The sequence below is a fragment of the Musa acuminata genome, chromosome BXJ2-3 (genome assembly GCF_036884655.1).
Source record: "Musa acuminata AAA Group cultivar baxijiao chromosome BXJ2-3, Cavendish_Baxijiao_AAA, whole genome shotgun sequence".
Lineage (NCBI taxonomy): Eukaryota > Viridiplantae > Streptophyta > Magnoliopsida > Zingiberales > Musaceae > Musa > Musa acuminata.
The window spans coordinates 4,857,775-5,387,300 of NC_088340.1; the positions used below are offsets into that span (position 1 = coordinate 4,857,775).

General features: G+C 39.8%; 58 protein-coding genes, 1 long non-coding RNA gene and 3 pseudogenes across 95 annotated transcripts; 27 read left to right on the plus strand and 35 right to left on the minus strand.

The window, feature by feature from the left end:
• Window positions 1-2,113: 2,113 nt before the first annotated feature.
• Window positions 2,114-4,782, minus strand: LOC103977517 (cyclin-D3-1-like). Of its 2 annotated transcripts, XM_009393062.3 has the most exons (6): window positions 4,190-4,782; window positions 3,618-3,704; window positions 3,396-3,494; window positions 3,106-3,307; window positions 2,875-2,996; window positions 2,114-2,750 (listed from the first exon to the last, which is right to left on the minus strand). In XM_009393062.3, the coding sequence occupies exons 1-6, from the start codon at window positions 4,487-4,489 to the stop codon at window positions 2,517-2,519; spliced, it is 1,044 nt and encodes a 347-aa protein (XP_009391337.2). In that variant the 5' UTR covers window positions 4,490-4,782; the 3' UTR covers window positions 2,114-2,516. The 2 variants fall into 2 exon arrangements, with proteins under 2 accessions (XP_009391337.2, XP_009391338.2); XM_009393063.3 differs by lacking the exon at window positions 3,618-3,704 and having other exon boundaries at window positions 4,190-4,747.
• A 3,439-nt stretch (window positions 4,783-8,221) lies between these two features.
• On the minus strand, window positions 8,222-11,431 carry LOC103977518 (14-3-3-like protein G-BOX factor 14 kappa). Its single transcript, XM_009393064.3, has 4 exons — window positions 10,839-11,431; window positions 10,218-10,340; window positions 8,580-8,696; window positions 8,222-8,504 (listed from the first exon to the last, which is right to left on the minus strand). The coding sequence occupies exons 1-4, from the start codon at window positions 11,334-11,336 to the stop codon at window positions 8,484-8,486; spliced, it is 759 nt and encodes a 252-aa protein (XP_009391339.2). The 5' UTR covers window positions 11,337-11,431; the 3' UTR covers window positions 8,222-8,483.
• Window positions 11,432-16,571: 5,140 nt separating this feature from the next.
• On the plus strand, window positions 16,572-29,181 carry LOC135607037 (uncharacterized). The gene is made up of 23 exons (XM_065098509.1): window positions 16,572-16,801; window positions 16,941-17,027; window positions 17,107-17,877; window positions 18,786-18,979; window positions 19,069-19,152; window positions 19,322-19,456; window positions 21,160-21,278; window positions 21,454-21,759; window positions 21,832-21,919; window positions 22,083-22,188; window positions 22,273-22,386; window positions 23,167-23,330; window positions 24,124-24,244; window positions 24,843-25,067; window positions 25,151-25,341; window positions 25,734-25,901; window positions 25,980-26,085; window positions 26,931-27,068; window positions 27,148-27,312; window positions 27,392-27,592; window positions 27,973-28,164; window positions 28,249-28,320; window positions 28,444-29,181. Exons 2-23 carry the CDS (start codon window positions 16,980-16,982, stop codon window positions 28,594-28,596), a joined length of 3,861 nt encoding a protein of 1,286 aa, XP_064954581.1. The 5' UTR covers window positions 16,572-16,801; window positions 16,941-16,979; the 3' UTR covers window positions 28,597-29,181.
• Window positions 29,182-30,462: 1,281 nt separating this feature from the next.
• LOC103977520 (mitochondrial uncoupling protein 5-like) lies at window positions 30,463-32,069 on the minus strand. The gene has a single exon (XM_018823374.2). It carries the CDS (start codon window positions 31,577-31,579, stop codon window positions 30,626-30,628), a length of 954 nt encoding a protein of 317 aa, XP_018678919.2. The 5' UTR covers window positions 31,580-32,069; the 3' UTR covers window positions 30,463-30,625.
• Window positions 32,070-33,586: 1,517 nt separating this feature from the next.
• LOC135606416 (AT-hook motif nuclear-localized protein 23-like) lies at window positions 33,587-35,391 on the plus strand. The gene has a single exon (XM_065097439.1). The coding sequence runs from the start codon at window positions 33,861-33,863 to the stop codon at window positions 35,223-35,225; it is 1,365 nt and encodes a 454-aa protein (XP_064953511.1). The 5' UTR covers window positions 33,587-33,860; the 3' UTR covers window positions 35,226-35,391.
• A 717-nt stretch (window positions 35,392-36,108) lies between these two features.
• LOC103978048 (transcription factor AIG1-like) lies at window positions 36,109-37,145 on the minus strand. The gene is made up of 3 exons (XM_018823443.2): window positions 37,087-37,145; window positions 36,759-36,998; window positions 36,109-36,675 (listed from the first exon to the last, which is right to left on the minus strand). Exons 2-3 carry the CDS (start codon window positions 36,954-36,956, stop codon window positions 36,256-36,258), a joined length of 618 nt encoding a protein of 205 aa, XP_018678988.2. The 5' UTR covers window positions 36,957-36,998; window positions 37,087-37,145; the 3' UTR covers window positions 36,109-36,255.
• A 4,273-nt stretch (window positions 37,146-41,418) lies between these two features.
• Window positions 41,419-42,874, minus strand: LOC135606417 (uncharacterized). The gene has a single exon (XM_065097441.1). The coding sequence runs from the start codon at window positions 42,823-42,825 to the stop codon at window positions 41,848-41,850; it is 978 nt and encodes a 325-aa protein (XP_064953513.1). The 5' UTR covers window positions 42,826-42,874; the 3' UTR covers window positions 41,419-41,847.
• Window positions 42,875-45,451: 2,577 nt separating this feature from the next.
• LOC103977522 (MADS-box transcription factor 22) lies at window positions 45,452-49,567 on the plus strand. Its single transcript, XM_009393069.3, has 9 exons — window positions 45,452-45,608; window positions 45,852-46,089; window positions 47,320-47,398; window positions 48,233-48,294; window positions 48,371-48,470; window positions 48,564-48,605; window positions 48,893-48,934; window positions 49,014-49,168; window positions 49,300-49,567. Exons 2-9 carry the CDS (start codon window positions 45,908-45,910, stop codon window positions 49,313-49,315), a joined length of 678 nt encoding a protein of 225 aa, XP_009391344.2. The 5' UTR covers window positions 45,452-45,608; window positions 45,852-45,907; the 3' UTR covers window positions 49,316-49,567.
• Window positions 49,568-50,112: 545 nt separating this feature from the next.
• On the minus strand, window positions 50,113-57,538 carry LOC135607038 (uncharacterized). Its single transcript, XM_065098510.1, has 8 exons — window positions 57,283-57,538; window positions 56,138-56,443; window positions 54,205-54,488; window positions 52,801-52,929; window positions 51,482-51,604; window positions 51,286-51,393; window positions 50,991-51,169; window positions 50,113-50,526 (listed from the first exon to the last, which is right to left on the minus strand). The coding sequence occupies exons 1-8, from the start codon at window positions 57,428-57,430 to the stop codon at window positions 50,403-50,405; spliced, it is 1,401 nt and encodes a 466-aa protein (XP_064954582.1). The 5' UTR covers window positions 57,431-57,538; the 3' UTR covers window positions 50,113-50,402.
• Window positions 57,539-58,226: 688 nt separating this feature from the next.
• On the minus strand, window positions 58,227-64,036 carry LOC135582301 (uncharacterized). Of its 9 annotated transcripts, none has more exons than XM_065098514.1 (12): window positions 63,804-64,026; window positions 63,549-63,695; window positions 62,482-62,595; window positions 62,237-62,353; window positions 61,644-62,081; window positions 61,163-61,554; window positions 60,973-61,072; window positions 60,577-60,636; window positions 60,382-60,465; window positions 60,194-60,310; window positions 59,656-59,939; window positions 58,227-58,758 (listed from the first exon to the last, which is right to left on the minus strand). In XM_065098514.1, exons 2-12 carry the CDS (start codon window positions 63,627-63,629, stop codon window positions 58,713-58,715), a joined length of 1,833 nt encoding a protein of 610 aa, XP_064954586.1. In that variant the 5' UTR covers window positions 63,630-63,695; window positions 63,804-64,026; the 3' UTR covers window positions 58,227-58,712. The 9 variants fall into 9 exon arrangements, with proteins under 9 accessions (XP_064954586.1, XP_064954587.1, XP_064954584.1 ...); XM_065098515.1 differs by lacking the exon at window positions 58,227-58,758 and adding an exon at window positions 58,872-58,896; XM_065098512.1 differs by lacking the exon at window positions 58,227-58,758 and adding an exon at window positions 58,903-59,187 and having other exon boundaries at window positions 63,570-63,695; window positions 63,804-64,029.
• Window positions 64,037-68,043: 4,007 nt separating this feature from the next.
• LOC103978049 (serine carboxypeptidase 1-like) lies at window positions 68,044-70,462 on the plus strand. 2 transcript variants are annotated; one of them, XM_009393754.3, is made up of 8 exons: window positions 68,044-68,700; window positions 68,767-68,874; window positions 68,967-69,241; window positions 69,307-69,537; window positions 69,617-69,723; window positions 69,811-69,897; window positions 69,984-70,089; window positions 70,158-70,462. In XM_009393754.3, the coding sequence occupies exons 1-8, from the start codon at window positions 68,235-68,237 to the stop codon at window positions 70,317-70,319; spliced, it is 1,542 nt and encodes a 513-aa protein (XP_009392029.3). In that variant the 5' UTR covers window positions 68,044-68,234; the 3' UTR covers window positions 70,320-70,462. The 2 variants fall into 2 exon arrangements, with proteins under 2 accessions (XP_009392029.3, XP_064954592.1); XM_065098520.1 differs by having other exon boundaries at window positions 68,044-68,874.
• Window positions 70,463-70,527: 65 nt separating this feature from the next.
• Window positions 70,528-76,282, minus strand: LOC103977525 (polyadenylate-binding protein RBP47). Its single transcript, XM_009393072.3, has 7 exons — window positions 75,862-76,282; window positions 73,070-73,523; window positions 72,291-72,349; window positions 72,081-72,211; window positions 71,889-71,985; window positions 71,272-71,415; window positions 70,528-70,838 (listed from the first exon to the last, which is right to left on the minus strand). The coding sequence occupies exons 1-7, from the start codon at window positions 76,180-76,182 to the stop codon at window positions 70,818-70,820; spliced, it is 1,227 nt and encodes a 408-aa protein (XP_009391347.2). The 5' UTR covers window positions 76,183-76,282; the 3' UTR covers window positions 70,528-70,817.
• A 4,010-nt stretch (window positions 76,283-80,292) lies between these two features.
• LOC103978051 (patatin-like protein 2) lies at window positions 80,293-83,742 on the plus strand. Its single transcript, XM_009393755.3, has 7 exons — window positions 80,293-80,674; window positions 81,021-81,202; window positions 81,545-81,731; window positions 82,311-82,472; window positions 82,569-82,871; window positions 83,145-83,317; window positions 83,452-83,742. Exons 1-7 carry the CDS (start codon window positions 80,546-80,548, stop codon window positions 83,516-83,518), a joined length of 1,203 nt encoding a protein of 400 aa, XP_009392030.2. The 5' UTR covers window positions 80,293-80,545; the 3' UTR covers window positions 83,519-83,742.
• A 229-nt stretch (window positions 83,743-83,971) lies between these two features.
• LOC135607039 (tuliposide A-converting enzyme 2, chloroplastic-like) lies at window positions 83,972-85,243 on the minus strand. The gene has a single exon (XM_065098521.1). The coding sequence runs from the start codon at window positions 85,146-85,148 to the stop codon at window positions 84,186-84,188; it is 963 nt and encodes a 320-aa protein (XP_064954593.1). The 5' UTR covers window positions 85,149-85,243; the 3' UTR covers window positions 83,972-84,185.
• A 9,941-nt stretch (window positions 85,244-95,184) lies between these two features.
• On the minus strand, window positions 95,185-96,087 carry LOC135606418 (uncharacterized). The gene is made up of 2 exons (XM_065097442.1): window positions 95,881-96,087; window positions 95,185-95,802 (listed from the first exon to the last, which is right to left on the minus strand). Exons 1-2 carry the CDS (start codon window positions 96,049-96,051, stop codon window positions 95,365-95,367), a joined length of 609 nt encoding a protein of 202 aa, XP_064953514.1. The 5' UTR covers window positions 96,052-96,087; the 3' UTR covers window positions 95,185-95,364.
• Window positions 96,088-97,380: 1,293 nt separating this feature from the next.
• On the plus strand, window positions 97,381-113,260 carry LOC103977528 (phenylalanine--tRNA ligase alpha subunit, cytoplasmic). The gene is made up of 18 exons (XM_009393074.3): window positions 97,381-97,611; window positions 97,694-97,816; window positions 97,968-98,060; window positions 101,549-101,605; window positions 103,369-103,424; window positions 105,462-105,554; window positions 106,741-106,831; window positions 108,496-108,533; window positions 108,612-108,650; window positions 109,248-109,324; window positions 109,404-109,488; window positions 109,558-109,657; window positions 110,572-110,668; window positions 110,792-110,863; window positions 111,585-111,651; window positions 111,723-111,848; window positions 112,426-112,480; window positions 113,024-113,260. The coding sequence occupies exons 1-18, from the start codon at window positions 97,465-97,467 to the stop codon at window positions 113,075-113,077; spliced, it is 1,470 nt and encodes a 489-aa protein (XP_009391349.2). The 5' UTR covers window positions 97,381-97,464; the 3' UTR covers window positions 113,078-113,260.
• Window positions 113,261-116,633: 3,373 nt separating this feature from the next.
• LOC103977529 (uncharacterized) lies at window positions 116,634-118,299 on the minus strand. The gene is made up of 2 exons (XM_009393075.3): window positions 117,288-118,299; window positions 116,634-117,079 (listed from the first exon to the last, which is right to left on the minus strand). The coding sequence occupies exons 1-2, from the start codon at window positions 117,684-117,686 to the stop codon at window positions 117,068-117,070; spliced, it is 411 nt and encodes a 136-aa protein (XP_009391350.2). The 5' UTR covers window positions 117,687-118,299; the 3' UTR covers window positions 116,634-117,067.
• Window positions 118,300-119,867: 1,568 nt separating this feature from the next.
• Window positions 119,868-124,138, minus strand: LOC135607041 (protein disulfide-isomerase SCO2-like). The gene is made up of 4 exons (XM_065098522.1): window positions 123,606-124,138; window positions 123,387-123,513; window positions 120,440-120,499; window positions 119,868-120,171 (listed from the first exon to the last, which is right to left on the minus strand). The coding sequence occupies exons 1-4, from the start codon at window positions 124,002-124,004 to the stop codon at window positions 120,089-120,091; spliced, it is 669 nt and encodes a 222-aa protein (XP_064954594.1). The 5' UTR covers window positions 124,005-124,138; the 3' UTR covers window positions 119,868-120,088.
• Window positions 124,139-124,814: 676 nt separating this feature from the next.
• LOC135606419 (putative leucine-rich repeat receptor-like serine/threonine-protein kinase At2g14440) lies at window positions 124,815-127,415 on the minus strand. The gene is made up of 9 exons (XM_065097443.1): window positions 127,251-127,415; window positions 126,637-127,177; window positions 126,057-126,520; window positions 125,837-125,972; window positions 125,679-125,750; window positions 125,490-125,558; window positions 125,327-125,398; window positions 125,174-125,245; window positions 124,815-125,089 (listed from the first exon to the last, which is right to left on the minus strand). The coding sequence occupies exons 1-9, from the start codon at window positions 127,330-127,332 to the stop codon at window positions 125,062-125,064; spliced, it is 1,536 nt and encodes a 511-aa protein (XP_064953515.1). The 5' UTR covers window positions 127,333-127,415; the 3' UTR covers window positions 124,815-125,061.
• A 791-nt stretch (window positions 127,416-128,206) lies between these two features.
• Window positions 128,207-138,762, plus strand: LOC103978053 (uncharacterized). 3 transcript variants are annotated; one of them, XM_065098524.1, is made up of 16 exons: window positions 128,207-128,441; window positions 128,587-128,730; window positions 129,501-129,602; window positions 129,690-129,725; window positions 130,588-130,698; window positions 131,016-131,102; window positions 131,170-131,288; window positions 131,539-131,640; window positions 132,394-132,510; window positions 132,582-132,647; window positions 132,825-132,891; window positions 135,147-135,200; window positions 136,251-136,340; window positions 137,782-137,841; window positions 137,915-137,950; window positions 138,459-138,762. In XM_065098524.1, exons 3-16 carry the CDS (start codon window positions 129,516-129,518, stop codon window positions 138,597-138,599), a joined length of 1,173 nt encoding a protein of 390 aa, XP_064954596.1. In that variant the 5' UTR covers window positions 128,207-128,441; window positions 128,587-128,730; window positions 129,501-129,515; the 3' UTR covers window positions 138,600-138,762. The 3 variants fall into 3 exon arrangements, with proteins under 3 accessions (XP_064954596.1, XP_064954597.1, XP_009392032.3); XM_065098525.1 differs by having other exon boundaries at window positions 131,019-131,102; XM_009393757.3 differs by lacking the exon at window positions 128,587-128,730.
• A 1,519-nt stretch (window positions 138,763-140,281) lies between these two features.
• On the plus strand, window positions 140,282-143,968 carry LOC103977533 (galactoside 2-alpha-L-fucosyltransferase-like). The gene is made up of 2 exons (XM_009393079.3): window positions 140,282-140,706; window positions 142,171-143,968. Exons 1-2 carry the CDS (start codon window positions 140,469-140,471, stop codon window positions 143,628-143,630), a joined length of 1,698 nt encoding a protein of 565 aa, XP_009391354.2. The 5' UTR covers window positions 140,282-140,468; the 3' UTR covers window positions 143,631-143,968.
• Window positions 143,969-145,490: 1,522 nt separating this feature from the next.
• LOC103978055 (ethylene-responsive transcription factor ERF109-like) lies at window positions 145,491-146,255 on the minus strand. The gene has a single exon (XM_009393760.3). It carries the CDS (start codon window positions 146,247-146,249, stop codon window positions 145,554-145,556), a length of 696 nt encoding a protein of 231 aa, XP_009392035.2. The 5' UTR covers window positions 146,250-146,255; the 3' UTR covers window positions 145,491-145,553.
• Window positions 146,256-161,719: 15,464 nt separating this feature from the next.
• On the plus strand, window positions 161,720-164,272 carry LOC135607042 (abscisic acid 8'-hydroxylase 3-like). Of its 2 annotated transcripts, XM_065098526.1 has the most exons (9): window positions 161,720-162,000; window positions 162,080-162,398; window positions 162,493-162,645; window positions 162,736-162,984; window positions 163,078-163,167; window positions 163,281-163,359; window positions 163,431-163,537; window positions 163,779-163,897; window positions 164,009-164,272. In XM_065098526.1, exons 1-9 carry the CDS (start codon window positions 161,804-161,806, stop codon window positions 164,121-164,123), a joined length of 1,428 nt encoding a protein of 475 aa, XP_064954598.1. In that variant the 5' UTR covers window positions 161,720-161,803; the 3' UTR covers window positions 164,124-164,272. The 2 variants fall into 2 exon arrangements, 1 of the variants encoding a protein (XP_064954598.1); XR_010485063.1 differs by lacking the exon at window positions 164,009-164,272 and having other exon boundaries at window positions 163,431-163,642.
• Window positions 164,273-165,812: 1,540 nt separating this feature from the next.
• LOC103977535 (putative fucosyltransferase-like protein) lies at window positions 165,813-173,778 on the minus strand. Of its 2 annotated transcripts, none has more exons than XM_009393081.3 (7): window positions 173,298-173,778; window positions 170,850-171,014; window positions 168,512-168,791; window positions 168,020-168,124; window positions 167,399-167,555; window positions 166,645-166,872; window positions 165,813-166,427 (listed from the first exon to the last, which is right to left on the minus strand). In XM_009393081.3, the coding sequence occupies exons 1-7, from the start codon at window positions 173,649-173,651 to the stop codon at window positions 166,172-166,174; spliced, it is 1,545 nt and encodes a 514-aa protein (XP_009391356.2). In that variant the 5' UTR covers window positions 173,652-173,778; the 3' UTR covers window positions 165,813-166,171. The 2 variants fall into 2 exon arrangements, with proteins under 2 accessions (XP_009391356.2, XP_009391357.2); XM_009393082.3 differs by having other exon boundaries at window positions 168,512-168,753; window positions 170,854-171,014; window positions 173,298-173,776.
• A 367-nt stretch (window positions 173,779-174,145) lies between these two features.
• On the minus strand, window positions 174,146-176,442 carry LOC103977536 (heat stress transcription factor B-1-like; annotated as a pseudogene).
• Window positions 176,443-178,583: 2,141 nt separating this feature from the next.
• Window positions 178,584-183,621, minus strand: LOC103977538 (bZIP transcription factor 46). Of its 2 annotated transcripts, none has more exons than XM_009393083.3 (4): window positions 182,127-183,621; window positions 180,228-180,303; window positions 180,036-180,061; window positions 178,584-179,386 (listed from the first exon to the last, which is right to left on the minus strand). In XM_009393083.3, the coding sequence occupies exons 1-4, from the start codon at window positions 183,159-183,161 to the stop codon at window positions 179,312-179,314; spliced, it is 1,212 nt and encodes a 403-aa protein (XP_009391358.2). In that variant the 5' UTR covers window positions 183,162-183,621; the 3' UTR covers window positions 178,584-179,311. The 2 variants fall into 2 exon arrangements, with proteins under 2 accessions (XP_009391358.2, XP_009391359.2); XM_009393084.3 differs by having other exon boundaries at window positions 180,013-180,061; window positions 182,127-183,542.
• A 3,166-nt stretch (window positions 183,622-186,787) lies between these two features.
• LOC103977539 (uncharacterized) lies at window positions 186,788-193,715 on the plus strand. Its single transcript, XM_018823813.2, has 8 exons — window positions 186,788-187,137; window positions 187,753-187,894; window positions 187,978-188,103; window positions 188,171-188,953; window positions 190,175-190,532; window positions 191,078-191,159; window positions 191,287-191,527; window positions 192,827-193,715. Exons 1-7 carry the CDS (start codon window positions 186,868-186,870, stop codon window positions 191,491-191,493), a joined length of 1,968 nt encoding a protein of 655 aa, XP_018679358.2. The 5' UTR covers window positions 186,788-186,867; the 3' UTR covers window positions 191,494-191,527; window positions 192,827-193,715.
• A 1,444-nt stretch (window positions 193,716-195,159) lies between these two features.
• LOC103978056 (transcription factor HEC2-like) lies at window positions 195,160-196,152 on the minus strand. Its single transcript, XM_009393761.3, has one exon. It carries the CDS (start codon window positions 196,072-196,074, stop codon window positions 195,379-195,381), a length of 696 nt encoding a protein of 231 aa, XP_009392036.2. The 5' UTR covers window positions 196,075-196,152; the 3' UTR covers window positions 195,160-195,378.
• A 12,864-nt stretch (window positions 196,153-209,016) lies between these two features.
• On the plus strand, window positions 209,017-210,521 carry LOC103977540 (heat stress transcription factor B-4c). Its single transcript, XM_009393088.3, has 2 exons — window positions 209,017-209,529; window positions 209,617-210,521. The coding sequence occupies exons 1-2, from the start codon at window positions 209,206-209,208 to the stop codon at window positions 210,436-210,438; spliced, it is 1,146 nt and encodes a 381-aa protein (XP_009391363.2). The 5' UTR covers window positions 209,017-209,205; the 3' UTR covers window positions 210,439-210,521.
• Window positions 210,522-212,543: 2,022 nt separating this feature from the next.
• On the minus strand, window positions 212,544-214,658 carry LOC135607046 (flavonol synthase 1-like). The gene is made up of 3 exons (XM_065098529.1): window positions 214,139-214,658; window positions 213,027-213,354; window positions 212,544-212,964 (listed from the first exon to the last, which is right to left on the minus strand). Exons 1-3 carry the CDS (start codon window positions 214,597-214,599, stop codon window positions 212,752-212,754), a joined length of 1,002 nt encoding a protein of 333 aa, XP_064954601.1. The 5' UTR covers window positions 214,600-214,658; the 3' UTR covers window positions 212,544-212,751.
• A 1,264-nt stretch (window positions 214,659-215,922) lies between these two features.
• Window positions 215,923-218,788, minus strand: LOC135607044 (mitochondrial phosphate carrier protein 3, mitochondrial-like). 2 transcript variants are annotated; one of them, XM_065098527.1, is made up of 6 exons: window positions 218,437-218,787; window positions 217,967-218,328; window positions 217,841-217,884; window positions 216,546-216,760; window positions 216,309-216,433; window positions 215,923-216,221 (listed from the first exon to the last, which is right to left on the minus strand). In XM_065098527.1, exons 1-6 carry the CDS (start codon window positions 218,716-218,718, stop codon window positions 216,176-216,178), a joined length of 1,074 nt encoding a protein of 357 aa, XP_064954599.1. In that variant the 5' UTR covers window positions 218,719-218,787; the 3' UTR covers window positions 215,923-216,175. The 2 variants fall into 2 exon arrangements, with proteins under 2 accessions (XP_064954599.1, XP_064954600.1); XM_065098528.1 differs by lacking the exon at window positions 216,309-216,433 and having other exon boundaries at window positions 218,437-218,788.
• Window positions 218,789-220,497: 1,709 nt separating this feature from the next.
• LOC135607047 (alpha carbonic anhydrase 7-like) lies at window positions 220,498-222,727 on the plus strand. Its single transcript, XM_065098530.1, has 8 exons — window positions 220,498-220,634; window positions 220,777-220,981; window positions 221,073-221,290; window positions 221,366-221,472; window positions 221,629-221,731; window positions 221,906-222,073; window positions 222,169-222,222; window positions 222,437-222,727. The coding sequence occupies exons 2-8, from the start codon at window positions 220,897-220,899 to the stop codon at window positions 222,518-222,520; spliced, it is 819 nt and encodes a 272-aa protein (XP_064954602.1). The 5' UTR covers window positions 220,498-220,634; window positions 220,777-220,896; the 3' UTR covers window positions 222,521-222,727.
• A 912-nt stretch (window positions 222,728-223,639) lies between these two features.
• LOC103977544 (phosphatidylinositol 4-phosphate 5-kinase 4-like) lies at window positions 223,640-226,306 on the minus strand. Its single transcript, XM_009393092.3, has 3 exons — window positions 225,473-226,306; window positions 224,177-224,405; window positions 223,640-224,085 (listed from the first exon to the last, which is right to left on the minus strand). Exons 1-3 carry the CDS (start codon window positions 226,240-226,242, stop codon window positions 223,921-223,923), a joined length of 1,164 nt encoding a protein of 387 aa, XP_009391367.2. The 5' UTR covers window positions 226,243-226,306; the 3' UTR covers window positions 223,640-223,920.
• Window positions 226,307-228,101: 1,795 nt separating this feature from the next.
• LOC103978057 (L-type lectin-domain containing receptor kinase SIT2-like) lies at window positions 228,102-230,854 on the plus strand. The gene has a single exon (XM_018823477.2). It carries the CDS (start codon window positions 228,408-228,410, stop codon window positions 230,451-230,453), a length of 2,046 nt encoding a protein of 681 aa, XP_018679022.2. The 5' UTR covers window positions 228,102-228,407; the 3' UTR covers window positions 230,454-230,854.
• Window positions 230,855-231,741: 887 nt separating this feature from the next.
• Window positions 231,742-234,218, plus strand: LOC135606646 (L-type lectin-domain containing receptor kinase SIT2-like; annotated as a pseudogene). The gene is made up of 2 exons (XR_010484870.1): window positions 231,742-232,920; window positions 233,406-234,218. The product of XR_010484870.1 is annotated as an L-type lectin-domain containing receptor kinase SIT2-like (transcript).
• A 7,670-nt stretch (window positions 234,219-241,888) lies between these two features.
• Window positions 241,889-244,191, plus strand: LOC103977545 (F-box protein At1g10780). The gene is made up of 4 exons (XM_009393093.3): window positions 241,889-242,267; window positions 242,554-243,324; window positions 243,416-243,696; window positions 243,779-244,191. Exons 2-4 carry the CDS (start codon window positions 242,568-242,570, stop codon window positions 244,013-244,015), a joined length of 1,275 nt encoding a protein of 424 aa, XP_009391368.2. The 5' UTR covers window positions 241,889-242,267; window positions 242,554-242,567; the 3' UTR covers window positions 244,016-244,191.
• Window positions 244,192-249,854: 5,663 nt separating this feature from the next.
• LOC103977547 (probable transcription factor At4g00390) lies at window positions 249,855-252,771 on the minus strand. Of its 2 annotated transcripts, none has more exons than XM_018822910.2 (2): window positions 251,748-252,771; window positions 249,855-250,080 (listed from the first exon to the last, which is right to left on the minus strand). In XM_018822910.2, the coding sequence occupies exon 1, from the start codon at window positions 252,708-252,710 to the stop codon at window positions 251,760-251,762; it is 951 nt and encodes a 316-aa protein (XP_018678455.2). In that variant the 5' UTR covers window positions 252,711-252,771; the 3' UTR covers window positions 249,855-250,080; window positions 251,748-251,759. The 2 variants fall into 2 exon arrangements, with proteins under 2 accessions (XP_018678455.2, XP_009391369.2); XM_009393094.3 differs by having other exon boundaries at window positions 251,743-252,771.
• Window positions 252,772-266,978: 14,207 nt separating this feature from the next.
• Window positions 266,979-268,747, minus strand: LOC135607048 (alpha-amylase isozyme 3C-like). The gene is made up of 4 exons (XM_065098532.1): window positions 268,626-268,747; window positions 268,419-268,551; window positions 267,520-268,325; window positions 266,979-267,447 (listed from the first exon to the last, which is right to left on the minus strand). The coding sequence occupies exons 1-4, from the start codon at window positions 268,707-268,709 to the stop codon at window positions 267,196-267,198; spliced, it is 1,275 nt and encodes a 424-aa protein (XP_064954604.1). The 5' UTR covers window positions 268,710-268,747; the 3' UTR covers window positions 266,979-267,195.
• A 2,955-nt stretch (window positions 268,748-271,702) lies between these two features.
• On the plus strand, window positions 271,703-273,466 carry LOC135606420 (alpha-amylase isozyme 3C-like; annotated as a pseudogene).
• Window positions 273,467-276,236: 2,770 nt separating this feature from the next.
• On the minus strand, window positions 276,237-281,820 carry LOC103977548 (gamma-glutamylcyclotransferase 2-3). Its single transcript, XM_009393095.3, has 8 exons — window positions 281,606-281,820; window positions 281,416-281,492; window positions 278,743-278,796; window positions 277,109-277,165; window positions 276,989-277,029; window positions 276,841-276,912; window positions 276,684-276,763; window positions 276,237-276,619 (listed from the first exon to the last, which is right to left on the minus strand). The coding sequence occupies exons 1-8, from the start codon at window positions 281,712-281,714 to the stop codon at window positions 276,546-276,548; spliced, it is 564 nt and encodes a 187-aa protein (XP_009391370.1). The 5' UTR covers window positions 281,715-281,820; the 3' UTR covers window positions 276,237-276,545.
• A 712-nt stretch (window positions 281,821-282,532) lies between these two features.
• On the plus strand, window positions 282,533-283,740 carry LOC135606421 (uncharacterized). Its single transcript, XM_065097445.1, has 2 exons — window positions 282,533-283,223; window positions 283,298-283,740. The coding sequence occupies exons 1-2, from the start codon at window positions 282,594-282,596 to the stop codon at window positions 283,661-283,663; spliced, it is 996 nt and encodes a 331-aa protein (XP_064953517.1). The 5' UTR covers window positions 282,533-282,593; the 3' UTR covers window positions 283,664-283,740.
• A 5,548-nt stretch (window positions 283,741-289,288) lies between these two features.
• LOC135607051 (alpha-amylase isozyme 3C-like) lies at window positions 289,289-291,034 on the minus strand. The gene is made up of 4 exons (XM_065098537.1): window positions 290,915-291,034; window positions 290,708-290,840; window positions 289,809-290,614; window positions 289,289-289,732 (listed from the first exon to the last, which is right to left on the minus strand). Exons 1-4 carry the CDS (start codon window positions 290,996-290,998, stop codon window positions 289,481-289,483), a joined length of 1,275 nt encoding a protein of 424 aa, XP_064954609.1. The 5' UTR covers window positions 290,999-291,034; the 3' UTR covers window positions 289,289-289,480.
• Window positions 291,035-293,630: 2,596 nt separating this feature from the next.
• On the plus strand, window positions 293,631-295,376 carry LOC135607052 (alpha-amylase isozyme 3C-like). The gene is made up of 4 exons (XM_065098538.1): window positions 293,631-293,750; window positions 293,825-293,957; window positions 294,051-294,856; window positions 294,933-295,376. The coding sequence occupies exons 1-4, from the start codon at window positions 293,667-293,669 to the stop codon at window positions 295,182-295,184; spliced, it is 1,275 nt and encodes a 424-aa protein (XP_064954610.1). The 5' UTR covers window positions 293,631-293,666; the 3' UTR covers window positions 295,185-295,376.
• A 3,371-nt stretch (window positions 295,377-298,747) lies between these two features.
• Window positions 298,748-304,325, minus strand: LOC135607049 (kinetochore protein NDC80 homolog). Its single transcript, XM_065098533.1, has 4 exons — window positions 303,002-304,325; window positions 301,537-301,783; window positions 299,330-299,476; window positions 298,748-299,225 (listed from the first exon to the last, which is right to left on the minus strand). Exons 1-4 carry the CDS (start codon window positions 304,186-304,188, stop codon window positions 298,974-298,976), a joined length of 1,833 nt encoding a protein of 610 aa, XP_064954605.1. The 5' UTR covers window positions 304,189-304,325; the 3' UTR covers window positions 298,748-298,973.
• A 38-nt stretch (window positions 304,326-304,363) lies between these two features.
• On the minus strand, window positions 304,364-306,662 carry LOC135607050 (pentatricopeptide repeat-containing protein At1g05750, chloroplastic-like). The gene has a single exon (XM_065098536.1). The coding sequence runs from the start codon at window positions 306,527-306,529 to the stop codon at window positions 304,967-304,969; it is 1,563 nt and encodes a 520-aa protein (XP_064954608.1). The 5' UTR covers window positions 306,530-306,662; the 3' UTR covers window positions 304,364-304,966.
• Window positions 306,663-315,005: 8,343 nt separating this feature from the next.
• Window positions 315,006-322,376, minus strand: LOC103977552 (protein CPR-5). Of its 7 annotated transcripts, none has more exons than XR_010485065.1 (7): window positions 321,925-322,375; window positions 317,495-317,551; window positions 317,377-317,412; window positions 316,592-317,263; window positions 315,832-316,501; window positions 315,619-315,746; window positions 315,006-315,515 (listed from the first exon to the last, which is right to left on the minus strand). XR_010485065.1 is itself a non-coding variant. In XM_065098535.1 (5 exons), the coding sequence occupies exons 1-5, from the start codon at window positions 322,267-322,269 to the stop codon at window positions 315,941-315,943; spliced, it is 1,323 nt and encodes a 440-aa protein (XP_064954607.1). In that variant the 5' UTR covers window positions 322,270-322,376; the 3' UTR covers window positions 315,006-315,940. The 7 variants fall into 7 exon arrangements, 2 of the variants coding, with proteins under 2 accessions (XP_064954607.1, XP_009391374.2); XR_001977410.2 differs by having other exon boundaries at window positions 315,006-315,165; window positions 315,455-315,515; window positions 315,619-316,501; XR_001977409.2 differs by having other exon boundaries at window positions 315,006-315,746.
• Window positions 322,377-324,551: 2,175 nt separating this feature from the next.
• Window positions 324,552-326,318, minus strand: LOC135606422 (alpha-amylase isozyme 3C-like). The gene is made up of 4 exons (XM_065097446.1): window positions 326,203-326,318; window positions 325,996-326,128; window positions 325,097-325,902; window positions 324,552-325,020 (listed from the first exon to the last, which is right to left on the minus strand). Exons 1-4 carry the CDS (start codon window positions 326,284-326,286, stop codon window positions 324,769-324,771), a joined length of 1,275 nt encoding a protein of 424 aa, XP_064953518.1. The 5' UTR covers window positions 326,287-326,318; the 3' UTR covers window positions 324,552-324,768.
• A 7,920-nt stretch (window positions 326,319-334,238) lies between these two features.
• Window positions 334,239-336,009, plus strand: LOC135607053 (alpha-amylase isozyme 3C-like). The gene is made up of 4 exons (XM_065098539.1): window positions 334,239-334,358; window positions 334,433-334,565; window positions 334,659-335,464; window positions 335,541-336,009. Exons 1-4 carry the CDS (start codon window positions 334,275-334,277, stop codon window positions 335,790-335,792), a joined length of 1,275 nt encoding a protein of 424 aa, XP_064954611.1. The 5' UTR covers window positions 334,239-334,274; the 3' UTR covers window positions 335,793-336,009.
• Window positions 336,010-341,241: 5,232 nt separating this feature from the next.
• LOC135607055 (alpha-amylase isozyme 3C-like) lies at window positions 341,242-343,050 on the plus strand. The gene is made up of 4 exons (XM_065098540.1): window positions 341,242-341,398; window positions 341,473-341,605; window positions 341,699-342,504; window positions 342,581-343,050. The coding sequence occupies exons 1-4, from the start codon at window positions 341,315-341,317 to the stop codon at window positions 342,830-342,832; spliced, it is 1,275 nt and encodes a 424-aa protein (XP_064954612.1). The 5' UTR covers window positions 341,242-341,314; the 3' UTR covers window positions 342,833-343,050.
• Window positions 343,051-345,451: 2,401 nt separating this feature from the next.
• On the minus strand, window positions 345,452-347,003 carry LOC135607056 (uncharacterized). The gene is made up of 2 exons (XR_010485066.1): window positions 346,567-347,003; window positions 345,452-345,790 (listed from the first exon to the last, which is right to left on the minus strand). It is a non-coding gene; the product is annotated as an uncharacterized LOC135607056 (long non-coding RNA).
• A 683-nt stretch (window positions 347,004-347,686) lies between these two features.
• On the plus strand, window positions 347,687-353,457 carry LOC103977555 (uncharacterized). 3 transcript variants are annotated; one of them, XM_009393103.3, is made up of 3 exons: window positions 347,687-347,881; window positions 351,922-352,069; window positions 352,202-353,457. In XM_009393103.3, exon 3 carries the CDS (start codon window positions 352,215-352,217, stop codon window positions 353,217-353,219), a length of 1,005 nt encoding a protein of 334 aa, XP_009391378.2. In that variant the 5' UTR covers window positions 347,687-347,881; window positions 351,922-352,069; window positions 352,202-352,214; the 3' UTR covers window positions 353,220-353,457. The 3 variants fall into 3 exon arrangements, with proteins under 3 accessions (XP_009391378.2, XP_064954614.1, XP_009391377.2); XM_065098542.1 differs by having other exon boundaries at window positions 351,979-352,069; XM_009393102.3 differs by lacking the exon at window positions 351,922-352,069.
• A 5,788-nt stretch (window positions 353,458-359,245) lies between these two features.
• Window positions 359,246-362,605, plus strand: LOC135607057 (nitrate reductase [NADH] 1-like). Its single transcript, XM_065098543.1, has 4 exons — window positions 359,246-360,379; window positions 360,460-360,600; window positions 360,709-360,941; window positions 361,045-362,605. Exons 1-4 carry the CDS (start codon window positions 359,356-359,358, stop codon window positions 362,353-362,355), a joined length of 2,709 nt encoding a protein of 902 aa, XP_064954615.1. The 5' UTR covers window positions 359,246-359,355; the 3' UTR covers window positions 362,356-362,605.
• A 2,822-nt stretch (window positions 362,606-365,427) lies between these two features.
• LOC135606647 (probable calcium-binding protein CML29) lies at window positions 365,428-365,919 on the plus strand. Its single transcript, XM_065097702.1, has one exon. The coding sequence runs from the start codon at window positions 365,428-365,430 to the stop codon at window positions 365,917-365,919; it is 492 nt and encodes a 163-aa protein (XP_064953774.1).
• Window positions 365,920-366,581: 662 nt separating this feature from the next.
• LOC103977559 (translation factor GUF1 homolog, chloroplastic) lies at window positions 366,582-407,518 on the plus strand. Of its 4 annotated transcripts, XM_065098544.1 has the most exons (23): window positions 366,585-366,966; window positions 367,704-367,880; window positions 370,169-370,255; window positions 370,880-370,936; window positions 371,070-371,135; window positions 374,270-374,332; window positions 374,504-374,548; window positions 374,688-374,788; window positions 383,368-383,464; window positions 385,623-385,694; window positions 385,852-385,896; window positions 387,653-387,807; window positions 387,903-387,960; window positions 397,456-397,536; window positions 397,630-397,716; window positions 399,982-400,053; window positions 400,167-400,301; window positions 400,682-400,755; window positions 403,498-403,585; window positions 404,167-404,244; window positions 405,937-406,012; window positions 406,203-406,243; window positions 406,897-407,518. In XM_065098544.1, exons 1-23 carry the CDS (start codon window positions 366,691-366,693, stop codon window positions 406,990-406,992), a joined length of 2,127 nt encoding a protein of 708 aa, XP_064954616.1. In that variant the 5' UTR covers window positions 366,585-366,690; the 3' UTR covers window positions 406,993-407,518. The 4 variants fall into 4 exon arrangements, 3 of the variants coding, with proteins under 3 accessions (XP_064954616.1, XP_064954617.1, XP_009391381.2); XM_009393106.3 differs by lacking the exon at window positions 385,852-385,896 and having other exon boundaries at window positions 366,586-366,966; XM_065098545.1 differs by lacking the exons at window positions 385,852-385,896; window positions 387,653-387,807; window positions 387,903-387,960.
• Window positions 407,519-409,268: 1,750 nt separating this feature from the next.
• Window positions 409,269-418,282, minus strand: LOC103977560 (putative transferase At1g60990, chloroplastic). Of its 2 annotated transcripts, XM_009393107.3 has the most exons (12): window positions 417,998-418,282; window positions 417,185-417,283; window positions 416,386-416,419; window positions 414,048-414,121; window positions 413,892-413,957; window positions 413,725-413,789; window positions 412,581-412,668; window positions 412,423-412,488; window positions 410,524-410,689; window positions 409,895-409,978; window positions 409,674-409,801; window positions 409,269-409,612 (listed from the first exon to the last, which is right to left on the minus strand). In XM_009393107.3, exons 1-12 carry the CDS (start codon window positions 418,208-418,210, stop codon window positions 409,454-409,456), a joined length of 1,242 nt encoding a protein of 413 aa, XP_009391382.2. In that variant the 5' UTR covers window positions 418,211-418,282; the 3' UTR covers window positions 409,269-409,453. The 2 variants fall into 2 exon arrangements, with proteins under 2 accessions (XP_009391382.2, XP_064954618.1); XM_065098546.1 differs by lacking the exons at window positions 413,725-413,789; window positions 413,892-413,957; window positions 414,048-414,121 and having other exon boundaries at window positions 412,589-412,668.
• Window positions 418,283-422,361: 4,079 nt separating this feature from the next.
• Window positions 422,362-428,131, plus strand: LOC135607058 (IAA-amino acid hydrolase ILR1-like 6). Its single transcript, XM_065098547.1, has 5 exons — window positions 422,362-423,174; window positions 424,031-424,156; window positions 426,409-426,723; window positions 427,338-427,466; window positions 427,569-428,131. The coding sequence occupies exons 1-5, from the start codon at window positions 422,695-422,697 to the stop codon at window positions 427,929-427,931; spliced, it is 1,413 nt and encodes a 470-aa protein (XP_064954619.1). The 5' UTR covers window positions 422,362-422,694; the 3' UTR covers window positions 427,932-428,131.
• A 1,661-nt stretch (window positions 428,132-429,792) lies between these two features.
• Window positions 429,793-431,203, minus strand: LOC135607060 (thaumatin-like protein). Its single transcript, XM_065098548.1, has one exon. It carries the CDS (start codon window positions 430,761-430,763, stop codon window positions 430,020-430,022), a length of 744 nt encoding a protein of 247 aa, XP_064954620.1. The 5' UTR covers window positions 430,764-431,203; the 3' UTR covers window positions 429,793-430,019.
• Window positions 431,204-432,848: 1,645 nt separating this feature from the next.
• LOC103977563 (uncharacterized) lies at window positions 432,849-449,761 on the plus strand. Of its 5 annotated transcripts, none has more exons than XM_018824134.2 (27): window positions 432,850-433,051; window positions 433,139-433,254; window positions 433,353-433,479; window positions 433,580-433,678; window positions 433,766-433,834; window positions 433,910-434,044; window positions 434,147-434,215; window positions 434,651-434,706; window positions 434,861-435,020; window positions 435,349-435,513; window positions 437,350-437,434; window positions 437,518-437,718; window positions 437,873-437,967; window positions 438,089-438,131; window positions 439,863-440,020; window positions 441,697-441,807; window positions 443,162-443,230; window positions 443,316-443,459; window positions 443,578-443,652; window positions 443,728-443,904; window positions 443,980-444,065; window positions 445,160-445,214; window positions 447,494-447,619; window positions 447,707-447,820; window positions 448,748-448,861; window positions 448,983-449,147; window positions 449,233-449,761. In XM_018824134.2, exons 1-26 carry the CDS (start codon window positions 432,920-432,922, stop codon window positions 449,046-449,048), a joined length of 2,847 nt encoding a protein of 948 aa, XP_018679679.2. In that variant the 5' UTR covers window positions 432,850-432,919; the 3' UTR covers window positions 449,049-449,147; window positions 449,233-449,761. The 5 variants fall into 5 exon arrangements, with proteins under 5 accessions (XP_009391390.1, XP_018679679.2, XP_009391388.2 ...); XM_009393113.3 differs by having other exon boundaries at window positions 449,320-449,761; XM_009393112.3 differs by having other exon boundaries at window positions 448,983-449,131.
• A 1,655-nt stretch (window positions 449,762-451,416) lies between these two features.
• LOC135607061 (probable auxin efflux carrier component 1c) lies at window positions 451,417-454,581 on the minus strand. The gene is made up of 6 exons (XM_065098550.1): window positions 452,833-454,581; window positions 452,485-452,758; window positions 452,296-452,381; window positions 452,025-452,182; window positions 451,794-451,870; window positions 451,417-451,698 (listed from the first exon to the last, which is right to left on the minus strand). The coding sequence occupies exons 1-6, from the start codon at window positions 454,097-454,099 to the stop codon at window positions 451,632-451,634; spliced, it is 1,929 nt and encodes a 642-aa protein (XP_064954622.1). The 5' UTR covers window positions 454,100-454,581; the 3' UTR covers window positions 451,417-451,631.
• A 4,427-nt stretch (window positions 454,582-459,008) lies between these two features.
• Window positions 459,009-500,387, minus strand: LOC135607062 (transcription initiation factor TFIID subunit 2-like). Of its 2 annotated transcripts, none has more exons than XM_065098552.1 (25): window positions 500,170-500,387; window positions 492,710-493,070; window positions 492,444-492,589; window positions 492,269-492,335; window positions 491,252-491,451; window positions 490,973-491,126; window positions 483,039-483,123; window positions 482,868-482,959; window positions 479,773-479,898; window positions 479,641-479,694; window positions 476,632-476,700; window positions 474,149-474,246; window positions 473,726-474,058; window positions 473,545-473,632; window positions 472,444-472,569; window positions 472,310-472,366; window positions 470,883-470,962; window positions 470,721-470,763; window positions 466,847-466,933; window positions 463,424-463,513; window positions 461,781-461,839; window positions 461,580-461,670; window positions 461,333-461,501; window positions 461,080-461,263; window positions 459,009-460,550 (listed from the first exon to the last, which is right to left on the minus strand). In XM_065098552.1, exons 1-25 carry the CDS (start codon window positions 500,283-500,285, stop codon window positions 459,536-459,538), a joined length of 3,990 nt encoding a protein of 1,329 aa, XP_064954624.1. In that variant the 5' UTR covers window positions 500,286-500,387; the 3' UTR covers window positions 459,009-459,535. The 2 variants fall into 2 exon arrangements, with proteins under 2 accessions (XP_064954624.1, XP_064954623.1); XM_065098551.1 differs by having other exon boundaries at window positions 473,524-473,632.
• Window positions 500,388-504,284: 3,897 nt separating this feature from the next.
• LOC135607063 (MADS-box transcription factor 23-like) lies at window positions 504,285-517,119 on the plus strand. Of its 2 annotated transcripts, none has more exons than XM_065098554.1 (9): window positions 504,285-504,533; window positions 504,679-504,875; window positions 506,328-506,406; window positions 514,549-514,610; window positions 516,120-516,219; window positions 516,309-516,350; window positions 516,433-516,516; window positions 516,631-516,785; window positions 516,871-517,119. In XM_065098554.1, the coding sequence occupies exons 2-9, from the start codon at window positions 504,694-504,696 to the stop codon at window positions 516,899-516,901; spliced, it is 735 nt and encodes a 244-aa protein (XP_064954626.1). In that variant the 5' UTR covers window positions 504,285-504,533; window positions 504,679-504,693; the 3' UTR covers window positions 516,902-517,119. The 2 variants fall into 2 exon arrangements, with proteins under 2 accessions (XP_064954626.1, XP_064954625.1); XM_065098553.1 differs by having other exon boundaries at window positions 504,286-504,579.
• On the minus strand, window positions 510,721-527,234 carry LOC135607064 (uncharacterized). Its single transcript, XM_065098555.1, has 6 exons — window positions 527,111-527,234; window positions 526,881-526,989; window positions 521,785-521,801; window positions 514,546-514,584; window positions 514,388-514,459; window positions 510,721-514,217 (listed from the first exon to the last, which is right to left on the minus strand). Exon 6 carries the CDS (start codon window positions 514,213-514,215, stop codon window positions 513,844-513,846), a length of 372 nt encoding a protein of 123 aa, XP_064954627.1. The 5' UTR covers window positions 514,216-514,217; window positions 514,388-514,459; window positions 514,546-514,584; window positions 521,785-521,801; window positions 526,881-526,989; window positions 527,111-527,234; the 3' UTR covers window positions 510,721-513,843.
• Between the last annotated feature and the right edge of the window lie 2,292 nt (window positions 527,235-529,526).

The window sequence follows — 529,526 nt, forward strand, 5'->3', positions numbered from 1 at the left end:
TAGTGATTTCTATCTTTGATTTCTTTTTTATCATGAGATTGTCTTAGTGTAAATTTTATATTTGTAGAGTAAGGCACTAGTTGGCTTTAATAAGGGATAATTTGTTCGTAGGTTTGTCAGGAATTATCTGCTTTGGGCGATGAGATGTACCCGCATGATTTTATTATTTCGAAATATATAAGTTTCAAAAAACACATTTGAGGATAAGAGAGACCTTGCAAACTTATGAAACCTTGGTTCATATACTCCTCAATCAATGTGGGACTAAATGATCTTATCAGACATAATGGAGAGCATAACGTATTGCAAACTATGTCAAATCTATGACAGAGTCTTGGAATATAAGCATTTCATGATAATGATGATACTATGAGTATTTAGATTGGTAACGATAATAGCAATGTTAGATGTGGATCCGGATCCGGATCCAGAAACATCGGCCTCGGGCTTGCGGTTCGGCCTGCACCGGACAATAATTCTGGTTCGGATCCTACTCGTCTTTTTCGCAAATACAAATCCGGATCGAGTACAAGTCAGAATCGGGTCCATTTGACCAAAGATCCAATCCTTCGCCTGCGCGCTCGTGCACGCAACAGCGCAAAGCGTTTGCACGCGGGAGAGGATCAAACCCTCGTACGAGTTACAGAGCTCGCCGTCCTTCCGAGAAACTGCATGGCGATTTTACTGGACAGCAAAACAATCATCCATGGCGGACGTTTGTCGGTGACCTCCGTTCCTATACGTAGTCAAAGACTCGTCATTTCATTCTGACCTTTTAAGACTTGTATTTACCGGATTTGTTGTATCCCAGTTCACCTTCTTCTCGGAAGGTTCATGGACAGTCCCCAACTCCCAGTACTACAGCCTCGGCCTGAGTAACCTAGTGTCTTCTCTGCCTCTCCATGCACCTGAGCACCCCTGCTGCAGGTTATTTCCAGCTATTCCCCTCGTCCTTTCCAGGAAAACACATTAAACGGGACTGCTCGAACAAAGTGTCGATTCCAACATCAACCTGCTTTTAACAATTCAATGGATTTGTCCCGGCGAGGTGGTCCTCAGCCTGCGGTGACTGCTATCCACTTCAAATGGCCTGCAGGAGGTGAGAGATCGCAGGTCTGCATGATTTGAATGATTCATTCCCACTCCTGGATCCAATTCGAACTGGAGAACATGATGAGGTGTAATCTGACAGGGGATGCTGTTGCTCCATCATAATTGAGTCACAGGACAGAATGACCATGGCTAGTGGTCTCTCTGATGGAGGAGAATAAACCATGGTGATGTGCACAGTAGAATTCCTCTGTCCGAGTTTGCCACTGGGGATTACAACTGAACCACTTTTGTCTCACATGCATTGTCCATCTTTCCTCCATTACATCTGCAACTTTTAGCACACTGGTGCAGGCATGTTACTGATCTTACACTTTCTATCAGAGAATCTTTTAATTTTGATTTCACTCAACTGTCCCAGTTGTATGGGCTTCATGTTAAACTACAAAAATTGAAAGGAAACAAACATCTTCAATGCAGAATTCAATTGGAGTTTAGGGCAGCTTAATGGCATTGTTATCATGAAAGCATTTCATATCTTGGAATATAAACCACATTGGTCAGAATCAGATTTGCTAGCATGATAATCTTGCAATGTTGAACATTTTATTTTGATTCTATGCATCAATTGGTCAAGTGGTACACCCAAGTGTAATCAACATGTCCTCGGCCAACAGAGGCTGTGGTATGCTTTAGCTGTCCTGTAGATTCATTAGGTGTGCAAGTGATGGATAACCTATATGTGAAATGGATCTGCAGTAAACCAGTGCTATCTATCATCCTATACACTAAGCTTAGCTGGTGGACATTAATTACAACAGATCTGCAGTGCAATGGATGCAATTTTGACATGGCTGTAAAGAACTAGATCTTGGGATGAAAATTCCAAGAAGATCACCAAATTCCAGTGAGGAACACAGAATCACCACCTACATGAAGGTTTTATATGTTCTCTTCCCAAGGTTCATCACACTTGACTCCCTCTTTTATATCATGGGGGGAAACAAAGACCAGAGTGTGAGCAGACAAGCAGTCAAAACAATAAGATGGCAGACACAAAATGTACAATAAGAAAGTGTGATCATTTAGACTCTGTCAATAGAAAAGAAACTTCCAAGGAAAACCACTTCCTCTTTGTCTTTCAACTCTAATCTTCCTTGTTATTTTTGTTTGGGTGACCATTTTTGATCCCCAAAGGACTTCTCTACTAGTTTGTGACAAAGAAGAAGAGACCAACAACAACAACAACAAAGGCACTTTTATATCTATCTTGATCATGACACAAGTGTTCTTAGCCCCATGTTCATCTGCCTGATCCACTTTTAAGGCATGAGATTTTATTTAATCCTTTTCCTGAATCTCACTCCTTTTTTTTTTATGGCTTTTGTCAAAATTCTGACCACAGCATATACCCCACTAACCAAACCAAACTACAAGTTGGAAAGCAAGTACATACAAGGCCTTCTTCATGGGATTGGCAAGCTGCTTGTTTTCCTCCTCTTATTAGCTGGAGAATCTTGATGACATGTTGCTTGTGACCCAGCAGACGTATCATCACTCTTATAGCTCAGGCATGCAGCATCCAACACCCCATTGGGGCTTTGTGGTACATAGGAAGCCAATGGACTAGCAATTTCAAGTGACCTACCCCTCACTGCCATTAACTCTTGGATCATCTCATAACACCTGAAGACTCCTTCCTGCAGCAACCAACATAGTCCAATACCAAGTAAGAATTTTAAGCATGCATAACAATTACCAATGGAACATGAAACAACAGTTTGTGACTAAGAAAGAGAGAAAAAAAGATGGAGACATTTGCACCTTCACAACATGGACACAGCATGATAAAGCCTTCTCAGCTTCCACATTTTGCGTCTCCCTCAAAACAGACAGCGAAACAGCAGCAGCAAGTTCAGATGGTCTGAATGCTAAGAATTCAATCCCTGAAATGGCATTTGTCTCAATCTTGATCAGACAAATCAATCCACCAAACTAAGAGTAACACAGAAGAGGGAAGATGAGGTTTACAACTTAGACAGTGAGATAATCTACCTCTAATTGTGCCTAAGATGAGTTCCACAGAACGAGACACCAATAACTTGCTTGGGGCATTGCCTCCATTGAACTTATGAAGGAAGAAATCTATGAAAGAGAATGGAGTCACCGCTTGCATCCTCCATTTCAGGGTGCTAAGCACCAATTGCTCCATTCTTTGGATAGTTCTGGCTTCAAATATATATTTCACGTCGCCTACCTATCGGAAGCAATTCACGAAAGTCTCAGAAAAAATACATTGTCTCAAAGAACTAATTATGGAATTATATCTACGAAACCTAGCTTACTTGTAAGTCGAGAGATAGAGGGACTTCAGTTTCCTCCATCTTCGCAGCCAAAGATAAACATGCCACAGATAATAGTTGTGACATCCAAGCCTTTCCTTGCTACAAAATAGAATTAAGACATGGAAGCAAGAACTAAGATTCTTCCATCCAAAAAATATATATAAATGAGTACAGTTTGTGTTCGATCAAGGATCAGATTCCAGAGTGTGTGAGACTTCTTACAGGAAGATCATAGGCAGAGAGGAAGCGATCCATATAATTTACAGCTAAATATGCACTCAGTGGCCCAAAGCTGTACTGAGCATGAACCTGTGCGATAAATCATATAAGCCATTGATCACAAGAGAGGAGTTGTTGACCAAATTCTGCAGCACAACGTTGAAATCTTTGCAACATAAAGTAGCATGACATCCCCTCAACATCATCAAACGACAGGAATTCGGGCAAAAAAGGAAACCGCTTTCAAATCAAGTCACGTAAGAGTTCTACAAGATAGATAAAAGCAAAATAAAGATCAAGAACCAAGAAAGACCAAACTGATTTATCGAAACACATTCCGGTTATTTACATATGTAACACATCAACATCAACGATTATCCACAAAAAATCTAATCCATTATAACAGATGCGATAAAGTGGAAATAAATCACAGACACTCATTTGAAGAATCAACATTGCAGAGGAAAAGAGAGAACGCCATGACCGCAATGCCAATGGCAAAAGGCATAGGTCGATTAGTGCCCACAGAAATCGCAAATACCTTTTACAACAAGAAATAAGGAACAAAAACCCACCTTCCAAATCCAATCAGTAGCATCTCTCCTAATGGCTAAGTCTAACGCCCCGGACCGCAGCCTCACGGCATAGTCCTCCCGCGGCATATGCTCGGTCTCCCTCCCGACCAACAAACCCACGCACTCATCCGACTGAACGGGGAAGTCCACGAGGAAATCCCCATAAAAATCGGAACTTTCTACTTCAGAAACCCAACCAAGCCCATGCCCACCCTCCCCCTCCTCATCTAAACCCAGGACGCTGATGTTGTCCTCGGCGCAGAAGAGAGTAGACGCAGCGGAGTCGAAGGTTGGAGCCATCGCTTGAAATATGGGAAAGATGATATTTTTCTCGCAAAAATAGAGCCCTCGTTCCCCTTCCTCTCCGCTTCTCCCCAAAGGTGGCTCCTTTTCACCGAGGAAAGGAGTTGAGTGTTGGCAGCACTCAAGGGGCAGCAGAGGAGAGGAAGGTGGACTACTGTTGCATAGACAGGACAGGAGGGGTTCTGTGGGGCACTTGCAGTGGAGGGGACATGGTTGCTTTGGCCAAGACGAGAGCAAATGGCGAGAAGAAATATAAACAATATGGAGAAGAATGCATGACAGGCTTATCAAAGGAATATATATCTGATCTCACTTTGCCTCCTATGAATCTGAAGGTGCACCCGACTGTTTGGCTGTAGAAGGGGTTGATGAATGGTGATGATTACTGAAGAATGATGAAGTTATGATTAATGGGTGAGGTGGGGAGGTGCTTAAAAAGCATATGACGTGGTTGTACAATAACATGATTTGGAAAATAATCTTGTTTATAATATGTCAGATACATAAATATATTTACTAAAGAATCAAGAGTTTTCATTTGCCCAGAAGTTAGATTTGCAGTGAAATTACAAGTGCAGTACCAAAAGATTAGTGAAATAAAATGCAAGGACTTTTTGCATCCTTTAACTCTTTAACTTCTATTCATATTCATATTTCAAGCAAACATAATTTGATAATGAGAAGATATCAAATCCAATAGAAAATTCTTGAAAAAACATATGGCTTTAGATCTACACCAATGTGATTGAGGAGGATAGTTAGGGCAAGAAAACATAAAGGAAAAGGATCTCTGAGGTACAAGATTACATCCTTACTTTGGTCTTGCAACATTCTTAATGTCTTTATAGTTAAAATATTTTGAAGTTTTTTAGCATGCCAAATACCATCATGTTTTTGTATTTTAAAAAGATAATTGCATTATTTTTAAATTAACATAGACATAAATGAAAATATCCCCATATATATAACAGAGGAACATAAGTAGGAGGAAAAAAGGATTTCATGATGTATGGACATTTTTAACAAAATTCACATGAAGACATGTATGATCTAAATGACCAAAATTATATGAGGTATTCCTCTGGTTCAGGATATGTTCATTGGTGGCATCTAAAGTTACACTTTGAATGGGGATTGTGGGAAAGACTATCACCAGTATTGATAATTAATTGTACTTTGCTTTTCAAAAGGTTGAAAACCAATGGCAAATACAAGTTGCAAATGTGGTCCTTCCTCCAAATGCTCCAATCTCAGAATTGTTTGATGGAAGATAGAATAATCAAGAGGCTAAAGCATGGACCTTTGCTATAATGGTGGAAGTATCTCTGGGCAAAAAATAAAGATATTAAAGTATCTGAAATAGAAAAGATAATTGGCACAGTATATATATGTGTGTGTGTGTGTGGAAGAAGAAGAAGATCATGCATAAAAAAACACTTTGTATTAAAATTTTCTTCAATTAGTAAACAGATACCAAGTTTAAAATGTCCATGTAACTTGGTATTATACCTACCAAATCTGTGGATCTTGCTCCTTTAGAACCAATCATACATTTATAAGAAAGACTCAGACAATGACAATGATAATTAAGATGACCACTATTACTCCTTGATTGACATTTATTGTATATGCTTCTTGTCTACCATGGTTGTGCTCTTCTATCTTCAAACCTTGTTGAGTTCAGGTACAATAATTTGCCTTCCTTTCTGAACTCTGTTTTGTCATCTCTCATGTACTCTCTGCTTTGCATTGATGCTCATATGTTGTGCTCATTTGTTCACATATGATGTCTCTTTGTTATCTTCACTTCATTTACTTTTTACTCTTCTGTCTAACATTGGTATCTATCTATCTATCTATCTATCTATATCTACATGCATTATATATATAGACTGTTGTTATAATCTAAGTTCATCTCCCAGCACGCATCTTATGATAACCTTAAAAGGTTCTGATTCCAGTCAACTAAACGCCAGGTGTACTCACAGATCTATCATCTTTGTCCCCTGATCCATTACTCAACCTCAGACATATAATATAGTCAGCGAGCATGGACCAGCCACTGCTGCTATCTTAATGACCTTACTGTGTTCTTCCCCAAGTCGAACGAGGGGGTATAACATGGACAACGCACGCCTGCCGAAGGACCACCTCCTTCACCCCACCCAGCAATATTGTACTGCTACTGGACTACAGTTCATGAACTAAAGCTCCCTCTAATCTCAGCTTGCTTTCATCAAGTATGACAGTCGAATCTTTTTGCTTTTCTTACTCCTCTTCCGATGGCTCTCTCTATGACCTAAAAAGTTAGTGGGGAAGGCTTCACCCATGGCTGTCACACATGCACACAGAATTCCATAAGCTTCTGATCTTGAGTTGGTGAACACAAGCGTGGAGTGTGAGTGTGACCGGTCTTTTTTTTTAGAAGCCTTCCTCGAGACTTTTCCTCTTTATCTGAAGGAACTGCTGCTTGCCTCGGATTGAGATCCGAGCTCTCGGTACTGTTGCAGAAACATATATCATTCCTCTCTATCATGGCTACCAATTTTATGGTAACATGCTTGCTTATTCCGATACGAGGAGAGAGGGATCGGCAAGGAAGGCTTAGAAGAACACAGCATCATCTGCACTGTTCTAAACCCTAAGCCCTACCCTACGTGATGCAGTAGGCTCCGAGGGCGAAGACCGGAGACATGTTCACCACCCATCGATGCGGCGGAGCACCATGAATGAGGCTCCCAGGAACATCCGCCACAAAAATTTCTGCATCTCGCCGCCATCCTCGCCCAGCCACCGTGTTCTGCGGCCTTCTTGATCCAACTACGTATACGTGCATGCTGCCTTCCCCGGTCACTGTGTATTCTTCTGAACCCCCTTCACTTGGATCAACATCGATCGGAGCACGAATGGTGTTGTAATCTTTCCCAAGGCAAATCGAATCGATCTAAATCGAGCTTACATCAAGATGGCGACTACTCGCGCTACGTGGTTTCAGATTTCTTTGCTACCGCTCGTATAAAGCCTCTTCTGTGGCCTTCGGTCTTCTACATAATAATACTATATAATCCATACGTATAAATATACATGTATATCCAAAAACAAATGTACCATGTGATACGCAATTACGGCAATCTCGTGAGCTGCCAAAAATAATTCGCCACTTGGTATTGACCTCGTAGCCTACGACAAGTTTCAATTGTACGAGTTAGGTACATCACATGAACATGAGTCCTTATTGGTCATCGGGTTCATAAAAATATTAAGCTAATAGATTGTACCAACATGACTTGCATCAACCCGTTCATAGTGAGTTACCAACGGACTCTCCGAACCGTTGGTCCCATTCTTTCTTTCAATCCCAACCGTCGGTAATTCTAACTACAAGATATGATCAGATAGGACGAACCGTCGAGATTAAGGGAAGGATTGGGATCGATGGTTTTGGAGGCACCTTCGGAACCCCATGTAGAGAAGGGGTCAAGTGGAGGTCAAAATGGACGCAGTGGCTGAGGCAGCCCCGGCGCTCCTGTGCGTCTTTATGTGCACATCGCCAGGCTACAATGGAGGAGGATTGTTTTAGCGGCATTACCACGAACACATCAAAGGCATCCACGCGGCAGTGTGGGAGGCCACCTTTCCCCGCATGCCCAAACTCCGAGGGAGAGCAGAAATCTTATCGCCTTTTCATGTGACGTGCACTTTTTGATGGTGTAACAATGACACAGTATCTCGTATAATCCCTTTCACCATGTTCATGGATCAGACTTCTTGATTCCATTTAGACAGAGAAAACAAAAGAGCCCAGTAACATTCATAGAAGAAAGAGATGGAACAAGATCACATGAACAACCTACAAGGATTGCAAATAAGATACCAAAGGTCTTGAGACTATCTATTATTATATAGTCTTCAGTGTAAAAGTGGTGCTTGCTTGACCAGATTCAGCCATGGATACATGACATTCAAGGCCTCCTCTAATGCTCTGTTCCTCCTAGGCTTCATCAATTTGTTCCTGCACAATACAGGAACTATCATTACCAACAGGCTTCACAGGTTATATCTATGACTAGAGAGCCTAACTACTAACCTGTGCATCAGAAGTCCAAAGAGTAAGATTGTCGCGTAGCAGCTGCATGATGAGGGCACTATCCTTGTAAGATTCTTCACCCAAACTGTCTAATTCTGCGATAGCCTCCTCGAATGCCTGCACGAATGAGCCATAAGCATCAACATCACCAAATTATGAATGTTTGCCAGCAGGCTGCAGACATCTTATTTGTAGTGATGATAATGTGACCATCATTAGATCACTCTAGCTATAATCATGGTGAAAAAAGTACACCGAATCTTGGCACCGACATTCTTTATCATAGAGATATTTCAACTTCCTTAAATTGGGTGTGTCAACAACCAAGGTTACAGATGAAACGAGCCTCTCTTGATCAGTAGCCACTTGGTGCATCCCTCTTGAATTTTCTGCATCGACAACTTGAAGGATCTTTCATTTGAGAAAAAGGGAAATACATTCAGGCACTTAGAACGGATAAGCATCAGTGATGCCCCCAGAATTAGCGAACTGATACATACTTAGTCCTAGATATATACATTCATGAAGGTGCAGTGCATGTTGAACTTCCTTAAAATTCTCCGTTATACTGTCAGGTACCAAATGCCCCTAAACAATCTTTAACTTCATAATAGCCGGATTTCAAATACGTGCATCATCCTTAAGTGTAGCAAAAAACCATTGTGGCTTTTAAAACTGCAATGCAAAAAAACCTTACCAATTTCTCCAGATAGTGAGTGCCTCACTTATCATATTTCCCCTATAAGGGCCTAGAGAGTCATTTGTGCTCAAGTATTGACGGGGAACAAACCTCTTTTCTTCTTGGTTTCCTTGTCAAGTAGTTCATTACCAAATTCATTTTCTTTGTTTGTTTTTGCTCAAAACAAATTGATCGACCATTTGCTTAGTAGCAGAAGCCACCTTGACAATTCTATCAAACAATCAGGCACAGAATAGCAATTGATCTGGACCTCCCATGAAATGTCAGAAAAAATGGTAAGGCAACAACATGCTTTTCGACCTTCCTTCTATTTGCACCCGTCTTGAAGCACAATTTGTACCTCACCAAGGTTCATTAAGATACAGCTTTAACCAAAGAAAAAAGGCAGAAAAGAAATCAAAATAGAAGACTGTTTGTGTTCCCTAATTCCTTATCCTTTTCAAGCAATAAGGATAGGGCCACTACCAATCAGAAAAAGGAAAAAAAAAAAAAGGTTAACCTCATCTACATGCCTGCCAAAATGATTGAAATGCTAGAGGCAGTAATTGGTCTATTTGGCTACTTTTTTCAGGGAAGTTATCATCACTATGCTAAACAACTTCCAATTCCTAGTCTATTTCTTATTTCCGCAACTTATAAACAACCTTATCTATTGACTCTAAACTTATGAATTTGGTTATCTCAAGTCAGTCGTTGCATTAAATTGTTTCGCCAAAGCATAAATTTGACATGCCAAGGCACTGTTTTCCATCACCTGATGGGTAACTATGCGGAAACTAAGTTTAATTCTGAACAAGTATCACCTCGAGAAAGTGGCACTTTGAATTCAACAACTTACAAACCACCAAAAGTTTAATTCTTTGCAGTTAAATGAACAAATGTGTAAATAAAAGGATCTTTTTTTCAGCTAATAATAACAACACAAAGAAGAAGAAAACCTGTTTTGCCATGCTACAAGCCCTCTCTGAAGAATTCAGGATCTCGTAGTAGAACACCGAAAAGTTAAGAGCCAAGCCCAACCTTATAGGATGTGTTGGTGGAAGATCTGCAAGTGCAATATCCTGTACAGAAAATATATAAATAAATTCAAGAACAAACAAACTCATCAAAATCGTTGATAACAAGATAATAAACACAAAAGACAAGTAATATGATAACATGAACGCCAAGTAATGACCACAACCTAGAATAATAGCAGAAGAAGAGATATGACAGTAACACAATCACAAAAAGAACCTGGCTAATCAATCCAACAAAGTTGCTAGATCCATGCTAAATCCTGCATTTATTGTATTGAGGCTACACATAAGGGATTAAATATTATGATCATGTAATGGAACGCCAAAATAATGGATTTACTAAATCCTGCATTTACTTTAACGTGTTTTAAGATCGAGAAAGTAATTCTCACCCTAAGAGAGTATGATACGAACCTTTTTCAACAAGCTTATCTCTGTTTTCTTCCCTTTTTTGTAATGACAGATGCTAAAAATGGAGGGAGGAAAAGAATATTACAAGAAAACGATTTGATCGAACAACAGTGTGGAAGGCCAAACAACCTGAGCGGCTTTGTACGCGCTCATGGTGTCGTCGGCCGCGGCCTTCCGCTCCTCCCCGGCCTTGAACTCGGCGATATAGCGGTGGTAATCACCCTTCATCTTGAGGTAGAAGACATTGGACTCGCTGGTGGCAGCGGAAGGGACGAGGTGGGAGTCGAGCAGCGCGAGGATCCGGCCGCAGATGTTCGAGAGTTCGGCCTCGACGCGGGAGCGGTAGGCCCGAGCGTGGGCGGTATGATCCTCGTTTCTGCGGCCCTCCTCCTTCTGCTCGATGGAGGAGATGATCCGCCAGGAGGCGCGGCGGCCACCGACGAGGTTCTTGTACGCGACGGAACATAGGTTGCGTTCCTCGACGGTGAGCTCGCCGGAGGACGGCGTGTGCTCCCGCGCCAGCCTCTCCATGAAGCCAGCCATCTCGTCGTAGCGCTCCGCCTGCTCCGCAAGCTTGGCCAGGTACACGAACTGCTCCCGGGTGAGCGTCTCGCTGGAGGAATCCATCGCACACCACCCCCACCACGGAAGAAGCAGCAGTAGCAGCGGCGAAGACGAGAGGAAAGGCGAGATTTTTATTTCGGGGCTTTCTTCTCTCCTTTCTCTGCCCTCCATTTATTTCCTTTTAATTATTATCCTCTGGCAAAAACTACTACCCTAGTAAACCGCACGCGCCGAAGTCTACGTGCTCCAGTGTCAGAAGATCAACACTTCCATGAGCAAGTATTAAGGGTGATGCGCTTTCTCGTATCTATTACTCGTCACATTAGCACGTGGACGAGAGCTGCGCCCTTAGCCAGCCGGACGATGTGACTGATGCGGCGAAGGATTTCGTAGGATTGGGGGCCGCTAAATTTTAGGGGTTTTTTTTTGTTTTACATCCTGTACCTCGGCCCAGCCACAAGAGAGGGATAATTTTGACCGCATATAATGGTATTAGTGATGGACCCGCAGTTCTGAACCAATAGAAAGTGGCATTTACATGGTTTACGATTAACATGCCTCGGGGGATCTAGAGAAAGTGTTCGAAGTGGTGCCCGGAAGCGGTGGTGAGCATAAGGATGTTTTACCGCTATAAGAAGTCAGTAAAGAGTGAAACGATGGGGAATAATAAGGATTAATGGGAAGAAAAAAATGATAAATATAGTGTACGATTTCTATTTAAAATATAGCTTAAGAATTAGATTTGTCTACCAATTTCTTCTTTGGCCCGACAAATTATCCATGTGATGTTTTTTCGATTATTCGTTAATAAAAACCTCCGATTTCGAGCTTTATAGCAGAATGTTCCTATTTTTATAATATAATATATTTTTTATTCAAAAATGTTTAATGCTATATCTTCTCATGATTAGATGGTGATGTTTGGCCTTCTCAAAGCAGTATCTTCCCCTATGGCCTACAAACACTTACAAAGAGATAAGGTCATTCCTTTCTCATTTTTCATGTGTTGAATCAATGGATAAGGTTTGACCCTATTTTGTAATCGTATCAAAAAAAGTATATCTTTGTAATTAATCTATTATTTATTATAATATGCTCTATCACTTTACATAATTAAAAAAACCATTAAATATATTATTATTATATTAATAAGTTGATAAAATTATAAAAATAATATATTTTTATCACGAACGATAAATTAAAAAAAGAGACATCATTATCTAATCATGCCGTTCTTTATCGTTGGTGTGGATGATCTCGATACAACTCGCTTATCTCTACCTAGGCAGGTGATAGGTTTCGCATCAAATGGTGACGTCGGTAGAGTCATCATATCACTCTCTACGTCTTCTATTAAGAGAACAAACCTGATTCCTATCGAGATCAAACAGGAGATCATGGCCTATTACCATTAGAGATATACTTATATCGTTCTCCTTCTATTTCGACGTCATAATAGGTAGTTTCCCTTTAGCTTCGTGTTAAAGGGTAACGTCGATAGAGCCACCGTATCATTCTCCGTGTCTTCTATAAAAGAATAAACATGCTCGCCAAATAGGGGATTATCACCTTACACGTTTTATGCATTGTTCCGTCATCTCTCCTATCGAGACAGGCAACAGGTAGCTTCGCGTCAAAGGTTGGTGTCACTAAAGCCACCGTATCATTCTCCACATCTTCTGTAAAAGAACAAACTTGCTCCCTGGTCCAAACATGGGATCGTCACGGTGCACTTTCTATACGTTGTTTCCTCCCTCGTTTAGTCATCTCCTCTCCCCTCCCATGACGACATCTCTCAGCTTATCAGAACATAGAGTGAATTCTACAGTTCCCTTTGCATTCCAGTCTTGGGTATTTCTTTACACTAAGACATGGACCCCTGCAAGCTTCTAAGTTCATTCTTTTTGCCTTACACCTGAAAGGATTGTAGTGATTACAAGATCATCACAGATACGTCCACAGATGCTCGAAAGCATTTGCAGCTCGCTTCGAAGTATCAAACGTTATCTGAACAGTGCATTCGCAGGGCTATTTTTCAGACGATATACGACAAATGGGAAGAACAGAAGAGCACGGTGGAGTGAAGCTATGACAATAATATTTAGGAGCATTACTGATCAAAATCGAATCACTGCGAACTATTGCAATCTGCCACCCATTCTAAAGCTTGGGCCGAGCTTAACATCCAGCCTTCTCTTGAAACCTACTTTAGTTGTCTTCCATGAGAACATGAGAAGGAAGAAGAGAAAAAGAATTCAAAGGAGCGGTGCCAAGTTTCATACACTAATAATGCACACGTCGATTGCATACTTGAACGCAAAAGAGAAGGTAAGAAATAATAATAATAATAATAATAATAATAAAATCATAAGTCTTGATTATACTGATATTTTATTATCGATAAAATATATAATTTTTTTATAAAAAATAATAATTCTATTTTGTGGGTAGTATAAATTGTTTCTTGAACATAAACAACTAAGGAAAATAAAACTTAAATTTTTATGTAAGAAGAAGAATATACTAAAAAAAAAAAACCCAAATGGCCAAGAAAAATAATGTGATGGGTTTCTCCAAACCTTTTTAATTTTTTTTTTATATTATCCTTTTATTATTTTGATTAATCTTGGGTTTAACTATGAAAGGATCCCATTGGATATATTAACGCTATTTCGTTTGACATATCGATCATTGTATTGTATGCTATCTATCTTAAAAAATATTCACTTAAAACGTACTACCTATGTTAGAATTTAAACCCACATTGCATCGGATTTAATCAATAAATCTAACATAATTATATTTTTAATAAATAAATTTTTTTATACTATCACATATAAGATAAATATTCTCTTGTGCAAGATGCTAAGAAGATGCGTCAATATATGATTAAAAAATAAGAGAATAATGAAAACAAGAAGAATAAATATTTATGATGAAAATTAATCTATCATTCGGTGAGCAAATCAGTAAATGTTTTGGATCTTAATGACATTTATCAAATATAAATTTGCATGAAAATATAAAAAGCATTAACATAAAGGAGAGAAAAAAATAAACAAATAACATAAACTTTTTTCTTTTAGGCAATACAAATAGCCCGATGAGATAAATCGGAAAGTTACGATATTTAATTGATATATCAAATTCATTTGATTCAATCTATTGATCAAAATATTTAAATTAAATTTAATAATAATATACTTCTCAGATTAATATAAATCAATCTTAATTTTATTCATTTCTGATATGAGATAAATTTAGACGTTACAATTATTATCTCTCATTCTGCACGAATGATCTCAATGTATTTAGCTGCCAATATAAATGACATAAATAATGTGTGAGCTTGACTTGTTGGTAGGAAACAAACAGACAATACTATTAAAATGGGCTCCCCAAATCATCAACTTCGAATTCAAAATGTCCCAAGTCTCGCTGTCTCGTTCACCTCGACAAAGACAGGGACCAATCACACTCAGTCAAACCAAACATTTCACCATCATAACTCGGCAAAAACTGATGGGAACACATGCTGTTGTTCATACTCAGCCTGTATCAGCTCCCCAAAGTTCAAATGTTTGAGTTGGCGAAGCCTTCTTTTTCTCGAATGAATCGGCTGCACCATCTTGTCGTTTGTCTGCATGGATACAAAACCCATGCAATAATTAATCGGAACATTGTCCAAATTGTCCTGTGCTCAGGGAAACGAAGAAGATGATGAGTGCTTGGTTGGGTGTTTGCTGATGGAGAAGAAGAAGAAGAAGAAGAAGAAGAAGCGCGTGCAGGCTATGGCTGCCTTTTCAAATATTCTACAGGAGAGTGACCCTTTTCCGGGATGCTTTGGGTGTGGCCTTAAGCACAAATCCCGCACAGTGCTGTCCTTCATCCTTCTTTTGTGCTGCATGCAGTCTACTAAGCATCGACTCATCGGCTCCAATTTTTTTGTAGGCGGAACATGTGGGGCTCGCGTAGGAACTTTGTAGCTTTAAATTGATTGACCAAAGCTGACAGGCATTGGGTCTTGGATTTGATTTATATATGTTAGATTTATATTTTAAATCTACAGGAACGCTGACTTTTAAATCATGATAATTGGTGTGTGTGTAGGGGCTAAATTTGGTTCATGTACACTGAATCACTTGCTGCTGCAAGCATTAAGATCACTGCACCAGAATTGAATTGCCTCATCCAGTACTGATTGCATGACAAGTGTGCATGCATCAAATGTGAAGGAAATCAAGCTAAACATATCAAATAATGGTCAGAATCTATAATAGGAATTAAATCCTCTCCATATGCTAATTAACACTCTCAGTGTGCAGAAAACACTCAGATTCTATGGCTGTGACTGCTGAAAGCCATCAATGACAGCCTTTTTCCTCTTCCTTTTTTGATGGCGTTCTTCACTCATAACGTGCAAAACCGGCAGCTTGATGCCCGCCCGCATATGCCGCCGCTCGTTGCTTAACACATAAGCAACACTCCGTGTGAGTCTCTACACCGTTCTGTGACTTGGAAACCTCTCGGATCATATATATCTCTTCCTGTGAAGAAGACTCACACGGAGGGCCCATCACGTGGAGAGCGACGGCGTCAGTGGCGTCCTCCACTCCTCTCGGGTAATTGGGCTGAATGTATGAGGGTAATGTCGTCATTGTATTGAAATATTCGAAGCTCCGGTTTGGTGAAAGAAGTGGGCGAAGTGGGCGGTGGGCCACGTCGTACTCGGGGAGCACATGGGACCTGCCTCGCTCCACTGCCCCTCTAGAGATGATCCTTCAAATACCCATCATCACTTTCCACGTGTCCACTAGAACCAATCATTTTGCCGTCGGATAAACCGTCAGCTGCGTCGAGTCCGGATGTTGCGCAGACGCCGGGCTTTCCTAAATTTGGGCCCCAATTGGTTGACTAATTAAAATTCAGGTGGATGCATGGGTTCGTAAGAATCGGAAGGAAAATTACTTTTGCTCTCTCCAACGTTCGACCATAACGGAGCCGACGGCACCGCCCGTCATGTCAGCTTCCCGTTGGCATCCCCCAGGTAACGGCGTTAGCGATTTGGAGCCGTACCTTTCCCAACGCTCATCGACGACCGATGTACACCTACCTACCACGTGGTCTCATGTGATTGGAGAAACCGTTGGACTTCCCATTGGAACCCAGGCGGATTCGAGTAAGGTAGGTAACTGCGGGTAAGTCTGAGTGGGTAAGAATAATTTTAACAAGGGGCAAAAGAATAATGAAAAGGTCACTAAATCGCAGTCGATATGCGTACTTCCCCCTTCCCTTCCTCCCCTCTCGCGTCGCTCAATATTCCTATACCTCGATTTTGTCACAAATCTTTCTATTTCTTCAGCAAAATCCGTAGATTTTATGTAGTGTAGCGATCCCAAACTCTCTCGCTTCAGTTCAAGTCCGCGTTTTCCCTTCTATTTCTTTCCCATTTTATGTGATTTCTTGAGTCCCTCTTGGTGCTCTTCTTGGTAAAGCAAGTTATTATTCGTCCTTCTTTTGGAATTTCTGTAAGACATTTGATTGTTATGTTCTTGGGAGTTCATCTGAATAATTGATTTTGTTTCTATTTTTCTGCTTTCTTCTCTCTGAATCTTTTCTTTGATGAAACCGGAAATAAGTGTATAGTTGTTGTTGGAAACCTCTCAGGCACAAGGAGGAGAGTTTTGTCATCGCAATCTTGCGGCCATGTTCACCGAAGGGCTTGCTCCCGGCGACGTCCGTTGGGTTCGTGAGGTGACCATCGCCAATTTCATCTCTTTCTGCGATCTCCTGAACGTTGATGATTTTGTGCTGATTTTGGTACAATGTTTAGGGCCTCTCGTCTGCCACGAGCGCGCAGCACCGAATTGACCCCCTCCGCGGCCTCCGGAATGGCGGGCGGGGGCTCGGGATCCCACCTCCGGAGAAATTTCGCAGCGGGCACTTGCCGCTGGGCGCGATCCCGATGTCTCGCACCCTCCCGACTCGCGATGGTAGCGAGTCCGGCTCCGACATGGATGAGTCATCCGATACCGAGGTGGAGACCTACGGTCGGCACTCTGCCGATTCGTCCCCCCAGGATGAGATCTCGGGTCAGAGATTCCCCGGTGGAGCGTTCCCAGCAGCTGGAATTGGCAATCGGTATGCTGGTCTGGGATCAGTTCAGCATTATTACTCTAGTGATGGGTACTCAGACATTAGCTCGTCAGTGGATACCATTCGGAAACAGGCACCGCAGATGAGGAAGCCAGTTCATTCTAACGGCTATATGAAAGAGGAGGATGAGGAAGATGGGCTGTCGGATTCTGGAGGGAGCTCAGATTTCTCAAGTCAGATAGAGAGGCAGAATGACAGTGTCACTGCATCTTTGAGAGGCGAGAGCTCTTCACGTAATGTCCCCTTGAGAGGAGCTGCAAATGACAATGCAGAAACCATTGGTGTGCCTTCAAAAGTAGGCTACAGTGCCCATAGTTACACTCACGAAGCTTCTTCCAGGGAAGGTCTGAATGTGGTGCCAAATAAGTTTGATGTAGCTTCACGGGGTGTTTTTCATGCAAAGAGCTATTCCAGCCATGCTCCCTTTGGTGATGACACGACAGATGCGGTTTGCCTCCTTTCTTTCTTTTATTTCAGTTCTCAGTGATTGTCAATTATATCAATTATAATGTTGAAAATTAATTAGCTATAAGCTGAACAAGAATGTGCAGCTGTATCTGCTGGGAAAATTTGTTAGTTTGTTGATAGCATGTTCTTTCTGAAGACCTTATATTAATTACTGAAGACCAGACTGCATACGAAAGTAGACACAAAATGAGATACCTGATGTTTTATAGAAGTGAGTTGGTCTAGTTATCAAATTGCACACGAAATGTGCAAAAAGAGTGAAATCTTCCTTGATATGATTTCCTTCAACAACAGAAACATAAGAAGAAAATGACATAACTTTGCTCTCAGATACTTACGAATAGATTCAAGACTCACTTCCCTGACTGGCCTTGGATTAATGTTAATCTAGTATGACCTATGCAACATGGGTTTAGTGGGAACAGGAGCCTTATCTATCTTTTCATCACTAGAACTTACAATGTAAAGTGCCTTGTGCACTTTTTTTGTCCTTTGACATGGGTATTACTGCCATTCATTTATCTAACCTTGTTTTTTGTCTTTTTTTCATTATCTATTTTACCAAATATTTGTTTGCAAGCTCACTTTATTTTGCTAGGTGTTTAAGTTATTCTTCAGTTGTACCATCATACAAACTTTTATGATTTCAGTCAGTTGTATCTTCAGATGTCGATGGATGTCTTTTTTGGCTAATATATGACATGAAGCGGTAACTTCTTCCAAATTCTCTACAATTGCTCAACTTGGAAGTAATGTAGTGTCTGTGATAATCTTGATTCTATTTTTCTGTTGTGTCCATGTTCTCATTCAATTTTTATGTGTTTGTCTCCATCTGCTGTGAACAAGAAAATATTTATTTGATTGCTTTCATTCTATTAATTGTTGCAGGGTGGTCTGTCTGATGTTCCAAGTGCTCCTCCAATTCATTGTTATGATCAGGACACAGCTGATGCTCCAGATCAAATGGCAGCTGCAAGACCTTGTTCTGCTCCTCATCCTTCTGCTGGAAATGGTTCAACTGTAATGAAGGAGTCAACTCGGAGTGGTAATGCCAGATTCAATATGCCTGAACAGAACACCAGGTCTTTAAATACTCTTAACCGTTAATATTTGTTCTATAGAAATACACATCTGATCTAATATATGTTTATCATGAATTCGAAAAAATCAGTCTGCCACAAAGGAGCACTTCAAATCCAGAAGCTGCTAAATCCTCTAGCTTATTACCTGCTCGTATTCCAACTTTTCATGCAAGGTATACCAATTTGCCATGCTATTAATATTATTTCTATTGTGGATTTATGAATTTGTAATGACCAAGAATGTCCGAAATATGGTTAATGAGTTTTTGCTAAATTGTTATTCTTCTATCATAATGTTCTATGTAGTATGAACTTTTAAACTCACTTGAAAATTGATTTTAGTGTTCAAGGGCCTTGGTATTCTGTCATTGCTTATGATGCATGTGTTCGGCTATGCCTTCATTCATGGGCCAGAGGTTGCATAGAAGCTCCCATTTTCTTGGACAATGAATGCACGCTTCTGCGAGATGCATTTAGGTGAGCCTGTTGCAATTTTTAGTGCTTTGAAGATGTTCTGTGTTATGATTATGTAGAAATCCTGCATTCTAGTTCCATCAGGTGTTTCCATTAACAGGAAAGACATGCAATATGAAATAGGCATTCAGAACTGCTTATTATAATAAAAATTTTATTTATTATATTTGGATTACTGTCTTTACGTATAGCTTCACTGATCACGAAGGATAATTGTTGGAATTGGATTTGCATTGACATCTCAAAAATATGAAAAGCAAGACAAGCTGGCAGGTTACAGGAGCGAGATAGGATATTATATAAGATATTTGTTTTGGATTGGATAAGAGAGGAAAAAACTGATCAAAAGTTAAAATTAAAGTTGTAGTAATAGATTAGTTAAATTGGAAAATCAGCATGCATAAAAGAAGAAATTGAGGGAAGAGAAAGAGAAGAATGACTGGACTCTCCACCTAACTTAAATAAATATTTCTTTTGATTCGTCATTTAGAAAACCTGTTGTGATAATTTAATAATCAATTACAAAACCTCATGCAATCAGTTTTTTAAGCTGTTATTTATAGATGTCATCTGGACTTAACCTTTAAGTAAACTTAGAATACTTGTGGGTGAATTTCTTTTCTTTTTTTAGAACATATGTGACTCCACAAAGTCTATATAAGGGATCTCCAGAACTTTCTAAAATGATTCTTGATCACTTAAAAAATAAATAAGATTTTTTATGAAAAGTATGACTTTTGTAACAAGTATGTGTCAGTATACAAACCTAGAAGCACCATCGAACAGTGACAAAATTTTAATGGAAGTGCATCTAGAAAACTGAAAATATATTTTAAAATACAACTCATGATCACTTCCATTGCCTGGATTTTGTCCTTGAGTTCGGAAGGATCATCAAGTCATAATTTGATGAGGTCCAATATCAACAGTAAAATGAGTTTGACAGATTAGTGAACTTTTTTTTGCAATATGATATCTGCCATTTGTTGCACACCATACCACAGGACAGAATTGCCAAATTCTTTCTTTAGTTTCTACAAAATTTAATTTAAAGCCAATCATTATCCGATGTGCATTGACCTTTGCTGGGCAAGATTGATATGCTATGATCCTTTTGTTGATGTTGTAGCTTTGTCTGGTGGCCTTTTTGCTGCATTTTTTCAGTTGAAAAAATTGTATATTATGATTCTGTGTCCTTTGTAGGCCTGTATGTGATTTTTGAATGTGTGGAAATAACCCCAAAAGCTTTTTCTTGTCCATGATTGAACATATCTGATTCAAATAAAAAAGGTCAATCAATCATTTGTACTCCCCAAGTAATGTAAAAAAAAATATGCACAATTTTGCATGAGATTTTGGTAATTTCACCTTCTAATTATTTTTCCTACATATTGCCACACCATATTTTCTTTGAACCATTTTACCATTTAAAAGGAAACTTCTAGATAATGTACTCTTTTGTCACAGCAACTTATGATTAAGATTCAAATTATGCTAAACTCGTTTCTGTGTCATGAACTTTTCTTTGATGTGGGATATATGCATCTATAACAAAAAATTGGACCTTTGAGAATGTGAGAAGTTAATTTAGATTGTTGTGTCAAATCTCTCTCGTTTCTATTGTGCTGTCAGTTTCCTTTGTGTGCTTAATGTATTGATTTTGCACAAGAATACCTAATACATTCCTTTTTTATATCTTTGTGTAGCTTGCGCCAAATTTTGCTACAATCAGAGGAAGAGCTTTTGGCAAAACGGTCTCCAGAGCTTGTTAGCGAAGGAGCTGGGCCAAAGCCTAAAAAGATTATAGGCAAGATGAAGGTTCAAGGTGTGAATTTTTGTCTACTTATTTGATGCTTTAAGCTTTTATTTTCTTTGTTGTCTTCTTCAAGGTTTCCTGTGGTTATTGTATGTGGCAAAAACCTTTGAAGTATGTTCTCTGTGTTGCTTGACATGTAAAGGTAGACATTGCAATTTGATCCAATTTTTTTCTAATGATGTAGTTCGCAAGGTCAGAATGGCACTAGATATGCCTTCTGGATGCAGTTTTTCACCCTTGAGGTTGCCAATGGTCAAACTAGAGTCACTTCAGTACCGTATGTCCAATCTGCAGTCAACTCTCTCATCGGGATGGGAAGCACTTCGTAAAGTTCGTGTTATGCCTCGTTTACCAGCCAATAGTTCTTTCTCGAGGCATAGTTTGGCATATATGCATGCTAGTGCTCAGTATATTAAACAAGTTTCTGGCCTACTTAAAACTGGAGTTACTTCTTTGCGCAGTAGCAGTTCATCATATGAAGTAATGCAAGGTTCGTACTTTAACTTCATGTTAATAGGTGAAGTGCTAGCAATACTTACTAATGAATTGTTGGTTATTGCAGAAACATACTCTTGTCAGTTAAAGCTCAAAAGTTCCCCTGAAGGGGAATGTATTCGAATGCAACCTGGATCGGGTGAAACACATGTCTTGTATGTATCTCTTTTATTGTAATTCATTCATTCTTCAGAAGAAAACATATGTATTTATTAAATTCCTTGCTGAATCACTTAGTTTGCTTCTCTTTGGAACAAGGTCTCCTACCAGTTTTCTATGATATCAATGCAGATACTGAAGTATTTGTGTTCTCTACAGCTTTCCTGATAGCATAGGTGATGATTTAATTGTTGATGTCTATGATTCCAAAGGCAAGTCATGTGGGCGGGTATTGGTCCAAGTTGCTTGCATTGCTGATGATCCTGTATGTGTACCATTTCAAACTAATATACATTTTCCAGCTTTCATAATAATTATCCTCCTGAACCTGTAATTTTCTTTCGCGCAGACTGACAAACTTCGATGGTGGTCCCTTTATCGTGAACCAGAGCATGAACTTGTAGGCCGAATACAACTACACATAAACTACATGACTAGTCCTGATGAGAACAGTGCTTTAAAGGTATTAAGGCTAGTTATTTCATTAGTAGGTTCTTAGTCGCTCGCAATATCGACAAGATGCGTGCTTTTAATGATCAAGAGGATTACTGGTTTTAATGGGTATATAAAATGCTGTTTACAGCTTCCTATAAGTTTTATTTTTAGCAATAAGGGTTAAACAACAAACTTTTTGGTGCATCCTCTTATGCTTGTTGCAAAAGCTAGATTTGTAAGTATATTTCTTTTTCTTCTAAATGCTGCATTGAGTAAAAAGACAACTTCCACACATTAAATCGATAGAGACCCAGCAGTCGATGTTTAAGGGAACTCTAAGACAGACTAAAGCAATTATCCTCAAGGAAAGAAAATGCAAAAGCAACACGTTATCTGTCTGTTATTTGGACCTGCTTTTCCTCATCAGCAACTTTGAAAAATGGTGAGATGACTGGACTAACTTTTCAGAAAATGTGGTTTCTTGGGGTTGAAGAATAAAAAAAAGTAATGTTCATTGCGTTAGTGGTTGAAACTAATTCAAAAGTCGATCCATGTTATTGGGCGTGGTGTCTTGCTAAGATGCACGTCATCTTTTCCTGCATCCATGTGGTGGAAATGATTAGTTTAGATGTGATGCTAGGACTTTGGTGCCCGCTTGTCTGGGGTATAACGATCTAGAACTTGCTTTGTTCATTGACTTGACTTACATTGTTCTTTTGGTTGCTGAATGCCTTGGTCCTTGATGTTCTTGCATTTTATTATTTCTTTTAGCTACTAAAGATTATGGCTTTTTACATGTATCTTGCAGTGTGGTTCTGTTGCAGAAACAGTTGCATATGATATTGTTCTGGAAGTTGCAATGAAAGCTCAACAATTCCAGCAAAGGAACTTAATGCTGCATGGACCATGGAAATGGTTACTAACAGAATTTGCTTCATATTATGGGGTTTCAGATGCTTACACGAAATTAAGGTACTGAGAGAAATTATTTTCCTGTAAGTTCCAGCTTTGTGGGTTGCAGAAACAGAATACATTTTTTACTTAGGGAACAAATTTTATTCATGATCTGCTGGAGGTCTTAGTGTCAAAGTATTCTCCAAATCAGAATTGGTGTTAAATTCCTGATTTTAGATTTGAACATTTTCAGCAAAGGAACTTGTTATGCATGAATTACGGAAATGATTACCAACACAAGTTGTTTCCTTTCATGGAGTTTTAGATGTGTAGTTGAAACTAAAACAACTGCTGACAGAACAATTTTACTGTTATTACACAATTTTTGTTACATAAGCAAACAAACTTTGCCCAAGGATAAATAAACCTTAAGCCTTGGCTATCATGATATTACCTGAACAAATTTGGAAAATTAAAAATGGCTTACTTTTAGACTTGACATTTTCCACTAATGAATTACTAAATTCCTGCCTTAAACTACTTCAGCAGAGAAGAACTGGCAGGAGGGTAAACCACCAAACATTCTTATGGACTAGTATGCAGCAAATTTAGAAAGACCGCCTGGAAGGGCAAGGTGAAGGGAGAATAAAGTCTATTCATAGTAATAGCAGCATCTGGACCAGATACAAATTGAAATGTTGTGCATGTTTGAATAGAATATCATTATTTTTCTCTCCCTTCGAGGTGTTGAGGAATTTTCCCTGTTTCTCATGAATTTGCTAATTAGGTAGAAGGAACAATATTCAGTTTGGAAATCTCTAAGTGGATCTTTTACTAGAATCTGTGCTAACTCAGGTTTGTATATTGCCAGGTATCTTTCTTATGTTATGGATGTAGCAACCCCTACAGCTGACTGTCTCACATTGGTTCATGATCTGCTGTTACCTGTGATTCTAAGGAGCCGTAGTAAAAACTCACTAAGTCATCAAGAGGTAATTTGTTTACACAATGCATTTGTCCTTCAGATTTTATCTTTCTCTTGTAACGATATCTCTCGAATGCATTATCTTTTGAAACGAAATTTGAGCTTTTGGAGTTTCATGCATATCACATGTATTATATTGTTTTAAATAATTTTTGTTCTATCTATTTTTTGGCTTCGAGTTCTTAATTCTCGGACGGAAACAGTATAAATCTTTTACACATTTTTAAATGTTCTAGAAAACTACTAGATATACTATGCTTGTTTTGGCATTTTGACATCAGTTTTACACTACGTTGTGGAATATTTTTGCTGTTCTTATGAAAAAAGATGAAATATTCTGCTTTTTTTATCACCAATGCTTATTGCTCTTTATGATGTGCAGAGATAATTGCAACTAGGTTGCAGTTTCCAGATATAAATGCATTCTTGTGGCAAGACTATTAATATAATATTATTTTTATTTATCAATCATGTCTTATGACTATGTTACATATATATGGCCATTTTTCCTTCTTGTTTAGCTTCATTGTGCTTCTGATTCATTAGTTTGAGTTATGATTTTGTGGCCTGTGTATTGACACGAACTATCGTCTGCATTGTATTAGAACCGCATTCTAGGAGAAACACAGGAGCAAGTTGAGCAAGTTCTTGCTATGGTATTTGAGAATTACAAGTCCTTGGATGAATCCTTACCCTCGGGAATGTCCGAAGTTTTTAGGCCTGCCACTGGGTCTCCTGCACCAGCATTGATACCTGCTATGAAGTTATTCACACTTCTTCATGATATACTGTCTCCAGAGGCACAGCTGAAGCTATGCAGTTATTTTCAGGTCTGGAAACATAGTTCAAAATGGTGCTTTCTGCACTACAGTTTGGAAACTTTTATCATTCATTAAAATATATATTTTTTCAGACTGCTGCCAAGAAGAGATCAAGAAGACACTTGCTTGAAACTGATGAGTATATAGCAAGCAATAATGAAGCAAATAGGATGGATGTTGTTGGCTTTTCTACCGCATATCAGAAGATGAGGACGCTGTGCTTCAATATCCGAAATGAAATTTTTACTGACATTGAAATCCATAATCAACATGTGCTTCCAAGGTTGGTTAATTTTTCCTTTCTCAGTTTTTTTTCTATTACATCAACCTGTGTTTCTGGTAATTATACCCTCTCTAATTTTTAAGTTGCTATAATCCCATGACAGTTGTTGTAGTTTACCACAAAAGCACCAAGGAACTTCAAGAACATATAAAGACTACATCTAATTTAAGTTGAAGTTATAGAAATAATGTGTTATTGTTGGTCTTGTATTGAGATGTTGATCAGTTTGTTTTTCTGCATCTTTCTGCATTCAAACTGTCGATAGTTTTATTTTCTTACAATTTTGTAGCTTAAGTTTTCATTCATATTCAAAGTATTTATCACTAATATAATGCCTTGGCTCTTCAGATTAACATTTATAACTATTCAATGTGTTTGTCTTGCTCTTACAGCTTTCTAGACTTGCCAAATCTATCTGCATCCATTTATGATGTTGAGCTCCATAGTAGATTGCGGGCCTTTCTTGTTGCATGCCCTCCTAGTGGCCCTTCACCACCTGTGGCAGATCTTGTTATTGCAACTGCAGATTTCCAAAAAGATCTCTGTAGCTGGAATATCTGGTAAATTTTGCTATTGTTATATATTTTTTACTTTCTTTCCTCATATGCCTTTGACTTATACGTCTTTATCTTCCACAGTCCTGTCAAAGGTGGTGTTGATGCAAAAGAGTTGTTCCACTTGTATATCATGTTATGGATAAAGGATAAACGCCTTGCATTACTTGAATCTTGCAAATTAGATAAGGTACCTTGAATATCTTAAGTTGCTTTGACATTTTTTTAAAATTGTACTGAATTTATGTGCACTTTCCTACCATTGTTTTCTAAGGAATATAACATTAGCTAAACTATAGGCCATTAAATCTCTATTTATTGTTTTGTTTAGTTTTTCTCCATCTCTCTTTGCGCAACTGTTCCTGATGAACTTGCCTATATAATTGAGGAATCTATAGGGGCCTTGTTTCAACGAAAAAACTGAGTTCACATGTTTGATAATGATGATGGCCTTAACTGCCAGAACAGAAGTCTAATATTACATTATACAATAAGCACTTACTGCACTGATACAGTTTTTCGCACTAAGAACTTCTATTGAGCCTTGGTTAAACAGAACCATTCAAATTGTTGGCCTTGGTCTCTGCCTCACCCACTCATCCATCTGTTTGATGTCATTGATTGAATCAAATGCCCATTCTTAATTCCTTTCAATTTAAGTGTGTTCCATTTATTGTGGTTATCTTTTATATTTTGTTTTGAACTAATTTATGCCTGTAGCATCTGCTTTTGTTTAGAACTGATAAAGTAGTGTGACATTAGCTGATGGCTTTGAGAATCTTGATGTTTCAGCTGATGACCACATTTCTAATTAGTAATCTAAATATGTATTGATTATTTTATTTTTTCTGTAAGAAATTTCTTGTTTTTTCCATGTCAGGCCAATATATTGTTGTGCTTCAAAAATATCTTCTGTCTCTTCTTTAAGATCTCCTTTTGATTATTACTACATGCTTCTATACTGTATGATGTTTCTAGAACTTGTATTAAGCATTTCCCTTGACGTTTCTTGTTCATCTGATATTTGATTACCAGGTAAAATGGTCAGGAGTTCGTACACAACATATGACCACTCCTTTTGTGGATGACATGTATGACCGACTGAAAGAGACATTGAATGAGTTTGAGGTCATCATCTGCCGTTGGCCAGAGTACACTTCTTATCTTGAAGTTGTAAGTCTAAACATTACTTTTGGACATCTGATTCCATCGTAATTATAGACTGACCTTTTTTGCCTTTTCAATTAAAAAGGCTATTGCAGATATTGAGAAAGCAGTGATTGAAGCTTTGGAGAAGCAGTATGCAGATGTATTGGCTCCACTGAAGGACAGTATGATGCCAAAGAAATTTGGCCTCAAATATGTTCAGAAACTTGCTAAGCGAAATTCAGTTTATCCTTATACTGTGCCTGATGATGTGAGTTCTCTCATCACACTTTGTTGTGTAAAAGATCTCATTATTTTATGGACTGAGTATTTATGTATATCATTTTCAGCTAGGGATTCTTTTGAACACCATGAAAAGGTTGCTCGATGTCTTACGACCCAAGATAGAAATGCAGTTTAAATCATGGGGTTCTTGTATACCTCATGGTGGGAATGCGGTTGCTGGTGAATGCCTCAGCGAAGTGACTGTGACATTGAGAGCGAAGTTCAGGAATTATTTGCAGGCAGTAGTAGAAAAGCTCATGGAGAATGTGAGTATTGTTTCTGCTTTTTTTATTTTCTAGTAGAGAAACTTGGTGAATTTGAAATGACATTATGGGTGAAGTTCAACTAGTTAAGTTGATGCTAAAAACAATTAGATATTTATTGTGCAGGAGAATGTCTTGAAAAGAAACAATGAAAATCTAATATATGCCACTGCTGCAACAGAGTCGTGACTCACATTTATCAAATTCATTCTTGCACTCATTCTCATTGAAAAAACAATAAATGGTCCCATAAATTTATTGCTATTTGTATTAATATCTTTATGATGACCATCTTTTTGTGATTTTATCCTTTCATTTTGAAGCAAAGAATTTACTGATGCGGTTACTTTCATCACACTTATTGAATTGTTTGGTATGTGCAGACTCGAGCACAAAACACGACAAAGCTCAAGAAGATCATCCAAGACTCGAAAGATCTGGTGGAGTCTGTTATTCGTAGTAGAATGCAGCCCTTAAAGGATCAGCTAATTCAGACCATCAACAGCCTCCATAAAGTATTTGAGGTTCATGTATTTGTCGCAACATGTCGAGGCTTATGGGATAGGATGGGACAGGTAATGCTTCATGGAATCTTCCTGACTTGTTCATGGTTTGCATATTGTATGCTTACATAATTGATATGCTGTCTCTTGTTACAGGATGTTCTTAAATTTCTGGAGAATAGGAAAGAGAACAGGGCATGGTATAAAGGTTCACGAGTTGCAATTGCTGTAAGTACCATCATGGTTTTTAACTGCCAACTTTCTAATGTACAAGTCTGTCAAATGTTATGACCTACATCTGTGGACCTATAAGTATTGTTTTACTATTAGTTCTTTCAAACTATGGTGCAGGTTTTGGATGACACGTTTGCATCTCAGATGCAACAGCTACTCGGTAACATGCTGCAAGACCAAGATTTGGAACCTCCCAGATCAATCTTGGAGGTGCGTTCAGTGCTCTGCAAGGATGCACCTGTTCAGAATAATTCCAACTTCTACTATTAAGTTGTATATATATATCTGAAGACAAGTATTTGCTACACATGAGCTTTTGGTAGTATCCTCCCAAAAATGGTTAGCGACAGACCTGCAATTTGTAGATGGAACCATGTGATGATCTCTAAATAACAAGAGAGTGAAAAGGATGCTTCCTTGGCAGCTAGCTTATGGTTATTTGTACAGACACAAGATCGATATGAGCTGCTTACTAATGTGTAGCAGAACAGAGAAGTTATCAACGTAGCTCTTTATGCTATTCTAAAGATTCTTTTAGATGGAGAGTTTTTCCGGTGTTATATGTACCATGGGAATTAAGGTGCATCAGATGCCAATGCTATTAGATAGGAGTTGCTATTATAAGTATTCCTAAGGGTATTAAGCAGTGATTATAAATGTGTATTTAGTTGTCTGACTAATGTCGAGCATTCTTGCTCACCATGCAACAACTGTTTTCATTTTAATCTTTGGAAGTTGGTTTTTTATTTTTGAGGAACTTTCATGCTACAGAGTTGCATCTGCACTTGTAACCCTAAAGTGACTGCCCATGAAAAGGATGCTACAGAGTTGCATCAGACTCAGTAGTTGTATCGAGGCAATGCTTTTTCTGCTCCATGGATTCTGGTTATGTCTGTAACATCTTCAAACTACACTTGTCTTGTTGCACATTATCTATCGCATAATGCAGGAACCAGTGACCACCAAATCAAATGTGAACGTTGAGCAAGTTGAGCCATTCGTTTGTACCATCAAGTTCAGGTGATCACCCACAACAATCAAAGTGTAATTGATCTCTAATCTTGTGGATTTGGAAGCTATGTAAATGACAAATTTGTGTACTAAAGCTGAATTGTTTGCTAGGGAAGCTTTAGACACACAAAGTGAGCACTCATCATGTCAATATAAACAGAGCTGCACATGTAGATGACACCAACCTTGTCAAGATCATGGGCAAGTGTGCATACTCCACTAGAGCTTAGTGGAGAATTGAGTCTCTAATGTGTACATCAATTAATGGAATAAAAAACTAGACATAAAAACCTAAAGAGCACGCATCCATGCTTTCCTCTTGTGTGTGTTCTTGAACACTAGCACTACCACAACAAAAAGATGGAACCCTACACGATTGAGGATGATTAGTCATGCATATTACTAATGTCCTTGTTAAGAAGATAACATCAACTTGCAGAATCGCAATAAAGAAAGTTCATCTGATGGTAGAATCACACTAAAAAGCTGCAAAAAAAGGCAGGTTCATAAACTAGAGGTAACAAAGAGAAAACAATACCCCACGACAAGTCATGGCTTCCACAAGCATCAAATGTTATTTAGTGATCTCCTCCTTCCACTTTGCAGATCTGAAGACATTTGGCAAACCAATATATATTTATTTATGCCAGTATAGTTAATCTTAGTTAGTTGACAATGACAGAAAGATTAGAACTTTAACTGAGTTCTTTCTTGCAATGGTAAAATTCCAAGATTATTAAATATTTGATATTCTAATATAATAATTTTCCATAGTCATGATTAATTATAATCAATTTGATTAAATTTAATAGGTGAGATATAGTAGGACTATATATAAATGACTATATATAAATATGTATATATATATGTATATATGTATATATATATATATATATCTATATATATGTATACATATATATATATATATACATATATATATATATACATATATATATATATATACATATATATATATATACAAATATATATATATATACATATATATAGTTCCAATCAAATTTAGACTGCAGTGGTCATATATGAAGAGAATCTCTGACATCTCCTTTGATAATTAAAATCACACAATCCTCACAAAGGAAAGCATATTAATCACTTATTAATGGTAATTAATGATACATTACGGATTCAAAGGCACCAAAATAGAATTAATTCTACCAAACTATAGACCAGTAACGAAAACATCATTTTAATCATCATCATCGTCATGTGTTATGGTTCGTATGCTATGTTGTCCATTCGATCGAGATCGGAGGGCAGTGAGGAGAGCTTAGAAGTCCTCGAGGAGTTTGCGGATCTGCTCGAGGGTGATGAAAAGAACGACGGTGTACGGGCCTTGGCGAGACACGGTGGGGACGAAGCCCTTGAAGAGCGCCATCGGTCCCTCCGCCCTCACCGTCTTCAGGGCACAGTCCGCCGCCCCGGCGTATGGCGGCTGGGTCCCCGGCTCCACCTTCATGTTCATCACCCGCGTCTTCACCACATCTACCGGGTTCGACGCCGCCGACGCCACCAACCCCGCGACCAGGCTCGCCGCCACGTGCGTCCCTAGCCCGTCCGCCCCCGCCCCGCGCCGCCGCAGGATCGCCTCCTTTGCCTGGTCGTACGTCGCCAGCTGCGACGCAGTCACGATCATCGCCCGGTTCACCGTCAGCGACGACCCCCGCCACAGGCTGCCCACCCCCTCCTGCCGCGCCATCCGCTGGATAGCGTCCAGAACGCTCCGGTAGTTTCGGCGCTCCGCTGGGGGAAGCCGCCCGTCGGCTTGCATCCGGACCATGGCCACGTCCGCCGGGTTCCCGACGGCGGCGCCCACCCCGCCCGCCAAGAGGCCCGCGGCCACCTTTAAATGGATCGGAAGGGAGGCGCCGTCGCCGGCAGGGGACCACTTCTTCTTCAGCACGTCGTAGAGGCCAAGCCGGGTGGTGGAGTAGAGCGACTGGCGGAGCATAGTGGCGGAGACACCGGTGAACAGGGCAGCGACGCCCTCGGACCGCAGGATCTGCGCGCCCACCGCTATCGGCCCGAGGCGCTTGGGCGGAGGCGTCGTCACGGCCGGGCGATGCGGTAGGGAGGCGGCTCCGGCGCCGCTCTGGAACGCGACGGCGGGGCCGAGTGTCTCTCCCTGCAGCTGCATTCGGACCTTGATGAGGTCCAGCGGGTGGGTGCTGCACCCGGCGACGACGGCCGCGATGCCTCCCTCCACGAATCCTTTCAGACTCATCTCTCTCTTCAATCAATCAACAAAAAGATGGTCCTTTTGGCGGGCAGAGACCGACGAGACCTCGCCTTTGGAAGCAGAAGGCGGAGAAGGGAGGCACCTTTGCGAGTGCTTTCGATGCTTGATCTCAGTGTAGACGAGGCGACGAGGGACGAAGCAACTCAGAGACGACATACGCCGAACTCCAAGGCCGAGTCGGAGAAGGGGAGCCCGCTACTTATAAGAGGCCAAAAAGGCGAGCGAAGGGAAGGAGCGGTGGGAGACGAAGCCAGTAAAGGAAAGGGAAGTAGAAATAGAAAGAGAGAGGTTGAGACGGGTGGCGGACTCCCCGGCGGAGGAAGAGCCCGTCGCTATTGGATGCGTTTAAAACCATTCGTCGTAGTAGTAGCATCAACTCATGCTCATGCGATTCTTCGCCCGTTGGATCAGGTGATAGATCGAGATCGAACGGTCGAGAAGGACAGTTCCCAACTTCCGCGTACGAGGACTCCTTCAAAACTCACCGTTCATCTTACTCATACTACTCATCTCGACTGTTCATTATCTTTTCATTTAAGAGATGAAAATTAATTATATGTAAATAAAATTAGGTTCTTAAGATTTATGTACATTAAAAGTTGAGGTTATCTATCTTGTGACATATTCCGGTAGAGACTATCTATCTATCCCTCGAGACTCTTAGGCCATCGACTAAAGCCAAAGCATACCATGAAACATTATTGCATGAGTGATTAACCCTCCTTGTATAATCTCTCACGTAAATCCTAAATAATCGACAACTAAAAGTATATCAAGAAAATAAATATAAGATTCGTACTATTCAGCACTTTCTATTTATACATATGAAGAAAATTAATTCTTTTTCTTGAATCGATTATAAGATCGTAAGTTATCCATACTCAATTATTAACTTTCCTTATATATTCTCTTACATAAATTTTAAATAATTCACTTTTTTTAACTTAAATATTTTTTTATTATTTATTTAAAAGAATATTTATGTCAATCATAAAATTAGGGTTAGTCTCACATAAATATGATATACAATATTGATGGCTTGGATTTTAATAATCATGAAGAAAGAAAGAGAGAGATAGATATAGAGAGAGAGAGAGAGAGATCTCGTTAATAAAAGAAATGGATTTGAGGACCAAAATGAAGATGAGCAGAGAACGACTGATGCATTCCAACAAACAAAAACGAGTTTGAAGATTTTGGTGACTACAAAAGGATCCATCGTAATCAATAATTTATATGCATGTGCTATTTAAGTCTTGTCTATTATATTAGATAAAATATTTGTTTTATATCATTCAACAATTGATTTTGGATTGGATTAGTGTCATTACTATTAATATTCTGTCACTTTCCGAATAATCAATTATGTTTAGAATGCTAATTGATATTTATTATTTTTGATATTTTTTTTATATATTTTTAAAGTAATTTTAATATTATATATTTTTACTATATAAAATGTTAAATCATTTAATATCTTTTAAAATTAAACATGTAGTTCGATCAATTGAACCCGTAAGCTCGGGCGCGAGGATTTACGAGCCTTAGTTTTCATACTCATAATTAAGGACTCATAATCGAGGTGCATGATTCAGGAACGAGTTTGTTTGATGTGTGACCTGTAGGTTATTTTATCTTTACGGAGCATGTAAACTCTGAAAAGCACCGTTAGAGAGATATGAATTCTAATGCCGAACAATTCTATCTCTTCGACTTTGCTTTGTCACGTAGCTTAGATTTGAGATTGATGATAGATCTGCTGTCATCTCACCGGTGGACCCAATCTTCAATCCAGTGTCTCCGAAATCATTGCATGAACTCACTCCACATATTACGATACGATGCCTCAGTTGACCCCAGAAAAAGCACGCCGCAACGCAATACAGAAGACGGCCTGAGGCTGAATCGTGTTCATGCAGCCGTGTGTTAGTGCTTCGCAATCATACTGATCAAAGCCTCCGTTGCTCAACCCTACGACTAGTAGAAGGAAGCATTAGAGCTTAACTTCGCACGGCAGGATAAGAAAGAAGGCGATGATACCTCAGGCCACGAAATCATGGAGTTTGTGGAGCAGTCCATGATCTCATTTTGTTTCAATTTTTGCTTTTGATACTTCAAATCAGATGCAATACCTGAAAACCTAATAGTAGTAAGTTTTTCTGTCGATATGAATTAGATAGAAAGAAATGGATCACGTTCTTTCTTCTTCCTCCGCGTCAAAAGATGTGGGCGGGCGGAGCAGCTTTTGTGCATGCAGTAGCAGCTGATGCACAAGGTCACCAGCCCCACCACGGTCATCACTTTGCCAGCCCGGAGTCTGACAGGCTTGAGCGGTCATGTTCAGCACAAACACGTCCATGTCCCTCTCCAAGTTTCCATAACTCCAGTTGGAAGTCTCCTGTATCATCACCCTCCCATCTCACCCCTCTCAAGAAACAAGGCAGTGAGGAGCTCCAGACACCAACAGGCGAGGAGACCGTCAAGCATCAGCACCTTTTCTTCTCCTCTTCTCTTCTTCCTCCATTCTACCTCCTCAATCTCTTCTTCCACTAACTCAAATTCATCTATCTGTATGTTCTTTGATAGCTTCTTGGACAACAACATGAAGAACAAGGACAGCAGGAAAGATGTCATCCTTCGCTTTCAGCAGCACAACCTCCAACAACATCAAGGACGCCAGCAGCAGCAACTCTGGAAAGAATGCCTTCCGGACGAAGTCGTCCGCGCGAGGAGCAGTGGAGAGATCAACGAGCCAAAAGCCGACGTCGAACATGACTCGCAGAAAGCTGTGGTGGTGGTTAATGGCAGCAGCGGTACTAGTTGTGATGGAGGAGGAGATGGTGCAATTTTTGAGGCGGTGAAGCGGCGTCGAGGGCGGCCTCTAGGCTCCAAGAACAAGCCCAAGCCGCCCGTGGTGATTACGCAAAAGGCGGAGACGCCGGCGGCCATGCGCCCGCACTTGCTAGAGATACCCGCCGGGAAGGATGTGGCTGACGCGATTGCGCGCTTCGCCCGCCGCCGCAACCTCGGTCTCTGTGTCCTCGCAGGAACCGGTTCCGTCGCCAACGTCACCCTCCGCCAGTCGAACATTGGCGGGGTGCCTACGGCGGCTGCTGCGACCATCGGATTTCACGGGCGATTCGAGATCCTATCCATTTCCGCGACGTTCCTCTCTCCGGCCGTTGCGGCTCTTTCCCCGGGGATCAGCGGTCAAGTGTCGATCTCGCTGGCCGGGCCGCAGGGGCAGGTCATGGGTGGGCTGGTGGTTGGGCCGCTGTTGGCTGCGGAGACAGTGGTCATCGTAGCGGCGGCGTTCTTAAATCCGACCTTCCACCGGTTGCCAGCAGAGGACGATGCGTCGTTGTCGATCTCGGTTTTCGGCGGCGACGTCGGAGCTGCTGGTGAAGTAGAAGAGCAGGAACAGCACCTCCATCACCCAAACCAGCAGCATCAGCAACAGGAGCATCAACAGCGGTGCAACCACGGGTCAGTGGCGGCTAGTTCGTCTGAGCCCTGCGGCGTGTCCATCTCCAGTCGCCACCTATCGTCGTCAGTCATTCTGGCACCCATCTCCAGACCACCGCGGCCGTCTTCGCCGCCGCCGCTGCCGCCTTATCAATATTACTCTTAAACGCTCTAGCTGTTGTGTAGTAATCTTATTCTGTCGTTACTGCACCGGGGAAGTCCTCGAGACTCCGCTTATTTGGATTCATAGTGTCAAGTAATTGAAGTTACTGACTCAATTATTAGTCCTTTTTAGGCCAATATAAAATTGGGATGCTGCCATTTTAGTCTGAGATGGTGTAAGGGAAATTGTTGATTGAACGACCACAATCTGTGGATTTGTATTCAATGCTAAGCAATCGATATTAATATGATGGAAACGATGAATCGATAATCTCCTCAACCTTTATTCATCTCAAATAGGAAAATATTTTGATGTCTATATACTTCAGTGTTGGTTCAATAAGGCTAAGAAATATGCATGCTGTTCACTATGTTCGACAATGTCATGCAAGTGTTTGGTTGTTGTATATATATTTTTGACTGTCATGCCTTATCATTGGGAAATTAGGTCAAAGATCCATGCCTTATCATTCAAGGTGACTGTCGATCATCCCTTTTAACTGGACATTCATGCAACTTGGAGACCAGTATCAGTGCAGTGACAATGGAGAACCATACGGAATGAACGGCTGGGAAAACCAATACATTCTGCATGGTTGTCTCGGGGAACGATGAGGAACACAAGTAAGAATGCACATTAGTGTTTCATCTGATTATATAAAATGGTTTAGACTCACTGTTGTAAGGAGCTCTAGAAATGTCCAACCTTTAAAATCAGAATCAATCTGTCGAACTTGCATATGGATTGGATGGTTTTGTTGTTGTTGTTATGCAATATAAGGATAGCCAATATTATCTTTTTGAGATTAGTCTATACGTACTTAATGATTATGTCAAAGATTAACCCATAAAACTGAGACACCATTGAATCATTTGGCAAACCCATCTGAACAACTAGCTGAGATGTGATTCTTGATATGCACATTGCACGTAATTTAAGCTAAAACAGCAAACTTCTCTTATATGTTATCTACCAAGCACTTCTGACATTTCCATTGCTATCGCTACTAAAAGAGCATGCGTGGAATTGGAAACTATGTCCTATTAAACCGGGTGGACATGCGAGCCCGCTTGCAGTAGTTCTCGCCCGGACCGGCTCGGTTCGTAAGCAGGACGGCCCAGAGAGCGGCCTGCAGCGCGGACCGCCCGTCTCCTTTCTCCGCCTCGCCGACCTCCAACTCCAGCAGGCTCCGAGTTCGTCCCCCGACCGTGACCATCTCCACCCGAACCGCCCTGGCACGGACCGACCGGACCGCGCGGCTCAGCTCCCCCATCAGACCGGGCCTGTCCGCACAGCACACCCACGCTCGGACCACCCTCCCTCCGCTCTCCTCTCCGTCCTCTACCCCGACCTCGTCCCCCTCCCCGGGCACCACCACCGCCACCTCCTCCACCCTCCCCCTCAGCTCCCGCACCTGCCTCACCACCTCCCCCAGCAGCGCCGCCTTGTCCAACTGCACCCACGCGGTCGGTTAACAGAGGCCAAACTTCGATTCCGTAAAGCAAGTAGAAGCGTGGATGGATCCGTGGAACTTACTCTGGTGGCCGCGGGGAGCAGGCTCCTGAGGGTGGCGAGGTGGCCGTTGATCCGCTGCCTCCGTCTCCTCTCCGCCTCGCTATGGCTTCTGATAGCTCGCACCTCTGCCGCCGTTCTCGTGCTCAGCGTCGTCGAGTCTCCGCCGCCGTTCTCCATCCTCGTCTCCCGCACCGCCTTGCCGGTCTCCACGGGCAACATTCTACCAACCCACGTACCGAATCTCCACTGTCACTGCCGCTGCTGCGTGGCAGCCAAATTATGAGAGGGTCACATACATGGAAGGGAAGCATTCAAGAAGGCATTAAAGAGGAAAAGATGCAGCACTAACCAAAAGATTCAGGTGAATCTTCTGCTTGATCCTCTGACCACAGGTGGGAGGGTGGCGATGCGGCTGGTGTTCATTTGGACGAGGGGCGGGGGGTTTAAAAAGAGGAGGGAAAGCTGCCTACACCAAATTCCCACTTAAGTGGGAGCCTAAGTAACATTATTTGTTCGGTGGAAAGAGAGGTGCAGGCTATGGTTTAGGGTGGCGGTGATCGTGATGACCCGGGGGCGGGGAGGGGACAGATGGCATCACGAGGACGGGGTTGGGACACTACTTTGGCGGTGTCGGATTGCCGGAGGCGGAGGGGGCCATCTTTTGGACGTGCCGGTCCGGCAAAAGTTGGTACTGCAGAGGGGTCTCTCCATTTTTGTTTCTTGTAGCTTTTTTGACCAATCCCAACGTCGGAGGCACCGCGGTGGGGTCCACGAGACGATCTTAACCATCGATCTCATCTTTCTAACATTGGGCAGAATCTAACCACGCTCGAATAGGAATCCATCGAGCTAGATCTTTACCCAGTAGATCACTGTTATGGTCTACCGACACCTCTAAGTCGACACAACAAGCTCCAAAACTGACAGCCGACTGCAACAAATGGCAGTCGAGTTCTTCACAAGGTTCTCGCGGCCTTTCTTCCATGGACGGAGTCTCGTGTTGCAGCAGCTCCCTTCTCTGCCTCCGTGCCAAGAGTAGGCGAGCCACTCGGAGAGGCAACATGGGGGGTACTCGAGGGGACCCTCCGTTGATGAGCGAGGGCATACTCGTACGATCGACCACATGATGCATCTTGACCGAGAGTGGATTGTTTACGCAGACAGGAGGTGCAATGGATCAGCAGAGAGCACAACACTTGCACAGCACCTTTGCTTCACTTCCCATGCAACTAATATGTTCACTAGGGGTTTACAAGGCCCACAGGTGCGTCGCAGGTGGAAGGAGGTTGACGTGCAAGAGTCCGGAGGAACTCAAACTTCAAAGCTTGACACATAGTCTTCTCTCCGGCCAACGTAGAGCCCAAGGTGACCACCTGTCTCTGACTCACCGAGAGGGCGTTTTGAACGTAACCTTTCTGTCTCTTCCTGGGGATGCATGGAGCAACAACTTCTGATGCCTGGGACCGATGCCAAACCCATACTCACTGCTGCTTCTCATGAACCTATTAGGAGGAATCATGACGCACAGCCTGTGGACGGGGAGAGGTGTCGCGCTACAGTCCCATCCATGTCCATTTCCTGAGGCGCTCCGGCCTTGTGACTTCTCTCCGCCTGCTCGATGCAGCTGCAAATGACCCGACCCAGCAGAGACTAAGACAAAAAGCTTCATGTCCTTGAAAAGAAGGAAGCTCTCTCTACCTATACGAATGCATACGAAATGATTCCATGTGCTGCTGTAAAAAGTCATCTTTGAGCTCATGCTTAGGTTAACTACTACACTTGAACTCTCCTACAGCAAGCACACAGCACAAAGGAATCAGAATTCCACCATCCACAGGACACGGCACAAACCTCGAAGAAGCAAAGCAAACGTCTGGAACCGTCAAAGCTTGGCCTTGGTTGTTAAACCCAAACCAGCTGAGTGCAGAAGCAAGACAAGATGGGCTCGGTTTGGTGTTGTGGTGGCAAAGCTCCTTTGGAAGAAAAAGAGAAGAGAAGAAAGGAGATCGATAAGGCCTGTGGAGTCCCAGAAGAAAATGATATTATAATGAAGGGAAAAGCCTTTCTATGGATGAAAAGAGATAATCCAATGGAGTTATATCAATCAGAACTTTACTTTTATTTTTGTCCCCAGCTTGTCCTTGACGATCGCTCCCACTTTATCTTCTCAAAGACTGGACCTTGACTCTTGGAAATCTTGAATCATTATTGGTATGTGATCGATTGCAACACTGCGTTATGGGCAGAAGTAACGTTGACTCCACGTTTGACCACATTAGCATCGGTCTCCGTCGAAGGGGCACCATAATGATCCTCTTTTGAGCTGCTTTGGCAAAAAGTGATACTGAGGAGTGCCTATTTCTGCCGTATATTTTCACAATAGAAACCAATTTCTAGCGTGAGGCCATATTTAAATTGCATGATAACGTGATGAATCCTTATGGTTAGTGTAGTCATCATCATAAGTATGTTTCTTCGGAATATTAAATCAAAATTTATGATTAAATATAATTTTGATTTCATAATTTTAATACATCTGTTAAGAGCTTAGTTGGTTTTGTTTAAATTTTACGACGCGTGTCTATTCGTAAAAGATTAATCTTCTTTAAACATTTTATGATCCCTTGAAAACGGATTAAATGAAGTATTTAACTCAAGATTTTACAAATATACATTTCACTAAATATTTGATAGAAAATATAAAGTACTAAGCTTTGAACGATGGTCTTATATCGCTTCAGTCTCAGAAATCAAATGATTTCCATGTTGCAACATGTCACCAAGACTTCAATCTTTCTCATATTTTTCAAGCAGACAGGTAAGAGTGTGGTCTCACACATCAGGCAACATGATATGAAGACCTGCACAAGATAATTGTTTAATCACCTGTTGGTTTTTAATGGGATTACCAAAGAGGGGTTTCATGAACAAAATGTCTCTTAAAGTTGATCCAGCAGCAAAAGAAGAAGCTTATGACATACCAAGAAACTGGAAGATTTCCACAAATCTAGCAGTGAGCAAAGAAGCAGGTGCTCAAAGAATCAACTTCATGGGTAACACCAGATGAATAGGCAACTCCAATGTAGATTGTCTGCATCAGCAGTGTAAAAAATGGCCTCAGGTCAATTTTTATTCTTTCCAACTTGTTGACAAATCTTAGTTTGAACTACACAGTGCCAAGACAAACATCCCTAGTAAAAATTTACTCTCATCATTTCTGCACCAACATCACATTTAACTCATCAAAGTAATTTCTCATTGTAGTTAGGTACAAGGAGACAAGTTAATGTGAAGAAAATCCATGAGAACAAGAAATACAAAGGTTAAGGATGCATTCCTCATATCAAACTCTGCTTACATGCATCCTTTTAGCACTTCACTAAGACCATAAGATCCATCAACTATATCTACTGCCCTTGGTTTCCTCACTCATAAATGCATCTGGTGCACTAGGGCCTTCACAAGGCACCATTTCTGATCTTTTATCAATCTCACACAAAGAAGACTGCAGCCTTCTGTCTGTGATTTCCAAGTTGAAATGCACAATCATGTGAGCTGTTTTTTTCTTTTTACAGAAGAAAAATATAATTTTCAGACATTCTCTAGTTGGCTTGCAAAGTATATGATGACATTGGCACTTGACTATGCTCCTACATGCATTTTGACATGAGAATTAGTTACAACTACAATTAACTTTACACTGTTTCCTTGTCAAACAGAGGTTTCTGTTATTACAATTAACTTTACTGTCATTCAATTGGAAACAAAAATAATTCACAAGACTTTCACCAGAGTTATTCCATCTTCAAAACCTTGTCACAACTTCTCTTGGAACAATATTGTGAGAGGTGGACTGTTCCCTTTGCCGTGACTCAGAATTTCACAACCCAATTTGCCAACTTGGATTATACCGGCAAACCTGTTTCTCAAATGGACTGATAGTAGCTCAGTTTCAGGCTATTCAAATAATCCACCTGCATGTACATGTGAAAGCCTTTTGAAAGGTATTAAAGCATCACAGTATGGCCAAAGAAAAAACTAGGAGCATGTACAATGGCAGATAATTAACTGAAAGTAACAATTGATAAGAATTAACTGGGTTTTCTTGCTCCACCGAACATAATCAATCACTCAATCATCAAAATACGAGTAATGACACAGCAGTATACTAGTACTGTTTGGGCATTTGTCCAGACTATCTGATTAAGTACACAAATAAACAAAGATGATCATTTCAATTGAGTTGATTATATTGAACAAAGAGAAGATGAGCTCAAAATACGTACATGCAATTCAATACTGTAAGTGGTCAAACACCAATATATGAAATGAGTAATCAAATAAATGTATAATGTAGCAGTACACTGAAATTTTGATAAATCTTGTGTCAAGCAGGATTCTAAACCATTTCCTATAAACTACAATAAGATTGGATAAAGATCAATGATCAATGATCATGAGCAGTAGAAAAGGTGGACTCACACCATCTTTAGTGAAATCCAATTTTCATACTGGAAAAGAGAAGACAGCACAAAGTAATGTGCTTTGCTTATACCAACAAAGACAGTATAGAATGAGCAGAGCCACAATGGCACACCCCGATCACACAGCAGTAACAGAGTAAAACATCAAATGAATATTTAGATATGGAATACAACAATTTAAGATTGGTTTTATTCTACAACACAAGTCACCAGATTCCAAACTTCGGATCTGAATGCCAACTCTTGTACTCAAACCAGAAGGAGAAACAACGACATAAACTTTCAATCAGAAAAGTTTTACCTGTTACAAGAATTTTCCCAACCTATCCATTCCATCTGCAAACTAAGATCAAACTTCCCAACATTGTCAAACAAACAATATAGAACATTCTGTGAGTACAATCCTGCAAGATCTTTGAAAGTGTCAGCTGGACTAGCTGGTAAAGATCTTGATAGTTTACGTAAGTTCTTGGGCTCAAATTCCGGCTTTGCAGTTTACCCTTTGCAAAAAAAAGAAATCCTGCAAAATCTATTTTGGCCTCCCAAAAACTGTTTCAGATTTCGAACCTTTCATTAACACTTTGCGAAGAGGAAGCTCGATCAACAGTCCATCCCCTACTCTAATATCAGAAACTACTTCCTAGACTAATCGAACTCCCGGCCTCAGCATTCATATCCATCACTGAGCTCACCTTAGTCCCCTCAGAAGTCCTCGTCTGGGACTCTGATACCAAAACCCTCTTCCTCAAGCCGCCCCCAACCTTCTTCTTCGCCACAGCTCTCTTCATGGAACGTAAAGGTGTCACCTTTAGAGCTGTTGTCCCTCCCACCGGCGGCGTTATGGCATCCACCACTGCCGCTGTTTGCTTGGAGGGATGAGGTTGGTGGCATGGACTCATCGGATAGAAGGGCTTCGATTGGGCGTCGAGTCCTGGCGCGCCAGCTGCAGCCCCATCGGAGAACCCCAGTGGAAAGAAGCCCCATGAGCAATAGTACATGTCAGTATCCGGGACCACAGGTGGCTCCGCTTGCAAAGGAGCGGCGTGGAAGGCCCGCCGGCAGCTGGGACATCGGAGGTTCTTGCCCTCGTAATCGCAGCTATACTTGTGAAGGTAGCAGCAGGAGGGGCACGCGGTCCAGAACGTAGGGACGGGGCGCTGGCGCGGCAGGGCAGCAGTAGCCATGTCGAGCTCGGCGTCGAAAAGGGCCTTCTTGGAGGGGTCCGAAAGGACGGCCCAGGCATCGTCAACGAGCTTGGCGGCGGATAAGGCGATGTCGAGATGGTGGCGGACGAGGCTGAGAAGGAGCGCGAGGCGCCGGTACTGGCTGCGGACAGCGGAGGGGTGACGGCCGGCGGGGGAGGACGGGTCGAGCTGGAGGACGGCGTACCAGTCGACGTGGTTGTTGACGCGGCGCTGGGAGGCGAGGAGGACGTCGGCAACAGCGATGATCTCGTCAGCGCCGCCAATGAGGGGGTCCACCTCCACCGCACGCTCCGCGAACCGTTTGCTCCCCACGAGGTCCCGCTCCCGGAGGCGCCTGTGGGCGATATCCATCCACCACGCCGCCGCCTCTCGTCCTCTGCCGCCGCCATCGATGTCCATCGCTCGACGTGTACCGAGAGGAAAGCTTTGCACTCAGGTCGGTCTTCTAAGGGTAAAGATTCAGTTGGGTGATAAAAAACCAAACATAGTTAATAAGAAATAAAATATATTTAAAAGGTTTAACATCACATGTTATTTAAATTTGATATATGTCTTAAGTACTAAATTTTAATTAAATATTTTAAAAAAGAGAAAAAAAATTATAATATTCAAATTTATGATCTAAAAGTTTAACAATTAGGAAAGAATTTAATTACAAAAAAAAAAATCTTATTGGAGCTGAATTATTGGGGCCATTATATTCTTTTCACCACAAGTCTTCCATTCCTTCATCACCCATGTAATGGGTTCTACTCCTACTTGTAAAAGAGATGAAGAGGGAATTTTAGGTGTCAATCAATCTAATTTTCTTTTGGTGACTTTCATGTTTAGAAACATCAATTAGATATTATTTGTTTTTATATTTTTAATAATATTGCATATTTGAATCAATCTAATCTTATTAAGTTGTGGGTCAAACAATATATGTTTCTGAATGTTTTAATTCTTAGCAACTATGTATGCTCTTCTTAATCATTCTTCCGATTTATATTCTTGTACTCTTATTGATAATCTTTGAAGGTCATCCATCATCTTTTATATTACTCCGTTTCCAATTTTTATTCATTGCGTTACATATAAAAATTATTTTCATGCTTAAAGAAGTCCTAAGATTGCATTCAAGTTAAGTTAGGGAAGTTTGTAGCTAAGAAATGAGCACAACAATTACATGACTCCATATATATATATACATATATATTTATTATATATATATATATATATATATATATATATATATATATATATATATATATATATTTGTTGACACACGCGAAAAGGTCGTTGACATGTTGAGATAAACATGACATAACATGGTGCAAGCATGATGGAACCATGTCAAATGATGGGTCCCACACGTAACCTACTTGTGAATCTACGTCAACACCCGCATCGATTTCATGTCATCACGATAAGGACGTCGACTGTGTACATTAATAACACAGTTTATTCGGTTAAGAAGATAGTTTATAGTCTTGACATATTTAATTTTTTGTAAGTATATATGATAATATCAAAACAAGTTTTTCCCACTCTTCTTTATGTTCTTCGATCATTTATAGTACGCGATGTTGGTGAACAAATGTGTTGTTGCTGGTGAGTCAGCATGGCCTGATTCACGGGTCGATGTTGGGAGTCTTTTATCGGTCGAGCTGGATGTCGAGGTTGATCGGACCCTCGCGACGAGGTCTTGATCAGTGTCTCTCGGTCCGAGCACTGGTTGATGGCTTGCCTTGGGGACATCGGTCGACGTCTTCCAAGGTTTGAATATTTGCGGGTCATAGGTGGTTGCTTTCCTGCAAAAATGATCTTTATCGGGTGATTCCCGACTTTGGCCCCTCCGACAAGCAAGTCAATTGTGGGTTGAATTATTTTTTTTGCCTTCCCTTGGCCGGATACCGACCAGGGGCTTTTATACTATTGTACGAGGGTCAATTACACGTGGGTTCGGCATGGTCCATGATTTTCAAGAGTTGAGACAACACTTCTGACCGACCACCGTCTCGGGACGCATAGAGCGATGTCAGACTACGCCACCTCGGGTTCCCGGGACGAGACACGTCGAACAACATCTCAGTACGGATTCTGACTTGGCGTGTTTGGGTGTTCCCCTTGCTAATTCTCGGGCTGACGTGGTGGTATGCGGGTCATACAACGCTTTGGTACGGACTTTGACTTGGCATATGACATCGGCTGTGATGTATCTTGGATCCAAAATATGCCTTATCACGCGACATTATTAATGATCAATTTTCTACATATTACCGCTCATTTCCGATCCACGTTAACGCTAATAACCTCTGTAAGGTTTCCTCCCACACATCTCTTCAAATTTGCATTATGATCGACGAGGTTGACTTGAGCGTTGACGATGTCAGCTTCCTAATATGTTGATTATACTCGACGGTCGATCGATGTGTCAACTCTCTTTCATTCATTTCGGTCTATTTGTCATAACATCAAATAAATATATAATGATCGTTCTTTCTTCGTCACCTCCCAATATTTCTGTCTCATAAAAAAATATTTATTTCGAAATAATTCTATACAAAAACGTCTATCGACTCTCTCATAAAATATTGATTGTCTTATTTCTTATACTTATGTTTACTAATATCAAACCGTAGTTTGACCTAACTTTGACTCGTAAAACGAATATTAGATCAACATAATACCCACGTCAGCACGTAAGAGTCGGCCGTGGATGGTTCGAGTTCGTAGGTCGGGCCGTACGCGCCATAGCCGCCATGGGCCCCGCACGTGGGACGATCGGGAAGGCAAACTCCCCCGTCTTTGATGTCTGGCCATCTCGCATTACGCGGTGGATAACCCCACAGACAAGCAATCCTCCCACCCCAACACTTCTTTGCGGGACCTGTGTGAGTATCCCCAAGACCATCTCCCCTCTCACAATGCCCCAGCTCGGAACGTGTTTCTTCACTAGTGATCTCTGACACCTTCCTGTAGCTAACACCGGTGGGCGAATGAGATTGCTGGGGACAGCAGTACCCATAGAGAGAGAGAGAGAGAGAGAGAGAGAGAGAGAGAGAGAGAGAGAGAGAGAGTACTGTTTTACCATAAAAAGGGGTCGCGTTCTGCAACATCCAACAACTATGAACCATCAATCTCTCGTCTCTCCTTCAGGACAGGTCGGTGAAGAGCGTCGGCTGGCCTGGATCACATAGGTGAGTTTGCTGCTCTTCACCATTTGCTTGATTCCATGCGTTCGTCTTAACCCTACTGCACTTGACATCGCTATTCACTCTCTTTCTTCCGCCCTATGAACATCCAGGCTTCTGATAGGTAATGCTTAATTTGGAAACTTGGCGCTCTTTCTCCTTCTTTGCTTCTGTTGTTACTGTTACCCGTGGTTCTGGTTTCATTTTTGTGCTGAGATCTGGAACATTGGATCTTGGTTGTGCCTATAGGCGGCGGGGTGGGTGGGAGGAAGAGGAAGAGGAAGAGGAAGAGGAAGGAAGGAGAGATGGTGAGGGAGAAGATTCAGATAAAGAAGATAGACAACACGGCGGCGAGGCAGGTGACCTTTTCCAAGAGGCGGAGGGGTTTGTTCAAGAAGGCTGCGGAGCTGTCGGTTCTCTGTGATGCCGACGTCGCCCTCATCGTCTTCTCCTCCACCGGGAAACTCTTCGAGTTCTGCAACTCCAGGTAATCAATCCCGATCCTTCCCAGACAACATACATTTCTTTGGAAACAAGATTCTTGCCGTATCAACACACATTATTGCTTGTCTTCAACCATTTAATCTATGCTCTTGCTGCATTCTTAGCTGCCTATCTCCTCGTATAGAGTTTCTTCGTCTGAACGAAGATGTATAGGTTCTTAATACCCCCTAATTCGCAGTGTGCGTCGAAATCTCCTGTGGGTTTTTGCTGGATCTTTTTAGGAGGAGCACTTTTGTGGTCGGAGTGGGAACTCTTGATGGATTTTCTTTGTCTCATGTTGGAGTCTTTCAAGTAGGGTATTTGGTTTCAGAGAGTTTCCATGGATGGGGAACAGAGTTTTACTGTTGCACCAGCAAGATCATATTTGTTTTAGCCATAAGAAAGCTAAGATGACCCAAAGAAAGAAAGAAAGAAAGAATTCTGAGCTAAACGAGAACTGTTGGTGATTTGGATTAATGAACTTTGATCTGGATATCTCATCCTAGTTTCAATCTCCTTCTATCTTATCCTCTAATCCAACTCGGGTTTTGGCACACTATTAAAGGATAGGCTCATATAAGATCATATCATTATTATATCAAGTTATTAAGATAAAAATCCCTGTTTTATCACTTATACTCTCCGACTATTTGGCCACAAGGTTTCCGAGGAGGATCGACAAAGGTAAAATGCATCACTCCCATTATCGGCTTAAATGACTTTGACTACATTGCAACCTTCTGTATGCCTGATAAAGAAGATACAATGAATTGGAGGATTTTTAGAACTATGTTGTAGCCAGCAAATTCTACATAGAATTGATGATGTTAACAAAAGTGACTCACCTTTTTATCATCCTTGAATTATAGTTGTCATGACTAATTACTGGTATCTCATTCATAAACAAATTTACATGTAGCTCTAATTGTATGATTTTATGATCACATCACATTTGTGCATTGATAACACAGTAAGTTGTGAGCTCTAATACAACTTCACATATTTTTAAGAGAATATTCTCTGATTTTACTTATGATGGTCGCACTATCATATTTTCATTACATCTAATAAAATGTTTCAATACCATTAACAAGAAAAATCGAAGTTTTCATGAACTGCCAGTAGCCACAGACTAAGATGACATGAACAAGTAGAGCAAGATTTGTAGTCAGTACTGTTATGAAATTTTTGTACTTTTTGATGCAACATGTGATGTTTCTTCTTTGTTCTGAAGCATGAAGAAGATCATTGAAAAGCATAGTACTCATTCCAAGAACCTAGAGAAACATGATCAGCCCTTCCTCGACTTGAATGTAAGCATTAGCAAGATTCATTTTCATTACAGCTTGACTTCATCTTAATACAACCGACTGTCATTTGCCGATTTTAGATGCTTGTTAGCTTACTTCTCATTTCTTTACTTTCTGTGGGATGGATCATTAAAATATGACTGTGTGTGGATTATTATATGAGACTCTACAGAAAGAATACCATGTTCTCGAATGTCCTTTTTGATTATACATCATGAAACAGAAAGCAACCATCCACTAAGTATTCAAGGCCTTCAAAGTTGGGAAGTAGTGTTAGTTGGAAGCAAAATTCCAAGTGGTATGAGTTACAAAAGATATTCTTTTGCTAAAGGAAGCATAAGATGTGCAAAAGTGATGTGATCTTTTGCAAATAGTTTTTTGAAGCTTGCTTATTCTATAATTGTCAGACCCAATGGACTTCTCCATCCTTGATTTTGGAAGAAGAATAGTATGCACTATCAAACTATCAATGCTTATTCATTTGGCAAAATTTTTGAATAAACTGTTTCTAGATCATGAAAAGTTGAGCTTTCATCTTAATAAAGACACTGCAGCAAATAGCAGGAAAGATGGTCTAGTATTATTAATCTTAAAAGATCTGTTCTGCTGCATTGTCCTCAATTTCCTTATCCTAAGCTGACTAAAATGGCAATTCTATTTCTATGTTGTAGTAGATTAATTAGCATCTTGATTTTAGTCCAATGGTGTAAGTGACTCACTGGAATTGGATAGTTGCTGCCTTAAGACTTCACAAGTGACTAGTATTATTTCTTACATAATTTACTTCCGATACGTTCAATTAACATCGGTATGTCTCTTCTTTCCCTTCTTCTTCAGTTAGACAACAGCAATTATGCAAGTCTAAAGAAACAAGTTGCAGAAGCAAGCCTGCAACTGAGGTCTGCCATATATTTGATCTGTGACATACAGAATGCTCAATCATGTACAACCCTAAGGTTGGTAAAATCCATACAGGCAGATGAGAGGGGAGGCACTCGAAAAGCTCACAGTAGAGGAGCTACAGCAGCTGGAGAAAACCCTTGAAGCAGGATTAGGTCGCGTGATGGACAGAAAGGTAGACCTTGTGGGAACGATCGATTCAATTTGTTTTCCACGAAAGAGTTTCTGCAGTTAAGAACCAACCATGCTTATTGTTGATGATTCTCAGGGTGCACAGTTCACGCAACAGATTAATTCTCTTCAACAAAAGGTAAAAGAGATGCTTCACTGCATGCTACTATGTAAGAGGTGTGGAAATGAGTAACAATAGACTCTAGCAGTGTTATAAAACTTGATTGCTGCAAATGAATGTTAGATCACCCTTTTGTAAGTCATACTTGATGACAGATTTCATTGGGATGACAAGCTGGCAAATGATTTGGATGAAATCCCAGTGCAGTCATGACCATCTCATAAAATGATTGATAGGAATTGGCCTTCAAAAGCAAGAAGTAAAACATTTCCTTTGGTCATTTATTTCTTTACCTTGGTGTGCAGGCAGCAAAACTGGCTGAAGAAAATGTGCGGCTAAGACGACGTGTAAGGCCTGTTTACCAGTCATCAAGTTCTCTTTCCTCTCTGCAGCACATTGATTCAGTGAAGGTTAATGGAAATGCAGGTGTTGGAGATGCCCAACATGGGGAAACAGGTGATGGCTGATAAAGACAACGTTGTCAATGAAGATGGACAATCCTCTGAATCTGTCACTAATGCCTCGCACTCAGGAGGGCCGCAGGAATGTGATGATAGCTCTGTCACCTCTCTCAAACTAGGGTATGTTGATGAAGTTAACAAAGAATAATCCAGTTCATCTGTGTGTCTGACATTAGTGTCATATATATAATTGTGGATGCATGAGCTAAATTAGTGAATTGAAGTTTACAGTGTTACTTGTTCTGGCACAGGCTACCTTACTGCTAACTGAAACCATGAACAGCTAGTGCTGGAAGAGGTCTTGTTTGCTGTGTAACTGAGGAGCATCTCTGCAGCCATCAGATCTGGAATATCTGAGTTGTAGAATAATGTTAGGGGGACTACTGCTCCATCAGTAGGAGCATTGCAGTAATGTCATTTGATTCAGATGCTTTGTGGATTGTTTACTGTTCAACATTGTCCTCTCTGCTTGTTAATGGATTTATGATATATATATATATATATATATATGTTGTTGCATGGCCAATCTTTTAAAGTATGAAGGATTGATTACAATTGAGTCTATGGATGAAGACTGAGGGAATAATGCACACTGTGCCATTGAAATGGGTGTATAAATAAACTACCGACTATTGGCAGCACTTCTATTTTGCATTATAGGATAATGATTAAATAATATTAAACACTATAACTATCAAAATGTATGACATAAACTAATATTAAGTAGTTAATAATTTCAATAACCAAACAAATTTAACCTAAATTCTTTTTTGTCATTTTTGAAAGTCTCATTTCCAAACAACTGACTAAATCTTAGCTTACCACTTTTTATTTGATTGAGCTCATTTGCGTCCAAAAGAATAACTAATTATCAATTCTTTGGAATAAAAACAACAAAATGTAGCCTTATAAATGAAACTAACTCTCAATCATCAATTGGACTTTGCCTTAGGTATTGATTCCCCTCTTCAACTTCAACAAGTATATTTGATTGCTTTATAGTAATTTTTGACGATGACTCAATATGCTTTTGACACACTAATCTCATTATTTGGATCATACAATTCATCTAACAACATACTGTATTTTGCAATCATATGACAACGTAGCAGACAAATCCTCAAGAGTACATCTTCTCAACCAGACAACTTAATGTTTCAAATTGATTGATAGACGTGAGTATACCTCTAGTACATGGTACAAAAAGTCCTACCATGATAGCAAGGCCTTCAGATAAAAACCTGGCATGCCAGGAAACCAATGTTCATGTATGCATACCATAAGGCACACTGGCTTAGTTTAGAGGGCAAAACTTCAAGAACAATGGTGAGCAAGGGGCGCAAAAGGATTTACGCTATTTGTTGTAATCGTCCAAACCAAGATCCCTCAGTGCAGCAGTTGCAGCATCTTTGCAGCTCTCATGGCTTTCCTTTGCTCTCCTTATGAGCTTCTCGATGCCATTACTGAGAAGAATGGTCCTGTAGAAGCCAATAAATACATAGAAATAAGGCTCTTTATAGCATCAGTAACTTCAGAAGTAGTATGCATCTGTAAGCTGAACAAAAAATTTGGGTCGAAATCCACTTTTTTTTTTGCCCAACAGGCATCTCCAATGAATTAATAAGTAATAATGACTGGAACTGATCAAAATTTCTATTTATTACTACTAAGCGAACAGTGAAAATCTAAACAAACAGATGGCAGATAATCAATAAAAATAACATATGTTCAGTTTGAAAAGCCCTCAAATATCAGCTTTCACTATGTGAAAACAATTAACATACATTTCAATGTAGATATTATTCTCCTCGATCAAGAACCCCAGAAATTATGGACACATTGGCATTCATTATAGGTCACGTTACATTTATGAATGGATGATTTTTTATTTTCATAATTGTAAGTGTGATAATGATTTCACTTTCCAAATAACAAACAGTACCTGTTCTCGGGATTCCTAACTACAAGATTGCGAATCATCAAGCAAGCTTGTCTTTGCATCTGAATCGAAGTGGGGAACTTCTGCATTGCTTGTAGAACAAGGTCTGCAACTCCTGCTTGAACTGCAACAGCAGCATTTTCTGGGGACCTCAGAGAAAGAACAGTTATGATAGACATGACCTGCAGAATAACAAATTTGACCTGAGGCTAATGCTCATATAGAGATCTTACATATCTTAAGAGCAATTTTCCGGATGCACTTTAAATTTTTAATAATTAGCATTATAGTTCAGCACCTCCTGTAAAACTGATGGATCTTCAGAAAATCTAGACGATAGTTTCATCAGTCGATCCAGACCACCCTTCTCAACAATCGCACTTTTATTTGCATCACTACCCGCTAGCTTCAGATAAAGTATTTCTGTGAGTTATAATCTCAACCATAGTGCAATTTTCTTGAGGCGTGCAATTGAAAGCGAAAAAACAACAGACCTTGGACAACAAAGAACAGCAAGCTCTAGCTATAAGTTTGTTATTTTGCCGACTGCTCTCATCCAGACACCGCAGAGTTGCATCAATGCCACCACTTTCTGATATAGACTTGCATATTTCATCCTGTGACATGAGCAAAGAAGAAAATAGAAAAGGGAATAGGACATCTTCATTAATGGATTCATTGTCACATGGATTTATGAAGCTGAACCAAAACTGTTCAGATAAGGATTATATGTCAGATTTATGTGCATATTTAAGAGGAAGACTTCAAGAAAGCAATCAATCATTATAATAAATCAAGAACATGTTGCCTTGATGTATCAAGTTAAACTACAATACAAGAGGCCTAAAAGATATAAAGTATGATATAAATGCTGCCTTGATATATGATGATTCATGAGTAGTCATACAATACAGAACATCACGAGGACAGAGTATTAAGTTCTTTCTGGCAAAACTTCTGTACTATTTTTAAATATACACCTACACCTATAAAGTTATGAACACATTTAACAAGGTAAGCAAGAAAGGGTCAATCAATTTTAGCAAAAATACTATCAAGCAATTTGTGCGAATGGGTTTTGCAAAAACACAATCAAAGAAAAACAAAGATTGATCATCTGGAGAGGAAGGATTATCAATTATCTGATAAAATAACAAACTCCCAACAAACACTATTAAATTCCTCAGAAAAAAACAGCAGCGATAGTGGACTGATAATTTCAATCATGACATCTCCATTAGTCATGCCAAAAAAGAAGGCAACCAATACTTATTTGTAAGAAGCGAGGAGCAACAAATGGAAAGAACGAGTTTATATTAGGATTGTTGACTTAGACATATTATACGCACTGCATCTAATATTAAATATCAAATAAAAATACAATGAAGAGAACACAAACATGAAAGTTTGTATATGAAATAGCACAAGCAATCATATTTGACATATTTCAATCAATCAGTTCATGTTTGAACCTGCTTAGCTCTACATGGAGCCTATGCAAGCCAATCGTGCCAGCAATTTGATGTATTAAAGCTAGTCATACCTAGGCATCTTCCAAGATTGAAAAGTAAAAGAAACAAAATTTGGATAGCACCTGACACTTGCTTGGCTGTCTAAGAGCTGAATTACACTGTTCTACCTGTCATCCTATGGATATATCCATCTTAAAATTTGACTACAAAAATGGATCATGTGAAAGATATACTTCTGAGAGAGAATGATATGCTTGTAAAAGGCAAGAAAATGCTTATAGATCGCTCAGATGCAAAAATACAAACTTTTGAAAATTGCTTTACTGAATGCATAAACTTACATTTACAGCAACAGCCTTTAAAGCAGTACATGCTGCAGCTAAGTTTGATAAACTTAGTCCTTCACCAAGTGCTTGAACGAGAGCATCCGAAATACCAACTTTTGCAAACTTACGAGCATATCCAAAGACCTAGGTCAAGTTCCTCAGCATAAGAATTCCTCTAAAAAATTATGCCTCTGATGTTCTAATGATGTATATCAAGTTGCAGAACTACTAGATATTGAAGAATACTTATCACGATGTCATTGCTGAAACATTGAAAATGTTTAACTTAAATAAATATACCAAACACAATATTTCAAATCCATATTACATTTGTTTATCAATAATTCTTGTGGGCCTTGAGCAAGAAAATTGTCTCAAGAGCATGCCAACCATATGTGATTTATTTAACTTACAAGGTCATCACCAGATAAGTTTCTTATTCTAATCATTGAAATAACTGTATCTACCTGTTTAGAATTTCCATAAAATTTGAACTTTTTTTCTGAGAACCTCAAGAAACTCTTTATATGAAGATTTAAATTAAATGATCCCAGAAAAGAACTTGATATATATAAGAAATTCTCAAAAATTTATGCATATTACAGTTGGCCATAGCTAAGGTATTTGCGATGAAAAATAAATTTCGTAATAATATTGAAAGGCGATGAATACTTCATATCAGTTATGAGTTAGTAGTACATATTACGGGTATGTGACTTTAGGGTTAAATGTGTTCAAGGTATGTGAGATTTAGAAATCAACTTCCATTTGGTATGAAATAAATTAGGAACCCAGGATCATGGTATCCTAATATACTATTTTATAGGAAGCACCTACTAGTGATTTCACATTCCAGGGCAAAAATCATCCATGTACAGTACTTCAGATAGGTCAGATAATGTTTTTATGCTTAAACTACTTCTGTACTGCTCCAGTAAGATATATGCATGATGAAATGGTTCAGGTAACTTTATCCTGCACTTCAGACCACTCTCCTAAAGCTACATGTCAAAATAAAGTCCAACACAAACTTCTTCAGGTCCATAGCTTTGTCTTTCATGACTTTGGCTGTTTAAGCCTGTTTTTGTCACTTTCGAGGACATAGACAGAATCTCTTAAATTCAAGGTTTTCACTCTATTTAGGCTGGTATTGGCATTTTGTGTATATACTTCAACAACATAATTTTTAAAATGCTTCTGATGAATCATGTGCTGAGTACAAGAATAGGTTAACCATATATATAAAACGGATACACAAAAAACTTCTTCCTTACAGCAAAATATATCATCTTTACATCAGAGAAAGCTTAACATTGTAGCAAAACCTGAAGAAGATGATACATGCAGTTGCACTGAAAAGGTCATCATTTAAATAGAACATTAAACATGATGCTATATCCATAGAGCATTTTTACTTACTTGAGAAGCCAACACACGGTTGTCATCTGGTGTTAAAAGAACACGTATAGCATCATATAAGCTGTAGAGGCTGCTTCTGGGCAACTCTTTAAGTATTTGCATAATGAGCTCATCTATTTTCAAATCCATAAATGATTCCTTGAGAATTTCATCATTGGTTGAGGCTGTCACAACAACAGCAAAGGCACTGTCCAATATGTCCGGACTTTTACTGCTTCCATTCAGTATACCAACAACAACTTTTGGACCTCCATTTTGCCTAAAAGTTTCTCTACTTTGGACATCTGTAAGAATGACAAGCAACAACTTTCAAAGTTTCACATAGGATCTAACTTAATGGATTGCACACATAGGTTTATTATTCCAAACATTAAGCATGCATGTTAATACAGATGGAATATGGTCAAATCCACACACACAAGAAGTGTTTTCCTTATGCTTTTCAAGGATTACCATGTCACAGCATCATTAAGTCCGAGGATGAAATAAAAAAGATAAAAGATTAACTTCAAACATTTGACATATTTAAAAAATAACGTTATAGTTTTTTGTGTTTATGAATCGAGAGAAAAACCAGAAATATCTTTTGCATACCATGATAACCTGAAAAGGCACTGATCATGATATATACTTACAAATTCCATGGAATTTCATTTGCTCCATGAATTAGAAGAGACTTAAGAAGAATAAACCTATTGCACTTGCATGTCAACTGTCAAGGTATGATTAAGTTCGAATTATTCATGACTGATTTTTAACATAAAAGAATGTTTATTCACTCCAACAGATGTTACAATCAATAATTTAGTAAATGAACTAATTATAACTATTCAATGCTAATGTGAAAGCAATTTATTTTCTTTTGTCTTTAGAATAATTTTATTTCTTCAGTTGCACTTTGTAAATATAATATATTGTCACATGGCAACATCCATAACTAATTGAAAAATCTCTCAATGAAGGGAAACAAGTTTCAATCAGAGGTCTTAGTGAAAAGGAAGATCATCTCTCGAATAAAAATGAAAGTGAAGATTCCTTAGAATTGATAGATGGGATAATTGATTTCTTAATTTATAAAATCAGAATTTCTTTATCTGTATACTCCTTTACCTTCTTGCACTTGGGGGTCTATAAGTAAAGGGAAAGAGTTATAATCTTAAATAGAAATAATTGAATATAATTTTTGTTTCTCATATTGTGTGAGTTGTCTAAAGCCTCATTTTGAGTGTACACTGGAATCAAAGCGAGTACAATATTTATCTCTGACACTGTGATGTTATCATGCAAGCATGTTACATCTGGTATGAGGTCAGAACCCCCGTGTGTAATGCATAGGAAATAGTGTGAGTCCAAGTATTTTCTGTTCTCTCTTTACTCTTACACTGTTATCAATCCTAGAAAAGAAAATAACAAAAAAAATTCCCACCTATGCTCTTGTGCTACATCAGATTTAATATCAAAGAATATCCTACATCACACACCTAAGCAATGTGTCACAATTATTATTTATGACCACAGAAATGACATCAAATCTGAAAAAGAAATATGTATAATAAAATTAAGCATGTAAAATTACATAGCATACAATGCATGCTTGATCTACACTTCTTTATTGCTTCTTGTTGATGAAAAATCACAAATAAAATCATTTACACATTCCCCAAAAAGACTTCATGTCCATATAAGCAGTAAGAGTGGATCAAATTTGGGCTATACAAAGACATCCTAGCTCAAGCGGTCAATTTGTGAGTTAAGATAAACTCACAAGTTTGCCCTGATATAACCAATAGCCAATGCAATTATTTTGTAAGTAAACATAAGATGGTTCGGGCATAAAAGAAACATCAATAATGATAACACTGAAACTGATTCAGGAAATTAGTCAATCAATAAAACATGAACACCAGCCAGAACTCAAATACCAGAGGCATACCGACAAGAATGGAACTCAATGCTTTCAGAGCTGATACAAGAAGTCCCTCAATCTTAACATTAAGGGAAGAACATATTCTTGTAAGAAGCTCCACTCCTCCATTCCTTGTTGCAATCGTTGCATTATCTGATCCATCAACAGAGCATAGACCATATAACTTGTCAAGCAGCTCAGCCATTTCTTGATCATTTGTTATGTTTGATTTAGAAGATCCCAAAGAGGATGTTACATCTTTTAGCTTATCTAGTGTCTGGATGACTGGATTATCCTTTGTGCTGCTTACGCCCGGGATGCACTTAACAATTCCTAAAAAATGGTATTAAAATATACATAATATCAATATTAAATGAAATGATAATCAGCATTTGTAATCAACATCAGAAATAGATGCAGAAAACGAAGGAACTAAATATTACCGAACTAAATATTAGCATAAATTAAAATATATGTGGAAACAAAATTGTCTAATATGTTGCAACTATGAGACATGCCATGAGTACTCCAAATTCTTTAATAGGCACTCAAGTTTGAACTTTTAGTTGCCCTGCTTAGTTTTTCTTCTTGAAGTAAACTTTGAAGACTTCAATGCAAAATTGTTGGAGGTTAAGAATAGGACAACGGTCTCTGTAACTTATTCCAACTCTGGAAATGCCTCAATCAGATTCAAAAGTTCAAATCAGTAATACGAAATCCAGATTTAGTAATCAAAGTCGTTAACTTTGGCTTTTAAATTATCGGCGAACATCAGTTAACTTTGGCTTTTAAATCACCTCGGATGTAACACTTCTTTGTTCATGCCATTTGAAGTCATTTACGTTGAAGTCTAAGGAGCATTGCGTCTCCGCAACTGCTGGCAGTCCTTTTACTGATTCATATCGATCACATCACGGAAAAGAAAAAGGAAAAAATAAATTCTTGAATAAAAATGGTTATCACCAAACCGACGGAACCCTATATTATTTTTTCCTTCTTCTACATTGCCATCAGATCCACCAAATTAACTAAAAAAGAACTCATTTGACAGGGCGACAAACGACGTCATCCGACTCATCGAGGTTTAATCGATCCAGATCCAGATCCAGATCCAGATCAAATGGGAGCCGATTAGATGCGTTCTTGAAGGACGAGGAAGGAGGAGAACTAACCAGACAGGTCGACGCCCTGAAGAGTGAGGGTCTGGAGGGCATCCTCAAGGGCTTCCTCGGGGTCCATACCGAGGTCCTCCATGTTCTCCGCCACCAGCGCTTCGAAGGCTTCTTGGGAGATCGTGCGCCCGCCGGCGGAAGGACCCATCGCGACTGGCCGCAAGCTGTTCTTTCCCTCCCAGTGATCTCTCTCTCTCTCTCTCTCTCACACACACACACACACTGCGTCCGTGTGTGTCGAACCGTCGATGACTATAGCGAGAAAGTACATACTGGACCTTTAGTTCCCTGAAACTTTCCAGGGCTGATGTAATCAAAACACAGAAGCTGGACCGACAGGGGTGGGCTCACATATCAAGGTCAAGTCACCCTTGCAAATCGTCAGGGGTGTTTCGGTCTCTTGCCTCCGAGAATCCCCACGTATTCGATACGGACTCGACAAATCAGCCGAGCCATCAACCAGCCAAAAGCGGCTTCCCATTGGTCAGCACGCCTGGGCTACGCTGATAACATATCGGCCAAGTGGACCCCTTGCAATACGTGTGAATACAATTAAGTCTCTGTACGTCACGATGTTACATGTGATACAAAATATTCATGTCATTACAAGCTGGTTTATTACAAGAGTGAGCTGGATGAAAGCTTGCTTGATGCTGATTGATGAAGAGGACCTTCTACTTCTTCTTCTTCATCATCATCCACTGCTTCTTCGAAATTGGTTGCTCATATCTTTCCTGAACAGCAGTAGGAGCGGAGCCACACGGCTATCAAAAAGGGTTACGATTGCCTTTATCACGCTTTCAAAATCATCTCTGGGTCCGATTGGATTTGAAACCGTCGAACTGTTGACCCAATTCTAAATCCAAATGGCTACAGATCCAACTGAGGTGAAGACCAACGAAGATGAGCAATCCAAACTTAATGCTACTTAGATCAAGGTCAAATGCCAGAAGATCTTAGACATTGTTCCATGTCCCGTGCGTGTTCTTATGGACAAGGAAACACAGAGAACAGGCATACATTTGAGTAAGATGGTAAGATGCAACTGTAAACGAGCAAACAAATTTGTTCATGATTCATCATTGTTGATGAACAGAGCCACTTCGTCAAGGTGAGAGAAAACAGATGTAGCTTCGTACACCTTTCCCTTTCCCATTCCGGTTGCTGTGTCATTGTTGAGATGGGAGTCGGCCAACAACAAAGAGAGCTGGCTGTGTCCCATGCCCGTGTGAAGCCTTTCCTCTTGTCAAAGGCAGCCTTCCTCTATGTCTGCTGCCTCCTTCCTTTTGAAGTCCTTGTCAAAGCATGCATTCATGTCTTGGACTCTCCAGCGGTTGCTTCCCCTCTCAGAGCATTACACAGAATGTATCCAACCAGTAGTTTGACAAGCAAGAAAAGAAAGAAGAGGCCCAATAACAACACATGATCAATCAAAGTTCTGAATTGTTATCCGAGACAAATTGAATATTTTGGTCCCTGCTGACACCAAAACAATGCCATTAACAATGAACAAGAACAAAGAAAGCCAGATTGTGTTGTTCTTGCGGCATTAATGTTGTCAGTGTTTATCCTCACCATTTCATCATCCTCAAACCTTTCTTTGGTCAACATGTACTACAACAAAAAAAGGGGAGATAACAACCAGATGGACATCATTATGATCCAAAAACTATATTATGAATCAACATCACATGCTTGTCATCGCTTTTAATTTTCTTGTTCATTTTTTCCAAAGATGGGGTCGAGAAGTAAATAGCAAGTGTTAATGAACAGACCCAGTTATTCTCAGCTGGAAATCTAGAAGACAATATGAATCTTCCTCTGTGTATAATGTAAATGTTGCCAATGATGCGAGATCTGGATAGGTTCAATGGCCACAGTTTATACGCTCGCAATTCCTCGCGACTGTTCGACAGAAAAGTTAAATGATTTTTGCTAAAAATTGATATTTAACTTTCTACCCAATGATTTTTACATATGTTTCCTCGGAAAGATGAAGAACCACCACTAATTGCATAAAGAACACACATCATCCATCATAATGCAATTAGTAACACCAATTTAAATCCACACTTTTTTCCAGAACGAGAAATAGTAGCTTAACTTGAAATTTTGATTCTGCTGATTTCTTATAAACATAAACCTCATCAATGATTATTTCTGTGGTGTCTTTACAGCAGATGCATGGCCAACATGAGCATGCATAGTATCACCCAAAACAGCAACCCATTAGGGAAACACAAGAAAACAAAAGCGTATTTGACAAATTTTGATGTTCTTATCATAATCGTATAAATAAACCATTAACCCTTGGATTTCATGGACTGCATTTTAGTGCACCAAAAAAGAATCGTTTATGGAACAAAAAGGTACCTGAATCTGAACTCATAAGGAAGAACTTGAATTGGCTGTGGAATTGGACTTCTTCTGGCCACCTCTAGGCATTTAATTCCTTCGGTCCTCAACTCATCTGGCAGTTGCAAGCAGATCCAATCCATTAATGACTCCACATCTTTTGCGAAATCACGAAGGTACCAATCAAGCAACTTAGGAATTGCCAGTTTGTTTGGTGTGCATATACCGACAGCTGCTTGCAAATAATCCCTCTTGGCTCTTTCTAACTCTTTATCAACTTGGGCTGCAGTGTATACTCTCACCTGAAAATTGTCAGTGAAGTAATCAAACCAGTTCTAAAACTCTTTCAGACAACAGTCAGGATCAGAAACATGTGATTTGGTATGGAGATCTCTTCTCAGCTTTCTAACTTTATGCATGTTAATATGCTGGTAGGAATACAGTATGATCTACATGCATATCTTCTTTAATGAAACATGCAAACTTCAATCTGATATCATAATGCCAGGAAGCTAAGACGGAAACCATAAAGCAAATATTTGTTTCACAAACTTACAGCAGGGGATGACCAGCTCCCACATGAAAGTGCAAATGTAACCAAGGGTTCCGGCCATTCCAATCCAAATAAGCCTCGCACCGTGACATGATCGCTTTTAGATCCCTTAGGGCAGACCTACAAGTATTTGAAAAGGATCAGCCAGTAAACAGAATATCAATTGTCAGAGAATTTGAACAACAACCTACATGTTTCAAACTGTAGGGAAGCCTCAATATGAAATGTTCAATTGTCATTGCATTGAGCAAGTGACCACCCACATTAATCACAGCCTAGAAAGAAAGAAGGGAACATTAGAATTTACATTACAGAAAGGCATTCATAAACCAACTGTTCAACTATTGCTCCAGAAAACTCAAAAAAAGAAAGAGCTAACATTGTACCTTTAGCATCAGCGCGATAATAATCTCAGGACTTGCTGGAATGCCTTTCTTGAGAAATGCCTGGAATTAAAACCAAAAGAGATTTGAAAAAGGTGACTCAAAGATGGTTATTTTCGGGTGTTTGTAAAGATTAAAGCCTTTCTCAATTGTATAAATTGTCTACTACATATGGGAGCTGAATGGCATTTTATTTGTCGTCAGAGGCCACAAGAATGCCGCTAATCTTGGATTTCTTATCTTCTTTTTAAACACATAATGCTCAAAATATAGTGAAAGATTCAAGTCCACTACTAAACCAGGTAATGTCAGCAGGTTAAATAAAAAGAAGGGTTTCAACTTTCAAATGATAATTTAAATTGTTTTACTGGTCAATCATTCTATCAGTTAACAGCTTACATTCATCATGCATGAATTGTAAATGTTAATCCAGAATGCAATCTTCTGCTGATGTGTGAGATTTGATAAATCTGCTGATGCAAGTTCTCTGAGCAAACATCTGCACTTCAAGGACAAGAAGCAATTATAATTTTAGTCACCAGGCTTGAATAAAGGGAATGATGAATCCAATTCTGAACAGAAATCTCACTTCAGTCTACATGTAAAAAATGAACAACTCGACAGGAGGTTTGGAAATTTTGAGCTTGCTTCAACTGCTCGCAAATGCTTATATGGCCCGATATCCCTTTTTCCAAATTCTGCACAGATACCATATGGGTCTAGAGAATCTGTTTCTTCCAAACTTGCACTACAATATGATACAGGAGATGTCTCCAGAAGCTCTTTTGTGTTCCCTGGAGAGCTCATCCGTGAGAATATGTTCATCAGGCACTTCAAGATGTCCTCGGATAGTTTGTTTGGGCCACTTGACTCACATAATGTTGCTTCCTTCGGAGCACTGGACTGGTTTAATATTGCTTCATCTGACAACCTCCGTGAGTTCTTTTCAGTTCTTTCATGATCCAAAGCATCACACTTTGGCTGAATTAAACAAGAACATGGATGACCATACACATAAGATAAACAGGTACATAAGTAGATGAAAGCTATGGTTGGACAAAAGAAGGTACCTGTGCATCCACCTGCCTGTTTCCCAAAGTAGCTGCTGCTATTTTTATATCTCTCTTAACTGGAGTCTGTTTACAGTTCTTACCAATATTAGTTCTTAATTGATTCTCTTTTCCTTGCTGATTTTCAGTAATGGATATGGATGAATTCATCTTGTTTGGTGCAAATTTTCCATAAACAAACTTATTAGAGGAAGGCATATTTTGGTCCATGTTTAAAGACCACTGTGTCGAGGTTGACGCTTTCATGAATTGTGGTTGCTCCAAGGTTTTGGAGTTTCGAGTAAGGGGGTGGACGTCATATCCTAATTTCTTGGATTTCTTGCAGGATGAGCTGTAGATAGCTTCCTGATAGAGGCCTTGCCGAAAGTTCACCACCTGTTCTTCAAGGCGAACCACCTCTTCTTCTAAAACAGCTACTTCAGCCAAAAGTTCTAGTGTCTTGGGAGAGAAGGAAAGAATTTGAAGTCAAAATCATGTCTTTTTTCATCTGTAAATGCAAAACTGGTGTTCTAAAATGCCTTGAAACAGAAGCTTATAGATTGTTGGAATATTAGAGGAGAGATTGAAGAAAGTTAAAGTTAAAGGATAATTACATGTGAAGGCAAATATGGTGGAAGGCGAGGAAGAGCACCCCGAGGTCTCGTGAAAGCCCTCTCCAAGGCGCTGTGGACACTCTCTTCCTTCCTTAGCTTCTTCCTAAGCTTATCAACCTGAAAACAAGAAGAGAAGAACCAACTTAATATAACCAAATAAAACATAATGACCAGAGAGACTACAAGCAGAAATGCAAAATGATCGAATCACATGGAACTGTTCGATTAATATTCAGAGGAGATACATCTCGCTGCAGAGCAATCTTCCTCTCTCTCCTGGATTGGCATCTGTTGGGTCCATTTGCTATGATCATCGATCCATTCCCCTGCATCTCAACCTTCCTCTCCTTGCAGATTCCCTTCACGCAGCAATAACTCATCAGAACAAGACAACAAATTACTCTTATTTGCGAACAACTCAATGCAAAAGAAGTATTTTCCTGCAAGATTCTTTAGATAACGAAACAAGCATACGACTTCTTTAATTTTACCAAGGAAATCAGTGAGCCCATTTCTCGATAACACTCTCTCCTTGAGAAAGAAACAATAGCTTTGAAAGAAACGGGGAAATACTCAAAAGCCAACCTCGAAATAACAATCCATCTCAACTCCGTATGCATCAACATGTATAAAAGATTCACGCAGCAATAACTCATCAGAACAAGACAACAAATTACTCTTATTTGCTAACAACTCAATGATAAAGAAACAGTTTTTCCTACGAGATTCTTTAGATAACGAAACAAGCATACGACTTCTTTAATTTTACCAAGGAAATCAGTGAACCCATTTCTCGATAACACTCTCTCCTTGAGAAAGAAACAAAAGCTTTAAAAGAAACGGGGAAATACTCAAAAGCCAACCTCGAAATAACAATCCATCTCAACTCCGTATGCATCAACATGTATAAAAGATTCACGCAGCAATAACTCATCAGAACAAGACAACAAATTACTCTTATTTGCGAACAACTCAATGATAAAGAAATAGTTTTTCCTACGAGGTTCTTTAGATAACGAAACAAGCATACGACTTCTTTAATTTTACCAAGGAAATCAGTGAACCCATTTCTCGTTAACACTCTCTCCTTGAGAAAGAAGCAATAGCTTTAAAAGAAACGGGGAAATACTAAAAAGCCAACCTCGAAATAACAATCCATCTCAACTCCGTATGCATCAACATATATAAAAGATTCAAGTTTGTTTCAGAAAACACATTCACTGGCATAGAGAAAGCCACACAGGGCTCTGGTTCGAGATAAAGGAGCCAACTTTGCGAGGCATGGAACAACAAGATCCAATGAAACAGAGACCCGTCTCGGGTTTAAGTCTACTTTATCGCGCTTCAGGGAAGCTTTCATGGCCGGCAACGACGCCCGCGCCTTGGAATTCATCGTCCCCAATTGCTCTTCTTCTTCTTCTTCCCTCCTCTCTTCTTCTTGTACGGAAAACAAAGCTCTCTGAAAAAAGAGATGATGATGAAAAGCCTGCAAACCTCAGCAGCCGAACGCCACCCGAAACACACGGGGGGAAATCTAGAAGGAAAGAGTGTGAAACAACATTCAGACCTGTGGATTGATCTCATTCGCGTACGGGGGCGGGAAAGTTGAATGAACGCTGGCGAGGAGAGGAAAGCAAGAACTCGGGCCAAGGAGGCAACTTTGGATACCACTAATGGAAGGGGAGCCGAGAAGAAGCGGAGCCACAAGAGGCAAAAGGGAACCGCTCTCGCTTTCGCCAACTCACTAAAGTTGAGGGCGCTGCCGTCTTTCTCTTATCGGGTAGATCCTTTCGCTCACCGCGATGCGGGGGACCTCGAGGATTACACGGTGACCGGGGTTTAGATGCTTGAGGAGTTACTCGCGGGCGGTGCACGGCAGCACGTTACTAACACGAAATGACGAAATTGCCCTCCTATTGTCTTCTCCATTGGTACATAACTAATCATATTGTTAATATGGCACAGCTTTCTGTTTCATGTTTTTGTTTTTCTCGTGAAGAAACGTGAAATGTTTCCACTCTGTTTCTATTCCCAGAGGATAAAAGAAGTTTCCTGTAGTGATTCAGTCAAACTAATTTAACAATGATGATTTCTATTTGTATAAAATAGGAAAAAAAACACAATTTATGTTAGTGATATGTAGATTTAGCTTCCACTGAGAGATCATTTCATAAAACTGTCATATCTTCTGATTCATCTACAAATCTGATTAAACTATGGAATGAGGAATTGAGTTCAGTAGTATCATCAGAAAGAATTTTCTTTCTTTTCTTTTCTCCTTTTTTTTTTGAGGATGTATATGTTGGAAGACATACATCATGTCTCTACATTTACAAAGTTTCTATTGCTAGAGGACTAGTTGGTTGATTGCAGACTTTTCAGTGCAATTTCATGATTCTATTGGCACAAGCATAGCTGGTGTTCATATGCAAAAGTTCCTGATGCTTGCTATCAGTCCCAAACTTTTCTTGAGACAAATAATAGAGAATAGGAAGATGAGAGACTTTTTACTGTCAAAAAGTAACTCAGTATCTGAGCTACTATCAAGGATTATCCAGTAGTTTCTGAATCTTATGAGTTATCCTTGAAATATTAATGCAGCTGCTCCTTTGATACCCTTAATCTAGAAAGAGGGGGGGGGGGGCATTTTTAAGAACTTCTATTTACAGTGTGTTTTCTCAACAAGGATGCAGAGACTTTGACAGATGTGGGAGGACACACTGTCAAGTTCACTTTTCACATCAGCTATAGAAGTGCAAACACACCCGCCATAACTTTGCAAAAAGGTAAGGAACCTGCCATGTTGGTCACTCATAGCTTGCAAGACAAGTTTGGGAGCTTCAGCTCAGTGTCATCCACTTGGTGCCAAAAGAGATTTAGTGTCTCTTGGGACAGATATAACTACTGCCTTGTTTGGTTGCTGAACAAGATGCCATTGGATAGACAGAGCAGCAAAAGTGAAAGACCTTGTCAGGTTATCTCTGCTTACTTCAAAAAAAGTTACATGTCTACAGACCAAGTAATGCATGTTTTGCTGCAATCCAAAACAAAGCATTTCAGCTTATGGATCCAAAAATCTGACCAAACTTTCAACTACTTACTGCACTTTCAATGACTACTAGTAGCGAAGCTTCTGTTCACCTGACACTGCTTTTATTTGGAGCCATTACAAAAGTTGTACATTCATACCATTTACCCTGCTTTATTAATCATCTAAATTGTATCTGCTGTCATTCTGCAATTAGAAAGATACATTGTTAATTATATACCCATGCTTGAAGAAATTGAATACTTATACATTGGTCTAAGACCACATCTCAAGATGTCCCCAGCAATATGGGTGGACCAACAAATTGATAGTGATGCATTCATTTCTTTCTCCAAATTAAATTGAAGTCAAGTTTTCCACTGCAATTATATATAAGGCACTTGCAATTGGCATGAATTATGTGTTTGTTAGGGCTTGAGACTGGATCTAAAGCTGACACTATAAGCTGGATTAAAAATACAGTAGTAAATTCCAAAGGAAGGAGATGTTTCATCCTGGAAATGAGGACAGTGCAGCCGACAATGCCTTCTTGAGCGTTCACTATCCATGCACGAGCAGCAGCAGAATCATTCATGTCCTCTTACCATATTATGCATGCCAAGTTTCTCACACTCATACGAAGATTCTGAGAACATGGTATTGGTTTGTCTTATTTGCAGCTGACATTCAAGTGCTGTAAAATGAACTCTAGTAAGATCTAGACAGGGAAGGAGATGTAATGTAATTGAAGTGTCATGGACTTCAGATAAAGGGGAAGGAAGATGACCAAATCATCAAGTTCCAACCTGCCTAATGATAATTCTGACTTAAAAAGATTGGTCTTTGTCATAGTATTTGCAAGAAATATGATAAATTCCAAGTCTGCAACAGGGTGGACATGTGATACTGATCACTTGGGACCATCTGCATGACACCAAGGATGCTCTAAGGATGAACAGAAGTGGTGATCTTAGCTAGAATGTTCATAAAGGTTGAGCCAGTAAATGCTTTGAGGAGATGCTTTAGCTCATTAGCTCATGAATAATTCAATCTTAAACCTTACTAGTGTCTACTTAGCCTCCCCAGGATTCAAACCTGTACTTGAACTGTATAGTTAGATCAAGAGTGTCATCTGGCCTCAGAAGAACAGAGAGTGACACTAAAGAACTTGATGAAAGCAAGCAAGACTGACTCCCACCGACAAAATGTTGACTTTCATATGGAAAGATGAACAGTGTGAATGATGGAATGATCCTATCCTTGATCTGGCTGGCCACACTCTGCCTAATATACTTTGAAAAGACCATACCTGCCTTTATTTCCTGAAGGAATTGTTCAACATCTTGAGAGTGAAGAGACCACCCAACCACCGGCTTATTCAAGTTGGCTTGCTAAGATCAATACAGAAATCAGTATGTTTTGGCTGATCTCAAGTGCGATGTTCCTTAGTGCTTTTCACTTGGTTTGGACCTGCAGACAAGCTTAGAGGTGATTAAAGGCTCTTTCATCATCTAAGAACAACCTAAGGTAGGATTTGACATGAGAAAGACTTGGCTGGGTAGATGTGGCCACAATTGAAATTTCAATCTATCATTGCGATATGGTTAATTTCAAAACAATATTCTATGATTGCCACTGCTTGTGCCGATCCTGGAAATCAGGATGGTGAATTAAAGGAATCGCAAAGTAGACTTTGCAGCTGACACTTCTTTTTTGTTAGAACAACTTTTATCTCCATCACTTTTCTTTGATTACATCCTAACTCTTACTGCTCCCCACCACCGCCACCGTGAAAAGGTGTGGAAAGATCTTTCTTTGGCCACTATGGCCGTGAGCATATGATGAACAGCAATGATGTATGGCAATGGGATGGAATTCTTTGCCTGCTTCACGAGGACAAGCATGCCAAGTGCATTAGCGTGGATAGCATCATGCCCGTCGTGAACATTCCTCCCTCGACATGCTTTGAGCGTGGAGATGTTGGGAATGAAACAAGCGAACATATATATGCTGACTTCCCAATACATGTCAAGAAGGACAGCGGTCTGTATCACGATTAGCAGCAGCAATGCATGCTTGGAAAGGTTTCTTGAAGAGACACAGCCTCAGCCAATGCCAATATAGTCTAAATCCACAATTTGGTGATTATTCCACAGGGGAAATGATTGCCATGGAGAACCTGAGCTGCTGATTTGAAACTACTGCAACTTCTCTTCAGAGAAGGATTGGGCAAGAAGCCCATGAGAAGTTTTTGGGATTACTAGTCATTAAATTAAAATCTTAGCTCGAGCTTTCGAGATTATTGATCATCCAATCAAAATCTTAGACTCTGTTTCGTCGGTTTGTAAAGTTATATTTATTAGCTTAAAATTTTGAGATTAATGTTCATTTCATCTAAATCTTTATCATCAAACCATAGCAGTATCTAATCCTATATTTTTATTTTTATTTTCTAGATTTGTTCTCACTATTAATTTTCTACAGACTTACTGTGGACACACTACAGGAGATCTTTTAGCAGAAACTACTAAAATGAATTACAAGTTCTGTGATATTTTTGTTAAGCTACCTATTAAAAGCAGTGGAAGCTGTCATCATTTGAAGTTTGTATCTCCTTTTTTTCATTTACCTAATACAATTGTGCAAGAATCAATCAAACCTCATTATATGAACAGCAACATGAAAGAGAAAACAAAATTGTTAATGCTTCCAAATACTCATTACTCCCAACTGAGTTCCTTCATCATCACACCTTACAGTTTTGAATACTAAACTTGCCCATCGCTTGCTTCTCTCTTTCCTTTTTCTTTTCCCTTAAGCATGTAACAAGTGGAGATTATCCTCCAAGAATGGACTTCCTTGCATGTATGTAGTCTATAGAAATCATGTGAAGGAGAAGGATTTGTTCAAAGCAACCAAGGCATTCTATTCCAACAATCTCAGCTCGGCCACTTTGTTCTTGCTCGGACTATGTCATTCCAAATATATATATCTGGACAGCATAAGGTGCGGTCACACTGCGTGTTCCCTTGGCTTCTATTGCTTACCACCAAGACCATGATGGACTCTGCGTTTTCTACTTGCTTCTTCTTCTTCTTCTCTTTCTACATCTTCACCTTAGCAGCTAATGCCAATCAAGCTGACGTTCTTCTGCGTATGATGAGGTCAAAATGGCCGCCTGCAGCGCAACAAGATAGCCTGTTTCGTCTCAGCAATTCTAGCAAGGAATTGCCTGCAGTATATGTTGCTCCACAGCATGGTTTGAAGGATCTCGACAAGATCGACAGGCTGCCAGGGCAGCCTGAAGGCCAGAGTATCAACCAGTATGCTGGTTATGTGACGGTCGATCACCACAACGGGAGAGCACTCTTTTACTACTTCGTTGAGTCCCCAGAAGACCAAGCCAAGAAACCACTTGTGTTGTGGCTTAATGGAGGTGATCGGCATCACTACCATGCTCTTCGGTGTTTTCCTCGGTCGATTGATATTTTGAGATGTGCAGGCCCTGGATGCTCTTCTTTAGGTTACGGAGCCATGGAAGAGCTTGGACCTTTCAGAGTCAACAGTGATGGCAAAACCCTGCGTGAAAACGACCACTCATGGATCGATGGTATGTTCATAGAGATCATTCTTCTAATTATGTGTGTTCTTGAGGTGATGATGATGCTTCACTAATATGAATTGGTGGTGATACAACTGCAGTGGCAAACATCATCTTCTTGGAGTCTCCTGCTGGTGTTGGATTCTCGTACTCGAACACCACTTCAGATTACCGCTCCAATGGAGACAGAAGAACAGCAGAGGACTCCTATACCTTCCTGGTCAACTGGTTGGAGAGGTTTCAGGAGTACAAGAGCCATGATTTCTTCATCACCGGAGAGAGCTACGGCGGCCACTACGTTCCTCAGCTCGCCAGTCTCATCCTCCGGAACAACATGAAGATGAACCAGTCAACCATCAACCTGAAAGGGATAGCTGTAAGGTCACACCATCAACGAATCTATTACTTCATCAAATTCTTATCCCGCATCTCTCCTGATAGATTGGCAACGCGTACATCGACCGAAACATAAACGAAATTGAGATGTACGAGTTCCTGTGGGCTCACGCCATGTTCTCCGACGACACCCACAAGCTGATCCAAAAGCAATGCAATGGCTCAGACACCTTCTCCCTCGAGTGTCAAGACGCCATGTTTCAGGCTCGTAGGGAGACTGGGGAAATCAATCTGTACAATGTTTATGCTCCTCGTTGCTCTGCATGGGCTCGTGAAGTGATTCATTCTGAACAATGTTTTACGTGACAAGTGATTCATCCATCCATAACATTCTAACCAACAAAAATTGACACAGAATGAAGAATATGATCCTTGTGATGACGACTACGTGCGCTCATACCTCAACGATGAGAAGGTGCAAAAGGCCCTTCATGCAGTTCCAACTGGATGGGGACACTGCAGGTATTCAGAACCCACTCTTCTTCTTTCTTGAGTGATAACATCCACTGGACTTGGCTGAGCAATAGCTTGTCATTCGTATTCTTTCAGTTCCATGGTTTGGACTGATACTACTGTGAGCATGCTAGCTATGATCAAGAAGCTCTCGACCAGAGGCTTAAGAGTGTGGTTATACAGGCATGTATTGATTTCTCTGCCATCAAGCATGTATGTCGATAGCGCTTGAGAAATGAACAGAGGACTTAATGTACTTGTGCCTGCAGCGGTGACATTGATGCGGTAGTTCCAGTGACATCAACAAAGGCCTCATTGAACATGCTTGATCTTCCCATCCGCAGAGCATGGCTGCCATGGTACATTGATCATGAGGTATGAAAACAAGGTTTCCTCATGATATAGTAGCGTATGATTATGACAGTATATACCGATGATGACAGGTGGGAGGATATGTTGTAGAATACAAAGGGATAACTTTTGTGACAGTAAGAGGAGCAGGACATGAGGTCCCAAGCTACCAACCAGAGAGCTCTTTGGCAATGATCACTGCGTTCCTTCAAGGAACCTCCCTTCCTCCAAAGAAGGGCAAAAGAATGTTCTGATTGACATTCTTAATATGCACACATGTTTCTACAGCTTCAAAAACACATCAGGATTTGCCTCAGCTGGAGGAGACTGCTAATAAATATCTGCAGGAATCTTTTAGACAGCTACTCTTATTGATTAGGCCAAGCTATCAAGAATGACTCAGCCATATGTTAATCAAATCCCTACAAGAGTTTTAGTTCCACAAGTGGTTTATTCATGCACTTCTTAATGACAAAAATTTTCATTGGCCATATATATGATCCTTTATCAATCAAATTAGTCCAAAAAAGATATAGAGTCTAGAGGACACAAATGGATCAATTCTAAAATCTTGATATCAAGGTAACTTGCCATTTAAGCTCCTAGACTTTCTAACCCTAGGTGCCTGTGGTACTCCAGAGCTTTTTAATGTCATGATACTGGCCTTCCTATGTTAATAATGGAGGCCGAGTCCAGAGAGAAGCAAGTCTTTCCCGATTTTGGAGAATAATACAGACACCCATTCTTACCATTCACATATCTGTAAGAAGAATCTACAAAAATGAGCAACAACTTTGTCATCAGCAGGACAGAACAGTATGAGAATCCTTATTTGTCATTAAAGAAATTATTCAAATTATTAGGCTAAATAGACGCTGTTAGCTTCAGACTAATGAATAAATATTTTTCTCATGGTTCCAGAAATTAGAAATCATCTTTCACATAAGTCAAGCAGTTCATTTCTAATTATTTGACATAATGAGACACTCAAGATGTCCAAGTAATCTAGTTTACTTCTAATGACCAGTCAAAATTCATGAATTGAATTTGACACAGCTTTTTGAAGAAAAGGACCATAAGAAATGCTAGTTCTCACAATCATATATTTTACTTTACCAGCAGCTACATTCTAACTCATGGAGAACTGTCTACTTGTTATCAGTCACTACAACTATGACAACGTAGTGAAGCCTCTTTTCAGCTCACCTGTTGTTGGTTCCCGTGGAAAGAATAAGTGCCATAAGCAGCATACATGCTTGGGTCTGGCACTGGTGCGGCGTACATGTATCCATTATAAAATGGCCCTCCATAATACATGCCATTCCACTGGTTACTGGAGTCGGATCGAAACTGTCAACAAAGCAGACAAGTCGTAAGAGAAAAATAGGCAAATACTTGCTAGAGAGCACAGATAGCTTGCCCTTCTATATTCAGTATAGCAGAATACTTTTGGATGTCTGTTCATACATGTAAAAGATTTGGGAGGAAGCTTGATAACAAAGAAAGACTATCAATAGGATCACACCAACCATTTATTTAAAAGTAAATTAACCCAATATGCTGAGAAATTTCAAAAAGAAACTAGTTGCAAGACAAGCTATGATGGTACTAGATCGTCTGTATCATATATTCCAGTCGAGACCATCTGAAGAACTCTTTGAACCTCTACAGTTGAACTGGTATCAATGGCTACTTTGAAAACAAATCAAGAGGGTATTGATGATCCAGTAGCACAAAAGTACAATTACCATGATCTCATGATGTTAGAGTTTCCACCTTCCAGCCATTAAATTTACCCAATATCACATTCTAAAGAGTCACACCTGTTTGTTTGCAGGATTGCGTCCCCAAGAGAGACGGACAGTCTGCTTTCCAATAACTGTTCCGTTTAACCGCTGCAATGCTTCTTCGGCATTGTTTCTACCAAAACATACAAAAAAAATATAACATTAGTGATAGCTATGACATTTGTTACTCCTGTCACATTCTCTGAAACTAAAGATAAAGAGTTATACCTTTGGACAAATTGCACAAAACCACATTGTTTCCCAACTGGTATTTTCACAGAGGCAATCTCACCATACTGAGAAAATGTCTGATTGAGATCATCCTCATTGACATTAGGATCAAGTCCTCCGACAAATACCTATAGCAGGAGCCAGGTAATAATGGAAAAGCTATGTACATAGATGGTAAAAACTTGCATATAAAGTATCTTTACTTACAGTTGTGTTAGTTAGATCTCCATCTGATTGAGCAGATAAACCATTAGATCCAGAAACCCCTAAGATGGGGAAATAAGTCATGAAAAACTAAAATATACAATGTATTTACATTATAAAATCAAATATTGTCAATAAAATTTTCATCAAAATATAAGAGAAAGAAAGCTCATCTTTCAGCTACCTGTGAAGGGATTTTGAGCCAGTCAGAACAGTTCTGTGATGCTATAGTTGGTTTAGGTTTTAAAGAACAGATAAAATTAGTCTAACAAAAATTAAAATTGACCCTGTAACTTTAAACTGGTAAGTATGCTTCTGCTTAGTTCTGTCTCCCTCTCTCTATCAGCACGTGAAGATGTGATTGCCCATATGCAATAACTGAGATACTTCTTAAAATTTTAACAGAAAAGATTTTACACTTATGGCTTCGCCTTTGGCTCTGTATTTGATTTGACTCTTTGGTACATCTGTACTTTCAAGATAGAAATACTCTGCATGCAACTTCCTTTGTTGACTAGTATCCAGTTATTATTTCGAGCTGAGGTATTGTCTAGTATAAACCTAGTCATATGGCATATTAATTCATTAAATATAAAAAATAATTGAACTACTTAAAGACTGAAAGATCTTACATATGCAATGCAATCATCATATATTGGACATCACTCATATAAAGGAATACATGACATAACCGCATATAATAATTGGATATTTGACAAACAAATGATATGCAATGCACCCATATAAAGAATGAATAAAATTGGGAAAGAATACAAACATACCAGATGACTTTCTCGGGGTCGCAGGACCAATGCGCATTGGCCTAGTGGAGCAATATATACCATTCATTTCAGTCATGGCAAGTGTCTTCTCATCCTCATTCCCAAATCTTACAAATCCATAACCCTTTGAACGACCAGTATTTGCATCAATGACAACTTTTGCACCTTTCACAGATGGGTATTTACTAGCAAAAGTTTCTTGCAGTGTAACATCAGTAACATCAGAAGCTAAATCTCCTACAAATATAGAGTAATCAGAAGAAGCATCTGAACGCCTATCACCCGTACTAAATGATGCCCAATTTAACCTAAAAGGTTGATCAGTGTTAGGCATCATATGACCAACAAAGCTCTGAAGTACATTTTTAGCTGCTTCATGTGTATAAAACTCCACAAAACCATATCCCTCTGACTGTCCAGTCTGCTTGTTGCGGATAACTTTAATTGAAATAACCTGTAAATTGTTTCAAGGATTTATGACACAAAGGCAATATGTAATCTTTGATCGATAATTAGCTGGTTATATGAGCATCACTGATTATGGTGGTTTGTACCAAACAAGTAGATGGACATGGAAATACAAATTTACACATTTAAGAATCCAGCAGAAGAGAAAACACACCACATTCCATCCATGTAATTTCAACCAATTCTCGCATCAAAACCTCTTAAAACAAAAGAACAGGAAAATGAAAAGCAACCTGTAATAACATATGATAGAGGCCAAGTCCTTATTGTTGCTAGACAATTTGTAGTCTTGAATGTCATAAATTATTACTTGTTAATCAAACTTACATTTATTAATAATTAAAATATGTACTCGATCAACACTTGACAATGTAACTTCATCTGCTTATAAAGTGTAGATGAATATTTTTTAATAAATACCATTCTGTATCAAAACAAAATCACCTTATACGGCACATCATTTTTGTCACTAGCACATGCACCTCAAATATGCGCATACACATGTTATGGATATGTTTGAACGTCAATCTGTTCATAACTATACTAATTTGGCTTATCTTTTGACCTTTAGTTAATTTTTCATGTCTTTGAGCATTCCAAGAGTTCTTCAGTCAAAACCGAAGATTCAGACTTCAGTCTTGCATATTTAAATGACCAGAGTACTCTCCTCTTAGAGTTAAGATGGAAACATATCATAGAATTATAAAAAGTAATTACCCTTAAAACTTAATTATTACCTCAGCACCTGGCTAGCACAATAGACATCTTATCTGCCATCACCAGAACAGCTTGACAGATTCTGTACTACAACAGCTTCCTGTAGGCAGTGCTGGAAGAACTAGTTTGTGTAGAAAAATAGGACCGTTGAGGGTGAGCAGCAAAGATGACTCTCATAGTTATGTCAATAATCCCCATGTCAGACCATAAAGTCAAGCATTTATGTGTTATGAATCATCGTGGATGCTGAAGCTTAGTATATGCCTTATGTAGGTTTGGTAGTCTGTTTTGACAAAGCTCAGCAACTAAAGTTCAACTTTGTTTTTTTTTAGACAATCTTATCTTACTCTAGGACTGTCATGACAAGAAAGCAACAAGCATACAAATTTTGACCATCTTGCCAAAATTAATACTTGAAATGACATTTTGAGTATGCAGTAGAGAAAACAAGATAGACAGGCATAGTAATCAAATAATCTAATTAACAAACCTCAGTCTTAAATATAGAAAATGACTTGAATTTCACTATCTTGTGGACAGTTGACAAGCTGCAGAAAGCTGATGTGTGAAACAATTTCCACCAGAAGACAGGTTGCACTTATAGATATTAGTAAAAGATGCACCTATTCTAGAAAAATCAAAATTGCAAAGACCAACAAAGTAATGTTCGTCATTGCCCACAAAATGCTTAGTTCAAAACTGCGCTTAAATGAATGTTAAGATAGTTGAGATAGAAAAGGGCTGGCTCAGTGCATAAGGCTCCCATCAATGTTTTAATTATACTCTATAGCTGACCGTAATAGTGAAAGAAGTTTTTGTTGATGACAAGTTGAGAAGAAGAATTGTGTCAACAACTCCAAAGTCTCGAGGCACTTATATAGGAGATGGCAGTGAAAGAGAGTGAAAGAATAATGACCGGTAGGAAGCTTAAATCAACAGACATAAGATGTGGAAAACAAACACATGGGTGATTGGTAAAAATTGGATCAGCCTTGTTGCTTGCAGTAAATCATATGCATGAAGCTACATGCTAATCTTTCCAATAGAGGCTTTGTTCAGCACAACTAAAAGAAAGTTTGTATACAACTCATGCGAAGAGTAAATCCAGATACAATGCACATCAAACTGCAGTAGGCAATGCATGATTCCTATATCTGATTCACACAAATAATCTAAGGGTTGTGTGCAATACAATTGTTAGAGTGAATTAGGTTTATTAAGATATAATATTCACTTCTTATCATGCTCGACCCAATTCCTATCTACAATATTCCTGTCTACAATGAGATGCATGATGGAGTCGCTACACAACCACAAGTTACATAATTGCATCGAATAAAGATAAAATTTCCTTTTAAAAATCTCTCCTTTAACGCCAATTGAAGCTACAATAGATCTTAAAAAGATCTAGTATTCCTCTCCTATCTCAAGTTCTTGATGAAAAAAAACTCTCGAAACAACAATATTCTAGTAACAAAACCTAATGAAATCTTTATTTTTCCATCATATTAGGCAGAAGAGACTCATAACACTAAGATTCTTCGAAACCCTGGCAGGATCTAAGCAATCGCATTCATTAAAGCTGGCAAGAAAGACGAAACCCGAACCTCGCCGGTGCGTCCGAAGCAGTTATGGAGGTAGTTCTCGTCCATCCAGTAGTGGAGGTCCCCGACCCAGATCGTCTTGTTGTCCTCCCCACCCACCACCGCCGAGGCCGAATAAGCCCCGGCCCCATTGTGTTGCTGCGGCAGTTGCGTGGGGTGGTGATAAGGCACAAAATGCTGCGCGTACTGCGGAATTGGCGGCGCCACCATCTGGTGCGGCGTCATCATCATCGCCGCCTGCGGTGGGTACTGCATCGCCGGCATCCACTGTTGCTGCTGCTGCTGCTGCCGTGGCTCAGCGATCCCGTTCGCCGCCTGCTGCATCGTCGCCGGAGTCGGAGGAGGCTTTGAAAGGCGGCGAGACCGAGTCGAGAGAGAGAGAGAGAGAGAGAGAGAGGGAGAGGAAGGGAAGCCGTGGGTTTGAGATGGGTTGAGGATTTATTGCAGGAGGCGATGGTTTCAGAAGCGAGAAGCGACGACGCCCGTCGGATGGGGTGCGGAGGGCATTTCAACCGTCGATGGGTGAAGGAAGGGTGCGGAGGAGATGATTAGATTTGGGGGGTTCGGGTTCGTGTGGGCCCCATTTGCTCGCTCGCTCCTTTGTTGTTATCCTCCGTAGTGTGCGCTGTCGCGTGACAGGGAATTGGTAAGTTTGATGAGCAGTAGTGATGAGATCAGCAGGAATTGCTGTTGGAAGGCGCTGAGTTGTGTGTTCATCGTTTCTGTGTTGCCTGTGTGACACTGACATGTATGGTTTAGTGTCGTATACGGTTAATATAAAGGATGAATTTTTCGACGTCAGCATATCATTTTATGAACGATGGTTGACGTTTTTCTCTACAGCACAGTACGTAAAAAAACCGATTGTGACACATAAAAATTAGATTATTTTGAGATAATTTTATTGAATCATTTTGAGCTAGTTTTATCTATTCTGAAGAATGATCATTCTACAATCTTGTAAATTATTTATGTTTATAATTTTTAAGCAAGACACATAAAAAAAAAAGTGAAACAAAACATACTGTCCAAACAAACGAAAATAATTAATGGGTGCACGATGATCATATGTGACACTTGGATGCTTAAGTTAATGTTCTAATCGAATAAGTCGAATTAATTGGACTTTGAGAGATGTTGTGTTTTGAGACATACTTGTGCATTTCCTTTTATAGCAATTGTTTGGGAGCTATTATGGCCATCTATTATGTTGTTCGTGCAGTAATGGGAACATGCTATTTGATCGTGACTGTCATTATAACGCATCAGACTTAGGATTACATGATTTTCTCCATATGATGCTTAACGGGCAGCTACTTAGCATTATTACGAGGTCATGTAGAGGTGGTGATGAGTGGTTGGTTGAGTACCCCCATCATGTTAGCCATCGGGGATAGGTCGATTAGCCATGTAAAGCTAGAGTGTGGAACTAGTATGTCGACCAAGTAGAGTTGACTTGGCGATTACGTGCTCCTGACTTATCGGCTCTACGAGGAGTCGACACATCGATGCATGGGACTAATGTATCGGTCAGGTCATTTCTATCATATCATGTGTATAAAGGACTAATACATAAGTATAAAGGGTCTTTCCTAATAATAAACAAGATAGATAATATCTCCAATAAGTTATAGTTATAGCATGTTTACAATATATTCCATGCGAGCAACTTAGAAAACATATTACTAAGATATACAAGATGCTTCCCCCACTAAAGCCTCCTATAAAAAATGAGTTAAAATTATTTTAATGAATCATTAGACGAAGCTACTCAATAGGGTAGAACAAATCAAGTACTTATTGAAGTGATAATAGCTTCCTAGGATATAAGCCAATTGGAAGATGGAAGATGCTTTGCAACATGAAGAAGCATCCCTCGAGACCTACCAACAAATGTCGATGAGGGCGTTGACACTTGGGGGGAGAATGTCATGAATAACCATTATGCACCTACAATATCTTTGTCAATGGATCGTTCATTACTTTTGTTTGCTTGTACATTTGTTTGACAATATGTTTTAACTATTATGAAACTATAAGCAAGAATAGTTTGAAGAGCTACAGAGCGATCACTCACTAAAGTGGATAAAACTATCTTCAAATGGTTAAGTTTTCGTATGTTATAGTCTATTTTTTTGGACTATAGTATAAAATAAAACGTTAGCTATCTTAGCACCTCCCGGGTCATATAGAGTTAAACGGGGGCTTTGGATGATATTGAACGTTAATTAAATTTACAAGTTTGTACGTAAAATCTATGATAACTTACCAATATATTTGACACTTTATGAGTAATCGTTTGTGGACTTCGATTGTTCAATTAACTTGTAAAGTTCTTAAATTTTTTTCCTCTCTTAGACAAAATATTTGTGAAATTACTTATAAAGTTATCCTTGAGATGTCAAGACTTTGTTCGTTCTTTTGCAAGATGTAAGGACTTATTTAGTGCCAATCGTAGTAAAATATACTGCAAAGAATGTACTGAAAAATGAGAAGAATGTACTGCAAAAAGAGCTGGAAAATATAGTAGTCTTGGTTGGTTGACAAATGATGGTTCAAATCAATTGATAGATGCTTTAACCCATGATCGTCTTTCACCCATGCAAGCAGTGATATGGCAGACATACACATGTCTGTCGTCTTCGAAGCTGATCTAAGATCCAAGCATTCGTGAATTCAGATAAATTCTCTATAGAATTATGCCTCCCTATTTTATTCAGGTCACGAAGTATAACACAAGGATATCATAAGTTTTTTATGCATACATGAAAGAAGTAGGTACAAAGAAAGTAGAGTTTTTTTCTTTTTTTTTTTGCTTTAAATCATGATGCAAACTACCAAGAATTTAGATGAGTTCTCACTTTGTAAAAAAATGATAAACATAATTACTTTTATTTTTATTTTCTCAACGTCTTTAATTTTTTTATATATATAAAAAGTAAGGAAGATTGTAACATCCTGTTTTAGTCTTATGTCAGAAGTTAAGATTAAGATTGACTTATAATAATATGATGAGTATATTATTATTAAATTAAGATTTACTTAGAATAATAATTTTAATTTAAAAATCTATTGAAATATGAGATTTTAAGATTAGATTATTGGATGACCCAATTAATTTATGAGATTTTAAAATTTGAGTTTACCAACAGAAGCATTTGGTATGAGATCAGACCTACAACCATGGAGAACTTATCATTTGACAATCATACTAGCTAGCTCAATATAATCGATACGCTAAATATTTTCATATATTTGGAGAGGGGTATGGCCATAATTTATTCTTGTTACTCAACCCACTCAACCCTAATCTAAGGGGTGATTTCTACTCTCATCTTAAAAAATAACAAAAAAATTAGAGCTTAATATCTCTCTTCTTCTCTACTATCATTTCTCTCTCAGTCAATTATTTACTACCTTCCAACTATTAAAAAGATGAAAAAATCCAATTGATTAATTAAATCATTAAATAGTCCAAAAATTATTAATTTATTTATTTTCTAATAAATTATGTGACATTTAATAAATAAATATTTTGATATCTATGAAAATAAAACAAAAAAATTAAATATGAAAATTAAAACTCAACTGGTGAGTTTAAAATATAACCAATTTATCATACCATAATTAATGTCTCCACACCAACTTTTTCTGAGCTAAAAAATATACTCTCTCTCAATATTTGGACACCAACCATTGAATATTATGAACAATCATACAGCAGAAATATATAGTTTGATAGAACCATTTTGAATCTCCATAACACTGATAACAGGAAATAAGAATACGTTAGTATTAAATATCATACTATCTTGAAATTGAGGTTTAATAAAGATACGAAGAACTTTAATTACAGTTTGTTTCATGTCAAAAAAATAATTCTTGTGTAAAAACTCAGAAAACAATATATGCTGTCGTGAATTAAGCAAACTTATCTGATGGAGAAATAATCAAACCTCAAGGAAAGAAGATGGAAGCATGTCCGAGATCTCTTCCACCACAATCCACATTTAAGTTCGTGAACTTATTGCTTGCTGATTCATACGCGTCCTTCAGTCCAATTTCTTACACACTGATAGTGAGATTTCACCTTATGCAATTAATTTGACTACTCTATGATAGACACAATAGTTAAAGACAAAGTCAAACACAAATTACTTGCAAGTCACCACTTGAACTTCTCATATAAGATATAAGAAGTATTCTAAACTCCTTTTTTGTGTATGATTAACATAAACATTTTGTAGCATTGCAGTTCAAGCCATCTAATCCCGCTATGATTTGGCAATTAATTTGACTGCCACTGTTTAGTCAACCACTGATAATGTTGATACAGTCAGACTAAACCATCTTCTATCTTCATAGTTGATCATAGAAGCTTTTCTCGAGCAATCACCATACAGCATTAGCATTGCAGACAACGTGATCTAAAATCGTAATGCAGACTTCTTCTAGGGTTTTAATGCCATCTTCCAACACTTGACCTGATCAAAAACAACACAGAAATTTCTCTTTACTGATTCCACGATTTCACTGCAAAAAGCTCTATAAATTCTGCATTCACTCATGATATCTCTACATCGATCACTTTAGAACAAAACATCTACTTGTCACCCTTCCCTCATACCTTGGCTTCAAACTAACTCGATCCATTACAAGCAATTCATTAAGGAGAACAACAATAACCATGACCTACATGAGTCAGATTCAATCTCCAGCCTGTGGAAACCTTGTTGCCGTACTTAGCATTGATGGAGGGGGGATTAGAGGAATTATTCCTGCTACCATCCTTACCTTCTTGGAGGAGAAGCTCCAGGTATAAACTCATGTGTCTTTCTGGTTTATGGTCAGGGATCATCTTCCAATATAAGTCGAGCAATTTTACTGTCATCATCATCATTATTATCTTTGCCTTTGATGCCTGGCTACATTTTAGCATCACAATTCTTTCGTTCCATCTTTTCTAAGACCAATATGCCTTGTTCTTCCATTCGTTCCTCGAGAGTGTTTCAAAAGCCAAAAGAAAGGTAGGAAGGAAATCACAACAGGAGGAGAAAAGGGACGCCGGATGGATTGAGCAAGTTAATGAGAATGTTATCTCCAAGTATCTAATGATTTTTCGTCTCTTTAGTTCGTTCTATTTCTTTCTTGTGTGTTGACAGAATCTTGATGGAGAGGATGCAAGGCTTGCAGACTATTTTGATGTTATTTCAGGAACCAGCACCGGTGGCCTCGTGACCGCAATGCTAACTGCACCAAACGAGAAGAATAGGCCTCTCTTTGCAGCCAAGGACATCTTGTCCTTCTACTTGGATCACAGTCCCAAGATCTTCCCACAACCTTGGTATCACAATCCAAACACCTTAGCTTATAATTGAAGTCTTCTGCACTGTCTACCATCTCAGAAGAGGTCAACTATTAGTTTTGGTATGGCGGAAGGTCACCGAACAATTTAGATATGACTTGCTCGATCACAAAGATATATGATTTGTTCATATAAGACACAAAATGAATAAGGAGTTGTCGAAGTTGCTCAAGTCATGTTACATAAAAAGGAAAATATGCACAAATATTTACAGTGATTGTAAATTTGATCACCATCTTTTTGTCAGGAGAAAGAAAAACAGTAAATGAGGAACATAACGCAATCCACTCACCATATCTTGCTTTAAATTCTCGGTTGCAGGGAAGCAATTGCTCGGGCCATTGAATCAATCCGTCGAATTTTGGGACCCAAGTACAACGGAGAGTACCTTCGTCATATTATTAGGGAAAGATTAGGGTGCTTGAAGTTGCACCAAGCATTGACGAACGTGGTGATACCTACTTTTGATATCAAGCAACTTCAACCTACCATCTTTTCCTCCTACAAGGTTCTTCCTTGCATGAAACTCTTTAACTATTTGCACATCGATTTCATTATTTAGCATTTTGTCTAAGTGAACTTCCAAGATTGCCAAAAACACATAAAAACTGTGTTCTTTCAGTTCTTGAAGTTTTCTCTTCGTTCGAAACTTATGCAATAGTGAAAGAAAGAACAGATTTCGGCTCTTCCAGCTATAGTAGTTGTATGGAAAAAATAGCCAGTTTTTACAGCCAACTTTGTCAAGTTATAGGAGAAAGGAATAGGCCAACTTGGGGTTTGAACAAAGAAGCTGATTACCTTTTGAGTGTCATTTATGTAACCCAAGCCTACAATTCCTTCAAAATGTTTGACAGATTTGTTTAGTCAGGTTTGCATAACTTGGGGAGATGAATTATCCATCACAATCTCCATATGGTGATAGATTAGTGAAATCTCTAGACATGTTTGGTTGACAACAATCTTCTTTTGCATGGTTTATCCAAAACCACAAAAGATCTTGCTAGGAATGATGCATTTTGCATACACACTGCATCTTTAGACTAACTCGGTATGGCTCGAAGATTTGATTCCCAGTGACTGAATGCAGGCAAGAGATGATGAATTAATGGATGCTCAGCTATCTGATATCTGCATTAGCACATCTGCAGCACCAACCTACCTTCCTGCACACTACTTCAAGACTAAAAACCACAAGGGAGAAGTGCGGGAATTCAACCTCATTGATGGCGGCGTTGCTGCAAATAATCCGGTATCGTACTAAATCTCTTTCACTTTTAACATGATGTGTTCGATAATTCTGTGCTAAACTAACCATTCTACCTTTTTCTTTCATCTTCAAATATAGACGTTGATCGCTCTTGGCGAAGTGAGAAAGGATCATTTTAGGAGGGATCCTGAAATCTTCTCATCAACCAAATCTATAGACTGTAGCAAGCTCTTGGTTCTTTCATTAGGCACCGGTATACCGAAGAATGAGAAGAAATATGATGCCAAAAGTGCAGGAAAATGGAGCATTCTTGGTTGGTTGATAAATGGTGGTTCAAATCCATTGATAGATGCTTTCACCCATGCAAGCAGTGACATGGTAGACATACACATCTCTGCGGTCTTCGAAGGTGATTTAGAATCCAACTATTTGAGAATTCAGGTAAATTGTCTCTCTATTTTATTCAGGTCACCAAGTATAACAAGTTCTTTATCCATACTTGATGTGTTATAAGATGGATAATCTTTTCAAGCATTGCCATAAAAGAAGTAGGTTCAAAGAAAGCAGGGTTCTTTTGTTGCTGTAGATCATGGTGAAACCTACCAAGAAATTAGATAGGTTCTCACTCAGTAAAAAATGATCAACATAATTGCAGATTATCTCCTTTTGTTATTCTCAACATACTTACAGTTCTTCAGGTGATTTGTAAACCAGGATGATACGTTGGATGGGCCATTATCCTCTGTTGACATCTCCACAAAGGAAAATTTAGAGAATCTAGTGAAAGCTGGCGAAAAGCTACTAAAGAAACCTGTTTCAAGAGTTAACCTTGAGACAGGTGACTATGAGATTGTAGGCAAGACAAGCAATGAAGAAGCTCTTACAGAGTGAGTTTCAGCATCTGCTAGAATTATGTTAAATGAATAAATATGATTCATACTGAATCTTATTTTAGATATGATCTTGTAAAGTTAGTTGCTCATATGCGAGTGTCATAATAGTTTGTTCGAATTGATTGCAGGTTTGCAATGAAACTTTCTCAAGAACGAAAACAGAGGATGCTGGGATCATCATCTCCAAGAACTTGATCTTTGTGCATGCCATATCATGAGTAGATCCTGTGTAGTGCTGTGTGTCAGGTAGATAGTCTTTTGGTTCTTTTGATATTTGTATATGCTTGTAGCTTCTGCATTGCAATTATTTTATTCTTTCTAATAATTGGTTGTATTTATATTCTTTCCAATAAATGGGCTAATCACCCTATATTATTCTTAGAAACAATAGTTTATTCTGGGATTCATTTTTAGCTGTAGATGCTTCTCCAATTCTTCTCCTCTCTTATCAGTTGCAAGGATACAAGGGCAGCCTAAAATCTTTGTTCTATCCAGATGTCTGTGAAGGAAACTTAAATATATCATCATCCAAGTTCATGAATCTGATGATAGCAGCAACATACAACTGTCATTGCTGTGTTCGACAGTGCAGAAAGTGCTTTTCTATCTTCAGACCTTCAGATATCAATGGCCAGATGAATCAAAAAGTGGAAGAATATAAATATTACATTGCTGCAGATGATGGGATTCATCATCTTCCTTACCATACTCATCAAACAACTGAAGAGCATATCATTAACACAATCATTGATAGGCCTCCCTCGACACTACAGCTACTGTCATAGATAGAGACCACATCCAATGACAGCTTGCATCGATAGAGCAAATGCTTTATTGACTCACGACTGATGAGAAGAACACTTCAGTCTCGGTTGAGGAAGGCAACCAAGCGATCCATGAAGGCCAAAGCCTTGTCGGAAGTAGGATTGTCGAGGTGGAAGACATGCCCCTCCCCCTCTGTCTCGACCATCTCCGCCTCACCTCCCCACCCGCTCGCCTTCAGCCCATCGTAGTACGCCCTCCCTCTCTCCCTCAGCAGGTCGTCCCCCGCCACCTCCACCAGCACGCGCTCGCAGGCCAGCCCCTTCAGCCCCGGCGCCCCCTCCGCCAGCGGGTTGATCAGCGTGTCGTCCATCCCCGTCGTCCCCGGGCACACCAGCCTCCACAGCCTCTCCGATTTCTCTCTCGTCTCCCTGTCCCTCGTCTCCGATCCCACCGGCTCCTCCCCCCAGAAGTAGGGATGTATCAGCGCCGCCCCTTTGATCCTCGCGCCGGTCCCCAATCCGCTGATCCCCACTAAGCGGGCCACGTGGTGGGCTATGTTGGCCCCGGCGCTGTCGCCCGACACGAACAAGCGGCCCAAGTCCCCGTGTTCCGCCAGCCAGCTCTCCTCGCCGCCGTCAGCGTGCGACGCGACCCACCGGAGCGCCGCCAGCGAATCGTGGTAGGCGGTGGGCAGCGGGTGCTCGGGCGCCAGACGGTAGCAGACCGACACCGCGATCACCTTGGCCTTGGCCACCAGGGAGTTGAGGAAGCTGGTATACCTCGAGGAGAAGGGCGACTCGATGCAGAAGCCGCCGCCGTGGTAGTAGACGAGCACCGGCAGCTTAGCGTGCGGGAGGCAGGACACATCAGGGAGGAAGAGACGCGCGGAGATGCCGGCGTTCGGGTCGATGACCACGTCCTTGGACGCGACGCCGGTGTCCGGGTCGACACCGGCGGGGACGACGTCGTCGCCGGTAAGGCGCTCGAAGCGGCCGCTCTTGTAGACGCGGACGATGGAGAAGAGCTCGACGTCGACTTCGGCGTCGCGATCCGTTGCCATTGCTAGCGGAGGAAGGGCAAAGCGATAAGGTGTGGTACGGGACAGATCATCATATTGGAAGAAGTGAAGCTGGATTTACTTTATTTATTTGTTTTATTGGAATCCAACTCAGAAAAGAATCCAACTCGGTGCTTCTGCAGATCTACAACTAACCGGAATCGACACCTACCTAGATTGGCATGATTTAGTGACCTTGATTTGTCCAGAGGTTAGAAACATGTACTATGACTTGACTGAGGTAAGTTCAGAACCACAATGGCAGTTCAGCCAAGTCAAAGCCGTCGTAACCCAGCTGTTCCTTGTTTGGCATGGTTTAGGTGACCTTGATACATCCAGTAGATTAGAAGCGTGTCCGTCAGTTCAGACCGAGACAAGTCGAGAAGGGGTATTGTAGCCTAGTCGCTCTCCGTTGCAGTTTGATGCTTGACCTGCAATGGACTCCGTCAATCTAACAAATACCGTCAAAAAAGAAATTGATTGGCTTACTCTCGTTACTAAGACCATTACTAATAGAAAAATAATAATGTGGTCAAGAATATCCGAGATGGTGTAATCAACTTTAGGCCGTGGCATCGGAGCCGATGCGATATGGTTCGGGTCCGGATGATGGGGGATCTTCCTGGGATGACCTTTGAGTCCGCTAAGTTGGCCGGCTGCGATGGTCCGATCGGAAAGGGATCGTCGTTCCCTCCAGGAGGGGGCTCCTCGCTCGGGCGTTTAATGGGAGGCCACCGTCTTCGTACCTGCACATAGGTCGGGTCGGGAAGCTCGACCCGACCCCTCCGACGATCAAGTTAGCGGTTAGTGACAGGAGGATTCTTTAGCTAAGTTGTGTCTTCTTGTATGTCTCTCCCTTTTTTCCCTCTCCTTTCTCCTCGGAGCGCGAGGGTTTTTATAGTGAGGGTTACCGTTGTTTGATGTGCCTACCCGCAGAGGGCAGGATCGTACTTCTGGTAGTGTCTGATACCGACATTGGCGTGACGTGAGGGATCGAGCTTGAGCAGGGTATTAATGTGCCTCGGTCGACGTTCCGATCTGCGTTGATCAGGTGCTGTGAGGCGTTATTTGGAACAACTAACGTCACGCGAGTCTTATCGCAATTATTATCCTCATTAGCATCAAGTGATGAGCATCTCAGTGTTAATTGATCGACATCTCATATATTCTATGATGCCCAATTTAAGACCTCAATCATGCCCAAATTTCAAAGGGAGGTGTCCTCTGCACCGAACTGATTATTTTTTCCTATTGTGCCTCTCGGTAACTTGGAAGACATTCTCGTGAAGGTCTATGTCTGTGGAATAAAAAGCGAGATTAGTCTTAGATCAAATGTATGAAAAAACTGAGAAGATACCAACATCTTATCCCAAGGCATAAAGCTAAGGCCTATCTCAATGAGCCTCATCTAAAGGATGATAATGGAGTCAGACAGGATGAGAGTCATTCGATGGAATTGCTCCTTCTCTGACCCGTGTAGCCTCGAAGAGGTATTGAAAATATGCTAAACCCTTATAGGATAAAGCCTTCTTGACTTTAAAACCACAGTAAATAAAGAGAAAATATGCTAAACTCTTAAGGCACATATTATAATAAGTGAGTAATAAGGTCACCATCGGGACAATGTGGAGCCTTTGACTCAACGTAAGCCACGAAATAGTATCAAGAGTTCGATGTCATCGTTACAAGAGTTCTTGGTAGACAAGAACTTCTAATGTTAAAAAGTCTTGATAAAGAAAGGTTGAAAGGGGGGAATGAAGGCTTGCCTTTAATGCATCGTTACAAGTGTAAAGATAGAGACGTGACTTGTAGGATCGATGATTGGATCGAGTAAGAATTAGCTTAAACTCGATTGACATATGGAAGACGTCCATAATATTATCCATATTAGAGGCCGAGACGATTGAGTCAAAGTCGATCGAGCCCTCCGAGAGTGGCAAAGCTCTGTTGCCTAAGAGATTCACCTCCAAAGGTGTTACCTCCCTCGAAACAACAACTTTGATCCCTTTCGAGGGGGACAAAATTTTCCTTGCTAACACTAAAAGTTGTGACTGAATTGGTGATTCATTCATCTCCCAATTGGTGGAAAAGAAAGAAAAGCTAGAAGGCATTCGAACCTTGGTTGAAATTTGAAAGTTAAGAGAAGTCCAAATACTCCAAATTAATTGGTGTTGGGTGGCGTGATATTTATAGGGGTCAAATGTGACTCTTGAGTTATCCCGAGCAAATATTTGAATAGTCATCTATTTGAGTAGTGGATAGTGTGATGCCACCATAATGATTGAGAATTATATGAATCATCATTACGATCCTTTAGAATCCCGTTGGGTAACCGACATATGGAAGCCTACGGAGATGCCATGTATGAAGAGTATCAAGCTATCATTGCTAGATGCAAAGAATCAAATTTAGACGATGATCGAATCTACATGCCTGTGGGTGGGAAATATAGTGATGACATCTCACACATACATATAAAACATGAAGAGAAAATCATCATCTTAAACAGCGAACCATTTAAGTCTAAAGCCAACAACATAACCAACATGGTTTGAAGTATTCTCTACTATAACATGACCAACATAATTTGAAATGCTATCTACAACTATAACATAACTGACACTACCTAAAATGCCCTCTATGATGATAGCATGACCGACGTGACCTAAAACATCATCTACGATGACATCACGATCGACACAATCGAAAGGACTCTCAAACAATGACAACATGATCAATATAGCTTAAAGCACTCTCTACAACGTGGTCGACACTAAAATGCATCACCCAATGATGAAGCAACTCAATTAACTTGATCTATTAAAACATAAACACTTATCAATTGGTTTCATCATCAAAATATGCAACAAAAATTATTTTGACATTCATAACTTGATTTTTCATCTTTGATTATTCATCCTTGATCATGATTTGAAAATTATTGTAAAGGAAAAAAGAGATACAAAATTATATTCTTCCATTCTTTTTTACAATGACAAAGGGGGAGATAGCTAGCTTGCTAGCTAGCTTACACAAGTCAAGAAGATGCAAAAACTTGCTAACTTGCTTGCTTGCTTGCACATCTAAAGAGAAGATGCAAATGTACTTCATGTAGCTTGCTTCATGTAAAACATTGTATCTTGCTAGCTTGTTATCTTGCATTATTTTTTAAAAACTTGCTAGCCTTCATACTTCAAAGAGAAATAACATTTGCCAAATTGCTAGCTTGAATGTTGTAAAATAATATAAAATTTTGCTAGCTTGCACTTTGCAACGGAAGCAAAAATGGTACTTCTCAAAAGAGAAGAAAGAGCTTGCTATCTTAAACATTACTATCTTACCAATCTCAAGAAGCAAAACTTGTAACTTGCACATTGCAATAGGAAGCAAGAATCGCTAGCTTACACACTTCAACAAGAAAGCTATATTGCATTTGCTTTTGAAATTTTTGCTAGCTTGTATGTTGTAAACTTGCTATCTTACTATCTTGCATATCTAAAACTTGATAGCTTGAATGATGTAACACTTGCTAAATTTTCTAGCTTATAAATTGCATGATGATAAAACTTGATATTATGTTTTTTATTCAATGATTTGAACTTATATCTCAAACACTTGATAGATAGTTAGAACTTCTCCTTTTTGCTGATGGCAAAGGAGAATAAGTATGATAATGTTATGCATGATGACATGTTATAAATATTCATGATGAAATTTATAATGACTTGAATTCAGCTTAAATTCAAGGTTCTATCAATATGATATATTAATAGGGGGAGTTAAGGTTAACTCCGTCATCAATTGGTTGTCATCATCAAAAAGAGAAAAATTATTAAATCTCAAATTTTGATGATGAAACCAACTAATAAGTGTTCATGATTTGATCTATGTTTTGAGTGACATAGGATACTTTGATCAGAGAGAGATAATTAAAGCATGAAGAATCATGTTGGGTTGGAGGAAAACATGTTAGAAGATTGGACGTCGGGCTGGAGGATCGATCGACATATCGATAGAAGGCTTCGGGCCATGGATTTGGGCATTAGGCCAAGAAGAGTGGATATTGCACCAAGGATATTGGAGTTGCGGAGGTCAACTGGTCGATTGGGTAATAGGCCGCAAGAGAGAACGATGCGTCGAAGAATCAGATGAAGCGTCGATGAACCAATGACATGCCAGACGACATGATTCATGCTTAGTAATAATTGTCTAGATCAAAGTATATTTTTATGTGTGTATGATTAACTATGATAGCAAGGCATAAAGCAAAATGAAGTTCCAGATTCAAGAACATGATTTTGTTGGGAGTTCAAGAGTTCATTGGAATTCCAAATGTTTGTCATAAGTTCTACCGGAACCAACCGAGAAATCCAAGAGCATGCTAAAGAAGCTCGTCAGAATTCGCTAAGAAGATCATCATGAAGTATAGGAGCTTGCTAGGAATCCGCTGGAACATTGCCTAGAGATCGTCGGAAGTTCACCGGAAGATCGCTGGAAGCTCGCTGGAAGAAATCAAACTTATTTTGCTTAGAATATATCTTAGAAATCATAGTTAGCACATAATTAGAGTTAAGATTGGGAGGTAATCCCATCAACTCTGTTAGGGGCCAATTGGGCCCGAACTTGGGCTGATTTGGGCTGGATTCAAGGCCTAACCAAGGTGCTAAAAGAGTGGCCGACGGTCGCACCACTATGGCCGATGGTGGCATCGCCTGGAGAACAACACCCTAGGAATTCTAGGCGGTGGTACCCCCGGTAGTGAATGCTATCAGCGGTGGTACCGCCCCTGTCAGGTGGTGGTACCGCCTAATGGCAGATCCTGCGGCGGTAGTACCGCCCAGGAACGACGGTGGTACCGCCCAGGAACAGCAGTGGTACCGCCAGTACTCAGGAAACCTAGGATGAGACATTTTTAGGCTTTGAGTTTGAATCAACTTGAAGCCTATAAATATCCCTCTCATCCCTGGTTAACTTACATACGTACAGAGAGTTTAAAAGTAAGAAAATACTGTAGAAATCTCTTGAGAAATCTCCTCCTCTAGCTTAAACTTTGAATTCTGTTTAAAGAGGAGTATGTGCTTGTAAAGGTTGTCTCTAAACTTGTGAAAAGGAGAAGTGGGGTGTAAGAAGGAGGTTGATCTTCACCTATTAAAGGAAGATTGATAGTGGATGTCGATGGCCTCGACGGAAGAGGAATTGTCGGAGTGGATGTAAGTCATGACGATTGAACCACTATAAAAATCCAGTTTGCCTTTTCTTTTGTGCAATTTATCTTACTGCAAACATCCTTACTTGCTTATTGCTTTCAATACGTTTATGAGTATGCTTTCAAGTTAACATCTTTCGAAATCAGTTTTCAATATACCAAAGAAATTTTCGTAATCGACGTGATTTTATCGCTGCACTAATTCACCCCACCTCCTAGTGTCACTCGTTCCTAACAACTTTAATGATATAAAATTCACGTCGGGGTATATTATCTTCATTGGAGCTAATCCAATCAGTTGGAGTTCTAATTAGCAAAAGATAATTGCATGATCTACAATGGAATATGAATACCATGCCATTGCAACCGCTATTGCAAAACTCAATTTGGTCACAAATCTGCTCAAGGAACTTTGACATCGACTCTACCTCTACTCCTTCAATATATTGTGATAATGTCGGAGCTACTTACCTGTGCGCCAATCTAGTGTTTCACTCACACATGAAACACATTGCTATCGACTTTCACTTCATGGGAGATCAAGCTGTCAGACATTAACTACGTGTTATCATGTACATACGGCTGATCAACTAGCAGACTCACTCACAAAACCTCTCGCCCGTAAACTATTTTTATCGCATCGGTCGAAGATCGACATCCTTGATAGGATAATCATCTTACAGAGGCATGATAACAACTAAGATTTCTCCAACTATACGAAAAAATCTTACTACTCTGTTAAGGAAAATCTTCTCTCATGTATAAATATGGATCATATATCAAATATAAAAACATCTTCTTCATCGTTTATTCTCTCATCATCATTCGATTTAATCTATCCTTATTGGAAATACACACAAGTCAATCCAAGTAAAGCCAAAATTGATAGAAAAATATGTCAGCCAATCGTTAGCTAAAACAGATCATAATAATTCCAATGCAACTTGCGTCTTCAAAGCTCGTTTCCAATCCATTGATGTCATGTGTATTGTAGTCTAGTTGGGTGCAGCGTTATCCATTTGGTGCAGGCGACGAAGACTTTTGGCTGCAGCTGCTACCTCTCTCTCTCTCTCCAAGAACGAGAGCCATGCCCACCAAGCTTGGCCTTGCTCTCATCGTTGTCTTGGTACTCGGCGTCCTAACTCTCGTGCTGGAGCTCGTCTACGTGTCATGGTACCGTCGAAGATTCCAGCGCGCCACCTCAGTGGAAGATGCTGAACTCGTCGGTGCTGACAGAAGTCCGATTGGGGCTCAACATGCTTCCAAAGAGCTCATCCTCTACCTTCTTTGCTACATGAACCAGACTCGCGTCGAGCCGGCCGTCAGCCTCGATCCGCCGTCGGCAGTCTCCTTGGAGGCCGGTCCAGGTGTGCCACCGAAGCCGTCGGCTGCAGAAGTGGAGATGGTGGAACGGGATGCTGAGACATGGCAGACGCCGCCCGCTCTTCTGTACGCGATCGGCGAGGAGGAGAGAAAAGGGGCAACGGGATCAAGCAGGAGAAGGAGCTTCGAATTCGCGACCCCGTGTGCTTCCCCTCCGTTCTACACGCCTGTGGCTTCCCCATCACACGACGCTGTGGAGGTTGATCGGAGAACTGTTGCTCCGCCGATGGCTCTGTAAATATAAATATAAATATATATAAATATAAATAAATATATATATATATATATATATATATATATATATATTAAAGATTGCTTGTTAAGTAGTTAGTTCATAAGCAAAAATTGCAACTACTTTTCCTCTTCAATTATTTGTTTGATTTTTAAATACTAATGTCTGGTTGCCCTATGCTTGACTATGAATAAAAAATTTAAAGTCAAATAAATAATTTTTATTAAAACTAGTCACAATCATATGACTAACACCTTGTTATTTGAATGATATAATAATTGATTCAATCCCATTAAACCAGTTATGCAAAAAGCTGATTCGATTAATTATTATCATATGTCTTTCGGGTTCAATGTTATATGATAGTATCTATAATTAAAAAAATTATATAATTATTTTTGACGTTTAATCATATATAATGCTACTAGACTTCACTATAAAGAGTCCCTCAAGTATGTTGTTTAGAATATGAATTTTTCTTAACACTTATATACATTTGATCAAATCCTTCCAACTCATTATTGATTTAAATATGGGAGAGATCTTATTGGATATATTTTATTTTTTTTTACAAAATTTTTTGTCAAATTTGCTCATCTCTCAACATTAAATTTATGATAAACTTAGACCCGAATTATGATCGTCTCCGAACCATCATCACATGTCTAACAACCAAATTCTACTCTTACATAAATAAAAACAAATAAATTATAACTTAAGATCATTTAATTTTTTTTATTGGATATATGTACAATAACCATATCATAAATATTTCATATTATAGAATTGTACATTATGTTTAAGTCACCAGCACACAGCAATATACATGTCTAACAACCAAATTCTACTCTTACATAAATAAAAACAAATAGATTATAACTTAAGATCGTATAATTTTTTTTGTTGGATATATGTACAATAACCATATCATAAATATTTCATATTATAGAATTGTACATTATGCTTTAGTCAACAGCACACAGCAATATACGTGTGTGTGATAGCAAATTCTTTAGACAATATATGAATATAAATACATAATTCCGATCATTATTATCCTCCAAACTCTCTCTCTCTCTCTCTCTAATTTTCTAGAGATAGAGATGGTGACTGTGGAACTAAACTCTGATGTGTGAGATAAAATAGCTTGTTGAACACCTACTCTATGCTTATGCAGGAGTGTTGGCCATATAGTAAGTAGCATTCAACTGAATATTTTTTGTTATCCTTTCTTTTGAATAGAGTTGATATAAGTTTGGTACATGACGCCTCCTGTGGCGTGCATCCACCGATAGTGGTAGATGGTATATCCACGTCTAATTTAAATTTGATTCTTAGACAATATAGCTCAATTATAAGTGTTTCGTTTAGATAGTCACACTAGTCTCATAATTTTCCAATAAATTAGAAACTTAATATTCATTTCACATTAATTTTGAAATAAATTTTAAGATATTTGTGATATGAATTACACATTGATAGGAACGATTTTGTCCCATGCTAGCTCATCTGCCATCGAGATCGACACCTACGCAGGGCTCCAAGTCACTAGCCCTAAAATGGCATCGCAATGCATCCCGATTTGCCCCACTAGCAATAATCGTTTTACCTTATCAAGATGAAAGAATGATAAGGTGGTTCACTGATAGGACCCTAGTAGGGTTGAGTCCTACTCAACCAAGAAGCATCTAATAAAACACTATGAGATTATAATAAACCCCACCTAGCCGCCTCTATCCTATAAAGAAAAGTGGCTAGAGTTTATATTTGAGCCTTTGGGCTTCCTAGCCGCCGTCCCCTTTTACTGGGTTGGTTGGTTAGGGTTAAGGGCAAAAGGGGTAACTCACTTAGGAAGCAGCCTCTAGGGCTAGGGTTTAGAGCCCTATATAAGCATGTAGCTTCCATCTCTTTGGGAATAAGATCTATCTACAATTGACATCATTTGGTCGACTTCTAGGAGGGTGGAACTCCTACAATGTTCCAAGGAGTGATCTCCCTCAAAGATCAATTTACATAGAATTCCTTTAGGGTTCTATCATCTGGTATCAAAGCAGTGATCTTACTGCTTTTTCTGCCATCCCTACCGCCCACCACCAACCAAGCAATTCCCATAATTGCTCTTGATGTCGCCATCTCCACCGTCATCTTCTGCCGTAGATCAAATCAATCTACTACTATCACCTTCAATTACATCAGAGATCTAGTATTCTCCTATCATCAATAACTTTTGTTGCTATAATATTTCAGAGGAGGCAAATGATAGGGAAATAATGGCATGGTTGATACCTTACATAGCAAACACTTCAGTGCTATATGACCTCAAGACAATATCTACAATACTTCCACCATAGGTAGCCAATGCAACAATGCTCTATAGACATTACTGTCGTAACTGTCATATGATCCTTAGATTTAATGCAACATAATTTCATGTGGATTGAAAAAAAAGAGAAACTATCCCCAATTATAATGCACATATGTGAGTATAATCGTAAGAAATTCATACTATAAAAGCCTTCTCATGTGCGTTCCAAAAGATAAACAAGATTTATTATTCGACTAGTACTTTTGGTTTTACCACTCTCAACACCTCATTGGCATATCAACTTCTAAGTTAATTGAAGTATAGGAGGAATTTTATCGAACATACGCTTAACATAATTTTATAGTATACTCCCGACTTAGTTTTATAATATTTAAAATCTTATCTAGTAGTATGTTTTTGTAAAGGGTTGGTGTTCAACGATTCAAGGTTCCACTTAAGTAGATGGAGCCCATACGTCACATGACGATCCTGCCTCAGCATAAAAAAGTGGCCACATTATTTAAATCAGATTCGTCAAGTGTGATCCGAATCGAATCGATTACAATCCATACTCGACTCGTTTGGATCGGAGTTCACAAGGAGAGTATGTGGGTGAGAACAATTGTTCCACATGTTGACCTTGTCGATCAATTAGATCGAGGAATTTAACGTCGGATCGAGTCAACTAATCTGAATTATAATGATCTAATCTGATAGGATAAGTAATTTATGTATTTTGATTAAACCTAAGCTAAAAGTAATAGACTCATCCCAACTCAAATGTCTAAACTACACATGGCATTGGCACCGTGCTGGATTTCTGCATTTGACAGCTTGATTCACTGTAATCCTTCTCAGTCCAATAGATTACATGGAAACCAGTCATTAGAGGAAGGAAAGTGGTCGTTTAATAAGGCAGGAAGTAACATTGTATGAAAAGATATATCAAATATTAAACCGTTTTATTCTACATATTCTTCTAATTAATGCATTAGAAACTTACGAAAATACGACAAAAAACAGACCTAAATCATAAAAATGAAAATTTTATTCTCAACATCACCAAGATTGCGTCTTCTTCTTCTTCTTTCCGTCAAGACTTCATTGCTAAGCTTTTGGTGAAGTCCCTACTAACAAGGTTTCTCTTGTGCCACATCCAAGAGTCCGAAGGAGAGCTCGGCAATGGCGGAAGAACAACAGCTCTGCGGCACAGACCAAAAGGCCACCCTTCGCAGTGTCGGAACTCTTCCAGTATCGACCCAGCACTGATCTCCTTCAACTCTGTCGAACCATCAGTCGAACAGCAAGAAAAGCGGCTCTTCACCGAGAAAAACGCTTCGCTCTCATCGTCGTCGTCTTCCTCGTACCCGCCGCAGTCGCCTTCTTCTTCTCCGTCTGTCTTCCTCATGGGAGTCATGTGCACTCTTCCTGTTGTTGGTGACATAGCCCAAGCGAGCTTCGCTGAGAAGAGGAACTCCCTGGGCCTCGACTTAGCCTTCATCGCTCGACTTTGAATCTCCAGTATTATCAACTGACAGATGAGAGAGAGAGAGAGAAGAACATGAAGGCTGATACCATTTGACGAGTTCAAGATGAACAACGATCGTACCTGTTTGTGATCTAGATCACTGTCAAGACTCTCATCTACGGAGCTCATGGTTGAGGGAGTCCTGAGGCAGGAGCCATGACACTGAGCGCAAGCATTCCTGATGAGCTTTGGAAGGGATTTGGAATGGTTGGACGGGAGCTTGGATTTCTCTTCCTCAGGAAAGAAAGACATGCTTAACAGAAACAAATGTACTAAGGGAGACAACCAGGAAAGTGTATGGAGAATCTGCTGTGGTGCATCATCTTCCTCCATATATAAAGTAGGGTTGTTTATGCTGTTATGTAGTGACATGGACATGCATGACAAATGCCTCGCAACCCCTAAAGCTTCGAGTCAAGGGTAGAAATCCTTTAAAGTGAAGACTAAGCATGTGAAACAGGACAAAGAATTCCCCAACAACTTCAGCATTATCTTCGTGGGATATCTCTAAAATTACCCCAAGAACAAGGGATCAATTAGATGTGTTAAACAAGACCACAGCAAATTGCAATGTGTCTATGTTGAATTTTATAGATCATTTTATGTACTAATCCACTTGAAACTTGATGGAGGATGGTGTTGGTAGGACACCATCAAGGAACCAATGAGAGTGGCATCATCTCTTTTCAGTTTTCCATTAGCTCGGGCAACCTTGTGACAGTAGTTTTCAGATCTTCACTTGAAGCAAACATTGCACCTAAATTAACTGGCCAAGCTTTTGGGTGTCTGTAAAGGCTTCAATTGCTACTGTACCTGAGAGAGATGAACTAGTTTCTAATCCTTTAACCTTGACAAGTTCAGTAAGCCATGAGGTTTGCATGATGAAATCAGAGATTTCCATGTTCACAAGTTTTGACAAAGTTTTGTGCTTGATGTTGTCTGCCTAACCCTTCTCTTTCATTCAAGTTTAAGACCAGCAAAGCTAAAAGAGAGAAAACAAAAAGAAAGCATGCATTAACAAGATTATATTATCTCAAAATTAGATACAAGAACTTCATTTTAATCGAATTTACTGTACATACTCTCAATATCTCAATGGCCAACAAACAAGAAAAAAAAATGTTTTGAATGTTTTCGATCCTTATATCGATAGTTCTAATATCGTAAAACAAAAAAATAAGGATTAATTAATAATACAAATGCATCAAATTTTGTTAGGTTTGGTATGCACATATCTAAGTACATGTATATTAAGACAAATGGCTTGAGTTCTTGAAATGTTATACCCTATTAAGATATAATTTAATCTTTGAGGAGCCATTTTGATGATTAGCTTACTACATACGCAGTTAATGAGTCTTTGTCTTATAATTTAGTACTATAAATTAGAATGTGTTATGTACGTCACATTTTAATGAAGTCGGTCTTCAATCTGTATAACACTGTTATAAACTTCTATTTCCCGTTACATAAATCTCAAAACGTCATTTGTAACAACGGATGTCGGCGAGAAACGAAACCGTCACAAAGCTTGGTATGAAGTGACGCGATTTACGTCACGCTCTCGCTCTCGCACCGATTTCTTGCTTGGTAGACCGGCAAAGGGTTTTGGAGCGGCTCGCAAACCATTGAGAAGGCGGAGACAGCGGGCGGCGGTCTACAGAAATGGCGGAGGACGCAATTCTAGGTTTTCTTCAGACCAACGACGAGATAGCCGACTCGCATCAGTTCTCTGCTAGCGTCGGGGTCGACCACACCGAACTCGAGAACGTCATCAAGCGGCTCCATGGCTTCGAGATCGTCGAGGCCAAGGTTTTCCCCCTTCGTTCCCCCTAGATCTATACGCCAGTCCTAATCTTGATTCAGTTTCAGTAGTTTTTGGGGTTTCGTGCAGGATTTTAAGAAGGATAATTATCTCGTCAGCGAAGAGGGGAAACAGTATGCACTTGAAGGATCGCCGGAGGTTAACTTCTTCTTAGCTGTACCCGTAGAAGGGATCTCGTTGGCAAATCTTAAGGTCCGTGTTGTTTTATTGTTGAATCTTGGTCTGGAAACAAAACTGGTTATGATATTATGAAAATCACGATCTTTTTTGTGTTTTTCTATTGCTAGCATAAGAAGCAATATTGTTCTTATGGATATCGTTTATCATTTTCTTTTTGGGCCAGGCAAAATTGGATCCCAAGGTTTTCAGTATAGGCTCATCCTGGGCTAAAAAGAATGGCTGGATTGAGATTGCCAAAGGGTCTGTAACAAGAAAGGTAAAATCTCACTGCCCTTTTCTTTTATATTTTCTATTTGTTGCTGAAATGCATGACAGTTTCTAATATTTGTTTGATATATACAATATTCAAGTATATTGTACAATGTACACATATAGATACTGTGATATTCGAAGCTGAATCTTTGAGCACGTAGATAATAGATATTAGGTTTTTCTGCTCCTGCTGCTATATGAGAGCCAAAACGTTGGATGATGCCACAACTGGTTTGACAGTGACTTGAGGGGGGTGGTGGTATATATATATATATATATATATATATATATATATATATATATATATATATATATATACTGAGTCATATTCATAACTAAATCTTTGTGCACTAGGATATTTGATGTTAGGTGTTTCTCCTGGTCATATGGGAGCCAAAAAGTTGCATGATGCCACAACTGGTCCATTTGTGACTTGAGGGTGGTAGGTAGTATTGTTAATATTGTCTCAGGATCTTGGATGATGTTGGATGTGCAGCACTAATTTCTGCTTTGATATGAAGTTTTATATGCTTGACTTTTGCTAACGCTTAAGTTTTGCACAAACATTAAATATAAATTCTATTATTTATTTACAATAATTCCTAGTTGTTCTTTTCCACAAAAATTGGTCCCCTTTTTGTATTGTTACAATGCTGTTATCATCAGCATTCATATTGTACTTGTTTTGTTGTGGTCTCACATAATATGTAGTAAGTGTTGTGTTTGTTAAGCCTCTTTGCTTGTAAAGGTAAGATTGTATTTGCTTATCTTTCCCATATTTTTCATTGGCGGAAACTGTATGCACTGGGCTATCCTTATTCTAGTTTTGTGGGCTTGACTAATAACTTTAGAAAATTTTGATTGTGTGTTTAGTATGGAGATATGCTCATTCTACATATATTTTGTACTGATGGTAGGTGTTAGTATTACTACTATCATCAGTTACCAAAACGTATTTGGTCTTTTTTTTCTCATTGTTGTGATAGGTTGATGCTTCTTATTTCTATGAATATTTAAATGATGCTTGTGCTAATCACAAAGTTTGCCATTTACTTGTATATCAATTGGTAACTAATTTTCTTTTGTAATTTTATGGTTTCATATTGCAAGATATACATGGTCAGAGCAATTTGAAGGATTGGTAGTATGGTTTAACAGATTTGGTTTTCAAATGATCTGAGGCTCGTTGGTTTGGCATTTTTTCTTAATCAAGTAGCTTTGAAGGCCATAATACTCATAATCAACAATAAGTTTAGGCTCATAGTCCATAGGTAGTTTAACAGTTTAGAGTTTCAAATGATTGAAGCTAGTTGGTACTCATTTTTTTTCTTAATCAAGCAGCTTTGAAGGCCATAAGGCTCATACTCCGCAATAATTTTAGGCTTGCACTATCTTAAGTGCTAGTTTTTAGTATTAAAGATATTTGATTGAGGGGAAAGAAGTCTGTCGCAAGAGAATGACATCTGTCATTACTGCTGAAGTTTTTCTGTAGATAATTAAGGTCGATTGGATTTCTGTTCTTAGTATCGGTACACAATTTTCTTAGATATCTTGATAGAGGGTGAGTTTGTAAGTTACTCTTACTGATCAATTGTTACTTGGGGGATTTGAGATTCTATACTTTACATTCAAAATGAGGTTATATCACATTTTGTATATTAAAATATGTCAAGTTGTTGCAGTTTGGTGTTTCTTTTGTGGATCAAGTTATTAAGTCCAGCAGTTTCAACCTTCCAAAAGTCTTGAAAAGGATCCTGGAAGCTCAATATAAGTGAACTGCATTGATCATTACAAATGTTTTTAAAGGGTTTTATCCTTAAAACAAGTTTCACATTTTGTGTTGAGTTCATTAGTTGGCCTATTTATGAGTTGGTCAGAATCAATGATTTAAAAAGCGCTAGGTACCAAAAGGCGCCAAGGTCCCAAAACACCCGAAGCGCTATGAAATATTTAAATAAAAAAATAAAAAATATATAATATAATTAAAAATATAATTATTTAAATAAAAATATGATATTAAATAAAAAATATACTGTTAACAGTATATTACTTAAGTTAGAGGGGGAGAAAAATATTCTCTGAAATATTAAAATATAAAAAATATATAATATAATTAAAAATATAATTATTTAAATTAAAATGTGATATTAAATTAAAAATATACTATTAACAGTATATTACTTATAGTTAGAGGGGGGAGAAAAAAATGTTAACAGTAATAGAGGGAGATAGTAGCAACAGTGGAGGATTAGTTTAAGATAGTTGCGGCAGCGTTGCGAACGATAGCAGCGGTAGCGGCAGTAAGGGAAGTTGTGGATAGTAGCAGTGATAACGGCGAAAGCTGCGAACAACAGTAGCAGCAACGACGGAAGCTGCAGACAGCAATGACGAAAGCTCCAGAGGGCGTCCGTCGGTGGCGGAGGAACCTGTGGTCCTCTCCCTCGATAGTGGAAGGAAGCGACGGCAGAAGGAAGCTATGGGGGTCGTCAGACTCGTTCATCGACAACAGAAGAAGGCTCGGTCCGCTGTGTCTGCGATGAAGGCAGCGGTAGAAAGCGTCGATGGCGGAGGCAGAAGCAGCGCTAGGGTTCCTCGGGGTCGCGTGGGTGTGAAGCGTGGCTTTTGAGGTAAGAAATTACGAACCAAACCAACCTTAAACCGGTTTGGTTTGCCTAATGGAATCGAGCGCTCACCCGAAACCGGTTTGCCTAATGGAATCAAGCGCTCAGCCACTTCGGGTGAGCGCCCAGGTGGCGCCTCATTAAAGCATGCCGCCTGGTGCACACGAGGTGCTCGTGCCTCGCCTCGCCTCGCACGAGCAATTAGGTGAGCACCCGAGCGCCTATTTAAATCACTGGTCAAAATTATATAATATGATATACTAATGGTACCTTAATATGCTAAAGATGTTCTTTAAGTTTGAAGATGAATTATTCATCTTAGTGTTGCTAGTATACCTATTTCCTTGTAGTAACCTTGGTGGGTAAACAACAGATCATAATAATGAAATCTACAGAGTTTTTCTAATCAAATTGACATTGATTTCCTAATATGTGTTGCTTATCATCCGCGAGTTAGATGTTTGACAACATATGCATTATAAGATAGTAGCCAAGTCTATTTTCTTAAATGTGATCACAAAAGGAGAAATTGTCTTCATGATATGCTATTTGTTGTAGTGGACCAGCTAAGAATATTATTGCTCTAATTGCAACACCAGCTAACAAGTGTGTAGCAAAAGTCAATTCATATTTTGTACATGGTTAGCTGAGGCATTTAGCTTTGATCAAGCACTTCATTTTTCAAATTGAAATATCAAAATTTATTATTTGTTAAGATTATTGCAACTTGTCTCTTTATGACATCAACTCTCTGTTAAATAATTTATTGAATTTGATTTGATTTATTATGTTGTGATGCATGTTTCAGACCACTACTAAAATTCTAATCCAGTATGCTCAGATATGATTTATTTTTTACTCTCTTTTGTAGGTTGAAAATGTGGAGGACAAAGTCAAGGATTTGCTTAAAAGAATTGAAGAGGGAAAGGTTTCTGATGATGAATTTTTTGCTTCTCATCAAATCAAATTGGCCATCATAGGCTGTTTCCATGATAGTTTCATTTTTTTGCAATTGAATTTTTTGCTGTATTTTCAGATAGTTCTAGTCCTGATCACCAACCCTTGTGTTGATTTTTCGTTTTAGTTCATTGATGTCATTGACTAGTGACTCAAAGCAAGTTTCCTAATCTCGATGGACTGATATTCACTAGTCTGACCATGTACTAGTATCAAAACATAAAGCTTGCTAATTGATACAAGTGTTACACCATTCAATTTTATTCTTTAAATATTTTATTCAATGATATTGGGTGGGATAGGTGAATATATGCTTGGTATACTGGTACTGTACCAGTCTGGTATATGCACCTTTGAGAAGTACTCAAAAGTACTTCTGCTAATTATATATCCTCCAATTAGAAGATAAGAGAAGTGATATATCAACCTGTATTGGTCCAATGGGTTATCAAAGTTGGTAATAAACTAAGATTTAAATCCTGGACTTAAAATTCTTTTGCTATTTATTTATTGTACAAACGAAAAGTAAGCTTTCAGATTCTATTTGTGATAGCTCTTCTATTTATATTTAATATTTTCTTCTTTGATCATAACGATATTCTACTAATTAGAATCAGTGATTGCAAAAGGCGCTCGGGCGAGGCGAGGCGAGGCCCGAGCGCCTCGCTAATGTCCCAGGCGGCGCGCTTCAAACAGGCGCCGCCTGGGCGCTCGCCCGAGCCCAGGCGCTGGGCGCTTCGAGCGAGCGCCTGGGTAAACCAAGGCGACCGAACCAGAATTTTAGGTCTGGTTCGGTCCTGGTTCGGTTGTTAGTTGGTTCAATCGAACCAACTAAACTGATATAACCCCAACCCTAACCCTAACCCTAACCCAACACTAACCTGCTGCCGCTACCGCTCTCGATCCCGATCCCGATCTCGTCGCTCGCTGCCGCTGCTCGCGCCTCCCGTGAGCCTTCCCGCTGCTCGCGTCTCCCGCGAGCCCTCTCGCGAGCCTTCTCGCTGCTCGCGCCTCCCTCGAGCCCTCCCGCTGCTCACGCCTCCCGCGAGCCCTCCCGCTGCTCGCGCCTCCCGCGAGCCCTCCCGCGAGCCTTCCTGCTGCTCGCGCCTTCCGCTCCCTTTCCCTTTCCCGCTGCCGTCGCTCGCCGCTGCTGCTACTACTGCCGCTGCCACCGCTCGTCGCCGCTCGCCGCTCGCCGCCGCTCGCCGCTGCTTCCTCGTTTCTCCATCAGGCTCAGTATACTCTTAATATTAAGTTTATTTGAATTTTAAAATGATTAATTTTTTTTTAATTTAATAGCATATTTTTATTTAAAATTTTAAATAATTATATTATATATTTTTATAATTTAGCGTCTCGCTTCGCTCGGGCGAGCGCCTGGGCGAGTACCTAGCGCCTCGGGCGTTTGTGGACCTTGGCGCCTAGCGCTTTTTAAATCACTGATCAGAATCATGGCCTTAGTTTGATGTTGTATGAACAAATTGGAAATGGAGGATTCTTATGGACAAAATGCTTTGGAAGAATACTATCAAGTCCTATCTAGACTTGCTACATCTCACAGTATGAGGAAAAAGTTGTGCTTATTAATATTATTTTTAAATTACTAGTAGGCATTCTATGTATGAATTAAATTTCAGTTTACCAATTTTAATTTTGTACCCAGCAGAATTTATTTGGCATTAATGTTATAATCTCATTTGCTGATTGGAGTTGCTAAATTTGTTATGTTTGCAGGTTGTTGATGGGAATGATGTTGCAGATCTGTCAAAAAGAAAGCTTATTGTCAAACAGTAATAAACACTTTTTTCATCAACTTTACTTTTTCTTGTTTGGATAGAAAAGACGGATTCTGTAAATATGAGCAGTTACAATTTCTTGATATTGCTGCAACCTAGTTTGTTAGAAGGGATCGAGCAGATTAAGATGATCTTGTGTTCAGATAGGTTTATTTTAGTCTGTATTGTTTATTTATTGGATTATTTTGTAATTTCGTTATTATTGTTTAGTCGTTGATTAGAGTGAAATATGGTCAGCTGAGAATCTATTTTGAGTTGTTATCTAATTTAGTTACACTGCTGAAACATGGCAGGATTTACCTACTATATAGAGTTTTGGTTCAAGGTAAATATTGGTAGAAATTTCTTAATATGATGCTACCCAGTTTTATATAACATTCTCATCTTTCACAATGTAAAATCATTTGAAAAGGACTAAGAATATTTGATGGGTAGAACATAAAAAATTCTCTTTGCTTGCTTTGTCATTGATTTTGGAGTTTACTTGGAGTCAAACTATTGTTGTTTGGGACTCTGGTATTCATAAAAATGTGGTCACTTTACTAGGAAAAAGGAGTAAATAGGGACTTCACAATAACTAAAAGGGTGTTATGAGTGACCACTTGTTATTTTATTTTTATTCTCCAATTTAAAATTCTCTTTTCTCTAACCCTTATTTCTTTATTAACATCTCACCTGCACAAGACAGCTCAAAAGTTGTTGAATTCCCTACCATGTTGGTTATATATCTGCTACAATACAAAATATCTTTGAAAATTGTTCAACCTATATATAGGACATAGAGAATCATTAAACTTTTTGACAAGAAATCCTTCCCCTTGGAAATAAGAATTTGGGTCAAAGTCATCATTGAAGTTGATCTTTAGCTATTTACATGTGGATTATCTGGCAAGTAATTACATAGTGAATGAGTAAAAGCTCTTATTCTTTTAGTACTCCATTTAGCATTGCAAGTTTTAGTTTGGCTTTCATTATTGTTTATTTCGACACTCAATGTTTCTATAGAAGATCCTTCCCGACTTTAAATGATCCATTGCGTTCATGTGTTGTGCTTCTGAATTGACCCTGCCATAATTTTTGACCTGCAACTGTGAAAAATTAAGGCTGAATAGCTTCTTCATCTTCGTTTCATCTTGAGAAAAAAGAAGAGGGTTGTCTTTTAAATTTGAAAAAAACAAGATTTTGGAGATCTGGTACTTCAAGTTTAATCACATTCTAAATGCAATATTTTGATAGCAGATTTTCAATCAAGCTTAATTGTGATATATCAAGAGGTTCAAGCACCAAAGCTGATCACTTTAGAGGGATTGAAGTTGGACAAGGGATTCATTTACCTACTCCAATCTTCCAAAATGGTCTTTGATAGCTTGACCTCCAAGACAGATAGCTGACCAACTACATGAACAGCCTTTAAGGGCAACACAAGACCACTTTGTCTTCACCAAAGACTGAGGATCAACAATCAACTAACCATCTTGGTTGGCATTCCCATAGGAGATATAATTTTCTGGTTTCCAGAAGGGGTACAACCTCCGGGTAGATGAGATGAAAGTTTGTGAGAACAGTCCTATGATTATATCAGAAAGTTCAAAGTTGTTTTGCAATCTAGGAAATAACCTTTTTAGGAAACCAACCTGCAGTCGGGAGATGAATAAGCACAGAAGATATTGTATAAGCTTTCAGAGTCTCTACCGTCCAAGTGAAATAAGCTAATCTCTAAGAAGATAGTAAGTCATCTTATGGTTAAGGAAAAAATAACTTCTTTTTGGATCATTGTGCATGGAATGGTGCTCTTGCATATGGACTCATGTGGTTGACTCTGCTCTCTCTCTCTCTCTCTCTCTCTCTCTCTCTCTCTCTCTCTCTCTCTCTCTCGCTCTCTCGTGTAGTGCTTGCTTGCAATTGATTGGAAAACTGAATATGAATCAAAATGATATTTTTGCACTTATTTGGCAATAGATTTATTAGTCAAATTCCTGATGCTGCAGTCCAATATGTACAATGTTGTACTTGGCTTAACTTTTTTGACAGGACATGGAGGGGTTACACACTGAGAAAAGGTTCCAAGTATGTTTCAAAGAGGAAAAAGGCTGCGACTGATTTGACTAGAGAACATCTGCAAAGGTACCATTCATCATTTTTATGATTTAAGTATTTGTTATTAATCTGAACATTAGGTTATTACATCAACTTCTTTCTGTGTTTCAGTTCTAGAAGGATTTTGAAGTTAAATGTATGTTGGTCCGTATATATATGTGGCTGCTTTGTGGCACATCCTGTTGAGTTTTTGATGCGTTCTGATAAAAAAATGCACATGCAGGTGCTCCAACAACAATTTTGCTGTTATAATTGATTCAGGATTATATTATGAAAATATATCATCATTTTAACAGATAGGTATACCATTGTGCTGACTAAACTGGGGGTTGTGGGGAGAATTAAAAGAGAGAAGAGGGAGGAGGAGGACGAGGCTGATGAAGAAAAGGAGGCAGGGGAGTAGGAATCGGGTGCAGCGGTGATGCTGCAGAGAGGGAGATGGTGGCAATGTGGTGGGGCGGTGGTAATGGCGACACGAGGAGGAAGTGGCGGCAGAGGAAAGAAGAGAGAGACAGAGAGATAAAGAAGAAAAATGACAACTATGATAGCTATCATAAACAAGAAAAAGAGAATACTGCTACTTATCCTGTACCCTTCGGTATTGGTTTGCTTACTACCCAGCAAGCCATTGCTTACTGGGTGATTCAATCCATACAAATCCATACAGGACCAAACTGGATGAAATCTTATGGTCCATGTCTTGTTTGGCCGTCAGTCTAATAAATACTGGCCTATACCATCTGATGCAAGTGGTATTTTAAACATGCTTACAAATGTTTGGTTCATTCTTGTCTTACAATACTGAGATACACAGTCTGTTTTTGCAGGAACATTGATTATTGCATGACACCTCTGTTATATCTCACTCCTATCACTATGCTAGCCATTTTTTGTTGTCAATTTACTATTGTTATCTCCATCTTTTATTTCTTTTTTGCTTATTTAACATAGCAAAACTATGTTTTCTGTAATATCAATTTGTCCTATTTATTTGTGACATTGACACGTTTAGCCATTATTCTGCATCTAAGATATATTTGCAGCTATCTCAAACTAATTTTCATTCGTATTTATTAATAATTTTCTAGATGTGTATATTAAACTAATTTTTATAATCAGTTTGCTCCTGTGCATATTTCTTATTTTGTGCATGAAATTTTTTTGTGACAAACATTTGCGTTCTGTTACTTATATTTGTTTTCTGCTACTGAAGGGGTGATTGGAAAGATTTAGAGTTCAAAGAGTATAATCTTAATGCTCAAGGGCAACCAATCCAAATTGGCCATCTGCAACCTTTGCTTGAGGCATGGTTAAACTCACCCTTCTTTCTCTGTTGCTTCTGATGATATATATTTGATCTTGGATGTATGAGCTAAGATGAAGAGTAGGCATTATTTGTTGACTATCTTTTATATATTTAATTGCAAAGAAAATAAGTCATGGTTAATTGTGTAAATTTAAATCTTACTTTGTTGTACAAAACTTAAGATGGTTGATGCTTAGCATATGAGATTTCATATGAGCAAACTTTGGAAGATATAGCATTTACCTTTTGAGAAGCAACAATCTAACAAGAATTTGCAAGTGTATATCATCACTTCGTGGTTTGGTTCATGATGTGGTTTAAGGAAGACGGGTATATTAGCTAATATTATCATTTATTATGTTCCTTCTGTTTGAGCATCGATTCTAGAAGAGGAAAAACATGACCAACTTTTATTTCATCAAAACCTACATCAAAACTTAGTATCATAAAATGGGAACAACTTGATATGACAAATTCTGCTGTTTTGCATTTTTGGGAATCATAGATCTGAATCTTCAATATCTTAGAAAGATATACTCCACATCCTACTATCATTTAGTTTAAGCAGCTAAGTGTTATAGCTACTGTTGTCAATGAGGTTATGTAACTGCAGTCATAAACCTGCTTTTTTTGTTTATTTTGTTTTCTGTCATAAATGAGGTTTTTCTTGGAATATTGAATATGAGTGATACTGATTGGCAGGAACACATTGGTCAAAATATTTTTAGTTAATGCAAGGTCTTGTAAATCTGTTTCTGAAAAGTGATGTCAGTAATATTTTACTAGTAAACCTGGTGCTTGACTCTTTCTTCTGGTCACTTTGCAAATGGTAAAAGGAAGTTTTTTTCATTAGAATGAAGTTCGCCTAAATTGGAACAAGTTTGAAAGAAAACATAGTGAAGTATTGTTGGAATTATAATGGATTCATTGCTGTTATAATGAAGGTTTTCAATTTTTTTATATTTCCATGAAGGTAAGTGTTATGTCAACTTGCTGTGTTATACTAAAGTTGTGTTGGCTGGTAATGCTGGATGTATGAATAAATGAAAATTGGCTGATCTTATTTCTGATGATGCATATTTGAGCTTCATTAACACCAAAAACTAAAAACAGAAAAAGAAAAATCAAGGTCTTATTATCATGGTAACCTCGATATGGGGGTCTTAGTGCGTAAGTTGACACTAAAACTAAACAAAGAATAACAAGGTCCTATCAACATGGTAAGCCCATTCTGGAGGTTGTTAGTGACTAAGGATATCTGTTTTATGATCTGGTCCTGTCCAGGGATCATGTGTGCTGTGTCATAGTGGTATAGCAGTTAGCAGCAGGATTCATACGAAACTACCAATGGTTCACAGGATATGGCCTATTTGATTATCTACGGGAAAACATATACAAATGTAATAATGTGATCACCTAGCACAAGACTATGCAATCTCAAGTGGTATTTGCAGCTGTATTGGTGTCCACATATCACATCTTGTTCCTGTCCATGCTTCATACTCTACTTTTTAATTGAATAATAAGAACCAATGAGAGCAAACAACATATTCTGCGGAAATGTAATATTATGTTCAGCTGTTTGCTCAGTCAAGAAAACTTGCTGCTATTGAAAAGTTTACGATCTTTGTTTATCTTACACTTATAAATTACGTGTTTCAGGTCCGTGAGGAAATTCAAAATATCTTCCTCCAAATGGGGTAAACAAAATTTTATTTTCTTTTGTTACTTGTGGCATTGCTAAGAAGTTATAATTACTAAATGTTTTTCTTGTGTAGTTTTGAGGAGATGCCAACAAATAACTTTGTTGAAAGCAGGTAGCACACTTGTTCGTATTTCTGGCTACGTTTATACTTTCAATAATGATAATTTTTTTTCGTAATTTTAGCATGATAATTTGTTTGCTTGAAAAGAAAATTTTGATATATTTAGCATGATGATTTGATAGCATGATAAAGATTTTTTTTATTTGAAATTTTACATGTTATCTAATAAAAACTTGGATTTGATGGTTTTATCAGGCTGAATTCTTTGTTTAAGAATAAGAATCTGAGAATTACCATTTTGCAAAGAAACCAAATCACCGTTTTCAGTGAACAAACTGATTAGATTTATGCAGTTGGTTAGTGCAACCAATACATTCTCCCTGTGACTTGATTTATGAGTTGGTGTTTGTTTCATGAGATTAAAGATCTCAAAGAGTAATTTTTCTCTATGCATGTCAATTTATTTAACCTGTTTCAGTTACTGAATGAGTTTAGGTGGATTGCTTAGTCCTTATATTGAGTATTCAAGCGGCTTTTATTCTATACTTTTCTGGTCCTCCTGAATGTGATTCATTCCTGTAACTCCTTTTATTTAGCTATTTAATGGTGTGACTTGATTGATGAGATTTCTGTTTTTTTCTTCTGTAGCTTTTGGAATTTCGATGCATTATTTCAGCCACAACAGCATCCTGCTCGTGATTCACATGATACCTTCTTTCTTAAAGGTCGAATGCTTTGATATAAGATTGAGTTTTCCTTGATTTTGCTCAGAATTTGCTGTAGTCACTTGTTTTGTTTTTGCAGCTCCTTCTACCACGAGATATTTACCTGAAGATTATGTTGAGAGAGTAAAGTGTGTTCATGAATCTGGTGGATATGGATCTAAAGGGTATGTTATTATGCTCCTATTTGTGATGCATATCATCAAGATCCTTATGAAACCTTGTTTTTTTCTCAGCTATGGATATGATTGGAAAAGGGAAGAAGCTGAAAAAAACTTGCTTCGAACACACACAACTGCAGTTTCTACAAGAATGCTTTACATGCTTGCCCAGCAGGTAATATTATTACTCTTAAGGTTCAGATATTTTTTGGCTCATTATTTGTCAGTTTGATGGTTTTTTTACCATGTAAGATTCCTATTTACCCCTTACCACTGTGTATATAAAGTGCAAATGCTTCCATTTGATTTTGCCTAGAACTCCATGAAGCTTGATAGAATATTGGATTTTCCCTAAAACTCTGTGAGAACTTACAGAAACCATATACTCATTCAATGAGATTAAATTTAGGCTCCAATAACCACATTGCTATTTTGTCATAAAACCTAATCTAAGTTCAAATTCCATTTTCATGTTGCTGTAGGCTACTATATTGATGATGAAATAAGTATTTTTTATAGCAAATTAAAGATGTACATATATAAATCTCTATACAATTATGAGGATTTGAAAAGATAATAAGCATGCATAATTGAGATTGACATGTATAATATCTGATAACCTAATAGATCTGGGCTTTTTTGTTGATGGATAATAATAAATATTTATTTTTCTAGTTTCTATTGCCAAGTACCAGAGGCTATGCAATTTGTGCTAGAAGTCAATGCATTTATCTAGGATTATTGATTCTAGGTCCTAGATTTATGGTTCTAGAGTGTCCACATATACACGTATGTAGTGAAAGATGTTTACCTTTAAAAGATTGAACAATGTAGCATGTCGTCATTTGTGCTTATCTAGATTTATGCAGTTATCTAACATTGGAATGGTCATGCAGAACTTTTTGTTTCTGGGCCCTTCTATATGTTGTCAACTCTTCTTGTTCTATTTCTATTAGTAGATAACATATTAAAAAAATTGAGATTCTTTGATTGTGAATATAATTGATCTATTTTCTTTTACATGATTTTCTTGTTTATGGTTGCTTTCATTCTGTGCTTGCTGTTTACTAAATTATTTGTCTTGTTCAGAGACCTTTTATGCCCAAGAGATACTACTCTATAGATCGTGTTTTTCGCAATGAAGCTGTAGATCGAACTCATCTTGCAGAGTTCCATCAGATAGAAGGTATGAATTTCAGTTCTTAGATTATACTCTAAATCTTATTGGAACGATTATGATTTATATGACATGATGTGATTATAAGTTTTGATCCTTACAAATTATGTATTCTACCATCTTGGTTTTCAGGACTCATTTGTGATCATGGCCTCACCCTTGGTGATCTCATTGGAGTCTTGGAGGACTTCTTTGCTCGTCTTGGTACGATATCATATCTAACAACATGAGGCACTCTGGCCTTTTGATCATACTGTTATCCTAAATTTTGAACTGAGATGTAGAATTTCCGTATTAGGTTAACCATCTTATACCCACTAGATTTAGTGGTTTTGTTGCCACAATGTGTTATGTAACAGCCGACACTTCTTGGAAATTTCTTAACAGTACAGAATGTGTTTCTTGCATATATAGGACAATTTTGAGACCAAAAGCACTGGGAATTTGAAATTTTATGTTTGAGTTGATATTACATAGAATGAGAAACCGTGAACAATAAATGATGCAAGTTTGTGAGGTCAAAAGTTAAAACCCACTGCCATAAACATCAAATCTCGGCAAAATTATTTGATGTTTACTACTTATTCACCTTGGCATTTGATTTCATTATTACCTAATAATGCAACCCAGGAACTCAAGCTTCTCAGTTTCTCCAATTGTGGAATCCAAATAGAAACCATCTTGTTAGGTGTAAAATTGATATTGTACCTTAATTTTATAGTCATGCTTTCAGATAGTGGTTGTTAGTTGTGTTGTGTCTGTCATTTGCCTGTTTCATTGCCAATAAATGTTTTCTATTTTTCTATGATTTGTTCAACTGTGGAACTTTGAAGCACTCCGATGCAGCTGTTGGCTGAACAATTATATTTGGAGCTTGGTGAATATCTTTATCTGATTGTATTGTCTATTTGTTCTAATTGTTTAGGAATGTCAAAGCTACGTTTCAAACCTGCTTACAATCCGTACACTGAACCAAGCATGGAAATCTTTAGGTAGCAAATCCTTCTTCACTGTTACTAACTTATATTGTTGTGACCTTGTCTAACCTAGTACTGTTGCATAGTTACCATGAAGGTTTAAAGAAATGGGTGGAGGTTGGGAACTCTGGCATGTTCAGGCCTGAAATGCTGCTTCCAATGGGGCTTCCTGAAGATGTTAATGTTATTGCATGGGGTCTTTCCCTTGAGAGGTAACTGTGGATTTGCTTCCTTGTTTAAATAGGAATATCATGGATTAGGAAGTAATTGACAGTTAGCATTTGCAGCTTAAGGTGCTTAAGGGCACAATTACATAAGTTCTAACATTAACTTTTTTTTTTAGTTTCTATTAAGCTACTTTAAGAAGACAAGTCAATCGTTTTCAGATTTGACATCAGCAATTTTTTTGTTTGTCAAAGACTGTACATGTGTAGCATTTATTCCTTTTTAAGATAAGGTGGAGAATGAATGGAATAGTTCAGAAGTGCTAACTCAGGATAAAGTACTAATTTGGCATGTTAATTTATTGATCAAATGCTTGGTTAAGATATTTCTGTGCACAGGTTTGTTGCCTTTTAGATATCATGTTCATCATTATACAGATAATTATGTTCTTAGATAAATGACAAGCGATGCAGTAGAGATTATGTTTGTTATGTGCATACTTGTGCCATGCATTCTTCACTCTCTGTGTGATGTGTGGAACAAGATTTTTGACAGTATTTATCATCCTAGTTTATTGCTATTTTTTATTGCTTAATTCTATTAATTTTAAGTTGTGCAATCCAGGCCCACAATGATTTTGTACGGAATTGACAATATTCGAGATCTCTTTGGACCAAAGGTATGACAACTTCAGTATGTATGGTTGGATTAGAAGCTGAGTCTCAAACTAGGGTAGCGATGGGGGTTATCAGCCAGTTCAGCATTTATCAATCCATACTTGACCCATGTATTATCAGGTTTAAGAAGTTGATGCAATAACAAATCAACATATCCAGCCAAACATCCAGACATTATGAGAAACAGAAGATAGAAGGGATTTTAGTTGAAGCAGAATGTGTTTGAGAATAATAATAATAATATTTTGATCAATCATCCTAGTTATGAGATTCTATTTATTTTGAATCAATTGGATGAATTTGTTCTAGTAAGTCCACATACGGGCTTTTGACCCACCCACAAGAAACAAATGAATGATATGTGACTGTATTCTTGATTTGTTACCATACTGTCACCCATGAGTAGACCTCTGACAATTTATAAGTCAACTGGTTTTTAATACCCATAACCAACCCATCAACGAGAATTCTACTCCGAATTCAACAGTATAATTTAAGTAGGAATCACTGCTTATATCTGAAACATCAATTTTTATCATTTGCAGGTTGATTTCAATCTCATAAAGAGCAACCCTCTTTGCCGCTTGGGTCTGCAGTAGGTCAGACGTAGGCAGTTTGTGGCACAGCAGCGTTACGCACAAATGATAAATTTTATTTTGTACCAAGTGATGTACACTGTATAATCTAATTTTTTGCCGATGTGGAAGATTATTTTTTGATGTTAAAAATTAAATTCCTTTATTTGGCGAAATCCAAAGCCTCGTTGCAACTTTCCATGATTATGAGTTGGAAGTGAATTCAGCTTAATCTCAGTAAAAGATTTGTTTCCTCAAGTGAAGGAATTCTTCATCGCTTGAATTGGAATTTTATGTACTTGATGTATGAATGCATGGTAGATAATTCTGCTGTGTTGACTATGGATTTGAATAGATTAGCCAGTTTTTGTTCGAGATTTAAGTAACAATAAAACTTGTAGGTACTGTGACTTCTAAGTGGTTTAATTCCTAAAGTAGAGAGTTCTTGAAACTACAAACCTGAGGAACGATTTAGAACAAGCCAGATCTGGAGTAATCAATTTTTTTGTCGAGGACTAACAAAGAGATCATATGCTCTGTTTTCTTGTTCAAGGATAAAATCTGATTTCTACAGCAAAAGCCACTGTAATATTGAGTGGAGTGTCTCCAGTAATTGGACTATAATATCCCATGAAATGCCAGTCCCCCTTACACAGGACAAAATATATAACAAGATTGTACACCGAGCTGATTGCAACCTCTCATCAGACTCCAATCATGCAGCTACATGCTGCTGAAATTGGACCTGTAGTACATAATGGAACCGGCCATGCATAAATGCTTGGTACGGCCAGTGCTCCTGTTCCTGTCAGTGTCACTCATAGTATGGAGGATGAAGCTTACATCTTATTTTAATACAGACCAGATATGTCAGTAGAATTCAGTCGGCAATATAAGTGTCTTTGTCAATGATAGATAGCATCGACGACATAAATCAAGGCTGCAAAAGAAGGCTGTTCTGGGAGGTCCATCAAGACAGCAGGATTTGTTCAGATTAGCTCCCAATAATGCATCATGATATCATTGTGTGTGTGTTTAGTCCATATTTTTTAAGTGCCTGAATTTACATTACTTAGTATGTCATTGGTATTTTAAAAGGATTGCTAGCAAATAACTTATTTTGGAAGATTGTGAGAGTCGAACCTCATCACTGAGTGGTGCTAAATTCAGCAGTTGAGGAAAGAAAATTGATTTGGAGTGGCTTGACTCATTTATTCATTATGGTTAATTATATTTAGTAGTTAGCTAGCTTTACTATTTTAATCTTTATATAATTATGAAAGTAAAATATTTAATCCTATCCTATTTCTCGATCGACTCTACTAATGAAAGATATTATGCAAAAATGATGTTAAAATAAAGATAAAATGATAACTTTACTATCTTTACCATCCAAAAATAGTAATTTTATATAAAAATAACTTCTATGAAGGCTTCGATATCCTCCCTCCGGTTTCGTCCTCTCTTTCGGCTTTGCTATCCTCTCAAATGACCTATTTAATAGTGACATCAATGGGGATCCTTATCTCCTGTATCATCTCATTTCTTCTGTTTTGTTATCCTTCCTTTCGGTTTCGCTATCCTTCCGAATGGCCTACCTAATGGTAGCATCGGTAGTGATCCTTATTTTCTACGCCGTCTCATTTCTCCTGCTTCGCTATCCTATCTAGCGCTTCTTGCGTAATGCTGATGGTTCTTTATTGACCATGGCATTCCAAAAGAGATTTGAGCATCACCACTAATCTCTATGAAGTCCAAGGACAATAGTGACAAGTACAAAGACAACGAAGCCATTAGGTAGGTCGTCAAGTGAATAGCGAAGCCGGATGGGAGGATATAAAACGATGTAAGAGATGAGGATGATGCCACCATTTGGTAGGCTATCTGGAAGAATAGCAAAGCAGGAGAAATGAGATAGTATAAGAGATGAGGATTGCCATTAAAGCCATCGTTGGGTTGGCCGTCCGGGAGGATGAAGTCGGAGGGAGGATAGCGGAACTTTCACAAAAGTTATTCTTATGTTAACTTAATATTTTTGATAATAAAATTATCTTTTTATTTTTATTTTTAGCTCAATTTTTGCACTTGACATGATCGAAATATTAAAGATAATTAATTATAAATGTAATATATAATTAACCCTATTCATAAGATTTGGATGATTGAAAATGTTTATGCACTAGAAAATGATAGGAAATCAAAAATTGGAAGAGATTCACACTGAAAGGGAACCCTAATGAACTCGAGAAACATACATCGTCTCATAGCATATCTGGCAAGCTCACTAAATAGTCCTTATGATAAAGATAGACTGATGATAAGGTGCATCATTAGTCATCGATGGAATGATCTGTTATAGACTAAACTTCAATGGTTAAAATAGAATAATAGACCCTTTTGGCTCTCCGACTAAATATGATCTTATTGGACCCACAGTGGATGCTATCTGATGAGTTCCATCACTACCAGTGCTGTGGTATTTGATTCTTCATTACTTCTTTGCTTTCCGTCTTTCCGACCAACATGGAACTAAACACAAAAGTTGTCGGGTGAAAATATTAAGATCGATCCATAATAATTGATGTCTACTTTCCAATAATTCTCATCATGCTATAGTTATCACTTCAGCTATTATAGTGTGTGTGGATTGCCTTTTTGTGAAACATCAAGCATAGACATGAATCAAGTAGAGAAGGATAGAAATCTCTATAGTTATTTACGTTTAGTATCTCGATCCTTATACTTTCAAAAATTACATTGAAATCTCTATACTTACGAAAATAAAATATTAAGATCCTTATATTGGATTAAAAAGATAATTTCATAAGATTAAAGATCAAGAAAAATAGGATTAAGTATTTCACTTTCGTATATAATTTTTGAAAGCATAAAGACTAAAATATTAAAAATAATTAATTATAAAAAATAATATATAATTGACCCTCCATCATTCATCCAAATAATGTGCCTTGTCACATAGAAAGAAAGAGCCTCATCCAGCATATCTGAATCCTTCTTAGCAACATGTCTCCAAACAAGACTTCACAAGTGTCATGGATTTTATGATGGTAATCAGGGAAAATGGTCAGCTACAACATGCTAATGATCCTTGCATTGCATTCAAATGTCAACTCAATTCAGCAGGATGCTTTTACTCTTCTCCTCCTTCCTTTTCCTCTACACATAAAGATTCATTTTGATCCTTTCTACCGAAACATTCAGACTGAAATCAATCAAAGAAGAAAACAATAAAAAGAGATACATCCTTTTCTTAGTTTCCTCAGACAACAGTAGTTAGTTGTCATCCCCCTCCCCACTTCCCCTCACTTAATTTCCAACACATTGCATCCCCTACTTTTGTCTTCTTGAGGGGAAAGGCAATGGTCACACAGTGTGGTGATACCAAGAACAATGAAAGAAATTTCACATCCAGGAAGTGAACACCCAAGTATTGTATTAGCTCCTCAGTCCCTGTCTCCCTTTGTCATCTTTTGCTTCTCACACAGCTCAAGCCAAAGGACAAACGCGTGACTGTTCCCCAACCAAGACAGACCCAACAAGACTGCAGCAGGACGAGAGCTACTGAAAGAGCCTTCCTCTGATTCCCACAAATCAATTTCCCACGTCCAAACATTTGTACAAAAGTGAAAGAAGAAAAGAAATAGTAAACTGTTAAACACCAACCTGGTTGGAAGTACAGTAATTCCTGCTCAAACTACACAGATCGATCCACATGAGAGAGAGAGAGAGAGAGAGAGAGAGAGTAAAACCAATTCCCTCACAAGCTACAGGAACTCCTCAATTGGCCTGCTCCACCTCACTCCCCACCAGGAAGAACTATAGGAGTTCCCACTCAAGTTCCAGTACTTAGACCAACCAGCAGCTCCACCTTAACTAGGAACAACAACATCAACAAGATTTGGAAGACGAAGGAAAACTAGTCATGACACTTCCCCGACCTCTGTCTCCGCTGCTTTGGCACCATGAACAGTTTCATGTGCGCCATACATGGCCTCATACATCCCCCTGTAAGATACAGAGCAGATAACCAAATTCCATCAGGTGTCATAATCTACATAGGTTTTGCAGATCCAAAAGATTTGAAGAGGGCCATCGAAAGATATATATTGTGAGATTACACTGTAATCCTTAAAAGTCCTGTTTGACTTCAGGATAAAGGGCTCGAGAAATCAAGATAGTTCTTTTAATTCGGAGGATTAGAACATGCACAGACCTGCACAGGCTTATCGTTCTTCTTTGCGGCCGAGCTGCAGTGGGACTTCTTGAGCCCAAGGAGCTCCTTCCACTTGATGGATCCCCTCAGCGGCCGCTCCCACTCCTCGCTGGCCCGAAGCTCCTCCCTCAGGGTGGTCATCCGCTGCGGCCCGCACTGGTGGCTCTCCTTGAGAGGTAGCAGCCGGCCCTTGAAGAAGAGCTTGTCGGCGTCGATCATCGAGTCCCCGCCGACCGCAAACTCGAAGTTGGGATCGGGAGGAGGCCCGGGGTTCCGCGCCGCGGGCGGCTCCACGACGAAGTCACTGGAGAAGGAGATGCGGGGGCCGATCGGCGGTGGCACTGCCGGCACACCGCGGAGTCCCTGGTGCTCCGAGTTGACCATGTTGATGCATGCCATCACCAGACAACTCCTCCAAAATGCTTCCTCCCAAGAAGCAGATACCCTCTCAGTGTATCAACCAAGCGATGGCTATGCGAACGCCGATGCCTCCTCTACTTGGGATAGACTATATATATAGCGAGAGAGAGAGAGAGAGAGAGAGGGCTGAGAGTTCTGCCATGGTTGCATGACATGTACTGTTGAATATGTTTAGGCTGGCATCTAGAACTGTCAATGACTGTTGATTAACCATCTAACGCTTTGGTTCGCCATGGCCATGTATCGTTGCAGTATACGAAGAGTACAAAGATTGGAGGGATAGTATGGCGTCTACAATACACTCTGAATGAACTCACAGGAAGAAAGATGCAACCCTTGTTGTGGTCCCTTGTAGAAGACGATTAAGGTGTCGGTGGAAGCTGGCGAGTTATACATCGTGATAAGGTAGCAAATCTTTATTCCTAATCAATAGGTTCCGACTCGATGGAATGCTAATAAATCAGCAACCGATGCATCTCCCATGGAAAGGAATGATGATTTATGGATCGACACGAGCTTGTTTCAGAGACTACATACATTGTTCAGAAACAGAGTTTTAGTTGTGAGATGGAATCGACAGATGATATCTGCCTGTCATAGGTTTTTGGTGGACTCGATCAACTTTAATGCATCAGCTAAAACCTTCCTTGTGGCATCATCATCTTTAACTGCATCAATGCATGAAGAGTAGGTAGGCGAAACCAAAGCAATGATCTAAACTGCAAGTTCAAGTAAGAACAGTGAAAAGTAGCTCACTAGTATGAGCTGAATCTTGCTGTCTTTTGTGCCATCAAGCTGATTGCTGTGCCCACATCAAGTTTTTCTTCGGAAGAAGGTTGACCGAGCAGTTTATGCAACATGAAATAATAATTTAGGTGGTCGCAGTTCACAAAAGACAACGTTCTGGCAAACACCATGAAACTAATTGGTAGCTCGCAAAACAAGTTAATTGAGACATGTTTTCGGTAGTCATCATGACAAGAGGCTATTATAAACCAAAATGATGTCGGAAAACCTACAATTTGAAGGATCCAAACAAGTGCAGGATGGCTATTCATGCATTGTTCGTATTATTGTGTTGGATTCCTACTGCTGGCTTGGGAAGGAGAGAGAGAGAGAGAGAGAGAGAGGTCATGGATGGGATCCCAGCATTTGGTCCCAAGAGATTCGCAAGCTTACTTTAAGGAAAGGAAGATGGAGTTTCCATTGACTGGCCTTTGACTCATTTGTCATTAGCAAGACGTGAGCTGGCGATGTGGACAGCTCGATAAGACCACGTGAAACCCAGAGATCTCTCCCTCCGTTTTCATCACAAGAACAAGAAAACTCTTCTTCTTCTTCTTCTTCTTCTTCTGAACTTTTTATTCTCTTCTTTTTATGTACATATATACATGCATACTACTCTATGAAGTATATTACTCGGAGCAAACTTCGATAAGGTTCTGCTTGTTTTCCTTTGCTTATAATACCATCAAACCTTGTGATCTGCCTTCTTGGGGTGTGGAGATCGGGAGCTCCATGTGGGCACATGAATGGCGCCTTTACCACCTTCCCTTACTACCTAACTATTTTACTATACTATACACACATGTGAAACGTTCAAGTGAGACTGCCAATTGCACCCCCACCATCCTAAAGTAGTATAGTATTCATTGTTTCTGTGCCTCGTTAACCTTGGTGAAGGATGCTGAAGCTAAAACAATGAAGCATACTGATTCTGTAGGACACGCATATTGGTGATTTTAAAGTTGGAAGCAATCCCTCTTTCTATCTTTTCAACCAATGCCTATGTTCAGTAAGTGACACACAAGTCCCAAGGTAGATTTCAGAAAACCAGAGCTTTTACTCCCCCAACAAACACTATGGTTGTCACCCCACATGCCCAGAACGAGTGGAGCAGTGCTTATAATAGTGATGAATCTGCTCCGTTGGCAAAGGGGAGCTCGTGGCCTGGAGCGAGTCCTCTCTCTCCTTTGGTCTCCCCTCGTGGCGGCAAGGATTCCAACTTTGAGGAGCTTCATGGGGAAAGGAGTCTTTGCGCTCATCGGATGATTGCAATGGAGTCCTTTGGGCCTGTGAGTTCTATGCTCCCCGCCCCCCCCCCCAAAAACCCCAATGCACTTCCAAAGTCATCAATGTTATTATATACATTGGCTGGAATGGTTTGGAGGAACAATGATCGATGATAGTTTACAGGTAGTAGCTAGTTTAGTTGTGAAAGGAAAGAAAAATGATAGCTTGAAGAATCCTTCAGGATATCAGGTTTGAGAAGAAAAAAGGAAAAACAAAAAACAAGGATGATAATGCAGTAATGCTTACTACGAGTGTATGTACCTGACATCCTTGCATGTTCAAAACAAGTTTGGGAGGCACTGCCCATGTCATCTTAAGGACCAATGGGGGATCACCTTTCCCTTGCCCAAAGAAAAGCCACCTTGATCTATCCAATTAGTTGTGTATGGGACTGCCAAGGAAGTGATTCATCATACCCTTTGAAAACTCAGAACCAGAATCTTTTAGGCTATCAAGTATCATATATATATATATATATATATAACTCTAAAATGCCTGTTGTGGAAGATACATGGGAATCTCATTAATAAACGTGAATAATGCTTCTACACCCAATTCATAAAGGAATCTTAAAGATCATTGATGAAAAATTACTCATCATTGTAAACAAGAAATGCTGCTGCCATGGCAACATAAGGCAATGGATTAAGGTGGTTTACCATTGTCCAAATCTTCCATCACATCGATGTCCTCGCGTGCTGTTATTTTCTGGACATATCCTAAATAACGATCAACCAGAATGTGAGATTTAGAGATGTGTTGTTAAGTGTTCAAAATGTTCATGTGTCAAACAATAACAATATAATTTCCCAAACATAATATATCAACAATAACAAAATATATCACCCGAACATAATGAAAAAGAAAAGGTAATTTCGAATTTAAAATAAGTTTCATAAATACAAAATCAGATCATTTCGAATTTAAAATGCTTCATGAACCACTTTTGTGTCCAGAAGGATCTACCATGGAACCCTCCTTGCCTCCAGCAGCACCTCTTATAGGTCCGCTTTGGTTAATGTGATCTTAACAAAATAAAAAGGAGAGGAGAAACAAATCCAGCAGAGCACATTCCAGCATTGGTCAAGTTGGAACCATGAATAAAGTTTCATCACATTCACATTTTTGGAATAGGAGACTAGCTGACCTTAATAGGCAGGAAATGTTAATGCACATAAGAGAAAACGGCAGAGATTCAAATGGCCATATATGCCTGTTTTCTCTACATTAAAAGTTAATTCTACTATACATGTGTTTGGCATTGGAAACTGCATGCTGGCAAATAAAACTAAGACAACAAATTCAGTAAATTCGGTAAGTGTTTGATGCCAAAGCACTGGTCACCAAGTTATAATTAATTCTCATTTTAGAAAAGTTCAGGCACTTTAAATATTTAAAGACAAGACTGTGTATATTGATCCTCCGCAGACCCAGCATTGACGGAAGCCTTGTGCACTAGCACACCCCTTATAGAAAAGTTCAGACACTTATCTTTGTTCCGTTTCCAGTATATATACCGAAATTGCTCAAACATAACATGTGGATATAAATATTAGAAGATATCACAGATCATGATGATATAGGAAAAGAACCATGCTGAACTTTTGTTGAACAAAAGGATCTAAAAGACCAAGTTTGGACAAAGGTGTTCTTTGGATTTTTATTTCAGATGTGAATTTGGAAAATTAAGAACCTATGAGTTTAGAATTTTGGGGAAACATTTTTTTTCTGTTTTTGCAATATAGGAACCCATGACTAAAAGGTAAGGCTTAACCAATATATCTTAAACCCCAAAACAAAGAAAATAAGGGAACTCAAAGTGGCTGGAAATTCAGGCAGCAAAGAATTTGATTGATAAGCATCGAACATTTTCAATTTGTGGAAGCAAAAATGCTACCAAATGTTTTACCTGTTCCAAATCAGAATGTGCAGGAATCTGTATAAAGGGAATTTTCCAAGAAAAGCAACAAGATTGAAATGAAGAATCATGGGAAAAATATATTACTGGATTTGTTGGTTGTTACCTACTTACCTAGCACCAGAATTTTTAAGCATCACAATCATATGCCAGAAAAAAAAAATTCTAAAATTTCAATTCAAAGACTCCATAGTCTATCATGTCACAATATAACAAACCTTTACATAGCCTTCAAAGAATCAGCGGCGATTCAAAAAGTGGAAAAATTCAGAACCTCAAAAAAATCCGAGAAGTCAATAGTTTGATTTTCAATTACTTAATAGTATTCCAACTCAGTCTAAACCAAAATAAGTTACTTATACAACACGGAGAAAACAGATTACAGAAATTATTTATAATCTCATTTCACCTGATCGAGCACAGCATTATTGTCAAGCGATTAATGAAAAAGCACAAGTGTCATTGTCCATCGAATGCAACAAATATGCAGAAAACGGTGGCAAATAGCAAACAATGAAACAGAAAGGAGAAGATGGATAAGTGTTATGGAGAGACCTTAAGCCCAACTCACTCCAGACCAATATGCCTCACATACACTGGAATTAATGTTTCCTAAACAAAACATTGGCATTAATGGACTCATGCCATGACAGAAGCTCACATGGTGGAAGAGCAAAGAACCTTAATTCATTAACTTTCTCATATATTTTGGCATATAACACATTACAAAATTAGCATTCACTTATAAAACACATGTAACAAGAAGACTTCTCCGATATCATATATCCCATAGTTTTCTAGTTCCTAACTAAAAGAGACATCAAATTTTTAAAAACTAGCTTCCTAGTAGCTAAAGAACTCTTCTAAATTTGAAATATATGAAATTAATTATAAAGACGAACTTACAAGAGTTCCTAGCCCTAGTGGCTTAAGAACTCTTTTAAACTTGATGAAAGAAATCTAATGGAACATGAACCTGAGATGATTTGATGCAACCATGGTTCCATCATAAAGCCTAATTTGGCAAGATTTAGTTCAGGGGTGGAGTTGTGTTTATTTTCAGTTGAACTAATATTCTTGGGGCAAAGTTAGTTGGGTTTTATCTAATGTAACAAATGACTTAAAGTGATTCAATATGCACATTGACCTCGAGAAAAAGAAAGAACACTAACTACTCCTACTCTCACAGACTGCAAACCCAGGTAAGTGGCATAACACGTAACCATATCATAAACCAATGCATCCCAGATTTCAAGTAACCAAGGACTATGCAAGGTATAAGAAATTTAGGTAGTGACTTCTCCAGACTCCTGAGGAACTGAATTAGGGTCTTCATAGTTGCAGGGAATCAATAAGGGTAATTCCCTCCTACATTATCTATGAGAGAGGGTTGACCAAAGAATTGGACAGATTAAGTAATAAAATTCACTAATTTCCTCTTTCCTCACCTATAATGAAATAAAATACATTTAAGGAAAGAAAAAAAAAGGTTAAGCAAAATGGTAAGCTTCTTTAGTGTATGTCTCTAGCACTTCTAGCTTCCACTTCTTCATAAATTTCTATTCAGATGAAAATTAAATCAATAATTATAGTAGTTGAAACAGCCTCATTTTAGGATCCAACCAAATCTAAACCCAAATGAAAAAGAGAAAAAAAAAAAGTCAAACGGAAGAAGGAATTGTACGTACCGATTCCAAGGCAAGGAATGCATTTGCAGATCGTCTCACGCCCCTTTTTGTTGTAGTAGCTAACGAACCCCGTCCCCTGGCAACTCCTACACTTCCCCGTCCATTCGTACACCATAGGTTTACAATCCTTCCAGGACAGAAGAACAAAGATGACTAAGGACCTCACAGTTACCGAAACCGATCCAGCAAAGCTAGAAATAAACAAGTACAATCTGCAACCTGGACATCGGGATCACATTGGAGCCGGCGGTCGATCTCCTGCTGCGACACAGGGGACGAATCCGGGTAGGTCATCGGCAGCGGCAGGGCGTCGGAATCGTCGGCCAGGTAGCTCTCCCTGTCCCGAGACCACCACCACCACTTCTTCTTCTTCTTCTTGCCGTCGTTGTTCTGGCTCTTGCTCTCCTCCTTGGCGTTAACCCGAATCCCGGGGTCCCGAGCGGCCATTCTTCCTCCATCAGGCGGGTCGCGCCGGGGTCGGAACCAGTCCGATGAGGTGGCAGCGGCGTCGGAGGCGTCCGCCGCGGCGCGGCAGCGCAGGAGGGAGTGGGAAGAGAAGCGGAGAAGAGGTGTGGATGGGGGCTTGGAGAGAAAGGAATTAGGGCTGGCGAGGGCCATGGTTAGGGTTTGAGAAATCCAACAGGAAGAAGAGAGAAGTCATCTCCTCCACTAACCCCTAACCCTCCCCCATCGGAGTTGCTCCTATGCTCCGATGAGAACGAGACGAGGTGGCGTCGCGGAGGGTAATGCACCCAACCAGATAACAGCATAAGGGGTTTCTTTTAAGCGGTTTAATGACCGTTCGTTTGTCGGCACTTGATCTGTGATCTTGATGAACGGAGATCCCTCACCGAAATGGAACCCCAGCGCAGCAAAGTGATAGCTTTCCGAAGGCGTCTGCTCTTACCCGATTGGCTACCCCTGCAACGACTGGCCTAGATACGCGTTAGCCCACCATGGGTCCCTTCCAAAAGTTGATAGTGCAGGAGCTGGAAACAGATTCGCAAATGGTTCGGACCAAACAGGCACCACCATGAGATCATGAATGACGCAAAACGTGGTATATTTTGCTTCCCGCACGTGTTTCTCCTACCATTTCTTGTCACGCGGCACAAGTGTTAGTTCGTGTTCTCACAGGCCAAACTTTCCGGGTCCACAGCTGGGTCCCACCAACAAGGGTTATACGAAAGTAGACGTGAACCCACAAATACCGCTTTTCACTATATTTACGTTTTTTTATAGTATCAAGAGTGTAATGACCATTTTTATTAGAATTTAGGGTCTTTTTTGTTATTGGATGCATTTTGTTTGGTTGCGTTTCGGCTTCAGCAACTCCAATTGTATGCACAATAGTAGTACAATTCTGAGGTTGAAAAATGTATATCAGTAGAGCTAATCGTAAAGCATCAACAATTGCCAAGAAAACAATGGAAAAATGTATATATACTGCAGCCAATTCAAACATTTGCAATCAAGTTCAACTACAAGCAAAACAAGGATGAACAGCGGCTGAGAGATCCACAACAGCGTCTCTCTAATGAACTAAAGTTAGGCAAATCTTTGCTGCAACATGTACAACGACAACAAAAGCAGCCACAGACCATGATCTCAGTAAAATCTTCACATGACAAAGCGCTTTGCTGTATTCTGGTGACGCTTTTCGTTCGTCCAGAGATCAGAGTCCATAGTTTCCAGGAGACACCCTGTTAAGTTGCCAGATTCAGGTGTTTGGCAGCAGGGAAACGTTTAGTTGAATTGGAAGATGAAAAGCCAAGAACAGAACTCACTGAATAATGGTTCCCTTTCTCTGTTTTAGACTGTCTGGAAGTGGACCTTGGAGATTGTTGTTCTGCAGATATCTTGACAAAGAATGAAATCTGTTAGTACAGGATGAGTCTGTGGTTTTGATAATCATGCAGAGTGAGAATTCCTTTACTTACAACTCTTGAAGTTTCGGAAGGTATCCTAGTGATGGAGAAACTGTTCCACTCAGCTGGTTGTTTTCCAAGTGCCTTCATTTGGCAAACAGGATTATCCAGGATAAGGAAGAAGACCCAAGTAATGAACTGAGGAAACAGGAAATGCTTTCTTGTTGGAGCTTACAGAGAAGCTAGATGTTTGAGTGAGCTCATGTCGGGTATAGGACCAGAGAGTTTGTTCCCTCCAAGCCAACTACAAGCACCACATTACTGTCATTCATCTCACTGTGTAGACCTCATTATACTGCAACACTAGTTTTGTTGCAGATGGAAGTGCATCTCTGACATCGTAAAAGCAATTGAAGAAGCTTACATGCTTGAGATTGCAGTTAACTTGGCTATGCTGCTAGGTAGTGATCCGGAGATCCCATAATTTGTCAGATTCCTGCAAGAAAACAATATCTTGTTGCTCAAAGGCCTCGTATCCAAACACAAAAGCGTTCATGCCCGGTGATGGTGTTTTGAGCTCACAGTGAGACTACTCGCATAATTTTCCCTCCGGAGCACGTCAAGCCAGTCCACGCACTCTGTCGAGGTAAACAAGGATCTCCACTCCAGTCTGACGGAGGGTTGTCAAAGCTTCTCGCCAACGCCTCCATTGCAATCACTGCACAGAACACGAAATGGAGAGAACGGATTAGATGAGAAAGATTTGTGTTTGTTCTTCAGCATTACAGAATCTCTTGATTACCATCTCTGGTGAGCGTTCTTCCACCCAGGGGGACTACCATGAAGAGTTCCCCTGCGTTGATCACTGGCCCAACAGGGGAACCCACGGCAGGGGTCAGCTTGATCTCTGTCAGCCCCGAAAGCGGCCAGTTGTCCCCGACGACCACGACACCGCCGGTGGAAACTTTGAGGCCGGAGTAGAAAGTCTTCCCGTTCACCAAAACATCGAATACTCTCCAGCTGAAAGGGCTCGGGCTCCGGTTGTCCTGGAAGTACAACGCCAGATAGTAGCTTGCGTTAGGTAGCGCCACTGCAGGCCACTGGATCGTAAGATTCTTGCCCCGGCTCGTCGTCAGTGCGTTTAGGAACGCCATTGCCGGCGGTAGATTCCAGAACTCGAACGACGTCACGTTCGTCTGGCTATCCACCACGGGGTTGGCATCCACGAATGGCTCCCAATACCGGTTGAATGGATCATCCGGATAGCTAGTTGACAATACTTATCATTTAGCATCTTCTACAGTCAAATTCTAATGAAAGATTGTTGCAGCAGAGCTACTCCAGCTTGTGTTCTCACGCAGTGATTGATGTAGCTCGATTACCTTGTGATTTGGCCGCCGTGACCGAACCGATGGCGAGCGACTGTGCTAAGTGCGTACATGGCGAAATCGGTGGAGTTGTACATGGAGCCTTCTAAGTGCTGCACCTCGAGAGCAGATATGAAAGGGCTCGACATGGTGTGCTCGTTCCTCGCCAAGCACACGCTCAGCGTCTTCCCCGGTGAAGCCATGATGATCTCGTAGTAAGACGCGAGGCCCTTCGCGTAGTTCTCCGACGTGTCGACGGTGCTCCATTTAGTGCCTCCCACTATCTGATCGAACACCGGTGGCTCGTTGCCTCCGTCGAAGCCCCCGTAGTAGTAGGTCGTTCGGATCAAATACTTTGCGCCTTTGGCTGCAGGGATCACGTAACAGTACTTCCGAGCGGATTTGTCAGGAAAGTAGCGTAGGGATGAAAGTACTGGAACAATGCCTGGAATGTTTAGATCGGTTGCATTCCCAACTTTGACGAAGCTATCATCGGTGATCCACTCGATGCCTCCAATGTTCTCCACGTTCTTGGAACCGCAGTTTATGCTGAAACCTTCATCACAACAACATAACCATTTACAAAGAACTGAGAAATGAACAAATTGACCATGAGTTATATTGATTACCTCTGTGAGGGGAAAGAGAAGCTTGGAGGGAAGGAGGGAGGCTGATCAGGAGGAAGACGAGGAGGAAGGAGAGAGGCGACATGAGGCAAAGGTTGGAGGGGATGAATGCATGAGCAGAAATGAAGGCAGTAGGAAGGAAACAACGATGATGCAGTTTGGTGGTTCAGAGTCGTAGAGAATGGACACAAGAGGTATGCAATAAAGCTGGATACGTTTCTTGAAGACATGGCAGCATTTATTCCTTTCTTCTATGCTTATTAATGTGATTCAGCACTATGTTAGTGGCAGGCCTGCACTCATGTTAAGTGTCTTCCATTTGACGTGCCCGGGTGACTCGCTGTGTCATTGAGAGCGGGTTGAGCAACGTGGAATGCCGTCACTGCATGCCGTTTGTTCCGGCGGCCTCCGCCGCGGGGGGTCTTCGTCCTCGACCTCGCTGGCGACAGCCCATGAGTTACCTTCTCCAGCCCATGACCCTACAGAAAACAGAGCGAGGAGAAGAGACAAACGGGTGTGCCGTTCCATGAGGTCATAAGGACGGCAGAGCCGGTCGAGGTCTTTCCGTACTCGAACATGTTTAATTAGGATTGAGATTAATTATATCATAGAAAACTTTTAATTATTAATGTCCATTTAAGTTAAATTAAGATGGCTATAAATCGGATTTATGATAGCGGTTGATTTGGGTGAAATCTACGGGTCGTGACGCGGTACCATTACCGCTTGTTGCGTCTCCGAATATCCGATACCCGGAAGCATCACCTGCTTTTTCAGACTGCACTATAGGTGGCACCCACAGCCATATCTCCAATCACCAAATGGGTAAGTGTTTCTTTTGTTAAAAGGAGAAGCGGGCCGCGTATTTAAAATATGGAAACGAAAAGGGCGGGCGCCACCCGTCTCATCCAGGAGTGAGAGAGCGCCTCCCTATGCATATATGATGCCACGATGTTGGAACGGGAAGATGTGAACTTCCCCTCTCCACCTGCTCTCCTCTTCCCTTGCCCCCTCTCTAGAGCTCCGGACGCCCACAAGTCTCTACCGTTGGAGGCTTGAGCTCGGATCTGCAGAGGGAGGAAGGAAGCGGCCGTCGTGTCGACTGGCTCACAGAAGTGTTCTTGGTGTGGGCGGAGTGTGGCTACATCCTCGGGATTTCCGCCGTAGGCCTCCTCTTTTTCCGTCTCTTTCTTGGTAATCCCTTCCGTCTTGCTTGTCCTATTCCAGCGACGCTTCGGTGGTGTGATTTATCGTAATTTTCCTCTTTGTTGTCGCTTTCATTTCTTCGGAGAATCACATTAAATTTGCTTTTTGATTTGTATTGCACGGCTAAAACTAGAATTGGCGGCGAATCGTCTCCGATCATGTCCAAGAACCAGAAGCCCCGAAGGAATTAACCGGATTTTATCACTGTTCGGTTTTCGGATCACTTTTTCTCTCTGAGAAATCCACTAGCTGAAGATCTTTAGTTGCAGTTGCTGGGGTAAGAGGAGTAATGCATTTCTTCTTTCTTTCCCCTCTTGTTGCTGGAGAAAGAATTTGGTCAGGAATTTGCATATTTTTTATGGTGTTCGTACGCTAAGAGAAAACTGCTATTAGGAATTTTCTGGTATAAAGCTAGCACTAGGGAGCTTAGATGAAATATAAATATAATTTTCTATCGAAGATCTATGTTTATGTTAGTTAAAGCTGGTCACTCGACACTTAGTTTCCTATTTGACTGCGGACAATTGAGTGTACATGTAACTGAATTGGTCCTCTGTTTAGTTGTGTTCTTTTGTTTCACCGCAACTATCATATAGATCCTTCTTCTTTAACTTGATGTTGGAATCTCCGTGGAGCCAAAGAATGAAATAGAAGTGGTGGCCGAGGTGAGGTCCTGGGATATTAATTAGAGCACTTTTCTCACATGAATGGCTTCTTGACTGTGCATAATTCTTGATATCCAGAAGCACATAGACCATCAAGCAACATGAATCGTCAGTCCAATTTGATGATTTGTTCTTTTTTGTTTCTCAGGAGAATCTGGTTGGTACATTTAGTGATCCCTTTCAACTACCTAGTGGAGACCATCATCTCCGGTTACTTTAGTGCGTCTAGCATGTCTATAATAATTAACGATTATGAATCTGCTTTGACCCAGTTTTCTTTTCTTAATTTCTTCAATCGATCATTCTTTTCAATAATTTATCAAAGTTGCATTGTTTTAAGATTTTATAATGGACACCTAAGGTTACAGAGTGAATAATGTAGGTAGTGCTGTTTGAAATGACACCGAAGCTGTACATGGTGCTTATGTGGGCAATACTGCTTATTGTCTATAGGACAACGAACTTTCAATTTCAACATGCAGAGGTAAATCTCTACAAGATAGAAAATATTTTCACTTTATCATTTATTTCATTCTAAATGCTTTTCATATTTGTTTCTTGATATGTGCAGTTGGAAACAAGATTTCATCCTTTTGATTCAATGAAGGTATTATTACTGTTACCTGTAATACCTAAGTGCTTAATGTCACTACTCAATTCCAACTATGAGTTATTAAAACTTTAGTAGATCTGTTCATATTTAGCGTTCTGAATGCAACAATATTATCATCAATCAGCTGCCACTTATATATTAAAGACACATTGGTTGAACCAAAGCAATGTCGATCTTTCTCCTAAATTTTAAATTTAGAAACAGAATATCTATCTTTAGACCTCATAATTAGAAAGGTTTTAAATTTTCAAGAGAAAGCATTAGATGATTTCATCAAAGAATTCAGAACTATATTTATTATTGTTTAATAATTAACAAATTACAATCATTAATCAGCTCCTAGAACATAAGGCTTATACATCTTTAACATCAGTGACAATATAATCCATAATTGATATACTGAACACTTTTCACTATTTACTATTTAATCAAGGACCAACTTTAATGAAAATAATCCTCTGAAGTATATATATATATATATATAAAAGTATGAAGCACAGAGATTGCCTATATTGGCACCCATTTTATTTTATTTTAGAAATGTAAAGTCCTTGATATATGACATTAATTGCACAGGAAGTGATTAATTGATGAAACTGTTAATTGTTTAATAATGTTTGACAACAAAAGGTTATCATGGCTTCTTTTTCACTTTTAATAGTATATATATATACATATATATATGTATATATATATATACATATATATATATATATATATACATATATATATGTATATATATATATATACATATATATATATACATATATATATATACATATATACATATATATATATATATATATACATATATATATATATCATTTCTTTGACCATATTGTTTCTTGTGATTTAGGACCATAAATCAGTTTCTGTCAGGGTTGGTTACCTACCTCGTGGTATGGCACAATCAAAATCGGATTTGGAACTAAAGCCCCTATGGTTTTCCAAAAGCCATGTGACGAAGGTTAAAAAATATGCTTTCTTCTGTAATTTTATTTCCTTATTAGCTCCTAGCATCCTGATTTTATAAACTCTTTCTTATTTTACTTTTCATACATCATATATCCAAATTCCATGGAATATATCATTTATTGGAATTACATTTTTTTGTTGTTGTTGGAGGAGGAAAAAATATCTCAATATGTTAAGTGCAATGCATGCCCATGCATTCTGAGATTCAGGTTTTATCCCTTTTTTGGGGAATATAATCCAAACTTTCTGGTTTTGGTCTTTCCATCAGTGAATGCTATGCTGAGTTGGACTTGCTTTGCTTCACTGTAGCAGGACAATGATCAAAGTCATCATAACTTGTTGGCAATGACTGTTGGGATAAAGCAGAAGCTAACTGTGGATGCAATTGTTAGGAAGGTACTTTTACAAGTATGGTTTAAACTTTATATACTGTCTGCTTATCTCCTGATCATTGAGTATTCAGTTTCTTTCAGAGAATTTTGCTATTATACTATTTCACTATGATGGAATTGTCAATGAATGGCACGATCTCTGGTGGAGTCATATTGTGATTCACATAGCTGCTCATAGCCAAACTAAATGGTGAGGCATTTATGAAGTTCTAGCATTTTGTTGAATTGAGTCATTTTTACAGAATCTTCATACTGCATAAGGATTTTCTAATGCTGTCTTCCATTGTCTTCCTCGATCAAAAGTGGAATATTTCCTGAATCTATATCTAGAACAATTTCTGGTTGTTTTTTTTTTCATCCTTTATTCCAGATTAAATTCTATTATTTCTTTTACTTTGCGTTGTTGCTTCCATGATTCAATCTAATTCTGGTAGCTCCAGGTGGTTCGCAAAACGTTTTCTGCATCCAGATACTGTCTCCATATATGATTACATATTTCTTTGGGATGAAGACTTGGGGGTTGAAAATTTCCATCCTGGAAGGTACAATTTTTACTTCTTTTAATGATCATCTAATACAATGGGCTAACTTAATAAACTTTTCCTCAGAAAAGTGGTATACTTTTTACTTGCACAGGAATCATTTAGGTTTTCAACCCATATGAAACAAATCTACGGCATGAACTGCTTCTACTTAATTAGTTGAAGAATAATAAGGGGATCTAGCCATGGCCAATTCTAATACTCTGCCTTACTCTAAACTGAAATGAAAACCAAAATCAGGTAGAGGTGTTTTATGATGCTTTCACATTCTTGCTCTATGTGCATGGAAACCAATAGTTTGGTAATAACAATGCATATTGGCTTTTATATCTGGCAAATGTTTGAGATTCTGAGACTCAAGAAGCCACTGAATTCATGGTAGTGAAGAGTAAACATCAAATGCATATATATTATGGGGACAAGATGATAGTCTAATTTACCTACACTCTTTTTTAAAATAAAATTTTATCTTAAAGGGATTGTATAGACGCTGTGCCTTGATACAATATTAAGGTTGCTCCCTTGTGACTTGGGAGACTATGGTTCGAGTTATAAAAATAGTCTCTTTAAATATTTAAAGCTAAGATTGCATATATTAACACTCCCCAGACCCTACATTAGCGGGATCCTTGTGCACTGGGTGCGCCCTTATCTTAAAAGGGATTGTGTAGAAGTGCATATAAACATACATAATGCAGCCTGCAAAATTAGCATATTTTTTATGAATTTTTTGGTGGAAATTTTTTCTGAAAGGTACTTGAAAATAATGAAATCAGAAGGATTAGAGATTTCTCAGCCAGCTTTGGACCCAAATCTATCTGAGATACATCACCGGATAACTGTTCGCAAAAAGAAAAGGACCGTCCACAGGTAGATGACATTTTGAACAACTGTTTTAGCCATTTGAGAGTGTATGCTGATGCAACTGAATATACATGCAGAAGAGTATTTGGTACTCGAGGTACTGGAGAATGTTCATCAACTAGCACTGGCCCTCCTTGCACTGGGTATGTGTTAGTGAAGCATTTTATTAGTGATTTGTGTTGGTGAAGTATCTTGCTTTCCCTTTTTAATGATCTTTTCCTTGAGATGAGAGTCCTCAAAGGTTCAATTTAGACCAAGTGGTACAAATTAATACTAACCCTTTTCATTATATGTGATGCTAACTAGTGTACTATTTTTAGATGGGTTGAGGGAATGGCTCCAGTTTTCTCGAGGTCTGCATGGCATTGTGCTTGGCATCTCATTCAGGTAAGTTACATTTTTGCCAAACTCAAAATTCAACATCCTACTGTTCTTTGTGCAAGTTAGATCTTTGAACCACCTTCTATGAAAATGCTCTCTTTTTTCAGCTTTTTCTGTATCATGGTGATCCATTTGTTATTCTGCTGATATTTCTCCCATTAGACATTCTTATTGGTGCAAGGCTTCTGGTTTGGTAAAATGTTAAATTTGTGATTGGACGGGGGATTTCAAGCATGAGATGTCTTGGTTGGAATTTCAAAGGTGGTAAATCTTGAGATTTAGGAGTTCCATGGGTATATAGAATTTAGTCTTGTAAGTTTTGAGAATGGCATGTATTGTGTAGGGAAACTTTTTTGGAAATTAAAAAAAAAGGGATTTGAAGTTGTGAAGACTATTAATTGATCACATATTCGTAATTAGTATTGAGCAATTTCAATGTTACACTTATAGAACATCACTTGTTAGTGGACAATACGAGTCAAAATCATCATGGGAGGGTTTAGAAGTAGGAGATGATAAGGATAGGGAGGGAAGGAAGGAAGAGAGATGGGGTGGGTGCTAGCGGATTTAGGATTTAAGGGACTTAGGGAGAGGAGGAGAGAATAGTAATGGATTTGGTTGGTTTAAGTGAAGAATTATTAATAGGTTCAAGTGAGTTAGGAAAATGACATTTTGTATTTAGCAGTTGGTGGATTAGGGTGATTTTAAGTTTTGGTTGGTAGAGCATTTTTATTATGTTAAATCATCTCAAATGTAGTCAAAATACTCCAGTTAACTTGCTCAAACATAATGGTCTCAAGGTTAAACAAGGTCTCATCCAATTTTCGAGGAGGTAAATAACTTTATGATGATTTGAGAAAATTGATAATATGTTTTTAAAAAACTTTTGAGTCATGGAAACAGTCTTTTTAAATATGTAAAGTAAGACAAAGTATATTAAACCACCCCACCTTTCCCAGAGCCTCATTGGTGGGAGTCTTGTGCATCGGGTACATCTTTTTTTTTTAATTATATTTTGCCTTCTTATTAGTGACTTTGAAAAACTTGTGAAAAATATAACTGCAGCACTAACCTTATGCAGTGATATACTATGGTCTCAGCTGATATGCAATGAGGCAGGCCTTCTATCATTGTATCATGATCTGGAATATAAAATCCCCAATATATGGAAAAACAATTGAGTTGCCGATGACCTTAGCTAATCCATAAACCAATTTTTGGGTTATTTCATCACCGACAACAATAAAAAATTATCTTATGTTAGAAACTAGAGTCCTGAAAGTGCTTGTACAAATGTAAAGATTTGGGAGATTTGAGGACTTTAATTAGAGTAAATATATAATGGAGCCATTGAGAAGTTAAGATGTTTTTAGTTTTCCAATATATGATACAGAGAACCCCTGCTATTATTCTACTTCTACCTATCTTGGTCATGAAGTTTTGTCAAACCTTTCTGCAAAGAATTATATATTGTTCTTGGTAGAACTGAATGTTGTATAGTTCGTGAACCTGGTGCAGTCAGAACCTCTATGAGTCCTCAAATTAGCAAAGGATCAAATATCTGAGTTATTTCGTTATTAGCTTAATTATTACATTGTTACTATTATATGAACTAGAATATGCAATGTAAGATGTTGAGTGCATTCATCTTTGCTAATACTTGAAGGTCAAGATTATGATGCAGGGATTCCAAAAGAAAAGATTATTCTCACTCTGGACTTACAGTATGACATTGTGTAACATCATGGATTTGGATATTTGTCTAACTGTGCATGTGGTCTAAGCAGACACTGACATTTCAAACATTTTTTGGTATTTTTTTCTCAACACTATATCATAGTTTATAGTTTATACCAAACATTATGTTCCAGTTTGCTAGCTACCCAATACTCAAGTACGGACTGGCATTGAAGTTCGTGTAGTACATGAAATATATCAACGGACTTGTCAATTAGTATGATTTTTTTCCACAAATCACCCTTACATCACATCACACACATTGGTATGAATTTATTGAATGACTCTGTTACAACCTAAAGGTTAACATAACTCAGTTGCTATGTCTCATTAATTTTGTTGGTACTTGTATGTATCTCTACACCAAAATGACAAGAGATTACTGAAATGCTATATTTAAAATGACCATTCTGGTCCATGTGAATCAACCAATTTGTATTTTGGAGAGGTAATTCTACGATTGAACTAAATTATTATCTGTTGAAATCAAAATGATCTTCCAAATTAATACTTTGTTTTCACAGAATGATCTAATCCATGGGTGGGGCATGGATATGAAACTCGGATATTGTGCTCAGGTAGATCTCTTGTACTGAACTCGCTCATGCACAATAACATTGCTGATTCCTTTGGTCATTAAAGTTCATAAATTTGTAAGTGATTAGGATCGCTATGCATGAATGAAGCAGAATGGACACATTTGCATAAGGCTTTCACGGGTCAGGTTACTGTTTCCCAGTAGAATGGAGCTTCTTTGTAAATGCATTAAGAAGTTATATAGGATATGATTTTTCCACAAAAATCTGTCTCTTGAGTATTTCTTTGTATAGGTTAATAAGTATTCAGGAACTATCTGGGTTTTAAGTACTACCTGCTAGCCAATTCAGATGACACATTTGCAGGACATGTACTGTTTGCCACTGCTACTGAATATATGCGAACTAATTAGCTTTATAGTACTGCATTTCCCAGCACATAATGCATATCAAACTGGTAGGTACCCTGTTACAGATGTACCTCTATTGTTTCCCAATCCCTATTACAAGCAAGCACTGTATGGCTGATAGGTTTAGGCCGTCAGAATTGGCTGATGACAGGACAACTTTTAGTTCGAATGCATACCCTCAAGATCAAAACTTTCTTGTAGTACTGATTACGTGGGACAAGGATATCATAGTATGTTGACTAAAAGTCAGTTATCAGGATCTTTAGCACTGCTACATTAGTTGGGATTTTGAGATGGGAGTCCTAGTCACATTCTTATATGGAGTCCACATCATAAAAGTTTGCTAATATATAACTTTGGGATGGAGTCCTAGTCTTGTCTTTGATTCTTTTCTCATTTACTCTCCATATCCACATCATGTAATTGGTACAAGAAGTGCTGCTTAATTTGTTTTGTTACAGCATGCATGGTGTTGAAAACTTCCTCTTAAGATTTTTTTTTATCAAAATTGCAGTATTCAGCCTTCTGCAAGTATTTTTATCCATGTATGGATAAATGATACAAGACAATAATAGTTTGATCTGCAACTACAATAGCTATTAAAGTGCCACTGTTTTATACATTTCTTGATTTCTTTCAAATGCATATTCACTGATGTTTACAATGCTGATGTGCGTTGCAGGGTGACCGAACTAAGAAGGTAGGTATTGTAGATAGCGAGTTCATAGTCCATCAAGGTGTACAAACCCTGGGAGGATCTTCAGCCGAGAAGGTTAGCTTACATGTACTGCTTTTAGTTGTTGCAACAGATCTTTGCAATTTACACCCGTCTTAGTCTTCAAAAGAGTAACATGGATGTCAGCTGCTAGTCGAAAGGTGTCACCAAATTAAATTTGGGACCTTTATCATGTTGGTTCATGCATGGAAGTAGGATTGACATTTTTGTGTGGTGAGACAAAATGCTGCCACGTGAGGCATCTGAAAATCATCTTAGGTGTTTGCATTCCCTCAGAAGCTGCATTCTCCAACCCTTTTTGCTCGATCTTCATGACCTAATTCATCAACAAAATTGCTTTGGGGAACCAATATTCTGCTAGTGCTTCTCTAAGTTCTACACAAAACACTGCCTTAAAAACAGAAATTTGTTTAGTTGGAACTTCACTTTCTTCATTCCATTTCCAATATTGCTTGGGGTATCAAATTATTGCAAAATTGATGTGATAAAATTATTGAGACTAAGAGGGGCATCAATCCCACTGTTAAAGGGGCACCTAAGGCATGAGGCCCATGGAGGCTTTAATCTTGGACTGTGCCTCGGTTGAATCACAACAAATTCAACAAGTTGCACACCTTTTGTACCTCGTAGTAGAGGTGAGACCTGGAAAAGGCATGTTATGGAGCAGATTGGAGCGACACTGAACTGCAGCCTGACTCCATCAAGCCAAGGTCCAGTCAGCTATAGAAGATGTGACCTTGTAGGACTTATAGAACCCTGGGATTTGTTAGATCGGTATTAGATGGATAATGCAAACACTGGAGCATTTTTGTAAATGTTTTCCATTGCTAGCTACTTCAACTGGAACTTCTGTGCGCATTGGAAGTTTGACACCAGCAGCCTATTTCATATGAAAAGCATAGGACATCAATTTAATATGGCAAGAGGATTTGTAATCTCAAAATATAAATACTGTAGTAATATTATAGCACGGATATTGTAGCAGCTCTGTAAAATTGGAGTATGGTATTATTTTCAGCACATCTTGTGTAAGAAAAAGAGTATTCTAGACTAATGTAGCATTCTAATTAGATATGAAGATTAGACTTTAGAAGTCCTATGTATATGATACACTAGCCATGTGCACGTGCGGCGCACATGGATGAAAATTTGCAAATTATTCATGTAAATACACGTGACTACCATGAAAATTTGCAAATTATTCATGTGATTACATTGGACTACCACGTATCGTATCGCATAGCTACAGTAACCTTATTTTCCTCTTTCAAGATGTGAGCCTTATCTTTGTATTCATTAGTTTTGCAACAAAAGCAATGTTTTCCCATTTGAGCTAACACATCAAAGTTGACATGCTTGTTTATCTACATACCACAGAACAGTAAATAAGTATTGTTTTGTAATATGATTTTATTTGCTGTATTTTCATTAATTGTCATTTCCAGTACATCTTGAGTTTATTCATTTTGACCTTCAGATAAGCCTCCACCAGACAGATAAGAGATCTAAATGGCTCCTTCATAACAATGCCTTGCAGGTAGATTGGTAAATTAATGGTTTTATTAAATCTATCATGGGCTTATTATCTTTGATGCATCCATCTTACACAGGGTTATCAGAGAGGAACATTTGATCCTAGAACTGAGGTAACCCCCACCTTGTCTTCTTTGATTTCAGATGGTCTACACATGTCAACATAGTATTAGTACCCAATTCTTACTCTACTTGAGCAAGGTATTTTGGGTCATACATAGACAACAATATTTGTTGTAGAAATATGGATTATATTGAAAAAATAAAACATGTTATTTGGATACTTCACTTCAACTTGGAAGATTTTGGTTAGAGTTTCAAATTTTTTGTTTGGCTAAATTCTACATCATACTTCACTTAAACCTTGATTGTTCAACTGACCTTAGTTATTTTGGTGACTGGTGTTTAATTTGTCTATCTAGTGTTTCTCTCTTTCTCTATGTTTTATATGAAAGTAAATTTTCTTTTGCCACACTACATTAGTTCTCATCTTCATGCTTCATTTAAGCCTTGATTGCTTCATTGCTTCTAGTGACGCAAAAGATCACACTGCAGTTTCTTTTTTCTTGTTTTTTGTTTCTTTGTTTTTGTTAAGTAAATTTTCCTTTGCTAAATCAACAGATTAGGAGACGGTCCCGATCTGAGCTTTACCTCTTCCAGGAACGATGGGACCAGGCTGCAAGAGAAGACGAGGGTTGGGTCGATCCATTTCGTGCTCCTAAACAGAAGAAACAAAGACCATTGACTTCTAATGTCCCTTAATCCACTCAGATCAACAACAATCACGGCATATATTTTTCTGGTCTTGAGAAAAAGTATCGTCGATCATGCATGGGCGGAGGTGGGGCTCAGAACATGGGGTCTAAGATGTACAGTGTTCTTCGTTAGTTCTATGCTATCACTGTCTCCAAGATTTCATGCTCCACATTCGGTGGTGGAAAAGCTTTAAAGATTCAATGTACGAAAACGAAGTCTGATGTGCCATTGCGAAGAATTAATGATCAATGTAAGGAGAAACCCCTATGTAGAGAGTATACATGCACTCAGTGCATGCATCTACAACACCTCCTCTTCAATCTACTGACTTTTGGAGAAAGGTGTTAATTAGTTTAGCTGATAAAGATTTTATGAGATCATAATTAATTTAATATCTTATTCTGGATCAAAATTTATTTTTAGCATTTATTTTTTTGGAAAAAAATAAAATAAAATGTGTATAGAATATCAAGGAGAAATACCCGTGTGAATCGTGAGTGCCCTTTATTTATGTCAAGTCGTACGAGTGCACTGCGATCGAACATAGTAACGTAAAATGGCCGCTCGTAAACCGTGATTGGTGGTACAATAATAAATAAAGCATGGGTGCAAGCTGGAGGTGTTATGTTTTGCCCCAAGAAGACCGCCACCATCTTGCCTTTTGGGGTTTTTGACATGACCAGCTAGATTCCAACATTGTTAAGAGGATGATTGTACCAAAAAAATATTCTTTTATATTTTTTTGGAAATGATACTTTTTTTATATAATTTCTAAATAATCACTATCTATTTTTGATATTTTAAAAATACTTTTTTTAAAAAAAAAATTATTTTTTTGTCCAATCTAAAAAGTTTTTCCATCAACAGTGTTTTGTGAGTTAATTTTTAATCAAAAAACACTTATTTGAGTTTTATCCAATCTAATAATATTTTGATCTATTCGAGAAGACCTCGTAGTCGACGATAAATGGTGGTCGATAACAAGAAAAAAACGTAATCGTCGAGTGTTTTGATCACTATAATCGATTTGGCTAAATGACAAAGGCACTTAGCGATAAATCGTAAAAGTTTTTATCAACTAAAATAACCAACTTATTCGAGTAATTCCATATTATTATCAGCTTCGATCGATTATCTTTAGTTTGGCTAGATAGATATAAAATATTGAGTTTTCCAGTGGTTCTCATTCTAGCCGTACGAGACACGGTGACATAATTTGTTTGTAGGTTACTAGTCAAGTCAAACCAGGTGAAGTCGGTACGATGAGGTCACCAATACTTACCATATCCTTCCGCTTATGCCATGTCCCGTGTCCGGGCTACAGCATATACTCCTATCGACTTTGGTGTGCTAACGTTGTTGGGACAAACACTAATCTACACATACTAGCATTCGAGAAGAAGGCCTTATTAATCCATATCACATCAATTCGATTCGATTCGGATCACTACATCAAGATCTCGATCCGATCAAACAATGGATCACAATCTCGATGCGTGGGGAGAATCGATCCGATTCAATAAATAAAAGGAAAAGGAAAAATAAAAGAAAAGAGGTTAAATAGGTGTGTGTGTGTGCCGTAAATAGTAATCAATAATTGGGGCAAGTCCAACGGCCCCATCCGATTCATCAAAAGGACAGGTAAAAGAAAAAGGAAAACTATGTAGCAGCAGTAACAAGCGAGCGAGCGAGCGATCAATAATTTGTTGGGTCAAAAGTTCCTCCGCCTCCTCCCCCACCCGCTCCGCTCTCTTTCGAGAAAGCAGTCAATCATCGGAACAATCACATGCAGCCGAAAACCCTTAACCATTTTGCCGTGCTATATATTCCTCTATTCCATTTAGAAAGCGAGGAAGTCATGCGGTGTTGGTGGTGATGGACATGAAGCGCATGAGGAGGCCGCAGCAACCGACGACCGCCCCCGATCCGGAGAGCGAGGGAGCCCTCCGGGCCTCCCCCACGCCGCCTCGCGTCCTGCGCCCGTGGACCGCATTCCTCCTGCTCGCCTCCCTGTTGGTCGTCGGCGCGGTCCTCTCCAGGGCCCAACGGAGCCTCTCGATCGACAGCTTTCGCGCCGCTGCCAGGGCGGCTAGCGTCGGAGCGGCATCAGGAGGTACGGCTTAACCCCTCCCCCCGCCCGGATCGCCTTCGTCCTGCATCCGGAGCGCTTGATCTCTCGTAGCATCTTTTGATGCTTCAGGTCTGTTGCTATCCTAATTAGGACGGCATCGACCTCCTTTCTTTGAGTGCAACAGCGATTCATTTTTGTTGGTGATGTTGCATCTCTAAACATTGTTTCGCATGGACCGTCACAAATGTCAGATTAGATTGCATCGACAAGAAAAACTAGGAAGAAACAATGAAGTTCGAGATGTCTCAATTTACATCGATTAGGAGCGTCATAACATTTCTACTTCTGATTTAGTCATAGTTGGCGGGACTCATTGGAACAAATCGACTTTTGTTGGATCTGTAGGCCTATCGTCATATATTGGATATTGTCAACACACATACCAATACTCAGAAACATGTGTTCGACGAAGAAAGCTAAAACATCTTACATGATCACTGTTTTCATTCACTATTACATTTGGCTGCTTTCCGTGTCTCTTTCATTTGGCTTTTCCTGAACAATATCCTTATGGTATTCGACAGTGCATTGGAATCCTATTCTTTTCTTCTGTGTTCACTAGTGATTTGTTTATGAAACATAGGTCTTTATCTGCTATGTTTACGAATGATTTGTTGATAAAACATAACACTATTTCGCCATGTAAGTTCCTGATTTTAGTGCGTCTATAAACTGCAGTAACACCCTTAGAAAGAAATACCTTGATGCCGTCATCAAAGGCTTTAATTGATCTTCTTTTGGGTGAGTTACTGCACGGTGCAACTTGATTTTCCTAGTCATTTGATTCTACCTTTAGTAAAACGTTAATTGTAGTTGTAAATTTGTGCATCACCAGTATCTGTGTCCTTTAACTCAAAGCATGGCGTGACTTTTCTCAAAATCAGCTGGGATAGTATTTGAAATTGAAGCAATTATTTATACCTGCTACAAGGGTTGTTGTCCCCAAAGATTCAGCCAATTTTTTCCTGAACTATTATATATTGTTAGGAATTGAAGCCATTAAATGTTATATAGATGGGGTCTTCATTAAATCATGTAAGAATGGGAATAGCTTTTTTATTGCCTTGCACCATCTAAATTTAATTGACCTTTTGTCTGCAGTAAAATTGCTAGGTATGCAGCTCCTAAATGTACCAGAGTATACTGCTCTGTGTCTAGGCACTTTTATCTTTCATGCACAGATGGGCATTCATTTGTATGCTTCGGGATTGTCCACTGTGCCTGTTCACTGGTTTGCAAATCTTTTTGCAAGTATATCCTGTCTTCTTTTTGTTTTTAACATGTTTAATCAATCATGACTTCACACTATGCAGCCATACCAACAATGAAATGCGGTACATATATCCATGATTAGTAGTCACATTTCAGATTGTTCTCGATTTGTAATTATCCTGTTGTGAAATTCATAGGACTTACACGAGTGTTTCAATTATATGTGATTTTTAGGTTTAGAGAATGAGTCATTTCCATCCTCTCGTGGTCCAAAGGATAAGCTTCTTCATGGCTTGCTTGCTGCTGGGTTTGATGAACAATCCTGCCTAAGCAGGTACCACTCTGCATTGTACTGGAAAGAATCACCTCATTTACCATCTCCTTACTTGTTGGAAAAACTGAGAAATTATGAAGCTCTCCATAAGAAATGTGGTCCAAACACTGAATTGTACAAGAAATCTGTAGAACAGTTGAAATCTGGTCGTGGCACCCAATCAACAGAGTGCAACTATGTCGTATGGGTATCATACAGTGGCTTAGGGAACAGGATGTTATCAATTGCTTCAGCATTTCTATATGCTCTCCTAACAAACAAGGTCTTGTTGATCGACCGTGGTTCTGACATGGATGACCTCTTTTGTGAGCCATTTCCTGAAAGCTCATGGCTTCTACCTCTGGATTTCCCCATCACTAAGTTTGGGACCTTTGACATTAAGACACCTGAGAGTTATGGAAACATGTTAAAAAATAAGGTTATTAGCTACAGTGTTGATGGTACTTCACCACAGTCTCTACCTGCTTACATTTATCTCCATCTATCCCACGATTATGGTGACCGTGATAAGAATTTCTTCTGTGAAGATGATCAGAAGTTCCTTCAAAATGTTCCTTGGTTGTTGTTGAGGTCAAACAACTACTTTGTGCCGTCTCTCTTTCTGATCCCAGCATATGAACAAGAACTAAGGCAGCTCTTCCCAGAGGCCGATACTGTCTTCCATCATTTGGGACGCTATCTTTTCCATCCTACCAATACCGTGTGGGGTTTGATTACTAGATATTACCAATCTTATCTTGCGAAGGCAGATGAAAGAGTGGGCATACAGATCAGAGTCTTTGAAACAGATACTGGTCCCTTTCAGTATGTGCTAGATCAAATTCTTGCATGTTCTCAGAAGGAGAAGGTTCTTCCTGATGTCAGTGGTCAAGAAACTGTGGTTTCGACTCCAAATGTCAAATCAAAAGCTGTGCTTCTGACTTCTTTGAACGATGGGTACTTTGAGAAGATCAGGAACATGTACTGGGAGCAACCTACAGCCACCGGTGAAATCATTAGTGTCCATCAACCAAGCCATGAAGGATACCAGAAGACGGAGAAGCAAATGCACAACATGAAAGCATTGGCAGAGATGTACCTCTTGAGCTTCACTGATGTATTGGTTACAAGTGCATGGTCTACATTTGGTTATGTTGCCCAAGGTCTTGGTGGTTTACAGCCATGGATTCTGTACAAGCCCGATAACCAGACAGCTCCAGACCCTCCTTGTCGTCGAGCCATGTCAATCGAACCTTGTTTTCATGCCCCTCCCTTCTATGACTGCAAAGCCAAGAAAGGTATTGACACAGGAGCCCTGGTCCCACATGTGAGACATTGTGAAGACATGAGTTGGGGCCTTAAGCTAGTTAATCAGGCTTAAGCGGTAGCCCTTACCCTTGGATTAGACATTCATCTTTGCAGTGGCACACTATGGTGACTGGTGACTCCTGTTTTTTCTTTTTCAAATATAACCTATCCTTGCATGGTTTAGAAGACCTTGGCAAGATGAAATGCTCATAGTGTAGAGAGTTTCTTGAGGTACTTCCACTATCACTGAAGTAGGAATGATGTTAATTCTGTTGCATCTTGTAAGTATCAGTTCTATCAATGTCATAACCATATCAATGTTGACTGTTTGAATATCCCTATTAGGCTATACTGCCCTTAACAGACTCTTAACTTCAAGGGAAATCTAATATACTATGTTGCTTTGGAGTACTTTCTTCTCTCTCTCTCAAAATCTCTCACTGCTGAACAGATTTAGCTGTATCAGGCCTCAGGCTTGGAGACTTGCCAAAAGATGTTTGAAGTGACTTGTCTTCCATGCGTATATATGTCGACTTTGAGAAAGAGGAGCATCAATCAAACATTAGAAGGTGCAGCTGATGCTTACTGTGATGAATGATCAAATTATCCTGCACATAAGGAGACTGACGAAGTTCGAAAAAGGTTATGGAGAACAAGAAAATTTACAGCAATAGATGAATGCATTTTAGAGCCTAAATTAAAAACCAAGTGTAAAACTCTGATCAGGATCAGGATTCTGATCAAAACTGACTACAGGAACAGGAACATGAGAGAGTCTGCCTTTCTTGTGATTAAAATATTTATTACTATTGTCCGATATGATTAAAATATCTCCTTACGCATAATGCATTCATTTTGGATTAAAAAATATCTGAAGCATCTTTTGCGTATGATATACTTAAACCACAAATGAAGTTTAAGTATTTGATTGATATCAATTGAGGACAAAAAAGCATGTGTAACATGTGAAAGTATCCTTTCCACCTGATATGTCCACCCAAGTCAAAAAGGCATCAAACGTGTTTCATACAATCAAATATTTTCTTTTAGACGGTTACCATCCAAAAGAAAATATTCTCATTAAATCATTTAATATTTATAAATAATGATAGTTACTATCCAACAATATATAAAGTACTCTCTATATGATTCTCAAACTAATATTATTCACTTAATTTTTTTACGAGTTTTTTTTTTATCTTCAACGAATAGATGCTAATTTGATTAAAGTTTTGTTCAACGGACCTCCGAGATAATTTTTTATAAGAATAAAGTAAGATGAGATATTATATTATTAACCTTCGAATAAAATTATGCTAACCCTCTATTTTTTTGAAATACTCGAAAAACTAATCATATCATATCACTTTCATCCCATCAAATTGACGATTAAAATTGATGGCCGCACCCCCACCTACGGCACGAGAAAGATTCGCCTATCATCACGTGTTCTTGATTCGTGGCTGTGGGCCAGTGGGAGTGCCACATCATTATGAGAAAGATTTCGTGGTGGACCTTCACTGTACTTTCCCCTTCCACTCCCACGTGTCTCTTTCCCGTCAGATCGCCAGAGGTCCCACGCCCAATTATTTTATTATGCTTCATATTTACCGGTTCAACGGTCACCGACGCACGTGATCCACACAACCCGTTTCTGTAACACTGCGAGACGAGTAAGCTGCTTTGTCACTGGCCGATGTGGGGTCCGCTTCCGATTGAGCGATCGCCGCGTGTCCACATCATTCTCATGGACACCAAACACGATGCGACGCTCGGACGCACCCACGCGACGCCGACTCATCAGCCTAATCCACTAAAACGTCCAACAAAATATTTATGATCCTCGATTGATGACTCTTAAATTTTGGATTGAAAGATAGTTTTGCAGATTTTGTCTTCTCTTTTTTTTTATTTTGGTGAATATATCTTCTAGTGTCGTTTGGAATTCACAGATATCTATCGTCGTCATCGTCCTTCGGCGCCACCACGTCCCAGATCATACGATAAGCGCCCACACTTTCATCATTTCCTGCATTCCACGCTCCGCCATCGATGGCTTCTCTTGCTGCAGTGGCGAGACTCGTGGGTGGCCGGCCGTGGAGGACGCGTTGAGTCGCCCCGCTTGGGTAGCCGCCGCCGGCTGCGGATCCGTGAAGGGGAAGTTGAGCTTGGCGCGGGCGCCGCGGAACTCTAGCGCGGCGCGGTCGTACGCCCGCGCGGCCTCCTCCGCGGTGACGAACGTGCCCAGCCACTTGCGCACCGCCCGCCTCGGGTCGCGTATCTCCGCCACCCACTTCCCCCACGGCCGCTGCCGCACGCCGCGGTACTTACTCTTCTTCTTCTTCCTCCTCTTCCTCGCCCCGCCAGATCCTCTGCTCTCCGACGCCGCGACGGCTACCTCGTCCTCGTCGAAGGAGAAGAACTCGCAGCCCAGGCACCCGTCGATGCCGCACATGCGGCAGGTTTCGGCAACAGGGAGCTGGGCGGGAGCGGTGGCGTAGCCGGAGACGACGTGAGCGAGCGCGGAGACGATGACGGACGTCTCCTGCTCTCGCGACAAGCGGGAGGAGGACGGGAAGGACGGCTGCCAATCGTAGGAGCTCGACATGCCTCTTTGCTGCTGCTCGTTTCTGGTTTGGGGCGGTTTGACGGCGGAGAGAAGGAAGGCGGCCTCCTTCTTCTTCGGCGACATCGGTGCCGGTTGATTGGGTTTGCCATGGCTGTAAGAGGATCCAGGAGGTTATAAGATGGACGACACATGGGAGACTCTCGCGGACTCGGAGTGCGCTTTTGGCGACCTGGACGAGTCTGTGGCCACCAAAAGGGATGGCGCAGTGGTGTCTTCATTCTTAGTCAGTTTTGGACGGGAGCGATGCGTGCAGAGTGTGACGGAAATCATTCAAGAGGAGGCGCGCTGCGGACGTGCGGGCGATGGATGACATGACTGACGAGAGCTGCGTCGAGGATTAGGTCTCGTGCATTTCCGAACGGGAAGGAAGGGAAGACACGCAAGCGCGCGGCTCGGCGGCGTGACATCGAACTCAGTGGCCACCACTACAAGTGGACTAAACTTGTAGCCGTCGCACCACCGTCCACCGTAACATCATCGCGTGGGTCCCAATAATCCTTTGCCAATTCACACGTTCTTTGTACAAAGCAAAGTTACATACGAATTCCAACAGTACTGCTACGTGCTATTTTAGTCTAACTACCAGACTGACGTGTCACATGGCAAACATCTCCACGAAACCTATTCCTTTTTCCTACGTGGACCCTACGGTTTGTCCCGACCCAAAACCACGTTCCTACGTGCGTATATATATATATATATATATATATATATATATATATATATATATATATATATATATATATATATATATATATATATATATATATATATATATATATATATGTGTGTGTATTGCGGCGCAGAGTTTCTATTTTGTTATTTCCTTTTCTTTGACTACTTCCATCTTCTTTCAACATATTATTGCGGCATGCAAAGCACAACAGCAAACCAAATTTTTATGACAATATATTGAGAAATGTAACATATTCATAAGAAGTTCATTAATGGAAATCATAAGCTTGCAATCTTATTAATACATCCTAAATTCGATCCAACTTGTAACTTAAATATTCTAAAGTTAGTTTAAATCAATGACAGAAAAAAAAAATCATAAATCATATTGAGAAATCAGTCAACCCATGCGATCCTTTGAATACCAATATATTATAGAATATAAAAATCAATGAGATGAAATGAATCGTACAATCTACATGCTTATGAACAAAATAAGATTTGAGAACTCTAACACTTACCTTTAGGAGATCAAGATCTCAATCTTCTATTGCTGTCGATCCTTGGTGTATGATACTTATAGAGGTTGGTTCATCTCCTCATATGCTATTGAGACATCCCATGAGAAGATACAGACAACATTATCTAGTAGTGTGGTTCATCTCACGATCTCAAAGGAGTTCATGTTGATCGACTCGGAAAAGAAATCAAATTGGATCTGAATCAAACACCTTGCATGCATGTATCGAGAAGCAACCCCGTCGTTCTTCTCCTTTGATGTCTACCTTTATGTTTTGCTCTCTCTTTTTCCCCTTCGGATAATTCATATGGTGTTTGTGAGTAATCAAACACCAGTTACAAATCTGTCACAAAGAACTCCACCTGTGAGAGTAAATATGAAGCTTCCTTCTCCACTCGTCTTCAGCTGACAAGATAATAAGCATTGGAGCCCATTTCTGTTGTACGTAGTCGTAGAAATGGGCTCACATCCTTATTAACGTGTACTACAGTTGTATTATATGGTGGGCTCACATCCTTATTATCGTGTCAGCTGAGGACGGGTGGAGAAGGAAGCTTCACATTTACTCTCACAGGTGGAGTTATTTGATGACTTACAAAGAGTAATATGGTTTATGTGTGTGGAGAATATAAAAGTGCAGCACAGATATACATCCGATGGTGTTTGATGATTCACGATAATGATTGTAACTTAGTTCTATGCAAGTTATTTCTTCCTATTAATTTTCCTATACGAGACTTTTTCTGTTTCCTTTTAACAAATAATTGTTTGAATTTTTATTCTCAATTGAAAAATGAATTTTCAATTTGACTTCCTCGATATTGCTTAGTGTGTGTTTCATGTGTTCTCTCAGTCCTGCGCTCAGTTGTTATCGCTTCAGACGTTTCTAAAGGCTGGAAGGGGAGGAGGAACACAGCATCTGTACTCCATGGGGGTACTCGTAAGCTTCTCGAGAACTTGGAGAATACCGGTCAGTGCTTGTTCAAGTGATCAGCATTGTGCCTGCTTTGACTGGGTCAGAGGTTTGACCAGACCATGGTTTCTTCTGAAAGGTCTCCGATTCTTCGCATTCCACGTACGTGTTCTTCTTTAAAGATGACAATGATCTGGTCTTAATGAAGAAGCTTCAACCCGACCACCCGGATGTCGAGTTAAGAGGGCTTCATCCTCCTACAATGACCGATCAATTTGAATTGATCCATTCAAAAAATTTTCTAGCTACATGTGTTGGAAAAAATAACAGTTTCAATTGATGTCATCCTTCAAATGAGTGAGCAAAGACTCGTTAAGTTAATGCAGGACTTAATCCGCTCCTCCGGGTAAGAAGTTGGAGTAATATATATATATATATATATATAATTCACATGAGATGTCTGAAACTCACTCAATTTTATACACAGGGATGATAAACGTACACCGTTAAAGGGTGACATATATAATTAATCGTCTCTAGATTACATGAAAAGAGGAGGAGGTTAATAGGAAACACTATCAACCCATCACAAAAGGGGCTCCTCCTTCGTCACTATCCCTATGACTGGGCCCTTCAAGTAGTCCGACCCTTCTTGGTTGGGGGATCGACATACGAAGTCATGATGGGATGATGCACGAAGATAGGAGTCATCTTCGATTAAGTTCAACTCAAACAAATTAAAATCTTAATCCAATTGGACCGACATATAAGATTTATGAAATCGAGCCCAAATTATATAGAATTAGACCTTTGGACTGATTTGATTAATTGGTATGAATCAGATAAAAGGTTAGGATAGTGAACTTAGTCAAATTGATATCTTTCAAATTAAAATCAATTCGATTCGAACTAGTTAATAGAACTAAAGAATAGTACTTATGAATCAAAACTACACCACTCATAACAAATTGATTTTAGATCAGTTAGATTCAAATCCGATTCCATACATGATATTAATTTCTAAAATATTAAATCTTGAATCTATTATTATTGATTACAGATTTATAACCCTCTATAATGTAATTTATAAACTTCTCACTAAAGAATTATTGTCTAGAATTAAAAAAATTTATTTCTTCCGTCATTGATCATGCCCGATCAGCTTTCTTACACATACCTGTGTGTTCAATCCACAATACCATTGCCATCATTCACTAGATGGCTTACTCAACATTCCGTCTTCTCATCAGCTTATTAATGGGGTCTCTCTCTTGTTGCTTTCATAATCATCGTGGTATCAATGAAGGAGATCATATATCTCCTCTCTTATTTGATATTGCATAGCAAGCCATGTCTCTCTTTCTAATATTAAAGAGATGAAAATTACTCATCTTATGTTTGTCAATAATATTATATTTATTTTTCTGCTGATAGAAATTTTGTGGAAACCTCATAAAAGCACTGGTCATAAAATTAACAAACGAAATCCATTATTTTACCCAAAGCAATGCAACACTAGTAGTAGACATCACATAAATGATGCTGTTGGTCTATCAACTACCTAAGGACCTATATCAGTCTTACTATACTTTTTTTTGACACCCATCTCAGTTCTAATTATTGACAAATATCTCGATAAAATTTAAGGATGATGGAAAAGTAGTTCTTATTAATTCAATCATTAAATTTATTCCATTGCGCACACCCATGAATACTTAGGTCATTGACGAAAATATCAATTAGATTATCGTAGGAATTTCTCGTGGAATCAATCCCCTAACCAAAACAAACTCAAATTTTCAGGATGAGATTGCATTACTAAGCATAAGATTAGAGATGACATAGGCCTTTGTAACCATAAAACTATGGAGATTTTCATAAGAGCAAAGCGTATCCTTCCTCAATTCCAATAGCATGTGGTGCACAATTTTGAATACCAAATAAATGTAAGAGTCTCCATTTGCATATAAGAATTTCTTTGGATGGAAATGCATATGTAACCTCTTAGACTTCACGAAAGATAGTCGTCTTAGAATCACACCAATATATTAAATGATCGATGAATATACAATACTTCATTATCTAACTGGCCTACCTTTGTTAATATCAATAGGATCACAAATCATGTGCTACTCGATAAATTTATTGAAAATAAATTATAAAATAAACCACTTATTAAAAATATTTTTAGACTCGATCTTGTTTTATGTATTCTTAAAATTTACCCCTTTTTTTTTCTCGTAATGATACCATTGGGTTTTCGCTTCAGTGGCATAGGCTCGTGGTGCGTATATCTTCCTAAAAAGCACATACAATGATGAGAATGATGGTTGGAAGGACGGGTTAGATAATATGATCTCCTTTAATTATTCCTAGGATTAAAACTTTTATACAAAAATTTGTTTGAAAGCATCTTGTAAGAAATCACTGAAACCAACTTGTGTTTCTAAGTTGTTATAATAGAAACACAATAAAAACTGATGCGGAAACAAAATAGCGTACCTCCAGCCATTGTCGCCAAGAATTTCTACAGAGGTTTCTTCTTGAACTTTGGTACTTCTCGGCTCAGAACTCTCGCTTTAGATGGTGTAAAAAAGCCTTTTGCTTCAAAGAGATGATTGATTCCAGGGACCAAAATCCTTATATATATATATATATATATATATATATATATATATATATATATATATATATATATATATATATATATATATATATATATATATATATGTTCTCCCATCAAGAACATTCATTATCACCAATTTATAATGTTCAAGAATTAATTCAAATTTGTAACATTTGGACCATAATAAAGAATTTTAATGATATTAAATATTTAATTTAATAATAATGGTTTCATATATAAAGAATAAAAAATTGAAATCATTTAAATAATAATAAATGAAGAAATTCATGATAATGAATTATGAATTTTAATGATAACAGTTATATTATTATTAAATTAGATATTTAATAATAACAGTTACATTTTCCCACTTGGTCCATACGTTTATCTTAATAATTTGAATTAATCTTTCTTGAACAACTTTCTTAAGAAATAAATACACGAATCATATCGATAAGTCATCTAAGAGCGAGTATTATCATTCATGTATCACGATGTATTTCGTTTCTTAATCTTAATATGACAATATTACTTAATGAATAAACCTTATGTTTATTCTTAGTCCAGTAACAATATATTTTCTTAAAATAATATGCACATGAATGAGAAATTTTCATAATATATAAGAGTTTCAATATCATTATAAAGTGGAACCAAGTCCCATTTTCTCTACATGATCCTTGAATTTCAGAGGTGGCAAAGGGTCAAAGGATCAACAATCATCAATTCAGTGCTAATATGCTCAATGACCACTTTCTTTTCCTTTACACGTTCTCATATGGCTAGATACTTAATGTCGATATATTTACTGTGACTTCGACTTTTATTGTTTTTAGCCATAAAAACAGCAGTTGAATTGTCACAAAAAATTTTTAATGGCTTAGAAATAGAATCTATGATTCTAAGCCCAGAAATGAAACTCTTAATCCATACACCATGTGAAGTAGCCTCAAAACAGGAGACAAACTCAGCTTCATGGTAGAAGTAGCAGTCAAGGTCTGCTTAGCGCTTCTCCAAGAAATAGCTCTACCGGCCATCATAAAAATATATCCTGATGTTGATTTACGAGAATCAACACAATCGACGAAGTCTGAATATGAGTAACCAATCACATCCAGATTGTCTGTATGTTTATATATAAGCATGTAATCTTTGGTTCCTTGTAGATACCTCATCACTTTCTTTGCAGCCCTCTAGTGGTCCATACTTGGATTACTCTGATATCGACCTAGCATCCCCATAATAAATATAATATCAGGTCTAGTACAGACCTGAGCATACATAAGGCTTCCTATGATAGAAGCATATGGGATGTTTTTCATTGATTCCCTTTCAAAGTTGTTCTTTGGGCATTGGTTCAAATTGAACCTATCACCTTTCACAATGGGAGCAACACTTGGTGAACAATCCTTCATCCGAAATCTTTCTAAAAGTTTATCGATATAGGTTTCTTGTGATAAACCTAAAATGCCTCGAGGTCTATCTCTATGGATCTTAATGCCAATGACATAAGATGCTTCACCCATATCCTTCATGTCAAAATTTTTAGAAAGGAATTGTTTCACCTCATGCAGCAAACCCTTATCGTTGGTTGCAAGCAAAATATCATCTACGTATAAAATAAGGAAACATATTTTACTCCCACTAACCTTCTGGTATATGCATTGATCCATGGGATTTTCAACAAATCCGAATGAAGAAATCACTTCATGAAATTTAAAATACCATTGGCGGGAGGCTTGTTTTAAGTCATATATAGACTTCCTAAGCTTGCAAACAAAGTGTTCACCAACACTAGAGGAGAAACCTTCAGGTTGTTTCATATAAACCTCTTCCTCTAGATCTCCATTAAGAAATGTCGTTTTCACATCCATTTGTTGTAATTCAAGGTCAAAATGAGCACATAATGCAAATGCGAGATATTGCGGCTCAACTTAAGAAACTTGAGGTTAATATGTCAGAATCCTTCCTAGTGCACTATATTCTGAACACCCTTCCACCTCAATATAGCCCTTTTAAAATTTCATACAATACACATAAGGACAAATGATCAATCAATGAATTAATGACCATGTGTGTTCAAGAAGAAGAGAGGCTAGTGATGGAATTGAGTGAGAGTGCATTAGTAGTAAACACTCAAGGGAAAAATAAAACTGACAAACATCAAGCCAATCAGAAAGCTCATCAGCAGGGAAAAGGTAAAATACCACCCCAAGCTGATATCAAGAAAGAAGCAAGATGTTTTTTTTGTAAAAGAAAGGGACACATGAAGAAGGAATGCACGAAATTCCAACAGTGGCTTGAAAAGAAAGGTAAACCAACCTCATATGTATGTTATGAATCTAATATGGTCAATGTTAATATTAACACCTGGTGGATTGACTCTGGATCAACAATCCATATTGCAAACTCTTTGCAGGGTATGCAAAACCTAAGGAAGCTAATGGGAAGTGAGCAAAGTATCTTATCAGGAAATAAGATAGGCTCACATGTGGAATCAATTGGAACATGCATTTTAACTTTAAGTAATGGTTTTGTTTTAAAATTGGAAAGAACCTTTTATGTACCAAGTTTCTCACGAAACTTAATTTCTGTTTCCAGACTCGTACCATTTGGGTATTCCTTTAATTTTAAAGACACATCATTTCGTTTATTACATAAATCTGATTGTGTTGAGAATGGTATTTTGGGTCTTTACCGTATTTTATTACAAAATAATAATACTCAAAGTTCAATGCATGTTCACGCTAGCATTAAAAGGTGTAATATTAATGAGGACACCTCTATATTATGACATCGGAGATTAGGACATATCTCCATAGAGAGAATTAAGAGATTAGTTAAAGATGAGGTACTTAGTACTATTGATTTTACTAATTTTAAGACTTGTGTGGATTGTATTAAGGGAAAGCAGACCAATAAGTTCAAAAAAGGTGCTAATAGGAGTTCAGACTTATTAGAGATAATTCATACGGATATATGTTGTCCAGACATGGACATACATGATCAGAAATACTTCATCTCTTTTATAGATGATTACTCACGATATATGTATATATATTATAATTTAATAATAATATAGTTGTTATCATTAAATATCTAATTTAATAATAATATAACTGTTATCATTAAAATTTATAATTCATTATCATGAATTTCTTCATTTATTATGATTTAAATGATTTCGATTTTTTATTCTTTATACATGAAACCATTATTATTAAATTAAATATTTAATATCATTAAAGTTCTTCATTATGGTCTAAACGTTACAAATTTGAATTAATTCTTGAGCGTTATAAATTGGTGATAATGAATGTTCTTGATGGGAGAACATATATATATATATATATATATATATATATATATATATATATATATATATATATATATATATATATATGAGGATTTTGGTCCCTGGGCTCAATCATTTCTTTGAAGCGAAAGACTTTCCTACACCATCTAAAGCGAGAGTTCTGATTCGAGAAGTACCAAAGTTCAAGAAGAAACCTCTGCAGAAATTCTTGGCGACAATGGCTGGAGGTACGCTATTTTGTTTCCGCATCAGTTTTTATTTTGTTTCTATTATAATAATTTAGAAACACAAGTTGGTTTCAGTGATTTCTTACATTTGGTATCAGAGCCTTTTGACCTCTACCTTGATACGAAAGAGTTTTCATTTTTTATGCCATGAAAATGATTTGATTTTGGTTTCTTCTTGGAAACTTCTTGATATATTTTATTGAAAATCATGAGAAAATATCATTTTCAACATTTTAGTTGGTAAAATGCTCATGTATGCATATTTAGTTATATTAAATTATGCTTATGAGTAAATTTTTTATGTTTAAAATGTCTAGTAATTCATATAATCTTAATTAATTAAGAATTAGCCACAGCATCCTTAATTAATTAAAATTATATATAAAATTAAAATAAGGATCACATAAGTGATTAGACATCATATTGTGATTGATTATATTTCGTATAATAATTATTATCCCACAGGATCTTTTATTATATTTAATATAATTAATCAGGATAAAATATTAGATTATTTTCATAATTTACCCACAGGGATTATGAATTGGAATATAATTTGATAGTTTTATCATAAAGACTATATGAATATATTTGAATTAAGAATTTAGCCCACAGGCAATTTTTATGCCATGAGATTCATATTTTTGGCATGTTTCACATTCGTAAAACTTGTAATTTAGTCTATTAAGCTTCAAATTTTGACATAAGCATGTTTGATTTTATGCAGTTTCTCAAACTGTTAATTTCTCTGATATTCGATGTGATATTCCTAAACTTAATGGTGATAACTATAAGATATGGAAGGAGATGGTTCTCCTCCATTTAGGGTGGATGGATATCGATTATGCTATCAGGAAAGACGAACCACCTATAGCCACTAATACCAGTACTCCAACTAAGATCACATTATATGAGCAATGGGAGTGATCCAATTGACTCAGCGTGATGTTTATCAAAACTAAGATGACTACTGGCATACGTGGTTCTGTTGACCAGCATGAAAATGTCCAAGACTTGCTAAAAGTTATTGATCAACAATTCGTCACTTCGGATAAGGCACTAGCAAGTACCATTATTATAAAATTTTCATCCCTTAGACTCACCAACATAAAGGGTGTGCGTGAGCACATAATGAATGTAACCGTTATTATTAAATATCTAATTTAATAATAATATAACTGTTATCATTAAAATTCATAATTCAAATTTCTTCATTTATTATGATTTAAATGATTTCAATTTTTTATTCTTTATACATGAAACCGTTATTATTAAATTAAATATTTAATATCATTAAAGTTCTTCATTATGGTCCAAACATTATAAATTGATGATAATGAATGTTCTTGATACACCATCAAATGACTTTTGATATATTAATTTGTAAATTTTTTTAATATGACTTAAAACACTTGCTCTTTCACCATCAAATGATTTCACCACTATATAATTTTTTATCTAATTTGTAAATCTAGTCAACTTTAACCCTTATGACTTAAAACACTTGCTCTTACAAATAATAACATTCAAAAATCTTCTCACCATTTTGTGGGATATAATAGGGATAATATTTTTCGAGTTTAAGATACACCATCAAATGACTTTCGATATATTATATACAATGTTGATTGTTATTCTCCTCAAGCTCTTCTTGAGGAGTTGGATTCATCAATATTACTGACAAGCAAAACAATCCTATTGTTGCATGATGTCCAACACTAAATTCATCTCTTCTTCATGCGGAAACCGACGAGGACTGAAGATTGCAATAAGAGATGGATTATCCAATAATTTGGTCGAGAATGATCGATACATACTCTTGAGGACCGTGACAACATTCAATGGCAACTATTAGCCCTCACACATGACATTTTCCACTACACCAATATCACCATTGTGATTATTTTATGCTTTAATAATTTTATTTATTAAAAAATTTGAGCTTTGTAGAGGATTATTAGAGATTTTATTCCGAAACATACACCTCAAAAATCTTATTTTATTAATTTACTTTTTTTAAAATTTTGTATGTTATCTTTTTTCCATTTATTTGATGTTTTAATTCAATTTCTTGGCTATGATTATTTATAAATCTAATTATTATTATTATTATTATTACACAATGGAGAATCTTCTTTTCTCGCTTTTAAAGTTTTACTCTCTAAGAAAATCTATGTTAAGATTTTCTATAAGATATTTCTTGATTCTACTACTTATTTTTGGGCTCGTGACACACCGTCAATCTTCATATGATCATTCTCATATTGAAATTAAGTCATGATTATTCAAGAACAAATCAAGATTGTTCAAAAAAATATATAATTACTTTAATTCAAGAACATATGGGATTCCTTTAAGTCATAAATTATTTTAGTTTATGACTTATGAAACTTACAGAATATTTAAACCTTAATCAATAGTCGTAGACTCATACATAGACTAGATAAGGGTTCCATATTCATTATATTTCATGGAATCTTCAATATCTTATACTTAATGCTTTCATTCATCACGAAACTAGTTTAAAATAATTTTGATAATATTTTCATTTGGGAATAGCAAAAATACTTTTATTTGATCATTAATTATTATGTAACTTCATATCACCATGATAATATTAATAATAATTATTATTATTACACATGTGAACCATATCAAGTATTATATATTAATGAAGCTCAATAATACATAATAAAAGTAAATTAATTCCAATATTTATAATATTGTTTCTAAATCATAACTAGTGAAATTATTATTATTATATATATAATATTGGAATTGATTATTGAGCTTCGCATAAAACGGTATGAGTCGAATCCATAAAAGATAGAGAGAAGGTGTAATGCCGAAGCCCATCCCATGACATCAAACAAGGAAGCCAACTGGACCAAATGCAGCACATTTCGTGAGGCCTTTGCCCTCCTCGTGCTCGTGTCCATCTCTCGTCCCCGCCCACCCCCATCCCCTTTAGTAGCTTGCCACGCCCTACGGAGTGCCGATCCCCACTGAAATCGGTCACCCACTCACTGACGCGGACGACAACTCCTTTTCCCAAGAGACTCGATCTAAGGGCCATGGGATTGGCACAAGAAAAATCCATGTCAAGTACATCGAGATCCAAAAGATAGATCATTAGCAAGACAAGGTTTTTGGTGCGGTGAGCGCCCGCCGTATGTGCCAAAAGTGGGCGCCCCGTTGTCCCAGATCCATGATTCCCTCTCCGGACAGTGGGGTTGGATAGTGGTGGATTCCGTGGGTCGATCAGGGATTCGGGACGTCGATGTTGGGACACCTGGGCACGAGGTTTTGGACATGGAATCCAGTATGGATTTGGTCCCATGGCATGTGAGTCCACAGTGGTGCTTTGGGAGGGAGATGACATGATTCGCTTGTAAGTCAACTATGAAACCGTTCTTAGTGGAGATGCTACATCACGCGAGAGCAGTTTGGGAGATACTACTACTACATGTGTGGCTTCTCTTCCACCACGTCTCCTTTGCCTTTGGCCTTCTTTGAACCTTTCCTACTAGTGTTTTGAGGCACGATCGATCGCCCTTGTTGTTTCTCCATATGGACAAAAAGGGAATGATCTCGAAAGATAATGTTGACTTTCCGTGATTTAAAGCAAAGATTTGAAATATAATTATCTCGCCAGGTGATGTTAAAATGACCTAAATTAGGATTACAACACATCTTGAAGATGATGTTTAATGCTTTACTGCTATGGTTTACTCCTCGAACATAAGAAGGATCTCACAGATGAAGGATGTGCAACCAAGTGCCTTCAGTCTGTCATGCCACCACCGTCATCAAATTTACTATATTATCTAAGAGTTAGTGAATACTAAGCACCGAGCTGTACTAAATTAATGGGTGGCGCTTCAGAAGCTGAAGCATCATATCATGGCTACTGAGCACTTCAAAGTTTGAACTGTTTGATGACTCAACTCGAAGCATCGTACCTAACATTCCAGGAAGGAGTCCCACCTTTGATGCAGTTTCACATGCAGTCGGATTCGGGATCTTACTTGCACAACAAAATTCTCCTGTTCATCATTCTGCTGTCTTGCAAATGGATTCGGCAGAAGCATAGTTACTTTACACGAGCAATGTTGTTGGGAAACATGAGTTTAGTTTGTCCTCATGCCATGTAGCTCCAAGGCTGAGTGAGCTGGTGCAGATTACCAACACCAACACCGACACAGACAACAAAAGGGGAGAGCGAGAGAGAGAGAGAGAGAATGATATCCATCCTTCTCGGTGTTGGTCGTCATCGATGTTCTCCACTACGCTGACAAAAGACCACGCGAGTTTGATGCGAACTCAACCCAAAAGGACACTGAAACCTAACTGCACTCAATTGCATACCATGCAATGTGGTATCCACTTCACGGTTTTAGTAGTGTGGTATAGCCCCTCCGCCTGCTGCTATCATTCTAGTAGTTCAGTACCAGTCATCGGGCATTAGACAGGTTCATGACCACCTCATGCGTGAGTTCTGAGAAGGTGCCAAACACCATATCCAGCTGCAATTAATGCTATGGACGACATGGTCCACGGCATGTCTGATCTTGGATTTCCACTCGCTCCACTAGCAGTCATTCACTCTTCGGTCTTTGATTATGATCCTCACTCACTTTGACTGGCGACCTACCTAAAATTTATGTACTTGTTTCTAATGAATCATTCATGGGACTGTCCTCATTTGGCCTTTGAGTCCATTTCTGTGGTGGTGCTTCCAAACTGTTCCTTGTTCCTATCCTTTCCAGGTCCCCTTTTTCTCCGCTAGACATTATAACCGGGGACCATGTTATTTCATGTGCATGAATACGAAGCACAGGGGTTCATCACAAGAACATGAGGGCTCCATTGTTCATGGTGGCTGTAATGATCCAGCAAATGCATTCTGTTCCCACTTTTGGCAAAGAATCTTTGGCCCGTAGTTCGAGATCCACACTTGTGCGCCGTTCAAATCAGATGCATTCATCTCTGTCGGATGATACGGTGGATTTTGGCTGCCCAGACAACAAAATTAGGTCAGTCGTGCACGGATCTCAGCCATGCAAGGCAAAGAGACTGATAGAAGATAAAATTTTTCCAACTACATGAAGAAATCTCTTTATTCTGTTGAGGAAAATTCTCTTTCATAATCTATATAAATAGGAGAAGGAATACGTTAATATATTTAAGTTAAATCTATTTCATTTTTACAATAAAGTTTCTTATATTATATTGTTCTTATCTTCTATTATTTCTATCAGAGACATCATCAGCTTGAAATATGTTGCTGAAATTACAGGAGAGGAATCTATCATAAGGATCATATGAAAACAACGGCAGGATCTGTGTGTATGTGCTGCCAAAGCAAGACAAGGCTGAAAGGAACGCAAGTCTCTCGAGTCCCTTGATTCACCATACTTCCACTCGAAGACAGTTTGGAATTGTAAAGAGGAATTTTGTTTGGAGCCTTTTGAGTCGGTCATATCAGTTGGATCGATCGAGTTATTAGATATACTGCATGCAAAGAGGAAATAAGAATCACTGGATATATTGTATTTAGGAACATCTTTGGTGGATTTTGTACGCCAAGTCAGCTAAGAATCAATCACCTGATCAAATGTTCAAAAACACATGGAATCTATTTTGTGCAAATACATGAAACGCAAGTATAAAGATGGCATGATATACCATATATGTGTGTATTAGAGTAAGGAATCTATTCTTTGAGACCGTACTATACAGAAATATACGGATGAAGAATCTATTTTGATCAGAACAATGAAGGTAGATCTCATCGTTTAGATAATGAAATCCTACAAGAATCACAAACATTTAACTTCTCCGATTTCATTGTCATCACCAATTCATCACATCAAACAGTACTACATAAAAGAACTGGAATATCAAAATTGAAGATGATAGCAACTCAGAGCAGTAATTAACCAATAAATTAGGCACATCCAAGTTAGGCATGTTGGAGTACCATTGTTTGTATTAAAAGAATCAAAGTTGTCTCATGGAAGATTCTTAATATTATACACACACAAATATATATATATATATATATATATATATATATATATATATATATATATATATATATAAAGAGTCACTGATAACATCTGAAATGATCATTTTATCATTGATAAAATTGATAATTATATATATATAAATAATATCTTTCGTCAGTAAAATTAATAGTATTAGGATAAATAATATTAAATATCTTATTTTTATAACTATAAAATTATCAATATAATTTTTTTAACTCTAAATATTAAAATAATCTTAGTATAAGGGATAATCTTTCTTTTTCCTATGATACTGTTTCATCCCTATCTTTGATGAATCCTGGTAGGCATCGCTAGAGAAAAGGAAAACGTGGCATAAATGTGATGAGAGTCGATCATTTCAATGTAGTGGTTGCCCTCAGCTCTGACCGGTTGTTCTTGGCCACGTTGAGGTTATAGGATTTCTCCACCAGCCCCTTCGAGTAGTAGTTTCATGGCGGTAGCCACTCGTTTCTTGCAGGTAAAACGTGCTACCATGGCCATGAAAAGGAAGACTCTTCCTTCACCTCTACATTTGGTTTGCAGGATGACAAGAGCGGCTTGGGGACGGCGACAAGCCGGGGTACGATGGGTTCCGCTGCAGGGAAACGGAAGTGCCAGAGCGATCAACCCGCCGACGGGAAGACTTGACACGTGTTCGCTAAAAGCTGTCTCGATTTCGACGCCAGCGGGTGGTCCATCTCCAGCTGGACTGCACCGCGCCCTCGTTCGGGCCCATCACACGTGGATTTCGCAGTACCTACGCTCACAAGATGTGACCCCGTCGGCGCGAACCCTCATGTCGGTTTCGGGTCCGTCATAACGGGGACTGCTATGTTCTTTTATATACCACATTTATAACGAAAATTACGTGTGAGACGCGCGCAGGGTAACTCGGAATAGAATTCGCGTTTGCGTACCGTATCAGTCATAACGAGGGTTTTCAGAGAGCCACGTGTGTCTTGATGCCGGTGGAGGACCGTAAATGGTGACTTATGGGGACAAGGACCCCATTTTTTTAACGTGGGTTAACGTTGAGCATGAAAGCCACGTGTTGCGCATGAATCTAGTAAGGTAGATATGATAACATGACGTGGCGCAGTTACAGAGCTTCATCGCTAGTGAACGTAAAAAAGAATCTCCATCCCGGTTTGGGTTCCTCCACGTCTATATAAACCCATCATTGGTTACGCACATCCCACCAGTAGAAGATCCCCACTAGTCCTGCTTCCCTTTCCCTGCTCCGGCCAACGAAGGGAAACAAGGGTCGGCTTGGTTTGAACCAAAGGGATGGGGATGCAATTTGGTATTTTGTACGCCTTCCTTCTCTTGGTCCTTTCGACCTCTCTCTTCTTGAGAAGGCGAAAGTGGAGACCCGAGGACAAGTATAAAGTCCCACCTGGTTCCATGGGGTGGCCTTACGTAGGAGAGACCCTTCAGCTCTACTCAGAAGACCCCAGTGTGTTCTTCGCCAACAGGCAGAAGAGGTTTCGTTGCGCTCGTGTTAGTTTGTATGAGTTTGAAGGTTTTACTTGGTGAATGAGGCTCGTTAGGGGTGTGTTGCAGGTACGGCGAGATCTTTAAGACGCACGTCTTGGGCTGCCCCTGCGTGATCCTGGCCAGCCCGGAGGCGGCCAGGTTCGTGCTGGTGACACAGGCTCATCTGTTCAAGCCGACGTACCCGAGGAGCAAGGAGCGGTTGATCGGCCCCTGGGCGCTCTTCTTCCACCATGGCAGCTACCATATGCGGCTGAGGAAGCTTGTACAGGGCTTGTTGTCTCCGAATGCGCTTCACGGGCTCGTCCCCGACATCGAACGCATAGTAATCTCCATGTTGGAATCATGGGTTGGTTTGGAAGCCAGAACCTTCCATGCAATGGAGAAGGTTGGTAGATTTTGGCCTGTGATCGATGATGTTTGCAACAGTATATAAACAAATATCTCGTCATTGATCGTTTCGTCTTTTTGCTTCTGTGTAGCTATCTTTCGATGTGGGTGTCCTTGCGATCTTTGGGGACCGGCTGGAGGAGCGGCACAAAGTAGAGCTGAAGAAGAATTACTTGATCGTTGACAAGGGCTACAATTCTTTCCCCATGTACCTTCCCGGCACTCCGTACCACAAAGCAATCGTAGTAAGCAAAGATCCACCTCATATCATCCTTACCGGCTCTTCTCTGGCTTTTTATCGACACCATCTTCATCCGAATCATGTTTGTACTAAGGCAAGGAAACGTTTGCACGGTGTACTGAGTGAGATCATGAACGAGAGAAGGAAGAGAGGAGTGCGGGAGAATGATCTGTTGGGCTGTCTCATCGACTCTAAGGATGACAGCGGAGAGCACCTGAACGATGACCAGATCGCCGACAACATCATCGGCGTCCTATTTGCCGCACAGCACACGACGGCCAGTGTCATGACATGGGTCCTAAAGTTCCTCCACGACGAACCAAAGCTTCTTGAATCCGTCAGAGTATGGATGCTGAACGTTTGGTTTGCTACCTAGCCGAGAATTAACCGGTAACAGGGGGGACCCTGATCATACCTTGCCATCGTTGTCATGTAGGCCGAGCAAACGGCGATACAGGAGGCGAACGAGTTTGGAAGTCGACCCTTGACGTGGGCCCAAACGAGAAGCATGTCCCTGACTCACAAGGTACTGTGGACCTCTGGACCTCTCTCCTTCACACACGTCACGGAAGTGGATGACTCTCTTTTCTAGTGTTTGTGTGCGCTTATGATCGACCACGGCGAGCGGTGTACCTTCAGGTCATATCGGAGAGCTTGAGGATGGCAAGCGTCATCTCTTTCACGTTCAGGGAGGCAGTGGCCGATGTGGAGTACAAAGGTAGAAAAGCAAACGGTTACTTACTTGCTTATAACTCTTCAAGCATTGAAGCAAATGGTTATGGAATGCAGGATACCTTATCCCAAAGGGCTGGAAGGTGATGCCTTTGTTCAGGAACATACATCACAATCCAGACTTCTTTCAAGAACCCAACATGTTCGACCCTTCTAGATTCGAGGTATGGGGCTGAGACATAATAGGTCACTGTGTATAGTTCCTTTCAACGCATCTATTGCCATCTTACAGGAGTAAATATGTCTATAAACTCTAAATGCCGTCTCAGGTACGTTGTTATGAATTCAAAATCTCAGTAACTATCGTATAATAAATATGTTTTCTTAGGGAATAATGGATAGATTCTCCCATCTATCAACATTCTACACCAATATGAATGAACTCTTTCTTATGGCAAAGCGCAGGTTGCTCCCAAGCCCAATACCTTCTTGCCATTTGGGAACGGAGTTCACGCTTGCCCCGGCAATGAAATGGCCAAACTGGAAATGCTTATTTTGATCCATCATCTGGTGACCAAATACAGGTTAGCATGAGGCCAAGTATCCACAGCAACTCCAAAACTGTACATTTGGTTTCATGTACGGTGATGAACTGCCTTCACGGCTTTAAGTCACTTCGTTCTATTGGGATGCAGGTGGGAGACTCTGGGACACCAAGGTGAGATCGAGTACTGCCCATTCCATGTGCCGAAGCATGGCCTTCCTGCCAGGTTGTGGAGAGCCTCCGGCAGCTACGAAGCAGGAGAATGACGTTGCTCGCTGCAAGCAATCCAGTTAGCTTAGCTTCTACATTGGCCCTAAGTGCAAATCCCGTCAAAGGAGAGGGTGAGGCTCCTCTTTGTCTCATTGTATAAAGCGTCCCGACAGATTTAATTCAATCAAACGGGGAGTTCTTTTCATCTGTGGGCTGTTCCACTGCCATCAGATAGCGAGTGTTGTAGCCATGTGACACCATTCTCGACACGTCGTCCCCACGTCGTATGAGGTGTGTTTGGGATCGCCATGTGTTGCGCACGTCAACGTGGTCTTTCCGTCAGCCGCCCTTGGAGATCCGAGGGGTCACGGGTAAGGGGGAGGGGGGAAGGGTGCGTACGCTTGAGGGACAGTACATGACGTGCATGACTCCGAGATGTGTGGACAATGGAATAGTGAGGGTGGGTCTGTCTCCGGTGGAGAGCTGGACCAACGCCCTGGAAACAGCACGTTCGGGCAACAGCATCACCAACCTCGTGTCACTTTTGGCTCAGCCCACTACCCTATGCCTGAGAGAAGCCTCTGGAACGAGGCATCGTCGTCAGAATCACACCACCGTCGGCGTCACTCGAGAAGGGACCTCATGAAGCCTAAGCAGGAGTTGCAACACATAGTGCTTGCTTCGTACCACGATGTGGTGGGAAGTCGCGTCTATCACTGTTCCCTGTCATATCAAACGGGTATGGATTGATTTTTAGGGTTAAATTGTGCTCGTGGGCACTGGGAATACATCCAGCTTGCCTTCAACAGGATAAAAAATATGTATCCAAAGTCATGCCTCAAAGATGTTTACATCTTGCACACAATCCTTCATGTTCACATCTCATGAGAAAATCGATGAGATGTGTCATGTTGTGCTGCTGCTGCAAGTCCAGTCCGACGTTAACTTTCTTGTATCACTTTCAGGACTTTACAGACGATATCAACGAAAGCAGTAACATCTAAATTCTTCTGATGCCTACATGATCAGCTTTCGTAAAGACAATAAATTCTGCAGCATTCCGAGCACTCAGATTCAACTCTCTGGTTATATCACGAGGGTTGGACTTCTCACCTGTCGTGCATTTTGTCAACATTGACGGCTGAAGGGATTGTCGATAATGTTGACTCTGTTTTTGATTTTTCTATAGAAATTCAGGAAAAAGAGGAGAATAATAGGAGAGACTAGAAGGACTTCCATTAGTTCGACATTAACAGCGTAGCTGCAAGGAAACATAGTTAGAGAAATCATCCTTGAGGAAACATGGAGGTGACTTGATAGGATTCTGTACGCCACAATTGTCATTCACAGTCATTGCCTACCTTTGTCTCCAAGTGGTGATTTATTTATTGACATGTGACGCTAATCCCACTAAGCAATTGTCCTGTCTACTGTTTCAGAACAAAAATATGTCACAGTGGTAAGTAAGAACACTCTAATCTCTTGGTTATTTCACACATTTAAATGTGATGTTTGCTCAAATATTTACAGTATTTAGTTGTATTTTTTACTGTTTTTTAATCATTTCCTTTTATATAAATGAGTTCCAATTTTCTTTGCTTCATAGGAATTTAGTCTTCTCTTTAAAAAGTTTGCACAATCTTTCTACAGTTTGTCACTCTTTTTGTCTATATATATATATATATAGTACTCATCAAGTTGTCAAAATTCAATAAGAAGAGCATCAAAACAAAGAAAAAGATCGATAGCAGAAGTCCAATAATTTAATCATGAAAGTAAAGATTAATTCTATCAATCATGATAGTTGAGGCATTAAGGGATCCTCAGAAGGTCATGAACAAGAAGGAAATGAGAGAGTTGTTAGCACACCATTACTCTTAGCACTTGTGTATGAATTAGGAACCTTTGTATGCTACTTTTTTGCAATCAAGTCAACTAAAAATCATCACCTTAAATTAAGCACGTACATATTCTACAATATCTGGATGTCGATCTCCGTGTGCTGCTTCTGTTGCAACGTACCAAGGCGCCATGAGATAATTTGCATCAGAACTAGAAACTTGAGATGTGTTGGAAATTGCTAATTAATTTGAAGGCGGTCGCGCTACACAAAAATAACTTCGAGCTTCGCACAAGGGTTGCTCTTGATATGCTTCTCGAGTTCAGCATCGTTATTAAATCTGAAGGTGTACAGTGCTTCTCTCTGAGTGATGCCAACTGGGTATATTCGATGTATTTTCAAGTCATTTCCCCCTCTTAGAATTGTTGGCCTTTCGTTCTTCCAAATGGGTGTGTGGTTCAATGATCTGAACTTGGCTAGAATTGCAGATTCTAAAGCTTTTAAAGTCAACTTCCCAGATCTGCCATAGATTGTCAAGACAAAGAAAAAGGAAGTAGTCATTTAACCATAACACCTGAATCATAATATGCATATTAAGGCTGTTTAGATTATTAAGTCATAACCATATTTGGTTTCAGACATGCAACAAGCGCAATATCTGCATTGAAGACAGACCAGCAGAGTCATATGACAAAAAAGAAACAATAAATTCAAATAATAAGTTGAATATATGGTACCTCAGGTAGATGCTCTCCATCTTGAATCGACCTCTTTCTCTGACGAACAGGTGGTATACTGTTCCCATATTGCTGGCACAACTGCAGGAGCGATTCTGGAACGCAGCACTCTTTTCCTCAATCTCTTGGATCTTTGTTGCTAGATGTATGCAGAGCCGACAGGATGAATGTACAGCTGCCATGTCCACAAGGGCCTTGAATGAATCAGATGGACCCTCATGCTTCCACCTACATTCAAGACACTTGGTTCCCCATCACAGCTTCACAATTTGAAAAGAAATGAAGTGATGACATTATGGCACAGCTATCTTAGTATTAAATTGACTCTACAAATTAGTAATATGTATGAATGTCGTCGCAGTATGGTTCTGAAGTAATTAAAATATCATCCTGTGTTGTGCATTTGTCATGCTACTAATGCAGAAAAATACCATTCAACAAGAGAAGCTTATTTGGGGAACATGATCAAGCTTTCAAATGTGGCTTAACATGTAGAAAGGACACTGAGATAGTCCACAGGCCATCAAATATTTCAATAAGATACAATCAGAAAATGTACTCGGCTAAAATCCCACGACAATGTACTCCCAAAGAAATGTTTTACAGAATAACATCAACAGACATACACAAGCTAAAAAATGTCATTGTAGTTCAAGGTGCTTCTGAATTCTTATGATAAGATTGATTGCAAAAGCATGAACACATGATGACCAAGAGTCTTTTGCCAGATAATTAACAAAATTTCAGAAATTACCTCAGTGCATGATTATAAGCTTCAGAGTTTGTTGCAAGGTACCTAATGCTTTTGGCAACTGAATCAATATCACTAATCTCTTTAATATGCAAAATAGAATCAGGAGAAGGTGCAAAGTCTTGGATATTTGGAGCACCAATGACAACAGGAACAGTTCCTGAAAAATAATAACAAGGATGAAATACATTTCTAAAGACATATTTGAGCTGAAGTAGAATATTCAAGGAACTCTCACGGAAGCTTTCCTGAGTTTGGATTAAAGTTCATAAAAGTCAGCATTAATAATGCATCCACAGATTGGATTAATTAGGATCTCTTACAGATTATGATTGTTTTTCCTATTCCTTGGTGGATGACACCTAGATTTTGGGTCAACTAGTAAACTTCAAAAAAATGAGGTGTAAAGTATACAGTATTACAACTGAAATGTGGGTTTGCATGCACAAGAATGGTCTTAACTCCAAACTAATGCAATATGCAAACTTTTACACTAAAAAATGACAGCTTCTTATAAACGCATAATGCAGGAGGAAATAGATTCTGCCAATTGCAATAAAAAATTTTAATGTTTGGAAACTTGAACATGAACAGGTAAGAAATATAATAGTTTGATCGGCATACCTGCAACAAGTGACTGAAAGAATTTTTCTGTGACATAGTCCTCCTCATTAGAATTCTCAAAAGCCAAGCTAAATTTATAGCGCTTTAAAGTTTCTACTTTCTCCACTGCATCCAAATAAGAAACAGAAAAAGTGCATGGTCAAGAGCTAATTTTAGGAACAAGATTGAAATATCCATAAGAAACTGTCAATTGTTCCAAGTTAAAAATGCAACATTCTTACCAAGCACATAGTATATACATGTAAATAAGTGTACAAAGACATAAGCATCACCAGATAGAGATTTTAACATCACCAGATCAACATGCATGTTCACAGTACATTTTATACCATAGTTTTCTTTGACTACGTGTGATGTGAACAAGCATAAAAAGGACTGTATGTTCTTCAACAATGCAGATTTCTTGTCCCAGTGATCAAGCATTTGGGAGCTATTGAGAAACACATAAATCCACAATAAACAAAGCAAAACGATGACATAGCTTGTACTTACCATTACCATCACGATTACGGTGACAACTACCATAAGAATCTATCTTAATGCCTGACTCTTCCAGCATAGTAAGGGCCTGCAAACGAAAATTTCGAGCCCCACAATTGGAAATGAAAGCAGCTGCAAGTGCTTCTTCAGTTTTTGGCTGCATAGGAGTCATTATGTCATACTCGGCCCATGAGAAATAACCAACTGGTACATCTGAGGAAAGGCTGGTCGTCATTACAACTTTATACCCTCTCCTATCACCCAAGACAGAACGGTCAATATCCAAGTAAATCTTCAAGAAAAAGAGAAAAAAAATTTACTTTCTCCTTTCCAAGTAGTAAATTGTTACATGTTAATTTGGGATAGCAGAAACAATAACATAATAAATAAAATAATTTTGGGAAAAAAACAACATTTGAAACAGAACCTAAGAGTAGTAGTATGGATGGCTAAATGACAATGTAAGTAGTAGGTTTTTCTTTCTCCTTTCAGAAAATGTATACTGTTATATGTTAATCTATCAATTTTAAGCTTGAGCAATCAATATATAGTGACTAATCAAAGAACAATAAAAAGCACCAAGAGTCCACCTTCAAAATTATTTGACTTTTATACTATAGTAGAATAGTTATCTTAAAGTATGATTTCTTAGTAAATGGCATCTTCACTGTTCTGAGATTGTTGAGTCCTATGACCCGGTCCACAGTTTTTAATCGAATAGGAAGTTGAATTGCATGTTCTCATAAGAGATAATTAATTATAAGCTTGATCTAGGCAACAAAATTTGATCCTTCTAAAGAAAGTATCCAATGAAGTTAGAGTCGATTGTCCTAAATAAGAAACTTCTATATACAAAGAATGCATATTGGTGTGCTATGACAGTTAAACTCAACAAAGTTACTTTGGTGTGGTTGGCAATTGTCATTTAAAAAACCAAGCACTTTTTCAATGTTAGAGTCGATTGTCCTAAATAAGAAACTTACATATACAAAGAATGCATATCGGTGTGCTATGACAGTAAACTCAACAAAGTTACTTTGGTGTGGTTGGCAATTGTCATTCAAAAAAACAAGCACTTGTTCCAGTTTCAAACACAAAATCAAGTGAAGACTGATCCAGTCTATCTTTATTCAAAAGTCTTGATCAAATTGTTGAATTCGTTTCAGAACTTGGAGAGAACATTATCAGTATGAAAAGTAAAATTTCTCAGAGAATATTCACTTTGCTTGGAGAAGGACATGCAGATGGAACTAATTTAGCTGTTGCCAGAATCTGAACCCCATGGCAATGTGATCATACTCCCTTTTAAATCAAATGAAGATGAGAATGATAGCCTACTTATATTCAACCGTAAGATGAAGAATCTCCTATCGAGGATGCCTTTTCCAAAGGATGTTGAGATGGCAAGGAAGTCTTAGCCATCATCTAATTAAAGAGGGCAAGGGTCGTATTGAAAGACATAACATTGGCAGATTTAAAGAGGATAAGGATCTTCACCCAGAAGATATTCTGATCCTGTTACAAATTTTATTTTCCAGATCTATACTTCACAATGTATTTTATTGTCAAGATCTATACTTCACAATGTATGCTATTGAAGGATGCACCTTACTGGAACACATGCAATAAAGGTGTAGTACTTATATGCATCATCTACTTAGTCCTTTTGCCCCAGGATTACAGTCACAAAAGAATAATAATCACTTTGTGCACATGATTGGAGCATACTTCATGAAAATGGAAAATTTAGTGAAAGAGGAACTAATGCAAGGCACGTATGATATTTTCAGCACAATCTAGTCAAATATCAGATAAAATCTAATTAAAATAAGTCTCATTTCCAGCTTTAGGCATTTACACTAGGTCCTAATATTGTCAATGCCAGAGAGATAATACTGACCACAAGAACAAACAATAGAAATCAACAGCTGGTATATTGTGTGATGTCATGCTATCAGCAAATGAATCTAATTGTTAATTGGCTATAGGAAGAATATATATATATACACACACACACAAAGGGAGAGAGAGAGAGAGCCAACTGAGAGTGTCCTGTAAAACTATTCTGGTAACTATTTCTATCCAGTTGTCATATCAATAAAACATTTTCCTTCTCTACTATATACTGCCAATTAGTTTGTCCATCAGACAACATAAATTTTTAACAGGCATACATTCTACTAACACTAAGAGACTGGTAGAGAAGTTGATTTTATGATATGTCAATCTACAAATTAAATGTGCATTTTAGACCAACTGTAAAGACCCTACAAAACATAATAAGAGACTGAATTTTCAACTATTCAGATGGAAACAAACAAATATGATTCAACAAATAAACTGTGCTTACCCACCGTCGTGCCGTATCAATGTCATTTTCTGGATAATAGTGTGCGGATTCCATTGACCGTAAGATACCAGCTACTGCTGGATTTTGTGGTAGCCCAAATGCAGCATCAGGTACCTTGTCATTTGTAAATCCAAATTTACAGTCCATGGGACAAGAACTCCAATCCTGAGTTGCACATGTGTGATACAATTAGAACAAATGGAAGAAGATTTAAATTTTAGCAAGAGGTGATACTGATATTCTATAGTAAAAGCTAAAAGGCTACTGTTAGCATCACAGCTTTGCTTCAATGAACTTCATCCATGTGAAAAACTCCCCACTATTGCATCCCAAGTTGTATCTAACTGTGAATGACTATCCCCTTGAATCAGCTACAGTTGATGACTAATAGTATTAAGCAAGGTTAAATCATACAAGATCAGATTCAGTTTCTAGATTGACATTTGAGAGTTTGATGGGATCTAACTGAATCAGTTAGATCAAATAACAAAAGGGCGCTTCAGGCAAAATTCTAGATTGTTGTCCCATGCAATATTTACTTGCATGCTCTAGCAATATTTAAAGCATCATCTAGCTGATTGTCTGATAACAAAAAATAACATGAAATATGTACCACACCAATGGAATAGTTTTCCAAAGATAAAAGATGAAGTCTCCACTTGTATTTGTTCATTTGATAAATCAATAACCCCAAATTAACAAATGCAGATGATAAAATATATATAACCTTTTTTTTTTATCAAAGTGAGGCTTATGCATCAGTAAATGACTTAGCCTACTGCTGCAATCTGGTAATCCTGAGTATTGTTGTACTACTGTGGTTGTGATGGTATGGTCATTTCAATACAATGAATGTAGATAAAGAACCAGCTCAACATGCATCCTAAATTATAGAGATACCTTTCAGAATCACTTTATTCATCAGAACAGGGTTTCCTAAGAAAATTGTCTTGAACACACAGATAAGTTCAATCCCACATTCTGTTTGTCATTCTCACCTTACAAGAACCAAATTCATTTCTCTTATACTGCTATGACTTGTGCAGTACCACTCTTTTCCCTAAATCATCTAAACAAAAAAAATCATTTTTCCTTCAATCGTGTTGTGGGTACTGATTCGAACCAGACTACTTTAGGCTAATATATTAAATGCAAAATTGTATATGTATCCCACAGAGTTGGTGATCTTTGTATTTATCCCATTCAACTTAGGTCTGTCATGTATATATACATATAACTCAAAAACTCACATATATGTCCTTGTAGTGAATTTCCATCTGTTACTTGTCATTTGACCATTAGAGCATTAATATTTAATACCCTTTACAAGCCCCATTATGATTATAATATTTTTTAATTAGGTATTTTTAATATTTTTAAAATCACACTATCAACTGATAACCATGACGAGCAGTGATTAACTTCAGTTTCCTCAATGGATGTTAATGGGAGGGGTAATTATGGAAGATCATAAATCTTGAAAAAAAATATATGCTATGTTAAATTGAAGCTTACTATTCACAACTCCTTTTTAATTATTGACAACCCTTTAAAACAAATATAAAATATTACTTTCTTAATTATAGCCCCAGTATCATCAATTTTATCCCCATTTTTTCTTCCCCACACCTCTTATTTCATCCTTGTTGCCGATTCCACTCGTTGCTGACATCGGTCACTGCTGACCTCGCTCATCATCCCCTCGACATCATCCTCTGAGGAGGAGGAGGAGGAGGAGAAAGAAGAAGAGGAAGAAAAGGGGTAGGAGGAGGAAGAAGAAGAGGGTCTTTAGGTCCATTTGTAAAATGATAGTTTAGAAATATTTAAAATTTTCAAGGAGATTACTATCTACAACCCCATTTTAAATTTTTTTAATATTTCTAAACTACGTCTTTGCAAATGGACGTAAATACTGTCTTCTTCTTCCACCTCCCTGTCTCTTTTTCCCTCCTCCTCTTCTTTTCCTTCTTCCTCCTCCTCTTCTTCTTCTTTGCCTCCTCTTCTTCTTACTCCTCCGAGGACGGCACCGAGGGGGCAGCGAGCAAGGTCGAACAATATAGTAATCTCCTATTAAATTTTGCAGGGTGGAATATGGCTAGTCAAAGATAAATGTAAAACAATATATATTACAAAAGGAAAGGCTTATATCCAATCTAGACACCCAAACTTGTAACAGGAAACCAGTGCGCCACCAAATTCATTGCGTTCGACACCCTTTTACCACTACAGCCAAACAAAGCTGGCTACCATTGATCAGATTTCCCTTAACATCTAACAACGCTAGAAATCCTAACTACGCAAAAAGTTCATCCTCCACGAGAACAAAGCCTTACAACAATAACGCCCTTCAGAGAAGAAGGGAGGAGGAAACCTAGCTTTAGGAGGAAGAAAGGAATACAAGAAAGGCGAACGTTGACTAGAAGAAAAGTGCATCAAAGAAATACTAACCTTTTGCATGCCGTGAACCAAGATCGGATCCTTTCCGAAATCGCGGGAGTAAGGCACGGCGTCCTCCCTCTCCAACCACTCCTCGCAATTCCGAGTGTCGCCCCGATCCTCGTCCTCATCGAGCCCCTTCAGAGTCCAAGAAGCCGAAGAAGAAGAAGAAGAAGAATATAAGGGGGTGGACCACTGCTCGACCACGGAGGCGGCCTTCTCAGCCATGTCGAGGCGGCCCAAGAAGGCGATCTCGGCGAAGACGACCAGAGCCGCCAGGAGCGGCATCAGGCTCGGCCATCTCCTCCGCTGCTGCTGCTGATTGGAGGCCGCAACCATCGTTAGATGGCCGCTCTCCTTCGCCATCGTCTCCTTCGAAGCCTGAGGAAGAGGAGTCGCGCCGGCCGCCGCGGTCGCGGTTGGTGTGCTTGTCTTCCTGACTCCGAGCTAATGGCTGAAAGAAAAGAATCTATCATGTTCGGTTTGGACAAGCAGACAGTCGCCCTCCGTGAATACCCTTACCACCTGCCTCCTCGGTGGCGCATATATCGTAACAGTATCCAATCACAAGGTAGGTATGTTTCACGGGTACTAGATCGCGGCTGGACCGGACCGGACCGGACCGAACCGAACACAGCCACACCGAGTTGGATCAAGTCTGTCGAGTCAAAGGATTGGTCCCATGTCGAACATCATTACTTGTGATTATTGAATTGTGGATTTCTTTTAGCTTTTAGTAATCAGATTCTTTATTCGTTCGTGAAACTTTCCAATTGCTTCTGATTTTTCTTATAATTTTTTTTATAACTTTTATCTTTTTATTTACAATAGATAAGTATTTTTTGTCTCTTAAAAATAATGAACAAATGTCAACCAATTTAATTGATAAAGATTTCGACAATCCATCACAAGATTCTAAGATCTTGGATTTTAATCCCATCTTAATCACTTACTTTTTATATATCCATCTCACACCCTATCTGATACATCGTATTTCTCCCAATCCTTTGGAATGGAGAAGTTGTGGACCACTTATTGAGCCCCTTTCTTCTTCCTCTAACCTTCTACATAGATATCATTAAACCGTTTCTTGTCGGTGCAGTTGCTTATTACCAACAACCGTTTCCATCAAGCAAGCACCTGAGCTCAGTTGCAGACCTTGCTGCTGCCCTGTTGCAGAGGTGTCGAGATTCCCATCCATGGCATTGCAAAGCTCATCTTCATGGGCCGTTCTCCATGGCCGCAGCCTCTTTGTCCCGGTGCTCTTTTCCCTCTCCTCTCCCTGAAAGCCCTTCAGAAGCACCCCGAAGACCTTGATTCCTCCTCCTTGCTCTGCCAGAGTCTCTTCTTCTACCCCTTCTTTCTTACCTATTTCTGCTGCCTCTGCTGCTGCTGGCCTCATTGGCAGACCCAAGTCCAGCTGACTGACATCGACATACTTGGAGAGGATACGTAGCAGCTCATGAAAGCGGCACTTGGCCCGATCCAGCTCGGTGTTGAGGACGTAGTGATCCTTCCTAAGCTTCTCATTCTCGTTTGCTAGTTCCAGAGGCTGCTTTAGCGGCAATGGCGGAGGAGAGGAGGCAGAGGAAGAGCTGTGCCTGTCCCAGGAGTTGGAAGTGGACGAAGGTGGAAGCCGGATCTCATGTCGCGAACTCGACTTGTCGTCGGCGGATGGGCGAGGCTCTGAAGCCGGTTTCCTCCGGTGGATGTTGCGGAGCAGCTTCTTCTCTCCTCGCCGGAAGTTGTCGTTCGTGAACTCCCATCGCTCGGCCACCACCTTGCGGAAGCCCTGCAAGACAAGTCCACTCTTTGCAGGCCAACACTCGAGAAGCCGTCCGATGTGTTGATTGATGCTTAAAGGATGAAATCTTGCAACTATATATATATATATATATATATATATATATATATATATATATATATATATATATATATATATTCGAGGTTCTAAATTACTTTATTTCTGGCGACATGTTATGCTCCCAAAATAAGCTCCTAAAGCTTAGAAATAAGTGGCAGCTGATGTTTACGGCAAATCTTGTGTGGCCGGTGAAAGCTGAAACGAAACTACGCTGGACTTCCATACGACATCCCATCGCAAATAATTCCCGGGACAGGGAATACGGAATCCCCTTCACAAAACTGTCTCCCCGACGGACGTCATAGCGCTTGCGTGAGGGGCGTTGAGTATTTCCTGTCTTGTTCGAGACACGAAGGGAGGTGAGCCAGCCTACCCTCCTTTCCCGGGAAACGTGGCGGATGTGGAACAGCTACATCCGACCATCGTTCCTAAAACGCAGTTGACGACTTGACTTGTTCTCGAGAACAGTCGTGGAGAGAACGAGAGCAAGAACAAGAATACTCGATCAATCCCGCCGTAAGATGAATCTTTAGCATCGATTCATTATCGAAAAATGGAGCTACGATATAAATGGAGCAAGCAGAGAAGAGGAACAGATCGCGTAAAGCATTAGAGGAAGAGAGACATACGTAGGTGTTGAGCTGACGGACGAAGCTGGAGAAGTTGTTGTGCTTGAAGTGGAGGGGAAGCAGGTCTCGGGCGAACTCCGCCGGCTTCCACACCACGAACGACTCCCCCTTCTTCCCCCACGATATCATTTCGTCCGTCCCGCTCTCCTCCACCATCTCGTACGTCTTCACCAAGAACGGCGGCGGCCCGCCTCCTCCACCTCCTCCTCTCCTCCTGTATCCCATCCCTCTCTCTGGTATGATCACAAGGGTATCAAAAGAACAAGAATAGCAGTCAAGAATCCTCAGACCCTGCGATAGAAGCCACCGATCACAACAACACAGTGATGGCAGTAGCCTGCTTCGACGCATCTACCTCTCTCTGTTGATCTCCCCTCGCGTATCTCTTCGTCCATTTCTAACTCCTCCAAACCATGATCACATCCAGAGAAGCAAAAGCCGCAAGGAGATCCCAAGCGAGAGCTTCTCCACGCGCTTTAAAGGAGCTTGACGGAAGAGGAGGAGGAGGTGGAGTGCGAAATGGAATCGAGAGCGATGAGGACAGACGATCGCTTTCCGCTTTGGCCTTCTTTTTCCAATCTCCTCTATGAGTTAGCGTTGTCGGGTGAGGGTAGAAGAACTCGATCAGCGTGGAAGCTTTGCCACGGGGCGAGCCCTTTCAGATCTGCGATACGTGGAAGCCATCCTCGTCGTTGCTGGGAGAGGGCGATTTCCCATTTCCCATTTCGTTCTCATATGACCCAACCCAACTCCCTCTCGTGTTCTCACGAGGCGCATCCATGCACACCTTTACATGTTCAAGTATGGCAAGAATATTTCATATACTGTTGTAATATGGTATATTAAGGCACACATCTTTTTCGATATGAACGACTCATCATTCTGTTTGCAATATTACAACTTTATTATATCTAGAATTGGACTCATAAATGAGACATTTTAGTTGTCATATCTACTCTTGAGCTAACCTGCTTCTCTCTCTCTCTCTCTGTCTCTGTGGTAGGTGATCTTGCCGACCTCTTGTGTGTATTAAGATAACCTTATTTTTTCGTCTTGATATGGGTTACTGTCTTTCCAATAAAGACTAAAAGAAAGGAGGGACAAAATGTCGAAGTAGATCAGTGAAGAAAGGGGAAAGTAGCATTTGGGACATGGTCAAACTCGTGGTGGATTAGCTAATGCATATAGGAGGAAGCTTCCACTTATTGGAATCTCGACGCGGGGTCAACTCAAATGATTGACCCAACGCATGCTCAATTCTTTGCTTTCTTCCTAAGTATGTCAAGTCATTTGTTCAACCCTTCGGTGCATGGAGCCTTTCATCAGTACGAACTGACCCAAACTTTGGTTGCTACATCACTTCTTTACTGTATCCCTGATGAGATACTAATTACCACAAGATGGGTAATGGCCAAAGTTTAGAAGGGATGTGAGATGGGAACGGGGCATAATAATGCCATCGATCCATCTACTTCCTGCTTGACCTTTCCCATTCTATTTTTTATTCCCTTTCCAATTTATTTTTTCCTTCTCCTAAATTTCTCTTTCTACAGTGAAACTTGAATAGATAATTCAGATTTCAATCACCGATCCGATGTTGATTTCCGATCGATTTAGGTGATGATGTTCGAAAAAAAAAAAGTCAAAAGAAGAGACCAATACAAGTAGTGGAATTGTCTGATAGCATGTAATCACGCGGAATGCATAGACTTGACCAAAGCAGAGGCAATGGATGGCTTAATGTGTCTACACAACACTAACATTCAGAACTTGAGCAACTCACCCACTTGAAGTGAACATTACTTTGTTCACCTGCTCATCTTTGTGTCTCCCAGACAGAGAGAGACGGGTCAACCCTATCAAAATGATTCAACCTACTTGGACCTCATAAAATTATTAATTTGAGGTGGCATTTGTATCAAATAAAATATATTAACTATAAGTATGTTAAGATGACAGACATACCTGAGCAAGAAAGGAGGAGGAGATCCAGCAAAACAGGCAAACATGCCATTCCACACAGCAATCAGCATGGCAAGCTGTATTGTTTCATGGAAAATTAGTTCATCATTAATCATGCTAGAATATGATGACACAAACATTGTTGAGATAACACATAAGCCAAAGACCTGGTCTATTTATCAGATACTAGAACTGAGGAGGTCAGGGTCATCTTCAGAGGGCAAATGCTACACAGATATATCACGACAAACAATTTCTTTCCTCGATATCAAGTATTGAGTTACATGTTCTACTGTCAAGCTTTGAGCAGCCCTACTTGGAAGAAGAGAGAAACAGGATAAAAAAGGGGTTAATAGGCAATCTCTACCAGTGTCTTGTAAGGGTTAATAGGCAATCTGTGTATATTAGCTATCACTTAAAACTTTTACTTTGCCCTTGTTATTTCTTTTCCAGCAAAAGGAACTCCACGTTCCCTCCTCCCTCTCTCTTTATCTTTCCTTATGTATAACAAAAAAAAAGATCAATCTAGTTGCATATTTCCAAGCCTTATCTGAAAGGAGAGAGAAAAAAAGTGTGTTTACAGCAGAGGAAATACACTGTAGGTGATAAAGATTGTTAGACAATTAGACATTACCTTTCCATTGAAAAAATCAGACTCAGGAAGAAGTCAATCCAAAGACTTCTTATGGTAATCCAACATGCTCTTGGAAATTAAGAGTAGCACATCATGCCGAAAGACTGGATCTTACACCCTATAGAAGCCAACCTGGCTGCACAAATTTATTATGATAACTGTTAATGTCTCCAAACCTTGCCAAAGATTGAACACAAGAGTTTCCAGCATAGAACCCAAAAAAACAAACATTTATTATGATAATATATAACATCCTCAGACAACAAGCAAACACCACAAAGGTCACCAAAATACAAGCTTAAGCAGAAACACATCATAATACAACTGTCCCGTGACAAGAAAAATGCAAACATACACAACTACAAAGATACGATACCAGGAGCAGAAGGGAACCTGCTAATTGTTGCAAATGCACCGATTCTTGTATCTTTATTCCTCATACACCAAACCAGAGTAAAGAAACCAAAAGACCATGCAGAGGAAAGAAAAGAGACTCAAAGAAGACAGGAGTTCGTCCCTACTTTGGATCTAGGATGAGAAATATTTAGCTGACAGTGGAATTTCAACATAGGGAGTCTCAAATAGGCACCACAAAACAGATGTTTTAAATTCAAAAGGAACTGACACAAGGAAAGCTAAATGCATGACTTGGACTAGATGTAAATCTTATCACCACATGCTTCCCCACAGGCTAACTGATGTGAGTTATTGACAGCGCACCATATTGCAATGGGTCCGGGATAAATGTGGAGTAAGAAAAACGTAGACCACAGATGAAAGTCAAATTATTCAAGAACTCGACAAATGAGAGGTTTGCAATCAGATGAACTGGGAACTTCATCTCAAGTTACAGTGGATGACACAGTTCTTTGCTATACAATGTGCTGCTTTTTAGACTAGAACTACGATACATCATGTTATCTGTCCATGTATAACTTCACCAAGAAACTGTTTGTGTCCGTCTCAAGCAAAGTTTTTTTGGTCCTTGCTGCTGATTAATCATCTCCGACATCTGTGAGACCAAATTTAGAACATGTTAGGTGTGTAAATTTTCCATAGCTAGCACATTTGGAAAATCAAACAGTAGGGACCAATGGCATTGATCAAGAGAAAATGTGTATGATATGAATACAAAATAGCAATAATCACAGAAAAAATGTTCAAGTATGATGTCCAATATGCACACATCCATTTACATTTGTATGCATGAATGTGCTATGAGCAGTTTACTAGATTGTATCATATCAGTCAAATTACAAAAACCAAATGACCCAATAAATCTGTAATGCATATAAATAGTGCACAACAAATCAAATAGTGCCAGGGTGGCAGCACAAGGCACGATGAACCTAAATTCTTGCTCGGGAGAAGTTAAGGGGAATCTCTGAGAAGAAATATAATGTCATTGTAATAATGCATTGCAAACTAAAACAAGAAGAAACTAATTTTCTTAAAAATAATTGATACGTTTCACACCTCAGAAAATACAAATCAGCATAGTCAGCAGATATTCAAAAGACAAAATAAATGAGATCTGAAAGTTCAAAGCAACATCAAATTATGAATCTACAAGTACTAGAATGATCTAGTATATTGAAAATCTTCAAAAAGGAAAAAAGAAAAGCATTGGAGACATACATGTAATGGTTCAAGTTAGTTACCTGATCTTTCTGCATCTCCATCAACTCTGCCTGAAAATATTTGAACATTGTCAGGAAAGATATAAGAACGAAAATAGTGGTTGGAACATTCAGCATAGATAACACATCAACCCAATTTCAGTAAGTTGATGAAAGCAAACGATCATTCTTAACACCAATCAGACATACAAATATCACCAACCATAACGACACCTGCCTGTTTTTTATTCAATTCTTGGTTTAGCTCCTGGAGTTTTGCTACTTCAGCTTCCAACTTCATGGTATAAGCCTGATTCATAAAAAAATAATAAGCAGAGCCTTTATGTCAAGATAAACAACCAAGCCACAACCAAGAATCACCAAATTACAATCAAAATTTATGTGTATCCATTTTCAACAAATAACACAACTGGTAGCAAAGACAAGGCATCAAGAGTGAGCTATTTAGCTCATCAAAAGAAACCATAATGGTGCAACTCATGACTTGAAAAAGGCCAAATTGATTTTAATTAGGACCAAACAAAGTCTATATTGGTTGAGTACAGTGTTCGATAACATCAACATCTAATTTGCTGATGTGCAAATTTTGTTAGGGTTTTTGGGGTTAATTAAGTTGTATTGGATTATTAAGAGTCGAATTCATTTTAATTTGCTTATTCTCAGGTTTCATAGGTTAAATAACTCAATGAAATAAAGTATAACTAATTAATATATCACATAAATATATCATAGTCAAGATGAAATCTTTTGGATGTCTAGAAGATATGATGTTTTATGGAATGTCCATTCTGGTCAGAATAGTCCAAGTAAAATATTTTTTTAATCATACGTTAGCTGACTTTAATGGTGTCTTAGTTCAAGAATTCTCATCAAGCTGCACTAACCTGAACAGGAACCACATCAGAATCCTTGAGTTATCAGTTTGATGATAAAAACAAAGGAGAGAGTGCAGCTACTGGTTATATAACATGCATGTCATATATGTTTTGTTCAACCTAAAGAACGTTTTAGTCATTTTTCTGAAATCTAGTGGATCAGCACCAATTTTTATCCTCGATTTATTACTTAAACATGATTGATTTTGTACATTTTATTAATAATATATATCTTTGAACATTTAGCAATGGACCTTCTATGTGACTGCTGATTGCATGCCTTCTATGTGGTATCTTCACTACCTGCACACCATGGCCTTATAAGAACATGGGCTTTCGATGGCCAGTGCTCACCATTACTCTTTTCCCCTATCTTTTACTCTTTCTTTCTTTCTTGTTGTCTCTCATTTGTTATTCACTCCTTATCATTTGGATATATGATAGCCTAACCTGGATAATGCAGCCTTTTAAACCACATTGTCCTGTCATATCTCACAAGAAACCATTGTGAAAAACTATTCTCTCTCTATGCATCTCTTCTAACCTTAACTGCACACTTGATCGTCTATCCTTTTGTGCTTCTGTTAGCCCTGCCTAAATTTTGATAATACAAGAGAACACAAATCTAGGAGCAATCATTTGCAACATTTCTAAAGATGTGGTTCTACAAAGAATTGTGAACACAAGATTAACAAACTGAAAGGGTGCAATTTTATTTAGCTTGAAACAGTCAAATCGAGCGCAAAAGGGCTCTTGTCATGAACTAAATTTAGTCTTTTCGTCAATTGACTCCTTGATTTGAAATTAGTGATCAGCTATTTCATGTTATCAATCCAATAATGATGAAAGACCTAATAAGTGTTTCTGAAACAATATTTGTTCAGGAATTTGATCATCATAAATTGATTCCTGAACTGCATAATTAATGAACAACTGTATATAAGCATACATCCCATATGTGAATTAAAACTCTACGAGAATCAGCCTTCGAGGTCACCATTGAACTAATAATATAGTGCAGCAGAGCTCTACTTCCGTAAAGGACGCACGAGTCTCCTATCAGAGTCTATGTATACAGTTTTACCTTTAAATATTTAAATATGTTATTTCTGTGACTCGAACCTGGATCTTTCGTGTCACAAAGGATTAACCTTACTGTTGTAGAGGACTATACTTCCGTGCTGTACAAAAAGAATGAGACAAGTGGCAAGCTAAGAAAGAAGAGTAAAGAGATCACCTGCTTCCTGTCGCGTGATCTAGCAGCTGACTCCCTGTTCTTGATCATCCTCCTCTGCCTCCTCTCCAAGAAGTTGTCCACAGCACTCGACTTCTTTCCCCTCAGTCCTCCGTTAACAACATATGGAACTGGCGATACCGAGGACAGATCCGCACCGTGCTTCCTTGGTGCATCTGAAGGCAGATGGCTTACCGAAGTTCCAACTGCACCCGCACCTCCAGCTGCGCCCAAACCAACAGCCCCAGGCATCAACCTATTATTTATCCCTACATCCCCAATTCCCACAAGGCCTCCCGCTCTAGGGTTCCCCATACCAACAAAACCATCCCCCGGGGCCATCGGCGCGACGTACGGACTCGGCCCTGTGGCCACCATCACTGCTAAATTAGTCGCCGAAGTGTCGGTGAATGGATTGCTAGCGACCACATCTCTATCTCTTCGGCCGGCCTGAGGAAACCCAAGAGCAAGCTGCGCGACATTGTTTGCAACTCGTAGATCATGGAAAAGCACATTGCTGATAGCGTTGTTGTTATTCTTGCTGCTGCTGTTATTACCGCTGTTGCTGGCGCATGTCTGTGGAGGAGCCAATTCATCTCTGACCGCCCCAGCTCGGACCAAGAACTCCTCGAGGGTCATCTCCCCGAGCGTCGGCTGGCGGTGCTGGTGCGAGACGCCGGCAGCCGGAGGCATGCCCTGCTGGGCCGGGCAGATAAGGTCCCTCCAGACCTGGTCGACCGTCTTCTGGCTGAGGGTCCGGGGCAGCGTGAGGGAGCCCTGCCGCTGGAGGCCGGCGAAGGCGCCATCGAGGACAGGGGCGGGGGCGGCGGCCGCCATGGCTTGGCTCTCCTCCGTGGACCAGATGTTTTTGAGGAGCTCGTCCATGTTCATGGATCCGAAGTCGTTCCCGGTCACCAGCGTGCTCTGGAGCTCGTCGAAGGTCAGGGAATATATCGACGGCTGCCGCGCCAGCCCGCCACCATTTACGTCCGTTCCCGACCCTCCTCCTCCTTTCCCTCCTCTTCCTCTTCCCATCATGTTGTTGTTGCCCAAGCAGGCGATGCCGGAGTTAGGTCAACGACGTGGGCTGGACACAGACGTCGTTCCAATTACCAACTCGTGCACCAACCACCCCATGTAATCATTCTCGTCAAAGGCAGTAGAACAGCTCGATCCCTAAATCTAGAAGAAGAAGAAGAAGAAGAAGAAGAAGAAGAATTCTGCTGCCGTTCAATTATTTCGTGGAGGAAGAGTGGGGCGATTGAGCCGTGTCATCCGGCAATCAGTAGTTGGACTCGCTGGTCTGCGACCGCTGCTCTTAATTATTTCTTCCTTTTCCCTTCTGCGCGCGGGCGTGGTGGTGATGGCCAGGTGTCGCCTCAATGAGGCGTCGATGGGCGATCGATCGATTAAACGGAAGCAACGGGAAGTGACCCCAGAAGCGCAGTGCTTATACTACCCGTCTGGCCAGGGGGCCCACGCCCTTCAAAAGGCGGGTATTCACGGGGTTACGAAGTTATGGTGGATAAAGTATTACAAACCTCAGAGACGCTACAAAATGCTCGGGGCGGCGTTGCGATACGTGGCGTGACAGTAGGGCGACACCACTTCGGAAGATGACGACAGGCAAACGAGGACTGAGCTTGGTGGGGATCAATCATGGCCCTTGGATTCAGATCTGAAGGTGAAGGAGACTCCTTTGGTCAGTTCATGAGTATGACCGTCGTACAAAAGCGAGAAGAACACGACAAACTAGGGCTCATTTTGCACTATTATAGCTTTGGTGATGGAAACGAACGTAGGACTAATTATATATTAGGGTTAAAAGAGCTATTTTAGTTGGTTATGAATCACTTAAATTCTAATATTTACTTATATCTAAAATAATTTTTATATTTTAAAAAATAATATAAGTTTCGTCCATCAAATCTGAGTTAACAGACGTTAAAGTCTATTTACGTAGTATGTTGACTTATAATAAATTATTAATATAATGATACATATAATTTAAGTTTAAAAAAAGAGTCTATTTTAGCTTATGTGATTTTGGTCATGGACCACTTAAATCCTTATGATTTTGTTTGTATCTAAAATAACTATTATATTTTTATAAACATATTATATAAGCTCCTCTCATTAAGTCTGAGTTGATAAACATTAGAGTCATGTTAACTCATAATAAATCATTAATATAATAACACATATAATTTAAATTTCAAAAAAAAAATAAAAACCATCATCAATAGTGGGAGGAGACGTCATCGTGAAAGCGGCCACCAACAACAGTACCGAGTCGTTACTGTCTAGCAAGGCATCGCATGCATGCAACCTCCCCCGGATTGACAACAAGCTCAAAAGCTTCTAGTTCTGTCTCGAGTGGATACGTGTCGATCAGTTCAACGCTAGGCATGTAATGGTCTCCTAGTCCCTCTTCCTCCTCATGGGCATCTTTGTCCCCACCACCTCCTACTTTGTCCTCCCCCGCGCCCTCATTGCTCCTACAACATAGTGTTCCAAATTTTCCTCACCTTGGCCTCTTTGCTTTTGTCCAACGCTATGACTTCCATCGCTTCCTCTTCCTCGATAATATAGACCTTTTTTTAAATTTAAAATATACATATTATTATATTAATAATTTATTATAAGTCAGCATACCATGTAAGCATACCGTCTATCAACTCAGACTAAACGGGAGGGGCTTATATACTACATTTTTTAAAATGTAAGGTTATTTTAGACACAAACAAAACTATAAGAACTTAAGTGGTCAATGACCAAACTTACAAGGGCTAAAATATATTTTTTTATTTAAATTATATATATTATTATATTAATAATTTATTATGAGTTAGCATGCAACGTAAGTAGACTATAATGTCTATTAATTGATCGGGGGAAGATTTATTTAAAAATATATAAGTTATTTTAGATACGAGTAAATCATAAGGGATTAAGTGGTCCGTAACTAAAACCACATGAATTAAAATGAATCATAACCATATATATTACTTTTGTATTAATATTATAAATTATATATTTAGAATATTTATATTGAAATATCTTAAAAGGAAAATAAATAATTGAAATCAATTGAAATGTATCGATGAAAAATATAATGTATTGAATCGGTGAAAAATAGTAGATAAAAAAATAATTTTAACATCTTTTTGATTTTCAATATTTGGGATGTTGAAATTATCATTTTACTAATAAAATCGAAAACGAAAAAATATTGAAACTATCTTTTTATTCATCATTCTCCTCGGATCAAATGAGATTATTTATTTTATTTTTAGATTTATAAGGATCCAAATATAAATTTTTAAGTATAAGAAACATGATTCTAATATGATCCAAATACTAATTAGCCTTACCTTCTATATTGGAATAACAATGTTTGTGGTGCATCCCATTTCAATATCCAATCAATAACTGATCCAAATCAATGTTCAAGCAAAAAACACAATCTAATTTGGAACTTTGATATCTTATTTATTTTCCACACCAATGGACGAATTCCTTTTTTAAGTTTTGGTCGAATGGTACCCATCTTTTTGTTTTTCTTTAAGTCCCAAAAAAGAAAAAGTCTCATCCTTCTAATTGAATCTATTCATTTATAATATTTTTATGTAGACTTATCGTGTTTATGCAAAGGTGTGAAAAGCACTATAATTCTATTCAATAACATTTTGAGTTACATAGAATTTTTTATTTTTTTTTAATTTTTTTTAAATTAATAAAAATATTTATTTATAACCCTACAAAAAATGATAAGTTGGTTTGTATTATTTCTTGAGTCGTCGTTTCTTGATATAGGATTTTCTTCAGGCTCACAATATTTTTATATGGCTGATAAAAATATTATAAAACTATTTAAATATAGGCAAGAGTTTTTTTATTTATTTATTCTATCAAGATATTTTGGAGATAAAAATAGTGAATCATTAAGATGAAGACAAAGCTCAAAAACAACAGAAGACATCGATGAAAACAAAGCTAAAAATAACTATCCATGCGACCGCAGACGATGTGAGAACATACTCGTCCCCTTTGTATCGAAGGAATCACACACGTACGGAGTTCATGCGCTCGACGCTGCTCTCCACAGACACACGGCCTTCATGGCTCCGGTGGCAACCAACCATGCACCGTTGGGCTCTGCCGCACGGCGGAGAGCTCTTTTAATGCCACCGCGTCTTCATTAACTCATCGCAGGGATCCGTCACGGGGGCACAGGAGGAGGCCAGGAAACCGTGAGACCCGACGGCTCAAACGTGATGGGTTCGACCGGTTTTGCGTTCGGGCCGATGATTTTGGTTTACTTAAAGCTTCCGCTACTCCGCGGAGCACCATAGGGCCGATTTCTTCCCACGTGTAGTACCAGTATTATCTTTACACGTGTCACATGTTCGAGATATTGTTACCTTGACTTGAGATGTGGGATTGTACAAATCGCTGCTGTTTGGCTCGAGGTAGTGGATCCGGCGACAATACGTCCGCCACCGCACCGAGAAGATTTGTAAGGACGAAAATGCCCTTTCAAATGACCGCCACTTTTCGTCGCAATTGGGGTAATCTTTAGTGTCATTTCGGTCACTTCAATATAAAAAAAATAATATTAATCAAAACTCAGCCCCGTTGGTTCTCTGGAGTTTCAACTCCGCCATTGCAATCACTCGCGCCCTTTAACTTCGCCCCGCTGCCTCGAGTGTGCCATCGGAGGGGTAGTGCGAAGGAGGCGACGATGCCCGTAATAGAGTTGAGGTTCGAAGGGCAGGAGGTGGGGGAGCGGCGGAAGTCGAGGTCCGGGGGGCGGCGTAGGCGGAGACGAGGCGGAGATGGCAGCAGCCCCGACTCCTTGATCCACTACTACTCCGACCGTCACTCTTCCAACGGGAACAGAGAGGGGTTCGTCGTCGTCGGCGGAGGCGGCAGTCTCTTCTCCCCCGCCGCCGGGAGTGTCGCCGACCGCTGCTCCTTCGGATCCGACCCCGACGCCGTCTTCTCCGCTTTGGTTGTCTCTCATCTCTTCTCTCTCTTTCTCTGTGCCCTATTTATTCCTGTTATCTCGAACAAGGAAACTTGTGGAGTTAACGGCATCTTCTTCCGCACTCCGTAGAATCGAAAAGAAGGGAGTTCTTAAAAGAGAAAGAAAAGATATCTGACAACATCTTCCTTTCCCGAACTAATTTGAGTGTAGTGATGATCATACTTATGAGAAGCCGCACAGATAAGTAGAGGGCGAGGAGGAGGAAGAGGCGGAGAGATCAAAGACTGCGAAGAAAAGATACTTCATTTATTGGCATAATAATTTTGTTGATAATGAATGTTGACAGCTATTCAATTGATTTCTCTTTGGGTTAGCTATTGGTTGGAAGGTGAGAAGCAACAGTTTGACAGGGAAGTCATCAGATCTGAGACGAGTAAAATAATACAAAAGAAATGGAATCCGAGGAGAATAAGAACAAGAAACGGGTAAAAAGGGAAAAAAAGGAATTTTGGTCCAAAAATGACAACTTTTTTGGCCGCCTTTTTTGTATATCATTCATATCGAGCTCTATTGCTTCTGTAGCTCCTTGTAGCGACGTGGTTTCCTCTGCGTTTTTTGAGACTGTTGTGATTGGAACAGCCCTTGGCGGGATGCGAGCGGGCCGGTGGTGGCCCTCCGACGGACCCAGATCCAAAGGGAAGGCCCTCCCCTCCTCTCCCTTCTCCTGATATGCTCGCCCCCTCTCCATGTCACAGCCTTCCCCCACCTAATTCCCCCAGAGGTCCGTACCCCACTTCTCCATTATCCTGTTACCGCTCCCAGCAGCTGAGCTGGTGAATTGTCCAATCCCTGAATCCTTTTCAGGTCTGACAGTGCCATCTGAGGACCTAGAACAGAGTGGAGAAGAAGACGAAGGGAAAGAGGAGGAGGGGGAGGAGGAAGAAGAATATTTGGACCCGTCAAAGCATTCCTTCTCCCACGCTCTCAGAGGTAAATGGCACCCCATTTATCTGCATCCGCATTGTGGAGTCGTAAATTTTAATTTTTGTTCTTGTAGAATGCCAGAACAGGCGGTGCAGATCTGAGGCTGTTGATTTGCCTGGTAGGAAGCCACAGAGGCCGCAGCAATTGTTGCTCGATTTCCACGGCCAGAGCGCCGATGTGTCTGTCCTGTCACCACGTTTCCTTGCTGGGGGTTTAACAGGGATGAAGAAGAGCTCTGCTGCCTCCTCTCGCAGCAGATCTGGCACGTTCCCGAGCCCCGGGACTCCGAACTACGGGCACGGTGCAGGGGCAGCTGCATTCCATAAGGGCTGGAGCTCGGAGCGGGTGCCTCTGCCAACGCGTAGCAACCGCAGGTATGGGGGTAGCGGTGTGTTGTTACCCTTCACCAATGGAAGGACCTTGCCCTCGAAATGGGAGGACGCGGAGAGATGGATCTTCAGTCCGGTCTCAGGAGAAGGGGTTGGGAGGTCGTCAGTGCCCCCGTCACATCACAGGCGGCCCAAGTCAAAGAGCGGCCCGCTCGGAGCTCCTGCTGGAGTAGTTGGTGCCTATTCATCAGCATCGCCACTGGTTCCTTGCTTTGATAGCAGCAGGGTTGGGAATTTCGCTGGGAACTCACCTTTCATGGCTGGAGTTTTGTTGACAGAACACAGCTTCTGCGGCAATGATGGTAGAGGAGAAGGTGGTGGTAGTGGTGGTAGATGCACACGAAGAGTTGGTGGTGGCGCAGAAGCTCATTCAGCTGACGGTGGGGCTTATATAGTCCAATCTGCTGGCATCCATGGGTGGTCAGATACGTTGATCGAGTCTTCTTCCTCAGTGCCCAGCTCTCGGGGTATTGGACAATGTTCTGACTTTATTCACCTTCTTATTTGCAATTTTTAATCAATTTCTGTTTTCTCCATGTTAAAAAAATTCAGATAGTTGATAAGCAACAATCAGTCTTGCGTGCAACCTATGCACTAGGAAAGTATGACTACAACTGGAAACAATGGATGATATGATTGTTTCTCGCAACACCGTCACTGTTATTTCTTTTACATCAAGGATAATAAGTAGAGCCATTTAAAAACATGTTGTAGTATATTAAACAAATATTATTATAAACAAGCTATGCATTGATTAGTCAATTTTGTGCAGATTAAGCTAGTTTCTCTTTGGATTTGTTCTGGTATGGTAATTAATTTTACCCCCACCTTTCATGTCAGAGATTTTCTACTTGAGTACAGAGCATGTTTTCGAGATGTGCACTTATCACACACTTTGTTTTCAAGATTTAACTGCATACCATTTGCATATATAAGTATATGGTTACATACAGTTTTTTGAGATTTGCACTTATCACACACATTGTTTTCTGGATTTAACTGCATACCATTTGCATATATAAGTATATGGTTACATACAGTTTTCCGCGACGTGCACTTATCACGCACTTTGTTTTCAGGATTTAACTGCATACCATTTGCATATATACATACAATTTTTTTATTATAATTTCACATGATTTAGATATTCATACTCAATCAGCACTATTGTCGAAAACATTATCTACACTTTCACTGAAGCCTATTTCTCCTATTGCAAAAAACCATTGTAGCTTACAACAAGTTGTATTTAAACTTTGTTTTGATTGTACCGTTTGATTTGTTGAGAATATTGGATGTTGTAACTAATAGCTGATTATTATAACAAATATCAAATGGTATCCATTATCATGTAATGGTGCTGGGTGATAGTTTTATTCATAGCTAGTATACTTTCTATCAGTTGGGCCATGTTGCAAGTTGCAACTGCACATCCTGTTCCAGTTATTGTCATTTTCTTTACCAAGTTCTGTTGGTATCATGACTTGTAAATGATAGCATACTTTTGCTCTAGAGTATATTTACATAAAAAAATACCTACATTTGTTTCATTTGCTGCACCCACTCAGATGACTTTAATGTCTTTGGCAGGTCTCTGGCTGTATATCATGCTGTATTTGTTGGTATAATGAGCATGAACTTCATCATATCTTTGAGTTACTTACCAGAGCATCTTGATTAATTTACAGATGAGAGATTTGAAGGTACCAGAGAGACAGCTTCCATAGTCTCGGCCTCAGTTTTGAGGAAGGATATGGCAACACAAATGAGTCCAGAGGGAAGTACACCATCTTCTCCTAAGCAGGGGCCATCTTCCCCCTCTCCGGATTTGGTCCCTTGCATTGAAGAGCTAGAGAGCCACTTTTCAAAGCTTGAGGTTAGGGATGTGCAGGTAGATGATCGTGTTACTGTAACCAGATGGTCCAAGAAACACATAGCACGGGGCTCTGGTAGGTGTTCAGCGAGCATCATAGAATGGAAGAAGAAGACTGTGGCGGCAAATACATCTGCTTGGGAAATTGCTGAGACGACAAAATCCATATCAAAGTAACATCATCTGTTTCCAATGTTACTCTTTGTGGATCAATTAATATTATGCATTCAAAAGATTTCGAGGGAGAATTATATTACTAGCATTTCCTAGCATTAAATGATATTATACTGACACTATAAGAAAAACTGAATGCCAAAAGGTTAGAACTGATACTTATCCAACTGATACCTGGATGTTGCCGTGCCTACAGGAGATTGTTCTCTATGCCTCGGTTGGGAATTACAATCTAAGCTGATCCATCTGCTTAAAAGTGACTATGTTGCAACAGTATTCTCTTTCAAAGGCCTTTCTTGAGCAATGTTCATTTAGGAAATTTTGTATATAAAGAATAGCCAATCTCTCCAATCAATAATGTTTAAGCAATGTCTTCTGTTAAAAATGTGTAATTAATTCTTGTAGTATTTACATGATAATTTTCTGTTAAGGAAATATAAAGATTTGATGTATGTTTATTTGAATTTTCTTGCATGATATGGATAAGAGCAATATTTTTGTTCTGATATATCCAAAATTTCTTACCCTGTGACATATTTGGAAGGTACAAGAGAGAAGAAGCCAAGATCACAGCATGGGAAAACTTGCAGAAGGCAAAAGCTGAAGCAGAGATCAGGAAACTGGAGGTGTTCCACAACTTGCATAATTTCCCTTGTTAGGCTGACAATTGTGGCCTTTAACTAATTTTCTTTTGGACATGAACTGTTCTCTGGGAATAATTACTTATTTATAAATAATAAAAACTTATTCCAGATGAAACTAGAAAAGAAAAGATCTTCCTCGATGGAGAAAATTCTAAACAAACTTAGATCGGCTCAGAAGAAAGCACAGGAGATGAGAAGTGCAGTGACTGCCAACCAAGCGATCCACATAGCAAAGGCTACCAAAAAGGGTTCATACTTTCGCAAGAGTGGGCAGATCAGTTCTCTTAGTGGCTGCTTTACTTGCCATGCCTTCTAGTCCTTCCTAGTTTTCACCATAAGCTTCTTTCAGTGTAAGCTTCTGTTCGTTGTTCTGAGTTTCATTCATTTTTTTACCAAATTATCTTCTACTAGTTATTTTGGGATTAATAGTATTGTTAGTGAACCCGTTAGCTTATTATTAATCAACTAATCATTCCATAAACCATGTCATGGAACAAAATTAATCTGCTTTAAATGACAGATCTTATGATACTTGTGCATTGCATGTGGGTTCCATAAACCATGTCGTGGAACAAACTTAGACTACGTTAAATGACAGATTTTATGATCTTGTGCTTTGCATGTGGGGACATGTTACTTGCAATTTCACTTGGCTGCTGCCTTCGACTCCTTGATATGGTTTGATGGCATTAATTTAGTTAATGGACCAATGACAGCATATTTCATGGTACCACTTTCAACCTCTGTTAAGGGGATAACTGGTTTAATATTGTATGGATTATCAGCAAAGATCTATGCTGGTACAAATATTATAAATTTGTCTAGTTAGTTTGTTGTTGCATTTCAGTAATAATGACATTTCATTTGAGTAAAAAATATCACTTGTGTTGTATATTTTCTTTTTCATGGAGAGGACTCCTCAGTTGTATCACTGTCTAGTTAGTAGCTGAAATTGATTTACCAAATCACTAAAATTCTATTATGTGTTTAGCTCATACTCATTAAACTTTATATAGCTTGTAAAATATATTCTAGTTTTCCTTTGTTGCTATTTTGCTTTGTTACAATATTTTGGTAAGTCCTTTCTTACAAATATTTTCTTTTTCAGTATGGTGGACAAATGCGATTTTGTTTATTCATGGAACTAATTGATGACATATGGCACCCACGAAAACCTCAATAATACTACAAAAGCAATTAATAATACAGAGTAATCCATGGACCTCAAGATGAAAAGCTTTTCAGTCTTGACTATCTCAACAACTTGAACAATGGGAACAATTTGAGCATTTCTTCCATTGTCATTTGCTAAAGCTGCTGATAACACATTTACTTGGTGATAGAGAACAGTGGAATTTTTTTCACTTCTTTTTTTCTGTTTCTCCCTCAAGTTCACTCCCCAGCAATCTATAATTGTAATCTGTAACAGTTGAACATTTAAATCATAAGTTCAACTTGCAGACCCACAGAATCGCTATCATCTGTTCAAGATCTTGTCTTATAGTGCAACAATTAGCGCTGATATGAAAACTTACGAATTTTATCCTTTCTTGTAATACTAAATGATTATATCTTATCATATATTATCCTGTGAAATTCTCCTTTTCTTAATTCAATGTCTTGTTAACAAGTTTCTTCCTTTGTTGCAGGTAAGTGATTGATGATAATGTTTGCCGAAGATGTGGAAATGGAGATGGAAGCCTTAATGGCATATTTCTGTGCTGTATAATATGTCAGAATCTTCTATATATCCAGTAGTTTCAAAGGTATTGTCATTTTAAGCTGCTCAGAGGTAATGTGCTAATGAGAACAAATAAGAAGGTCCAGCTCTTGCACAAATTGCAAATAATGGTCTTCCATCATAACGAAGCTTGGAAAAGCAAAGCATGAGGAGCTTTCATTATAAAATACACTAAACATCAAGTTGAATACTGGATATCTGCGAGCATTCTTCACAAATTTTCCTGTTTGCCCTATGGATGGGACTGCATGAGGGCATTGCTTGGAGAAGTCCAGTGTCAGTTGAGAAATATGGTCTGCCAGATAGGTCTCTTGCTGAGAAGAAAATTTTGCCACTAGGTTTGGAGACATTGCATTGGCGACACACTATGTTAATCAAATTTATCAATTACATATATGCTGGAGACTCTACTTCATGTTTTGGTGAATTAGAAGTCAGGTTTATGCAGTTTAAACCTTCTTTATAGCAACTTCACAGCATAGAATGATTGTGCACTGGTGGAATGAGGACTAATGGGTTCTTTAACAGAAAGAACAAGGGGCTCAATAAGCTTGCTGAATTGGCATTTATGTGAAGATTCATTTTGGTTCAGCTGCTACCTCGAATGATGATACGAGGGACTTGCAACATTCAGATTCATCCTTCATGTGGTGACCTGCTCTATACTGCTATCCTCTTAAATGATGATATGTGCTGCTTCCATTTAAGATTGTATTCTGTTTTGTCATCAGTGCTTCTGGTCCAAATGGGATAATGTGACATTTATAATCAATTATCTATCATCTTTTTGTTTCTAATTGAAATTGTTTTGATGCTGCTGTATGGTATAGTCTGCATAAACTACAGCTCGGCTGCACTTGTGAAGAGGAATTAATTTGAAATAATGTTCATTGTATTTGCTACAACAGATACCCCTTCTTTACCCCATTTCTACTGTAGTTCATTCAAAGCATCAATATCAATAAGAGCATTGCTGCTTAGAGAGAGAGAGCAATCTACTAATAAGCAACACGGTCAGAAGGACGAGTGACGGGTCCCAAAATCACATGAAGGAATGACAACAATGTCGACTAGAATCCATCCTGTGCCCGCGCCCTCAGATATTACAGAACCAAGACGAGGAATTCTGCACGCCGGGGCGACCGACCCATGTGAGCCAAGCACTGACCGCCCAACATCCCACACGCCATGGACTGACGGCGTACGGCGTCATCACTGTGGCGAGACCAATCCAATCTCAACGAGGTGCGGTGCATTCTCCTCGACGTTTCCCAGCGAGGTTGGTGTGGGGAAGGAAGGTCCATTTTGATGGCTGTTATCTGCAGTACGAGTGCGTGGGGTGGCCGAGGATTGAATGCGGCTGGAGTAATTGGCCGGAATTCCCCAGAGGAGGGTGGGGCCATTGGATGAACTATGAACTTTTGGCCTGAGCTATTGTTCATCCTTTGATCCTTTTGTCGTTTTGGCTAGGGGGGACGCACTGCCATGCAGCAGCAGAATCCGAAGTAGATCTCAGACTTGTAATGTCTTCATGGCGAGAGAGTTACTTTGAGAATTGGCTGCTGCTGTTTCCGGGCTCATATATTCCATGGTGAGTACAAAACTAGGTTCATGTACGCAATGTGGACGCAACACCAATTACGTTATGTAACAGTAGGTAATGGGCTTCGGCGCAGTGACGATTTGGAAGTTTGTGAAGAGCCTCACCATCTGGGAAATGTGGCCGTCCTTATTATGTTGACCACATCCATGAGAAAGATCCTGTTTGACCCTGTCCCACCCGGCCTGTTCTGTACGCGGAGTCGTCGTTGACCGAGGTCGTCTTCGCGACATCCACGTGGGGTCCACCCGACTTAAAGGCCGCGGCTACCGACAGGCCGACCAAATCGGCGGTTCTCCAACCGTCGCATCACCATTAAGCTACTCAGTTGCCAAAGTACTATAACGACCTACCGCCTCGAGGAAAACCCGAATCTATCGTATCGATTATAACTGTAAATTTCCTCCTTGCCTACCTTCTTACCTGCGTCACATGGTCGGGCAGGCAGCCAAGGACGTACGTCACCCATTCACATGGCCATGCAATTCTACCAATCATAGTACTGCACGAATCTTCATGTGTGATTTGAAAGCTATCGGAGCAGATCTGGATCGGATATTCTGAGACTTCGCTTCGCAGCAGTAGCCATGCATGCATGCAGTAGTATCTTGTCTCGACTCCGTCACCTTCATGGTGGACCAAGTAACTCTTTATTCACCGATGGAATTAGATCGAGAGAGAACTCCCAGAGTTCTATTGACAGCATACAGAGACAAAACATGGTGTGGGTATCACTGCACACACAAGTGGACATACACGATGTAACACGCAGAGGAAGGGTGGAAGAGTCCGGCGCATGGACTCTTCTTCATCAACGACACCACTTCGCAGAACTCATCACTAGCGACTCGACTGACTCGTTACACATCGGCAAAGTTCACGAACCCTTGATCCTGCAGCTGATACATGGTATGGAAGCACGAGTAGCTGCCGTCGGACGGCGTGAATCCTGCAGCCGGAGGCGGCGGCCGACCCATGCCCTGGCTCACCGCCGCCAGCTCCAGAGACTGCACCTGCGTCTTCAGGAACTTGACGTAGTGGATGGCCTCGTCGAGCATCGACGCCGTGTCCATCTTGGTCCCGCCGGGCACCATGTGCTGCAGCACCCGCATGCGCTCGCTGATCCGCCCCCGCCGGAGCCTCGCCGCCACGCTCTGAGGTTCCTTGGAAATCCTCACGTTCCGGCGCTTCGGCGGCCTGACGGACTCCGGATCCACGTGCACCGGCTGCATCGCGGCGATGCCGAACATCATGTCCCTCATCCCCGCCGTCGAGGTCGGAGCACTGTGCGCTAGGGACGGGCCGCTCAGCAGCGATGCCTCCGCATCAGCAAGGTTGTTCGACGGCGGCGCCATGGCTGGGCCACGGGCGGGGTGGTGGAAGGCCGGAGCGGTGGGAGAAGCACGGAACGTCCGCGGTGGAGCAGCGGAGAGGTGATCATTGGGTGGAAGGGCCTCAGATGATTCCGCAAGTTGCTGCAACTGTAGCATCATGTTCATCAGTTCAACCTGGAACTCCGGAGAAGAGTTCAAGAGGTCGACGTCCATTTGTTCCATGACGGATAGATGGATGACAAGAAACAAAGAAGTGATGGGACAGTGATCTGCAGCAGATGATAGGACGGAAAGACGAGAATTGAAATGTATAGGTGGAGGGCTAGCGATCCAATAGGGTGGGCTATATATAAGAATCAGGAAAGCGCATAAACAATGCAACTCGACAACTCTCTCGAGTGTTTGCTGCAGTAGTAAATTCGTACTCTTTATCAAAAGAAGTCCATTTTAATCCGTTTATTCCGATCTAATTATGAGCTAAATAGTATTTATGTCTGTGTTGAGACATCATAGTGTTTAGTGTACTGTTATACAGTTGATAGTTTTCATATATGAAGACATATATTCATAGAAAACAACAACAGTTATATAGTAAATATTTTTCAAAACAAAAACAAATATTGCTAGATAAAATAGTAATGATCCTTAAAATAAAAATAAATGTAGCTAAATGAAACAGCAATGGTCCCGAGAGAATATGAGTATTCATGTAATGAATAAAATTTATTTATTTTTTTTAAAAAAAGAAATTATATTAGTAGAAAACAACAATTATAAGATAGTAAATGTTTTTAAAAATAAAAGCAAATGTGGGAAGATGAAATGGTAATGGGCCCGAGAGATTAAAACCGGGAAACAAAAAGGAATGGTCCCGGTACTGGGATAGTGAGATCAGCCTCTGTTGCGTATGAGTCTTTCAACTATTACTGCAATGAGAAGCCAACATGGATAGTGTACTGTTTAATTGCATGTCAAGTGACACTATTTAGGGGAAGTAAAAGTCCTCCTGCATCACTTACAAATATAATAACTAGTACGACATATGGACGAATAAATACCATGCCATCGCCGGTATAACACTCATTCGAATATCTTATCAACTTGATATATTGATCAAGTTCATTCAGATCCTTAGCGGTCTCAACGTAAACTTGACTAAACTTAGCTATTTTTTGACTAAATTTTAGTTGGTTTGGAATATGCAATATATCGAATAATCAAAATCTATCGCAAATTTATTAAAAATAATAATTAAAAATAATAATAAATAATTTATCTGTAAATACTTATTCTCTACATGGCCTATCCGAATTGGTATAGCCAGATGGAAAGATAAGCAAGAGGATGAAAGATATATTTGATAATATAAGTCGATGGAATATCTGAAAATATTCTTTAACTATTAATAGGGATGAAAATGACCGAGTGTATTGCTTGTGAGACCATCTTTGATTAAAATAATCTTACATTTACTTCAAATCGCTATTAAGGGCTAATTTATAATTTCAGCACGAGTAATGAGTGCAATTACTATAATCTAGGATTTCACTGTAAGGAGTCACGTAGGTACACTCAACACACACAACAAATAATAAACTCGACTTGTCTAACTAGGTTGGCTAGCCCAACTTGAATACTAACTTGCACATCGGAGGGGTATTGTCTGACTGCCCTCTTGAATTAGTTTTGTAGGGATTGAATGTCCATTTTAGCAAATTTTTTTGAGATCAACTTGAAAAAAAACTAGGTTAAATCTAAGTAGGTTCCCAGCTTGAACAATATAAAATCAACTATAACAAATTTAGTACTAAAAGGAGGGTTGATTGTTATATCTCAAGAAAACCTCATAGGACCACTTCTGGAAAACCCTGAAGATTTGAACCCCTCAAACCTTCATGGACCGACCCTGATAGTCCCTAATAGTCCGATCTAAATTTTATGATTTTGGTGATTCTGAATTAGGGTCCGATGAGCGTATTGATCAAATAAATCATTCCATCTATTCCCAACCCCTAACTTTTTTGATAACTTTCTCAAGATCTAAACCCCTCAAACCTTCATGGTACGATCCCTTATAGTCTCGAATGTTTCCAATTTAAATCCTATGATTTCGATAATCCCAAATTAGGGTTTGATAGGAGTGTCGATAGAACAAAACATTTCATTTGTTCTCAACCCCAGCCTTTTTTTAATTACTTTTTCAAGATCTAACCTTCACCCAACCATCTCGTAGTAATCATGATCATTCCTATAGAAATCTTTCATACTCTACTTTAGCTAATGTAAGTTCTAACAAGGATAGCTCAAGCCATCACTCCATACCTTCCTTAACTTACCCAATTAATTCATCAAACTCCACCTATGTTTGTGCACCCTCTACTCCACCATCCATACCTGTTCTATAGTTGAGTCTGGTGTAGACCCAAGCACATCCTAAGTCATCTCTATCACCGGTAACTCAAACCTATTCCCATTGCTAGAATTAGAATTCATGAATGAGTCAATCAGCTAGTTGACCGAGCTTTCAATCGAGATACGAGACCACTTGCATAAAATGCACTAGCAATTAGTAGACATTCATAAAAAAACTAAAACAAGAGAAGTAGCTAGAAATATATTTATATCCTCGATCTCTTTTTACAAAAGATATAAATAAAGAGCTAAATCCTCATAGATTTAGACTTCTTATGCTAGAGGTCTACGAAGGAAAGATTAATCCTTTAGAAAATCTAACTATATTCACTTCACAAATGACCCTTTATAGTACTCCAGACTCTCTTATGTGTTGGATTTTCTCGATAACCTTAAAAGGAGCAGCATGCGAGTGGTTTGTCAGATTCCCTTAAAGTCAATCTCATCCTTTGGACAATTAGTTAGGAAGTTCGAGCTCAATTTCATCAACTATAGGCTCCCGAGAAAATATATCACTTCTCTCCTAGCTTTGCATCAGGAAGAAGAAGAGTTTTAAGAAAATTATACAAGAATATTCGATAATAAAGTCTAACAAGTCATAAATCTAACCCACTTTATTCTTATTGGCGTTAAGAGAGAGAGAGAGGTGTGAATTAGTACTATAGCAATTTTAATCGATTTTAAAGTTTGATCGATAAATCTATGTAAGAAAATATGATTAAAAAAAAATATGAGTAAGGATTGTGAGTAAAATAAATAAGTAAGCAATAACTCAAAAGCAAGAGAAGGAATACAAACTGATTTTTAATGATTCGATCTTCTCGACCTATGTCCACTCCCGATTACTCTTCCCTCAAGGCCATCGAATTTTACTACCGATCTTCTTTCCAACAAGCAAAAATTAACTACCCTTGTTGCAACTTTTTTTTTAAAACAGGCTTATGATAGAACCTCCATGCAAGATCTCTCACTTATTATAATTTAGAATCACCTCTAAACTTAAAGAGAAAAAGATATAAACAATACTCAAAAAGAGAGTTTACAACACTTTTATGCTTAGAAATAGGTGCTCCATCAATTAAGCCGGAGTGGGATATTTATATGTCCCAAAAAGGCTTGAAGAATGGAGCAAAAAATTTAAATCTATGAAATTTTGAGGTATTGGCGGTATTTCCGTTGGCACCAGATAGTACTACCACTATAACAGGGCCACAAATCTTGGCTCTGGAGGTACTAATACTGGCTTGGGAAATACTATCATCGGAACTGTAAAAAAAAACACAAACAATACTTTTTGGATGACTTAGGCAGTACTACTACTTGAGCCTAGCAGTATCATCGCCTAAGTCTACTTTAAGTTATTGATTTGGCCTTCTAACAAACCCAATTCATCCCTGGTTCAAGCCCAATAAGTTCCTTGATAAGATGGAATAGTTTCGATCTAAAACCAACTCAATTGACTAAGAAAGACCTTGATCAAGATTTTAACACTCCAACCACATATCTAACATAATTACAAAGTTTTCAGCATATTGTATGCCATTTCAGTATGTCATATGATCTTTCGATATTTCGTTCAAACTCTGCTACATCATCCTTTCATTCAGTATATCGTCCGATCTATTAGTATTCGATTTTCCCATGATATTTGATCTTTTGGCATAATGCCTAATCATTCCAACACGATGCCCGAACTTATAGCACGAAGTCTAATTGTTAGCTCGTCGATCAATCCTCCAACTTAACGTCTAATTTTTGACATGATACTTTTCTCGGCACAACACTCGATTCTCCTACTTCAATAATTTGCCCTTTGATAGTTTGAGTCCGTAATCGAAGTGTTTCTTATGTCACTTATCTCAAAAGTATATTAGTCTATAAATTCATCAATTGATCTCATTATGAAAATATGAGATTCAACAATCTCCTTTTTTATAATAATGACTAATTAACGACGAAGTTTTAACCAGGCTCTCCCTATTTATATATCATTTTGAAAGATTATGATAAACTTGAATTTAAATGATTATACATTATTTTAAATGCGCATACTAAATTCAAATTGAAAGAAATTTGATCTTGTCAATATTATGAGTCAATCATTCAAGCCCATAAATAAATGTTCAATCTAAGTTTTAAATTTCAAGTTATAATCATTTTAAGTTTCAAACTTTAATAATTACCAATGTATAATGTTAATTAAAATATAACTATAAATTAACTATTTGCATAACAAAAAATCATAAGAAAGTCATGATGATTCTTCTTGTTTATGCATGAGTCACCACTTCTTCTACTTGATTAACAAAAAATATACTTCTCTCCCTTTATTAACAGAAAAACATGAGTTACTATTTTTCTCCCTTCGTTATTGGCAAAAAGAATAGAGTAATATCATAGTATCATGATACTACTTGTCCCCCTTCATATTCATGTTTTAATTGTATAAAAATAAAAATTACTTTAATATCATTACATATGAAAGATCTCAATATTATGTCATCGAAGATAAGTTTAAGTTATGGACATCGAGAGGTAATTGATGATGGGTCTTAACAAGACTCCTCTTATCTATATATATCTTAAAAATATGATGAACTTGAATTTAAAATAATAGTTTTTTAATGATACTCTTGAATTCAATTTGAGATAAATTCGATCATGATATTATCATTATAAGCCCAAATATTTAATCAAGTTTCAAAAAATAATTAACAAAAGTTAGGCATGAGTCACTAGTAATAAAAAGTTATAAAAGTATCATAAGTTTCCTTATTCAACATAATCTAAGTATGAATAGCTACTTCTCCCATTTCATCATCAATAAAAATATGAGTTACTTCTTTTCCTTTGTCATCAATAAGATGGAGTATACAAGTTATAAGTATAAAATAGTTATACAAAATAAATTTCAAGTTGTAAATACTGAAAGATCATGATACATTTGGATAAATATTTTTTTAATTATTAACAAAAAAATCATAGGAGATCAAATAATAAAATGTCTTGATTCATATAAAAGAAATATCAAATCATGAATATCAAAATATCATGATTCATTTGAATAAATCTCCCTTTTAGTCATTAGCAAAAAGAAAGAATCATAAGAGATCAAATAGTAAAAGATCTTGACTCATACAAAAAAAAATATTAAGTCATGAATACCGAAAGATCATAATTCATTTAGATTAATCTTCTTCTTAGTCATTAGCAAAATGAAATAATCATAAGAGATTAAATAATAAATGATTTTGATTAATATCAAAATATCATGATTCATTTAGATAAATATCCTTCTTAGTCATTAGCAAAAAGAAAAAAATAATAGGAGATCAAATAGTAGAAGGTCTTAATTCAAAAAAAATCTCAAATTATGAATACCAAGAAGTTAAGTGAAAACCATGATTTATTTAGATAAATCTCTTCTTTAGTAAAAAAAATAATTATATGAGAACAAATAATAAAAGGTCTTTAATTATGTATTTGAAAGATTTAATATATCTAATTCTCTTCTAATAAAATTAAATTATTTCTCACTTAATGATTTAGTAAAAATATCTACTAACTGATATTTCGTGTCAATGAAATTTAAAAATATATGATGATTGTTAGTACGATCCCTAAAAATAGTTTTTACGTTAGTAGCTAAGTTAGAGTTGAAAGTGTTCCAACTTCATGTGAAGTCAACATTTCTTAATGGTAATATCAAAAAATTAATTGTATGTAGAGTAACCTCAAGGCTATGGAGTTAAAAAGTAAACAAGACAGGGTCTATAAACTCTTCAGAGCCCTTTATAACCTAAAATAAACTCCAACAGTTTGGAACAATAAGATTGATTCTTATTTTTGCAAAAGTGGTTTTCAAAGAAGCCCAAGTGAACCATCGCTTTTGTAAGGAATGCTGGTGCTTCTAACTTTCTTATTGGGTATCTTTATGTTTACAAGAGCACATATATGAAGTTAGTGCAGAACTTGAAGCAAAACATAATAAAAGAATTTGAAATGATAGATTGTAGAGTAATACAACATCTTATTGGAATTCAAGTGAAGTAATCCAAGGGTGAGATTTTCATTTCTCAAAAGAAGTATATAGATAATCTCTTGAAAAAGCTTTAAATGAACAAATGCAAATCAGTATCCACTCCCATGACTTTAAACTTTAAACGAAAATCCACCCAAAATGATGGTACTGCAAAGGTTGATTCTAATACTTTTTAGAAGCCTAGTTAGTTCCTTGATTTATCTTATAAATACAAGACATGATATTCTACATGTTGAGTTTGATTTCAAGATTCATGAGTGATCCTATTAAACTACATTATGTAACAATTAAAAAAAATTTAAGATATCTTGAAAGAAACAAAAAAGCAAGGCATCAAATATTAAAAAGAAGAAGATAATAAATTAATTGGTTATCTACCGAAGCTGAATATATTGCAGCTATATACGTAACATGTGAGCTAATTGGATGAGAAGAATACTCATATTTACAGCAGCTTCAAGTGCAACCAACAACTATCTATTGTGACGATATGTCCTCAATTATCGTGACAAAAAATCCTCTCTTTTCATAAAAGGTCAAAGCATATTGAATTTTGTTATTACTTTATTAGAGAGACTTGGTGAACAAAGATAAGATGGTTTTGAAATTCATCAATTCAAATGATAAATCTACATATTTTCTTGCCAAAATAGTCGCATTTGAGAAACTTAAGAAGTTCAAAAAGCATATCAAAATTATAAATTAAGAAGAGATGTTAAAAGCAAATTTATAGTTTCAGTATGGATAGTGAGTGTAACTACCATAATCTTGATTTTTAGATCAAAACAATTATGCAGAATATTCTCTAATAAAAGAGAGAACTAATCTTTATTGTACGTTGTAATCTTTCTCTTCAATACAATAAACCATACCATTCCTCTATCAAATCTCTTCTTTCTTCTCTAACAAAGATGACTAATTATATCTTAATATCATGAATACATAACTCCTTTTATTCTATAGGCTAACTCATGAGCAATCAAAGTTACCATATACATGAGCTAAATTGATCAAGTTGCAAGCCAAAACTTTCTTATAAGTTGGACTCATTTGTCCTATCTCAAATTATCTCGTACAAACTTTTTCTCCAACATCTCCTCCTTATTTGCACATATGAAATGTTTGTCTTCTGGTTATCTTTTGTTCTCATTTCAATTTGTCTATGTCTTCCCATAATTTTGGGTTATCTATCCATCCATATTGGACTGACAGCATACAGGTTTAGCCCATAGAGAGCTTTAATAGCTCACCCCTATTTCTCCTAACCCTAGATCTAAATTAGGGGGGTATGGTGGCTGCAATTTTTTAGGGAGGAAAACTACAGCAACGAGACAAATTTATGCAGCAGCTACGTGATTCCAAAAATTAAGAGAAAAGGACAGAAAAATAAGAAAAAAGAAGGAAAAAAAATAAGGATAACGTAGAGAAATTATTCTCAATCATCTAGGTAGTGTTCTTATCTTAGATTAGATCAGATCTATAGTAAATTTTTACTATGATTACTTGGGGAGAATTTGAATATTATACACAGTAACGTAATCATTGTATCATAGTTATTCTCTTGAGATTGTTGTTTGGGTTTTGAGCAAAAAACTGAGATTTGTATATTCATTATTCTTATAATGGATTATCTTTAGTTTGCCTCATGATTTTTACCCTTCACGTTGGAGGGATTTTCCACGTAAACTTGATATACTATTTGATTGTAATTCAATTTAATTTCGCTCTGTGTTATGACATACTAGTATTTGTTCATATACAAAAGTTTATTTCTCTTTATATCCCATCAATCCATCCATCTAGTATTATTTGTCTTCACTTTAATTTGACCTAAGTTTCCTAATCTTTGGAGTGACTTAACACTTGACTTCTAAGTTTCCTTTTCCTTTTCTTTTAAAAAATATACGATACATATTTTTTTCGAGTTCTAAGATCATATTGGTAGATAGATCAGTATGTGATAGGATTGAAATTCATAGAAAAATATAACGAAGGATGAGAAATATATAAGATATTGAACTTCTACATTATATTTAATTAGCAATCTTCAAATCAATACCGTCTCGAGGTATTCTTAGGCCATTCAAGAATCATGAATTTTCTTAGTGATCTTATAACCATAATTATATTATGTCAACATATAATTATATTTATGTAGTTTTCATAATAATAAACCATGGTAAAAAAATTATATTTAAAACCTCAAAAACATTATATTGTTTGTTTCTAAATACGATGAACAAATATCAGTTCGAACTCCCTAAATGAATCCTAACTCCAATTAGACAACAGGTAATAGAAGGCCATCTCAAAGCCTCGTTGGGCTTGGAAAGTGCCTCGTAGATCATAATATGCATGCTAGCTGCATGAGAATCTAAGGTAAATGAGGTAGAAATGATTTGATTATAAAATCTTACCATTAACTTCAAGATCTTTACCAGTAAAGTTAAATAACAAAAATAATAAATAATCTTGTGATATGAGGAATATTCGCTCTCTACTAGAATTGGACACATGGAAGCCACATCATCGACCCAACCAATAAATTACCTTATGTTCCAAGTCTTGTCTCTCTAACCACTCACGGAAGGAGTCATCGACTAGAAAAGGTAGTCACAAGTACAATCTTCAAGTCAGACTCACTCACCTTCAATCTTGCATTACTCACCTCGAGATGGTATCAGAGGGATTATGTCGGAAACCTTTCCCTACAGAGGGATTGTATCTGAGTTCAACACCATGTAGGGAGCCCTCGACACTTCGGGCAGCATGGTTCTCCTAGCACATCTCGATTTCTAAAGAGGAGAAGCACTCATAGCCGTTCTAATGATGAAAAGGAACTGATAAGCCATGGCGATTGCAGCTTTTTACAGCCAGCAACCATGCATATGTTGTTCTGATATGTGTTCTGCTAAGAGAACCATCAGTAAATCTCGCTCATCCAAGTGTTTGAAGAAGTTCGGTGTCATGAATCTTCATGTTCATCTAAAGAATCCAAAGTATTTCTTGTTCTGTTCAAAACGTAGCCTTCAGAGAGAACGCATTCATGGATTCAAGAAGCTTAAGACGAAAAAGAAAAAGGAAAAGATTAGCAGGTCATACTTGTTTTGATATTATTGACGTAAAATTCTTAGTCAAAGGAACATAAACATTGATGCAACTTAAAATATGCATGCTGTTAATTCCTGATGATGATCCCCACAGGATGATGAGCATATTGACTTCTCCTAGTCTTCTTTGCGAACACTGATTGGAGTTTGAGTTCCACATTGCATGCCGCAGCAATGATGGTTGGGATGATGAGGGGACACCAGGTTCTGTATCACCTCCATCTACCAACATGGGAATCATGACCATCTCCGCTGCGTGGCAGAATGAAAAGAAGAGAAGATGAAAAGAAGACGAGCAGCACGTGATGGGGACAGCCTTTTGCGTCCTCTCGGCATCAGACTGCACCGTCCTCGCCTCTTCTTCCCTTTGTTCTCTTCTTCGCTCTCCTCTCTGAGCCACGGTGTAGCGCTACAGTCGTTTGACTACCCCTAGATTCTAAAGCATGGCGGGGAAATGAGAGGAACTTTTGGCGGTGTCAGGTAACAGGACTCAGATCGATATGCATCAGCCTCAACAGTTGGCCAAATGATTCCCTGCGTCCTTCTTTGGCATCATTCTGTCATGGAATCCTGCAGATGTGTTTCCCTGTGCTGCTTTCGTGAATTGCTTCTACTTTGTCTCTTGCTTTAATGGCTTTTCCACTCGTACACCACTCGGCTAAAGATTTGAAATCTTCAGATGCCATTTACTTGAGCCTCTACTGACACTTCTCAGAATAATTGAAAGGCATTTAGAGTCAACCGTGGTATATATTATCTCATTCTACTATTCATGCAATCTCATCATACTTTGGAAGTTTTTCTTCATCGTCAATGATAGGTTGTGATGATATGATTTGTGCTCGGACACAGACATTCTTGGTCACAGTAGCAAGTCAATCCTTCTGCAGTTTTCATCAAGTTTCTTGGAAGAAGCGCAGTGTCAGGGTCAAAGAGAAGGACGCTACAAAATGATGCTGCTTTCCCCTACTTCTAATCTGTACATGTAGAGTATTCGACATGGCCAATCTGAACAATTTGTGTGTCAGTAGAACAACATCAAGCAGACGATCGCGGTGCCAACCGAGCACCACCTTCTCGTGACACTCCCGTCTGTCCTCTTTCTCTCTCTCCACTTTGCCTTGCACTGGCGCCCACATCTTGGAGCGACGACGCCCAGCGCACCGTTGGGTTCCTCCTCTGGTAGTAGTCCAATAGCAAAGAAGCCATGGAAACAGTAGGGGAAAAAAAAGAAGATGCTGCAGGTCTTGTGTTTCTCGCCCGCGGCAGTGGAGGGTAGAGAAGGGACAAGCGCGAGTGGAGGAAGACGACAGAGAGGAGAACCTTTGAAGAGCCACTCCAAATCTAACGCAAGGTAAGAAAAAGATTGCTTTGGTGGGATTCCTTCCACGTCCATCTCCCATGGAAGCACATAACCAATAAACTAAGCCCTGAACACTCCTCTTTAGCACCCTCTGTTGTCGCTAGTTTATTACTTCCGAGGGCCCTTTTGTATGCATCTGCTCTCTCTCTCTCTCTCTCTCTCTCTCTCTACATTTGGAATGGAGTAACTCACGTACTGTTGCTGCAACTGGGGAGCTCAGCTCTATTTTTAGGGTCCTTAAGATTGTTGAGAGCAATCACACGCGAGGGAGAACAAGCTTGTGCATAGAATATTCTTCTATCAATTACATATATATAGATTGAATTCGACAATCTAACTTGTTCCGTTGCTTAACCAATCTCACACATGAATTTTGTAGACCGCCGTTACCATCAATAAAGCAAAAGGCAATAGAAATTTATGTAAAGGTTAAAAAGTCGAAATAGTATATGAGCAAACACATGCTTGTGGCTTTGTGCCTTTCGTGGAAAGGTTGGACTACACAAGTAGACAAATAGTTATCTGTAAAAGAGTGAGAGACGTGGCAGCAGAAGGCGAGGCTGATATCAGATCCAATGATACATGATGAGAGGCTTACTGAGGCTCTCCTTCTAAAGGACACATGGAAATCAACAAGGTATGTAGATATATACTCTGCAGGAGAATGTTCAAATGCAACAGGAGGACAAAAATGGCAAAACAATGGCCAAAAAAGTTCTACAAGAATAAAGAAGATGCAAGAGAACTACTATAACCAGCTATATATATGTATATAGATCAGCATTTCCTTCATTCCAGTGCTGCGTCATGAGGACATTGCTTCGAAGAGTATGCTGTAGGATTATACACTATATAACCTCTCATCTATTGTTTCTAAGAATTTTTCCGGAAGAAAAAAGGCATTGTCTCTCAAAATATATACAGCATGATCATGGAAACATGGCGAAGGATGCATATATACCAGCGGAGAATAAGTCTTGTTATGTCCTCCATGACTGAGTCCATCGCCATGGCATTCGACCAGCATTGAAGCAGGACAATGAAGTCACATTGAGCATCATTTTCTTCCATTTGCTATCTCAGTATACGATCCTGCGATCTCTCACAGCAATCCGGAGCCATTGCTTTGTCTCTGTAGCTGCACAGTCATTAAGGCTTACAGTCATCATTAAAGGCGGGGGAGGAGGAAGGACAGACGAGAAAAGTAAAAGTTGCATGCAGCAATTGAATCAGCGATGTGATGACACCCATACATCCTTACAGACCGTCCTGTGGATCAGTAAAGCAGGTGAGAATGGTTCGCAGTGCGACTTATCCCCTTGGAATTCCCGCAGCTTTTGCTCACGACGATCCCCATCACCTGATGCAGGAGGCGAGCGGGCCAGGAGGCGAAGCTTTTAGCCCGGAACGAGGAGGGAGGAGGGAGGAGCGCGATGAACGGCAAATTGGAGCCATCACGAGACAACGAAAGAGATAGGGAGTGAAATGGCGTCATGGCAGCTTTTGTGGCCCGTTGCCTAGTCCGATGAATCCGAGCTTTGCTGCGAGCGGAAAGGAGAATGATGGGATTCGCATGCAGTCTCCGCTGTGGCGAGACACACACACAGCATTAAAGCTTCACGATGGCGACGGGGCGTTGCGGGGTCAACCTGTGGCGGTGCATGCCACACCCCGGCCGTGAGGTAGGATAAAGTCATGGGACGTACACATACACATTGACTCCTTCATACACTTGGCGTCGTTTACGATGGGAGGAACAGTGTTATCAAAAATGGCCATACGATGGATGGATCGAGGTGGATGTGGATTTTGATTCATATAAATTCAATGACACTCCAACCTACCGGGGAATCTTTTCTTCTGTTCATTCAATCAAAAAATCCAACAGCTAGCAATTGAAGAGCATCCCCAGTTGCTGAGACGATGGTTGTGAGCATGATAACACGTACACATGAGAATAGAAACGCCAGGAAAAGGAAGTGAGTCAGAGCACCGTCAACCCCTCCCCCTCGGCTTTGCTGCTGCTGCTGCTTGCGTTAAGTGCGTGCGCGGCCCGGCCAGCATCGGATTCAAAATCCCAGTATAAGAGCAGTGCAGAGTGCAGGGCAGAGGACCGCCAGAGACACCTCCGACCTGCAATGCCACACCACAGTCCAAAACCCACACCACCACCATAAAAAGATTCACAGAGAAAGCAAGCAAGCCACGAGGAAGGGGAGAGAGAGGATGGTCACGGGTTTATCTTGAAGGCTGAAACTTAAACTTCCGTCTTCTCTTCCTTTCCTTTCCTTTCCTTTCCCTCCCCTTCTCTCTCTTTTTCCGAGACGGACAGACACATATTCCCTCCTTTTACACAGTAGCCGAGGCCACCAAGTAAACAACAAAACCCACTATCAGACGACTTCACACGCACTCGCTCACCTCACATGCTCCCTCCCTTCCTCCCTCCTAAAATACCCTCATCTTCACACTCTCGTCTCTTGTCCGAAGCTATCATGGAGATCGGGTGCTGGGAGGGGGCAGGCGGCGGTGCAGGGGCGGCGGAGGCGCACAAACCTGTGCCGGCGCCTTTCCTGACCAAGACCTATCAGTTGGTGGACGACCCCGCCACCGATCACATCGTCTCCTGGGGCGACGACCGCGTCTCCACCTTCGTAGTGTGGCGGCCCCCGGAGTTCGCCCGCGACATCCTCCCCAACTACTTCAAGCACAACAACTTCTCCAGCTTCGTTCGCCAACTCAACACCTACGTGCGTGCTTCTTGCTCCCTCGCGCACCTGCGTCTTGTCTTCCAAATGCTTGCCTGCACTGACTGGCCTTGCGTTGATGCTGTGCAGGGGTTTCGCAAGGTTGTGCCCGAGAGATGGGAGTTCGCGAACGAGTTCTTTAGGAAGGGGGAGAAGCACTTACTGTGTGAGATCCATCGTCGTAAGTCTGCCTCCGTTTCCTCCTCGTTACCGTTGCCTTCGTCTCCTCCTCTCTTCCCTCTCTACCACCACCATCATTTCGACGAGCACCAGCTTGCCGGTCCCCATTGGCGCGACGCCCCGTCTCCACGCCTCCTCGTCCTCGGGGACAGCAGCATTGTCAGTGGTAACGATATAGATACCACCATGAGGGGAGGAGGAGGAAAAGAACCGGTAATGGTGGCCGCATTGGTGGAGGAGAACGAGAGGCTGCGCCGGAGCAACGCGGCGCTACTGTCGGAGCTCGCCCATATGCGCCAGCTCTACAACGACATCATCTACTTCGTGCAGAACCACGTCCGCCCCGTCGCTCCCAGCTCCGCGGCCGTGGCCTCCGCCAACTTCCTCCTCTCCTCCGCCTATAACCAGCGGAGGACCGGCCTCAAATCTGGCAGCACCACGTCCAGTAGCTCTCTCACAATTGTCGAAGAACCATCGCCGCCGTCTCCCCATCTGGAACAGTCCCCGAAGAACCACCACCACCACAACAGCGGGAATTGCAACGGAGAGAGTAGCAGCACGAGGCCCAAGCTCTTCGGGGTGTCGCTGGACGGGTGTTCCAGTAGCAGCAGCAGCAGCAAGCGTGGGTGGCAACCAGATGAGCCGACGTCCCCATCGACGAGACCTCGCTTAGCATTAGATAAGATGGACTTAGGGTTCCACCTGATGCCACCTTCTCCACCGTCTTGTTAACCCACTTCATCCCCCTCTCTTCTATTGTCTCCCCATAATTAGCTTCATTCAACTAAGTACCATTTTTCTCCATTTTCTTTTCATCTAAGCTTGTTTTTTAGCTGCTTCTCATCAGTTCAGTGTGTCGAGAGCTGATGTCTGTGTACAGTCTGGGAGTCACCTTTCAAGTGATGCTTAAATGAGCTCTTTTCCCAAATTCCTACTGCTGAGTCCATGGCCATTTAAAGCACCTCAACGAAGGTAGCAAGTAGTGCTAGTAACAGCGTGACAACGGAGCTACTTACTCTACGTTGGTCAAAGGGATCATGAAGCAGGCAATGGCGTCCCTGTCAGACTCCAAAAAGGAGGAATGGATCAGCAATATATTGACAAGAAACGTGAGCGCGAGGGCAAGAGATCAGGAGTAGAACAGAAGGTTGGTGGTTTCTTTCACGCTCTGCCTCGAAGGAGGAATCCTTGGAACGTGATGGATGACAGAGATTCCCCGTCCTCATGCAGAGGGTCTCAGAGCTCGCTGACCCACCTCATTAGTAAAGGGAACAAGAAAAGCCAAAACAGGCAATAAATAGGATTACCGGACTGCCGAGGCAGGCCAGCCTCTAATTCCCATGCAACCAGCATTAGTTTAGCCCTTCCATGATGCAGCAACACAACACATTACTGTCCTGCTAAATATATGAATGACAGCACTGCATGCGATCGATGCGACAAATCTTGTCACTATTGGGCCCGTCATGTCAGATACACTTAATCTCGCAGGTTCCAAGTGCATCGAATATTAGTGACACTGGATTCATCATATCAGTTCTGATCCAAGAACAAAAAAAGGGTGTTGCCATTACTGATAGTGTGTGCTTCGAAGGCACAAATGTTGGTATTATTCCTTATTCCTTCCGGCTTCAGGTGAAGCCTTTTGGGTAGTCCTCAGCCACTGGCTTTTCTCTCGAGCTAAATTCCATTCCCTTTAAATTCTTCGGTATCACATCTATCTTTATGGGGATGATGATGATGAAGATGACGAGGCCATCAGGCTCTTTTTTGTGGTGGGGGGCTCACTGCCACTTTGCTTCCTTCATTTGCACCTTTCTCTTGCTCCGAGTTCCAACACGAGGCCCCTTCGCCAAATCCCAATCACTGTCACTAACCTGCTTTATCCATCAACAATCTCTCGTTTGACCTCTACAAAGATTTGCCACGGACTCCACGCCCAGTGCGTAGGCTGCTTTCCTAGACCTGTGCGGTGGCCTTTCGCTCCATGAAGGGAGACGGGAACTCATTGGAGAAGACATTTTCGTCATGTATTTACAATTGAAGTTGTTTATCGATAGGCTGTTGATTTGAGTCCCACATATTTTAATTTGATTCCGAATGCTGTTGTTTATGGGGTTGAATGTCATTTGGGCTGGGCTTGGGGAAGAAATTAAGCTCGATGGATTGAGAGTCGGATCATCACGTAAATGCCCAAAACAATCAGATCCATTTAATTCCGAACCAAATATATTACAGTTAAATATATGTTAAACCCAATTGCCTGGGAAAAAATTGGGTATTGTTTTTTATAACTTAATTGGAGAAAATACCGTTTTGAAGGAGTCGACTTTGATTTTGACATTTGTATGATGAAAATATGCAGTAGTTTTTAGAAATAAAATTATAATTGAAATTTTAAGGAATATTCATTTTCAACATAAAGCATATATATATTTACAAACCAAACATTTAGTGCAGATCGACAATAAATATAGACCAACATTGTAATTTTAAGTAAAGCTGTTTAAATTACTCTAGAAGTAAGTCAAGTTTTATAAATAGTTAATTTTATACCAAACCTTTATTTTTTTATAAATATGATTTAAAAAAATTAATATTTTGCTGTTTTTGTTGGTAATTTATGGGATTATATCAATTCAGATGTAAAAACACGCATGATTTATTATTTATAATTATTCAATTATTTTACAAGTTATTTCTAAAAATTTATTTTTTTCCATTATAAATTACTATATATATATATATATATATATATATATATATATATATATATATATATATATATATACAATGGGAAAAAAATAATGAGCTTAAAAGGGACACTACGGAAAAGGTACTAAAACTAAAGATTTATTTTCCCGTTGATGGCTTACATCCAAATATTCATTTATTAGATAAGAAGGATGGAGCGGGCTCCACCTTCTGCTCCAACAGAGTTATGCCAACTCGAAGTGGACAGAGACCACTATATGAGCTTAAAAGGGACCCACACATAAGGCAAAGTACAGCAATACCCTCATGCAAGAAGAACCCGGTGCGACCTCACTGCGGAAGCTTGTTCAGCTTGCAGAAAGCATAGTCCTTGTACTTCTTCGTCTTGTACTGAGCGGGCTGTTCGTCGCTGACGAGCTGCGGCAGAGGCCCAATGACCGTCTCGCCCGGCGGGGAGCAGAACACAGGCCACGACATCCTCGCCTTCTCCTTGTTCACCGTCGTCCGGTGCAGCACGCTCTTGTACCTGCCGTTGCTCAGTTTCTGCAACCACTCGTCATCAGCACATGAAATTGATGAGGAAGCATAGTTTGAGGTCTGCATACCTCGATCTGGTCCCCGACGTGGACGATGATGGCGTCGGGGACGTACTTGGCGTCGAACCAGTGGTCGTCCTTGAAGACCTGGAGGCCGGGGACGTCGTTGGGGATCAGGATGGTGATGGCGGACATGTCGGTGTGAGCCACCACGCCGAGGGCGAGGTCGGGTCTCGGGCACGGCGGGTAGTAGTTGATCTTGAGGAGGAACTCCAAGTCGTCCCCTCCCACGGCGTGCTTGAGGACGTCGGCCTCCAGCCCCAGTCCCTTGGACAGGCTTACCAACATCTTCTCCACCAATCCCACCAAATGTTTGGCGTACTCCTCATTTGCCTTCCTGAAATAATTAGGTTAGATGAACTCTCCTTGACATAATTTAATGTGATGGAAGTGGATGAATACTTAATGTGAGAGGACAAGACGAAACCTGAGTTCCTCGTGACATGTCACTACCCACCACAGGAATGGCGTTTAAGACAAATATTACCACTGAAATGATTATATATACATATATATATATATATATATATATATATATATATATATATATATATATATATATATATATATATATATATTCAAATTTAACATGAAGACAGGAGATAGGGAAGGGTCTTAGATCTAAATTCTAAGAAATATACATAGAGATAATGATTTTGATTTGGTGTTTAAAAGAATTTTTCTCTTAATAATTAATTATGCCAAGATTAATCTATTTCTATCAACTTTAAACAAATAATTGACTTTTGTTGAATTAGATAAAATATTTTTAATATTATATTAAAGAGAGAGTCTACTTGAAATATTATATCTATAAAGTACACGCAAAAATTAGAGTCCTCACACTTCCTCATAATTAAAGATTTTACTTCTAACAAAAATATCGAAAGTATTATTAGAGATCTAAAAAGATTTAAGAAATTGGGTTGTAAATTTATAATACATCAAAGTAAACAGTTCTAGAAAGAGGAACGAAAGGTAGTGTCGTATAGGCAGAAGAGAGAGACCATACAAGTGCTGGTGACACATATAAGTGCTGCATGAGATAAGCGACAGAACAGTATATATAGACAATATTGGACCAAGCGTAGTGTCGTGCAAGGAGAGGAAGGAGCGGGCACCTGTAATCCACCGGATTCTCCGGCCATGCGCGGTGGTCGACTTGCGTCGGCGGCCAGATGTTGTGGAAGAGGAAGTCCACCCACGCCTTCTTGCCTTCCAAGTCCTTCTGCAGCTTGGTTCCGTAGCCCTGGAGGCTCCCCGGCGCCGCCGCGTACTTCTCCTTCTCCTCCGGTGGCAGCTCGAAGAACTCCCTGCCCACGCGCTGCAGCGCCCGGATCACCTCCCCGGGGATGCCGTGGTTCACCAGCTGGAAGATGCCCCACTCCTGGCTGGCCTCCGCGATGGCGCGCGTCACCCGGCCTTCGTCCCCGTCTTCGAGGTCGATCACCGGGATCTCCGGGACCAGGCCGCGGTACGTGGTGATACCCGGCTGCTCGTGCTCCGACCTCACGAACTCCGGCGGTATGTCGTTGGTGGCCACGCTCAGGGACGCGATGGCCTGCACCCTCTCCACCTCCATCCTGCGGTCTTTGCTGAGGAAGCAGCAAAGGAAGTGGTCGTGGTGGTCGGACTTGAGAAGCGGCGGAGGGTGTTATAAATACGGGAGAGGAGGTTAGTTTCAACCTTTGTTGTTGGTAGCAGTACTTATCCTCCATGTTTTCTCTTCTGACGTGCATTCACGCTATTCACTTGTTATCCCTACCAACCTGAGACTTAGAGAGAGAGACTTTGAGACTATACAAAGTCTGGCGATAACTCTTAGCATCCTCTATCTGCAGTATTTTGCATTACCATCAATGTTAGCAGTTGTGTGTTGGATTTGCTGTCGTGTCCACCAGCTAAATCATGGAAATTTAATTTGTGTGGATGAACGGCAGCTTTCACTTCTAGAAATTGGATCAGATTCGAGGCTGGATTTAGAGAGGTAGTTGATATGGACGATCCAGATTGCTCATGTCCCTCGTGACATACATGTAAACAGGTGGCATTCATTGCAACCAAGTGCAGTAATATCTCTGCTAGGTTTCTGACTGTGTCTACTAAATAATACTACGTAGAAGAACATCCATTTCTCTATGATCGATTACTCCTATCCACACAGACAAATAATAGAGTGAAATAGCGATTAGATTCACAGAGTCAACGAGAAATTTAGAATCATGAAATCGAGAAACGATCGCAAGATTGAAGAGCATAATGATGGAGAATTCATAGAGAAATGATGATCAATGAGAAGGAAAGATGCACTTTGTTTCCAAGTAGAGTGCCAAGAAAACATCATTCAAAATATATCATATTATTTAAGAATTACAATTCTAATATACCGTTAAACGTATATTATATCAATTCAGTGTAACACAAACATACGATCAACAAATGTGGATAGCGAGCTGTATCCAAATTGTAGCCACATCCACCGAACATAATTCAACTTCCGTATTTGTTTATCTTTACCTAAACTACACGTCTCGCACATCAAGTTTCTGAATGATTTGATGCAACAAACATCTTATTTTCTTGAAACTATTGATTTTGATGGTCGGTGAGTGGGCTATTCCTTATCAAGTCTTTTTTTATTTTCCATTTATTAGGAAGTTTTCAGTACCTTACAGTCTTACCTGACACTCTTATATTGTCAACAAACTAACAGGAGATTTGTATATATATAATGGAAAGAGTGAGCAATCATACAAAAGAAATGGAAACAGTGAAGTTACTGTGGATAGGAGATTTGTATATATATAGTGGATAGGAGTAATCGATCATAGAGAAAGTTACTGTGGCTAATTTTGTTACAAGAAAGAGTGAAGTTAACCAAGAGTGAGCAATCATACAAAAGAAATGGAAACAAATGATTTGTATATATATAATGGAAAGAGAAGAATAGAGTTCATTTTGGAGAAAAAGAATAATAGATCACAAACACATGTGTTGAAGATAATTAGACTGACATGCTGAAGGTGTTATCTATACTGTTTGATGAGTGGCTCACACCCAAGGGAAGGGATCAAAGCCAATCGTCTATAAAGAAAAATACGCAGGCAATGGGGTACTCCAACCCAGAATTGGTGTCTTCATTGGCAGAAGCCTCGCAATCAAGCAGTAGAAGGAACAGCAGCAGCAACTGAACCAGTCGTTGGCCTGTGAAGAGAAGCATTAATAAATCTCAAAGAATTAGGTAGTAAAAAGAGAAGTTAAAAGCAAAGAAACATGGCAGGAGATGCTTACAGGCCAGCCATCACTTTGCAAGAATCATATATTCCCCACTGTGCACCAGTTAGAGTACCAACCATGACAATTCGAAGGGGAAGCCCCCTCGTACAAAGCCCCCACAGTCCAAGTCTCTTCACAGCCTAATTCAACATCATAGAGTTGTACTCTGTGAGAAGAGAGAGAGAGAGAGAGAGAGAGAGAGAGAGAGAGATGAGATTAGAGGAGTTAAGAAGCTGCTACACAAAGGCTTACATCAGTAACAGTGGCGCCTTTGGCGTTGTTGAGGAAGGAGACGAGATTGTCAGCGGGATGAGAGACGATGGCGCAGAAGACACCGGCAATGTAGCCGCCAACAATGCTCACCCCCACCTGAAGTGATCGACTGCACTGCTCCTTCGGCGTTGGAATTGAGTATTTGTAGATCATTTCAACGGTGTTCTCAAAGGAAGCAAATTTCATCATAGTATCTGCATAAACAAAGTGGATATAGCCATATAAGTTTCATGTGTAGGTGCTACGTAACTCGGTATTTTGCAGAACTTGAACTACACGCAGCCAATTACATTGGGGTCATCAAATGGTTTGATAGCAGAAGTTAATACAAAGCAACAAAGAACATAGCTTTAATAGTTCATCATTGGATAATTGTTCATAATTCAATTGATAGAAATAAAGAACAACTTGTGATCTTACACCACAAGGATACTGCACATAACCTATGAGAAAAGAATGTCATGTAACAGCAGATGCCATCTTCAACTTCTCAACTCTAGAAGGCAACATGAGAAGAGATAACCAAAGAAAGCAGAGTGGCGAAGAAATGAATACTGATATCATCAAAGAATGATAAATAAAAGTGGTATGGAAGTCATGCGTGACTCAATAAACTGGATTTCTGAGAGTGATACTGAGATTTTACGAGAAATGAAATATAAGCACAGATCAGAATTGCGACTTCAATCAAACTTTTCTTGAAGGTCCAAAGCAGAGGGAAGATTTTTCTTTGAGCGACATAAGATCACACTTTAAGAGAATGCAAGAACAAGGTGAATTCAACGAAAGATAACCAATAAAAGCAGAAAGTACACGAGAAATAGGTTGGGTCGGGTTTGCATATGGAGATTTTTAGCAAAAGATAACCAATAAAGCAAATTGTTTAGCTCGCAATGAGTTCTTTTCTTATGTTTTCCTTCTCAATATATAATTGTTGCTTTCTCGTAAGAAAACTTCAATAGCACAGTGGAAAAGCTTCATTGATGTGCAAACTTCATGTGTTAGAGGAACACTTACCATATGCACACATCAAATCTTGATGATGACACTGGGAAAACCAGCCAAGAGAACAAGAAAAAAGATAAAAGGTTTACAGAAAGACCATACTAACGAGATTATTACTAATGACATCGGTTGGAATGATTGTGATGAAATCATTTTGCTGATGCATGGAACACAAGAGTCTGCAAAGAAGTAATATTTTTCTGATGTCCAATTGTTCTGCATGTGAAGTTTGTGAACAAGAAAACCACAATAAAGAAAGTTGCACTTACAGGGAATCTGACGCCCCCAAAGTGGGACCAATCCTTTGTACAATCTGCATTTCAAAGCATCACAATCGTTAAGCAAAGGATCAAACATGTTATCGGCAAGCTGCCACAAAGAGAAGAAAACCATACCCCAGAGCACCCTCAGATCTGACGAACTTGGGCAATCCGTCACTCAAACCCCGAGCAAATCCTGGCTGCGTCTGGACTCGCACCTTCACGGCCTCGAAGGGGCAGAGGGCTACATCGGCAATCACCTCGGCAGAAGCAGAGCCGGCAAGGTAGATCAGAGTCTTGTACTTGGCGGCGTATTCAGGTCCGGCGATGTCAGAGTAGTACTTCTTGAAGAACTCGTAGAACCCGTACTTGCATGCTCCCTGGGCGCTGTATCCGAGCAGAGTCGGCACCCAGCCTCTGAAGAATCCCCTGACACCTTGTTCTTTGAGCAGCACACCAAACCCTGAGGTGATGCTCTTATACTTCGCTGGGTCGATCTGATAGAAAACATCAAAGCCATCTTGCTAAATGCCTGAAAACAGAGGATTCCGGTACTGCGATACCCAAGATCCGAAAGCCACCAACGAACAGGGATTGGGGCTCACCTGCATGTTACACTTGACGACATCGAGCGGGGTGACGGCCGTGTGGGTGGGGCCGCAGCTGGCTATTCCGCCGAAGGTGCAGACGGCGTAGTACATAGGCGAGTACAGCTCGATCTTCCCGGGTTCGCTCGGCGCTTGGGCGACCATCGAAGCGCCACCATTCCCTGCCTGGGAGATGCGGCTGCTCCCCGAGATCATCCGCTCCAGACCGAGGGGTCTGGAGGCCGAGGAGTAGAGGTAGCCGGGGACGAGGGGCCGGCGAGACTTCTCGGAGACATCCATCGAACACTATTTTGTCGATCGAGAACCAGGAACGGATCGAAGACGAAGCGCAACCGTAGTCTTTGCGCTCAGTTTGCTTGTTTATATAGCCTACTAAAGGTCTAAAATAGTCTCGCTATTCTCTGTTAATTACACATATATATCGTTGTTGTCGATGTTAATAATATGGAGAATTGGGCAATTTTAGAAACCACAGAAAGACCAACGACCGCTGCCGCCGCCATTCCATAAAGTAGAAGTCAAATTTAGCGAACGTGGAGCCATTTGAAGCCGTACGATCTGAGGTTGTCTTCAGTGAACGGCTGAGATCACCTGCTAGACTCTTGGGTCTTTCCGGTGGGTCGGTCAACGCGCCTGCTTCGGTCACAGGTGCACGTTTTCGGAGTGTACTTTTAATTGAGTAACCCATCCACAGCAGCCCTACATGGGTCCCACAAAGACGGAGAAGATACGCCAGTCATGTGCGGCCACGTGGAAACGTGGGCAGAACTGGCATTGAAATCTGATTTATCGCGTGCGTAAGCACTTACGCATAAACTTTCCTATAAAAAAGGAACTTATCGTGCCACCATCAGACGTAACTCGTTGTACTACCCGCCTCGTAATCAGCGGCTTCATGTGGGCCCAGTGCTTAATCGTGGTGAGACGGAGTCGCAGAAGCGGGTACGAAAGGTGCTGCATCACAAAAAAGGCTTAACCATCTGAGTTCTCCGGTTTCTTGGTGTGCAAGAAGCAAACTTTGTTTGAACCCTTCTTGCCTTTGATCTATGTAGGCAAATATTCTTGTGGGTTTGACGAAGGAAGTCGAGGCTGACCATCTCACGTTGACCACCCCTGCTTCCATCTCGATACTCAAAACCCGTACAGGTGAAAATGATATATAAATGCGTCTTCATCATCATCGCCTTCTACATTGAATAGATCGAACAAAAAGAAACAACTAAAGGAAAAAAAATTGGACTGTTGACGTCACAATGAGCCATTGATTCCCAGCTGCACCTGCAATTGTAGACTGTTGGAAGCTTCATTTATCGTCCGCCACCATTGAGACGAACGCAGGTGAGGCTGCAGATCTTGATGCACTCGGTGGGAGACTCTTGGCAGACCTTCATGCAGTCATCGAAGCATCCGATGTGGCTCACGATGACCGGAGCAAACGCAAGAACGACAACGAGGAGCAGTCCGACGAGAGATGCCCTATCCTTAGCCATTCTTTCTTGTGTTTCGCATGTAAGAAAGACCACAGGTTTGGATTTCAAGTGTGGTAGGTTTTAGGGAGCGAGAGTTTATGTCCATCCATTTTGTTCATGGATGGCATGAAAATGCGGGAGAAATAAAAGATATGGCGATAGATGAGTTGTAAATATAAAACCTGTAATTATACTATTATTAGTATGTAGAAAAAATTTAATGCTAATTATTGAAATCAAATAACAACAATATATTAAGATCAAAATTGCTTTTCTTTCTTCTCCTTTCTTTCGATCCTCTACAGATTTCATAGACAAAAAATGGTCATCTCCTGAACAATAGAAGCAAAGGAGTTGGCTACAAATTTATGAGCAGCATGGAGGACGAGAAATGAATGTTCTTGCATGAGTAAGTCTTTACATCAAACACTGATGCATCAAATGAAATGTAGTAAGAAATCCGTGTCATTTAACCATAAAAAATCAACATCATGCAGTATATTAATGTAATTTTGGTAGGTGGGCGACATGCAAAAGCGATCACCGTCGACTTGTTCTATAATTTTCGCGAAAGATTCCGTGGAAGCTTGATAGATCAGTAGGTAACAGGGGAAGAAGCCACGTGAAATGGCAAAGTAGAAGGATCATCCTTTTTCTGATCTTTTCCATGAGAAAGAATTGATTTCTTCTATGCTTTCACAGACAGATGGGAGACACAATTGAGTGGCATGCATCAAAGCTGCATTCTTGTCCTGCTTTCTTTTCCTTTAGCAGATGTTTTGCTTGTCATAGTTGATTTAGTACAATCTTAATTCATGATTTATTACTGTTCATGTGTCTTTATTCATGATTTTATTTTGTTCAAAAGGGATTCTTGGACTGCCATGAAAGGAAGAAAGCTTCCAACCATTCCTGCTATTAATGCCTCCTAGACCTCACCACCCACCTCCACCCCTCCATTTCTGATCTCCTTCATCTCCCTTACGCCATGGAGCAGAACAAGCTTGTCGTCATCTCCAGCTTTGTTGCCTTCTTCCTCTTGCAGTCCACCCTGGCAGCCTCCCAAGAAGTCGGTATGCAGTGTCTTGGCTCCCCCCCTCTCCTTCACCTGCAACTCTATTCCAAGCTTTTTCCGATGATTCTGAGCTAGTTTGTTCCCCGCAGAGGATGAGAAGGAGTTCAGCTACGTGACCGGGAGCGAGCTGGGACCGGAACACTGGGGAGAGATCCACAAGGAATGGGTTGCCTGCGGCGATGGCCACATGCAGTCTCCCATCGATCTCTCTCACAAAAGAGTGCGGATTCTCCCTAACTTGGGACATCTCCGCCGCTCCTATCGCCCGGCCATGGCCATCGTCGAGAACCGCGGTCACGACATCATGGTCAGAACTCGCCACCCCAATCTCTCTCTCCCACCAATTGCTTCTCTCTAATCGATGATTTCTTGCTGCACAAAGCTGAAATGGGAGGATGAAGCAGGAGTCATATGGATCAACGGAACCAAGTACGCTCTGAAGCAGCTGCACTGGCACTCGCCCTCCGAGCACACCGTCAATGGCCGCAGGTGCTTCATGTCTCGATTTCAGAAGGAATTTAACCCATTTTCCATGATTTTAAGGAATCTTATGTTCGTGAAATCGTTTCCATTGCTCATGTCCTTGGACGCAACATTTCTGGCCCATCCAACTCACACGCAAGTGATGTGCTACCAAAACTGTAGGTACTCCTTGGAGTTGCACATGGTTCATGAGAGTGCTGACAAGAACATCGCTGTCGTCGGCATTCTCTACAAGATGGGCCGCCATGATCCGTTCCTCGCCAAGGTCTTTTTGCTTGAGCAGAGCTATTGTTTCATTGGATTAGGATTACTGGCTATGCAACCGTGTGACAACTTCATCAGTCGGAAACAATTCATTAAGAACAAGAGACCAATATGGAATAATTATTAGTTAATCCTGCATTAGCTTATATGTCATCGTCGGTTTTGTATGCTTTAGTTGGAGAGATACATAAAAAAGATTGCAGACAAGCATGATGCAGAGGAGGTGGCGGGCATGGTGGATCCAAGGCATATTAGGAAGGGAAGCAGGAAATACTACAGATATATGGGATCTTTGACTACTCCACCTTGCACTGAGGGTGTAGTTTGGACCATAATTAAGAAGGTATGTCTGATATAAGGAATATGTGCAGTTCATCAAGTAAATGCTGGAGATATTTTTGGATGAACATGACATGAATGGTTTTGTTTTGGTGGCAGGTGCGTACAGTGTCAAGAGAGCAGGTGGCCCTTCTGAGAGAAGCTGTGCATGATGTAAGTAGCATTTGTTTTTCTGATCTTAACTCTGCATTTAAGAGTATGCAAAACTATAAGTTTGTGGCTAATCTAAGCCAATCTACTTAAATGATCTGTGACATTGTAGTCATTCATTTCATGTGTATATGTACGACATTTTCAGGAAGTATTATCAGCAAAACTAGTTGTTCCTCCATTAAAAAGACTCTTACCATTGTCATTTAACTTGCAGGACTCAGAGATGAATGCAAGACCAACCCAGCAGATAAATGGCAGAATTGTCGGCTTTTATCGGCCTCAACAATTTCAACATTGATGAATTTGAATGTGTGCTGGTATGATTTTGATGTAATGCTTGTTCCCTTTTGAAGAACAAACAAGGATTAGCTTGGAAGATCGGCTATATAATGGCAACTCATCCCTGTTTGATGATTACATCCAAGGGAAATATCACTTGAGGACAGAATAATGTTGTAATGAAAGCCATTTTTCACATAAAACATCAATAAATGATATTGTGCCAGTCCATGTTTAAGCATTGTGGATTCCCATCTAATTCTTTTGTCATCTCAGACATATCAGCTTGTTTCTGTAGCAGATCAGACATGATTAATAATATTATCATGTTAAGTCTGAGCTTCCTTTCTTTTGGTAATCCAAGAGAATTTTTCAATTCAACTTCATTGTTTTTTTTCCTAACATGAAGTTTTTCTTCTCTGTTGACTTAACAAATGATTTGTACACCATAATCTAATGCTGTTTTTTCATCAAATGCTTTTTCAGTGATGTATTGGGAGCCAAATTCCAATATCAGTTTCAATTAGAGCACTGTTTTATGTACTCTTAACCACCATTACTTTGGAACTTGTAAAGATTTGATGAATGAGTTTGCCAATCCACAAGATCTGAAAACTACACGTTCTCGCATGGTCTGATAGCTACTTTTAACTATTTGAGCACTGCTGTCCACATGCAGAAGATGATCATGTTGTGACCAAGAAAGTGATCTCATGAACATGTAAAACATGGTAGACTTTTGAATCAGTATGATGGATGACTTGTTAGCAGAGCAGACATCATGTCAGCAACAAACATTCAAATGAAATGACAAAGTTTAATGAACTCAGCAAACATAATTAGACAAGCAGATTCCAAAAAGCTTGTCTTGGTTGTGAGATCAAAAGATGTTTCACTAGGTATCATATATAATTCAACATTATGTCCAAGAAAGAAAGAGACAACAGGTACTATTGTTTCCTTTCACATACAAAGATTTGAATAGGAAGCAATTTCAAACATCAAGTAGGGCACCACATATGAGAGCCAAGAACAAAATACAACATGATCAACAGGCAAATATCATGACAAGAACAAAAAGATTAATTCAGTTACTGCTGCTCATGTGCACATCCAAATAGAATCAAAAGTAGACACATCCTATCAACATTTCCGCTGCTCGATTCCATTTTTTCTTATGTAGTATAAAAACAATAAGAACGTTCAAGTCGTTTTTAAACTCATTCGCTGATAAGGTACAAGCGGATTCATATACACACATTAGAGGGGACACCACGATTTGCATTTGGAAACTCGGATCAAAAATTGTCAGCGACTCTCCTACTCTCTGACTTCGGTAAAGTATTTGTCTTCCCGGTCGCAAACTCTGGGATCGGTTAGATTTAGGAGATAAATGTACAATTGAACCAACTGCTGGATTTAAACATCAATGTTGCAAAACTTGCCATGGATCTGATTCTGTACAGCTTTGATTGCAGCTACTCGAGCAGCTGTGGCTGCTCTATTTGCATTGGTGACTGCTTTATTCACTTGTGCATCCACCCTCGGAACCAGAACAGAATCATCTGCTGCCTTCCGAGCAGCCTACATGGACAATATTTAGGTTGTCACGACGCAAAAGAAAAATCATCAGAAGGACAGAATTAAGGAAACAGAATAGTTTGCATGCAATTACCTGAACTGCATGCTGGACAGCAGGATCCGAAGGGGGAAGTGGAGTCTTCAGAACCCCAGAAGCCCAGTCTCCGCATCTTGCTTCTCCATTGCGAAATGTGTACATTCCAAAACCTTGCTTCTTGCCTTCGTGCCATGATCCTTCATAACAGTGACCATTAGCAAAATGATAGACACCAAACCCATGGATAATGTCACCGAAGTACTCGCCAGCATACTTATCACCGTTCCTACACCCATGAAAGATTTTCAATCAGTAGTCCATTACTTCAAACCAAAGAATAAGATGGAAGATTTCTGCCAATTTATATCTCCCACAATTATGTTTATAGTTGTGGTAACAAATATCTTCTGATCATACTTAATTGCACTTAAAAATCACTTCGAAATAATTATATTAATAAAGTAAATCAGTCATGATGGAGAAATAAGAAAAATAAATTGTGGGAAAAAGAACTTTTGACAGGCTATCAGAGACATATCTTCACCAAAAAAAAAAAGGGCCCATAAGTTCTTGCAATGACATTGCTTGAGCCATCATGATGAACCAGAAATCTGCGAGTAGTTTAAACTTCATGAATTAAAGTTGAGAAAAATAAGAAACCAATCAGCAAAAACAAAAGTAACCATATCTATATTCCACCTCCAACACAAAAAAAAGGAAAAATTTTGTGGCAGAGACTCTCAGAAGCCTGCAGACCAAGAAAAACTCTAATAACTGAAACCGGCAAGAACATTTCACCAAGTCCAACCAGCATAATAATATTACTATATCCCACATCGACCTACATACTCAGTGATATAATTAAAGCATAGCTCCTAGCCATTACCATCTAAATTGATCCATGACTTCATCTTCAAGTTCCCCATATTAGAAGGAACTGACTTTATGTGATAGGGATGTCTTTTCTGGACACACTGTCATGACAGGATCATAACAAAAGAAATCAAACGCAGATTTCATTAATTCCCAAATGCAGAACCTGGAAAAACCCTATTGTACAATCCAGTCATCAGCCACTAAAAGGTGAAAAATCTCAAATCAAATACTTTAGAGATGAAAGCAACAAGCTTGTTAAAGATCTGTGCCCACCAACATATGTACTGTTCCATCAACCATGTTCAACAGTAAAGCTGTAAATTTTTTGCATACCCATCACAAACAAAAACCTAACTTTCTTCAATCAAGGCTCTTTAAATAAATAGAAATCGCACGATCGACATCAAAGGCGCCAACTTTGTTCCATATGACCAACCAAAACCTACAGAGATAAGCTAAAGTGAGCAAAATTCTTGCCTGAACTGGTAGTAGCCAAGGCCGTGCTTGACGCCGCACTTGAACTCACCGATGTAGGAACTCCCGTCGGAGCACGTCTGCACCCCGACCCCGTGACTCTGCCCACCGATCCACTCCCCGGCGTAGCTGTCGCCGCTGTAGAACTTGTACACCCCGAAGCCATGCCGCAACCCCCGCCTGTACTGCCCCCGGTACCGGCTGCCCCGCGCCCAGCTCTCGATCCCGCACCCGTCGTACTTCCCGTCGATCCAGTCGCCCTCGTACCGCCCCTTGGCGAAGAAGTTGTAGACGCCGCTTCCGTTGCACCGTCCCTTGTGGAACTCACCCTCGTAGTAATCCCCATTGCTGTAGAACACAACCCCCTCGTGGACGATCCTCCCGCCGGCCTTCCTTTCCTTCCGATTGTCATCGTCGCCGATGAACCAGTCGACGGAGGAAGCTCGACGGGCGGCAGCCCTGCCACTACCGGAGCATCGGCGGGCAGCGTACGTCACGGTGGAGACGAGGGCGAAGATGAGGACGAGGTTGGCGAAGCGTGGGGAATCGTCCCGGAGGTAGAGGAAGAGGAAGAAGATGAACGCGAATGGGAGGGAGAGAAGGAGGAGGTCGCGGTAGTGGCGGTGGGGGTTGTGGCGAACAGGACGGCGGGGCTTCTCGTCCTCCTCATCGGCCGCAGCGGCGGAGGTGAGGCTGTGGACCGAGGATCGGGCCGTGGGTGAGCGGAGAAGGGAGGACTGCGTCCGGGTGAGCTTACCCTTCTGCGACTCCATTTCTTTATGACCGCTACTCTTACTCTTTCGAATTCATGGTGAAGAGACGGGAAGGAAATAAAGGGGAGGGGGAAACGATTTAAACGTCGAAGGCTTTCGGGTCGGGCGACAAAAGACGGTGGGCTGGAGGTACGGGTACCGCGAGTTAACGGATCTTGCTTCGAAGGTGCTGCGTAGGATTGCGAACCGACGGCTGTGATGCCGCTCTCGAGCCCTCGACCTGCTTCTCGCGGAGATTTTTTAGCCCGACGAGCTGTACCTGATTCGTGGTGGGGTCCACCTTTTGCTTCCATCGGTAAAGGCAGGTAAGTAATCGGGTTTCTGAAAAGTAGGTAGAAAAAGTATTCTGTCATCCCCGCGCGTTTTAGATCTTGCGCAGCGGGATTCTTGAAGCATTTTGGACGGTCGATCAGGCTGCAACTTTTCTTGCACGCCAAAAGAATACCGTCCGTCACCTGCCTTAAAGACGGACCACGTCTGGGTTCCACATAAACGAGCCTACCCACAAGGCCGGCAGGTCAACAAGTAGGTCGTAGACGGGTAGGAAAGGCAACAAAGGAGCATCACCCTGGCACCCGCGTGATCAACGTGGGACACGTGATCGCGTGATCCTGGCCGTCCAAATCATGTAACGAAGGAACCAAAGGTGGCAGAGGTTGACTGTGAGGTTAACTTGAATGAAGAGTCACCGGAAAAGCTTCCAGCAGCAATGGTGCAGTGAGACTCCTCCTTTTCCCTTACCTTTGAAGCTTGATAGCAAAGAAAGATGACGAAGGTGACAGTGTTTGATGCACTCTGAAGCGTGGCAAGTGGCAAAGTAGGTGAAGTCGGTTCGGGAGCATGATTAGCTTTGGGTCGTAGGTAGTGGAAGAAGGCAGGCCAAGTCATCATGTTAGGGTTCCATATGGCCATTCAGCATGCGATTTCTACCATCAGGAACGACGTGGGTGGATGTACATGTTTGAGACATGGATGGAGACCACAGGAAAAACAACTTGGAGGAGTCAAGTAAGTAAGATGATGTATTCTTCTTGGAGCAAAACCTACATCAGAGCAGCAGATCTAATGGAAGACCAGCACTAAGTCAGTGGTTGATGGAGTGCATGGACAGGAAGAGGTGGCATAAGGTTGGAGAGAGAACGAACAGTTTGAAAGGAGCATTCGAAATAGCAGCCGCACCTCGTGTGAGACCGATGTGGTTTGGTCAATCAATGGGCTTACATCAACTAAAGAGGATGGACTATTATAGTCTACGTGGTCACCCCAAATACAAGATCTACGTCTCATATGTATACTATAGTCTACTTGTTTTGGTCCATATCTAAGTGAATAAGGAGTTAAATTTCCCCAGCAGGGTTTGATGTTTGTCTATTATTGGCTTAATATTTTAGTCTGCGGATAAAGACTTAAGTCGATTTGAAGTACAATATTATTAATTTGGGTCTAAAGATCTTAAACATTTTGGGTTTGGAGTTTATGCCTTCAACCTTATGATTCATAAACAAAAACCTTTTCACAAATCAAGTCAGAATATGGTCATTTGATTTTTCTTATATTCTTTCATGGTTTCCTTTTCATACATTTCACATCTTCTGAAATGAAATGTTGGTCTCTTTGGCTTCAAGCTACCATATAGACCAAGTGTTCTGCAGGATTCCAATTTATTCACAGGAGCACCAAGCCTGTCTCAAATGCAAAACGAGACAATACAATGGTTTTTGTTCATGTCAATTTGATGCCTTCACTTAGCTTTTAGTTCCATTTTTCTTATACTCTTGTCCAAGATTAGGTGAAGTGTCTCTGAGCTGTACTTCTTTTCCCTCTTGTCCAGGTTTAGATAGATGTCAGTCTCACATTCAAGTGCTAACAATTGTTGCTAGTCTTTGCACATGACAACATTTCACCATCTTGACTTCACTGTGATTGTTGCTAGTCTTTCGACAGTGCTAATAATCTGCATAGTCTTGCGGAAAAAATAATCTTGACTGTCTTCATCTATGTCACCTGAGGGCTCTATTTCATGTGGACACCATTGATTGCCTCAGCATTCAGGAAGCAGCAAGGAAATGTCTACTCATGACAGGGAGATCCATCTTATCATGGATCGAACTGGTCTACCGTAGAGCACCGTTTATATCTTCTTGTTCAGTCTCTGAAGGTAGCATATGAACGCAGATATTGTTTTGATCAGTGCAAACGACCTCCTTACTTCTGCTCAAATCATGCCTGCATTGCCAGCTCCCCTTCCACGTCTTCTTCTTCTCCTCCTCCTCCTCTCCATGTATTCTCCAACTCTAGCCACCGAGTTCCTCTTCAATGGGTTCAAAGAAGCTGCTAATTTGAGCTTGGATGCCTCGGCCCTTATCACTTCCAATGGAGTTCTCCAGCTGACCAATGACAGCAAGAGACAGATAGGTCATGCTTTTCTTTCTTCTCCGGTGCACATGCTTCACAACCGATCCGTTGCCGCCTCATTCAGCACGGCCTTCGTGTTCGACATCGTCACTGTTAATGGCAGTGGCGGCGATGGCCTGGCCTTTGTTGTTGCCACCTCCAAAACCCTGCCTGGAGCTCAGAATGGCCAGTTCCTTGGACTCCTCAGCACCCAGAACAATGGCAATTTCTCCAATCATCTCTTTGCCATAGAATTCGACACGGTGAAGGCCATTGGACCATTCACTGACATCGATGAGAACCATGTCGGTGTGGATGTCAACAGCCTCGAATCAAATGTCTCAAAGTCCGCCGCCTATTACGCAGATGGTGGGAAGAAGGTGTCGGTAGATCTGCTGAGCGCGCAGCCAATCCAGGCCTGGATCGACTACAACGGTGTCACAAGCATTCTGAACGTGACCATCGCTCCGCTGCCGCTCCCCAGACCACGCCGCCCTCTCATATCGCACGCCATCGATCTATCGCCAATTTTCAAGGAGTATATGTACGTCGGGTTCTCCGCCGCTACCGGAAAGCTCACAAGCTACCACTATATCATGGGTTGGAGCTTCAGCACGGATGGAGTCGCGTCGAGCCTCGATCTATCTCAGCTGCCCCTTCCACCAAGGCAAAAGGAAGCATCACCAGCTTCAAAAGCTAGCATACTGAAGACCGCAGTGTTGTCTTCCATTGTGACGCTGCTCGTTATAGTGCTTGTGATCTCCATTTTCATGTACTTAAGGAAGCAAGCGAAACTGTCTGAGAACCTCGAGGACTGGGAGTCGTATTACCCCCACAGGTTCCCATATAAGGAGCTCTACAAAGCAACCAAAGGGTTCCAAGATACGGAGCTCCTCGGCTCGGGAGGCTTTGGCCAAGTCTACAGGGGCACTCTGCGGCGCACCGGAGAAGTGGTCGCCGTAAAGAAGATCTCCAGCAATTCAAGACAAGGAGTAAGAGAGTTCATAGCCGAGATCTCAAGTTTAGGCCGGATGAGGCACAGGAACTTGGTGCAGCTCCAAGGATGGTGCAAGCGGAACGAGGACCTCCTCCTCGTCTACGACTTCATGCCCAATGGGAGCCTCGACACCTTCCTCTACGACCACGACAAGAGCCAGCAACTGAGTTGGAACCACAGGTTCAAGATCCTCAAGGACATAGCTTTCGGCCTCCTCTACCTGCACGAAGAATGGGAGCAAGTGGTCGTCCACAGAGACATCAAGTCCAACAACGTGCTACTGGACGCCGACATGAACGCAAGGCTGGGTGATTTCGGCCTCGCTAGACTGCACGAGCACGGAGAGAATCCTCACACAACCCATGTCGTGGGAACTCTCGGATACATCCCGCCGGAAACGTGTCACGCCGGTAGGGCTGCTCCCAGTTCTGACGTGTTCGCCTACGGCATACTGCTCTTCGAAGTGGCCTGCGGCCGGAGGCCGATACAGCCTGCTGCTCCGCCGAGTGAGCTGGTGTTGATGGAGTGGGTGAGAAAACGCCACATGGAGGACAAACTACTGGAGGTTGTTGATCCACGACTGGGCGGGTTGTACCCGGAGCAGGAGATCAAGCTGGTGCTGAGGCTTGGGCTGCTTTGCTCTCAGTCCATCCCTGAAGCGCGGCCAACCATGAGTCAGGTGACGCGGTATCTCGACGGCACCGACGGCCTGACAGATGATGTTGCGTTTGTGTTCTCAGAAGCCGATTCGATGGATTTGGCATCTCGGCTGTCGATCACTTCATCTTGGAGTGGTCTGGGCTCTCGGTCGCTCCATTAAGGGAACTGACAAAGATCTTGTGGTCAACGGCACCCACAGGGGCTGGGTCTCATAAGATGGGCTACACGGGCTGAAACAGACCGCAGGGCCTCGACGATGCAATATGGGCTGGACCGCAGGGTCTCGACGATGCATACTGGGCTGGTTCACGCGAGCTAAGGTCTCCTGAGTTGGTCCATACGGATTGAATATTCATTTACAGAAGTAGATAGGCTAGTATTGATTGGATAATTTCCGAGAATTAGAGGAATATCAATTATGATGATTAAATAATTTTTTAGTTCAATTTTGAAAATATAATATTAGTTTTCTCCATTAGGAAATAAAGAACTTATATTATGAAGTATTGTATCTCTGTTTACTAATGAGAGCATAAATCTATCATGTATCCATCTACGCTATAGTGATTAGTGTGAATACATACTTATATTATTTTATATAAGAGCATGAACGATATTTATCAAATGTCTAATTTATATACCAATGCTTCATGAGATGTATGCTCATTACTGATCAAATTTATAAATGATATTACATGAATGCATATTGTATGACTTGATCCTTGAATCATATACTTTTTTTGTACCACTATATATATTGATATTTGCCTTATATATCATATACATAGCTGATCATGTGCATGATTTTTTACTAGCATATTATTATGGATCTTTCCTATATTTTAGTTTGTGGATAAAGACTTAAATCGATATGAACTACAATATTATTAATTGGATTTAAAGATCTTAAGCATTTTGTGTTGGGAGTTTATGCCTTAAACCTTATGATTCATTAACTTAAAACTTATCACAAATCAAGTGAAAATATGGTCATTTGATTTTTCTTATATTCTTTCATGGTTTCCCTTTCATACATTTCACATCTGATGAAATGAAATGTTGGTCTCTTTGGCTTCCAGCTACCATATAAAACGAGTGTTCTGCAGGATTCCAATTTATTCACAGGAGCACCAAACCTGTCTCAAGTGCAAAACAAGACAATACAATAGTTTTTGTTTATGATAATTTGATGCCTTCACTTAGCTTTTACTTCCATTTTTCTTATACTCTTGTCCAAGATTAGGTGAATTGTCTCTGAGCTGTACTTCCTTTCCCTCTTGTCCAGGCTTAGATAGATGTCAATCTCACATAAACAGTGCTAACAATTGTTGCTAGTATTTCAACAGTGCTAATAATCTGCATAGTCTTGCAGAAAAAAGAATCTGGACTGTCTTCATCTATGTCATCTGAGGCTCTGTTTCATGTGGACACCATTGATTGCTTCAGCATTCGGGAAGCAGTAAGGAAATGTCTACTTCATGACATGGAGATCCATATTGTCATGCATCGAACTGGTCAACCGTAGAGCACCGTTTATATCTTCTTGTTCAGTCTCAGAAGGTAGCATATGAACGCAGATATTGTTTTGATCAGTGCAAACGACCTCCTTACTTCTGCTCAAAGCATGCCTGCATTGCCAGCTCCCCTTCCACGTCTTCTTCTTCTCCTCCTCCTCCTCTCCATCTATTCTCCAACTCTGGCCACCGAGTTCCTCTTCAATGGGTTCAAAGAAGCTGCTAATTTGAGCTTGGATGCCTCGGCCCTTATCACTTCCAATGGAGTTCTCCAGCTGACCAATGACAGCAAGAGACAGATAGGTCATGCTTTTCTTTCTTCTCCGGTGCACATGCTTCACAACCGATCCGTTGCCGCCTCATTCAGCACGACCTTCGTGTTCGACATCGTCACTGTTAATGGCGGTGGCGGCGATGGCCTGGCCTTTGTGGTTGCCACCTCCAAAACCCTGCCTGGAGCTGAGGATGGCCAGTTCCTTGGACTCCTCAGCACCCAGAACAATGGCAATTTCTCCAATCATCTCTTTGCCATAGAATTCGACACGGTGAAGGCCACTGGACCATTCAATGACATCGATAAGAACCATATCGGTGTGGACGTCAACAGCCTCGAATCAAATGTCGCAAAGCCCGCCGCCTATTTCGCAGATGGTGGCAATAAGGTGTCCGTAGAACTGCTGAGTGCGCAGCCAAACCAGGCCTGGATCGACTACAACGGTTCCACAAGCATTCTGAACGTGACCATCGCTCCGCTGCGGCTCCCCAGACCACGCCGCCCTCTCATATCGCACGCCATCGATCTATCGCCAATCTTCGAGGAGTACATGTACGTTGGATTCTCCGCCGCAACCGGAAATCTCACAAGCTACCACTATATCTTGGGTTGGAGCTTCAGCACGGATGGAGTCGCGTCGAACCTCGATCCATCTCAGCTGCCCCTTCCCCCAAGGCAAAAGGAAGCATCAACAGCTTCAACAACCAGTAAGCTGAAGACCGCAGTAGGGGTTATCGTGGGGTTCCTGGTCTTTGGACTGATCATTGTACTGCTTATAAATTATCGTCGCTTGCTTTCATTCATTCTGTTCGTGAATGAATATTGTGGTGACAACACAAATTAAAGAGAAATTTTCTCAATCATATGTTAAAATTATATATATATATATATATATATATATATATATATATATATATATATATATATATATATATATATATATATATAATCGTGATTGATCCTATCGAGGATTATAGTATGTAAGGAATATAGAATTATTATTCTATATTTGCTTTTGTCATGATTTTTTATTATGTTCCATAAGATTGAATTTTTATTAAAGATTGAATTTTGATGTAATTGAAATATTATGTAAATAAGAGGTTTTGTGAAAGAATCAGTTAATTGATTAAAAGTATACATGTGAGAAACATATAATTAACCTTAGATAACTTGATCTATAATAAAATAAAAATTGATAATAATATGTTTAATGTGAGTGGAGCACTTGGAATATAGATAGATGGTACCGATATTATCATAATATATTATAAGAGTAGATTAAGATATAATATGAAAAATTAGTAACTCAATTGAGCATGAGAGTTCATAACCGAGATCAGGCCGGATGAGGCATAGGAACATGGTGCAGCTCCGGTGCAAGCGGAACGAGGACCTCCTCCTCGTCTAAGACGTCATGCCCAATGGGAGTCTCGACACCTTCCTCTACGACAACGACAAGAGCCAGCAACTGAATTGGAACCAGAGGTTCAAGATCCTCAAGGACATAGCTTTCGGCCTCCTCTACCTGCACGAAGAATGGGAGCAAGTGGTCGTCCACAGAGACATCAAGTCCAACAACGTGCTACTGGACGCCGACATGAACGCAAGGCTGGGTGATTTCGGCCTCGCCAGACTGCACGAGCATGGAGAGAATCCTCACACAACCCATGTCGCGGGAACTCTTGGATACATCCCGCCGGAAATGTGCCACGCCGGCAGGGCTGCTCTCAGTTCTGACGTGTTCGCCTACGGCATACTGCTCTTCGAAGGGGCCTGCGGCCGGAGGCCGATACAGCCTACTGCTCCGCCGAGTGAGCTGGTGTTGATGGAGTGGGTGAGAAAATGCCACATGGAGGACAAACTACTGGAGGTTGTGGATCCAAGACTGGGTGGGTTGTACCCGGAGCAGGAGATCAAGCTGGTGCTGAGGCTTCGGCTGCTTTGCTCTCGGTCCATCCCTGAAGCGCGGCCAACCATGAGTCAGGTGACGCAGTATCTCGACGGCACCGACGACCTGACAGATGATGTTGCATTTGTGTTCTCAGAAGCCGATTCAATGGATTTGGCATCTCGGCTGTCGATCACTTCATCTTGGAGTGGTATGGGCTCTCGGTCACTCCATCAAGGGAAATGACAAGAATCTTGTGGTCAAAGGCACCCACAGGGGAGGTAAGAACAGAAATAAGGAATTCTGTGCAGCTCCTCACTACCACTTCACTATAATTGTAATATTAGTGTTTTTTTTTTTTTGACAAAAAGGTATGCAACGAAAGTATAATTTAAGCTCAAAATCTTACCATAAGTTATCAAGATCTTTACTAATTAAATTAAATGAGACATTCGATATTAGTATCTATTATTACCTCTCTGTCCAATCATTTCAATAAATACAACCTCATGTAATTCTTTTTTTTTTTGTCCGCCGGAAACACTTAATTGAAGTGAGAATCTTACTAGGGAAACTAATTTAAGATATTATATTCTGAACAATTTATAAATCAAGTTGTAAATGCATATATAAATATATAAGATTATTTTGTTACAAATCGACTTCTTCCACAAAGGCGAGATGGGCCTCACGATATAAATATCACTGATTGATCTTTATTAGCTATGACTCATGAGTTGGTCCACATAAGTTGTCTCATGAGTTAAGCCATATGACGGATGATGAGTGTCGGCATAACAATCTGCCTAGATGAGCTAGGCCTCACAGGTCGTGTCACATGGGTTGGATCGCTTCGATAGGCTTGGGGTACTTGACTTTCCAAGTTAGACAGCATATGACTGTATCGGAGGAGTAATGTCTTGTCACATGGGTTGAATCAATTCGATAGGCTTGGGATACCCGACTTTTCAAGTTAGACAGCATATGACTGTATCGGATGAGTAATGCCTTGATTATACGTGCGAGATGAATCGTTCTCGATCATATATACTATAAAATTAATTAAAACTAAAATAATAATTAAATATATTTTTAAAAAAAAATAAATTTTCATAAAATCCATTTAACATGATTTCATGAATAACTACATTAATGCCATCATAATTCATGCAATTTTAAAATCCAAAAATAAGTAAAATCTCAAACTAATTTAACATACAAAATTATTAAGATCTCAAACAAATTAAAAGTGAATTAGTGTACGGTAACCCATCCAAGTTAAATGTGGTATAAGTGAGAAGTGTTACGTGTGAGAAGAGTTATAGTAGGAATTGATTATTTATTTATAAAAATAGTTAGGCCTGCTTGGATAATTTCCTTCGAAGATTAGAGAAACATCAATTATGATGATTGAATGATTTCTTCATTCAATTTTGAAAATATAATATGAGTTTTCTCTGCTCATAATTAGTAGACAAAGAACTTATTCCATGCAGTGATGCCTTTTTATTTACTATCGAGAGGGTAAATCATCATGTATCCAACTACACTATAGTGATTAATATGAATACATACATATTTGGTTTTGTATATTATTTTACATAAGAGCACGAACAATATTAGTCCACTGATCATTACTGATAGATATTAAACGAAGAATATAGAAAGATAGAAATTGTAGAAGAAACTATGAAATGTATAAGATATAATTGCCTAATACATTTTGATAATGAGCTCTAGCCATTTATACACACTCAGTAGGGAGGTTATACACATTCAACATGGAGGATTTTTCTCAACTGCTGAGAGATTTCCTCAACTGCCTTGAGGAAATCTTATCTGCTTATCATGCCCCCACAAGATTGAGCTTCCATCAAGGATGCCGATCTTGGACCGATGAGATGAAAATAGTTTACGGGCGAGAGGCTTTGTGAGTGAGTCGGCTAGTTGATCTGCTGTATGTACGTGAGAAACTCGGAGTTGATGTCTGACAACTTGATCTCGCACAAAATGAAAGTCGATGGCTATGTATTTCATGCGGGAATGGAACACTGGATTGACACATAAATAAGTAGCTCCAATATTATCACAATATATTGTAGGAATAACCGTGGAGTTGACATTGAGTTCCTTGAGCAAATTTGTGACCCAATTGAGTTCAGCAGCGGCGGTGGCGACGACACGGTATTCAGCTTCAGTTGTAGATCGTGCAACCGTCTTTTGTTTTTTAGAACTCCAACTGATTGGAGTAGCTCCAAGGAAGACAATGTATCCGGACGTAGATGTTCTATCATCAAAGTTCCCTGCCCAATCAGCATCAGCAAAGGCATGGAGATGGAGTGAAGTATTTTTGCGAAGAAAAATGCCATGATTAAGAGTCCCTTTAAGATACCGTAAAATTCATTTGACCGCAGACCAATGCGTAGTAGATGGTCGATGCATGAATTGCGATAACTTATTGACGGCAAATGAAATATCTGGACGGGTGAGAGCCAAGTACTGTAAGGAGCCAAGGACTTGTCGATACTGAGTCGAATCTGTAGCAGGACTTTCATCACATAATTTAAGTGATTCACTGGTAGAAAGAGGAGTTGTAACCTCTTTCGCATCCTGCATGTTTGCCTTTGATAATAAATCTTGAATATACTTTCTTTGTGATAGGAAGAGACCTGAAGATGTAAATGTTGCTTCCACTCCCAGAAAGTAGCTTAAAGTTCCTAGATCTTTGAGGGAGAATCGATCGGCCAAGTGCTTTAGAAATGCCTGAGTCTTCAAAGGATCATTTCTTGTGACAATAATATCATCCACATATACTAAAAGATATATTATGCTTCCATTGTGCTGGCAAATGAATAACGAGGTATCAGACTTTGAATTGATGAAGCCAATTGAGGTCAAAAACGAGCCAAGCTCGTTATACCAAGCCCTTGGAGCTTGACGAAGTCCATAAATAGCTTTTTGAAGTTTGCAGACATGCCTCGGATATTGAGGATGAACGAAACCAGGAGGTTGTTGCATAAAGACATCTTAAGTAAGTGACCCCTGTAAAAAGGCATTGTTAACATCCAATTGTCGTATGTGCCAGCCCTTTGAGATAGCCAAACTCAGGATAAGACGGATTGTTGTGGGTTTAACAACGGGACTAAATGTCTCTGTGAAGTCGACACCAGGTCGTTGATGAAACCCTTTGGCGACTAGACGTGCTTTGTATCTGGCAACGGATCCGTCTGGGTTCCGCTTAATTCGAAAGACCCATTTACACCCGATGATATTTTATGTGTGATGAAAGGGTACTAAGGTCCATGTAGAGTTATGGAGGAGAGCATCATATTCGTCACACATGGCTTTACGCTAGTGAGAAGATTTTTGAGCTTGAGTGATTGTAGTGGGTTCACTGGCCTCAGTGGAGGAATTTGTTATAGCATGTAAGTCAAGGACTTGACGTGGTTTGAAAATACCACTTTTGGAGCGTGTTGTCATTGGATGTCTAGGGGGGTGGAAGTGGTAGATTGTGTTGGTGGTATAGCCGAGGGCGAGTCACTGTCATGGACCGGGCCAACCGTCGGCACAACAATGTCACTAGATCTAGGAGAAGGTAAAGCCAGTGGCAATGTTGCCGAGGGTATGACTTAATTAATAGGGGAAACTTGTGAGGAAGGGAGTGGAGGAATAGAGGGAGTGAGAAGCTGTTGAACTGGAGTAATAGTAGTATGTGAATCTTGAGAGTAAGGACTAGACGGTGTCATTGGAGGTTCGTGTGATGAGATCGGAGGGATATTCCAGTGATGTATGTTTATCGGAGTAGTTTGCATGGTAGGATTATTTTGAAAAGGAAAGACAAACTCCTCAAAGATAACATGACGTGATATAAAGACCTTTTTAGTTTGGGATTCATAGCATCGAAAAGCATTATGTTCAAGAGAGTAGCCTATAAAAGTGCAAGGCTTAGATCGTGGTGTTAGCTTATGTGACGCATAGGGACGGAGCCATGGATAACATAAACAGCCAAAAACTCTGAGTTTATGAAGGTTTGGAAGTTTGTGGAATAATTTTTCAAATGGTGACTGGTATTGTAAGACTGGAGTGAGCATACGATTAATGAGATAAACTGCAATTTGAAAAGCTACTGACTAAAAATATGGTGGTATGGATGCTTGATGTAGAAGGGAGAGACCAGTTTCAACGATATGCCGATGTTTGCGTTCGGCAGAACCAACCAATTGGGGAGTATGTGGGGGTGACTTGAGGTGTTGTATACCACAAGCAGAGAGACAGGATGTGAGGGCTTGATATTCGCCTCCACCATCAGAGTAAACTGTTTTAATGGAAGATTGAAAAAAATTCTCGACCAACTTTCGAAAGTTGGTAAATACTGTAGAAACATCAAACTTATGATGGAGAGGATATAACCATGTGTACTTAGTAAAATAGTCTACAAAAATGACATAAAAACGAAACTTGTCAAAAGAAGGAATTGGGGCAGGGCCCCACACGTCGGTATAAATGATTTCAAATGGTTTAGAGCAAGAAATGGAGGTTGTCCCAAAAGGCAGTTTATGACTTTTATTGCAAAGACAAGCATCACAATGATTAATAGTGCTATTGATTTTCAAGGTAGGAAGAGAATAATGAGAAAGTAATTTTTACTGAATAAAAGGGGAGGGATGACCAAGACGACGATGTCATACATCAACCGGAGCTGCGATTGAGGAGTGAGCAGTAGGAAGGGTAATTTGTGAAGTGGATGGCCACTCATAAATGTTATCTTTGTTCTGGTCCTGGACCAAGGATGCCCCCGTGCTCAAATCCTTGACAAGAAAAAAAGTTAGGAAAGAATTCAATTGATGTATTATTTTGTTTACAGAATTGAGAAACGGAAATGAGGTTTCTTTTAATGTTAGGTGCACACAGAACATCATCGAGTGTAAAGGTTGTGGTAAGTGAACTAAGCGTTGAGGAAACAGAATGAGTAATAGGAATTCTTTTACCGTCACCGATGATGATATCTTCATTTCCGTCATAGTTGTTGTGGATGGACAAGTTTTGAAGATCAGAGGTGATGTGATGAGAGGCGCCCGAATCCACAATCCAATTAGGTTGAGTAGGAGTTGGAGTAGCCATGAAATTCGCCTGAGGCCACTGTGATGGAGTAGGGAGTCTGGGACGAGACCGACAGACTTTCGCGGAGTGTCCAACTTTATCACATAGTTGGCAAACAACTCGTTGGCGGCCTGTGAAGTCAGGACGCGACGGCTGAGTATTATGAAAGTTACCACCTTGATATGGATAAGGAGGGTTTGGTCTGGGCCCCATAAGGCTAGGAGGCAGCTTAGCCAAATCGTTGTTGACGTGCTTATTGTACTGGTTGCTCTTCCTCTTGGATTTTTGATTGACCTGAGCTGTAATAGGTGGTCCGGGCAACTTATCATCACGCTTCAAGTACGTCTCATAGTCGATCAACTTATCATAAAGTTCTTCGAATGATATTGGTGAGTCACGTGCCCGAAGTGCTGCTGTCAGTTCTTTGTACTCGCCTCCTAGGCCATTGAGGGTATGGATTAGGACTTCTTCATCGCTGAGAGAATGACCTATCAAAGCTAAATCATCGATGATAACTTTGATATTTTGTAGATAATCAGCAATAGTACTTCCCTCTTGTTTCATTTTCATCAGATTGGAGAGAAGTCCGAGCATGCGAGTACGCGAGCGATTTGCCAAAGTTGTTTGTAATTTGCACCATGCTTCTGCAGCAGTCGTACATGAGGATATCAGCGGGGCAATGGATCCAGCAACGGAAGCTTGAATAGCTTGGAGGATGAGGCGATCTTGACGTAACCATAGTTGGTGGGCTGGATTTGGCACTGGATTGGGTTCGCCTGGGATGTTGATCATTTCAGGTGGACACTGGAGAGAGCCATCAACGTAACCTAGGAGATCATAGCCAAATAAAACATTAGAAAGTTGTGCCCGCCAAGATGCGTAGTTGTCGCCTTTGGATAATTTGAAGGGAATGAGTGCTGCAGCATTGATGGTGATAAGACTTTGAGAAGTGCTCAGAGTCCCTGCAGAAATAGGGACAGGAATATCGGAAGAGGAAAATGAAGACATCCCAGATATTTTGTGGCGGGTCAAATGATCTTTATAGAAGATGTAAAGATATAGGAGGAAGAGAGGAGGAGAAAAGCAGATCGATGCGCTGCAGAGGAGGCTACAGCGCGATGAACTGCAGTGATGGGCGAGCAATCTGCAGTAAGAAAGGCAGTGATGGCTGTGGCGGGAGGTAGATGATGAAGACGTCAGATGTAGAAGAGTAGCTGTATGCAATGCCGAAGAGGGCTGCTGCTTCTTCCAGAGGCACTGGTAGGCTGCAGCGATTCAGAATGCAGGAGAGATTGTTGTAGCGAGGTGAAAGAAATCTCTGCAGCTTGCAGCGATTTTCTGCAGCGATGCTGGAGAAATCTGCAAGGTTGGAGATAGTTGCAGTAATGCAGTATTGGAGTTTGGTGGCCGGAAGAGCAGCGGAGTTTTCAGCGGAAGACTTCGGTTGGCAAGGGAGCAGTAGCCGGCGGTAGAAACAAAGGTCGTGACTGTGCTTCCTTTAGGAGCGTTGCCCACGGATCTGATATTAGCAGCCACAAGTGCTGCAGTAGGCTGCAGCGAATGGCTACGGCTGAGGGGCGGAGACGTCGCCACGAGAGGGATGGTCGGACTCCGAAGAGGACTTGCTCTAGGCAAACTGCTCTGATACCATAGATATTAAACGAAGAAGATAGAAAGATAGAAATTGTAGAAGAAACTATGAAATGTATAAGATATAATTGCCTAATACATTTTGATAGTGAGCTCTTGAAGGTTATACACACTCAGTAGGGAGGTTATACACATTCAGCATGGAGGATTTTTCTCAACTGCTGAGAGATTTCCTCAACTGCCTTGAGGAAATCTTATCTGCTTATCAATTACAAACATCATATTTATCAAATATCTAATTTATATGCATGATTTTTCATATACTTTTTTTGTATTCCTATATATTGATATCTGCCTTATATATCATACGCATAGTTGATCATGTGCATGATTTTTTACCAACATAGTATTATGGATCTTTCCTTTAAATTCTATTTTGGCATTCGTGCTTAAAAAGAAAAACTTCCTCAATGGTCTATAATATACTGAGTCATAGAATAATATTAAACAAAGTTAGGTAGTCGACTATCAATTGTAATATATATTAAATACTTGTGAAAAAAATAATATAGCTCTTGAAGATAGATTCATGCATGATTTTATTTGTTGACATGTAAGTTAATTTATACTCACTTGATATCATTCGCGAATAAAAACTGAGGTATGCTACTGAGGAAGTATCAAAATAGGCAAATCGAGGATAAAAAATATGAATAGAATAGATGATTTTGGAGGCGACTTCCACCCAAAATAAAATTTAGATTCATTTGTATTTTACTAACTCCTTTCCATAGGGTGAGCGGATCTAATTCTCGTTCAACAATCAATTGGTCTAAAAAAATAAAAAAGTTTCGAAGTTTTTTTAATGCAAAAGAGAAGAAATACAAAATATTAAATACAAAAAATCATGAGGCCTATCACAAATATGCATAACCACCAATTTGCTTTCTTATCCCCTTCCCTAAAAATTCTTATATTAAGAAATTTGTAAATTACTAATATATTTATGATAATATTCAATATTATCCATCAACACCTTCAAATCGTATTCCCTATAATTTAATGAGATTTCCTCGTTTCACATCATTTGAAGATTCTGCTGTATCAGAGATTCCCCATCGTTTCAAACTTCAAATCCATCTCTCTCTCTCTCTCACACTGACCCAACTGACCCTAACGTCCAGCTTTTCGAAAGAGCCTAAAATGAGCGGGCCAAACCCGATCCTCTCTCTCTCTCTTCTCCTTCTTCATCTGTCTGCGTGTGCTATAATAGGACATCCCTCGGGCCCCACTCCCCCGAGGCTCCAACCCTTTTCGTTTCGCCCCCATTTAAAATTTGAATCGGCCGCACTCCAATCCTGAATCCCACCGCCTGCCGCCGTCTCCCTCCCCCTTCCTCTCCCCCGTCTTCTTCTTATTATATACTCCACCCCCACCACCATCCCCCGAAGAAGAAGAAGAAGAAGACGACGACGACGATCAGAACGACTCTCTACGCCCATCTCCAGTCGATCACCTCCCTCTTTCTCTCACTCGTAATCTGGTAGACGCAGATTACAGACCTATTCGTGTATTTGCTTTCGATCGAAGCAGGCTCTACACAAGGTCTGATTTCGCTGGTTTTCGTGTTACATGTACCAATGCGGATTTTCTAGTCGTTGCGTGCTTGATGGTGTTGTGGATCTCTGAATTTGTCCCCTGTTTTGTCGGTTTTTGATTCGGCGCTTCGAGTGGTGGTGGCTGCTTGCATTTGTTGTGGTTGCAATTCATTGTCTCTCTGGGGCATTTCCTCGAGCATTAACCTGACGTCGCTGTGGTTGCGTGCTTCTTTTATAAGAGATGGGATTTGGTGGATCAAGCAACGGTTTGATATTTGGTTTGTCCTTTGCAGATCCTTCTCCGAGGATGAACTCGGTGCCGGATGAGATTGTGGAGCACATACTATCCTTGCTGAGCAACGCGCGCGACATCGCGGCCTGCACCTGCGTCTCCAAGAGCTGGAAGGAGGCCGTCCCCTACATCCCTTCCCTCTACTTTCCCCGCAACTCGTTTGATGGCGTCCTGCGCCACGCCGACGCTGACGCCACCATTGGACGCATGATCGCCGCCGCCGCTTGCCTTGAGGAGCTCGTCATCTACTGCCCGTTCTCCTCCGCGGCTCTTGCGTCCTGGCTCGCCCTCCGTTGCCGATCCCTCCGCCTCTTAGAGCTCCGGATGGACGGTGTCGCGGATAAGGCGGCGGCGGCGGCGTCCGACGGGGAGTACCCGGCCAACGAGCTGGACTGTATCGGCGTCGTCCGGGGGTTGGAGACCTTGAAGTTGTGGGGCGTCTCGTTGACGAGGCCGCCAAACTGGAGCTCATTCGCGCGGCTGCGCACGTTGGAGATCATCGGGGCGACGCTGCGCGACGCGGCTTTAAGGGACACGGTGCATGCTTGCCCCAACCTCACCGACCTGGCGTTGCTCGGGTGCGATGGGGTCGGCGCGGTCTCCATCGAGCTGCAGCGGCTGGAGAGATGCCGGCTCGATTTCTTGGGCCCAGGGAACTCCTCCCTCCACATGAGCTCGCCGAGGCTTGAGGTCCTGGAGATCCAAGGCTTCAGCTGGATCCGAGTCGAGCAGAACCATCGTATACGGAGGCTCTGCATCGCCAAAAATGCAGGTGAATCCACAAAACCAGAGACACTTTGCACGCTCGCTTGGTGTTTGATGATCTGTTTCAATGGATTGAGCAAATCACTTTGCACGTCTAGGTAGGGTATACAAGGTCGATATGTGGAAGCTAGCAGACCTAGAGTTCATGTCGCTTCGAGGAGTTCAATGGAGCTGGAATGCCGTCAGCTCCATACTCCAATGTGCAAGCGAGGTGCAGCACCTTGTCATGAAGATCGAGTTTTGTGGCGATTTTGATACGCTTCAACCCTTCCCAGAGATCGACTTGGTCGAATTCTTCAACAACCATCCCAAGCTGCGCAAGTTCGAGATTCATGGCGCACTCTTTGCAGCCTTGTGCCAGAAGAACAGCCTGAAAAATGTAAGTTATTAATTGACCCCATTTTGATTGCTTGTAACTTCAAACAATCGGCAATCCTCACCTAAAACTTTTGCGATTGCAGTTGGACTCGCGGTTCATGATTCCTTGCTTGGAAGAGGTTGTCATCACTGTGAGGTCTCCACTGAATGCGGAGCAGAAGCTGAACACCCTTGAGTCGCTGCTGAGGTACAGTGTGAAGCTGCGGAGGATGGCTATTAGAATCTCACAGATGAAGAACTGCCATGAGGCAGCTGATGATTTCTTCAAGGAGATATGCAAGTTCAAGTATATGAACTCTAAGATAATCCAGATTGAATAAACCAGGTTCTTCCTCTAATTAACCTGATCAATTGACTTGTCTGGTTCACACTCTCTTTAAGATTCAACAACCATTGAGCTGACAATTCACCATTCTTGTTTATTTCCTTCGAAATATCATCTTTTTGACAGACTTTATATTGCAACTGAGTTTTTCTTTGTGTTTTTGGTATTCAATCTGCATCTGATGGAAACCTGTTGAGGAAAACAATTATTCTTATATTGATCTCGATTCAAATTTCAAATGTGCAAGCTGCAAAGAGATGTAATTGCATTATTCTCTGATGACTAAAAACTTCAAGGGCATTTTTTGTACTTAGAATAGTGTGGGCTTCAAATGTTTTAATGTATTAATTTCATTGAGTCAAGTCCATTGAAACATTCCAATACTAACATAAATATAGAGACCATCTCATTGTTTTCTTTCAGCTTTTACATGGTGACAAAAGAGCCCTTAGATACTTGACATTCCTCCTAGTGGATAATATATAGGAAGCATCTTCTGTAGATGTTGTAGATGGAAACTATGATGAAAGGCTATTAGATTGAACCCTGTGGACCTATTACTTGGTATCCTATTTCAGATTGCTCAATTACATGATGGTTCTTGCATCATCAACCTAAGAACTGATGCATCTCTATTTTCACTCATTAGGTAACTTGAAATATCAAAGTAATGAGCAAGTCAATATTCCCAATTTAAAATAGCTGCTATCCCTCAATAGCTAGTGATTTTTGTACTTTGCCCTGAAAATCTTTGTGCTCTCTGGTATTTGGAGATCTGCTTTAACCAACTATCAATTTCATTGTTAGAACAGAGATGTTTGAATTTTGAATGATGTTAGCCTTTTGGAGGTTTGGAAATAGGGTTTTTTCCCTTATGTATTCATGTAGCATATAAATTCCTTCAAACACTTGGATCTTTGATATATTTGTATATATATTCCAGTGATTGACATCCATTTAGAAAATTGAGGGTAGCTATAGATAATTTTAGTTAGTTTAAACTTAAAAGATACATAAACATATAAAATACTTCAAATACTTTTAATGTTTATGTAATCATAATAAGATTTTAAGGAGTATTGTTGTCACTTGTAGTTTTAACTAACAATCAAGTAATAGCTATTATATGCACATCATAACCAAAGATAATGATTAGAAGATGACTAACATGCTTTAGTACAATATATTGACTTGACTTATCTTAGCTCTAACTTATGCAATGGGCACTTTATATTCATAGTGCAACCAGTAGGGATGTAAAAATGACTACAGTAGTGCTTGTTTAGCAACACCACATTGCAGCAGCCTAATCTTGTTGTCATCAACATCTTCACAAAGAACCATCCACAATTGGCTGCGGCACAATGATGATCTGTTTTTCTGGAAAGGAAAAGAGTAATAATGTTCGCAGATGGCAATTATTTGAGCAATGTCACTATGTCATGTCATGGACTATCAAAACTTGACCAGAGAAATAGTTGCAGGATTAAGCATACACTGATCCGACTATCCATTTACAACAAGAAGGCTTAAGAAATTAACTATAACAAATAAACCCTGCAAAAGTATCTCTAACTGAATCAAAATTTCAAAAAATTTCTTTCTGTTGTCCATTAATTTGAAGAGTTGCAACTCATATATTTGGTTGTAAATCTCACTCGAGTTTACAAGTTACATCCAATTAACTCTTATTGGTCATAGTTTCAACCAAAAATAACATATAATATTATTAGGGAAAAAATGTTATTGATGTTGTCGTCAGTACAACGTGGCTCTCATCCATATACAAGGAGTTGTTTGAAGTAGAAAATAATCTCTCCAAACTTGTTACCTGCATAAAGATCGAGATCAGAAATGGCTTCTCGAGTGATCTCTTCGATGGTTAAGTCGAGGTCCACCTATTTTCTCTTTGCTAATCTAGAGTTTAGGATATATTTTTATATTAACCTTAAGGAGAAATGATATCCTACAAAGATCTCATGGGCAAGATAATTTATTTATAATCGACCAATACAATCCTCCTGAAAAATATTCCTATGAATATTTCACAAAAGGAGTCGGTCTGTAACCGATTCGAATTGTCTTTTGGGCTTTCAAGAATAAACTTACGAATATTTCACTAAGTTAGTTTGTAATTGATACGAACTATCCTCTGAACTTTCGAGAATATTTTTACGAATATTTCATAGAGAAGTCAATTTGTAATCGATCCAAACTACCTTATGAGCTTTCAAAAATATTCGTACGAATATTTTTGAGTTACCTTTTCTATCAGAGACCATGTAAAATCATCTCCAAGCAAGCTCGCAACTCTTCCGTGGCACGATTTTGTAAAATGGTATCCGTCGTAATGGTAATTTGGCGTGTGATAACCAATGGCACAGTATCATTCTTTCCATTTAATGTAAGGCCCATGATTAAAGGAAACTAAGCCAAGCAACAAATATGGGTGGGTTCAATCGATCATCTTGGGAAACCCATAACCCAAGGCTTTTTGTCACAGAAAATTGTAATAGGTTTACATAATAAGCCACATTTCCAGGCCTCATGGCCAAGATACTTTGGCAGAATTCTTCACACTGTCATCAATCTACTAAGACTTGTGCTCCACTAAACTGCCATACTTACATGGTTACTAGCAACTAAATACATCATGAAAATATTTATTTTCCAGGGGAAGACAACAACATAGCGTCATGCAAAATCTTAGTATCGTCCAAAGCATCTTCTAAAAGTTGGCAGTGGTGAAAATAGAACAATGCAATTCGATAAGCAACAAGCGTTGATCTCAAATGTTCATTGTAACAACAAAAGATCCTTGTCGAGCTGGACGTAAGGGTACATAAAAGCAAAAGCTACAGTATTATGATATAACTCGAGCTTAACCAAATGATCCAAGTCAGTTTTCGAAGAGCAATAAAACAAATCAACCATGTCCTCTCCTCCAAAATTGATGAGTATCGGATAATTACTTATCTTAGATAATTTTTTTCTCACGTATAAATAGATAAGACTCAAATAGATACATGACATGATGTTATTGAGAGATTATAGATCTACTATCATCTCTCCATAATCATATGAAGTTATTAGAAATTATAGATCTTCTCTCGTCTCTCATTGTCCTTAATTCATTGCTCATAGTGTTTCTATAAAAAATAGGAACAAAAAAGAAGACGAGTTTAGTTTTCTTTACATATCGGCATCGATGTAACTTTGAGATCCAATGATGGTGCACTTGCAAATTAGATAAAAGTTTTCTAAATGACATCGAAATGTACACATTGTATATTTGATCTATTGTTATTTCATTTTAATTTTTAGTATTAAAGTTTTTCACATAATAATAGCATAATCATGATTTTATGCTTACAATTTGTAGCAAAATCATATTTTAAAATCAAATACATTAGATCATAAAAGTATTTTAGATCTATTTTGTATTTAGATCTATTTGTTAGTACCCTTCACTTGCGAAAAAATATTATTCGATTTTGATTTATGATATTTGAATGATATATTTGTGTTGTCAATCTGCTTTCTATCTAGTCCGTCTTATCACCTGCTTGTAAGCGATGCGAGAGTACTCATGTTTAATTGATGGATCATTATTAACAGCTTGCTGTTGATGATAGTATTGTTGAGGGTGATAACCTTCGGTGGTCGCTAGCCTAATCGCGAGCAACAATTGAGTATGCAGCAGAAGCACCATGGGGTGCGATGATCAGCCTGCCTTGGACGCAAGCGGCTATATCACTATGTGTGGCGACTATAACAGTGCCATTGCATGTGGCTGTAATTGTGACAATTGTCGCTATGTGTGACGACTGCGACATTTGCTAGTTGTGACCGATGTCAATTGGATGTCACAAGCTGCGATTCCCAACAGTTGCGTAGCATACATATGGGCACAATCATGCAGCACGATGATTGTGGGGGTCGTCAATAAGCGCATGTGTATTGTCGCGCAATGGAACGATCCATTGGTGACACTTGGTCAACGATGCACCACGGAGGTGTTCGACTAGCGAGGAAAGTAGTAGTAGGATGCAATGATCAACGAGGGCGTTGGTCGACCACGCAAGAAGAGTCTCACCATCATGGGCAATGTGCAAGTAACGAAGGACAATTGCACTACCAACTCGCGCACATGGGAGCGGTGGAACGTAACGATGACAATTGCAAGTGAGGATTTAGTCTTTTAAGAAAGATATTTTTATTTCTCAAAATTAAATAATTTTAGATTATGTCCTTAAATTTATTTTTTCATTTATACCATTTGAAAATTAGATAATTTCTTTATATATCCTCCGCAAAATTATAATTTTGACTTTAAGAAATTAAATTTTTTGACTTATGTCCGTATTCATAGAATTGATATTTGATTTATTTTAATCAAATATTTTGATCATTCTTTATTATGATTATATTTTGATTCCTCGACTAGATTTAGACTCAATTAATCAAGTTTTGATTGAATTTGAATAAAATCAAATTTTGAACAATTTTTTTATTTTGATCTTTAATTTTTGACTGACTTAATCAGGTTGATATTTAGCCCAAGTCTCGGGTACCCAATTAAATAAGGTTGATTAGTTTAAGGATTTTATAAATAGTTTGAGCATATATAATTTACATGAGTGTGTTAAGTCTTGATTAGAATAGTTGAAAAGATCGTACACATAACTATTAAAAGGTTCTATGAAAGAAATAATTGACATAAATGATAAAAAAAGATATAAAATATTCAGTTTTATGATAATTATGAATATTATTTAAAACTTATTATAGTATATAATTAATGTATTAAAAATATTTTAAAGATCAATTTAAATTTATTAACAAATCATTAGCTAATATGATAGTATGATAGTATTTGAGGAATTTAAGATTATACCCTTAATATGACTAACAAAGATGTAAGCTCAAGAACATTGAGCATGAATTTAGTAGAGTTCTTTCTCGTATAATTTATTTTTAATTTTATTTATTTTTTTAAATTTAACTTATTTTAAAATTTATTATAATAAAATTAAAAATAAATAAAACTTAAATAAGTTAACTAATATATGTATTTAGAAAAAAATTAAGATTAAAATAAAAAATACTCATATCATTTTAGATAATACTCGAGGAGTGAGTATAATATATTTTATCTAATTAAATATAACTTTTAAACAGAATACCAAACCAGTTTAATGACATTAAACTACGGCCATCAATATGTATATATACAAAAAATTCTCTAAACGATAGCAAATGAGTATAGTGCTTGACGACACAATTCCATCAGCAATTATTTCATCATTGTGAGCCGGTGCCGTTCGAAGCACTTTCACGCGTGAATCGGCATCACTCGTTCCCCACTTTGACTTAACTATAGTTAGGTCAAAAGTACCACTGACCGTGGCGGTTTGGTTAGGATTTGTTCCGACGACGCCAAGTTGGCAGCGGAGGAAGCAAAAGATTAGCCACTTAGATTTATGCGTTTTATATGCAGTTCTCTACTAATTAATTATATTAATTTGCAGTTGATGACTAATATACACTTATTGATTAATGCATTTTATATGCAGTTCTCTACTTCTCAATTTTGAAGACTATAAATGATTCCAATTTACAAGGATATTCTTTTTCAATTCAGTTAATCGATTCGGATTGAACCGAACCAATTTTAATTAAAAAAAATACTAACACACCTAAAGTCCCAAAAAAATCCTAAAATCTCTATTCAAACTTAAGAGTTCATTGCTTCTTTCGACTCTACAACTCCTTATAATCTAGAGCTTCTCTAACCACCATGAAGGCAAATTGTTCATCAATAAAAAGATAAATATAGGAAAAGACTTTATTTGAAAGGTACTTGAATAGGGTTCTACTTCTGACTTTGGTGGTACATACCTATTCTGTTTATTAGATACAATTTATGATCATACCTTATTGCTCTTGTGCTTGCTCTTCAAGACCTTTTTGTAGGCACTCCAGGCATAACAAGGCAAAATTGCCATCCCATGGTTCATCCACAATAAGTACATTCTGTGTACCACACATTCAACATATCTACAATAAAGTTACAAATATGTACATGAGAAAATTGAATGCAGCACTACTTTTAACTATTAAGCATGTCAGGAAGTCATTAATGAGGTTAGTAATTTAATGCAACACACTATAGGGGTCGAAGCACACACACATAAAAGGGCTCTGGGCAAAAAAAGGATAATAAGATGATCTCAGTTGTTCAAATGTGGAAAGAGAACAGAATATTTGGAGAAAGAAACACATACTTTAAAGATGACAAGAAAATGGCCAAGAATGAAGGGGCCACTGGATAAATTCAACAACATATATCTGAAGGTTGCAAAAAAGAAAAGAGGTAAACTGACACAATTAAAACATCATAGATTCTTTTGCCATAAACTGCAGAGTCAATGAATATATGGTTTAGTGAGTCTATAATCCCATTTTCATGCTATCAGATTCTGATAGACAGATGGACAATATGGTCTAGAATACAAACGTACAGAACATATGAACTTGGAAACTGTCAATGAAAGTGGTTTAAAAGCAGAATCATGGAGTCACATGCATGCATTGAAAGTGAAATTTCTATCAAATCCAGTGTGGAGTGATTACAAGTTTCTTAGGATGGATTTCTGTGATATATCATGCCGCACAATATGTAGATATTGCGGATAGATAAATGCATTAGGAGCTGCAACAAGATGTTGACATATAGATAAGAAAACATATTGTTGCCATCAATCTAATTAGTTGCTGGGTCAATGGAGTGAACTAATTTATTGTTCCTCATATGCTGTCCATTGTGTTGATTTGATCTCAGATGCCATTGTCACTCCAGTGTGGAGTGATTACAAGTTTCTTAGGATGGATTTCTGTGATATACCAAGCTGCACAATATGTTGATATTACTGATAGATAAATGCATTAGGAGCTGCAACAACAAGATGTTGGCATATAGATAAGAAAACATATTGTTGCCATCAATCTAATTAGTTGCTTGGTCAATGGAGTGAACTAATATATTGTTCCTCATATGCTGTCCATTGTGTTGATTTGATCTCAGATGCCATTGTAAAAGAGAGTAAGCCAAACAAGTGCAAGCACCCATCACAGGCACAAGACTCTTAAGATGTATAACTAACATAAGACAATGTGCCTGGTGGATAAATTTATTTGAGAAGGAGATTGTGAGATGTTAGAACTGGAGCTAAATATATATAGAAAAAACCCCTAATCTTGAAAGGCAATCTTCACACAAAATGCAACCAAAGGCTCATGCTATCATCCAACTAATAGACAAATAAAGGCTCATATTGAAAACACAATTTGGAAAATTCTTGATAATGACAAAACGCCAGAAACAAGATTTAGTATATGGCCAGTTAAGCTTAAATATATAAAATTGCCAAGTGGGACTTGAGGTCATTGCATTGCAAAGACAGATCATGTTTTGTAACAAATAAGATGTTTTCACTCAATACCAACTAGCATTTTGGTACAATGCAAAGCAACATAGTTAGAAACATTAGAAACACAATGGAAATCTTCAATACGAGCCAATATTAACCAGGAAAAGAAGGAGCAATCATAAGAACTTAGACAACTATCAACAGCAACAGTGACACTAGGGAAAGGCAAGTATTCTAAGTCGTAATTGGGTGCAAAAGAGCAGAGCAACCCAATGTTTAAAGAACGTACTTAACCTGAAGAAGAAGCTACAATCTGGAGCTCTTATGGGCCTCAAGCAACAGCTCAGATATCTCTTTCAACATATCAAGCCGCTTCATCCATAATTCCATCTCGGTCTCGCACTGCTTCCTCAACTTCTCCTCCAGCGCCGTCCCCTTGGACGGATCAATCAACTTCAGCCCCTTCTCCAAAAGCACCCCCGACATGCACCGCCCGTTCACCTTCCAATACGCCGCTGCCGCTTCCCTGATGAACGGGTACCTATCATTGTCCCCACCCGTCTCCTCCTCCTCGCCCTCAGCGTCCGCCGCGGCGGCCACGTCCCCGCTCTCATCCTCCTCGGTATCCCCATGTTTGACCTCCTCGGCCCAGACATCGGTGGACAGCTCGTAGATACGGCGGTCGTGGGCGGTGGCGCCCGCGGCAGGACCGGCGGAGGCTGAGTGGACGAACTTGCTCTTGAGGCGCTTGAGCTTGTAGCCGGCCTGATCGGCGGTGAGGTGGGGGCCGACGGAGCTCTTGATGGAGGCGAAGAAGGCAGCCATGGTGGGCTGCTTGGGAAGGGCGTCGGTGCGGGAGCGGAAGGCGAGGGCGCCCTTGAGGAGCTCGACCTCATCGTGCTCCGACCAAACCTTCTTCTGTCGGATTTCGGGGGAGCTCTTGCTGCCGAACTCGCGGGGTTTCCGCTTCCGCTCGCTACGCCTCGACGTGGCGGCAGGTGAGGCGGCCGCGTGGGGTTCCGGGAGGGGTTTCGAGTCAGGAGGAGTCTGGGGGGCCGAGCGGCCACCGGGGCCGCCGTTGGTGGAGGGAGGGTCCTCCGTGGTTGGCAGTAGGGAGTCGGCGGCAGTCGCGGAGGAGTGAGAAGAAGAGGAGGAAGAAGAAGCTTTGTTCGCGGAGTGTGAAGCGAGGCGTTTGGATCGCATGCTTTCAGGGGGATTTGGGATAAGAGTCAGACAGAGGGGAGGAGACAACGGCATAAAGAAGTCGCCTTCAACATCTCATCTGCTCGAGGAGAGAGATGGGGAATGGGACGGTCAATTTGCCCCCAAAACACAAGAATATTCTTCTTAGGGAGATTTCTGGGCTTTCGATTTCGGATTTTAGATCCGCTTCAGTAATTGGGCGATTATGGGCCGGATCGGCCTAAAATAAGCACAGAAGGTTTGGGCCGGGCCTCGACTGGCCTTACAAATCTATCCGTAGACTGCATTCGGTATCTTTATATACTATTGCTGCTTTTACAAATCCATTCATACGATGTCCAGAAATAGCATATCTACCCTTAAAATTTTCATTGTCCACCAAGCATTAGTTTAATTAAAAATATATATTAAAATAGACAAACCAAACGATATATTACTTCGAGTTAAGAATTTTCAATGTATATACGTCCACCAACCATTAGTTTGAGTTAAAACTATATAAAATATTCCTAATAGACTTTACAACATAGTAAGTTTTTAAAGTATATAATCAATAGATTAAATATAGGGATGCATATGCAAGTTTTTTAGCTTGGGAGGACAAATATGATATTGTTACATTTCCTAGAGGGTCGATATGTAAAAGCGTATATATTAAAGGTTTTTTTAAAAAAAATCTTATTTACAAACGCCAATCGTTTAACTCCATCTCTCGAAACAAACGCGGAAAAGCTACAGCCAACCAGCTTCGACCACGAAGGCAGTGATTGCCTGTGTCGTCTCAGTCAGGGGACGCGTATATTTCTCGTACGAGACTGTGGGTCCCGTGAAATAAATGCGACGAGGAGCCGGCCGCCTCTGAGAAGGGCCAAATGTTCCATGGTGTCGATGATACAGGCGATCACCGCCCCGAACTTTGTGACTGACGCAAAGAGTAACAGAACACGATCACTTGGACGTCTCTCCCCTCTCCGTCCTCGGAACTGGTATAGGGAGGGAGAAGACGAGGAGTGGGAGGGAAATCGCAAGATGGTGCTGTGGGTGTTCGGGTATGGGTCTCTGATATGGAAGGCGGGGTTCCGCTACGACGAGAGGCGCGTCGGATTTATTAAGGGATTCCGTAGGGTCTTCTACCAAGGCAAGCCACCTTCCTCCCTTCCTACCCTTTAAGAAGAGTGCAAAACGTTGGTTTTTAATGGTTTGTTGCTTTTGGTGTCTGAATCATTTGATCTATTGGGTGGAATGGAATAGGTAGCACAGACCACAGAGGGACTCCCGATTTCCCCGGAAGAACCGTCACTTTGGAACCCCTTCGCGGAGCAATCTGTGTACTCTCTCTCTCTCTCTCGCAGAGCAATCTGTGTACTCTCTCTCTCTCTCTCTCTCTCTCTCTCTCTCTCTCTATTCCCTTTACTATCACGATTAATGATTTGTGTGTGATTGTTTGGACTGTTAATTACGGCGACAAAGAGAATTTTTTGTTTGCTGGATCTGTTGAGTTGGATACTCCTTTTTCGGGGGAAGAAACTTCTATCCATGACTTTTTACCACTGTTAGTGATAGGGGAAATAATGGCCGAACGACGCGCCACGACGACGGCCCCACATCAGTCTGCCCGAGTCTAAAGGCAATAACGCTGACTAGACCCGCGCTGACAACTTCCGCTGCCACGCAGCAACCCCCGACCCGGCGTGGTTGACCTCGACAAGGCAAGGCGACGACCAGCTCTCGCCCATACCCTGCGGCAAACCGTTCCACCACGCGACCCCAGCGACCGCGTCAGACGCCATCAGAAAGTACCACCCCGCTCTAGCGGGCAGTCACATCCAATAACGCTAAATCCGTCTATAAATACTCCCGAACTCCCCAAAGAAAAGGGACACTCTCAACACGCTCAACAGACGGAGGCTTCCCCTCCTCCTAAGCCCCCTCCACATCCTTTACTAACTTGATCGTCGGAGGGGTCGGGTCGAGCACCCCGACCCGACCTTTGTGCAGGTGCGAAGTCTTCGGAGATCACCGCCTTTGGAGATCCAGCAGAGCCGAGGGACTCCCCCGCCCGTTGACCACCGCCTTCCGGGCCCGGACCAAGCCGCGACGGCCCCAAGGCCACGGCTGAACAGTTACCTGCCGTAACATTTTGGCGCTAGAAGAAGGGCCGGAATGTCGACTGGTCAGCGGACCCACTTTGGCGATCCATCGGCTGCGAGGACGCACCTGGTCGGGACCCCGGGAGATCATCCCTCACGGGAGGAGCCCCAAGACGAGCGCCCCGCCACGGCTTCGGAGCAATACTGGCGCTTACTCAATGACCCGGGCTTGTCGCCGCCCGACGCCACTGTCGTACCCCCATCTGTTTCCCCCGAGGCCTTCCACGACCTTGCCCACCAAGTAAGGGCACTAGCGGGTGTGGTACAGGCCATCGTTCCGCTCATCCCCCGGCCAGCGGACCAGCCCTTGCATCAACGGGAATCCGCCCCTCGGGAGCACGCACCGCTCCCCGAGCCCCCCCCCCCCCGTCGCCTCGAAACCAAACGACCCGGCTCGGGGACTGGGAGACCGTGGGCACCCCGAACCATCCAGAACCCGAGCGGCCACCCGCGGACTCGACCAACATCCTACAAGCACAGCTGCGTCTCTTCAATCAACGTCTTAACGAGGTACAGCAAGAAATCCGCAGGTCGAAAGGGGAGCCTGGAACGGACGGATACCAAGGGTCCCCGTTCGCGACCGAAATTCAAGATCAGGCCATCCCTCCGCACTTTCGGCTCCCATCCCTGGACACTTACGACGGCGCCACCGACCCTGCGGATCGCGTAGCCGCGTTTCGCGCCCAAATGGCGCTATACGGAACTTCTGACGCTCTGATGTGCAGAGCATTCCCGACGACTTTGAGGGGACCAACCCGCGCGTGGTACGGCAGCCTCAAGGCGGGGACCATCTCCTCCTTCGACCAGCTCGCCCGGGACTTCGAACTCAACTTCCTCGCTTATGCCCGCCCAAAGCCGTCCGCGGCGCTGCTCCTCGGACTCAACCAAGGGGAAGACGAGACCCTTTCCCACTTCTTGGATCGTTTTATGACACTGATCCGAGGGCTCTCGGACGCCCATCCTTCCCTATTAATGCAGGCATTCATGATAGGCTTACGGCCCTCCAGGTTCTTCTGGTCCCTGGTAGAACGACCCCCCACGACAGTGCCCGAGATGCTTCAGAGGGCAAGCTAGTTCGTCGCTGCAGAAACGTTGATGGCCGGGAGACCCAGGGGACACAAAGGGACCAAGTCAGAGCCGCCTCGACAGCAACAGCCCGCGACATCCCGGCGTAGGTCAGATAGGTCCGACCCGTCGACTCTGAGGCCTCCTCTCCCAGCTTTGAATTCATCCCGAACGGATATATTCCTTCATATAAGGGAGAAGGGACTGCTCAAAGAACCCTACCCGATGAGAAACCCCCGGGCGTTGGCAGACCAATCGAAATACTGTCGCTTCCACCGGCAACGGGGGCATGACACTGAATAGTGTCGGGAGTTGAAAAGACAGATCGAGGAGCTCATCCGTAGGGGGTACCTCGATCAGTATCTCCACCCAAACAAAGAATCGTCGCCACGCCCGGAAGGGCCCGTCGAGCGACACATTGACGTAATATCGGGCGGCCCCGCGTCCGGGGGGGACTCCATGTCCCGAAAGAAGGCATACGCCCGAGCCGCCTCAGCTAAAGCCCCCAGATACGCACCCGGACCCAGTATCACCTTCCCGGCCAAGACGCATGAACAGGCCGAGCACGACGATGCGCTCGTGATATCAGCCAGGGTCGCCAACGCACAGGTAAAAAGAATCATGGTCGATACCGGGAGCTCGGCTGACATACTATACTTCGACGCCTACCAAAAGCTCGGCCTACCCAGAGATAGCATGAAGCCGGTGTCCTCAGCGCTCACCGGCTTCACTGGCGACTCAATCTCACCACTAGGGGCGATTACTTTGCCCCTGACCCTGGGAGTTCCACCGAGGTCAAGGACAACGATGACCACCTTCCTGGTCATCAACCTCCCCGCTGCGTACAACGCTATCCTCGGCCGGCCGACACTCAACAAAATCAGAGCCGTCGTCTCAACCTACTATCAAACCGTGAAGTTCCCGACCCCCGCCGGGACCGGAGAGACCGCAGGAAGCCCCCGGGAGTCCCGGCACTGCTACTTGACTGTCGTCTCGTTACCTAAGAGGCCCAGGGCCGAACCACCACTGGCGGACCACCGAGAGATACAGAAATCGGCTCCCTACGTCGGGCCAAAAGGAACCACGGTCGCTGTACCGCTGCAAGGAGATCGCCCGGAACAGACAATCAGGGTCGGGTCGGAATTGCCCGAGCAAGAACGAGAACAACTCATCGGCCACCTACAGGAAAACGCTGATGTCTTCGCTTGGTCGCCCTCTGACATGACGGGCGTCGACCCAGAAGTCGCCCTGCATCACCTCAGCATCTCCAGCGATGCTCGCCCGATAAAACAAAAGCTGAGGCGGCAAGCCCCGGAACGACATATAGCCGTACGAGAAGAAGTAACTCGCCTCTTGAAGGCTGGCTTCATAAAAGAAGCCGGATACCCGCAATGGCTGTCCAATGTAGTCCTTGTCAAGAAAGCAAATGGAAGCTGGAGGATGTGCGTTGACTACACCAGTCTTAACAAGGCATGCCCGAAGGACTGTTATCCCCTACCACGGGTCGACCAGCTGGTCGACGCCACGGCAGGCCACACCCGCCTCTCATTCATGGACGCCTTCTCGGGCTATAACCAGATCAGGATGGCACCTGAAGATCAAGAGCACACGGCCTTCATCACCAACCAAGGGGTCTACTTTTATAAAGTTATGCCCTTCGGACTGAAAAACGCCGGTGCGACATATCAAAAAGCGGTGAACAAAATATTCGCCCGCCAGATCGGACGAAGCATGGAGGTGTATGTTGACGACATGATCGTAAAAAGCCAAGAAGCCGGGACTCACTTGGCCGATTTAGCCGAAGCTTTCGCTATACTCCGCCAGGTCGGCATGCGGCTCAACCCCACAAAATGCGCTTTCGGCGTCACGACTGGGAAGTTCCTCGGATTCATCGTGCACGAAAGAGGGATCGACGCCGATCCAGAGAAGCTCCGGGCGATCATCAACATGCAATCACCTCGGACGATTAAGGACCTACAGCGCCTCAACGGGAAGCTCGTCGCCTTGTCCCGCTTCCTCACCCGATCAGGAGATCGTTGTTTTCCCTTCTTTAGGGCACTAAAGAACCCAAAAGGTTTCCAATGGACGGCGGAATGCGAGGTGGCCCTCCAGCAAGTAAAGCAACACCTAGCCAACCTCCATCGGCTCGCCTCGGTCTCCCCTGGTGAGAAGCTGAGCCTCTACCTTGCTGCCTCCCAGCACGCAGTAAGCTCCGTCCTGGTCAAAGAAAGCTCCGGCAATCAACTCCCGGTCTACTACACCAGCCACGTCCTTAGTGGTCCCGAGGAACGGTACCCCCCGATCGAGAAGTTGGCGCTCGCCCTCGTGCTGTCCGCCTGCAAGCTGCGCCCTTACTTCCAAGCTCACCCGGTGGAGGTGGTTACAAATCAGCCGCTCAGATTGGTCTTGTCCAAGTTCGATGTCGCAGGACGACTCCTCAAATGGGCGGTGGAGCTCGGCGAACATGACATTCAATACGTACCCAGGACGGCTATCAAAGCCCAGTCCGTGGCCGACTTCATCGCGGAGTTAACCCAGGACGGGAGCGAGGGCCTCGCACAACCTCCCGATGCCTGGGTCCTGCACGTCGACGGATCAGCCAACTCAAAAGGTGCTGGCGTAGGGCTGGTGCTCCGGGCCCCCGATGGGCGGACATTCGAGCGTTCCCTCCGCTTCGGATTCTGTGCCACTAACAACGAGGCGGAGTACGAGGCACTCCTGGCAGGACTCAGACTGGCCCTCGAGATGCAGGTGGACGCCCTTCATGTCCTTACCGACTCCCAGCTTGTGGCCGAGCAACTTAGCGGACGATACGAAGCCCGCGACCCAACCATGGCCAGATACCTGGCGCAGGTGAGGGACTTAACCGCAAAGTTCTTTCATTTTACATTGTCTAATGTCCCAAGGGGGGAGAACGAGCGCGCCGACGCGCTGGCTAAACTGGCCTCAAAACATGCCCCCGAAGTCGGACCGGAGCTCGAGGAGATACCCGCCCGCGCCTTCGAGGTCGCGGTCACGGCTGCCAGCAAGCGGAGTTAACCCGGGACGGGAGCGAGGGCCTCGCACAACCTCCCGACGCTTGGGTCCTGCACGTCGACGGATCAGCCAACTCAAAAGGTGCTGGCGCAGGGCTGGTGCTCCGGGCCCCCGATGGGCGGACATTCGAGCGTTCCCTCCACTTCGGATTCCGTGCCACTAACAACGAGGCAGAGTACGAGGCACTCCTGGCAGGACTCAGACTGGCCCTCGAGATGTAGGTGGATGCCCTTCATGTCCTTACCGACTCCCAGCTTGTGGCCAAGCAACTTAGCGGAGGATACGAAGCCCGCGACCCAACCATGGCCAGATACCTGGCGCAGGTGAGGGACTTAACCGCAAAGTTCCTTCATTTTACATTGTCTAATGTCCCGAGGGGGGAGAACGAGCGCGCCGACGCGCTGGCTAAACTAGCCTCAAAACATGCCCCCGAAGTCGGACCGGAGCTCGAGGAGATACCCGCCCGCGCCTTCGAGGTCGCGGTCACGGCTGCCAGCAAGCGGAGTTAACCCAGGACGGGAGCGAGGGCCTCGCACAACCTCCCGACGCTTGGGTCCTGCACGTCGACGGATCAGCCAACTCAAAAGGTGCTGGCGCAGGGCTGGTGCTCCGGGCCCCCGATGGGCGGACATTCGAGCGTTCCCTCCGCTTCGGATTCCGTGCCACTAACAACGAGGCGGAGTATGAGGCACTCCTGGCAGGACTCAGACTGGCCCTCGAGATGCAGGTGGATGCCCTTCATGTCCTTACCGACTCCCAGCTTGTGGCCGAGCAACTTAGCGGAGGATACGAAGCCCGCGACCCAACCATGGCCAGATACCTGGCGCAGGTGAGGGACTTAACCGCAAAGTTCCTTCATTTTACATTGTCTAATGTCCCGAGGGGGGAGAACGAGCGCGCCGACGCGCTGGCTAAACTGGCCTCAAAACATGCCCCCGAAGTCGGACCGGAGCTCGAGGAGATACCCGCCCGCGCCTTCGAGGTCGCGGTCACGGCTGCCAGCAACGAGTCCTCCTGGGTACAAGAACTGCTACGCTTTAAACGGGACGGAGTTCTTCCACCCGACAAAGCATCAGCCCGGCGCCTGCTTCGCACACATGCATGGTATATCGAGACGGGCGGACGGCTCTATAAGCGGTCTTTCTCGTACCCCCTCCTGCGATGCTTGGAACCCGACGAGGCGCAAACCGTCCTGGCAGAAGTACACGAGGGCGCCTGCGGAGAACACATCGGCGGACGTATCCTAGCACATAAAATACTCCGCCAAGGCTACTACTGGCCGACCATGTGCCGGGATGCGAGAACACACGTGCAACGGTGTACCTCATGCCAAGAGCACGCCCGCACGCCTCGGCTCCCCGCAGTCCCGCTAACTCCCATCGACTGCGCGTGGCCGTTTGCGCAATGGGGGTTAGACATCCTCGGGCCCTTTCCTTTGGCTGCAGGACAGCGGAGATTCCTCATCGTCGGTGTGGACTATTTCACGAAGTGGGTCGAAGCCGAACCATTGGCGACAATTACGGCGCATCAAGTAGAGAAGTTCGTATGGAAAAATTTGATTACTCGGTTCGGCCTGCCCACAACCATCGTCACAGATAACGGACCCCAGTTCGCCAGTCAAAGATTTCGGGAGTTCTGCGCGAGACATGGAATCCGCCTGAAGTACAGCCCGGTCGCTCACCCTCAAACGAACGGGCTAACAGAGGTGACCAATCGGTCCATCCTAAACGGGCTCAAAAGAAGGGTGTCCGCGGCTCGGACAACCTGGACGGACGAGCTCCCGAGCGTACTATGGGCGCTACGTACCACTCCAAAAACAGCAACGGGGGAGTCCCCGTACAGCGTCGCATTCGGAACCGAAGCCGTCCTTCCCCCCGAAGTAGCTATCGCCACCCTCCGGACAAAAAGCTATGACGAGGGAGCCTCGGACGAAGGACTCCGAGCCGCTCTCGACTTACTGGAGGAGCGACGCGCCGACGCGCATGTGAGAGCCCTCTCCTACAAAAGGGCGGTCGCAAGGGTTTATAACCGAAAGGTACGACCTCAACCCATCGGGTTGGGCGACCTGGTCCTGCGGCGAACCGAAATCAGCGATCCAGCCCGACTAAGAGGCAAGCTGGCCCCCAATTGGGAAGGCACCTATCGGGTGACCTAAGTCATCGGAACCGGCGCATTCCGACTCACCACAATGGAGGGTCAGTCCCTACCAAGGACTTGGAACGCACAAAACCTCAAAAAGTTCTTCCCATAAGACTCGGACAGCCACGAGAGCCGAAGCCCAGATAATTAATTGAGAAAGAAAAAAGGAGCACGTTCATTCAAAAGCAAAGGAGGTGTTACAAAAAGCGAAAATACAAAGGACATCAATCCTCAGGAACGTCTGGACTATCATCAAAAGGAACCTCTGTTGGCATGTCGACGCCCAGATCTTCAGGAAAGGAGCCAAAACGGTCCTCCACGACCTCCGAATCGGGATAGCGTGCCTTAAAACGGGCAAGGGCCACCCGATACCATTACTCATAGGAGACCCGCCCGGTCCGGACAAGGCCTAGTTGAAAACCCGAGGAATCCTTGTAGTCCTCGATCAGCTTCTTGTCCTTCTCCGGCCTTTGGCGGATCTCGGCCTCCAGAGCCTCGGAGGCCCCTGACGCCTCGGCTCGTGCCTCCTCGAGACGCCGAACCAGCTCGATGGAGTCGGCCCTCGCTAAGCGAGCCTCCGCCACCGACGCCTTCAGAAGCGCCTGGAGCTCCGTACCGCGCTCCTCAGACGCTTCCAGTCACGCCCGAAACTCCGCGAGCAGCTCAGCAGATGCCTGGAGCTCGGAATTCAGGCGCGCCGCCTCCGCCTCCGAATCCAAAGCTCGCTGCTCGGCCGCAGCAACTGCCTCAGGGCCTGCCCCGGCCCGAGCCTCGTCCACCTGCCTCCGGAGCTCGACGTTACGGCTGCTTAAAGCGGCGATAACTTGTCCCACATCTCGTACGCGATCCATCAAAGCGGCGGCATAATGGTTGCCCTGAGGAAAGGGCAAGGATAAGGTCAGAACCGAGCCCGGTCGGGAACGGGTAAACCGAGGGACGAAATGACGCTTACCCATAACAGAGACTTGGCTGCCTTGCCAAGCAGAGCATCGGACGGCAAGGAATACAGATCCCGAGCTATATCGGGATGAAGCCCACCTCGGATAAACCTGCCCGCAATATCCCCGTCGGCCCACACCCGAGTGCCTCTGGTAAGACCATCCCATCGGGCCACCAGCGGGTCGGTGGCCACACCGCGGGGAAGAGCACCCATCTCCCGCGCCAAGTACGGCTCATCCTCCCTTAACGGAAGACAAAGAAGCTCGTGGACGGAAGGCTGGCGATGCGCCTCTGTCGCCACACCCCCGCTCGGTCCAGCCTCGCCTCCCCCGAGACTTCTTGCGGCACCTTCCACCGCCGATGCCGCAGCAGCTCCCACTGCCAGAGCTGCAACCACCTCGAGACCTCCGCCCGATGGCTCCCGCGCCCTCTTCTGAGACTTGCGCGCCTCGACGTCCACGGGGGCTTCCCTCGTACCCACCTTGGCGACGGAAGGTGAACGGCCCGACGCGGCAGAAGTCTTCCCCCCACGCAAGGCCTCAAGGCGCACCATTTCTGCCGAGAAAGATCAGGACGACTATTAGTCAAACGAAAACGCGCAAGAAAAGGAAAGGAAACCCCCAAAGGAACCGCTCCTCGGAGCGTACCTAGAGGCACCGGGCTAAGGCCCGCCTCCACTAACCACCGCTCAGACATGCTCTGGATGGCTCGGGAGACCGGGAGGATTTCTCTAAGCCTCCGAAGCCCTCGGCGCTCATCATCGTCCAAAGCTGGGGTAGTGTTGTCTATCACACGCGCCCCCCAGCGGACCCCAAACCCCCAGTCCTCCGAGCGACTGATAAAAAAGAAGCGCTCCTTCCACCCCTTGTTGCTGGAAGGGGCCCCGCTCACCCTGAAACCCGCTCGGGCAGACATGTAGTAGCCCCCCGACCCCTTGGAAAGACGAAAGCAGGAGAGGAAGAGGGCGCGGGTCGGGGATATATCGGCGTAATGACACTCGCCCAAAAACGCCACCAGATAGCGCCACGAGTTCGGCGCCATTTGGGATGGGGAAATACACCACCAAGAAAGGCAGGAGACTATGACGGGATGCAGAGGGAGGCGTAGCCCGGCCTCGAAAGCATCGAGGGTGAGGGCAAAGCCCCCAGGAATCGGGTCGTAGGCACGTTGGCCATGCTCGGGAGCTAGAAGGACAAACTCCTCCGGGACACTATAGCGATCCCGGAGGAGACTTAGCGACGACTCGCCCACGGTGGAGTCGTGGTCGTGGGGCCACATCAAGGCCTCTAGGGCCCTGGCCGCCTTTTCGTCTTACGACGAGCCAGGGTTTGACGAAGCAGCCGACCCCCCGGCCTTCGACGAAGAGGAAGATGAACGGGAGGAAGAGGACACCATTCTCACTGACCTTCGGCAAGGAAAGAAGGAACGATTAGCACAAACAAGACGATGAGGCACGAGACAGCACGACACACACGGAGGAAAAGATCTTCCCTCGGCAACTGGCCTCACGCCACTTATAGGCGGGCCGCATCCCGCCAAAAGCGACGACCCTTCCTCTCCCGAAGTCTGCTGCAGGGAAGGAAGGCGTCACCTCGCCATAAGTGCAGCAGGGCATGACAGAGGGCCGCGGCGCAGCGCGGATACCAAGGCATACAAGGCGCCGGCCTCGGGGACACTAACCGAGACAGACTTAAAGGCATTAATCACGTTTAGCCCTAATCATATCAAGCCCGAAGCCCGGTGAACGCCGAAAAGGGACGGCCTCTTGACCTTCCCCAGAGAAAAGCGGGCCCAGCCGCCCGCGCGCTCGCGCGGCCGGGTCGCCAGTCAAAATAAAGGCCCGAGGCTCACCAGTCCTGCTCCTCAGCTGCGTGATGCCCGAGGCTCACCAGTCCTGCTCCTCGGCCGCGTGATGCCCGAGGCTCACCAGCGCGGTCAGCCCGCCTGGGTCCTGCTCCTCGGCCGCGTGATGCCCGAGGCTCGCCAGCCCTGCTCCTCGGCCACGTAATGCCCGAGGCTCACCAGTCCTGCTCCTCGGCCGCGTGATGCCCGAGGCTCACTAGCGCGATCAGCCTGCCTGGGTCCTGCTCCTCGGCCGCGTAATGCCCGAGGCTCGCCAGCCCTGCTCCTCGACCGCGTAAGGCTCGAGGCCCACCAGTCCTGCTCCTCGGCCGCGTAATGCCCGAGGCTCACCAGTCCTGCTCCTCGGCCGCGTGATGCCCGAGGCTCACTAGCGCGGTCAGCCCGCCTGGGTCCTGCTCCTCGGCCGCGTAATGCCCGAGGCTCGCCAGCCCTGCTCCTCGGCCGCGTAAGGCCCGAGGCCCACCAGTCCTACTCCTCGGCCGCGTGATGCCCAAGGCTCACCAGTCCTGCTCCTCGGCCGCGTGATGCCCGAGGCTCACTAGCGCGGTCAGCCCGCCTGGGTCCTGCTCCTCGACCGCGTAATGCCCGAGGCTTGCCAGCCCTGCTCCTCGGCCGCGTAAGGCCCGAGGCTCACCAGTCCTGCTCCTCGGCCGCGTGATGCCCGAGGCTCACCAGCGCGGTTTGCCCACCTGGGTCCTGCTCCTCGGCCGCGTAAGGCCCGAGGCTCACCAGTCCTGCTCCTCGGCCGCGTAATGCCCGAGGCTCGCGAAATGCAGCCATGCCTTGGACCTCCTTCCCCATCACGACCGACGCATGGCTCCTTTCGGGGGGGGGGAATATGATAGGGGAAATAATGGCCGAATGACGCGCCACGACGACGGCCCCACCTGGGCATCAGTCTGCCCAAGTCTGAAGGCAATAACGCTGACTAGACCCGCGCTGACAACTTTCGCTGCCACGCAGCAACCCCCGACCCGGCGTGGTTGACCTCGACAAGGCAAGGCGACGACCAGCTCCCGCCCATACCCTGCGGCAAACCGTTCCACCACGCGACCCCAGCGACCGCGTCAGACGCCATCAGAAAGTACCACCCCGCTCCAGCGGGCAGTCACATCCAATAACGCTAAATCCGTCTATAAATACTCCCGAACTCCCCAAAGAAAAGGGACACTCTCAACACACTCAACAGACGGAGGCTTCCCCTCCTCCTAAGCCCCCTCCACATCCTTTACTAACTTGATCGTCGGAGGGGTCGAGTCGAGCACCCCGACCCGACCTTTGTGCAGGTGCGAAGTCTTCGGAGATCACTGCCTTTGGAGATCCAGCAGAGCCGAGGGACTCCCCCGCCCGTTGACCACCGCCTTCCGGGCCCGGACCAAGCCGCGACAGCCCCAAGGCCACGGCTGAACAGTTACCTGCCGTAACAGTTAGTTGTCTGCTCAGTCGTTCTTTGGTTTGAGGGCAAAAAAGCTTCTATACATGATTATATATATCAGGCGTAAATCTAAAAAAAAATGTTGGCTCTTTGTAGAAGTTTCATACTGTCAAACTTGATGCATGTTGTAGTTCTGCAGCTCTGCCAGACTGTTTCTCAAGATATCGGGCTCTCAGAACTCTATTATCTAAGGAGAAATAAATGACAGTTTATCTCTGGAATTGTTTCGTTGGCTTGTAAGAATATCAAGGAAGAATAATAAGGCTTTCTTGCAAAATTTGTTTCAATAGGATAAGTAGATGACTGTTAACTCTTGGCATACATATTGGAGAAAACTCTTATAAGCATAGTTCAGCTTGTAGTTTGGAAAACCTTTGCGCTAAGCTTTTAAAATTTCATTTCTCTCATACTTTTGTTTTCTATCAAATTATAGAATCTTCACCTTTGAAGTTTCACTATATGAATATATGGTCTTTGTAAATCTATTGTAGTGTGAAATCTTTGGTGCTGTTGTTAGCTTTAGAAAAAAGATGGTTTCATTGTGATATTAACTGGAATCATGTTTACCTGCAATCTATCTATTTCTTTGGAGCACCATAGATAGTTTTTCACTATGAAATGCTTCTATTCATTGCCTTGCTGTCATAGACTTGGTAGTAACATATGTGATATCAGAACCCTTTTTTTTCTATGATAACAATATGCTTACAGAGAAATTAAAATCATGAGCTATATTATAAAATTTTGGTAAAGAGTTATCGAAAATATGATAAGGCTTAAAACAAATATCTCTAAAAATCAATTTGATTTTATGCTTGAAAGATCAAACGTAAAAACTATTTATTTATTAAAATAATTAATGAAAAAGTATAGAGAGAAAAAGAAATATTTGCATATGGGCTTTATCATGGTTCGCCTTACTAGTTTGTATCGATGTATCGATTAGTTATCGGTACAATACATATCGAGCCATACCAACCTGTACCGAGCGTACCAACACATGGTACATAGGGATAGATCGATGTACTGCACGTATCGATCCCCTGTCAAACCGGTATGCACTGCTCGTATCGAATGATATGCTACGGTACGATGAACATTGGGATTTATTGACTTATAGAAAGCCTGTGATAGGGTTCTTAGAGATTTATTGTGGTGAGTTTTAGAAAAAAAAGGTACATTCACTAATTATATTGATATTATTAAAGATATATATGATAATATAACTATTAGTATTAGAATTATAGAAAGTGTATCCAGTGAATTTCTTATTAGTATAGGATTACGTTAAGGATTCTCATTAAGTTCCTACCTTTTCACATTGATAATGAATGAATTTACTAGTCATTTACATAATAGACTTCCCCGGTATATGTTATTTACTGATGATATTATTCTAGTTGATGAGAGCCTAAGTGAAATTGATTATAAACTTGAACTATAAAGATATGGAGAGATCGATGAAGATATTATCCTAGTTGATGAGAGCCTAGTATGATAGCATTTAACTAATGAACTCTGACAATTTCACTAAAAGATGGCTCGGGAAAAATATCTCATATTCAATAATTTAATTAAAAAAATCCCTCGGAGAACTTAATTATAGTGTGATGGATATAATTTTCATGGATATAATTTTACGTATCTCATGATAATTACCATAACATATTTGGAGATTAGCAACATGGAACTCGATTATTTCACTTGGATCGATCCATACGGATCAATAATTTGCCTTTTATTGGTCGAATAGATTACCACAGTCCTTACCAGGAAACATTTATTCTGCTGCCTCACGGCCAAGAAGGGAAAAGCTTCACGACCTCATTCATACCGAGGTCTTACAACACAGATGAGAAAAGTCAACGAAAGAGAATCGAAAAGTCTCTTCCATGATTCATCATCATCGTCTTCATCTCTTCTCCCACACGCAGTAGTCATTGCCAGAGGCAACGACGTGGAAGTTAGAAGGAACGAGATTCCCCACGTTGTATCTCGAGCCTAGCTTTGTCAGTATCTTCCCATCGATCATTGCCATGTAGAGGTCAGCATCGGAGGCTAGAATGTTGAGAGCGCTACCCGAATGAATTCCATTTCGTGTTCTGGTTTCAGCCAACTGAGTTATCGCCTCCTTCAATCCCCAGTCGAACATGTGGTCGTAGAACTGTACGCACGAACATATAATCGTCATGCTGTGATACTATTTGAATCGAATGTTAGGCAGAAGCATACTTACGATGGAAGGGACGCCCGGATGCGTGAGTATATAAGCGTAGCCTTGCATGACCTTATCAGAAGGAAAAGGCCACAACCTTTGAGTCGAACCGGTATCGTGGTTGTCGACGAAGGTGACAGCCTTCTCCGGCCACCACCCCATCATGCCGGGCGCCTTCCCCTGGGGATCACGCATCCTCCACAGTTCACCTTCCACGGCAGCTTGTAGTATTCCCTTTGTGGTGAAATCGAAGGCCGTCGCTGGGCCTCCGACCTGCTGAACCCAATTAACCAGCTCTTGGCGGTTGCCGTTCTGATCGTATGCTGGCTTCCCATCATTTCCGTAAGCTAGTGAACCCCAGATCTCAGCCACCACGAAGTTTGGCTGCGTCTGTTCGACGTAGATCTTGGCGATGCTCGAGGAGTAACCCTTGGCAAAGTCGAGCCTCCACCCGTCGAAGCCGATGTCAGTCTTGAGCCAGTTCAGCCAGTCCGTCAGCTCACGCTGGACCTGCGTGTTGAGGTGGTCGATGTCGGGAGCCGCCGCGAAGCCCTCGCCGGTGTCGAGGTTTCCGGTGCCGTCGGAGTACTGTGTGTCGTCCCTACAGATCATGTGTGGACCCCAGTCGAGGCGGGCATCATCGGTTCCGCCTTCGAAGATGCACCATATGCCTCTCCCGTCTTGCTTGTCTGCGCAACGATGGTTGATGACGATGTCGGCCACGCATTTGACTCCCTTGTCGTGGAAAGCGCCGATCAACGCCTTCAACTCATCCTGATTCCCATACTTGGAAGCACCCAAGTCGTAGAGCCGGCCCGGCATGTAACCTAAGAGAAGAAGTCTCAGAATAGTTTAGACCAAGGCCGACTCGGTCAACATGTGATAGTGATCACGACGGCAAATAGGAATCACGAAACGACCTTGAACGCCGACAGAGTGCGAGGGCGGAGGCAGCCAGACGTGGGTGACTCCAGCGTTGGCTATATCAGAGACTTTGTCTTTCAAGAAGTTATACCAGCCGCCTTGCTGCCTCCACGACTCCCAGTTGAAGCCCTGCAACGTATTCGTTTCTCTTACTGTAAACGCGATGAAGGACAAAGGAATCAAATGGATCTGTTTATCTCTACCTGGAAGAGTATCTGGGACTGAGCCAAGTTCGGAACGACAAGAAACAGAAGCAGAAACATCGAAGGACCAAAATAGATCCTCATCTCTTCCTTGCTTTCTTCCGTCGAAGGAGCAAAGGATGGAACGGGATGGGGATGGGAGAAGTGTGAGGGCTAAGGGCACGTATATATAGCTGGAAGTGGCAGGGCAAGTAAGGCATGAAGGGAAGTAGATAAGCGTTGTTGTTGCCCATAACCTGCGTGGGGTCACCGGTGATCGGAAGAAGATAGGGCGAAGTCCGTTGCCAACTCTCACAAGTAGATAAGCCTTTTGATTACTGCAGCGTCTCGGGCACGTTTGATGGCCACATCCAACTGTAGAAACGGCTCACATCCCTATTATCGTGGCAGTCGAAGACTAGTGTGAGAGGGAAGCTTCAGGCTCATTCTCACAGAAGGAGTTATTACCTTGTGGTCCTTTTCTTTTCCGTCCAATAGAAGACTGTGACGAGAGACATGGCCGTCCAAAACACGCAAGCGGTTCAAAGATGATGAAGCAATTTGCATCCCTCTGAACCCATATCATTTCATTTCGAAGCTTCAATGACTCCCTATGGACACAGTGCCATACCACCTTACCACTTTATCGTATGAATCATGCCCCTTACTTGACCAACCGAACGGCAAAAGACAAGCTTAATCCAGCAAGCGAAGCAAAAACGCACATTTCAAGTGGCATTTATGCTCTTCCTGTCATGTCAGTGTCTGTTCTCCATCATTATTGACTTATCTTGCCCAACATAGTATCGATTGAATCATCATAAATTGTTTGTGATAATTGGTAGTGTTAGTACTTTCCCTATCAGCTAGAAAATTATATGTGATAATTGAATCATCATAAATCTTTGCAAGCATTACATTTACTACTCTTGTGCAGCACTCGATCTGCCGAATCTTATCGAGTGTAACACTTTTCCAATTGGCCATGGGAAAGAATCAATAATATTAGATCAGGACAGAAAGATAGATGCATCACATACCAACTTAAGACTGCAGCAGCAACACATCCACTGTAGTGAAATGGCCAGTCTCAAGAACAAAATAGTTATTCTAATATTCTTCAAGCAGTAACTCCTCAAATGCTATAAGGTTTGTTGAGATCGTTGAACATATGCCCAATTTTTTATAATTATATCCATCACACTATAATTAAGTACTCCGAGGGATTTTTTTAAATTAAATTATGGAATAAGAGATATTTTTCACCAGCCATCTTTTAGTGAAATTGTCGGAGTTCCTTAAATTATGTCTAATATTTTGAGATTTTTCATTCTCAGCAAATTTTTATCAAGAAAAAAGTTGATTTTATTTTGTGTTCATCTTTTTTGATGCAGAAAGAAGTAGATACCATCACATTCAAAACATCTCAAAGATGTGAGTTCCATGAACTAGATTGTGATCCTGGCACATGTTTCTAGAAACGAAAACAACTTCTTTTTGTTTGTGTTTTTACAAACATAATTAAAAAGGTCCGGAGTTCTTGTAGCACTCGCATGGACATTGCAAACAAAAATACACAGTAAATGCTATCATACAAGCTCGCATGGGTGGCGTCGGTCCTTCTCCTCCAAATAAAAACTGCCCTCTCTCTCTCTTTGTTTTCTACATCAAAATTTTGACGTGTCTAAAGTTTTTCTAAAATATAACATATATAGTTCAAAATCAATTTTTCGTAAGAACAATCTGACTCTGATACTATTATAGGAAAATCTAGGGACGACATCACATAAGCACGCAGTGAAATAAGAAACAAATAAAAATCTTAAATTTCTTAAAAAAATATTCATCGTCGTATGAAGAGTAATGCGCAAAACTCACAAAACTTAAAATCACGAGTGAGATTGTTGTATTACTAAAAGAGATCGTATATCTTTGAATCACTACAGATCTGTAAGAGAGGATGAAGGAGGTCAAGCGTCCTCTTCTCTAACGGTGATCCACACAATAGGGCTACAATGACGTTTCTCGAATCGCTACCCCAAATCTGCTACCGAGAAGGGGAGAGAATAACAGAAGGTAGTAACCAATAGACCTCTAGCTTACAAGAGAAGGCATTCGCCATGTGTGGAATCCTCGCAGTGCTCGGCTGCGCCGATACCTCGCTCGCGGAGAGGGTAAAAGGTTGTCTTTGACACGTTTCGCAGCCATCGGACGCAGGATTTGGTCCTGTTTGTTTGTAGTCCGATCGATTGTGTATTGCTTACCGAATCCAATATGCTATATGTGGGTCGGTCGTACGCAGGTTGGTGTGGTGGACATACCGAGCAGTGCCTTAGTACGGATTCTGACTTGGCATGTCTTGGGGCGGCGTCGTCTCGAGGCTCTCGAGATCGAGCAGTGCCTTAATACGGATTCTGACTTAGTGTGTCTTGGGGGTGGCGTCGTCTCAGGGTTCCCGAGACCGAGCAATGTCTTAGTACGAATTCTGACTTGACGTGTCTTGAGAACTAAAATATGTTGTATCAACCCTTATTAATGATATAATTTAGAGCCATAAATCTAAAGATCCTGAGGAGAAAATTTAAATATCCATTAATCGAAATATGTCGTAATATTGATGGTTTAAAATCAATTGTGAAAAAAAGAATACGGGGTGGTTTGATTTTTATTACTATAAATGATATTAATGATTCTATGTTTAGTGGTTGCAGCTTTTCTAACACAATCTCTACTATGTAGCAAATGCAAATTGCTTCATCATCTGTGAGTGTGAATGTGAAGCTTCCTTCTCCACTAGTAGAGAAGGACCAGAAGATAATAACTCCATCTGTGAGAGTGAATGTGAAGCTTCCTTCTCCACTAGTCTTCGACTGTCACGATAATAGGGATGTGAGCCGTTCTACAGTTGGATATGGTCATCATACGTGCCCGAGACGCTGCAGCAACGGACTTCGCCCTATCTTCTTCCAATCACCGGTGACCCCTCGCAGGTTATGGGCCACAACAACGCTTATCTACTTCCCCTCATGCCTTACTTGCCCTGCCACTTCCAGCTATATATACGTGCCCTTAGCCCTCACACTTCTCCCATCCCCATCCCGTTCCATCCTTTGCTCCTTCGACGGAAGAAAGCAAGGAAGAGATGAGGATCTATTTTGGTCCTTCGATGTTTCTGCTTCTGTTTCTTGTCGTTCCGAACTTGGCTCGGTCGCAGATACTCTTCCAGGTAGAGATAAACAGATCCATTTGTTGCCTTTATCCTCGATCGCGTTTACAGTAAGAGAAACGAATACGTTGCAGGGCTTCAACTGGGAGTCGTGGAGGCAGCAAGGCGGCTGGTATAACTTCTTGAAAGACAAAGTCTCTGATATAGCCAACGCTGGAGTCACCCACGTCTGGCTGCCTCCGCCCTCGCACTCTGTCGGCGTTCAAGGTCGTCCCATGATTCGTATTTGCCGTCGTGATCACTCTCACATGTTGACCGAGTCGGACTCGGTCTAAACTATTACGAGATTTCTCCTCTCAGGTTACATGCCGGGCCGCCTCTACGACTTGGGTGCTTCCAAGTATGGGAATCAGGATGAGTTGAAGGCGCTGATCGGCGCTTTCCACGACAAGGGAGTTAAATGCGTGGCCGACATCGTCATCAACCATCGTTGCGCAGACAAGCAAGACGGGAGAGGCATATGGTGCATCTTCGAAGGCGGAACCGATGATGCCCGCCTCGACTGGGGTCCACACATGATCTGTAGGGACGACACACAGTACTCCGACGGCACCGGCAACCTCGACTCCGGCGAGGGCTTCGCGGCGGCTCCCGACATCGACCACCTCAACACGCAGGTCCAGCGTGAGCTCACGGACTGGCTGAACTAGCTCAAGACTGACATCGGCTTCGACGGGTGGAGACTCGACTTTGCCAAGGGTTACTCCTCGAGCGTCGCCAAGATCTACGTCGAACAGACGCAGCCAAACTTCGTGGTGGCTGAGATCTGGGGTTCATTAGCTTACGGAAACGATGGGAAGCCAGCATACGATCAGAACGGCAACCGTCAAGAGCTGGTTAATTGGGTTCAGCAGGTCGGAGGCCCAGCGACGGCCTTTGATTTCACCACAAAGGGAATACTACAAGCTGCCGTGGAAGGTGAACTGTGGAGGATGCGTGATCCCCAGGGGAAGGCGCCCGGCTTGATGGGGTGGTGGCCGGAGAAGGCTGTCACCTTCGTCGACAACCACGATACCGGTTCGACGCAAAGGTTGTGGCCTTTTCCTTCTGATAAGGTCATGGAAGGCTACGCTTATATCCTCACGCATCCGGGCGTCCCTTCCATCGTAAGTATGCTTCTGCACAACATTCCATTCAAATAGTATCACAGCATGACGATTATATTTATGTTCGTGTTTGCAGTTCTACGACCACATGTTCGACTGGGGATTGAAGGCGGCGATAACTCAGTTGGCTGAGATCAGAACACGAAATGGAATTCATTCGGGTAGCGCCCTCAACATTCTGGCGTCTGATGCTGACCTCTACATGGCAATGATCGATGGGAAGATACTGACAAAGCTAGGCTCGAGATACGACGTGGGGAATCTCGTTCCTTCCAACTTCCACGTCGTTGCCTCTGGCAATGACTACTGCGTGTGGGAGAAGAGATGAAGACGACGATGATGAATCATGGAAGAGAATTTTCGCTTCTCTTTCGTTCACGTTTCTCATCTGTATCGTAAGACCTCGGTATGAATGAGGTCATGAAGCTTTTCCCTTCTTGGCCGTGAGGCAGCAGAATAAGTGATTCCTGGTAAGGACTGTCGTAATCTATTCGACCAATAAAAGGCAAATTAATGATCCGTATGGATCGATCCAAGTGAAATAATCGAGTTCCATGGTGCTAATCTCCAAATATGTTATGGTAATTATCATGAGATACGTAAAATTAGATCCATGAAAATTATATCCATCACACTATAATTAAGCACTCCGAGGGATTTTTTTTAAATTAAATTGTGGAATAAGAGATATTTTTCATAAGCCATCTTTTAGTGAAATTGTCAGAGTTCATTAGTTAAATGCTATCATACTAGCTTGCATAGGTGCTGTCTTATGCTTAATCATAAAATGACTATCGAAACCCAAAACACCTAAATGACTCATAAAATGATCCATTAATCAAAATCATATGCTTGCGATCTTATTAATATATCCTAAATTTGATCAAACCTTTCGCATAAATATTCCAAAGTTACTTTAAATCAATGATAGAAAAAAAACAGAAATATTTCATCAATATCATAAATCATATCGAAAAACTTATTATGGCATGTGATCATTTGAATAACATTGTATGATACGAAAATGATCTAGATGAAACAAATCATATGATTTAAGTGATCGTTGAACAAAATATAATAAAATATAAGAACTTCAATGCTTATCTAAGTTCAACCATTTGCTATTAAGATTGTGATCTTCTACCCCTCTTAGTCTCCAATGGATGATACTTAAAATGGTTGATTCATTCGCTACAGACGTATATGCGAGATCGAGAGAGGTTTTTTTGACCTGATCACTATGACGCTCATGTTAGTAATCCAAGGTTCCCAAATATGAGTTCGAGTAGTTTAAAAAAAAATAGCTTTCCCTTATTCGAAACATGTTTTTATATATTAAAGAATCAGATATATCACCGAGACTACGAAATCGCTATCTAACAATAAGAAATCATCAACCATTAATCATTCCGTAAGCGGATTAATCAATGAACTCATTCTCCAATGATCACGTGTACTATATCTCTAGTGTCCCCACACGAGCAGTTATAAGATCAACTGCATCCATCATATGGATGGGTATATAGCACACCAGTCTGTTCGGTTATCTCGATGTTCCTCTTGAGTAATTTATGATCGGGATTATTTAGAATCTATGTTTAAAGACGAATCGGTCTCATTATCGTGATCACATCATGATCCGATTCTCATTGCACATATCCATAGATATTATAATATATTCAAGTAATATATAATATAAAGTGATAAAATGTCAAATAATAATAATAAGCAAAAGGACTGTGTGTCAAGTCACACGTGCTATCACTCACGCGATTGGTTTACGGGGTACATATGACTAGCACCTCGGGTATGATCGCCAATAGCCTCTCCACCAAAAACCAAAAATAGTCTAGAGGGCCTAAGCCCCATTATAAAGATTTGAATCACAAATGATAGATGAGCTTCTTGGACGCCTTAGATCTCGTTAGTGAACCGAGCGATAAAGTCAGATAGTGTCTCTTCCTTCCATTGCCTGAGTTCGAGAAACATTACAACTGATGGCCTCAAGCGTACATTCTCGATGGAGTTCGAATTCCTTTACGAGCCGAACGAAGGAGTCGACCGAGAGCAGCTTTAGATAAGTGTATTACTTCCTCACTGGGCCTCTCAGCATCCTTAGAAATGTGAGACATATTAGAGTGTCCAATGCGCCATAGAGAGATATCTGGGGGCGAAAGGCAATTGTGTGTTCAACCTGGTCGGTACTTCTGTTAAAGGCTTCTAACAATGGGAGGTAGAAGTTGGTTGAGATTAGTTTCTCTTGGATGTTTTGGGTGAATGGAGACCAACCCTAGGTGAGATTGACCGAATTCTCTCCCTTGGACTATTGGAACTCCCGTCGCATTTTGTTTAGGTGTTGGTCCATCTGCCTTAGCTAGACCCCTAGGGAGTCATCTATTGAATCCACTAATTGGGTCTCAGATTTAGACGGTGGTGCAATGATGCATTGAACTCTACCATTGGGGAGCAGAGCGCTCTTTCGATTAGTAATTCTATAGAACTTGAGCAATCCTGAGATGTTAGCATTACACCAATCAAGGGTATTCTGATGGGTGCCGATGTCAGTGGAAGTTGAGGTGTCGATTGTGGCTAAGATGGTAGCATTGCTTATTGGGTTAGCTGAGTTAGGAGTGGAGCGATAGCCTGCAATATACCCGTAAGCGTCTATACCTGATGGGTGAGGTTTAGGAACATACCGATGGTGACAAGCAAGTAACTCGAGTTTGTCCGAGGGACATAATGAAGTGGAGTTATTATGGTTGGATTATCTACTAAATTGATTGTTGATCTCTAGTCCAGCTTATTGAGAGATGGACCTTTGAGATGTTCCTTCATGATGATTTTCTTATGTTTCTTATAAAACTAGCCTAGAAAGTGTGACAAGATCGTTTCAACACTAAGTCTTGATTGATGATTTTTTTTTTTTATGGTTCTTTTGTGAAGTGTTTGAGATATACTGTATTCAAACATGCAAATGGTTAGGAATTATTCCCACCAAAAACATAATAAAAAAAATTACTCCTTAAAAGTTTGTGAAAGGAGATGTAAATAAGAAATTAGTTTTTTTTTTCTCTTGTAATGTTTATTTTCCAGTTTGAAATTACTCCATCTTAAAAGGAGAAAAAAGGCATAAGAATTCCAGCATTAAGTGGAACTCATCCAATACAATACCTGTCTAGAGTTCCAGGTGTAAAAATATTATGCACTACTCATTTAGAATCAAAGAATTTAATGCAACTGAAATAAGCAAGATATTCTTCACGTCTGATGCCTGGACAACAATATATTCCCCAAGTAATATAGTTTGCTTAAGAGGAATCATTTATTGAGTCAAGTAACGGTCCAAATTTTATACTGTCGATACATATCAATTGCACCCTAATCAAGTTATGCATTCGCTTGGATGAATAAATCATATACCGTGTAATAACCATCTGAACAATTAAAAGAAATGGGAAAGGCAGTTTTCTCATGAACACTTAGCTCAGTAGATTGTGATACCAGCAAAGAAAGCTACTATGTATCGAAAACCAAGATCCAGAGCAGATTATAATGTTGAATTTTGCTCAACTTTAGTCAGAAACTATGCTGTTCTGTCCCTTTTTCAAATTATGCTGCTGCTTTTGTCGAGAGAATTCTTCTAACTGCATTAGAAAGATCCCTAACATGGGTGTCATCACATCCTGCACAAGTTGGAAAATAGAATTATTAAAAGTAAATAAATGAAGGCAAGAGGAATGAACTTACCGATTTGTTTTAGCGCATCATCAAGTTGGAAAAGGTAATCCCTGTTGGGTCCAGATGGACCTTCAGCCTCGGCAATTTGTCTGTAAAATATGTACATACATCAACTACCAGACACACGTATTCGAGACATGGTAGACAAATGAAATGGCCACCATACCTGGCCATTTCATCCAGTGATGCTGGTCCCAAATAATTCTGGTTGGCCTTCTTGTCCGCTGAACCTATGTATCTAATTAGTTATAGGAATCAGAGTGTGTTTCAGAAAAGAACATTTTAGAATATAACTTTATTAGCCTGCCACTTACACCATTACATGATTGATAGCTGGAGTAGAAGAAGCCGGGTCCTGAAATCAGATATAGGCACACTTTTGATAGACAACATAAATTGAAAGCAAAGAAGCTGGCAAAGTACGTCCTACTTACAGTGTAGAATTCAAGATAAACCTTCATGTCATATTGCTTTTCCCTTATTTCTAGATGCTGCAATGCAGACAAGAAAATGTGAAAAAACAGCAGTCTCCCACCAAAAGAAAACATATAATCCGACAAACTAAAGTTAAAGAAACAGTAAATTGTGCTTACTTTACAATTGAAACAGAGACAAATAAAGAGGTATTTGAAAGATTAGATCGTTGAGTGCAATTAAAAAAATTTAAATGCAACCTGAGATACTGATTACTGGATGTTTATCTTGCAAACTAGTTGGATTGTCATTATCATTCTGGTACTCAGAGGCTCCAATATAAAACACAAAATTGTATGTAAAACAGATATGCATAAATGGATAAAAACCCAAATAAATTGTTTGGGCCATGTTCACTTTTGGAAAACAGATCTTTTTCATCCATGTTATCAGTAATAGTGATAATGGTGATGATAGAATATAGATGATGGTGGCGGAGGACTTGGTCATGGTCATGACCATGGTAGCAATGATAATAGAAGTGCTTGTTATGGTGATATTTAAGGAGGAGGTAATACTGAATTGGTTGTGGCAGGTGCGACTATAATGGCTTGTTGTCAATGGTGATAGTGGTGACTCTTAGTTAGTGCCGGTCATGGTAATAGTGGATGGAGCATGTGATAGTCACATTAACGATGATGGTGGTGACAAAAACAATAAACAGAAGTCATGGTAATAGTATAATAGGTGATGATAAAAAGGAAAATGCAGCGAAGATGCCAAGCCTCTTGAATGCTTTGAGACAAGAGGCACAAAAGAGTGCATCACCAGTTGAAGCAAGACATAAATTTCTATAAAAGTAATGAAATAAAATAGACAGATATATAAGAAAAAACATCATTTTGTTTCAAACTATAAATATAAAAAAAATCAAAGATAAACGGCTAGGAAGTAAAAGAATCAACACAGAATATAATAACTTAAAGGATTAAATTTTTTTTGATAGGTTTAGTTGGTTGAAGGATTAGCAAAGTATAACGAAAAGTGGTATTGTTAAATTTATGAAAAATTAATGAAAGAAGAAAAAGGTCAATAAAGAAACAACTAAAAGGATTCATTTAGTGGCTTCAGTCGAAACTTAGTGGCGACATAGCTGTAGTGACAACAATGACAGGGTCAGTGGTAGCATTTATCATGGTGGTGATATAGTGATGACAACAACCATAATGTAAATGCCAGTAATGGTGATGACCACAAGGCTTACTACATGAGAAGCTTTAAAAAAATCCAAAAACTAACTTTTGTTTTCTTTGTACACGAAACCCTACACGATTAAAAAAATGGTGAAGCATGTATTTCAAAATATAATTTATTGTAAGCAAACACATCCTTTGATATCAATACTAGACTAATTACCATAGAGAAAATTCAACCTCATAATGGTGACTCATGCAAGAAGAAAGTAATCTGTGTGGTTACACTCGGACACAAAACTGTTATAATGTCTAACTGTAGTTGTTAAAACTACATTTGATATAATGTCTAACACAATCTAATAAGAAGAGCCCAAGCTGATGGAATGTGTATTTTACCAAAAATGAAAATTCATATCCAATGCAAATTAAATATAAAGATAAATATGGTAGAATACTACCTCTAGGGCAATCCTCTGATCTTCTTCACCAGAAACTTTGTATGCAACTCCCCACTAGAAGCATATGGAACAAAAGAAACCATTAAGCAAAATACAACAATAAAAGGATATCAGAATGAAAAAAATGCAAACACAAAAACAAACATCTGTTTTTGTAAGTACAAGAAAGCATATCAATTGTTTATGCATCTCTTTTTATATATCTGCTTCTTCATACACTAATGCCTACAGTGTGATCTAACTGTATGTATATCAACAATATATTTTGCACAACACATGTAACAACATATGTTAGTTATCTAACATGTTTATTTGTGAGCTTTTATTATTCATCAAAATGCATATTGTTATTACAACAATAACAACATCAAAATCGTAAATCCCAACTATTTAGGGTCGTGCACATGGATCTTTTATCGCCATTGAGATTTGTAAAAAGTCATATATTTAGTTAACTTCAACATACTTAAATCTTTATTTATAACTTCTATTAAAGTCTTTCTAGATATTCCTCTATCTTTCCTCGTATCACTAACATTAATCATTTTACCTCTTCTAAGTACTACATTCATAGGTCTCTTAAACACATGTTCATACCATCTTAAACGATTTTCTCTCATCTTATCCTCAATCGAAGCATTACCTAATTGTTCACGAATAAAAGTATTTCTTTTTTAATCTTTCCTAGTAACTCCACACAGTCATCTCAATATTCTCATCTCGACAATACAAACTTTTTATATATGTTGTTTCTTAAGTGCCCAGCACTCAGATTCATACAGTATTATTAGTTTCACAACTATGTTATAAATTTTTTCTTTTAATCTCAAAGGTATTTGATGATCACACAAGAATCTTGATGCCCCTTGTCGTTTTAACCATCATGTTATTATTCAATGAATAATATCTTCATAGCTCAAGCTTATAATCAATTCCACTTAGGCTCTCATCAACTAGGATAATATCATCAGCAAATAACATACACTGGGAAGGTCTATTATGTAAATAACATACACTGGGGAGGTCCATTATCAATGTGAAAAGGTAGGGACTTAATGAGAATCCTTAATGTAATCCTATACTAATAAGAAATTCACTAGACACACTCCCTATAGTTCTAATACTAGTAGCTACATTATCATGCATATCTTTAATAATATCAACATAATTAGTGAATATATCTTTATTTTCTAAAACTCATCTCAATAAATCTCTAAGAACCCTATCACAAGCTTTCTCTAAGTCAATAAAGCCCAATGTTCATCGTACCATAGCATAACATTTGGTACGAGCAATACATACCGGTATGATGGGGGATCGATACGGGCAGTATATCAATATGTCTCTAGGTACCATGTGTTGGTACACTCGATACAGGTCGATATGGCTCGATATATAGTTTACTGATAAAAGGTCGATATATCGGTACAGACTAGTAAGGCGAACCATGATAAAGCCCATATACATATATTTCTTTTTCTCTCTATACTTTTTCATTAATTATATTAATAAATAAATAGTTTCTATGTTTGATCTTTCAAGCATAAAATTAAATTGATTTTTAGAGATATTTGTTTTAAGCTTTATCATATTTTCGATAACTCTTTACCAAAATTTTATAATATGGCTCATGATTTTAGTTTCTCTGTAAGCATATTGTTATTGTAGAAAAAAAAGGTTTATAATGTCACATATGTTACCACCAAATCTATGACAACAAGGCAATGATTATAAGCATTTCATCACGAAAGAACTATCTATGGTGCTCTAAAGAAATAGATTCCATTTAATATCACAATGAAACCATTTTCTTTCTAAAGCTAACAACAGCACCAAATATTTCACACTAATATAGATTTACATAGACCATATATTCATATAGTGAAACTTCAAAGGTGAAGATTCTATAATTTGATAGAAAACAAAAGTATGAGAGAAATGAAATTATAAAAGCTTAGCACAAAGGTTTTCCAAACTACAAGCTGAACTATGCTTATAAGAGTTTGCTCCAATATGTATGCCAAGAGTTAACAGTCATCTACTTATCCTATTGAAACAATTTTGGCAAGAAAGCTTTATTATTCTTCTTTCATATTCTTACAAGCCAATGAAACAATTCCAGAGATAAACTGTCATTTATTTCTCCTTAGATAATAGAGGTCCGACAGCCCAATATCTTGAGAAACAGTCTGCAATAGCTGCAGAACTACAACATGCATCAAGTTTGACAGTATGAAACTTCTACAAAGAGCCAACAATTTTTTTTAAATATACGGCATTTTAATTAAAAAAAATTAATTCCAGTTATAGCACAAAGCTCTGAATCTTGTGTTCGTGGTTTCGAACCCCACGGTGGGCGTTCACAATTTGTTGCAACACACACGATTAACGCCTGACAGACCTAATCATGTATAAAAGCTTTTTTGCCCTCTAATCAAAGAACGACTGAGCAGACACAGCTGTCAGTGCGAAAAAGTCATGGATAGAAGTTTCTTCCCTCAAAAAAAGGAGTATCCAACTCAGCAGATCCAGCAAACGAAAAATTCTCTCTGTCGCCGTAATTAACAGTCCAAACAATCACACACAAATCATTAATCGTGACAGTAAAGGGAATAGAGAGAGAGAGAGAGAGAGAGAGAGAGAGAGAGAGAGAGAGAGAGAGAGAGAGAGTACACAGATTGCTCCGCGAAGGGGTTCCAAAGTGACGGTTCTTCCGGGGAAATCGGGAGTCCCTCTGTGGTCTGTGCTACCTATTCCATTCCACCCAATAGATCAAATGATTCAGACACCAAAAGCAACAAACCATTAAAAACCAACGTTTTGCACTCTTCTTAAAGGGTAGGAAGGGAGGAAGGTGGCTTGCCTTGGTAGAAGACCCTACGGAATCCCTTAATAAATCCGACGCGCCTCTCGTCGTAGCGGAACCCCGCCTTCCATATCAGAGACCCATACCCGAACACCCACAGCACCATCTTGCGATCTCCCTCCCACTCCTCGTCTTCTCCCTCCCTATACGAGTTCTGGGGACGGAGAGGGGAGAGACGACCAAGTGATCGTGTTCTGTTACTCTTGCGTCAGTCACTAAGTTCGGGGCGGTGATCGCCTGTATCATCACAACATGGAACATTTGGCCCTTCTGAGAGGCGGCCGGCTCTCGTCACATTTATTTCACGGGACCCACAGTCTCGTACGAGAAATATACGCGTCCCCTGACTGAGACGACACAGGCAATCAGTGCCTTCGTGGTCGAAGCTGGTTGGCTGTAGCTTTTCCGCGTTTGTTTCGAGAGATGGAGTTAAACGATTGGCGTTTGTAAATAAGATTTTTTTAAAAAAATCTTTAATATATACGCTTTTACATATCGACCCTCTAGGAAATGTAACAATATCATATTTGTCCTCCCAAGCTAAAAAACTTGCATATGCATCCCTATATTTAATCTATTGATTATGTACTTTAAAAACTTACTATGTTGTAAAGTCTATTAGGAATATTTTATATAGTTTTAACTCAAAATAATGTTTTGGTGGACAATGAAAATTTTAAGGGTAGATATGCTATTTCTAGACATCGTATGAATGGATTTGTAAAAGCAGAAATAGTATATAATGATACCGAGTGCAGTCTTCGGATAGATTTGTGAGGCCAGTCGAGGCCCGGCCCAAACATTATGTGCTTAGTTTAGGCCGATCCGGCCCATAATCGCCCAATTACTGAAGCGGATCTAAAATTCGAAATAGAAAGCCCAGAAATCTCCCTATGAAGAATATTCTCGTGTTTTGGGGGCAAATTGACCGTCCCATTCCCCATCTCTCTCCTCGAGCAGATGAGATGTAGAAGACGACTTCTTTATGCCGTTGTCTCCTCCCCTCTGTCTGACTCTTATCCCAAATCCCCCTGAAAGCATGCGATCCAAACGCCTCGCTTCACATTCCGCGAACAAAGCTTCTTCTTCCTCCTCTTCTTCTCACTCCTCCGCGGCTGCGGCCGACTCCCGACTGCCAACCACGGAGGACCCTCCCTCCACCAACGGCGGCCCCGGTGGCCGCTCGGCCCCCCAGACTCCTCCTGCCTCGAAACCCCTCCCGGAATCCCACGCGGCCGCCTCACCTGCCGCCACGTCGAGGCGTAGCGAGCGGAAGCGGAAGCCCCGCGAGTTCGGCGGCAAGAGCTCCCCCGAAATCCGGCAGAAGAAGGTTTGGTCGGAGCACGATGAGGTCGAGCTCCTCAAGGGCGCCCTCGCCTTCCGCTCCCGCACCGACGCCCTTCCCAAGCAGCCCACCATGGCTGCCTTCTTCGCCTCCATCAAGAGCTCCGTCGGCCCCCACCTCACCACCGATCAGGTCGGCTACAAGCTCAAGCGATTTGGTCCTTCGACCGAAGAAAGCAAGGAAGACATGAGGATCTATTTTGGTCCTTCGATGTTTCTGCTTCTGTTTCTTGTCGTTCCGAACTTGGCTCAGTCCCAGATACTCTTCCAGGTAGAGATAAACAGATCCATTTGTTGCCTTTATCCTTGATCGCGTTTACAGTAAGAGAAACGAATACGTTGCAGGGCTTCAACTGGGAGTCGTGGAGGCAGCAAGGCGGCTGGTATAACTTCTTGAAAGACAAAGTCTCTGATATAGCCAACGCTGGAGTCACCCACGTCTGGCTGCCTACGCCCTCGCACTCCGTCGGCGTTCAAGGTCGTTCCGTGATTCCTATTTGCCGTCGTGATCACTATCACATGTGGGGAATCTCGTTCCTTCCAACTTCCACGTCGTTGCCTCTGGCAATGACTACTGCGTGTGGGAGAAGAGATGAAGACGACGATGAAGAATCATGGAAGAGACTTTTCGCTTCTCTTTCGTTAACGTTTCTCATCTGTGTTGTAAGAAAAAATATCGTTTCTCATCTTTGTAAATCTATTTTAGTGTGAAATCTTTGGTTCTGTTGTTAGCTTTAGAAAAAAGATGGTTTCATTGTGATATTAAATGGAATCATGTTTCCCTGCAATCCATCTATTTCTTTGGAGTACCATAGATAGTTTTTTTCCGTTATGAAATGCTTATATTCATTGCCTTTCTGTGATAGACTTGGTAGTAACATATGTGACATCAGAACCCTTTTTTTTTTATAATAACAATATGCTTACGGAGAAATTAAAATCATGAGCTATATTATAAAATTTTGGTAAAGATTTATCGAAAATATGATAAGACTTAAAATAAATATCTTTAAAAATCAATTTAATTTTATGCTCGAAAGATCAAACATAAAAAATTATTTATTTATTAAAATAATTAATAAAAAAAATATAGAGAGAGAAAGAAATATTTGTATTTGGGCTTTATCATGATTCGCTTTACTAGTCTTTATCGATGTATCGATTAGTTATCAGTACAATACATATAGAGCCATACCAACTTGTACTGAGTGTATCAACACATGGTACACAGGGGACATGTTGATATATTGCCCGTATCGATCCCTTGTCGGACCGGTATGTACTACTCGTATCGAATGATATGCTACGATACGATGAACATTGGGCTTTATTGACTTATAAAAATCCCGTGATATGATTCTTAGAGATTTATTATGGTGAGTTTTCACTAATTATATTGATATTATTAAAGATATGTATAATAATATAACTACTAGTATTAGAACTATAGAAAGTGTGTCTAATAAATTTCATATTAATATAGAATTACATGAAGGATTCTCATTAAGTTCCTACCTTTTCACATTGATAATGGATGAATTTACTAGTCATTTACATAATAGACCTCCCAAGTAAATGTTATTTACTGATGATATTATCCTAGTTGGTGAGAGCCTAAGTGAAATTGAGTATAAATTTGAACTATAAAGATATTGAGAGATTGATGAAGACACTATTCATTGAATAACAACATTATGGTTAAAACGACAAGGGGCATCAAGAGTCCTGTATGATCATCGAATACCTTTGAGATTAAAAGAAAAATTTTATAAAGTAGTTGTGAAACCAATAATACTTTATGAATATGAGTACTGGGAAATTAAGAAACAACATATATAAAAAGTTTGTGTTGTCGAGATGAGAATATTGAGATGAATGTGTGGAGTTACTATGAAATATTAGAAAAGAAATATTTTTATTCGTGAACAATTAGGTAATGCCTCGATTGAGAATAAGATGGGAGAAAATCATTTAAGATGGTATGAACATGTGCTTAGGAGACCTCTAGATGTAGTAGTTAAAAGAGGTGAAATAATTAATGTTAGTGATATAAGAAAAGATAGACGAATATCTAAAACGATTTTACTGAAAATTATAAATAAAGATTTAAATGTCTTAAAATTAATTAAATATGACTTTTTATAAATCTCAATGATGATAAAATATCTATGTAACCGACCTCAAATAGTTGAAATTTACGGCTTGGTTATTGTAATAATAATCTCCATTTTGATGAATGATAAATGCTCACAAATAAACATGTTAGATAACTAACAGATGTTATTACATGTGATGTACAAAATATATTGTTGATATACATACAATTGATATATAACAAGAGATATGTAAACAATTGATATGTTTTCTTGTACTTACAAAAACATATGTTTGTTTTTGTGTTTGTATTTTTTATTCTGATATCCTTTTATTGTTGTATTTTGCTTAATGGTTTCTTTTGTTTCTTATGCTTCTAGTGGGGAGTTGCATACAAAGTTTCTGGTGAAGAGATCATAGGATTGCCCTAGAGGTAGTATTCTACAATATTTATCTTTATATTTAATTTGCATTAGATATGAATTTTTATTTTTGGTAAAATATACATTCCATCAAGCTCTTCTTATTAGATTGAGTTAGACATTATATCAAATATAGTTTTAACAACTTGATATTATAACAGTTTTGTGTCCGACACATATTAATTCCTTCTTGCACGAGTCACTACTATGAGGTTGAATTTTCTCTATGGTAATTAGTCTAGTATTGATATCAAAGGATGTGTTTGCTTACAATAAATTATATTTTGAAACACATGCTTTACCATTTTTTAAATCTTGTGTAGGGTTGGGTGTACAAAGAAAACAAAAGTTAGTTTTTAGATTTTTTTAAAGCTTCTCATGTAGCAAGCCTCGTGGTCATCACCATTACTGGCATTTACATTATGGTTGTTGCCATCACTATATCACCACATTGATAAATGCTACCACTGCCCCTATCATTGTTGGCACCAAAGTTTGCAATACCGAATGATACTGTCCATATCGAGCGGTACATATCGGTCCATTAGGAAACCAATACAAGGATTGCCAACTACTGAGCGGTACCATCGATTGAGGTGTTATCGTCGTCGATTGAGACTTTATCGTCGACGATGACCGAGGGAGAAGAAAGAAGAGGGAAAAGGGGAAGAAAGAAATAGGGAAAAAATGGAGAACCTGGAGATTGCCGCTCTCCTCCTCATCTATTGGTGACTTCTCATCCGTGCAGGAGAAGACGCATTAGCATCGTGGGGTGGAGATATTTTTTTTTCCTTCTCTTCTCGGGCAACATCATAATTTTTTTTTAATCTGCGACTTTGCTCGAGATGACGTCGTAATTTTTTTTTTAATTCTGCGACGTCACCTTGACAACGTCACCCGGCATAGAGGTAAACCAAATAGGTAAACATATATATATATATATATATATATATATATATATATATATATATATATATATATATATATATATATATATATATACTGAGCGATTTACTTATATGTATAATATGACTTGGCTTGGATGATTTGACTTAAATCTATAGTTTCATTTTAAATACTAGAACACCAAAGCACACGTTATATGTCAGTCAATTCTCTTTGCTTCTAATTACACCCTCTTCTATCGACCTAAATAGACATATATGTTTGTGGTGAAGGGGATCAATCAAGCAAAATCATTTCTTGTTTGATTTATGTGATCTTCCACTCCAAGTTTGTATATAAGATATTCAGTTGTGTTTATTTGGCCTTTCATTTCACGATATGATTTGCATAAATGTGTATTATATGAAACAGTGGGATTTTTAGCTAAGCTCAAAAGTAATTTTTGTACTCTCAACATCATGTGGAGTGTTCCCATTTGACGTGAGATTTCGTATCAAATTGCAGAATTTTGGTCAACGTCCTTGAAATTTCACCTAATAATTTCCACCTCACAATCTAATATTAAATGGTAATGCTAGACTCTTGTTATATACTTTTCAGTTAAAAATGTTTGAAACATTGGTCAGCACTTATTTTAATTACCTAACAATGAAATGAATATGATATCTAATAGGAGATATATTATCGATTAATCATCCAATACATCATAGCTACATTATACTTAAAAGAGAAAGGAGAAAATCAGACTTCTTTTTTATCATTTATAACAAGAAAGACAATCACAAGCTTTTTTCGTATCATTTATGATAAAAAAAATCATAAATTTTTTATGATAAAAAAGACAATCATAAGGTTCCTTACCCTTTATGATTTTTTTTTTATCATTTATAATAAGAAAGACAATCACAAACTTTCTTCATATCATTTATCATAAAAAAGACAATCGTAAATTTTTTTATGATAAAAAAGATAATCGTAAATTTTTTTATGATAAAAAAGATAATCGTAAGGTTCATTACCCTTTATGATTAAGCATAAAAACTCGCTTTAGCTTAAATAAAGAAAGGATTATTCGCACTCGTACTCATGCACCTCGAGTTACTAAATTGAACATTAAAGAGATTGAGATGAGAAACCTCTCTCGACCTTGGTTATCATGTAGGTGATATATTAGGAGTTAATCATTTTCACCTCGGAGATACCTAGACAACGTTACGTATACGAGTCTGAATAACATCAAAAGCATTCAAGAGGCTTGGCATCTTCGCTGCATTTTCCTTTTTATTATCATCATCTATTATACTATTACCATGACTTGTGTTTATTGTTTTTATCACCACCATCATCGTTAATGTGACTATCACATGCTCCATCCACTATTACCATGACCTGCACTCACCACTATCACCATTGACAACAAGCCATTATAGTCGCACCTGCCACAACCAATTCAGTATTACCTCCTCCATAAATATCACCATAACAAGCACTTCTATTATCATTGCTACCATGGTCATGACCATGACCAAGTCCTCCACCCCCATTGACATGGACGGCACCTAACGTTGGCGCTTATGATCAAGTTATTAGCAGTCGACCGCCTGCCATACACATCCAAACCCATCTTTCGCAACTCTCCCAATGCTACTGTGGATTAAAGAAACACATCCAAACACATCCAAAATATGGATTAAAGAAACTCTATATCAAGACTACTGTGGAACTTTTATCAAGAAAGTGGATATTTACATGTTAGCAATAACGCAAGATAGTATATATGTCACTCGTCATAAATGTAAGAAAAATTGTGCAAAATCTGACATGGAAATGATAAATGCATATTGGATTCGGTAAGCAATACACAATCGATCGCACTACAAACAAACAGGACCAAATCCTGCGTCCGATTGCTACGAAACGTGTCAAAGACAACCTTTTACCCTCTTTGCGAGCGAGGTATCGGCGCAGCCGAGCACCGCGAGGATTCCACACATGGCGAACGCCTTCTCTTGTCGTTGGTTTCGAGGTGTCGAAGGCGATGATGATAGGTGAAGGAGGACTCGACCGCGCCCCTCGCTCGGTTCCGCCCGCTTCCTCTGTGGCGAGAGGAAGCCAAACGATATGTGAGCGAGAGAGAAGGAGATCATAAATTTAATCCAATCCGTTGATTCCGATGGCACGAATCTTACCGTATGGCATATTTTTGTGCGCATTGACCGTTGAGTTTCCAAACACCAGCTTCGGAATCGATCAACTCCGCTGTTCGGTGTTCGCGACAGTAAAGAAGGAAAACGTATGCCTGACACGTGTCCGTTTGTTCCAAAAAAAAGATCACCTCTTCGTTTCTTCCCGCATTTTGTAACCGACTTGCTAGTGGATGTATGAGAGTAGGACCCACAGACAAGATGAGCATAAAATAAAATCAACTTTTTTCTTGATAAAGATTTGCTGAGAATGAAAAATCTCAAAATATTAGACATCATTTAATGAACTCCGACAATTTAACTAAAAGATGGCTTGTGAAAAATATCTCTTATTCCCCAATTTAATTAAAACAAATCCCTCGGAGTACTTAATTATAGTGTGATGGATATAATTATCAAAAATTGGGCATATGTTCAACGTTCTCAACAACCCTTATAGCATTTGTTGAGTTACTACTTGAAGAATATTAGAATAACTATTTTGATCTTGAGACTGACATGGAATGAGTTTCTACTTCTCCACATGCAAAACACATCCCTCTTCGTTTATTTTCTTTTGATCTTTTCCTTGTTTGAAGCGTCGATATATGGGTTAGCTAAACTTCACAGTGAACACTGTCCCCATTTTACGTATCTCATGATAATTACCATAACATATTTGGAGATTAGCACCATGGAACTCGATTATTTCACTTGGATCGATCCATACGGATCATTAATTTGCCTTTTATTGGTCGAATAGATTACGATAGTCCTTACCAGGAATCACTTATTCTGCCTGCCTCACGGCCAAGTAGGGAAAAGCTTCATGACCTCATTCATACCGAGGTCTTACAACACAGATGAGAAACGTGAACGAAAGAGAAGCGAAAATTCTCTTCCATGATTCATCATCGTCGTCTTCATCTCTTCTCCCACACGCAGTAGTTATTGCCAGAGGCAACGACGTGGAAGTTGGAAGGAACGAGATTCCCCACGTCGTATCTCGAGCCTAGCTTTGTCAGTATCTTCCCATCGATCATTGCCATGTAGAGGTCAGCATCAGACGCCAGAATGTTGAGGGCGCTACCCGAATGAATTCCATTTCGTGTTCTGATCTCAGCCAACTGAGTTATCGCCGCCTTCAATCCCCAGTCGAACATGTGGTCGTAGAACTGCAAACACGAACATATATATAATCGTCATGCTGTGATACTATTTGAATCGAATGTTGTGCAGAAGCATACTTACGATGGAAGGCACGCCCGGATGCGTGAGGATATAAGCGTAGCCTTCCATGACCTTATCAGAAGGAAAAGGCCACAACCTTTGCGTCGAACCGGTATCGTGGTTGTCGACGAAGGTGACAGCCTTCTCCGGCCACCACCCCATCAAGCCGGGCGCCTTCCCCTGGGGATCACGCATCCTCCAAAGTTCACCTTCCACGGCAGCTTGTAGTATTCCCTTTGTGGTGAAATCAAAGGCCGTCGCTGGGCCTCCGACCTGCTGAACCCAATTAACCAGCTCTTGACGGTTGCCGTTCTGATCGTATGCTGGCTTCCCATCGTTTCCGTAAGCTAATGAACTCCAGATCTCAGCCACCACGAAGTTTGGCTGCGTCTGTTCGACGTAGATCTTGGCGATGCTCGAGGAGTAACCCTTGGCAAAGTCGAGCCTCCACCCGTCGAAGCCGATGTCAGTCTTGAGCCAGTTCAGCCAGTCCGTGAGCTCACGCTGGACCTGCGTGTTGAGGTGGTCGATGTCGGGAGCCGCAGCGAAGCCCTCGCCGGTGTCGAGGTTTCCGGTGCCGTCGGAGTACTGTGTGTCGTCCCTACAGATCATGTGTGGACCCCAGTCGAGGCGGGCATCATCGGTTCCGCCTTCGAAGATGCAATATATGCCTCTCCCGTCTTGCTTGTCTGCGCAACGATGGTTGATGACGATGTCGGCCACGCATTTGACTCCCTTGTCGTGGAAAGCGCCGATCAGCGCCTTCAACTCATCCTGATTCCCATACTTGGAAGCACCCAAGTCGTAGAGCCGGCCCGGCATGTAACCTGAGAGGAGAAGTCTCAGAAGAGTTTAGACCAAGGCCGACTCGGTCAACATGTGAGAGTGATCAAGACGGCAAATACGAATCACGGGACGACCTTGAACGCCGACAGAGTGCGAGGGCGGAGGCAGCCAGACGTGGGTGACTCCAGCGTTGGCTATATCAGAGACTTTGTCTTTCAAGAAGTTATACCAGCCGCCTTGCTGCCTCCACGACTCCCAGTTGAAGCCCTGCAACGTATTCGTTTCTCTTACTGTAAACGCGATCAAGGATAAAGGCAACAAATGGATCTGTTTATCTCTACCTGGAAGAGTATCTGGGACTGAGCCAAGTTCGGAACGACAAGAAACAGAAGCAGAAACATCGAAGGACCAAAATAGATCCTCATCTCTTCCTTGCTTTCTTCCGTCGAAGGAGCAAAGGATGGAACGGGATGGGGATGGGAGAAGTGTGAGGGCTAAGGGCACGTATATATAGCTGGAAGTGGCAGGGCAAGTAAGGCATGAGGGGAAGTAGATAAGCGTTGTTGTGGCCCATAACCTGCGTGGGGTCACCGGTGATTGGAAGAAGATAGGGCGAAGTCCGTTGCCAACTCTCACAAGTAGATAAGCCTTTTGATTACTGCAGCGTCTCGGGCACGTTTGATGGCCACATCCAACTGTAGAAACGGCTCACATCCCTATTATCGTGGCAGTCGAAGACTAGTGGAGAGGGAAGCTTCAGGCTCATTCTCACAGAAGGAGTTATTACCTTGTGGTCCTTTTCTTTTCCGTCCAATATAAGACTGTGACGAGAGACATGGCCGTCCAAAACACGCAAGCGGTTCAAAGATGATGAAGAAATTTGCATCCCTCTGAACCCATATCATTTCATTGCGAAGCTTCAATGACTCCCTACGGACACAGCGCCATACCACCTTACCACTTAATCGTATGAATCATGCCCCTTACTTGACCAACCGAACGGCAAAAGACAAGCTTAATCCAGCAAGCGAAGCAAAAACGCACATTTCAAGAGGCATTTATGCTCTTCCTGTCATGTCAGTGTCTGTTCTCCATCATTTTTGACTTACCATGCCCAACATAGTATCGATTGAATCATCATAAATTGTATGTGATAATTGGTAGTGTTAGTACTTTCCCTATCAGCTAGAAAATAATGTGTGATAATTGAATCATCATAAATCTTTGCAAGCATTACATTTACTACTCTTGTGCAGCACTCGATCTGCCGAACCTTATCGAGTGTTACACTTTTCCAATTGGCCATGGGAAAGAATAAATAATATTAGATCAGGACAGAAAGATGCATCACATACCAATTAATGGAATTGTGGAAAAGGCATGCAACTTAAGACTGCAGCAGCAACACATCCACTGTAGTGAAATGGCCAAACTGTATTCCATGTCAGTCTCAAGAACAAAATAGTTATTCTAATATTATTCAAGTGGTAACTCCTCAAATGCTATAAGGGTTGTTGAGATATTTGATCGATAGAGAAATTTTAAAAAGCATTTGTACAATGTTAAATATTTTGAATAATATTTAATGTACTTAAATGGAGGTAAATTCTTCCTTTGTATAATGTGCACAATAGTTTTTATTATCAGACTCCACTTACATTTACACTAATGTCAGTTCTATCATTTTTGTTTCTTGTAACCCTATAAGATTTGCATTTGCTACACATTGGAGATTGTGTTAGAAAAGCTGCAACCACTCAACATAGAATCGTTAATATCATTTATAGTAATATTACGACATATTTCAAACCATCAATATTACGACATATTTCAAAATTGAATCAGAATCTTAGTCCAATTGAATTGACCGATAAAATTTATAAAATCGGGCTCACATCATTTATGAAATTGTAGCATTAAAATTGAGAAAACATTGCTACCAAGATATTTGGGCTAATTTAATCAAGTTAAAGGTTTAAAATAATAAACTCGATTGAGTTAATATTTTTAAATTAAAATCAATCGAAACCGATTTAGGTCGAATTGATTTTGAATACATTCAGTTCGATTTTAACACCCTCTATATAATATTATATATATATATATATATATATATATATATATATATATATATATATATATATTCACCTAAATATGAATTTATTTATAAATGAAATCCATCGTGTAAATCATAGTCATGCATGTCAGACGGATTGACAAATTAACGGATTGACGTTGAAACCAAACCCTTTCTTTTCCAAATCCCTTCTTTCCCAAGTGATCGGGTGTGAATGATCTGAACGGGGATCGATACTATGTTGGCCGTGGCAACCCAAGGATGAAGAACAGGATATTGACATGATAGGAGAAAGACAAATACCTCTCGAAATGACAGGAGGAGGACAAATGCCTCGGACTTGACCTTGAAACCAAACCTCTTCTTTCCCAAACCCCTTCTTTGCCAAGTGATCGGGTATAGACAATCTGAATAGCGAACGAACTGTTCGACATGGTAAACCAATAATTAAAATGGATGGGAATAGGATATTGACATGACAGGAGTGCAAATGCTAGTTTTGTTGCTTCATTTGCTGGATTAAGCTTGTCTTTTGCCGTTCGGTTGGTCTGATTCATACGACATGTTCATAGGAATTAATTAAAGATACGCTATGAAACGATATGGGTTCATAGGGATGCAAATTGCTTCATCATCTGTGAGTGTGAATGTGAAGCTTCCTTCTCCACTAGTAGAGAAGGACGAGAAGATAATAACTCCATCTGTGAGAGTGAATGTGAAGCTTCCTTCTCCACTAGTCTTCGACTGTCACGATAATAGGGACGTGAGCCGTTCTACAGTTGGATATGGTCATCATACGTGCCCGAGACGCTGCAGCAACGGACTTCGCCCTATCTTCTTCCAATCACCGGTGACCCCTCGCAGGTTATGGGCCACAACAACGCTTATCTACTTCCCCTCATGCCTTACTTGCCCTGCCACTTCCAGCTATATATACGTGCCCTTAGCCCTCACACTTCTCCCATCCCCATCCCGTTCCATCCTTTGCTCCTTCGACGGAAGAAAGCAAGGAAGAGATGAGGATCTATTTTGGTCCTTCGATGTTTCTGCTTCTGTTTCTTGTCGTTCCGAACTTGGCTCAGTCCCAGATACTCTTCCAGGTAGAGATAAACAGATCCATTTGTTGCCTTTATCCTTGATCGCGTTTACAGTAAGAGAAACGAATACGTTGCAGGGCTTCAACTGGGAGTCGTGGAGGCAGCAAGGCGGCTGGTATAACTTCTTGAAAGACAAAGTCTCTGATATAGCCAACGCTGGAGTCACCCACGTCTGGCTGCCTCCGCCCTCGCACTCTGTCGGCGTTCAAGGTCGTTCCGTGATTCGTATTTGCCGTCGTGATCACTGTCACATGTTGACCGAGTCGGTCTTGGTCTAAACTATTCTGAGACTTCTTCTCTCAGGTTACATGCCGGGCCGGCTCTACGACTTGGGTGCTTCCAAGTACGGGAATCAGGATGAGTTGAAGGCGCTGATCGGCGCTTTCCACGACAAGGGAGTCAAATGCGTGGCCGACATCGTCATCAACCATCGTTGCGCAGACAAGCAAGACGGGAGAGGCATATGGTGCATCTTCGAAGGCGGAACCGATGATGCCCGCCTCGACTGGGGTCCACACATGATCTGTAGGGACGACACACAGTACTCCGACGGCACCGGCAACCTCGACTCCGGCGAGGGCTTCGCGGCGGCTCCCGACATCGACCACCTCAACACGCAGGTCCAGCGTGAGCTCACGGACTGGCTGAACTGGCTCAAGACTGACATCGGCTTCGACGGGTGGAGACTCGACTTTGCCAAGGGTTACTCCTCGAGCGTCGCCAAGATCTACGTCGAACAGACGCAGCCAAACTTCGTGGTGGCTGAGATCTGGGGTTCATTAGCTTACGGAAACGATGGGAAGCCAGCATACGATCAGAACGGCAACCGTCAAGAGCTGGTTAATTGGGTTCAGCAGGTCGGAGGCCCAGCGACGGCCTTTGATTTCACCACAAAGGGAATACTACAAGCTGCCGTGGAAGGTGAACTGTGGAGGATGCGTGATCCCCAGGGGAAGGCGCCCGGCTTGATGGGGTGGTGGCCGGAGAAGGCTGTCACCTTCGTCGACAACCACGATACCGGTTCGACGCAAAGGTTGTGGCCTTTTCCTTCTGATAAGGTCATGGAAGGCTACGCTTATATCCTCACGCATCCGGGCGTCCCTTCCATCGTAAGTATGCTTCTGCACAACATTCCATTCAAATAGTATCACAGCATGACGATTATATTTATGTTCGTGTTTGCAGTTCTACGACCACATGTTCGACTGGGGATTGAAGGCGGCGATAACTCAGTTGGCTGAGATCAGAACACGAAATGGAATTCATTCGGGTAGCGCCCTCAACATTCTGGCCTCTGATGCTGACCTCTACATGGCAATGATCGATGGGAAGATACTGACAAAGCTAGGCTCGAGATACGACGTGGGGAATCTCGTTCCTTCCAACTTCCACGTCGTTGCCTCTGGCAATGACTACTGCGTGTGGGAGAAGAGATGAAGACGACGATGATGAATCATGGAAGAGAATTTTCGCTTCTCTTTCGTTCACGTTTCTCATCTGTGTTGTAAGACCTCGGTATGAATGAGGTCATGAAGCTTTTCCCTACTTGGCCGTGAGGCAGGCAGAATAAGTGATTCCTGGTAAGGACTATCGTAATCTATTCGACCAATAAAAGGCAAATTAATGATCCGTATGGATCGATCCAAGTGAAATAATCGAGTTCCATGGTGCTAATCTCCAAATATGTTATGGTAATTATCATGAGATACGTAAAATGGGGACAGTGTTCACTGTGAAGTTTAGCTAACCCATATATCGACGCTTCAAACAAGGAAAAGATCAAAAGAAAATAAACGAAGAGGGATGTGTTTTGCATGTGGAGAAGTAGAAACTCATTCCATGTCAGTCTCAAGATCAAAATAGTTATTCTAATATTCTTCAAGCAGTAACTCAACAAATGCTATAAGGGTTGTTGAGAACGTTGAACATATGCCCAATTTTTGATAATTATATCCATCACACTATAATTAAGTACTCCGAGGGATTTGTTTTAATTAAATTGTGGAATAAGAGATATTTTTCACAAGCCATCTTTTAGTTAAATTGTCGGAGTTCATTAAATGATGTCTAATATTTTGAGATTTTTCATTCTCAGCAAATCTTTATCAAGAAAAAAGTTGATTTTATTTTGTGCTCATCTTTTTTGATGCAGAAAGAAGTAGATACCATCACATTCAAAACATCTCAAAGATGTGATTTCGATGAACAAGATTGTGATCCTGGCACATGTTTCTATAAACGAAAACAACTTCTTTCTGTTGGTGTTTTTACACACATAATTAAAAAGGTCCGGAGTTCTTGTAGCACTCGCATGGACATTGCAAACAAAAACACACAGTAAATGCTATCTTACATGCTTGCATGGGTGACGTCGGTCCTCCTCGAAAACCCATTTGGACTATCGCTGCCCAATGCCTCACCCCAGTTCCCCAGATGCCTCATCCATTCACCCTCTCTCTCTCTCTCTCTCTCTCTCTCTCTCTCTCTCTCTCTCTCTCTGAACACACACATATATATACATATATATATATATATATATATATATATATATGTATATATATACATATGTGTGATTTAGCATCTTAAACTAATCTGTGTTGCATACTGTTTACTATGTATAAAAAGCAGCAGTAATGTATATGATGACAACAAAAGCTTGAGCTCCCATAACTTTGTAGGCCAACTATAATGGGGTATTTATCATGAGAGTGGGACCAAACCTGTACCTCGCCAGCTGCCACGGCTGCTCAGCATCTGTTTCTACTATTACCATGGAAACAAAAGCATGGCTTCACACACACACACACACACTCTCTCTCTCTCTCTGGTGTTTCCTGTTGGACTATGAAGTGAAGACATCGAAGTGACCGGAAAATCTTGGAAGCGAGAAAGTGGCTTCTTGTTCGTTAAAGTCACACTATGGCATCTCCATTTCATGAACAGTACTGCGTGAGAATAGCATTTATGAGACCCTATATAAAATCCAAAGCTTATTATACTCTGTCGGTTGTGTTTTGCTCCTTTTTCATCCGAAAAGAGGTTTGAAATCACGAAGAAAAGGAGGAAGAGAACTCAAGTCTCCCCATTATCCCTCTGACTCCCATCGGCAAATGATCTCATCATTAGTGCTTATGAAAGCAAATATTTCAAGGAAGAAAGCTGTGTTGCAAGAGATATAAAGGTCCAGTCTTGTCAGTCTATTTGAAACAGATAGTAATCTTCCAACCTTATGAGAACAAAAAGGAAAAAGAATGATCCGAGGAAGGTTTACCCTCAGAAACATGAAGCTCATCAGGAGAGCAGCTGTTGGTTGAGAGGAATGAAGCCTGGTCCGAGTTCAAATAGTTCATCCCACCATGCATGCATGTGCGCCACATGACCTCGAGCCAGACAACATTCCCCTTAACCTAACCTCAACAGAAGTTGGAGTCCTACGCAAGAAGAAGAACATGAAGAAGAAGAAGCCATAGGGAGAGAGAGAGAGAGAAGGGGATGGGGAGAGTCGAAAGTGAGTGTATGGTTTTGAAGAGGTGGGAGAGAGAACGGGGATGACTAGCCGTACTTATTCCACAGTTAAATATCAATGACATTTGGCAATAACTGCGCAACTCACCATTAAACATCAATGCCGCTGCTTCCTCTCCCGTGTTCTTACTTCTCTCTCCCTCTAGATTTGCACCTGATACAGCGTTTTTCTTTCATTTCCCAGGAAGCTATATATGGGCTGTTCTCAGCTTATGTTGGCAGGTGGTACCTATGGTGCATGCTCTTTCCCTATAACCCGACAAGTGCCTGTAACCCTACGCTCCTCCCAAACCTTTCATCATTGCCTTATTATTTGTTTCCTCGCTCATCCCACCCGCCACACGTACGCTTCCTTCACTCCTCCTCCGCTGATCTCAGCGTACCGTAGGTTGGTTTGTTTAGGGCTTCAGGTCTGTGACACTTCAAAGTAAATGCATTATTACCAATCTTCGCAAGTATAGATGGACAGGTAAGATTGCAATTCCGGCACCATGAAGAAACCGACGGCGGATGTGAAAGGGGGAAAGCGACAGGAGCAACAGGCACCGTACGATCGCCGAGATGTAGGGCCCCACGTCGCTTGGTCGCATGTTGGTGACAGGCCCATGTGGGCCGCACGTGGACTCGACACTGCCCTCCCGACGCGGCAATTATGGGCTCATGATGATCGTGACGCGGGGTGGGGTCGGTCCGGGTTCGGTCGGAACGACCTCTCCACGTGGACGACGGCATAGGGAAGGACGGGATGGGGAACCATTCCAATGATTTATATGTCTCTGTTACGTTTTTTAGGCACGATTGACACAATGTAGATGGCACCCGTTATTTTCCATCGTTATATAATCAGACATAAGCATGCATCTTAAGACATCGGAATGATATATAGCCGATATTTACCTATTCAATCGAGTACCAAATATCAAAATGTATAGTTGGATACCTACATATATATTGATTATTTTATTTATGATATTATTAGGAAAAAAATATTGTTAACATCGTGATCAATTTGATGTTATTCAGACCTGTATACATAACGTTGTCTAAGATATCTTCGAGATGAAAATAACAAATTTCTAATATATCACCTACATGATAACCAAGGTCGAGAAAAATTTCTCATCCCGATCTCAATAATGTTCAAGTTAGTAACTCGAATGTATGAGTACGAATAGTTCTTCTTTCTTTATTTAAGTTAAAACGAGTTTTTATATTTAATCAAGGGTAAGGAACTTATCATTTAATATTAGATTATGAGATAGAAATTATTAGGTAAAATTTCAAGGACGTTGAGAAATCTCGGATGAAACGAGAACATTCCACATGATGTTGAGAGTACAAAAATTACTTTTGAGCTTAGCTAAAAATCTCACTGTTTCACATAATACACATTTATGCAAATCATATCGAGAAATCGAAGGGCAAAATAAATACAACTGAATATCTAATATGCAAACTTGGAGTGAAAGATCACATAAATCAAACAAGAAATGATTTTGCTTGATTGATCCCCTTCACCACAAACATATGTCTATTTAGGTCCAGTATTTGATAGAAGAGGGTGTAATTCAAATGCAGAAACGAGAGAATTAACTGACATATAACATGTACTATGATGTTCTGGCATTTAAAATGAAACCATAGATTTCAAGTCAAATCTTTCTCCGGACTATTGACTTAACCAAAGCATCTGAATCAAATTTAGTTCACTGGGGGGTTCCGTGCTCGTTTCCTGCCACCCTGACTGAAGTTAACAGTAGAGACCAACTTTGCAGCCAAAGAAGATACAAAATCTGCAGTTTCAGAGAGCTCTTTCTTCATTCCTGAAACCGTGGACTCCATGAATTCTTTATACTCTGACACAGCATCAATCAGAGCCAACAGTTCACTTGCACACAACTGAGTTTCTTCGTCACTCTCTTTGGTTGTAATCTGTAGCTCATTCTCAGAGTTCTAAAAAAATGCACAAAGCCAATTGATGTGTTATAATGGAAGAAACATAAATATCTAATTAGCTTTTGTGTCTAAAAAAGAATCAGGAGAGCCAACAAATCTACCTTTAAAAATTCTTCTGCCTCCTTTTCAATTATACTCAACTGATGTTCCTTATTCATGAACTCCCCTTTTATTTTCTCAGCTTCTGCAGCACATTTAGATGCATATTCTTCAGCTTCATTCTTCAAGAAAGTCAGGCGAGCCTCAGCCTAGAAAAGACACATAGAGTTATCACATAAAGCAGAAATGATAGATTGACTCGTAGGAACGTAGAGTTATTATGCAAGGGAAGCATCATGATTCTGAAGGCATGGGTTACACAGAGCTTAGAACTGGATCGGTGAAATGAGCCCAGCAACATCCGCTGCATCATACATAACTTCCAACATACAAAAATATTTATAATTCAACCACATATCTAACCAAATCAAGGATTAATGTTAAGGGCACAATAGATCCAAAACAGCAGCAGCTTCCATCAGTTCTGTCCAAATTCATCAGTCCAATTTAGGTACGATTTCTGCCAAACCCACCTAGTTTCATTTGACATGATATGTTTTAAAACAATTTCTGATTATTTTCTGAGATATGTTTTAATATCATGGACCATCAGAAGTAAGCTTGAATGTATTTGGTTTCAAATGTCTATCAAATGAAAATGGATGCCTTCATTCATGAACATTTATATTCTCAGTATTTTCTTTCTGATTGGACCAAGATTCCAAGTTTCAACATAAAATATCCAGTATAGGAAAAAAAAAATGAGAGATTACTAATTCAACTATTTGCATATTTTGAATGAAGATTTTATAATAAAAAAATCTTGAATATTGACACATGCATTTGAAAATTGAAGGAAATACTTGAAGAGTATTATTATGCCATTTTCACCCAAACCATGATATAAAGAAAATCACTACAAAATATTTAGACATTGTCTAATCTTTTGGAACCAATCTCCCAAACCACAAACTGATAAAAATATCCATAACTGCTAAACGATATGTCAAAAGTTGAACCAAACCATATACAAAAAGTCATGCATTTTATGAGATAAGTTTTGAATCATGATCCTTAGAGCTTTTCCTCGGAATCAAGAAATTCAATAAATAAAAAATCAAACAAAAAATTTAAAAGAGGAAAGGTGTATTCCAATTCTTTCATAGTTCAAGCATAAAAAATTCAACCATGTCGAGGAAGAATTTCATGACTGAGAAATAAGAACAAATTTACAAAACAAAAGAAGTAATTTACCGGCCATATTTTTATTCTTCAATCTTTAAATTCAGCAAGAAATTAAATATCATCCATACTGGTGTATACAGATCAATATTTTCCTGTCTGCAACCAACTGGGTTATGGACTGGGCACTTCTCATTTAGTTCGGTTCTATATATGATGTACCATCTGGTAAGCTCATTGTCCCAGACTTACTGAGCAGTAAATAGTCTGATACAGAACTCTACCAGCCAGTAAGCTTACTGCCCAATACTTCTAATCTATTTTTCCTTCTATTTTAAAGGTTGTGAGTCACAACAATATATAATTTTCTTTTCTTATTTCTATTTTCTCATTCTCATGCTCTCACCTTTTTCACATGCTCTCTCTTACTTTCTTTCACATACTCTTTTCTCCCCTCCGCCACCACCTTCTACACTTCCTGCAGCATCATGCCACCATCTACTCTCCCCTGCCACATCACCACTGTCTACTTCTTGTCAAGATTGTTATTTTCTCCACCTACTACTGGTACGCTTCTTGCTCTGCTCCTCTTTCTTCTGGGTCTCCTTCTTCTCCTCCTGCTCTAGTCCTACTCTTCTCCTCCTGCACTTGGATCTGCTAACATATACACATGAGAATATAGCAAGTGCAATAAATTGGCAAATTGACCTTTCCCCATACCCCATGACAGTGAGAGCCAACATTTGTTCTTTTTTTAACCAAAGAACCATCTTAAACTTCCTTTCACCTAGAAATGTGTAGGCATTAGAAATGATAAAGAAACAAGCAACTCTTGCTCCTGATTATTTACATGAGAAGAGGTGAGCAAACTATTAGTCTTGGATTCAGACATTCTTCTCTAAGGTATATTAGAAAAAGCAATGCTTATCAGAACAACACTAAACCCAAAAAAATATCACCGACTAATAACAACAAACTCCCACTGGATGAGACATTATAGGAAACTCTGGTAAGTACTTATATATGTGTTAGCAAAGAGAGAGAGATACATGGAGATACTTAAATTGTAATAAAGTAAAATAAGAACCTCATCTATTTTGGCCTGAAAAGATGCAAGATTGTTCCTTTTCTCCTCAAGTACTTTAGCATTTTCTTGTGATTGTTCTTGTAAAGTAATTGACTCCTCCAACTTTGAGACTGATATTTTCTTCGTGTCCTCAGAAAGGGCAACAAGTGCAGGTTTTAGGATACTCTTGTAATTAATCCCCAAGACCTCAGCTGGTGAAGAACCTTTAGAATTTAGCACATACTGAAAATCAATCCCAAGCTTTAACCTGAGAAGTTAGTAGAAGAACACTTGATCATCTTTCAAAATTAACAACAAAGAAAAACATTCATAGTAATACAGACATCACTCGACTGAAGCTACAAGCAAGCATGTACGAGTCAATCTAGAACAAGTAATTTTGTTCTACTTGGTTTCGTCTTTTTATATGCCTTAGGATATTTAAGGTTTTTTGACATGACCAAACTCATTGCAATTTTGCAATTTCTAACCTACTCTATGTTCAAAGGACAAAAGGTTTATTAGATAGCATGAATAGCAAAGGCTACAAATATGATTATTTCATTCAATCTATGTTCTTGAATAACCTAACAATACATCTTCCAGCATAGCAATAGCACATCTGTCTAACACCATGATCAAAGTATACATCAGTGATGCGTACCGATAAGACTGAGACACTCAGCTGCAGCTAACCTTATGATCTTGGAGATTTTGATACCTGAATAATGTACTTGACAAGTTTTAAATCTATCATACACATCAATTCCCTACATATTTTTTTCATGCTACAAAAATGAATCACATGGTCATGATCAGTTCAGTCCATATTGAAAACAGTTCCTCAAGTATGCATCATCGATATCAAGATGGTTGTCAACAAAGAATATTTTCAAATTTTACCAATGAAATGGTACATCTAACAAAGCTAACCAATATATTTGAATCATGTATCTAAAACATTCAACAAAATGATCTGTACAGACAGGGAGTAGACCCCTGAAACTATTCATTTTTTTAACCTGATTTTATATGGAGGATTTCAATCTTGAGCTGTAACAGCTTATGGGGTGTGATATCACTTGATATAATTTGAATAAGGCCATGATGTTGAAGACAAAAACAGGTAAATCAAATTGGAAAATGAGCATGACCCAAATGGCAGAATAATTTGTCCAACAATCAATCTAGTCAACATAATATATAGGTTCAGTTTAATTTAATCCAAAACAAACAAATGATTCAGCAAAATTAATAGTATCAAACATACGAATGATCTAACATGAAAGCTATAGTTTAGTAGATGGTATGAAAGGATTCCTAAAGAAACTTACATGGCATCAGAATCATTGAAATAAGATGCCAAACCAAGCAGATTGCTGAACAATGGCTTTTACAGCTTATTACTAGTTAAATGCATAAAAGAATCATGACAGCAAAATTGAGTGGCTGGATTATGAACTAGATCAAGAAGAAAGAGGAGTACCTTCTCACAGCCTGATTGCACTGTTCCAAGAGTACCTCAGTTTCATGGATCTTCCTGCTGACAGTTTCCTCGAGTTCCCATGCCTTCTCCTCCAAAGCATTTCTCCCTATCTCTGCATCTGCGATGTCCCTCTCAACTGCCTGCATCTCCCTTTTCATCCTCTCCACATCACGCACGTTCACAGCCTGTGTATCGATCCTCCTATGCAGTTCTTCATTCTCCTCGCACAGCCTCTTGCTCTCCTTCTCCTTGGCCTCCAGCTCCTTCTCCCACTCTCCCAGTGCAGACTCCATCGCAGCCACCTTCCCGCCCCAAGAGTCCACCACCGCCTGGAACTTCTTGACATCCTCCACCAGCATGCCTTTCTCCCGCTCGAGGGCCTTCTTCTTCGATGGCTCCGCTTGCAGAGCTTGGAGCTTGGCCTCGAGCTCGGTGGCCTCTTTCTCAAGGGCATCAATGGCTGCAGCGGTGTTGGCAGCCTGGTGCTGGGCCTTGCCGAGGTACTCCTCATCGAGCTCCTCCACGGCGTCATCCTCGCCGCTGATGAAGAGGGAATAGCTGCGGGTGACGAAGAGGAGGAGGTCGTTGGGTTGATCCTGCTGAGGTGACGATGAGGCGGCGAGGTGGTCGGAAACGCGGGCAAGCTGGATGAGCCAGTAGAGGACGGAGAGGAGGTGAGGCCAGGCGTGGGGGGTGCCGGGGGCCTTGAGAGCGGAGCGATTGAGCTTGAGGGGGCAATGGAGGTTGCGGAGGAGGGCTGGAAGGTCGTCGTCTAGGTCGTCGAGGGGCCAGTCCATGCGAGCGAGGATGAAGCGGAGCGCTTCGGTGATGTCGCGGGCGGCGGGGAGCGGCGGTCTGAGGGAGACCGGGGCGGAGTGGGAGGTGAGGAAGGCGTTGACGGCGCGGAGGGCGGAGGACTGGGCGGAGCGGTCAGTCAGGAGGGCAGAGGCGGGGCGGCCACCCGCGGAGGAGGGGCGGCCGCTGCAGAGGCTGGCGTCGGAGTCGCGGCCGCCGGCGACCGAAGCGAAGTCGAAGTGACGAGCCACGTCGAAGGGCGACGGAAGGGGCGCTGCCCTGTCTGGGGGGCCGGTGGTGGCCTTGGTGTACCGCCGACGAACACCGCGGCCTCCTCCTCCTGCTGCTCCTCGCATCCCTAATCTTGCAGTTTCCCGCTTCCGGTCGAACATTTCTTCGAACGCGATTTAAAAAGTAGAAAGATGAAACCCCAAACGAACACAGTCCGAGGCGCCTCTTACAAGCCCGGCCCAAATGCTTTAAAGAATATGGATCATATTTAATTCCCAAATTGCACTTATGTAAAATAAAATTGCATACAATTAAATGTTGCACTTGTGCAACTACTGGAAATAAAATGTTCATATCAATTTCTTGTAATTTCTTTCCAATAAAACACAATCCATCTGAGAGATACCCTTTATCTCAAATGTATACTAAGTACATTTGTCATCCATGAATCTTAGTCGTCTTTCATGGACTTGATGATATACCTACCTTCAAAGGTTTTGTGGGTACGTCCAATCGAAGGGGCTTTGATACACCGACATAAACAGAAATTACAATTGACGGAGGTTTTAACCTTGTTGGGTTTAGATGCATACAAGACGGTATACGTCTAATTAGATGTAGTAATAGGAGAGGCCCATCAGCTAAGACATATAAATACCATTAAATTTCTTCATGTATCTTTTACCAAAATCCAAGAATGCATAATTACCATTTATCGGATGTTTGGCAGCTCCTTTCATCCGTATTTCTGCATCTCATGCGTGTTTTCTGCACAGATGACCGCCTGACATCTTCATACACAACTGCAGTGAAAACCGTTCACAATGTCTCTAATGAGTTCCGCTTCCATGTGGATGACACCCTTTACGCTCTCTTTGTTGGCTGCAATAGAACTGCTGCAACCTCAAGAGCAACACCATTATGCAGCAACAAGGTACATTAGTCATCTGTAGCACCTACAATTATCTTCGGATCATGGCCCCAGAGCTTCAGCTCGCAGCGAAGGAGGTCAAGCATCTCATATATGTCATCAGACTGCGGATGTGACCCATCTCCAGCTACAAACTCATGGATCTCGCAACCGATCTCGATGCTGCTACACCCTGGTGTCTTTGTCACTCCGACGGCCTTCATCTTGCTTCGGATTGCACCGACGCCGTCCCACTGCCCATCCGCAGCATAAATATTTGACAGGAGCACGTAATTGGAGTCACATTCTGGCTCTAATTGCAGAAGGTATGCTGTCACTCTCTCTGCTAGTTGGATATCCCCGTGCACCCTGCAAGCAGCCAGAAGTGAGCTCAAGACTACCTCATTTGGCCGGAAAGGCATGCTCTCGATCGTGCTCACGGCTTCCTCCAACCTCCCAGCCCGGCTGAGTAGATCCACCAAACAACCGAAGTGCTCAACTCTCGGTGGCAACTTGTAGTGTTCCCTCATCAGATCGTAAAACTTCAGGCCTTCATGTACCAAACCAGCATGACTACAGGCGGTAAGCACACCTGTGAAGCTCACTCCATCGGGCCCGAATCCCTCACTCCGCATCATCTTGAAATGCTCAATAGCCTCATGGCAGCAACCATTCACTGCAAATCCAACAACAATGGAATTCCAAGACACCAGTGTTCTCGTGCACATTCTTTCGAACAGCTGGTGAGCGAAATCGACACGGCCGCACCTTGAGTACATGTCGATGAGGGAATTGGCCAGCCGAACATTGTTCGAGAGGCCATGGTTCTTGACGTACCGATGCACCCAAAGCCCATGGTTGAGAGCTCCCAGGCTAGTGCAAGCCGCAATGACTGCTAGGATCGTCACGTAATCTGCATCGATCCTGCTGAGCTGCATCGCTCGAAAACAATCCAATGCCTCCTCGACAAGACCATTCTTGACGCACCCGTCAATCACCACGGTCCAAGATACCTTATCTTTCCTCGGCATTCTGTTGAACCAAGACAAGGCATGGTCGACGTCCCCAGCCCGCATGTACCCAGCGATCATGGTGTTGAAGGAGACCGTGTTCTTAACGGGCATTCGGTCGAACACCTCGCCAGCGAGGTCTGCCCGGCCGCACTTGGCGTACATATCGACGAGGGCGGTGGAGAAAACGACGAGTTCCTCAGGAGCAGCGTCCGGGCGCCTTCGCTTGAGGGACTGAGCGTGAATGGCGCACCCAAGGGGAAGGGCGGAGGGGTAGGATGGGAAGTCGGCGCAGGCGGAGAGGAGGGCGACGAGGGTGACGTTGTTGGGGTTGACGCCTGCAGAAAGCATGTCTCCAAAGGCGCATGCAGCGTCGGACAGGCGGCCGCGTCGGGCTTGGCGGGCGATGGCAGCGGTCCATGAGACGACATCCCGCGCCGAACAATGCTCGACAGAAGAGGAGAGATTTGGGAGAGTGGTGGAGGAAAGGTGTCGTCGGGGAAGAGGGCGAGTGTGTGGTTGGGGCCGCCGCGGCGGCGGTGAAGGAACGGGAGGGAGTTGAGTGAGAGTTTGAGCGGCCATCTTGCGTCTACAAGATGACAGCTACATTGCTGAGGTTACAGATTGCTTATGACCTTAAACCCCATCATCCAAGCCACTCTACTCTCGTGGTAAAGCCGCGAAGGGTATTCATCCCATTTCTGCCATTAATCTCAACCGCCCATCTCATATGATCAAATCAACAATCTGAGATGGACGGCTTTTAAGCGACCTTTATAACCGAGGCCACTAAGCAAGCACAAATACCGACGGCTACAATCTCAGAAGCATATAAAAAACCAGGGGCAAGCGATGCGCAACATAGGCGCATTCGAAAACCAAAATGATCTATGTATACATGTAGGATTTAAGACGCTCATACCAGCAGAATTCAACGACAATTAGTTATTTAAATACCATGATATAACTAAGTAGTTTCAATAAAATAATACATATTTGTTTGTAATATGTACCTCTGTGAAATATGAATTTGATTACACTAAATGCATATCGTTGCCATTTCCTATCAACTACAATTGATAATATCACTTCAACTCATATAATAGACATGACTCCTGTACCAATAAGTGTAGGTCGATATATTTTCCGCCCTACTAAAAAATAATTACTTAGGCAAGTAAACGATTGACCAAAAATGTATATAGAAAAAGCCTTGATAGAAACAAAACAGTCAGAGATGACTAGACCATACGATGGAAAAAGCAAATTTCCAATAATTATAAAGACAAATTTTTTCAAATTAATCCATTTCCCCAGACGATTTCATTATGCAAAAAGAGAACACTGTGGAGAAAGCCTTAAAGTTCACATGCCATAGTTCGATAGACTCGTGCAATTATAACCTTATTATGCATTTTCAAATTCATTTCAGCAGTTAAAGGCAAAAGAACTCATTGATCCTTTCAACCAACCTCTCCGCTGAACAACTCATTTCAAGTATATATATCGATGAGAAATCCACTTCAGAAACTGAGTCTTCATGAAGCTGCAACAGACAAGCTGCTGCAATGCAGATTTGCCGGCACAATCTTTAACAGCCTCTGTTTCTCATGCTGAAAAAAAAAAAAAAAGATGGGAAAGAGATGCAACATAAGCAGTCGGATATAGAACAATGATAATATCAACCACATAGATGTGAAAGAAGTTACCTTCTTAAGAAAGGCATCAATCTCCTCCTTTGTTAGAGCTTCCTCCCCAGCATTTTTATCCCATCCAAGAGACTGTAAGAAGGCTTCTTCTTCTGGGTCAACAGCAATGTCCAAATAACTAGTTTCTCCATTACCAGCATGAGATCTCCGAGACTCATCAGAGGCACAATGATATCTGTTCAAACAATTTCTGTTATCTGTTAAATGGAACAAACCAGATGCTGACAGAAAGCTGTTCTTTCCCATACGGACAGGGGAAACGATTTGAAGGTTCTCAGTTTCTGACATCTCCAAGCTTTATGTGGTTTCAATAGAAGCTGGCTCTGAAATACTACCTGAACTAGTCCATGATTTCTTCCTAAGTAAATTAAAGATATCATTCCTATTCTGGGCTTGAGACAGAGAGTTTTCTTTCCCCAAACGAGTCATGAACCAAGGCACCATTCTTGTTGTCATCTTTAACCTTTTGGTAAGTTGGGCTCTTCAAAAGAATTACTGCACTAGATGGAACAAGGCCAATGGAGTTCATTATTTCACCGATACCTGGGCCATCTTTTGCAGTGGGTAGATGTCATTCTTCTCTCGGTTAATAATTCAAAAGTTTCCCCATGGAGATATCTTTGTATTGTCAGATCTGGTTGGCTGTCGGACATTATGGTTTACATGTGACAGCTGGCTGATCTTAGTAACAGAGGTAAAGTTTCTGCCTCTTGCAACTTTTGATTTTGTCTTTTCTGATGAGTTGAAACTCTCAAAAGAGTACATTCTGATGAGAATTATTTTGAAATACAAATAATGCAAGAGTGAAACAAAAGGAACCAGAAAGCCATTGCCTTCACAAACAGAAAATGTGGAAGAAGAAACAGAAGAACAAGATGCACAGCCAACACTCTTTAACCACTCATAACAAAGATCTTTAGCTTATTAGCTGACCACATCCACTATACATCTCATGAGAACCATATAATAAGACAAAGGCTAATCTCCTGTAGAACAGGATAAAGTAATAAAATATGTACCCGTTGCAGCTTAAATAACTTTCAAATTTCTTAGACTATGAACATGAACATTTCAGCTTGTTTCTGGGGCCATGGTACAAAATCTGGGTACAGTATGTGTCTGATGCTTCTCAGATGGGTGTAAGATATTGAATTATCCAATTTTTCGAACAATTACTAAAGAATCATATACATGGAAATACTTGGAGATGCTTTGTGAATAAATATAAGAACTTTCTTATTGAAAATAGTCTATAGTGATATGTTGTTTCATGACATTTGTATCAAACATTATATTATGCTTGATAAATAATAATTGTATCTTATTTGTCTTATAGTTGTTTCTTTTTTACTTTCTCTATATTTTTTAGCATTATGTTAGCAAACCATTATATTAATGAATAGCTTAGCAATACTAGTTAACTACTAATTGTGTATCATGTTCTATAACTCAAAACCCTAACCCTTAATATAAACATCAATTATTGTTAAAACATGAAAATGTATATTATTTTTGCAATTGATAGATATATCCATACAAATCAATTCTGGTTTTGTTGGATGCTTGTCATATCTTTCTCAAACCAAACTATGGTCACAAATGACTGTTCGACTTGTCAAAGACTAGTTCAAAGATAAGCATAATTCTAAAACTTGATTTTTTAACGGGAGATAATTGAACATGCCAGAACTCAATTTGTTACAGCTCTCATTAATAAGCTCATGGACAAGATCATTTGTAAACTCTTGAACAAGCTCATTTATGCATTAGAACAGATCCACATCTTTATAAGTATGGATGGAAAAACTGCTTTCTCAAAAATAGGAACACAAAGTTCAATATGATAAAGCCATTTTGAAAATAAGATCCAAAAACCAAATATGCTAAGATTCAAATGAAGATAACAGGTCTCATAAGCTAAGGCCTTATCTGCGGGGCTGTGAAGCACTTGCACAAAAATGTGTGACAGGCCAAACTTGAACCAAAATTGAGCTTGCAAAAAATCATAATGAACTGAGCTCAAAAGTCATTTCAAACTTGATTCGAGTTTCAAGCCAAGCTTGAGTTCTCCTAATATAAGTCAAGCAGCCTGAATAGAGCATATTTCAGTTCTGCTCGATTGCAACACTGAATCAAACCAAAAAGAAAACAGACAAAATATGAGATTTTAAGATTTTCTTGTTGACATATTTGCATAATATGATATTTATTTTTTTTTCAAGAATTTAACAATGTTTCAACTATGTTGTATAAGTATCCCATATCCATGTTTATGCCCCATAAAATACACAAGCCTATTTCTTTATCTTAGATATCTTGCCAAAGTTGCAACCACAGTTGACATTCTACAAAAATAACCCTCTTGCACTTAGCTTCTAGATTTCATCACCCAAAAAGTACATCTTGCCATTCAGATCATCAAATGGCATAATTATCCTCTTACTACTTCTAATCAAGTTGTGTAAAAATGTATATTCAAACTCTACTAGTTTTCTCTTCAAAACTTGGATCTCTTGCTTGTGTCAGTTTCTGACCAATGGACTCTCTAGGGTATATTACACCTGTAAACTACTTCCTAGAGATTATATATGAAAAACAAAAATGTCAAATTGTCAGCATAAAACAAGTAGATTGACTACCCATTTCTATGGGCACTTCCATGCCATGTGCAAGAACACAACTTGAGTAAAGGGGAAAAGAGAAGAAAAGTACAAAACTACTATAAAAAAGGAATGATCAAATCATCCTCCAAGATTATCAATTAGTTTGCATCATTGGTTAACGCAAGTGCTATCCCTCTCCTAGTTCTGAGTTATCCATCAAAATATGGTTCAGTGAGCCAATAAACCCAACACTACCAAGAAGGTGGGTGGTGATTTTCATTTGTTGTATGTGCTTGTAGGTTCCACTTCAGTATGCTATTTCACATTTTTGTGTAATATAGAGATGGAAACTGGAGAGCGAAAGCAAGGAACCTTAGAATGATATCCTCTGGCAGCATGTGCTGCTTATCACTCTGACTAGAGGTTCAACTACCAATAAGGTTGAACTGACAACACGCAAACAATACTCTTGCTTTTTGGCAAGAACTTTTGCCTGAATTTGTGATGGTTGAACTTTCAGAGTAGTTTCCATGGTGTGACATCATTTTGTCTTTTGCAGTGAATTGGGACAACTGTACAAAAATCTCTTGTGCAACATTAATTGACTGAAAAGTCTTGCATCATGATGAGACTAGACTACAAACAAGAATTAATGCCCAGCATTACCACAGTCATGCTATACCTCATGATAACAAGCTTCTACAGAACTACCATTGACAACTAAATCATACATTGTAAGGGAATAACATAATCACCTAAAATATGCCACCAACATGCTCTCTAACTCAAGGACAATCAAATTCCATTCGGGCAATAATCTCAACTTGACCAAATAGATAAACAGTACACCTACCAACATATGATTTCCTTCTCTATCAAAAAACATCATCTCTTGTTTCTATATGTATTTGAGAAATAATAAACATTGCTGAAGACCAGATAATATTGTTATCTGAAGACAGCATCCAACTTGCTTCAGAAAAAAGAAAAAAGATATAAATTCATGTTTATCTTTAAATGATAACCTAAAAGGCACAACATTTGATGCATCATTCCACTTTGTCACAATAACACATGGCACAATATGCATCATACCAACTCAAGCCGGCACATGCTCAACATGCAATTCAAATATTCTCAAATAAATCATAAATCATGGCATTAACTCCATAATTTCTGTTGCAGAGACCTTCAACATGCTCATCACGGATTGCAGCAAGTAGAGTTTGTCCAAAGATTGATAACGCTTGTTAAACAACTAAAAGCACACAAAAGCACAAATTACCTTCTATAACAGACCACTTCAATAACTGTTAACTGTTCCACTAATAAATTTGTTTTAAAACCTTGTCAAAAAACTCTATCTCTTGTACTAAAAGATTTCCTACATATTACATCAAGGAGAAAATATCCACAATCTTGAAGTACTTTTTTCTGTCTATATTATCAGACAAACTCTAGTCTTTGCCAGATTCCTACTTCTATAGCGGAAAAGAGGCATTGTTAGTCTTGATGAAAAAATTTAGTCCACCATGATTAAAGATGCCAACCGACAATCTCCTACATGTCATGTTAATGTTCGACCTAAATTGCCAAACCAATATTTCAAAGTTTGAAATCACATAAAGTCCACCATAATATTTAAAAAAATAAAACTGAAAAATATGCAAATAAATAATGCTTTTATTGGAGAATCATAACATGATGCGCACCTTCAAAAATGAGTTGTACCATGAAATATAATATACATTTAAACTGCCTTTACAAAATATTTTATCCAAGGCAGAATTAAAAAAAATCATAGATTAATGTTCGTGTTTACAGAACTTCACAAGATTCTCCATGCAGCACATAACATGGCCTAACTTAGAAAGTTAATCCACACTCGTACCGTAATTTAAATGGTTGCTAGAATAAACACAGTATACTTTTATCAATCCAATTTACAAAAGATGCACAACTTTCTCAGTGTAAAGGACAAATACTTAGCTAAATACTCCTATGGAGACTGTAATTAAGGAATCAGGAAGCTTAGGCTCAAGTTCAATCAGATAGATTACTCTTTAAGGAGATTCTTCTTATCAAAGAATTTTAACAATGAGAAAGACGAAAAGAAGCAATATATTCAATCATAGTGTCAACGTAGGAAAAGATATCTTGCCAAGAAAAAAAGGAAATTATCATACCGAAGCTTTAGATGTTGGAGGCATCACAGGTATTAATTGCTTGCATTTTCTAAGAGTAAGTTACTCAATCCTCTGAGTGTCAATAGATAATTGCAGAGAAACCAATGCGAAGTTAACTAGATCTCCCTGATGAAAAAAGAAGCAACCACCATTCCATCCTATAGATTACCTGAGGAGTGTTAACAATTTGAGATGGTTCCTGAGCCAATGCCACTGATATGTTCAATCCTGCCATAGTGCTTCCCATCGCGTATGCCTGACAAAAGGGAGCAGCTTGTAGGACAGGTGAGAATGCAGTACCATTAGTTTCAACTTTAAGTGGTACTTCTGCCAGAGTTAAAGCTCCAATTATGATGGGGGAACCAAAAGGAAGACTCTGAACAGCAGTTCTAAGACCAGTAGATGATACACCACCTCCATCTGAAAAGCTCTGCTTCCCTTCAGCCCGAAGGGATGGAAAATTTTTCTCAAAGGCAATCTTGGCAATGCTACAAAATTACAAATTACACTTGCCCCAGAAGAACTGTTATTTGCACTACTTCCACGTCTTTTAGGCCAGGAGTCAACTTGCCTTCCTGCTATCATACACTGGGAATGCCTCAAGGCATCATTTTCAGCCCTACCTCCAAGAGATGAATAATGGTGGTCGAGTCCAATGCCAACCAAAGACCTATTTTCTCTATCACAGTAATCAAAACCCTTCTCCTGGAGTTTATCATGAGACCTGCGGAAACTACTGTAAGCCAGTGATTTACCAGAGCTACCTTTATCATGATTTACATAACCATTAGAGCTCAGACTCCCTTGCAAATTCCTATCTTGGTCGCCAAGTAATATATTTCTTGAACCAATCTCAATACCAATTTTACCTGTGAGAAACAAAAGTACATATTAGTAGAAAAATTTACCAAACAATACCAGTACAAGAAAACAGCAAGACAAACAACAGTAAGACTCATGATGAACTCGGAGTAATAAATACCCAAATGTTTGAAAGAGCTGGTTTGCAAGGCATTGTTGAAAGTGTCCCCGCTTGCTAATCTGTACCACTATGGAACCAATGCTGGCTCACCTCGTTCCATTTTCAGTACAGACCATTATCTATGCACAGCAAAAACCTTCTGACATCAACTCATCAAATAAATGCTATTTCCTGTACAAAACATGCTCTCAGAGGCACTCCATCAGACTATTACCAGAAGAGGGTGATGCTTGCCGAAACACCACGGCCGTTGGCGCTAAATTAGCATAATCAAGAGCAAGATTTATTCTGCCAAGAACTCTAAACTGCATAGATACCCATCCGAGACAAACAGAATGCTTGAGCTTCACACGCTTATATTGAGAGGATGAAGATTAACAGGTTTCAAACATCCACAGCATGGCGCTGAGACCAAATTCCAGGCAACAATGGCCCCCAAAAAACCAGCAACTCGCTTCAAACTCAAAAAAACCATAGGAAGAGAAGAGTTCTAATGATCAAGAAGGAGCAATCATCCAAAAGGCGGTCAAAAACCCTAAAACGACAAGCGCCGACGTGAATCAAGAACCCTAGACTCGGAACGAAGGGATTGAGAGAGGGACAAAAATGGGATTGAAGTCAAGAAAAAAAAGGAGGGAAGAAATGCCCTCCGCTTCAAAATTACGGGGTACATTGCAATGAACTCGAACCCTAACAGGCACCTATCGATGCTGAGAGCAACAATCCAATCGAAAAGAAGAAGTGAGCCAGTTGCGCCGAGGAGCGGTGCGGTTTTCGGCGAAATCTCGGACAATTGCGGCGACGAGGGGTCTTCTTGCGTGATCCACGCAAAGAAGAACAAGAGAAAACTTGTGATGGAAAGGAGGGCGGCACCCGCTTGGTCTTCTTCCGTGTTTCGCTCTCTCTCTCTCTCTCATCAAGGAAACGCTCGCTTTCTCCCGCAGTGCGTCGGTGCGTTTCTCGGAACGATGTTGGGAGGCCGGTGGGCGTGAACCAGCTTCGCTCGCCTTCTCTCGGTCGCTTGGCTCGCAGGCTTTGCTCCGGTTCGGGTTCCTTCGGCTGGGAAAGACCTACGATGGTGGTGATGGTGACGAGGAGTACCGACTCGATTAACTTGGCCTTCCGGGCAGTCATGCGGACTCGCGCTCCGGCGTTCGATTGGAACAGACGGAAGCGCGAAGGACGAGTGGCGGTGTGGGCATACGATACAGAAATCCAAGTGCACTTGAGTCGATCGATCGTGACCGTCGATCAGGAGAGTTTCGTGTGTTGGGTCGGATCGGGTTAGTATGATACAGAAATCCGGCAAGGAGATCACCTGCCTTGTCAAAAGCACGGTTCAGGGTATCCCGCGAAAGGACAGTGGACCCAGGAGCACCGTAGGGACAAATCAGCCCTGCAAATTTGACGTGTGATTCGGCCCGCCGAATTGCTCAAACTACAGCTTTGCATTCATCTATTTCATCTTTCTGCAAGCAGGAAATGCAGATCATGACATCACAAATACTACACGATTCTTAAGTCACAAAAGAGCAGTGGTTGATAATTCATTAAAGTTCCAACACAAATACCAGATGATTCTAAAGCAACAATAACCAGTGATTGATGATTTCATTAAAGTTACAACACAAATATTAGATGTTAACAACAACACTAAATAATGTTACTGAACCTCTCAGATTGTCCTTCAATTTTGAGGAGTCCATTCTTCAGCTCTGCATACATTGATTCCATCTTTCTGCGAGCAGGAAATGTAGATCATGATAACGAAGTAGAAGACCCGTCAATAACTTGAGCACTGTTGATAAAAAGTTACGACACAAATACTAGATTTTAACTTAAACAACAACGCTAGATATTGTTCTCGAACTTCTACTTCACGATACACACAATTTTGCACTGAAGCAAATAAATCACTATAACAAACTCACTTGATAGTCATTTCAAAAAGCATCTTCGATAATGGCATTAACTGTTCCATAAAACTTGGGATGCTACAACTTTGCATAATCAAGTTTAGAACTCACAAGTATATTTCTGACATGTATCTCCCTCATTGCCAATAACTGAGCTCCAGATAAATCACTTCTAAAAGAAATTCAACTTCCAGTTATTATTTGAAGCAAACAGCAACAATGCAGGAAAAATCGGCAACATATTGCATACAACATTTATCATCTTATCAAGTAACCTGGAAATATTTGCTGCTTTGGATACTGCTTAGTGTCCACCTGATAACAACTGCAACGTTCACCATCATAGTAGATTTGAAGATCATGAAATAGGTATCCAGACTCTGTGCCGACCAACCCAGCCAAGCTGTCCATGATATTTGAGTATGCCATCAAATATTCCAAGGTTACATTGAGCAACAGTTAATTAATTGAAGTTACAACATAAATACCAGTAGTTACCAACACCAGCACCATAAGCACACTACTCAGCAGAAGTCTGAATCTTTCTACCTTGCAAGATAAGGTTAATCAGGGAGTAACTGCAGGAAAACAAACTTCTCATGGACCATATATATTTCCAAATGTCTCTTCGTACCCAATACCAGAACTCCAAAAAGCTAACTTCTCAGAAAAATGCACCTTCCATTCCTTAATTGAAGCAAATGGCAGCAAACCACTCAGTGTGGGAAGAATCAGCAGCAGGAGAATGTAGAATGCATATCGTCTTACCCAGTATGGCAACCTGACTGTGTTGGCCACTTGGGTCACAGCGACAGGGCCATAAAGAATATTGTGAAATGCAGATGGGAAAACATTGGCAAAGAAATGAAGCATACAGAGAACTTCCCAATAAATTAACCAATGGTAACCACTCCCACCTAATGTGTCTACACATAGCTTACCAGCAAAGCCACAAACAACTCCCAATAGCATAACCAAAAAAGTCACAGGCATAGTTGGACCTGACATTGCCGAGCGTTGAAAAACCAAGTAAGCAATCGCTAAAATCATCAATATTCCAAAACACATACGGGTCAGGACCACAAAATGACATCTCAGTGTTAGCCACCCTGAACTAAAAGACTGAACTGATTTCGGGATCCACCACGATCTGGACTCCTGGGACAACAAAGAAAAAAAATTCTGCTAAGCTTAAATATCCAAGAATACCAGCATTCAAATTAAGAACATCGAAATATTAAGAGATACCTTAAGAGTGTAATTGCAGGCAGATGTCACCTCTGTGATGCGTTGTAAGGAATAAATTGATGCTCCATAGAGAAGAAAGCCACACATGATAATCAACCCAGTGACTAGGAGATCAATGCATCTCTTCAAGAGTTCTGCATGCCTGGTCTCCAGCATTTGATTCCTTAATTTCTCTTCTTTAAAGGAAGCCTTTGAGATACCCATGGATATCTTTATTTTCTCCAACAAATTTGCATCGGAACTAAGGGCTAATTGGGATTGCTTTAGTTTCAACTTTTCCATGACTAGACCTATCTCAACAGCTTTCAGGTCATTAGAGCGTGTCTGCTCAACAACAGATCTCTCATAAGTATCCAGAATAGAATGACTGAACCTATGATTAGATGTGCCGTGATAAATATTTGCAAGATGCTGATTTTCCTGCCCATAAGGAATAAGTTGATTGCTCATAGAACTCAGTGGCATATTTTCTTGGAGATTTTCAACTACACTGACAGGTTCAGGATTGGCTAATTCAGGTGTATATTCACTACTACTGCATGTGAAAAAACTGCAATCAGTATTATCTTGCTTAGTAATAGATGCTTTGTTAATCAGACATAGGGTCTTCAATGTGCTCTGGAACGACTTATCAAAGTTTCTTATGAAATAGTCAAACTTATTGCCGTATATCTGTCCAAATAGAAAATTAATTATAGATCTCATGGAAAGCCATGTAAGATACTGATTTTGAATTATAAAAGGTTATTCTGAATAGCAACATGTTCGGTTTAAGGCAGGCTTACATTTGTTATAGATTCTTTAACTGCTGAAGTACAAATCTGCACCAAAAGCATATTCATATCAGACAATTATAAAAAATCTGATAGTATGAAAATCATTTGTATGAATTAAAAAATGTACCATGGAAAAATGATTTATCTGTGACCTCCTTCCTGAGATGTTCTTGCCATTCAAAATCTGAATCAAGGAATTCCTAACATCAACCAAATGGCCACTAACGCTCAAAAAAAAAACAAGGTAAAAACACCCTAGTATTACATAATAAGATGCTAATATGGTTGAACATTTAATGAAAATGATCATGGTTTCAATATTTTGATCTATTCCTGTGGCTACTGAACATGCACTTGATTCACTATAATCACTCATAGCCAAAACACTCTCCCAAGTTGAAGTTTTACTCATCATGCAATCAGCTTGGTAATCAAATGCACCCACCATCTATAATAATCGTTAAACTGATCAGGTAAAACAAAAAATAAATCTCCAAGATCAGGTGGCATATTCACCAACTAGAAGCCCAGACAGACAATAACTTCTATGTAGTTATTCAATAAATGGCACTTAATTATTATACTAGGCAAGATCCTTCTAGAAATACTGTGTGAACATGATCAATCACTTTTTCAATGAAAACAATCAATCATATCCTTTTGGTCTAAGAAACTTAACTAAAATTACTGATGCACATGCCATTTTTATTTTTTCAAATAATTGAGTACAGGTGATAGAATAAGAAAATTCACACAAGACTATGATCTTTGCTGACAATTAACTAAACATTTGCATATCAAAAGTTGAATCATATTTTTCCAGAATGTCATCAGCTTGGAAGCAAAAAAAGGGGCACTGTCTGGTAAATTTCCTGAAAAACATTTTCAGTTTTCTTTCAAAAGAAAAGATGAGCATAGCTTTTAGACATTTCATTTCTTCTTTCTCTCCCTCTTTTGGCCATGCATCCCTCCAAATTCTGCCCGTATAGGTAACGTGTCGCTGCTGTTGGGTATTAGGAACGGGGCACAGATAGTGATTTTCGAGCTGACAGGTGTCCATCAAAAGAGGTTCTGGGACCAGCAGGTGGGACTCCAAACTCTCCTTCATTTCTCCCTCATCCCCTGCCTCTCTCTCAAATTACTGTGGTAGATGAAATTGTCTTAGAAATGTTCATGGTTCTTTGCTCTAAGGTAATTTTGATACTTTCTCCTCTTCAGATTCTCTATCAAACATAAGCCAGGTTTGCACTATAAAATGCTTTAGTAATGGCTTCTAGTATATTACACTGCTCTACGAGTTCAATGAAATGTTTCATTTACGATTGCTTCTGATTATATTAAAGTACCAGTCACAATATGATGTCAAGAGGTGCTCAGATGCTTGCCTAGGCACCCAAGACAAGACAAGGCAAGGCTTGAGCGCCTTGTATGGTTGTACCATGGGCAAGAAATGTTTAAATTGCTCACCACCTAGGCAAGTGCATGAGTTAAGTTGAGGCTGGCACCCACTGCTCGCCTCTCCCCTCTCTGCGGCCAACACCTACTATCACCACCCACTTTGTCCTCTTCTCTCCCTTGCTCTTTTTCTCTCACTTTTTCTCCTCTCCATTCTCTACAACTGTCATTGTCATGACCCTCTCATTTCCTGCTTCTGATTATATTTAAGTACCAGTCACAATATGATGTCAAGAAGTGCTCAGATGCTCACCAAGGCACTCAAGACAAGGCAAGGCGAGGCTTGAGCATGTTGTAGGCTTGTACCCTCAGCAAGAAATGTTTAAATTGCTCACCACCTAGGCAAGTGCATGAGTTAAGTTGAGGCTGGTGCCCACTGCTCTCCTCTCCCCTCTCTGTGGCCAAACCTACTATCACCACCCACTTTGTCCTCTTTTCTCATTTGCCTCTTTTTCTCTCATTGTTTCTCCTCTCCATTCTCTACAACTGTCATTGTCATGACCCTCTCTCTTTCTACTTCTCTCACCTTCCTCCGCCTTCTAACTTCCCTCTTCTTCTCTTCCCTTACCCTCTACTACCAGTCCTTGTTTTAGTGAGTATCTCTTAGTTTACTTTTATAAAGCGTCTTATTTTTACCCAAACATGCGCCTAGTGCCTCGCATAAAGGGACCTTGACACCTCATAGTGCCTAGTGGTTTAGACAACATTACAGTTGGGATAACATATAAACTCAGATAGTCCAGAAGCTTCAAATCTAGGATATGTATTATTCCCAAACAAGTCTTTGGTCTTGTACACTCCAAATGCTTGGTCATGTGTTTACAAGAGCCGGCAAATAGACTACAAGTTTGACAAATGGGACCATGTAGTCTACTCCCCATATGATCCCTTTTTTTTAATTATTTGCTAATTTGCTTAGTCTAATATGCATATTTTATCAAATGCCAACATATGATTCCATCAATTCCGTTAACAACGAAGAAAAAGAATGTAGCAAAACAATAGTAATTGAGATAAAAATATTTTCTGATCAGATTCAAAGACATGCATTTTGGCTTCTTCTACTTCTTATATCTTATTTACAGTAATTTTACTTATGTTATGTATGACTTAGCATTTATGGTTGATTAGTAGGTAAACTAAGTCCAAGGATATCGATGAAAATTTGATATCTTTGGTGATCTAATCTGAGAAAACCCTTGTTTGCTTTATCCTTTCTAAATGAAATTTGTTGTCATCTAAATAATGTTGTTCGAATTTTTTCAAATTTAATTTTTGCTGTTTTTCCAGAATTAAGAAAGCTATGAATCTTGCAATCATACTTGACCTGACATCAAGTATCATATTGTGTTACTGTTCCTCTCAGTTGCGCTTTAAACCTAAGACAAATTTAGTCTTTTCTGGAGCATCATTGTGCATAAGAGTCCATTCTACTAGCTAAATTATGTAATATCCAAAAACAACTGGTCTAGAGGAGATAAGAGGTAGGCAGTAACAGAGGTTCAATCTGTAGTGATCCAACCATTAATATGTATATTATAGAGTATATCAAACTTATCATGGCATATTCATTTTACATTAAAAGCTATGGTCTAAGCCTGACAGACTAGGTACAGACATCCATGCACAAAGGTTTCAGAGGTGTAATTTGCCCTAGTATAGTAACCTTCGGAAAATTGGGTAAATCATGTTTATCACCAAATGTTTATTGGCCTACAAAATTCAATCAGCAGTCATGTCATTTTACATGCTTCTCAACTTGATGCCAAAGAAGTCATGAAGTCATGAGCGCTTCTCAACCTGATGTTAGTTTGACCAAGATTCAAGAATTAAATAAGCATGTCATTATTCATACAACTGTTTAAAATATTGCTCTAAGCTGTTCAGCCACTTTAATGTCAGCAGAATAATGTTCCATGGTACATATAATATTTCTAGTTAATATTACTATTTAATTTCTGCTGCATTTATATTGTTACTACAAATTATTGTCAGGCTTTAATCTGAAATATGTCCACTTTCACCACAGTTGAGTTTTAATTCTTAGTGGTAAATAGACAAGTTAGTTATGTTGCGGAGGAGAATCTCTGTTATGATTTTAAAAAACTTGGGAAATAAGACCTGTTATTGTCATGCATACTCTTATGGTTTAAAAAAAAATTCTTGGACAAAAAAGAATCAAGTTGATCCGGTAGATCAGTGAAACAAACTTTAAATTATTATGAATTCTTTTCATTGTCTGAGGCAACACATATAACTAGCATGTGAAGGCCTATTAGGAGAGTGATTATTCTTCGCAGACCCAAAGAAATGTATTTCTACTTTTCAGGCCTATTAGGAGAGTGATTATTCAACACATAGTAGTTTATTTCCTACATTTGTTCAATTTAATGAACTCGGGAGGCTCCTTCGAACTTCTCCTTCCCCAACAGACAGTTCTTTTTTACTTTGCAAAAAGAAATATTATATCATTTTCATTCTTGAAAATTCAACTTGAGACCGTTTTCTGAGAGCATAAACAAACAAGGCAGTGTCCCTATGTTCTATTTACAGCGTGTGATTCTATAAAGCAGTTCATTTCAATTTTTTGTTACTGACATTGTATGACTTTACATAGATCCAATCTGAACATTGTTTGCCTTCAAATTGTAAACACTTGCTTAAAATTAGACAGACAATTAGAACATTCTCATACTTTTTAAACATTTTTATCATTCTGAAAGATCTTTTTTCTTCACAGAAATTAGAAAAAAGATAATTAAACTACTATCTAAAGAAAGGTTCTTTAAAGATAATGAAACTACTATCTAAAGAAAGATTCTTTAATCAAAGAAAAACAAGGTAACATTTCAATAATAGAGTTTACAGAACCTATGAGAATGGTATTCACTTATTTATCAGATATTAGGACAAAGATACTCGACCACTAGTGCATAACTTCAAAAAAAAAATTTGAGAAATTTTATTTTAAGAAAAAAAAGAGTCCATCGCTATTCTGGAATAGAACCATGGAAATTTGTTTAAAGAGTAGGGAAACGCATAAGAAAGTAAAGAATTTCACAAGCAAAACACGATCTTCGAACCCTAACAAACATTACGCACCTGCGCAACGACGGCAGCAAAGGACATGCCAAGCGGAAGAGCGAGATCCTCGAGACCCTCGTTACCACGGCCAACGCGAGGCGCCCACAGGCTACGGTGTCTGTTCCTCAAGCGCATCCCTGTCCGCTGCGTCCGCTGACGGGAGGAAGAGGATGAAGAAGAAGACGCGTCATCCCTCTCCGTGCTCCTAGTTCTTGAACTGGAAACACCTCTTCCCCTCTCAAGCGGCTGCCACCGCCGCATCCTAACGGTAGCGCAATCGACGCGTCCGCCTGCCCTGCCCCGACCCCCCTCGCCGTCACCGCCATCGACCGCCGCACTGCCGTTCGATCGGGCGCATTCCATGCGAGAATTTGAGGGGAGAGAGCGGCGTCGGAATTGGGAGCGACCAGAGCGGTGGAATTTGATGGAAGGGGCAAATTAGAACCCTCGCTGGGGATTGGAACCGAGGATTCGAAAGGGAACAAAATTGAGCTGTTCCTTCCTTCCTACCGGTCTTATCGGATTCGGGTCAATCTCCTAATGTTCAGCCCGATTTGCTTGAAAATGGATTCGGATTTTTCCGGTTTTATTCCAATCTTATTTGTTTAAACGAAAGTATAACTCAATCGCCAACAAAACAATGTTTGATCTTATAACAGTCTGAAGTTGCTTCATTTACTCCGGTAGAAACTCTGCATCAGATGCTTCATCCTTGCGAGATTAAGTCTAAAACTCATCGCTTCTTCTCGTTCCTATCCATGGAGTTCCACAGATACTTCTCATACTTGTTGATGGGAGCCAACCATGGCCCTCGTCAAGGCAGGAGGACAGTGATGGAGTCTTTGCCAGATCCCACTAGTCGTCGCCTACACGCAGGCTCGCAGTCATAGTAATGGACACAGCAAGGGAAATATAAGAGCTATAAATTTAGTCTCGAAACAAGTGCACACTGGACCAGCAAAATCTAGAATTAATGATCTGCTATTGATAGTGTGAGAGTGGGACAAAGAAAAGATTGGGTCTTCACCAATCTCTTCTGAATGCTGCACAAGGATTTAAGAGCTATGTTTGTCCTCACTGATCAGCCAATGACTGATCATTATTTTTAATATTTATTTTTTAAATATTTTTTATTTATTGATTAGTTTTAATCTCGAGCGGTTTGGGGTACTAAAATGGAAACTGGTTGCAAATCATGTCTTCAATATAAAAAAAGAATTTTTATATAGTTTTGAGTATTTAAAATTCTTTCTCAAATACTCTCTTTCCGACTTATTATCATTAGTTTTATATATTATCCTCTTGGTAGTGACGTTTTAGATATTATCCTTAGAAGTAGAGCCTCGTTATATTCTAAAGTCATATTAAATATCTTCTATTTTATTTACGGATCTTAATATAATTATTATATTTATAAACATATATATATATATATATATATATATATATATATATATATATATATGTAATAAGAAGGGAGATAAACCATACCATTAGATAACAGTATCTATTGATATCTTTCGATGGGATATTTATGAAGTACATGAACCAACCCTTTTAAGTATCATGCGTTGGAGATCAAGAGGGGTAGACGATTGCAATCTTTATCACAAATGATTAATAGTAGGTAAGCATTGAAGTTCTTATATTTTGTTCAACGATCACTTAAATCATATGATTCGTTTCATCTAGATAATTTTCATATCATACAATGTTATTCAAATGATCACATGCGATAATAAGTTTTTCAATATGATTTATGATATTGATGAAATATTTCTGATTTTTTTTTCTATCATTGATTTAAAGTAACTTTGGAATATTTATGCCAAAGGTTGGATAAAATTTAGGATCGCAAGCATATGATTTTGATTAATGGATCATTTAGGTGTTTTGGGTTTCGAGGAGTATCGACGGCACCCATGCAAGCTAGTATGATAGCATTTAACAAATGAACTCTGACAATTTCACTAAAAGATGGCTTGTGAAAAATATCTCTTATTCCATAATTTAATTTAAAAAAATCCCTCGGAGTGCTTAATTATAGTGTGATGGATATAATTTTCATGAATTGGGCATATGTTCAACGATTTCAACAACCCTTATAGCATTTGTGGAGCTACTACTTGAAGAATATTAGAAGAACTATTTTGTTCTTGAGACTACAGTGGATGTGTTGCTGCAGTGGCCATTTCACTACAGTGGATGTGTTGCTGCTGCAGTCTTAAGTTGCATGCCTTTTCCACAATTCCATTAATTAGTACGTGATGCATCTTCCTGTCTTGATCTAATATTATTCGTCATGGCCAATTGGAAATGTGTTACACTCGATAAGATTCGGCAGATCGAGTGCTGCACAAGAGTAGTAAATTTAAGGCTTGCAAAGATTTATGATGATTCAATTATCACGTACAATTTTCAAGCCGAGGTTTCGGGAGAGATCGTCGGTAGTTTCCATACCATGAATGAGTTTCTACTTCTCCACATGCAAAACACATCCCTCTTCGTTTATTTTCTTTTGATCTTTCCTTGTTTGGAGTGTCGATATATGGGTTAGCTAAACTTCACGGAAAACAGTGTCCCCATTTTACGTATCTCAAGATAATTACCATAACATATTTGGAGATTAGCACCATGGAACTCGATTATTTCACTTGGATCGATCCATACGGATCAATAATTTGCCTTTTATTGGTCGAATAGATTACGACAGTCCTTACCAGGAATCACTTATTCTGCTGCCTCACGGCCAAGAAGGGAAAAGCTTCATGACCTCATTCATACCGAGGTCTTACGATACAGATGAGAAACGTGAACGAAAGAGAAGCGAAAATTCTCTTCCATGATTCATCATCGTCGTCTTCATCTCTTCTCCCACACGCAGTAGTCATTGCCAGAGGCAACGACGTGGAAGTTGGAAGGAACGAGATTCCCCACGTCGTATCTCGAGCCTAGCTTTGTCAGTATCTTCCCATCGATCATTGCCATGTAGAGGTCAGCATCAGACGCCAGAATGTTGAGGGCGCTACCCGAATGAATTCCATTTCGTGTTCTGATCTCAGCCAACTGAGTTATCGCCGCCTTCAATCCCCAGTCGAACATGTGGTCGTAGAACTGCAAACACGAACATATATATAATCGTCATGCTGTGATACTATTTGAATCGAATGTTGTGCAGAAGCATACTTACGATGGAAGGCACGCCCGGATGCGTGAGTATATAAGCGTAGCCTTGCATGACCTTATCAGAAGGAAAAGGCCACAACCTTTGCGTCGAACCGGTATCGTGGTTGTCGACGAAGGTGACAGCCTTCTCCGGCCACCACCCCATCAAGCCGGGCGCCTTCCCCTGGGGATCACGCATCCTCCACAGTTCACCTTCCACGGCAGCTTGTAGTATTCCCTTTGTGGTGAAATCGAAGGCCGTCGCTGGGCCTCCGACCTGCTGAACCCAATTAACCAGCTCTTGGCGGTTGCCGTTCTGATCGTATGCTGGCTTCCCATCGTTTCCATAAGCTAATGAACCCCAGATCTCAGCCACCACGAAATTTGGCTGCGTCTGTTCGACGTAGATCTTGGCGACGCTCGAGGAGTAACCCTTGGCAAAGTCGAGTCTCCACCCGTCGAAGCCGATGTCAGTCTTGAGCCAGTTCAGCCAGTCCGTGAGCTCACGCTGGACCTGCGTGTTGAGGTGGTCGATGTCGGGAGCCGCCGCGAAGCCCTCGCCGGAGTCGACGTTGCCGGTGCCGTCGGAGTACTGTGTGTCGTCCCTACAGATCATGTGTGGACCCCAGTCGAGGCGGGCATCATCGGTTCCGCCTTCGAAGATGCACCATATGCCTCTCCCGTCTTGCTTGTCTGCGCAACGATGGTTGATGACGATGTCGGCCACGCATTTGACTCCCTTGTCGTGGAAAGCGCCGATCAGCGCCTTCAACTCATCCTGATTCCCATACTTGGAAGCACCCAAGTCGTAGAGCCGGCCCGGCATGTAACCTGAGAGGAGAAATCTCGTAATAGTTTAGACCAAGACCGACTCGGTCAACATGTGAGAGTGATCACGACGGCAAATACGAATCATGGGACGACCTTGAACGCCGACAGAGTGCGAGGGCGGAGGCAGCCAGACGTGGGTGACTCCAGCGTTGGCTATATCAGAGACTTTGTCTTTCAAGAAGTTATACCAGCCGCCTTGCTGCCTCCACGACTCCCAGTTGAAGCCCTGCAACGTATTCGTTTCTCTTACTGTAAACGCGATCGAGGATAAAGGCAACAAATGGATCTGTTTATCTCTACCTGGAAGAGTATCTGGGACTGAGCCAAGTTCGGAACGACAAGAAACAGAAGCAGAAACATCGAAGGACCAAAATAGATCCTCATCTCTTGCTTTCTTCCGTCGAAGGAGCAAAGGATGGAACGAGATGGGGATGCGAGAAGTGTGAGGGCTAAGGGCACGTATATATAGCTGGATGTGGTAGGGTAAGTAAGGCATGAAGGGATGTAGATAAGCGTTGTTGTGGCCCATAACCTGTGAGGGGTCATCAGTGAATGGAAGAAGATAGGGCGAAGTCCGTAGCTGCAGCGTCTCGGACACGTTTGATTGCCATATCCAATTGTAGAACGGCTCACATCCCTATTATCGTGACAGTCGAAGACTAGTGGAGAACGGCTCACATCTCAGAGATGATGTTATTACCTTGTGGTCCTTTTCTTTTCCGTCCAATCTATTACAGTGACGAGAGACATGGCCGTCCAAAACACGCCAGTAGTTAGAAGATGATGAAGCAATTTGCATCCCTATGAACGTTCGCATAACATTTCACAGCGTAGCTTTAATGAATCCCTATCGACATAGCGCCATACCACACCTTATCGTATGAATCAAATAAGCCTAACTTGACCAACCGAAAGGCAAAAGACAAGCTTAATCCAGCATGTGAAGCAACAAAAGTAGCGTATTTCAAGAGGCATTTGTTCCCCTCTTGTCATATCATTGTCCTGTTCCCATCCAATCTAATTATTGGTTTACCACCCTCCCAACTTGATATCGATCCCCATTCAGATCGTCTACACCCGATCACTTCGAAAAGAAGAGGCTTGGTTTCAAAGTCAAGCCCTTATACGAAGAGAACCAAAAGCCTAAATTTAGATTCCGATGATTAATTCCGATGATTATTGACATTTAGATTCGCTGGTCCAGCATGCACTTGTTTCGAGACTAAGTTTATCGCTCTTATATTTCCCTTGTTGTTATATTTCGAGAATAAAGAAATATCAAAATAGGATATTTGTCTTCACACATATTTTATTTTATTTGACTCATATGTCTCGGATATATTTGACCTTGTATCTTTGTTGTGGTTGATATATCTTGGTGTGGGTTGGGTATCTCGACTCATATTTCACCACTGCACCTCTATCTTGGTAGATTTATCTTCACACGGATCGAATTTTTTGACTTATGCATCTCAAGTACATGGATCGGGTTTTCTGACTCACACCTCGATCACATTTGACGATGTGTCTTCGCTATAATATATTTATCTTAACGTAAGTTGGGTTTCTTAACTCACATATCTCAGGCATATGTGGCATTACTATTTTACCGTAGTAGATTTCCCTTCATATGGGTCAATTTCTATGGACTCATGCATTTCGGGCGCGTTTGGCCTTGCACCTCCGTCATAGCAGATTTTTCTTCACATGGGTAAAGTTTTCTTGACTCACGTATCTTGGGCACACTTGACCTTATGTCTTCACTGTAGTCGATTTTAGATCTTCTCGCTATGACAAGTTTCAAATTCTTTCTTTGTCATGGTAAGTCTCGAACCTTTCTACTATCGTAGTGTCACGGGCTTAGCTAGAATTGCCTAAGTCGTGAGGCACCCTTGCGGTAAAGACGCGAACTTAGCTTGCGTTGCGTAAGTCGCGAGGCATCCTTGCTGCAAAGACGCGAACTTAGCTTGCGTTGCCTAAGTCGCGCTTCGCCCTTACGATTTGCATCCGCAAAGATCATCTCACTTGCAACCTCTCGTAGGTCCCGAAGGACCTGTAAAAGAGAAAGTTGATTAGTTCGAAGAACGAGCGACGGACAAGTCCTGACGTCTTACGAAAAGTGGAAGCTTTACAAGCAATTCAGCGAGCACCTTGCGTGCATAAGAGAAAAGAGGGAGAGGAGGAAAATAAGGACTTTAGAGGGTTGAACGAACAATTGCAAGTCCACAAACAGTTGCTCACCGGGTGCCGGGTGTGACAATAAGTTCTCGTCAAGGTAACGTGCGAACTTGCGAAAGATTGTTCAATGTCCGACAGTATACCGAAGCCCCATCCCCCATGGTGCCACCCGGGTGGTTCTTGGGTGCTGAGATGGTTGATATTTCATGTGCAGCAGCGAGCTACAAAAAACAACTCGTGGCACGTGAAAATAGAGCTATTTTGTGTTGTTTTATTTGGTTCGATGAGCGATCGCATTGTAACACTATAACTTATTCGAACTTACATTTTTACAAGAAAAATGACTAAAATCCAAGCCAAAATATACTGCCAAGCAACTGTACATATAGATGAGAGTGATGAACGATTCATTGAATGGAGTTGTTGCGAGTGCGCGACGACCATTCGTGACATTCTCCCCTACTCAAACTGTCGACGCCCTCGTCGAAACTTGTTGATAGTTGTTGATGATTGCTTCTTCATGTCATAGGGCGTCTTCAGGCTCCCAACTGGCTTCAGTTCGGGGAAGCTTTCGCCACTTCACCAAGTACTCAGTCTGCTTAGCTCCAGTGGGTAGCTTTATCTTGCGGTCTGCTAAAATGGTTTCAACTCGCTTCTCGTAGGAGGCTGTGGTGGGGGGTAGCCAACTTGGAACACTTCGGGAAGCATATTGCGGATCCGAGTGGTAGGCTTTCAAGTTGTTGGCGTGAAAAACATTGTGAATTTTGAACCATGCTGGCAGTTACAACTCGTAGGAGACATTGCCCACCCTACTAATAATTGGGAAGAGCCCTTCGTACTTGCGCACCAATCCTTTATGTACTTTGTTCCTAAAGAATTGGAGTGATGTTGGTTGGAGCTTGACCAACACCAAATCGCCGATCTTGAACTCTTGTAGTCGCCTTCCCAAGTCTGCCCACTTCTTTATTCTTTTTGTCGCCTTCTCCAAGTAAGCCCGCGCAATATCTGCATTTCAATGCCACTCCCTTGCAAAGTGGTAGGCTGACGGACTACTCCCAGTATACCTAATTACCATGGTGTAAGGAGTTGACGGTTGTTGCCTTGTAATGATCTCGAAGGGGCTCTTGTTGGACGCAGAGCTCCGCTGCAAGTTGTAGGAGAATTGGGCAATGTCCAACAACTTCACCCAATCTCATTGGTTGGCACTCACGTAGTGCCGAAGATATTGCTCTAGGAGCGAGTTTATCCTTTCAGTCTGGCCATCTATTTGGGGGTGGATGCTTGTGGAGAAGTATAACTTCGACTCCAACAATTTGAATAGCTTAGTCCAGAATCGTCCCAGGAACCGAGCGTCTCGATCACTGATGATATTATGCGGGACTCCCCAATACTTCACCACATCCTTCATAATCAGCTTGGTCGCCTCCTCTGCTGAACAATGTAGGGGAGCTGCAATGAAAGTTGCATACTTAGAAAAGCGATCGACCACCACAAGTATCGATCCGAGTCTCCCAACTACGGGTAGCTTAATATGAAGTCCAAGGAAATGCTCTCTCATGGCCTTTCTGGTATGAGCAATAGCTCCAAAAGTCCCACCAGCTTTCGTTGCTCCACCTTGTCTTGTTGGCAAGTGAGGCACGTTCGAACATATTCCTCCACATCAATTCTCATCTTCGGCCAATAGAAGGCCCTCTCCACGAGAGCCAAGGTTCATATAGGAAGTCCTACCATTGTGCCTACTTTGGGGAGAGTTTCTTCTGAGTTTGGAAATAGCTCAAAACGATGTTGTTTGTCCTTAGTACAAATCGCGAACCAAGAAGGTAGTGTCGCCAAACTCGTAGATAGTAGATAACCACTGTCATCTCCTTCTCGTGCATTGGATACCGTCGCTCGGTCTCATTGTGTTTGCGGCTCTCGTAGGCCACCGGATTACCATATTGTATGAGTACTCCCCCAATAGCGAAGTTTGAAGCATCTGTATGGCTTTGAAGGGCTCCCCATAGTCTGGCAGTTTGAGCACTAGTTATTCCAACACAGCAGCCTTCAGATTTTGGAATGTAATTTCACATTTATCAGACCACCTCCAAGGCTACTCCTTCTTCAGCAACTCCGTCAGTGGAGTTGTACGCTTCAAATACCCCGCTATGAAGCGTTGATAGTGGTTGATGAAGCCAAAGAAGGATCTCAACTCAAGCACCTTCTTTGGAGATCGTCATTCCGCAACCGCTTGCACCTTCGATTTGTCCATCCGAATAGAGCCATTATCGATTCGATGCCCCAAGAATAAGATCTTCGTTTGAGCAAACTAGCATTTCTCCCTTTTTACGAATAAAATTTTCTCCTTGAGAACCTTGAAGATTGTCCGAAGGTGCTTGATATGCTCCTCGAGCGTTTGACTATAGATGACGATATCGTCTAAGTAGACAACCACGAACTTATCTAAATACTCTTTGAATAGCTGGTTCATGAGAGTCCAGAATGTGGCCGGAGTGTTGGTTAAGCAGAAAGGCATCACCAAGAACTCAAACGCTCCATACCTGGTCACGCAAGTAGTCTTCGCTTTGTCGCCTTCAGCAATGCACACCTGCCAATACCCCGACCGAAGGTCGAGTTTTGAGAAATACTTGGCTTTAGCCAACTGATCGAATAAGTCCGCGATGAGCGGGATGGGATACTTGTTCTTTACTGTCACTTTGTTGAGGGCTCGGTAATCGACGCTTAGTCGGAGGCTCCCATCTTGTTTCTTCTGGAAGAGAACTGGAGCTCCGAATGGTGCTTTAAAATTGTGGATGAGACCACCGCTTAGCAGTTCACCTAACTGCTTTCTGAGTTCTGCCAACTCTGGCGGGGCCATGCGGTAGGGTGGTCTCGCTGGAGGCTTCACTCCCAGCTCCAGATTGATGTTGTGATCCACGCCTCTGCATGACGAAAGAGTCTTCGGCAACTCGGGTGGCATAACGTCAGTGAACTCTTTCAGGACGTTCGCCACCACAGCAGGTTCATGAATGACCTTCTCGTCGAGTGGCTCTAGCTTCATAGCAGCCACAAATGTTAATTCACCTTTTCGCACCCCTTTCTTCAGTTGTAATGCCGATCTATGTTGGGGTTCCCTGGCTCCTCTTCGAGAGACGGGAACCACACATGGGTCATCACCTCCCATCACACATAGGGAGTTAAAGAACGATATTGGTACCAACTTCGTCGCGTGTATAAATTTTATTCCAAGAATCACTTAGAAGTCATCCAGTGGCACCACCATCATATTTGTGCTCTCGCTCCATGTTCTGATCTTGATGGGAACTCCCTTTGTCAACCCGAAGATTTGCTTGGCTTCCGAGTTCACCCCCTTCATTCGACTTGGGCTCTTATCCAAGATCAGCCCAAGTCGCTTTACTTCTCGATCAGCGATAAAGTTGTGGGTAGCGCCCGTGTCCATAATTGCATGGGTTGTTTGACCATTGAGCATGATGTCTACGTATATTAGTTTAACACTTCCTGCTTTTTTAGTCTTGTCTTCGTGTTCTCCCCCACTTGACCTCGTATGGCATTCAACAAACGCATTGCTCTCATTCGGGGTCCTTGCGACTCCTTACCATCGCTGCTAGATTCAGAACTACTCGAACTAAGAGTGATAGCCTTGCCCTTATCCTATCTGGGGGGGTGTATGGAAGCTGTTAAAGTATTGAGTACATGTTTTTGTGAGCACTCCCTTACCATGTGCGGCCCTCCGCATAAGAAGCATCCACCAGGTTTTGGGGCCTTGCCTTTTGGGCTTGGCTCTTTGTGGGAACTCTTCTTTCTTTATTCGCCCCCGAGCTCCTTCTCTTGAGAATATTTTGGAGGGCGATTGCCTGAAGATTGTTTCCTTTTTCCTGGGTCTTCAGAGAAAACAAAGTCGGTGAGCCTTTCTGCAGCAGCAATTGCCCCGATCACATCAGTAACATTCTTTCGATGTAGTTCTTGTTGAGCCCATGGCTTCAAACCATCGAGGAAGCTGAACAACTTATCCTTCTCGGACATGTCCTGTATGTCCAGCATTAGCATAAAAAATTGCTTCACGTAGTCTCGAATGGAAGTACTCTAGCAGAGCTGTCTTAACTTCCTTCTTGTGACGAACTTTGTGTTCTCCGATAGGAATTGAGTTCTCAACTCCCGCTTCAAGTCCCCCCATGTGTCAACTCGACACCGACCCTGTTGGATCTCCTCCCAACGGGTTCGCCACCAAAGTTTTGCATCTCCATTCAGATACATTGTTGCTATAGAAACTTTGGTTTCTTCAGAATTAGGCCTTGTAGCTCGAAAGTATTGTTCCATATCGAATAGGAAATTCTCGAGCTCTTTGGCATCTCTGGCCCCTCCATAACTATGAGGCTCGGGTGCCCTCAAGTTTTGTGGCGGTGCAACACGGGTGTTGCTTCCTCTCGCATTTAGTGCTCTTGTGAGCATGGTCACCCTTGAAGTGAGTTCCGCCACAACTTCCTGCAAGTGTTGCACGGAGTCTTTGGTGTCATTTAACAATCGGTCGACTAGGGCCTCAACCTTGTCGATCCTGGACTTTGCTTCTTCTTGCGAGCTTTTTATCCCAACAAGCCTTCATTGGCCATGGTAGAATTCCTCCAAGCTCGCTTCAAGAACATCCAAGCAGGTTTCCGCCGTTGTGAGTCTCGCATTACGCCTCCTCCACTCTGGAGAGCAGCTAACTTCTCGCTCATCATGTTCGCTGCAGCGCTCCTCCTGAGCGGCTCCAACAGCATGAGAGCGAGTGTGCACTAGCAGCCCACCTGCGGCTGCTTGGGGCAAGGGTCCGACTTGCCCCGTCTTGCTTGATTCGCCACGATGCTTTGCCATGGCGAAGTTGTGAAGTTCCTTCATTGCTCGCTCGAAGTGCTTGCCCGCTTTGATATCACAATGTCATGGACTTAGCTGGAATTGCCTAAGTCGTGAGGTACCCTTGCGGCAAAGACGCGAACATAGCTTGCATTGCCTAAGTCGCGAGGCACTCTTGCGACAAAGATGCAAACTTAGCTTGCGTTGCCTAAGTCGCGCTTCGCCCTTGCAATTTGTATCCGTAAAGATTAGCCCACTTGCAACCTCTTGTAGGTCCCGAAGGACCTATAAAAGAGAAAGTTGATTAGTTTGAAGAACGAGCGACGGACAAATCCCGACATCTCGTGAAAAGGGGAAGCTTTACAAGCAATTTAGTGAGCACCTTGCATGCACAAGAGAAAAGAGAGAGAGGAGGAAAATAAGGACTTTAGAGGGTTGAACGAACAGTTGCAAGTCTACAAACAACTCCTCACCGGGTGTCGGGCGCGACAACAAGTTTCCGTCAAGGTAATGTGTGAACTTTGCGAAAGATTGTTCAATGCCCGATACTTCACCAAAGCCACGTCCCTCATGGTGCCACCCAGGTGGTTTCAAGATGCTAAGATGGCTGACATTTGGTGTGCAGAAACGAGCTGCAAAAAACAACTCATGGAACGTGAACAACTCATGTTCGAACTTATATTTTTACAAGCAAAAGGACTTAAAACCAAGCCAAAATATGTTACAACTGTACATGTAGATTAGAGCGACGAATGGTTCGTTAAACGGAGTTGTTGCAGGTGCACGACAACTGTTTGCGACAATTATTGACATTAGAGGAGGGCAAATGCCTCTTGAAATGTGGTACTTTTGTTGCTTCTTTTGCCGGATGAAGCTTGTCTTTCGCCGTTCGGCTGGTCGGATTCATACGATATGTTCATAGGAATTAATTAAAGCTTCGCTATGAAATGATATGGGTTCATAGGGATGCAAATTGCTTCATCATCTGTGAGTGTGAATGTGAAGCTTCCTTCTCCACTAGTAGAGAAGGACCAGAAGATAATAACTCCATCTGTGACAGTGAATGTGAAGCTTCCTTCGCCACTAGTCTTCGACTGCCACGATAATAGGGATGTGAGCCGTTTCTACAGTTGGATATGGCCATCAAACGTGCCCGAGACGCTGCAGCTACGGACTTCGCCCTATCTTCTTCCATTCACCGATGACCCCACTCAGGTTATGGGCCACAACCAAGCTTATCTACTTCCCCTCATGCCTTACTTGCCCTGCGACTTCCAGCTATATATACGTGCCCTTAGCCCTCACACTTCTCCCATCCCCATCCCGTTCCATCCTTTGCTCCTTCGACAGAAGAAAGGAAGGAAGACATGAGGATCTATTTTGGTCCTTCGATGTTTCTGCTTCTGTTTCTTGTCGTTCCGAACTTGGCTCAGTCCCAGATACTCTTCCAGGTAGAGATAAACAGATCCATTTGATTCCTTTGTCCTTCATCGCGTTTACAGTAAGAGAAACGAATACGTTGCAGGGCTTCAACTGGGAGTCGTGGAGGCAGCAAGGCGGCTGGTATAACTTCTTGAAAGACAAAGTCTCTGATATAGCCAACGCTGGAGTCACCCACGTCTGGCTGCCTCCGCCCTCGCACTCCGTCGGCGTTCAAGGTCGTTCCGTGATTCGTATTTGCCGTCGTGATCACTCTCACATGTTGACCGAGTCGGCCTTGGTCTAAACTATTACGAGATTTCTCCTCTCAGGTTACATGCCAGGCCGGCTCTACGACTTGGGTGCTTCCAAGTATGGGAATCAGGATGAGTTGAAGGCGCTGATCGGCGCTTTCCACGACAAGGGAGTCAAATGCGTGGCCGACATCGTCATCAACCATCGTTGCGCAGACAAGCAAGACGGGAGAGGCATATGGTGCATCTTCGAAGGCGGAACCGATGATGCCCGCCTCGACTGGGGTCCACACATGATCTGTAGGGACGACACACAGTACTCCGACGGCACCGGCAACGTCGACTCCGGCGAGGGCTTCGCGGCGGCTCCCGACATCGACCACCTCAACACGCAGGTCCAGCGTGAGCTCACGGACTGGCTGAACTGGCTCAAGACTGACATCGGCTTCGACGGGTGGAGACTCGACTTTGCCAAGGGTTACTCCTCGAGCGTCGCCAAGATCTACGTCGAACAGACGCAGCCAAATTTCGTGGTGGCTGAGATCTGGGGTTCATTAGCTTATGGAAACGATGGGAAGCCAGCATACGATCAGAACGGCAACCGCCAAGAGCTGGTTAATTGGGTTCAGCAGGTCGGAGGCCCAGCGACGGCCTTCGATTTCACCACAAAGGGAATACTACAAGCTGCCGTGGAAGGTGAACTGTGGAGGATGCGTGATCCCCAGGGGAAGGCGCCCGGCTTGATGGGGTGGTGGCCGGAGAAGGCTGTCACCTTCGTCGACAACCACGATACCGGTTCGACGCAAAGGTTGTGGCCTTTTCCTTCTGATAAGGTCATGCAAGGCTACGCTTATATACTCACGCATCCGGGCGTGCCTTCCATCGTAAGTATGCTTCTGCACAACATTCGATTCAAATAGTATCACAGCATGACGATTATATATATGTTCGTGTTTGCAGTTCTACGACCACATGTTCGACTGGGGATTGAAGGCGGCGATAACTCAGTTGGCTGAGATCAGAACACGAAATGGAATTCATTCGGGTAGCGCCCTCAACATTCTGGCGTCTGATGCTGACCTCTACATGGCAATGATCGATGGGAAGATACTGACAAAGCTAGGCTCGAGATACGACGTGGGGAATCTCGTTCCTTCCAACTTCCACGTCGTTGCCTCTGGCAATGACTACTGCGTGTGGGAGAAGAGATGAAGACGACGATGATGAATCATGGAAGAGAATTTTCGCTTCTCTTTCGTTCACGTTTCTCATCTGTATCGTAAGACCTCGGTATGAATGAGGTCATGAAGCTTTTCCCTTCTTGGCCGTGAGGCAGCAGAATAAGTGATTCCTGGTAAGGACTGTCGTAATCTATTCGACCAATAAAAGGCAAATTATTGATCCGTATGGATCGATCCAAGTGAAATAATCGAGTTCCATGGTGCTAATCTCCAAATATGTTATGGTAATTATCTTGAGATACGTAAAATGGGGACACTGTTTTCCGTGAAGTTTAGCTAACCCATATATCGACACTCCAAACAAGGAAAGATCAAAAGAAAATAAACGAAGAGGGATGTGTTTTGCATGTGGAGAAGTAGAAACTCATTCATGGTATGGAAACTACCGACGATCTCTCCCGAAACCTCGGCTTGAAAATTGTACGTGATAATTGAATCATCATAAATCTTTGCAAGCCTTAAATTTACTACTCTTGTGCAGCACTCGATCTGCCGAATCTTATCGAGTGTAACACATTTCCAATTGGCCATGACGAATAATATTAGATCAAGACAGGAAGATGCATCACGTACTAATTAATGGAATTGTGGAAAAGGCATGCAACTTAAGACTGCAGCAGCAACACATCCACTGTAGTGAAATGGCCACTGCAGCAACACATCCACTGTAGTCTCAAGAACAAAATAGTTCTTCTAATATTCTTCAAGTAGTAGCTCCACAAATGCTATAAGGGTTGTTGAAATCGTTGAACATATGCCCAATTCATGAAAATTATATCCATCACACTATAATTAAGCACTCCGAGGGATTTTTTTAAATTAAATTATGGAATAAGAGATATTTTTCACAAGCCATCTTTTAGTGAAATTGTCAGAGTTCATTTGTTAAATGCTATCATACTAGCTTGCATGGGTGCCGTCGATACTCCTCGAAACCCAAAACACCTAAATGATCCATTAATCAAAATCATATGCTTGCGATCCTAAATTTTATCCAACCTTTGGCATAAATATTCCAAAGTTACTTTAAATCAATGATAGAAAAAAAAATCAGAAATATTTCATCAATATCATAAATCATATTGAAAAACTTATTATCGCATGTGATCATTTGAATAGCATTGTATGATATGAAAATTATCTAGATGAAACGAATCATATGATTTAAGTGATCGTTGAACAAAATATAAGAACTTTAATGCTTATCGAAGTTTAACCATTTGCGATTAAAATTGTGATCTTCTGCCCCTCTTAGTCTCCGATGGATGATACTTAAAAGGGTTGATTCATGTGTTATGGACATATATGCGAGATCGAGAGAGGTTTCTTGACTCGATCACTCTGACGCTCATGTTAGTAATCCAAGGTTCCCAAATATGGGTTTGAGTAGTTTCAAAAAAGATAGCTTTCCCTATTCGAAATATGTTTTTATATAATAATGATTTAGATATACCACTAAGACTACGAAATCATTATTTGATAACAAGAAATTATCAATCATCCATAATTTCGTAAACGGATCAATCAGTGAACTCATTCTCCAATGAGCACGTGTACTATATCTCTAGTGTCCCCACACGAGTAGCTATAAGATCAACTGCATCCATCATATGGATGGGTATATAATACATTAGTTTGTCCAGTTATCTCGATGTCCCTCTCGAGTAACTTATGACCGAGATTATTTAGAATCTATATTTAAATGCGAATCGGTCTCATTATCGTGATCGCATCACGATCTGATTCTTATTGCACATATCCATAAATATCATAATATATTCAAGTAATATGTAATATAAAGTGATAAAATGTCAAACAATAATAATAAGCAAAAGGACTGTGTGTCAAGTTACACGTGCTATCACTCACGTGATTGGCTTGCGGGGCACATATAACTAGCACCTTGGGTATGATCGCTAATAGCCTCTCCTCCAATAACCAAAAAAGTCTAGAGGGCCTGAGCCCCATTATGAAGACTTGAATTACAAATGATAGATGAGCTTCTTGCACACCTTAGATCTCGTTAGTGAACCAAGCGATAAAGTTAGATAGTGTCTCTTCCTCCCATTGCTTGAGTTCGAGAAACATTACAACTGATGGCCTCAAGCGTACATTCTCGAGGAAGTAGAGTTTGAATTCCTTTACGAGCCGAGAGAAGGAGTAGACCGAGAGTAGCTTTAGATAAGTGTATTACTCCCTCACTAGGCCTCTCAGCATCCTTGGAAATGCGAGACATATTAGACTGTCCAATGCACCATAGAGAGATATCTGGGGACGAAAGGCAGTTGTGTGTTCAACCTGGTTGGTACTACTATTAAAGGCTTCTAACAATGGGAGGTAGAAGTTGGTTGAGATTAGTTTCTCTTGGATGTTTTGGGTGAATGGAGACCAACACTAGGTGAGATTGATCGAATTCTCTCCCTTAGACTATTGGAGCTCCCGTCGCATTTTGTTTAGGTGTTGGTCCATTTGCCTCAGTTAGACCCCTAGGGAGTCATCTATTGAATCCACTAATTGGGTCTCAGATTTAGATAGTGGTGCGATGATGCATTAAACTCTACCATTGGGGAGCAGAGCGCTCTTTTGGCTAGTAATTCTACAGAACTTGAGCAATCCTGAGATGTTGGCATTGCACCAATCAAGGGTATTTTGATGGGTGCTGATGTCAGTGGTAGTTGAGGTGTCAATTGTGGCTAAGATGGTAGCATTGCTCGTTGGGTTAGCTAAGATAGGAGTGGGGCGATATCCTGCAATATACCCGTAAGCGTCTATACGTGATAGGTGAGGTTTAGGAACATACCGATGGTAATAAGCAAGTAGCTCGAGTTTGTCCATGGGGGTAAAAGACCTGGGTTATTGAACAAATAATATTACCTCACCGGCGTCTGCGTTGAAGTGGATGCATCCACATGTGGGAAGGATGACAATTGCCCCCCCCCTTTAAGTAAAAGTGTTGTGGGTTGGAGGTAGGACCTCATCGTTGGAGTGTTCATTGAGAAGATTGATGGATGTATGTTCCTATGACATTAAACCCTTATTCGCCAAAATACTAGGAAAAAAAATCATTGATGTCTTAGTCAGCTTGACGTACTTCGGACATATATACATATGGTTGTCCGAGGTGCCTTCGAGGTGAAAAAGCATAGCATCCGAGGTGCCACCTCCATGAAGATAAACATCAAGAGAGTTTTTCCGACTCAATCCCTTTGACACTCAAATTATAATACTAGGTCTCCAAATTTAGATTTGAGTAATTTAAAAAAAAATGAGAGTTTTCTCATGTTCAAAATATGTTTATTTATCTTAAAGGATGAGAAGGAACTTGGAATTACCTTCCTTGTCATAAAGGGCAATCACGTGTCAGCTCATAATAGATTCTGTATGATGAAGATATTAATAGATAATATTATCTAATGGTATGGTTTATCTCTCTTCTAATGAACATATATATACATATATGTATATATATATACATATACATATATATATATATATATATATATATATATATATATATATATATATATATATATATATATATATAATTATTATATTGAGATCCATAAATAAAATAGGAGATATTAAATACAACTTTAGAATATAATAAGGCTTTACTCCTATGGAATTTGAAGAGATTGACTTACTATTTCAATCCTTGCTACTAAACGGACAATATCTAAAACTAATAAAAACAAGTTAATATTGAGAAAATAGAACATTTGAAAGAATTTTCAATACCTAAAACCATGTGAAAATTCTTTTTTTATATTAAAGACATGATTTGCAACCCGTTTCAATTTTAGTACCCTAAACAACTTAAGATTAAAACCAATTGATAAATAAAAAACCTAAAAAATGAATATTAAAAATAATGATATTATGGGTGTTAAAATTGGTTGCAATTGAAGTCAAACCAAACCGAACTAATTTTTTTTATTTTGTTCGATTAAAGGCACGAGACCTATTTTAGATATACCTAATCGAACATAACTAGCTCAGTTCAATTAAAATAAAACATGTTTGAATCAAAACTATTTTAGATCTACCTAATAGAACATAACTAGTTCGATTCGATTAAAGATATGTTTGAATCTAAACTATTTTAAATATACCTAATCAAATAAGTGCAAAACTATAATACAATTCGATTAACTAGTTTATAATTTAAAAAATATATAAATATATATATAATCATTTCAAAATTGAATCAGAATCTTAGTCCAATTGAATTGCCGATAAAATTTATAAAATTGGGCTCACATCATTTATGAAATTGTAGCATTAAAATTGAGAAAACATTGCTACCAAGATATTTGGGCTAATTTAATTAAGTTAAAGGTTTAAAATAATAAACTCGATTGAGTTAATATTTTTAAATTAAAATCAATCGAAACCGATTTAGGTCGAATTGATTTTGAATACATTAGATTTTAACACCCTTTATATAATATTATATATATATATATATATATGTTTTTTCACCTAAATATGAATTTATTTATAAATGAAATCCATCGTGTAAATCATAGTCATGCATGTCAGACGGATTGACAAATTATCGGTAGGCCTTTGATTCTCTTTGGATAAGGGCTTGACGTTGAAACCAAACCCTTTCTTTTCCAAATCCCTTCTTTCCCAAGTGATCGGGTGTGAATGATCTGAACGGGGATCGATACTATGTTTGGGCGTGGCAAGCCAAGGATGAAGAACAGGATATTGACATGACAGGAGAAGAACAAATACCTCATGAAATGACAGGAGGAGGACAAATGCCTCGGACTTGACCTGGAAACCAGACCTCTCCTTTCCCAAATCCCTTCTTTGCCAAGTGATCGGATATAGACAATCTGAATAGCGATCGAACTATGTTTGACATGGTAAACCAATAATTAAAATGGATGGGAACAGGATATTGACATGAGAGGAGGGCAAATGCTACTTTTGTTTCTTCATTTGCTGGATTAAGCTTGTCTTTTGCCGTTCGGTTGGTCTGATTCATACGACATGTTCATAGGAATTAAGTAAAGCTTCGCTATGAAATGATATGGGTTCATAGGGATGCAAATTGCTTCATCTTCTGTGAGTGTGAATGTGAAGCTTCCTTCTCCGAGAAGGACCAGAAGATAATAACTCCATCTGTGAGAGTGAATGTGAAGCTTCCTTCTCCACTAGTCTTCGACTGTCACGATAATAGGGATGTGAGCCGTTCTACAGTTGGATATGGCCATCAAACGTGCCCGAGACGTTGCAGTAATCAAAAGGGTGGGAGGCGACGTCAGCTTGAGAGACTTGGCATCGGACTTCGCCCTATCTTCTTCCAATCACCGGTGACCCCTCGCAGGTTATGGGCCACAACAACGCTTATCTACTTCCCCTCATGCCTTACTTGCCCTGCCACTTCCGGCTATATATACGTGCCCTTAGCCCTCACACTTCTCCCATCCCCATCCCGTTCCATCCTTTGCTCCTTCGACAGAAGAAAGCAAGGAAGAGATGAGGATCTATTTTGGTCCTTCGATGTTTCTGCTTCTGTTGCTTGTCGTTCCGAACTTGGCGCAGTCCCAGATACTCTTCCAGGTAGAGATAAACAGATGCATTTGTTGCCTTTGTCTTTCATCGCGTTTACAGTAAGAGAAACGAATACGTTGCAGGGATTCAACTGGGAGTCGTGGAGGCAGCAAGGCGGCTGGTATAACTTCTTGAAAGACAAAGTCTCTGATATAGCCAACGCTGGAGTCACCCACGTCTGGCTGCCTCCGCCCTCGCACTCTGTCGGCGTTCAAGGTCGTCCCGTGATTCGTATTTGCCGTCTTGATCACTCTCACATGTTGATCGAGTCGGCCTTGGTCTAAACTCTTCTGAGACTTCTCCTCTCAGGTTACATGCCGGGCCGGCTCTACGACTTGGGTGCTTCCAAGTACGGGAATCAGGATGAGTTGAAGGCGTTGATCGGCGCTTTCCACGACAAGGGAGTCAAATGCGTGGCCGACATCGTCATCAACCATCGTTGCGCAGACAAGCAAGACGGGAGAGGCATATGGTGCATCTTCGAAGGTGGAACCGATGATGCCCGCCTCGACTGGGGTCCACACATGATCTGTAGGGACGACACACAGTACTCCGACGGCACCGGAAACCTCGACACCGGCGAGGGCTTCGCGGCGGCTCCCGACATCGACCACCTCAACACGCAGGTCCAGCGTGAGCTGACGGACTGGCTGAACTGGCTCAAGACTGACATCGGCTTCGACGGGTGGAGGCTCGACTTTGCCAAGGGTTACTCCTCGAGCATCGCCAAGATCTACGTCGAACAGACGCAGCCAAACTTCGTGGTGGCTGAGATCTGGAGTTCATTAGCTTACGGAAACGACGGGAAGCCAGCATACGATCAGAACGGCAACCGCCAAGAGCTGGTTAATTGGGTTCAGCAGGTCGGAGGCCCAGCGACAGCCTTCGATTTCACCACAAAGGGAATACTACAAGCTGCCGTGGAAGGTGAACTGTGGAGGATGCGTGATTCCCAGGGGAAGGCGCCCGGCATGATGGGGTGGTGGCCGGAGAAGGCTGTCACTTTCGTCGACAACCACGATACCGGTTCGACGCAAAGGTTGTGGCCTTTTCCTTCTGATAAGGTCATGCAAGGCTACGCTTATATACTCACACATCCGGGCGTCCCTTCCATCGTAAGTATGCTTCTGCACAACATTCGATTCAAATAGTATCACAGCATGACGATTATATATATGTTCGTGCGTGCAGTTCTACGACCACATGTTCGACTGGGGATTGAAGGAGGCGATAACACAGTTGGCTGAAACCAGAACACGAAATGGAATTCATTCGGGTAGCGCTCTCAACATTCTGGCCTCCGATGCTGACCTCTACATGGCAATGATCGATGGGAAGATACTGACAAAGCTAGGCTCGAGATACGACGTGGGGAATCTCGTTCCTTCCAACTTCCACGTCGTTGCCTCTGGCAACGACTACTGCGTGTGGGAGAAGAGATGAAGACTGATGATGATGAATCATGGAAGAGACTATTCGCTTCTCTTTCGTTCACGTTTCTCACCTGTGTTGTAAGACCTCGGTATGAATGAGGTCACGAGGCTTTTCCCTACTTGGCCGTGAGGCAGAAGAATAAGTGTTTCCTGGTAAGGACTGTCGTAATCTATTCGACCAATAAAAGGCAAATTATTGATCCGTATGGATCGATCCAAGTGAAATAATCGAGTTCCACGGTGCTATTCTCTAAATATATTATGGTAATTATCATGAGATATGTAAAATGGCTACATTGTTCACTGTGAAGTTTAGCTAACCACATATGACAATACTGCAGACATGGAAAGATTAAAAGAAAATAAACGAAGAAGGATATGTTTTGCGTATGGATAAGTAGAAACTCATTGATGGTATGGAAACCACCAACAATCTCTCCTGAACCTTGGCTAGAAAATTGTATGTGACAATCGAATCATCATAAATCTTTGCAAGCATTACATTTAGTACTCTTGTGCAGCAGTTGATCTGCCTAATTTTATCAAGTGTGACACACTTCCAATTGACCGTGAGAAAGAATTAATAGCGTTAGATCAGGACAGAAAGATGCATCACATACTAATTAATGAAACTGTGGAAAAGGAATGCAATTTGTTGTCATCTAAATAATGTTGTTCGAATTTGTTCAAATTTAAATTTTGCTGTTTTTCCAGAATTAAGAAAGCCATGTATCTCGCAATCATACTTGACCTGACATCAAGTATCATATTGTGTTACTGTTCCTCTCAGTTGCCCTTTCACCCTAACACTAATTTAGTCTTTTCTAGAGCATCATTGTGTGCCAGAGTCCATTCTACTAACTAAATTATGTAATATATAAAAAAACTGGTCTGGAGGAGATGAGGCAGGCAGTAACAGAGGTTCAATCTGTAGTGATCCAACCATTCATATGCATATTATAGAATATATCAAACTTAACATGGCATATTCATTTTACATTAAAAGCTATGATCTAAGCCAGATAGACTAGGTACAGACATCCATGCACAAAGGTTTCAGAGGTGTAATTTGCCCTAGTATAGTAACCTTCAGAAAATTGGGTAAATCATGTTTATCACCAAATGTGTATTGGCCTACAAAATTCAATCAGCAGTCAGCAGTCATGTCATTTTACATGCTTCTCAACTTGATGCCAAAGAAGTCATGAGGTCATGAGTGCTTCTCAATTTGATGTTGTTTTGTCCAAGATTCAAGAATTTAATAAGCATGTCATTATTCATACAACTGTTTAAAATATTGCTCTAAGCTGTTCAGCCATTTTATTGCCAGCAGAATAGTGTTCCATGGTACATATAATATTTCTAGTTAATATTACTATTTAATTTCTGCTGCATTTATATTGTTACTACAAATTATTGTCAGGCTTTAAACTGAAATATGTCCACTTTCACCACAGTTGAGTTTTAATACTAACTGGTTAATAGATGAGTTAGTTCTGTTGTAGAGGAGAATCTCCGTTATGATATTAAAAAACTCGGGAAATAAGACCTGTTGTGCATACTCTTATGGTTTAAAAAAAATTTCTTGGACAAAAAGAATCAAGTTGATCTGGTAGATCAGTGAAACAAACTTTAAATCATTATGAATTCTTTTCATTGTCTGAGGCAACACATATATATAGCATGTGAAGGCCTATTAGGAGAGTGGCTATTCTTTGCAGACCCAAAGAAATGCATTTCTACTTTTCAGATCCCCAAGTGTGTTACCCTCAACCTCATAAGATGTAGGCTTAGAGAATCTCTGTCAATGCCTGAACCTTTCTATATTGATGATTCTTTTTACTCTGTATTATTATTCTTTTCATAGATGCCCAGAGCCTGATGAGCCATGGACTTTGTGTTTAAATGGCTCAAAAATTTTCCTCTCTATCTCTGAAAAAATTTACAAAGTCTGAAATTTTTTGTGTCTTTATATAGATTCCCTAAGTGAAAACCACTAAATTAGCACATCTTAATAAATAAGACAAAATAAGCCATACATTATTCTTATGGAACTTGTTAGTGTTCAGAAGCTAAGATGCCACCACCAATAAGTCTGGAATATTATTTCCTACATTTATTCAATTTAATGAACTCAGGAGCTTCCTTCGAACGTCTCCCTCCCCCACAGACAGTTCCTTTTTACTTTGCAAAAAGAAATATTATATCATTTTCATTCTTGAAAATTTAACTTGAGAACGATTTCTGAGAACATAAACAAACAAGGCAGTGTCCCTATGTTCTCTGTGATTCTATAAAGCAGTTCATTTCAATTTTTTGTTACTGACATTGTATGACTTTACATAGATCTAATCTGAAGATTGTTTAACTTCAAATTGTAAAAACTTGCTTAAAATTTGACAGACAATTAGAACATTCTCATACTCTTTAAACGTTTTCATCATTCTTAAAGATCTTTTTTATTCACAGAATTAAGGAAAAATCTAATTAAACTACTATAAAAAGGAAGGTTCTTTAATCAAAAGAAAAACAAGGCAACATTTCAGTAATAGAGTTTACAGTACCTATGAACATGGAATTCACTTGTTTATTTGTCAGATATTAGGACAAAGACAGTTACACCACTATCTCAAAAAAGGTTCTTTAATCACAATAAAAACAAGGTAACATTTCAACAATAGAGTTTATCGCTCTTAAACTTAGTACAAGAAGATGCCCTAATACAAGTCACCTCTGTTCAAAAGATGATATTAGGTCTTTGTAATATGAAGGATGATGTGATTGGCCTGATAACTAATTCAATATATAATATAATATGCAGTAGAAGCTAAATTTGAGTCTGCTTTGAACCTGGATTCTATTCAGATATAATAAAATTTGACAGTCTAGTTCATTCATACTCCGACTATCATGTCAAGTTCCAGCCCTGTCTTCATGAATAGTTTCTTTGGCGTTTAGAATACTTGTCCTGGGATATTAGCATTAAATGAATATAAAATCGTAGAACAAAAGCAGCTTGACTCTTTTAAAGGGTGCAGATTAAGACCCGAGGGGAACATTGTGTCAAGAACATCATAATTTTTTTAAAAAAAGTCATATATGGTTTGCATAAATATAAAGCATAAATGATCCATAAAAGATAATTGATAACTAAGTTCTTCAACAGTAGTTATGATTTAGTTTCTCTGGTATCAATTAATGCAACGTTGATGAATTAATGGCCAGCTAATTAATACCTTGGTTTTAATAAACAGTTTAGCTTTTTTTACATTATCAATAATAGGATATCCAAAATCCGGTCAGCTGTGTTTGATTGCTCTCTAGATTTCTTATGATGACTTATGAAATGAACTCGGCGGACCAGCTAACACAAAATCAATCCCACTTATCTATGTAAAGAAAATCAATTTCTTCGATTCCTTTTTCTATTTACTTTCAAAAAATGGGGCATACCTAAACTTGTGCTATTTGAACAATTTTCTGGGTCATGTTGCTTACACAATTTAGGTAAGATATACTTAGCAAGCATTCACTTCCCTAGTTTTGAACTTGGCAAGCATTCAATCAAAAAAGTCTTTTTTTCTCGGTTCTAACAACATAACGCATAACTTGTATAAAAATTGAGTCCATCGCTATTCTGGAATAGAACCATGGAAATTTGTTTAAGAGTAGGGAAACGCATAAGAAAGTAAAGAATTTCACGAGCAAAACACGATCTACAAATCCTGAAAAAACAGTACGCACCTGCGCAACGACGGCAGCAAAGGACATGCCAAGCGGAAGAGCGAGATCCTGGAGACCCTCATCAACACGGCCAACGTGAGGCAGCCACAGGCTATGGCTTCTACTCCTCAAACGCATCCCTGTCCGCTGCGTCCGCTGACGGGAGGAAGAGAATGAAGAAGAAGACGCGTCATCCCTCTCCGTGCTCCTAGTTCTCGAACTGGAAACGCATCTTCCCCTCTCAAGCGGCTGCCACCGCCGCATCCTAACGGTAGCGCAATCGACCGCCGCGCTGCCGTTCGATCGGGCGCATTCCATGCGAGATGAGGGAAGAGAGCGGCATCGGAACTGGGAGCAAACTGAACGGTGGAATTTGATGGAAGAGCAAATTAGTACCTTCGCTCGGGATCGGAACTGAGGACTCGAAAGGCAACAAATCTGAGCAGTTCCTTCCTTGCTACCGGTCTTCTCGGATTCGGGTCAACCTCCTCTCGTTCAGCCCGATTTGCATGAAAATGGATTCGGATTTTTCCGGTTTTAAATAAATCTTTTTTGTTTAAAAGAAAGAAGAAGAACTCAATCGGCAACAAATCGGTTGACTTTTGACTATAACAAAACAATGTTTGATCTAATATGTATTCATTTCTAATTTATATACTATGTGTTTGTAGTCATATTATGTTTATATAGATTAGATCAAACTAAAAAAATAAGACAAATTTTGCAAGTTGACCAGATTTAGCTTTTATTAGTGTTGTTTATTATGTGATTTAAAAATTAAACAAGAAGGTTAAAACAGAAAGGACAAATGGGAGAGGAAGAATACCACATAATTAATTAAATAATTCAATAGAATTTTAATTAAGGAACAATAAATCAAGATGGTGTTTTCATGATATAATTTTTGGAAATTGAATAATTGTCTTTACAAAAAATAATGTACAATATATGTTTTTTTAAATATTAAAATCATCTATATAGATATATATCCCTCTGTAGTTGATATCCTTCCAAATAAAACTCAAAAATCATTATATATATATATATATATATATATATATATATATATATATATATATATATATATATATATATATATATATATATATAACCTAAGTTAAAAGAGTATTTTGTTATATTTCTTTTCCTCTGCCCTTTCGTTTCAGCTCTCTGATCTCTCTGTTTCTTATTTCTCTTTGGTTCTCTATTTCTTCTCTTCTACCATTCTTTTCGTGTCGTGCGAGGGAACCATCGAGTCTGCCTGGTAGTCTTCTCCTCCTCCGCGTTCCGTTCCCTTCTCCGCGCTCCGCCTCGATCGCGCCGTTCGGCAAGAGAGGTAGCGGATCCTCCTCCGTATCTTTTCATCTAACCTTCGTCTTCTCGGGTTTCTCTGTTAGTATCGGAATGATTCGTCGATCCGGGCAGAATCTTGAGCGGATAAATCGATCCGCTCAGATTTCAGGCGATCCGACGTTCCGAATGGGGGAATCCCCATCCTTTTGCCGTTCCGGGGGGCTAAGGGGCCCGATCCCATTATCGGTCGCCCGAGTTCTTCAAATCTTGACACCGCGGAAGGGATAGCTTGATCTGGTTTCGCGCATCTGTTGTTCCATGGTTATTATATGTTCCTTCAACATTTCGTTTCGCGTTTTAACGATTAGTTGGTCTTCATACTTGTGTCATTATCCTAAATTAGGTTTGCTGTGAAATATTTAGCTTGTTTGGGGAAACAATCAAAGATCATACGAGGCTGTTTCTCGTTTGAGAGATGCATTGCGTGTGCTTGAGCTGTCCGAGATGTCTAGGGTTTGATATGTTTTTGTGGTGTATGGTGACTTGTTATTTTGTTTCTTTTCATGTAGATATCTGTTTATAATTCGTTTGCATCCTCTTTTTTTTCAGTTCTGAAAGTGAAATCAGTTGGAATTGTAGTGCAATATTTTTTTTGTCGATAATAATAGCTTTACTTTCTGGTAAAGAGGTTCTATGTTTTGAAAGGTGAACTTCATTTGAGATTATAGGAAAGCATCTGATAGTACTGCTGTTTACTTTTGTAACTTATATCCTGAGATTTATTGAGAACCTTGGTGAGTTTAACTCATTGTATGGTTAGAGGAGTTATTGTGGCATTTAAAAGTGATAACTTCCATACTGTTCAGTTGATTAATGTGTGGTTACTTGTTTCACACCTCAAAGAGGATGGCCCCTGGTTATTCCAAATCCAGCAGGCGTAATACATCATGATTGAGCAACCTTCTTTCATCTTCCCATTTTAAGTTTAAGGGTTTTTAATGTTATTTAAGATGATTCTAGGTCTAAGAGAAGCATTCATACTGAGACTACATAAACTGGTACAAGTGTCCTAAAGACTGGCTTGATTTGAAGTGAGTTATCTTTTCCGTTTTCACTTGTTAGTCAAATAATTTATTTAATTCCATTAGTGATGTTGGTTTTAAATTTTCTGCACTTATGTTGTCGATTTCTTGGTGGAAGTGACTTCAAGGACATCTTGATCTTAACTAGCAAGCTTAGCTAGTAAAGACTTTGACAAGTTATTGCAAGGTCCTGAATTCGAATCTCTTCTTCGCCACTCATCCTATGTAAAAAGAAAAAGACATCTTGAGATTTGTATTTTATTGAATATAAAAGAAAAAAGGACTTCTTAAGGAACCTTTTTTATGTTTTATGTTCTAGGTAAATGTTGTTCATTTTGATTTGATGTCCTGGTATTGGACATTTGAACAGTGACTTATGGGCTTTTATAAGCATAATCTTCCTTCTTCAAATTTCAAATTCTTGAACTTACACAGTTAACCAAATGAAAGTCTTCTTCGTAACTCTGCAATCATGATTTGCTGCCATATGGCTTTAGTTTGTGATGTTTGTGAGTGTCTATCTGTTCAATTTTTCATAGCAAAATTTTGTCGAACTTACCTATTATAACTTTCAGCATCTCTACCAACGCTATCATAGCTCGTAGGGTCTAGGGTGTTCTTTTCTTTTGGTGCTTCTCATTGCAAGCATGTCCTTCATGAATCATGATGCTTCCAGGTGCTAAATCTTGTAATGACTACTGAGAATCAAAACATGAAGTATCACCTTAACAGATGTAAGCTTTACTTTCTATAGTTTGACATGAGCAAATTCCCAAAGCTTGTAATCTAACATTTGTGTTTATTGATTGTTTTCTTGAATAGAAAAAAAGTACTAAGAAAAGAAAAAGGTTATGTGCTTTGGGAACTAAAATATGGCAGTGAAAAGAATGTATGTGCAAATGCCATGGCTGCTTGATATGTTCTTTTCTACATTGGATGAATCCAACTGAATTATGGGCTTTAGGAGGGTGTGACTTGTCGTAAATGGAATAGTCAAAATGAATATTGTTTCTTCATATTTATTGTATGCATTTGTGGGAGTTGGAGTTGTGTTTAAGCATCATGTCAACCATCCTTTTACAAAAAAGATTTCTTTGAGGTAGACGATTGAGAAATAAGTTGAATATTTACATGTTGACACTTTGTTTCTCAAGACATACATATCATCAGTCATTTTTGTTGGAATTAAGAAATGCATATTGGATTCCAAATTTTCTTTGTTTACCATTTTTGTTGGAATTAAGAAATACATTTTTGTTTACCATCCATCTGATTTGTATTTGTGTTGGAGTAGCACCAGGTATGGTTGCATATAAGTGTGTCAATCATGTATCCATCTATGCATCCGCTTTTGCTTTTCAAATTTTCTGAATGTAGATACAGTCTGTATTATTTTATTTGAACTAGGATATCCAAATATGTGAATATATTAATGTGTTAATTGTACTTGTATTAAAATTAGAAAAGATGTTATTTGATTAATTTTTCTAGTACAGTTGTTTTCTTTTTCATATTTGTTTTCAATTTTTTTTTCCAATAGATATAATTTGATAGGTTTGTCTTTGAGAAAGTGTCTTTGTTGTTGGTACTTGGTAGCTTTAGGTAATGTTCATATCTACATCCAGCTTATATGCTAGCTGAATCTATTTCTGCCATACATCTAATTCATATCTATGTCTATCTTAAACAAACACAGTTTTATATTTTAGCATCTATTAAGTATTTGTAATGAAATTTGTGTCCACTAATTAAAAGTTGATATGGAATTGATTATTTCAGTGCATTGCCACATTCAATATTTTTCAACTGTAATAAAGGTCGGTGTAAGTCATGTGACAAAGAATAATTAATGTGTTGTGAATAATTTAGATAGTTTGTCTTATATAATGGTGTAAGTCATGTGACAAAGAATAATTAATGTGTTGTGAATAATTCAGATAGTTTGTCTTATATAATTTGTATCATAATGAGCCAATCCTAAATTTATCTGGTTGGTTTATTGTGCTTTAATACATCAAATCTCAAATGTGGTAAGGGTCCTTTTTTTAATGTCTAAAGCTGACTATGTGTTTTTACTTTTTTCATATGACTTGCAAACCACAATCTAATTGATCAAACATCGGTTACAATTGGCATCTTCCTATTTCAAGAAAACCACCATCCAATGTTTATGGTTTCGCAGATACTTATTTTGGAAGGAGAAAGTTTAACATATGCTTGAGGGAGATTAATTGTTTATTAATTTTACTAGGGTTAGCCTAGCTGTAAGGGGATTATGGTCTTATCTTTTGTTAGCTTATCAAATAGGCAAAAACCTATCTTCCTTGTGTAAGGAACAATTGAAGTGGAGATCTTATATATGGGTTATGCAGGACCATTTCAATTTATTTTTATTTGAACAAGAAATATCAGTTTATGTGAAGAAGCTTATAAACTAAATAAAACTAAGGATTGTTTGAAATGGGAAGCTAAATAAAACTAAGGAATGTGACAAAACTTAGGATTGTTTGAAGACTCCATCTATGTAAAGAAGCTTCATCATGATTGAAGAATCTACAAGTACGGAAGCTTATCAATTTTTTTTTTGAAAATGCATGATTATTTGTTCTTGTATTTAGGGATTCATCACAAGAGAGAAGGGTCATGACTTGAAATAGAATACAATGGATGAATGAATAAATTATGTTTTCCTACATTATATGCAAGTGGTGTGTGATGATATCTTTTTTGTTCTAATGGCACGATTTTATCATTTATGTGGTGCTGTGGAATTTCATTCATAGAAGTTAATCCTTGAGTTGCCTTTTGTTTAGCATTTATCTTGTTCCTTCTTTCATTTGATCTTATATATTTTTTAATTCCACAACTATCAAATCCTAGAACGAAATATTACTTTTGTCTATTTATGCAAACCTACATCAAAGAGTCTTGTCTATTTTGATGTTTCATTTCATTTTCTATATGTACCATCTTGAATGTTTACATTTTATTACTTCAAAAGGTTATTTAAGCAACTTTTTGGAACCTCGTGGAGACAAATGAAAGATGGTGTATGTAGGTGAACTGGGCTTATTACTAGCTGAAAGGAAGATTTTTGTGCTACTTATTTGGTATTGTGAGTTGGATGCACAAATTTAATTGACCCGACAGTAGGTTTTCATATGTTATCTCAATAACTTTTTCCTTTCTATTTCTTATTTGTGCATATGCCAATAATTTTATGCATCATATATTGTCATGTGTCATTAGATTTTGAAATTCCGTCAAACAATTTTTCTCAGACTTCCTTGAAAAATGGTGAGAAGCTCTAGGGCCCTTCGCAGACTTCCATCTCGTAAACTCAGGTTGGCTCCATATCCAATTCCTTCATATCACTGGAAGGTTTCCGAGAAAGAATGTGGCTCAAAGAAAACAACAGTGGCCTTGGAGAAAAAGGACTGGGAAGATGCCACCTGCTCGGTGTGCATGGAGTACCCACATAATGCTGTTTTGTTGCTATGCTCTTCTCATGACAAGGGCTGCCGACCCTACATGTGCGGGACCAGCTATCGGCACTCAAATTGCCTTGATCAATTTAAGAAGGCATACACAAAAATGTCACCCTCCCATTACGATTCAGTGGCTAACCTTGGATCAAATTTGCCTCACTCCATTGCATGCGAGAAGTCTGAGATTATGGAGCTTACATGTCCTTTGTGCCGAGGGCAGGTAAAGGGATGGACTGTGGTGGATCCTGCACGAGAATATCTCAACAACAAGAAGAGGAGCTGCATGCAAGACAGTTGCTCATTTGTGGGGACTTACAAGGAGCTAAGCAAGCATGTGAGGTCTGAGCACCCTTCTGCAAATCCTCACGAGGTGGATCCAGTGCTTGAACAGAAGTGGAGGATGCTGGAGCACGAAAGGGAGCGGCAAGATGTGATCAGCACGATAAGGTCATCAATGCCAAGGTCAGTGGTGTTCGGGGATTATGTAATTGAAATGAGCAATGGTGAGCTCAACACCGATGATGAGGTTGGTGATGATCATGTGGATCATGATTTAGAGAATCGCGGAATTACTAGGAGCATTCTATACTTTTTCTTGAGAGAGAGCGCCACGCGACTCATGAGGCTTCACAGGGACAATGGGGAGCCTGAGGAAAGAGGAAATGATAATCTTGTAGATGCATATTCCTTGGATGGAGATGATGATATAGCGCCTATTACATCTCAAGGGAGTCGTTTAGGTATTCTGAGATCTGAGAGGAGGCACAGGCGGCGGCGGAATATGAGCCGGGCGAGGCCAGTTTCTGACTAGGGTTAGATAAAACTCATTAATGCCTGCTGATTGTTAAATACCCCACTTTCTGTACTGATTTATATCATGAAACAAAACACACTACTGTCCGTGCACTTTTTAAACTGATCTATTTGGGTTTTGGGGTGACAAACATGTATGCCATCATGTAGTTCCCCCTGACTTTACTGTAATTTATGTGCTGCTCCTCCGCATGCTTTTAGTGCGGCAGAAACTAAATTTGTGAATGTTTTTTTTTTTTCTCTTCTCGTTATTCGAGAAGTGTGAAGCCTCCGTTTCGTTGTACTACACTGCCTCGATGCTTCATCTTCTTCTTTAATTGTTCATGGACCCTAGGATGTCGATCAGCTTTATTGTACTTTTATTGAGTAACTTTTATTGTACTTTTGCTTCATTTTCTCATGCACCCTAGGATGTCAATCAGCTTATATCAGGTTGCTTATGTAACATAAATTCAGTGTCATGATGTGCCTGGTTCATACAAGATTATATGTCTGATCCAAGGGTTTTGCTGGTTCATATGGTAGGGTTTATCATTTCGATAAAACACAAAACAAATGCATCTCATTGTTTTGGTTCATCATCAGACACTTTACGGGGCATCTATGCTAGTTAGTTACCCTTACAAAAAAATCTGACATTTGCCTTTGGGTAAAGCGTGTCTTAGAGAAGTGCGTGTCAAGACAGTGGGAAGATGACCGTGTGTGTGTGGGGGGGTGGGGGGAGGGATATGTTATGTGTATCTGAGGCATTTGAGGTAATCACTTGGAATCTTAAAGGATTGCTCTTTGACAAGTTGCAACTTATTGAACAAGCAACAGTCGTGCGATGGGCATCTTTACCAAGGACGGACTTCACTTGTTGGCTCATAACCTCGCAAATTTTACACGTTTTTGGAGATATGGTTTCGAGGATGTTGGTGTCGATGATCCTTGTAAAAGCTATGGCAAGTATTCTTTGTGAGTTAACCATCAGATTGTCTCATTTCAATTTGCTGCATATAAATGTATTACATCTTGATTTTTTCTTTTACAAAGATAAGTAACAAAGATAAAAATTGAATACAATACATTGGGTTACGTTGTTAACCTCTTTATCAACTAAACTAGTTGATACCTTCATGTAAGCAAATATTAGTCCAAAATAACTGCTATATATTTTGTGGATATCTTATCTTCAAATCAAAATAATAAGATGAATATTAAAACAAGAAATATTTTTTAATGATCATTTTAAATTTAAAGAATCTTCTTTGAGGACATTATTATTATTATTATTATTATTATTATTATTATTATTATTATTATTATTATTATTATTATTATTATTATTATTATTATTATTATTATTATTATTAGTATTATTATTATTATTATTATTATGGTATATAAAAAGGATATCTTAGTATGATATCAAAGTTTCTAATTTTTTTCTCTCCCTTGAACATGTATTATAGCTTTCACTCTTTTTTTTGAAATTATTTCATCTGAACATTGAAAGAAAATGAGTGCTTTATCAAAAAAAAAAACTCAATAATGAGATTTTGGCACTTCTTTTTTCCTACTATAATCAAAATACCTTTTATAAAATAAATAAAAGATAATTGATATCCATTGACTTTGGGTTATTTAGGTTGAATCGATTTGTTTGACATGAATCGGATTAGACTAGTTTAATCTGAGTATTTGATTTATTTATATTAAATTCTAAATTATTCTTTTTTATTCTTAAATTATCCCACTTCCCAGATTACTCTCACCTCCTCCTACCATTTCGTCACTCCTCTCTCTATCTCTTGGCTTCTTCTTCCTTATCCTTTCCCTCTACCCTCCTCCTCACACTCCACCTCCACCCCCTCTCCCTCTCCATTTCCCTCATCCACCTTATGCTTCTTCTCCTCCTCCTCCTCATATTTTTTTTTCTTTTACTCTTCTATTGCTCTCTCATCCTCTCCTCATTCTCCTCATATTTTATCAAGATTAATCATTACACTCGAGTTATATTCTTATAATATATTATTTTTTATATAAAAAAATTAAATTTATAATTAAACTAAAAGACTCACGTTATACTAAAAAGTATATTAATTTTTATATAAAATTATTCTAAATTATTCACCATAAAATAAGAAATTTAAAAAATGATACTAAATATCTAAGAATGATATACCAATGGTTCTAGAAAATTTTGAATTGTTTTGATGAAAATACTTTGGTTACACTCCAATTATACTCGTGTTATATTCGCTCATAAATTTAACATAATTTGACCTGATCCATTTGTTGGTGAACAAATATGTCGTGATTAATGAGTCAGCACGATTAGGCTCACCCGCCGACGTCGATAACCTTTGGTGGAATTATTGAGTTGATGGAGTGGTCGTGCCCTTCAAACGTCTCGGGCGTCGATTGAGGTGGCAAGGTCAGCCTGAGCCTCACTGTGGGCCAGCACTCCAAAGTCGACCGATATGAGCATTGTTCGTGGGAAGATGCATCCTCTCACCCCCTTGGATGGTTGGTGATCTTCCTTGTGATGTGGGAGCCTCCTGGAGATGGGAGATGCGGGCTGATACTAGTCGGGTTTGACTCGTTAGGCCACCCTCCTCTGCATACCGAGCGTCGTCTTCGGGATGAAGGTATTCGCGGCTTGGCGATGATCGCCTCCCTGCAAAACGGCCCTCGTCAGGTAAGTCCTGACTTTGGCCCATCCGACGAGCAAGTTAGATTCGTCCTAAATCTCCTCCCTTTTTTCCTTTCTTTTCTTTTCTTCTCTCTTTCTAGATCAGGTCGGAGGTATTTATACATGCGTGCGGGAATTGGTCGGGCCCTGGTCCGGCATGGCTATTGACTCTAGGGGTGGAACAATCTCTCTGACGAGATGACGTCTTCGAGGGTACTCGAGCAACGTTAGACGACACTGCTCTAACAGCAGGCGGCATTGCCTCTAGCTCTTGGGGTGGTCAGGCCGCACAGTCACATCGTTGAAGCTTGACATGGCATGCACCCAGCGGTTTTGGAGGCGTACGATGTCGCGTTGGTCTGCAACGTTTGTCGGTGATTCACATAGGGCCAGAATACGTCCTATCACCATCATTATCGAACACAGCCTGATTTAAAGCGATCTAATCTAAATTACTTAAATTGGATTAAATCAACCCGTATATATATAGTTTGAAATAACTCGATTCAAGGGTATTATTAATTTTTAAAAAAATATTTCATGGCAAAAATGAAATATAGGGGTATCATCCGATTAAAATTACAATACGAGGAGCTTTTTATGGTAAATTGCCTAAAGAAAATCATATCAAATATATTTTTAACATCCTGTTTGTTTTATAAAATCTCAATTGTACGATCAAAAACTTATGTCATCATATTATAATTATAAATAAAAGAAATTGGAGAACATCGTTGGCACATGATCTCCTCCTCGAGTTCCCAACCCAAATCTAAGCCAAACCCAAACCCCAACCCAACTGTAACTTGTGATCCATCTCCATTTGTCCCCACCCCTCGGATTGTGACACCGGGCGAGCCTGGAGATGAGTGATTCTCTCTCTCCGACGCTGACATCGTCCTCCTGCTAAAATATCACCACCACTCGGCCCCTCCTCTCCTGTTCCAGGCAGCCCTGCCAGCAAAAAAACAAACGAGAGAGAGAGAGAGAGAGAGAGAGCAAACTCGGCCGATGCGAAAACGAAAAGAAGCTTCGGGTTGGCCTTTGGGCAAAGGGTCGGGATTCCAGGTTTGGCCCTTCGGCGAGGGGTCGGGACTTTGGTCACCGCTTGGAGCACGATGAGCCGCCTGGAAGAACGCAAGCCGAGGCGAGCTCCGATTCGCCACTTCACAGCCAGTTTGCTCCCCCACTCACGTAGTTATCATACAGCCTAATCACACAATGCCTCAAATCAAACAAAAAATTAACATATACCAAAGCCAGCGTTTGATCCAACCACAACTCCCCCACCCTTTCCACTTGCATGCAATGCCACTGTTATAAATTGCCATAAGAACAACGCGAACATATATCTTTTATCTTATGTTTATTATTTCATGTTCGTTAGATGTAGGTGATCTCCTTGGTCAAATAAAAACATGAAGAAATCGCCTTCTTACTGTGATGCAAGGTGAAGGAGACTGATGATGATAATGACAGTGTCACATAAAGATCAAGTTGATTCGAGGAATTATAAGCATACACTGTATATATTTTTTCATATGGACCACAAGAGATCACTTTTAGGTGAGGAAAACATATCTGGTGTGATCGAGTTAATGCTCCCAAGTTGATGAGGCTATCTATGGCTATGACTTTTTTATGTCTACGAATGTGCTTTTGGCTACAGTTTAACAGCACTTTTAGAGGGTATGGCCATTGTGAAGGAAAAGTATGTGACATGGACTACTAGCCCTACTATATATTATGATGCCAGCAAGTCATGGGTTGACGATTGGTTTTCTTGGGGCCCACTCATCCATGTAAGCTTTTTATTTTTTTTCCTGAAATATCAAATTTGATTGCAAGTCGATTATAATACCTCAATTTAGTTCCGCATGAGAGAAGATTTTAAGTTGACATAAGATCTTAATTGATATACAAAATCTTTATAAAAACTTAGATCATATTTCTTCAATTTCTTATTATCAAGATTTTGTCTACATGATTCAGACTCAATAAATTAATTAGTTCATTATCATTATTTTTGAATTTAAATCAGTACAGAGTTCTTTGTTTGCATGACATGTCAATTTTATACTAAAATTCTCGAAGAATTGTTCATTTTTGGGCGATAGATATACTCATACGGTTTTGTCCTTTCGGAACATATGAGCTCTAAAAGACACCTCTGAGGATAAGGGAGACATGACGTATTTATGAGTCATTGATTATCATACTCCTCAACTAATATGAGATTAAATGATCTAATCAATACTATATTATATTTTTTTCTGTAAAAACAATTGATTAATCTATATTATTATCAAAATAAGAGAATATTTATTCTTTATAGCTAAAATATCTATGGTAACCTTGAAAATTTTAAAAGATAAATAGATTATTTTTTTTATCATTACGTATCGAATTCTTTATCTATATATGTTGTGAGATTTTTACCATCAAAATGACCAAGAACACCAAAAGATCCAAGAAAATATCATGGATGGGACCAGATCTTGATTCAACTTTGGGTGCATATGTGCATGCCATCCGTAAAAGTGGAAGACAAACCTTTACAAAGGCACTTATACTTTAGGCTTTTGTTTTACTTCCTCTCCACGTGCATATCAGGTGCAAATATCTTGCTAATCTCATGGGTTAACTTCCCTGCTTAGCCTTAATGATTCTTATAGGAGGAGAGTGACACCAATTTTCTATTGAATCAAATACCACTATGTATGTAATTATACGATGATTATATATGTTTTATATTCAACTTTTCTTCGTCACATTTTTTATTGAAACTGTTGATGTTGGATTTGATCGACCTTTTTAACTCCACATATTTATTCAAAGCATGATTGGATAGTTGCAATGGTGCATACATTTTGTCTCGGTCATCATATGGTGATTTGATGTCTTGATGGACGAATGAATTCTAATTTCACCATAAAAGAGATGACAGGAAAAAGAAGTCATGGAGTTGATCGAGCAGCCATTTATGGCTTTTGATCGGAGGAAGCTGTCCTAACGAAGAGCGGAAATATTTCACGTCGTAGCAGTAAATGCAAGAGAGACAAACGGACCCAAAGCAGATTCGTTGCGTCTTGGATTTCTCTTTGTTGTTTCTTGGACAAGAAATCTGCGGTAATAGCTTTGGATACGCTTCCGAAGGCGTCGATCGATCGCCACCAGATTTTGACGATAGATTGTGATTTCGAGCTCAGTTTTGCCTTCACGACGTGTTCGAGCTCATCCACTAATTCTTGCGAGAAGAAAGTGTTGGATCAATTAGTCGCATCGATGATACTATATATATATATATATATATATATATATATATGACCCCCTCCATTCACCTTTCGTGCTCATCCAACACAAGTTGGAGTCCTCCTCCTCCTCCTCCTCCTCCTCTCTCTCTCTGTTCTTCTGAGTGCTTTACGAGCACTTGAAGAGGACCCTCTTCTCTCCTGTCATGGCGGCGTCTGTAGACAACCGGCAGTTCGGTCACCTGGAGCCGCGCAATGGGCTTGTCAACCCGGTCCGTGCCGTCGGCAAAAAATTCGGCACCCACCACCGGTCGGACTCCCCCGCTCGGGGGTGCAGCTTCTCTCCCCTCGCCCCTGGCAAAGACAATGGTACTCGCTATTACGACGATGACGACGAGGACGAGGACGAGGTGGTGGTAGACTGGACGAAGTTGTACGGTGGTAGGCACTTGGAGGTGGAGCCGTCGGTGCGTGACCCGAGGGACGAGGGCACCGCCGACAGCTGGATCGAGCGCAACCCGTCCCTGATCCGGCTCACTGGGAAGCACCCCTTCAACTGCGAACCGCCGCTGACCCGGCTCATGCACTACGGGTTCATCACCCCGGTGCCGCTCCACTACGTGCGCAACCACGGAGCGGTACCTAAGGCCGAGTGGTGTAGCTGGACGCTAGAGATCACCGGCCTGGTGAAGCGCCCGGTCCGGCTCACCATGGACGAGCTGGTCCGGGACTTCCCCCCGGTAGAGATCCCAGTCACCCTGGTCTGCGCCGGGAACCGGCGCAAGGAGCAGAACATGGTGCACCAGACCATCGGGTTCAACTGGGGCCCAGCGGCCGTGTCCACCACCGTGTGGCGCGGCGTCCGGCTCCGCGACGTGCTCCGCCGCTGCGGCGTGATGGCCCGCAAGGACGGCGCCCTCTTCGTGTGCTTCGAGGGGGCAGAGGACCTCCCCGGCGGTGGCGGCTCCAAGTACGGTACGAGCCTCCGGCGCGAGGTGGCCATGGACCCATCCAGGGACGTCATGCTCGCGTACATGCAGAACGGCGAGCTGCTGACTCCCGACCACGGCTTCCCGGTGCGCGTCATCATCCCGGGCTTCATCGGCGGCCGCATGGTCAAGTGGCTCAAGCGCATCATCGTCACCCCGCAGGAGTCCAACAGCTACTACCATCACAAGGACAACCGCGTCCTCCCGTCCCACGTCGACGCTGAGCTCGCCAACGCAGAAGGTATGCCTTCTCCACCACGTTCATTTCACATTCTATATCTTCCACGAGACGCCTAATTAGAGACTAATATACGACCACAGCTTGGTGGTACAAGCCGGAATACATCATCAACGAGTTGAACATCAACTCAGTCATCACGACGCCGGGTCACGATGAGATACTTCCTATTAACGCGTTCACGACTCAGAGGCCGTATACCATGAAGGGCTACGCCTACTCCGGTTAGTTCAATTGAAGTCTCTCTTTCTAATGGTGGAGTCAAAAGTTGGTCGGATTCAAATGGTTTGCTCCAATTAGTATAGTGATGCGAACTGTTATCTGACGTATAGGTGGAGGAAGGAAGGTGACACGGGTTGAGGTGACACTCAACGGCGGCGAGACGTGGCTGGTTTGCGCCCTCGACCACCCCGAGAAGCCGAACAAGTACGGCAAGTACTGGTGCTGGTGCTTCTGGTCCTTGGAAGTGGAGGTGTTGGATGTCCTGAGCTCCAAGGAAGTGGCTGTGCGAGCATGGGACGAGTCCCTCAATACCCAGCCCGAGAAGCTCATCTGGAACGTCATGGTATGTTTAGTAGATCTCTTCCAGAGGAAGATTCATAGATTTCATGTAATCGTTGTATTAAGGTCAACAATGAATGCTGAGGAAAGAAGTGGTGGTGATGCAGGGGATGATGAACAACTGCTGGTTCAAGGTGAAGGTGAACGTGTGCCGCCCGCACAAGGGCGAGATCGGGCTGGTGTTCGAGCACCCGACGCAGCCCGGGAACCAGTCCGGCGGGTGGATGGCGCGGCAGAAGCACCTCGAGACGTCGGAGGCCCCGACCCTGAAGAAGAGCACCTCCACCCCCTTCATGAACACCTCTAGCAAGCAGTACACCATGTCGGAGGTGCGCAAGCACGCGTCGCGCGAGTCCGCGTGGATCGTCGTCCACGGCCACGTCTACGACTGCACCGCCTTCGTCAAGGACCACCCCGGAGGCGCCGACAGCATCCTCATCAACGCCGGCGCCGACTGCACCGAGGAGTTCGACGCCATTCACTCGGACAAGGCCAAGGCCCTCCTCGACACATACCGCATAGGCGAGCTCATCCCTTCGGGCTACGTCTCCGACACCTCCGTCCATGGCGGGTCCGAGCTGTCCCACCTCGCCACCATCCGCGAGATCTCGCGGCCCCCGGCTCTCGTGAACCCCCGGGAGAAGATGCAGTGCAAGCTCGTGGCCAAGAAGACCATATCGCACGACGTTCGTCTCTTCAAGTTTGCACTGCCCTCCGCGGACCAAGTGCTGGGCCTCCCCATCGGGAAGCACATCTTCCTGTGCGCCACCATCGACGGAAAGCTGTGCATGCGCTCCTACACGCCTACAAGCTCCGTCGACGAGGTCGGCCACTTCGAGCTCCTCATCAAGGTCTACTTCAAGGGCGAGAACCCCAAGTTCCCCAACGGCGGCCTCATGTCCCAACACTTGGAGTCCCTGACCCTCGGCTCCACCCTCGACCTCAAGGGTCCGGTCGGGCACATCGAATACAACGGCCGCGGCAACTTCGTAGTCAACGGCAAGCCGCGGTTCGCCAAGCGGTTGGCCATGATCGCCGGCGGGACCGGGATCACGCCGGTGTACCAGGTGATCCAGGCGGTTCTACGGGACCCGGAGGACCGCACCGAGATGCACCTGGTGTACGCCAACCGGTCGGAGGACGACATCCTGCTGTGGGACGAGCTCGACGGCTGGGCGAGGGATCACCCGGCGCAATTCAAGGTTTGGTACGTGATCAACGAGGCCAAGCGGGGGGAGGAGTGGCGGTACAGCACGGGCTTCGTCACGGAGAGCATCCTGAGGGACCACATTCCCATGGGCGGCTCCGACGACACGCTCGCGCTCGCCTGCGGGCCGCCGCCAATGATCCAGTTCGCGGTGGTGCCCAATTTGGAGAAGATGAAGTACGATACTGCCAATTCACTGCTACTGTTCTGAACGCCAACCTGCGCAGTGCCTCCGAGGGCAGTTCCAGTCTCTTCTCCAGTATTCATTGTGGTCGAGGTTGATGAACCTGAATCAACCGCTCAGTGTAGAATTACATGTACATATGTATTCTTCCTTTAACTCCATCCTATCCAAAGTAAGGTAAGAGAGGGCTGGAGAGGAGGGTTATCTGTATTAGATCATTTATTGCATTAAGATTTATATATGTTATGTTATACTAAATATTATTTGTTGTTGGAATCATTGCAGTGCAGCAGTTCCCATTGTTATAATCCATTGCAGAACTGTCAAAAGTATTTCTCACATCCTTCACTGACCTAAAAATATATAAAATATATATTAAAAAAAAAATCAAATCTTAAATATTATATTACTTTTCATGTTAAGATTATTTATCTTAAATATTGACTTCAAAAATATTAAAATATTTATCAATCTTAATCATAATGTATTGTAACCCATAACCTAGGAATGGTATCATCTCTGTATTAATTATGTTTTTTCTTCCTTGCAATCTGTGCTAGTTCTTTAACATCGGTAAAGACAGTGATCTGCTCATTAAAATACATGCTCCTTTTGCTTGATCAATAATGTGTTCAGAAATGAACATCAAGAAGAACCTACCTCCTTTCTCTCTCTTCACAACAAGACAACCAGACATGTGGCTGGAATTGATATTCAATCCTTCCTCCTCGAGAACGCTTACGAAGTCGGTGGCTACCAGCGGAACAGCAGCTAAGAATGAGATTTTTATGCGGAGTAGCTGCGGATTCCATGCACTAATGGCGTCCAAAGAGTTGGCGTGGCCTTTCGTGGCTCCAAACGGCCACGGGAGGGGGCCGTGGGGACTTGCATGCATGAGTTTCACGGACGATGACAACCCTTTTTGTGCATGCATAGGTCGTGTGACCTTTAGCTCTCCTCAGCGGCTGGCGGCGACTTCCAAGATCGTAGGAAAGAGACGGGGAGAGGGGAGCGCACGTTTCCGCGACGTGGGCTGCACATGGCCGCTGCTTGCCCGTGTCCGCCGGAAAGCTGCGACACCGATCCAAGCCAAGCACCGGCCATGCCGCCGCCGCTTGCTCTTCGGCCTTTTTGGATCTTCGTTGTCGCTGTCCGATTGGCCACTGGGGTGTCGACATACCTCACGATTGATATCACGCGAGCTAAACACAATATATATCACACGAACTCTTTCAACCATTATTGTTTCTTACTCTTTTTATTTTAATTTTTCTCAATTAACATCTTTTTTTTCTTTCTTTTGACTCACTTTTTTTATTCAAATACGTTGACTTTTGTACCATATTAAAATCAGTGGATCTAAATCAAATTAGTCAACATTAATATATATCAGATTTCACATCAATTCAACACAAAACTTAAGTTTATCGTTTTCTTATTCCGCTTTTAATCCTTATCGATGTGAAATTATTGTTTATTCCTCTTTTGATCTCAATGTATCTCCACATGAATATTTTTATTCATGTCTCATTCAATCATCTTTTTTCTTATTTAACATTTCCGATTAAATCATTTTCTCTTTATTTGTATGGGTAGATCATACAACAAGGTTTTTCTTTTTTCGTTCGACTCACACATTTTTCTTAAAGTACCTAAGATAAATAAAAAGATAAAAGATAAAATCTCGATAATATTTCTTTACTCTTTCTTTTTAGAAGCTCTCAGTGAAGGTTGATAGTGATCGTGATGGCCGGTGGCATTCAGTAGATAGTGGCAATGGTCGTAGTGAATGATCCATAATGATAGTAGTATGATGATAATAATGATAATAGGGATAGTGGAGATGACATTAGTATGGATACTAATGAGATGATAGTATTAATGGTAATGATAATAATGTAGTTATGACATTTGCTAGCCGTTGATGTTAGAAACGTCAATAATATTCATTGATAGCGGTAGTTCAAATTTTATAGAAAATAATTTTAGTTACTATTTTAAATATTTTAATTGGTAATCATATGATAGTTCCTAATACATAAGGTTTTAGCGATACAATGAAAGAAATGATATTTTAAGATTTTTTTAAAGGGTAAATAGTAAATTAATCTGCATCAAGTGAATCACCAAGAAAATTAATTGTTTGCCTCATATATTTGAATGTGATTAGGAGATTCACACAGTTTTTGTTCTGCATTGGGCTGGTCCAAGTTAGGCTAATTAGACCAAGCTCGTAGATATGGACTCAGATGAGGTACTTGTCCCTTGGTGCAATATGAATCCACAGTTACTACCATTCTGCAATCCAGATTTGAGATAGTTCACATATTCATGAGATTATTAATTGCACATATCTAATTTTTTTGCATCTACTTGCTAAAATGTATTTTATTGCTCTCCAAAAAATGTTCAGAAAACAATATCTTGGAATTACATAACACCTATTGGCTTCTGCTTTACTGACAGATGTTGTTTTCTTGGAATTAGCAAGAAAGACTTCTACTTGGACTGTAAGCAATTCTGTTTTCTAAGATTATTGGGTTGTAGAAGACAAAGTGATTGGAACCGCCTGTGTTTCCTTCTGATGTGCTGCAATGGCTACTTATCTGCAGTTCTTATCATGTTCTCAAGTTGTTCTTTTACAATGGAAAATGAAGTGTGATAATTTTGCCATCAGTTAATAACTTCATTTACAGAATCTAAAAAAGGGGATTCATCTAAGGTTGTCTTTTCATCTTTAGTATCAGATTCTGATGGCCACTCCAAAGAAAGCTTCGCCTTTAGAGGACTTGTGGATTGCCCATCTCCCTTCTCACTTCTCTATATCCAACTCTCAAAGATGCCATGCAGAGCAGCTCAGTGTACTGTTCTTGTTTTGTTAGCTCAGATCACATGCTAAGGCAGTGACCTCTGTGCTTCGTTGCTGGTGATGAGTTCCATGGATGTGCATATTCCTCTTATCACTTAGCATTATTGGCCAAAAAGAAGCTTCATCTTTGTCCTTTACGTTGACATAAAGCCACCAGAGAACAGATTCACACTGCCACCATTTAAGCAGAAGCATTCCCTCCGCCGCTTGTGCAGTCATCGCCTCCACCCATGGCTCCTCCTCAGTCATCGCACTCGAGGCCCCTCGCCGGAGACATCGAGACTCTGAGCTACGTCAACAGCATGATGGAGGCGTTCCGAGCTTTCGACTCGAACAACGATGGGCTGATCACCTGCGACGAGCTCAAGGGGATAATGGCGTCGCTCGGGTACAACCGCACCACGGAGGAGGTGAGGGAGATGATGACGCGGGGCGACGCGGACAAGGACGGCCTGCTCAGCATGGAGGAGTTCCTGGAGATGAACGCCGCCGAACTGGACCCGGGCGACCTTGCCGGCTTGCTCCAGACCGCCGCCGCGTTGCTGGGTCCTGCGGCGGGGGACGACGGGGATGTGACGGCGGAGATTCTGTTCCAGGTGCTGAGCTGCGAGGATGGAGCGAGCCTGGAGGACTGCACGGAAATCATAGCTAGCTTGGACGCGGACGGTGATGGAGCGGTCAGCTTTGAGGACTTCAAGATCATAGTTCAAGCTCTCCGCTAAGAAGAATCTATCAGACAAATCCATGGTTTATAATCCATATATGGTCTATGATGATCGATATGACGTGATCTCGCTGCTACGCTATGATTTGGGCAATGTTACTTAAGTTGGTAGGATCATAAATAATTAAGAGGTCTCGTGTTACAATCACTAAAACTATTTATGTTCCTCCGATTGGCCCCACAACTACCTCCAATCACAACATAGGAGAGACAGGTAAGCTATGAACACCAAAAAATGCTTTTGTGTTTTCTATGGTGCACACCGGAAATAAGAGAGACAGTAAGAAAAATAAAAAAAATGAGAACTTGTAATTATATATATTAATTCTTTTTATCAAATAAATATAAAGTATCATCTAACAAAATTTATATATTTTGTTGGCTTTATTAATTTCAAGTATGCATTGTGTAATATTTGAACGAGAGAAGTAAAATTCGTAAAAACTAATAAAAAAAACACAACAGTGTTTGGAATTTTAGTGTGATAAATTGAATATTTATCTAAAATTTTAATTTAACTTAAATTATTAAATAAACGAGGAGGTCATGAAATGGGCTCGAGACCAACTAAGTCTCGCTGCTGGTGGAGCCGCGTTCGATTTTGGTTCAATGCGCAGCCACGTCCGCTGCGGTGCTTTTGTGCGGCCAAGAAAAATAACGCCCCCCCCCCTCGAGAGAACGAAAAGATAGCCTCGGGCGCCCGCTGTGGTGGATAGAGCGCTGGCCGTGACCGCTCGCTCGAACCCCCGCCCCCCTCTTTCTTGAGGCCATGGACGCTGCCGCCCTCTGCCGCCCGGCCAGCTTCTTCCCCCGCCCCGCCGGTCCCGGACAACGCAGGAGGAGCGGCGGTTCTCTGGCTTCCGGTTCTTTTCCCTCCGCCGGCCGCTTCCCAGGGCCTTGGCCGTGCAGATTCTTGCGCTCCGCCAGCTCTTCTGCCTCTCAATGGGGGATGGGCGTTCGCTGTCGAGCCGCTGGGACGGAGTCGAAGGCCGCTTCCGACGCTGCCGTTCGCAGCGGCGAACCCGGGCAAGACCGTCTGCTCAAGGCACGCTCGCTTTCGATCAGCTTGTTTTTGTCCCGAACGTCTAAATTCTATGTTGTTTCTTGAACATTGTCTAGGGTTTTGGGTTGCTGATTCTGGACGTCTTGAATTCATAGACAGCTGTAGGCCGTATAAGACTGATTCGGTTGCCTCTGGGAGCTTCGTGAATAAATTGTAGCAGATTGAGTAAAATCGTTCCGAGCGTGCTAGCATTTCATTTTGGCATGACATAGTGCCTACGGCAGTAGACCATTGGCATATGCCCCCCTGGCAGGAAATTTAAATCTCTTGTTCCTATTAATAATGTACTTTGTCTCGGAATTATTCTTGCTTCTTGAGAGTTGGAACCATGCTGTTCTTCTAAGTTATCACTTTTATCAAGTTATCTTGAACATTAAATTTTAGGTTGCTATGCATTTCAAATTTATCATCGTTCTATTATAAAGTGCCCATGAGAAGGTTGCAGTATATTGAACTTCCAATCAGCATTAGTTTGCTGTTGGATGAAAAATTGTGATAATCTTAGAAAACTTGCTCATTGTCTTTACAAAGCTTTATTGCTTAAGTATTTACTCTTTGTCTATACTCTTAGAAAAATTGCAGTTTGACTAACCTTCCTGTTTGACCACTCATCAATCAAGAATCTTAGCACCATACATTTTTTACTTTGTGTTATTAATTTGCTGATCGATTTTTTTCATACTGGCCTTTATGATTTTTTTTCCTTGCAATCTGATCAGGTTCCTGTATCAAACATCAGAAATTTTTGTATTATTGCTCACATTGACCATGGGAAGTCAACCTTAGCAGATAAGCTATTGCAGTTGACTGGTACAGTACAGATGAGAGAGATGAAAGAGCAATTCTTAGATAATATGGATTTAGAAAGAGAAAGAGGTATCACGATTAAATTACAGGTACACTCTGTTTTGTCACCTTGACTACAGAAAATATGATCTTGTTGTTACTTCCAATAATTTCTGTAGTTCGGTACTTGTTTATCTCGGTGAAAGTTTAGGTGCATAGTCTTTGGATGTTGTTAATTCTTGTTCTAACATTTTATGAGTCATCTGCTTATGTTTTCTCTCTGAGGCAAGACCATAGGATAGAATTGTGCTTAGCAGAAAAAATAGCAGTTTTTGAGTTAGATGAAGATGAGAGTGACTGGAATAAAATTTTCATCTTGATGCCAGTTTCTTGGAGCCGGACTCAAATGAACAAGTAAACCTTCAAATGAATTTGGCAGATCTAAATAATATGCTTAAGAGGATCCAAGGAAATTTGGAAGACATTTAAAGGTTTCAAGTATTGATGATAATCTACTACAAATTCTGGAATTATAGGGTCACAGGACTAAGGGAAATATTGAACTCTAAATTAGAAGGTATCTATGGAGCAAAAACTGTAGGAAACTACATCGAGGCAAAAGACCAACAAGAATAACACAAATCCCATCAATAATGATAATTGATGACAGAAATGTAGCTAATGATAGTGTCGGAACTGAGGAGATTTTCTCATAACTATTCGGTGTACAGGAAAGGTTGTATAACTTGAGCAAAGAGGGACAATGAAGGGTGAAAACTGGATAGGCAAATTTCCTTTTCTAGCTGATTAAAGGCTCTAGGAAGACTTATCCATCTCAAATCTAAGATTATAATGTTGTTCCCATTTGATCCAGAAGAAGACAAGGAAACCTTTATTGTAACTTTTGGAGACCAATTTCAACTTTATTTTCCTTAACTATTCCTTATTTTTGTATAAAAAGTTTCTTGAGATTGGCCATTAAGGATATCCTGTATGTACCTTGCCAATATGATGCCATTATTGGCATTCTGTAGATCTGGAGTTTGCTAAGAAAACATTTATTTGGCTTGTTGCTTGGGGCATCCTCACTTCAGACTCATGCTGATTGGTTGAACAATCAATATGTGGGCATGCAAAAAAAAAATCTAAAAGCTTTGACGAGGATTACAGGTTCTGAGATCTTAAATCCCACATGCATCAGGGGTGGTCCCCGATTTGTGATGAAAAGTCCTGTGAGAATCCCAGACATTTGGCTTTCCTCATTTCGTCCCCTGGAAATTTTAATTGATGAATAAGTAGAGACATTTTGTTGGTTGTGTTTTTCGAATTTTTCTGAACATGTAGCATTTTACAGATATCTTTCAACAAAATCTACATTTTCCAATTCCTCTTTGGGCCTATCACAGACTAAAATGTCTCTGGCTATCTTGGCTTTTTAATACCAAAATGGCTAAGGAGTAGGTGCTAATGTCGATCATCTTCGGCCTAACCAAAAATTTTGTGTATGTCCAGGCCAGTTCATGTGCTATACTGCTATCCCCCAAATTGTTATACCATAAAATTCATAGTTACATCTAAGGACTTGTTGATCTGCAAGCCCAAGGCAATTCTATTGACTATAAATCTGATTGCTTCAGTGCAGGCAAGCTACCTAGCATAGACACAGAGACCTACATATTCACCTTTTCTTACACTTCCCAGGTCCCAATTCCATATCCTTGCAATCTTTATTTTTCTGACTTTATGCCTAAATTCTCTTAAGATGATTTTGTACTACTCTTATTCTTCCTAGTTGACAATTTCTTGTCAAAGATGTTCTTTTCCTTGTTGCTAATGTAACATCTTATAGCAGCCAGAAGAGGCACATTCTTTTACTTGACTACCTACTTTAGAATTTGTTTCCTTCTGTACATGCATTCGACCCTCTTGGATGACTTGTGCCATCTTTTGGACCAATCATAGGACATACCTTTGTGCCTATTTTTGTATAAGTAGATAATCACCTACATGTCCATTTCTGTAATTTGTGTTGCTTCTTTGTTGAAATTAAGGTAACACCTCCTAATAGCTAATCATCTCAGTAGCTGCAATTGAGGTGACCTACACCCTAATCATCTAGTTGAAGCTTCAAGAATATAATTCTATCTTTACACCGATTCTAGTCCGAGCAAACACTCTCACTAGAATCTCCCTTCTTCACCCTAAGCTGGAGACATGTGTCTTCCTATTTCACCTTCCAAACCTTTGCTGATGATCCTTAGTTGTGAAAGTAATGTATCAACTTATCAATCTCTGAAATTGATGGCTGTTGAATGTTTTCAGTTGATGATTTACTATAATTGTAGTATCTATTTCGTGGCTCTAAATATCAATTTAATTTTTCTTGTTCCTTTTGTAGGCAGCTCGAATGCGGTATGTATTGGACAATGTGCCCTACTGCCTTAATCTGATAGATACCCCGGGGCATGTTGACTTCTCATATGAGGTATGGTGAAATGGATAACATAATCCACGTAATGCCAACATGCCTTATCTTAGCTCAGATGTAGTCCAACTTGAAATTATTAGATTATAAGTTGACTTAAAGTATCGAATCCTGAATTTTTCATCCATGGAATGTTAGGGTAACTTAGACCAATAAGTTGGTGCAACTTGCTAGCATATCTTCTTCCACGATCAAATTTTTCTATGCTGTTAGGTACAACAAACACTTGGTTCTTGAAATTTGTTCAGACTGAATTATCAAGAACTGTCATACTATTACCATTCAAAAATAATTAAGTTATTGGATTTTATCTTCACCTAATCTGTCTCACCTTGTCTTTATGCAGTATTTACATATTTCTTGAGCAAGACATAAGACTTTTTATATTTTCTAACATTCAGTTATTTTCCACATGCAATGTAAATAACTTATTATTTCAAAGATTGTTTTGGCAGAACTCTTGAAACAAAATGGATCTTTTGTTATTTGTCAACTTGTTCATGGTTTGAACAAGATAGATTTCTCTTTAAAAAAAAAGAAAAAAAGATTTCTATGTAAGACGAGGAACGTGTATTCTAGTTCAAAGAGCAAGCGCTGTCTATCATTTTTTTTTTTGGTACCTAGGTTTCTCGGTCCCTTGCTGCTTGTGAAGGAGCCCTCTTGGTTGTGGATGCTTCTCAGGTGCAATTTTTATTTCAGTTGTACTTTTGCACTATGAAGTGGTGTCAAGAAGTTTACTAAAACTTATTTCCATTTTAATAGAAAGTATGTCTTCTGATGATGGATATTTAGCATTTTCATTGTGGTGATTCAGGGTGTAGAGGCACAGACTTTAGCTAATGTTTATCTGGCTCTGGAAAACAACCTTGAGATCATACCTGTAAGAGCACTTTTATGTTTGCTTCATGATTTTGTACTGGATGTTGTTTGATTAGTAAATCATAGCACCATATTATTGTAGCATTTTGATAAATCAGGTTACAATTTTGCAAATCATTGGTTGCCTTGATATCATGACTTTTATTATGGTTGTATTGTGAACAACCATCCCCTATTTTGTTCAGCAACCTGAAACTAAGAGGTCTATTCTCTAGGTTCAAAATTCCTTTATATGTCATCTATAATATAATGACTACTTTCTGGATTAACCTGCCTAATTCCCAAACCTTTTATAGTTTCCATGTGCAGTTTGTCATTGGTTCCATTTACTATCTTCCCCTTATGTATGGGTTGCACTTGTAAGTTCTTTGGCAATCAACAACATACTACAAAGTACAAACTATGAAGTGAATTTCACAACAAGGATTTAGTTCTACATGCAAATTCTTGAATGTAATAGATGAAATCCCTTGAGATATTATTCTTAGAAAACACTATTCTGCATGTTTTTTGGATTGTAGATATTTTTATCAGACACTTCTTCCAGTACAGACGAAGTATGAAGTAATCACTCATTAATTTTGCCATACTGTTGTTAAATATATATTCTGCTTGATGCAAACTAATTCATTTTTTTTATGCTTGTTCATTGTTTGTTATTTTACTCTCTTTGTGTGAATGCATCACCACCACGGTTTCGGCTGATTTGGGTATCTCATTTGCCAAAGTTTTCCATATTAACCATCTTTACACGAACTACCAAAAATTGCTGTTCTGGTCTTGGGTTGGCACAGTATATTATACATGTTTGCCTCTACCAATATGCTTGTTCTGTCTCATGTGACTATTCACATGCTTGTACATGCACAACATGTGGCTACGCCCATGTATTGTTTGGCATGGTGTGACAAGGCATCGGCTAACCTTGCTGAGTGCTCGCAAGTATCATAGGTTCTAGATAAGCACTTCAAGATCGGGATCTTCTTGCTCTCTTTTGTTTTATCTTTTTAACTTCACTTGTACTTTTATCGAAGTTTGTTATTTGAACTAAGGATTTTAATTTCTAATAATACCACCCGTACCACGTATCGGTCTACCAGTAGACCGGTACACAGACTGCCTGCTACCGGGCGATACCGTCGATTGGGGCTGTTTCCTCCTCGTTACCGTCCTAAATCGGTCGTCACCGCTCGCTACCGGGTGGTATTAACCGAGGGAGAAGAAAGAAGAGGGAGAAGAGGAGGAGAACTTGGAGATTGGTGTCGCTCTCCCGCCTCGTCTGAGGCGACGAGGCCTCGGTGTCGTTAGCGAAGAATCCTCGGGGTCACGGGGAGAAGAAACCGAGCGTCGAGGCGACGTTTCTTCTCCCCACGCTGGTAGAAGAAATGATGCCTCCTCGTCGCCCTTTTTTGCGTGGGGAGAAGAAACGGTTTATTCTCCCCACCTTGTTTTATGCGCGGGCAGAAAAGAGGTGACGTCGTAGATAACCATTTTTTTTACTTATATATATATGTGTGTATATATATATGTATATATATATATGTATATGTATATATATATATGTATGTATATATACGTATATGTTTGTATGTATATGTATGCATATAAATAAATAAATAAATATATATATATATATATATACACATACATACATATATATATACACATACATACATACATATATACACATACATACATACATATATACATACATACATACATACATATATATGTATGTATATATATATATATATATGTATATATATATATATATATACCGAGCGGTATATCGAAATATATCGCTCGGTATATAGTACCGTACTGTACCAAGCAAATCTCGAAACTCTGGTGTGGTCAGTGATTTAAAAAGCGCTAGGCGCCAAGGTCCAAAAACGCCCGAGGCGTTAGATATATATAATATAATTAATATAATTATTTAAATAAAAAAATGCTATTAAATTAAGAAAATTGAATACAAAATCACAATGTCATATTAATAAAAAATCTCAAAAATTAAAATAATAAAATTTTACATCAAATCTATTGAGTTGCTCTGTACACTTGCCATTTATTCTGAAACCTAACAATAATTTTAAATAAATAAAAATTAATAGTATTAAAATCAAAATAATATATTATTAATCTAATAAATAAAAATACTATTATTAGTATATAGTTAACTGTTAATATACTGTTAACAGTATAGTGAGAAGAGTGTGAGAAGACCGAGGCTGCTAAGGCAACGACAGCGGGAGCGGCGAGCGATAGCGTGAGCGGGAGCTACGAGTGGCAGCGGGTGTGGAAGTGGGAGCGGGAGCTGCGAGCGACAAGCGGCAACAACAACGATAAGCAACGATTGTGGCAGTGACGAGTAGCGACAGTGGCAATGGCAGCAGAGAGCAACGACAACGGAGAAGAAATCTCGACAGCAAAATCGCGAGTGTTAGGGTTGGGGAAGTCGGAGAAATCGTGAGAGGGAGCCTATCGGTGATTTAGTTGGTTCGATTGAACCAACTAAAGCACCGGAGACCGAACCAGACGTAAAACACTGGTTCGGTCGCCTGGTTTAACCCGGGTGCTCGCCCGAAGCGCCCGGCGCCTGGGCTCGGGCGAGCGCCTAGGCGGCGCCTCGTTGAAGCAAGACGCTTGGACATGAAGCGAGGCGCTCGGGCCTCGCCTCGCCTTGCCCGAGCGCCTAGGCGAGCGCCCGAGCGCCTATTGAAATCACTGGGTGTGGTACGAAATTTCTATCCTTGATTTGAACACCGTCTGTATCATGAAGAACTTAAGTTGGAATATAAAATTTATATTAGTTAGAATTTATGGAAAAATTGAATGATAATTTATTCTACAATCAGTAGAAACCAGTCTGTGCTTAATGTCAACAGGCTTCTATTATATTCTTTATTGGCATTTTAAATTTCAGAATATTCAGCATATGCAAGAAGTTATATTCCTGAAAGAGTATGGTGTTCTAATTCATCTTAGGTCAAGTAGTATAATTTTTTTGCGTTCAACTAACTAATGCTACGTTTTGAATTTTTTTTATTAGTCACCCTTTTGTATTCACTTAAATATAAGGTTTGACTGCAGAAATATGATACTGAACTTGTTAATACATTCTTTATGATGTAGGTTCTGAATAAAATAGATCTACCAGGTGCTGAACCTGATCGTGTTGCCCGCGAGATGGAAGAGGTTTGTGAAGGATATGTACCTGTTTCTTGTACTTCAAATTCCTGAACATTTTATTGTTTCTAGTATGAACTCTATTATCACTGATTGATAGAACATTTTCTATAGATCATAGAGCACTAATGGTTCTCCTCTTCTTCATCAATCATTGTCTTGCATATTCTTTTTTTGCAGATTATTGGATTAGACTGTAGTACTGCAATTCAGTGTTCAGCGAAGGTTTGTTTATTCATGTTTTAATTGTTTGTTTGAATATGAAACTGCATAAGTATATGTTGGACATAATATAGCATGCAACTTTTTTGTCAATGAGAAATTAACAGAACTGTCAATTTTGGATGGTTGAATCTTTTTCTAGGAGGGTATAGGTATAGCTGAAATTCTAAATTCTATTGTCACAAGGATTCCTCCTCCTAATGATACTTCTCAAAGTCCCCTCAGAGCTCTAATATTTGATAGGTAATTCTGCAATTCTTGATGTCCTTTTATAATTAGCTTTTGAACATTTTTTCTGAACTCATTTTCATGTTCTTGTTGCTTGTGCTTGTCAGCTTTGTAATCTGCAATGCTATTGTCATGGACTTTTAGCTTTTCAGCACCAATTAACTATTATCTGAGAGTCTTAGGTTGGTTTATTCTAGAGATCAGGTGGGATGACAGAGTTTTTTAGAAAGAATAGTCATCCTTACATCTTGGTTGTTCAATATTAAGTGAAAAAGGGAAGAAAACTTAAAGATTATTAGACTAATTGGATGGTGGACATATGAGGAGTCGATTAAGGTGAACTAGAAAATGAGAATACTTAACTTTTCCTTGCATCCCAATCCCAAAACCTTTGGCATTAGAAGTGTATTAAGATAATTTTATTTTCCTTGCATCCCAAAAATTTACATTACTTACTACTATTTGTTCTCTGTTATCAATAAGGAGTCTATGGAGCTTCTAACATATTAATGATTTTCTTACATCATTGGGTTTCTCTATGATATGACTTCTTATCAAAATAAGATTTTATCATATTAAAATTAGTTGGCGATGCTTTATCTAGCTTTTTTCTTCCTATACTTTTAATGGATATAGGTGAAGGGTGGTTGATTATCATAATATTATATTATCTTTATTTTTTTTCCTAATTTTCTAATGTCTTTAAAGCCATTGACATTCAATCTGAATTATGATTTATTTGATTCCATCTCACATTTTTTTGTGAAGTGGTCCTCACATTCACTTCATCAAACACTTGGTCGAACACCTAGAACAGTGTAGTTAAAGGTGAGAGACGCTAAATGATACCAAGGTACCAAAATATTCGAGGCGCTAGGTGTTGATGCTCTAGTAAAGTGAGGCATTCCTGAATATTAAAATTTTAAAAATATATTATGATCAATAGATATAATCACTAAAATAAAAAGTAACACAATATTCATTTAAAGGATCAAATTATATTGTACAAATCCATATTAATAAAACAATAAACGTAGGAGGAGGATGGAGAGAGGGTTGTTGTCAGTTGGGAGGGGAGCTAGGATGAAGGATCCGAGGAGAAGGGAGGAGGTATGGGGTGGCTACCTAATCGTTGTTGGTTAGGAGGGGAAGAGGGAGGAGGGAGGAGGGAGGAGGGAGGGGAGCTATCTGGGAGGAGAAGGAGGCTGCCGGGGAAACTTTATTTTTGGGGAGGGGGAGGGGGGAATACAGCTAAGCGAAGGGGGAGAAGATGCTTGTTGTGGGGGGTGAAAGGATGATAAAGAGAAAGTTGCTGGCATAGGGAGGAGAAGGGAAGACGTCAACATAGGGAGGAGGAGGTTGTTGACATAGGGAGAGAGTAAGACAGCTATGACGAGACGAAAAAAGAGGAGATGTTGGCGGCGAGGGGAAAGGGAGAGATAGGGAAGACGACGACGGTGCGGGGGCGAGGGAAGGGGAAGAGTACTGCAGAGAAGGGGGGAAGAGGGAGGGGAAGACATTAGCGACTGCAATGGAGTGGGCGACGACGAAGGAGGATGAGAGAGAGATACTGACAACAACCTTGCTGCAGGAAGATACTACTATCGCTGCCTTTTGTTAAAGGAGAGGAAGACGTTGCCATCATTGTTATCGGCTTATCGCAGTTCGCCAATGTAGAGGAAGAGAGGAAGAGTCGCAGTTTGTCAATTAGGTTTCCACGAGTCATCTTGTTGTGTCTGTGCAGGGGTGTGTGTGTTTAAAGATTCGTTGAGTTGGTTCGATCAAAACAAGATCCAGTGAACTAGGTTGGGCCCAAATCTAGTGATTTGGCTCAATCTTGCCCGATTTGAATCAAGCGAGTGCCTAGGCGTAGGTATATGCTTCGTGCGTTGCCTCGCTTAGGTGCCTAGGCCAACGCCCATTAATTTCACTGACCTAGAAGACAACAAATGAGTGGGTGATAATGTTCTGTATTCTCTTTTAGCCACAATTGGTAGAATGCTATCTGCAAACTAATTTGATCACACTGAAGAGGTGAGATTATGCTTGGAAGAGAACCTACCCACATTATGGAGATGAGCGATTGACAAAGTGGATTTCTCTTTTACCCATACGGTTTCTCTTCAAGTCTCGCTATAATCGGATTCTCCCTGAGAACTCTTTCTCTCTCAATCCGAATGACTTTGGTTAAAGATTTGTCTGAGCAAGAACACATGAGATATTCCTCTCATGATACCGAGAGCGGATGATCCTCTATCGACACTCAATAGTTCTCGTAAGGTTGACTGTCACTCCCAATGACCGGTTGTGCTAGATCTGAAACTTCCAAACCTATAAGTCTGGTATCAATGTGTGGAGTACTCATACAGGACATCCTTGGTGTCTCAAGTCTAATGACTAGGTATACCACTGTGACGATATAATCGTTGTATGACAATAAGGAATTATCAACCATCTAGCATTCCGTGAGCGGATCAATCAGCGAACTCATTTTCCAATGAGCACATGTACTGTAGCCCTAGTGTCCCCACACGAGCAGCTATGAGACCAGCTACCTCCATCATATGGACGGGTATATAGCACACCAATCTGTTCGGTTATCTCGATGTCTCTCTTGAGTAACCTATGGCCAGAATTATTTAGGGTTTGTGTTTAGAGGTGAATCGGTCTCATTATCGTGATCTCATCACGATCTGATTCTCATTGCACATATTCATGGACATCACAATATATTTATGCAACAAGTAATATAAAGTGAGAAAATATCATAATAATAATAAGCAAGGTTCGCCGTATCGTACCGTACCGGCGTTTCGACCCACGCTCGGTACGGTACGGTACGGGTGTACCGAGCGGTACACCCGATTTCACCGATTTAACCCTCCGAAAATACCTGAAAATTAAAAAAAAAGTTAGGATAGGGTTTTCAAGTTACAAATAAATATAGTAATAGTATAAGTTTAGCAAAATCAATGTAAATTAGGTAAGAATAGCATCACATATCTTTTTCGGGCTTTGAGGTAGTCTTGTTCGAGGTTCGTATTTCAGCTCGTTATAGATTGAAATATCTACATAAAAATTTGTTGAATTGTTAGACTATTTTGTTACAATATAAACTCTAAAATTCAAATGAATTAAATAATTATATATCTAGATATACCTGATTGTTAATTCTACCACCAAAACGAACGACGGGCCTCCACGGGTGGTGGATCAGGGTCCTCGATCCGATATATATCAATATGATACGTTTGTTGGACCCAATCATGAAATTGATCCCATGACATAGTGTATTGATACACCGTATGCCATTGATGCATCAATGTGGTGCTGATCGTAGATTGATCGTCATTAATCATATTTGTCCGAGGCAGCTCTTGAGGCATATATTGATGTTGTTCTGTATCATGCTGTTGCTCAGAGAAGGATGACCAACTATCACCATACTGTTGTTGCCCATATGATTCTCCATAATACGATTGCTGTGAATACGATGAGTCTCTTTCTGTGTCTATATCATGTATGCTCTGTCGCATTTGTTCATATTCATCCACTGCCTTCCCCTTCCCCTTCCCCTTCCGCGCATAAACTTGACCAGTACCTTGTCGAGTTCCATGATCTGAATCTTGAGTGGCATGTGTAAAATATTGCTCCTCAGTCCATTCACCACCCTCAAGTTGTGTAGACGAGACCAACGACTGCCCGGCATCACCGCCATCATCTGTCGAGGCACTGCTGTCCGTGTTGCTGTCATGTCTCTGGACCGAGCGAGAAAGAGAATGTGATTGTGAAGGTGTCTCGTCGCCCGACTCGATTCTTTCCAACGATGCAACCGATGCTACTGCCTTCCCCTTTGCCTTTGCACGTTGGGCGGACGAGTGTGACCGTTGGGTATCGGTAGTTCCTCGAGCAGTTTGACTCATACCATGTTGTAATCGAGGGGGATTTTCCACCTGTTGGGGTTGTGCTTCTTCTTCTTCTATTGCCTCGGTGATAAAACGCGAAGGACGTTGAGGATCTCCCGCCTCATCAAGTAGAGGATCCTCTTGGTTCTCTGCTGCTTCAACCCAATCTAACATTGGCTCTGAATCTTCGTTGTAGAATTGAAGGTCAATGGGATCAATATCTGGTTCCTTTGGCTCCTTATCCAACTCAGCACATCGCAATTTTAGCCGCATGTTATAATGGACATATACTAGTTTCTCTAACCGTCTGTAGGAGAGTCTGTTGCGGACCTTCGTATGAATCATTGAAAACGTTGACCAATTACGTTCGCAACCACTAGATGTTGTTGTCTGTGAAAGTATACGAACGGCAACCTTCCTTAAATGTGGTGCATCGCCTCCAAATTGTAGCCACCACTCGACTGCAAAAAGATATAAATAAGATTTTATTAGCATAACAAATAATCAACATTAAATATAATTGATAATCAATATGCTTAACTTTTCCTCACCAGGATCCATAGTGTAACGGCACGATACAGCTACAACGTCGGAGAATGAACCAATTGTTTCTCGAAATAATCGATCCTCCATAAGAGCATCGGTTGCCTCGGTAGTGTTTGGCAAGAGCCGATATATAACATTTCGTAGTGTCGTTAGGAAATTATTTTGTGTTCCGAGAGCATATCGATATTGAATTGCTGGGTTTAGATAATACGCTGCAAAACATAATTTTGTTAGTATGATTTTTTATTATCTAAATAATAATAAATTAAAATTTTCTGAATATGAATTTACCTGCATTATGGATATCTTGATCCATATGAACATCGGTCCGACGATCAATGATTCGTACGTATTGGTCGGCCTTAAAATCATCTTTGAATGCTTTCCTGACCTCCTCTCTTGCTGAAATCAACATATATTTAAGATACGGCATTTGTGGACGCTTGTCCATATCGACCTTACGGAGGACAATATAAAGTGGTTCCACACCTTTTATGATTTCTGCTATAGTATCCCAAAATCTAGAGGAAAGAATGGCTTTTTCTATCTTCTTTCCATCACTCAATTTTGAATATCTGGATTCAGACCACTCTTGTGAGCTAGCCATTGCCTTCAAGCCTTGCTTTTTTTTGCTGTAATGACTTTAATGCAATAAAATTGGTAGCAAACCGAGTAATTCCAGGTCGAAGTACTTCACCATTTACATACTTTTGCATTAATGCGTGGACCCAATGATGATTATATATAAATTTTGTAATTGATTGTGCTCGAGCTACACATTTTTTGACCGCATCCAACTCACCAATATCCTTCAACATTAGATCTATGCAATGAGCTGCATATGGAGTCCAAAACAAAGTTTTTCTTTTTTCCATCAATTGCAAACCGGCCTTTTTGAAATTCGCTCCATTGTCGGTTATTATTTGTATAACATACTGTGGTCCAATCTCCTCTACCATAGTGTCCATCAAGCTCTCAATGTAGTTTGCATCTTGGATCTTTTCAGAAGCATTAACGGACTTATGAAACACCACTCTTCTATTGCAATAAACAAGAAAGTTGATGATACTCATTCTTGTTGGTCCTGTCCAACTGTCACACATCAATGTCACCCCATATTCTTCCCATTGCCTCTTGAAGGATTTGATCCAATCCTTTATTTCTGCCACCTCCTCATCTAAGTACACGCCGTGAATCTCCTTTGGTGTTGGAGGTTGGATCCCCGTGCCAGACTTTTGAATAGAGGAGATCATACTCTGATAATATGGACCTTTGGCTGTGTTGGCTGGAATCCTATGAAAGTTAAACCATTTTGAGATTGCCTTCCCAATATCCCATTTTTTTTCTTTTGTGTATGCATCGTCAATCCGTGTCTGTTTCGCTGTTTGTGGGGGATAGGCTTGCGGATCAATATCAACAATATCTGGTGCGGACCTCCTGCCAAGACCTCTCATAAAACCACGGAGTCCACCATATCTCATGCTACTAGTTCGGCCTAGCTGAGAAGGAGCAGTTGGTTGCCTCATGCTGGTTGACCTTTGGATTCCACTACCAGTGCCATGCTCAAATTGTGAGTCAGGTCGTCGATGCCTCATTGCTTCATCGAACGTATACTGATGCTCCAATGATGCACGAATCCCAGCTGTGAGATCCGGGTCGACTTCATCGCCGCAACCCTCATACTGATCATAAACCGGTTCCTGTGTAGCCCTATGATATTCTTCCTCAACTCATGTCTTCTTTTTTAATGTATCTTCCTTTGTTTGTTTAAGCTTGCTTTGAAATAATTTGTGGATCTCCGTTGAAACTTTCTTGCATTTTGCAACATCAGGATACCCACCAGCCAAATGCATTTTCACTCGAGTTATTCCTCCACCTTTGCCAATGTAGTCACAATAAATACATTGCCAATGATGACGGTTTCCATCTAGCTTTCGGGCATGAACCAATGCATCATCATGTGGCTGTTCCTTTGGTGCCATGATCCTATCAAATTTAAATCAAATAAACTATAAAGTATAAACATATTAAATTGACCAAATATCGATCATAAATCACTAATCACAACATTAAGTAATTTTATTAAAACATAACTAATTATATTTTATTATCATAAATATGTTACATGCATAAAATAAGTATTAACATCATTAGATACACTAATATAGTTAATTTTTCACTAATTACTTCTCTTTCACCACTATAAACATGGCAAACACCCTAATAGATATTAAAGATATTAGATTCACATAAAATCAAATAAATTTTGATTAAATCATCGTTAAAATGACTAATTACAGTATTAAATAACTTTAATAAATTATAATTAAACTTATTTTACCATCATATATATGTTAAATACATAAAAGAAACATTAAATATGTAATTTTAATCCAATATGATTCAAATTATGATAATTATCATTTATCTACACTAATTATGCAATTAATATAGTTAATTTTTCACTAATTACTTCTCTTTCACCACTATAAACATGACAAATACCTTAATAGGTATTAAAGACATTAAATTGATATAAAATCAAATAAATTTTGATTTAATCATCATTAAAATAACTAATCGCAGCATTAAATAATTTTAATAAAATTTAATTAAACTTATTTTACTATGATAAATATTATTCAATATTTACTATGCATGAAAAACACTAACCATAATCTTAAATATCTTAATTACTCTCTAATTAAAGAAAACGAATACATACCTCTTGATTAGAAAGTTCTTCCTCTTAATCTTCCCAAATTAGCCTCAATTGAATTCACAAATCGTTATTTTATAGAGTTTAGGAGAGAAAAGAAAAGTTTGAGAGAGAGTTTAAGAGAGTATAATGAAATAGGGGAGAGAAGATTGGTTTAAATAGGAGGAGAAAGGGCTCCAACGGTCAATTTGACCGTTGGAGCACTGTAGCACTGCTACAGTGTGGTACCGGTCGATTTCGACCGTTACCGAGTAGTACCGGGCGGTAACGGTCGAAATCGACCGTTACCGAATGGTACCGGGCGGTAACGGTCGAAATTTCGACCGTTACCGCCCGATATTACCCGTAACGGCCGATATGGGATATTTTTTTGCGTGTACCGCCCGGTAGGGGGCGGTCCGCGTACCGGTCGCCTCTCGGACCGGTACGTACCGCCCGTACCGGGCGGTACGATTCGGTAAGTAAAACCTTGATAATAAGCAAAAAGACTGTGTGTCATATCACATGTGTTATCACTTACGTGATTGGCTTGCATGACACCTATGACTAGCAGAAGATTATACAAACTGTTTTGTTTACACTTACTATCATCTATTACTTATTTTGTAGTCATCAGTTAGCCAAAATCATATGGCACATATATTTTATTTTCTTAAATGGTTCACAGTATCATTAGATTCCAATATGATATGCCCAGTCTACATTGGTATCATCCAATGATGACCCTACGTGTGGTAAATTTTTTGGTCTTACTGCCAAAAATTGATTGGAATTGTTATGAATTAAGAAGACTCAACTGGAGTTGGCTGATTTTGACAAACTCTAGCTAGTTTATAGCCAAAAAAGAAGAAAGAGAAGATGGAAGAATTGGCAAAAGGATGGAAGGAAAAGAGGAAGCCAAGATGAAAGCAAAAAAGAAATTTGTATCTATGATTTTGAAACTGAGTAGATATTGCACTATTGCATTTATTATTCATTGCATTCACCACAGTCGTCATTCATTATCATGCCTTTTAATGATGTTTTATCGACTCTGTCAAATGATAAAATCCCTAATGATGTTTTATCAACTCTGTCAAATGATAAAATCCCTAAATTTGGTTGGTTGGAAGTTTATTGACGCTGTCAAATGATAAAAAGCCTTAAATTTGGTTGGTTGGAAGTTTTACTAGGCTAATCCTTGTGTAAGATCTGGTCCAACTTTGGTTCCCTCTCAGACTGTTAATGTCAAATGGACTGGTATGGTCCAACTAGTATAAAAAAAAAGTTGGTTAATCACCATGAATTTCCAAGCCTACCTCCAGTTGGTGATTTGTTTGGGGCAGTGGTCTTGAAAATGGTTACATATTTACATGTATAGCTTTTCTTTTGTCATTTGCTAGTTCATATGGTTGGTTCCAATATGTTTTTATGTTACTGTGCAGTTATTATGACCCATACAGAGGTGTGATCGTTTATTTCCGGGTTGTTGATGGAAGCATAAGGAAAGGTGATAAAATATATTTCATGGCTAGTGGGAAGGTAAAAATTGAATGCTATATTCTTAGACTTGTTCAATCTGACTGCAATAATCTATACCCATTCATAAGAATAATGGGATAGACCATCAATATCAAGTGTTTTTAGAATCTGGCTGACATCTTCCTGCCTATTTCTTATGAATTTCTAGATAGTAGGCTTTCTTTTTGTTACCAAAGTAATTAATAGTGCAGCTATTTTGATATTTGCATGCAAAATGCCTATACAGATTGTATATTACATAATCGTAGATTAAGTTTATCACATTTTGGTATCTGCAAAATATGCAAACAAAACATACAAAGATAGGCCATACAAAAGATGGTTACTAATAGAAACAAAGATTTCCTTTTTTCATAGCTTCAATGCATCTTGCTCATCTATTGTTTGCTACTTAAATTCCCCAAAACTTTTGGAACTTTTATCTATTACTAGGGGCAAAAGTTTGCTGAGTATTTAGTGCTTGTATTAACATGTGTGTAGTTTACTGTTCTTGAATAAAAGTATGTAATTTGTTATACCTTGAACGTCCCACATCTGGAAAGAAAATGGAATATAAGTGAGTTAAGACTGTTGTTATTAGTAACTTTGGCTTAAAATTTAGGTAATGTTGGAAATCTTAACTCAAACAAGTTATTTGGACATTTGATTGCTTGGATCATATCAGATTATACTGGAGCATTATTGTTCATGGTTATACCTTTATGGGACAACCACCTGCATGTGGACATTGGACACCTTTAGAATTTTGAGGGTGTCATAAATTTAATTGGGGAGACCTTGATAAACTAATATTCCAATAGTAAGAAATGAAGGAATGACACTGTAACTTGGGCTTAGACATTGGCTCACATTGAGAAGCATGGCCCATAGAAGATACTAGACCATTTGTTTGCTTTAGTCATTCTAATAACTCATTTAAAAGCTTTGGCGATTTTGCCAGATTCCATGACTAGGATGTTAACATCTTAAAACCATATAATGTGGGATTGAAGATCACATAAGCATCTAATGTGGGATAAAATGTATACTGATGATCCCATTTTGTGATATTTCATCTATGTTGGGCGGTACAAATTTAGTTGGAAATTGGAATTCAAATTGATACAAGTGCCAAGCTTTGAGCAAAATTACTCGGTATCCATTTTGACTAATTGAAATTCCAAGATTTCACTTGGTTTGTGTTTAAACTTTAAACTCTGTTTTTATTGAAATTAGTGAAAACACTTGAACAGTTTTTGACATCTCCAGTAACTTGTGAGTTGTGACCCATTTTTCTTTTCATTGTAATATGACACCCTAACCTCTCTCCCACATTTTTCTTCTCCCATCACCACCTATTGGATCTAGTCAGCCACCAGTTCCCCTTGCTTTGATGAACGTTCTATCAGATTGTTGGCCCACGATTAATGAAGGGACAGGGTTAGTTAGAGCCTTGGAGGTGTTCTCTTCATCGGTAAAAACAGATCAGGGATTGATGGTGTTATCTTCTCTCTATTTTCCTTTTCTCTCAACTGTTACCAGTGGTATACTTGACTGTACTAGCGTACTTCATTGGTGTTGGATGGCAACACAGTATGGTGCCAACAGGCCCAACACTTAATGGTGCTTAATCATACCCAAGAAAAATTCTTGGTTATAGGGCATCACATGTTTAGACGAAGAATGGTTGAGTGTGTATGATCTTTCTTCATATGAGCTGCCACATTTGATGTTTAGACTTTAGAGGACAATTTTATAGTCTACAGAAATCTTAATCTTTATTGGTTCTTGTAAAAATTGGATGAAGAAGTTCCTTGGCAATTTCTATTTTTCTACTGTAGTTCCACCTAATGTATTTATGTGTGATCATTTTGTACTGTAGTTAATGGATACAGTAGGTATTTGATGACTGACTTGTTAGCTCTGTAATGTTGAAATTAATTGTACTATATTGTAATTGACTCGCTAGTGCATCCTTGAAGATTTAATGAGTCCGAGATATACTATTGGGATCCTTTTATGAAGTCTAAGAGAGGAGTTTTAAGCTAAAAATGAAAACTGATTTTGCATTATGCTTGTTGTCCGATATAATCAAATATCTTAGCATTCTTATCTGTGTGAGGTACTAGCTTTTACCATGTTTCTTTTTTATATTAATTTCACCCATTAATATAATCAGGATTATTTTGCTGATGAAATTGGTGTCCTTTCACCCAATCAAATGCAAGTTGATGAACTATATGTTGGTGAGGTAAATTTACACATACAATTTTTTTGTCAAGCTTTTATTGGCTTATGTAATTGTAATGGTTCTTTTCATCTTTTGTATACTCAATGTTTTCTATCTTACTGCCATATAATCTTATCATTAGCTACCTAATGTGATAATTATTAAATACTTCATGCAGGTTTGGTTTGAAGGTGGTTTAAAGAACAAGAATATAGTTCTTTTGGTATTGTAAATGCTGCACAGTGAGTTTTAGCAAATAGTAACAAACAAAATTAATAAAGATTATAAAAGATTTGAAGAGGAGTGACATTGGAGGTCAGAAAGGTGGGAAAGGAGACAATAAGCAACAGCCAGGAAGATGCTATAAATATGCAAAGAAAAAGAACAAACACAACAGTCGTGGCAGTCATGAAAGCCTTCTTTTCATTAATTAGACTCCATTATTCATAGCCACTTCTCAACTTAACAACCTCTAGCATATACTTTATTGACCCAATTTCTATTCAGTCTTACCCTCTAAACAAACAAAACATATATAGAAGACTTTCCTTTTTCGAAATATCATCTGAAAGGGCATCTAGAAGTGTAGAACTCCCTAAACTTGAATTTTATTGATTAAATAGCTTTTCAAAATCAAATTATAACAGTAGTTGGATATCAGGTATTAATACAGTCTATACAGCTCATAGTAATAAAGATTAAAGTTACCTAGTTGATGATGTAGTGCACTGATTCATATTCACTGCAAACAACCAATCCTGGTCACCGTTATTGGTTGCTGTTTGGACCAGTATGGCATGATGGTACTGCTTGTATATCAGACTATACTGACTGAAAATAATTGAACAAAAGGAAACTGAGAAATTAAAATGAAGAAAACCAGAGAAACCAAACTGAGAGATGAGTGGAGTGAGCATGACATCCTACTTTTCCATTCATAACTGAGTCGTGTAATTAGTTTTCCTCAGCTTAATGTCCCTTTATATATGTTTTATGAAAAAAAAGAACAATCATCAAATTTGGACTCTATTAACCAAAACATATTGAGAATACTTCTTTTTACCCATATCCCTGAACTTGAAATTTATTAACATAACAAATTTCTTGACTCAAATTACAAGCAAATTACATGTTCATGATTATATATGTAAATTAAAATAGCATTCCTAATACTATAAAAAATAGCCAATAAAGAATAGGGGGATGAAATCTAACTGAAAGTGCTCAAAGTGTAAAAAACAAAACTAAAAATTAGATCTGATTGAAGGTTGAAGCCCATCATACTTCAAGTCAAGGTTCCTAATTTTGCGTCACTTGGTATGTACCCTGCAGTGTTTACCAGCCTGAATGTGAACTGGGAAGCAGACCATGCTTATCTCTCTTTCTCGCCTCTCTCCCTCTCTCTCTCTCTCTCTCAATCTCTTCTGCGACCCATCTCTCGTGATGCCCACCACCTGCCATTGCCTGCTTGGCCATCCTGTCCAGCCATTGCTTGCATCACCCATCACCACCAAAGTAAGCTCCACTTCATGTCTCATCTCGCTCAATAGTGAATTGGGGATTGGAAGGAGTAATGGCCTTTCTTTTTCATAAAAAATCTGCCATTTAAAATCTTTTGAACATTGGATTAATTGGTAGTTCTCCTCCACCTCCTGTTCTCCTTGTCCTCCCCCTTCTCAGTAGTATGGCATGTACTAGCATACCATGTATCGGTTCGTTAGTACAATCTGAAACCATACTGGTCTGGCCAGTGACCTATACAAATTTGTTACCGAGATCTGAAATAATGCTTCAAGTATTAATTTGGTCTTTTTTATGGATTTTTAGTGAGTTCCTTTGAAACATTTTTGTGCAGGATAACATTCACGACTAACTGATATTATCTTGGTATTTAGTACTTGTATATGTTCACTTAGCCTTCTTAGTCAGCAATAATAGCTGTTTAGTTGTAAGTATTCTCCTAAAGACTACCTTTTTAGGTGGGTTACCTTTCAGCTTCAATTAGATCAGTTGCAGATGCAAGGGTTGGTGACACAATTACTCATTTTGGAAGAAGAGCTGCAAGCTCTTTGCCTGGATATGAGGAAGCTACACCGATGGTGTTTTGTGGTCTCTTTCCTGTCGATGCCGATCAGTAATGACCTTTTGCTACCTGACTATGCTACTGAAACTTCCTAGCTTGTGTACCAATTTTGTGAATTGCTTTTTACTTCATTAACTTGCCAATAGGTTTCCTGAGTTGCGTGATGCATTGGAGAAGCTTCAACTAAATGATGCAGCATTAAAGGTTTATAATAGTTTCTATGTACTATAGCTGGATATTCACGAGTCATTTTTTTTCATCTCTAACTATTGTATTTATTTCTTTTCAAAATGTGTTACTAGCTTGAGAATATGTTTTTGTTCTTTCAAATATTTGAAATTGAAAGAGTCCTATAGAATTGAAACATTGAGTTAGTGTTCTAGAGGGACCCAATGGAAGTGTAGTGGTGAAGGGGCATTTGTGCCAAAGATTTTAATTTTGAATGATATCGCTCGTACCGGACTGTCACGAACGGTCGTCGCGCACCCGCAACAACTCCGTTCAACGAACCGTTCGTCGCTCACACCCGCATGTACAGCTGCTTGACAGCATGTTTTCTTATGGTTTTGGGTCATTTTGCTTGTAAATATGTAAGTTCGAACAAGCTGCAGCGTTGCAAAGCGACCGTTCACCGAACCGAGCAAAACAGCCCCAAAACAGCCCAAAACGGCTCCGTTTTCGCGTGCCGCGGGAGGTGAGCGGAGTGCTGCCTCCGCTCACCAAAATGTCAGCCAGCTCAGACCCCAGGAACCCCCCGGGTGGCACATGGCTGGATGGGGCTTCGGTTATATACCGGGCGTAGACACTCTTTCGCAAGTTCGCACGTGACCTTTACGGGAACTTGGTGTTGCGTCCGGGACCAGGTGAGCGGCTGTTTGTGGGCTTGCAGCTGTTCGTTCATCCTTGAAAGCCTTGTTTTTCCCCCTCTCCCTCTTTTCTCTTGTGCACACAAGGTGTTCGACGAATTGCTTGTAAAGCTTTCCTTTTCGCGAGACTTCGGGACTTGTCCGTTGCTCGTTCTTTCGATCTAACTCTCTTTCTCTTTTACAGGTCCTTCGGGACCTGCGAGAGGTTACAAAGTGGGCTGATCCTTGCGGAGCAAGATCGCAAGGGCGAAGCGCGACTTAGGCAACGCAAGCTAAGTTCGCGTCTTTGCCGCAAGAGTGACTCGCGACTTAGGCAACGCAAGCTAAGTTCGCGTCTTTGGCCGCAAGGGTGCCGCACGCCTTAGGCAATTCCAGCTAAGGTCATGACATTGTGGTATCAGAGCGGGCAAGCTCTTCGATCGAACAGCGAACGAACTTCGCAACTTCGCCATGGCAAAGCATCGTGGCGAATCAAGCAAGACGGGGCAAGCCGGACCCTTGCCCCAAGCAGCCGCAGGTGGGCTGCATGTGCACACTCGCTCTCATGCTGTTGGAGCCGCTCACGAGGATCGCGGCAGCGAACAGGATGAGCGAGAAGTTGGCAACTCTCCGCGAGCGGAGGAAGCGCAATCTGGTGCGCTAACTGGGAGAAAGAGTCATAAGGAGAGACTCACGACGGCGGAAACCCGCCTGGATGTTCTGGAAGCGAGCATGGAGGAACTCTACCATGGCCAACAAAGACTTGTTGGGGTAGAGAGCTCGCAAGAGGAAGCGGAGTCCAGGATCGACAAGGTCGAGGCCCTAGTCGACCGACTGTCCGATGACACCAAGGACTCCGTGCAGCACTTACAAGACGTTGTGGCGGAACTCACGGCAAAGGTGGCTATGCTCACAAGAACGCTAAATGCGGGAGGAGGCAACACCCGCGTTGCACCGCCACAAAATTTGAGGGCACCTGAGCCCCATGGATACGGAGGGGCCAGAGATGCCAAGGAGCTCGAGAACTTTCTGTTTGACATGGAGCAATACTTCCGAGCTACGAGGCCCGATTCTGAAGATACCAAAGTTTCCATAGCAACAATGTATCTGAATGGAGATGCGAAACTTTGGTGGCGAACTCGTTGGGAGGAGATCCAACAAGGTCGGTGTCGAGTCGACACATGGGAAGACTTGAAGCGGGAGTTGAGAACTCAGTTCCTACCGGAGAACACAGAGTTCGTCGCAAGAAGGAAGTTGAGACAACTCCGCCAAAGTACCACCATCCGAGACTATGTAAAGCAGTTTTCTGCACTGATGCTGGACATACAGGACATGTTCAGCTTCCTTGATGGTTTGAAACCATGGGCTCAGCAGGAGCTGAATCGAAGGAATGTTACCGACGTGGTCGGGGCAATTGCAGCTGCAGAAAGGCTCACCGACTTCGTTTCCTCTGAAGACCCAGCGAGAAGGAAACAATCTTCAAGCAATCGCCCTCCAAAACATTCTCGAGGGAAGGAGCTCGGGGGCGAACAGAAGAAGAAGAGCTCCCACAAAGGGCCGAACCCAAAAGGCAAGGCCTCAAAACCTGGAGGATGCTTCTTGTGCGGAGGACCGCACATGGTAAGGGAGTGCCCACAGAAGCAGGCACTCAATGCTTTGACAGCTTCCATCCACCCTCCCCGATCGGACAAGGGCAAAGCTGTTGCTCTTAGTTCGAGCAGTTCAGAATCCAGCAGCGACGATGAGGAGTCGCAAGGACCCCGAATGGGAGCAATGCGTCTGTTGAACGCTATGCGGGGTCAAGTGGGGGAGAACATAAAGACGAAGGCACAAAAAGCAGGAAGCAGTGATCTGATGTATGTGGACATCAAGCTGAATGGCCAAACGACCCGTGCCATGGTGGACACGGACGCTACCCACAACTTCATAGCCGATCGTGAAGCACAACGACTTGGGTTGACATTGGAGAAAAGCCCAAGCCGAATGAAGGCGGTGAACTCGGAGGCCAGGCGAATCTCCGGGTTGGCGAAGGGAGTTCCCATCAAAATCGGGACTTGGAGCGGGAACACCAACATGATGGCCGTGCCATTAGACGACTTCCAAGTGATTCTTGGAATGGAGTTTATGCACGCGGCGAAGTTGGTGCCGATGCCGTTCTTGAATTCCCTATGTATGATGGGAGGCGATGACCCCTGCGTGGTTCCCGTCTCTCGGAGAGGAACCAAGGAGCCCCAACACATTTCGACCTTACAATTGAAGAAAGGGGTGCGAAAGGGCGAACTGACATTCGTGGCTGCTATGAAGCTAGAGCCACTCAATGAAGAGGCCATTCAAGAACCTGCTATGGTGGCGAACGTCCTAAAAGAGTTCAAAGACGTTATGCCACCCGAGTTGCCGAAGACTCTCCCTCCACGCAGAGGCGTGGATCACAGTATCGAGCTGGAGCCAGGAGTGAAGCCTCCAGCAAGACCACCCTACCGCATGCCTCCACCAGAGTTGGCCGAACTCAGGAAGCAGTTAGGTGAACTGCTAAGCGGTGGTCTCATTCGCAGCTCAAAAGCACCTTTCGGAGCTCCAGTTCTCTTTCAGAAGAAACAAGATGGGAGCCTCCGATTATGCGTCGACTACCGAGCCCTCAACAAAGTAACAGTGAAGAACAAGTATCCCATCCCGCTCATTGCGGACTTGTTCGATCAATTGGGCAAGGCGAAGTATTTCTCAAAACTCGACCTCCGGTCGGGGTATTGGCAGGTGCGCATTGCTGAAGGCGACGAAGCAAAGACTACTTGTGTGACCAGATATGGAGCGTTTGAGTTCTTGGTGATGCCTTTCGGCTTAACCAACGCTCCGGCCACATTCTGTACTCTCATGAACCAGCTATTCAAGGAGTATTTGGATAAGTTCGTGGTCATCTACTTGGACGATATCGTCGTCTACAGCCAAACGCTCGAGGAGCACGTTAAGCACCTTCGGACGATTTTCAAGGTTCTCAGGGAGAACACGTTGTTCGTAAAAAGGGAGAAATGCTACTTTGCTCAGATTGAGATCCTATTCTTGGGGCATCGAATCGGTGATGGCTCCATTCGGATGGATAAGTCGAAGGTGCAAGCAGTTGCGGAATGGCGAACTCCAAAGAAGGTGCCAGAGTTGAGATCCTTCCTTGGTTTCGTCAACTACTATCGACGCTTCATCGCGGGATATTCGAAGCGGGCAACCCCACTGACGGAGTTGCTGAAGAAGGAGCAGCCTTGGAAGTGGTCGGACAGATGCGAGATAGCATTCCAAGATCTGAAGGCTGCTGTTCTGGAAGAACCAGTGCTCAAATTGCCAAACTATGGAGAGCCCTTTGAAGTCCATACAGATGCTTCGGACTTTGCTATTGGTGGAGTACTCATGCAAGAAGGTCATCCGGTGGCCTACGAGAGCCGCAAACTCAACGAGACCGAGAGGCGGTATCCAGTGCATGAGAAGGAGATGACAGCGGTGATCCACTGCCTACGAGTTTGGCGACACTACCTCCTCGGGTCGCGATTTGTGCTGAGGACAGACAACATCGCCCTGAGTTATTTCCAAACTCAGAAGAAGCTCTCCCCAAAGCAAGCACGGTGGCAGGACTTCCTGGCTGAATTTGATATGGCAATGGAATACAAGCCCGGGAAGGCGAATGTCGTGGCCGATGCGCTGAGTCGGAAGGTGGAGTGCGTGAATGCTGCACAACTGGAGGGCAGAGGCCAAACATGTCAGTTACACTCCAACTTCCTTTCTCGAATCAGAGATGGACTGTTTAGTGATCCCCAGGCAGTTATCCTGATGCAGCTCATCAAAGAAGGCAAGGCACGACGATTTTGGGTCCAAGAGGGATTTGTTTACACAAAAGGGAATAGAGTTTATGTTCCCCGAGTGGACAATTTAAGGCGTGAACTCTTAAAAGAGTGTCACGATTCCCTTTGGGCTGGACATCCCGGCATTCACAGAACATTGGCTCTCGTGGAGAGGGCCTTCTACTGGCCAAAGATGGGGATTGATGTGGAGGAGTATGTTCGAACATGCCTTACTTGCCAACAAGACAAGGTGGAGCAACGGAAGCCGGTGGGACTTTTGGAGCCGTTGCCTGTACCAGAGAGGCCATGGGAGAGCATTTCCTTAGACTTCATATCAAGCTTGCCGCCTGTAGGGGGACTTGGATCGATACTTGTGGTGGTCGATCGGTTTTTAAAGTATGCAACTTTCATTGCTGCTCCCCTACACTGTTCAGCTGAAGAGGCGGCCAGACTGATGATGAAGGGTGTAGTGAAGTATTGGGGAGTCCCACACAATATTGTTAGTGATCGAGACGCTCGGTTCCTAGGACGATTCTGGACCGAGCTATTCAAATTGTTGGGGTCAAAGTTATACTTCTCTACAAGCCTCCACCCCCAGACGGATGGTCAGACTGAAAGAATAAATTCGCTCTTAGAGCAGTATCTCCGGCACTACGTGAGTGCCAATCAACGAGATTGGGTGAAGCTGTTGGACATCGCCCAATTCTCCTACAACTTGCAGCGGAGCTCTGCATCCAACAAGAGCCCCTTCGAAATTATCACAGGACAACAACCGTCGACTCCGCACACTATGGCAATTGGTTATACTGGGAGTAGTCCATCAGCCTACCATTTCGCAAAGGAGTGGCATCGAAATGCCGATATTGCGCGGGCTTACTTGGAGAAGGCGGCAAAACGGATGAAGAAGTGGGCAGACTTGGGAAGGCGACCACAAGAGTTCAAAGTTGGCGATTTGGTGTTGGTAAAGCTCCATCCAGCATCACTCCAATTCTTCAGGAAAAGAGTCCACAAAGGATTGGTGCGTAAGTATGAAGGGCCCTTCCCAATTATCAGCAGAGTAGGCAATGTTTCTTACAAGTTGCAGCTGCCAGCGTGGTTTAAAATTCACAACGTTCTTCACGCCAGCAACCTGAAGGCCTACCATTCGGATCCGCAAGATGCTTCTCGAAGTATTCCAACTCGGCTACCTCCCATCACAGCCTCCTACGAGAAGCGAGTGGAAACCATTCTAGCGGATCGCAAGATAAAGCTACCCAACGGAGCGGAGCAGACAGAGTACTTGGTGAAGTGGCGAAAGCTTCCCCGAACTGAAGCCAGTTGGGAGCCTGAAGACGCCCTGCGACATGAAGAAGAAGTCATCAACAACTACCAACAAGCGTCGACGAGGGCGTCGACAGTTTAAGTGGGGGAGAATGTCACGAACGGTCGTCGCGCACCCGCAACAACTCCGTTCAACGAACCGTTCGTCGCTCACACCCGCATGTACAGCTGCTTGACAGCATGTTTTCTTATGGTTTTGGGTCATTTTGCTTGTAAATATGTAAGTTCGAACAAGCTGCAGCGTTGCAAAGCGACCGTTCACCGAACCGAGCAAAACAGCCCTAAAACAGCCCAAAACGGCTCCGTTTTCGCGTGCCGCGGGAGGTGAGCGGAGTGCTGCCTCCGCTCACCAAAATGTCAGCCAGCTCAGACCCCAGGAACCCCCCGGGTGGCACATGGCTGGATGGGGCTTCGGTTATATACCGGGCGTAGACACTCTTTCGCAAGTTCGCACGTGACCTTTACGGGAACTTGGTGTTGCGTCCGGGACCAGGTGAGCGGCTGTTTGTGGGCTTGCAACTGTTCGTTCATCCTTGAAAGCCTTGTTTTTCCCCCTCTCCCTCTTTTCTCTTGTGCACACAAGGTGTTCGACGAATTGCTTGTAAAGCTTTCCTTTTCGCGAGACTTCGGGACTTGTCCGTTGCTCGTTCTTTCGATCTAACTCTCTTTCTCTTTTACAGGTCCTTCGGGACCTGCGAGAGGTTACAAAGTGGGCTGATCCTTGCGGAGCAAGATCGCAAGGGCGAAGCGCGACTTAGGCAACGCAAGTTAAGTTCGCGTCTTTGCCGCAAGAGTGACTCGCGACTTAGGCAACGCAAGCTAAGTTCGCGTCTTTGGCCGCAAGGGTGCCGCACGCCTTAGGCAATTCCAGCTAAGGTCGTGACAGGACGGTACGTACCGGTCCGTCAGTAGATCGGTACGCGGAACACTCGCTACTGGGCGATATCAACCTGACTGCGGCCTGGGAAGAAGAAGCATCGAGGGAGAAGAAAGAGAAGGCGCTCGAAGAAGAGGGAGAATCTTGACGCTTTCCGATCCGGTGCCGCCCTCCCTCGACGATCCCGATCCATGAGGTAATGAAGAAGCGACGGCTCGATTTCTTCTTCACTGTGTTCTTCACCGAAGGTCGGAGACGTCTGCGGCCTTTGACGTCTTTGCAGAACGTCGCAGATGAAGAGAAGATTGCGTTCTTCTCCTTCATCTGACGGGACGAGGAGAAGAAAAGGAGGCGACGTCGAGCAAAGCTCCAAATACAATATATATATATATATATATATTATATTTTTTTTGTAATTGTATATATTGATTATATATATATATATATAATTTTTTTATTATATTTTTTTTGTAATTTTATATATTGATTATATATATATATTTATATATATATATGTATTGAGCAGTATACCCTGACGTACCGCTCGGTACACTCATATTGTACCATATCGAACAAAGCTCGAAACGTCGGTACAATACGAAATTACGAACCTTGATTTGTGCAAACTATAACCAAATAATACACTACATCATAGTACTGTTCCATCCAATGTTGGTCTCATTATAACGAAGATTGTTTCATGTCTTTCCATGCCATGAAAATATAATATGTCATTGGACATTGGTGATGCTGTGTGCTACAAATATATGAAGGCATGTGTTAATTATAACATGGTACAGCATGTTGCATATCATATGTTTGTCCGATACCAGTTTGGGCACATGCAATCCTTTTGTCATTCTACGATATGTCATGTCAGTCATGCCATGCAATGTTTTGAAACTAGGTTGGGCTTTTGGCCATTCACTAGTGAAAAATGTCAAGTTGGTCCAGTGTTGAACTAAAAAGTCTTTTATGTAAAGAAAAAATTATTGTAACAAAAATTGAGTTATGTGATTCGTTAGGGTTAGCCACTTTACTCTGGTCACATCTGTTATGACCTTTACCTTTTCTGTTGATCTGGCTTATCAATTAATTCCTTTTGCAAACCAATCTAGACCTTTTTTTGGTTGTCATTCTTGAACATTTTCTCTTTCCATTACATATGAACTGGGCTCTAGTTCCAACTTCTAAGGTATAAGTATGCTCATGAGTCATGAGTCATGATATATCTTATTTTTTAGGTTTGGATCCCTCCTGCATAAGAGGATGACAACAGTCGATGTTGACCACAGAGAGAACTAGGCAGTGCCCAGTTGAACACTTCACTTAGGCCCCATCAAGTGAAACCTGAGCGCCTCTTGAGATTGACAGCCTTGGAGTTCAATCACTTGAGAAGAGATGTACCAACAAGATGGGTTTGGAAGAAAAAAATGTTTTCTTTTTGGATAAGTGGTGGTGCAACTCCGTATCTTCTTTTTTTCCTCATCGTCAACCACTTATCTTTTTCTTCTTTTACAACCTCTAACAATAGGCGGTACCTGCTTCCCAAAAGGAAGCCATCGTTGAAGATAAAATATGGGAGGAGGATGGTAGTTAGAGCTTCTCCATCTCCTTCACCATGTACCTACTCCCCAAAAGGAAGCCATCGTTGAAGATAAAATATGGGAGGAGGATGGTAGTTAGAGCTTCTCCATCTCCTTCACCATGTACCTACTCCCCAAAAGGAAGCCATCGTTGAAGATAAAATATGGGAGGAGGATGGTAGTTAGAGCTTCTCCATCTCCTTCACCATATAAATAGGTAGCTGCCATCTCTTCCCTTGCCGTCTTGCTTGTCAGATCCTCTAACCAACCCTGTCACTCTTTAATCAAGTTTAAACCATATAACCTCTAACTCCTTTGTACACTGTTGAACGTTGGTTCAATCACAAATCTAATAACCAATCCGAACTGGTTTGTCACTCATGCTAGATTTTGAAGTATCGGTTTGTAGGAAGATTTGTAGAAGAAAGTAATATGTGCATCCATGCTAGTATATGTGTAGGAAGGTTTGTCACAATCTAATGTGCAGCCATGCAAGTAGCGGCCTTCCATGAGAAGATGATCAGAAGCTTGGTCTTGACATCTCAATTTAACATTTGAAGATGATGAACAAAAGTCTTGTTGCAATCTTGACAACGTTTCCATGATCGTTGTCTTCTTGTCCTTCTCAATTTTCTCTTTACTCCTGGTCATCATACTAAAGAATGGAGTTCAGGGGGTGTAGCTACTTTCTTCTTGGCTATTGAATTACATGTGGAGTGAGTGTATAATAGTTCCATGTGTCCACTAGATGTATCAACTATCGATTGAATATTTCAAATTCATAGTTATTGCATACATGTCTACTTTATGAATCAATTTTAATTGTTCAAATTCGTCTGGTTTTGCAAGACCACTCCTTTTGACCTTAGGGATGGCCCTGCTCATGGAGCCAATTCGACAACTATCTGTTTGAATTCAAAGCTTGTACTTTTGAATGTGTCCATGCAGGTTTTTGACTAATAGGGTCATAACCAAAGTAACTCAATTGTTCTCCTTGACAAGGCAAAACATAATTTTCAAGCATATGTTTATCTTAGAGAACAATTTAAAATAAAAGTCTTTCTTTTTTTTCAAGAAAGGAATCAGATAGTACAATATTCGTCTGACTACAACATTTATTCAACACCTTTTTAGATTGACCTATTTTGTTTTGTATAGTCATTTTGTAATTTGTTTCCAAATTGATTTATGCATTACTATAAAAACTCATTTATATAATTTTGAACTTTGGTCTGCTTGGTTAAATGTAGTTTGAACCTGAAACTTCAAGTGCTATGGGTTTTGGTTTTCGGTGTGGGTTTCTAGGTTTACTCCATATGGAAATCGTTCAGGTTTGGTCAAATTTCTTGTAACTTGGTCTTTTCCAAATGCGTTCGATGTGTTTAACAATATGATTTTTAATTACTGATTGATTTATTTTGTAGGAAAGGCTTGAGAGAGAATACAACTTGACCTTGATAACAACTGCACCAAGTGTTGTTTACCGAGTCAATTGTGCAAATGGTGATATTGTAAATTCTTCAAGATCCTCTTAATACTAGTTTAACTAGAACCTTTTCTCCACAATATGCTTACTCAATTAGGTTATCTTATTATACAATTTATTTCAAATTTACAAGATATTGTACCATTAGACATTGTTCATTGACAATAAATAATCGTCTAAACTCTAAATTATCATTTACATGGTTAACTAATGGATCAATATTTGAAATCATAATTTCATTTTCTGAAAGCTTTCACTTCTTGTGTAGTTCAGATTTTCTGAGATAGTCAGATATCTACAACCTTAACCTGCTGATAAATAAGTTGGTTTCACATACGTATGGGGAAGAGAACAATGTGTCACAGGCACTTGAAGGATTACAAGATAAAATAGAATAAAAGGCACTTCAGCAGATCAGTAATTTGACATATGAAAAATGTATGCCATTGCAGTTAGTTTAGATCAATAGATGGTGGTTTGAAATTTCATGGTATTCAAGCCTCATCACTCCAGTACCAATGGTACCATGGTATACCAACGGATACAACCATTATATTTTTCAAATATTCTTCTAGGTAGACTGGTACTGTATTGTAAGTTTGTAACAACCTATACGAATTGGTTCAACAAGATTTGATGTTTCTACCAGGTCTGTATTTTCAACCTTGCAATGTTGAATCTCATGCTACATGCACAAACCATGCATTAGAATATCTTAAACCTTTTGTGAGCCCTTTAACCACTTATCACAGTGCATTATGGAGTCATGTCAATGTGCGCGGTGCTTATGTCGGCTGCTTGTATCATGTTGCGTGCCATACCAGCATCTCTATCTCTCTATGTGGCAGAATTGATTCATGCTGCTGCATGTAGGTGCTGGCAGCATACAAGTACAATATGATATGCATTGATAATTGTTAAATTCACAGTTGTACACAATCCTGAAAGTAGCAAAGGCAAGGGATGCTGTATAGCATTAAGTTGTAGAACAGTACTTGAAGAAATGTGGGCTTGATGACAAGGTTTACCATACCGCAGCATACCGCTCGGTACGGGCGGTATGTACTTGTCTGTAGGGAATTGGTATGGGCGGTATATTGGTATGCCTTTATATACTATGTGCTGGTATGCTCGGTTTGACTCGGTATGTACCGTATCGATAGCTGGTCGGTACACCGGTATGGACCAGTAAGGCGAACCATGCTTGATGGCTTATGAGTAACCCATTTAAGAGTAGGATTCATAATAAGTAGGCCTGATTGATGCAAGCTTCACCAATTTTGAGTGTCTTCTAAATTTGGCTTTACCATCTTGAAATGGTGGAGCACCTTCAGCCATTTTACAAACATTTGTGAGAGATCGACTCCAACCACGGAAACGACTAGAGTGTTGAAATAGTTTGTAGCTAGGTTTGATATCTTGGTCCAATGCTGATACCAGTCATCAGCTGGACTGGTATGATTCTAGTATGCTTGCCATACCCACACACTGTATGAGTTGATACCATCTGAATGAAAGAGAGAGGGAGAAGAGAAGAGGCGAAGAAGAAGGTGAGGAGGTGGAGAAGGGCAGAGGCAGAGGAGAAGAGAAGAGAAGAAAGATGGGCATGAGGAGGAGATGGCTCCATGTATTATAGTAGGTGGCAATGATAACGTTGTGACAAGGAGGAGGTAGCGGCAGCAATGGGAGAAGCTGGGTTCTGGAGCAGCAGCAGTCACAAAGGCAGAAGTTGTGGTTGAGTGAAGGAAAGCGAGAGGAGGAGTTGTCAACAGGAGTTGCTTACTGAAAATCTTTTCTCCTTTTACCATCTAAGAACTTGTGGTTGATAGCCAACATTTTTATTTCAGCTCTTCAGATTCTAAACAAGTTAAGAAATTGAAAATACCCCTGTTTGGACCGGCCTGCACGAAATCACCTGGGTTTGCATGGCAGTCCTCTGTCAGACTGGTAAAATACCTGTACCAAGTGTGCCTGATATTTAGAACCTTGGTTTGTGGCCATATTAATGAGAGAACAAAAGGTTCAAAGTCAGATAAATAGAAGGAAATAAACAGAAAATTGCTTTATTGTTTTTGTCATGCCATAGTGGATCTCGGTTGATAAAAAGTTTGTATTGGTTGCCAGAGTTTTTGTTTTGAACAACTGCAATGTAGACTTCACATAGAAGTTCCATAAGAATATAACCATGCTAACTCGTCTTTAGATAACTTTGTGGCACAATCCTCATACTCTGAAATTCTTAATGTTGTAAGCAAGCTAAACTCTAGCCTTTTTTTTCTTGTTTGTATAGATTGAGTGCTCGAATCCATCTTTACTTCCAGAACCTGGAAAGAGAAGATCAATTGAAGAACCATTTGTTAAGGTTGCTTTTGGACCCATCCTTTTTCATTTATGGTTAAGAATGGATGCTTTAACAGCATTAGTGCTTTCTAGATATATTACAAAAATGTTATTGATCCAAGTTTATGTTCCTAGATTGAAATGCTTACTCCAAAGGAATATATAGGCTCTCTTATGGAACTTGGTCAAGAAAGAAGAGGTGAGTTTAAAGAAATGAACTATATCACGGAGAATAGAGCCTCCCTCATCTACGAGTTACCACTTGCTGAGGTACTTGTCTTGGAAATTCACTATTCTGTTATCATGCTTGCAAGATGGCCAAATTCTTACATTCTTCTATCTATTTAAGATAAGCCTTGTTCTTAGATGTTTAGTTTTCTGTTTGAGGCTTTTCATAAATGTACCTCTTTTCTTCCCACATTGATCGATGAACTATTGCATAAAATAAATATAGAAGCTTCAGAAGTGCAGATACTGATCTCATCTCCATGATTGAAGTTAGTTTTATGCTTTACAGGCTTCTTACTTGTATTCTCAACGAATTTTCTTATTTCCAGTGACTAATTGTCAATCAAATGTTTGCATTTTTTTACATGTTGTATTGTTGGCTAAGGTCGGTTATATGCAATATTTCTTCTGCTTGAGTGCAGATGGTCGGGGATTTCTTTGATCAGCTGAAGTCCAGAACCAAGGGATATGCTAGCATGGAATACTCTTTTGTGGGGTATACATCTGTGTGCAATGCTGACTTGTTTCTTTATTTCAAGAACATTTGTCAGGCTTGAGCCAATAGTAAACAAGTTCATACAAATAAAAGAACTCTTAAGCAGAGCTTTCGGCTGTTATGTGTAGAAGAACAGAAATGTAAATATATATAATTAGAAGTCTCTACATGGCATGTTTTATTGAAAGAAAACAGAATTCTTAAGATGGAAGGACAAGCTTATCTTTGTTAAGTTGTTCAAGGAATGCTCTGATTTTTTATTTATAACGTGTTAACATACTCATCCTATGATGAATAGTTCCAGGATAATACAATCCAAATCTTATGATCTGGTTCGGAATAGCTCTAAATGATCTTGATCCTTGCTTGGAGAGGTACATATAGGAACATAATTTTTAGGTCAAGGTTATGGGTGAAATAATACACTTAAGTGACAAGCTTCAACTCAATTTATTTTTGTTTAATCAATTATGTTTGTAGTTTGTTAAGTCTGTTGAATGTCTACAATGAGGAGTTATTTATATTATTAATTGGATCAAAAGGTTTGGTTAATCTGAAGTAGATTGAAGCTAATATGAAGCAAAGCTAAATTTAGTTATGTTTCAGTTGGGAACTATATCAATTTGATCATCTGGACATGATTTGGGGTCAAAAAGTTGAATGATTGTTTTAGTCAATACTTACCAAGGAATATGGTTCCACTCGAACATTTATGTATTGGCGGGTATTTAGGGCTTTAGGCACAAACCAAGATACGGGCTGCCCCTTTTTGGGTGCTTATATGTCTCTCTTGATCTCTCTTGCGATGTTTGCTGCCTATCCTTGTCCAACCAACCCACCTGTCGTGGCTAGCCCACTACTTGCACCGCTCACCTGGCTAACCTACCCACTGTTGTCGCCAGCTCTGTTACTCCTCTCGTCCCCTCCCAACACCCTCGCTTTCTTAGTATTATGGTACATGCCAGCATACCATGTTGTCACGAACTTAGCTGGAGTTGTCTAAGTCGTAAGACACTCTTGTTTTATTTGTCCATAAAAGGTCAGCCTAGTTGCAACCTCGCTTAGGTCTCGAAGGACCTGTAAAAAGGCAAATTGATTAGTTTGGAAAACAAGCGATAAACAAGTCCTGACGTCTCGCAAAGAGGGTAACTTTACAAGCAATTCAGCAAACACTTAGTGTACAAGAGAGAAAAGAGAGGAAGAAGAAAACAATGACTTTAAAAGGTAAACGAATAGTTGCAAATTCACAAACGATTGCTCACCAAGTGTCAGGCACGTTGGCAAGGCCCTATAGGCTTTACGTGCGAGCTTGTGAATCCAATCAACGCTCAACGCTACCTCAAACCACCAATTCAGTCCTGTGTCACTTGGGTGGTTCTAGGGTGCTAAGATGGTTGACGTTTTGCACTATATCATAGCTTGCCAAAAACGTGAAAACTGGGTTGTTCTAGGGTAGTTTTGTTTATTCTGGTGAACGGTTGCACTGCAGCCCTACAAACTCTTCTTGCTCATAGTTTTCAAGCAAAAATACACAAAAATGAGCCAAAATATGCTGCCAAACATATGTACAAACAAATAAAAGCGACGAACGGTCTATTGATGAAGGTGTTGCGTGTGCGCAACGATTGTTTATGACAGTGTGTCGATATGCTAGCACAGACCAAGAATTCCTTGTAGTACTCTTCTATCTATGGATAGTTGTTTTGCGGCATTTGAGCATGCTGATAACTTTTCTTCCCCATAGCAATTTTGTGCTATGTTGATTGGCACATCTTTGTGCATACCTTAAAAAGGTAAACTAGCCATATGTTAGCAGCTCCAACACAAGTCAACATGGCATGTGTGCTGATGATATTCATTTTTGGCATGACAAATTTTTTGCTTTTATTTCCAAGACATGCTGGTCAACATGACATTCCTTTTAGTACTCCAATATCCTTGATCCATAAACTTTAGCTTTTTATTTTTCCTTCTTTACTACAACTAGTTATCTTAATAAGCCAATATACCATTTTTGTTATAAGTATTTTACATATTATAACATGTAGGTTTATAACATAGTAATGTGCTTGAGATTATTTATTTCTGAACAATTAAAGATGCCAATTTTTTTCACTGTAACATGGTGTAATTTAATCTTGAACAATTTTCCAATGATGGTGGTTGATACTTAAGACCTATTGATCTCCAAAGGTTTCCTTTGCTACGTCCTTGCCGAGATTTCCTTTGCTACGTCCTTGCCGAGACTGTCAATCTGATCATGGCAGTGTCACTTGCAGTCTCCTCCTAAACCTTTAAATGTGTGTGTGGCAGCAAATGGATTTCACTGGCTTTAGTTAAAATGTTAAATAAGACAGGTCAACAGTTAACACCTAATAATATATACATATATAAAATATTTTCTTGGAAGAGTTGCAAATATCATTGCCTCTATTCAAGCTCCCATTTTCCAAATAACATAGGTTTTCCCAGGTTTAGAATTAGTGGCTTCCTTTGTTTTTCTTCTTATGTGTTTTTGTCCCCCTCATAAGTGGAACATTCCTCACTCTAATTTTCATATGCCATTTTTTAAAAATTGTCATTCCGGCATCATCTATTATGCAACTATGAAAATTACATAGAATGAGCATGTAATAAACAGAGTGAAGTTTATTCAACAAATCAAGGTCAAATAAAATTTCTCATTTAGTTCAACTAGCTCAAGAGTACATTAATTTGTTCCATGGTTTGTGCAACTGACAGGTATAGGGAAAGTGATTTGGTAAAGCTTGATGTCCAGATTAATGGTGAGCCTGTGGAACCATTATCAACAATTGTGCATAAAGATAAGGTGATCCATCTTTTTTGTGCTTACCTTTCATTGTGATAAATGGACTCTGGCTAACCATCTCTAACTCGTTCTTGTTCTTCTAATATGGAGTTTAGGTTTATTACTCTTTTGAGACAAGTTAACAATAACTGCATGGTCTTTAAACACATCTTGAAAGTCAACTTTTTGTTGTCATCTGTTGGTGAAAAATTCAATGAGGAAGACTTTGGGCAGAATCTTTAATATGGCAACAGGCTTCTCTCTCTCTCTCTCTCTCTCTCTCTTCTCTCTCGTGATGCCTATATGCATATGTGTGCATCAATATAACATCATAGATGCATGCTACACATCTTTTATTACCTGGGGATTTCAAGTTGACATTGTTTCTATAATCAACATTTCATTTAAAATTAATGTGACCATACCATTTCAGCATGTATCTTGCTGGTATGGTATCAGCAGTAGGCACTGTGTTGTGTCTGTACGTGGCCAAGACAAAAGTAAACCTTGGTCTTCATGTGTTAGTCTCAGTTAGAATGCATGTTTAATATTTCTTTTTGCTTTCATGTCTCAAGAACCTGCACTGAGTGCTACTTTTCCAGGCTTATGCTGTTGGGAGAGCGCTGACTCAGAAACTAAAGGAGCTAATACCGAGACAAATGTTCAAAATTCCAATTCAGGTATGTTGCAACATGCGATGATTGAGTAGAAACATACAGGTATATTCTCATGCTTATAACGCAACTGTTCGTATATGGATGAAGATATCTGGATGTCTTGGTGCTTGGTGATGGTCTACACTGTAATTTACATGGGCTATTTGTTGCTCATATGGAATATTGGGACTTAGCTGCTACAGATTTTAGTAGTTTATCACAGGTCAACCCAATATTGTTAGAAAAAGTTAGTGGCAATAAATTCTGTTCAAGAAGCAATAAAATATTTTGATGTAAAGAGTTGGAAGAACTATTGAAAAACTTTGTAAAAAGCTACTAATTTAATGTAGAAATCACTTGTTGAAGCGTTTGATGTTGCAAAAACAGAAGGAATAAGAACACGGCAGTCTCTCTTGTGCTTCTATTGGCTTCGTAATGAAATGTACTCTGAAATCTGAGTGACGTCAATATTTGGCCTGTATTTTTCCAGAAAAGATTGATGGTCTGTGGAAGCATGTTATTAGACAGATATTGGATTGTAACTTGAAATTCATTAAGAATTTACAATGCTCCTTTTGTCTTATAATGTGCTTTTCTTGAGTAAATTTCACCTATATTCTGTTAGGGTTCCATCCTATGACCTATATTGCTTGTAATCTTAACATCAACCTTTCAGTGAACATACGTGCCTGGTCACCAAATGTGACCCAGTTCTTGTCCTTTTCATATGTACTACCCTACTTCTGTAGCCTTAGAAAGTGATTTATGTCTATGTGTACCCTGTACTGGATGTCGCCTCATGGCTGCACTCAGACAGGCCTAGGCCACATAGTGGGTCACTGGGTTGTCTGATTATGCTCATGAGCTTAGATATGACTAATGTGCATGGTTTGTAATACTTTACCGTACTGTTCGGTATGAGCGATATGTACCGGTCCGATAGAGGACCAGTATAGGTAGTACATTGGTATACCTTAGTGTACCGTGTATCAGTATGCTCGGTACAGCTCAGTATGTATCGTACTGCTAGCTGATCGGTATACCGGCACGGTACAGTATTTAGAATCTTGCCTATATGTTTTATTTTCTTCATTGACTGCTTTACCATTTGACAGCTTTAAATTTGTATGTGTGACTTTCTGTATATTTGTTTCATTCTTGTTGCTTGTTGTGACTTCCCTTTTTGTCAAAATGGAATTGCGTTATCTTTTAATACAGGTCTTAAATGTTTTTCTTTGTTACATTGACCCTCCCCTGACTCCCATTGGTGGGAACCTTGTACACTGGGATTGTCCATTTTAATTACTGCATATGGTAGTTGGATTGTTTTGAGCCTCTATAGTCTACTTTCCATATGTAGGATTTGCTTTAAAAGTGGCACTAGTGCACCAGCCTTTACATTGCGCTTCTCATGTCTGATTTACTAAGAAATCTTGACTCTTAAGATTTGTCTGTTCCCTGGACATTTGATTCTTTCTACGACTAGCTTGCCACCAACTTATATGCAAAATACTCTTATCAGTAATAGTTTCTATGTACCATATGATAGTTGTAATATTTTGTGTTCTCTCCAAGGCATCAAACCTCACAAGCATCACATCCTTTGACAACTGAAAACAATTTGTTTTCCATCATTAGTTCTAGTTTGCTGAACAATTTACTTGCCAGCTTGTTTTTACCTCTTCTAACTTGCAAACAACACATGGATGGTGGCAGGCATGCGTTGGTTCAAAAGTGATTGCCAGTGAATCTTTATCTGCAATTAGGAAGGATGTTCTATCAAAATGTTATGGTATGTAAGAAAACAATAACGAAGGATATATGTTGTCTGCCCTTTTATTCTTTTCCCTGTTTTGACACCACAGTTTCTTACATATTTGGTGCTTGGTAGGCAGTTGAACCTTCATTCGTTTTCTTATCTTATCAAACAATCATTTAATTTAATTTGAAGAATCTTTCTCAAGGAAACTTCTTTTTTGTAGGGGGTGATATATCAAGGAAAAAGAAACTGCTTAAAAAGCAGGTGATCTTCCTTTTGCTTCTATCCGAAACTTTAAAAAAGTATATTCTATATGGATGTTTTAATATGTGATTAAGTATATAAAACTTCTATACTACCTTTCTGGATGCAGAAAAGAGTTAGCAGCTTATTTTGAATTGGTCTCAGTCCATAAATCAAACTTGCCTAATTCAGTGTTTTTTATTAGTCAACCAAAATATTATAGAAGTCTATCAGCAAAAGTATTTTATCAGATGACATCCCTGTTCTTGCAGCTGAAACAGATGCATAAGTTAAAAAGCTAAAATAATCATATGATTGTTTAATTATAACACTACATATGTACCTGTTCTTCTCTGTCTAAACAGACACAAGAATATCCTTTTGTTTTACAATCAAATGTCTGGGCATTTTCCTTCTAGGTAAGGACAACTGCAAAATTCTTATTATGCAGCCTTCGATAGATTCATATGTTGATCTCATTTGTCTTCTTTAGGAATCATTCCTCTGCAGTGAGTGTACCGGCTGATCCTTGCATCATTCTTCTTCTGCTGTGATAGACCAAAACCATCTAGTTATTATTTGGAAACTTCTCATCGGTCAATTTCCTGAGTTACAAAAAAGACTTTAGTAATTTCATACATCAATCCTTACAGTTGTCATGACTTGTTTTTCAGGCTGAGGGAAAGAAAAGAATGAAAGCAGTTGGAAAGGTTGAAGTGCCACAGGAGGCCTTCATGGCTGTTTTGAGATTAGAAAAGGAGGTTATGTAAATCATAACATCTGCCATTCCATTGTTGAAATCAGAAAGGAAGCCATCTAACATCTGCCTTACCTTTCAAGATATAATCCAAGCTTACATGATCATCCAGTATCAGCAGAGGAACTTTCTAGAACTCATGCAAAGGGTATTTCCTTTTAAGCAGTCAATGTTTATCCTGTACAGTATTCAGCTTAGCGGAGGAGGTGGTGGCCTGGGCTGCATAATATGGTCTCTGTCCCAGTTTGCAGTAGAAGAAGAAAGGCTGCCATCCGAAGTATACAATTGAATATTCAGCCAAGTTCAGCACCGATTTTTTTGTAGCTGCACTCATTTCAAGGACCCAAAGGAATCTATAATAGTTGTGCAATACAGGATTAATACGTCAAAAAGGATCCCATCTCCTGCTTTATCTCTAAATTGGTTAGTGAACAGGTGTCCCTTTTGTTGATTGATTAATCAAAGTTTACCAGTGAAATGTTGCACTATATTCTTGAAATAGATATCCTCATATCAAACAGAACCTCCAGTTCAAATTAGCTTCTTACAAGTTTGCTGCATGCATGCTTCAATTTTTCCCATTTGACATGACCATGAATCACCTTATTGTGATGATGTTACTTGGTCCTTGTAAGATCTGGACATCTGCTTGTTCATCATCTGCTACTAGTAAAGAAAGAGGATTGCATATAGCAGCCAGTGGTTTGTCAGCCTAAAGCAAAGCAAGACAAGGATATTTTAGTAGCCCTCTACCGGTCTTTATATCTGAAAAACATAACTCACTGGAGCTTTTAGTGTTGAAAAAAGAACCCCTCTTTCGACGGTGGTTCAGTTGTATGACTCAGGTGAATCTGTATCTTTGAAAGCCTGTATGTAATATGTATCATTGTAGCAGCATTGGTCGTTTCCCGTCGTAATTGATCACACACTAGAAGAAATCCTGCATTCTGCTTCCTCTCATGTTTGCCGGTGTTCCAAGTTTACTATAGATTGGAAATATGTTGTAATAGCTTAAGCTTTTAGGATTGCTGAGCATATGATATCAGAGTATGTCATGTGTTGAAAACATGTCCTTTTTCATTTAATTAATATTTGTGTAATATCTTTCTCTCCACTTTGGTTTTCACTATGCTGTGTGCCACATCTTAATTCAATGTGCAGATAAAAATGGATGTTAGGGTCTCATATAGATTGGACAATTTTCCGAACAACTTCAACTTTTAGATTAATGATCACCCAATCTGCTACATTTATCACTAGCACTAAAAGAACAAGACACGAGACTTCCCCAGCGATGCTTGGAACATTATTAACACGACACTTACATGGTCGATTGAATCTCCAACTCTTACCTCATCGGATTTGGGCAACATATTAGATTGGTTTTCTTCTTTTACTCTGGTCACGACATTTGCTTTACATGGTCCATAAACAGGAATCGAAATAGGCTTCCATTATGCTTGACTACCAAAGAGTGCCACTTGACGTTGCATCGGATTTGATATATGACAAAATGGATCATCTAAAAATCGGACATGCACACACATGTGACAAAGGCCATCACCTCGGTAGGACTAAGAAGAGGCAATTGAGCCACCTTGGCAGGTGGTTTAGCCACGCAAATGAAAGTTGTGCCACCTTGGCAAGTGGTTGATCTACATTAGTAGACCTTGACAGGTGGTTGAACCATATCAGCAAGGATATTCCACCTCAGCTGTCATTTTCAGTAGGCAATTGCATCACCTCCGTAACTGCATTTAACTACTTAAACTGTCGATAACCTCATGAGGATCGAAAGTTACTCTTGACATCATTCTTTTGTAGAATCTCAAATGGCACATTCGAAGATCGAGCACCATCTAGACTCCAGCGACAAACTTTTCTCTAACAATCATCAACTTATGGGGATAGCATGTATCATGCATCTTCGGGTCCGAATCTGATTGGGTCGTTCTCCCCTCGGACCAACCTCGGAGTTAACATAATTAGCATTTAGCAATCTAAAAACCATGACACCAGAATCAGAATACAGTAAAAAAAATTGTTGTTTAACTCGAGTTTTTTGTTCATTAGATAGAAATGGAATGCTGTCGACTCTCGGCAGAAGACAACAGATTGACAGCATTTTCCATCACAGATCCTGACCATCAACCACTGCAACCAAGCACACAAATAAACAGGCAAAGGCATGGGGAGGTGCCTTGAGATTGATATCACATCATCTTAAGATGAGATATGTACTGCACATACATTCTAATCAAACCAAATAAAGATCATAGTCCATCATGGTAGCTGCAATGGCCATAATCAATGTATTATCTTTTCTGCAGACCAAAAATATTATTTAAAAGAAAAGTCAGAGAAGAACTGGGTTGCGGGAATGAGGGTTTAAAGTATAAAATCTTGTATTTGGATGGACTACTAAAGTGGAGCCAAGATTTTGCAGGCAACTGAGATATAACAGAATTGGCACTTCACAACTTTGTGTAGGACAATAATGGCACATCCACTAAAGTTCCTTTTACATCCCCAATAAACACTTCATCAGCTGGAGTAACATGTCTTTTGGCATACCCGAGGCCGAGATGCTCCCCATCTCTTCTTCCCAGAGCGTAGCTCGTAAGCACCCCAACCTGCTCAGAAATCTCGATTAGGAATTACTTGATTGGAAATGATACACTAAATCAACTGTACCTTCTTTCCATCTAGCATGATAGAAGTCCCTGGCGCTGCTTGGCCTGATAGTTTTATCCCCCATAATCGCTGCTTCACACCGTTATAGGTGATAAGCCTAGATATGGTCTCTTGGCCTTTGTAACAACCTGAAATATTGAACATAGCTAGAAATATAAGTAAAGATCATGACATATCATATATCTTGTAAAAAAAAAAATTTACTTGCACGGCATGGAAACCTTTATCTAGATGAACAGCCATCGAGAGGCCTGCCTCTAGTACATTGTAGTCTTTGGTTAGCTCCTTTCCAGGGGCTGGCCTTCCTGCACGTGTAGCTGGTCTCAGCACTTGGAGCTAATCTTTGAATGACAATTATGATATGTTTTTCTCTTTTGGTTATGTGGAGGAGGTTATAAAAAAATCCAGCTCCAAACACGAGGAGAAAACGATAACTGGTGTTGTCTCTCAAGAAAGATTCCAACCTAGCAAATGCAAAACACAGAAAACAGTAGCTTTGTTGCATCTTGTCCTACAACCAGGAATGCATACTTAAAGAAGCTTGGAGAATCTCTAACATCATGCCTACTTTAGGTTATAATTGGAGCATGTATATGCATACATCAGACAGTCTCGACCCAAAACTTTTGAGATGGATGAGATTGTCTGATGTTTGAAAGAAACTATATTGCAAGGACAATGCATAACTTGTGAAAAGAAGATTAAAATAATGGGTTTCTAATTTCTAATAACAAATAATAGGAGTTACACTGCATTCAAATTTCTTAAATAAGACTATTTATATTATCTTTTATGACCTGAAAGACAAGAATATATATGCATCTCCCGAACTGTGCAGTTTATGCATGACCTTTAAGAACTCGAAGCCTCTCCCAGGCATTAGCTCCCATAGGAATGGCACCATGACTTAAAAGAGATCTCCACACAGATCTAGCAGAAGCCGGAGATAACATGAATGAAAAACCATCTCTTGACAAGATGCTTCCAATGCCAATGGTCAACGGAGCTCCATTTACCTGCAGAGAGCAAAATCGATGTCCACAAATTACATCTAATTAATGAACTTGACTAGTCAATAATATGGAGAATGTGATCTCCAAAAGTTTGCAATGTTAATCATATCTAAGAAGTATGTAAAGAGAAACATATTGCATTACTAAGAAAATACTTCATGTTCATTTGTTTTCAGCTATCCTAGTGCTTAAAGAATTTATTTGATGGCCAATTCACTCTGAATTGTGCTATGTGCTGTCAGTTTACAAATACCTATATGTTAAAGTTCTTTTATAATGTCATGTATGACTTGTAGATTTTAATGTGTGCTAATGTAGTTGTTTAGCTGGTCTACAAAGGGGTTAAAAAGCATTACAGTTCAAGGGTCAAACTTGATGAGAATTAGCTCTATATCTGATCCTTCATATAACACATGCTTTTGAGTTCTCTCTATGCCAAACTTGTTCCCAATTAATATGGACTCTTCAGATTTTGTATTATTGTATTGATCTCCTTTTCTTTTCACCTGAACTTGTGTCCTGAGTAGTCCAATTTCCTGTCTTAATTGTGAGTTCGCACAATCAATGTCAGGATTGAGAATTACTAAGGACCATATGGGATGATGAAATACCCGACTTTAAAAAACAAATGAAATAAAGATATACAACATACGAAACTACATAAAAGAACATAATGGATAATAAAGAAGATTGATTCACTAATAACTAACAATCACATATTTATTGAAAAGTAATTATTGATCATATAATCCAAAGATTTTACTGTGGTAACTATCAGATATTTTAGAAATTAGCACCCCAAGTATACGAGTCTTGCAGTATCCCGAGTGCTTTAATCACTATAAATATGAAGTATAAGGTAATTGCACCAAAATAAAAATAATTTTCATTCGAAGAGAACCCTCAAGGGATTTGAGATTGAATCTCATAATATTTTCCTTCTTTATGACAGCATTCCCATTTTATAAAGCTGGGAGATGCCTTTTTGTCCTCCACTTTTGCTTTCCATATCCTTTCCTCTCTAACACTCTAAACACAATGGGTATAGTCTAGCAAACGACACAGTAGCAGTGTCTTGTCTATCTTATGGTAATTGTCATAGTGTGGGCTCAATCCTTTAGTAGCCTCTGTAAGAGATCACAAAGTTTCTTTCGAGAACCAACTGACAGAACAGTAAGTAATATTAATTTACTGATAGAACCTACAACTACAAGCCTATTTGCCAATCTACTTCACCATAACAAAAATTAATGTTATTGGCATATAACAGCTGGTTACCATGCTGACCACTTGTATAGTCATGCAAGTAGCTCTTCTAGCACATTAATTTGTACCAATCTTGGTTTAAACATACAGATTTAAGACAAAATGTATGAAATGGAACCAAATGGTATAGAACCCTTTGCCACTAGGATGGAACTTGTTCATGAACCATATTGCATCAGATAGTATTCTGCAGATGTAAGATGCTATTTATATGTATGAATTCAAAAAAAAAAAAAAAAAAACACTAGTGGCATAGCAATCATGAACAACCATGGAATCTTATGATTAATTACTTTGCAGGTTGAAGATGTCCTTTTGTTTCTTAAATGAAACACAGAGTATCACAAAAATTTAATTAGAAAAAAGTATTTGGAGGATAAAAATTTATAAACATGCAACTATGTCTGAAGAGGAAGGCATATATCTCTGTGTTTGTATATAAAATAGGTAAAAATGACAAGTCTTGTTACATTGTAATGCCGATGTGTACCATATGGCTGTTCAACAATATCTCCAAGATTCAATGCCTCCATGACCTTCAGAATATCACCATAGTGAGAAATTACTACATTACAAAAGTACCCTAAAAAGTAAAAATAATAAATCAACTTAAAAATGATGCCTCAACTTGATTACTTTTAGGTCCAATAAGAGCAAAAAAGCATGTCTGATGAGTGATGTCATGAACTTCAACCTTATCAGCATAGAATATATACCTAGAATAAGAGAGATCATTAACAGGTGGTTCATTAAATTTAAATTTTAGCAAATAGAAGGATTCTATGGAAATTTATTATACATTTTTATCAGAAAAATAGAGCAATCATAGTCTACTGAAAAACTAGGGAGAAGATGATAGGTATTTAAGAAAATTATGATATTAGAGCATGTGTAAAATAGAATATAAAATCATAAATAAAGATTTAAATGCTTTTGATTCAACTAAGAATGTTACTTTGTATAAAGCCGAATGATGGAAAAATATATTGGAATATTATGGCTCGTTATTGTTGCTAACTTGCTATTGTTGTTGTATGATACAGGAGCACCCATGTGCCCTAGGCCAGAAAGAGCCTTCAAAAGAAGTGGAAGACAAGATCATTTTAAAAAGGTAATGTTAGTGCCGGCAAGGCTGCATCGGGAGGTCAGCAGCAACACATTGTGATTGATCAAAGTAGTGCCCTACCATCAGACTGAAAAGGATGGAAACAAAATGAAGAATCACAAAGTGAAAATGTTCTAATAAGACTGAAAAAGACTGGATTCCAGATGTAAAGAGTGGACTGCTATCAGATTCAGGAAACTATGCCAAGCAAAACATAAATATACACTTTTGCTTCTTTACTTCCAAAAAGGATGGAAACAAGGATCCTACAACAAAGTTAATACAAAATGTGATGAATTGCATAGATAATATAGCCGGTTGTATATGCAGTAAAGGGACGACATGCTGCATGAGCTTTGTAATGTGAGATTCAAACAAAACAAACTTTTAAGCAAGTTAGAAGACGAAAGGCTTTGAAACATAGTTTAGCATCAGCTATCATTGGTTTAAACTGAAGCTCGACCAGATGCTCCAAATCATTTCAAAGTAGCCAAAAAATATTGATCAAACCAAATTATCATAGTAAAAGAAGGCAGTTTCATTCAGATACAAGTGCTATCACTCAATAAAAAATTGATATTGTATAACAAGTAACAAATATGAGTAATGAAATATAAAAAAGATTAATGATTTCACAGAATCATATAAAAATAAAAGAACTACATACTTGTTAAGCATTTCAGCTATGCTACTGCTGGTAGAAGGAGACACAAGTAACAGAATTGCATTCTTCTGAAAGAAACATAAGGCAATAGCATCATCATAAAATAATCAAAGACTTTTAGCATGAACTATAAGTTCATGTAAAGTGAAAAAGGCAGAAAAGAAACTAACCATAACCCAGACATAAGCAATGTCAATTGTTCGAGCAGTTGCAGTAACAAAAACAGTATCACACCCCTGCACACTTCAGTTACAGAGCTTTTACAGATAGAAACAACGATCAAGTTGTTAATTCCTTTGGAATTAAGATATGAAATCTCTAATCACCTCTCCTTCAGTTAGACATTCGAAGTTCGCTGTAGATTGATTGTGAAGAAAATGGAACCTATCTTTGCCAGTTACTGAAGATAGAACAAACCAATTTATGAAAAGCTATTAGATCCCCAATGCAAAATTTTTCAGTTGGCTTGCTCATAGAAGCAAAATTCATTCAAGAGAGGTTCTCTTAGGCTCGACACTGAATGTTTCTTGCCCCACTTCTGGTGCTAAAACTGAATCAATCAATCGATAATTAAAATGGCCCTTTGCCAGCAGATTAAACCATACCACTTACTTCTACTTGTCTGAAATTTGAGGCAGGTGGAGAAAATCTAGCCTAAAAGAATGAGGAAAGCTTCTAAGATGGCCTAGGGAGCTGTGTTTTCTTTTCCTTGAAAAGGTCATAGGAAAAGTTTCTCAGGGTCAAGTATGTTATTCCAGCCCGCAAATTGTTACTTTTCAATGTTATTGTTGGTTGCTTATCAAGCCACTCTTTTTGCCTGTTTGCTTGTTCTTTTTTACTGCCTGTTTATGTTTTTGTGCTTTATTCATCTTCTCAAGTAAGAACTACACCAAAAAAACAACAATGATGACAAATAGACACTTCATTGATGTCAAATAATTATCCAATTTCTTTGCTTCCATAAATGTAGCACATACATCTACAGAATAGAAACAAGCATTACCATCCAACCAGAAGAAAAAAAAAATGTAAACTTGCATGAAATGTGTCAGCCTTTTCATTTTCTCATCTACTTCAAGAAATGCAAAGTATGTATGAAAAATTGGCAAACAACTTCCACTAAATTCGAAATATTCTAGTTAAAGTGAAAAAAAAAATCTAAGGAGACAACTTATAGATTAAGGTGTAGTATGTGCAATCATGTAATCAAGAGTTCGAAACCTGTTGTGAGGTTTTAGTACGCATATTTTAAAGGAAAAATAAACAAAAAAAAAAGAGGGATGAAAGGCCTAGTTATTCAAAAAATTGCAAACAAATTTTAACAAATGTAGTTCTCCATATAGTTTTTAACCTTATGATCCTCAAGAACATAAACATTATTAGGAAAAAGATGAGGTGTCTGGTTCATATAGTTCTCCATTAGTAGTTCTCCTAATAATTAATGTGGGAAAAAGATGAGGTGTCTGGTTCATATAATAACCTGTTCTCTTTAAAAGAAAGATGCATTCCATCTCATTCACATCAGAAGCAAGATGGAGAATACAAAAATTATATGGATAATTTTTACATAAGCTATGTCTAAAAGATCTCTGGATGGAACTTATAATGTCTCTTGTTAGCACAGTGAGGTAATGAAATACAATCATAAGAAGCATAAGTAAAACTTCCAGGTTAACAATGCCACTAGTTATTTTAGTCTACAAATTCTAGATTAACTAAATAAAATTGAAGAGACAGACCGAGTTTCCAACCAGTGAGACTACAAGAAGCCATATATTACAGATGGAGGGGCTATCTACACCTCAAAGATGCTGATGAATTTGGCTATAGTGTTAAGCTTTTCACCCAGCTATCATCTCATATTTTATTGCATGTCAAATTTGAAACCAAATTATGATAATAAAGTCAGCCAAATAATATCTGATCTAATAAGCTCTTCATCCAATTAGTTAATTTAAGACACACCTAGAATTAGCTTTTGGCCCAAGTTTGATTCCCATATGCTAGTACATATCAAATTTGAAAACCAATTAACTATGATAAAGTTAACTTAACAGAAATCCCATCTAATGAGCTTTCCATCTGAATAAGATAATATAATAGTTACCCATCCATCTAGATGACCATTGCCAATTCATCATAGAATTTTGATTTGTTATTTGTTAAGACTACATTATATGCCAAATAAACTAATGAGAGAAGCTAAGCTGGAAGCACAACACTTCCTCTTTACTCACCCTTCGTGCAACTGAAACAAAATGGACAAACTGTGGTTTTTAATCCCTATAAGGAAGACACTGGTTGTAAAAATAAATGACGATTAACTGCATATAAGTTGTCACTCACTTCCCATAATTCTTCAATTTTCTCATATTCATTTATCATATTTTGTTGAATTATAAGAAGAACAACAAAAATAGTGGTGTGTGCCTCCTGCCATCTAAGAGAAATAGGAAGAAAACCCTTATAAGAGATCCAGTATTATCTAAGAGAACCCCAAATGGGGAAATGAAAAAAATGGGATATCACCTCAGGAAAGTTCAAGATATAGATGGAGGATGCCTTCTAAACCTTTTATTGTGAATATAAGTCAAAGAATAGAATTAGCTGACTATATAGGCTTTCCACAAGAAGCAATAAAGTAAGTAGTGTAAAAGATTATACCTCTTAGGCGGCCAAAATGTGAGAGGTCCATGATCTACAAAAAAACACAAATTTAATAAATATGAAAAAAGAAGAGTGATGAATATCAAACACTGCGATATTCAAGTTCTGGATGTATTTTAAAAGAGCCTATTGTGAAAAAGAGTTCAGAAAAACTTGTAGAAAGATGATGGATAGATCCTGATGCAACTAGAGCATATAATCAGTTCAGTGCACAAATTCTCCTGACAATTTAATCAACTCAATTTTGATTTACAAATTCAAATAATGTAATGAAATCCTATTCTATGAAAACGAATGTCTTTTCCTGCTAGCTTGGGCATTAGACGTGTGATCACATTATAGACAGGAGAAAAACAAAGTATGTTCAAGCCACTCAAGTCATAAGAGTCAACCCCCAACTATGGAAAGCGAAAAAATCAGGGCAAACAGAGTGATAACAAGGAAAAGAAACAGAAGAGTATTTGTGGCAAGCACATTTGAAGGGAGGGCTCCTAGGAGATTCCCAACTTTAATCCCCTTCCATATTTAATTTTAGAATATCCACTGAAAAAAGACAACAAATATTGATAAATTGAATACTGTCATTAGCCTAAGTGCTCTGATTTAAGCTCCAGGACAATTCCTGAAGTATATTCCAGAATTTTAACAATATAATAATAATACAATGAATGTTGTGGCAATAAGCCTGGAAAGTACAGCTAGTGTTAATGATATGATATCTTATGAGCATGATATTGCTAAAGATCAAAAGCAAGACTTAATTAGAAAAGATTATTTCTAAAATAAAAGAACATACCGCAACTCCATTAAAGGCAGCATCAATAGCCGCATTATCATCACCAAATGTTTCAGCAGTACAGTGTTCTAATGCTGCACCTTCAGTCGCCTTGAGTTCCTATTAAAAAATTAGAAGAAAAAAATAAACTTAAATAACTAACAAGACCCTTTACATAGAAAGAGAGTCTGAAAGACCAGTCGACTAATTAGATAGGAAACGGTAATTGTCATGTGATTCTTTACTTGTAAGAGTTTATTTTATAGGGCTTCAGGAAAGGTCCGGCTGTTCATATATGAACACAGATCACCTCTGCTTTACAGATTGATCATAAATAGACATAGGCAGTCAATTAAAGTGGTGAGTTGACATAGTTATAGAATGACTTTTCCTTTTCGCAATGAAGGAATACTAATTTAATAACATCCAATTTTTTTCAAATTTGAAAACATTTTTTTTCTAGCTGGGCAACAACAAGATGCCGTAGTGAAAAGGGTCCAAGCCTAGTTTTTGTTCCCATGCCAATCTCTATTACTCTCTCCACCATTTTGTCTTACTACATGAAAAGCACCTACAAATTTAATGATAATGCGACAGAACTCAAGAAGACTATGCTAACAACAAAACCTAGAGCTTATAGTCATCTGTTTGCTTAATACTCCGGAAGCTTCGCAGCCTAAGACCTCGGTAAGCAACTAATTACGATCAGTTATCAACCAAACGAGCGACTTTCTAAGCAATGATAGCATCACATTCATGCGTCTACCTAGTCTCCGGTGCGGAATTCCAAAGAAGAAATCGTGTAAAGATAAGAAAGAAACAGAGAGGACAAACGGGGTCGCCATCGATCGGTGGAGGCGAGACATCAAGCGGCAACGCCGAAGGAGCGCAGCGAAGAGGTCTCCACGGAGGCGGAGTGAGGCGGGCAGGAGGCGACCATTTCGAAGCGCCACCGAGGCGGTAGTTGCGGCCGGAGAGGAACGAGGAGAAGCCTCGCGGCCTCGAGAGACCTACGGGCGGGCCAAAGTAGGAACGGAGCGCCTCCATCGGCGACGGAGTAGCGGCGATCTCTCCTCCAATTCTTCTGGATAAGAGGTGTCACGTGGAGGGGAGTTTTGATCGGAGTCATCCAAATGGTACATCAGAACCGTCCGTATGCCACCGACCACGTGATCTTGAGTTGGGTCCGGATCACCAATACCAGACGAGCCACCAACCAGGGAAGTAAGGCTTCCCATTGGCCAATAGCCGCAGGGAGAGTTGGGGGATGGCAGCATTTCAGGGTTTTATTTATTTATTATTCTGAAATATATTCGAGTGATACAATTAATTATGAAGTCGATTTTGAATTTTAAGTATGTCAAAATTCAGAAATATCTTTTTCGAATCTAACATATAGTACTTGTCAAGTTTTTTCAGATACTTATATTTGATTTTGAGTATAAATTTATGCATAGAAATGTTATTTGATTAGTACATTATTGGAAGTGATAGAATTTGAGGTTTAAGTTTAGGTGTGAGCATCATATATATATATGTTAATTAATTATAATAAAAAAAAATATTTTATTTTTTAAAATTAAAATTTTAGAGTAAGGATGGTAATGGATCAACCACCAATACATTTCATCTAAATCCAGTACAAGGTTCTGAAATCCAATACAAATAAATGGATTAAATAGATCTTGATATTTAAAAAACTTAATCCACTATCATCTCTAGCCCATATTAGAAGTGATAATGGATAGTGCATGAATTATATCTTCCTTAAATCTATTGTAAATCTAATAAAAAATATATGAATCTGATTTAAGTGGATCAGATGAATATAACTTAGAAATGGTGGAGGAGAGTTTGGAGCAACCAATGAAGAGAGATTGGAGGCTAAGAACAGAAGAGACATAAAAGAAAGGATGGAAGGACTCTATTTGCACCTTTCTTGCCGGTATGAAGCCCAAGAAATCATACTTTGTGGGTCCATATTTGGATAAAGAAAATTAAAAGTGGATTTATTCATTAAACCCGCAACAATTAATTTTTGAGATTTTAAATCACATACAATATGTGTCGTTAAAATGCCTTTAACTATTATTTAGAAGTATCATTTTTAATATAAAAAATTATATATTAATGATGCATATAATGATTATAGACCTATCGCTCGTCTAATAATACACTAACAGATCCGAATGTCTCAGTGGAGATTAGAGATATCATTTGAAATATATACCTTATGAATTTGTTATTACATTATAATTTTTACATATTAAATATTTTTAAAATCCATAATAAGAAAATAAATTTCTTTTTGTTAAAAACTTAGTAAAAAACATATTAGGATTTACGTGAGTCTACAAATTAAAATTATGTCCATGTCTGGCCGTGGGATGTAGTCTTGACTCTAGGTCTTAATATGTCAATTATATTTCAATATTAAAATCAGGAAAGTTGTTAATAATTTGTATTTTATATCAATTTTATATTTTATAACTTGTATTTTATATTTCATAACTTATATTTTATATTAAATTTGTCTCACATTAGCATCAGATGCCATTATAGTGATAGACTATTTGAGTCAAACTTAGGGTCCCAGTTGCCACTGATGCACCATTATCCTAATCACTAATAGGATATAGAAAACAAAGATATAGCATTGACCACAAATTTAATGTCTACATACCAAAAAAAAATTCTATATACAACACAGTGCCAAGATCATATATGAAAGCCAAAACAGGGAAAAGGTAGAGATCAAAGACAAAGATTGCGTGTTGGAATGCTTCAGAGAGTAGCTATTTTACACAAACAAACATGCAAATAGGAACCACAATTGTTCAAGATAAATGATTGAGATTCATGATAGTGATGGTATAGGTTTCATAACCAAGCCAAGAACATTACTCTGGTGGAGATAATATGATTTAATGAATTTGTATAATATAATCAGTACAATTTTTATACTACCATTTTTAAATAATAAATATTTGTTGATACTTATTTTAATTATCTACTCTATGACATCCATCATTTGGTACTTATCCTTGCATAAATTTGATGCAATACTATTATTTCAGTGTCTATACATAAATTTGATGCAATACTCTTATCCTTGCCTAATGCATTGACTGGTGATAAATTCAAAATGAATTTGAACCAGACACAAGCAGATATAGATTTTTTTCCCCTTATTTGTATGAATTGCTGTCTTATACATCACATGTTCTCCATCATGCCTTCATAAAAGGACCATTGACAAACAAACAAGAAGAAAAAGAGGGTTTACAACCAATTGGAATCTATAGGGAGATGTTGAGCTATTTGTGTGAGCCAATAAGAAAATGACCAGACATACATAACTTCAAACAGTCCATGTTCCAAAGTGCATAATATTGCCATAGAAATACAAAATTTTCAATCTTTGCATAGTAGTCCTCCAAAATCCTCCATTGTGCATGTCAATGTCTTTGTTTCACTTTTTTTTTCTTTCTAATACTAGTTGATTTGACCTAGTATAAGGAAATAAAACTTTTCTTTTTGACAAAAAGCAACAGCAGTCCAAATCAAGTCTAAATTGTGACTTGACAAGTCCAGAGTCCAACTTAAGACTTGGGCAAATTTTGGGGCTATGACTTCTCCTGTGCTCAATCTTTTCATGTTAGTTCTTTTTTCTTCTATTCCTCCTTAGTCACTTTCATGAATAGGGAAAACTTGGATATATGATAAGATCATTAGATGCAAGTGGTCTAGGAGTGTGTGGATGGGCCTTGGATGGAGAAAAAATTAATGAAAGGGAGATGTATGAATAGGAAGGATGAAAGGGGCTGTAGTGGACTTTATAGAGCATGAGAAGATTTGAGTGATTTGATGCAAATCATAAAAGAAATGTTGGAACTTTTACATATCTATCATTAAAAACATTTGAAATAGCATGCATCACCCTCTAGAATTTAATATTGCATATATGCATATATCCACATTATATATATCCATTCAAATATTTAAATCCTTCATATATGTCATTCACCTTAGTTTAACCACCATAAACCATGGTTACTAGGAGTTTTAAAAAATATTAAGATAATAATACTTCAAAACATCCTTTTATTTGGTATTGAAAACTTAGATTTAAAGGGGTAAATACAAAAACTACTAATTTGTATTTCTAGGACATATTTCCATGGCCAGGAATGACAGAACTTCAAACTACTCTGAAACTTGTGTTCTTTTTTCTCATGTGCAATGAATTTTGAGAACGTGCGAACATATTCTAAGTTTTTCTATCCAACTAATTAATGCGTTTTGGCAACTTGAGGAATGTAACTTTTGAAGTTGATTCTCCACTTGGAATAGTTATTTGGAATAAATACTTGGGAATAACCTTACAAGCCTTTACATTCATAATCTATTCTAAACGAATAGGAAAACAGAGCACAACATTGAAGCTTCCACAGGATTTCGACACAACACAATGGCTTCATCCACACATGCTTGCGGGCGATTCTTGCCCGCACGCAACGTGCATCACGAAGCCATTCCCAGAAGGATTGTCAACCTAACTCAATAAATCCTTGGGTGATTTGGAAGTGATGCGCATGGCCTGACGAGTTCCACATACACACGCATGTACGCGCAACACGCCTCCATGTATGGTATGGATTCTTCCCATAGACATATGCTGTGAATAACATGGAGTCGAAACGTACCTGGAAAGAAGGCAAGGAGAAGTTCAAGTTGACAACCCAGGCATTTCGTCGAACACCTCGACAGCGTTTGTAGGATTTTGGAGTCCAAGTTGCCTACACGCGGAGCCGAAAGCGGGAACGGTGTTCGCACTTTGCAGTCTCCATGGAACCCGAAGCCCGGTCAACATCCGGCGGATGAAGGAAGGCGAAGGCGCGGTAACAACCATCCACATCCACTTCTCCCGCGACGGCCCAATTCCCGCACGTGTCGGAAATAGAGGGTAGCGACAGCGAGGCTGGGAGCCGTCAAGCGCCGGTTCTGTTCCGATCCCCTACTGCGGCATTGGATTCGGTCTCTTTTTGGTCCTTCCTCTCGGATAACGACGGCCTCACTTCACCAACGGATTCCGCACCCGTGACTCTCCTCGCCTTCTGATTTGAGAGTTACCTGGGGTCACCGGGACCCACAAATTGGGTATGTAGTCGGTGTGCCAGCTATATTTTGTCCCTCATTACCTCACGAGGTAAATGTGCGCGCCCGGCGGTCTGCCCACGGCAACGAACCCAGCGCTGAAGCGTGCAGCTCGGCCACGGCCGAGTCCACTCCCTGCTTTTTGACGCAACGCCCAGCGGTACGCCTCCGGTTCCGTCCCTTTCGCACCTTGCCCCACCCAAATTTGCCTCGGAGAACAAATAAAAATGGAGGATGATGGCGATGATGGGGAAAAGAAACGGTATAGGAATCCTGTGCCCTCTCCACCACCTACACCGCTCCCGTATGATATCCGGCTGCATGTATAAATTCGTACCCTCCACATCCCTCCTTGTTCGCTTCGTCATTGGTTGATGATGGCGTCCATCGTGTCGCCGGGTGGCGTTGTGGTGGTGATACTACTGCTGTCCGCTGCGCTCTGCTCCGCTTCTTACTTCACGGAGGACGTCGTGCTCGCAGGCGCCTGCAGGGATGGTTGCGGCGGCACGCACGGGAGGGAGAGCAACGGGAGCGGCAGCGTCGGGAGGGATTGGAGGGGGGAGGCTGAGGAGGAGGAGGAGGAGGAGGAGCGGGATTGGAGGGCGGAGATCCTGGGGTTGGCGAGACGGCCGCAGGCGGTGGAGTGGGTGACGGCGGTTAGGAGGAGGATCCACGAGCACCCGGAGCTGGCGTACCAGGAGTTCGAGACGAGCAGGCTGATTAGGGAGGAGCTCGATCGCATGGGGGTGGAGTACCGGTTCCCGTTGGCGGGGACCGGCGTCGTCGCCACCATCGGCACCGGCGGGCTGCCATTCGTCGCCCTGCGGGCTGATATGGATGCTCTGCCGATCCAGGTTTATGAGAATTCCCTTGTCCTCTTTTTTGTTTGATTAGTTGTTGAAATCAAAGGGAAATTCTAGCTCGATCTGTATAAATTCCACCTGCTACTTGGGGCTTCAGTAGATCTTGATGCTATTGAGGAAATTAGATTGTGACTACGAGATATTAGTAATAATAATCTTTTAGGCTGGTATAGAAGGTGCAGTTCACAAACTGTAAATTGTCACTTGGATAAGGTGTCACTAAGATTGCTCATTAGTTGGACTTACTGCCATGAGATTTTTGCTCTGCTCATTTCTTCTGGATTTCCATGGTCCTCTATGGTCGATCTGAAAGTGTCTTTCAATCAATATGGACCCCAATAAACGGAGAATCTGAGAAAGGTCCTTGAGTTTAACATTTTTGGTAATGTTATCGTCCAGTTGCTCTCACACAAAGTCCTATGCCGGTGCCAGATATTGATTTAATGGAATGGACTAAGCCACCTTGAAAAATTCCATGTGACCTTTCCTTGAATTATTATCCATGTGAGCGTTCCTTGAATCCTTCATTATTGTTCTGTTGGGACAACATTTGTCTTCTACTTTTCACATGGAAGATAATGCATGTGTTGTACTTGATGAGTCTGGAAGCAGTCAGGGACACAATGTCAGTGTAAGATTTGTAAGTGTTCTGCACGTGCGAGAGAGTGATATACGATACGATGTCTTGGTAAATATCTATGGTAAGACCTGCTTTGAGGTTAAATGATCCTGCGGTGTCGCTTTCAGCCATCTTTTGGCTTTGGTTGCTGAGAAAGTTGATTTGCTAACTAAAAGTATCAATACTGACTCACTTCTTTTTTCTTTTATATCCCACGTTCTATCTCAGGAAGCTGTCGAGTGGAAGTACAAGAGCAAGGTCCCCGGTAAAATGCATGCTTGTGGGCATGATGCACATGTAGCCATGCTCTTAGGTGCTGCCAAGATATTAAAGGCCCGTGAACATCGTCTAAAGGTTTTTGTCCTTCTGAAAAACTCGTACTCATACTATAGTGACTTCAGTTGCCTGAGTTTATGATTGATTTTTCTTGGTAAATGACATCTTGATATTAGGAAATATCCTCACATGACCTGAGTAAGTGATTTAGTTTCATTTGTCACCTGTGAACAAGCTGCACATATCACAATTCATTTTCATTAAGTGGCTACTTTTCTGTTTTTTCATCATATAAACCTTTATATCCTTAATGAACAACTAGTTATATTTTATCCCAGTAACACACATGCATTTAGATTCTCCGATCGATTTCCTCTGTTCAACAACGGATGGTGCATTCTCAAATCTTAAGTTTAAACCATGGATTGAAGGTAAACTTTTCAAGGTAAGATGACAAAGCAGTTATGCTATCAGTGTTCCAATTTCAAAGGTCTTCATTTCTAGAAAGCAGTGAACCTATTTCAACAAAATTAGTTTAAAGTTTAAAGTACAGAGAGGAAGGGTTTCGGATTGCCGTAAGCCGATCTTAACAAAGTGATATGGCTGTATCTTAAACCTTTTTGTGTAAGTTAGTGCTCGAGGCTTTTACCATCCGGGAACCTCAATGTTACATTTGTCTGGTGATATGGCAAATTGCCATTGACATATGATTATAGCATGTCACCGGGTTAAAAGTCTGGAGTATAAACACATCTCTGAGATATTTATTGTAACAAGCAGCTCTTCAGCACCAGTTTCCTAAGAGCTTTCATTGTCGTGACAATCTTACTAGCTGAGCTGGAAAGATAAGCAACTTAAATGTCATTGTATGTTTTTTCAACTCACATGTTAAGTTTTATGTTCTCTTCTATAATGGATAGTTTAGTAATAGTTATTTATTACTTGCGGTGGAATAGGAAAGGAGACCAGTGCTAGTAATTAATCTGTGCGAGGGAATTGGGTTTTATTTTTACAATGTACATAAGAAAGTAAGTGTAGTAGTCAGTACTGGGTGAAAACAAAGTGGATCAATTTAGGTGGTGTTGATGGTAGACTTGTTGGTATAAGTAAATGCAATTTGCAGGCAACAACTGGAAAAGGAGATGCTATGCAACAAGCGGTGGTTGTGTAGGGATAAACAAAATGTAACTTTTGTTTTCTGATTGTGAATAGCTTGTTAGAACAGAATGAATACTCGATGAACATTTCCTTGTGGTTTAAAATATATTTTACATGCTCAACTTTTATTCCAAATACTGAAATTTAGTTCTTAACTGATGGCTGAACAAACTTTTTTGTCAGAGGAGCTAGTCCATGTTTATTCAGACAGAATTCTTATTCATATCGGTTAGTCTGGCTCTTTCCATATTGTCCATTGAAGTTATTAAAACAAAGAACAAATTTGTGGTGTGATATTAAACTACTATGATTCATTTAATAAGGATTAGCAACCTTTGTGGATAAAATAGATGGACAATAGTTAAATTACTTGTAGAATATATGCAACTATTTTAATAATGGATTTAACATCATGATGGTAAAATCTTATTTTGTGGTGTTTCTAATATAATGATCATGAGTTTGTGTTTAACTTTATTGGAAAAGTTGCAAAATTTTAAACACCAGAGTGCTTGTGCTATGAGTTGGCAATAGACTTTAACCTACTTCACCTGCCTTCTTAAGCTTCTCCTTAAGTTGTTGTATCTCCTTAACCTGTGGAAGTAGACAACAAGGAATTAAGTCTGTAGATGTCTCAAGCTGATGACTTCCTGACACTGCTTCTAAGGAGTGTTGGGGAAATATAGAGAAAAGAAAAAAAAAATCAGAAGAAGAAGCATAAATGATTTTGGTAAGGATATGACGTTTCGGTTTTGTTTCAAAAGTTTTGGATGTGTTTTGGTTGATACCAATGGGCCATATTCTGAAAGCGCTCAGGGGACCAAGATTGATTCTTACCAGACCCGTGTTGGCGGGAGCCTCGTACAGTGGGCCATATATGCGGTTTGGATTCATGTCTCAAGTTATATGGGGCACATTGCTTAATACATGCCAAGTCAGCAACTGGCCAAGACTATTTCTCTCGACCACACTCTGATCTTTTTGTTACTGACCCTCTTAGAGAAGTCTTTGGACAATTTTTTTCTGCAAACTTTTAAATGTTATAAATATCTTATTTTAATTTGTTTTGTTATCTGACCACTATTCCTTTCCAATAGAGATCCTTTTGGCACAACAGCCAAATTTAGAGCTAATACCAGCTGCATAGGTTCTGACTGTTTCTGTAACCACAGGGAACTGTTAAGCTGCTTTTTCAGCCAGCAGAAGAAGCTGGAATAGGCGCTAAGAGGATGATTGAGGATGGTGCTTTGGAAGATGTTGAGGCTATATTTGCAGTTCATGTATCCCATGAACGCCCAACTTCTGTCATCGGTTCGAGGCCTGGACCTCTGCTTGCTGGATGTGGGTTTTTCCATGCACGAATAAGGGGACGGGAGGGACATGCTGGAAATCCACACCATTCAGTTGATCCCATTTTGGCTGCCTCAGCTGTGGTAATAAGCTTACAGAATATTGTGTCCCGTGAAGCCAATCCTCTAGATTCACAGGTTAGGGTTCTTTTTCGGTGTATTATTTCTAAGGTTTTGTTTATGCTTGTGAATTGAATAGAAAATATTCGCAGAGTCGACCTGTTCCAACAACTTGTCTGACTTGCTGTGCTTTGAATTCAACTCCATGTTTTTTCATCTGAGATTGTAATTCATCTTGCCTTTCTTTTTCGATAAAAAATAATAAATTATAATCAATATACTAGATAGAGCATTCGAAAATATTGTCCCATTTCTTTAGCAAATTTGATTGTGTGTCAATTTAGATAATTGTATTCCTTCTGCTTGCAACGATTTGCAATGGCTAATTGCTTTGAGTGGCAATAATCTCAAGTTTTTCTGCTGACACGATGATAATTATCACCGGTGTTAACTGATAACAATTCAGATTGTGTTTACTACTACGGTGATGTAGCGTAATAAATAGATGCATTTCTCTGGCTATTAAAAATTTAAAATACAGAGGCTTGAAGCTGAAATGTTGACCTTGGTCTTCTAGAAGATTCACTTAATTCTTCGATGTAGAAAATTGACCTGCTAAAGCAGTTTTACATTTTGTTGCTTTGTTTTTCTTCATGATTTGAGTGTTTTTTTTTTCCTTTCATCTGTTTCAGGTAGTCTCGGTGGCCTCATTTAATGGCGGCTACAATCTTGATGTGATTCCTGAATCTGTAACCATTGGTGGAACTTTCAGGGCTTTCTCTAACACAAGCTTTTACCAGCTTCGGCGCAGAATAGAAGAGGTTGGTGATCAGATAGCCTTTTCATTGTCATAGGATCTCTTGCCAAAGTTTATTATTTTTCATATACCTTAGCTTCTATTCATCAAAAACACTTTGGCACAGGTAATTGTAGAGCAATCTAGTGTCTACAGATGCGCTGCATCCGTAGACTTCTTCGAGAAAGAAAGGTTTTACCCGCCGACAGTTAACGAGGAGTCAATGTACGAGCATTTGAAGAAGGTAGCCACCAACATGCTGGGCTTCGATAACTTCATGGTCGTCCCACCGATGATGGGTGCAGAAGACTTCTCGTTCTACTCCGAAGTGATTCCAGCAGCCTTCTACTACATCGGAGTACGGAACGAGACATTAGGATCAGTTCACACCGGCCATTCTCCTTATTTCATGATCGACGAAGATGTTCTTCCTACTGGTGCTGCCATGCATGCTGCAATCGCCGAGAGGTACCTTATCGAGCATGGTTAGATTTTTCGACGATGTTTGAACACGATTGCACGAGGGAAGAGGCTCCTAAGTTATTGACCTTTTTCTAGTTGTGTATTTTGATGAGATTTTGTTTGGAGGGTGAGAAGATTTGGAAGAGTTCTTCCACTTGTTTATCCTGTAATGTAAATGAAATATATTCTCTATTATTATGTTGATAAAAATAAATTCTTTTTGTTTTACTTATTTGGATTACTGCAAAATCAATCGGAATTAATACTACTGAGACATAAAAAAAAAAGATGTAAGAAGACTTTACCATAAATAATATAAGTAGCTTTGGTTAGATGTATCATCAAACATACAAACTTAGATTTGGACAAACAATTAGGCAGCTTAAGTTTTTATTATGTAGTAATAGTTTGAACACAATATGCAAAATATGTTAATAAATTAAGAGTATACTTTCCAGATAATATAAAATATACATTAAACACGTAGAATATTCATCTAATGATAATATAACATCCTTATTTATTAAAGATTAATGATTCAAAATCATATTAAATAAAATTATCATGATCTCAATTATTAAAAGTAAGATCCTATGATCAAATTACCTCTTCCTAAGTTATCTTTAAGACACCATAGAAGCTATTCAACATGCTTCATTTGGTGAGACTATAAAGCTCTTCTTATGGATCGACACCGAGTACAAAATGCTTCTACACGGAATCAAACATGAGATCTATCGATATGGATTTTACAGCAGTATATTTATCAATTAAGATTGACAAGATAGCTCCAGCAACCCTCAAAAGACAAAACAAAAACCACATCTTTCGAAGCAAGCAGTCTGGATCGAGGTCGATGTTTTATTATTAGGTATATTATTCCTCGAGCTACAGCATGCTTCGGTCGCTGCCTCACCACCATCGAATAATTTAATGTGTCCGATAAGAGTCAGATTGCTTGTGGCCAATCCGCAGCGGCTCACGAGACGTCGTCACTTACAATGTGAGTGGGTGGCATCAAATCTCACACCAAGTTAACGAGTCACTGAGTGCTCACTGTCCGCCACCAGCCGCTGTCGCCTCCGGCCGCCCATCATGTCCTCTGGCCCGAGGAAAACAATCAATGCGTCCGGGATGAATAAGGAAAGCTCGCCCACCTGCACTGTTTTTGTCGCCATCCGAACTAATTGACTCTTCCATTTTTTATTGACATAAATTATTAATCAAAATATTTAAATTAAATCTTACCTATTTTTAATACAAAATTAATTAAGATATTATATACTCTCTCATTTAAAAGCTTGATAATATCATTAATATATCTCAAATCAAACCTGCGTATGAGTAGTGTTCAGTGGTGACTGATGAATCCACTAAGTTTTTTTCATTTAAAATTACTATTTAAATTTAAAATATAATACTATTTTATTATATTTTTATAAATTAATCTTAAGATCGTCTATTCTGCGACGGGAAACTAATTAGAGCTCTTGCTGTAGCAACACCGGAAGTTGCAATAAGGACTGTGAGTTGACGGAAGTGGTGGGACTTGGTGCTGCCGCCGACGCGATGGAAGCAATACCGAGCACCGAGCCATAAGGACGCCAAGGTTTTCGGTTCACTGAATATGTCAAATGATCAATATCACCAGTGTTATCTTTCCTTGCAGAAAGAAAGAGAATAGGTGACATGAAATAAACAGGCACAAACTATTTATGATGGGACAATAAAATGATGTTTTCGAAGATGGACAATGTAGTGATGTTACGTAAAGAAAGAGTGTTTCTTTTGAACAGTTGATCTAAGTTCTTCGGATGCAGCTCCCCAAGGGGGTATTATCATATCGAAAGATCCAAATGCAGATCATCAAATGTCATCAAACAGTCGACTAAGCTCTTCACAAGACAAGCAAAGTTGCTAAGAGAACGCATGCGATTAGAGACTGCAAGCCTTCTCGTTATGACAAGAACGTCCATGGCAGCACACTATGTGAAGCAGAACCCAAGTGGAAGAAGCTAAAGAAAGCAAAGCCTACCAGTGGTAGACCAGAGATCATATGACATCCATGAAATGTAGCAGGAGAAATTGTAGTGTCTGAGGAAGGAGGAGGCGAGGTTTAGTGTTGAGGGCAGAAGGTGACGAGGTAGCTGGCGCCGGTGCAAGTGAGGATGCTGGTGGGGTCGTCGTAGGCGTAGGAGTACGCCCGGGGGCACGCCGCCTTGAACAGTCTCGAGTACGCCGTGGGCTTGCACTGCTGCGGGCCGCCGAAGCTGCCGGTGCAGCAGTACCGGGGGGAGCCGAAGGCGGAGCAGGCGCTCTTGCAGGCCACTACCCGGTTGTCGGTGCCGCCGCGCACAGCCAGCCCCGCCGGGCACACCTCGTTGAGGTCGCTGACGCAACCGGCGCGCCCGCACTGACCGCTCCCCCGGAACGGCGTCATGGACATGCCCAGGTTGTAGCCGTCCACCAGGCTCACGTCGTAGAAGTCCTGCTGCCGCCCCTGCCCCAGCGTGAACTCCGCGAGGGTGGCCGGCGGCGCACCCCCGAGGCCGTTGCAGTAGAGGGCGCCCCCGCAGTCGCCGGTGGCGCAGCGGCCGCGCCCAGTGGCCGAGTCGAAGGCGCAGCCCCTGCGGCCCCAGACGCGACCGGACCAACCCGCCGGGAGCCGGAGGGAGTAGGCCTGGTTGGGGAGGAGCTGGAAGCCGCCCCTGGCCAGCACGGCCTTGCCGGCGCTAGGCTGTATGCCCGGCCACACCGTCTCCCTGCACTTGTTGTACAACGCCAGCGTCGCCGCCGCCGACGGACCGGCATTGGCCAGAACCGACAGCAAAACCCCCAAAATCCAGAGCCTAGAATCCATGTTCACTTCGATGTTAACGGTGGTGGCGGTGATCACTCTCCTCCCACTCTTATCACCAGTGTTAATGAGGTCAGATATCAGAGCAGGCAACAATACCGCGCTCTCCCACTACCAAAATGGTCTTACTGCTCATGGGAATGGAGTGACACGGTGAAAGCAACTCGAGGTAAGCATCGTCAGAGTAACATATCTTAATTTGGTGGGGTGAGGGTCGACTGTGTCAGGTACGGACATATATAGACGAAGAAGAAAACCGTAGCATTTGTACAAGACATACACATTAATTGGGAGTCTCCTCACATGATCAAAGCGTCGAACTCCTTCAACATCGACACTGCTGCAGCGAAAGCATCTCCTCATGGTCACAGTCACCGAGGCTTGGAAAAGACATGGTGGACTTCTGACATAGGAGAGAAAAAGCAAAGCTTGGCCATGTGACAGCCACACATGGAACGAGGAGGGGGGTGGACTCTGCAGAGATTCTCTCGGCATGGTTGTCGTCTTGTCCGCCAGGATTTGAACTGTTCAAAGCATGTGAGCTGGTAAAAGCTTTGTCGCTGCATGCAGCAGTGGACTCTGCATCTTCGCACGATGAGGTCACGGTGGTACCGAGAGAAGGGCAATTTCCTGCTTCCTTTCTCTTAACAGTTGACATCGTCCGCCATGATACCAGAAAGCAAAGCAGGTGGATCAGCCCATGGGGTAGACTTTGGTAAAGCGTTCTCGTACTGTTTCGTAGAATATGGGTCCATAGCCAGCTGCCATCCGGTCCGGTCCGGCCCGGCTGGGACCGGTTCGGCCCATTCATGTTATAATTAATCCACATATATATATATATATATATATATATATATATATATAATATTTTCTTCTTTTTTTTCTTCCAAAAAGGTCTCTTTTTCGATGAATTCTCGGAAATGTTTTTTTTCTGACTTTTCCTGTAAAATGCCTCTCATTTTTGGGGAAGTATCCTTCATTTTCATAATTTTTTAACCATGTTATTTTTTTTAATATAATGCCTAGAATATCTTAGATTTTTTTCGTCTAATTCCTAGAATATCCTTGATTTGATAAATCAATCTCTTACCAATTTTTTTCTTTTTTTTATAGTGTTTCTGTGCTACGTTACATTATTTTTATATAATGTGATAGTATTTTTAGTAAAACTAAAAAATATTATAATGCAATACAAAAATATTATATTATAATATTTTTGCACTACGTTATAGTGATTTCTATATTATTGAAAATACTATAATATAATATAAAATTATTGTAATTAGATCAGTTCATCTTATTACATAAGAAAAGAGAGGAAAAAAAAAATAGATAAACAAAACATTGGAGAATTTCAGAAATAAGAGGCACTACTTCTCATCAAAAACTAAAAAAAAAGGTACTTTTTTCATAAATTCATTTTATCCTTATTTGTATTTCTAAAAAAAAATTATCTATTAATCATAATCTCTAAAATTCAGTATCTATTATTATTACCTCATGGACCGGTACATAATAATCATTAACTAAAATTCAGTGAAAGCATACCAATGGAAATAATAATTACTTAATATTCGAAGAAATAAACGCGTAGAATCTAAATAGAACGATTATTATGATCCATATTAATATAGTTTTAGATATTCACTAGTCACATTATGTGGAGTTTCAATACTTAGAAAGCTTTCTAATATGCCCTAATAATTGTCTATAATTGATAAAATCACTTCTTCATCATCTAGAAGAGCATGAGTTAGAAAACACAAAAAAATCTTGAAGGAACAAACTGCATGCAATGAACAGTCCATTTTCAAATTTTGATCTCAATTATACAAACATGACATAAGGGATCTAATGATTCTAATAATGTCGAAGGCATGTGAGAGAATGTTTAGATTATTTATGTTGTTAGAGGTGAATATAAATAAAATATTCTTTTTGTGTCCATTAGAAATTATAATGCAATTGTAATGGTTTGGTGGATTATTTTAATGGGCCGGCGGAAATGTGATCGAAAGCCCAATTTCTTGGAAGATGGGAATCGAATCGCCGGCCCCATTTCCAGCCCTATTTCGTTGGACTTCCTTTCCGATTAGTTCGGTGAAGAAGTGCCGAACACGGAAGCTGCTTGTCGCCGGTCGCCGCTGCCCCTGGCGACGATGGAAGACGAGATCGTCCAGAGGGTGCTGGAAGGGGGAGGCAGGGACTACTACTTTTCATCGGCCTCCGCCTCTCCGCCTTCCCCAACCCCTTCCTCCTCGTCCATTCTCCAGTCCCTCCCTCTCCATGTGGTAATCCATCTATTCCCCTCATCCCTCCTCTTCTTGAACCTTTACTGCTATTCTTCGGATTCCTAACGTCGGAATTGATATGTGAAGTCCTTCGATCATGGGTATTATCTTCTGGTCAAGGCCGTTCAAGAACTCCGGGACAAGAAGGACGGGCGCATTGTCACCGTTGGGATCGGCGGCCCCAGTGGATCCGGAAAAACCAGGTGATGCGTTGTGGTTTCTCTAAAATTCGTGAAAATTGCTCTGTACCAATCGGAAAGGGCGTTTCTTTATTATAATTTTGTCCCTTTGATGAACATAGCTTGGCGGAGAAGGTGGAATCGGTGCTTGGCTGTGTTGTCATCTCCATGGAGAATTACCGCAATGGAACTGATGACGGGAACGACTTGGACTCAATAGACTTTGATACCCTCGTCCGCAACCTCCAGGTTTTCTTGTTTCTTACGAGTGGTTTAGTCTTTAGCTTCGCTTATATTGTCGAGGGTTGTGATTGGAGTTGAAGATATTGGTTTGATAATTGGACCCCAGGATTTGATGAAGGGTAAGGATACTGAGATGCCATTGTTCGATTTCCAAGAAAAAAGGCGAATTGGCATGAAGCGCTTGAAGATTTCTTCGTCTGGAATAGTGAGCCTCATTTTGCCAACACTTGGTTTTGGTTGTTATTTTTTTTGTTAATTTTGCTTTGGTTCCACTGATAGCCTCTCCTTGCAGGTAATCGTGGATGGTGCATATGCACTGCATTCATCTCTTCGATCTCTTCTTGACATCAGGGTTGCTGTGGTAAGTGCTGGAATTCTTCTTGGTACTTTCTTCTGTGAATTCACTGTTCTTAACTGGCATCGTCTGAGACCTCAGGTTGGTGGAGTCCATTTCAGCCTACTGTCTAAAGTTAGGCATGACATTGGAGACTCGTGTTCTCTGGACTACCTGATTGACAGTATATTTCCTCTGTTCAGGAAGCATATTGAGCCAGACCTTCATCATGCACAGGTTTTTTATGCTAGTTTTTAGTTTTTAGGATACATTTATTTATATGACAATATCTCTCTTGCTTATGTTAGTAATTTTAGCTCATTGGCTGCTGTTCTCTAGATTAGAATCAACAACAGCTTTGTCTCATCATTCAGAGAACCTTACTATAAGCTGAAATGCAAAAGTGAGGTTAGTATATTTTCTTGCCAGTTATTCCAAGATGTTCAGCCTTAACTTTCAGTGGTTCCGGTTGGACTTTGTTGGTTATGGCGGGATGATCACTATTTAAGATCTGATAGATGACCTTCAGAGGAGCATATTACAAAAATGATATTTGCTAATCCATTTAAAGTTGCACATCATAAGTTTCAGTGAATCAGTAGCACTATCCTCTTTTATCTATAAACGTTTAGCTTGAACTTCCAGTGCAATTCTATATCTGGTATATCCTTAGATCTTAAAATAAAATTACATCTCATATATTCAGTCTTAATCCTACTTAATCTAAAATCTTTAGTTTTTAAGGATTGCCTCCACAACTGATGTATACCAATTCTAGTCTTTTTGTGTTTTTCATTGCATATAAAGTTCATTTTCATAATTAGGTTGTTGTTGTTTCTACAGTCTCCTAATGGAAACAGTTCATATTCTATAGTTGGAAATGAAGCAGAAACTGAAAAGTGAGTGTGTGATATGTTATTTTGTAACTTCCTTTAACTGTGAAATTCCATATGCCTGATAATTAATGCTTAAGTCCCCGATGGTTCATGGTTCATGAAGCCTTACCTGAATAACCTAATTAAAATTTCTCTCATTTCTTTTCTTTGTATGCAGCTTTATTGAGATGTACCTTCGACCACCATTTACATCTGAAGAGGCAAAAATAAATGACTGGATAAAAGTTCGACAATGTGGCATTAGATACTATTTGTCATTAGGTGATCAACGAATTGTTGACAAACACTTCATCATTCGGCCAAAAGCTGAGTTTGAGGTATGTGATGTCCAGCATATTACTAAATATTAATAGTCTCTATTGTTGTTTAGTATAATTTTGTTCCCTACTTGCTTGTCATTGTTCTTCACACATTGGACTATCAGCACTTCTAATGCTTGATTAACTGCAAGTATCTTGTTGCTTTTGATACATCCCATCTGCACAAATTATCCATTGCTGTCCTTGTCTTTTAAAAAGGGAAGTCTTCGTTGCTACCTATGGTAGTAATATCTGAATCGTTTGACCTTGTTAATGGTATTAGTTTATCTCCTCTGATCATTATTCTTTTTATTATGTATTTTTTATCCATGAGCTGTTGTTCCAGGTTGGACGGACAACCCTTGGCGGATTGCTTGCTTTGGGCTACAATGTTGTAGTTAGTTACAAGCGTGCATGTACATCTTTCCATAATGGTCAAGTGTTGATTGCTCTAGAGACTATCGACACTCTTAACGAGACATTCATGGTGTTGAAGGGCACAAGCAGGAAGGTAAGGATGTCCAATTGCCCCAAAGTATTTGCAATTTCAGTTTTTAGGGAACTATTAAAAGTTTTGGTATATCCTTTTTTTAAAACATTCTTGTTCCATGTCCCATTTTTTATAAGAACAAATAGATTGTCCTCATATTAATTTTTTGGGGTGTATTTGCAATTTTGATTGTCAGTTCTTAATAAGTTTGCTGAGGGTTGGTGATTGTCATTTTAAACTAGATAGCTTTATCTCATACAAAATTTCTAGCCTAATTTCATATGTTCAACTCTCAAATACAACAATCTTGTGTACTTTGGTAATCTAATGAGCATTTAATGAATATAAATCGAATACTGCTTCTTAAAGTGGAAAATATTCTTGTAACACCTAAGAGCAATAATCTCCAACATGATACGACAATAAAGGATACTAGACCTTTGTTCTTTGATTGTCAGGTAAAGTATGCAGCTTGTACAACTGGTTTAAAAGTCTGGAATCCTAGTGTTTGATTGATGATATATCATGTTATCATAAGAAAGTTCTAGTCTATATTTATAATTGGTCAATTGCACTAAAGTCTGTAGGCATTATATGCAGTTATTTGATAGCAACTATGCCCAAGGACTGTTGTTACATACAATTATGTTGATACCTATTTGTCATTTGACATGACATGAAATTGGTCGACATGCCTCTATGCTAGCTGGCATAGTTCAAATTTTGTTAGCCATGTGTTTGCACCTCTAGGATTTCGCACGTGGTTTGTCGATACCTTTCTAGCACTGTATGTTTTGACCCATAGCGACATATCTTGATTGGCACACCAATCCTTGACTATGCCCCTCTTTATTTTTGCACTTGACGTGATGAGCTGTCACTACTAGGTTGTGAGCTATGATCTGGGATCATCATTGTTACTGCAAACATGAAGTGATCTCTTCTACCTTTAATGTTCTTTTCATCAAGACGTACAAACCATGATAATTAGGATGGAAAAGATCATAAAGCAGTCTTGGCAGGGATGAGAGGAAATGTGCTTTTACTTAAGATGTTGATGGTGTGACGGAGAAACCAATACATCAGGGACACGTCAATAATACTGATGATTTTTGTGAATGTTATAGTATTGCCAATTGTGTACAAGAGGAAGCAACCTTGTCAAATGTCTACAAGATGAGTTGCGATAGTTTTGACTGGGTTCACTTAAACATGATCATAGCAGTATATTCTTTATCAGTTTATCTAACCCAAAGATCTGGAAGTTTGATATCATGACATATTACATACTAAAATTCTGATATTAGAATTATGCAGAAAGAAGAATCAAGGATTCTACTGCGTTATAGTGATCTGTAGTTTCGGATCACTTTGATTATGCATTCATAAACCTTAATTGATAGGTAACTTTCTACATTGGTTATATTGGTAATTTTCCATTCGTTTTCTAAAATTGTCTTAAGCCATTTAGACGATTGGGCTAATCATATCACTTATTCTTCCAAAGTAATGGCAAGAAAACCATAAGTGCAACTAAGTAATTGCATTTATTGTGTGCTCGTAGACCTTGATTGCCCTTGTTAAGAATAATGTAAAAGCAAGGTACTTAAGTGCCTAATCAGGAAGTGTTAAGTTTGGACCCATGTCCTGGAGGCTACTGAAGGACATCTGCTTGTTGAAGTGACAGTTATGCAATTTGATTTTCTTTTATTTTCCTTCCTGTGATATTTTGCCAACCCTTCTCTATGAAGTATGGTTACCTCAAAATTATCATTTCCTGTTGAATTAATTACCTTCTCTTATTTCTTTTTCCAGAAGTGAACCATAAAATTAAATTCTTCTTCTTGTACTCTTTAGGTCATTGGATCAGAAGCTTCTCACCTGGGTATCAGTGGGCCATGGATAACTAAATCATATCTGGAAATGATTCTTGAAAGCAAAGGTATGATCACCTCAATTGACAAATTTCTGCATTACAAATTCTTTTTGAAAGTTTCTGTTTTGACAGTTGCTGATTATTGTTAGGTGTACGACGTCTGAACACACCACCACCTGCATCTACTAACCTTGTAGCTAGAAGTCAAGACAAGGCCATTGCTGTGCCCAGACCGATTCGTGTTTCTGCTGATATCCTTCCTAAGCTTGAGGATCTGACGCAACCTTGGACCAGATCACCAACCAAGTCAGATATGGAGTCTGTGCTACCAAGATGGCGTTTGATCTCAGGTCTTTCTCAGACTCATAGTTCTTTCATTATTATCATAACACTGGTTTTAATGTATGAGGTCTTTCATCTTTATATTTTTGTGTTTAGAGGACAATCTGTGAAATCTAACAGAAGTATTTCGTAATTATGGGCTTCTCTTATGAAACAATGCAGATTCTTCTGCTTTCAGGGGTAATCTACAACTTGCTCCAATGCCTGATTCATATGATTTGGATAGGGGTTTGCTCCTTTCAGTTCAAGCAATCCAGGCAAGTTATATAATACAGTAAAGATAATGTATCTCATAATCAACCTATTAAAAAATTAAAAATTATATTACTTAACGTCTTTTTAAGATCTGATTTCATGTTCTGTTGTTTTCTCTTTCAGGCATTATTGGAGAACAATGGGTTTCCAGTTATTGTGGGAATTGGTAATTTTTAAAGATTTTTTTAGCTTGCAATAATTTAGCTTTTCATTCACCAATACATACAGAAGTGGACATGTTATTATTGTGTTCGTTGCTTATATATTGAACCTGTTGCATACAATGTACTTTTTTTGTTTTTCATCATATTGTTTTCTTGTAGCATCTAATTACTTTTACTTTGATAATTTGAAGTTAACAAGTTACACAGTTGACAATCTGACTTAGCTGTGGTGCTAATGTTCTGCATATCTTGGTAGCATTTGATAATCTAAGCTTTCATGTTTTTGATAAACATTCAACAAATTCGAAATACTTTGACCTCTATGCAAGCCCTTATGTGCTGCCTAAGGCATGAACCAACTGAAATGACGGAAGACTGCACGAACAAGTCTTCGCTCATTGCAGGCCGGGGCAAATAGTCTGACAGTTTGCCATCCTCTGTCGGTCTCATTTATGATGCATCTCCGCCTCCTTTGATATCCATCTTTTTGCTATATTTCATAACTTTTGGTTCCATAGCATGTTTTATTTCATTCCTATTATGCCATGTAATATTTTTTATGCATAATCAATTGTGTTACTAAGATATGCATATTCTTGATAGTTTCATGGCGGTTTTGATATACTTAAGGACTTTATGCTATATGAAAGGTCAGTTTCTTTTAAGTTCCTTAAAAGATTTATTTTGGGATTAACAGGATGATGAGACACGGTGGTGCAGTGGTCTTGCACTGCCAAGGATTGTGTATTCTACTACTGGCTTGTGCAGACATCACCCTGTTGAGAGATGTAGATTGCAATATAGTGTGTCTTCTTGTTACGGAATAGTGTGGATCCATTTTCAGAAATCAGATGTTTTATTGAGAAGCTAAGCTGATGAGTAACCATGGACCAATCTGATGCCCTGACTAATATTTATGACTTCATTAGCAGCCATCTGTGTTTTTTACATTAAATATTTCTATTTGGTCTTCCTACACCCCGTTGAGGAATGTAGATTTCAAGATTGCAGTGTAGTGTCTTCTTGTTATGGAATAGTGTGGATCCATTCTTAGAAATGCCTTAGTAGCCATCTTTGTTGGATCTTTCTATTTGGTCTTTATATTTGCTTCTCCTAATATGACAATCCTGCATGATGCCATGAGCTATATTTGATGGATGATATTTGCTGTTTAACCTGGCATATCATATTTTTTTGGATCTGTGTTTCCATATAATCTTGTTGCCTACTTTACATTTGCTAATTTTATTTACCATTTCTCAGAACATCTGCAAATCAAATTGGGCTTTTCTTTTTCCATTTTTATAATTAATTCTCATTTTGACAATTTATCTTCGATCGGTTAAGGGACATGACTATGAATCTTGCTTGTGCACTATGATTGTTTCAGGGGTTAAGGTTTTATCTCCCCTAAATGAACGGAAGACAGAGACTTTCTATTGAAAATCTGGCAACTTGACCATTATGGAAGCTTACTTTTGAGCCCTCTCATTGATGTTAGTTTTACTAGTTTGCTGCTTTGTATAACAAAATGATAAAAAGATGATGCATTGGTTGCTTTTTTTGATTTATCAGGTTCATGATATAAATGCATTGGAAATTTCATAAAATGAACATATTTTCTTGTTTTTGCCATTTTTCTGAAATTGTTTATCATATATCCTTTGTTCAATCTTCAGTTTGTTCCCAATCTCAATGTCCAGATAATGATTGACTTATGTTTTAATTTGTAGGTGGTCCTAGTGGATCTGGCAAAACTAGTTTGGCTCAAAAAATGGCTAATATAGTTGGCTGTGAAGTTGTCTCCTTGGAGAGCTACTACAAGTCTGAACAAGTCAAGGACTTTAAGTACGATGAATTCAGCTCCTTGGATTTATCTTTATTGTCAAAGGTACAGTGTAGTTTATGATTTGACTTTTTTGTTATGTTTTGGCAAGAAACTGAATAGACTAAAAAATTGTTATCAGGCTATCTTTTAACATCTTTGAGTAGTGGCATAAAACTATAAATATTTATGGAAATGCTAAGAACTAATGATTATAACATGTAAAGCTCTTGCTGTTGGTGGATGGTACAAAGACACGATTTTAATTAAAATTTTTTAAACTGATCAATTCTAGGGAATCTGTTTGTATTCAAGGGAAATCTTTAAAAGAGTTAGCGATCTTCTCAGACTAGTAAACAGACTATTGATTTCACTAGCATTAAATATAAATATCTTATTAATAGGATTTATTCAATGAGATTAGATCTCTGGCCAAAATTCCAAACAATCTATTTAAATTCTTTCAAACACTTGTTCTCAATGTGTTCTAGTAATCAAGGATTGAAATATCGTACCATACCGAAATTTCGACATTCTCTTGGTATGGCTCGGTATATCGCTCAAGATATATATATTTATATATAAGTAAAATTTTTTTTTTCGACCACGTCGCCTCCCTTCTCCCCCACACGAGATGATGTCGCCTCTCTTGTCCCCAGGTGGGGTGACGTTGCAGAAAAACGAGATGACGTCGCTTATATATATATATATATATATATATATATATATATATATATATATATATATATATATATATATTTATAAATAAAAAATACTGTCCGTATCGGACGGTATCATTCGAAACTGTATACCTTGCTAGTAATTAATTACATTGTTCTCAAACAATGTATATGTGGGGAAGGTCAATTTGAAGTTTTTTTTTAATTCCACATTCGTGTTGCAGCACTCAAGGATTGGTTTGTGTAAAGAAGAAATTGATGCATATTGGCCATCATTGGTGTAAATAATTGACAGAAGTCCGACATTCTGTTTTGTTTGTTTTTTCCCTTTAAGTTAGTGGCAGTAGGATTATGTGATCCACTGATGTACATTGTTCTACATTCCTATGGATGAGCAGATTCTTTTCTATAATTTGTGAACCCCACATGGCAATGTCTTGCCTCTTTCTTTAACCTCAAAATTCATAATCCACTGTGGGACTGATTGGACTATATGAGGTTCTTGATCAACACACTGGAATCTCCAGCCACATGGTGTCAAAAGGTTATTGATGGCGGAAAAGAGTAGAAAAGATTGTTAGGATGGTGACTAGTGTTCTCACCCTTCAACCAGGCAGTATAGATCAGGCTTTAGCCAAAATTGATCGGTAAGCTTGGAATATTAGCCGTGGTTTACTTGCTGTCGATGGCTCAGACCAGCAAAAATGGTTTAGACTGCTTATTGTCACTCTTAAACAAGGAAGTATAGCTTGGGCTTTAGACAAAACTGAGTTGTAACTCATTCAAGGAAACCACTTGTAAGGATTTCTTAGATTTTTAATATGTTTTGTTGTTAGTATATTTTATAAGCTTGAAGTTCTATTCCTTGGAAATTTAATATACTGCAGTAGTTTATACTTTATAATTTTGTTTACTCTTGTATTTTGTGGCTCAAGCAAGCCCCTTCCAACTATGCACATGTTATTAATCATAAGTGCTCATGAGTCTGTATAAATCTATTGTTGGTATTTGTTCCTTCGGGCAGTTTCAATTTCTTTTGATTTTTGTCATCACTCATAGCAGAATTTTGATGACATAAGAAAGCATCACAGAGCCAAAGTTCCATGCTTCGATTTTGAAAAATCTAGACGAAATGGATTCAAAGAGCTTCAGGTCTCCGAGGATTCTGGCGTGGTAATCTTCATTTTCACAAGCTTTTTTTTTGTTCTGTACTTTTCTATATATGGTTGAATATGTATTTCTTAAGCTTTATTCTTATTGATCATATTGATTAATTGAATAAGTAAATCAATTACGGAATTTTTGATATTTATACCTATATAATTTCAATCTTTTAGATTGGCTGAAAAAAATATGTGATGCCTCTGTCTATGAATATTCACTTTTTGTCATTGGTTCTTATGTTCCATTAATTGGATAAACTATTTATTAAGTCAATTTAAGAAGTATACTATAAATTAAGATGATTAGAGAAAATGTGCCATATAATTTACTTCTTTTTTCATTTGTTTATAGTTAATCATTTGCTTGAGTTTGTAGTTGGTTTTGCTGTGACGTTGAGAAAAGAAAAAATTCTAGGTATTCTTCCTTGGCCTATCTCAATTATTCTAGATGCCATTTTAAGGCTAATTATGGTTTTAAAGAAAATAGTCACTTTAAACAAGGAATGACTTAAGTTGGACTGTCAGTAGCATCCTTTTCTTCTTTCTATCTTGTGTTTCTGATGTTAGACTGTCAATAGCAATCCCTTTCTGGTTTCATGACTTCTTTTTACTCCACAAGATGGCTGAAAATGGTTACATATTCGTAACAGTAGGTTACATTGTGGCCCTAATTGTTAATGCGAAGAGGGGGAGTGGATCGGTCCATGTGCTGGAACCAGTTCAAACCGGCAAATACTGGTTGGTACGTACCGGTCCAACCGATTATTTGAACTGTGTTTGAAATCATGCTTTTGCCCAAAGGCCTCCATGGAAAAAAAATGCTGATCCTGTTCTCTCTACGTTTGCAATGGACTTGGCCATTGATTTTGATCCACTCTATATAGGTGTCAACCATATACTACTGTGCTGCCATAGTATCTATACGAGGTTCACGCTGTGCCAATTGCAACACTGACTTTATCTTGGCTTGCAACAGTCTCCATGTTGGTTGGTATGTATCAGACCTAAAAACCATCATCACATTCTTGTGTTGTGGAGTTTAAAGCTTTGAGTGGAATATTTCTCATCTTTTTGTGTGCTTTCAAGATGCAATACGTTGCCATGAAAAGACTATCCCATCTATTCATATTCTTTTCTTTTTAAGGATGTCACTATCGTATTCGTTCAAGGCGGCTGTTGTTGTTGCGACCGTCAGATTGTATTATGGAAACATTTATGCTTGGTCTTTCCTTTCTTCACCATGTACGGTTGTGATGCTTTACTCACCGAAACATAAAGCACAAGTAGGAATGCATGTGGTTTCTTAGTAATTTTTTGAATGCTCACAAAAATGCTTATGATGTATTTTCTAATTTTTTTGGCAGGTGATATTTGAGGGTGTTTATGCATTACACCCTGATATAAGGAACTCACTCGATTTATGGATTGCTGTTGTAAGATTTATGACCTTTACCCAAATGTCCCTTGTATTATTGTTATATTTAACTGGTTTAACTGTGTTTTGTGAGCTAATATTAGGTTGGTGGTGTTCATTCGCATCTCATCGCAAGAGTTCAGAGAGACAAGAACCGTGTTGGTTGTTCAATATCCCAGAATGATATAATGACAACAGTTTTTCCAATGTTTCAGCAGCACATTGAACCACATCTTGTACATGCACATGTTGGTACAACCAGAACTTTTCAACCCGAACTGATTATATTCGTTCTGCATTTCTAGTCTGTGCACTGCATTTGGAAGTCAGGGGAAAAGACGTGTTGATGAAATTTATTTCATGCAGCTGAAAATTCGAAATGATTTTGACCCTGTACTCTCTCCTGAAAGCTCATTGTTTGTACTTAAAAGTAGCAAGCAGGTGAGATATCTTTTTTGCTAATCATCAAACTTAATGATGAATTCTAATTATTCTTGTGCCCATAAAATACATTAGGTGGCGTACCAAGATTTACTGAAAGTACTTGATCCAGGCAAAGTTTGCAGCTCTGTTCAGAATTTCATTGATGTGTATTTAAGGCTTCCTGGAATACATTCAAATGGGCAGCTGATGGAAGGGGATTGTATTCGTGTTAGAATATGTGAAGGGAGGTTTGCATTGTTAATACGAGAAGTGAGCACCAATCATGTTTGATTTCTTATTTGTCTTCTACTCTAGGACTCTGACCTAATTCAATTTATTCTTTAGCCTATAAGGGAGGGGAACTTTATTATACAACCAAAAGTGGATTTTGATATCAGTGTTACAACTGTCGCAGGTCTCCTTAAACTTGGGTAAGTTGCTTATAGTCGGATTTGATAGTCAATATTTTTATCTTAACTTGGTCAAGTAACCTGTTGAGTTTATGTTGCACCAAAAGAATCTGTAGCAATTTTTTTTTTAAAATATCCGTACTAGTCAAAAAAGACTTCGACACTATATGCTATTTCTTTTATCAACACTATGTGCCAAAATCCCATATGTACCCCTTAAAATATAAATTTACCACTTAAAAAGTGAAAATATATATGACATCCTTCTATAAAGTCTTCATATTGCTAATATCAGTTTCAATAACCTATTGGACCTGGATGGTACCAGTATACTAATCCATACCACTTGGTATCATTAGATAAAATAATATTGAACTGTATGTTTTGATACCAGTAGTTGGTTGGACCGGTAATTACCGTTTTCACATACTAGTCCAGCCAGTATTTGGAACCTTGTGAAAGAGTGTGTGTTTGTATATCATTTTCCTACTTCGAATCAAATATCTCTTTGGCCTACTTGTCTTGCTTTGCACATTAACAAAGAACATTTTTGCTCACCCACCCACCCCTTCGTCCCTTCCCCACCAGAAACTGTGGAAAGTTGACTGAAAACTCATGGGACCTTTCCTTTGCGCATGAATCTTTCATGGCATAAGTTGACACTGGAATAGACAACAAAGATCAATGAAATTTTCAATATGTAGATATATCCAAATCATACTTTTCATAAACTGAAATTAGATCCTAATTATTATTTTTAGCTGTTTGATATTTAGTTATGTTCTTTTCTTGATTGTATATCATTTGGTGGCACGCCATTGGTCTAAATTCATTCAATTGTATGTATGAGAATGTTAATATCTGATCTGCCATTAGGATTTACTATGTGACGTAGAAAAGCACATGAGAAGGCAAGAACTCTAGTCTAAGCATCTTTCTGTTGTAAATTACTTATGTAGTTTGTCACATATGTAGTTTGTTTCCTTCCTGCCTTCTCTTTCTTTGCATGTGTTTGTCGGCATTTCTTGACTGTATCAGATTTTTTGTTGCACTAGTTTATTATCCTTGTTTCAAATTTTCCTATATCTCAACACCCTGTTTCATTTTTCCCACAGTTATCAAGCTGTTGCATATATTGAAGCTTCTGCGCTAATTTACCAAGATGGAAAGGTCAGTAGTTTTTTTTCTTTTTTTTTTTTTGCATCATGATTTGAACCTGATGATTCACAAAAAATTAAAAGATGACATATTTGGATTTTTGTTTTTTCCTATGGTATGCTGGTGCAATTGAATGTGGCAAAGCATAATGCTCTTTAGCAGAAAAATGCCAAAAAACTTCTTGTTTACCTAGATAATTCCTGCCACTCATTTAGCTAAAGCTGTGACTGGTAGTTCATTTATGAGCTGGGCTAAACCTCGTTAAGCTGCTAGCCCGAATTAAATAAGCCATTTCTAGTGTGGAGTTTGCTCTCTATAACCTCACATGGCATTCCGGTTCTGAGTTATAAATCTATACGCTTCTTCTCTTTCAATTGTGCCTTATAGCCATTTTGTTTGGGCCTATAATTTGTAGCTTTCTCTATTTTGACTTTTCCTTTCTTTTCCAAGGCATATTATGTCACTTAATACTGGTGCTGCTGATGCTTGAACATTTGTTCAAGCCAAGCTTGATCAGAGCCTGGTCAGCTACATCCAGGCTCATCACTTAACAATTTGTACTAGAAGTCTGGGATTTTAGTTCATTGCTAAATTGTTTGACTTTGTTCAGAAGGCTATTCAGCAGCAACCATTACCACCAATTATACGCCCTTTCAAAATGACCTCGCATGCATGTCAATGGCTGTTCAAAGCCCTTACCACCAATTATACTTCAGGGATCTTTGGACATCCTTGGAAATTTGAAAACTACCATTCAACTGGTTACTCCAGTTGGAAATGTATTACCTTTCAGATATGCTCCTCAAATCCTGCAACCAACAACCAAAGTGTTCTTTTTAAGTAACAAGGCATTTGAGTCTAGTATAAACCTGTCAGGGTCACCTTTTACATTTAGTTACTAATATCAAAGATAATCTCTTATCATAGTTTACAAGATTGATTTCATAATCAGCTAGGGATTGGCATGATTGATAGAAAAATAATTCAGAAATCAAAATGAATATAAAAACATAAAGATAAAAAATTAGAAATTTATATAATAAAGAAATTCAACTTCTCATTGCTGTAGTTAAAGCAAGTCCAAAATAACCATTCCCAAGTACAATACTCTTAAGATCAAATGAAATGTTCTCACATCTAGAGCAGCCTGCTTGATCCCAACCAAAATCATTTCCACGTTGTGTTCATAACATCAAGCAATGTCCTAAAGAGGGACCAAAATGATGCAGCCAATATAAAAAATCTGCATTCATTCATTCTGAAGGACATAATTCAATTTATCTTATGTAGTTCAAAATATTCCTCCAATACAACCATTCTCATGAAAAATAGAAGGGAAAAGCCCATGATATATAATAGTGAGTTCTCCACATGAAATGATGTCTATTGAACAATTAACAACAGTCAGTTACTAGTTATAAGACAGTCAAATGTTGATGATAATAATCAACCAACAAAGTATTTCTCTTAGCCCCATTCCTATTCCAGAATAACCTTTTATGACCATTTTAGCTTCCTGGATGCATCAGATGACTAGAACAGTTAATACCATAGCGGAGGTAGAAGGTGATTTGGGTGGAGAGGAGGTCTAGTTAGTGTAGAGAAGGTGGAAGAGATGAAAGGATGAAGAGAAGCGTCAATCATAGGGGAGAAGAGGATGTAGAGGAGATAGGGAGGAAGAGATTAGCTATGTACAAGGGGAAAGTGAAGGTGGAGGAAATGGACGGTCAGAAGGGTGGAGGAGGTGGAGGACAAGATGAGAGGAGTTAGAGCAACCTGACAGGTGGAGGAGATGGAGGGGAGTTTGAGTGGCTTCATCAATAGAAGCAGATGGAGATCTGGTCACAGGTTAATGGTTTTGAATTTGGGGTTTAGGGATCATAAATAAACCCTTGTGAATTGAAGTTAGGAGGGAGAAATGGAAAAGATGAAGGGTGGGTAAACATCTGAGGCAATTTTTATTATTTCAAGATTTATAATGGCTTTAACTTACTATGGTTTAAATAGGTTTCCCTAATAAAGACAAACAACAAAGGCATAAACAAAAAATATTATTTCAAGTTTTTGAGGAAATATCTGATCATAGCATCTTAATTAGGGATATGGATTCCTTGTGTACCTGTTTATCTTCATATTTTTGTAATCTTGCATCAATGCCTGTGCTAAATGTAAAACATACTCTGCAGTGCCTATTTTAGATATGTAGTCTCTACAGCATGATAGTTATTGTTTTTCGTTTTTACATGTTTACTTTACTACATGTATCTCAGCTTTGTTTTAGCCCTAATTAGATACTTATCGAGGTTGATCATCTACAAGCTGCACCCTGCCCCTTCCTTCAAATTAAAGGAACAAACAAAGAAGTAGTTTCTGCTGCAGCTTTCATTCTCAGTCTTGATGGGACATACACAACAAAGGTCCATTTGGATTTTATATTCATTGACACATATTTGTGTCTGACATCTCTATCAGTCAAGTCTAAAAACACATTCTTTACATTGTAGAGCTATCTCCAAATTATTTTTGAAAGCTTGCCTGCATTTGGGAAGAATTCTAATGGAATCCATAATCAACAAGCTGCTAGACTGCAGGAACTAGTGGAATTTATTCAGGCTCAGGTAAGTTATAATCCAACTTTTATGAACAACTCATGTTTCTGATGGTTCAAAATTTATGTAGTCAATGCCAATGGTATAAGTACTAAAGCAAATTTATTGTGCTCATATACTTGATTATATTCCAACGCCATGGTAATTATTAATCAAGTTATGTGTCCATAAGCTGATATAGTGCTACATAATACTTGGTTTTCTTTTTCTGTGTTTTTTTCTACAAGTTGATGCAGCCACTATTTGTTGTTGTTGTTCACACTTAAGATGCACTTCATCTGGTGCCACTGGCTCAGTCGGTCACTTCTTACATCTACCGAGTATAAAGAGCATGATATAGATCTAATTTCTTGCTGCATACCTACTTGGAGTGTGTCTGTCCCATCATGGACTTGGATGCCATGCTGGTAATGGATAACATATTATTCTTTAATTACAACAAAACTTTATATTATGATGAAGTACATTTAACTCATTCAAGTAACAGAACTTAGATTCACAGTTTTAAGTGGAAGATCAATTAACTCGATACTACATTTCAATAAGTTGCCTCAATACATGACATATGATTGTCATTCCTAAGCCAGTAGCCTCAGTGCATGACCTATAATTGTCATTCCTAAACCTGTTATTTTCGCTGATGTCCTTGGATAGTAAATGATATATTTTAGCAAAATAAGAAGTGGTTTAGCCTTGATTAAAACACATTTTTTGACATTGAAATTTAGGTTGGTCTTGCTGCAGATTCTTGCAGAGTGCATCTTATCCACCTGTATATTTTTATGTTCTTAATTGTTATTAATATTCAGTGACTAACTTTTTCAACATTGTTATTGCCAATTGCGCTATATTATGCCTGCATTTTAAATGCTTCAGTGTTCTGGTTTCGTAATCTGTTCTTCATTTGCTATCTTATCGTGTAATAACATTGTACAGGCAGGAAGCTTAAACTCAGAGACATCAACCAAAGAAAATTTGCCAACAGATCCCATAATTGAAGATATACATTCTAGGATCAGGAGGCTGGAGAGATGGCATACGATTAACATGGTAAATTTTCTTTTCATGTTCATCATCTTTCAGGAAATTTCAATTATCGTCACTTGATGTATGAGTTACTGACTTGTTAGTGTTAAGTTGTTGAGCCTCATATAGTTTTTGTGATTCATAGGTCTTTTGGACTATTTTGATGTCTGCCTTTGTTGGTTATTCATTGTACCAAAGGAAACGCCGCTAGACAACATCGCTAATTTAACAACGTGAAGTGTACATGGTCTTTTCCACCCATTTGCATATACAGGCACCCAGGAATTCCAAAAGGTGCTATAGAATCAAAGTTAGTGGATTCTAACTTTCTTTGATTTGCTTGATTTTAAATATCATAATATCCTTTTTTTCTTTTTGTTTTCCTCTGACAATAGGAAGTTTGACATGACCAAGGACATGCATGGAACCTGCGAACAACATTTTCTTATTAACTAATGTCTTTCGCATTATCACAACTGCAGAAATTTTCAGATCATTCAGCATTAATCAACTGTAGCAAGGTTCTATGTTCGCAAGGACATGCACTTGGAATGCAGAATGTTTGGAAACAGATGCATTTACTAATTCACAACTGATTCAGTTCCTGCAGTACAGAATACTTGATTTGATTCCCAAAAAATACGATTGCTTCACTCACTGTATAAAGCAAAAAGGCCAGTATGGACATGTTCACTAATAACAGGTTTATTTCAAAAAATCAAGTTGTACATGTAGTTCCATGCTTTTCTTTTGTCGATTGACATGTGAAGAAACATTAATTGAACTTGATCATATTGGGGAAGAACATGCCCGAAAAGATTTCCTTTTCTTTATAATTTAAATGACTGTAGTTGCAGAAGTTCACATTGTAACCAGGAATACTGACCTTAGTGCTAAAGCAAATGAAAACCATCAGCTTGTTGATGACTTTGTTCTGCTGCTTTGAATAGGATATGGTATATTCTGGAAGTCATACAGTTGCATATTCTAGTTGTGCTGCGCTTAAGCCCGGAGCAAGAGCTTAGACTTTTTGATTAGGAAGAGAGATGAAATCTTGAGGTGGGCTCAGTTTGGTCTTTTGTTTTCTCAAGCACAGCCAGCGGTTCCTAGTCGTTTTGGATATGGGCACTCCGATGCTCAAGTTAGTATGAAAAGAATCTAAGTTAACAAGATTAGGTTGATAGAATGGTAGGTGATCGATATGGCAACGACATGATCTTCTTGTTGATGTGAGCTCAAAAGGACTGGCTTTAACGATGCATCAAGTAACAAAGGCCAGTGCTTTGTGTTTGCAGCAAGTGAGCTAAAGAGTTCAAATATATGCTCAGGCTTTTCAGGCATGCTTTGATCAGGCCTACTTGTACAAATATTCACACTTTAGTTGTCAGCATATTCCAATGTTCCTCCCTGCATCAACATCTTACAAAAACTTGTCAGGTTAGATCTCTACTGGAGGATCTTCTTCTTTGTTCAAGTCTCTGGCTAGAGCTATAGCATCCAACCCTACTAAAAGCTTTTTCCATGCCTTCTCCTTTTGCAAGGACAAGTCACTTCTAACATACGCAACTGCTTCGTTATATTCCCTGCTCGATTATAATCGTTCCAATGTTTTGAAACAGCATATTTGCCCTTAGATATACCTCACAAAATCTAGTTAATTGTTGTTAATTAATTATAGAGACTCTAAATATTAATATCCATGAAAACTCATTATGATTATTAAAACATTAGGAATACATGTATATATATATAGTCTTTCTCGCAGAAACCCTCTGATGTCAACTATAACTACAACACAAAATTGACTTTGAATCGGAGAGTCGTTATGAGAGCATCTTATATACATTTTACTAAATAAAATGTAAGAGCATTAACTAAATAAAATACAAAAGTCTTACGAACAATACTCTTTTGTTTGACTAAGATTTGATACGACAAACGCTAGTCCTCCTGCTGATAGATGTAGGTAGCAACAATGGTGATCCTAATGCCCGACAAACTGCAACCAAACAACGCCAGCAATCAGGAAGCCAAGACATCTACGCCAAAGTGCGGGTTTCATGGTAAAGTAATGGATCCTCCCTGCACCTGAGAGCCCCACCACTGCAGCTCCACTCACCTACAAATCCCTGGTATCGTGCCGGTTCTCGATACAATAGTAATTGTGGCGGAGATGGTGGCAGGGCGGAAGCCCGACGACCGGATGAACCGGCAGCCCCACCGTTGGACCAGGATTCCGAGAGAAAGGATGTCGTAGAATATGCCGAACGGGTCAGGTCGACTCCGACATCCGGGCCCGTCGGAGGGCGACCAAAAGTAGCTAACCCAACCCCCTCCACCCTCCTCTTCCACTCCTTTTGAGCTCGACGTCACCTTTAACCATCACAATCCCGACACCCGACTCATCCTCTTGTTCTTTACCAACCGGAAGTAGCTTTGATTGTAATTGTATCTTTGGTATAACTAGGGATTGTTTGCTTGTAATAGTACCTTCTTCCTCGTTCTTATTTATGCAGTGCTCTTCTTTTCTTTCTTTGATTTAGATGAGCAAGTATTTGGAGCAGAAAAAGATAGCCTAGTAGAACAAAGAAGGAACAAGAGAGATTGTGGGATTGAATAACACATCATTTTACACCAACACGTCTCAAATGAACTGCATTCTGCTCCGAGTGGGATCGGTTTCCCTCTCGCACAACTTGGGGTTACTTGGTTAATCTTCTCTACCTGTGCTGCCATTTCCTGTAGCGACAAGGACCGCCCAATCTTTTGCCTATGGGGAGAAGGATGCTTTACATCACAGGCCAAGTAAAATGTAGTACACCAGTGTTATGGGCAGCGCGATCAGCATCCCAAATATCACCCTGTAACATGTGGGAACAGTGATCAGACGAGTGCACAAGGCAGAGTCTAATGGCGGGGAGAAAGCAGGAGGGTGTGTCGGCAGAGCGGGACTCACGCTGTGCTGAGGATATCGGGATGCAGGTTGTACTCCTTGGCGAACACAAAGGGGACGATGCCTTGTGGGAGCGCCGCCTGCTCGTTCCAACAGCCGGGCGATAAAATAGAGTTAAGGGTGAGTCACGTGAGACGAGAAGGTGAGGCGTTCGCCCGTGGCATGGGCTCGTCGTGATGGGACGGGACAGCGAGCATGGCACGGCAAAAAGGGTCGGGTAGGATGGGATCATACCTGCACAATGGCGATGCGGAGGAGGACGCCACGCAGACCCACGGCGATGGAGGCGGCGGCCATGACAGCTGGGCCTGTCAGGAATCTCACGGCCATGGCAAAAGCTGCTACGGAGTTCCCACATGCTATGATCCTTGGCTGCAGCGCCATGAACAGCCCTGGCCAACACCCAAACGAGAGAAGAAGCCCATCAGCACAACGACCCTCGATATCTGAAAAGCTCGAAAGATGAAGCTTAAAAGCTTCTGAGAAAGGCAGTGGATGGACTGACCGAGGCTGAACATGGCCATTCCGAGGCCTGCATCCGACAAGATGGAGATGGAGTGCGACACGATGTCAGGCATGTTAACGTGCCATCTACAGAACCAACAGAACAAAAAGGAATGGGAGTTTAGAACGATCCGAACTGTGATACTTGTTATTGGGTATTATAGCGAGCATTTAGGTTGATGGGGGTTACTTGAAGGAGACGAGGGACCAGACGACGCCGATCAGGCTGGAGTAGGTGTTGGGGTTGCGGATCAGCTTCCTCCACACCATGATTAGGATTAGCCTCGTCATGACGCTCGTCGGCGGCATCGCCGTCGCCCGCATGAGCCCGCCCTTGGCCGCGCCTTGAACCTTGTCGCCGCCGTCTTCGTGCCCGCCGCCTTCTCCGTCTTCCATTCCTTTGTTTCCGAAGCTGAAGTTGTCCCTGTCGAGATACTCCTCCCGGTACTCCTTCCGCCCGTCCACTGGCGAAATCGGTCCAAATTCCAAGCTCGGTAACGACCGCGTATGAGAAGATGGAGTGAGTGAAAGGTCGTACCTTTGCCCGGAGAAACAGCCATTCGGACTTCTTTCATGGCCGAAGGATCAGCGGCCGGTAAGCCATACTCGTGGTGATTGGTGTTGTTGCCACCGAATACGTCGGAGACCGGTGACGCGCTGGAGCTCCAGACGAACATGTGGAGATCCTTAGTCCCACCGTCTTCCGCCTTGAACAGGGGGGCTTGCCCGTTGGCCTTTTTAGGTCCCATCGCCGCTGCGGCCGCTGACGCCTTGGGAGCGGTGGGCGGCGCCGCCACCGAGAAAACCGAAGGATTCGGTGCTGGGTAGTTCTGCGTGGCCGCCGTCACCGGCAACTGGTAATTGGGCTTGGACTTGGCAGCTGCGTTGCTGGCGTTGGGCGCTCCGGCAGCATTGGCCACGCCGTGCTCCTCCTCGAAGTTGGAGGGCCGCGGCGTGGCCACGCCTCTCATGCCGTGGACGTCGGCGGCGCCGAAGTTGGAGCTCCGGCCCACCATGGAGTAGAAGTCGTTGTGGTTGAAGCTGGAGCCCCGGGGCGTGGGGTTCCTGGACGACTGCAGCGAGTAGATCTCTGCGTTGGTGAGGTTGGAGGGGCGGGGGGTGGTGGCAGAGAACCCCATGGACCGCCGGGAGTAGATGTCCGACCGCGACGCGTTCGACCGACGCACCGTGATGTGCAGCTTACCGTCCTCCTTGATCTCCGCCTCCGTCTCCAGCATGTCGCGGTGCCCGTCCAGCGACGTAACATCGGAGTCGACAGTGATGGACGCGATGGCCCCGGCGGTGTCCGGGAACTGCTCCGAGATCAGCATCCGGGCGGCGCGGTACTCGAACAGGAACAGCATGAGGGTGTACCAGATGATGCACTGCAGCACCACGATCTGCACCATCAGGGTGCCGGAGTAGCTCCCATACATGCCCTTCAGCAGCGGGATGCCCATCACGAGTGTGTTGGGGAGGGTGGACAGCGAGAAGATGGTGATGGTCCACTCGAGGGAGCCACGGCGGCTGAGCCTGCACCAGGCGGCGAGGACGGCGAGCACCATCAGCTTCTGCAGCGTGTCCGCCGCGATGAACCGCATGTTCATCTCATAAGGGTTATTGGTGGAGATGAAGTGGAAGGACAGCAGCGGCACCGCGAAGAGCGCCACGAAGCGGTTGATCCCGGAGCACTGGTCCGGCGTAAAGATCTTCCACCACTTCACCGACCCGTACGCCAGTATCATCGCCACGTACAGCGGCACCACCGCCGTCATCACATGGTAGAAGTCCGCAAGCGTAATCATTTCCTCTTCTTCCTCCCCCCTTCTTCTTCTTCTTCTTCTTCTTCTTCTTCTTCTTCTTCTTCTTCTTCTATACGTTCTCTGAGTGAGCCGAGAACACAAGAGGCATACGATGACGAAGAGGAGAAAGTGCTGAGGAGGAGGTAAAAAGGACGAAGCAGCAACCGTTTATGGCATCGAGGAGCATGTGTTACGGCTTTGTTTTGTGTGGCGGATGGTTAGCAGCAGGAGAGGGAGAAGCAGCAGCGCCCGGCAGAATGGTCTAATAGAGCTGAAGAGAGAGAGAGAGGGGGGGGTCTCGGGAGTGGAGCGCGTGGGAAGGAGGGCGAGAGAGAGATAGAGAGAGAGACACTATCTCACACACTGCTCAGTCTCCCAAGCATGGACTGCCGCGTTCTTTACTCGCCCTTCCTCACCAACTTATAACTTTGTCTTGGATCTTCCCTTGTTCCTTTCCACCTCCGGTGCTCCCTCCCACCACTGGCTGCTCCCAGCTGCCTCCCTGCCGAGGAGATAGAGATAGAGAGAAGGGGAAAGTATCGGAGCTGAGATCGTGGGGCAAAGCGAATGGGATGGCTCTGGACGCCACAGGCTTTAGCTTTTTAGTGCCTTATTATATGCTCAGAATCCAACACCGGAGCTTATTCAATGCGATGGTTTCTGGCTAATGTTTCGATGTTTGTAGCCACTAAAATCTAAAAGAGGGAAGAGGACACGGCAAGCGTTGATTGAAGGAGGTGGCGGTGGTGGTGGTGCTGCTGCCTGTGTGTAGGGGTGTGAGAAGCCTTCCGTGCTTTGGTATGATACCATGGCAGTACAGCTGACGAGATATCAATAATGTATTCATCGGATTAGCAACCCTTTCTCTTCTCACATCTCACAGCTTTATCGAACTCAGGAATTGTTGCTGGTGGCGAGAAAAATCCCGAGTTGATGGTGGCGATGATTAGTTTAAGAGGGATCGCACGGAGTCTTCCCTCGCCCGGAGGGAATCGGTAATCACACCCGCGTGCCCTCCTGCCATCATCATCTGCTTAAATCTCGGACACCCAAACGCTCGGCCATTAACAATTTGGAGCACCTCATCGCCATATTAGTTTAGTTTCGTTCATCCCAAAAGGTGAAACCTTTTCTCATTTCATGAGGGATTTACAGAGATCGGTTTCTGAAAAAGAAAATTAAACAATTAATTCACTCTTATTTATAAATAAATGTAAAAATATTGAGTATAATATAAATTAAAAATAAATAATAATATCGTATGTTCATCGTTTATTATTTGAGAAAAAAAATTAGTAAGTGATACATAAAATATATTATGAATGTAGAAATAAATAAGAGAGTAGAACATAACTTATTTTGGGGGGTTCGCAATGAACCGACCTGACTCGATCGAACAACACCTAAATTGGACCGATCGAGAAACCGGTTCACGATTTGTTTGGATCGGAGTCATGGATGGATTAGATAGATCCGAGTCCGATAACTACGCTTCACAGGGGTGAGTGTGGACTGTTGGGAGGCTTTGGGGCATCTTCTCATCACCTTCTGTCAGCTGTATATGTTTGTGAGCTGCGCCAGCTTTGGGGGACAGAGAAGAAAGCAGGAGAGGGAAAGAAAGAAAAGCAAAAGGCAGCAGCGGCAGAAGGCTGTGTTTGGTGATGCCTTTGAATGAATGAATGAATGAATGAAAGAATGAATAGGTTCTACAATTTCCACACTGGACTTTACGAGGAAAGAGATCTTTTCCTCTGCTTTCCAACTTGCGGTAAAATGCATTCCATCGGCTCGCTTCTCTCCCCCCAAAACGAGGGATTCTGATTCCGGAGTGTCCTCCGAGATGGACTCGGCGCTGCTACGTGACTTCTTCTTCATGTAGCAGAAGAGTGTTTGGGGAATGGCACCTTATACCTAATGGATCCCTCGTAGCTCCACACTCCTCGTGCCTATAGCCAACTTAGCTATTTCTTTATGGGTTGCAGATCTTAAGGAAGCATTTAAATTCTTCTTCTCTGATGCAATCTACCATCATGATCTGGTCACCATGGATTCAATCATATTAAATCTCTGCTAATAGTCTTCCATCCTTTTATGTTTGCTTGAAAGTTAAAAGCAAAAATAACCTTATTATTAATGATGTTTTCAATAATCCTTTTTTTTTGCTGGATTATTATTAATTTAAATATTAAAAATATAAATTTTTTAATATAAATTTTAGATGAAGCGTCTTATAAACTCATATATTTTTCTTTTACTAAATAAATCAAAACGTTTAGAAATTTTAAATGAATCTTCGGATGCTAACATCCTTAAAGATTTAACGAATGAGATGTCAAACCTTCGACCTTTAGTGAATCGAATAACATCAAATTTTCAACGCTAATTCTTGGATGTATTTCTTGCTAGGAGTATAAGAATAAATAGAAATTTTGGTCAAAAGTTATATATATGCTTTATGATTAATTCATTCCAAATATATGGACTTAATTTTTTTTTCTTTTTTTTTGGTTACAAACTATAATTAGTACTTAATGGAGCAATCAAATGAGACTATTTGCTAACTTAGAAAAATGTGTTTTATTATCTACCTTCGACCTTTAGTGAATCAAATAACATCAATTTTTCAACACTAATTCTTGGATGTATTTCTTGCTAGGAGTATAAGAACAAAAAGAAATTTTGGTCAAAATTTATATATGACTGACTAATTCATTCCAAATATATGGACTTAATTTTTTTCATTATTTTTTTGGTTTCAAACTACAATTAGTACTTAATGGAGCAATTAATTGAGACTATATGCTCACTTAGAAAAAGGTGTTTTATTATCTACTCCAACTTCAATGTGCTTGACTGGTTGTTATCGATTGTTTAACGCACCACCCACGCAAACTCTCCACTGTTAGCAGCAAATCTAACTTTACTTAACCCCGCAACAAGCTCTTTAGCTTTAGAGCTGGGCCTGTTGGGGAATATAGTGTGGAGGAAGTGTCCATTCTTGGACCCATCAAAGATATGACTTGTAAGAGCATGTGGACAATCACTGCGATGGGGACCAACAGTGTTCATGGGTGACATCTCCTGCCACCTTTTGGTTGGATGAGGGGTTCGGAAGTGGCATCTGAATGTGACGCCAAGCAACAATGATGGAGATCATATGCAGTGTGTAATGATGTGCAAAGGCAGATGGGGAAGAGGAAGAAGAAGAATAGCAGTAGTACTCTGCGGCACAGACTTTTCATCCTGCCCATAGCCACTCCATGTGATGCTTCCTTTCTTTATGGAAACATTGCCCCTCACCTCCGCAATCCATAGACAGTGATAAATGGAAGACGATGCTTCATACAAGTATTTAATCAGCAACACGAGTCCACTTTGAATTGTCATACAGATGAATTCTTTGTTTTTTTTTTTTACTCAAGTAATCTAGTGAGTATCTAAAAACTATTTTTGTATTCTAATTTTTTTGCATCAAGATCCGTGATAAGTTCTTATTGTATCATCCAGAAGTGATTGAATCTCATAGAAAGTCCAAATGAAGAATGGATACTGTCCAAATAATTTATAATAAAAACAGTGGAAAAGAGAAAGAGATGTAGGAATCAAACTTATCATCTACTCTCCTACCATGATAAAGATCTTAACTGGGTGATTAGAAATTTGGAAATTTTAAACTATTAAGAAAGGGCCGATATGCTTATGGGTTTTACCACCAAGACAGAGAAAATTCAGCAGACAAAAAGTAAAAAAAAAAAAAAAAGAGAAATAGTAAGTTACTTGGCAAAATAGTTTTCGAGTACTGTTGTTGGGAATATGTGATGACAGGTTCTACTATTTATCATCATAGAAAGCAATAGTGATATTTCCTGGCACAAACAGATGAATGCTACAGAAGAAAGCAGCAGGTGCCATTTGAATGGATCAGAATTTTTTTTATATAACACAAATAAAGGATTTTATGCATGCGAATGAAACCATTCCCAACTGTGGAAGCTCTTGAGCAAATGAAGCTTCATGATTCCCATTTTCTTGTTTCCTGCAAACAGTGAAACCCCTCTTCTCTGTAGTGGGTGAGAAGATGGTTCAGCCTTTAATATGATTCATAGGAAGTCTCCAACCCCAAAATTGCCGTATTTAATGCCTCTTAAATGCAACTTACACTAAATAGTAAGCTCAAGCAGCTTTCGACTTCTGCTCGCCACCATGCAGATATAGGAGCATGTGCCCTGGAGCACATATGCCCTTCAACAACAATTGAGGAGGAAGTGCATCGAAGGATGAAGAACATTTACGATATCTCTGGCACTTGGGATCTGTTTGTTTCACAGTAGGTGGGGTGCCAAAGTCCACCTCCACAGTAGCAACAGGAGTGCGATCCCTTTCCTTTATTCTCTTCACAGTTTGGCCGTTACCTCTCGCTTTTGCGCGGTACCATAACGACGTGGAGGATTATCCTCTTTACTGCCATCTCCCTCTTGTATGATCACTGATATCTTAAACAAACACTAAATCATACTTTTATCTCAGGCCTGGATGAGGACATGGTAGTTCTATCCTTTGTGTTGATCGTGATATTAGACATATGGTAAGGACGTACAACTTACCATAAAAGATAGAAAGAGTAAACTTAATCCAAATTTAAAAGGTGACTGTACAATTATGTACTCAAACAAACCGAAACTAGTGGAGCATGGAGCTTTTAATGTTGGTGCAACGACAACAATGGCCTACTTACACTGACTCTGATTGCAATCTACCAACAGTGGCATACGTACTTTCAAGTTTGCCGAACCACCTGAAAATTTGTGCAGCCTCAGTGGCAGCATCTAGAAAAGTCTCATGTTTTCAAGTTTTCTATCAACATTTTTGCTCTCATTTCTTTCTATCAATTTGGAGTCATCAACCCTGCATAGAAAAGAATAGCGTGTTTCCGTGTCGGGGACACGTATATACATCGACGCCTTTGTTTCATACAACATGTTCATCATGAAAGCCTCATCAATCGCAGCTTAGGCTCAATTTACGATCTCAAGCACAGACTCGGACTTGAATCATACAAGAAAATTGCGCAACACATTACAGCTAGCATAACTAACAAAATTATGTTTCAACCTCAGCTTTAGCAGGGAAAAAAAAAGAAAAGAAAAACCCATGTGCCACATCTCTGGCAGACCTAAAAGAATAATGGTGCTGAAGATGCCCCCGGAAGACCCAAACCCAAGGTAGCAGGCCAAAGCAAAGTCGAAACATCTTTCCACCGCTTGACGGGCACTATGCAGTTGGTTGATGTGCCTTGTGCTGTGGTTTCTTCAAGATATGTAAGTAAAGTGCTCGCTAGATTTTGTTCTTGGTGCTAAGCTGCATAATGATGAACTCGACCTTGCTTTTCTGCTTTCTCAATATGAGGTGCTACTTTTAACCTGTTGCAACTTTTGATGACTAACTGTTATCAGTATTTCTACCCTTGATTTTGATTCTAAATTTGGAGGTGATGCTTCCTTGGGCCGTCTCACTAATACTTTCATTGTTTTTTAGGGCATGAATTTCAACACCTGGCTCCACCTTCGAATCAACAAGAGAGCCCCTTGACTCACTAGGTCTGGATGAGATCTTCATATCGGAAGAACTCCTATCTCCACCCTTCTGCATTTTAGCCAATTCTTTCTCCTTCCGTTTCCTCTCTTTCTTCAGGCGCTTTTTCTCTATATACTCAGGATCATCTTTCTTGTCTACTTTATCATCTCGTCTTCGTTTTCTTTCCCTGTCCTTCTTATCTTTCTTTCCTTTTTCTTTGAGCTCCTCAGCATTTTCAGGAGGCATAGCTCCCTCTCCATCATGTCTCACCACAGAGAGGTCCTGAAGACAGGCAGTTTTACTGATGACCATCTCTTCAACATTTATGTTCTTGAGAGATAATTGATCCTTCGAAAGAGCATCTAGTCTCGAATCAGCAGTACATTGCAATTCTTTACCAAGCTTCTCTTCGCTTGCTAACTTTGCACTGCCAATGCTTGCAGTCATCCTAGACTCACGATCATGAGAAGAGCTCACCTCCTCATTGTTTTGGCTGCTAATGTTGAAAGGCTCAGTTGCTCCTCTGGCAGGTGCATCCACTGAAACAGAACTGCAAGGGCCCAATTCAGCATCATTTGGACCACCTCGAGAATATTCCATCTGGTGATCAGCATCATCTGCTTTACTAGATGACGAACGTTGCTTAACCCTAATCTTTATGACGTTCACCCTTCTCTCGCTGCAGTTAGAAACAGTATCACCCTCTCTAACAGTTTCTGCAGTCGGCAGAGCTTCGGACGGTTTAACTGTCTCTGCAAGAGGTTCCTGAGGCTTTGGTATCTTTAACTTTAAAGATGCAGGTCTCGTCACTTGTTCACATGTTTCAGCAGCTACCGAAGCATGTACTTGAGTTCTTGAAATGCCATAAAGTGTTGGAGACCTGATTATGAAAATGAAAGAATTTAGTGTAACTTAATAGACAAAAAAATAAAAGAACAGACTGTGAGCTACAGATCTGTCTTATGTAACTTGGTGAATTATGAGTTCTCTAGGTCTCACAAGCAGTAACGTTTACCTGAACCAGGTATTCGACTAGATATGAAATTGTTACCTTTTATAATCTACATTTATGTATTTTGCAAATTCAGTAACTCTGACAAAACAGTACAAAATGCCATCTCAACTAGCTGATCATGAATATCCTTTTTGCATGAAGTCATTAGATATCATGTGATAACAAGTCAAAAATTCATACAAAAAAATTTTGGCTGAATATAAAGGATGATTTTCTCCATGGAATAGTAAAAATAAGAGGTAATCATTTTGGCTAGCAGAAGAATGAAGAAAGTGGGCAATCAATAAGATGCATAGCATAACTCATCCATTAGCCTCTTGGATATCAAATTGAAAGAACCATCAATGATATAACCTTAACATCAAGTAGACACGTAAACAGGTAAAATTACTACCTCCCAGCAAGAATTTGCAAAATGCAGAATAAGTGGTGGCGAAGGAAAACATTGTTGAATGCTTTTCTGCTTGTCAGCAGGTGAAGAAGAGAAACAAGAGTTGGGCATGCAATTTGCATTCCTGATTCAGATTCAAGATTTGCTTGACATATATGCATAACATGCACAGCCAACTTCACCTCTCCTGTGGTTATTAAATCAGTTAGAAGCCACACCAGAAATTAACATGAATAGGAAAGCAGAAATGAACAACCTCTTAAAGAACATTCTTCCTCCAAAAATTTCATGAACAAGGATAAAACTGCGTCTATGCCTTTACTATGAAACTCGAGATCCAAAAGTGCCCTGCTTGCCTCAATTCGAACCTTCCATGATGTATTTTCAACATTTCTATATGGTTCTATAAGTTCACGAACCTTATCCTGTATCGATGAGAATTTCATCATGATGAATGAAACTATAAAAAAAAAGACAACTTAAGTTTTATAGAGACAACTTACAAGAGGCACAGAGTTTGACAACTTTAATGCCATCTGTGCTAGGGTGCGGATGCAACTTATCGTCAATATCCCATTATAGCTAGGCATAAGGCTGATTAAAACAAATAAAATAAAACATGGGAACTATATGAGACTTTATAGAGATGTTCTAAAATTGGTGGAACATTGTTGTGTTTTATCACATTAATTTATATTGCATACCTGTCAAATTGCATTAATTGATCAATGCGTTTGAGAAGGGATGACAAAAAGAGAATGCCCTGATACAGAGACAAACCAATGGAATATTCATTGATATCATGAGATAAAGTACTAGTGTTCTACAAAGAAGTGCTAAACATTCCGTTTCCCATAGAAGATTTTACATTCAAAAGAGGTAAAGGCATAATGGCAATATATCATGACTTATTCTTCATCTTTGTCCTCCACAACAATGACCAGAAGTTCTAACAAATTAAGTAGCTCACTTTCTTGTAATCTGATTAGCTCCATCATTCAAAATTCAATGTGAGTTGCTACAGGACCAAAAGTTAATGAAGATCACAAAACTGTCTAAAAGCAAGGATTCAGACCTTGGTCCAAAACCAGTCTTGGTAACCTATGCATACTGGAATGGTGCCAGTCTATTGTTAAGTATAATTGATAAAAAGAATAAAATAACCAAATGGTATCGCACTAGTCTAAAGATATATGTTTTGATACTGTAGTGCATACAAGCTCCGGGGTGATTGAAACCAAGTTGCACAGGGCCTCTGACTTGAGGCAACTCATGTGACATGGCCTTAGAAGGGCAAAGTTGAGTCAAGCAAGCACCAAACATAGGTCACAGGGAAACATTGCGTTTCCTGGTGCATCAGACAAGCCCAATAGTGCGCCAGGATTAGTTTTGAGTTTGTGTCAAGCTAGACAATGCTGGGCTAGCCCAAATGAGAGCCTAGGATGCCCATCATGCCAACTGAAGCACTCCCCTAGGTGTGCCCAATCTAGGTAACCTCACCTAAAACCTTTTAACCTACTCAAGTCTCGCCTCAGCTTGCCTAAGCACCTAGACGAGTGTCCAAGCACCTTTTGACAAAGTGTTGATCATTGAACTTAGATAAGACAAATATACCATTATATGTACCTTTTTATTCCATTTTTATAGGACTCAAACTAATGATCATGATTTATCAAAAGATTTTTACTTTATTGTTGTCCTATCTCACAAGAATTAATTTCTATAACGAATAGAGGGGATCCTAACTAATTTCCTTTTGTAATTATCATTATACACAATCATGCATTCTATTCAAGAAATGTGATTTTGTACAGACTGTCGCTTACCACCCAATATTTAACAATTGGAACATGAACCGGTACATGGAGAAACCCTTTCTGGGTAGTCCAGTCGGGGTTTATTTTTCTTTTTAAGGATTAAAGCTTGTTTCTCTCTCATCCGCTACTCTCTACCTGCAGCTTGTGCTACCCATATTGTCAGCCAACACAGGCATGGCCACTCCTCTCCTCTTCTCCTCCTTCCCAACCTCCACCCTTGTATTGTGATAGATGCCAATGCCGACTGGACCTATATCGGTCCAACCATGGACCAGCATTGGTCTGATACCTGAAACTATAATCCTCGGTTCAAACAAATGACAATCTTCAAAATATAATATCTCATTCCAGACCAATCACGGAAAACACATTTATGAGACATTTTCTGAATGTTCTTTTGTCAATATATATAATCAGACAAAATCAATTATATTTTTCTTGTTTTAGCCTCTAGCAGCCATGTAAAACGAGCAAAAACTGAAAGGTAACGTTTTACATGCAGTTATAAGGGAAAAAATTCATCGACAAACCTGTTGACCAAATTCAAGTTCGCCGATTGACTGCACCAGAGAAGCAAGCCAATACACATCAGAGTAGGGGTTTCCATTGTTATCATTGTACTGAAAGAGAAAAGGTTACTCAAATCTTCAGAAAATGAATACAGCAGAATCAACAAGATCAATTCTTTAAATTAATACAGTTGAAAAAGCCTAATGTTTATTACTATCCCTAGAATACAACCAAAACAGAAATTGATGTTTACTTGAGACTCCTTGACAAAAAAAAAGAGGCATAACAACAATGTAGGCCTCAGAAACAGCACAAGAACTTTAAAAGTACAAAAGAGCCTTCCCACCAATTCAACACCATAGTTTCCACATAGTAGCCTGTTGGCATCAGGAGACAATTTGTGTGTTACCAAGATTACAAGATCACAACTTACTGAAAGATTCCAAAAATGACTCTTAACAAACTAATTTTTATGCTTTGTTGGCTCAAGAAAAGAGAAGTTAAACCACCAAATTCCATTAACTCTTTTCAGTGTCTATGATACTCTGTGGCCTGTGCAGACTAAAAAGACAGTTTCTTGTAATCCATTTGTTTCTATAATGTATGCTGTTGTTATTTTGTTATTAGAAATACATGGTCATTTATAATCAAAGGAAAATCATGCCTTAAACCTCTAAAATTTGAAGCTAGCTAAATTAAAGAAAATAAATGAGATCTTGACCACATGATTTCCAAGCAAGCACCTGTCTGGGAGACACGATCAAATTAATTGTCTTAACAAAAGAGAAAGTGCATTCGATTGTCAACAAAACCCCTAGTATCCCAAGAGTTGAACACCCTCTCCACCAAAGCAATTTACCACAATCTCCTATCCGGTCAGAGATTTGGAATTCTGTGGTAGAAGGGATACCAGCAATAGAGATGTTTATTGGAAATAAAATCAATGGAAAAAACCAATGGACACACCCTACTGACCAAGACAAATCACAATTGCATTTTTCTAGGGTCTATAAAACAGGGCTAGACTCCATTGAAAACAACCGTCAAGAATTGATGGACAAGCTTGCTTCCATGATACATCATTGAAGAGCCTCGCTAATGGCAATTTGCAACAAATCTGAGATACCTTTCTTCTATGTGATTCAATTTTATTGCCAGCAACCAATTCTGTCATCGAGTTAACAGGTACTCCAAGGATTGCAAGCAAAAGTGAGGTACGCACCTATGAGAAATGGAGGATCTAATGGAATTGAACTAAAGCAACCTCTCTCCCACTGCATGCAAGACTCCTACATCTCAGAAATATCACTTCAGGAGAAGAAAATATGTCAAACAACTAAAACAGCATCTCTTCCTTTCCTCTCATATATCCAATGCCAGGATCCACTTCCACTTTGTTCATTGTTATCTGACGAACTTGTAGATAATCAAATGGTAATGATGACACCCAATTATGGAATTTTTTCATCCTAATTCATCAGCTGTTAAGGTAAACCTTTCAAAAAGCGTCAAAAAGCAAATTTAAGCATTTAATAGTATTAATGAACTTTCTCATTTGGAGAATCTAAAATTCTATCACTGACCTTGCAACATTCTGTTCTATTTGGACGAAAAAGAGAACAGAAATCTGATCTAGTCTTTTGATTCTCCACTGGATTAAATATTCTATATTTATGTAAGGATACTTTCAAGAGTTATCTTGTGTTTTTATGTAAATCTAAAGCAAAAAAATTTATGTGATACACCTCCTCGATCGCTCCCTTCACAACCAATAGCCCCCCTCCCCTCCTGCTTCTTCCCCCTCTCCTCTCCCACTGTTCCCACCCTTTTTCTTCTCCTCCTCTGCCATCACCTCGTGCCAAGGCTCCTGACAGCCCCCTCCCCCTCCCTCCTCCCCCTTGACTGCCCCCTTCCTCTGCTTCTCTCTTTGCTTCTTCCCCCTGATTCTTCCCTAGAGAAGCCCTTCCTAAATGCCATGCTTCTTCCCCACCGTCTATGTTTCTTTTTCTTTTAATGTTTATCATTATTAATAATATTTGGTTTTTGTTAATATAGCCTATGAATTGTTTAAAGGATTGAATTTGTCATTGCTAGTATTTTGGTGCTTCAAATGAATGTAATTTGATGTTTTAGTATGATATTTAAAATATGAAATGATATGGAATTCATGTATTTTTTTCATTTTTATCTTAGTGATCATATTTTTTCTTAATTATATTTTTTATAATTTTAATGTTAGCAAGTGGCTCATTTTGCCTTGGGCATTTTGGCACCTAGCGCAGATCAACAAACAAACATGAAGAATATACTCTTTTCTAGAGAGTCTTGTTTCAAATGTATAGGGAAGAAAGAACCCTTAAGTCATTATGGTTTTCAGTTTTATGTCATCAGAATTTGCAAGTGCAGGTATTGCTTGATCCACTGGCACATACCAGAACTAGTAATGTTCCGTTCTCCAGTGTGTGCATCTAACAAAGGGGGAAAAACAACACCAAGTACAATTTTAGGATGCCATCAGTACTTATGAATAAATCTATCTTTAAGATCTGTTTAACATAAACATTAGAAGAACACTAGCAGTAACAGAACGAGCACATATTTCTGAACTTTCCCAGAGAACTTGAGCAAAATCCATGTCCACATGAATTTCTATAATTGGGTCAACAAATTCCAGATATGATAAAATTATAAAGTCTCGCTTTGCTAATTTGATAGAGGATAAGATGAGAGAAAATCGTTTAAGATGATATAGACATGCTTAGGAGATTTCCGGATGTGATAGTTAAAAGAGGTGAAATGATTAATGTTAGTGGTGCAAGGAGGGATAGAGAAAGACCTAAAAATATTTTAATAAAAACAGTAAATAAATATTTAAGCACTATAAACTTAACTAAATATATGACTTTTTACATATATCAATGACAACAAAAGATCTATGTAGCCAACCTCAAATAGTCGGGACTTACGGTTTTGTTGTTGCTGTTGTTAAATAGAATTATAAAGTCAGCATGAAAAGCTCAGTATAGAACATGAAATGTCTAGACAAAATTATATACTATCATCCATATATTTGCCTAAAGCAATTACCAAGATTTTTTGGATATAAGTGAGCCAATTCTAGCACAAGACAACATTAACAATGAAAGAATTTAAGAAATTCATAATCCACTCATTTCTATAATAAAAGATGAAGTATGCTTGTGATAGAAATGAAATTTATTTTGTTTTTTATATGCTAACCAAAAACCTCATTAGCGTGGTAAATCTTACTATTACATATGTATGTATAATGAAATGCATAATATTTAATGATCACTTAGCAGATTGGTAATGCAACAGATTATAACATAGGTTGAAGGTTACAATTTTTCAAAAATGACCCAGATTTGGTGAATAAACAACTACTGCAATTTTTGAGAAAAAACTGATATACTCAAACACACCTTTAACAATTGCAAAACAAACTCAATTGCTTCTCTAGGGCTTTTTTTATCCGATGCTCTAACTAGAGCTACTGCATGTGGAATGGCCTGTCAGAAGAATGAAATCAGTTTTATTCAAGGAACAACATGTAAATTATCAAGAACAACCATATGAAAAACATCCTGTCCAAACAATGGATTTTCAATTTATCAAGAACATATCAGCTCCATTCTTTTAGAATATAAAGCACCAAATTGAATCCAGAAAAAGGCCTGTAGCCTCCACTGAAAGAAAATCATCTCTTGTAATTTTATCAGCTCAAGAAAAACATAGCTGACCACATTACACAAATCATTGGATTGTTAAACTTTTCACTATAGCCTCAGTAAACACCTCCTAGTTATCTTCATAACAAAGTACATGAGTAACCTATAATTATTCATAAAGATCAGTTATCTTAGGTAATAAGCAATCTGTCATAATTCACGAATATTTATTAATCTTTATGGAACTAAGATGAATATGGAACGTTTCAAGTTCTGCAAACCGAATTACCAATTTAACATAAGAATTAATAAACATATAGGGCATTGCTTTAACCACAGAAGAATGACACAGATTTCATCAGATTTGATTTGCAGAAACTAAATAAGCAAGCAACATAAGACTCATGATCAAAGACTTCACGAACTTGCTTAACTAATCACTGATTAGAGTATTATTTTATAATTTTTTACTACTTTAGATCTTATATGGACCTTTTTTCTAAGAATACTACAAGACCAAAGTATTGCTGAGCTGCATTTACTACTATAAACATCTGAATTGTTTGATGAAATAGAAACTGACATCAACTTCTTTTAATAACACAAGGACTGGCTAAAAGACCTCGCATTTAATGAGCAGTAGACAGCGAAATTTTCTAATAGGCCTGTGGCCGAAGGAAACTAAGTGCATTGACCAACCAAATTGAAGGATCCCATTAAAGAGATTGTTGATCATGTTGAGCTCCAGGATGCTGGCTGTGTAAAGATTGACAAAAAGAAGGAACCACAGATAAGATATTTCTACCACTTGATGCAGGTTGGCATCCATGTGCAGAATAGCACACCCCAAGGCCAAAAATGGCAATCATTGATTGTGCAGTTAGATGTTGCATGTATATCTTCATTATATTGTAAAAATAACATTGAACTGTATAACCCATTAAATACAAATTAATTTATTGCTACGAGTAACTACCTTACATGCTGTACAGATGATGCCTTGCATGCTATACAGACTGTCAGCCTTGGAAAAGCATCAGTAAGTTGTTATATGGCAGTGTCTTATATAATCTTACAAGATTGCCAAAGAAAAAGAAAAAGGAAGCCAAACATAAAAAGGAGGTAAATAGTAGTCTTGATTGAAGATTGTAAAAGAAAAAAAAACATAGAAATCCATCTTGGGCTTGACTAGAAATTTAATGACGTTATTGAATATTTTATCTCGACAAGAATGTTTCATCAATATTGAAGGTTATATGATATGAAATCCTAGCAATTAAATAGTTTATCAAAAAAGATCATTTGCCAACACAAATATGAAAATTCATCTTTCCTGAAGAAGGTAACAGTAAATGATTGATTTGCCTAGAAGTAATTTTCTTAATTATTTATTTTCTTATTTACTTTTAGTTTTTCCTTTCCTTTTCTTGTATTTGTGGGTCTATAAAAGGGATAAAAAAAGTAAGGATCATCATTTCAAGTACCGATCAGCAATCAATGTATTGGATAGCACATACGCATGCAAGTACATGTGGTGACACAAAAATGATTCATGCTAAAACATTCAAAATAATATAGATTTGCACAAAAAACCACTACTATAATCAGTTTATAATAAATGCTATGGCTAAATCAAGAACTAACGGGATGTCATTTATAGTTATATCCTCATTTAGCAAAATAATATTTTGCTAATTGAGCACTTTATAGAAGTCCAGACACACATAATTTGATGTTTTGATGGTAATCATGTTGCATATATAATGATATTAAACTCGTAATTTTGATTGAAGTTATTATCTTATCATTAAATATATCTATAATTTTTGTATGGTAAACACTTTGTTTCGTCCATGCGAGCAATTAGGCAAGTGTCTAGCACCTTGGGCAACAAGGGAGTTTCGCACCATATGGCACTCATTGCTTTTGACAAACTAGCATCATACATCATATCTATGTCAAAGAAAAAATTAATTACATGCTGGAAAACTACTCTAAATCAATCCTCAGCTAATCCAACTTTCAACTGATTTGATAACTACAGTTACCCTTGAATTCATGCTCTCAGGCCCAGAGACCTATTCTTTCAGTGAGTAGACAGAATTCTGTCGTATTTCAAGGATCATAAAAATCATCTGAATGAAATTTAGGGGTCCAGTTAGGGTTTGCTTAAATGATTGTGCAATGTGTTCCTGATGTATATCAGAAGTATATCAGAATTTGACATTCATATAACAAAATTGGTATAACATACAGAATGGAAAATGAACATTATATCCACTTTAATACACTGTTTGTTGAGACACAATGGTCAGATGCTTTGATCATGTTCCATCTATATATTTACAAGTTCCATAGAATAATTGCAGTCATGTCTCATGCTATATTACAAATCAATTATTCACTATTAGGATATGCCCCTTTTGACAATGGCTTCTCTATTCCAAAAGAAAATTCCCCAAATTACTTTAAGTGCTTATGTGCTCTGCCACTATGGCTCCAGGTTCCAAAAACTATAAACACAAAAGTACTGATGAAAATTCATCCGAAATCACTGAACATAGAAAACCCTATCTAAAAGTGATGAGGAGGCCTGGTCAGTCCTCTCTTTTGCAACTTGACCAGGAATAGATTTGACGTACCTTTTCCACCAATACAGTATATGATTGAGCTCAACATTCCACTGTGATACAGTATACGATTGAGTGTAACACAGACTCACATGAGCTGGACCAAAGATGACAATGCTGGATTGGGTTGCCATAAACTAGCTAATGTGAACAATTCCAAGGCATATAGGCATCCAACTGAAGTCATCTAGACCTTCATAAGGTCAACCGAGGTGGTTTTAGGCCCCATTTGACCCAGATTGGGCAGGCAGCAGATTGAATGGGAATAGTTCTAGGTCACTTTATTACACTTGCAAAAGAGGTGTCTTTATTTTTTTTTCTGGAAATCAATGAGACTTGAACAAATGTGTTAATTAACCTATATTAATTGGTTTGAGCTTGAAAGTGCAAGAGTTCACAAGAAACAACTATTCGGCTGATTGCTAAAATCTTCATTTTTCTCATTTTTGATATAAATATCGGCCATAAAATAAGTTAAAAATGAAGCAATAAGGTAAAACATCATCTTCTATGAGTCATCTAATATTCGCTTCTTCAAAAAATATGAAAGCTTCTGAATTATAATATTCTTCTCTAAGATTAATCACACCATTCAACTCATTATCAACTGCAATTTGAATTTCAAAAAGTTAATATTTTTTTAAGAATAATTCTTAAATACACCTGGGAAGCCTATTGATTGTCAAGAACACTTGTGCTTTAGCAAAGCTGCTGATGAATAACACAACAGACAGCTTACGAAACAGGTAAGATGAAACAGAGATTAGACAATGTGTTGTGTTACATAATATTATCTGATGCTGCAAAAATAAAAACCAAACTTCTAATCCTTCAAAGTTGAAACAAATTTCAAGAAGAAGAAGCATGTATATGAGGTACTTTGCATCCAAGTCCACAGTCTCTCATGATATGATGAGTTGATGCTTATAAAAGCAAGTCAAACAAAGACAAGTACAACATTGCATTAATGCTAATATATTCCTACCTCATTTCATTACCTCTAAAACAAAATACTCCGAAACTTCGTGAAAGCTATTTGCCCTATAAACAAAATAAAATAGATTTCATCAATTCACTACCAAAAATATATATATGCCATGCATGCAGCAAAAGCATCACCAACTTTTAAAACGTGAAACAAGAGGGATTGGGAGGTTGACCTAGGTAATCCAGTATCCATGTCAAATCTTCGACTCTTATAAAATTTGATCAAATGGAAAAGTCCAGCCAAATCAGTGTCCTGAAAACCCCACTATTTTTAGTTCAAATACCCAAAATGTGCAAATAAAGATAGAAGACCAAAGGAGTCATTATCAGAGAGAACATAAACAGGATTATCATCACATTCCTTTATGTATACATGGAATAAAGTCATACAAGAATTAACTACAACAATAGATATCACGTACAAATCGTAAGAAAACATGCATAGGAAAAAGAAACAAATAACACTGAAGTACTGACAAAACAACCACCAATTCAGTTATTTCAACTACATTGAATGATCTTCCAAACTGGTCAAGACTTCCCAGTTTATGGCCGCTTCTATATGATACCAATTGTTGTTTCATTGAATTTGCTTCATTAGTAGGCTCACGATTTGACTCTGATCGTTACAGATTGGTACCAAGATCGAGATCTAGGCAAGCAGACCTAATTTTAACAGCCGGCACAGTAATGAGTAAATTATTAATGTCCTTCAATGTGCCTCCACATATATAAATATGTTTCGGTCACTTTTCTTTTTCTTCTTAGAACACTAAAGAATTTCCATGGATTTGTACATGAAGGCCATACTGGGACCAGCCTCAGCACCAATTTCACCTGCCCAATGTTCCAGCATAAGGTCCCATTTCATGTCTAGCGAGTGCTGGCCTCATGCAGAGCCATGACACAAACTTCAATTAAGACCATAATAAATGCAACAAAATACTCCAGATCAAATGTTTTTACTGAAAACTAATACATCCTGACATTCAGATGCAAATTCTACTTAATAATGAAACTAACATTTTGTTTCTACAACAGAGCTTGCATTAGTTTCAGCTCCCCTATGCTAAGAATAGCATGAAATAATGTAGATTCTAATGGCAGATTGTTTAAATTTTTTTAATGGGAAAGCTCACACCACCATCCTTGACTAAATCTTCTTTCAATTTGAAAGAAATGTCCAATTGTCATCAACCAGTATATGCAATAATGATTATCTCAAGTAATATCATATGACAAACTAGTGACTTTATGCCTACGTAACTGACAAGTAATGCAACAGAAATCACAACATTTGTAGCAAACTTATTAGTTACAAGAATTATCATCAAGACAATTTCATGCCACACCATGCCATCATCCATAAGCAGGACTCAATAATCTAAAAACCAAAATTGATAGTACTATTAAGGACACATGAGCCATTCCATGTTTTTGACATAGTTAAGAGCAAAGATACAAATATGTTTAGAATTAAGGCAGAGTTAAGGCAGTTTAGAAAGCAATTTTTTGAAGAAAACAATGGAAAGCAAAAGGTTCTTTGTTAAGTTGATAATGAAAGAATAGATTATCATCCTATCCATACACGAAATAGTACCTCAGATGTTGTGTGTGCCAATGCATATGCTGCTTCTATTCTGACTCTCCAAAATGCCTGCATCAAATATTATTTGAAAATAAAGAACAATGTATACTCCATTTAACACTCAATCCTCTAACAAGGGCTATAACCTTTGAATCATTTAGGAAGCTGTTAAGAGCATTGACAACAGCAAAAGAAAGCTGTGGTAGCATTTCCAACATTGAAATTGCTTGTGACTGAGCAACAACATCCTTGTCCTTCTCTAATTGATTGATCTGACAAAAAGAACAATACATCATTTACAAAAATCCAATACAAGATTAAATAGGACCATATATTAAATAAATAAAAGTAAAAAAGATATGTGCACTAGTAGCTCAGTAAAAAAATACGAGAAGAAACAACATAGAATTCTGTCATTAGTCACAAATAATAAAACAGAGAAATGGAAGGAGATAAATGGTAACCTATGCCACAAGCAAAGATAGCCCATCATAAAGATTTGGAGAAAAAGGTCCTAGCTTACTCATAATTAAAAATTCCATTTTAATAACTGGAATCAACAAGGACAGAAACCATGCAATTACAATAAATTAAAAAAAAAAACAGATGACACTAGAACAAGATGCTTGGTTTGCTCCAAGGCAACATAAATAACAATCACAAATTATCATGCTATATGTAACTTCATAATTATTATTCAGCCTTCATTACAACTGAATATGTTAGGAGTCAGCATGTCTCAATATGCATTATGGAAACAAACTTAGCAGATATTATAGCACGATTCTATAATGTGGAGTAAACGATGAGTGGTACAAACCAAAACCTGCATGTATAAATGCACATTATGAATCATATATTAACAGTATTTGAACTAAGCATATATGTTTTCCTTGTCGTGCAAAACTTTCCACCTCATTCCTTTATACCATCCTGGGAACAGCATCAATGAATATGCTTCTGACATTATGATAATAAAAGACAGAATAATTGAAAATAATTTTAATAGTCACATTTTTTCCATAAAAGCACTCTACCAATCTTCAAGAAGAATAAAACCTGGACTAGTGTTGGAAGAGCTCACCAGCGAATTCATGAGACATAAGACATAAATTACATGAAATACAATTTATTATACCATTAAACTAGAAGTTAAACATAAGTAGAAATTATAAATGAGTAGCTAGTAACATTAAGTTCAAGCAAGAAAAAGAGAAACCCTCAACCTTGTATGAAACTTTCCTTACCCACATCTGAACAGGCTGATAAAAATGAATTTCAGCAAGGTATTCCATCTCAGGATCCACTCTGATCCATAGCAAAGGTGAATCGACACTGCATGTAGAATAAGACCATTAATAAACTGCAACAGCAAGAACAATAAAGACTTAAACAAATCAAGTAACATGTGCACAGTAAACAACACACCCACTGCGCATATCTTGAGTTGACACCACATCTGCATTGTCATCAGAGCCATCGGCTTTAGAACCTTTCTTTGGCTTTTGAATTCGCTTTGCAGCTAGTTTCGAATGGCACTGTATCTCAAGCAACTGACAACTTTCTCCAGCCATTGGAAGAACTGGATGATCGTACACTCCATCAAGTTCATGAACTCGGACACTCATCATTCCGGGCCAACCAGGGTGACCTTCTCGATTTTCATCATCTTGATTGAAAGCAGAAGATGATTTTGCAGTGCAACCTCGTACAACAGCTAGTTCAATCATATTTCTTCGTTTATTATAAGACAGCCCCATCCTACAAGTAACATGTAATAAAAAGGTTACAGATTGATGGAGAAGGAAAACAAGAAAAGAAAAAAAATGCATTGAGTGAATTCCCTTCTACCGCATTATAGGGCATCCACAAGATTCCACCCAACGTGGGAAAAATTCTTTTAGGAATGGACGCTCCAAATTTCCAACTTTGTTAGCAAGATGCCTGAACTGCATATTAGACAGACAGACAAAGCTAAAAATTAAACATAACAAACAGTCTTAAAACCATTTTAAGACACTTAAAACATAGCAAGATTCCGCCTTACAAGCAGTATCATGCCAGAACCCAAACATGAAGTTTCATATATGGTCTCAAATTAAGAAGAGTCTATACAACAATAAACAACTTCAAGCCATAATGTACCAACTATTTGAGTCAGCTACACAGATCTGTTACCCCAATGAGCTTTGTGCAAAGCAAAATCATTAACTAAATCAGGTGCATTTAAATATTTATTTAGGGTTTCTAGTATAGTCTTTTTAGGTTCTTCTCTACCTATCATCACACCATTAGTTGCTTCATTCTCTCTACCCACGGTGTCTGTAGGTCTACATAAAACATGTCCAAGGAAGAGCCCATGCAACAAAAATATGTTGAATCATAAAGGATTGGTAACAACACAGGAACTTTTTTGGCTCAATAAAGAAGTATTTTACTTCCATTCAATGCCAAGTGACGGCTAGCTGATGAGCCAGTATCATACATAACAAAAGATGAAAAAATAATATAGAAAAGAAGAATGGGAGAAAAGATAAAGACGAGGAGAAGGTTGCAATTTTGTCACTAAACATTATTACCAGAATCTTAACATTATTACTAGATAGGTTGTAAGGGACTCTTGTGTTTCATTCGATTGGCAAGTCTTATAGTTGTATCAAGAAAAGTAGTACACTTCATGCTAGCACCTCATCCATTAGGTACCAAAAAGGGGGCAATTCTTTATTGTGTATTACACCCTTACAATTTCTTCATTGTACATTCAAATGACATATTTCTATGTTTTCCTTTTGTAAAATTTTCTTCTAATAATACTTGAAATAATACCATGTTTGCCTTCCATCTGTTTTAATTCTATGTCTATTATCTAACATCTATCCAAATTTATTTTTCTTATTCCTATCTTCTATATTTTCTTCACTTCCTTTATGATTATCTAAGTCTTCCAAAGTGGCAGCCTCATTAGGACAATTCTGCCACTAATCAACAAATTGGCAAACTTCATCACATTGTTTCAAAGAAATGTGAAATAGTTTTAGCACCATGTTGCATAAGAAAGTATGGTCATGACTGAGGTTCGTAATTTCATACCGTACCGAAGTATCAAGTTCAGCTCAGTACGGTATGGTACTAGTATACCAAGTGGTATGCTTTGGGGTACCAATCGATATATATATATATATATATATATATATAAAGTTAAAAAATAAAAAAGGGGTGACGTCACGTCGTTTCTTCTCCCCACATGGGGAGAAGAAAACCTTGAAGCCTCGACGACGTAATCGAGACTTCTTCACGAGAAGTTTCTTCTCCCCGCGAAGCCTCGGCAACGTCACCGAGGTTTCTTCTCCCCACGCCGAGGCTTCTTCTCCCCGCACAGATTAGGAGATGTCACCGATGACACCGAGGTCTCCCCGCGAAGCCTTGGCGACGTCGCCGAGGTTTCTTCTCCCCATGCCGAGGCTTCTTCTCCCCGTGCGGATTAGGAGAAGTTGCCGATGGCGCCAAGGCCTTGTCGCCTCATACGAGGAGGAGATGACATCTCATCTGCGACGTCCGACGAGGGAGGGCAGCAACGGATCGGGATCGTCGAGGGAGAGCGACGTCGAATCTCCAAGTTCTCCCTTTTCTTCTCCCTTCTCCCTCAGCTAATACCACCCGGTAACGAGCGGCGACAATCAAAATCGACTATCACCGACCGATTTCAGGTGGTAACAAGGCAGAAACAACCCCAATCAACGGTACCGCCTGGTAGCCGACGATCTGCGTACCGGTCTACTGGTGGACCGGTACGGGCGGTATCATTCGAAATTAAAAACCCTAGTCATGACTACCACACAAGCTCCTACTCAATCATATTAATAACAAATGGAATAAATTTCTTCACATATGTAAAAATTTTTTACTCAATCTTTCCAATAACCCAACCATGAAAATTATTGTGAGTATCATGAGTATTTTCATCCATAGCGTAAGTGAAAAGACAAGGACTCAGTAGATTCTTAATATCTATATATATAGATGACTTAGCAAACATCCAGCACTCCTACTGCAAATGACAACTTGAGGATCTAAATATTTTATAACTAGTAGGTACGCCTTTATTTTCCAAAGTGTACAATAAAAAATCTCTAGTGACTATTGATAGCTTTTTTCCAAATCAATAAAAAAAATGTGCTATAACTAGTCAATTAAACACATTAAATTTCTCACAATTACTTGGCAATCACTGAGATTTATTTATCAGGTTGTAGAAATATATTAAACAACAATCTAATTGCATTAGGTTAACAGTACAGCACCTTAAATTTTCTTCTGTAAGTACATTTACTGACCTCTTTAGTGCTCAGTGTTCTCATGGAGCGAGTTGAGCCAATAGCCCTACAAACAATAACCTGTAGAATCTGAAAAGTTCAACAGACATATTAAAAGAAGCATAGGTAACCCAATTAATAATGTTCAGATAACATACTTGATCCCGTAAGGCTATGGTATGAGAGATACCATGCCATAACCACAAAAAATGTTACAACCATAGTAGACAACAGTACATATAGACACAAACCTAGTGCACCTTAAGTTGTAATAGCATACTAGAACCATACTACACCCACCCGAGTGTTTGTATGCTCAATATAACTGTTGATTCAACCACATGTTTGCAATTTTGGCCAACAACAGGATTCAAGCAGTGTTTGCAATTTTGGTAGGCACAGTATGATATCACGAGTATTTGCCAGTCCAATGGGCCGAGAAGATGCAGACCAACCCAATTTAGACTGGTTCACACCCGTTGCACCGATCAAAATTGGAGGTGTACTAGGTTTTTACCAGTGAGAATTTGTCCATTAGCAACAGGTACCAATCAGTAACGGTCGGATCTGCATCACATCACCCAATCCAACCAATGGGGCCTGGTTAGGGGGCTGGTTGGGGGTCTGTATAGACACTGTTCTCACTCATTTCTCCTCTCTCACATTCTTTCTCAAAAATATTGTCCCTCTAATTCTCTTGATTTCTTGGGTAAAAGGCTTAAATCTTCTATAATTGCGTCGGAAAATGATTAGGGAAGGTTGATTGGAAATTGAAAAGCGGTTCAATCTCAAGATGGATAAAATTGTCTTCAAATCAAGTTAATCCGAAACTTAATATCTATGTTAATTTCATGTAATTAGAGCTAATTAGGGTCTTCATGTTCCACGTGTAGCAATTTTAGGGTTAATTAGGGGCAACTAATGACACAGCATACTCACGTAATTAGAGCATATTAGGGTGTTCATTGAATTAGACCCTTTTAGGGCTAACTAGGGGCAATTTATGACCAATTACAGCATGAAATGAAAGTTTATTTCAATGATTTAAATGGGCGCTTGGGAGCTTGCCTAGGCACTCAAGTAACGCGAGGCGAGGCCTAAGCGCCTCAACAATGAAGCAGGCAACGCACTTCAATGAGGCGTCGCTTGAACGCTCACCCGAACCCATGCACTGGGCACCTCGAGCGAGTGTCTGGTTCAAATAGTTGAACCGAACCAGATTTTCAAGTCTGGTTCGACCCCAAGCGATGCCCTTTCTTACCTACAAAAGCCACCTCTGAACGCAAGCGCGATCCCGAGCGATCAACCCTAGCGAGCATTCCTGCCTCTGCCGCCGACATGCTCTGCAGCTTCCTCCGCCGTTGCTGCTATCATCCACAGCTTCCTCCATCACTGCTGCTTTCTCCTTCCCCACGATCAACCATCAGTGACACTTTTCTCTTATTTTTTTTCCTCTACTACTATTAACAGTTTTTTTCTCCCCTCTTAACTATTGTTTATAGTAAATAATATACTGTTAATAGTAGAATGTTAAATCTCTAATCTTTATTGGTCTGAAATTATATATTAGGTTTTAGAATTAATGACAAGTGTACAAAGCAGTTTAATTCTAATATAGGTCTTCAAAAATATGTTTAGCATATTTCTATTTAGTTGTATATTATTTTAATTATAATATTTGGGAGTGCCTCACTTTGCTCGGGCAGGCGCCTAGGCGAGCGCCTAGCGCTTTTTAAATCATTGGTTTATATCTAGGATCTATGTCTCAGTTTTTCAAAAAAAAAAAAAAGAGCTGAATTTCACTGTATACAACCATAAAAGAAAAAAAAAACAGTACATTGATATGGACCAATACTGTCCTGGTCCGCCCAATGACCAGTATGATAGTACCAGCGACATTGCATACCTTGGATTTAAGAATTATAATATAACATATCATCTTTCTTTTAGTATTTAATGGTTTCGAATTGTATCATCCATGATATGTCATCTTTTCTGATTATGGATTACTTTTTATAACAATATAATTATACACAACATGCATCATGACCATCATCCAGGTATGTAATGACGTGATGATAATACCTCATATAAAAACATTAAAACGTTTGAGTCAAGCTAACACATATTTGTAACTAATACACAGGAAAACAAACTGTGAAAAAACTGGGGGAAATAAGAGAGAGAGAGAGAGAGAGAGAGAGAGAGAAGAAGGGAACCATTCGAAAATAACTTATTTGCTCAAAACGATCATGACAGCCACAATCCCCCAACCAAATAAAATGGACATTAAAAGAAGAAACAATAAATTATAAGACAATGAATGAAAAACCGTCCAGACAGGTATGTACGACCCGGAATTTTACTGGTCCACAGTGATTCTTTTGCTTCTCCAACAACCATGTAGGTAAAAAATTATATAGTACTACAAAAACAAATAAAGAAAAAAAATACGAAAATAGTTTCAAACAATATGACATCTTCTCTCTAGACTAGCATTTAAATTTTCAAAAAATTAATTATTATTTTCATCATATCCTTTTATCTCTATATCCCTTTCTTTGTCTTCCTTACATGAGAGTGAACAGAGGATGTTGCAACCATGGCAATAGACAGGTTCCAACAAAAGGCAAAAACTAGTTTCTTCTCCCCCGTTTGACAACCATAGTCTCAGATTTGCCTTTCCTCTATTTTAGCCTACCTCTTCTTTCCCATCTGCTCTTCCCCTCTTTTCTCCCTTCTTTTGAGGCTATGAAATTGCTTGAAGTGGCCAAGTTGGCCAGCCCAGAGAGTTTGATTAATTATAGTGTTTTCCCATTGATTTTCAACCATACCCCAAGAAATTGGTTTAAATCAGTTCAGCCTTTGATAACACCAACACGGATTGAGCATACCGTATCGGAATAAATCCATACCAAAGAATATCTCTGTGCAGAATCATTAGCCAAGACAAAACTATTTACAGCTTAACAACAATCATAAAAAGCAAGAAAAAAAATATATAGAGGAGAGAGATGCACATGAACAAACCTTACAGAAAGAGTCTGGGCCTATCTGCTTCTCCAACATTTGAAGAACTGATATCTGTTAAGAAATAGCAAATAAAGCATTCCTCAATTTTCTAAAATAAGACAACACAAGGAAAGTTGGAAATTAACTTACAGCTTTCCAGGATCGGATCTTCCCATATAAACCAATCCATTGAGTTCCATATAAATCACTTGAAGCAGCGGAGGAGCTCAAAGCAGTAGCACCGCTGACATCAGCTTTACAGACAGCAAAATTGGCCTAAAAAGATGCAAACACGCTTGGTACTTAAGTTAATTCTCTGAGGTCAGTGTTTTCCAGCAGCATTAGACTGTCTTGGTGATAACAAAGGAAAAACTACATATTAGACAATACATAGAGATGTTCAAATGGACATTTCAACACATGAAAATAACAGAATCACTTGCCTTAAAGGATAATTGAATCATTCAAAATATGCTTTGAAAAACAACAATGAAACAACTATTAGATATGCAAACATTTGCAGATTGAGAAATAATATCATAATATTAAATTTCAGAGAAAGTCATGAGTTATTCAATGGACAATCGCAGCTGAGAAGTGGCATCTTTCATAATTCTATGAGAATTATATACACATAAAATCAGTATCAAATGATTAAATAAATATATAATTCTCAGGATGCTCATACTGAAAAAACTATTTACTCATAATAGGTAAAGAGAGAGAGGCTGTTCACAGTACATTTAATATTTGATCCTTTTATTATTTCAATTCTAGGCCTATATCTGTTGCAATCCAGCAACTGCATAAAATTTAAATAACTCACAAAGACAAAGAGAAACTGCTCTTCCTGAGACAACGGACCTTCGGATACAAATATAGAACACGTAGTAACTACCAGTAAGAAAACGTTTCTTTTGGACACATGCTATGAATTTTTAATGAACATTTACTAAGCAAGTACAGGAGCCACAAACTCATGGAATTTGTGAAACAGCAATCACAAAAATTGGCCAACATGAAGTACAAGAGAAAATACTCGTCATGAAAAAAAATAGCAATGACAAGTGCCGACCTCAAGAATCAGCACTCAGCAATCAAACAACAAACGAAGCACTATTTTTATATTAAAATTTGGGAAGTTCAAGCTAAGCATAATGTAACCAAGTTAGGCATGTTCAGATGTTACACAAAGTACTCTAAAGCTCCATCTGATACTGAAAGTTTGTGACTTCACGGGAAGGGATACTAAAAAGCTAGACATGTTGCTCTTTCAAAACAACAAAAGCCAGAAGACAACCTAAAGTCCACAAAGTAAGGAACGTGAAACTTCACTCCTGTGAAGAAAAAAGTAGACACTTAATTAGTTAATTTCTTAATGACTCTTCCAAACCAAACTATATGATCTTGAAATATAACTCTGAAGACTCCCTAATATAGCAATTAAAAGAGGGATCAAAATCAATCCAAAAATCACAGATTAAAAAGTCATACTCTGACTGCAACTGCATGCAATCTCTACCAAGATCTAACCTAATCTAACCCCTCTTTTAAACCACAGCTGTGTCAATGCTCAAGTTGGATTTTAAAGATATATTGAGAAAACAAATAGATGCTTGTTCAAAGATATTAATACAAAAGTTGACCTTAAACAATGTTATAATACAAACCTTCTAAAAGTTTGAAAGTGTATTTATGCATAAAATCAGTAATTTAAAAAGCGCTAGGCGCCAAAAGGCACCAAGGTCCAAAAAAGCCCGAGGCGCTAGGCGCTCGCCCGAGCGAAGCGAGGCGCTAAAATATAAAAATATATAATATAATTAATAAATATAATTATTTAAAATTTTAAATAAAAATATGCTATTAAATTAAGAAAATCTAAGATACAAAATCACAATGTCACATTAACAAAAAGTTTCAAATAAATAAAAATTAACAGTATTAAAATCAAAATAATATATTATTAATCTATTAACAGTATTGAAAATTAATCATTTCAAATAAACTTAATAATATTAACAATATACAGTATACGTATATTGTTAAAAGGAAGTGTAAAGGGGTGCTGAGCTTGCTGACTGAGAAAGGAAGAAGCGGCAACGACGACAGCGGCAGCGACGACAGCGGCAGCGGCGAGCGGCGAGCAGCGGGAGCGGCGAGCGGCGAGCAACGGGAGCGGGAGCGGCGAGCAGCGAGAGGCGCGAGCGGCGACAGCGGCAGCGTTTACGAGCAGCGACAGCGGGAGCAGGAGCAGGAGCGGGAGCGGGAGTGGCGAGCAACGGGAGGCGCGAGCGGCGACAGCGACAGCGTTTGCGAACAGCGACAACGGCGAGCAGCGACAACGGGAGCAGGAGCAGGAGCGGGAGCAGGAACAGGAGCAGGAGGCGCGAGCGGCGACAACGGCAGCGTTTGCGAGCAACGACAGCGACGAGCTGCGGGATCGGGATCAGCAGCGTCGAGGGTTGGGGTTCGGTTGTCACTTATATGAGTTTTAGTTGGTTCGATCGAACCAACTAACCATCATAGACCGAACCAGACCTAAAATCCTAGTTCGGTCGCCTTGGTTAACCCAGGCGCTCGCCCGAAGCGCCCAGCGCCTGGGCTCGAGCGAGCGCCCAGGCGGCGCCTGTTTGAAGCGCGCCGCCTGGGAGATTAGCGAGGCGCTCGGGCCTCGCCTCGCCTCGCCCGAGCGCCTTTTTAAATCACTGTATAAAATAACCAAAAACTTAATCTTCTAGATCATTCTTCAATAAAATATTCTCATCTGTAGCTTATATTCTCATAATCTCAAGAGTATACCAAATATTTCGCAAGTATGTGCTTGGTTAATTTAACAATACAGGTTAATGTTTAGACATATCTAGACATTTTGTACTTCGCTAGTTGGCTACAATGCCAAAGCAAACTAAATGATCCAAATGTATTCTCCATAATTCATAGATTCTTAATAGTTCCAAACTATGACCATGCAGCCAGAGACAACTACTACTAATTGTACATTAATGGAACTGCCAAAAATTCATTGGACCTCACAAACCATATTTCAAATTCATGTATATAAAATTTTCATTGGACCAGTGGCTTGGATTAGTTTTTAGTTATGCAGAGTGCCATTCATCACCAAAGAATTGAAGTTTCCTACTATAATTCCTACCTGATTTCATTAATGAAAGGAATTTATGCATAAAACTAATGCATTCCGAAATACTTGCAAAAGTAGTATTAATGATATGACAGGGTTATACCTTGTATCGCCGATACCGTGCCTCATTATTACCTAAGGAATGCTTTATATAAGTATCTGTCAGAAAGCCAGCGAGCCCATCTAATAACCATTCTGCAAACAATACAAAGTCAACATTATCTGAGGCTTTTCAACCATCTCCAATAAAAACTGCAACATTTCCAAGACTCACCATCTGTTGGCTCATGTGCGGTGATGAATACTCCAAACCATTGCCTTGCCAGGGCATAAGCAAGCTTAATTCTAGTATCAATTGTCTGGTTGATTTAAAAAAAGGGTTACATGAAAGAATATTGCAAAAAGTAGACATAAGCATACAAGCAACCCAAAATCAGATCAATTACGATAGAACAATCATAATGTGATAAACTAATCAATGAGTATCAGAACAAATGAAGCAATAGTACTTGGGTGCTTTGGAAAATGAATTCGAAAGTATGCCAAAGTATAGCAAAGATACATGCATTATTGACAGACTAATGATATTGAACAATTTGCAAGGGGAAAAAATCTTCTACAGGTGAATTATTATGCTACTTCAAATGATGAATATTTGTAATGTTTGAAGAGCTTCATGAACAAAAGTATTTATTAACAGCACGCTGGACTCCACGAATAGCCAATCTCTACAAGAAGCTGAATGGCACTGTTTATTGTTTTTTACCAGTTATTAGTCCAGGTGCCATGATAAGAGTGTTAGAAATCACCATTATTTATTATGACAAAAGAAAACAAGATGAACATAAAATAATCCAATATTACATAAATCTACATTCTGAGCTTCTAACTACAAAGTCCAAGCAATTTAACATGCACAAATATTTGGTAGCATAACATTAGCACTAGTACTGGACAAGTCCTTTCCCCTTCTTTTTGACCACAGTTTCATTTTTTATATATTTTTGTGGCCTAATATTAATCATATCATGAAGAAAAAATTAGTAAAACTCTCAATAAACATTAAAATTATTATACATACAAAACAAGGCATATTTGTAAATACCATACATACAAGTTCAATTAAACATGATAATAAGATTTAAGAACTTTGACAATTATTAGATATCAACATGCACACATGTCACATGTCTTATGACCTTATTGATACCAAAATGAATGTTGTGCTGATTGAGGAACTGCCTCCGGCTAGAGGCTGACATTACGTGTGTTCAAGTCATGGAATGATATTTGCTCCCATGCAAGCATTTTAATTTTGAATGATACCGCCCGGTACGGCCGGTACGTATCAGTCTGCCAACAGACCAGTACGCAGACCACCCGCTAGCGGGTAGTATCGTCGATTGGGGTTGTTTCCGCCCCGTTACCGCCTGAAATTGGTCGGTAACGGTCGATTTCGACCGTTCACCGCCCACTACCGGGCGGTATTAGCTGAGGGAGAAGGAAGAAGAGGGAGAAGAAGAGGGCGAACTTGAAGATCCGACGCCGCTCTCCCTCAATGATCCCGATCCATCGCCGGATGCGCGGATGAGATGTCACCTCCTCGTCTGAGGCGACGTGGCCTCGGCGTCGTCGACGACTTCTCATCCACACAAGGAGAAGAAGCCTCACCGACGTGGTCGAGGCTTCGCGGGGAGAAGAAAATGAGGCGATGTCGCCTCGACAACGTCGCCCTTTTTTTTAACTTTTTTATTTTATATATATACACCAACCAGTACCAAGGATTTTAATTTCGAATTATACCACCCGTATCGGTCCGCCAGCAGACCAGTACGCGGACAGCCCGCTACTGGGCAGTATCGTCGATTGAGGCTATTTTCGCCCCATTACCACACGAAATCGATTGGTGACGGTCGATTTCGACCGTCGTCGCCCGATACCGGGCGGTATCAGCCAAGGGAGAAGGAAGAAGAGGGAGAAGAATAGGGAGAACCTGGAGATTCGATGCCGCTCTCCCTCGACGATCCCGATCCGTCACCGTCCTCCCTCGCCGGATGCCGCAGATGAGATGTCGTCTCCTCCTCGTCTGAGGCAATGAAGCCTCGGCGTCGTTGACGACTTCTTGCAACGAAACGAGGCGACGTTTCTTTTCCCCATGCTGTCACGGACTTAGCTGGTTTTGCCTAAGTTGTGCGGCACCCTTGCGTGTCCGTCCGCAAAGGTCAGCCTCCCCGTAGCCTCCCATTGTCCCTTAGGACCAACAAAAGAGAGAACGGGTTAGAGAGAACGCCTCAACCGGGATCCACAAGCAAACATCTCCGAAAAACACTTCATAGACAATGCAAATTACAAACAGACTTTACAAGCTCTGAACAGTGGCACAACAAAGGGTAAAATGGTCCATTACAGACCGAAAATCTCTTGCACGTGTCCACATGACACGACCTTTATTTACAAGCCTAAAGAGGCCACCAACCCAACTGAAATGGGACTATTAAGCCTTCGGCTGCCCCTCTACATGCTGTACAAGGCATGAACATGCCAAAAGACACGGACATACATAAGCATTACATCAAACACCTTGTTTAAAAGTTTGTCCGTGACATTCTCCCCCACTTATTCCTTCGACGTTCTCGTTGAAGCCTTTGTCGACACTGCAACTCCTCGCCTTTGCTGAGTCTTCAATCTTCTGCTCTAGCTACAATGCGCCTCTTGGCTCCTAGCTGCTCTCCGCTGCTGCTTTTGAGTAGTCGAACCTTTGATCCGCGATGCTGCTTCAACTCACCAATGACTCTGACTCTGGTGTGGGGTTGGCTGAGTTGTGTTGATCCTTGTTGATTCCTGCGGATCCCCCAGATGAAGGAAAAGACCATCCTTACTGCGCCAGTCTCTCAAATTCCACATGCTGCTTGAACTGGGTGGATGCTTGTTGGAGCTTTAACGAGCATCGTCTCGCAAACTTCTGAAGTTTTGGGTCCTTCCTCCATAAAATTTGCTCATTGACTCTTCTTTCACTTAGTTGTCACATCCAAGTAGGTTCGCATCACTTCCGCTTTCGATTGGCATTTCGTTGGGAAATGAAGCGGACAATCTACTCTCAGTAGCACTGATCACCGTTGGTGAGGATTTGACAACTATTGTCTTCCATTATCTTCGAAGGGTCTTTGAACTTGTGCAGAGCTCCTCTGTTGGATAGATAAGAGAATTGGGGTACTCGGTTTCGCCCATTCTCTTAAGAGTTAAGAAGGCAAAGGTTACTTGACTTCGCCCGCCTCCTCGATGTTGTACTCCATGCATCGAGCTGGTTACTAGCCTTCGCATGCTCTTTGCTCACACTTCTGAAGCACTTGAAGTGTTTGCACTCCTTGCGTTGAGTTAGTTACTGTGATTCACCTTCTCAATGTCATTGAACTTCTGGAATGCAGGAAGTTTTCACCCCGACTTAGAGTAATTCTCTCATAGGTTTGGTCGCCTTTGGGATTGTACCGTCTTCTCCATCAACCCTGTCGCCTACTCCACTGAGTAGCAAAGGTACAGCACCGCGTACTGCCTGCATCGTTCCTTGGTTATGCACTCTTGCATGACCCAAAGTCCTTCACTTTCGGCTATCTTGATGAGAAGCACATTGACACCGGTCTTACGAAGTTCTTCGGCCTTTGCCCTTCAACCTTGTCTCGGTACTTGGAGATTGCCTCTGCATTCTCCACCTCCTCGGCCCCTTCCACGACCAAGCGCTCTCCCTCCATGAGAGCAAGGGATCAATGACTTTCACGGAAGTCCCGCCTCTGCGGTACCATGGCGCTACCATGCCCATGGCCCTACTATCCGTCGCCTCGCATCTGCATCCCTTTTCTTCACGATCAGTAGATATGTCTCCGTGGCACTCCTCTGAGTCCACCTCCATTCTAACTGATGCTTGATTTTGGGTAGCTAAGTCCCTCTGGACTTGTCGTCGCTTCCTCGCCCCTTTCGACCCCCTGCTTCAACACCGCTGTGTTCTCCAAGCAGTCCGTTTGGTCGATGGAAAGACAGACCGCAACTCCCATGCATGGCCTCTGCCATCACGTTGTAGGGTTTGCACCAATTCTGTTCTCCTTAGCTTCCTTGGTAGCAACGTTCGCTTACTCGGCCTTGTCCTCCGACTTGCCTGGCTCCCTTAAGCGAATATGAGCTCTGGAGCAGTCCAACTCTCCAGTTGCTTCGATCATACCTCTGCATGATCAAGTCCCTCCCATGGAACTCACTGGTACTTGCATTCGAACTTTTCCCTTAGTGGAACACAACCCCCATATGCTGATGACCAAGGTTTTCATCCGATGCAAAATTCGATGCACGCCTGGAAGACCCGCCTCTGCGGTACCATGGCCTTCACTCCTTGAATCCATAGCCCTTCTTGCCGTCGTGTTGTTCACCGAAGTGGAGCTTCCAGTAGCTCCCGATCATACCTCCGTATGATCTAGTCCGTGTGTATCGCATTGCCATCGAACTGTTCCACCACGATCCGCTGCACCATGTCGCCTCCTGGTGACATCTCCATTGCATTCTGATCTTTGTGGAATAAACTCGAATTGTGAACCCTCCGTGTGTGGCCTCTGCCAATACATTGTAGGGTCTCCTCCACCTTCGATTTTGTTCGCTCCTTTGGCAATCGACCTTCATCCACCCACTCTTGGGTCACACCTAGATGAAGCATCGCTCTAGGACAGTCCGTCGCCTAGTAGCTCCCGAAGTCCACCGACTTCACTGTAATTTGTGCACTATTGTCTGGATCCTGGGCCTCTGCCCCTACCAGCACAATCTCCGCTGCGCACCGCTTCCTTCATGGCAACTTGAATGACAACACTGTGGCATATTCTTCAAGAGTACCCGCCTCTGCGTCCTCTTGCCCCATGCTAAGGCCTTCTGAACTCAACTTCGCCTCCGCAAATTGAGTCGCCTTAGTTCCTCCATCAAATGCTCCTCCGAGATAAGGTGCATGATACCATCTGTCACGGACTTAGCTGGTTTTGCCTAAGTCGTGCGGCACCCTTACGTGTCCGTCCGCAAAGGTCAGCCTCCCCGCAGCGTCCCATTGTCCCTTAGGACCAACAAAAGAGAGAACGGGTTAGAGAGAACGCCTCAACCGGGATCCACAAGCAAACATCTCCGAAAAACACTTCATAGACAATGCAAATTACAAACAGACTTTACAAGCTCTGAACAGTGGCACAACAAAGGGTAAAATGGTCCATTACAGACCGAAAATCTCTCGCACGTGTCCACATGACACAACCTTTATTTACAAGCCTAAAGAGGCCACTAACCCAACTAAAATGGGACTATTAAGCCTTCGGCCGCCCCTCTACATGCTGTACAAGGCATGAACATGCCAAAAGGCACGGACATACATAAGCATTACATCAAACACCTTGTTTAAAAGTTTGTCCGTGACAATGCGGGCAGAAAAAACAACATGACGTCGTCAAGCCCTTTTTTATTTTTTAACTTTTTTATTATATATATCAAGCGGTATGCCAAAACGTACCATTCGGTACACTCATACCGAACCGTACCGAGTTGAGCTCGAAATTGCGAACCTTGATCGATACGCCTGAGTGTACCGCTCGATATGCTCATACCGTACCATACCAAGTTAAGCTCGAAACATCGGTACGGTACAAAATTACGAACGCAACTCCCATGTCATATGGTGTTTGACAGACAATGTGCAACATTCTGATTAGATGAGCAATATTAACAACAACAATAAAACTAATCCATTAAGGGGTGTGTAAACATATGTCTAGACCTAATGAGATGCTCCACCAACTGGAAATGAAGCTCCAAAGGTGGTACGATGACCATGTTCATTGTTGAGCTCTAACACTAGGAAATAAGATCCATCTATTTCAACAAATTGAGATTTAAGACCAATTATCAACTTTATATTATGACCCAACAAACACAAGCTGATAGAAAGGCAGTTGTGCACCTAGATTTACCTAGTTTTAAGTTAGGATCCAAAAGGGTCCATCTTATATCTGTGTAGATTTATGCTAGGTACATATAAATCCAACCTCATCTAATCATGAGTTGCTCATCACTAAATTGTTGTGTAAAGGGCAACAAAATAGGCGGAAAGCAAGAGAGGTAACACGTACAAATGAATATATGTGATGGAATCAAGAAATACTTAATACAGATAAAAATTCTTCTCATATGGAACATTTGAAGTTTTATGGAAAGAAGAGTGGAAGAGAGGGTGAGAGGGAAAAGACAATTTGTAAAATGGTTTTCGACCAGTTTAGTATAGGCAAGGCAAAAAAACTAGGTAAGCTAGTGTTGTCAAAAGTGCCTAGATACCAAAACACACTGATGCGCTAGACGCTCACCTAACCGCTCGATGGCAACAGTGAAGGGAGAAGAGGGGTGGGGAGGATGACGACACAATGAAGGGAGAATTGGACTACTGGAGTCCCTACATAGAAACAATGGAGGAGAGAGAAGGGTGGGGCTCAAGTAACGTGGATGTGCTATTGGTGAAGGGCGAAGTAGGGTGGGTGGTGGCAATTGGGGAAGGGAGAAGGTAGGCGTCGGTGGCTACCTAGAGGGGCGACAACTAGGGAACGAAGAAGGGAGGTGGCAAGGGTTGTTTAAGGTAGAGAGCGACGGGAGAAGTGGAGAAGATTTGATCACCTATGTGGGTTCTAGGAAGCAACAAAAACGGACAAGGAGAATATCCGATCAATAGCTAGACAAGTTGAACCTAGCCTAGTTTAATTGAGGTGCATGCTTGAGCTAGACAAGCAACACCTCGCGAGGTTCAAGAGAAAGGTAATAGGATCAATATTAGAATTCAAGATCAATTATATTTAGTGGTGTGAGGACTTTGCTAGAAATAGCATAGTTAAGTGGGTCTTATTTAACTAAAAAACATTGTCTTAACACACCATTATGTGAGAAAAGATCCACATAACCAATGCCAAATAATTGGGAATTACAACTTGTTATACCATAAACAATCAATCAAATCAATCGATCAGATTGATCAATCAAATTGTTTAATAAGTAGGTTCAACTCAGACAAGATGTTAATACTTGTAAAGTTTTATTCAACCTAGAACAGTGATTTAAATAGGCGCTCGAGCGAGGCGAGGCCCAAGCACCACGTGTGTGGACCAAGCGGCGTGCTTCAATGAGGCGTCGAGCGCTTCGGGCGAGCACTCAGTTCAAATAAGTGAATCGAACCAGACATTTTAAGTCTGGTTCGATTCAATAACACAGTTTCTTACTCTCAAAAGCCACCCTTCACGCCCGTGCGACCCTGAACCAACCCTAACACTGCTTCTACCTCTGCCGCCGACACTTTCTGCCACTGCCTTTCCCATAGACGCAACGTACCGAGCCTTCCTCTATCGTTGGCGAACGAGTCCAACGACCTAGCATGAGCCCGTAACTTCCTACCATTGTCGCTCCGTGTGGAGTTCCTTCCATTGTCGAGAGAGAGGACCGCAAGTTCCTCCGCCACCGACAGACGTCATTTAGAGCTTTCGTCATTGCCATTACTGCTATCCGCAACTTCCGTCGCTATTGCTGTTCGTAGCGCTGTTACAGCTGTCTTAAAGTAATCCTCCGTCGCTGCTACTGCCAACTTCTCACCGTTGCCTTCTCACTGCTATTGTTGCCACTTTCCTTCAATTTCCACTATTAGTGACCCTTTTATCCCCCTCTTTTACTGTTAATAGTTCTTTTCTCTCTCTCTAACTACTATTAATAGTAAGTAATATATTGTTAACAGTATATTTTTTAATTTAATATTATTTTTATTTTAAATAATTATATTATATATTTTTTATATTTTAATATTTCAGAGCGTCTCGCTTCAATTAAAGAAAAAATTAATTTAGTCAAACAATTGATGCTAAAAATACACACTAAAATTCTCATCTAATTTCTCTTAAGGAACAAAATAATAAAATTTACCAACTAAACCAGTTTGAGAAGAAGTTAATCAAAAGGTAGAAAACAGAAATAATATGAGAAATTTGAGATGAAAAAGAGCCAGCAACATAGTCAACAACTATCATCTGAGAAATAAATCCCATGGTTCTGAAATTATATATAGCAGGCAATATCATGTAGACCAAAAAAACTTGCATATGCATGTCTATACAAAAACATTTTCTTAAACGAAAAGTTGCAAATCTCACAATTAAATGTATAGCAAACCTGATCTATAACCCTGTCATCAAATAAAATATGAGAACCGAAGATGCAAAGGGATGCACCCAAGCTCAAAGAAGATATAGTTAGTTCGGGTGGGATGAAGATTTGCTTGTATGAGCCAAATGGAAAGGATGTTGAAAGGTAATCTTCATAGTAACTGTACAAAGTAAATGCCAAATAAGGTATATGTAATTCAAAAACCACCATAACAAATTAAGATAGACTAAGCACAACATCAGTAAATAAACAGTTGATACTCAATTGAACATTCAGAAGCAGTACCTAAATGCATTATGGAAAAACCCAACAGTATTCTGAAGCTTCGAAAAGCTTGGCGGTAAACATATGTGTGATATGATATTGATATGACTGTCTGAAAGAATTTCGAATGGAGCAACAATCAATGATATCCATCCAGCACTAACTGGAGTGGTTAACTTATATACGAAAGTTTTGCGAGGAGGATCATCTTTGCTTAAAACCTGCAAGACATTCTCATTATTGCAGTGGAGAATTCATCAAACTAGTCTTCCGAATATCTAATACAAAAAGTAAAACATAAAATGTGCAAAACCCAAGCATATATCTATACAGTAACTAATTATGCTTGGCAAGAAGAAAAATAAGGAATAATTATTGATTGTCCATGCAGAATATGTGTATTTAGAGAAGATGCTGATGAAGATTTAGACCAATTAATCACAGAATTTGAGGCATTAACATCATTGACAAGATGGAATAAAGAATGTATCATCAACGTAAAATTTGCAACTAGGATTATGTCCACGGTTTTTTTTTGTCCAAGGATTATGTCCACAGTTATGTACGGATAATGGTACAACGGGCACATAATAGTATAAGAAGATGTTTTAAAGGTTTTAAGAGAATATGAATCAGTCATTAGAATTTAATTAGAAATATTCTGCCACCGGAGAAACCTTGGAGTTCTGTCACAGTGGCTTATGGTACCACGAAAGTTCAATTATCTTGTGGTTTGCCTAGACTCCAAATTAATGTTTGAGCTCAAAGACAAGATCACTTAAGACCATACATATTAAAATCATGAAACAACGTAAGCATTTTGAAAGGACAACATAAAAAGTTAATGTCGCTAAAATCCTGGGAGAAAAAAAATAGAAAATAAAATAATGAATATATTTAATTATTTATCACATTTGTAATCATATAGGAGCAGTTGCGACTGTGGTTAAAAAAAGAGAAATTCATTTATAGGTGAAGGACATGCCCAAAGGAGACCCGTAGATGCACTAATTAAAGGAGACAAGTTGATAAAGATACCTGATAGTGTAAGTCGCCATTGCTTACAGCCACAAGATTGACATCAACTGTGAACTCTAGGTCAAACCTGTACAAGAAAATAAGTAAATAAACCTCAAAAGTAGCCAGATTTTCTTCAATGAAAAAGTTTGCAAATAAAGTCTTAAAAAAATAATTCTGATAATTATTAACTTACGGGCAGCGCTGTGAAACGCTATCCAAGCAAGGAAACCAGCAATGTGCACGCCTGATTTGGTTATCAGTGAGCAACACATTGTCCACAAAATGAATACCAGTTTCAGCCCTATCTACCCAATAATCAATTCGAACTAGCTTTTCATTCTGTTACAAAATAAACCCACAAAAAAAGCACAAGCCTTCAATTGTTCAAGATAAAAACATGGAACACTCTTATAAAGCTCAGTGAAAGATGAATGTATAAGACAGAACGAAGAGAATCACCTTATCCTCTGGATGGCCATTGCAACCATTAGCAACCTGCTGGCTGCAGGAGTCTTGCACAGAGTTTCCACCATTCTCTTTTTCCTGTGGTAGATCTAACTTTACTGATCCATTACATGCAATAAGAAGATTTGGAACCATTTCTTTGTCCAAGGATGATGTGTACATGGAGCAAGCAACATTTGCAGCTGAACTGGAGCAAGACACAGAACAGAATCTAGCCTCTTCAACAACTTGATAATGAGGAAAATATTCAAAATCAGCTGGTTCACCATCAACAGATATATTTGTAATGGTCATATTATCCGCATGCAAAGCCACATGCCCACCCTCTGGAATGGTCATTTTCAACTCAGTATACCTTGAAAATGAACAAACAACTATTAGTCCTTTAAATTTAACAGTCCTATGGCTCACAAGATTTAGACCTATTTTCCTGCATAACAAGTTCTATATGAGACTTCTTGCTTGATATAAATTGCTAAAAACAAGCTAATCATCTAGTGCTAATAATGGTATAGATTGTTCTCTTCATAAGCATTTAAGAAGTATCAAGTATAAAAGAATGTGTAACCTATGGATGACATTGATTAATTATGCACATTCTCATCAAGTCTCCATAATCAGCTGATGATTAAAAGATGACACAAAATTCCTGCATTTCTTGAGACACCTGCATAATCCAATGTGCCAGATTAGGCTCTAAATAGCTGCATATGTCTGTCCCAAATGCCAATTTTTATCTAGCTTCTAAATTAGTAAATCCCATAGCTTAGCTGATTCAGCTAGTAAGAATTGATAGGCCTGTTTGATACAAGGATTAAAAACCCCATGATTTCTCCAAAAGTTCCAAGAAGAATATCTCCAAGTCTCAAGCAAAGATCACTTTTTGTGTGTTTGGTTGGCAGGTTTAATTATGGGCAGAAACTGAGAATTATGATGGTGGAACATAGAAGCTTCTAGATACCAATGAAATTTGAACCTGGAATTTTGAGGGTATAGGAGAAACTTAGAAGGGTGTCCAGTATAATCTCCATAAAACCCACTACCAAACAGGGTATAAAACTTCAATCTGAGGATTCCATGGATGGGTTGATTGCATGATGGAATTTTGAGAATACTTCCTCGTGTGAGATTTTGAGGATGTTTGGCTAAAATCCTAGGATTCACAGTAAATGCTATTGTAGTCCCCAGACAAAAATGGACCTTCATAGAAGACCCTAGCTTTTTTGCAACCGTGTGATGAATGGGTTTAAAATAACCAACCTAATATATTAGCACTCAGCAGGCCAAACCTACCTTAACCCTTCGCATAGGCATTAAAGAAAAACTTCTTACATAAATGTGATGAGATTTATTTGAGACATGAGTTGGCATGATAAACCAAAACCAATAGTCCCAAGTTCTATTGTATGTGTTTGACACCGAAGGATTGCTAGGGTCTGTGGACACAAGCCATTATATGTAGTTGTTGCTTGAATTCTAGGTGTCAATCCATTGCAGATAGCAGCTAACCAGAAGACAAGCACATGATGATATTGTGGACTGCAATTTCAGTCATACTCGCTCAGGGTACCGAGATCTTGGCAAAGAGCGATTGAGAAAAAGAACGCAAAGAAAAAAATTAACAAGAAAGATGGGAATGACTGGCACTCAAGACCCTAGCCACCTTCATCTTCTTATTACCAATCTCCACCTCTACCTCTTCTTGTTTTTTGTGTCTCACATGATCAATGGTGTACCAAGAGAGAGTTCTAATCAAGACCAAAAACCCAGATTCAACTGATATAAGATTTTAGGCTGAATTGTGGTCCTCAGTTTTGAACCACATGGATCACAACCAAAAGTGGTCAAATTAATTCATTATCATCCAAAATAGATTAAAAATTCGGAAACTTCAACAAATTCAATAGAAGCAAAATGTTTTCATCTAAAATCAAGCAGCCTACACGATAGTCTAGAATCAATCTGTACAATATAGAAGAACGAAAAATTTTGTAAGATGGCATTACTTGAATGTATTTATGTGCTCTAAATAGACAGTCATGAGGCCCATAGCTATATAATTGTAACAACAATCTAGAGCTTTCTAAATCCTTTTTAACAAATTGATATTAACTGTGTTCCCACAAATGCATACCTAGTTGTTTGAGCTATGACCATGTTGTAGGCCCTTGGCACTTGTAGTGTTTAAGGCCTAAGCTCTTACATGGGAACTTGCCAGCTGTCTAAGCACCTAGACTACCTTTTTAAGGGATTTATTAATTATTACAAATAATTACCACTAAGGTATACCAACTCAATGGACAATATGTTGAAAGTACGTGTTGTTTTTGAGCAATTTAACAGATACTTCTCTTCCACAAGTTGCAAGATAAGCAACTTTTCTATAAGCTTGGGCAATCAACAATAATAATTAATAAATTTGTTCAATAAATCCACTTTATTGTGCATGGCTTCTAGTTATGATGCATGGCATTGCAACTTAAATATTATATTAGTATTTATTTTACAATCTTAAAGAAGCATCTTTCAATGAGACACCAGAATGAATATTCAACAAGCCCTGAGATTATGGTTGGAATGAGTGATATGAGATGATGGAGGATGAGAAGTCCATCTTATATGATATACAAGGAAAATTGGAAGATGGCATATAACACATCATGTGCTAATCATAAATTTGGTAGGAAATAGAATACATGATAATTCACAATGAAGTTTAGATTTGCATTACTTCAAGTTCCATTTCCTTCCAAATAATCGACAAAGTCATCCCTGCCATGTCACTTTATTGATAATAATATCACTAGATACTTTAAGGCCGCCATGAGTAATAAATGCTTTTGCACATTCAAGTATCCTATTTAGACATGGCACTAATCAATGTTTGGAATTTCATGTATGGGTACTGTACTATACCAGTACCAATCCATACATTTGGTACACTGGTACATTAGTGTGCATTGAGTTTTGAGAAAAACCTACACAAGGATGAAAAACAGAAAAGAAAAAAAGAAATTGCTCGATACAGAGCCTATACCACCCTGTACCAGGCGATACCAACCTGTACCAAGTGTTATGCCCAATACAGGTTCGGCATTGGGCAGACGGTTACACAAGTCCATGTACCGGTCACCAGTCAGCCTGATAAATACCGCCCATACCGAACTGTATCAGGAAGTGTTACAAACCTTGGTATCAATTTAGACGATGCTTCCCTCATTTTATTTGTTATTAACAGCAACCTGAAACTTCCACAAGTCCAAAACAATCTCTAGGTTTTCTTTTTTCTGGTAAGTGGTAACATATCAATATCTTCATTTCCATTACATTAATCCTTTTCTAACATATTGCCTCGATAAGGGTCACCTTTACAGGATGGAGCACATCAACAAATATAACCATCCTCCTCCTCCTACTCACCTCCCCCCACAAACCAACAACCCCCCCACCCCCTAACCCAAAAAAAAAAAAACACACACACACACACAACTCCCCTTTGTTTATGCAAGAACCAAATGATTCTCTAAGGTTTACCTCCACAACTAAGTATCTAACCACCCTATTTTAACAATAAGTAATATCTTACTAAATCATCCGTTCAAGTTGATTAATGTAACAAAGATACCTTACGTTTTCCCTTCCTATTTTCATGAACATCTATTTCTACTATAATTCCATTCAGTTAACGAGTTACCAGATTATAATTCATTTACTGATCTTACTCCTACATTATATAATACTTTTATAACCAACAAGTTTTACCTCCCTATTTTAACAAATGATTAATTTGGTTAAATCTTTAGTTTCAAAAATAAAAACAATCATCTGCTGATCATATACCTCGTGGAGTCTCATCTCAGATATCAATAGTCAGTTCATTAATTACTTGTAAAAGAGTGAGGACTATTAGCTGATTTGTACCCTCATTATTATGGAGCTGATTGCCTTCACAGAATGGTTCTTACACCATTATTTGCTCCATTATATGCCAACTAAAACAAATATATATTCTGTCTACTTCTTTACTGAAAAACCATGTACATATATAGAAATCTATCACGAACTTCTTTTAGGTTAAAAAATCATGGTTCGTCATGCCAACCTGTATCGAGCAATATAGGCAGTACGGACCAGTCTAACAAGGGACCAACATGTGGATCGACCTATATCAAGTGGTCCATAACATGGGACCCTGTATCGCCCTATATGAGGTCTGTACCAATCAGAACAGTCAAAATCCGACCATTACCGACCTGTACCGGTTGGTAATAGTCGAATTTTGATTGATACCAATCAATGGCTAGGATTTGTTGAATTCAAACGGTCCATTTGACCGTTTGAACCAGATCTAAGGGTTTTTAAACCTTTATACCCTCTCATTCTCTCCCCTTTCACTCTCTCTAATTCATCTACTCTCTCAATCACTTTCTCACTCATATATTTATCTTATTCTCTCATTGCACTCTCTTGAACTCCACAGAGCTACGATTTGTGGATTGGATCAAACTTTGAAGGCTAATTAGGGAGGTTTAACACCTAAGTTAAAGGAAGAACACTCTAATCTATGTTCTCAATGTCTATTATGTTGTTTGAGATCTTTATAATGGTAGAATAGTATTAATTAGAGAATAACCAAGGCCTTTATTGTTGTGATTAATGTATGTTTAATGCTTTTTTTTTAATCTTATGATAATTAATAGTTGATCATTCTTCTTCGAACAACAATACAGCGATCAATCTTATAATACAACATTCTCAAACCTCCACACCAATATATGCAACAATCGTACTTGCCTCAAGAGCTGTCTCGGACACATACAGATCACGACAATTAAACTACCTCCATCACCATATTGATGCACCAATGGTACATGGTGTATCGGTATACTATATCATGGGATTAATTTCAAGATTGAATCCGACAAACATATAAAATTGATATACATATACATAAAATCAATGACCACAATCCACCGCTCGTGGAATCTCATCGTTCTTTATAGTGGTAGAACAAGGTATATGATCTAAAGATCGATTACTTAATTTATTTAAATCTAAAAGTTTATGTTGTTTAGCAAATAATCTAACAATTCAAATTATTTTTTTCAGAGAATTCAATATCAACAGAAGAATGGCCAAGAACGTACTATAAAACTACTCCTCAAAGTCAAAAAAAAAATACGTGTCACTATTCTTTCCTAATTTAGATCATTTTTGCTAAAATTATATATATTTATTTCCAACTTTAAAACTTCAATCTCTTTTTTTTATTTTTTTAGAAATTTTTGGAGCTATTTTCGATCATTTTTTTCATGCCGTCAGTATGCCCCGTCGTACCAACACACGGCACATAGCACATTGGTACCAAACAGTACTTACCATACCGTCGACTAGTCGATACACCGATATGACGAACCTTAAAAAATCACATATAAATCTTTCATTTTATATATACGTTCTCGAAAGATTCTAATAAGTAAATAGATTCTACAACATAATGCCAAACCTAACTTGAAAACATTTGGCTTAAACATAGCCCAAGAGCTTCATCACACAATAGTTAGATTAGGCTTAATTAGCCTAATCTACTCTAGAAAGAAGAGAAAACTATTTTAGAGATGGACAACGTTTAATGATGGACAAAGTCAATATAAGAATTGATAAAGATTGTCAACAGCATTGTTAGACAAAGTGCTACTAATTGCTTGATCAAGTAGGTTTAAGACCATAAGAGATAGCAAAAGACTCCTATGAAAGTTTGTTTTTTCTTCCTCGGCACACAAGTTCAACAACAAATCGAGTTATAATTAATCGGTGAGCCTAGTAATTAAGGATCATTGTCTCAATCATATTGACCTTGCCAACTAGCCAGACCATAGGATTTATTTGACATGCCAATACACACATAAGCAAAGATGTACACATCTCATAAACACATGGAAAAGTTGAGTAGTCATCAGTTCACATTTAAATTAGCAACCTTTCTTTTTGTTTCACAACAACTAATTACTTGCTATGATAACTTTTAGAATTGAGTTCCAATCGACAAAAATATGGTAAAAAGTTTGTGGAAGCAAAATATGAGTTATTTACAAAATCAAAAATACGGTTGCCTTATAAAAAAACTACATTGTGAGATACTGAGTAAGAAATATGAACAGAATTTAGAACAATCAAAGTGACTTTGTGGCTTTCTAAATATATGACCAAACATGAAGTTCGTGAGAATATTGAATAAGCTAGCAAAAAGTAACAAGAATATGCAAATAGTTCAATTAGGCAAGTAAGCACATGCCACAGCATCATAATTTGTAATTTGATGACCTTCCAAGGAAAAAAAAAAGAAAACATAGCATCGATGAACTCAGTGTAATATCTCAGAACTCAGTCTAAAAACATTTGCAATAAAAAAGGAAGGGAACATTTTTCTAATACAATTCTAGTTGTCTGATCCCATTCTTCATGTGATCACCACATGATTGATAAGTACTATACATGTGCTTCATGAGAATTAAGACAAAAATCTAAAATTAAGATAAATATTTACTAACAGCAGGAGGAAAGGTGGAAAAAATTCATGACAAGATCATAAACTGAAAATTCATTAGTTTGATATTAGCAACTTGCTGACAGGAAGAAATGCTCAGAGATTAAAGGAGAAAAAAAACCTTTAATAACAAACATTGGGAAAAAACACTGCTTCACATAGTTTGGTTCAGTGCTGTATGTTCAAAATGTCATCAGTTTGCAATCATGATTTGTCAAACCAACACTGACAAAAGATGAATAAAAAACATATGGAAATATTTGGCAAATGATCCTTTGTAGTGTATCATGCTTACATTTTCTTAGAATGTTTTATCTCTCAAGTAACCAGTTGTTTGACCTTTCTTCACGATGTTATCGTAGCAACCTTTGGTTTTTCAGCGAGTTACCAAACTCAATTGAGTTAAAAGACAGGCCCACCAGAACCGTGTCTTTGACTTCCAAAAAATATTACCAACTACACACAAACATTTCCATCTTTGAATTTCCAAGTCCACTTGTGTTACTTCACTCCAATGGTTCTTCCAAATGTCATCCAAATACAAGATTAAGATTGTTTATTTAATGCATAAAATGTCCACAACTTTACAGGGACAGAGAGCCAACTATCCAACTCAACGTTGTCTAAAGCCTGTTCAAGAACACAAACGAAAATAGCGTAAAGAATCGAAAACGAGACCCACACTAGCCAAGGCGGACTATCAATTAGCACATTCATCTCAGAATCCATCGGATCATTTCAAGACTCGTCATACCCTAGCTGACCAGCTAATCATATCGAAAAATCACCGAAACCCTAAAAAACGAACGGTGTATGGGATCAAGAACTTGCTCCCGAGAACAAGAACCGCCGTTCGAGGGGGGGTGGGCGGGCAGCAAAAAGTGACCGGAGCCGAGGATTCCCTTACCCGTAGATTCTTCGCTTCACCATATCGATCGAGACGCAGAGCTTCTGGTGGACGACGACCGCTCCCGAGCACTCGGGCTTTTGCTCCTCGTTCTTCTGCTTCCGAGGCTTCGCCATTGACGCCCGCGGAGCAGAGGAGGAGAAAGAGGCAGAAAGCGGACCTGAGCTCGAGCTTTCCCTCTCCGGCAGAGGGCTTCGCTTCCCTGTTGTTATCGGTGGCGAAGAGGGGCCGAACCCTTCATTTTATAGACGCGAGGAGGCTTCCCGACTCGACAGTGGCTTTTCTGGTCCGCGACAACTCGGCGCATCGGTCCGCCGGTTGGACCCATCGGTTCGCAGCGTTTGGTCTTGATTGGATTTGGGTGTACATTTTGGGCGTATGTGTATATACACCCACACATCTGTGGGTAATTTCCGAGAAAATGAAATTCCATATTTATGAATTTTCCGGGATCAAATTTTTTTTACAAAATTACCAAAATATCTTCACTCTTAGAAAAAGACCGGTTTTGGTCCAAACCCGGTTGGGTTGGATCGATTCTTCAGTCTGATCGGTTCATTGTTAAACCGATTTATTATTAAAAAATAATTATATGCAAAAAATACTATTGCCGAACCTTAATTAGCTCAAATTCACATGACATTAATTATCAACTTTATTATACATTTGAAGGTCTATAGATTGATTTATTTAAGATTTTTTATTGTTAACAGTATGAAGATTTAGACATGTTTTTAAATAAGGGATGATATTTTTCACTTAACAATGGATTTAAATCTATATAATGATAATAAAAAAGTAAGATAAAATTTGGTCATAATATTTTTCAATTGATTTACAGTCTTTTAGCTGCCAAGCCAAAATATTATAATATTTTATGTTTTTCTATGATGGAACAATGATAATAAGAAAATAATAAAATGTTATAGTTAATGAGACAAAACATTATAACTGTGTTCAAAAATATGATAATCAATTAGGTTTAATACCACATTAATTTAGCTAAAAATCTAATCCAATCCAGTTTAATTTTGAACAATAAAAATCTCTCATTTTTCTAACAATAAACACATCTTGATAATTGTATAAGTGAAAAACTTATCCAGACAAACATGCAAATGTGGAGCTTTTGAGGTTCCTGAAAAGTAATAACTCTGCTTTGATTCCATAACAGGAAAAGGTCTAAGAGCTAATATATTATACAAGCCATGTCTTTGCCAGATGTGAAAACTTAGTACCTAAACTTAAGAAACTTATGTATGTTTTGGTGCTATTAGCTAGAAAGCTCCACCTGTAATTCCAATCTCCTCATATAATTGTGATGATCGATTAATAGATATGACAAATTTTGTCTAAGCTAAATGCTTCAGGGCAACTCTCGTAGTCAGTGAGGCTCAATAAGTTTGATATCTCAACTACCATAATAGCTTAGGAATTAGTAAATTTCGTTACGAAGTTAACTCCAAAAGAATTATCTCCTGTTTCTCAACCATGGACCCTCCATGTCGATGGATCTACAACCATCAAGGAAAGAGGTGCAAGGCTTGTTTTGCAGAACCCCAGTAGGACACATTTGAATGCTCTCTCTATTTTGGGTTTAAGGTGATAAACAACGAGACTAAGTATGAGACTCTTTTAATGGGACTTCACATTAGCAAAGATGTATTGATAAAAAAATTAAAAATATATGGTGACTCACAATTGATCGTCAACAAAGTCAAGAGGACTTACGAGGTTTACGATCCTATCATAACACTTTACATCATAGAGATTCGAACAATACTTGTCGATATCCTCTCGTTTAATATTGAACATATCCCATGAGAACTAAATGTTGTAGTAAATGTCGTCTCAAAATGACTTCAGGAGCCCAAACTCAATCTTGAGAATTTAAGTACCGGAGTTAAGCCAAATAAACATATCTAAGGGCAAGGTTTTTGTTGTTTCTCTCAAGTCTACTTGTACGGGGGACATCTTTTGCTATCTAAATATCCAAAACTTACCTACAGACCTGAATCAGACTAAAAAAGTTTAGAGGCAATACTCTTGGTATTGCTTAATTAATGGGGAACTCTATTGTCGATCCTTGACTTAACATCTTCTCTTTTGCCTCCGCCTTGAGAAGGCAATGCATGTGCTCCATGAAGTTCGTGAAGAAACATATAAAGAGCATGTTGGAGCCCATTTGCTAGCCTTCAAGATTTGAAGGTGGAGTTATTATTGACCCACACTTCTCCAAAATACAAGAGAATCCATCCAATGATATAATTGATGCTAGTACAATGCCTGAATCTAAAGATTCCCGATAGTTGTACTTACCCCTATGGATTCAGCTTAGCTTTTCACTATATAGGATTTGAAAATCCTAGGTAATTTGTCATCGGCATAAGGTCAGTGCAAATTCATTAGTCAACGTAGACTATTTCACTAAGGGGGTCGAGGCCAAATCATTAGCCGCGACTATCGAGAAGCAAGTTAAAAAATTTGTATAGAAAAATATTATCTACAAATTTGGTGTCTCTCATACTATCATCACTGATAATGAAACATAGTTTAACAACATTAAATTTAAGGAGTTCTACGAATCCTTCAATATTTGGTTCAACTTCAATTCTATCATACACCGTCAGACTAATGGGTAATCCGAAGTCACTAATCGAATTATTCTTAAAGGGCTCGTGAAGAAAGTGTCCGAGGCTAAAGGAACTCGGAAAGATGAACATCTAGAGATTACATAGAGTTATCTTACCATGTATATAAGTAGAAATAGTTAAATCCAAACTCTCTCTGGGTGTCCAATAATTTAAATTTAACTTTAAATTTTCTAGATATTCATACTAAGTGAAGATAAATTTTTTTACATAATAAAAAATATTCTATCAATAAAATTTATTCTACTAAAATTTATTCTTAATAGAGGAATCCAAAAATATCCACCAATCCTAACAAATATCAAACCTCACTTTAAACAAAGATACCAGGCATACTTGTCATAAAATGTAAGGGAAAGCCAACAACACAAATCAATTTAATTACATTTAATCTTTCAGATGAGAAAAAAAAAAAAGACAACTAACAAGAATATCTAAATGGTGCATGCAATTAAAATCTACATCAAACACGGACAACGACAGGTCGAAGCCTTTCAATATGTTCTTCTTCCCTTATTAAGAATGTACTAAGTATGACGCCCGGACCAAAATGCTCACTTTAAGCCTATTCTATTATGTCCATCTCCTTTTTCTTTTCTTACCCTTCTTTGACTCATCATTTGGGCACCACCTTGTGGTAGCTAATCATTCTATAGCTCACACGTGGCGTCAAGTGGGAGGTGTCTTACACCATTCACTGTACAACCTCGGTAATATGAACATCAAGTTTGTGGTGTCAATCGTGCTCCTTGTCATCCACTTACCAAAATGATTCCACCCCTAATAAGAAAAAGGGAGCCCACATGATGCACTCCCAATGCAAGTGGGCAAGAATATTTTGTGTGGACATATATATATAATTATATATTCTTTTTGTGATCCTCGATCACATGAGCTCTAAATTATAGATGATCAGGATGGAGATTGTTTATGTCATTTCCATCCTACGTTTCTTAGGTCTAATGAACATAAGGATGAGTGGACTTCCAACTATCTGCATCAGAGGTCCGATCGAATGAATCACTCATTAAATGGGTGTGATCCAATTAGACGCATCATATTTCTAAAAATTAAATACAACTGTATATTATATTAAAATAAAATTATGAATTTTTGATTAATATAATAAAAAATGGGAGGGGTGAAACATCGATCGAATAAGACTTTCTTCTCTTCAATCTTTGAAACAAAGACATTAAATATCCATAATGTCATGATTAAATTGTTTTGACTTGGTAACACGGTGTAAATAATTCTGAACGTGCACCGGAAGCAGGGACACCCGCCCGGAAACCAAGGGGCGCCACGGCGGAATCACTCAGCCTGGAGGGCAGGTGTCTGATGGACCCACCACGCGTCGGCGATTCATACGGCAGGCGGCGGGAGCTACACAAAACAATGGCTTGGTTGTTTGAAGTCCGCACCTAATGCTTAGCAACAACACTACAAAAGCTTACAAAGGAATCAAACGCTCGTCACAGTAATCAAATCGAAACCTTACATCCAACCTCTCCCCTCCCCTCCCCTCCCCTCTCTCTCGGAGAGGTGGGGAAGAGGAGAGGAGAGAGTGCGTGAAGGTATCTACCTGTCAGAATTCTATTAGCGTCGTCTCTCTCCTCCTCTCTCCCCCTTTCTATTTTTGTATTGGATAAATAGGTGAGGGAGGAAGGGGGGGAGATGTTGAAAGATAGCATCCGTCCTCACCAAAGAGAGGTGAGGAGCAGCTCCATTTCGGCTTCTTGTCGTCGGGTAGAAGAAGGTTCATCCTCCTTCTTGTCTTCTGCTATGTGTAGATCTGTCATCTGTGCTTCTTTCTTTCTTGTTCTTCTTGTTGATCCGTTGCATCTGATGGGAGTAGGTATAGTGGTGGATCATGGGGAGGGGGAAGATCGTGATCCGCAGGATCGACAACACCACCAGCCGGCAGGTGACCTTCTCGAAGCGGCGGAACGGGCTGCTGAAGAAGGCCAAGGAGCTCGCCATCCTTTGTGACGCTGAGGTCGGCCTGGTCATCTTCTCCAGCACCGGCCGCCTGTACGAGTTCTCCAGCTCCAGGTTCTCTGCCTCTCTCTCTCTCTTGCTCTATATCATCTTGATCTCCTGGATAGAGAGATCTATTAAACCCATGCACGAAAGCAGGAATACTTGGTCGGAGCCCCGATCTTATGGGTCTTGGCTTCGGCTAATCGATCTATATCTTCTTCTCCTCCAAGCGGATCCTCTTTGAGGTCGCTGTAGTGATCCCTTGAAATCCTCTAGGGTTTGGGTTGGAGGCTGTGCTTGCCTTGGAAGACGTTTTCATAACTTCATACATCGTTGGAATCGAGTCTACAAGAGAAAGTCATTGGAAACGAGAATATAGCAGACGCTTTCTTTGCATTTCCCTCCGACCATTATTTTCTTCAGAGGTTTAGGTTTTAGAGATCTAGGAAGCTTTCTTGGGGGAGATGCGCACCTCCCCCAACAAACCTAGGAAAACGACCGGTGAATCTCCAGTATTAGCATGCTTAGGTTCAGACTTAGTTGTCATTATTCTTCTCCATCAGAAAAATTCCATGTAAGCAAAATATTTCCATTTTGAAACAAAAAAAAGAGAAATACTGGCTCTCTCTTAGTTTGTGCCCTCTGTTTAATCCAACTTCATCACTATCGATCCTAGAGACCTAAACAAATGCCTGATAGTAGAAACTCCTTTCAGCCTGTTGGTAATGACAGTCTACATTGGCAAAGTGACTGTGATTTAAGAAACTAAACAAAATTATTGGAAACATTCTACATCCGTTTCCAGATCTACTTTTATGAACAAATCGAAGTATGTATGTTACCTATGTTTTGCATTGTTTTGTACAATTTTTTTCTTGGAGACAACATTTGATGCTTCAAACTGTTATTTATTTTAGCAACCTAACCCACAACTGCTCTTTGCAGGTGGAAGGTACTTTTGTAAAGTTGATATATATGTTTCCATATATGTTAAAATGACACGAAATTTAGCTTTATAGTTTGTGACTCTTTTGGCATTGGCAAACAATTAAGTTCTTTTGTAACTATTTTTTGGTATCAAATATTTGTTTTGCAAAGATAATTGGTAATCATTGATTGTTAATCGTCAAGAAAATGAACCATAGGCTTCTTTTTTTAGTAATCCTTAACGTATTGATTTAGGGAGAAAAGGAAGCTTGAGTTCAATCGTATGTACACACGTTGGGTGGATAAGATGGAAGGATTTACTATGAGCTACCATGCATCTAGGTTTTTTTGTTCTATCATATGTTTTATTTTACAAGAATTCAAACAATACATTTTGGAGTATATGGCATGATATCATCAGTTTTGTGAAATACATTATAAATGTTAATTTTACATTCTATTGATTAAATTCACTGCTATTGCCTAAATAACTTTCAGAAGAGAATTATTGAAAGATTATGTTATTAGTTCACACTCTTAAATGTTGCAACGGATATAAATAAATGTTCTGAGTCAATCTCATGTTCTAAATAACAGCATGAAGTCTGTCATAGAACGATATACCAAAGCTAAAGAAGAGCAACAGCAGATTGTTTCTGCAACTTCGGAACTTAAGGTACGCACACTTCAAGCTTTAGTATTTGTTATGTAGATAAGTTTATTAAGAACTGGATTATTTAACTCACTTGTTATTAACCAGTTGCATATGTTTTTCCAGTTTAGTTTGCTTAATTTATCATGTCATACTCTTACAATTTACTACTAAATGCCATGAAACTTCATCTTCCAATAGACTTGATGCTCAATTTTTTTGATTTTGTCCAAGTGACAATGCTCGTCTCTAAAATAATCCCAACACTTTGTATTCTTTGAAAGAGAGTTGTTCATTTCTCTAAAGTTTGATTGTAGGTTTTCCATGAACTAGTTTTAGGGAAATTCTTTGAGTGAAAATAAAAGTTAATTCTTTTCTCATGTTTGACCAACTACGAACTGAAACATACGCTTGATTATTTGGTACTAAAAAGAGAATGTGAAATATTTCGTATTAAAAAGAGATGTGTAACATGATGAATATTCTCATTGATTTTCTCCATTTGCTTCATTTTTTTTCTTTCCAGAGGCATGGTAAGTTTATCAAAACCTGCTTGAAATGGTTCATCTAAAATCATCCATGACCAAATTAATTTGACAAGAATTTGAGGCGAGAACCTCAAAAATCCTGATTTAAATTGATTTGAACTTGCTCAATCCCGTTAGAATTAGTGGCTTAATTAGCCTCATCAATGAGCAACTAGTTAGGAATTGATCAAACTGGGATAGAATTAACTTGAATCAATTGGTATTGAGTGTGATCTAGCTATGATGATCCATGGTCAAACTTAGTCAACCGAGGTCGATGAAACTCAAGCGATCAAATTTAGATGAATTAAACACTCAAGCGTTTGTCAAGAAACGAAGTCATGTAGTTTTCACCATTCACAGAAGCTAATATTGTTTGTGGTGACAGTTGTGCAATTGATGTAGGTATAGTGCAAAGTTCAACGACACATCCATGGAGAGTTGGTTCATTTTTTCACCATATCTAATGTAAATCGATGGAAGCATAAGGTTGATAACGAAAGATTATTAAGAGCAAAATGTGAAGATAGACTAAGCTCCTAGTTGTACAAATTTGACTTAGGCACGTCAAGGGCAATGATGTATCAAACATATATGAGAACGAGGAAGGAACTTGTATTAAGTGTTGTAGGGTTAATTGGCAACAAGTACAGTTCCCATGCATCATGAGTACGATAAAGGCATCATCATAGATAATTGATAGATGGAGGACAAAAGTATAGTTGTAGGAAGGGAAGAAATAGACAATTGATAGCAAAATGAAAGGAAAATAATTTTCCATGAAAAGGTGTCATGATCTTAAAAATATTTTTGAAATTTTTTGATGATATGAATCTACCATGTTATGATGCAAATCTTGTTTAGCCATACCTATTATTTTAAAATCTTGAAACAAGGCGCTTATGCCAATAGATTATACGAGTACTATAAGTTTGTTTGTGATGATAATTTGATTTACATATTTGATCCAAATAAAAAAAATATTTTTAATTTATAGTTTATAAGATATTTCCCACATTACTTAAGTTAGCCCAGATGATTTTCTAGAAGTCGACCTGATAATCTAGCTAAGTTAGCCCTAATCCATAATAAACTTAATATCACTTTAGGGGCCCATTAATAGGTTTCATTATCCAATCAATATCTTTTATTTATAATGGGATCTTCATTATCATCTTGCTTGAGATTGCTCTTCATAAATATAATAATTGGACTGCTGGATTGGCAACAAGATTCAATCATAGTTGAAATATGGGATGATAACATTTTTTTTATTATGTGCCTGATTTTAATTTATATTCAAATTAACTCAGAGATAAACCTAAACAATTGATAATATTTATATTCTAATTATGTTGAGGGTTTAACTTTTTTCATCATATTTTTTTGATACCTAGACAATTAGTCCGATTGTCACGTGATCAACTATCACTTATCTTAGATTGAGAATAAAAGCTATCATCTTACAGATTTTGCACTTCAATAATATATGATGGTGATATATCATATTCACGGACTCTAGGTTGAGGGTTTGAATCATTTAGAATACAAGCAATTATTCTGTGATGATATGCAATTTACTTACCTACCAAGGGTTTGAATCCTCTAGAATACAATCAATTAGTCTGTGGTGATATACAATTTACTTACCATAAGTTGGCTTAGGGTTTGAACCCTCTGGAGTATAAGCAATTAGTCTGTGGTGACATACAATTTGCTTACTTTAAGTTGGGGATTTGAATCCACATCCTAAAAATTTATATATATAAATAATTAGTTTGATGATGGCATCCGATTCATTCACCTATAAATTATACACAGAACAAATAGTTTTGTTGAATAAATTTTATGCTCAAACAAAATCAAATAGTGATGTACTCGAATTAAGTGATGTTATGTTTGACTCACTTTATCTTATCTTAGGCTGAGGATTCAAATCCTTATTATATAAATTGTAAATCTAAATAAGTAGTCTAGTTGTGATGTAAGATATATTATAATATAGGAATCTTAACAGTTATCTAGTAATTCAGTCCTCGAGAGTTGTATAAAAAAGGGTACTAAAAGCCTTAAGATGTGCACCATACGTTAACCTACTGGTCACGATATTTTGGGAGACAATTAAATACCTAATTAGAAGTGTTCGAGATAACATATTTGTCCATTATTAATTCTTATAAAAAAAGTTATTAGCACTTTACACTCATTTCGACCTTTAATTTATAATTTTCCTCTATAGTTTGGTAGCTTCCTTTTATTTGTACTCCTAGCATGCCTTTAACTTGATTTTTAAGACCACAACATCAGATTCTGCCTATTCATGTAAAATATTCATATAAGGTCATTAACAGTCATAACACTAAATCCCTTTTTGTAACCAACTAGTGGCAGAAGGTGATTTGATCAATTCAAAGTTGCAACATAGCAACATTGTATAGCTTATAAATTTGGTTACACGTAAAATAGCATGGAAGGACCACGTCATACATATACTTCACTGGATTTCAGATTTCTCGAGGAACTTCTGCCATAAAGTTCAACAGAAAATAAAATTTCAGGCCTTGTATTGTTCAATAGTGGATAAAGATCACTTATTGTTTGTTTGGGCATGACAACTTCAGATTCTGCTCAATTACGCTAGGAATCATCATTAAGTAGCTCCACCGCATACTAATATGACCACAGATTCTCAAACTTCTGGCAAAGGAAACAGAATATCATCAAAGCAACAATATAGGAAAAGTAAAAAAAAAAAAAGGTTTCTTCCAAAGACTCAGATATGAATGCTTATCAAATGTAGATGTGGGCAGTGGTGGTAAAGGCTTAAAAGCAAGCCTAGATAGTGAAGCAAAAATTAGATGTGAAGTTATGGATTAAAGAGCCCTAGGACTGCATGCACATGATTGTATATTGCAATTGTCATAAGCACTGTATGTTTGCAACAAGCACAATCGCAAAAGACAAAAAAAGAAAAAGAAAAAAAAAAGCACAACCTCAGAAGTTAATTCTATTTATGTTATACCACCTCAGGTTCTATTACTGTCTGTATGATTAGCCTCCAGGTAAAATCAGTGCCTTCACCAAACTTCATCAGATAACAATTTCATCAATTTGACTACAGGAACAAGAGAACATCTTGACAAATGACTTATGCCAATTAGCCCAATCATCATATGATGTTGAGTACCCTATGTCCCTAAACATATTTAGCAACGGAATTAGAGTTTTGCAAAAACTTTATCCTCTTAGAACAACATTAGATGAGAAACAAAATTCTGTACCATCAAAATCCTCCGGTGCAGAATGATGACCTTGATGCTCCGCTCACTGTCGTCTTCATATTAACAACACAACAAATTATATGATGGCAGGGACATGGTAGCGACGATAAAACTTGGCATGTGGACCAGATGAACCAAGATATTAAATGGAGCATTGCTTTATAACTTGCAAGGACAAGCTATTTTGATGTTTTGTTGGACAACTTGGCATCTTCATTTTAGCAAGGCCAAGGATGAAAGGAGTGCACTCCAATGAGGATGAAAATCATACAATTATTATCTAATAGTTTGGGCTGTTTAATATTTTTTAACCAATAGAATTTGAAGAAGATCCAAAATGCAAATAATTCATTTCAGGTTAGAGATGACCTATCCCTTATCCACAATGCATATGCTGGGGCACAGGGAACAGATCTACATTATTGAAGCTAAATATGCAGTTGCCAATGTTCGAAGTCAATGTTGGCAATTCATGTCCATCAAGAGTGTTAATATTTGACAAGGCCAGGGATGAAAAGAGTGTCCTGCATTGAAGATGAAAATCATACAATTATTCTCTAATAGTTAGTCCTGCTTAATCTTTTTAACCAATAGAATTTGAAGAAGATCCAAAATGCAAATAGTTCATTTCTGATTAGAGATGACCTATCCCTTATCCACAATGGATATGTTGGGGTGCAGGGAACAGATCTTGAAGCTAAATGTGCAGTTGCCAATGTTAGAAATCAAAGTTGGCAATTCATGTCCATCAAGAGTATGTTAATATTTGACAAGTCAACTTCCATATGCTAAATTACTATCATCATGGAAGCTTCTGTGACTTCGGAAAGGATTTCACTATAAGAACCAGATCTTATATCCTGTTTGGCTTTCACAATCAGCTCAAAGTTACTTGTACCTTCCAGTGTGCGCCTCCTAACCAACCATATTTTCAAAAATTTAGATTGTTGTTCAACTAATCTTTGGATCATTCAATTAGTTCCAGTAGAAAACTTTCGATCCTTTCATTGATATCATCAAAATCAGATCTTCTGCTCATTCTACGATATCACAATAATAACAGGTCACTTGAGTCAACAATTTGTCTGCCTCGTTAAGAGGACTTCTCCATCCACAAGGGTTGTAGGGCCAAGAGAATGGCGCATCCACATAGAGACTACAACATAGCTATATGGTAGTCATATCTTTGACAAAGTAGTAAAATACTAGAGATTTGCAAAAAAAGATGCAAATTCATGCTCGTAGCAAAACCAAATGCAAAGGAGCAACATCTTTCCATACAACTAAGTTCCCTTCCACTGCAACCTTCATGAATTTTATCCTTTCTGAGTTACAAGTTCTGGACTGCTGCTGTTTGTTCTATTGGTATATTTGTTGACATGTCAACTTTCTTCAGTTATAGAGTAACCCAAAAAGAAAAAAGATAAAAATAAGGCTCTTGGAAATAATATGACGGTTATATTTCTGATATAGGATATATTCTTACTACAGAAGTATCTCAGAAAACTACATACAATGGTCTATGATTGATCCCAATGTCATATCATTCATGGATGTTCTCCGTCACTAGGTTGCCTAAGAAACTGCTCCTAAATCTGGCTAGGCTTGAAGATGAATAAGAAATTATAGCAAACTAGAAAACTGCAAAGTTGCTTCTCCTTTCACAATGTACTGTAGATAGTAGTATATCCCCTTGTGCTTCTTGTTCGAGGATCTTGTATGAGTATCGGTAATTGATTGTGAACAAAGAGCTTTCACATGTGTCTAACATGAAGAATGGATCCTGGACATCTTGCAAAAATTTTGGATTAACTCTATGAAATCTTCCGGTGCACAAAAGACAAATTTCCAAGCCACTATAAGTAGATAATCATGATCTTAGATTACCATACTGGTCGGTGCAGGTGGTATGTACTAGTCCAGTGAATATTGGGATACATAATGTCCTGTACCTGTAAAATACTCTGTACTGAAAGTGGACCGTGGCACACCAACTGTTACAGTCAGTGCAGGCGGTATGTACTGGTACAGTCAATATTGGGATACATAATGTCCTGTATTTGTAAAATACTCTGTACTGAAAGTGGACCATGGCATACCAAACTGTTACAGGTCGACATTCGTTCGATACAAGTTGTATACAACTAAGCGTATGTTCTTTTTTCAGACTCGATTACTTCTAAATCTAGCCCATAATTCAAGTGGGAATCCTCACTTTATCCACATAAACCATCTAGCAGAGATCCAATATATCGACGTAACATGAAACACAATCTGGCATAGATCCAACCTATTGACATAACAATAAACTAGCATTTGGAATACGTTCTTGTAGACCCCCCAACCCCATCTATCACAATGTGATTTTAAGCTTATAAGATGGAGTTATATTGCTTTGGACACATAACATATTTTGCTTAAAATATTGGGTTATCAATTATCATCATGTATTATTATAAGTTAATATGTATTATTTTGTCTTCTTTCCATTTATTTACCATATAGTTGGGATATATGACTTGGTGTTGTTCTTGTTTTTGTTGCAAATTATATTTCATTTAGATATTATGCACATGAGTATTATGATTCATATATTATTGTTGTCGTCATTCTCATTCAATATCTTCAACAGATTTGAGATTATCTATTTGGAGCCTTAACTACCTTAATTCTCACTCCTTTAGCCTAGCCCTATCTGCAGTAGTGGGAATCAAAGAGAAACCTAAATACAAGGGCTTCTGAATCTCCATGATTCTGAAGCTTCCTAGGAACCACAGTTCCTAGTATTTGGAATTATTATCATCTAATATTTAGAATCAGGATTCAATGTATTCTAAACCATATTCAGTATATTAACATATTTACACAATTCGAGTTCAAAATCTTTCTACTTCCTCCATAAGTTGTTGAATTCAAATAAAATGAAGGGTCAGATCAAGGATCACCATTTTGCCCAAACCAATACATGCCACCCCCTTTTGGGCAATCCTGGTCTGATTTATTTTTTCAATATGAGTGACAAATCTTAGGGCAGGGGGTCATGCAATTTGCTATTCATAGCTCCCCGACCCTACAATTACCTCCAGCACCCTCTCCCCTATGCATGCTGCCCTGCCACTACTATCATGTCCACCTGTTGCCTACCCGCCGATGGCCACAGCCAGTCACTGCTGACCCATCTGATCTCCCTATACTTTCTTCATCATCTTCCTCCTTTGTCTCGTCTTCCTCCTCCCTTGTCCTTTGCCTCCTCTTCTCCTATTTCTCCCTTCCCCCTTCTTGGTACCATGGTACACACCAACAAACTGTGTTATCATGGACTGGACCCATTTTGGTTTGGCCATAGATCGGCATGAGTTTGGTACATGAAACTCAAAAAGAAAAAAGAAAAACAAGAGATTACTTTGCCTTTTTAAAATTTCATCTTCTAAGACAAAGATGAAGGATATTTTTAGATGTTAGATCAGTTGATCTAACCTGGCTATAACCTGCATTGGCATGTTTAGACTAATCTTGCATCATAACTACGCAAAAAAATCAGGTTATCAAGAATGGTCAATTTTTAACTCTAGTACAACATTTCTAAAAAGGAAAGCTATAAGCCTATATCCTTTGTAAGAATCACAGATGATTATAATCACCCCTATTAATCTTCAGAACTTTGGTAAATTTTCCTCTGACTTTACCATATCAGCTGTTAAAGCTAAAGAATTGACTAAAGAAGATGGCATAATATGCCATTTATTTAACAACTTCACTTGAACCTTCATGGCTGAAAATTTAAAATATGCACCTTTCTCAAAATCTTCACAAATCAACAAACAGACTAGAATGATGTCAGCTACGATATCAATTGAAGTCATTTTTACAGAAGAATAAGAAAATGGAGAACATTTAAGGCAGTAATTATTAAGATTATTTACTATACATACAAATATGCTTGTACAGTTATTGTCTTCAAGATGTAAAAGCAAATGCTCTGCGAAGATCTTCATGTCAACTACTGCGCCAATCAGAGTTGTCATTTCTAAAGCATAGAAAGAAAAAAAAAACCACCAGAAGTATATGGGTAAATAAATAATGATGTAATCATGTAACTGCCAAAATGAAGAAAATGATAAATATAGCAAATTGCTATAGTTATATTCATGACCTTAACATTCATATGTAAACTATTATCATTTAATAGTTTCTTACCTAGAACTTCTGCATGGACTTCTTTTAAGATCTGCGGGTCTTTATTGTTACATTTGATCAAACAGCTCACCTCTAAAACATGTTTGCCTTTGGAGCTAGTTACTGAAGTTTTAAAAACTGCATATCAACATTGTAAGAGTATTGTGCTTTCTACTCACCAGTTCTGGCAAAAGGAGGCAGCGAGCTTGAGGCAGCAACTGCATAACTTGCAAGAAAATCATAGGTATGCTCACTATACCCTACAAATTCAAATAAAAGTATGGTCATTCAAAATCCATTTTTCTGTAGATAAGCACAAAAAATGTAGTAGCATTATCATGGATAGTTTACTTCTAATGTTCAGTTTTGCTTGAACTTTTGGACTTAGATATGTTCTCTGGTATATCAGTGTCTTGTATAACATGTATTATTCATGATATTGACGCCGCCGCGCAATGAGGCCACAATTATGTGGAGTCAGTTTCATGAATGAATGCTCATGTTATTTAACAGTAAGAACTTAGTTACAGCACTAGAAAGACGTAGGAAACAATGTGCCACATCAAAACTCAAAACAATCAACGAATTGATACACCTCAAATATTATAATCTAAGTGACCTCTTCTGAACTAAAATTACTAGGACTTCTGGGTGTCAGGAAATTATTTCTACTATTCCAGTGGAGCTAATGAGCTCCATTCTTCATGTTATGACAGTATTATCATGTGTAAATCTTCTACAATGCATATGGTAAAGGGAATGCTAATCCAACTTAATAGAAATATAACAAGTGATATCATGTTTTAAGGAAAACACAAAATTTATTTGTACACTCATTAAGCAAGGAGAAAGTGAAATACAGCTAACTATAATACAGCCCAATAGTTACCAAACACATGTACAGTAGCAAGCCAACCAGATAGACATGGATAAACCTGACACATGGATTATGCAGAGACAAATAAAGGTATCATAAATCCGTATCTTTGGACTCAGCAAAAGTCCATGACTACCTCTGTACAATATATGCTGGTACCAGTTCAGATAAGCAGTGCACAAACTGATGGAACAATGACAATTTGGATGACCAGTTACATGAAACCAAGTCACAGTGCACTACTGAGTCATTACATGCTACACAACAGAATTAGAACCCATAACTATTGCTATAAATTAGATAATGTCAACAAATGAAACTTAGATGTTTCTATAGTATAATTTAGTTATATAGTTTTAAGAGTACAAGACTATGCTTGGAATATCCCAACCCACAAAATCAAACTTCTGTTTGATTGAATGCCAGAGCAAGTGGCACTCCAATGCCTTTCTGATGAAGGCTACAGAAATCCCAGACAAGAAGCACCGGACAAGAGGAAAGTCATAAAAGGAGTACCTGACAAGATGTTTCAACAGTAAATTTAAACTCAATCTTCAAATACACCCGGTGAATACAAATTTCTTTCAATGTAATAGTTAATTAGTGCATGCAAAAGCTTACAAACAATTGTCTCTCCAGAATTCAAACTTGCATGACATGCCACTAAATTAGTTATCTTCCCCAAAAAAGAGTAAAAACATTACATATGCATCCATCAATCTGAGAATTCCAAGCAAAGGGTTCGCAAAACCAATTATCAGGCTGCACGTATCATCATTATGGATTTTATATTGGGAAATAATTTCATAAACACATAATGTCATAAATTAGTGACAAAAATTACTGAGCCCATTGCTTCTGTGTCAACAACTGCAGGCGGTTGATGGGAGAAGAGCTTTCTGGCCTAAATGTCAAAGATCTACAGAATCTAGAGAACCAACTAGAAATGAGCCTGCGTAATGTCAGAATGAAGAAGGTTCTTGCTTACTTTGCATCACTCAGTATTTCATACCTACTTTCTTCCAACAACTATTCTATAGCGTACAAATAATTCTATTCCTGCAGGACCAACTTTTAATAGAAGAAATTCAAGAACTGGATCAAAAGGTTATGCCATAATTTTGCTACCTCTCAACAAGTTTAGAATTGTACATCTAGTTCACCTATATTGATGCTGGTTTCATTGCAGGGAAGGTTTATACACCAAGAGAATATGGAACTGCACAAGAAGGTAAACCTTGTTCGTCAAGAAAACATGGAATTGCACAAGAAGGTATCAGATACAAAAGCTATTTCATCATAGATCCATAAAAGTGTCCAATTTTATCCCTTGATGAGCTGTCAAATTATGTATAACATGAGTTAAGCTATCAATCATCATTGTCAGGTTTATGAAACAAGGGGAACAACTGGCAGTGATGGAGGTTCAATTATTCCATATGGTTTTAGTTTTACGGATGAAGCACATGTGCCCATTCATCTAGAGTTAAGCCAGCCACAACAGCAAGCAGATGGAACCCAGACCCAACCTCCAAATCTAGGGTAACTTTTTTTTACAAACATTAGAAAATTCACACATTTAAAATTTCTAGTCTAACTGTACAACTTATTACTGAATTTGCACCAGACTTCAACTTCAGCTGACACGTGGAGAGTGACTCTTCATGATCTTCCATCTATTATCTCACTGCTACAGAGTCCCAAGGCTAGTAATCTTTAATTACGTAAAAGTGCAGCAGTGGCTCAAAAACATTCTAGCCACCTATTGTATAAAGTTTATATCACCATGAAAATATGAATACTGTGCTAGGTATTAAGATCTGAGAAACTGAAACTGTATTTATTGCTTGCAATAAATGTATTGTGAATTTGCTAAGTAGTCTTTTGTACCTAAATGAGGAATTCAAAGCTGAACTTGCAACTTAAAGAACTACTCAGCAGGATCTTTCCATCACAACATTGCAAGACTGGTTTATTATCCATCTGACAGAGAGAATGCAGTTAACAGAAGGTAAGGTAGGAAATCTGTCAACAAATTGACTACTTATGACTGGAGCTTCGTCAGTCAACATGCACAACCTTTCAAGAGTCATGCAGTAGGCATGTTCTGATAAAATGAAGTCCATTACTCACCCACTCAATTAAATCACCTCTAACACAGACAAGTGGTAATAAAAGAAAAGAAGAATAACGAATTGATCATGTTGAAATGTGATGTGAATGGTGAAATATACCACACTAAATAAGAAACCAAAATAATAACTTCCTGCTGGCTCTCTTGGGTATATATTGAACAACAAATGATATCAATGCTATACAGGCTCTCATTCATGTATGACCAATTGCGGCATATATCCCCCTTTTCTGGATATCCATAAATGGACCTAGTGGAAATCCAAACAACAGCCACTTCTGACCTGGTAAGTGTCAATGTTCTGAAAAGTGGTCACAGTATGCATGCAGTTAAGGTCCCACATAGTGCATAAGCACTGGAAACATATGTGGCAGATACTGAAAAGTTTTGAAAGAATAACAAAATAATAGCACGAAAAATATGGATAATATAAAGTTAATAGGATACATACAAAATGTAAGTGATCAAAATAGCACGATGATCTTATTTTATACTATTAAAATAATATATTAGTAGGAATAATAGAAAAAATATAAACCACATGGCGATCATATATTAAAGCTTGCACAGACCATATATGTGGCCACATAGAGACTATGCATTGAGGTAATACGTCACTGCATACACCTATGCGACTGTATTTTTGAACAATGAGAATTCTTTTGGTAGATTGCCACAAATGACCTATCCCATATCCTCTTGGAGCTCAAGTCATATACATCAGTGTGTTCTGACCAACCTCGAACTGATCGTAGGGTATTGGGAAAAACCACACCCGATTATAGGGCATCAATCATAGACCAATCCAGGTGTTCTAAATATTGTTCAAACCTAAAAGCCTGGCAAGAAAATCTAGGTTTAGAAGAATTCAATTACACATGTTTATGTGCATGATGAGACCTGACTACTCACAGAGTCCATGGAATCCAAACAAAATAGTCAAGTAGGACAGGGAAAAAGTGGATTTCTAGAATAAATTAGACATCTGACAGATACAGAAGCCACAGCATACAGGGATTTCATATTTAGAGTTGGCACCTCAAGATGAAATTTCAACAAACAAGAACATTCGGAGTCCTGTATTGATAAATCTAGTCCTGATTAAGGTTATAAAAAAATTTATGTAAATAAAGTCCAATAATGTTGGAGAAGCTATTCAGAAGCATAGGAATGATTTTAGAGTTCAATTATAATATAGCAAGAAAATTGTCATTGTGTGATTGGAAAAATTGAGTATGCAACGAACAAGGTCTGGCACATAACAGGACCATAAAAACTTATGAATACAATCAAGTTGAATCAGATCATAACGAGTTTTTTGCAAGGACATGTGCTGAGTCTAGAAATCCACTAAGTATGCACTTAACCACAAGAACACAAAATTAAAGAAAGAAGATAGAAAACATTAAAGATGGTAAGAACTGGACTAATTCTAACTCAACACATCTCATGCACAAGGGAACTGATGAACCATACGATATGAAAAGATGAAAGTGAAACCCTTTTTTCTTTAGATTTTCATTTACTTCAATACAGCTATCTATTAAATTAAGAAATTAGCTTTTTGAAAGCAATCATTTAAATTTTATTCTGACCAAATGATCATAGAAACCAATACATTATGTGATAAGATAAGTAATTTTCCAAGATATATCTAAATCCAACCTTTTATTCATAGTTATAGATTTACAAGTCATGTGCAAACAAGATTTTTAAAATATAAAAGAGCTCTAAGCTCATAAAATAGGACATAAAGAAACATTCAGTTCTGATAAAATTTGATAGGAGTAAATATAAATAGAATCAGTGGTTTTGTTTGCATGGATTAGTTGTGTCCAAAAATCTTTCCCTTTCCTAATTTTTCTGAAAATTTTGTCCAAGTTGTTTGTTGTATGCCAGGAAGGGTAATTTAAATTGTTGGTCGATTTTAGTTGAAAAATAGTTGTTAAGTCACCATGGAGAATGTTTGCAGTTCTAAATTTGGATCGATTCCTTGTGTCTACAGACTTAAATATCTAAATCATTTTTGAAGACGACTTGCACGAATCTTGAGTTTATCAGTAAATTATGAAAAAAAATGACATTTCCTAAAACTCTGTAAGCTTTGTTATCTTTCTTGCCTTTGACAAGTTTCCCTGAAGTTTCTTGACTATCTTGTTTCCATAGCTTCTATTCCCTATCCTTTTAATTCCATCTTCATTCTTGGTTATCTTTAGTATTAGTTCTTTTGTTATGTCAGTTTGCTGTCCTATATATTATTATAAAGCAAATCAGAATGTAGATTTGGATTACCAAACTACTACTGCCTTTTTTGAAGCATCTTAAGATCTTTCAGACCAATATATATGGATCTCCCATATTTTAGATAACCGATCAATAGGCACTAAAAATAATGATGAGAAATGAATTTAACAATACAAAAGAAAGATTTTTTCTCACTCGATCCAAAACCAATTTCTGCTAAATTCAATCCTAAAATTGATTGGATAAACTGAAAATGCTATTGCACTTCTTATTAGTCAATAGTCACTTCAACTGAGATCTTAGGTCATGCTAATGGGTAGAAAGGTTCATGTGCAGCTAGAGTACACTAACAGAGTCCTTTTAGGGCTACAGCAAATAAATAATGTTCCATGTAGGTAGCCACCTCACTATAGAGGACACAAGGATTAAAGGAGATTATTTGAGAAAACAAGCCACATGGTTTCTTGAAGCATTCTCACTTAAATGCAGAAAGGTAAGGAAAAAAGAGAAAAGAAATTGAAGAGAAATCACCAGGAAGGACTCACCTTATTAGAGCAGAGGGAGGCTTTCAGTTTGAAATAAATGAGAGAAAAGAGGAAAAGAGGGTTGCTAATTGGAAGAAAGGATGAGAGGGCTAATTGCCCAAAAGAGTACCAAGTAGTGGTTATACAGTCAGGTGGTAAACCTGGTATTGACCCATTTTTACTGGTTCACTATTGAACCAGTAAACTGGTCGGCAAATACCAGTCTGACTGATTTTGAAAACCATGGTGATGACATTTACCAAAAATGACAAACTGCTATCAAGCTAATTTCAAAATAAAACAATGATAAAGTTTAACAAAGACGACTGAACTTGATAGAAGCAAAGTACCTTCTACTAGTTCTAAATAAAAGACATCAAGACCTCGTTTTGTAATAACTAACTCCTGAACCAAGTTGTTCGCATCATGTTAGAGGAAATGAAATCTTTTTCCTATTCTTTTCTTGTAAATAACTAACTCTGGAACCAAGTTGTTTGCAAGAATAATTCGAGCTCTCTCCTTTTTCCAAAAAGATATTTGAGAAATCATCGGAAGCAGCTCTTCATCAAAGAAAGAAAACCAAAAACAAAAAGTTCACTTCTCCTGAATATATGAAACATAATTTTTTTTTTTAAAGTTTTCCCATCAAACACACTAGAAAGAATAGTTTTCTTGGAGAATAATTTTCAAGATTTTTTCCATAGGATCAAACAAATCCTAAGTGAAAAAAAAAAGTAATTCAACAAAGACCAAGGGAAAGAACCTCCAAAATTTAAAGTATTCTTCAGCACAAGTAGAATAACTATCAACTTCATATCACAGTTACACAGAGCCAACAAAGTGCAACAAATACATTGAATCTGAAGTTTTCTGGTCCAAAATTTAAGTGAAGCTAACACACAAGGAAAATGGAAAAAATATAAAATTGATAGACATTACAATGTTATTTAACATATTATCTGCCTTAAGAAATGACAAAGTCAAATCTAGTAACTTCAGGACCTTTATTTACAACAAAAATTCAAATGATGGAGATTTAAATTTTTGATTTCATAGTGTAAAAACCATTCCAATTTGTGCTGTTGACTGTTGATGAGTGAGCTTCTGACCTACGATGATGACATATGGCATTGTTTTGTTAAAAGCAGGTACAGGAAACAACTGAATCAGTTGCTAAAAATTGGCTGCATCCTTACAAGCAGAAATAAATAAAATGGTTATTTGACTGACGACTCCAGAATGGATAAAACTACCTGGCATGTTGTCACACGACTCACACCAGATACGATAACACAAAATCTGATTGCTCACAAATAGAAGCATAAGTAGTAAGCAGACAGATCTTAAATAATGACTAGAAGTACTCCTTTCATTATAAGTTTACGTATAAACTTTGAACTTTTAATCAAATAATTCTATGGGAACTGTTTTGCAAGTTTAAAGTACAACAAACAGGCGTCCAACAGCATTGCATTTCTACAATAAAACATGCCAATAGCCTATGATTGTCACTTATCAAAACAGAAAAACAATCAGATTTAAATTGTAACAACTAATTTTATTGTAAAGTTTTCATCTAAAGATAACAACATACCCAGATCTTCTTGCAAGTTATGCAGTTGCTGCCTCAGGCTAGTTCCTCCCCTTTTGAAAGATCTAAAGAAAAAAGTCAAAATATATGTCATGAGTGATGTAGGTTTCAACCCAAATAATAGCTTATATACATACAAGATATTATATGTATGTATGTATGCTTAAATGTATCAGTGTTGAATAAACTTCAACATGCCTACAACATAAAATAATAAACTGAAGCATACATGTAAAAATTCTTTAAATGTGATGATATGAGACCGTTTAAAGAAGGTGAAGAGACTTCATCACTCTGGTACTAGAAAATTATTCCAATGTCGGAGTGGACTATAACTTAAAATAGTATATAATTCATGTCCAATAATAACCTTTTGTACTCTATTTGTGGATATTTTTCATATTATATTCGACTCGAGCACTGATATGGTGTATTAATGTAATAATCATTTATAATTTGTGGATTATGTTAGAACCTATCATATATCCTACAAAATTTCCAGTCCATTGAGGATGTGAACTTTGCAATTTGGACAATGGCAACAATGTGGAAGGAGATAGTATCCCAAGGGTAACACATGCAAGGCGTAGATAAGAGAAGGGCAACTGTTGACTTCTCCAACATGAAATATAGCTTAGATCACATTGGTCAAAGTTTGTTGTGATCACTGCCATATTATCAATGGATTTCAAGTATATGAACGTGATGTCAAGTTGTCAACATGTGTTTCAAATTCCCAAAGACTTTGAGGACTCTCCCAATAGCCTGACCAGACTTATCTTCTGAGCAAATGCCTTCCTGTCATGGTTTTTATGTGGAAACCATGTCAAATGATTTGGATCCTAGCACTTATGGATAGGTTTGATTACTCATTCCTCCCCAGCCCCACAAAAACATTTCATATTGGCACTTGTCCCATCATGTGGAAGGCTAGGCTAATATTATTCAATAATATCAGGATGACAATGCCCAAGGCATGGCATAAGACATAGGACCAGTATAGTAGGTACATCTGCATCACATGTGGCCAAGTGTCAAGAAGCAAGTTCCCCCAACACAACATCCAAACATAAAAATTTTAGATTGATGGTACATGTTTTGTTGGTAGGTAAAAAACCATATGTCATTGTAGAGCTTGCTGATTTGACATGATGCCTTGTTCATTGATTGTCATGTTCATGTTGTTGCATGCTTATAGTTAAGTTTGTGTGTCATGTAATTAAACTTTTTTTAACTACATAATTATGACTTTGTTCCATTCCATGTTATCAACTTCACAAACTAATTCATTATATTTATGAATACTATCATGCAAATGGATTGACAATATTACTATGCACATTAAATTGTAGAACAAGAAAAACAAGTTTTTTAAATTAATCTCACACCACTAGCCAAAGTGGCTGATGTGCTAGCATAATGTATTGATGTAGAATAGAGTAGACAAGTGGAGAGAAAGAGAAGTGTGAGATTAGAAATGAGAGTAAGAGGCTAGAAGAGAGAAGATGCAATTCTTTTCATTCAAATCTAAAGCGTCTCATCCATTGACAAACTTCACTATTTATAAGGGTTTAGGAGCCTTAGTGCCTTAGGATAATCAACGTAGACAATGATTCTCAAGAGTAACCTCCTAGTAAACTTGTATGCCTTTTAGAAACCCCAAATGTGACTTTTAAGAGACCTAAACAGATTTAAAACAACTTATTACAGCTGAGAAGAAAAATAGTGTATTTAATATAAGAGTACACTTAATACAAAAATAGAGTCCCAATGTGCTATAGAAAGACTTGGGTGCACTTAATACAAGAGTGCATTTAATACAAAAGTAGAGTCCCAATATTAGCACCTAGAAAGACCAAAAGGCTCTTCAATTTTCCACACAACTGTTAGAATTTTTAGGCCAACTAATTGATGATTTTTTCATGAATTTCTTTGCCTAAAATAAGTTTTTATGAAATCCTTTATAAAACTAGATGGTTCTCCATCATGTATGTCAGTAGGTACGCCACCAACATCATAACAATAAAGCCTATGAAAAGACACCAGCGTAAAATATGATCTAACTTTGGCTAGATGCAAACATACCGTTGACAGGTGCATAACAATTACTAAACCCGTACCACCAACATCATATAATCCTTTGTTGCCATTGTTGTGGTTCAGCTCAGTATTTTTAACTCAATTATTTTGCTTATTATGATATATCTTTGTAGAATTTCAGAAATTGGCCAGTTGCTACCTCAGTTTCAACATTAAAAAAAATCTAAATTTTAGTGACACATCCCTCAATTGCCAACTCTATTCCATACTATCACTGAGGGCTAATCCTGGACAACGTATAATGGTTTCTATATAGACAAAACCGAGACCTTAACTTCTTAATATGTTAATTTTGTTGTCCTCTTATGTGTCTTTCATAGAAAGCAGTCGAATTAAGGGGGGTCAAGCACATATGGTTTAGCCATGTTTTAACAAGGTTGAGATACCCCAGACATTACATGCAACCCTTATCCTACAAAGTTTAAATGGTCGTCAAATAGTGTCTTTTTTATATTATAACTTATTATGTGATATATATTATATACAATGAAAGTTAGGCATGACAAGGTTTCTCATTTCTCTACAGTCATGTCTAGTCATACTATTATAAATGACCCATTACAATAGACTTTGGTAAGAACCACAGAATATATATACTTCTAGTATATATGGGCTTTCATTTTGAAGTTTCATGGAACTATCTATAAATGCTTAATGAAACCAATGGTCAGATCAAGTCTAATTTTCCTTTAAATGCTTTAGAATTCGAGTCAGTCTTTTTCAATTTTCTTGTATTTTTGGAGTTATTTATACAAAATAGAAAGTGACCTTTTAGATTAGGGTTAACTTTAGTTGTTTAAGAAGCATAAGTTTATTATGATTTATATTTTTTATAAGATAAAATTTTACTTATTTATTTTTAAAAATTATTTTATATTTATTTATATGATTATATTTTTTATTTATTATATATTTGGGCCATACAAAATTTTTTATAAGATTACTAACATTCATTTATTTGTTTTATTTATTTACTTATTAATTTAAATGAAAAATATGTATTCACTCTTAAAAAAATATTAAAAATATTAGAAGGATAAATTTGTCACGAAATATTCAATGAACTTTTATAATACAATTTTACCAAACAACACTTACGTCAATGTACATTTAAAATATATTTTTTATTTATTGTTTACCAAACATTCAAAGCATTCTACAAGTACACATTTACTCAAATCTCTTTCTCAAATTGCACATTAAAAATATAAATGTGTTCCCAAATGCAACAATAGTATTGTAGCATGAACGGTACCCCAAGAAAATTTGACATGTACAAAATCAAATTTTGGAAGTCTGGTAATGTGTTTGCAATTTTATCAGCCCAAGACTTCCACCAAGGTCTCTCAATGGAATGACACCAAGTTCACTTTTGCAAACTTGAACGAAAAGCCACAATTTCAAACACTTAATGTAAAAGTGGGGTTCCCAACTATAGCTATCAAGGAAAAATGGGACAAAAGATCATCCAATATCTTACTAGATAATGAGTGTTTGTAATTAAACTTCTTTGCTCCAATAACAATAGAAGGGTCTGAATCAAAGTTGTATCATGTCTCTTGGTATTGTGAAATGAATTATAGCTTGGGTTTGCTTAATGGCCAAACGGGGTTCATATCTTCTCTCTATTTTTTCTCTAATCTTCTTTCTCGACTCCATTAAATCCTTATCATTCTTCCAAAAACCACTGGGCTGCATGAGTAAAAATAGATACTACCCATATGTATCTAGAAGTCATCTTTAAATGATACATGCCTCTTACATACTACAGAACATTGAAATTCCATAAATAAGTTTAGTCATACTGCTATTTATTTTTTTTATTTCATGTAAGAATGTGACAAATAACTACCTACATCAAAAAATATACAGGAAAATTATTTCCATGAAAAATATACTGTGATATTTTCAGGATTAACAAAAGCATGTTGTAGTACTAGAGTACAATTTAGAATGCATCATATCTGATTTCTTTTAACCATTCAGGACTTACGTAACTTTATAGAGCTAACAGTTTAAGAGGAACTTCATTCTGAAATGCAAACAAAATAGGGAATATTGTTCTACTTAGTTTTTAGTCCTTTAATATTTTTAATTGAAATCATTGTATCCTTTTAATCGAACTATCTGAAATTATACATATAATAGGATACAACACAAATAGCATTGGTTTTACATCCATCAGAAATATAACTATCTGAATAGGTAATGTCTTTTAAATCTTAATGTTCTACACATGGCATTTGCATTCTCATGGTTGTCACATTACATGCCCAAATTGAGGTTATGTTGAACCAAACAAAGATAGTATATCATAAATATTCATAAATAATTACAGACATATTTATTAACTTTTTAGGAAAAGAAAGTATTACAGACCAGTGATTTAGCACTTAAAACTAGCTTTCCTAGAACTGACCTTAGACTTGTAGCCAAAGTTTAGCAAGGAAAACTGAAGGCAAGAAAAGTGCTACAGTGGACCAAAAACAATCACTTAGCAGATCGTCTTTCATAAGTATGAACGTACGAGCTAAGAAAACTTGATAAGAAACAACTTCACTTTTGATACCGGATAGGGGTTTCGACGTGACGGCTTACAAGTTTTATCACTAAATATGTTTCAAAACATCTCGCAGCGTATGACCACGAAACGTATCAAAGAACTCTTCCAAGATATGTCCATGAAATATATTTAATGCTCAACAACAACACGCCCAAACTTTGAACAAAAACTTCTTACAGTCTAAAAAAATCAAGGAAAAGACCTTATGATGTACAGCAATTCCCTAGTAAGCCAGAGTTAAGTTAGACTGCAAGCCCATTCCAGTAAAGCAAGGTCCAAATGGCACAATCACGCACCCGTCAGAAGAAGCAACAAAACTAGGTCGTACAAGCCCGTCGATAGCTATTTCATAGTCAAAGTAACACCCCAACCTATCAAATCTGACCTAACCGATCAAAACCTTCAAGAAAACACTTCCGAATTCAAGGAATAATCGGCGATTACTCAAAAGATCATGATAGGTAAAGAACTCGGTCTTTACCTCAGATTTCCGTCATTCGGCAACGAGGGCCAGCACCAATTCTTCTCTCTCTCCTCCTTCCCTCCGAGGGTTTTCCGGCCATTGATCTGAGAGCAAACCCAATTCAAAACTAGAGCTAATCAATCAAACACGATCTCCATTACCCGAAACAATGAACAACCGAGACCGGAAGAAATCAAGCAAGATCAGATCTATGAGATGTCAAGAGACAAAAAAGGAAGCAGCAGTACCTGAAAGCAAGCCAACCACGAAGAGAGAAGGAGCGACGGTAGGGCGGTAGATATTTTGCAGGAGGAGCGTACGGTGCTCCCGAGGAGTAAAATAAGGGGTCTGAGGAACGGTTCGCGGCCATCCACGTCGCCCGCCAAACTTATATATTTATCGAGGGGCGTGACAGAGAGGCGACGAGCAAAAGGCGCATGATACCGAGAGGACAAACCATGAACAAAACAACTCGACAAATGCTCCCCGAAGAACCAACTTACCACGGCCACGTGTCGAGAAGGGATTGCTAAGGTGTAGTGTAACGACGAGGGTGGGGGTGCATGGGACCGCCCGGGTGGGTTAAACCGGCTCGTGTGCCGTTTTGTTTATTGGCTCGCTGGACACGCGTCGGCGTCTGTAACGGGGTTTGGAGCCCACCTCATCCGTCCCACCGGCGCTTGCCGTACGTGAAGCCGACGATGGCGTGTTACGACGGTCACGTGTCGGTAGCGGCGTACATTCGGAGACGAAATAATTCCTGCAGCTTGGACCGTGCTGCGGCCTGTCGGGCTAAATGCATGAGTTCCCTACTCATCCTTTGATTAAGAAAACTAAATTCATATATATATATATATAACAATGAACCCGATGATTCTTTCAAAATTTCAATAATCTCATCAGTGAATAGACCAGGAAGAGCGGCATTGGTTCATGGGGATAGAACCTTTATAGCTTTTGGTGTTAACTCCTTAGCCTCAAGAACTTTGGTTGGTTCTCCCTCCACGTAGAGGGTTATCTCACTTCGATCATTGATATCATCTATACCAATCACGATGATCTTGTCATCCGTAGGGTGACCGATAGTACAATTCTTTAGAAGGGACAACGAGGGGTGGCCACACCTAACTAGGGAGATAATCAGTTCATAACCATAGGCAAATGAGTTATATCTTAGCCTGATTGATATTTTTTTAAACCCACGACTATATACTAAGCTACCTTATGCATCTTTTATCTCCACCTCGTGTGCCTCTACCTCCTCCAACTTTTGGGAGAGCTCCTCATTAACCTCCATCTTAAAGGTCAACTCTCGAGTTCGAAAAAGGTTGATGTCAACTTCAGCTTTGAGGGCTCTATGATATGTTCTATCCCTATCAATCTTTATTACACTTGTCGACTTCTTCGAGGACTTGACCTCTCTCAGCTTAGCCATCACCACTATCCCTTCTAGCTCATTTACTCAAACTTAGAGTTGGGTGGCTTCCTCTACTGCTAATGCAACTCATCAACCCGAGTTTGAAGTTGGGTCGATTTCTCCTCTTATCGAAACTTTTTGACGACTACATTATCTCGCTCTTTTAGAACCTCAACTTCTTAGAGGAGATGACCAATAGTCATTGAAAACCATGTTGAAACCAAAATCGAACCAACTCAGTGGTTCATCGCTTCCAAACCAAATTGGAATTGACATTGGATGATTCAATTTTGGTTCATAGATTAAAAAAATTAGAACAATCAAGTCTGAAACTGATAGTTTAGGAACCGAAGCTGACGATTTTAGTTTTGGTTTAAGCTACCAAATTTATAATTTTATTTATTATTATTCAAAAATTAAATTTATAATTTTTTATATTTTTAAAATTTTTAATTTAAAAAATAAATAATTAGTGGTTCAAACTGAAATTATCAATTTTGATTTTGGTTCCAGAATGGTTCCTTACTGGTTTGGCTCTAATTCTTGATTTCAAAAAACTTAAACAGTTGGTTTTAGAACCAAAATGATCCATTCCCGAGTAGAAACCATTAATTTCATAACGTTTGAGCTATATATATTCACCTATTTTTGCTTATGATTTGTGTCTGCATTCATTTGCTCATCAGAATTTTTGCCAAAAAAATTAAATATGATTTCTATTTGAAATTTAGATAACAAAAATATACTAATTCTTAAATTAAAAAAACTTGAATCCTACTTGAAGATATTTTAAAATGCTTTTGAAAGTCCTTTTTTTTAATCCCTGCAATCAATTTAAATTTATCTAAAGTAAATTATTTTTATACTATATGTTGGATGATCACAGGTAAAATCTTTTCATGTACTCACATCTATCTGATCTACTTAAATCGAGTTTTGATATGCTTTATTCATATTTATGGTTGATTTTGTTAGGTAAATAGGTACCAATAATAAAATAAATAACATGAAGGGTAATGATCTTGCAATACCTCTTGAAGAATATATATATATATATATAAGAGATGGTCCAAACTCCCACTTGTAAGGAGCATTAGTGTTGTAGCATATTGGAAGTTTCAGAGGAAAGATGCCTTGGAATCTTACAGATTGCAAGTTCCCAAAGTCAGCAAAAAAGTGCTTCAAAGTTCGAGAGAATTTTCCTTTCAAGTTGTAGTATAATACTCCCCTCTTTAATCTTTTCGTGA

Excerpts from the sequence above, each read along its gene's own strand:
- LOC135607064 (XM_065098555.1), bottom strand. The coding sequence starts at position 514,215 with ATGACAACTCTGATTGGCGCAGTAGTTGACATGAAGATCTTCGCAGAG.
- LOC135607052 (XM_065098538.1), top strand. The coding sequence starts at position 293,667 with ATGAGGATCTATTTTGGTCCTTCGATGTTTCTGCTTCTGTTTCTTGTC. Across the intron at positions 293,751-293,824 it reads AGTCCCAGATACTCTTCCAG|GGCTTCAACTGGGAGTCGTG; the intron begins GTAGAGATAAAC and ends AATACGTTGCAG. Across the intron at positions 294,857-294,932 it reads ATCCGGGCGTCCCTTCCATC|TTCTACGACCACATGTTCGA; the intron begins GTAAGTATGCTT and ends TCGTGTTTGCAG.
- LOC135606416 (XM_065097439.1), top strand. The coding sequence starts at position 33,861 with ATGCACAAGGTCACCAGCCCCACCACGGTCATCACTTTGCCAGCCCGG.
- LOC103978049 (XM_065098520.1), top strand. The coding sequence starts at position 68,235 with ATGTCATTCCAAATATATATATCTGGACAGCATAAGGTGCGGTCACAC. Across the intron at positions 69,724-69,810 it reads ACTGGATGGGGACACTGCAG|TTCCATGGTTTGGACTGATA; the intron begins GTATTCAGAACC and ends GTATTCTTTCAG. Across the intron at positions 70,090-70,157 it reads CATGGTACATTGATCATGAG|GTGGGAGGATATGTTGTAGA; the intron begins GTATGAAAACAA and ends CGATGATGACAG.
- LOC103978055 (XM_009393760.3), bottom strand. The coding sequence starts at position 146,249 with ATGTCGCCGAAGAAGAAGGAGGCCGCCTTCCTTCTCTCCGCCGTCAAA.
- LOC135607046 (XM_065098529.1), bottom strand. The coding sequence starts at position 214,599 with ATGGAGGTGGAGAGGGTGCAGGCCATCGCGTCCCTGAGCGTGGCCACC. Across the intron at positions 213,355-214,138 it reads GAGAATCCGGTGGATTACAG|GAAGGCAAATGAGGAGTACG; the intron begins GTGCCCGCTCCT and ends TAATTATTTCAG. Across the intron at positions 212,965-213,026 it reads ACGTCGGGGACCAGATCGAG|AAACTGAGCAACGGCAGGTA; the intron begins GTATGCAGACCT and ends GAGTGGTTGCAG.
- LOC135607051 (XM_065098537.1), bottom strand. The coding sequence starts at position 290,998 with ATGAGGATCTATTTTGGTCCTTCGATGTTTCTGCTTCTGTTTCTTGTC. Across the intron at positions 290,841-290,914 it reads AGTCCCAGATACTCTTCCAG|GGCTTCAACTGGGAGTCGTG; the intron begins GTAGAGATAAAC and ends AATACGTTGCAG. Across the intron at positions 289,733-289,808 it reads ATCCGGGCGTGCCTTCCATC|TTCTACGACCACATGTTCGA; the intron begins GTAAGTATGCTT and ends TCGTGTTTGCAG.
- LOC135606421 (XM_065097445.1), top strand. The coding sequence starts at position 282,594 with ATGCCGTTGTCTCCTCCCCTCTGTCTGACTCTTATCCCAAATCCCCCT. Across the intron at positions 283,224-283,297 it reads AGTCCCAGATACTCTTCCAG|GGCTTCAACTGGGAGTCGTG; the intron begins GTAGAGATAAAC and ends AATACGTTGCAG.
- LOC135607050 (XM_065098536.1), bottom strand. The coding sequence starts at position 306,529 with ATGGCCGCTCAAACTCTCACTCAACTCCCTCCCGTTCCTTCACCGCCG.
- LOC135607044 (XM_065098527.1), bottom strand. The coding sequence starts at position 218,718 with ATGGATGTCTCCGAGAAGTCTCGCCGGCCCCTCGTCCCCGGCTACCTC. Across the intron at positions 218,329-218,436 it reads TCGTCAAGTGTAACATGCAG|ATCGACCCAGCGAAGTATAA; the intron begins GTGAGCCCCAAT and ends GTTTTCTATCAG. Across the intron at positions 216,434-216,545 it reads AAGGCGCCACTGTTACTGAT|GCTGTGAAGAGACTTGGACT; the intron begins GTAAGCCTTTGT and ends ATGTTGAATTAG.
- LOC135606418 (XM_065097442.1), bottom strand. The coding sequence starts at position 96,051 with ATGTCTTTCTTTCCTGAGGAAGAGAAATCCAAGCTCCCGTCCAACCAT. Across the intron at positions 95,803-95,880 it reads GTGATCTAGATCACAAACAG|TTGATAATACTGGAGATTCA; the intron begins GTACGATCGTTG and ends CTCATCTGTCAG.
- LOC135606417 (XM_065097441.1), bottom strand. The coding sequence starts at position 42,825 with ATGGACATCGATGGCGGCGGCAGAGGACGAGAGGCGGCGGCGTGGTGG.
- LOC103977548 (XM_009393095.3), bottom strand. The coding sequence starts at position 281,714 with ATGGTGCTGTGGGTGTTCGGGTATGGGTCTCTGATATGGAAGGCGGGG. Across the intron at positions 276,913-276,988 it reads GCTATCAATCATGTAATGGT|ATACATAGGTTCAGCGGACA; the intron begins GTAAGTGGCAGG and ends ATAACTAATTAG. Across the intron at positions 276,764-276,840 it reads TCACTGGATGAAATGGCCAG|ACAAATTGCCGAGGCTGAAG; the intron begins GTATGGTGGCCA and ends CATATTTTACAG.
- LOC103977539 (XM_018823813.2), top strand. The coding sequence starts at position 186,868 with ATGCCCGTAATAGAGTTGAGGTTCGAAGGGCAGGAGGTGGGGGAGCGG. Across the intron at positions 187,138-187,752 it reads ACGCCGTCTTCTCCGCTTTG|CCCTTGGCGGGATGCGAGCG; the intron begins GTTGTCTCTCAT and ends TGATTGGAACAG. Across the intron at positions 188,954-190,174 it reads CTCAGTGCCCAGCTCTCGGG|ATGAGAGATTTGAAGGTACC; the intron begins GTATTGGACAAT and ends ATTAATTTACAG.
- LOC135607053 (XM_065098539.1), top strand. The coding sequence starts at position 334,275 with ATGAGGATCTATTTTGGTCCTTCGATGTTTCTGCTTCTGTTTCTTGTC. Across the intron at positions 334,566-334,658 it reads GCACTCCGTCGGCGTTCAAG|GTTACATGCCAGGCCGGCTC; the intron begins GTCGTTCCGTGA and ends TTCTCCTCTCAG. Across the intron at positions 335,465-335,540 it reads ATCCGGGCGTGCCTTCCATC|TTCTACGACCACATGTTCGA; the intron begins GTAAGTATGCTT and ends TCGTGTTTGCAG.
- LOC103977535 (XM_009393081.3), bottom strand. The coding sequence starts at position 173,651 with ATGGCGAAGGAGAGCGGCCATCTAACGATGGTTGCGGCCTCCAATCAG. Across the intron at positions 171,015-173,297 it reads TGGTTCACGGCATGCAAAAG|GATTGGAGTTCTTGTCCCAT; the intron begins GTTAGTATTTCT and ends TGTGCAACTCAG. Across the intron at positions 167,556-168,019 it reads CTTTCAGTCACTTGTTGCAG|GAACTGTTCCTGTTGTCATT; the intron begins GTATGCCGATCA and ends ATTATTTTTCAG.
- LOC103977540 (XM_009393088.3), top strand. The coding sequence starts at position 209,206 with ATGCTCCCTCCCTTCCTCCCTCCTAAAATACCCTCATCTTCACACTCT. Across the intron at positions 209,530-209,616 it reads TTCGCCAACTCAACACCTAC|GGGTTTCGCAAGGTTGTGCC; the intron begins GTGCGTGCTTCT and ends GATGCTGTGCAG.
- LOC103978056 (XM_009393761.3), bottom strand. The coding sequence starts at position 196,074 with ATGGAACAAATGGACGTCGACCTCTTGAACTCTTCTCCGGAGTTCCAG.
- LOC103978051 (XM_009393755.3), top strand. The coding sequence starts at position 80,546 with ATGACCTACATGAGTCAGATTCAATCTCCAGCCTGTGGAAACCTTGTT. Across the intron at positions 81,732-82,310 it reads CCATCTTTTCCTCCTACAAG|GCAAGAGATGATGAATTAAT; the intron begins GTTCTTCCTTGC and ends GACTGAATGCAG. Across the intron at positions 82,872-83,144 it reads CCAACTATTTGAGAATTCAG|GATGATACGTTGGATGGGCC; the intron begins GTAAATTGTCTC and ends TTTGTAAACCAG.
- LOC103978053 (XM_065098524.1), top strand. The coding sequence starts at position 129,516 with ATGACACCGAAGCTGTACATGGTGCTTATGTGGGCAATACTGCTTATT. Across the intron at positions 136,341-137,781 it reads GAGGATCTTCAGCCGAGAAG|ATAAGCCTCCACCAGACAGA; the intron begins GTTAGCTTACAT and ends TTTGACCTTCAG. Across the intron at positions 137,951-138,458 it reads CATTTGATCCTAGAACTGAG|ATTAGGAGACGGTCCCGATC; the intron begins GTAACCCCCACC and ends CTAAATCAACAG.
- LOC135607037 (XM_065098509.1), top strand. The coding sequence starts at position 16,980 with ATGTTCACCGAAGGGCTTGCTCCCGGCGACGTCCGTTGGGTTCGTGAG. Across the intron at positions 22,189-22,272 it reads CTTGCATTGCTGATGATCCT|ACTGACAAACTTCGATGGTG; the intron begins GTATGTGTACCA and ends TCTTTCGCGCAG. Across the intron at positions 27,593-27,972 it reads TAGAAAAGCTCATGGAGAAT|ACTCGAGCACAAAACACGAC; the intron begins GTGAGTATTGTT and ends TGGTATGTGCAG.
- LOC103977522 (XM_009393069.3), top strand. The coding sequence starts at position 45,908 with ATGGTGAGGGAGAAGATTCAGATAAAGAAGATAGACAACACGGCGGCG. Across the intron at positions 48,295-48,370 it reads GAAGCAAGCCTGCAACTGAG|GCAGATGAGAGGGGAGGCAC; the intron begins GTCTGCCATATA and ends AAATCCATACAG. Across the intron at positions 48,606-48,892 it reads TTAATTCTCTTCAACAAAAG|GCAGCAAAACTGGCTGAAGA; the intron begins GTAAAAGAGATG and ends CTTGGTGTGCAG.
- LOC103977544 (XM_009393092.3), bottom strand. The coding sequence starts at position 226,242 with ATGGAGTCGCAGAAGGGTAAGCTCACCCGGACGCAGTCCTCCCTTCTC. Across the intron at positions 224,406-225,472 it reads CTTGGCTACTACCAGTTCAG|GAACGGTGATAAGTATGCTG; the intron begins GCAAGAATTTTG and ends TCATGGGTGTAG. Across the intron at positions 224,086-224,176 it reads CTGTCCAGCATGCAGTTCAG|GCTGCTCGGAAGGCAGCAGA; the intron begins GTAATTGCATGC and ends TTGTCCATGTAG.
- LOC135607047 (XM_065098530.1), top strand. The coding sequence starts at position 220,897 with ATGGAGCAGAACAAGCTTGTCGTCATCTCCAGCTTTGTTGCCTTCTTC. Across the intron at positions 221,473-221,628 it reads CACACCGTCAATGGCCGCAG|GTACTCCTTGGAGTTGCACA; the intron begins GTGCTTCATGTC and ends CCAAAACTGTAG. Across the intron at positions 221,732-221,905 it reads ATGATCCGTTCCTCGCCAAG|TTGGAGAGATACATAAAAAA; the intron begins GTCTTTTTGCTT and ends TGTATGCTTTAG.
- LOC135607039 (XM_065098521.1), bottom strand. The coding sequence starts at position 85,148 with ATGGCAACGGATCGCGACGCCGAAGTCGACGTCGAGCTCTTCTCCATC.
- LOC135606419 (XM_065097443.1), bottom strand. The coding sequence starts at position 127,332 with ATGTCGCCTCTCTCCTTCCTCCTCGTCTTCCTCCTGATCAGCCTCCCT. Across the intron at positions 125,973-126,056 it reads AAGAACGCTCACCAGAGATG|TGATTGCAATGGAGGCGTTG; the intron begins GTAATCAAGAGA and ends TGTTCTGTGCAG. Across the intron at positions 125,246-125,326 it reads CTTCCGAAACTTCAAGAGTT|ATATCTGCAGAACAACAATC; the intron begins GTAAGTAAAGGA and ends TTCTTTGTCAAG.
- LOC103978057 (XM_018823477.2), top strand. The coding sequence starts at position 228,408 with ATGAACGCAGATATTGTTTTGATCAGTGCAAACGACCTCCTTACTTCT.
- LOC103977518 (XM_009393064.3), bottom strand. The coding sequence starts at position 11,336 with ATGGATTCCTCCAGCGAGACGCTCACCCGGGAGCAGTTCGTGTACCTG. Across the intron at positions 8,697-10,217 it reads CTTGTAGCATGGCAAAACAG|GCATTCGAGGAGGCTATCGC; the intron begins GTTTTCTTCTTC and ends TCATTCGTGCAG. Across the intron at positions 8,505-8,579 it reads TTTGGACTTCTGATGCACAG|GAACAAATTGATGAAGCCTA; the intron begins GTTAGTAGTTAG and ends TGTATTGTGCAG.
- LOC103977533 (XM_009393079.3), top strand. The coding sequence starts at position 140,469 with ATGGACATGAAGCGCATGAGGAGGCCGCAGCAACCGACGACCGCCCCC. Across the intron at positions 140,707-142,170 it reads CGTCGGAGCGGCATCAGGAG|GTTTAGAGAATGAGTCATTT; the intron begins GTACGGCTTAAC and ends TGTGATTTTTAG.
- LOC135607038 (XM_065098510.1), bottom strand. The coding sequence starts at position 57,430 with ATGGGTCCTTCCGCCGGCGGGCGCACGATCTCCCAAGAAGCCTTCGAA. Across the intron at positions 56,444-57,282 it reads TCAGGGCGTCGACCTGTCTG|GAATTGTTAAGTGCATCCCG; the intron begins GTTAGTTCTCCT and ends ACCATTTTTTAG. Across the intron at positions 50,527-50,990 it reads GTTAGGAATCCCGAGAACAG|GACCATTCTTCTCAGTAATG; the intron begins GTACTGTTTGTT and ends TGGCTTCTACAG.
- LOC103977552 (XM_009393099.3), bottom strand. The coding sequence starts at position 322,269 with ATGGAATGCGCCCGATCGAACGGCAGTGCGGCGGTCGATGGCGGTGAC. Across the intron at positions 317,552-321,924 it reads TTGCTGCCGTCGTTGCGCAG|ATTTTGAATGGCAAGAACAT; the intron begins GTGCGTAATGTT and ends TCCTTGATTCAG. Across the intron at positions 317,413-317,494 it reads AGATAAATCATTTTTCCATG|ATTTGTACTTCAGCAGTTAA; the intron begins GTACATTTTTTA and ends CTTTTGGTGCAG.
- LOC103977547 (XM_018822910.2), bottom strand. The coding sequence starts at position 252,710 with ATGCCGTTGTCTCCTCCCCTCTGTCTGACTCTTATCCCAAATCCCCCT.
- LOC103977525 (XM_009393072.3), bottom strand. The coding sequence starts at position 76,182 with ATGCAGCAGGCGGCGAACGGGATCGCTGAGCCACGGCAGCAGCAGCAG. Across the intron at positions 72,350-73,069 it reads GACCCCGAGAAAGTCATCTG|GGGTTTCTGGATCTAATGGT; the intron begins GTATGTTTGTAT and ends TCCCCATCTTAG. Across the intron at positions 71,986-72,080 it reads TTTGTGCAATTTGTCCAAAG|AAACAATGCCGAAGAAGCAT; the intron begins GTATAACTCTTT and ends ATGTTTTGGTAG.
- LOC135607055 (XM_065098540.1), top strand. The coding sequence starts at position 341,315 with ATGAGGATCTATTTTGGTCCTTCGATGTTTCTGCTTCTGTTGCTTGTC. Across the intron at positions 341,399-341,472 it reads AGTCCCAGATACTCTTCCAG|GGATTCAACTGGGAGTCGTG; the intron begins GTAGAGATAAAC and ends AATACGTTGCAG. Across the intron at positions 342,505-342,580 it reads ATCCGGGCGTCCCTTCCATC|TTCTACGACCACATGTTCGA; the intron begins GTAAGTATGCTT and ends TCGTGCGTGCAG.
- LOC135607063 (XM_065098554.1), top strand. The coding sequence starts at position 504,694 with ATGGGGAGGGGGAAGATCGTGATCCGCAGGATCGACAACACCACCAGC. Across the intron at positions 514,611-516,119 it reads AACTTGCAAGAAAATCATAG|GCGGTTGATGGGAGAAGAGC; the intron begins GTATGCTCACTA and ends CAACAACTGCAG. Across the intron at positions 516,220-516,308 it reads GTAATGTCAGAATGAAGAAG|GACCAACTTTTAATAGAAGA; the intron begins GTTCTTGCTTAC and ends CTATTCCTGCAG.
- LOC135607062 (XM_065098551.1), bottom strand. The coding sequence starts at position 500,285 with ATGGCGAAGCCTCGGAAGCAGAAGAACGAGGAGCAAAAGCCCGAGTGC. Across the intron at positions 479,695-479,772 it reads AGATCCGATCCTGGAAAGCT|ATATCAGTTCTTCAAATGTT; the intron begins GTAAGTTAATTT and ends ATTTCTTAACAG. Across the intron at positions 470,764-470,882 it reads ATGGATACTGGATTACCTAG|GGCAAATAGCTTTCACGAAG; the intron begins GTCAACCTCCCA and ends TTTTGTTTATAG.
- LOC135606422 (XM_065097446.1), bottom strand. The coding sequence starts at position 326,286 with ATGAGGATCTATTTTGGTCCTTCGATGTTTCTGCTTCTGTTTCTTGTC. Across the intron at positions 325,903-325,995 it reads GCACTCTGTCGGCGTTCAAG|GTTACATGCCGGGCCGGCTC; the intron begins GTCGTCCCATGA and ends TTCTCCTCTCAG. Across the intron at positions 325,021-325,096 it reads ATCCGGGCGTGCCTTCCATC|TTCTACGACCACATGTTCGA; the intron begins GTAAGTATGCTT and ends TCGTGTTTGCAG.
- LOC135607061 (XM_065098550.1), bottom strand. The coding sequence starts at position 454,099 with ATGATTACGCTTGCGGACTTCTACCATGTGATGACGGCGGTGGTGCCG. Across the intron at positions 452,382-452,484 it reads TGGTCCCTCGTCTCCTTCAA|ATGGCACGTTAACATGCCTG; the intron begins GTAACCCCCATC and ends TTGGTTCTGTAG. Across the intron at positions 451,871-452,024 it reads TCCGCATCGCCATTGTGCAG|GCGGCGCTCCCACAAGGCAT; the intron begins GTATGATCCCAT and ends TGGAACGAGCAG.
- LOC135607049 (XM_065098533.1), bottom strand. The coding sequence starts at position 304,188 with ATGTTCGACCGGAAGCGGGAAACTGCAAGATTAGGGATGCGAGGAGCA. Across the intron at positions 301,784-303,001 it reads TGCAATCAGGCTGTGAGAAG|GTTAAAGCTTGGGATTGATT; the intron begins GTACTCCTCTTT and ends CTAACTTCTCAG. Across the intron at positions 299,226-299,329 it reads AGGCAGAAGAATTTTTAAAG|AACTCTGAGAATGAGCTACA; the intron begins GTAGATTTGTTG and ends GCATTTTTTTAG.
- LOC135607058 (XM_065098547.1), top strand. The coding sequence starts at position 422,695 with ATGATGGCGTCCATCGTGTCGCCGGGTGGCGTTGTGGTGGTGATACTA. Across the intron at positions 423,175-424,030 it reads TGGATGCTCTGCCGATCCAG|GAAGCTGTCGAGTGGAAGTA; the intron begins GTTTATGAGAAT and ends GTTCTATCTCAG. Across the intron at positions 427,467-427,568 it reads TTCGGCGCAGAATAGAAGAG|GTAATTGTAGAGCAATCTAG; the intron begins GTTGGTGATCAG and ends ACTTTGGCACAG.
- LOC103977517 (XM_009393062.3), bottom strand. The coding sequence starts at position 4,489 with ATGGCTCCAACCTTCGACTCCGCTGCGTCTACTCTCTTCTGCGCCGAG. Across the intron at positions 3,705-4,189 it reads CTACTGATTGGATTTGGAAG|GTTCATGCTCAGTACAGCTT; the intron begins GTGGGTTTTTGT and ends TTTATCGCACAG. Across the intron at positions 3,308-3,395 it reads CTCTATCTCTCGACTTACAA|GTAGGCGACGTGAAATATAT; the intron begins GTAAGCTAGGTT and ends TGCTTCCGATAG.
- LOC135607041 (XM_065098522.1), bottom strand. The coding sequence starts at position 124,004 with ATGGCCCTCGCCAGCCCTAATTCCTTTCTCTCCAAGCCCCCATCCACA. Across the intron at positions 120,500-123,386 it reads CATTCCTTGCCTTGGAATCG|GATATGTCCAGAAAATAACA; the intron begins GTACGTACAATT and ends ATCGTTATTTAG. Across the intron at positions 120,172-120,439 it reads GATGGAAGATTTGGACAATG|TCCCATACACAACTAATTGG; the intron begins GTAAACCACCTT and ends CTTCCTTGGCAG.
- LOC103977538 (XM_009393083.3), bottom strand. The coding sequence starts at position 183,161 with ATGATGGGAAGAGGAAGAGGAGGGAAAGGAGGAGGAGGGTCGGGAACG. Across the intron at positions 180,062-180,227 it reads ATTGAATAAAAAACAGGCAG|AGTTGATGGAGATGCAGAAA; the intron begins GTGTCGTTATGG and ends ATTTTCAGGCAG. Across the intron at positions 179,387-180,035 it reads TGGAGATGCAGAAAGATCAG|ATGTCGGAGATGATTAATCA; the intron begins GTAACTAACTTG and ends TTGGTCTCACAG.
- LOC103977545 (XM_009393093.3), top strand. The coding sequence starts at position 242,568 with ATGAACTCGGTGCCGGATGAGATTGTGGAGCACATACTATCCTTGCTG. Across the intron at positions 243,325-243,415 it reads CTGCATCGCCAAAAATGCAG|GTAGGGTATACAAGGTCGAT; the intron begins GTGAATCCACAA and ends TTGCACGTCTAG. Across the intron at positions 243,697-243,778 it reads AGAAGAACAGCCTGAAAAAT|TTGGACTCGCGGTTCATGAT; the intron begins GTAAGTTATTAA and ends TTGCGATTGCAG.
- LOC103977528 (XM_009393074.3), top strand. The coding sequence starts at position 97,465 with ATGGCGGAGGACGCAATTCTAGGTTTTCTTCAGACCAACGACGAGATA. Across the intron at positions 108,534-108,611 it reads AATATCTTCCTCCAAATGGG|TTTTGAGGAGATGCCAACAA; the intron begins GTAAACAAAATT and ends TTTCTTGTGTAG. Across the intron at positions 109,489-109,557 it reads GGTGGATATGGATCTAAAGG|CTATGGATATGATTGGAAAA; the intron begins GTATGTTATTAT and ends TTTTTTTCTCAG.
- LOC135606647 (XM_065097702.1), top strand. The coding sequence starts at position 365,428 with ATGGCTCCTCCTCAGTCATCGCACTCGAGGCCCCTCGCCGGAGACATC.
- LOC103978048 (XM_018823443.2), bottom strand. The coding sequence starts at position 36,956 with ATGTTGCCCGTGGAGACCGGCAAGGCGGTGCGGGAGACGAGGATGGAG. Across the intron at positions 36,676-36,758 it reads TGCTCCCCGCGGCCACCAGA|TTGGACAAGGCGGCGCTGCT; the intron begins GTAAGTTCCACG and ends GCGTGGGTGCAG.
- LOC103977563 (XM_018824134.2), top strand. The coding sequence starts at position 432,920 with ATGGAAGACGAGATCGTCCAGAGGGTGCTGGAAGGGGGAGGCAGGGAC. Across the intron at positions 433,480-433,579 it reads CCCTCGTCCGCAACCTCCAG|GATTTGATGAAGGGTAAGGA; the intron begins GTTTTCTTGTTT and ends ATTGGACCCCAG. Across the intron at positions 437,968-438,088 it reads TTTCAGTTCAAGCAATCCAG|GCATTATTGGAGAACAATGG; the intron begins GCAAGTTATATA and ends TTTCTCTTTCAG.
- LOC135582301 (XM_065098511.1), bottom strand. The coding sequence starts at position 63,629 with ATGAATTCCAAGGCGCGGGCGTCGTTGCCGGCCATGAAAGCTTCCCTG. Across the intron at positions 61,073-61,162 it reads TTTTTTACATGTAGACTGAA|ATGTTTGCTCAGAGAACTTG; the intron begins GTGAGATTTCTG and ends CTTGAAGTGCAG. Across the intron at positions 59,188-59,655 it reads CCTTATGAGTTCAGATTCAG|TCGCGAGGAATTGCGAGCGT; the intron begins GTACCTTTTTGT and ends TCTGTCGAACAG.
- LOC135607060 (XM_065098548.1), bottom strand. The coding sequence starts at position 430,763 with ATGGATTCTAGGCTCTGGATTTTGGGGGTTTTGCTGTCGGTTCTGGCC.
- LOC103977520 (XM_018823374.2), bottom strand. The coding sequence starts at position 31,579 with ATGAGTCTGAAAGGATTCGTGGAGGGAGGCATCGCGGCCGTCGTCGCC.
- LOC103977560 (XM_009393107.3), bottom strand. The coding sequence starts at position 418,210 with ATGGAGGCGCTCCGTTCCTACTTTGGCCCGCCCGTAGGTCTCTCGAGG. Across the intron at positions 417,284-417,997 it reads CACCGATCGATGGCGACCCC|GAACTCAAGGCGACTGAAGG; the intron begins GTTTGTCCTCTC and ends ATTTTTTAATAG. Across the intron at positions 416,420-417,184 it reads CTGCCTTTAATGGAGTTGCG|ATCATGGACCTCTCACATTT; the intron begins GTATGTTCTTTT and ends GTTTTTTTGTAG.
- LOC103977529 (XM_009393075.3), bottom strand. The coding sequence starts at position 117,686 with ATGGCATGCATCAACATGGTCAACTCGGAGCACCAGGGACTCCGCGGT.
- LOC103977559 (XM_065098544.1), top strand. The coding sequence starts at position 366,691 with ATGGACGCTGCCGCCCTCTGCCGCCCGGCCAGCTTCTTCCCCCGCCCC. Across the intron at positions 385,695-385,851 it reads ATGAACTATATGTTGGTGAG|GTTTGGTTTGAAGGTGGTTT; the intron begins GTAAATTTACAC and ends TACTTCATGCAG. Across the intron at positions 406,013-406,202 it reads TGTTCTATCAAAATGTTATG|GGGGTGATATATCAAGGAAA; the intron begins GTATGTAAGAAA and ends TCTTTTTTGTAG.
- LOC135607048 (XM_065098532.1), bottom strand. The coding sequence starts at position 268,709 with ATGAGGATCTATTTTGGTCCTTCGATGTTTCTGCTTCTGTTTCTTGTC. Across the intron at positions 268,552-268,625 it reads AGTCCCAGATACTCTTCCAG|GGCTTCAACTGGGAGTCGTG; the intron begins GTAGAGATAAAC and ends AATACGTTGCAG. Across the intron at positions 268,326-268,418 it reads GCACTCTGTCGGCGTTCAAG|GTTACATGCCGGGCCGGCTC; the intron begins GTCGTTTCGTGA and ends TTCTTCTCTTAG.
- LOC135607042 (XM_065098526.1), top strand. The coding sequence starts at position 161,804 with ATGGGGATGCAATTTGGTATTTTGTACGCCTTCCTTCTCTTGGTCCTT. Across the intron at positions 162,646-162,735 it reads CGTACCACAAAGCAATCGTA|GCAAGGAAACGTTTGCACGG; the intron begins GTAAGCAAAGAT and ends GTTTGTACTAAG. Across the intron at positions 163,898-164,008 it reads CATCTGGTGACCAAATACAG|GTGGGAGACTCTGGGACACC; the intron begins GTTAGCATGAGG and ends ATTGGGATGCAG.
- LOC103977555 (XM_009393103.3), top strand. The coding sequence starts at position 352,215 with ATGGTGAGAAGCTCTAGGGCCCTTCGCAGACTTCCATCTCGTAAACTC.
- LOC135607057 (XM_065098543.1), top strand. The coding sequence starts at position 359,356 with ATGGCGGCGTCTGTAGACAACCGGCAGTTCGGTCACCTGGAGCCGCGC. Across the intron at positions 360,601-360,708 it reads GAAGGGCTACGCCTACTCCG|GTGGAGGAAGGAAGGTGACA; the intron begins GTTAGTTCAATT and ends TCTGACGTATAG. Across the intron at positions 360,942-361,044 it reads AGCTCATCTGGAACGTCATG|GGGATGATGAACAACTGCTG; the intron begins GTATGTTTAGTA and ends GTGGTGATGCAG.